Consider the following 576,716-nt stretch of genomic DNA (forward strand, 5'->3'; position numbering starts at 1 on the left):
TTTAGATTTAAAGTATATGTCAGTTGTGCATGTCATTTGATGCATGAGTACACCATGAAAATCCTTTGCTCCGTTAACATTTTCTGGATAGGTCTCCAGAGTGCTTCTACCACAGCACAAATTGTAATTCAGACTCAGCTGCTGGCAAAATTAACAGCAATACTTTACTGTGGGCTGTAAAATTTAATCACATAATACACTTGCTGCTAAAATTATTTAAGATAGTGTTATCATTAGTACCTAGGAGATAAACGTCTGTAGATAAATGGAATTAAATGTAATTTAAAAAAAATACTGTGCAGAGTGTTCTGTGGCTAATTTCAAGACTCAGTTTGGAGACCTTATTTATAGTGGCATACTAGACATTGGTATATGTCATCTTACAAGTTATCATATCGGTTCATTACTTGATTGACTGTGTCTGCATAGTAGTAACCTCAGAAAGATTTAGCAGTTAATATATTGATTTCCATTTTCCCCCCTCATTAGGTATTACTAGGGCTTTTGCCTGAAGCATAGATGTTCTTCTATCAATACTGTTTGTTTTCTGTGGTATTTCTGTTCCTGCTGCTGAATACTAGAGCTTGTCTTTAGGCCAAATATTTTTCCATAGTTAACCCTGTGTCAGTGAGTAGCTGATTTTTTTTTTTTAACAGCTCTCTGAGTAATGATTAGTAGTATTAGTAGTGAGTATAGCACAAGAGACGTCAATGTCTTGAGATGCTGAACAATTTGACAGCTTGGGTAAGCTATAACTGAGCAACAGAAGTAACTTTTCATTCATTGCATGCTTTGGCCTCTCAGATCTGCAATGACTTTCAACACAGAAAATAACTTCATCACCTGCACAGTTAGGAAAGATCTTGTCCTTGCATTTTCTCCCTTCTAGAATCTAGGTCCCCAATTTTGGTGTGGGCGTTACCTAACAGAATTGCCTTTCCCCTGGAAATAATTTGGTAAGTGGATGGTGAGGTTGCTCTCATCCTGAACTGCTTGAGAAGAGTTACTGTGCAAGGCTTAAGAGGAGGTACTGCTCTTCAAGCACTCCTTGCAGACCTAAATGAGTTTTTCCCCCAAATTTAATTTGAATGAGATAAACATCAAAGGCATTTAAGAAACTTAAAAATTTTTAATTAAAAATTATGTGCAAATTCCATTCCTGTGGGAATGAGCACTGGAGCTTGCCAAATTGTGTTACAGGAAAAGTATAGGTGTAGCTAATCATGTTCCATAGTAAGGATGTGCAATAAGTGGGTCTCCTGAGATGCTTCCAGACTAGTTTTCTATACTGACATCTTTAAGAATGACAATTCAGAGTGCTTCTCTCCAGACAGAGGAGTCAATGCAGACAGGGAGGAAAGGTTTCATCTCTCTGCTGGATGTTGTGGAGACAGGCAGCAACCCACTGTGTAATACAGAGAGGGAAAGCTCTGAGGGACATCACAAAGACAATTTATTCCTTCCACCTCTTCCTTCAGCCTGCCTTTGCTGCTGCTGTCTTCCTTCCAGCCTCTTCTCTTCCCTTCCTGATTCTCCCCCGTCTTTTCTTAAGCTGAAGTCCCACTTGTATTCTTAGTGGGACTCTCTTCTCCCCATTCCTCTTGTCTTCACAGTTTTTCCCTGTACCTTTTCCTCCTCATTTCATCCCACTTCCCTGAGGGTGAAACCACCTCGGTGAAGTTCTTCCCAGACACAACTGCAGACTGACTGATTTTTGATGGTTTTTTTTTCTGATGAGACATTGAGAATGTGACAGTGTTCCCAGTACATTTCAGCCTTGGCAATATTATTACCAGATTCTGTATTTTAAGAGACCTTGCTATGCTTCTGCTTCGTCCTGGTTGTGTCTGTTGGTGCCTCCTTCCACCAGTTCCTTTGGCACTCAGTTTCCCTAACACAGAGCTGCAGCAAAGAATTCTGGTTCTCTGTAGCACCAAGAATACCTTCTCTTTGTTTCAATAAAGGGACCAGTCATATCCCATCATTTTGATGTATGTCAGCGCAATGCAGTATCTGATTTGTTTTAGAAACATGTTCTACTGAGTTTATCTCATTGCTTCAGCACTCCAAGAAACCTGTAAATATTTTGAGAATCCATGAGGTCCTAGACAAACACTTCCTTGTGAGATGCTTTGTAAAAGAGAATGTTGACTTATCTAGTATTTTACTGGCTTTCATTTTTCATTTTGGCCAGATTGGGTAGTTATTTTGGTGTTCATTGTGGAGAGAAATTAACGATGGACTCAAGTATTTTTGTGTTTGTAATCCTGTGCCAAAATTGTGTTATCTAAAGATTATTCCCTCATAAAATTACCATTAGCTTAATTTAACAGTCTTTCTTTTTTTGTCGAGCCTCAATTCACGACAATTTTCTTAACTGTTTTTTTCATGATTTCTTGAAAGGACCACAGGGTGGCAGAGTGATTAAAAACATGTCTACTGGAAACAGTTTAATTCGCAGATGAAAACAGACAGGAGCTGGGCAACCGAGAGTAGCTGCTGTTGGTGATTATCCCAGTGGAGCTGAGTGATGCCATCGGTTTGTAGGGTTTCCGACATCTTGCAGCAATGGTAGCATAATTGCAATGTGCCATGCCTGCTGGCTGTGCCCCAGAGAGGCCTGTCAGTCAGAGGAGCAATGTTGCTGGTGGGTGTTTCTCAGTCTCCATGCACCACACAGCCTCACCTAACGACAGGATACAATGTGGTTAAGGCTGGAGAAAATGCCGAAACCTCCACTTTGTAGAGTATTGTTTGACAGACTTTATTAAAAGCTTCATCAGTCAGGGGAGTTTGATTCTGTATCTCATGGCAGCAGCTGTTTGGCATCCTGTCAAGCTGTTTGCATCTGTTCCTGCCACTAGAACCACATATCCACAGCTACGTGCACACTGCATGCTTGCACCCACCACCAGCCCAAACCCTGGCTGTAGTGTTCGCTCTAAGGCACAGAAGAGCCAGACCACCTAAGGCAGAGTGTGCTTTATCACCAGGCAGTGTGGAAAAAGCCACAATAAGCAGAAACTTGAGCTGAGAATCAGGAATAGATGCAAAGGACTAGGAAACAACAGTGTCTTAGACTGAATCTCAGCTCTTAGGTGTTGCCTCCAAAGGAGAAATAAAAAAGTGCCTGAGTGTTCAGGGCTGGTTACAGTGCAGAGTCAAACCATCAGTTCAAGCCACAGTGGTTGAAATAAACCTTTTTGATCTCGCAATCAGACATCAGAGCGCATTAACACAGATATAGCTGGGGGACAACTAAAGAAGCTGGCTTTTAGACTTAGCTAGTAGGTGTTGTCTTCACACTTGAGATGTGGTTTAGAAAGCAGTTCCTTTTCAACTTAGTCACAATTCCCAGCTGACTCACACCTCCCAGCATATGCACTAAGCTGGATACTACAAAAGCCCTGTACTGCAACCGGGGCTAAATATACAATGCAGACAGCTCAGGCTAAATGAGTTCATAAGTGCTATCCATTAAATGCAGAATAAAATAAAGAGAAACCAAACCAAAGAAGAACTATGGGAAATACATATGAAATATTCAAAGGTTAAGGATTCAGCCAACTTTACAGGTGCTTTTTGCCAGATAAATATGTTTGTGATGCTCAGAATTAGAAATTGTTGTAAACCTACTTAATATACAAAAAAAAGAGGAATCAGAAAATATTCCAGGTATAATCAATAAGTAGAGGGATTTAAGTGTATAGAACAAACAGCATCACTAGCATTGAATAGTGCAAAATGCTGGTTTAGTAGATCACACTGTCGACTTACTGGGTCTGCTGGGCTGATGTGAATTTCTGATTTTTTTTCTTACTGAAGCTGTTTGTTCCCATAAAATATTTATCTGTTCACAGGAGCAAGCACTAAAACACATGCCCATTTCTTGGTTGTGCTTTAGCCATCAGTCTGCACATGAATCTTGCTATCTGTCTGGCCCAGTGAGTGCCTGAACATTTAATACAAATTGGATAAGCTGAGTAAGGACAGGCTTAGATAGCCCCTTTCAGATTGCCTCTGCATATCTCAGGATCAAAATGCTTTTTTCTCCACACTTCAGCTCACTATGATAATGATTACCAGGTCAACGCCACATGAAATCTGAGAATCTAAACAGATATATGAATCTTAGTCTAGGGCTGAAATGTCAGACAAATTGTGAAAAATTCCTCCATTTATCTCAACATGGTGGCTTTTGTAGGAACTTGGATGTTATAATAGAAAACGGGAAGTTTAAAACATACCATTCTTTTTTTTTCTGGAAACTTACTAACTTTTCCTGTGGTTTATCACAAGACTAAAATTAGCATGGCCAGATGCATTCAGTCCTTTGAATCACACAAGCACTGATTCTTCTGACCAGTTCCCAGCAGACAACTTAAGTTGTTTGAACTTAAAGCAGCAAATGAGCAGCAATGAATGTAATCTGTGCACTTTCAAGAATGGGAAATACTATTGGATGTAGCCTGAAAAGAGAAGGGGAGGCTGGACAATACCTGGTAATTCCTCTGGTTCCCCTTGCCAGGCCCCTAGCACTAAGGAAGCAAACCAGTTGAAACAGAGACAAGCAAGTTCTCTTTTAAAAGAATCATGGGAATATAGAAAAAACCCACTAATTTTCCATGAGTGTTACTTAAATGAAAACCCAACTTAAAAGCCCAAACCTTATTTTGTATTTACCTTCCTCAGTAAGAGAGGGAACGGGTATTTTTAAATCTGATATTTACATAATGCTGGCTCTTATACAAAACATGTTAGGGAAACAAAAACTGTTAAACCCATTAAACCCATTATACAGCTCACCTGCTATTGTCTTTTCTCCCTCAACTGCTTCATCGTCTTCTGCATGAGGTGATCAATGCTTTAATGATCTGTCTGTTATTTTCCTGTTTAAAAAGATCCAGTCATCACAGCAAGTGAAAGACAACCTTATGTGAGACATAGGAACCATGCTGTAGGAGAAATGAAAAGTACAAACATGAATACTGGTAATTTTTTTTCATGTTAATGTCTTGTGCTAAAATAAGCTTGCAGAAATTAATTAGACTAAAGAATTAATTTATCAAATTTCAGATTAATTTATGAAGTCAAATTGTAGGCAATATTCTTTAAAACAGTGAAAGCAATATTCTTATTTCACTATGTAAACATTTAGTTTTTCACCACTTGGGCATTTACTCAGTGAGATAAGAAAGTTTATACAAATTGCTAGAATGTTTTCTAAGACCAGTACTCTAATACAATGTCCCTATTCATGCATGATGTTCCACAGAACACCACGACCTTGGAGGTTCAAATGTGTAGCTCAATACATTTCTGCATGCCAGGGAAGCTCCAGCGCCATCAAAACTCACTGGAAGACACTTGATCTTTCTCTTACGTGTGTGATACCAACTCTCCATCAGACCAATGCAGTTCTTACTCTCTTGATGTTGTGGAGAATGAGTTTTAAAGTATCCCAGGGCTCCAGCTCAAAGATCTGTCATGCTCTTGGATTAGGAATGCCTTACTGTTAGCTGGCTACATTAATTTCCCTTAATTCCAGCCATGCTAAGGTAAAATGCAAATATGTATTCATATCTAAAATAGACACCAACTCCTAAAAGTGATCCTATATCTACAAAAAAAGAAATCAATCTACTTCCTGGAGGTTGCCTCAGAGGGATGTTTCTCTCTCTTGCTGTCAGAATTTCAGCTCTGCACATGCTGTCCCATCTCTTAGAGAAGCATCTTAGTTTTAGTAACCAGTCTCCCCAGGGAGGAAGGGTCAAGACAGCTTGTAGTTTTACTAGACCTTATGTTCTGTAGCAGTCTGTACATGAAAAACAAGATACAAATATTGAACCATGTTTTAGCTCATTACTGACTCTTGGCTGAAATGTGATCCTTCGAGGTTAAGTGAATTAACCATTTTTTGGTGGCAGCAAATTTGGGGCGACTGATACCTAATATCCTTCTTCTAGGCACATTCTAACAGTAAGAAATTTCAGCGTGAACATGTGGAAGAAATTACAAATGGGATATTAGTGTGTAAAGGCAAACATGCTGTATATAATCAGTAAATAATTCAGTACAGGAAATTGCACTGGCCTGCATTTTCCAAGCTGCAAAACTATGCAAGGAAAGATAGGCATTTCAAGCTGTAGTTCCCCAAGCACCCTGAATCAAGCTGATAGCTTCTCACTGCCTGATGACAGCTTCTTCCCTCTTTTCCTCTCCCTCTTTCTCTTCTATTGTTCCTGCTCCCAGCTGCCCAGACCCACTCCACGCTGGTGCCAGCTCTGGCGCTTGTTGCACAGCTCTGCTCACTTGCTCCGAAGAAACTCTCCAACTTCTGGTATTCTCCCACCCTTTTAGTGCGTTGAATTGCAGCAAGTAGATGTCCTAAAAGTGGGAGAACTAGCATAAGACACATTGCAGACTGTGCCACTAGAACTGAGAAGTGCAATGTTTCCCTTTCTGGCAGGTGAATCTGCCAAACCCAGGTGATGCAGCTGAGGGCTTACCCAGAAATGGTCTGCAATGTGCAATCATATTCTCTTGCAATTGTCTTTCCTTCAAAAGTCATGTGTTGAAGTGCTTGATAAAAGTTACTGTGTAATTTCTTTGTCCTAAAGATAAGGTCAGATGAGATGACTGTTTCAATTCCCTTTTTGTTTCCTGTGCCATGAATCTGTACTTTGTATTTGCAGTATGAGTGGAATTAGGGGCTGTCTGCAAGTATTCAGATCAAATGCATGTCTTCTGGATTTACAGCAAGCAAGCTCAAGCTGTAGTGTTTACAGTCCTAAGGTGTCCCCTCCAGCCCATTTCATGGATGAAATGAAGGCAGATTCCATTTTTCTCCCTGTGCCATCCAATGCATCTTTAGTGGTCTTTGAGACCCACAAAGTGAAGTGATGTTCCCCTGTACCCAGTGTTGGTGAGGCTGCACCTCAAATCCTCTGTTGTTTTGGGCCCTTCACCACGAGAAAGACATTGAGGTGCTGTAGCACGTCCAGAGAAGAGCAATGAAGCTGGTGAAGGGTCTGAAGCACAAGTTTTATGATGAGAGCCTGAGAGAACTAGGGGTGTTTAGCCTGGAGAAAAGGAAGCTGAGGGGACATGTAATTGCCCTCTACAAATACCTGAAAGGAGGTTGTAGCAAGGTGGCTTCTGATCTCTTCTCCCAAGTCATAAGTGATAGGACAAGAGGAAACAGCCTCAAGTTGTGCCAGGGTAGGTTTAGGCTGGTTAATGGGAAAATTTTTTTCACCAAAAGGGTTATCAAGCATTGGAATAGGCTGCTCAGGGAAGTGGTGGAGTCACCATCCTTGGAGGTATTTAAAAGACATGTACACACGGTGCTTAGGGATATGGTTTAGTGGTGAACTTGGACATGTTACACTGATGGTTGGACTTGATGATCTTAGAGGTCTTTTCCAACATAAACGATTCAATGATTCTATGAAAGGTTCTCATTAAAACAACTACACTGGGTTGAACCAAAGGTCCATCTAGTCCAGTATTAATCTCACAAATGGCTATAAACAGATGGTTAGGGATCAGCAGGGAAAGCATATACGAAATGCTTCACAAGTGCTTGCCTAGCTTTCAATTATTTTTAGCACAGAGAATTTCCTGAGCTGGATGTGGCTGCTGTCAGCTTAGTAACCCTCTGTAGATTTCTGTAGATTTCTTTCCCAAGTCCATTTTCTACCTGACTGCAAGTCCATTCTTTTATATCCAGAGCCTCCTTTGCTAATAAATACTGCAAATCTACTACAAGCTGTGCAGAGAAGCATCTCCTTCTCAGCGTCTGCAGCTTGGTTCCTTCTAGGTTCATTTGATTCCCTCTTCGTACTTCTTTTGGTCCTGAAGGTCTGGTCCTGAAACAATGACAATATTGCAACCAGTTAAGCACATGGAATTTCCATGCACACAATTCTTGCAGGCAGGAATAAAGGCAACGAGTAGGCAATCAAGGTCTATTTTAATTGCATGTTGGTGTAGATGAAAACCATCGTCGGAGCACTGCAGATGATGCTTCCTGGAGTCTTTTTTCCCTATCAAATATGTTGACAAACAGTGCTCGTGACCTTGCACCTCACTTCCCACTGGCAAGACGAAATGCGGAGAGAAAGGCTCCTCTGCCCTCTGAGGAATTCTGCATCCGCTGTCGCCTGGAGACAAAGAGGTGAGGCGGACAGGGTACCAGTCTCTGAAAACAATCCCAGGGCTCCAGGTGAGCGGAAACCAGGACGGTGGGAGAGCAGCGGCAGTTTTTGAGGGTGAAAATCCGGACCAAGCGCTCCCTCTCAGCCCCCTCCCGGTGTGGGCAGGGAGGACACAGCGCGCACAGCCCGAGCGGCCTCATCCCCTCCACCCAGCCCCGCAGCTCCAGCGGCTGGGAATCGCGCTTGGCATCCACACTGAAGGGAATCGCGCTTGGCATCCACACTGAAGGGAATCGCGCTTCGCATCCACATTGAAGGGAATCGCGCTTTGCATCCACACTGAAGGGAATCGCTCTTCTCCCCCTTCCGAAGCAGCCGCGGGGCAGCTCCCCGCTCCGGTCCCCGGTGCCGGCGAGAGGCTCGGGGGCTCCGTCCCGTCCCCGGGGCCGCGGGCAGCGCCGACCCTGCCGTGTGGCAGCCGGGGGGGGACGCTGCTGCCTCGGCCGCGGCGGCTGCAGCCGCGCGTTTCCCCGCCTGCCCGTGACACAATAACACGGGACGCGGGGCGGAGGGGGGATCCGAGCCTGTCGAGGGGCAGAGGGACCCGTCCCGCCCCGGTGAGCCGGTGCCGGTGGCCGCTGTGCCCGGCGATGGAGGAGGGCATGAGCGGCATGCAGCAGAAGGCGGCGGAGCTGGAGCACATGGCCGAGGTCCTGCTGACCGGCGAGCAGCTCCGGTAAGCGCTGCCTCCCTCCCCCCGGCTCTGCGGGAACGCGAGGTCTGGGGGACCCGCGGGGCGGAGGGCGAGAGTCTGTCCCCTCGGGCGCTCTTTGCATCGGGAGCACCTGCCCGGCTCCCGGGGCTCCGGCTCCGCTTTCCGCAGCGAGCAGGAGGAGGAGGAGAGGAGGCGGCAGCGGCGGCGCGGTCCCGGTGTTCTGACCCGGGCACTTCTGCTCCCACGCGTGGGACGGGAGCGTTGGGGGGACAGGCTGCGGCATCGCCCGGAGGGCGAGAGGCACCTTTGAAAAGCCCCGAAGAAACCCGAAGCGATTAAGTGATTGAGAGCTCCGCTCAGGGTCCCGCTGCGGCAGCCCGGGCAGAGCCCGGCAGGGCTCCCCCTGCTCGCAGGGCTGTTCCCCGCTCCTGGGGCTGTTCTCTTCTCCCAGGGCTGTTCCCCGCTCCTGGGGCTGTTCCCTTTTCCCAGGGCTGTTCCCTTTTCCCAGGGCTGTTCCCCGCTTCCAGGGCTCCCCCTGCTCCCAGGGCTGTTCCTTGCTCCCGGGGCTTCCTCTGCTCCAAGGGCACCCCCTGCTCCCGGGACTGTTCCCCACTCCCAGGGCTGTTCCCGGCTCCCGGGGCTGTTCCCTTCTCCCAGGGCTGTTCCCTGATCCCAATGCTTCCCCTGCTCCCAGTGCTCCACCTGCTCCCCCTGCTCCCAGGGCTGTTCCCTGCTCCCAGTGCTTCCCTTGCTCCCAGGGCTCCCCCTGGTCCCAGGGCTCCCCCTGCTCCCAGGGCTGGTCCCTGCTCCCAGTGCTCCCCTTGCTCCCAGGACTCCCCCTGCTTCCAGGACTCCCCCTGCTCCCGGGGCAGTGTTTGGCATCAGCTGGTCCTGGCAGACGGAGGGCATCGCTGCCTTGGTGCCCACGGGAACCAGTGGAGCTTTGAGGCTGGACCTGTGCACGGCGCAGAACCCGCTAACAAAAATGCCTGACTCAGTTAATTTTTAATTTCTGTGACGTATCTAGTGTGCCGTCTGCACCCAGACACTACAGAGGAGAAAAGGAAATTTTAAAGCTTTCATCTCGTTGATAGAACATCTTGTGATTCAGGAAGAAAAATCCTATTAGTATTGCATGTTATATGTGTAGCTAGAAAGAGATTGTAGAATTATTCCTCCACTGGGTTTTGCTTGCATTTTCTTTGAACTTTTTGCTCAAATGCCAGACAAACACTGCAGAGTGATAGAAATGCTGCTCGATTGGAGGGGTGCCATCATTGCATCATGCAGACGCTGATGCTGTTACTGGTCACATCCATGTGGTAAGGACCATTAGAATCTTAGAATCACTAAGTTGGAAAAAACCTCTTAGATCATTGAGTCCAACCATTCCTATCTGCCACTAAACCATGTCCCTAAGCACCTCTTCTACCGTCTTTTAAATACCTCCAGGAATGGTGACTCAACCACCTCCCTGGGCAGCCTCTGACAGTGCCCAATGACCCTTTCTAGGAAAATTTGAAAATATTTTTCCTGATATTCAGTCTGAACCTCCCCTGGTGCAGCTTGAGGCCATTCCCCCTTTTCCTATCACCTGTTACTTGGGAAAAGAGGCCAGCACCCACCTCTCTACAACCTCCTTTCAGGTAGTTGTAGAGAGCAATAATCGACACCTTGTGATGCATACCAATGATACCCATTTTGGGGGACTAAGCACTGTTTTTGTGGACTGGCTCCAGTACACACCAGTGTCTGCTCCAAGCTTGAGATTCTTCTTCAAAGTAGCCTGAAGTGAAGCTTAGGGTGTCAGCGTGCACCGTCACACAGACTCTGCATGGTGGACTTAGTGCAGAGTTGTTCATCCCACTGTCTTGATAAAGATCCTGATCTTCCTAATTTATCTCACTAGAAGATGAACATTCATGGCTAATACAACATTTCTGTTAAGATCACGTTAATCTTTCTGTATACCTCATAGCTGAATGTAAAAGCAAAAGTTTTGCAATCTTTCCTCTGAGGAGAAGACTGAGGAAACTTCAACAAATCTAGCTCCTCAAATCAGGTTATTAGTCTCATAATCCAGGGTGACATTTGTCATCTTCATAGAATCATAGAATCATCGAATCACTAGGTTAGAAAGGACCCACTGGATCATCGAGTCCAACCATTCCTAGCAAAAGGTAGGTTTATTAAGGTAATTAAATATGGTGCTGTTTTTGGCCAGGATGATCTATAGATACAAAATATTCCCCATCCTGTGAAGTTAGCTCTGGACATTCCTTTGTGAATCAGCAGGAAATTACCTGGATCTCTGTGGACTGTGGTCCCCTGAACAACTCAGTCTGCATAATGTCTAGCTGGTGCTGAATGGGAAGATCCACCCTCCCCATGACCCTGTTCCTACTCCCCACTCCAGCTGTGTAGTTCCACCTGCTCCCTCCTGCCTGCTGGAGTACTTCTTGCACGTTCCTGGGAGCAGATCCTGTGTGGCAGTCTGGTGGGTAGGATAGTTTTCTGAGCTGCTGGGTGCCAGAACTCACAGAAGATCAATGGTAGGAATGTGGAGTTAGGAGCAGGAAGAGGAGGTAGTGGAGGAAAATTGAGAGCTTCTGTTTTGGCAGCAGCGAGCTGTTGGGTCAGCTAGAACTGTTTTGTGAAACTACACCCAAAATTGCCTCTCTCCCCCCATTTTTCTATTAGCTTTGTTCTGTTTCTCTGTTGGGATACTCTGTGCAAAGGGTTAGGTTTCCAGACAATAAAAGCAGCAAAATATGTGGCAGAAAACTGGCTGGTAGGCAATTTTTAGCCAACACTGCATTTCAAGTTTCCCTTTTCCCGTCCAAGATAAGTGTATAATTGTTAAGGCTAAATGAAAATGTGGAAGATTGTCATGATCAAAGACAGACTATCTCAGCAGCCTTTGGGGCAGGCAAACAGATGATAGAAAAGCAGCACACACACACACTCAAGGAAGCATACTGTACTCTATTCTTAGTGATGCTTACAAATGCAAGACAAGCAGCGGGTGATGCAGACAGACAGGTGATTGTGTGTGTATTTGGGTGAAAGCGCACTTGAGCATGTGTTGCATACTGCAAGATGAACACATAATTTAGGAGTACAAGTGTAAAATGAAACTCTGAGCATGACATTGCTTACACAAAACCGGTGTGGGTATTTAAAGCACTCTTATACTAGACCTAACAGCATGTGTGTCTAAACTCAAATACTTATGAGAGCTGCTTGATTTAAATTCTTTACAAAGATCCTACTACCAGTCTTACCCCAGACTTACGTGTTGCCTCATAGCGTCTATTCCTGTGGCCTGTTTGTGGCACATCTGTCCCTGTCTGGCAGGGACTTCTGAAGTCACCTAAGCAGCACCTTGGCAAGTCTGGCTTTGCACACTGGCAGTGCCAATGGTGGGGATGGAAGCCCTTCTTCTCCCCAGGCAAATGCCCACTGGCCAGGTGAAGGAGAGGAGGAGGCCAAAGAGTGTTTTCTTTCTTGTTACTGTCCCTTGGGTGCTTGTGATCTGTGTTTCCCCCTTGTGAAGTCAGGAGCCTCTGCCCTGGTGTGTGCTCTGTTAGCTGGCACCTAGGAAGCTGGGTGCTGCCACTTGCCAGCTCTGGGCTTGTACCCACCAGCTTTGGTCATGAGCAGTTTGTAGGAGATGAGGCCATGGCGGAAATCCTGGTCCATGGATGGGATGATTTATGGAAAAAGAGACAGATTCCTGAGCTATATTTTAGCTAACATAGTGAATTTTTACATCCAGTAGCATCCTTTACCTCGGTACCCTGTAGCTGGCTAAGTGAGTACCTAACTTACTTTTGATTGATAGAGACATATTTTTCAAAGTGAGGACTTCCAAAGTTTGGCTCTTGGCAAGCCTTTAAATTATCAGGCTGACAGCCATGAAACAAAGCTGAGGACATCAGCAGAGTGGCACTTGAGGACAGACCCTTTGCCAGCATCTCACTGCTGTGCAGGACATGAGGGAGAGCAAGGCAAGAGCTGGGGTGGGCATGATCCAGCTGTTGCTCTCCAGGCACTGATGGCCCTGCAAGGACAAAGTGCCAGGGCTCTGGATGCCTGACAGATCCAAGCATCTGAAACCCCAGCTATTCCCTCCTGTTCTGCTGCAGCTTCAGAGACCCTATAGTTGTTCAGTGGTGAGCTCCTTCTTTTGAGGACGGCTGCAACACAGCTATCCTTGAAAGACCCTGTAAGTTACAAGTGATGAGTATGGACCTGTCTCATGAAGAAAATGTGAGCTGTGCTCAAGAGGACTACAGGGCCTTCAGTTTCCTTGAGACGGGGAGAGCCCTTTGAAGCCTCCACCCCGCTTCATTCCTGCCTGCAAACCTCTGCCGGGGGCAGCCCTGGAGAGGTGAATATCCCTGCGCTTCCCTCGTCTTGCTGGGTGTGCCTGAGGCCAGGTGTCACAACCTTGGAGCTTTGGGTAGTCATTGTTGGAAGCAAAGTAATGGGAATGTGTAATGACATTACTGAAGTCAATAGGAATTTTACTGGAAGCAGAGAAATTCCAAGCTCGTTTTCCTCCTGATTGAAGGCAACAGCTTGTGCCCATTTTAGCACTGCTTGGCAGAAGGATTAAAGTATCTGCCTGGGTTTGAGCATTAACTTAGAACTGATCTTGCCTCTGGCAACCAAAAGCAGTTTCATGTTTTGATATACAGACTGGCTGCCTGTCTTACAAGTCAGAGGTGCCTGAAATCTTCTTTGCGTGCTAATTGTTTCTGGATGCCAGATTGTCACCGAAATCTGGTATATCTTCCAAGAGTCCCTCATCTCTTGCAGAGAATGTGCCTAGTCGTTCAGGGTGTCTTCAGGCTTCGGTTGACCAAACAGCAGTATTTAAAGAGCACTTTTTTCTTTGAATTAAAAGCTGCCATTATATATATGTTGCAATTCTCTGTAACAGGTATAACTTGAATGACATTTAATGTCTCTGCAGACTTTTGGATACTGCTTTATCACCAGCCTTTACAGAAGGCAACACCTTTCCTGATTCACACTTCTGTTAAATGGTTGAGTAAATAATTGGGAAACTTGTTAGATCAGCTAATGAGTTTGATAGAATAGTTCTTATAATTCAGCATCTTCTTTCCTTCTGCTTAGGGAAATGTGAAGCATGGTTTTAAGAGATTTTTCTTTCCTTTGGAAGAGACAAAATACAAGGTGTGGTTCCTTCCAATATGTTTGCCTTTTTATCAGAATTCATAGAGAATTTTCGTCTTGCAAAAGAGCTTTTACATGGTGAACAGCTATACATTTTGAAGCTGCAAGGCAAGTCAAAGCCAATTTTCACCAGTCTTCCAAAAGTCTTGCTTTATCAAGAATATCACTTTAAGAAAACTTAACATATTGGAGTGCATAACTTTCACAGTTGTTAACTTCTGAAGGATGATAGAGACTACAGGTCCATACATTTTTTCTTATTCCGAGTAATAAATAGTCAACCTTTTTCACAGGGGTAGGGTTCAAAAGTTCATTGGCACTCTAAGGTGCAAAGAAACCAGGGCACATAAAAATAACAGTTCATAGAGAAATGTAAGCAAGAGAGAATTAACGTTAATCTATTGCTATAATGCAGAAATACATTAACTCTATAGCTACATAATTTATTTAATGCTATCACTGTATTTGGAAGTGTAGTAACACAGTGGTGATGCACTGCTACAACGGTGTAAACTTAAACGCTAAAAGGAATGTAAGGATTTAACACATAGAATTGTCTAAATGTGACTTCCTATCAAGTCAGATCCTGACCAATCTTCACATATAAAACAAACATATATGCCATTTTTAGAAACAGAATTCATTAAGATGAGTTTTTGTGATCTGCCTAAGCCAATCCAATACTGTACTTCCACCTAAAGGGGTGATGTGTTTTTCTATCCCCTGTGCCTTGTTCTTGCAGCCTCCTTAGATGTCTACCAGTGGCTGTGTTTCCCTTAGCCAAGAGCTACTGATAGGGCTCAAAATTAACCCTGGAAAAAGCACTTTTCAGTTGTCTGACCAGTAGACAAGAAGGCACTTCTCTACTGACTCCCTTCAGGGCAGATAGGACACAGGAGATTATATCATTAGATCGCTGTGGAACTGAATGCTCCAGAACTCTCTGTCCAAATAATTCAACTTTTATTAATTTGTTTCCTAAAATCAAGCAAGCAAAAAATTGTCAATCTTCTCAGTGAAGTTTCACTAGAATGAGACACTGAAAGAAAACGTTTTGAAGTGAAGGTTGGTAAAGCTGAAAAAGGAAGTGCTCTGCCATCAAGAAGTTTCCCACTAACTCTACCCTATCCCAACACTTTCAGTTATAGGTTTTAGTTAATACAAATTATTTTAATTTTATAAAAAGCCTGTGTCTCTCCCTTTATAAATTCATTTCTTCTAGAATCTTTAATACCTGATACACTTTCTCACGTCTTTCAATCTTGCCTGTTCGCACTAACTTTAATGATCACAGAATCACAGAATCACAGAATAACCAGGTTGGAAGAGACCCACCGGATCATCGAGTCCAACCGTTCCTATCAAACACTAAACCATATCCCTCAGCACCTCGTCCACCCGTGCCTTAAACACCTCCAGGGAAGGTGACTCAACCACCTCCCTGGGCAGCCTCTGACAGTGCCCAATGACCCTTTCTGTAAAGAATTTTTTCCTAATGTCCAGCCTAAATCTCCCCTGGTGGAGCTTGAGGCCATTCCCTCTTGTCCTGTCCCCTGTCACTTGGGAGAAGAGGCCAGCACCCTCCTCTCTGCAACCTCCATTCAGGTAGTTGTAGAGAGCAATGAGGTCACCCCTCAGCCTCCTCTTCTCCAGGCTAAACAACCCCAGCTCTCTCAGCCGCTCCTCATAAGGCCTGTTCTCCAGCCCTTTCACCAGCTTTGTTGCTCTTCTCTGGACTCTCTCCAGAGCCTCAACATCCTTCTTGTGGTGAGGGGCCCAGAACTGAACACAGGATTCGAGGAGCGGTCTCACCAGTGCCGAGTACAGAGGGAGAATAACCTCCCTGGACCTGCTGGTCACACCGTTTCTGATACAAGCCAAGATGCCATTGGCCTTCTTGGCCACCTGGGCACACTGCTGGCTCATATTCAGTCGGTTGTCAACCAGCACACCCAGGTCCCTCTCCTCCAGGCAGCTTTCTAGACAGACTTCTCCTAGTCTGTAGCACTGCACAGGGTTGTTATGCCCCAAGTGCAGGACCCGGCATTTGGCCTTGTTAAACCTCATGCCATTGGTTTCAGCCCAGCGGTCCAGCCTGTTCAGATCCCTTTGCAGAGCCTCCCTACCCTCCAGCAGATCGACACTTCCACCCAGCTTAGTGTCGTCCACAAACTTGCTAAGGGTGCACTCGATGCCTTCATCCAGGTCATTGATGAAGACATTGAGCAGGGCTGGACCCAGCACTGAGCCCTGGGGAACCCCACTTGTCACTGGCCTCCAGCTGGATTTCACACCATTTCCCACCACTCTCTGGGCCCGGCCATCCAACCAGTTTTCCACCCAGGAGAGTGTGCGTTTGTCCAGGCCAGAGGCTGACAGCTTCTCAAGCAGAATGTTGTGAGAAACTGTGTCAAAGGCTTTACTGAAGTCCAGGAAGACCACATCCACAGCCTTTCTCTCATCCAGCAGCCGAGTCACTTTGTCATAGAAGGCGATCAGGTTAGTCTGGCAAGACCTGCCTTTTGTGAACCCATGTTGACTGGGCCTGATCACCCGGTTCTCTTGCAAGAATGATGTTAATGATGTTAAGTCCTGTGTGTATACATAAGCATGCATGCATGCATAGATACATATATATATGTACGTATATGTATACTCTCTCTATATGTATGTTTATGATTCCTGGTCCAGGAATCTCAGTTTCTCCTGCCCTTCAGTAAAATCTGTGGCTGTTCAACATTTCTAGAAATCAAGATCTTCATAGCATCACCGGGTTGGAAAAGACCCACCGGATCATCAAGTCAAACAATTCCTATCAAACACTAAACCAAGATGTAAGATGTAAGGCTTGTATTTGCTCAGCTCTTTCCTTTAAGCTCTGCCTTTCAATAATTTAGTCATTCCCATCAGCAGCTTTTGTCAAGCACAACTCAGAGATCAAGTAGTTAACAACGCATGTGCAAATAGCGATCGCTCTTTTGCTAAGTACACAAGAAGGCGGATGTTGTACAAGTGGCTTGTGCTGTATATTTTATGTATTCCATTCCAGATGGAGTTAATCATTAACTTTTGTCTCAGGTTAGCAGAGATCAGCAGGCAAGCAAAGGATCCTGGACGTGTGTAGCATGTGAAAGAATTCTTAACATTTATTATACGTTAGAGGAGCTCCCCATGAACAGGTGAAGGAAACTGTTTTGATGTTGATGCTTATGCACGGGAGGCAGAATTAATGTGCCAAAAGCAATCTAGCTTTGCATTTACTGCACGATCCGGGCTGCTGTGGGGGCAGTGGCCTTAGACTGGCACCATGACAGAGAATTCTTTCTATCACTTGTCCTTATTATTTACTATTTGTGTCGCAACAGCGCCTTGGAATTTGAGCTGTCAGGGTAGGCACTGTATGCTCTGAAGTAAAATAAAGCCCTTGCAACACAGGTCTTGGCTGTAATTGATAGTGGTTCCTTGCAGCATTAGCGGGTTCTGGCAAACAAGGAAGGGTCTGTATGAAGCCACCAAACTTGGGGAACCAAAGTGGGACTCTCTTGGGACTGGGATTTCTGGTTTGGGAGGTCAGACACCGAGCCCAAGAGTGGCTCCAAAATTCCAAAAGTGCAGAGGAAAATACCTCTGAAGTGTGGAGGTGGCAGAGGTGATAACTGTGTGTGCTGAGGTGGGTGGGAAGTGCTGGATACTGTGTTCAGGAAAGGATTTGCACTTTTCTTCCTCCGAAGTCACACCTGTAGAGTGAAGGAACGGACTGAAGCCAGGAGGAGGATCAGCTAGCTTTCATTGTTGGATAAATGGACAAGGACTAGGAAGGAATCTCTGCATCTCAATTTAATTGAAGTATTTCTTATATTTGTAGACTCTAATACTTTTTGAAGTGTAAAACTTTGGAATTTCAGTGCTTTCTGTGATGTAAAGCTAAGAAACTGATGGATATTGTCACAACAGCAAATGTTAGCCTCTCCACAGTCCAACTATGTTCCTGACAAACTTCTTCATCCCATTACTGAGCGTCCAGGCACCGAGTGCTGTCTTGAATAGCAGCTCTTGGCTTAGGGTCTGCTTGCAGAAACTTTTATTCCTTCCTGAGGCTGTGGGCCCATTTACCTTTCTTGCCATTTATTCTTCTTTTTATTTCCATAAACCTTGTATTGTGGTTGTGTTAACTCTTTTGCCTCTTTCTTCCTGGCTGAGCAGGATTGTGTGAGCCCTTTTGCTAACTGAAAGATACTTCTATTCCTGTGTTTGAGGCCAGGGATGAATACAGTCGTGTCCTCAAAGTAAACTTTTGTGGGAAGACATTGAAGTGATGAAGAACTGGCAAAGGGGATGACAGACTGGACGAGAAGCAAGAGTTAAGCAGGTCTGGTTCGTGTGCCTGATCTCTGAAGAAAAACTGCATTGAGGCTCTAGGGATTAGTAAGACAGAAAATACAAAGTACAGGTCTCAGCAGAATACTGGCATTAGTTGAGTGCAGGATGCACCTCATGTTAGTCATGGGTTGTTGGGATTTTGTTCCTTAAGCAGGAGCAGGACATATAAACCATCTATTTTAAACCATTTTAATGTATAAACTACTGGAATTAAATATAGCTTAAACCTATTTGAACATAGGCTCACGAGTTACTGTGATTCAATTAGTTATGCTGATTCAACTAAGACCATTGGTATTATAATAGACTGAGGAGACAGATTTACAAAAAGCAGGTTGCCTTCACTACCTAGTAGAAAGAAAGCTGAGAAGTGATTTTTAATCAATTTCATAAATGTCAACAACAGTCTTGACCTTTAATTTTTTAAATAGTTTTTAAACTATTGGGAGATTTGGCCTTCCCCTTTAATCCTACATTGTCCTGTGGCCTTAAGGAGAAATGATTGTATTGTACATATGCTTTAGTTCCTTGCAGCAGAAAAAATAGAACTGATGTCAGAGCTAAAGAAAAATAAAATATTTAAACCTACGCTTCCAGGAGAACGCTATATAGCAGGAGTGGAAGTAAAATAGTGTGCAATCTTGCTCTTTTATTTTTTGAAAACTCTGAAGCATTGAGTTGCATGGAAGTACGGAGAAAGGGAGAAGATAACCCACAGAGTGCCACAGGCTCACTGAGGCTCTAGAGAAACCTGTGAAGCCAAAGCAGCCTCCTCAGGCAGTGATCGTGAGCAGGTCTGCTTCTGCTATGCCTATTTCTCTGTTCCTCAGCTGGGTTCTTCATCATGATATGGCTACACAGGGATGCAGCTATGTCAGGAGCTAGAGAAGCGGTGAGGAGCTAGTAGCATGAATGACTAAAATTTTGAGCTAGCACTGTCACTGAAAGCCGTTGTCCTCTCTTTTTTTGTACCCACTCTCACATAGGTGGTTTTGCCTCCTGGTTTCCTACTTTGTGCTTCCCTTTCTTTGGACTGGCTTCAGCATCTCTGGACCGTCACAGTACAGTGACCTGCACTGGGGAAGTGATCAGCAGGGCTTTTGGATGGCTGATAGTTCTGCTGGGTCAGTTTTACAAACGGATTTACTGCATGACCACATAACAGCTTCCTCTGAAGAAATACCAGGGGAGAAATGGGTGCTGGCTCACCCCATGTCACTGAACTACGATTTAAGGCTGTGGTTTTCTGATCCAGCGGCTCTAACTGCAGGCTGCTACTGCCCTGCTCTTATTGCTTCCCTTGCGCTTTGCACTGGCGTTCGTCTTGGATCAGAAGTTCAGGGAACTAAAGCAGCTGAAGCCAAATAAGAAAAAATTAACTTTCTAAACAAGCTTAGCATGAGGTCAGACCAGTGCCAGAACTGGGGTGAAGGAGCCTGCAGAAATGTGTGGTCAAGGATGGAGAGAGGGAATGGCAGCAGCAACCACTGCTGGGTTTGCTTTACCACCCCCTCAGAGCTTTATTTGTCTAAACTCTGTGTGGATCAAACATTTGCTGGGTTCCCATTAAAAACCTTCAGACTCCAGTAGAAGACAGAGTATAAAAGTCACATTGAGTTTAAATGTACAGTGTGCATGTTACCACACAGGGAAAGAAACTATGCTTGCAGTTTGCCTGGGTTATTTATCTTTCGAAGTTTTTACTTTTACTTCTGTACTCTTTTGAAATTAGTACCATGTAATTTCTGTGACCAGCAGATCACTGTGCTACCAGTGTGACAGCACTACTTCAGAATGCAACCTCCTACCTTAATTAGCAGTCTTATAATTTTACAGTCTTTGTATAATAGTCTCCTTCTTAATAGTGCCTCAGTCCATTAAATGCATTCAGGTCTCACAGGTGCAAGTATGAATAATTAAAAAATATGCCTGATTTGGCTTGTTAATTTGGAGCAAATATAGATGCTGGTTTTGACATAACAGGGCTGTAATTCTCCATTTCCTTGCAATTGTCTGGTTAATTTCCATGAGCTACCACAGCTGCGTCACGGGGATTTACAGGTGCATGAAAGTTTTCTGTTTTTGTGGAGAAGACTGTAGGTCATGCTGTGGGTTTTATAGTGGCGTTGAGCTGATCTGTTGAGCTGCTGCTGCAGGAAAGGGTAGCCCAGCTTCTCTAACGAGGCTTCTGGTGCACTTGCATGAGTGCATTCCTGACCCCGTGGTGAGCAGTCTGGGGAGATCAGCCACGTTACTGTCGTGTCCAACTGGCACCAGTGACAGTGTAAGGGATGAGATCAGCTGGTCTGGGGCCAGGGGGTGAGGAACTCCACAGACTCCATCCTTTTGTTGGAGGACTCCACAGTGAGATTGGCTTCTCATGGAGTCAAACCCTGATGTTAAAGCACAGATGTGCCCGTCCAGGAGCCTCTTCTCACCCCTTTCATCCATTCTGACTCTGCCCAACCTCTGTTTAGATGTCAAGTTTTAGGTAGAGATCATAGCAATGCTGTACAGGATCAAGGGAACTGTATCCAGACAGCTCTGTGGCTATTTGAATGAGGGTGCCTCTTGTGCATTAAGGCAGCAAGCCTAAAGATGCTTGCTTGAAGGTTTGAAACTGAGTGGCAAAATTGGAAGTAAACACCTGATCAGAACAAAAGCCAAGACCACCTGCATAATGGTGATAGCAAAGGTAGGAGTTCAAAAGTGAAGATAAGCACAGTAATAACTGTGTTTGGTGTGACAGAAGAGGAGCAGGCAGTGCAAGGAATCAGGAAACATTATTGAGAGCAACAGCTCTTTCCAAGAGCATTCCAGCTAGATAAGAGCCAGACAAGACAATGTTTGTCAAGGACAGTGCATAGAAGAAGCCTTGAGGTGTAAGATAATAGGGAAGGAGAACTTGGAGCAGAATTTGAACTTTCTGGAGGAGAGGTACAGCTGTCCTGGAGGGGCATTGCATGAGGAATCTGCAGAGACTGAAGTTGTTCTGCTGATAAGCAGCACTAACTGTATCATATTTATCCTTATGAGTCTCATATAATCTGCCTGGTTTGGGAAGATTCTCCCACCTCCAGTAACACAGCTGCCATCTAGCACAGTGGCCTTCAACTTGGAATTGTGCAGGTTTCTGTGGGTTTGTTTCACTGCTTCTCACACCAAGGGCCGTTGCCAAAATGGGTATATTGCTGTAATGTTTCCATTAGTGCTCAGCTGAACCATTGTACCCTTGGCTCTGTGTTTGACTCTGTGTTTGCACCACTTTCCTGCATATTGGGCCAAATGAGTCTATTGGCAGGAGTTTAAAAAGTGTTTGTATGGTATGTTGTATCCGTTGCTCTTCACATTAGTGCTTGTGTCTTCAAAGTGCTGAGGCTCCATAAAGCAAGCCTGTATATTCCCTTGTGTTTTCACAAGCTACTCTCCGCTCTGATTTAAGGCATAATTACAACATAGTTCATAAACCCAATTATTTTTAATTTAATTCCAATGAGTATTGCAGAACATTTGCAGGAAGCTGAAGTTGTGAGTGCTTGTCTGCAGAATCAAGAGTCCAGCACTTAACACTTACCCTTTTTTTTTTCAAAGAGAATCTGACAACACATCACTCAAAGTTAGGACTGAAATAATGGAAATGGCTTCTGAAAAGATATTGGCTAAGCATTATTTACAGTGTTGATTGTCAGTGGTGGAACAACTTCCTTTTTGCAGAAAAGATCCTTGTCTTGATAATAGCACATCCTTTTCTGCAGCATAATATAACTGTATAGCTTAGAAAACAGGGTGGTATCATAGAAAGCTGTTAATTGTTACATGATGCTCAGGATGTAATTAATTTATACTCGCCTCTAGCTGAAATTAATTTAGATTTAGTAAGATGTAGAAAGAGTAACTACTAGCCTTAACTGGTATTTTGCTGTTTGGTCAGTGCAAACAGAGATAGTGATGTGAAGAAGTTCAAAATAGCATTATCATGTACAACCCCCCGAAGAGATAGTACAGATAGCATTTCAAGAATTATTTGGGGCTAGAAGCTTAAAGACTTGTCGTGAGCAATTAAATTATTTTCCAAACTAATAGCATATGGACAAACTCAAACCTTTCAAGTCTTCTGGGAGATGGTAGAAATAGATGAAGTTAAATTAATAAATCTCTGTGATGAGAAAATTGTCTCCATAATAGGAGCCATTGGTGTCATACTACTGCTTGTCTAATTAGACAAGGCAATAGAAGCAGGCTCTTAAAAGCATGCTGAACAAAAGAAATAAAACAAGGTTTATTAAAATACTTATTATTGCAACCTTGATTTATGCAAAATTATACAGTTACCTAAAATAGACAGCAGAAAGGTGTCTTCATAGAAGAAATGCAGTGACACACTGGAGTAAGCCCCAAGGAGGACTGGCTTTCAGGTTAGGGGTGGGCTGCAGCACGTGATGTACCAGGAGATGCTGAGGGCTGGGTCTGTTTATCCTTGAGAAGGCTCAGGGGGATCTTAGTGCTGGCTGCAACTACTTAAATGAGAAGGTGTTGGGAAACAGAATAAGAGGCAGTGGGCAAAATTTGCAGGATAATTTCTAATTAGATATTTGGGAATGATTATTCACTGTTAGGGCAAGTGAAAAATTGGAATAGGGGCCCAGAGAAGCTCAGAGATATTAAAACCTTGCCTGGACATGCCCCTGAGCAACTTGTACTAACTGGACGTGCTTTCAGTGTACGTTGGAGCAGATGAAATCCAGAGGTCCCTTCCAGCCTGAATAACTCTGTATTTCATGAAGGCCTGGTATGATGTCTTCTTTAAACTGTGGTGGCTGATCATATCAGCGTTTTGTTACTGGCTGGTAACCAGAGATTATTATCAACTCCGTTGCACTGGTGGGAGGGCTTGTGAGAATATTTCCTAACATATTTCAGTGCAAAATCAGCTAGGTTAGTTGGTACAATGGATGAGGTGGTTGACAATACCATTCCTTTCACATTGTCCAGTTTTTCAAGGAAATTCAAGGATGAGAAATGTATCCCTTTCCAAATGAATGCCCAAGAACTTTTGAAATCTCTGTTTCAACTGAGAATTTTACGAAGTTGTGAAGATAAGAACCCGATTCCCTTGGCCACACTATCTTAAGTCAGGCCAGGATTTTACCTCAGATCATGTAAGATTCATCAGATGCCAATATCATAACTCTCCCTGCCACCAAGAGCTCTTTTCAAGGTGTCTGTGAGATTATCTGTAGATCCATTTCTTAAGAACTCGGGGGACAGAAACCAATGTTTGCGTACTTAGGACATAATGGTTTGATGTCAGTCCTAAAATGATGAGAACAGAGAAAAAGTTAGAGGCAGGGTACAGAGTGATACATGCTGGAAAGCCAGTAGATCACGTTAGTGCCAGAAATCCTGCTGGCTGTGTTGTGTTGTCATTACAAGAGGAACAGTAATCTCAGGGCAAGCCACCTGCACTCCCATTCTTACTGTCTGCATGATAACACAACAAATGGATTGAGTGCTCTCAGGTCCTCTCACACTCCACAAAGGGCCCGACTGGGGAGTTTATTTGTGTCCATAAATTCCTGGTTTTCCATAGTCCCACTGCTCCAACTTTGCTTGTGGAAAGTGAATTTTCAGTCCCATGTTGAGGGAAGAACATATTAGAACTGTTAACACTTTCTTCCCTTGGAGGTGCATGTCTCATTGACAATCCATTTGAAAGGTAATGAGATATGTTCCCTTGCCTTTACAGATGTGATGAAAGATATATTTAAATCAGGCATGTGCCCAACCACTATCCAACCTTTTTAAAAATAATATTTCTTTCAATATGCACAAAGCAATGAGATTTGGTGCTTTCTCTGCTGTTGTGCTTTATCACAATGCTCTTAGATCCTTTAAAAATATTTTATAATGAGGGAAAATCCAATCATTTTAGGTTTCTATAAAGTGGTGTCTTTTACTTTGGGCACACTGTACTGAATCAAACAGTGGTAGTGGAAAGATAATTGCTTGCATTCACTTTGTTTGGCTACGGAGAGGCTAGAGCTGCTCCAGACTCATATATTAGGAACTGCATATGACTTTTTTTTGGTTAAATCTGTAAATCAACACCAGCTGAAACAGTGTAACCTACATAATTTCTGAAGAAATGTTTGTGTTGATTTCTTTTCTGATGAATATGAAACATCTGAGTTTATTTGAAGCCAGTAACAATGGTACTCTTGGGAAACACATTACTGGGGCAAAGAAAAAAGGATTGCATAAACTAGGAGGAGCACAGTAAAAGCAGAGAGGAGAATTTATTTAAACATATAGTGGCTAAGGAAAAGTTCCAGTGGACAGGAAATTGTGACATTTTGCTTGCAGACTGAAGACTGTCATGGCACATCTTTTCATGTAGAATATCAATATTCCGCCTCAGAAAATGATAGACCTAAGGAAAAAGGAACAGAAAGGTGTTGGCCATTTGACCAATGGTTTCATGTCTTCAGTGGCCACAAACCTTTTGCATTTTCAGCAGTTCCTATATGCACTGCCTACCCACGTTTGGGCTGAAATCTTGTACAGTTCAGCATTCAGAAAGCTCTTTGTAGTTATGTTCAAATTAAGACCTAATTGGCATTGTTTATATTGTGCTTTGATAGCCTGGGAGAGTAGTGGACTAAACCCTGCTAAAGAGCATGCCTCCACGCGTCTGGGTAGCTACAGCAAGAAGTGTCTGAGGTCCGTCTCCCTAACCATGGTTCTCGACATCAGCTGAGGAGCAACCATACCGAGTCTCCTACAGAGCCTGCCTTTCTTCAGGACAGGTGATGTCAAGGCTTATCTTGAGTAAATGAATTGGATTTAGGATTAACACACAGTGTTGGACCATTCACACTCCCGGCAAGTGAATGTCTGAGTCTGTGTAAGGACTCTAACCTCTCACCTCCTCTTGTCCTCTTGCCCATCCAGAGCCGATCCCTAACTGCCAGTGCAGCATGTGTTTTGGATTACAAGTTCAGGCCCAACCCAGGGTTTGGAGTATGCTGTAAACATAACCATATTGTTGTAATCTACGTCTACCAGCACTCAACCGAGGCTGATATCATATATAAAGCTGATGCCATTGCTGGGTAAACTGTTCACTGAGCTATCTGCATGTGCAGAGAGAGAATTTTGCCTGGAGTGAGAAATGGCAAACACATGGCCCAGCAATGGGAGCAAGCTGCTTGGTAGAGCAACTGAACTCCTCTGGGCTCCTTGTTGGTGAATTTATATTTTTAAAGGAAAATTTCCATTTAATCTCAAGAGCAGAGGAAGAACGCTTCTGTAGTAATTATCTTTTCAAAGCTTGTGAACATTTAACAAGGCCTAATCAAACAAGACAAGATCCTTGATAGCATCCTGACAGAAGGAACTACTCATAAAGCGTGGTTATGCAGCAGCTGTGTATCCTGTTCATATCATGTATCAGATGTAGAAAAATGCTGAGCTCGTCAAAGGAAACCATCCTCAGGCTAGATTGTTGCAGAAGTGAAATTGAATTAATCTTTAACTTGTCTTTTTATTAATATACTTTCTTTAATGATAAAGTTCCTCACTGGCCTGTCAGAATTTAAGCAATGAGTAACTTCATGGCATTGAGTAATCCCCTTAAATTCATATACCGTAATTCTTTACGTTATGTGTTTGTATGACCTAGGCAAGGAAAGAGATTTAAAGCAGATAATGAGGTTCTCTATAATTAAAACATTTGTGTCAGAGAGCAATCCTTTCTGAGTTTTAAAAATGAATATACTAGTGTTATGTTGCAGAATTGTTTGGTAAAATCATTGTTATCATTTGGCATAGATGCTTGTGGAAAGGGTTTTTTCAGTCCTGTGTTGAGGGAAGAAGGTATTAAAATTGTTAACACTTTCTTCCCTTGGAGGGGGTGTCCCCGAATTGGGCCCTACAGGAAAGATGGGGAGGGGAGTGTAGACACAGGATGAAGGGTAAAGGTTTTAAGCTGAAAGAGGGAAAATTTAGAATAGATATTAGGAAGAAATTTTTTTACTGTGAGTGTGGTGAAGCACTGGAACAGGTTGCCCAGAGGAGTTGTGGACGCTCCATCCCTGGAGGTGTTCAAGGCCAGGTTGGCTGAGGCTTTGAGCAGCCTGATCCAGTAGAAGGTGTCCCTGCCCATGGCAGGGGGCTTGGAAGTGAATGGTCTTTAAGGTCCCTTCTGACCTAAAACATTCTATGATTCTATGCATTTGGAATTCATTCAGTGTAGTTTGAGGCAATCAACAGCTTTCCAAGACATTTTTCATTTTTTTCTCTGTTGAAGGTGATTAATTTCTTCTTTTCCATTTGGCACTTGCAGTAAAAGCTTATTGGATGTTTCACGTTTCTCCTTAAGAAAAACATGCAAAGATGAGTAGAATGCTAATTAGTATTATACTGATTCATTGCCTCCCACTGGTTGTGGAGGTCATACTAGCTTGCATTTTACACTAAAAGAAATGTTTTTCATAAGCAAAAGTGAACTGGGAAAGGCTGTAACGTGAGTCTGTTTAGACTTCTATCCTTTTCTACTTTAATAATTGCAGAATTATGTTAATTAAATGAATTTTTTTTTAAAAAAAATCATAGACTCATAGAATAGTTTGGGTTGGAAGGGACCTTAAAGATCATCTTGTTACATCCCCCCTGCCATGGGCAGGGACATGTCCCACTAGATCAGGCTGTGCCACTATATAAAATTAGACAACTTCCAGGTTTAAAAAGACCAGGATAACTATGACTATACATTAAGGTTCTTTGTGGTCGCTTCATGAGATCTCAGATGAGGGGCTGGTGGTTTCTGCAAACCTGGTGATTTGAGTCCCAGCATGATGAGAGGGCGTTGCATGTGGAGGCAAGAGAGCCAACCGAGTACAGACGTGTAGAAACTTCACCCAAGGCGAACTACAGAGTTGAGCTGTGGAGCTGTCAGAGGGATCCTCTGCCTGTATGTTCTGTGCTTTGATTTAGCAAGGAAGCAGACCACACCCTTGACCCCTGTGCAGGCTGCTGGCCAACTGATGGGGTTTCCTCACAGCAGATCCCCAGCTGTATTTTGACACAGTTTTGTCACAAAGGTTGTAGGATTCCCCTTGGACATTAGAGGAAAAAATGCCACTAGGCTGGTGTTAATTGCATGGTAAAATACCTGTCCCTCCAAACAGCCATATAAGGACTATTGTATGGTTGTACAGTAAAAATGAAGAACAAGTAATACCCTGCTGCAAAAGCAATGAAGCATGCTAACAAATACAGACATCTCTCGTCATACTTAGAGCTCCTGTGCTTTGGCAAGCACGTGAAGAATGTCTGTATATCTGCATACGCACTTCTAATAACAGCCTTAATCTAAACAGCAGATGTATCAATATGGGCAGTACTTGAACTTTTCTTTTTTGCAGCTGACATGAAACAGGACTTTAAAAAGGCTGTGACACCTGGTGTAGTGCATTCAAAGGCCAGCCTCTGATATTCTTCCTCTCTGTAGTATTCCCAAGGTTGTTAATAGGTATCAGTGTAAATCATGTAATTATAAAATATAGGACTAGAAGGTCTTCTGCAGAATATTATAACACAAAATCCTTTGGCATATTTATTACAGTTTTCTAAAAGGCATGCAAGTTCTTGCCTCTAGTAAGAATTAGAAAATTTTGCTTAAAAAATTAGCCTGTTTTTTACCTTAGGATCCCTCAGCATCAGTTAAATAGCTTTTCTTGCACTCCACATTTAACTCACCTGAAAGATTCATAGAATCATAGAATCATAGAATAACCAGGTTGGAAGAGACCCACCGGATCATCGAGTCCAACCATTCCTATCGAACACTAAACCATGCCCCTTAGCACCTCGTCCACCCATGCCTTAAACACCTCCAGGGAAGGTGAATCAACCACCTCCCTGGGCAGCCTGTTCCAGTGCCCAATGACCCTTTCTGTGAAAAATTTTTTCCTTAGTGTCCAGCCTAAATTTCCCCTGGCGGAGCTTGAGGCCATTCCCTCTTGTCCTGTCCCCTGTCACTTGGGAGAAGAGGCCAGCACCCTCCTCTCTACAACGTCCTTTCAGGTAGCTGTAGAGAGCAATGAGGTCTCCCCTCAGCCTCCTCTTCTCCAGGCTAAACAACCCCAGCTCTCTCAGCCGCTTCTTGTAAGACCTGTTCTCCAGCCCCCTCACCAGCTTTGTTGCTCTTCTCTGGACTCGCTCCAGAGCCTCAACATCCTTCTTGTGGTGAGGGGCCCAGAACTGAACACAGGATTCGAGGAGCGGTCTCACCAGTGCCGAGTACAGAGGGAGAATAACCTCCCTGGACCTGCTGGTCACACCGTTTCTGATACAAGCCAAGATGCCATTGGCCTTCTTGGCCACCTGGGCACACTGCTGGCTCATATTCAGTCGGCTGTCAACCAGCACACCCAGGTCCCTCTCCTCCAGGCAGCTTTCTAGCCAGACTTCTCCTAGTCTGTAGCACTGCACAGGGTTGTTGTACCCCAAGTGCAGGACCCGGCATTTGGCCTTGTTAAACCTCATGCCATTGGACTCAGCCCAGTGGTCCAGCCTGTTCCAATCCCTTTGCAGAGCCTCCCTACCCTCCAGCAGATCGACACTTCTACCCAGCTTAGTGTCGTCCGCAAACTTGCTAAGGGTGCACTCGATGCCTTCATCCAGGTCATTGATAAAGACATTGAACAGGGCTGGACCCAGCACTGAGCCCTGGGGAACCCCACTTGTCACTGGCCTCCAGCTGGATTTCACACCATTTACCACCACTCTCTGGGCCCGGCCATCCAACCAGTTTTCCACCCAGGAGAGTGTGCGCCTGTCCAGCCCAGAGGCTGACAGTTTCTCAAGCAGAATGCTGTGAGAAACTGTGTCAAAGGCTTTACTGAAGTTCAGGAATACCACATCCACAGCCTTTCCCTCATCCAGCAGCCGAGTCACTTTGTCATAGAAGGCGATCAGGTTAGTTTGGCTTTATAGACAAAAATTATAGATTATAGACAGCAATTCTGTTCTTGTCACTTTTGTTTAGATAAGGCTAGTGTCCCAAGCCCTTATCTTTTTCTCAGTGATCATGAGCCTGGCTCAACATTTCTCATACTGGCATAGTGCTACTTCATTGCGTTTCTTTGAACTTATTGTTCTTGAATGAAGATGTCATGAACAATATACATTATTTCGGTGATGTCCTGTAGTGTCATGTACAATGACACGAACAACTGCATTTTCTATCATTTCTGAAAACACCTCAGTACAACCCATGATTGTCTTTGGTTTTTGTAATGATAGCCTGTAGTCTGTGAAGTTTAGCTACTACAAATTCAGCTGTTTCTTATGGTCTGTTGCTTTCAACCTCTAAGTTCTCAGTTTTCAGCAGAGCATTTTGTTGTTAGGGCACAACTTTGCATTTAGAGTCTTATCTGTTCCTCCATTTGAATTTTTTCACTGTGAAGGTCATCCATACACAATTTGATCACCTCTAGGTGATCCAGTCAAATGGATCATTATTTTCAGTGTTTAAAAATTTGCATCAGTTCCAGTTTTATTTTGTAGTTTAGTGGTCACCCACTGGATTTCAACAGACTTCTAGAAGACAGTGGAAAGAACTCCCTTCAGTCATGTCTTCTGTCAGTGTAACATCCTGCATATTGTAGTATAGACAGCCGTAGGTAGGAGGCAAAAAAAGTATGAATCGGTGCCAAAATATGGTCAGACTGTTGTTTTATTTAAAGAAATTCAATGCAGAGTGCATTTTCTAGTCAGTATTTTTTCACATTATGCTTTCACAGTTTCCTTAAAAATAAAAACAAAGCCCTGTAATGCAGTTATACAAAACATTAAAAAAAAAAGGAAGCTGTTAATTTGGAATGGGAAGAGATAAACAAGGTGTGATGGCTTTCCTACAATGTACTGTATACTGAAAGACTAATGCATCTATACTAATTTTAGAGGCAAACTTACGTATTTATTGGAAGTGAGTAAGAAGTCTTGAATCACAGCATCAATTTAAAATTGGGTTTGTTAATAATAGTACATAGCACTAAGTATTTTATTACTCAGTTAATTACCTGTCAGGTACTGGATATTTGTGCTTCATGACACTCATGATTACACAGCACAGTAATTGGTTAACAGCTTTGTGTAGAGATAGCAAGCAAGTGCTAAAAGCTATTGAGATATTACTGCAGTGTGATGTATTATTAATGATGAAGGCAGAATTTTTTTTTCTATCTTTGAGCAGAGTTGCTAAGGATCACTGAAAGGAGTGCAGAGAATATAAGTAGCATAAAATATTGGGGAGAAGATCTGCAGATCTGCATTGCTCAGGCTGAGAGCAACGATACTGGGAAAGACTGAGATCAGGGGTTACCCAAAGCCGTAAAACTTCTCAGCAAAACTGTCGCTCATTGACTGGGTGGGAGAAATATCACAACTGCACTTGAGATAATGCACATGACTAATTTGAGTTCTTCTGTGGATTTCTTCCGTTACCTGTGGCAGATGACAACACCTTTTACTGTTTCCAGTGCAAACCTGTTCAGTACTGTAGTGCTTTCAATGTGTTACAGATCTGCTCTTCCTCTGATGTGCTAGGAGATGGGTGGGTAGAAAGACCTCCTCATTCTCAGGAAGTCTTCCACTTGCTGCATGTTGTGCGAGAGCGTAGCAGGGTCATATGCTGCTTTTTCCTGTGGATAGGTGTAAAAAGACGTCTGGTGCTCGAGGGACCTCAGCCTGTGGCTGTTTTTGGTCCTGCCCTCTTGGGGTGCAATGTGCATCCAGGAGAGTGGTTGTCATACAGCAGAGCTTTCTGGCACCCATAACCCTTTGTGTCTTTGCTGTAGCCCCCTCTTCTTGACTCCAGTGATGCAGACCAGCATCCTGTTCCCCAGTTTCCAGTCTGTCTCTCCAAGTTCCTGAATGGCAGTGCTAGCAGGAGTAGCTGTAGCAGTAGGGCTTGGGCTGTTAGACCAGTATTTGCTCAGTTTAGCTCATTTAGCATTTCAAAGGAACAGTCACCTCTCTCAGCCTTATTACTGAGATGATAAATTTGCATTCCATGACACAAATTGTATTGTTTTTCACTGATCTCCTATTAGACCTCCTTTCTCTGTTTTCTATCTGTAAAGTACTGTCGTTATTGACAGCGATTTTCAGTATAAGTCCATAGGAGTTGGTGGGCTTTTGGCTACTGTGTTAATCCAGTCAGGGGATGTCTATAACAACAGTTGCCTGTGGCTTCTTGTCTGACTTCAAAGTTTTATTAGTTTACAGCTAAACTCCTCAGTTTAGATTTGGGAAGATGTTGCCAAGAAAATTAATCCACAGAGGACTCACTGATTTCATAAGCCTAACAATGTCCATGCAATGGAGACAGAGGAAAATAATGTGAATAAAACATAGTTGATGAACATAAGCTAAGACGGCTTCTTCAGTGAAAAGTACATTGGTTCTTTTGGGGATCCACACAATAGTATCACATAGACCTCGATCTGCATGCATCCATCCTATGTGTGCACAATTATATTTGACTTCCTTGCAGAGAAGGAGAACGGTGAGTTTCTGAGTTCTGACAGCTTTAGCCCAGAAAGCAAGCGGCCAGAGTGAGACAGGCAGACTTCCACTTTCCTTATGACTAGGGACAGATGAAGTAATGACTTGCCTGCATTTTGTTTTTGTCTTTGTAAATCCCAGTTTTATGCTTTCCAGCAAGAGAGAAGCTCTCAAGATTCAGGTGTGCAAGCAGTTGAAAGTATTATTCATGTTTGTATGCATTTTGATTAAAAGTGAAATGAAAATGAAATGGCTTGGCAGGCAGCGAGATCAGCCACTTCACAGCCTTCTATGGACACAAGGAGAAAGTGTCGTTAAATCTGTTTCCTCACAAGTTGCTGAGTTTTCCTGCTTCTTGAAAGAGAGGTGAACAAATATTGTTTTGTTTTGGTGATACTGTTAGACTGCCCTCACATGTGGGTATATCATGTTCCTTTCTCCTACAGGGTCAAACTCTAGAAAAATACCATCATAAACATTCCGAAACTTGATATAAAAGTTATCTAAAGAACCTATTTACATTTACTGTTTTACCATGTTTATGCTGTCTTGTTTAGATTATAAAGCTTTGAGGCTTAAAAATCCAAACTTGTTTTTTTCAGTTGATGTCTAGTTTTATGACAGATCTGATATCCTCTGCAGTCTAGAGCAGTCACAAGGGAGGCTGTGGGTCTGAATTTCTGCCCTTAATGTTTGGGCTGAAAGAGTGTCTCCAAGACACGTCATTTAATCTCATTCTAAAGCCTGAGCCCTGTCTGTGTCTGTTCCCCAGAGCTTGCTTTGACCCCTGCCGGTGTTAGTAACATGTTATGAGTATTGGAGATGTCCCTGTACATACTCGGTTTCAGGCTCGCTGACCTTATTACTTTCTGAATTCATAAAAAAGGACTTCATATAAGAGGCAGAGCCGATGTTTTATTTAAGGCTACAGGAGCACTGGTGAACCATCACTTCTTTGGAAGCTTCAGGCATCCCTCCGCAGTGCACCAAGAGATGGTTTATTTGAAATGTCTCTATCTGCCTCTGCATTCTGCTATCCCCTCATGCTGGCTACATGACTGTGGGCAAAGAAAGTGGAGATAAACACAGGGATGAAAACTGATATCAGGAGATGCTTTGAAGACACCCTCTCTAACCTTATTTCAGATGGTAGAATTCCTCCTCTGCCACAGCTACCAACACAGAAAGATCTTCATGCTGTTTCCAGTGCAACCCCATGTCTTAAAGGGTATTTTAGCTCCTGTGAATATCAAGTAACAGAACTAAGTGATTGCAGAGCTGAGGCATAAATAGAAAAAGGAACAGGCAGCAGTGAACCGCTGACACTTCAACTGAGACTTGGCAAGCCTGGCTGGAAATGCTTGTCCCAGCAATATACATTGCATTTGCAGAGTACCTTCGTTATCTCCCCTGTGTACAAAGTTTGTATCATCAGTGGCCTATTTTAATTTTTTTGCTGACAGTGCAGAGGCAGAAGTTTAGTGTAAAGGACATTTTAGCTAGTTCCGTATATTCCTGGGTGTGTACATATACATAAATGTCACTGTATGCTCACTTGTTTTGTAATGAATTGGGTCTGCACTGACCTGTGAGTTTTAACTTTCAGTGGGAATCATGAGGTGTTTAAAGGATGGGTGGATGAGGTGCTGAGGGGCATGGTTTAGTGATTGATAGGAATGGTTGGACTCAATGATCCAGTGGGTCTTTTCCAACCTAGTGATTCTATGATTCTATGATTCTTAGTTACTGAGATACTTCGGGAAATGCTGTCTTTTATTAAGATGCCTGTCTACTGTGCCGTAGACAGGTACATGTTTATGTTCAGAAAACAACCAAATTTTGTGACCTCTGGGACGGGATGTACTTTGTGCCATGACTAATTATAACATCAGTGTATATTGTTCAGTAACTAGTAAATTCTGCTAGGAATCTCCATTTTTTGTTCTTCATTTAAAAAAATACCAACTTGTTCTATAATGATTTATTCTGTGATACAGATGATATATATATATAATATATATGGTATACAATATATGTCATGGTACATGATAGATACAAACGTATCATATCATACAAATATCCATATACAAATATGGACGCGCACATACCTATACTTCTGTCTCTGTCTATCATCTCTAACCCTATTTATATCTATATCTCTATCTATATATAGCTTGGCTTCACTAGGGGCAAGTCTTGCCTGACCAACCTGGTGGCCTTCTGTGATGTAGTGACTACATCAGTGGACAAGGGAAGAGCTATGTATGTCATCTGTATGGACTTCTGTAAGGCCTTTGACATGATTCCCCCCAACATCCCTCTGTTTAAATTGTAGGGATATGGATTTGATGGACGAACTGTTTGGTGGATGAGGAATTGTTTGGATGGTCACATCCAGTGAGTAGTGGTCAACACCTCAATGTCCAGATGGAGATCAGCAACAAGTGTTGTCCCTCAGGGGTCTGTATGGGGACCAGTACTGTTTAATATCTTCATCAGTGATGTAGACAGTGGGACTGAGTGCACTCTCAGTAAGTTTGCAGAAGACACCAAGCTGAGTGGTGCGGTTGACACACCTGAGGGAGCTGGACAAGGTTGAGAAGTGAGGCTGCGAATCTCAGTAAAGCCAAGTGCAAGGTCCTGCATCTGGTCTGGGGCAATCATTTGTATCAATACAGGCTGGAGTGGTGAAGGGAATGAGCACAGCCCTGGACAGAAAGATTTCACAGTACTGGTGGATGAAGAGCTGAGCAAGAGCCAGCAATGTGTACTCACAGCTGAGAAGGCCAGTGATATCCTGGGCTACATCAAAAGAAGCATGGCCAGCAGTTTGAGGGAGGCGATTCTGCCTCTCCATGAGGTGCTGCCTGGAGTACTGCATCCAGCTCTGGAGCCCTCAGCACAGGAAAGATACAGACCATTTGGAGTGGGTCCAGAGGAGGGTCACAGAAATGATCAGAGGGATGGAATACCTCTCCTATGAGGAAAGGCTGAGAGAGTTGGGGTTGTTCAGCTTGGAGAAGACTCCAGGGAGATCTTATTGCAGCCTTTCAGTGCTTAAAGGGATTATAAGAAAGATGGGGACAGATTTTTAAGTAGTGCTTCTTGTGATAGGACAAGGGGTGAGGGTTTTAAAGTGGAAGAGGGGAAATTTAGACTAGATATAAGGAGGTATTTTTTTACAATTTAGCTGGTAAACATTGGAACAGGTTGCCTGGAGAGGTGGTAGAAACCCCATCCCTGGAGGTGTTCAAGGCCAGGTTGGACGAAGCTTGAGCAACCTGATCTAGTTGAAGATGTCTCTGCCCGTGGCAGAGAGATTGGACAGGATGACCTTAAAGGGTCCCTTGTAATGCAAACTGTTCTATGATACATGCATGTATGTGTATGTGTGTTTGTATGTGTATGATTGCTTCAGGAAGGTTAAAAGAGGTGAAGGAGTGGAGCACGATATGAAAGTCTTCATACTGCGTTGTCTATCCAGTGTCAGGAACAAATGTGTTCCTTGCATGTTTTTACTGAGTCTTGCTAAGATAAACATAGGGATTACATAGGATGTACTAGGAAATGGTAGATGAATTATTCAGAAAATTACCAAGAAAAGTGTGAGGCTTTTTGTCTTTTCATGCACAGAAATCGGGACTGGATGGTGCTCTGCAAGATCTGTATTAGCCAAGCACAAACTACTAGGCTTAATAGAGGGAAATAGCTGGGTGAGATATTTGGACCATGGTTTAGTTAGTGACATCATTACTGTTTTCAGCCAGCAGGATTTAAAAGGAAAGCTAGACTAGCTTGCAGGCAGTGCCTTTGCAAAATCCTTACTGGTTGTTTCAGAGAAAGATGCAAGAAAATTGAAAATGCATAATTTCCCTGGTGTAAAGCAAAATGTAAATTTCATGTCACTGCAAGGGCGATTTCTTCCGAAGGTAGCGCCTGGTCTTTCATTTCTAGGCAAAGATTCTGATTTTTCCATTATCATGACTTTTCTGACAGTGGGCAAAGAAAATGCCTAATGACCTCCCAACAAATGACATTGTTCCTGATTAACTCTGAGCGTGTTTCCTGCAAAGCAGGAGCAATGTGTTCTGGGTAGGTTGTTCCATGCTACAAAGGAGGAAGGCACTTAAGTTTGGAGGAAGAGCCCCTTACATGTTAATTAGGAGCAACTCCTGTTTAGACAAGCCCCCACGAAAACTATTGTGGCACACATGCTTACAAAGGTAGACTGTCTGCGTTTGTTGCAAGCATGAATAATAGCCATGGATATCAATTTGTAAATACTCAAGGATTGCATATGCCTGTTACAGTTCCAAAGGAATTGCTCAAAGGCTTTAGTTCTCACATTGTATTATGCAGGTAGGGGAGACTGCGGCCACAAGGGCAAAATTTGGCAGATAATATTGAATAATACACGGAATTACATACAGATGATGTACTGGTGTACACAGGATTGTTTTCTGGCATTAGGCTATTAAGTGGTAGAAAGAAGGACAACTTTTTAAAGGCTTGTGGAATTGAGGTGTCCTCCCATCACGCCTTGTTCACCATCTCACTTTTCCCTCTTCTGCCCTCAAACTGGTCAAGGTTTGTCAGGGAGCTAATTCTCCTTGAGAAAAACTTTTAGCAAGAGAAGTGTGACTGGTATCAAGTTAGGTCTTTTCCAATCATCATGCAGACTAGCTTACGATAAATGATTAACAATACTTAAGCAGAAAACATCAAAGTCTTTTGTTGAGAGCCTGTTTCCCAATCACAAGGGATAAAGAATTTACCACTTCACTTGAACATTGATTCCAGTGTATAACTACATTGACCACTACGTTTTTTTCCCTTTTTATTCCATGTGATTTGGCTCTTGATAAGTATTTCTGAACAAGGACATATTTTTAGAATTCCTGCCTAAACTTTTGATTGGCATGCTGCAATATATGCTCAATAACTTTACCCGAGGCTTTTATATTTGTAGTTTATACCTATACCAGGTACAATTTCAGTTTATTGAGCTACTTCTCCTCCATATAGTTTGATTTTTAGCAGGATTGTGGAGGTGAAGGAACCCTGAGAGAAAGAACAGCATGCACCACCATGGAGAAAATCTGAATTCCCTTTCTGCTCTTTATTCCAAGTAAATTAGCCTGGACATAATTCAGTATCCTTACAATTGCTTTAGACTGCAGGGGAAGTTCCCACTCCTATTTGGAAATTGTGGATAAATTTGTTTTTTCAGGTTTCTTGAGGCTTACGTGGTCATGCTCTGTTTGACTTAATGTGTTTGTAACCTCTTAGCAAATTTGGATCCACTTTAGCAAGTGGGTGGAGATAATTAAGGTAATGAAATGTCTATGAGTTTTATGAATATAGGCAAAAAAAATATAACAGACCTTATAAATGCTCTGAATAAGGAAAAAAGGTTGCAGTGGGAACTCATGTCTTTTGACATAACAGAGAACTTGAAATATTTATAAGCCCACCAACTGCAGGAAAGCCTTCAATCAAAATTTAAGACATAAATACTCCTTTCTGGGGCGCTTGGCTGCTGACTTGTTTGTGGAATACCAGACCAGACCTGGCACTACATGATGTTTGGACAAAGAATTTCATAGAAGGAGATTGCGCTCTCATGTGAGATGAAGTCCATCCATTTAGACTTAACACTGATGGCTGAAAGCTGGGTCCAGCCGTCTGTGTATGTATTATACACTCCTTCCCTAGTGGTGTTCTTGCTGATTATTGTGCAACATAAGGCTGGATAAAAATTAACAGAATTTAGAATATATTTTAAATGAAAAGCTCCATCAGACATACCAATAACTGCATGTTCTATAATTAAAACAGCGTAGGCTTTTCTTTCTAAGTATGGGAACCACTGTTAGAGCAGACCTGGAAAATATGCTTTAAGCAAAGGTATTTTAGCTCAGAGAATTTCACAATGCATTACCAGCACTTCTTTCTGGAATAGTACTGTTTCATCAGTATTTTCAATGTAGAAGTCATAATTTTTTTATAATGTTTACACAACTGGTTTAGAATTCATTATCAGAGATTGGTCATTCCAGTGTACTTCAAGGCTAAATGCTGCAAAACAAAAACATGGCTTTGCTACTATTTTTAGGTAGAAGCCTATGTAAGTCTTGTCTAATGCTCTAATAATAATTTCTTCACTGATTTCAGCCAATAATTTTCCGTTACCTGGATTCTACAGAAAAATGAATGTTTCATATTGAAATCACAGTGAGAGGAAAACTGGTTGGACTCCTGCTTTGTGCTTCTTGAGGTTCATTTAACACCCTTCTGTGCTTCTCCCTGTCTAGAAAACAAAGATAGCTGTACCCTCTACAATTATTATAGCATTATTCAGGACTTCTTTGAAGTCAGTGAGAATGTTTACTACGTAGGATCCTGGCCACTTGGAAATTAATGACAATATTTCTGTTTGTGATAGGAGCCCAAGTATTGTGATTTCTATGCTTTCTTCAGAACTGTTGAATAGGCATGGTACTACAAAAACGGTGCTATTAACATTTTTAATTAAAATGAAAACAAGAAAGCAGAAAGCTTAAACTTAAAAAAAAATCTCTATCCATTAATTTAGTGATGTAACTAATTTTGTGTATTTTTAGAAAAAAGACTAAACATACAGATGCAAAATGCCAGAACCCTTGCTAACAAGGTAATACCCTAATCAGGATCTTGCCTTCTGACCTAAGCATCTGAAAACCAGCCAACTAGCTTGCTTTCAAGATGATGGATGGGATTTTGCAGATTGATAGCATTTACCAACAGTTCCACAAGTGAGAAAACAGTTCTTCTTTATTTGGAGTAGGAGACAACTTTTTCTTGCTAGATAACATTGCATTGAAACAACTTTGCACCTGAGTTTTAAATCATAAATGCTATGCTTGTTGTACTGCTGGAGGCAAAATGCAGTTACCCGACCAAGGAAGAAAACACAGCTAAAAAAATACGAATGGGATTAAAAAAAAAAATTTATGGTAATGATACCATAAAATAAAAAAGTAACATGGAGCATATTAGCAGTAATATAGGAAAATTAATTCCAATTTATTGACAGTTTAATTGACCTAGAGGAAGTACTTTAATGGGCTTAGAATGCTGTGCTGTTCTTCATCTTTTTAATCTTTTCCACTGGGCAGAAAACCAGTTTTTCCAAGTATGAAGGTTAAAGTTAAAATGAATAATTGCTTTGCATTGCCTCATGGTCAGACGCCAGCGCTGGACATGTGACCAAGTCCGTTCCTCTTCCATCCAGCTTCTGCAAAGCTCATCCTGTGCTTGGGTGCATCTGCTCCACGCTTTTCCCAGTCTTGCTAGTTACAAAGGCTCTTTACACGTGATATTCATATGGTGCTTTGATCCTCAGGCTCCGACTGCATGAAGAAAAGGTCATTAAAGATCGGCGTCACCACCTTAAGACGTACCCAAATTGCTTTGTTGCCAAAGAGCTCATCGACTGGCTGATTGACCATAAAGAGGCCTCAGACCGAGAGACAGCAATTAAATTGGTGCAGAAATTATTGGATCACAGCATTATCCACCATGGTAAGTACAATATAAGCAGCTAAAAAGTTCTAAGCTAGATTTTATTGATGGCTGTGAAATAAAGAAATCCTGCCCCTGCTCCTCAACCAAGTATAGGACAGGTAGGACCCTTTCCCTGACAGACTGGGAGCATCTCCCTTGAATTGTACTGCACCACAAGATCCCCCATGTCCCGAGGGACCAAGAAGGGCTGAAAAGGTGTGTAGGGACATTACGCATGTTGGTACAAGGCAGGAGGAAAGTCACTGGATACTGTGTTTTCCTGCCTTCAGAGCAGCCCCAGCTGGATCCTGTCGCCTCTCTCCCTACTGCCTTCACCTCCCTGCTCCCCAGTGCACAGTTTCCCAGATGAAAAACCCATCTGAAAAATTAGCCAGCAAAAAAAGATCATTTTTCTCATGTGGATTAGTTCTCTGGCCCTGTCCCTCACACCAGCTGCACAAACATTAGCGCTGGTACAGCTGCAAGAAAGTTAGTTGTCCAACTGTGCCTCAATTAATTTTCTCCTAAACTTGTTGTCTGTTTGGGATCTGTTCCTTTCAGCTTCTTGAATAACAATTTACACTGATGAAAAGGAGACTTCCAATTCAGCAGTAGCATTTAGTTGCCTTTTGGTGCACAGAAAGACTAGGAAGTACACAAACAAAGAAGATCCAAGGCCTTGATTTCAAGCGTATAGTATTACCCCTCTCAAAAAAGGCAAAATGTACCATTTGTTTCTTTTTTTTAAGGGAAAACAGAGCAACTGTGAACAGATGAATGTTGACTTTATGCAGAGGTCACTGTATGTGCAATACTGCTGCTATCTGCAATACATTAACAGCACCTTAATTAAACGAAGAAATGCACATATTGAATGAGTGCCACTTCTACAGCTTCTGCTCAGCTATTAAAATTCTGGGTTGTTATGGAAACTGGGACTCATGGCAGATAGTTAAAGAATAAAGTAATTATAGGGCATTCAAATCTGACTACTTAATCCTCTGTTGAGAAGATGTCGGTGAAGAGTTGCGTGGATGCCTGAGTGACTTAATTTAATTGAGCAATAAGTGTTTTATTGTTGAACGTTTGTTTAAAGCTTTAACAGCCTTTGAATTTTTTCTGCCTCAGGATCCAATCACACACTGTAACTTCCGATCAAATTTTATATATGTGTGTGTATATATTAACATAGAGCAGGTATTTCTTGAAATTTTCATGTGCTGCATTGAAATCTAATAAAATAGTTTGTGAAGTGAGCTAGGACAAATTCAGAGACATTTAGTTAGGTTCTGCAGGATGCTCAGAGCATCCTTTCAACTCCTGTGTCATGTGAAAAGGGTACCAGTTCCTTCCTCTCTGGCGTGGAAGATGAGCCCATCTTTGCGGCTGACAACTCTGCTAGGAGCTGCTTCGTTGGGATGTCTTTCCCATTATTTTATGCCCTTGCTGGAATTCTGTTCTGCATTTACGAGAGTCCATTGTCAGCTGCTCGCTTACAAAGCTGTATTTTGCATTTGTCAATATGCTCCTATTGTAGATACCACTAGCTGGCTGGCATCACAGAACAATCCAGACAATTTTAAGAGGGCAAAAGGCTTTCATTTTAACTGTTTCTACAGTCTTGTCTCAGTTTTTCTAAGGCATTGCTCAATGGATACAAGTAACTTTAAGAAGTTTACCAATACTTAAATTATTGGATATTCTATATTGGTGGCCTTTTAAACTCACAAGCTAACAGACTGTTTTCGTCAAAAGGTTTTCTGGGTACACAGTATGCTTTTTTGCTCTTTATGTTTGCGATAATGCTTACAAAACTGATGAACATTTATCCCCCTTACCTAGAAATTTGGTTACCTATCTGTAAGTTCAGCAGCAATACCTGATAAATGGATCCTCAACTCCTTGACATCTATATGAAGATTTTTTTTAACTTATTTTACATTTCAGTCTGTGATGAGCATAAGGAATTCAAGGATGTCAAACTGTTCTACCGCTTCAGAAAAGATGATGGGACGTTTCCACTGGACAATGAGGTGAAGGTGTTCATGAGAGGACAAAGACTGTATGAAAAGTATGTTGCGTTCAGTATCCCTAATGTGTTGAAAACAGTACCACATGAGGCAAATGATACTTGTTAATCTACTTTGGAATAGTCAGAGGGTTTTAAATCATGTAGTAAAGGTTATGGCTAATCCCATTACTTTATTTCATAACCCTGCTCTCTCTCTTTTGCTTTCCTATCATGTTCACTTGTAGCAGTTTGTTTAAAATGAAATTTTCTTCTGTACTGGGTTGTGAATACATACTTTATAAAAACCCAATGAAACTTTAAGCCCCTTGAACTGTATTCTGTAAAACTAATCAGTAATGGATGATTTGCCATGTAAAATTGTTATCGCAAGACCTAAACTTTTAGTACGTCAACGTGTCCTGAACAAATGGCTACATATCTTTTGAGACTCTTATCTTCACTGGGAAGCGTGATTTTAAATAATAGGTGAAATTTATCTTCAGTGTTCCAGTCTGCAAAGCTTCTACATCAGAAAGGTTATATTAAACGCAGTTTCAAAAAAGTTCCAACTAAGAAGGTTTAATTAAGATTTGAAACAGATGATTATGCTGAGATACTGCATATCCCTCTGGATTGCTTCCATCAAATAACTAGGCAGTTTAACCATACTTCCCAATCTATAATTAGTGATGATTTTATTCAGGATGTAGAGGTTGTGACATGGTACTTTCAAGCAGAGTGAATAAAATGCATGTTGGCATATACTACAAACTAATACAGAAGTTGTGAGATGTTATTTAACAAAAAGCTTGAAGCATTGCTCCAGACTGAATCCCACCCACTGTCCTGTTTGGTTAGAGCAGAAGCATGCAGCAACCAGGAGATGCTTTGTCTTCTAGCTGGAGTAATTTTGTTTCCCTCTTAGAAAAAATTGCTCCGAAAAATCCCAATTTAAAAGCTGGTGATAAATATTATTTTCAAAGTTAGAAAGGTCTGAAGGTCAGTTTCGTGAAGGAACAATTAAATTGAAATATAAACCAATAATTGTAAATGCCACTTGTTTTGTTGCACCCATAGTATAAAATTAACTGAGATTCAGTGACTTTGACTATTTAAAATAAAATAAAATGCTTCATAAGATGGAAGAAAATACACTACTGGAAAAGAATCTTTCATTGGATCTGCTAGAGTAGATGAATTGAATTACCCATCTCCAAAATCTGTGCTTTCCCAAGCATGGCTGTTGCTCCTTTAGGCTCTGTAACACACAGGGCTTGCAGGCCTGGCCAATACTTTGAAAAGTCAATCAATGTGTCTACAGTTGCAAATCTTTTTTCTATTTGTTTTCTATATTTATATTTTGATTCTTCTGTGAGAAAAATATTTTTTTGTTGGTGAGGGTGATAACAATGCTCTGCATGAAAAAGCCATGGTGGGAAAAACTCTCTTCTACCACTGTCTGCTTCTATATCCATTTCTCTGCATTGAGAACTATCCCCAGACCAATGTCTAGTGTCCAGTTTGTCCAATGCTGTACAAGCAGAAAAATGTTCATAAAAGTATATATTGTTCCCACCTTGGAAAAGGAGTTAATGCCAAAAGTAGCACCTACATCTAAATATAACTGCCTTCTCATGAGAGGGTGGCTCCTAGGCAACATACCTAAAGGGTTCAGAAACTTTTAAAACCAGCCCTGAGTACTAAATATAGTACAGATTAAAAATGCACGGCATTTCAAAAACAGTATGATAGTCAAAGCTAGTCAAAATTCTCCATGGATCATTGGAAATATTTTATATTCATGGGAGGTCAGGATGCATACCTACGCTATCTGGACATCACCTTGTTTATTGTAGCAAATACCACCTGCAGTGCACCTGGATTTCCTTAGATTCCTTGTCCATGCACAGTTGTTAGCAATATCTTCACAGTTTCATTGGATGCATTTTAAGCTCTAATACTAAAAGTCAGACTACTACAGAAATACTTATACAATTAAATGTAGATCTGTTGCATTGTTTTGCTGATAGTGTTGAGAAAGAAAATACTAATTCAGTGCAATTAAACTAGTTATTAAATGGCAACAATTGGAGAAAAGTATTCATGCATAGACATGAAGTCACTTACCAGTATATTCAACTTGTTTATCACAATGCCTGTAGGCCTAATTGGAAGAGATATGTAGCTACGCCAAAGGAAATCTGTCTGAATCCAACATATTTTCAAAATCTGTATTTAATTTTGTAGATGTTGCTGATCTTGACTAGACTTTGCTGGTTTAACACAGACTTATAATACTATTTCCTGCTCTTCTCCACCCACTGCATTAGGGCTGGAGTACTGTTCCATCCAGAAGCCAGCATAGTTTGTGCTTGCCAAAATTGTGGAAGTGTTATCCAACATCAATCCGTGCAGATTTGTACCCTCAATGGGTAAAATGAGCAGAATGCGTCAGGAGAGCCAGCAGGTTATTGCATAGGCAGAGGAATGGATGTGTTACGCAGGTTCCCTGCATTCGGACAGCTCTTTTGGGTAAATGCCCTGTGTTCTCCCCTGGGACATGGGAACTTTCAGGCTGTTCCTCCGCTGAGAAGCTCCCTTTTCCTGGCTCCCTCTGTGCGACCACAAAGCTCGTTGTAGCCTGAATTCTCTTCTCTTGTGGCATTACCTCCTTCACCTACTGCGGACATCTTCAGCAGCTAGACCTGTGCAATTAGAAGATTAAAAATCAGTCTCTGGTTGTATGCTCCCTTCATTTGCCCTGAAAATCATAAATCAGTTCAGATTCCCTGCACTTCATTGCAAACTTTGGCAATCCTTTCTGTGAACATACTTTGAACTTCAAGTTTGTAACTAGACATGAAGCCTAATGGATTTCATATAGTCTTGTCTGAAAATTGCTGAATGGTTTGTTAGGTCCAAGGACAGTATAAGTTTCCATGCTCTGCAGGACTGACCAAATACATTGAATAAGATAAACATGTTTCCTGTTCAACAAAACACTCCCTGCAAATCTTAAATAAGTCCATCACAGACCTCTCATAGCTTTAAAAAAAAAAAATCTGCTTGCTCAGACATTGTATTTTTATGACATTTGCAATTCTCAGTAGGTTTTGGTCAGGCACGCAGGACTGTTGTTTCTGATGCAGTCGAGTTTAGGAGTTATAAGTCATCCTAAGATGTTGACTCCAACTGAGATTTTTCAACCAGATTTCACAGTGAAACAAGTGTAGATTTATGGTTTTAAGTTCAGGAAATAATTCAGATAATTTTGAGATCGCATTCTTTGAATCACTTTCGTTTTAACTCATCAGTGGTTAAGTCAAATTTATCCCCTGGTGTGGTTATTTAGATAAAACAAGGTTAAATTTTTCTTTTGAAAAGGGTTTTAATTTCCCTGTTTGGCTAAATACATTCCCTTAATGCAGGGTAACACTAGTTTTAGCAAATAATATTTTCTCACATGAGTAGTCTCATGTTTTTTTCAAACCAGGATAAAATGTGTGATGTAGAGACACTATCCAGTTTTGGCTAATGAAAGGCTGGGATTTTGGCTGGTGTAAATTGACACAGCTTTGTTGACAGCCATGGAGTTACAGTGATTTACTGCACTTAGCAGTGTAAACCTATGGATTGCTGCTTCTGGGTTTGTTAAACTGTCAGTTTGTCGTGTCTGTTTGTTCACAAGTCCAAATCCTTTGCAGTGCTATTCTGGGCACATGCAGAAGGGTGTGAAATGTCAAGCTGAGTGTTTTTCCACTTGATATTTTTCCAGATTTCTTTTGTGTCTCTTTAAAAATCTAACAATTAGCATCTCTTTTTCAAGGACCTTTCTATCTGCAACTTCAATGAGCTGGTCAAGTAATTATAGACTCATCAAAGAACAACTAACACAATCCCGATGTTTTGTTATTTAGTGCCTGTAGAGCCTGGGTAACGAGTTCTGGGTAACCATGCAGCAGATGGTATGAAAAGACACGAGCTTTGGGTTTTTATTTTTTTCTGAGGGGAAACAAGCATACTGAAGAGACACATTTAAAGATGGTCCCTTGGAGTGCCGTCTGTAGTAGATGTGGTTAGTGTGGGACAAAATGTTGCCCTGCATGCAGATGCTTTTAAATCAAAATATGAAAAAGAATGAAGTCTTTGCAAGAGTTCTGGAGCCAATGCCTTGTCCCCTGTGGCACATATTCTTGCTTTTGGCCTCATCCCTGACTTCAGCTGATTTTGACTTTCTTAGTTCTTAATCAGCTTATAGGTGCTGGCAAGGATGCACCAACATCAAAATGAACAATTCATTACATCTGCCACTGACATACAACTGTAGCTAAACTGCCTTTGTTTGGTTTGATGATCTGCTGCCTGGTGGTCACATCCAGACAGTTAAGGCTTCTGGTTAGCTCTTGTTAAAGTCAAGAGAATAAATCTTTCAGGTGAAACCTGAGTCCTGTCAATCCTCCTCATTTTAATTCCAAATGCAGCTTTTCTCTGTGTTCTTATGGCACAGAATTTTGTGACGTCTCCAAAAGAGGTGACATTATATTTCATGAAATGTGGACATGCTGGCATTTCAAAAGAGTTGGCTCGTGTATGGATTCAAATTCAAACTCAAATTTTTGATCAGAAGGGCAAAGTTTCCAGAATTTTCCAGAATTTTCAATTATGCCCTTAATTTCAAAATACTGGTGAGAACTTAGTCTGATATGGAAAAAACCCCAACCCATGTCATTCTTGAGTTGTTATTCTGAAAGAGTTATCACTTGTGCTATTATTAAACTATAATAAATAAAATAATTATGAAGAAAAATGAAATTAGTAAATTAGGAGGCTATGGTGCTCAGTCTAACAAAACAAAAAACAGTGGGCTTCTGTATTGAAAGTGAGCAGTCCTTATTTCTTCTTTCAAACTGTCTTCTCTCTCAAACTGTCAGCCTTACCTTTGCATTAACAAAATACTGAGACTTTTTTTTTTTTAATAGTGTGCCATTTGTGTAGGTTGCTTGAACAGAGAAGAATTTTATTAGTTTATTTAATCTAAGTGCATGCCATTTACTGGGAGATTTAGTGACACATCTGTACTCTGGTGTTACACCGAGCTAACAGAGACACAGAGACTATGAGACCCAGATGTGCTCAGGTCTGTAACTTCACTGATTGCAGCTGCATCACTGAGTGTCGTATGCTAAATACTTACCAACCATCAAACCCACAGAACTATGTTTTTTTCTTCCTCTTGAATTTTTCTGCATCTGCTTCAAATCTTATGCGGAGAATTTTCAAAATCATCTAAATGACTTTGGGACATAGTCCTGCTAACTGTAAAAATTAATTAGGATTTTTTGAACACATCAGTCATAATGCGGTGCTTTTAGACTAATTTTGTTTCAAAGTGATTATACATAAACTTTTAGAGAAGCGAAAGAACTAAACCGGAGAAATGTGAAACTGAAAAATCTTGTTTTCGTTTAGAGATAAAACAAGAAATCATTAACTTCACACAGAGATATAAAGCCTAATTTTTTTTACAAAGCAGTTGTAATTCACATCCTAAATTTAGATTGATAGCTTGAGGAAAGATTTAGTGAGTCACTGAAAGGTTCACATCTGTTTGCTTAATATCAGTGAGATTTGCCACAATAAGTTGCTTATTTGAAGAACCATTTTCCCTACCAATTTTCTCTCCCCATACCAGGCTGATGAGTTCTGAAAACACTCTTCTGCAAGCCAGGGAAGAAGAAGGAGTCAAGTATGAACGGACCTTTGTGGCATCGGAGTTCATTGACTGGCTGATCCAGGAAGGAGAGGCCACGACACGAAGTGAAGCAGAGCAGCTTGGCCGCAGACTTTTGGAGCATGGGATTATACAGCATGGTGAGAAACTTACTGGCAGGTAGCAAAAGCTACATTTTTTGTAGCACTTTCTTTAGGTCAAATCATGTGGAGGGGCTCTTGTCTTCTTGGTCATAATATGTACAAATTCTAAATAATTTCATGTAAGAGTCTAGGTAACTTTATTTAACAAAAGGATGGCTTTTTCAAAAACTGATTGTCTTAGTTCTGAAAATTCTGCCTCAAATGCAGAATACACGTAGAATTTAGGATTGTATAATAACAACATGAGGATGTGGATGAAAAGCAATGCTTCTACACTCGTGGTAATTAACTTATAGAACTTATCAGTGATACATATAATTGAGGTAAATAGCTTTGTAGGGATCAAGTAGGGATTAGAGCCATAAATAAGCTAAATTTTGTGTGTAGAATAAAAATGACAGGTTCTATATATCTTTCTGCTTGTGGACAGAAACAGAGCACAATCTGATGCCAGAAAAGTAGCTTTCCCTCTTGGTTCCAGCGTTGTTCTTTTATGTTTGGGCAAGAAAGAAGGTATGGCTTTCAAAGGACGTGTTACATCTATCCTAGTGGTGTTACTTCTTTAACACAGGAACCAGGTAATTTCTTTATGGTCTAACACAATGTGTCTGGCAGATACAGCTTCACTAAGGAGCTGCCTCTATTAAGGGTGGAGGAGACACCGTTTTATCTCTATACTGCCCTGAGGGTGAAGAAATAAATGCCTCTGGCTCTAAAACCTATTTTGCATGTTGTCAGCATCTTCTCTCAGTATAGGTTTCCCTTCTTCGACCAGGCATTTTCCACCTCAGACATAATAAAAAGGTGCATGGAGATGATGGAACAGACTGGCAGTAGCTGTTAATGCACAATAGATCTTGGTGATTCAAATGTTGTCAAATCAACCCTAATTCTGTCAGAGAACAAACAATTCACCAGATTATCAGGTTGTTAATATACAAGGTGCTAGATGGACTAGGTTGCTTGGTGCTTTGTAAGAAAACCTAGTTTTAAGAAATAGACAAAAAATGGGGCATAAGTGACCTGCAGAGTTCCTTCGTGGTTGTAATCATGTTCACATTATCTTTAGCTTCCACTTACTAGGAGCTACTTCTGAATGTTTACAGTAATCAGCTTCCAGTTCTATAATTACCTCTGTGCTTCCTCTGATTTATAGGGTGCCAACTGCCTGGAGCTTGATGGATAGGGAAAGTGTGCCACCCCTCCTCTTTATAACAGTGATTATTTCATTCCTGTTTTTACCCAAGTGTTTTCTGTATATTAGATATGAGGTAAACTTTACTTAAAAAAAATAGAAAACATAAAAGGCAAAAATGAGATTTACACTGCTGTTTATGTTTTGCAGAAGGAATAAAGTCAGGGCTTGATACTTGGTGCAAAGCTGGATTTACTTTGCTACTGAAATCTTTGCAGAGCTCAGCAAGTCAGGATGTGGCTTTTATTCCAGATCAGCCATTGTTTTGTTAATGAAGGCAAATGATCAGCAGTGCACATTGGCAGGGAAATGATTTTGCATCTGTCAAGTTGGGTTTCTGGGGTATTCCTGAGTGACAATGGTCCCACTCACCTTGATGGATTGTCCTGGCTGGTTTTTTGAATTTATCCCCTTCTAGCGTTCAAAACAGCCCAGAAAGAGCTCTTGTAGGAAGTGATTTGAAACTCGGGAAGGGGCACAAGCAGGGTGCTGGGAATTAGTTGATTGTTGAGGAAGTGGCCTTTTCTCTACAAGATACCATCTTCTTCCTCGCTCAGCTGTTAGTGGGGTAAAGGTAACTCGGTGGGGATTTCACACTGACTTGATGGGAAAGCTGGAAGCAAAATAAAACTGGGTGACGTGTTTGAGATTTATCTTTAGCAGTGGACATGCTTTGTGCACGCTCCTAAGCAGATTTCATATTTTATTCTCTGGATTTCACTGAAACAATTTGTCTAGATAGTGTTAGGAAAGTACCATCAGAACTAATATGTAGCTGGGCTGGGGTTCACCTTAGCAGATGGGCATGATCTTCACATTTTGGGGGTTTATGTTATGCTGACTTTCTCTGAGAAGGGAACTTGAAATGTGAACTCCTAGTACAGAACTGGAATATAAACTGTAAAACAGCAGGAGTGGTATTTTTGTCCCCCCCTTGTCTCACTGAATTCTAGGTCCAATTGCAAAAAAAAAAAAAAAAGAGAAAGCAGTAAAAGTACAGTAAATTCACCATACTATGCTCCCTTTGTTTTGTATCTCATCAGCAGTACCAAAATGTTACTTGACACTAATTGGCATCCTTGTTGGCAGAACCAGCATAAAGACTCTTGACTGTGCAGGAGTGAAGAATAAAACATTTTCCTGCCCTAAAGGCAGTCTTTTGCTGGCAGTATTGTTTGATATCCACAATATGGAATAAAATAGAGCTTTCTCTACTCTTCATATGAAGTATTTATTACCTTACTTAATGCAATAAAAAGTAATAGAAATAGCTGCATTGAGTTGCCAGTCTCAGTAGTAATTTTCCAGCCACAACTGAATTGTGCAATTTATTTTTACTGATACTGACTTTCATTTCAATTACTCAGAGAAGCTCTATTCTGCAGCTGAGGTACTGTATTCAAAACAGCTTCCTGACACATTTATCTTCGCTTTAATTGGTCAGGCATAAACCAGGTTTCACACAGGAAATGAACACTGATGATAATTTTAAAAAGGAAAACAGTGGTTTAAGAGGAATTGCATAAGTGCTGTAAAAACATCAAATGTTTCAGTTTAAAAATAATTTTCCTAATCTCTTTGGGCATACATAACTATACATATTTCCCCTGCCATACATGAAAATGATGAAATGTGCTTAAGTGCTGAATTGTTTCCTTCCAAATTCCCACTGGAACTTACAAATCATAACCTCCTAACCACCATTTTCACAAATAGGAGCCAGATGTTCTTCCCTATAGACTGGTACCCCCAGGTATTATGGAAGAAAAATAAAAATTAAGTAGCAGAGTATTATGCACTGTACATTTCCTGAAGGCTTGTGCTGGCAGTGTAATTGCCAGTAGTTATTCTGAATTTGTGGACACCAATGGTATTTACCAGAATGCAGGAATAAAGGTTGTGTGAAGAGTTATAAACACAGTGATGCACATTCAGTAAGGGAAGTGACAAAAGGTGCACAAGATACATTTTCACAGCTGTAGAAAAGCCCTTTTCTAGTATGGTGAAGTACATAGAGTTTTGTAATATTAACAGATAAGCCTTTCCTCTAGGAGACTGGCTCTTCCTATGGAAATGATGAGACGGATTAGCTACTGTGGTTAAAATTTGCATGCAATGAAAGAAGGAAGTTCTCTGCTGGCTCCAGGGTAGATCAGACCAAAGCAGGAACGGGCTAAGGGCAGATGGATTGTCCACACACAATCACAGCCCTTGGTCAGTCTGGAAAACAGAGATACTGAGATGTCCAAGGAGGAAAAGGGCATCATCCACAGAGCTCTTTCTGGCTTGACTTTTTGGTTCATACTTGCTCATGGTGCTGGCTGCAGCACTTACCCTCTACACGTTTGGCCTCAGCAGCAGAGCACACTGACATGACCCACTAAGTGTTCCTGTCCTCTTCTGAGGATTCGCTGGGTATGGAAGCTGCAGGGAAGGGGGAGCACAAAGAAACATCTGCTCACCTTGCAGAAATGTTTAAGATCTGGAATCTCAAGTGGAATCTCAACTTGCTGGTTTAGGATCGGGTTAATACTGTTAAGAGTAACCTATGCCTTCTTGGGACAGAGCCTGCACTTCACAAGGTGAATATTTCTATTTCCTCTTTGGCAATGACCAACCATAGCATGTTTAGAAATACTTTTTAATACGTCTCGAGTCTAAACACATAGTGATTGCACTGCCCCACAGACGATATGGTGAGTGCAGCTCTCCTAGTTGAACCTGCAAGAAGTGTGCGTCTGAGCCACAGTGCTCGCCTTCTCATGCCAGATCACCTCTCTCTTTTTGCAGTTTCTCTTTCCCAAGATGCTGCTGACGTACAAGTTCATATGCTTGGTGTAATTTCCTCTCTGACTCTACTCCAGCACCTTCCCCAGGTGGTGACTGCAACACGGTTCAGCACAAAGCGATTTGCATGGCTGCCCACTCTGCTCTAGGGAGGTCAGGGTGCAGATTCTCAGCCTTAGGCTAGCAGAGGAACACATATGTGATCAGTTCTGGAAAGGCCATAGAGGGAATGAGTGAGAATAGAAAAATCTCTTTTGGGGATGACTGGCTGGCAGGTATCTTCCTTTGAAACTTTTTATCAGTGCTAGGATTTTATAATGATACTAAATATGTGGCAAGATGTCCCAGAATCACAGAATGGCAGGGGTTGGAAGGGAACTCTGGAGATCATCTAATCCAACTGCCCTGTTAAAGCAGGTTCACCTACAGCAGGTTGCGCAGGGTTTTGAGTATCTCCAGAGAAGAAGGTTCCACAGCCTTTCTTGCAGATTGAGGGAGGTTATCCTCCCCTTCTACTCTGCTAGTGAGGCCGTATCTGGAGTACTGTGTCCAGTTCTGGGCTCTCCAGTTCAAGATAGACAAGGAATTACTGGAGAGACTCCAGTGGAAGGCCATGAAGATGATTAAGGGACTGCAGCATCCCTCTTATGAGGAGAGGCTGAGTGAGTTCCTAGGCATGATGTGTCGTCTTCTTCCCTCCCTCCTCCCCCCCACTTCCCCTTTGGAATACCTTCCAGCTTTAAAAAGTTTTATTGAGTCAATTGCACTTGGCCAGACCAGATGCATTCCAAGGAGGCAAGTGTTCTGCTGGCTTAACACAGAGTCAGGTGCTTATCCACCACTCAGGAGTTAATTTTATATCAGCAAAATTCCCCAGTGCAAATTACTTTCAGGGATGAAAACAAACATTTTGTAGTGACTTAGTGAGAACAGTAAATATTGACATAAGCTATCTCCCTATCTTTGCAGAAAAGTCTTAAAATGTGAATTCAGTTTTCCCTATTCTTTGCAAGGCCTTTTGTACAGCAAAATTGCCTTTAGCAAGATGATCAGTGCATTTAGTTTTAAGCATCAAGATATGCGATACAGGTGAAAGTTCGTTATAATTGTGGAAGTAGATTAAATATTTAACAGAGTATGACTTCTTTTGCTTTTGTTGACAAGTTTTTCCTTTCTCATGATGAGTGTTGTTATATTTACTTCAGATGTCCAGTTGCTTATGGTTAGCTGACCTTTGTAAGTGAAGGCTTGCCATATATGTGTAATATGTATACTTTTTCCTTAAATTGAGATTTCTCTTTAGAAGCCCTTTTCTTGGAAGTATCAACTGCAGGTAGCAGTTTTTAAGTGCCATTGAACTATTTCATAAATCTTTGACTTAAAAGGTCATAGGTCTTCTCCTTCTAAATTAACGTATAGACTTTTTTATATCATTTTTCTAGTTGATCTAATACCTGGATCACATCAGCTGTTGGGTATATCCAAGCATTCACTGTGTATACTCCATGCTAAAAATTATAAATCATCATATTTTTACAGATGTTGCCTTGACTTATCTCAGTAAAACACAAACCTTCAGTTAGTCTTTGAAGTGTTGCAGCACAACTTTGTTTTCAATATAAGCCCAGTTCCCCCTGCAATGATGCCTTGCAGAGGCACTCAGTTGTTTGTTTGTGTGACAGTCCTTCCCTAGCAGTTCCCCTATATAGGGGCAGTAACTGCACCCACAGTAATTCAACTGCTTATGCTAAATCTAGAGACTACTCTGCATATTTTTCATTCTTTTGCCCTGGTAGGAAAGTTGGAGAATAAGAACTTCATCTGTGATTGTATAATCTTCCAGCCTCCATTGTCTTCTTGTTGTGCTTCTCTTGCAGTTATATTTATCTAAAAGCGGGAACAGGTTTGGTTTTTGAAAGAGCCGTACGCTCTGTGCATTATATAAATAACATATGAAGATTCCTTTTCATATTAACTATCAAATTCTGTTTTTCTGACAGAGAATCGGTTTCAGTTTTTAACAGCTGTAATAGAAAAAGATACCCAGATGGGCCTTCTCGTCTTTTGCTTCCCTTGCCACAGTCTGTACTTTCCATACTTTATTTGGAAGCAAAGAAAAGCAGTTGGCTATGTTCTGTAAACTTGCTAAATTAGAGACGATAAATCCTCATACATAAACTGCTGAAATACATGTGATTCAACACTGGCTTTTCATGCTAGAGTAAGTCGCGTGTATTTGAAAATAGACTGCAAATAGATGGCAAACCTACTGGAAATACAAAATGTACACAGAAACGCCTATCTGCATATCTGTTTTAAGGCAGATGAAAAACAAAAGTTAATGCACTGAGCAGAACATACCACTTTAATAGGAGCAGGATACTCTGTATTTCAGTTCCCAAGGAACTTTTGACAGTCGTCTGTTACAATCCTGATACTTTAAAGGCAGTATAAAAATGGTCTACACTTCTTTTGTACTACATGCAAAATATATCACGTGTCATTAAAACAGCTTAGGAGACATGATTCTGTTAATTATAACACAGCTTTTTTCCTGGACCTACTTACAGGTTCAGGACCTGTCAACTTTTGGACATGCTTACTGGCTTTACGCTTAGCTAGGATGAGCTGGAACAGCTCTCTGCATTTTGTATTTCAGGGCCAGGATCTGCCTTGCGGTTTTATACAAGACAGAAGGAGTTCAAGCTTAGATTCATTGTCTGTTCAAAGTGAATGTCTTGTAATCCAAACAAGAAAAAAACCCTGTTTAGTACAGTTGCACTGCCAAGAGTTTAGCATGATGGTTGAGTACCCTCACATGTAGGCTTATCAACACCCTGTGTAGCATGGATACATTCATAAAAGGCGGAGATGCAGGCATCGTGTTTATAAGGTGCAGGGAATCCAGGACCCAAGGCCCCACATTCACTGAACATGTGTAGTCTTTCTTCCTTGACTTGAGGGAGCTCCAAGCAGGTGGAATTCATCAATGTGTAAAAGGAAACTAATCTGAATAGGTGCCATTATGAAAATGCATTTGCAGATGCCAGATTAGCTTTAGAAAAACAGGAAGGCTTTGAGAGGAGTGGGAAAAGCATTGTCCAACGCAGAACAAAGTGTCGGTTATTCTCCTCCAGCTGCACATGTGTTGGTGCAAGGCAGGGGTGGAAGAGAGGTGGGGCAGGAGTAGCAGGGTTTTGCAGCAGAGGTGGGTGGCATGGAGCTGGGGCAAGGAGCAGCTGAAAGCCTGCGAGCCATGCAGCTGGTTGGTGTTTTCCAAGCTTGTGGGCTCATCCTTGCTCGGCGAAAGCCAAAGTGGGCACGCATTTCCACTGCAGTTCTGGCCAAGGACTGAAACAGAGCTGGCAAAAGGCCTGAGGTGCAGAGGAGATGGGCTCAGCAAGCTGAGTGACGTACACAGAGAGAGGCATTTTTTTAAGGAACTGTTATTTTACAGCATTGATTTGTTTCCTTCCCTTTTAAACACCAGTTCTGCATAGGAGAGGGTTAGGATTAAGAAGCAAAAGGATATGAGACTGGAGCCTGACCTTTCCCTGGGCACGCTTTGGGAGTCAGTGGGTGCAGCTCAGGCCATGCCCTCCTTCAGATAAACCAGCAGCCCCTCCACCTTCTGTGTAGCCTGCCAGCATGTGTGCCATCCTGCATTTGTTCTCAATATGACCTCAGCTCTTTCGGGGCAATACTGGCACATCAGAGGTCAAAACTGGGATAGTCATCTATGACTTGCTATATGAAGGCTCAGACCATTTCAGATAGTAAAAAGTGAAGAATCTCCTGCAGCTTTGAACTCACATTAACATAATTTTAACAGAGGAAACTATCTCACTAAAAAGATAAAGTGTACTTGCAAATAGACTGAGACCACAGCCTCGTGCAGTGAAAGGCTTGGAAATGTGTTGTGTACTGCTGGAAAGAGTCCAGTGATGTTTTGTCTTCAAGTGAAGAAAGATATGACATGTCAGCACTGAAACTCCATATACTCTGCTAATGCTTGTATAACCTCTTCCTCTTAACCCCAGCACTAGCTTATGCTCAGACAAACAAACAAGTGCACACTTAAACATCTCCTCTGCTCTCTTGAGAAGAGCTGCTCATCCAACTCCTCGAGGGACTTTGATCTCTTTCCCAGTGCTCCCTCGACACGGAGCAGCTATTCCCCAGCTCCAGCCATGGGCTTGTATGGTGACAGCATCATGTTTATGGGGACATGCAGAGCAGCTGGAGTGCATCACTGGATGTGGCCTACTGGGAACTGTAGCTTTCGGCTTGTAGAAAGTGTTAGTTGCTGCAGTGGACATGTACACAGATAATCAGCACTAGAAATCATGGGGAACTGAAGAGGTGGGAGGGTTCTGGGGGAAAAGCCAGTTATGAAAATGGCCTGATTTTTAAGATATGAGTCACACCATTTATTAAAATAGGCTTTTGTATTTTCTAAAGACTCCTCAGTTCTAGGAAATTAGCGTAAAGCTACTTTTTCTACCCATCTTTGTTGTGCATCAGCCTCTTTGCAAAAGAAGAAAAGAAAAGGCTGTTTAAACTCCACGCAGGTCCCAGGATTTTATGTCAGAATCAGAAGCTGAAAGAAGATTTGCATGGACTTTGCTATTTTATGTATCTGGACAGAAACTATGAAGCAGCCAGGCACAAGAACCACTAAAGCTGCAATATTAGGTGCTGATCAGAGAAATACCAGAGAAAATAGTCTGATTTTTCTTTTCTTAACAGTAATGTAATCTGGAGTGCTTCAGAGGCAGCTGGAACTGATGTCTGCCTCACTCTCCTTAACCTCTTCTTTCTGGTCTGCGGTCACATAGTATATAGTAGTTGTATGTAGTTATGTAGTCTTATGAGGAGTGGCTGGGGGTTGTTTAATCTAGAGAAAAGGAGGAGGCTGAGGGGAGACATTGCTCTCTACAACTACCTGAAAGAAGGCTGTAGCGAGTTGGATGTTGGTCTTGTCTCCCAAGTAGCAAGCAATAGGATGAGAGGAAATGGCCTCAAGTTGCAGCATGGGAGGTCTAGATTGGATATTAGGAAATATTACTTCACCAAAATGTTGTCAAGCATTGGAACAGGCTGCCTAGGAAGATGGTTGAGTCTCCATCTCTGGATTTATTTAAAAGATGTGTAGGTGTGGTGCTTAAGGACATGGTTTAGTGGTGATGTTAGCAGTGTTAGGTTGAGAGTTGGACTTGATCTTAAAGGTCTTTCCCAACCTAAACGATTCTGTCATTCTGTTATTCACGGTCAATAATGACTCTAGAATTTCAGAGTGCTGTATGATGTCTGCAACATGAGTGTGTGTTGATTTCTGATTATTGTGATTTCTGAGGACTGTAAGAGCACTTCAGTTAATGACACAAACAGAACAGAATAGTCTTCCTTAAGATCTGTAGTGCAATGATATTTAACATGAATCAGAAATCATACTGATATACCTTGCATTGCAAACAGTTGGCAACAGTAATTCTACTTCCAAAGGAATATTTGTGGGACCCTCTTTCATTTAAGATTCTGAATCCAAACAGTGTACTCAATAAGTAGACCTGGCCTTTTGAAGTTTCAGGAAACACTTTAAGATGTTATCAAAAAAAAAAAGGAGGCTTTCTTTGTGTTTGATCAGGTTATTCTAATAATGCGATAGGATATTGTTAGATACCGCTACTTTTACTGATGGTGTCAGTAATCTGAAAATGTGACTGGTAGCTGCAAACACCTACATATTAACTCTGCCTCTGATAGCAAGTTCTTTTCTGGATGTAGGCAACTCTCCAAATCTCTCTTCCTCTGTTTTTGTTCTTCAAAAATAGTCATCGTTAGTAAGTGTTGTTTAATAGTATTGCACGTTACATGTGTCTAAAATGAGGAGCATGGCAGCAGTGTGTGCCTGCAATAATTAATGTATCAGAGCACAGTACAAAACTCCTTGCAACGTTGAATTTGACTTAGTAAAGCCATTTGGCTAGTGAAGGATGCATATGGTCAATTTGAGGAAATGACAGGTTCAGCACTGAAATGGAGCTTAGAAAAGCCAGTTGGCACTGGCTGCTCTGAAGCTTTTCAACAGAACCAAGCAATCTAGGTAACAGAGGTCTTCTGTTTAGGTGAAACATTGCAATTTGGTTGTCTGGCATGACCCTTTTGCTTTATTAATGGAAAAAAAAGTAGAGTGTGAAAACTCTACCTTCCTTCACATCTCTAAGAAATGCTCTCCAGTCTGTGCCACACTGTGGGACTCTGTCAGACAGTCTGTGTGGTGGCTTGCAGTTAGAAGGTTCCTGTGTCCTGATTCCTTGTGTCCCAAAGGCAAAAGTCCATTTGTACAGTCCCCTTTCTGATGGTGGCCCAGGCAGGCAAGAGACACTCTTCTTTGCAAGATGGGCTGACCCCATATAGCAGTTTCTTTTTCTGTATGGAGGACGGTGTCCTGAGGGTCATGGCTAGAACTGGCATCTTCTTTACCATCTAAATAACTTGACATCCCTGGATGAATATTCTTTCTGACCACCATCTGCTGGAGAAGGTGACTGTGCGTTTTCCCTCTTTGAGGCTATTCACTCAACTCATAAGCATCAAATGGCACACCGGCAGTTTATGTCTAAGTACGGCCTTATTTTCATGTATGTGGTGTGTTTCTCTGGGGCTCATGGAGAGCAATCTGAGACACACAGAGCTATCAGGAAGGGCTGACAGCAAGAAAGAATGTGTTGGGGATGAGGAAAAAGAGGGGAACCAAGCAGGGAGGGCTCCATGCTCTGCATCTGGTGTAGCACCTTGGCCTCTGCTGATTTTGGACCCCACATATTTAGCAGAGCAAAGAGCATTGCCGAAGGAGAGAGTCTGCAGTAGGAGGCTGAGGCCAAATGACTGAGTCATGTACTTGAAGACTTGACTGACCTCTGAGTGCGTATCTGTGTTGTTGTGTACACTTTACATATAAATACGTGTAACCAAACAGTTCTCTTGATTCAGTATTGGAAGAAGGCCAATTTATAAACTAGGTAAATTCAGAACTTAGATCCTTCATGCAAAAGATAACTGTGGAAATAATTTCTGTGGAATGTGTTCACAGGTGAAGATGGAGAAAACACAGCCAAAACATCTCCTGCAGCCATTTAAGATCCTGCAGTACTAATGCAGGAGTATTCCTGAGGGCTTTCTTGCAATCAAGCCCTGAAGGAGTCAGAGCACTTTCTGGATCTGGCACAGAGCTCCATCCAGCTGCTGCATTTTTCGTCACTATTAAGGTGCAGCATCAGTGGCAGTGAACACACAGATGTTATGGCGATGCTGCAGGCTGCGGGTAGGCTTGGCACTCTTGCTCTGACGCCAGCAACCTGGAATTTGCACTCAGTGTTGAAACTGGTTGTAATTAAAACTTTTATTCATTATGTAAGAAATGATTTTTGGCCAGGTGCCTGTTCCCAAACCTTCCGTATCCGTATGAAGGGGAGGAAGCGGCTTGCAGGAAGTGTCTGGGACACGGTGTCTGTGGTGAACAAGACAGAGGAAATACACAGGTCTCGGTTCTCTGCTGCCCTGTAGCTCCAAACGAGGTAATCAGTCAGAGCTCCCAGGGGCCACCCTAGACTGATGAATTTACAAAACACTCGACGTAAGGAGCTAAGTCTGGCCTGTGGTGACCAGCAGACAGCATACAGAGGGAGCATGCATGGAGGTGGACCATTATGCAACCTGTCATAGAAAGATAAAGTACCGCTATTTCCATTTGATAATAAGAAGTGTTTGTCATTAATCAAGGTAGCGTAAAAAATTCCTCCTAGCAATGACCAGTAAAGTTCCTGCTTTGTTACTGATGCTATGAAAGCATATATGTTGAAGCCATGTGCATGAAGCTGACTACCTACCTCCTTTTTCTGACCCTGCAGAGGGGAAGGGAAAGCTCTGAGTGTTGTTTCCTTACACCAAGGTGTGCAGTCTCCACCTTGCAGATAGGTATGATCTGATTTCAGCCCTACCAGGTACAGACTTTCTGTCAATTTATTTTCCTAGTGTCCAACAAGCACCATTTTATGGACAGCAACTTGCTCTACCAGTGCAGAATGAATTTCCGCCGGCGGCGGCGATTAATGGAGCTCCTCACTGAGAAATCTCGCTTGGTGCCAGAAAGCCAGGACAGCCCATTTTGCCTGCGCAAGCAGAACCATGACAACAGAAAACACACCAGTTTTCTCTCAGGTGATTCATCGTAGAATCATAGAATCATAGAATAACCAGGTTGGAAGAGACCCACCAGATCATCGAGTCCAACCATTCCTATAAACACTAAACCATGCCCCTTAGCACCTCGTCCACCCGTGCCTTAAACACCTCCAGGGAAGGTGAATCAACCACCTCCCTGGGCAGCCTCTGCCAGTGCCCAATGACCCTTTCTGTGAAAAATTTTTTCCTAATGTCCAGCCTAAACCTCCCCTGGCGAAGCTTGAGGCCATTCCCTCTTGTCCTGTCCCCCGTCACTTGGGAGAAGAGGCCAGCACCCTCCTCTCTACAACCTCCTTTCAGGTAGTTGTAGAGAGCAATGAGGTCACCCCTCAGCCTCCTCTTCTCCAGGCTAAACAACCCCAGCTCTCTCAGCCGCTCCTCATAAGGCCTGTTCTCCAGCCCCTTCACCAGCTTTGTTGCTCTTCTCTGGACTCTCTCCAGAGCCTCAACATCCTTCTTGTGGTGAGGGGCCCAGAACTGAACACAGGATTCGAGGAGCGGTCTCACCAGTGCCGAGTACAGAGGGAGAATAACCTCCCTGGACCTGCTGGTCACACCGTTTCTGATACAAGCCAAGATGCCATTGGCCTTCTTGGCCACCTGGGCACACTGCTGGCTCATGTTCAGTCGCTGTCAACCAACACCCCCAGGTCCCTCTCCTCCAGGCAGCTTTCTAGACAGACTTCTCCTAGTCTGTAGCTGCACAGGGTTGTTGTGCCCCAAGTGCAGGACCCGGCATTTGGCCTTGTTAAACCTCATGCCATTGGACTCAGCCCAGCGGTCCAGCCTGTTCAGATCCCTTTGCAGACCCTCCCTACCCCCCAGCAGATCCACACTTCCACCCAGCTTAGTGTCATCTGCAAACTTGCTAAGGGTGCTATACTGCTGTCTGTAGGGAGGCTCCATGGGTTGTTAACAAAGTCCTTTTTGGACAAGGGGTTTCAGTGTTTGTCTGAAAAAGAGCAGAGCTGGGTATCGTGTGTCCCTGTTCATAGGGATTGTCCATTCTCTCAGTTTACTGAATCTTTAGCTCCCTGGTGTGTTTTTTTATCTGTGTCAATAACATTTCAGATACTGATCAAAATTCAGTGTCTGTGAACAAACAGAACTGGTTAAAATTCCCCAAGCCCAAAGTAATTTGTCATTTGAATGCCTCCTAGAAGACACTGCAGTGGGAGCAGTTCAGCCATCACATTGGCTACACCATTATACTCATGTCATGAGTCTGCTAACTATGTAGAACACATTAACTCCTTCCCAGTGTTGTCAGTGAGGGTATGACTTATTGCTATTGTTTCAAAGAAACCAGGGAAAAATGGTTTAATGAGACTGGTTCTCTTTCTCTCTGTATTTTATCTCTGTTTGTAGTGAGTCCCACCAAGGAGATAAAGATCGTGTCGGCAGTACGGAGGAGCAGCATGAGTAGTTGTGGCAGCAGTGGGTACTTCAGCAGTAGCCCAACACTCAGCAGCAGTCCCCCCGTGCTCTGCAACCCAAAATCTGGTGAGTACCAGCATCGCTTACTATGCACGGGAGCCAGGGTACGGACATCTGTTTGGGAAGAAGGTGACATGAAGAATACCTAGCATTGCATCTAAGTTCATTTCAAGGAAGCATTAAAAATTCACAGCATCGCAGGTTTTGTAGGTCAGACGGGACTCTTACCATCTTCTGGCCTGAAGTCCTGCTGAACACAAGCCAGTCATCTGTCTGCAATAATGTCTGCATCAAACCCATAATTGTGGTTTGAACTGCAGTTTATCTCTTAGGAGGACATACAGTCAGAGATCCAGCTTTGCCTCTTCACTGCCAAGCTCCAAAACAATTCAGATCTCCAAGAAATGTTCTTTTGGTGCAAGTCAGGGGAAAGTTTAACTATGCAGTGGCTGCTTGAGTTGCTATGAAATAACACAACTTAGAAACCAGCAGGCTGTAAAGAAAGATGCAGCATTGTTTCAGCCTATCAAGGACCATTTCAACATTTTTGTTTGTTTAGGTCTTATACCAGTCTGTTTAGGAAGGTAAAAGTCATGTTGAAGCTTATTTTCCTTTTCAAAGGATTTCCTATCCCACGCCGGAAGATTAAACACACCCATTCTTCCACAGTTCATTTAAAATTTTTTCTTACTGTAGATCTGGGAAGGGGAAAACAAAACAGGATAGATATTGTTTCAGCCTCTCTGTTTCCCTCAGAAACCGCCATGAATTTCAAAGCAGAGTCCCTGCTGCCCTTTGTGCTTATTATTTCAAATTTACCGGGTCTCTGTGGATGGTGTGGGAGCATTGTGCGGTGTGGAAAGGCTTCAGTGGATATGTGTAAGATTTGCTTTCAAAGGGAAGCTGGCATCTGAAGTGATTACTAGAGAGTGCCTCAAGCACTATATGAATCCTGTTCAAAACATTGACAAGTTACTGCAGAGATGAGTGAACTAAAGTGCATTTCATTCCTGCTGTGCAGAGTGGCCATCAGAAAGAGAGGCTTAGTTATGGGGATATTTTTTTCTCTCCTTTTAACACATTTCCTTCTTTCCTTACACTCTGCTAGGAATTCAGTATGGGGCTCTAAATCAAAATAAAGTGAAGGACTCAGGATTTCATGCCCAGAAACCATACACCCCTACACCATACCTGCTCCTGCTGTCTGTGCTGGGGGAACACTCTCAGTGCATCCTTGGAGTGTTCTGCTGTTGGGCATTCAGCACCACCTTCAAATGTATTTACCCCTGTTTGCAATGGGTTTGCCCCTCTTTGAAGTGTGCCACATCATCATGTTTTGGCAGAATATCTCAGGTATATTTCCCAGAAACATTCCAATAGATTTTGCACAGTGAGCTTTTTGGCCCTGATATATCATTAATTACATCCTGGAAAAATTTCTGGGACAGATAAAGCAGCATTCATGTGCTGTTCATAAATGTGTGTTATCTGAAGTATGCCAGCTATTCCATTCATTTATGATTCTGATTATATATGAAGTGTCAACCCATGAGTAGTGAGATCAAGTTTATTTTCATGCAACTGATTACACAACACTGGAAGAAAAAGGATAAGCTGATGTTGCCCTTGTATAACTTCTTTATTTTTTAAAAAACTTCTCCCCTAGGACTAGTTTTCAAACTCTGAATGGTTTTAACAAACTCATATTTGAAAGAAGATCTCATCAGATGTATAAGCAGACTTATTTTTAAGAATTATACAATTACAGGCAACATAAGGTAATTTCTCCCATAGTGCAAGTAGAGATCCACACATCATTTTGCAGAGGTTAACATAAGGCTGTCAGATGTAAATGTTTTGGAGGAATTCTTAATCTTTTGCTGGACTAGAATGTGATTTTTATTCACAAGTGATTTTCTTGCTATTCAGACTCAGAGCGTATCACTGAACCACATGCTCATAAACACAAGGCAGAGGTATATTTGTTGTCAGGTGAATTGTCTTGCAGGCAAACACTTAAAAAAAAGCCAGGTCATGACTTGACCAGTCATGTGGAAAAACAATCATCAAATGAAAAAAAATATCTGGAGTTATAATGAAGGGAAGTATGCAAGGGAGTCCTGCATGGATGATTTACCTGATTCTTACTTGTTGAATGACCATCATGATTCAAGTTTTTTTACGTTGACAAGGCATACTCTGCAGAGTGTGATGCTAGCTAAGTGACAGATCGTCAAAATCCATTGGAAAGTAAAAAAATAGATGCTGGTTTGTATGCTAGAATTCTCCCTGCTCCCATGAATGTCATTAAGAAACTCATGAATGTCTTCAAGTACCATCTGTGGTAAATTTTATCTTCTACCTGTGACTGATTGAAAAAGCAGACATCAAAATTATTTATCACTAAAAGAAAAGCAGTCGTAATTTTAGATGTGAAGCAGGCAAACACAGTGAACAACATGTATCTTTCCATTGTCTTCCATTTTGTGAAGCATTTATAGACAAATAAAAAGTGGTACACAGAATAGTATTGATTTATTTTGGTAGAGTTTTACATTTACTTTGTTCAGGGAAAATTGCCCCATTATATAGCAAGACAATGGGGAATCACCGGCAGAAGCTCATTGATATATTTCCTTTCATATAAAATCCCAGCCAGCTATAGATTACCTACAATGTCCCTGGGTGAGATGAGGTTAGGTGTCTGTGCCTACAACTGCAGAAATGTCTATGTTGGAATAATTCCTGACCCAAGCAGGATTTTCTTATTACTTAATTCTGTGACTTGGAACTGATTCACATGAAATTGCAGAGAGCATCCAACATGCATGAAGTGAGCTGGGAAGAAAAGCTGCTTCATGTTAGGAAGGCTGGTCACTTGCCTCAACACTGGACAGAGGAACAACCACTTCTGATGTTTGTGATAGCGTTTAGTGGATTTTGATTGCAGACAGCAAAGTCTGTTGGATAAATGCCTTGATTTTCCAAAGCTCTCATCATTTGTACTCAGAGTTATTCTGCTCTTTTCCTCAGCTCTTTTACTGCTTTCAAGCAAGTCTGCAAGAAATGAAACAGTGTATGGGAAGTGGGACCAAAAGATGTGGTATCCCAACATTATATCTTATTTATTAGGAGAAACTCCAGAGAAATGTTTATATTGAATTTTTATTTGTGTACCTTCACAGTATTAAAGAGACCCGTGACTGCTGATGAGCTTCTGATGCCTGGAGCTCCATATGTAAGAAAAACTTTTACGGTATGTCTCCAGTATTTTTCTTAGTTTTCTGCATGTTGTATGCATGAGGTAATCCAAACAGACATTTTCTGATGGGATAATTGGAGCTTATTTGCATTTTCTAAGGTTTGTACTTTAAAATCCCAAACTCTGTTATCAGTACTTCCACACATTGCAGGTCTGATTCTGCACTTGTTTATCCTGTCTTTATGCCAATGTAGTACTGCTGACTTAAATGGAGTGTAAAATTTTGTAAAGCAAATAACATTTGTATTATACAAACTCATCTAGATTGTGTGCTCCTGCTAGTACCACAGGAGTGGATTACATACCCAAACTGAAGTTTTCTACTTAGGCCCTTCTAGATTACGATGGGACAAAAATTCCGATTCGTATTCGCTAATAGAGAAAGCCTTTCTGTAAAGATATTTTTCAACATAGTCATTGGAAGCATTGTTTTTTACAGCCTTCTAGTTCAACAAAGGAAATTCGTTAACAGCAAGAGGAGTTGTTTGGGTAGAGCCTTTCCAATGAACAATATAGCAATCTGTACACATCATTTACTATGTGTTGGAAATACAGAAATGTTGAAATTATGCCTTGAACCATTTAGAGGTTACAACCTGAAATTTCACTAAGCTGCCTGAAGGTGATCACGTCCTTCTTTCCTCTTTCCAGATTGTTGGCGATGCAGTGGGGTGGGGGTTTGTGGTGCGGGGGAGCAAGCCCTGCCACATCCAGGCTGTGGACCCCAGCGGGCCAGCAGCTGCGGCTGGGATGAAGGTGAGTTCTCAAAATGGGATGATTTACTGGGGTTGTTTGTGCTCCTCAGTGAAGGTTTTGGGCTGCCTGTACCTGGGTTGGTGGGGGAGGGAGAGATGCTTTTGTTTCCAGGTTTAAGTATCTTAGTCTCAGTTTCAGGCATTTGTGCACAGTGAGTTCTGATGCCTTTCAGACCCCTGTTTCTTTTCTTCTGTCCTTTAGATTGTTCAAGCCCCTTTTCCTAAAGAAAACACATTTATCCTTTCCACATTGCTTCTTGATCCTTTCTGGTTTGGGATTTGTTTTTTTTTTCTTTGGCTGATTGTCTGGTTTTGATGGTGGTGGTGTTTTGATTTGTTTATCTATCTTTCTGTCTATCTATCTATCTATCTATCTATCTATCTATCTATCTATCTATCTATCTATTTATTATATTCACCTTTTTTTCAAACTCTGCACAATTTTAGCTTCCTTGCTTACTTTGCGAGTTATGTGGTTGCTGGTATGGAGCTTCTAAACTGTAGCTATATAAGAAGAGCTACCTGTTGAAAGTCAAGATAGCATAACTTGTTTTTCACTGTGAAGCAGTTAAAATTTGAGACATTTTGGAAAGAATGTATGATACTTTCATATTTCATAAATAGTTAAAATAATTTCATATGTAATTTAAGAATAAATAAATACAACTTCCATGTGAAGGCTTTCGTACTGCTAGTGCAGAGCCCATTGACTTTTGTGCGGGTTTGGATCACATCCTGCATACACCTGTGAATTGATCCCTGTGTTATACAGTGGGAAAAATAAAAGGAAAGCATTATGCTGAGTATGGATAAAAGCAAGAAAGGGAAACTAGCTGCTGCTAGTTTCTCCAATGTTCAGGCTTGGCCAGACAGAAAAATTAAATTATGAGGTTATGCCATGTTTTATTGTATGGTAACAACACACAAGAAAGCTTGAGATGTACTTCACATGCAGCCCAGTTTGCCATGAATTTTGTCCCTCCTCCTAATTCATATCCCTTTTCCATTCACTCCAGCTGCCTCTCACCTGTATATTCACATCCATCAAGCTGGAGGCAGCGTGCCGTGACTCCAGGGATATACATCCTGCCCACTGCATGATGCCAGGCTTGCCTTGGCATCCTCCTTAGCAAACACACTACGGGGTTTCTCCTTTCTGGCTGCTGGGTGGTTTTCATTAAACTTTACAGAACGTACTGTCTTTGAAGCATTCACTTTTTCGGACTACAGGCAGGAAAACCCCTGGGAGAGGGAGTGGCAGCTGCAGAGCTTGTTGGTTCATGTAGCATCCTGACACATTGTGCTGGCAAGTGGCTTGATTCCTGAGGGAGCTGGATTTTTGTATATGTTTTATACAATACCTAAATAAATATGCAGTTACAATTTTACATGAAGACTATAATTTTCATTATAATCCTGCCTAAAATTTAAAGGACTTAAATGAATGACTTAAATGAATTTATTCACTTGAATGTTGTAGATCCTGAACTTGGGAGTCTTGCAGCATCTTCTACTCTCTGAATATAGCAGCTACCAACAAAGCAGATCTATTCTGAAACCTGACTTGTAAAAATAGCACCATGATGTCTTATATATATAATCTTAGAGATTTCACTTCTGCACTCAGCAGCTTAGAGCTGAATATGGTGGAGCTTTGGTTTGTTTTTACTTTTCATTTCATGCTGGCAGCTCTGTGACCACACACTAGCACATTTCAGTTAAGCAAAGTTCTATCATATTTAATCTCCAAACCTGGTTTTATATGCCAATTTGCGTCTTTATGTCTTGAATTTGTGCACTCCATGCACTCATGTACTGTGATGGGGTTACAGAGGTTTGCCTAAACCTTTCAAGACAGAAGAATGTAAAATAATCTGCTGTCCTGAGGGAAGCAAACAGTATTTTAGACAGCAAAATTTGGATAGATTGCCTTGAATTTGCACGAAGGACAAATCTGGTTATTTGCAAAGGTGCTATCTTTATATAAAATCACTTTTCAGAGCAGAATGATGCATAAAGCATTATGGCCATTTGTTAGAAGAGTCCCTGTTTAGACATCAAAATGGGTGCTCCATGTTTCCTTTGAAAATCAGGGAGTTTTTTGAGGTGTTCCCATGGCAATAGGTATGTAAATTATAGTGCAGTATTTGATTTTTTTTCAAATCTGTGTCACTTTATCCATCTGTTTACAGAACTCTTCAATCTGGCAAATTTAAAGGAGTCATCTGACAGGCTTTATATGACAGCTTCTTGAAAATAAACCTTCCTCTGTGTGGAAGCTGCAGGAGGGGCACTTTGAAAATAGACTATTGGGTCTGGTAACTGCTGGTGGGCTGGTGCAAGAGGCTTTTGTCTGCCAGTGTCGCTGTGAACACTACACCAAAGAAGTACTAACAAGGAAAGTTGTCTATGATGAAAAGGGCAAGATTTTGAAGAAGAGCCAAGACTTGGCATTGCAGTTTGTAGAAAAGTTCTTGGCAGTAGCAGCAGGGTTTTTCCTCCTAAGGAGGTGCATCCAGTGTAATCATTTTTGGAAGGATCTTTATTTGTAAAGCTTGTGATGTTGTCTCTCTCTTGGAAAGCATTATACTCCTGTCTTTGCGTTATGCTGGACAAACTGTTGAGAGAGGACTGTTGCCTACAATCTCATTGTAGAACCTCACTTTGTGAACTTAAAACTCCTCTATGTGTTATATAAAGCAGTACACATTACAGGCTCAACCTACCTGAAGGGCTTTGTGGTGTCTTGCTTTCAGTCTGACCTTGGCTGGGTTCCTGGCCTGCTCCAAAGTGCAGTGAATTGGGAGTCTCGGTAGAAATCTCAATGAACTGACAGAGCTCTGACCACACACACTGGCTGTGTGGTGGGCACGGCACTGGGATGCACTTGTCTCCATCGCACATGTGCACTCTGCGTAGCAGCACTTGCTGTATCATTATACATGGCATCCTCTTCTGAAAGAATTTTTAGAAAATTTAATTCTGAGAAAATTCCTACTAGCATGGTCTGCTGAGAAGGTATGAGAAGGTGTGATGTCTTCAGCTTTAAGTCTTGATACCTCTTCTGGGGCTAGTAAATAGGATTACTATTTACAGAAGGAGATTTCAAGTATGAAGCTGACTTGGTTTGTTGAAGTGCAGTTGCCTGTGACAGCCTTGTGAAGACCGTGGTTGCAGTAAGCACATTAACAAATGGGAGCTGGAGGCAGCACGGGGCTGTGAAAGGAGTCAGTGTTGTGATGCATACTTCTAAATTACTTGCAGCTCTGTTTTGCTGTCTGTTGTCGTCAGCAGTGGAAGACGGAACAGCAGGATTTTGAAGTTCCCAGGTTGCTTTATTATTCAGTATTGATTGGCTGCAAAAATCAGATCTCTTCAGATGACACTGCCAGTTGTTGTCAGTAAAACTCTTTTCCCCTTTTTTCAGTGTTTTATTCTATAAGTTAAATTCTGTTTTCAAGGTACAAGTATTCTTCGAAAAATTACAAAATTTTACTTCAGACTAGTGAGTTAAATCCTCCTGGGTGGAAAACTGGTTGGCTGGCCGGGCCCAGAGGGTGGTGGGAAATGGTGTGAAATCCAGCTGGAGGCCAGTGACAAGTGGGGTTCCCCAGGGCTCAGTGCTGGGTCCAGCCCTGTTCAATGTCTTCATCAATGACCTGGATGAAGGCATCGAGTGCACCCTTAGCAAGTTTGCAGATGACACTAAGCTGGGTGGAAGTGTCGATCTGCTGGAGGGTAGGGAGGCTCTGCAAAGGGATCGGAACAGGCTGGACCGCTGGGCAGAGTCCAATGGCATGAGGTTTAACAAGGCCAAATGCCGGGTCCTGCACTTGGGGCACAACAACCCTGTGCAGTGCTACAGACTAGGAGAAGTCTGTCTAGAAAGCTGCCTGGAGGAGAGGGACCTGGGGGTGCTGGTTGACAGTGACTGAACATGAGCCAGCAGTGTGCCCAGGTGGCCAAGAAGGCCAATGGCATCTTGGCTTGTATCAGAAATGGCGTGACCAGCAGGTCCAGGGAGGTTATTCTCCCTCTGTACTCGGCACTGGTGAGACCGCTCCTCGAATCCTGTGTTCAGTTCTGGGCCCCTCACCACAAGAAGGATGTTGAGGCTCTAGAGCGAATCCAGAGAAGAGCAACAAAGCTGGTGAGGGGGCTGGAGAACAGGTCTTATGAGGAGCGGCTGAGAGAGCTGGGGTTGTTTAGCCTGGAGGAGGCTGAGGGGAGACCTCATTGCTCTCTACAGCTACCTGAAAGGACGTTGTAGAGAGGAGGGTGCTGGGCTCTTCTCCCAAGTGACAGGGGACAGGACAAGAGGGAATGGCCTCAAGCTCTGCCAGGGGAGGTTTAGGCTGGACATTAGGAAAAAATTTTTCACAGAAAGGGTCATTGGGCACTGGCAGAGGCTGCCCAGGGAGGTGGTTGAGTCCCCTTCCCTGGAGGTGTTTAAGGCACGGGTGGACGAGGTGCTAAGGGGCATGGTTTAGTGTTTATAGGAATGGTTGGACTCGATGATCCGGTGGGTCTCTTCCAACCTGGTTATTCTATGATTCTATGAAATATGCATCATGTGTTATTTAGTGTGACATCACTGCAATGGTGTGACAAAACAAGCAGACCTAGGTTAGTGTGGGGCTTCTGAAATAGACAAATTAATCACTCATTTTGATAATTATCTGTTCTTCCCTTTGGCTGGAGAAATCAGTGCCCAGCTCTAACCTTTGAGAATATCCAATTCCTTCAACTTATTTCGAGCAAATTAGTATTTATAGCTGTAACACCTCAGGTCTTTGTATCCTACAAATTGCCAATGGCCACTCAAGCTTTTATATCCTATTCTAGTTCTTCTTCATATCAGTTAGTAGCAAGGAGTTTGGGGACCATGTATGGTTGCTGATACCAACCCCTTCTGTTTTAAACTCTGTTTGGGGAATTATGGTATACAGGCAGGATTCTGCTCTCCTTCTGATCTTATAAAGCTGGTGCAGAGAGGTGGTCATCCTCATAAATTTTCTGCCTATGCCATCATCTTGTGAGTTCACAGATGATTATTTCAGATCAGGGTTCTCAAATGATTTCACTAGGAGAGTAAGAGCGAAATTTCCAGTGTCATTGAGTAGCCACTGTTTCATGGAAAAGATTGCTGTCACGTCCATCGAGGTCATCAATCCCAGTCTCCCTGCAATCAAAGGAATATAAGTACTATCTGATTAATCTATGGAGTCCAAATACTGCTGCAGTCACTAAAATTTACAGGCTTGTATTGTAAAGGACTAAAAGCTATGCATTATAAGGCTCCAACTGGGGGAAAAAGCAGCCCAAAAGCATGTGGTACCAGAGGAATCATCAGTGCTTTCAATTACTTCAATTCAATAGGAAGATATTTGTACTGTGACATTCTCATAAGATTGAATGTATCCCGTGCTGCAGAGAAGCATAAAACCCATTCTATGGTCCTTGACAGTCTGACTTCAAAACTACTGATGGCTTAACAGCTTGACAAGAAAGATAAACCAGTTTAAAAATTAAAAAAAAGTTATTCCCCCAGGAAAAATATCCCAGTTATGACTATGGCCAGGCTCCAGTGTATTAAAGGATAGAGGGAAAAGTAAAGAAGCTTGGATAACATAGGTGAGAAACTCCTAAAGGCAGCCTAGTGGGATCTTGAAGACTGGATTTTATGGTATATCAATAAGGCACAATGAATGTGCCTCCATTTAACCCTCTCCATGAAGCAAAGAGAGGGAAGATCCCTCAGTGTTTGGTGCTGGGACTCTAACCCTTTAAAAAGAGCACAGGGGAGATGTTTCAGTTCTAATTGAAGGGTACTTCCGCTATCTCATGTGACTGAGCTTTAAATGAGAAGATGAAGTAGGTTTGGGTAAATATTTATACTGTGCACTAGCATATGGTGTCATTGAAGCAGATGCAACTCAGTTGTAGAATTCTTATCTTATACCAACATGTTATGGATTGTAGGAAAGGATAAATTACACAAGTTGCCATCTGTTTTCAATTACAGCATGAAAACGCTGAGGCAGGTTGGTATTTTCCTTTGTCTGTGTTATCAGTTCACTGCCGAATGTGATAATTACATTAGAGTGAATGCAGAATGAATGCATTTGGTAATGGGAACACTCAAAAAAGTTGCTGACAAACTGCTTTCATAGCTTGTCCATAAACAGAGAAGTAGCAGAGCTAAAAATGTGCAGCACTTTGTGAAATGAATGCCACTACATTTGGCTTGAATCGAGATATACACGAGTTTCAAACATGTCTCTAAGTGACAGCCTCATTTTCTGATAGTATTTAATTATAAGCTATAACATAAGGGTCCATTCACTTCCACAGAAATATGGAAGCTGTATTCGAACACCGATGGCTTTAGAGAAATCTAATTTTAAGAAATCAGATTTGATATTTTACCATAAAATCAACTCTGGTTTTGCAGAACCAAAGAAAACTGCAACAAGTTGTAGCTCTGTCTGTCACTTTATGCAGCTGTAGCCAGAACCTCTGATTTTATGTGCTGCTATCCAATGCAGATATTGGATAGTGTGGGCTGAGGAGGGTTGCCATTATCTTTGAACAGCTTTTAAGTCATGCTTAAGAAAAGTGTCTGTCATATTAGGACAGGTTAAGAGCGTAGTAAGAACATAATGGTCAACAGCATGGATACTGTTTTTTCTTTCATTGGATATTTGGTGGAAATCTTTCTAAAAGACTCTAAAGAAAAATGTAGTAAGGCAGTTGTGTTAGTCTATAGCATGATGATTCAACAGAAGTTGGAAGTGATGAAGTTCTTGTGAATGTGAAAATACTCAACTCTGCCATCAAAGTGAAAATGGATTAGTGGTTGGTTGTCATTGTCAATTGTTTAACAGCATGCATAGCAGTCACCGTACTTTCCTGATCGATGCATGTGTCTGTGCCTGGCTGTTTCTACTCTGTGCCTGACTCCTCTTTTCGGTCTATAAATCATCATTTGCTTAAGGAGTTTGCTGGTGAGCTGCGGTGATGCCTCTGTAACTGTCCCAAAGTTTCCATTTCCAGTGGATGTGTTTGGTTAACCTCAATGAGTAGTTCCCAGATTTTTCACAGTGAGTCCTGTTACCACTGTTATAGGTTGGAGCTGCCCTCAACCCCAGGTACTCTGACTGTACTGGGATTATTGCCATCAAAATTATAATGGTAACATAGTTCTATGAGTAGTGGGCAGCAGCCTTCATCACACCCACCTGCTTCTCTGAGAGTTTTGTGAATTCAGCCATCTCATCAACTAGGGGCTTTCTCTTACTGAAGGAAAACATGATCTGGGGAGTTGCATTGTGTGTCACTGCCATAACTTTGCTTGGCTGCCAAAAGAAGACAAGGTTTGGCAAATCTCTCCTTTGCTTTCATCACAGAATACTGCTATTGCAACAACAGAGTCCTTATGGCCTTGATCATCCTTTGCGTTATCACGGTGTCTCTAGGTTGATGGAAATCACGGAACGTTTTCTTCCTTTCCCTCATCATTGGGAATCCTAGTGCAGCATCGGATGAGCTGAGGATCAGTCTCTCTTCTGCCCCTTTGCTGCACCACGAAGCCCTATCATTGTTGGACGTCTCTGGATAACAGGACATTGTCTTAGAGACACTGTACCACTGGGCTGCTGGTGGAACCTGCCCCATGGTGGCCACAGGGAAGACACAGTTTGGATTTAGATACTCTTCATTACCATATCACTGACATTTTTCTTACTAGAGTACATAGGTATTCTTGTAAAGTACTGTGGGATTAGGCAGCTGGAAAATGCCAACAAATCTGACATAATATTTTTTGTACCAGTACAAATGAATAAAACTCCAGGTTTGCTAAAGTATCCTCGTGTTTCCTGAGACTGTGGTTCACAGCATATGGTCTCAATGTCCCAGTCTCAGAGCAACACATGGATCCAAATTTACAGAGTGGACCTTCCAGCTCCTGTGCAGCAACATTATATCAATAAAGGCTCCATTTTCACCATTCAGTCTGTAGCTGGCCTCTTGCTAAGCCATCATTTGCCCTCTGATAAGGAATTTGTGTCTGCATCTACTCCAAATACTTTCTTTGAGACATATCACCTTAGCATCCCTGCCTAGGTTGTAACAGTTCTAGGGGTAGAGAGGCTTTCTGTTTCCAATGCCACCATATTCCAGTCCCTGCTAGTCTTCATCAAAATTCTCGTCTATTTTGCTGTTTTCAAGCCATTAGACTCTAAGTATGACATTCTGATTCTTTTAAAGCCATAATAACACTCCCATGGTCTTCAGACATGTCAGAATTTCATCCTATATTCCTACTTTCTTTGGCAGATCTCCAATTCTCTGCTTGTTTCCTTGGTTTGCGTTGTTTCTTTCACCACAGGATTGTTTAAGGATCAGTTTTTTTGGAAGACATCTCTTTTGAGGCTCCAGTACTTCTGCTGAAGTGGTTTCAGATGGTTAAGTGCAGAGGTCCACCCCTGTGCAGAGGTTTCTGACGGCACAGTCAACACCAAGTAGGTGGGGTGCAGGACTGTACTTGCTTCAGTGAACCGTGGGCTTCTGTTCTGCTGAGTCAGTGGACGTACAGTCACCTAGAAAAAATCAGCCAGCTTTATACTGGACGAGAGACTAGGTGCTCACTGTGGCTACCAGGGACTGCTACATGATAAAGAAATCAAAACTCTGCCTGTGAAAAGTTATCCCCACGAAGTGTAGAATATATGGGGCAGGTTCACTCCCATGCAGGCAGGCAGCGTAGTGCTCAAATGTCAGTCTAGAAGGATGTAAACCACAAACTACACACGGAAAACAGAGAAAAATTCTTTTTATGATTTTTCAGTCCTGTTTTTTAAACAACAGGAGCTGTGTTAGTTACTATGGAAAAAGGAAGTAAGGCAGTGGGAATTCCTACATAAAATATAAAATGAGTGGGTTAAACTTTCTAGTAGAAATTTCACCTATAATAGTGAATTTCCTTTTTTCCCTAAACTTACAGGAGACACGTTTTACTTGCTTGTCCCACACCTGAATTTTGGCCTGCAGAACAGTATTACATTTCAAATAACTCCATCTGATTTTTTCTAAAGACTCTTTTAACAGGGAGAGGGTTTTACTGGGCAATAAAATTACTTTTTCTTTCTTTACAGCAACTGAAACCTTATGCAAATACAGAAAGTTTCATAATACCTTGGAGATCATTCTGTTGCGCTCACAACAGTGTAGTTGACATTAGAATTGAACTTGTTTGTAGGCCAGTCACCTAAAATGGGTGACTAGTGACCTGCTGTACTTGTGTCTATACATTGGCTTTAGCTCATCAATAGCAACTACAATTCAGGAAAAAAAATAATGCCTGCAGGTTTGTGATTAGCCATTAGGGATTTTTAATTTAGTCACTGTATTTTTTTTTAAAAAAGGAAGTTTTAAAAGGCTTTTCGAGTAAGTGGTGTTTTACAGCAGGGAAACCATATATTTATATAACCTGCATTTATGAAAGTGCTTTCTTGGTTGTTTTTGAAGTCTTACAGCTGTAGCCATTCAGAAAGAGAGAAAGCAGTCTTGGTTTCAGCTGCACTGTAAAACAGGGCTGTGTTTGTGTTTTGATACAGCTTCCAAATTCCAGCGTGGTCTACAGTCTGTTGAACAGTGAAATCTAGTAACAGCTAGAGCAGCTGGGATCTTACCCTTGCTTGAGCTTCCTTAGCAGGTCATTCTTAGGTGGTCTAGGTTCTCTGAAGAGAGGACTGCCATCTAAAAAACTTATCCTACTGATGGATTGCTGCAGAATGGCTTAAATCTTAAAAATAATATCCTATATGTCTATAAAAAAGACATAAAATTAGAGGCCAGTACAGTAAAATGCTGGCATTTTGAACTGCTTTTCCTTTTAATTAAGAATGAAAAGTATTTTGTATTATTTGTTTTAGTTGCAATATCCATTTCAGTTGAAGGGGTCCTCAGATGCTGTTGTCTTTACTGCATCTTGGCTATCACAGTGCTCTGCCTCAAGCATTTCAGAGATGCTGCTGTCTACTTTACAGACTCTTCCCTGCACTTCTCCATCTCTTTTCTTGTTGCTTCTCAACACACAAGCTGGCTTCCTTTCATGATATAACCAAATGATTTGGGAAACATGTTGCATTAAAGCCAAAGCTCAATTTAGCCAGTCAAACACATGGAAAAACAATTGCACTTTTGTCTGTGCAAACAGAGAGCAGCTGTTTGTCTCAAATGGCGCAGACCATTACTGCTCATTATAGTCTTGATACCGGAGGGTGCTGAGGGTGCCTGCATAGATCTGGCTGCCTTTCCAACTCTCTTATTTGGGCTAATTTAAGGACTGTTTTTAACTAATATGGGCCTTAAATGAACTACTTTTAGTTAGTTTAGCTTAATTATATTTGACCTGGTAAGAAAACTGATAAGTAGTTTTTAAGTTCTTTATTCATTATGTGTGTTTGTCTTTTAGCAGCTCTAGTTTAGGTATAGATATACCAGAAAAAAACCAACATTGAAAGGTCAACCCAAGTATAAAAAGATGTTATTTCTAAGCTAAAACTGCATGTTCTTCCACTACTTATTCAGTATTTCACCCAGAGCCACTTTTTGCCATTTGAGCTATTTAACATTTTCAGATCTGTTCTGTGGTAGATATCAAACTGCAGTATACAACAAAAATGCTTAAAAAGTTAAACCTGCAGTCATTGGCCTGTTTTCCTGATATGGCCCAGCCTAGCTTGGCTTTACCTGTGGGTATTTCTGACTGGGACTTAGGTTTAAGTCGGTCATTTTACACACGAATTCCCAATTAGGGCCATGAGAAGCAGTGACCTATATTTCCATATTCCCTGTTTATGGAAGGTTTGCAGTTCAGGGTATTAGGTCCTTGCTGTTATTGCCCTCCAGGTATCTACAGATAGCCTTTAATTTACCTACACGAGTAATTCATATTTGCTCTGTTAGTTTTTGTCTGACCGTTCAGTCAATATATTGGGGAAACTCTGCTGCTGCAGAACTGAGACTTGCATCTGAAAGTAGCCCACTCCAAAACAAGAGTTGTTCTCATGGGCTATTAGGTCAGCTCTTTTCCCCGTCTAATTTATCCATTCTATTTGTAGAGTTTGCACAGCAATGGTTTCATTCTATTCCCAGTGGAAAAAAAAGGCTAAAATTGATTCCCATCAGAGAAGAGGGAGGGAGACACTATCTGAATCAATGATGTGGCCCTTTGAGAATCTATAACTTAATTTTGTATTATGCATTCATTTATTATTTTTATATTATGTATTTTTAATATTATGTTGTTTAATTTCTCATGTATTTTTAAAATTAGTGGCTTGAGTTTAGAATACTATGAAAAATTCTACTCTTTCTTAAAATAAAAGCAAGTACGTAACGAATGTGTGTAATGAAAGTATATAATGAAGCCTTGCTCAGGCGAATCATCCACATCAGACTGAAGCTACAGACAAAGACAGAGAGCCAGAATTACATGCTTACATTTTTAATTCTGTAAATGGAGTAATTTTCTCTGCTATGCATTGTACCACACTCTGCTGGTACCCAGCTTCTAGCCTGCTGATGGGACAGTGAGCCAGCTTAATGCTGTTATAAACATTGAATAAGAAATGCATCCCTCTAGAGAGAAAATCCTGTGTTTATGCAAGGCCTGGATACTTGCCTACTCCCTCACCACCCACTCTACAGCCAATTACACATTTGCTAGAGATATTTACAGAGCTGAACACACAGCTGCAATGTTTCTGTTTCATCCAGTAACCTCAATTATGTAGAAAAGGACATAGCATGATTTCTTAACCTTCTGGCAACATGCAGTAGGTTTTGAATTGTTAGGTTCGAGCTTATATCTCCTAATCCTAGCAAGATTGCACAAATTCTTAAAAAATAAAGAAGACAAAAATGTAGCTAGAAACATAATGTTTAGGACCTCTGATTTTTATCTCTTTTCCTCATTTCAGCATGACAATGTAAAGCTTAGCAGGGTGGGAGCAAATACTTTAGTGTTGCCTGTGTTTGCTTCTATTTAGAAGGTTAGTCTCATGTCTTAGTCTCTTCTGTGGCAGCACGTTCAGCATCTGTCTGGCCTGGGCTCTTTGCTGAGCCTGGGGATTCCTCTGCTTTATGGCTACGGGTTTTCTGTTAAAATAGAAGAGCCCCTGTATCAGCATAAATGCAAGTTGTGCATGTAAAGACTTAAAAAAAGTAGTTGAGCCCTGAGCCCTCTCTTATCTCCAGCATTGTTCTCTTGCCTCAGATTTCTCGGCCGTTTTTCCTTCTGCCCTCACAGCCATCTTGCTGTTGATTTCACTGGGACTTTAAGTTATCTGAAAACTTAAGCTGCAGTTCACTGATCTGCGTGTAAGCTGCTGCCAGAAAGGTTGATGCTATCTTCACCTCCTTTTAATCTCCCTCTTTCCTTTTGCCTCCAACCAGATATGTATCTGTTGCCTGCTTCCTCCAACCATGTAATGCACACAGGGAACTCATTTTGCCTGGAGACAAGTCCTTTCATTTATTTATTTTTGCTGGCACAAGATTAAAAGGAAGTGGTGCCTGGCTTTGGCGCATTGCTCCCCTGAGCCAGCACAAAGGGACACGAGTACCTCTTGGGAGTGTAGACATAAAGTCCTGCTATGAACCCTCCTTCCCTTTGGAAGAGGTTTGGTATCCGAATCCATAGAGACCTTGGCAATTCAGGCTGAAGGTATCTCTTTCAGCCAGCAGAAAGGGTTGTGGGATCCCAGAACATGTTACTGCTTCAGCTTTCAATAAACTTTTTTCTCACCATATTTCTTTTAAAAGTAAGATAAGTTCTTTAATCCATAAGGAGAGGGAAAACTCCTACTTTGGTGTTGTCACTGTGGGTTTTGTGCATAAACCTGTGGCATCACGTGTGAGGTAGAAGGTGATGATGTCATTATTTAGTGTGGTTTATTTGAGAGATCTAACAACCAGCAGGGAAAACCTGTGTGATTACTCACTTGTAAATATTCCTTTTAAACAATAACTGCGGTAAAAAGTAGAGACAGTGTCATTTTTTGTTCATCTGTGACAAAATAACAGCCTTAAATTGAAGTGTTTACTTTCAGTCATATCTCAACTCCTTCATATTTCATATTTAGATCAGATTTCTGAAACGATGCCTTGATTTCCATGTTTGTTTGAATGCAGTGGTTCCCAGTGTCCCCAGAGAAGCAAGGGGAATGCGAGGGAGGAAATCCCATTGGAAGCATAACTCTTCCTTTAAAATATCGGAAGCTTGGCTGTCCCCTGCCTCTTCCCTGGAGGCTGGAAAGCTGTGTTTCAGATGTTACATTCTTGTAGCACCTAAGCCTTCTCCAAATTTTGCTGAAATCTGCCAGCAAGACAAGAAAAGCCAAAGAAGATAGAGTGTCTTTTTAAACAAGCGATGGTAAAGCATGTATTTTCTCTTTTTGCTTTGCTTCTTCCTTCTCGGTTTTAGCAGTTCAGTAACCTTCACAGGTGAGAGCTGTGGCCGTGCCACAGTATTCAACCAGTATGTTTTCTGTCTTAGAACTGTCCTAGAATTTTTAGAAGTATGTACAAAGTGTGAAGAGCTTAGTTTGTTGGGTATTCTGCTTAAGACATCTCCAGGTCACTGGCAATTGCAAAATGTTAATCCTTCAGCCCCAGTTTGCATGAGTGCTTGTAAGGAAGGGTTATCACCAGTAGCATGGCCTGATGTTTAATAGAAATCAGGAGCTTGCAATCTTGTGTAGATTACATGTAGAAAATAGATTGTTTTGCTAACCACACGTGAAGAACCATTCCTCTGGAAGATCACAGTGGGTTTCAGACTACCATAATGGAACAATTATAAGCTTGAGCTACTCAAACTGCCCAGCTGATCCTTGTCCATGCAGGATTAGTAGGACATGAAAATAAACATTTATTTATAATTATTGAGAGTATCTCTAAAGCAGAAATGTAAGCAGGCTGTTTCTATAATGGATTTAATTCTAATTGTCATTAGCAAGAAGAAAATCAAAAGCACGAACACTGGACTGTACTTCCTTTTCCTTTAGAAACAGTTATATTAGCAATTCTGTTATCAAATTTATTCTGTAGAATTGTCAAAAGGTACTTTTCTTTAGACAGCTCTGAAAGAAATTATGCTTAGAAGCTTTTATTTTTGTTCTTAGGAAAATTGCTAAAAAGCTTTGAAGGGCTGAAAATAATTCCTACATTTGCCTGAATTAATAATTTCTATTTGATGCTAATAAGGTTTAAAAAAAAGACCAAAAAGAAATCAATGCATTTTTCCACCTATTTTGGCAATGGCTTATCTTAAAGTGAAAATTATCTGTGTGACTTTGACTTCAGGTCAGATGGTAAGAAGAGATAACAGTCAAGGGAGTGTGTCCTAAACTATCTAATAACTGTAAGTCAGTGTGCGTGCCAATTATTAACTGTGTAGAGGGTTAAATAGAGTCCATGGTGGACAACTGAGCCAGCCATAATTCACATACAGCTTTCCCAGCACCTGCACGTTGCTGTGCAATGTGCTAATAACTTTTGACGTACCTTGGTTTCAAAGGGATCTGCTTTGCAGTAGGATGTGGCCCTGTTTTGAGCTGCCAGCTGCTAGAAATCTGTTTCAGATCTGCACAAAGTCCAGGGGTGAAATCCTGGCTGCTCTGGAGTGAAAGATGAATGCAGGGTTGGATTTTACTCTCTCTCCCCAGCATTTTTCTAAGATTTTGTTCATGTTGTTGCTACATGTACAGTGATATTCATACCTTCAATGGGAATGAATTGATGGCAATGTTTTCATCATGTCTTTATGCTGTTAACGCCTGCTGCCAGAGCAGCTATGAGTGTCAAACAGCCTGTGAAAACCTTGCTGTATTGTTGACCTTGGTGGAGATGGAGGAGAAACTCAAGTGTGTGAGTAGCGACTTTATGCTTTACAGTCTTAGAGCCTGAATGGTCCCATCACCACCCGGATAACAGGGCAAAGCATAAGTACTGCTGAGAAACAGTATTTTTACCAATATCTGTGACATGTCATTGTATAATGTAGCTTTGTATTCAAGAATTTCAAGCCTACATAGTATTTGGTAACACTGATTTCTTTGGTTTCTATTAGATCATTATTAGTATTAGTGTTTATACTCCCTTTCTTAAAGAAAAAATAGTGAAAAAAAAAAGCAGAGTGGAATCCAGACACTCATCCTGATGCTGAAGTACAAAGGACAAGAATTAGAACCTTAACCCACAGCCACTGGGACACACACATGTGCTGCTGTGAAGAGGGTTAGTCCCCCAGCCACCTCAGCCACATGGCCTCCTCTGTACTGGCCTAGGTGGTCACGCTGCTCTGCTTCACAGGCTTTTTTTTAAATTTATGTCAAATTAAAGTGATATAATCATGTTCTTATTTTGCTGGTTTGAAGTTTATTATCTGTTAACTCTGCATAGCTGTTCCTTGCTTTGCAGCCAGTGAGGAACAGTTGTGCTTGCTGCACCTGTAACATCAAATTATGTCCCAAAGAACTTTGCAGTCATCACTTAAACCAAATGCTGCAGTGGGAATTTACTGGTCTTCATGATCTTTCACAGCACCCTTCTAAAAAGTGTGCATAGAAAAGGAAAAGAATTTTTTTCAGGATTTTATTTTTTTAATATTAAACTGAATAAAGTCCGGCAATCAAGGTCTGGCTCCACAAGGATGAGCGACTAAAGCCTACAGCACAAACAGTGTCTGAATATCTGAGAATCTAGGCTAACTGTCTATCCTCAAATAATATCCCTGTAACAGTCAGAAATATTAAGGTCATCCTGAGGCAGAATGCTAAGTAAGAATTGGTGACAGGTTTACAATGTTTTTATTCAATAATTAGCCTTAAGGTAGTTGTGCAATTCTATGCCTATGCCCGCAGCCAGTCTCTGACATCCCTCGGGGGCATCCCACAGTCCTCCTCATTACAGCTCTGGATCAACCGTTCTGGCTCAGCCATCAGCCCAGGTGCAGGTAGCATCCTGCAAGGGAGCAGGACTTTGGTTTGGCTGGGCTGTGATCCTCCAAGCAGAAAAATCAGGGAGTGTGGATGTATATCTCCAGGGAGGCTTGGCAAGACCAAGGAAGGGCTGGCAGCCAAAGCTTGCCGTGGAGAGAAGAGCGGTAACTAGTGAGGGGGAGGAAGTGTTGTACAGCTCCAAGTACAGCATGATCCTGATTTTGGCCATCAAACATTATGGTAACTAATGATAATTCCTCGTCGTCTTCAGTTTGACGGTAAATGGCATGACAAATCTTTGCAAACTTCTTTAAGTGATAGGTTCCCAGATCTTTTCTGTTCGAATGTTGAAGTTTTGCTTTTCCTGGTAATACCTGGATTTGGTTAAACCTCCTGTATGGGCCAGTGAAAACCTGCAGGAAGGTAGAGGTGCCTTTTCTGCCGTCTCTGCTTCTGTGAGCTGCTGTATGCCAGGGTGGGAAACTGAAATATGTAACAATGAATGCTTATTACTGAAACATTCAAATATTTGAATTTAATTAAGGGAGTCTTTTTACTCCAGTGTTCCTTTATTTATCCTTTATTTAACTGTTGTTGTTTATGTGGTTTTTAGATCAACAAAATGGTCGGAATTTATTCTTGGCTTCATCATTTCTTGAACTCTGGGGGATAAAAATAGGTGCTTATCTCCTATCAGGCTCTTGGAGGACTAGGAGGAAACGAGCAATAAAAGGCTCTTGGAGGCTCTTAACTTTAGTTTATTATCTATAATAGTTACTGATGTGTGGAAACCAAAAGAGAAATTTTGCATGTTTATAGTTACAAAGCCCTTAACAGATGTAGCTCTGAGCTGAGCACTTACAGCTTTTTGAAATGTGTTTTTATAAATGTAACACTAAATCATCATTATTTTGTAAACTAGTCTCCTTAAGCAAATTCCTGAGATAATAATATGTGGGTTGATTTACTCAATCAGGCCTAGTTAGTAGGTACTGGTTTGCTCTTGTTTGTTTGATAAGTCTATCAAGAGAGCAACACATAAACTGGGCTTTTGAGGAGGCAGGATTGATGGCGGCCAAAATGCATGAAGCAGCACCGCATTTCATTTCCCCTTGTTGGATGCAGCGATGATGAGAAAATCAATGTAGTGAGCAGGAAACTGGGTGAGTCAAGGGGACTCAGCACACTGAAGGGCTTGGGATTTTGCAAACCTCTCCTTATCAGGACTGGAAGACACATCAAATGGCTCCACATTTCTTTATCTCTGAGGGAGCTGTATCTGGAATTTGCAAAGACTCAGCCTTTGGGGGCACTGGCCAAGTGATGGCCACGAAAAGAGCTCTCTCTCCGCAGAGTGACTCGCTCTTTCTTATCATCTCCTGTTCCTTATGGGTCTTTTAATTAAATTTTAGGAGAGAGTACACTCTTATGTGCCATCGCTTCCTCTCTGCATTTCTTTTCTCATCTGATTTGGTTGAACTTTTTGCATCTAATACTATCCACTGGAAATAGTGAAACTAATAAGGCATTTGGATCCAACGCAAAGGAGGGAAGTTGCGGAAGTGTTCAAGCCTGGGTTGGATGGAGCCTTGAGCAGCCTGGTCTGGTGGGAGGTGTTCCTGCCCATGGCAGGGGGCTTGGAACTGGATGATCTTTAAGGTCCCTTCCAACCCAAACCATTCTATGATTCTATGGCATGAAGGGGACTTTCTCAGCCCATACTGAGTAATAATATTACCCATTGCTGAGTAATAATACCACCATACATTAAAACAAACACATTAAGAACGCAGACATGTCAACTTGTCTTTGTTGTAAGAAACTCACTCTTTGGCATCTGCATTGTTGTTCACTACCGCAATGCCTGTGCTGTCCACATTTACACTGTTGCAGTCCTGATATAAGTGGTTGGCTGTTCTTGAAAGTCTGTTCCTCTGCCGGGGATGTTCTCCAGAGGCCTTCAAATGTCCCTGGCATGATCCAACAAGCAGATTTATCCATCACATGATTGCATGCCTGTCTCTGGCCCAACACGAGTCCTATGCATTGGGATTCCAGTAACTCGAGAAGTCTGAGAATATACAGCAGTAAAATAAATGTCAGCCATTCAACTTCCAAAAATTGCATTAAACTAGAAGAGACAATGTTATTTCTGCAGGTCTGTTTTAAATCATCCCAAGTATTCTTCTGGAGCCAGAGCTATAATTCAGTAAAACCTGATACAATCTTGGAAAGCCATAGAAAGCATTAGGAAATACCACTGGGATTTGACAGACCTATGGATACTGCAATAACCTGCATCTTAACCTAAATACACATGCCTCTTAAATACTAATTGAGGCACACTGCAGAGGATGATAGGGTATCTTTTAAACCAAAATCCTTTAAATTCAGAAGGCTTGTCTGCATGTAAAAACTGAACCATTTTCCCAAGCTACTTGCAGCTGAAATATAGCATATGAATGTATAGGAAAGATACATCCATACTGCCATGGAAGTCGGCGAAGTGGTATTGCTGATTGCCATATTGATGATCATTTAGGCTACCAGTAAGGCTGACTTCCAGGATCTTCAGCTCTGCAGATGAGTTCTGAGGGTAAGGTACAATGGAGAGATCTCCCCTTCCTTCAACGACTGCTGCTGCTTCTCTTGTGCAGAGGGTCTAAGAAGCAGAATTTAAAACAATTGGTGCCATTTTTGATGAAATATTACATTTTTTGGATTGACTTTGCTTCCTCCATAATTTTCCTAAAATGGAACGTCGATTGCTACATTCTATACATGTTGCACAAATACGAATTGAGCTTCACCACACATTTTGCGAGAGAGGAAAGGTGGCTGATGTACAAAAGTTAAATGACTTGGCTAGCAAGAAAAGTCTGGTTTGGAGCTAGCATTGGAAGACATCAGAGCTGCTTCCCAGCTCTCCTGCATACCTTTCAGTGCTATGTTTCTGCCTAAATATGAAAGGTAGAAAATATAAAATAAAGTGTGAAAATTTCTAGTGATGCTCACTTCATAGCTTCTTCCTTACAGACTCAAAATTATTTATGAGCAAGACAACCTTCTAGTATATATTGTTTTCAGTGGAACATTGGGATGATACTATAGTTGCTTTAGGCTCCGTATTTTTATCATTAAAAACACTGATCTAAACACTACATGGTTTTGGCCTTTTTACCAAAGACTGTAATATGATTAGATACAGAGAAGGCTTGATGGTTTTGAGGAATCAGTATTGCTATCTTTCTTTTCCTTGCCAGTTTTTTACAATGTTGATGTGAGTTTTTCTCTGATTGACTCTTTCAGGATATAAATTGATGTTGGTCAGAATATTTCTATCAATATTTATTGGACAGAAAACAGCATCTGATGACTTTCAATGTTTGAATTCCTTATGGCTTTTAATAACAAAATATTAGCATATTTGAAATTAATTAACGGGCCATACTTGCTTAAGAAAGCCCAAACCTGTTCACATAAAAAGAGCTAGGTCTGTGTAGGAATATCTCCTGAAAATGTCAGTGGCATTTTAATCTGTCCTAGTACTGACTTCAGCTTCCATGGTATTATTTCCTAGAATTTGGGTCCTTTGAATTCACTTTGTACCAGTGGAGATTCTGGCACTGAATCTAGTGAAGTCATCATCCAGACTTTGCTCTGATCCTGGAAACGTGATGCATATTTTTTTCTGTGATTACCAAAAGCTGTCTAAAATGGATTTTATGAAAGCGTGTAAGACAAATTAAGGACAACAGACTATTTGCAATGGCCAGAGCTGTCTTGTCCCATATTGTTTGCAAAGCACCACTGACATCAGAAAATATCATTGTTATAAGAAAACTATCGTTGTCATAAGAAAAGTGATGGATATAGGTCTTGAAAACTCCAGACATTTGAAAGCTGCAGTGATATTTCAAATAATTTTATGGAAAACTAGCTAGCCAGTTTAATTCTAAGAAATGTGTTTTTCTGAGAAGAGCTGAATGAGGTGGTATGAAGAGTTCTGGAGTTTTTGCATGCCCAGGAGTTGATAGTACATCTGTATAAATAACCTTACAAAAAAAAAGTAATACATAACTTCTTTTGCTGCTCACTTTTTTCCTCAGGTTTGCCAGTTTGTCGTGTCTGTCAATGGCCTCAATGTTCTCCATGTGGATTACAGGACAGTAAGCAACCTCATCCTGACCGGCCCTCGAACGATTGTGATGGAAGTGATGGAAGAAATAGAGTCCTGATAAGAAAAAGAAATGTTTAGTGGACATTTTTGTGAGAGAAATCACAACAACCACAGAGCTGTGTGACACAAGGAGACAAAACATTGCTGTGTCTAAATAGATGATTTTGCTTTGGGGCGAGGGGGCCTCTCTTTCATTTAACAATAATAGCACTGGTGATTATGCTAAGAAATGAACAATAGACACCAGCATATTTTCACTGAGGACTTTTCTTTGCCCAGTGGAGACAAGATTAAGGCCTTTTGGTTGCCTTTCCAGAAATGTCTGCATTGGTTAGAATGGTTTCCCACCTAAGAGACCGTGCAGACTTCCTCACAGTCCACAACTGGATCAAAGCACTTCAGGAGATGAAAGAACCAAAGACTGTGGGGTCACGATGTCACAGATGGTTTGCACGACATATTTACGTTGGTAAATATCCTCCTAGTGTCCAGTGTTGTCCCAGTAGCATGTGCTGCTGCAGTTGCTCTCTCCTTGGATTGAAGACAGCTGACTAAATGCTGGCTGGATTGCAGTCAAACACAAACGAACTACAAATGTATGGAAAAAAAAGGTGTTCATTCTCTGGTATGAATGTTTGGGTATGACCAAACACACAGATAATTCTAGAAGGAAAAATATAAGCTGTGCAAATGAAAAGTGTGAGGGACTGTTGCAAAATCTGGCCTTTGAAAATCAGGCTATTTGTTTAGATGCCTACACACTGGCGTAGGTGCTCAAGCATAAGATATTGATTTTTTTTTTCCTTTTCTGTGAAGGAAAGGTGTCTCAGTCTTGTTGTTTGTCACTTTGGAGAAATTTTGGACACCTTTATTCCTAGAAGAAGAATATTTGGTGGGTTGAAGTGGGAAATTCAGTGTTAGCATTAGGAATGATACATCCAGAAGCTCCAGAAGGTAAAGTACACTTCAAATTGAAGCAATGTACTTGAATGTACATTAAGCTTGTTTAGCACTTTCCAATCATCAAATGTTTTGCAAACTACAGACTTGCCAAATGAGTTGCATTTGACACTATTACTGATAAAATATTGTATTTAACTGAACCTTGATCTTTTTCAAACAGTAGAATTTCTGTGCTGAATTAATGAAACAAATCTTTTAAAGGAATGTGTATACAAACTCCATATTCTGCTGAGTTAGATGACTCCTCAGCTCAATCGTAATTGAACTGCATGGGTTTTCTTTGATCTTTGAACTGAGCACTCACATTCATGTCCAGAAAAATATAAATATATATGCAGACTTTCTCTGCTGTCTAAATTTTACAATTAAAGCTTGACTTTCTATATAAGTGTACCACAAATCCTTCAGTTACGGGGTGGGGAAAATATTTTTTCCTCAAATAATTTTGAAATATGTTTTATATTAAAAATTGTTCTCACTGAATACATTGCTCTTGCAGTATGTTTTTCACTTCTTACTCAAAACACTTCTACATCAGAGACAGCAAGTATTCAAAATCACACATGCCTCCAGCTTTGCAGGTGAAAATCCATGCTTTCTTTGTTTCTGATATAGTATATCTGCGGTTGGTTTTTCACCATGAAAATTTCTCGTGTTCAACTAAAATGCAGCAGTGCGGGGAGGTGTAAAACTGCAACCGCTAACGTGGTACTAACCAGGCACAAAGGTGTTTGGAAGATTCTTCCGAAGTGTCATTTAGTATGACAGCCCTTTATCCCTATTGTGCCCCCCCAAAATTTTGATACACATTTATAACCAACAGCAGATTATAGTTGGCAGTTAATCTAAATAAAATACATAGTTCGGCATGTAACACTGTATGATATTGTAAGAACTGTTGATGGTATCCACTAAGAACAGTTGGGGAAAAAATCCTGTTGTCCCAGAAATGTGTCAAGTATGCTAAAGTTTTTCAATATTGTGAATTTAGGAATGCTTCCTTGAATACTTTTATTTTCTTTCTGGGTTGTTGTAGTGGCTTGTTTGGTAAATACTTTGTAGTGCTTTAAAATATAAATTCTACATGTAAGGCTAGGTTAAATATTTAAGTGTGAAGGCTTTTCTTAGTAAAATGCTAATGATTAATGCCATGTGGATTCTTCCATCATACCATCTCTTGCCTTAGTTAATATTCTGCTACAACTTCCCCATTGCTTACAGATAATTAAGAAACTGGGTCAGAATTTAGCTTAATAATGCATTACAGAGCGCACTTTAGACTTGAGCAGAAAGAGTGGGGATGGGGGCAGGGAGAAATCTGTGCATATCATTGTGTTACAGATTGGAGATGGCATTTTCATTTGCAAGTCTCTATCACAATCTGAGCCCCGTTCCTTGCCTGCTGTTTAATGGGGATTGCCATATTGTGTTCTCAACATGATTGGCAATCCGGGATTGAATTAATTCTTTCCCTCTTCAATGTGACAAAGGTATTCAAATTATCTCTGCAATGAAATGTTGTATTTGGAGGAGAGGGATGCAGAGTTAACAATTAAGCTATGGAATGTATCATTTACAATCAAATTGCACTTTGTCTGCACATTGTGATACATACCCTCTAAGACATCCCGCAGGACTCGGTGTCAAACTCTCATACACATCACAGGGCATCGAATTTTGGACGTAATAAGCATGCTGCTTCCTGCAATTATTCACAGAAACGAGGCATTTCAAGAGCTGCATGAATATCAGAGTGTGGACTGAAGCAAGAAACCAGAGAGGGAAAAAAAAAAAGGCATTAGCAGTAATGGATTCATTAAAAAGATAGGCATTTTTGTAAGATTCTCTTATGTGATCACATTTATGGTTACTATAGGTCTTGTGAGACTCTCTAATAGGTCTTTGTGCCTTAATAACACAGATAAGTGTCACTTCTCTGCACATGTATATTTGCAAGTCCATAAAGTAACATCTTCAAGCAATATAATAATTAATTAGATGCAAGCGGCAGTTAAGCTAATTTGAGGATTAATTTAGTGCCATGTTTCTCCAGGTTTTTTTTCTGTGATATTTCCTACAAGGTACATAGTTTTTATTATCTTTATCAAGATGAAATACTGTAAATATACTATTGAACACAACTGGTCCCACAGCTAGTCTCATGGAAGGCATTTCACTCATGAAATAATGGAATAATCAAGGTGTATCAGAACTTGATTGTTTGCGGTTTGGGTCTCAATAGAAGCTGAAAATAAAATTGTCAGCATTAAAAAGACATAGTGGTGTCATACTAGCATCTGCAATACCAGTGGGTCTGTCCTACTGCTCTCTTCTATGAGGTTACCTTCAGGAAGAGGTTTGGGAGGAACAAGTCATGCAGGACAAATGTTCGGCTTGATATTTTCTTCCCATTCTGGGTATATTCTCACTAATGACTACAGAGTGCAGGGGAAGTGTCAAACACTGTCCCACAATTACTGGTTTAATGATCAGTACTTCCCCTTAGCATTGTTTAGACCTCTGAGAAAATTGCCCGAGGGTAACCCCGGGAATGAGATCAGAGTTTGGGCACAGAGGTGTGGGCTGTCTTGGGCTAGACTACATCACGCTTCAAAAAAAAAGTGAGAGACCTCCTAACCTTTTACAATAAAACCACCTTTAAAGGTTTCCATAAAATGCACTTTTAAAATCTGTCTTTATTTGGTGAGTGATGTAGCTTATATTTTTCACTTATATGTGTTACATATGCAAACAGAAATAGTAACTGCCAATGTAATAATTCCTTTTGTATACACACAGTGCAAATAAAAACATAATCAATGTTCCACAGAAGCTGAATGATCTTAAAACATGAGATTTCTCTATAAACTTGTGCATAAATATTTACACATTCATTTTGTAACTGAGCCATGAATGCAAGAGACAATCTAAGAATTTCAAAGAGTGCCACAATGAATTTATACTATAAGGACTTAGGCTTTATACTTGCAATTCCTTAGTAAAATTCAGAAATATTCAGAAGGGAATAGCTATAACTATGAAACTGAATTTCTTCTAGGAAAATGACTGTTGTTTTGCAGTTAGGTATCCATTCTCATATTGTCCATGGGAGCTGTGAATTTCCAGTACTGTTGAAACCCAAGCTGCATGAGCCCACACTTAAAATTAAATGCTTAGCTTTGGGACCATGCATTTGAACCAAGTACTGTATGCTAGGTAGCACAACTCATTACATTGCCTCTTATATAAAAATGCGACCATACACACATAGCTTTTCCATCTTATCTCCCTGTAGCTCTTGCTGAATTTAAGAGTACAACAGTTGCCTACTGGCTTTTGTGTGGCCCTGTCAAGGAATAATCATTACTGTTCAGAATTTGCAGGTGATTAGGACCATAAGAAATTCTTTTAACCTGCAACTCCTTTCTTCTGGTCCCAGGGTGCTTCTACCTGGAGACCTCTATGGAATGGTTTTGAGATTATAGTGTATGGGCAGCTAGTCACATGCAGGCCACTTCAAAGAGGGGATTACATCTCTCCTGAGCAGCCGAGCACTTTCCCTGCTGGAAAATGCTCCTGCTCCTTCTGCTGCTGCTGCATACACCTAAGCAGGCCAAGCTGAGAAACCCTGGTGTTAAAGATGGGCTGTGCCCACCACGCTGTATTCTGGTTTCTTTCCTATTCTTCTAATACTTTTGCCACACACTTAACATGCTCCAACTTTCTGTTTCCAGCTCAAAATTCGGTTGTTTAAGGTTTTGATGGCCCTGCTTTCTTTGTCATTTTTCCTAGTTTGTTTCTGAGTGGCTCTTTACCATGACCATCATAACTAGCTTTTCATAAATTAGCAGTGCTTGTTTATCACTCTGAAGATTTCAGGAAAACAGGTGAAGTGGCTGCTGCTTTACTATCAAATGATAACTAACATATGAAGACTTGAGGTAGGAGAATACAATAAGACAGTCACTGAATAAAATTCTTTTGAGGTATATAATACCCCCACACCTACTCTAAACAAAGCTTCATATGGTTCATAACACCATATGGGCTATAGCTTTCATGAACTCTCTGATTACAGAGTGAAAAGTTGAGAGACTTCCTAACAGTGGTGTTTTCCTCCTGTCCTCTGGAGGACCTACTATAGACCCTCTGCTCCTTTCTGCCATCACATCCCAGCTGGACCACAACCTCCCAGCTATAGCTGCACTTAGAACCACATAAACTCACATCTTCACTTCAAACTGTAAATGACTGGAGAATTTAACCACTAGGTTTTATGTTTTCTTCATTAGGTTTTAGAAAATGCTACCTAAGCAAAACCTGCAATATGATTCTAGCTGGGAAATACATAATATGCACAAAGCATTATTTTTTGGAAAAAAAAAATGGAGTTAGCTTGTTTTAAAATTCTTTTTGATGATTTTAAATTAGATGCAAAATGAGCGTAGAACTCAGAAGGGCACCCATCAGGCAGGTGAAGTGATAGAGTGTAGCATGGAAAGGTCATGTCCCAATAAGTTTCTTCACAACATCACAGAGGAGAAAAAGACTGTAGTTTTATGACTGAATTTACAATTTACATCTCAACCCTGTCTTCTCAATAAGGATAAAGTTGTAATTTAAACCTTTGCATTTAAGAACATTCAAGCATAAAATGCATTAGATAAGGACATACTAAAGGTATGTATGTTTGTGAAATAGTTCAGTTTCAAATGGAACAAGCTATTAGAACAAAACATTCCTTTAATAAACAATTTTCATTTTCATTGTGAAGTAGTTGCAACATTTTTTCATATCTTTGAGCTCTAAAATCTTATAAAATATATATATGTGCAAACACTGCATGCATTGACTAAAAATAAATACACATGCAGAAAAGCAGGTTTGACTGAACAGTTGCTTTGTCGACAGAGTCCAGCATCGGGGCTTAAAAGGGGCTCTTCATGTTAATTAGCAAAATTAACATGAAGTGTGATGTTGAGCAAAGCCTGGGAAATACGAAGTGATTCCACCCAGAAGAAGAGCTTTGCAGGCTGCAGGATCAGGAAGTCATTTAATTGCTGTTCTCAAAGTGACCTAAGAGCCTTGCTTTACCTGCAAATATATAAGATAAAGTTTTCTTAAAAATCATTTCAATATTGCACATGGAACTTTACTTGGAAAGGAAAAAACATATAAGTATTCAATATCTTAATGTTACATTTTCCTTTTGCCTGTTTTGTTTCATAAACGGTGTCTGCTCAGCTGCTTTTTGAAGATCATTTACTGTGTCCTTTTGTTTGTTACTGTAGTTTGGGATGCTTGTCTGCTTTGTTTGTTTTGCCAGAATCAACAAGATCCTGTTTAATATTAAAAATATTCACTATCTCATTTTCTATTACCCTCAAGCAGGCAAATCGTCTGTTACAAAATGCTTAAAAGAATCATTTACAAAAAGGGGCTGAGTTACCCTCTTAAATATTCAAATTTGTTTCATTACCCACTGTACATGTATCTGCATAACTGTATTATTCTTCATTCTCCCAAGAGAATGTTTTCCAAGGGTTATTGATTCACCTTCCTTACAGCAGCATCAATATTCCACTCTAGAGACCACTTAAATATAAATTCCCTTGACCTCATCTCCTACATAGTCACAGAAAAAAGTCTTACCTTCTGGTTCAGTTGGATTTTTTTTCTAGAAGATGATGTCACAGAAAACATTTACGTTAACTCTCGCTGATTGCTGTTCCTTTTGCAGAAAAACCCAGAAAATCCTGTCATAATGTGCACAGCTTCAGGGAACTACGCAATAGAAGAATAACAATTTTATGATCAAGCTCAAATTGTCCACGTTTTAAAGGTTCTTGATGTTACTCTTTTCCAGTAGTTATCATGATTAACTCCTAACAGCGGGCTTGTAATTGCAGTGGTGACTTTTGACGTGTGGGCTAATGCAGCTCTCTTTTCTCAGATCTGCAGATAATTTGAACAAGCACCACAGCAGGGTGATGGTGTCTACTTCTCCTTATCTAACTGGAATTTGAGCTCAGAAACCAGGGGCTTGGTTCTGTTGCACATATGTAAATGTCTAGTGCCATCAAAGATGGTATTTGAGACATTCTTATGGGAAAGCTTGCATCCCTTGAAATCTAGCAACTAAAGCCCCTGAAGATGTCTTAAATCTTGTAGGATATCTCAAATGGTGCTTGACATCTATGTTTGAACAACTGAATGACACCCTTAATAATCACCACTTAATATCAGCCTATTCAGTTGTCTTACTGCTGGTGATTTTGTTGGAGTTTCCTCGCTGTATATTCAATTAGTGCTGTTGATGGAAAAGGACTCCCTGGCTATCCAGCCAATTCTCTGAGAAGCCATTGCACAATTGTATCTTGCAGAACTGACTGTGGTGATGTACCATTGTTATATTTCCCAAGAAATTAATCGCTGTTCCTCTTATGTTTTTTGTCAAGCTACAAAATGACCTCTCACTCAATGGCAGCCTTCTTTCTGAAGTGTCTGTCACCAGTCAAAGGGACCAGAGCTATATGTCAGTTCAGCTGTAATCTGCATATATAAATGATAATACATAATTACTCACTGCATGTTTCAGCATGTTTGGGTGTTACTGTTCTTAAGCTGAGGAATTCAAAGTGAAATTTATAAAGAATTTATGTGCTGTTGTAGAAAAAAGTTCATAAAAAATACCTGTTAACCCACAAAAGTTTAGAGGGTCATCAGCATTGAAGATTTCACTGGTAGCTACCTAACATGCTGTGACTGCGTGCCCTACTCTGGCTTCTGTGTCTTCATGTTCAGTAGGTTTTACAATTGGTAGCACATCCTCAGGCCCCCGACTCCCCCTTTCTCCAAATGCCACCAGGCAGGCTCTGGGATTTACAGCTGAGAAGGTAAAATCCACATAGGCAACCTGGATATCTAAAGTCATCCAGGAAGCATGTGGAGCAGCAGAGCCAACACTCACTCTCTCAAGACCTTGGTAGATCTGCTGCCTGTCAGACAACCCTTCTACTCCACAGGCTTCAGAGGAGGAGCAAGGCACAGACCTTCTAACAAAAAAAGACAGCAGTCCCCTGTATTGAATGCAACCCATGGGCCCCGGGGCTGAGTAAAAATATTACCCTTTATGTATTTTGAAGCTTCCATAGCTAGAATTTGTTATTTGCAACCCAGTATGTTCAGTTTTTGTCAGGCTCTCATCACTGTTGTGTCAGGTAACCATTGTGTGCAGCCAATAAGTGAGCTCCTCAGCCTCACAGTCCTCTCTAAGCCCCTTTCCAAGCTCCCCTTCCTCCCAGCCTTTCTGAGCAACAGGCTCCTGCTGCAGCAAGTCTCAGTTCCAAACTCTGCAGGCTGCCAGCTGAGCTTGCCGAGGGCTGGATCAGGCCCTGATCCCCAGATGCTGTACAACTGCTCAGCACGGCGTATGGGAGGATGTGGAGCCCAAACAGCACGCTGCCTTCTGCAACTGGCCCCGTGCAGCTGGGCTGTGCAGCGAGAGCCGTGTTTACCCAAGCAAAGCCACAAAAACTGTCTGCGGTTCATAGAGAAGGCAGTTGTACAAAACACCCTCAACAGCACATGCAGTTCAGGGCTTGATTTGTCCGGCACAATCCTGCTCATCACTGAAAAGCAAGCGTCAGGAAGCCCACAGGCTTTTCATGGGAATAACATCATAGCTAAATAATAAGCATTGCTACACATCTTACAATACTTTTAGTAAAATAACACAAGTGGGAATTTGTAAGTATATATGACATGTTAGCATCCTTTGCATGATGACAACTGTAATACATGGGTTTCACTCATGTAGAAAGACTGAATTATAAAGAGTTCAGATGTTTGATTTTTACCTCCGTCAATAATTCTGAGTTTGTTACTGACATTAATCATGTACAGAAAGCCTTATAAATCTTACACACTCACTAGGCAAGCGAGGAAAATTAATATTAGTTTAACAAATAGTGCTGCAAATACTTTGAGAATGCAGTTAGGCAAATGTCAATAGTGAATACAAATATTTATGGTGAGTTTCTGTTTTATATATCCACTTGAAAATCAGGAATAATTCCATTAGCTGTACAAAAATGACACTTGACTATATGAGCAGAAGCAAAATTACAGCTTGGCCTTTTATTGGCAGGTTGTTTTTAACAGCAGAAAGGGTAAAAGGCAGTCTCTATTTAGGAAATTATTTTGTGAATCTGACCTTGCACAGGAAATGCAGCCTTGTTGACCATGACATATTATTCACTCTGAGAAGCACTGATATGAGCATTAGATTCTCTAAATCACCCCACTAAAAAAAACCGAAAACAAACGCACAAAGAAGAGAGTGGATGCTCAGTGTGACTCCAGCCAATACATAAATATACTGTTCCACCAGTACACAAAGTGGTTACTCAGTGTCACTAAAGCACCAAGTCTTGTTCAGGCACTTATTTTAATGGGTTACTTTAAATGTGGCACACTAGGCTCTCACCAAATACTGTGAATGCAGAAATTAATTGTAGCACAGCACTCTTACAATGTTCATCTGTTTGTTCCTCTGCTGAGAAAATTCCATACACTATCAAACGTACACAGCAACCTGAACTTGCTTGTCCTGTCTTGTGGTTGTAAGACTTTCTGAACATGGCAAAAGGCCACAGGTGGAATTTTTTTAAAAGGTAAAAGGAGGTTGTACCACAGTGGAGAAACTAAGCTGCTCTTCACTATTTTTCCAGTTACTTAATTTCTAATTCAGAGTGCAGGTAATAACTACCCAAGTTTTTAAAACTATCAGCAGATAGAATGCAAAGAAAATGAACTTCAGACTGCAGAGAAACACAACTTTAGGAAATGTCCCTTTATGCTTAACAGTTGATGTCAGTAATTAAATGCATAATTACTGCCTGTTCCTCTTTTAGTGACATAGTACGGACACAGCGAATGCACAGACATCTGGATGGCTCTGCATGACCTGGTGGAGAACTGCACAGGGAGAGTGTCTGTGTGTGAGAAATGAGCCTGAAGTTTATTGTGTTTCAAAAGTGCTTGTAACTCTTTCAAAAAGATGATCCTATCCTCCCTCTTCCCTGCCAATAAGTTTCATTCTTGATTTTAATGGAATACAGTCAAAACCCAAACAAGTTGCTTTTATTGTTACGTAGATTCAAGTCCTCACTGTATATTCCTACAGTTTGTGTATCTTGATCCAGTGAAGTATTATTTTACCGGGAAAGGCTCATTACCCCTAGTCCTCACCTTTCTCTTTTTCAGCTCCTCAGGAAGGCTTTCCAGGCCGGTTGTCTGAATAACAATGGAGAGCAAGGAAGATAAGAGGAGGAGCTTTCCAAAGATTAATGTCAAAGAAAAGTCTGACTTCCCCATGGAGCATTCCCTGTGGTATACGGGAGACAGGGAGGCAAGTTGCTCCTTTGACTGGCATAGAGGAAAAAGAACTGAACAAGTTAGAATAGGAACATGATCCATCTTGATTTAAATGATCTGCTGCACAATTATCTGTGTATTTGGTCTCTTACGCAGGCTAATATTAGCTCTAATGAACCAGCATATGCAGAAGCTATACAAACATAGTTTGTTATTACAAGGACTCACATGCTCACTTCTCAGTGCAAAAGTATTCAGATCTTCCAGATTTTAAGCACTGATTCTGCAAGTCAAAACTTGCTGAAGGGACAGATAAGCTGGTGTCCCAAACAGTGATAGCTCCTCTCCATATGCTGAATTATTGTTATGATTGTTATTATTATCAACACTGTGAAATGCCCAGTGGCCTAAAGTAGATGTTTTGGCTATTCTTCCAAGACTGCAAACCTTGGAATACAGGTTTTGTTTGTGCTAGAAAGTGAAGAATATCTACTATTTCACCAATGTCTATGAAGATTATGCTATAAGAAATGTTTTGCTCTTTGTGGCTCTATTTTCCTCAGGGCCTTGTTGTAATCTGACTTACCACTGCGCTAATTTAAACAGGCCTTGGACAAGCTTTTTTCTGTGAAGCATAGGATAAACAACATTATTGTAGCCAGTGCCAAGATTACTATAACATTTAAACTAGCATTTATGAAGGATGCCACCAGTAAACTACAGATTACAATAGGGCCCAAACAGTGATAATCTAAAGGAAACAGCAAAAACCCCATGACATGCAGATTACAGTTTTTTCTCAAAAAGCCTGACATGAAAAGTCAGTCACTACAGTTAAATGAACAACTACTGGAAAATGGAGTAGCATCATGGATGAAGTGTTGTTGAATATCTTATTTTTACCTGGGTTTTGTGAAGAACAGGGACTGAGGTGATGCAAGCTCCAGATGCTGCAAAAAGTTTCACAACTGCATAAACTATAGTCTTTGACTGTTGCGAGTGAGGGCAAAAAAAAAAGGCTAACTCAAAATCTTTTGAGATGTTATCTGCATTTTGTGGTTTTAGACTATTACTTCTCCTTTTTTTCAGCTTTCACAATACCCTATAATTCTTTAAGTCATCAGATCAATTGCTTTGGAGTGTAATTGCTGCCGGCTATTTGTTTAAGGGTAGTGCATACACTTACTTTCCTCTTGTGTAATTTCCTGTTATTTGTGGCTTTATATATAAGGCACTTAAATCATAGAATCATAGAATGGTTTAGGTTGGAAGGGACCTTAAAGATCATCCAGTTCCAAGCCCCTTGCCCATGGGCAGGAACACCTCCCACCAGATCAGGCTGCTCAACCTGGCCTTGAACGCTTCCAGGGAGGTGGCAGCCACAACTGCCCTGAGCAACTTGTTCCAGTGCCTCACCACCCTCATTGTGAAGAATTTCTTCCTAATGTCTAATGTAAATCTTCACCTCTCCAAATTAAAGCCGCTCCCCCTCATCCTATCACTACATGCCCTTGTAAATTGTCCCTCCCCATCTTTCTTGCAGGCTCCCTTCAGGTACTGGAAGGCTGTATGCAATACAGAGACCTAGTTCTGCAATGTGTGCAGAGCAGAAACAAAACTTTACCTATTTCTTCTCTTTATCCCAACAATTCTTGGCAAATCTCAATCAACAAAAGGTCACCTCAGTCTTAGGGACAGCTCACTGAAGACAGTTAGACGTAACTCCTGCACTGTAGGTACCACTCTAAGACTTCATCGGTAATCCTGTGCAGCACCACAGTCCATCCCATAGTAGCACCTTCTTCTCCATGGAGCAGTTTTACATGAGTTAGCTACTGCCGAGTGGAGCCCTCCTGCACAGAAGCTGAATAATACAGGACTTTACAGCTGATTATTTCTTGACTTTTACAGTGTGGATCAAAGCGTGGGGACTACTAAAGCTTTTTTTTTTTTTTTTTAGCAGACATATACTTAAATTTCAGTACACAGAAACTAGGAAAATACTAATACACAATATGCTAATACACGAAAGATATTTTTGTCCAATACTGCCCCCATCTGTTATAGCTTCAAAACTGAAAAAATGTTTAAAACTGCTGTAAATTCTCCTTCTCCTAGCTGACAAAGTGAGGTTTCCAGTATATTGATATTTAGTATCAATATCTATCGGCATAATTAGCTGACAGTTATTTGTGCTGCTTAATTGCCCCTGAAATATAAAATGGAAGACATACCAAATTCTCCAGTGAATATTTGAGCAGAAGCCATTTTATTGACCTGTTTGCAACCAGAGAATATTCATACTACTCTTGGCTTTCTCCATTCACATTTTGCACAAAATTATTCTGAAACACAGGCTACAATATTTTTTTTAAAATAATAGCTTTTTCTTCAGCAAATACAAGTTGCAGTACCATTTAAATTTCATAAATTTTTGCTAAGGTTTTGGGAAGGTAGTGTTATATGTTTAACATATGCTTAAATAAATATCAGAAAAGTAAGTCTAATCTTGCAAATTCCAATTGTAATTCTTAAAAATGTGTAAGGGAACAAAGCGCCATTCTCTGAATGTCATCATCCACTACAACTTCCTTAAAAAAAAAAAAGGATAAATGAAAATCAGGCTGTTTAAAACTGAAAAAAAAAGGATACATTTTTGATGAATAAAATTTGTGAGCAATATAAAGTGCTGTCTTAGAGGGGAGTTTTGTTTGGGTGTTTAGTCAGCAGCAACCCCCCACTATTTGTTATTATGCTATATTATTCTAGGAGACAACTCCATAATTATTTTTCAGAGCTTAATGCATAGATATGCTTTTCTAAAAACCTGCAAATAAAAAACCGGAACATTTATAGTTTTGCATTAATAGACAAGATGGAAAAAGGAATCATTGGGCAGCAGCATTTAACAATTTTTTCTCCTCTTGTACAGAATTTTACTCTTCTGGACCCATGTAACTAGGAAAGTACTTAAAGTGGATCGAGGCAGACCAGAGATGTGTAAGTAGAGCATACAAGAGCGTATAGGGTAGGAGCTCAGACAAGAAGCTCAGCAGGAAACAGACAAGAAGCTCTGGTTCTTTTATGTAATAGCTTAAGATACGTGGTACGTGGTACTTGGAAAGGAATTCTTCCTTGTTCCAGACATCTCTTATATTTATTACTCAGTGTATATATTACAGTGACCACAGTGGTATTGCTTCCAGATCTTACTGGGCTTAAATATTCAATTCAGCCTGGATTTCATTCCAAAGAAAATTACTTTTGGCACAGACAACTAGAATCTGTAGGTCTTCTGCTTATGGACTAAGAAATGGGGAGAACTCTGCCCTCCTTGTGTTATATTGTACTATTGGTAGTCTGCAACTTAATCTGTACTGCAGAATTACCCAGTGAAAAAAAAAACAACAAACCTGTGCTCACTTTTGTCACTCTAATGCTGTATTTCTGCCTACCTGTTTTCAGCTGCTGGTAGATCCAAATGTCATTAAGTCTGGTCTTCCCTCAGGACACCGTGCCTCCACGCTGGCAGGCTCCCAGGACCTGCCCATCAAATACAGTGTTCTCGTGGGATGACTGATAATGTCTCAACATGTTTTCTGGGAGCAGTGGTTACAGATTTTGTATGTTGACTTCAATGTTGTTTATCCTAACTTTAGTAAAGCTTTCTCTCATAACTTCCTCATGGATACATTGATGAAGTATGAGCTGGAGTAGACAGTGATGGAATCAAAAACTGTCTGAATTGCTGGTCTTAAGGGGTTGTGATCAGCAGCGTGAAGTCCAGCTGGAGGCCAATTACTAATGGTGTACCCCAGGGGCTGATTGGAGCCAATACCATTTAACCTCTTCATTAATAATTTGGGCAATAGTGGAGATCCCACCTTGAAAATGTTTGCACATGGTAACGAACCATGAGGAGTGGCTGCTGCACCAGAAGGTTGTGCTACCATTCAGAGTGACCTTGACATGTTGGAGGATTAGTGAAACATGAAGTTCAGCAAAGGGAAGCATAGGTCCTGCTGCTGGGGAGGAGTAACTCCAAGCACCAGTACACACTGGTGGCCAATTGCTGGGAAAGCAGCCTTGTAGAAATGGCTCTGGAAGTCCTGGTGGATGAGCTCTCCCAGCAATATGTCCTCACAGAAAAGCTGGACAACAGTCTCCTTGCCTTCCTGCGTAAGAGCATTGCCACAGGCTGAGGGAGGTGATCCTTCCTCTCTACTCAGCCCTAGTAAGGCTGCACCAGGATGCTGGGTCAAGTGCTGGGCTCCCCAGTACAAGAGACAAGGATTTACTGGAGTGAGTTCAGCAGAAGTTCACAAAGGTGTTTAATGGTTTCCAGCATCTTTCATAAGAGCAGAGGCTGAGAGAGCTGAAACTGTTCAGCCAAGAGAAAAGAAAGTTCAGGGAGTTCTTATCCATGTGTATAAATACCTGATGGAAGAAAAGCGAGGAGCAGGAGAAAGACTATTCTCAGGGGTGCCAAGAAACAGGGTGAAAGGCAATGGTCATGGATTGAAATATATGAAGTTTTATCTGAACACAAGAAAGCACCTATTTATTTTTTTTTTTTTAATCTCACTGTGGAGCTGGCCAAACACTGGAGTAGGTTACCCAGGGAGGCTGTAGAGTCTCCATTCTTGCAGATACTTATAACTCAACTTGACATGGCCCTGGCCAACCTGCTCTAACTGCCCCTCTTTGAACATGGAGGGTTGGATTAGATGATCTCAAGAGGTGCCTTCCAGCCTCAGCAATGCTGTGATCCTGCGTAGTTCTCCTGGGTCCAGAACACTCGCCAGCAGGATGCCAGAAAACTCTTCCTTCTCCTTGCAGTGTGAAGGAGAAGGAGCACATAGGAGCCCTCCTTGTCCTGTGAGGTAAGGTGGGCTCCCACTGTATGAGCACATATGTGCCTCAGAGAGGATAATGTCACTTCTCATCCTGCTGGATGAGGGAAAGGCTGTGGATGTGGTCTTCCTGGACTTCAGCAAAGCCTTTGACACAGTTTCTCACAGCGTTCTGCTTGAGAAACTGTCAGCCTCTGGGCTGGACAGGCGCACACTCTCCTGGGTGGAAAACTGGTTGGATGGCCGGGCCCAGAGAGTGGTGGGAAATGGTGTGAAATCCAGCTGGAGGCCAGTGACAAGTGGGGTTCCCCAGGGCTCAGTGCTGGGTCCAGCCCTGTTCAATGTCTTCATCAATGATCTGGATGAAGGCATCGAGTGCACCCTTAGCAAGTTTGCGGACGACACTAAGCTGGGTGGAAGTGTCGATCTGCTGGAGGGTCGGGAGGCTCTGCAAAGGGATCTGAACAGGCTGGACCGCTGGGCTGAGTCCAATGGCATGAAGTTTAACAAGGCCAAATGCCAGGTCCTGCACTTGGGGCACAACAACCCTGTGCAGTGCTACAGACTAGGAGAAGTCTGCCTAGAAAGCTGCCTGGAGGAGAGGGACCTGGGGGTGTTGGTTGACAGCTGACTGAACATGAGCCAGCAGTGTGCCCAGGTGGCCAAGAAGGCCAATGGCATCTTGGCTTGTATCAGAAACGGCGTGACCAGCAGGTCCAGGGAGGTTATTCTCCCTCTGTACTCGGCACTGGTGAGACTGCCCCTCAAATACTGTGTTCAGTTCTGGGCCCCTCACCACAAGAAGGATGTTGAGGCTCTGGAGAGAGTCCAGAGAAGAGCAACAAAGCTGGTAAAGGGACTGGAGAACAGGCCTTATGAGGAGCGGCTGAGAGAGCTGGGGTTGTTTAGCCTGGAGAAGAGGAGGCTGAGGGGAGACCTCATTGCTCTCTACAACTACCTGAAAGGACGTTGTAGAGAGGAGGGTGCTGGCCTCTTCTCCCAAGTGACGGGGGACAGGACAAGAGGGAATGGCCTCAAGCTCTGCCAGGGGAGGTTTAGGCTAGACGTTAGGAAAAGATTCTTTACAGAAAGGGTCATTGGGCACTGGAACAGGCTGCCCAGTGAGGTGGTTGAGTCACCTTCCCTGGAGGTGTTTAAGGCACGGGTGGATGAGGTGCTGAGGGATATGGTTTAGTGTTTGATGGGAACGGTTGGACTTGATGATCCGGTGGGTCTCTTCCAACCTGGTTATTCTGTGATTCTGTGATTCTCCAGTGAGTTGCCTTTTCACTGCAGCTGCAAGGAGGCTGTGGGTGCAGGAATTAGCAGCTGGTGCTCCAGTTCCTTGGCAGGCTGAACTCAGCCTCCCTGCTGCTCAGGGACTTTAATGTGTAGCTCAACTCACTCCATAAGTGGATCTGGATGATCTACGCTTGTCAAAGGACAGGAAGAGGGAGCTTAGCTCCTGGTTGTGTCTCCAGACTCATCCAGGTAACATCTGTTCCTCAGCGCTGGCCAGATAGGGGTTAAGCCATCAACTCAGATGTTGAAGTGTAAACCCACCTCACACATCTAATGGGATTCGATTTGATTCCAGAATGAAAACCCAGCTTTATGAAACACTAAACTAATCATTCTTCCCATTACCTTCTGGAACACTCATTGACACATGAACAGAAAAATACTGGATCAAGAAGTATTTGTGGTTTTCAATCTCCCTATGCTCCCTCTGCCCAGTTTTGCTCCCTTTCCTGCATGTTTGGAATGGCAGGACCAACCCTGAACTTGAACAGCTACACTTCAATGGCCATGGCATCAGTCTGGGTTCCTACATATCCCTTACACTTACCTCATCATGTGTAATAAACTTCAGATGAATAAACCTAGCAGCTCACTAAAGTGCTGACAGCACTGAAATCTTCTAAAAAGTATCAAGGAAATGAAAATGACTCATCAGACACTTCGATCAATAGTGAAGCTAAGCTGGACTATTCTGGCAGTTCCTTCCTAAAACCAGAGATGTAGAAACCCACATTTGTGGGGCTGGTACCAGAGAAAGAGCTGCAGCCCAAAGAAAGTCAGCAGAAAAAGTATTTCACCAAAAAACAGCTACACTTTTCACAAGTTATTTCACTGCATAGTCATGTTACAAATGAAATTGTGAAATTGTGTTACCTAATGAAGACAAGAAAATTTATAAAGGAAGCATGGCCCACATGTTAGAGACAGTTTATCACAAATACGCTTTTCATTAAAATGTTATTTTTTTCTCAAATTAAAATATTTTAATTTGAGCTGAATACAATCATAATTTCTTCTCCAATCTCTCAGCACAAGAGTTCATAAATCATTTAATTATTGCAAGTGTTGACAGACTGATCTTGGCAAACCACCTTCCAAAGAGCACTGTGTGTACCATAGTATTTAATAAGAATTACAGTTTGTAAAGCGTAAGTCATCTATGCTTTACCTCAAGTATTACTTCTGTCTTAGCATTCTTTTAATACCAAACCCAAAATTCTAGTAATCATTGTTAGGGCCTAGGGACTAGCTCAAGTTATGCAAATGGATTTTCCATAATAAAAATCATTGAATGTGACTGGAGTTTTTGGACACTGGGGGAGAGAGGATATTTAAAAATCTATGTCTCTGTCAGATATATTAGTTTAGGACATAAAAACACTAGTGACCTTTAAAGAATGTGAGACTTGACTACTTAAATTATTTGCAATTTAAAAACATCCTCAAACCTGATATTCTTTTTTCCAAAAAGTCTTGTGACAGATGGCACCACAATTAACATTGCGTTTAGTAATATATCAGAAAAAAATTGGAAAAATGTTCTAAGTATATCCTAAAACCCAAATGTTTTAAAAAGCCAATGATTGGTATTTGTAGTGTAAGTCTTCCCCACAGCCATTGAAAATATAGAAAATATCTTTTATTTTGTTTTCTGGTCAATTCCTACAAAAACCACTGTCAGTGATCCATTACTTGGTTTATTCATACCATTAGATAGATATTCAGCCTAGTTGACTTTGAGCTTACCCGCCTGTGCTAATATTATTCTTTGTGGCACTGGCATCAGATTAGTGGAACTGTTTTCAATATCATTCCCATGTAAGTCTATTTATAGAAATGTTGTGGAACTTGTAATAGTCAAGCTAAGGATGATCAATTGGTTTGAATACTTTTAAAATGAGGTGGCCGTAAGCCATTGTTGTTCTTTTGAAATCACAGTTCAAAACAGTGGAAGGTAAGTTCATGTGGCCAATTCATATTCAGTACATTTCTCCTCAAAACTCTAGGGCTTCTTTTTGTTTTTTTTTTTTTCTTTCAGGAAGTCAAGAATGAAGCATTGGTAAATCATTTGTACATTAATGCTGCACATATTCTGATCTTACTCTATTTCCAGATATACAACTTGTATGGACTTTTTCAAGGAAGCTTTACTGACTTTTAGCTTTGAACCTTTGAACAACGTGACCTCTTCTTTCTAGTTATGCAAGGAGATCTACTGTGCTTTCCAGAGGAAGCTGAGTTAAGCTCAATGGTATCAAGCATGATTCCCTCTAAAAAGGGGACAAGTAGGGTGAAAATAACTTTGTTAATCAGGAAAACAGGCTGACACAAATAAAAACAGCAGAGTTACCCTTGAAAGTATAGACTTTGCATAAATATAAAATATTAATATAACTTCTGATGCAAACAGGTGACTCAAAATTAAAGTGTAAAGCCATTTGAAGGCTGCAGAGCGTTTCACATTATGTGTACTGGTGAGTGGGATCCTCAAGTCTTTTCACTGAGTCCCAGAACTCTTGACTAGATGCAGCCACAGGATGGTGCTCATGGACTTTACATACTACCTTACAAATCCGGGGAAAAAAAAGAAAGCAGTGAAAAGGATCCAGATTCCCTTTGGCAGGCTGTTTCTTGTCCTACCCAGAAACACATAAGCCAGCAAACAGTCATGGATTCGGCTGATTTATCTCTCTGCATTTACTGAGTCTTCCACGTCATTGCAAACAGACCTATTCATCTGCTTCTTGTGTTTTGGATATTATCGCTTAGCTAAATGCGTAAATTAGGGACTTGAAAATGTACAAAATGTATCACATTTGGCATCAGTAAGCTGAACATCTTATTGCTTCTGAACAACCATTAAGGAATTGTTATTTGCAAGCTAATCTCTTCTTGACTAGCACAAAATGTTGGAGTGTTGACCTTTACAGACAGCTGGCAGTACAGTAGAATAAATCAAGAGGACAAGGTCTCCCAGATTCCTAAAGCTAGGAGATGCTTTCTAGATCTAGGAATGCCTGTTAGTCTTTGCTATAGAAAACAACGGGACTTGAAGAGTTTTTCTAAAGCTCAAACACTTCTGCAGTTTCAGTGGGAAGATAAGTTGTGCACTGTGAATGTGGACGAGAGTCTGCAGGACAGTGAATCCTACTCAGCTACAGAAGGTCCTAAAGTCCTGCTTTACAGAGCCAGTAAAGCAGTCATCTCCCTGAGACTTGCTGCCTTCCCCTTCCCTAGAAAGAACTCCTACTTACTCTAAGAAAGTGGTGAACATCTTTTTTCACCTGTGCCTGCTGTTTCTTATCTGCAGCCCTTCAGTGATTTCATTGTAATGATATACAGATGATCAGGCATGTTGTAGTGAAAATTTTTATTCACCTCCTAAATTCTCAGGACTTATAGACTTCGTGAGTAGCAGCCTTAATAGTAAATAGTCAGGAATACCGTGGGGTGACTCATATTTAAATAAGAATATAGATTCTGCAATTCCAAGTCCCAAACACAGTGTCTGTGCATACAGCAAAACTGCTCATATGTACCCTAACGTTTTTAATCAAGGTTTATACTAAGCCAGACAAGTGCTGGAATGCTTTACTATGAATATTTCCCCAATGAATCATTAATCCACAGATCGCAATGCCCGGCACGGGCAGATACTTGCATTCCAAGCCGAACTGCAGCACAAGCACCTTTTAAATCATTTAAAATGAAGCCAACAAGTACTTCGGGGAGAGGAGAATGAGTTAGAAGGCAGCAAAACCCAGAAGAAAGAGGACACCTTAAATCACAGCACCTGCACGGCCATCCCCCTCCTCCCAGCCGCATCCCCCCGCTCCGCGCACCTGGCCGCGCCCCCACCGGGAAGGGGGGTGGATCCCAGGCATCGCTCATCCCTCTTTTTTTTTTTTTTTCCTTTTTTTTCCTCCCCTTCCTTCCACCTTCTGCTTTATAATTGCCCGCCTCCTTTCCCCACCCTTTCGCCTTATCGGATGCGGCGGAGAGGGAAGCGGCTCTCCCCCCGCCCTCTATAGAACCCGCCGCCTCGCTCCAACGCGAACGCCCGCCGGCTGCTCTCCCGCCGATGCCCGCGCAGGTCGGTGCATCCCTCGAATCCCTCGAAGGGGCTGGGAGAGTTAAACCCGAGGGCATCGAGGGCAGGAGCGCTGCCCTCCCGCAGAGGGAGGAGGGGATGGAGGGGAAGCGGAGGGTCCCGCTGATGCCTGCCGTCCCCCTCCTTCATCCTTCATCCTCCTGCCCGCGGTCCCCTCCATCCCTTCGTCCACCCCGCTGTCCCCTCCATCCCCCTCCTTCGCCGGGCAGGGTGGCAGCCCCGGGTCTCGCAGGGACCGTCCCTCCCGGCATCTCGGCCGCGGCAGCGAACTCCCTGCTGTCCCTTTCTCAGCTCGGTGCGGGGAGGGGGAGAAGCGGCTTCCAAGCGGGGCGCCCGTGGGTGCAGGTGTCGGGGAGCAGGGGGCGGCGTCTCCTGCCAAGCCGCAGCGGGGCCGGGACCGGTCGGGCTCTCACTTCGGCCCACGCAGGGAGTCCTGCCGGTCCTTGAGAAGCCACCGAGACTGGAGAAACGTCCCCCTGGGCTCTCACTCGGCGTCGCGGCGCCCACCACCCCTCCTCGGGGGGGGATGCTGGGGCAGCTCTGCCTCCTCGCCGGAGATGGATATCACGGTTCTGCCCTGCTGGGAGGTCGCCAAGGCGGGTTGTTCCCTCGGGAGAAGGTTCCCCGTTTCCAGAGCCCCGCAGACACCCCGGAGCGCAGGGAGGGGCGAGGCACGGGCAGCATCTCGGCTCGCCGCTGCCGGGGCTGTTCTGACACAAACTGTTTTACCGAGTAGTTAATGAGAGGTGAAACACATAAAAAGCAGGAGGAATAGGATAGTTCTTGTTGCCCCAGATGACGTCGGGCACAAGGCGTCTGTGGCGCGACGCTGCCTTTCCCAGCTAAGTGATCCTTGGGCTGCTGGAGGGGAACTTGCGCATCGTTTATCCAGCACCGGTTGTGTGTCTCAATAAATCTCGCTTCTCGACGCAGCGGTTTTTCTCTAAAAGCTGCAGCAGAGGGAGTTTCTAGGCAGTGTTACCTGTCGGTCGGTGTTTATAGCCCTTATCCGGAAGGAGGGTTTATCTCAGATCTAGCAGATGGAAAATTGAGCCACAGTTGTGAGCGAGCATTTTAATGTCTGGGCTATTACGTGGGAAGAAATCCACACATTGCCAGTGCTGACTGCATTGAAGAATGGCTTGTATGATTTTCTTTGAAGAGTCTACATTTCCTTGCTCCAGGTTGTGTTCCTGAGGGAGGGAAGAAGCACCGGTACCCAATGTGAGATACACAAGGGGTAGATTTCAGACTGCTAAGATTTAGCTTTCTTGATTCTCCCCACTGCTTGTCACTAGGCAACCGTCTGCTGACTGTGCCAACTTGTCTGGACCCAGTCCTTGGGTGACTGACTCTTTGTGTTCATGTAGTAGGAAGCCTGGGCACTTTGCTTGGGTTTCTGAATTCCATCTGGAGGACGTCCTAAGTTCCTAAGAACTGGCATAGGAGCACCCAAGTTTCTGATACACATTTTTCTTATTGGATCTAGCCGTTTGCCTTTGTCTCAAGAGACCTATGCAGCAAGAGCTGGATTCAAAATATATGTTTAAGTAGTGTGCAATCTGTTGAGAATTTGACTAAAACTTAGATAACCTCCTGTGGGGATGGAATTTACAATGATTAAGCCTCCTGCATGTTTCTAGGTGGCATCCAGCACTCACCACTGTTGTAGCTATGGCAAACTGTAAATACCGAACAGAGGAGGAGATGTAGGTCTTATCTTTTTATCTGTTTAATGATGGTTGAGGTACTTCAGTCTGCCTTTTATATTAGACTGTGATTGAACTACTTGCTTTGAGCCTTCCTCTGAAGACAGTGAAATATGGAAAGCAAGTTCAATGATGGTGTGCTGGGAACATTAAAGAAAATGACACAGGAGGTAAATAGAAGGGACCTGCACACAAAAATACATTACCCAAAATTTATCAGAGTAAACCTTCAAATGCAAGTTCTTTGTTGACAGCAAGAAATGTACTGTTAATATGTTAATTTAATTCTCCTATAAAATACTAACAGGAGAGGGCAGCAAAAATTCTTCCTGGCTTAGAAAATTGACTAAAACTAGTGCAGTAAAGTTGAACAATAGGTAAATGTTTATAAGCACAATGTTATGAACACATTGATGTATCTTTAGAGGTGTTTCTATATATGCTGGATAACTGTACTGCAAAGCGTTAAAGACCAAGTTCAAATAGGTTAAGGACTGTACAAATTTTGCTAACTTCTGCGGACAGATAAATTGTCCCTTCTGGAACTTGTTCTTTGACACTAGAAATGCTTCCTGTAACCCAGCTGTTTGCCTAGGGCTATCTTGGTTGCTCATACAGTGCTGCACTCTAAAGTGTTGATGTTACTAAGTGATTAAGTTAGAGTATTTGACCATGGCATTACCTAAAAGTAGAGTAAGTGCTTACTCAGCTGATACCCTGCATGTTTTCTGAGCTTTGTCTGCTTTAGTCTCTATGAGTGCCAGATGGTAAAACAGAGAGCACAGAAGAAGTTGAATAAAATAGAAAAAGGAAAAATAGAGTAGGCTGTAGGGGGCAGTGAAAGGAGGACTTGGGTTTCCTCAGAGCCGTTCTGCCTTTTTTGACAACTGAGGTGCAAAAGTGCTTGGTTGAATTGGTCAATAATTGTTTCACTGGGGTTATTAAATACACCTTTGTTCTTTCACAGAAGGTTTGCAGCACAGTTCTCATCTCATTTTGGTTTTTCTACAGAAACCTGAAATGCACACTTTGACATTTGATTCTGGATGATTTCTCGATATGAAGTAAATAGCAGTTTTAGTCCTACTTTGTTATTGAGAGCTTCAGAGCTCTCTATCACAGGTATCTTGATGAGGTGCGAGCAACGCTGGATTGTATGGAGATACCCATTTTGCCTTGTTATGCACAGCAAGATCTACTTCCAATACTCATGTTAGCAAAGAATATCAGTTTTCTCTTTACAAAAGCTGAATTTTCAGAAGTGTTGAGTGACCCAAGTGGGGTTCTTTGTCCCTTTCAGGTAAAATATGCTTTGGTGAAACTGCTGTCAGGGTGAAATCCTGGCTTCACTGATGCCTATGGCAAATTCCTGATTTTTTTTTTTAAAAGGATCCAGATTTTGCCCACCCTTTGAATTGAAGTGGATGCCTTATCTTTGCAGGTTTAACAAGTCTTTTTGCTCTATGTGCTTTCAGACCTGCTGATACTCTTTGTACCGAGGGGAAGAAGATGCTTCATCGAAATGGGATACAGAGCTGTTTCTTCTTGGCTTTTTTAGCTGTCACAACTTTCTTCATCAGTGATGCCCAGGGCCAAGGTGAGTCATAAATAAGATGATGAAGCTTTTCACTTGATGCAGAAATAGAGTTTCTTATTCCAAATGCAATCGTTACTTCCCTCTTAGAAGGATGTGAATCCAGCTCTAGGGTAATGAAGCAGGAGTTTTGCTGCTGTCCTTAGGGAGAGAGTAGAATTGTGTGTTCACGTGTGCTCCTTGAACCTAGTAACTCAAATAGCATAAATCTTTGCAAATTCAGGTTTCGCAAAATGAGTAATATGGAACATTGTTTTTTGCTCTTATTTACATGAAGGTACTAATCAGGAATTACTATGTAATCACAAATCCTCTGTGTAATCAAGAAAGCTTGAAGGACCAGCTGTGATACTAAAGTTGTATGGAATATGTATTTTTTTCTTTGTTGGAACAGTAGCTACTGTAACAATTACATCATACAGTATTGCACAGGATTGTTAAATGTCACAAACTACTTCTGCAGCTTTTTTTTTTAAATCTCACTTGTGAGTATTAAAAGATATTGCTGAGACTGTTAGGCTTAAATGCTTGTTGGGTCATCTTGACAGTGGTTTGACTTGTGGTGAAAATTTATCCTATTGCTTGGGAAAGAAGGGAGGAAGAATGCCAATGAGGTTTTTTTGATGTCTAAAGACAGACATTTCTCTCAACTTTATATTTATGTAATCCCTTTCATATGAGACTACATAGGCATAACTGGGAGTGGAATCTGATCCTGGGTCTCTTCTAAAGCATCTTGTATAATGCATTATTCATGAGCACATTCGGAAAGTAGTGGCAACCTGAGGCTTTCCAAGTTCTGGTAAACATAAGTAGCAGTGCTGTCCTGTCTGCGTGGCACTCGAATGCCGGGGAAGCAAATCATCTTGGATGTTTGGGAATCTATGAACATTTTACAGGCCTCTCCCAGAGCTTAGGGACACATGTAAGCAGTGATATTTGATGTGGGTAATGTGAGGTGAATGAAGAAATATATGTTCCCAATGTTCAACACATCAGTTCTGGTCAGAAATGAGGTCCAGAATGTTTGTGACTTAATGAGCAAATAAAGCGAAGCATATGGTTAGTTCTCTGTGTATTTTAGTCCTAATACATATGGTTAAGATTTGCAAAACAGAATTGGAGATTGAGATCCATCTCCAGAAAGTTTTGTATAATTCCTTGACCTTGGAAAACCATACTCTTCCCTTCACACTTTTTTTTTTTTTAACATTGACTTAATCAGTCATATGTAAGGGAGAAAACTCTCAAAGTATTAATACGATGAAATGAAGGTCAGAGTTTTTTTCAATCATCACGCTGGCCGAAACTGGAGTTGGTGTACTTGATGAATAAAGAACAATACTTCCCTTGTTCTTATACTCTTTCAGCAAGCATCAGCTGCTGAATGCTGTCAGCAGTGTAATACTAAGCTAAGGGGGCTATTGCCTTGGCCCAAAAGACCTGTTATGTTTTTGAATGAAGTGATATGAAGTCTCTTTTCCATGTTCACAAAACAAAAAATATCTCTTGCTACATTTAAGGTAATAAGTTATTTGTCAAATCCTTTCTTTTCTCAAGGTTGTCATCCCTTACAGTAAACTCTTCAGGCAGCTGGGTAATTGTTTACAAGTTAATACAGCTTTAATTGTATATTTGCCTTTTTGAGAAATGTTGGGTCTGCCAAGGAATTGGAAGAGCTGGTATTAGTTCCACCTTGTGTTTTCTTCCTTTGACAAATATGCTCAGGTAAAGGTATGCCATGTGACTTGTTGGAAAGGAGAATGTTTTGGAAACTGAATTCAACATGCCTGAAGCTACAACTTATTCCTTCAGCTGAGGAGTTATCTGCCTTGAGCTACATGGTTTTATCTCATTTGTTGCCTGAACGCCTTATAAACCACATAGCGCCATTCAGTTTATACTCAACAATTATTCTTTCATCACTGCTGTTTCTTCCTCATTCAGCATAATGTCACTTAAACAATAGCAACAAAACAATAAAATCCAGCTTTCATCTGCTTATGGTCTTACATAGTACAAAAAATAGGTCTGGGCAAGAAAAATGCATCAGAATTTTCCACTTATTCATGAAGTGACTTGCTTTAATAATTTTCCTTCTACATTTAAAGATGGAAACTTCTTTGTATAGCTGTGATTTCCATGTGTTACTAATGTAATTGCTAAGTGATTTCAGTACATATTAATTTGTTCAGTTCTTATGACAAAAATAAATTGGAAGTTTGCCAGGTTTAGTTAGCATCTGATATTATGCTATTGGATGTCTTCAGAGAGCTGCACATATGCAATTTATGGTATTTCTCCTTACTGTTAAGATACTGAATAGTTAAACTTGTTGAACTAGTGGTCAACAAGAGTAATGTATTTGGAGCGCTAATTTATCTGGTGGCATAAGCCAAAGTCTTGAACTTGTCTGCAGTGTTCTTTTGGGTGACTGCTCTAATGTTGCTGACGGCCATTCACTTTTGCATTCCTGTAAAACCACTTAACAAGCTCTAGCTGCTGATTTTTATCAGTTAACTGACTCAGCTTGGATTAATTTTTTTCCCTTTCTGCAAGAAGTGAGATTTTGTTCCACAGACAATAAAGGTCCAAAGAAATAAAGATATCCTCTTCAGGTTGGTGAATGTGTAGTAATTCCCATCAATATTTTGTTGTCTGTTCAAGTGTTAGATTTTTAACTTCCTTAGCTATATGTACTTTCTATGCCAGAACGTTAGTCTTTGCACAACTAAGACACAGTTGAGTATCTGTCCAGTGAATAATTCTTTTCTTCCTTATGGTTAATTGCTGTGTGGGAATGTCTGTTGTCCTGCACTGCCACCTTTCATACAAAAACTACCCAGAGAAAATTGACTAGTTATGTAAAGACTATTCTGGCACAACTTTTCTAGTCTTTCTCATTGTAAGTCTGTAGTAAACAGAAAAACTTTTGTTTTGGTGATTGTGTCCTTCTTTGCTTGTAAGTTCTGTGATTGTTTTTAAGGGCTCCCAAAACTTACCTGGTTTGGTGGTGGCTAATAGCTCTTAGGTGAGAACTATGCTTCTTTGTTAGAAGTAGGATGGAATGGAATGAAATCACAGGGGAAGTATGGCAGAGAAGATGAACTCTGAAATTCTAAGACAGAATTTTTTTTAATCCTTGGTGTTACGTTGCTGCATTCTGCTCTGCCTCTTCATCCCCATATAAATTCACCCCTTAACCTTGGTAAAATGTGCAGTATTTTTACCCTTGCATACTATCATTGTTCAAAGTTTACTCACTATTCCTTAGACAAAATAAATAATAAAAAGAATTGCATATTTTACAAACTTCTAGATACGATTTGTCACTCTTGGTTCATTCAGCCCCAATTCATTGTGATTTATGCATGGCTCAGGCAGAGAGTCTTGAGAATGAATTAAAAGCTGTAATCCATAACTACAGTCTGCTTAGCTTTCAGAACTTTTTGCCATAGTCTTTGCTATTTTACTACAATTATAGCATGCTGAATGTTCTTGCAGAAACTTGCCTAGCAAAACACTTTACAATATGAAGGCCAAATTTTCAAAGGACTGATTTTTGTTTGCACCGATTCCTGCACACCCTTGCTTGAAGCTTCTCTTCCTCTAAACTTCCGGGAGGTGACAGGCAGCCTGAAGGTGAGGTCTGACAAGATAATACCCGGCAGTTGGGGAAATGCACTGTTGGGCAGAAGCCCAGTGCTGAGAATCAAAACATTTTTAAGAGTGTGGAACTGGTGTGCTACCTGCTGTTTCTGTCCCCTTGCCTCTCTTCTTGAGCTGTTTCTCTGAAGTCTTTGAGAGTATGGAGGGGTTGCTGTCTTGGTGCTTATGAACTCTTTGCTGTGTTTTGGTGTTAAGTGCAGAACCTGCCTTTTCCCTGTCAAAACTGTCCCTTATGGATTAGGAGGCTGAATGCAAAGAATAGATCTCTTGTATTAAACCTCCCGATTTCTACTTCTAAGACCCAAAATGTTTTTAATGGTGGTTGACATGAAAAAACCACCATCCCAGATCTCTAAAAAAACCCACAGCTTGCCTATTTCCTTTTTCTTTCTTCACCCAAGCTGCTGGAAAAAGAAGCACATAGGAAAAAGTAATCAGCTCAGAATGGGTCTTTGGCTGCTGCTAGTGCCAGAGCTGCATTGACTGTAGCAGGTCAAATGGAGAGGCCAGAGACTGTTGGAGAGCACACTCTGCCAGTTGACTCAGATGCTCCATGAGCTGTAATCCTTGAGTCTCAGAAATATCAAGATAACCCTTGGCTTATTGTATCCATTGGACCAACAAACTGTGGGCATGAGCTTAGTTAATTAAGAGCTATCTTGGGCCCCCTTTTCCCTGTCAGGTGATTTCCCTTATTTCTTGGACTTCAGCAAGAGGGTGGTAGTGGCAGAGGCACCAAGGTTTTGGAAAATAAAGGAAAAAGCTTGTGAAGGCTGTGGACGTAATGGGAGGAAGAGGTTTAAGGTTGATGGAGTTTGCTAAGCTTTTCTCTCCCTTCCCATTGCTCAGCCTCTGGATAGCTTCCCTGGCTGCTTTTCCCTCTAGGTAAGTTAGTTCTCTGTGGGCCAAACTGTATTCAAATGTATAAAGATTTCCTGTTATTGACAGCCTTGGACACCACAGGCTGCACACCTAACAGCTCTGCTTCAGTTGTTTGCTGTGAAGGAAGGATGTAGCTCCCTGGAGCAAGGTAGAAATGCTATATAGAGAATTGCCCAATATCATTGGAGCTTGTCTGATCAGAAAGATGCAAAGCTGTGAAAGACTCATGTGCATAGGCACAATGTTGCTGATATTGCAGTAACAGCATAAGGTGGATTATCCATTTGCTCCTCTGTGAGTTTCTTCACTGAAGTATCACTTCTTTCTCAGTCATCTCATGCTTTTATTCATTTCATCTGCTGCTCCTACTTGAAACATAGATGATGGCACGATATAAACAAAAGCCAGATTTGCTTACCATCTCTGGATTGCCCCTGTCTGAATCTTGACTAGCCTGTGTGCCTGCTAGTATTGATGAGACCAAAGCAGTGCTTGAAGCTGAGTAAGCATGTGTGCTGCTTAGGCCAGGTTTCCAAACTGAGCAGCAGATCTTTCCTCTGCCTTCTGCATGCCTGTTTTTCCTCTTGGTTGTTGTGTCTTCACAAGGCTTTGAAAATTTGGCCCTGAGTGACCTTAAGTGTGGGGAAAGACCCACAGTAATGAGCTATAAAGGAGGCTAGGTAATGCATATTATCAGTGTAAGCAAGGAGAGCAATTTTAATTCCCATATATTAACAAAGAGCATTTTTATTACCAGCTTTGCCTGCTAAACTAGATACTTAACATCTAACACTGTTTGTCTTTCTGTCCTTTGCTGTTAGGTTGTTAGTTTGCTTTTATAAAGAAATAAATAAAAGGTATGTCTGAGGGAAGTAGTGCGCCTGAGGGATGTAATTTACAAACTAATAAACTGATACATGTGATATTTTGAATAACTTGCACCCTTGATCATAAAAAATTTGTGTTGTCTTCCTATATATGTTTATTTTTGTTTGTTTAAATTTGATGATTGCTTTTTATTTGAATTTAAAATGTTGTTTTCTTTCCCCACTTGCAGTGTCCCCACCAACAAGACTAAGATATAATGTAGTCAATCCTGACAGTGTACAGATCTCTTGGAAAGCCCCAAAAGGGCAATTCAGTGGATATAAGCTTCTTGTCACTCCAAGTTCAGGTAAAACATATGTCTCTGCATTCTTTTTTTTTTTTAAGGTGAAAGGACTTTCATCCTATGGCTGAACAGCTTTTCTGAAACTAGTGTCATCTGTCTTTACCTTTTTCCAGTGTGGTGTAAGGAAGTTTAGGAAGTGTTCAAGGGAGAACACAGGAAACCTGTAGCAGTCAAAGCTTTGAAGGTGAATCTCTCTGGACCTACTCCCATAGTTAGCTCCCCTGAAAAGACAAAAAAGATTTAAGAACAAACTTATAAAAAACCCTCAAACATCTGCAAATTCTTTTTTTTTTTTAAGAAAGCTTAAAGTGTTAAGATAGGCAATGAAGTGGCTATATCTGTTTACCTGTGTAGAGGTTCTACTTCTGTACACATTCAAATTCACACATAAATACCCTTTTAACATACAGCTAAAATACATATTTGCATGCTATCTTTATGTATGTTTTTATATGCATACATAGAAATGTTTAATATGTGTGTTTATATATGAGAATTTCCTTGCCCAAAGAAAATGGGCAAAGAGGGTGTTTAGAGGTTATGGGATCACAACTGGCAGCCAGTCACAGAGCAGTGTGAAAGCTGGTGGATGTGATCATAGAATCATACAATCCTAAAATAATTTGGGTTGGAAGGGACCTTAAAGACCACCTAGTTCCAACCCCCCTGCCATGGGCAGGGACATCCTGCCAGATCAGGCTGCCCAAGGCGTCATCCAGCCTGGCCTTAAACACCTCCAGGGATGGGGCATCCACAACTTCCCTGGGCAACCTGTGCCAGTGCCTCACTGCTCTCATGGTGAAGAAATTCTTCCTTATGTCAAGGCTAAATCTGCCCCTGTCCAGTTTATACCCATTGTCCCCCGTCCTATCACCACAAGCTTTTATGAGCAGTCCTTCTGCAGCTTTCCTGTCGCAATAAGGTCTCCTCGGAGCCTTCTCTTCCCCAGGCTGAACAAGCCCAACTCTCTCAGCCTGTCCTTGTATGGGAGGTGCTTCAGCCCTCTGATCATCTTTGTAGCCTCCTCTGGACCTGTTCCAACAGCTCCATATCCTTCTTATGTTAATGATTCCAGAACTGGACACAGTACTCCAGATGAGGTTTCACAAGAGAGGAATAGAGGGGCAGAATCACCCCCCTTGACCTGTTGGCCACACTTCTTTTGATGCAGGCCAGGACATGGTTGGCTTTCTGGGCTGCGAGCACGCATTGCCGGCTCGTGTTGAGCTTCTCATTGACCAGCACCCACAAGTCCTTCTCTGCAGGGCAACTCTCAATCACGTCATCCACTATCCTGTACGGAAATTGGGGATTAAATGATGTTGCCAACCTTGACAGCTTTTTGACATATGTTTCTTTTTTCTTAATTGTTTTGCTGGGCACAGTGGTTACTCCTTGAGACCTGGATACAAAGGCTGACCCTAAGAGTGTTTCTATCTAAGAATACTGATACATGTCTTTAATTGGGTTACCTGACTCCTTGCTTTTCTAGGCCACTCTCTGTCCTGACTGTATGGATAGTCCCAAAAGTGAGAACACTTGGGTCATTGTAGTGCTTGAGGTAGTTTTAAGTCATTACATTTACCATGTCATAAGAAAATCAAAGCAAATTTATGTATTTGTGGGTTTTTTTTTTCCTTTTCTCTTATAGGTGGAAAAACCAACCAATTAATTCTTCAAAATACCGCAACCAAAGCGATTATTCAAGGTCTTATTCCAGATCAAAATTATGCCCTTCAGATCATTGCATTCAGTGAAGACAAGGAGAGTAAGCCAGCACAAGGCCAATTCAGAAGTATGTGTCTTTTTATGCCTGATATGCAGAATTTATCAGATATTTGGTATAATTTATATAATTGTGATGAAGTCTGATGCAAAGCGGGACAATGGAAAAAGTTTCTTCTGTGGTGGAAGGCTAATCAGAACCACAGATTTGAACTGATGCATATGCAGCATGGGGCCTGAATTAATCCAGTTGCTCTTCCACAGGAGATTCTTATTTTGACTTATCTTTGTTTCCATTGCTTTGGAATCCCTCTCTTCACCATTCCGTTATGAAATTAGCCAGTATCTTGTGGAGGAGATTCTTCAGTGAATGGAAACAAGGAAGGAAGTGCTATGTTCTGATACTTAAAAAATTTCCCTCCCTTCATCCAACTTTTTATTAAAACATTCTTACAGCTGTGCCAGCTGGCAACGAGTTGCTAGTTCAATGATACTAAGAAAGGTTACATTCTTACTGGTCTTCAGCCCTCTAATAGGTTTACAAATTGTGCTGAAGAATTTCTGACCTACACGTACTTTTAATGTCTATATCATAGTCATATGTATGTCCTCGCTAATGAGTTTGTCTTGATATGCATCTTAAATAGTTCAGTTAAATATCATCAGTGAAGATTTGGTTGATAAAGACAAAAAATGTTGCAGTCTGGGAGTACAGTTAAAAGCCTATTGAATTCCCTTAGCTGAATGTTCCTCGCTGTCACTGCTAAACTACCTTTCTCTTAGAACCAGCAAAAGAGAAAGTATGCTGATTGCTTGATGTGTTGTGCGTTAAAGTCCTTCTAGCTTTTCATCACTGCAACTGTCTGTTTACTACTTTAAGTTCTGTCTCAGTTAGGAAATCCACAAAACACAGGTTACTTTAGCATTAAAAGGCAGCCCACAGAAAGCTACACCAACTTTGATAATATTAGGTGTGGCTGGCTTTTAAGCTACCTCTATTCTTCAGGAAAAGTAGAGTTGGCAAGTTGATTTAAGAATATGGGTGTTATGTTCTGTTTAGTGTATTCTTTCTTTGCAGGTGAAAACATGTAGTATTTAATGAGTCTGGAATTTCATTTGACAATATGATGCCTTGCATGAGTAAAACCAGATACAGCTTTTTGTATACAAATCTTTTTGTATTAGAATAGAATATTATATAATAGAATCTTATGCTGTATTCTGTGTCTTTTGCCCCTTCACTGACAGGTGGTCACTAATTCTTGAGATGAAAAAAACGTCAAACATATCCACAGTCTTGAGAATATCTTCTGGTTTAGTGCATTGGAAGTATGTTTTTAATGCTGCTGAGTTGTAATTGATGTACAAAGAGTATACAAGCCTACAATAAAATTCTATTGTTAAGAGTAATCCTCTTTATATAGCCAAGTATAATTTCTTATTCTGGTGCTACTTGTAAGTTATTGTACATAGTATGTAGTTAACAAAGATCACTGTAGAGGTTTTTTCCATTTAAAATGCAGATGTAAATATATGCACTAATGTTTTTTTGTTTGAGTAAATACATAAGTACATCTGCTCCTTCTTTTCTGTTCTCCCTATGTGGTTAGAATTTTGACAGTTAGAAATGGCCTTCCCAAATCCAGAGGTCTCTGTCAGGGTGTGGCAAACTTGTCTCCTATGAAAATTTTCAAACTTGTACTGTTTCTCTGGAGACTTGCTGCTCAACAGCATTAACATTAGAGGAGGCCATCAAGCAGCTCCTTAGCTTGCTCTTAGGTTTTTCTCAAAGGAATGCTCTTTGGAGGCTAAGCAATGGCATTCTTTTTGACTAGTATGATTGTGGTAATTTCACCTCTTTCATTTTAGCTGGAGACTTTTTTAAGGTAAGGATTAAACCCAGACTTTTGACTAAGACATGTTGTGTTCATGAGTTTCTCTGTAACCCAGCTAGTAACCAAGATTTACCTCTGTAAGAGCTGACTGCTCAGCTAGCTTGTGGACTTGGATTTGCTTCCAAATCAGTTTCACAACAGTTTTCTGCAAGTTAGAGGTGACGTACAAGTACACATGCTGTGTTAAGTAAGGAGAGGAGTCAGAAGTTATTTTTTTCCACCAGTTTTCCTACCTCTGTACTTGGAGTGCAAGTGCCTCAGATTTTGCAGAGGGTTATCACACTGAGGTCACACCCAGGTTTTTAACAATGGCTGTGGTTTTCCAAAGACCTTAGGATGGTCTTGTGATTATATTTTGTACTGGAAATCAGAGCACTCTTGACTGTTTCAGATAATCCACGCGCTATTGGATAAATTAACAAAATCTGTTCCACTTCTGTAAAAGAGAATACGCGCATTGTCTATATTATAGCATATGTTTTAAGAGACAGATAACCTTTCACCCACTCACAGTGTTTTTTGAACAATGTAGTGTTGAGGGATTGAACCTAGTTAAGGCTCAGTTCCTGCTTGGATGAATGTTGGTCATCATCCAGCTCTACATAAACAAAAGATTTTAATTGGAGTAGAATTTTATTTTTTTATGAAAGATATTCTCAATTTCACTCTTTTAAGCTGTTCTTGGCCGTTATAGACACGTGAAGCACCAACCAGTATTCCAAGCAAATTCTGAAAGGACTTTTTTTTTTTTTAATATGTGACTTTAGCAATGATTTTGCCAGGATCTTTCAGACTATAAGTAGAGTGATACTGGCTACTAATGTAATATTAGGAAGTGTTAATCAAGGTGGATTCTGCTTGGCTGTTATGAGAGAAGTGGGACATAATACGGTTGTCATCCCACCCACTTGTGGGACAGGAAACTGTTGAAAATCTGAGCTTTGGAGCAATTTTGCTTTCATGGGAGTATTTTGTGCCCTGAACACAGACTTGGGCATGGGATCTAAGCAGATTCTTTAAAGAGGATAATGTAACAGCTGGCTTATGTGCTTTTGTGTTGAGTGACTTGGAGTGGAACTCTGCAATGCTGGACTTTCCCCAGCTAGATTTGCCAATTTTCTAGACTATATTTCCAAGGCTGGATCTTGTCAGTGTGGGCTTAGGTGCTGATGTCACTGCATTTGGACTCTCCTGTGTGAGGAGAATCACTTTTGAGAACTTTAATGATGACAGAATGGGGAAAGATTCATAAAAAGAATAAACCCAAAGGGAGGGAGGGAAGACCCAGTAACATTTGTTACATAAGCATATTGCAAGATGCTGTGTGCAGCTTCTTTATCTGGAAGAAGAAAATTACATGTTTCTCACTGCAGTGTTTCTAGTTTGATTAATTATTTACCCCTCCTTACTTTTCAGTTAAAGATATAGAGAGAAGAAAAGAAACAAGTAAACCCAAGGTGAAGGATCCAGAAAAAACAAATGCGAGTAAACCAACTCCAGAAGGTCAGATCATAATGCGTATGACGAGTGATATTCTGTATATAATCAGCTTTTTTATTTAACTTGGCCATCTTATAGATTTTCTTTAAGTCAGTGCTTTAAATCTTGCTCCCAGGGTTAAGTTAAACAAAGGGGAAAAATCAATATTTTCAGAAATATTGGAAAGTTGCTACAATAGAGGTATCGCTTTTAGTTCTGTGTTCTGCTTTACTACTTTGTACAGTAAATACTAAATACCACCACGAATAGCATAAAAGCAGTATTTGAACCTGTGTTAAAAATCACATTGTCTGTACTTCCCTACTGAGTGCAGTTTGAGTAGTGAAAGAATAGCCTATGTGTGTAATACATAATAATTTCATAACATTTTGTCTGCAGGAAAGACTTGCAGTGGTAATTCCCACCTAAGGTCAAATTGGTGGTATTGTACTATTAGTCACACAGCAACTTGATAACTCTGTTCTAATGCAGGTCATAGATACAAAAACATTTTAATTCATTTGAGGAGTGAGGGGGGAAAGGTTCATTTTGTCTGGCTGTGAGGAGCCAGTCTTCTAGTGAAATGTGATATCGCTTGTCATGAGAAGTTCATCTAGTATGGACAGTAAAATCTATTTCAAGCTTAATATATAGCTTCATTTCCTGTTATTCTGAAATTCAAATAGCATCTTTATTAAGTAACCCCAACACTAGTTATTCTTTTCAGTGGTTATTTATGATGCACAGAACAAGCACAGAATGGCTCGATATGACCTTAAACAGTCTCTCTATGAATAACTTGGACAGTTTCAAGGATCCCATATTTCCTCTCTCTTTTAGCTCTGTTTCCTACTAATGCAAGTATTGAAGACTTCACCCAAAGCTCCTTGAACCCCATACAGATTTTTCTGACTTCAGTGGGTTTTTCTTCCAACCATACATGCTTGTGTCATGTTTTTATTAACACTATACAAATCTGTTTCCATACAGCATTCCTCAAAGTGAAGCACTTCTGAATTCATCACATTGGGTACATTGGGGAAAAGTTTAGCTAGTATTTACAACACAAAAAAGCAAGTTTTACCTGCTAGTGCATAATGGGGTAGCAAATAGGTGATTTTTTCATGTCTGGAGGAAGGCTGAGATGGAAGAAATGAGAGAACTAAAGAATGAAAATTTGATTTCTTTTATTAATGAAAGACAAGAAGATTTATTTTATTAATAAAAGTTCAAGGTAGGAAAACCAAGCCTGTAATAGGAAAATGTTGATTTAATGCAGTAAGAGGAAGGTGTCTGCCCAGCTATGGGAGAGCATTTATACTTTTTCATGGAGTAGGGGCAAAATTACAGTTGGCAAGAGGAGAGAGGATCTGTGGTCTCTCCTTTTTTGCAATTCTTGTTTACTTGCTAAGTCTTTAGCTCCATTACTTTCCTTCTCCTTGCACACTTTTTACTCATCCAAACTTTTTCAGTTATATCAGAGCAGTTTATATCACAACAAAATACACTTCCATCTAGAACTTGTGAAAAGTTATTACCTTATGCTTACTGTAGAGGTTTTACTAGCAAATGGGGTCATACGCTTGAAAGAAAAGCAAAGCCTACAAAGTTCTCGATCAACAAAACTGACCAAAGAGAAAAAACACTGCTAACTTTTATAAATCCTGATTTGGTTTAGCCCTATTTATCTGTATTTTAATGTAAAGTAATGGACTTCTTCCCTACTGTCTAGATATAGCATATTTCTTCCCTTTGCACAGTATAATGATTATTCAAAATCATGGAGGTTCCAACTGAATTACTTCAGTGGGAGTAGGATGAGAGTCCAAGCAAACGCATTACGCAGAAATAACAGCATCAGCAAAAAATGAGTAGGTGGGATAGAAGTGAATTCAAAACCGATACATCAAGATTAATGGTGTCTAAACTTTCCTAGTGGAATATATAAAGAACGTTCCATTTCAAACTGAAACTGGATAAAAATAAAAACGAGGAAGACTCTGTAAAAAAAAGAAATAGATTAAAGAAATAAGAGCAAGTTTTTATGGGAAAACCATGAAGAATAATTTGATCCTCTGCAGATGTCTGACAGGAAATTATTTAAGTATGACCAAATGAATTCAGGCCAACCGTTAATTGGTTTCATAACAATTTAATATATGGCTAAATAGCAACCCTGATACATTCTGTGCTTGTGTTTTATCCTTGGTCAAGTTGGTAAGACCTTGGGAGTTACCAGTACAAAAGAATTCATTGGATAGTATAATGTCTTATCAGAAAGCAAGAACGATCCTTGCTCACAAAAAAATTGAAAGCAACTATTGTCCAGTTTGATATTGTCACTGGTTGTGGCTTCTGCACTTATCTTGACTGAAAGAATAAGAAAAGCCAATTTCACCATTTTTGCAAGTATTAAAGAGTCAAGTTTTGATGTAAAGAGATGCCTTCTGTGAACATCTACCCTCTTCTTACAGCTAGTTGTTTATATTAGAAGATCTTAGAACGTCTTGGTAAGACATTGACTGATGACTTTTTACTTCTTTCATGTGACTATTAGGACAGATTTAGCATTTAATAGGCCAGACTATCTAAAATCAATATTTTGGGACAAACCCATTTAAGTGTAATACACTTGTCAAAATATATGAAAAAGCATGTGGACTTTGTCAGTAATGCAAGGTTCAGTTCATGCATTTTGATACTCTTGTGATCTGCACATATCCTGTTGATTTCCCTGAAAGGCATAAAAACGCACATAATCATAGAAATTTATTGTTTATAAGCACTTAGTTAATAAATTTTCTTCAAGGTCACATAATAAACCCCAGAAATTTCACTTTCAGTTTAAGCGGGACAAAGATCTCACCATAATCCTCCTACTCCTAGATACCAGCTCTTCACAAAAAAATACAAGTGAATATATGTATATTAATGATTCCAGATGGTTTCGAAGATTCTCTTCCCTTATTTTCATCTCTAGTTTGGAGGACTGATTCTGTACTACTGTCCACTATTTGACTACCAACTGTTTGAGGCTCTAGGTAGTGCTGGGGCGTGTGGATTTATTCTCCTAACCTCCCATATCTACCTTTTTTTTATGACTCAAAATTAGCTTGTATTTGAGTTTCAGTCTGCCATAATGGAGCGCTGTCAGTGATTTGTGTGGCTTGCTAGTATTTTTTCCAGTAGCTTCATTAACCTAGATTAACTTTTTCTGTCTATTTTTCTGCCCGTTCAAGTAGTCTGAAAAGATTTACTCCTTTCTTTCCTGTTCTAAGTACCATTCTCTTATCTCAAAAAACCTCCAGTGTATATATCCAGTAATGTCCTTGTGCCAAATTCGTTAAAGTTTTTAGGTCTAGCTCTCATCCATCAAATGTCCAGTTTATGTTTGATTTCCAGAAACATCCTCTAGTTCTTCTGCACAACCATTTTCAAGTCTTGAAACTTCTTTCTATATTTTTCAGAACCCATAATATTTCAGCTTAGTGATTTATCACTGCTGTGCACACTCATATTAATAACATCAGAAGCCTTTTCTCTTTCTCTCTGTTGAGATAAAGTTCACAGACTGAATTTCTTTCAACGTGCACTGACATTTGAGTACTTGTACCTTGGCACTTCTCCAACTCCCTGACGTACAAAGCTCCTTTCTGTATGGTGACAGGGGTTAATACATTCTGTAGCTTCTCAGATGTTTTACAGTTTCTCAAAGAGCTTCTATGGGTGATTCTCTAATCAAATCTCTTTTGGGAGAGGAGAACCACAGTGTTTTGATTATGTCCTGTGGCAAATATGTGACTATATCCTTTCTCTGCAGAGTATTTCCCTGCATGTCTGATTTCAATAAAAACAACAAAACACTGAAGGCCAGTTTTATTTTCTTGCTTGTAGATTTTTTGGGTTTTGGTTTTTTTTATTTTAGTTGAGAGGTGTGGTGGGTTAGCCTAGGTTAGCAGCCAAACTCCCACCTAGCTGCTTGCTCATTCCCCTCCCCAGTAGGACAGAGGAGTAAATAAGAACAGGAATGAAAAAGCTCATGGGCTGGCATAAAGACGAGGAGTCTGCTTACCTATTACCATGGTAGGCAAACAGTTGGCTGGGGGAAAATTTACTTAATTTAAAAATTTTAACTTAATTTAATTTAAAAAGAATTGCGAATGCAGAGAGTGGGAAACAAAAGTCCCAAATATGAAAACAACAGCTTTCCTCTTTTCTTTCCCAGGCTTAACTTGACCTTTCTCCTCCCAGACTCCTCTCCTCCTCCCTTCTTATCACTGCAGGTTAAGCTCAGTCCAAGTCTGTTCAGAGCCTATTCAAGCAGTGCAAAAGGGGGACATTGAGGGGTTATGGCTGGGGCATAGCGGTTTGTTTCTGCCGTTCCTTTCTTCTCACACCTTTCTACCTTCTCCTGGGTGGGTCCTCCACAAGCTGCAGGGAATATCTACTCCACCATGGAGCACCTTCTCCTCCAGTCTTGGGGTTTCTTTTGTGGTTTCTCACTTTTTTCTTCCCCCTTCTTCCTGGAAGTTTCTGCCTTTTCTTAAATAGGTTTTCCCAAAGAAGCCACCATCTGAGCACGGATACAGGGTAGCCCTGGTCTCTTCTCAAAAAGGCCAGCACTGCAGCCTCCCTGCTACCAGACACGGGCACAGACACCCAATATTAGAGGTGCTCTATTAACGCTCTACTAAAGCATCTATGCAGTCTTAAACCTATCCTGTTCAGAAATCCCCTTACACAAATCTCAAATCATGGTGATTTAGGACAGCATAGACCAGATTGCTGTTCTGAATCAAGCTTTTGCAGGGTAAGCTTCTACAGACTGCGGACTATTAAAACGATGAGAAATAAACTCCCATAAAAGACCGTGGTTTATGCATGATGCAATGTAACTGTTACTTTCTCATTGTAAAGTGCATATAATATAGTCATATATAGTAAGTATGACTTGTTAAGGAGGTCAGAGATCTTCACTGCACAGCACAGGTCATGCTGATTATTTCAACCTTCCCAAAAGAAAATTGGATTTAATCCCTGCAGCAAGCCCATTAGGGTAAGGTGTATATCCATACGTATCCAAAGTTATTCTGTTTTGCAGTGAGATAAATTTTGATTTGTTTTCCCTTCACAATATATTTTATGTTACTGGCAATATTATTACTTACATTATTTCTACAATGTTTTGAAGTAAATATTTCTGAACCTTTTTTTTCATATGTTTCCTTCTAGTGCTGTGCACACTATCAGATAATACAAAAGATGTATCGTTCCTCAAAATGACGCAATATACATCATGGGGTTACTATTATAATAACTCTTGCAGAGGTCACATCAGTCTTTGGATAGGGATAGAAATGAAAGATGTGCAGTATAACTTGAAAAATACACTGATTGGCATTCCTCTTCCAATACTGCCGTCACCTTTGATGCAAGTAAGGTTTGACATTCACTCTGTAGCTGTTGAATGGCACTATTTAAGCAGAGTAGGAAAAATCTGCAGAAAGGTATATTACGCTATTCAGCAGGAGAGATTAACTAACTAATTTATTAACTTATCTGTTTAGTTAGTGTCAGATGCTTTAGTAAGTATTACTAGATGGTGTGAAATGAGTGTTATGAGGTATTTGACTAAGCCACAGGAATGAATACCTTCTGAATTTCTGCTCTTTTGGCTGCCTTTCATAGTTTTACTCACTTTATCCTGGCTAATGTAACTGCAAATGTTGGGTTATGTCATTACATTTTTTCTATTTTTTTTATTATTTCTATTTTTTTTTACTGCGCTCCTCAGCTCTGGAGCTCATCAGCTATATCTTTAAGCAACCTGTGGTTGGCCTTACTGGTAGCGTTTCCCCAAACTTTCTGGAGTGTGCTGCACTGCTGAGCAAGCAGAAGAAAAACTTGGTAACTACGTTGTGAGGGTGATGTTCTGTTCTTTATAAACCATCCTTATCTTCTCAGCCCTTGCACATTAATCTGCTTCTGAAATCTGAGGGTCAAAACAAAGTTTATTGAAAAGTACTTCTCTGTTCCACTATTGATATTTCTTTTTTTTGTCTTGTGTTAGGGGTCACTGAATCCTGTAGCCCAGTAGAAGCATGGTAGGTTGCCCCAGCTCCATGGCGTTAGATCCAACCAGTAGCAGGACTGAGCGTATAGTCTCAGTAGGTCTAGGGTGACAGAGCAACAGGTCTTGGCCAAACAAGTTTAGCATTTGACTAAATGGTAGGCTACTGCCTACATTTCTCTAAAAGATGTATACATAATGCATCATACAGAGACTTGGATGTATCACCTTTGTGGTGTCTATAGTGGGTATGTGGCTGCACTACCTTGCCCTGTATTGAAGCAGGATGCACATTTGCTGTAATTGAACTTCTTCACAGCTGGTGGCATGTGCTAGGTATAGATTGTTATGTTACTTCAGGGCTGCTTTTTTTTCATAATACAAATTTGCATACTAAGCTTATCATCTTGACAAGGATTTTAGTAGTCTTTACCAAAAATTGCTTTCAGCACCATGTGACATGCAGTGACATGCAATACATTGACCTGATTATGAAGAGCTTTTGTGTGTGTGTCATATAATTGCTTGTTCTACAATTTTCTGATCAATTAAAGGTAATAGGAACATAAAAATGAATCTATTATCCGGGCTTATTTATGGGGAGGGCTTCAGATCCCCACGCCTCCACTGAGAATTTTGAGGAATGCTTGGACTGTGCTGCAGCATTCTGAGAACATTTTGGGCTACCATAGAGCTTTAGCAAGGATGACATTTATAATTATGGTCCAATCATCACAGTCTGATTTCTCTGAAGCTGCTTAGCCCAGGAATAATTTTATAGATCTATTTTGGTTTCAGACTGTCACTTTGGCTTTGGTCTCACTTGGCTTTGTTCTGCTCAACCTTAGCCCGAGCAGAGGATCCGTGGCGCATCCTATCTCAGCTTTCACTACTGGAGGCAGCGCCTGACCATCTGATCTTTGCCAATAGGATTCTCACTGAAATGTCTCAGTCAGCCTGTGGTTTCACTGCTGGTTGGTTCACCACCCTGATGTGTTGCTAAAAGATCTCTGCTCTGGACTGCACTTAGAACCTTCACAGCAGTCCTACCTGCAGGCCCCCATCCATGTGAGGTGGGCAGAGCATGGTGGGATTTTGGTTTTTGTTTTGCACAGTGATCATGTTTTAACTTGTGCTGTGTGATGATGGCTTTCCATTCTTCTTTTCTGTGACTCCTCATCAACATCTTCTTCTTTGTCAAATTCAGGGAATGGAAGCATCTGTTTAAGAGCAGGAGATGAAGTAGGCTTATCGAAATACACCATTGCTTTCTTTGACATATGAATTTAGGATACCCCATCCAAGCCATGTTTGTTTCTTTGCTTCTCGGAAGGTAGAATTTGACGAGAAACATCCACTAAGTTTCCAAGCTGGTCTATAAATCTGTGAGCCACCATGCAGAACCTTGTACATAATGAATTCCTTTTTAGGCACTGGAGGACTTCCAGGAGGACTCTGCTGCAAGGAAACTCTTGGGTAAACTCCCCTTTACTGTTTGGAAAGTTTAGCTCATTGTGCTTTGAGTGATCAACGCTTATTCCAGGAGTTCATCAGATGATTTTTTCTGGAGGACATAGCTTTTGAATCCTTTTACTACGACTTGCAACTTGGATTTCCTTTTCCAATGGCAATACTTTTCTGGACCTGGCCAGGATCCTTTGTCAGTCTCCAGCTTCCTGCCTTCCATGACTGGAAAACCTGATAGGAAGTATCAGCGCTGACATGGATAGAATTCTTAAATACATTTCTTTTGTCATCATTTTGGTACTTGCTTTGGAGAAAACCAAGGAAGCTACATTTAGAGACTGTCACATTTACATATGCCATCTGGCCAAATTAAATAGCCATCAGTTTGGAATCACAGAATTGCTAGGTTGGAAAAGACCTTTGAGATCATTGAGTTCAAATGTGTTAAAATCATCTGAATAAGAGACTAGTATGTTCTTGACAGAAAGTAAGCTTGAAACTGAAGACCCAAACGTGGCTATGAAGACCGGAATTGGGAAAGGGTTCACTTTAATTAGTGCATTTTGATGCTGACAGAAGGAATCCCTTGACTGAAGTGAGATCAAGAAAGAGAGAGGAACAGAGAGAGAAATATGGATGGGAGTAGTTGATATTGATATAAGAATGGTTTTATAATTTTGTAACTGCCTTGTCCATTTTGGATATCTGTAAATTTGTGAATTATTTTATTTATTGACCTTAGCCTAGTTTGAGATTGAGTATTACGATAGAGGTTGTTGGATACCTTCTTCAGTTTGTGTATGCCAGACAAACTCTTGCTTTGTTCAGGAAATAAAAAGCTTGGCATTAGGAATTATGGCCAATGACCATTCTTATCCAGGGATTCCATTTATCTCCTGGTTCCTCCTTTCCCTAGGAGGAGCTGGCTTTTTTTCCCATCTGTCAGGATATTAATATTGTATAAATGGTCGTGGTTGTTCATGGTCTCTCATATGTGGTTTCAGGCCAGGCAAAACCTGTGGAGGTTGTACAGATTACCTTTCTGTTATCCACAGCCTCCTCAAAAGCATCTGCTTCATTGAAAATTAGACACAGCATTGACATAGATACCTAGAGAATCTGTAGCTTTGATTAAAAACACCCAAAAAACTATTAGCTCTCTTTCTACTCTCTTGGAGTAGAAAAAGTGTTAGCCTTTCTTGGACCTAAATGTAGGTTTCAGTTTTGTCATGAAGCGATCCAGCTCCAAATATCAGAACTTATTCAGTTTCATAACCCTTGAATTATGATGTTTGTCCCCATATCACAATAAATATGTAAATAGTGCTTGGTAAGTCTGAACCATTTCCAACTGAAAAACCTTCTGTTTGGGCTCTTTTTTTTTTCCTCGGTTGGTAGCTTTCCCTAAGGCACTGACCTTTTTTTGTGCACTCTATTCTTAGTTGGAGACTGCTATTCACATTCTTGAATGACTGATTAATAGAAGCTCAGCTGAATGAATGGTCTTTCATTCACTTCAGACTGCTTTTCATCTCTTCAAGTCATTAGCTCCTGAGCACCCATCCAATCCACAGTGTGCTGGCATGGCTTGATTCTGGTGGCAGCAAGAGACTGTTACCCTAAGTCAGATTGAGAGTTTATGTTGAGATTTTTTCATTATTGAAATAGTTGTGTTAGTGCTTGCTGAGACCCTCCTTAACAGTTCTTCATCATCTGACAGCACGAATTCTTGTAATTTGAAGTCTGTAGGCTTGCTCATAACTATGCATATTCTAGTCATCTATCTTGGTGTCAACTGTCATGAGTGATACTTGTCTTTGATATAAGGCTCTACCTACCCTTTGAAACTGAAGCTACGCAGGAACATGTTGATACTCTGGGCAGTTTTTAAAATTTGTATGGCAATCTTGGAGTAAGAACAAAACATAGATTTAGGGAGGTGGTAGAAGACAGATACATTAATAAACACTAAAGTAAAAGACCAAGAGTCTTGTTAGAAAGCTGTGGTCATAAAGGATTGATGCATTCATCAGCAAACTCATCATCATGGATTTGTGTTCCCGTTTTATTGAATACCCTGATGAACAAGCTGCATTGCTTTGTACTCTGGACAGCAAAATCAGAGATTGAGTTTAATATTTTGATATTTTTCACGGACTGTGATCCCTGTGATGGCCTTGTCTTGATGCAGCTAGAAGGTGCTTAATCTTTTGCTTTTCAGCTGTCTGCTGTACAAGTGCCCTTTCAAGGCTGCTTCTTACAATTTGAGGATGGGGGAGCTTTGTTTCACAGTTTGTTTCTTTTGTCTGCTACTAACAGTGTTGATCAACATAAAGCAGGAGCTTGTAATGAGGAGAGATGATTTCAGGGTCATTTTCGCCCTCACTGTGCAATCTCAGGGTCTCCATGTTTCTGGTGGATGTATTGATGCAGGACAAGCTGATTCTGGGCTGTCTCATGGTCAGCATCCTTTTGCCTGACGCCCTGTGCACTGATTATGCTGTGGTGTTAAAAGTGAGCTATGCCCCTTGGTTAAAAATCTGCTGGTAGCTGAAACAGAACTAACTTACCTAGCTGAGTGGTCCATGTTTTCCACCTCAGAGGTGTTCTCACCTGCCTTGTCTGTCTGGTTAGCTGTACTGATTGTACTAGTCTATCTATTTATAATGAGGGAAGCGTTTCCTTATCTGACTTCTGTGTTATATCTGGCTCGTGAAGTGTTTGGTTCTTTATTGCCCAGTAAGTGGAGCCATGGTTTTCTTGTGCTAGGTTCTCATGGAATCCTCAAAGTTGCTTCTTTGGAGCACCAGCTTGATGCTTGAGCATATTTAGTTTCCTTGTATGCAGGAGAGTTACCAGAATTAGGGCTGCACGCTGATGCAGCAGCTCTTGCAGAAGTAGATGTCAGTCTCAGCAGGGTTCTTGCTTGGGTTTGGTTTGTTTATGTGGTTAAAATTATGTGGTAAAATTTCTGGTCTTTTGAACTGATCTTTCTAGGAAGTATGGTCAAATTAAAAAGAGTGTGAATTATTACCACAGGGATGGTAGCTCCTTCAAAAAGACTAAATTGGCTGTGGCCTGTGAAATACCACTTGTGTCTTACTTCTTGTCTCTCTACCCCGTGTCTAATACCTCCTCTCCCTACCCTCAAGACTTTTCAAACTTAACATACAGATTTAGCTCACTACCTTGGGGCTGGGAGGTGGTGTCAAACTGTGGCAGATGGTGAAGCTCTTATGGCAGAAACGTGTTCAGTGGGAATTTTTGTTCTTTGAGTAGTAGTAATAAAGCATCAGTTCTAAGAAATAATTATGTATCTATTAGAAGTTGGTTGAGATACTTTTACGAATTTGATGGGGCAGTTAAGTCTAGCTATGCCATAAAAAAGAAAATGATATCCAGGAGCTTGTGTTTTGTCCCAACAGAGTCAGAGGTTCTTTGCCAGGCTTGCAACTGTTAGTATATTATTAGCCTGTGCATAGCAACAGATGGTGGGAGGGAAACCCTAAGACCGATCTAACAGAATGTAGTTATGCAATAATTATTATTTATTGAAAAAAAATTAGTTCTGCTTTTCAGCACTTTTCAGGCATTAGGGCAATTCAACTATGAGTGTGCATATTGAAGTACACTGTTTTAGTTAAGGGCCAGCATTTTCAGTGTGGTTATAGCTATTGCAAATTGTTAAGTAAATACCAGGTGTCTGAACATAGTCTGTACCTTGGGACAGGCCTTTCCTTTGGTTTTGTCAGCTCCTGCAGCAGTTGTATACTTTGGATATCAGCCAGTAATTTGTCTAGGTTAATTAAAATTATTGCCTTTTCTTCAGTGTAAACTTTAATTTCACTCTTATAAATTTAGAGTTTGCCATTGTTTCTGGAGGGTCTTTTAGAAAAACATCATATGAAATGTAATCATTGGGGTCCTGTTACTTCCTATGCACAACTTTTCTGCAAAATCAGATAAGCTTTGTTCTTGCATGAGTGCAAATTAAAGATAAAAAAAAGCCTTCCTCTGTATAGTGAAATTGTAAAGACAATCCCTGTACTAAAATCTTTAGGATAAGGTTTTGCTTTAGATTTTGGTTTGCTTTTTTAAAAATGCAGCTGGATTTGGATATGAGACTTGTCATTTTGTTTTAAAGTTTTTGAAAATCTGCAAAGAAAAACAGCTATAAATGGCATTGAATGGATGAAAATACTCAGTGAATTATTTTGAGATTTATTATTAGTCCTTCTGTAGTTTAAAAATTTCTTCAACTACACACCATATATGATATCATACAATTGATGTGCCCAGATGCATTGTTCATCTGTGTAGCTGGATGATATTGTAAGTACAAGATCAAAGAAGCAATGAGTGAATGGAAGAAAATGGAATCTCTGACAGAAAGAAATGCTGCAGGCTTGAAGACATCAGTGTAATCTGCCTGAGGGAAAAAATATGCAACATGGCTATTTAGTAATTTGTTTATGGTCAGGAATAATTACTTTAGTGGGTAAGAGGTTTTTGAAAGCCTGAGCTAGAGGAAAAGAAACCAAAGGCTACCATAAGTACTCAAATAGGAAAAGAGATCTCTGGTGTGTTTACTGCGGCTTTGCCCACAGATCAGCTCTTCAATACAGAGCAGTGGCACAGGCTTCGGGGACTCTACTTTTAAATACTTATTGAGACAAAGCCAAATAACCACAAAATGCATCCTCTGAGGAAGACTTTTGTTTTGGTTTTTGTCTGGTTTTGCTTAGTAGTAGCACATATTGTAAGATATCGAGAATTAAATTTGTAGAAACGAATAATGGTGATTCTGTTGCCAGGGCTCTTTGTATTGGGTGGCTAACTAGCCACTACCTGGCTCTGGGGGCAATGGTCATGGACAGGGAGGTTCAGATGATCTTTTTTGTGATCCCTCTTATGAAGGCAAAGGGCCTTAGGAGGGCTGGGCAGATCCTGTAAATCAACAACTAGTTTTGCTTCTGCTGTCAGCAACAGGGTTTAGGTTTCTATGACGGTGTGATCCTCTATGAGTCTCAGTAGATATTTGGAAGGGATGTGATCTGACTAAGTGGGGCAAAATCATCTTTGCTAACAGGCTGGTCAAACTGGTGAAGAGAGCTTTAAAATAGGAGTGATGTGGGAGGGAGGTGAGTACCTATGCTCATGTGAAGACTGGGATGGTAGGAAAGAGCGTTCCATCAGCAGGTTTGCAGATGATGCAAAACTGAGAGGAATGCTTGATACAGCAGAGAGTTGTGCTTCCATTCAGAGTGTCCTCTGCAGGCTGGAAAAATGGGCTGATGGACATCATGCAGTTCAACAAAGAAGTGCAGAATCCTGCCCCTGAGGAGGAATAACCCCAGGAACCAGTACATGCTCGTGGCTGACTGACTGGAAAGCAGCTTTGCAGGAAAAGCCCTGGGAGTCTTGGTGGAAAAATTGACCGTGAGACAGCAGTGCACTCTTGCAGCAAAGGCTAGCAGTTTCTTGGCTGCATTAGCAAGAAAGTTGTCAGCAGGTTGAGGGAAGTGACCAATCTCTTCTTTCAGCCCTAATGATGCCACATGTGTAGTTCTGTTTCTAGTGCTGGGCTGGGTCCCTAGCAGAACTTACTGGTTTGAGTCCAGTGAAGCCTATCAAGATGATAAAGAACTTGGAGCATCTTTCATAAGAACAGAGGCTAAGAGAGCTGGACTGTTCAGCATGGAGGACAGCAGGTTTAAGGGATATTTTTCCAATGTGTACAAAACCTCTTTTTTTTTTTTTTTTAACTGTGAGGATGGTCAAACTCTGGAGCAGGTTACTCATGTTCTGGAGTCTCCATCCTTGGACACTAACCTGACTGAACATGGTCCAGAGCAATCTGCTATAGTGGCCCCTGTTTCAAGCAGGGCAGTTTGACTGGACAGTCTCAAGACATCCCTTTGTGTCTCAACTACCCTGTGATTCTCAGAGTCAGACTCTTCAGAACAGAGTTTTAACTCAGATATCTCTGTTAATTAGACAACACATGACCTGTTACCTTGAAGAGGGCATGAATTTAATCCCAAGCTTTTGTGGATTGACACATGACATCCAAGATTACATGCTTCTGAACACCACTGCATATTCATATTTAAACAAGCATATACATTGGTTATGTTATGATAATATCATTTTAAGGAATGCATGAAATGCATTGTCTTGATTTGAAAGTCTTCTGCACTGTAGCTGTACTGCACCATTTTTTTTTTTTTTCTGGACACACTGGGCACAACGTCATATGTGCTTAGGGCTATAATGCTGGGCTGTAATGTGACAGTGTAATAGAAGTTTGCTTCAAGTAATTTTTAATTAGTTCTTATTAATACCTTCCACAGATGTGTAGCTTGTTCTTTCAGGAAGTCTCTTTTCTCTTACTTTACCTATTGAGTTAAAGCTGTAACTTAGTGACAAGCTTAGGCATGGACCAACTCTTTATCATGATTTAGAGGGATTTACAGGTACAGTTTAATTAATGTTGAGGACTTCTGGTTGCCAATTTTGTCTGCAGCCCCCTGATTAACTACCTTCTAGGCAGCCAGATAAAACTGTCTCAGGGATTTCATAACCCACTAAAGCAAAGGAAAAAAAATTACTCTTGTAAATCTGAGTGTGTTTGTTACATAGGAATGGTGGATAAATATGACCACATTAATAAAAAAATGATAGTTCTCTGCCTTGAAAAGTCATTTAAAATTTGAGACAGCTGTTTCATTTAAAACATTCATGTAGTCTAATGCAGAACTGGGAGCAAAGAGAAGTAGAGAATTATCACTGTAATCTGCAGGAGAGTTTCTTAGGTTTCATGTACTTTAGAGAAGGGCTGGGGGTGATCTTCAGAGTAAATCATCATTGCTAAATGGACACACTATCTGGCCATGTTAAACTTCAGTTTCAGGCAAGATTTCAGCAGTGTGCTTTGTTCTGTGTTGACAAGTTGCCTGTTGGAAAAGAAATTAAAATAAATGTTTTGAATTCTCAATTTAAATGCAAGGGGATTTTTTTAACATGTTTTTCTAACTAGGTACACAGACCAAGAGTTTAGTGTTGCTGCAGACATCACGTGCTTTGGTGCTATCAATCAGCAATGGTTTGCCAGAAAATATTAACACTTTCTTTCATAGTTACCTTTTGTATTTATTCTGTCTCCCAAATAAATTTAAAGTTGAGATATAGTAAGAAAGTTTTAACAGTTTTTCTTAGCTAGTGATTGCTTACTGCAGAAGTACAGCTGTCATTGTGTAAGGAAAGGTGCATAGAAAGTGGCTTTATGCTTCCTTCTCTCACACTTGAGAATTAACACTGGCATATGTAGGAAATTAAGGTGTTTTTATCAGCTAATGCTTAAATTAGTTTTGTGGCTTTAAATTCGAAAGGCATGTTTCAAATAACCTTTATTTATTTCTGTGTACTTTCTGAAAGAAATGAAATATTGTTATGTGGGTGTTGAACTACAACACTCACAGTCAAATATGACATGATTAGAAACAATAAATTCTGTAAATCTTAATATTCCAACTCCCAAAAATACCAGATTCGTAGGCCTGCCAGTTGGGAAAGATTAGTTTCCTGGAACAGAGCAAGGTGCATGGGAAAGGGCTGGCTGCTTTATTTACTTTGTGGGTTTTTTTTCTAGGGAACAGGGACAAACTTCTAACCTCATTGGGCTGCTCTTTCAACCAAATGATGTTCCAGCATTTGAGTCCTTCAAATTCAAGCTGTGGTTGGATCTAGTTCAAAGGAAAGCTGTTACGTTGCATGCATTTGTTTGGTCCGTAGCCTGACATATGGGATGTGTTAAACTGAGGTCTAAGTGCAGTGATGATATCAGCAGCACAGTGCAATAATATCAATGTCAGAAGTGTGGACTCGTGAGCTGATGATTTTTGGAGTTGAACACTGCCGCATGTCCTTGTAATTTTTTAACCTTATTTTTTTAAAAGAAGTGACATTTTGCTGATGTAGCTTCACATTGCCCATGTCCTCAGCAGTGCTTCTGCTCAGCTGTGGTGCTATCAGTCACTGTGGATGACTGGCTTTTCTCTGTCACTCATATTTTATTCACAAGGTATTTTTTACTCTCTTCTGTAAAAGGCTTCTTGCTTTTGTGCTTTGTTACCCCATGAACGAATCTTCCATTCATACTCCATCATTACTGACCTCTGCTTGAACTTTCTTCCTCTCCTTCCACATATATTATTTGATTTTTCCACTGTGACAGGGACTAAGTAAGGAAACGACATATTGCAGACTCAGAAAGAATTATAGTCTTAACAGCTTCTAGCAGAACTGTGTGTTTTGGCTCTTGAAAACGGGAACAGGCTTTCATACCAAGGGGAGGCAAAATATCAAATGTGTTTCTGCAAAATGTATCATAACAGCATGCAAAATGAACTGGTTCTTCTGAAGCATTGAGTCCTCCCGTGTGGCAGTGCCTGTATTTGCTGCTTCTCCCTTTGCCTTTCAAAGCGCTTTCAAAGAGTAGCAGGATTAACTGAAAGAGTCATACAGCTACTACTCTAGTCTAAAAATCACAGTTTTGTGTTTGTGTTTAAGTCAGGCTTGTAGGTTTTTTGGCCAGACTTTGGTTTTTTAACATTGTTCCCTTGCTCACTGAATGTATCTGTGAAAGAACAAGTTGAAAATGTAGCCTCAGAGAGGTAGTCAGTGTTTACAGAAGGTTGCAGACCTCGCTTTTTTCTGTGGATCCCCTGTACTGCCAGAGCCCCTTCCAGTCCTCACTCTATACTCTGTTCCTTTCAACTGAACATCTCAAAGGTCAAGATTTTCAGGCTCCAGTAGCTCTCCCTCTGTCCCAGAAAGTTCTAGCTGGATCTTTTTACCAGCATTGTCATTGTTGCCTTCAATCTCAGCCAAATTCTGACGTGGGTGTTGATTGTTTAATAGTACTCACACACTGGAATTACAAGGAAATGCATCACCTTTACTGTTTGGGTCTTGAGGGATCAAAGGGAGGAAACTTCATTTAGTAGATGCAAAATTCCTTCAATGTTGGTTATTCTTTGCAAGATTTCCCTGAAACAAAGGAACCAAAATTCTTGATGGTCATGTGACTATTGGCAATACAAAATTGACTATTGCAGGTTTTGTGCAAATTTCTTTTCCTAATACATTGCTGGTAGCCTTTAGTTGTATGCTGGTGTCTTTGGAGGTGAAATTTTGAGCTTATGCCTTCATTTGTGACATGCAAAAATAAGAAGACAAGCCCTATCCTCCAAGCTCCTGGCAGAGTGGCAAGTTCCTTTTGCCAAATAACTCTTGGAAGATTGTAAATTTGCTACAGAAAGTCCATTATTTCTTTTATTTTCTCCCCATCAAACTTCTTCATCCATTGTAGCTGCACTGCAGGCAGTTACTGGTGTAAAATACATGAGCTCGTTTTCTGACCTTAGGATGTTTGAAATTCTGTCATTCTCTCTAACTTAAAAATCACAGACTCTGTTATTGCTTGTGAAATGCGGTACTTGAAGTACAATAGTACATCTATATAACACTAGGAAATACTACACAAGTTTAGGTAACTGATATCCTCCCAAATGTCCTACTCTTGAAATCTGTGAGTGTTGTATAATTTAGAGGAAAGTGGTACCTTCTCTCTCACTACTGTTTTCTTGATAATTGAATGAAAGGAAAATATGCACAAACTGATCACAGTATTGAAATTTGTAGTGGGCTAAAGCACTGAGTTTTGGAAGCCTTTTAATGTGGAATTATATGCTATCATCCTCATTTAAGAAATGCTTTTTAGAAAATTGTCTATTAAAGTTATGTTTAGGTCGTTTATATGTTCAAAATTATTCTTAATCCCTACAGGATTAAGTATGACCATGTATGGTTGTATGGAAAGATTGTTGAAAAAGGTACTTGCTAGAACTAGTAATGGAAAGTGGCTAATCCCAGTGAGATGCATAAATTATTTGCTACACACTGTCTTTTAGACTAACTTTATGAACTAGGATAATGTGGTGTTTGTATTCCTATCAGGTTTTAAAGATTTCTATACAGCATGTTATTCTGTTTAATATCTCACTGTTGTTTATTCCATTTTAGGGAACTTTCTACAATTCTATTAAATACCACAAGGAGAAAGCATAAGCAAATAGTGGGTGTGCAGAAGTAAAAATACCTAAATGTTTTATGCAGAAAAGATTCAACAAGTGTCTCCTATCTACGAAGAGTGAATCAAATTTTCGCATTCTGTGCCATTGCAGTGCAATCTTGGATTAAACCACACATGCTACTTTAACAAAGAAATAATTGAATGATTCTATTTGCATTGATATGATGATGTGGAAATAAAATATTGAAAGGAATGCCATTATTGTTTTCTATGTTCTTTGGGTGTTGCTTTGCTGAATGGATTTACTAAAATGAATAAAAAGTTTTATTAATGAAGATACCACTACAGGATAAAAGAAACATTATAGGCAAAACTCGCTGCTATGAAATGAGTAATATCTAGGGTACTAACTGGGTTTCATACGAGTGTTAGATTTTAGAAGTAGACAGGGAAATACAGCCATACAAATCCTGTTATCCTCATTGAGGTATATGATTAATCTGCTGGGATCATCCTGGAAAGGTACATCTATGCTACAGTACAGCTGCTTGGATGTGTATCAGAGGTCCAGTTCCATCATCCCTACTGGTGTTGAGTAGTGTTTTACTCTGCCAATAGTTCTTTTGAAGCTTAACAAGCTCATTATGGCCAGTGTGAGAATGGCACAATTGAACTGTGTGTTAATGGAAGAAAAATAATGCAAGAAACGCAGGCTGATTAACAGGAAGTTTATTTGGCAAGGATATTTAAAACATGAATTTTGCCATGATGAGTAAGTTCCTATTAAATCACCAAATGGATTCCAGTCCTGCTGGAATCAAGGGGCGTTTTCCTGTTGACTTCAGTGATACAAGGATTTGGACCCCCTTTGGATTTATCTTCCAATTTAAGATAATTTTTCTGATGATTACTTGATGTTCCTCAGTGTTTATACATTAAAACATGTTGCCAATTCAAATAGCGTTGTCTTGTACTGTAAAAACTAAAATAAAATATTTGTTTTGGCATCTTTGTAAGTGGAATTTTTGTCATGTGTTTAGAACTCATTCTACACTGCTAGCTGCACGTAGGAAATGTTCCCTGCTCTTCCAAAAACATTTTTAGTACACGTTTAAGACATTAACGGTAACTTTATGGTTTGGGTTTCTTGCTCAATGGATTTACACTATCATAGGAATCTAACTTTTAATTATTATCAATTGTTTGAAGTCCATCTGCACATCAGATTTTTACCTGTGAGACTATAATTTTGTCTTTAATGAAAAGATTGTCTTTAATAATATGATGTTAAAGTTTTAACAATTTTTTACTGTGTGGTTTATTCCCTTTATAACAGGAAAGCCGCTTGTGAACTAATGCAAGCACCTTTTTAATTATTTCTTACTCTATTGCTTCCTTTATTTTCTGAGCATCTCTGCTCAAGATCAGTTTATATCTAGCAATGAACTTGGTAATCCCTATTAGTACCGCTTAAGGTGCTGGTATTCTTTGTAAATTAATTTATGTGGTAGAACCTGAAAAAATGATGTTAAAATTTGGAATGCAGCTTACTTCAGCAATCTGCAGAGTTTTTTTACTCTGTTCAGGGACATGATTTTAATCCCTAAATTGTTTGTGATGCATGATATCTTTTCTACTAACAAGCTTTGCTTTGGCTGTCTTAGTTCCATCTGTAGTCTATAGCCAATCTGGTAGGGAGTTTGCTATTTTTATATTTCAAACTGAAGCTCTTGCACCTGTGTAACATCACTCATTCATTTTCCCTACATACAACATGAATCCACTGTTTCAGCAATCTTACTTCTTGAGTCATGCAGCCACTTCTGAGGCAATTCTGTCTCTGGTTGTGAAAAACTTTTCCTTTGTTTTACTTCCCTTTACTGTCATTTTCTCAAGCTGAATGTAGCTCTTCTGTTTAAGCTTCTCAATTTTTTAATAATCTGTACCACTGAAACCCTTCTTGCTGGCTAATCTTGCATGTTGTGCCTAATCTCTACTCCCATTTCCTCTGATTATCCCTTTGGGTAGGTAAACCTTAGGGACTATTAACGTGCATCTCTGCTAACTCTCAGCAGGTCTTTTCTGTTCCCTTTTTAATGCTTTTTTATTTTTGTGTGTGTTTCCATACATCTCTAAGATTATATCTTCATGTAGTGGTGAGTTTGAATCTGAGATCTTGGCATTTTACCTTTACTGTATTGAGTGCCTCCTGTTTAGGTTTAATACAGCGTATTCAGGTGACCTTCAATTTTGCTCTCATCTCCCATAGTGAGATTCACTTCTAGCTTTAGAAGTCTACAATGACATCTAAAGAAACTTGTCTATAGAGTTGCTGATATGTATAGAAGCACCTTTTTTTCTGTGTTGACCATAAAAGGGATCTTTAACTGTTTTGTCTGTCGGCATCTGTAGGTAGCTCTCTACATTGTCTACATTTAAGGTTAAGTGTCATGAAATGTAAATTTTTGAGAATGAAAATGAACTGCTGGTTTGATTGTGTTATATGACATTTAAGTTTTTCCTTCTGACTTATAGTACTTGTAGAAGCAGCCTTTCTTTTTCATGAGTCTCGTAACAGTAATCTTTAACATCTTAATGAAAGAACTGAAGGAGGTAACGGCCAGATGGTTCTTTTACTGAAGTTACAACAAATATGTTTAGTGATTTTGTTTAGTTCTAACTTTGGTCATAGAAGAAAGGTTTCATTATTAAGCTAAGTGGGAGGAGGAAGGCATATATTTGAGTTTTAATTTTATTGTTGAATTAACAATACTGTATTCATTTCAATGATTTACAGGAAGCCTGTTTACCTGTAAAACTCCAGCAATTGCAGATATTGTGATACTGGTAGATGGTTCTTGGAGTATTGGCAGATTCAATTTCAGGCTTGTTCGACTCTTCCTGGAAAATCTGGTTTCTGCTTTCAATGTGGGATCTGAAAAAACAAGAGTAGGTAAGATGCCGTATTTTTTTCTTAATTTCTGTAGTGATATAAAAATTTCAGTATTTCAGCATGGTTTGCTGCTAGTGCTACTTACTTGTGCAAGATTCATCCTCACCTAGAAATAGTATTTCTATTATAAGAATAATGCTTCTGAAATATATGTAGTATTTCCTCACAGTTCACTGTGATACTCAGCTTAAGTAAACTCTGATGCAATGTCAGCAGAAAAGAAAAAAACAGTGGAAACAAGCTTACTAACTTCAATCAGCAGTAGATCAAACACTTGCAGTTTAATTTTCAGAGGAAGAATGTGGCAATGGATGGCTTTTCTCATTATTTAAACTACCTTTAATGTTATAGTTTTGTTCTGCTACTTATATTATAGTCTGTTCAAGAGCATATTACATATGCATTAAATGAAATCATTATTTTTAAAAAAATTCTTGGAATCTTAATAAACTCTGAAAAAGTTGTGTATTCCTTCTCATTTACTTTCCTTAGCACTTGAAAGAAAGACTTTGAAAGTATGTTAAGTTGCCTCTAAGAACAACAACAACAATTATTTCTTTTGCCATCAAGCAATGTGGATTTTCTAGTATGGCAGTAAAGTTACTTGTGGTAAGCTTACTGCAGTGAGCTGTTAGTAACTGAGTACATAAAATGTAGATACTTGGAAAAAAAAGCTTTATTGTCTAATGGATTACTTTAATTTCTGGTTCCTTAGGTCTTGCACAATACAGTGGTGATCCCCGAATTGAGTGGCATTTGAATGCCTATGGCACAAAAGATGCCGTTTTGGAAGCAGTCCGTAATCTACCATATAAGGGAGGGAATACATTAACAGGTACAGTGCATGTTTCAGGTTGTTCCTTTTATTAAAGGCAATAATGACTTTTCAGATGATCAACTGGGACTTTAAGATTTGCATTGACCTCTTAGTAGCTAGAACACTGAAGCCCCAGAAGACACTTAGTGATTGATAAATGAAGGATGCCGGTCAGCCTGGGGAAAAATACAGTCTCTGAATACAACTCCAGTGTCATCAAAGCAGTAGTTAGTAATATTGACTGTCTTGCCTGGAGAATGATATATCCAAAGACTCAGGCAAGGCTTTAAGTAAATTGCACGCTTCCTTTTTTTTTTTCTTTAAAATCAGATTTTTCCTAAGCTTTACTTAAGCTTTATTTTTCAGCTTGTAGAGTGGAAAGGACAAATAAACAAGCAAACAAGTCAAAGTAAGATTATATCACATGTGGGCATTTACTAAGCTCTCCAGAGCAGGTGCTTGCTTATAAGCAATGTACATAGGAGAGGGGACTTCCTGTTCTAAATATGGAGAGTGAGAAAGAAGAGATGATATGTTCAATTTACTTTGTGAAGATCAGTTTAGGTTTCCATAGGCAGTTTAAAATACATTGATTGATCAAAAGCCTGCTAAAGATGAATGTCACCTTCTCTGTTTAGGTTGCTTATTAGAATTTAACCTTTCAGTAAATAAATCCTTCTGTTATATTTATTCTTCATTAAAAAGCTTCTCATGATTTTTTTTTTTTAATTCAGTGAAAAGATAAATGCTTGGATACTAGTGAAATTAATGAACATTTTCCCCTTTTAATGTCCTTTAAAATGTTTCTCTTTTAGGTCTTGCCTTAACTTACATTTTGGAAAACAGCTTCAGGCCTGAAGCAGGTGCAAGACCTGGAGTGTCTAAAATTGGTATACTGATCACTGATGGGAAGTCCCAAGATGATGTTATCCCTCCTGCTAAAAACCTACGAGATGCTGGCATTGAGCTGTTTGCTATTGGTGTGTATTCTGCCATATCCATGTACTATGTCCCATTATACTCTGATATATTTGTATCTATTGCCCTCTTTATTAAGGAAATTTTCTTTTCTGTCTGTATCCAGGAAGTATCATCATTAATTTAAATCTTCTTTAATATGTTCTCCAATCCATTGGTCCTATAACTGGAATTTAACAGTGTACATGGATGTTACATTATCAGGAGATAGCTGAAAAATTTCTAGTTACGCTGGCAGAAATTAACATCTTAAAGTAACATCTAAATGACAGAACAGTCTGTAGTTGGTCATTAAAACAAATAGAAAGAACTGGATTTTAGTAACCTTTTATCAGTCCCTGTGCATACAAGACTTTTTCTTTTTTCTTGCAAATATTTTCTTTATTTTTCTTTCCAATGCAAGGTGTAAAGAATGCAGATATAAATGAACTCAGAGAAATTGCCTCTGAACCTGACAGCACACACGTCTACAACGTTGCTGACTTTAACTTCATGCATACCATTGTTGAAGGTCTTACCAGAACAGTATGCTCACGAGTTGAGGAACAGGAAAAGGAAATCAAAGGTGAATCATAAAGAAGTTCTAATAGAACCTAGTATGAATTTCGAGCAACAAATCCTATGCCAAATACCAACAGTTCTAAGCTGGTTTCTGGCACTTGACTCCTTCTATGTATTCTTTTGCTCAAAAAGTGAGGTTATCTTCCGAGGTATGTTTTAGTCTTCTTTGGTATCTTTCTTCTGCTCTCTGTCTTTGATAATGGTAAATATGATGTTTAGTAGTACCAAAAGTACAAAAATATACATTCATTCTGCTGCAAATATTTCCAGGTGGTGGGTAAGGAAAAAATTTTTATAATACACTGGCTTGGGGATGAATTACTTTAACACCTGCATGCGGAACAGTTACATCTGTCTGTGATTTTCATCTCATAACTTACTGTTTTTATTGTCTCTTAAGTTTTCAAAATTTTCAATAAGTTTTTTTTTTGTTCCTTCCTGATGGTGGATTTTTTTTATTTATTATTTAATACACAAAAAATAAACTTCAGAACATAAAAATGACAAGCGAAGAAAATTATTTGTCTGTAGAAAAGCCTTCTCTGACTGCAATGTATTTTTGGTTTTCTGAGCAAAAGGAATGGCTGTGAAAAAAATGTTGGAATTTGTCAGAGAAACAGTCCTACCTGGAGAATTTCTTTCTGAGAGGCTTCAGTGGATTTCATTTGTATTGCTTGGTTTGTGGTTCTGTAATATCAGAGAAATGCTGAGTGATTTTTCGATAATCTTGGATTAGCAAGGAATGCTGTCTTCACACATATTTCTACCTGTGCAGTGAAAATTGTTAGTAAAGCTTTGTTCCATTTTTTTTTCTCTTTTATTCACCTAGAAACTGGAAGAAATACAAAAATATTAGCTGTGTCTTGTGGGAAGAGTAAGTAGTCAATTGGGAAAGTGAAAGGGAGAGGATGGAAAAACTATAGCCATGAGATATCTTTGTGGAAAGGTACGATTGCCAGAGACAATGACCATTCACTATGTCTCTTCAGTCTGCTGACAGGCAGCGTATCAGTTTCCAACCTGCAGAGAAACACAGGAGATCACAGCTGTAGATGCACTTGGGTGTTTTTTTGTGACTGGAAGGAAGACAATCTGAAAAAAAAAAAAAAAGAAGAGAGTTTGAAAGAGTGATGGGAGGAAGGACTGGGAAGGTTTAGTTTTTTTATTTTTGTCTCTTTCATATAAAGGCTTATGAAAGACCAGGGGACCAGGGAAGCTTAGTCCCAGTGAAAACTGCATATGCAATACTCGTCCTTACTATCAGTTCTTTGTTTCCATTGAAAATTACTTAAATAATTGTGCAGTAGCCAATTATATGATTTTCTGAGGAGGAGTGATCTTTGGAGACAACAAACCAAACAATTATTTTGCAGAACAGAATAAAAAGTTTGTATTGTCTCTAACCTAGGAACAGTTGCTGCTTCACTTGGAGCTCCTTCAGATCTGGTCACGTCTGAGGTAACAGCTAGAGGATTCCGGGTTAGCTGGACACATGCACCAGGCAAAGTGGAAAAATACAGAGTTGTGTACTATCCTACTCGAGGAGGACAACCAGAAGAGGTAATAAAAGGAAAAGCTTCCCAGAATTTTTTTAATACAGTAACAAGAACAAACCAGACAGAAAATCCATGATCTTTTAAAAAATCTACCCCAAAATTCACTATGAGGACTCTGAAGCCCACTACATCAAGGAGATATGGTCTCATCGAATGGTGGGGAAGGTTAGGTAGTAACCAGGCTACTGTAATGTAATTTAAAGGAAATGTACTATATCAATGTGCACTTTTGGGAGGTGGGGTGAACTGCCTGCATTTTTGCATACAAATATGGTTACTTGAACAATTTCTATAGACCTTCCCTGCACTATTCTGTTTACAAGAGCAGAAGAGGCAGAAACTGGTGGGAAGCCAGATTTTCAGTTCTAAGATAAATTAATTCATAAAAGGAAGATGATATGGGTGTGTATTTTGGGACATCTACAGCTAGTCATTGAAAATTTGAAGAGAAGTGTGTATTTTAATAGGACTTAGGCATTTTGGAGATGAGAAAAAAGCAGCAGAACAAGCTGTTCTCTTCAGCTGAGAACTTACAAAATTGAAGGGAAGTGCAGAAGAACAGGTGGATTTAACTAAGGATATATGGTATTTCTTTTTGTACTAGAAACTTGTTTGGCATGGATATGTATTAATGTTACTTTGAAGTAGTTCTAAAAGTATATTTATGATGATGTACTAATTATATCAATAAACGCCCAATATACACTCTAAAACTGTATTCTATACACTTTATCTAAGCAGTTCCTCTGTTCTAGATGGCTACTTATTTCAGCTAAACAGTTTGATTGTGTACATGGTTGCTGTTCTTTTTTCAGTCACCTTACTGTACAGAAAGGTAGCAAAAGCAAATTTGATTTAAGAATTGAACATTGATTCTTAGAAGCCAGTGTGAAGATTGTCCGAAAGAGGGACTGATTGATTTGATGATAATATACTTAGTTTGCTTTATGCATATTTAGTTGAATTTTCTTCTAAACAGGTTGTTGTAGATGGAAGCTCATCATCCACAGTTCTGAAAAACCTGATGTCTTTAACTGAATACCAGATAGCTGTATTTGCTATATACTCAAATGCTGCTAGTGAGGGTCTCCGTGGAACTGAAACCACACGTGAGTATCCTCATAATGTTCATTACAGATTCGACTCTCTGCATCTTATCACACTATGTAGGCATAAGCCTTTGTGAAAAAGAAATGCAGAAGGGAGTCTTTCAGTTTAACTTCTTTTAATGCATTTGCCTTGAATTTCCGTTCGAGTTAATTCTGGGTTAAGTTCCAAAGTCCAAATGCTCTGTGGTTGCTTAAACACCAAGAAAGGTTTTATTACTGGGCTGAACTTTGAAGTTGGTTGCATTGAACTCCAAATCAGAACATTCCTACACTTTGTGTGTGGAGCCAAGCTTTTTAAATTAGGTTTGTTACAGAAGATGATCTCATGAGTGGAGGATTAGGTGGGACCAGAAATACCTACATGTGACTCCCACCAATGCCAAAGATTTCAAGGTAAATTCTGTATACTCCTTTCTCAATGATTCGGTTATTTTCTGTCTGTAAAATAGTGACTTCAGATATTGTTAGGACAGATATGTTTACAGTTTTGGGTTCTGTAATGGAAACTATGATTCTACCTGAGATAACGTGCTTCTATTCACCACATCATTTTTATGTTTTTGTATACAAAATACAGTAACTTTTTCAGTAACTATGACAAATAATAGGAATGGAAGTAAAGAGTAACTTTTTAGTCCAAACTAGGAGCCAGGAACTCCATAAGTAATCTGTAAACAGCTGTTATCTGCTGCAAGAACAACACAACAAGGCTCAAGCCATCTAGACATTTTCTACAGTGCTTTGACAACAGTACTTCTTAAATGAGCCAGCAAACTGAACATACCTAAATCCATGAAACAGGATGGGCTGCACCTGTGAATGCTGAGGCTTATGTCATTGTGAGGACAGTCTTGATTGTCCTTGATAAGTCATGGTGACAGGGAGAAATTCCTGAACACTGGAAGAAATCAAATGTCAGTCCTTTGGAAGTAAGATCTGGGGAACTACAGGCCTGTTCATTGTCACCTCAGTCCCTGGGAAGGTGATGGAGCGACTCATCCTTGAAACCCTTTTCCAGACACATGAAGGACAAGCAGGTGATTTGAATTAGTCAGTATGGACATATGAAGGGAAAAACGTGTTTTATCTCATGCAGTTCTACAAAGGAAAGTGCAAAATCCTTCCCCTTTGGTTGACAGCCGACTGAACATGAGCCAGCAGTGTGCCCAGGTGGCCAAGAAGGCCAATGGCATCTTGGCTTGGATCAGAAACGGTGTGACCAGCAGGTCCAGGGAGGTTATTCTCCCTCTGTACTCGGCACTGGTGAGACCGCTCCTTGAATCCTGTGTTCAGTTCTGGGCCCCTCACCACAAGAAGGATGTTGAGGCTCTGGAGCGAGTTCAGAGAAGAGCAACAAAGCTGGTGAACAGGCCTTAAGAGGAGCAGCTGAGAGAGCTGTGGTTGTTTAGCCTGGAGAAGAGAAGGCTGAGGGGAGACCTCATTGCTCTCTACAACTACCTGAAAGGAGGTTGTAGAGAGGAGGGTGCTGGCCTCTTCTCCCAAGTGACGGGGGACAGGAGCTCCGCCAGGAGAGATTTAGGCTGGACATTAGGAAAAGATTCTTCACAGAAAGGGTCATTGGGCACTGGCAGAGGCTGCCCAGAGAGTTGGTTGATTCACCTTCCCTGGAGGTGTTTAAGGCACGGGTGGACGAGGTGCTAAGGGGCATGGTTTAGTGTTTGATAGGAATGGTTGGACTCGATGATCCGGTGGGTCTCTTCCAACCTGGTTATTCTATGATTCTATGATTCTATGAACACTATGTGTCAGTATACAATTGGGGATGAACCCTCTGTAAGGCAGCTCTGCAGAGAAGGACCTAGCATTTGGTAAAAAACAAGCTGACTATGACCCTTGTTACAAAGAATGCCAAAAAGCTGCTGGATTATGTTAGGTAAGGATTGCCAGCAGCCTGAGTGAGGTGATTCTTGCCCTCCACTCAGCACTGATGAGGCTACATTTGGATGCTTGGTCAAGTGCCGGGCTGCCCAGTTCAAGAGAGATGAGTGAGTCCAGTAAAAGGCCATGAAGTTGATTAAGGGTTTAGAGAGTCTTTTGTAAAAGGAGAAGCTGAGACAGCTATGGCCATTCAACCTGGAGGAGAAAAGACTCAGGGGGATCTTACTGGTGTGTAAAAAACCTGATGCGAGGGTGTGCAGGAGAGGAAGCCAGACTCTTCTCAGTGGTGCCCACTGAGGGGACAAGAGTCAATGGGCACAAATTAAAATAACTGATGAAATTCTGAACAGAAGAAGACAGAATGTTATTGTGTTGGTGGTCAAACGTGGGAGTAGGTCGTCCAGAGAGATTGTGGAGTCTGCATCTCTGGAGATACTAAACTCAATCGGACGCTGTTCTGAGCAACCTGTTCCAGCTGACTCTGGCTGAAGGGGGAAGTTAGTTAGACTAGATGACCTCAGAAGGTACCTTTCATCCTCAGTGTTTCTTTGGTTCTGTGTTGGTGCTGTTGGTCACCCAAAATGCCATGTCCAAGTGTATTGTATCCTGTACCACAGTGCTAGGACATGTTTAATTTATCGAGACAGAGAGAACAGAGTCACATAGTGAGCCAACAGGTTTGTTTTGTATTGCACCTGGTATTCCTTTGAAGTCACCTAGTCAAGTTCTGACAGAGCCCAGCCCTGCTGGCTTTCTGAGATTCGATCAGATCACACCCCAGGGTCATGCAGCATCAGGCAGTTTATACAGATATCTTTGATAGCGTGTTGGAATTTGTACTCTGACAAGTGCAAGTATTAATTACTCTACATGATAAAATACCTGCAATTTGAAAGTGTTTTTTACTATCCTAATAGAGAAACATGGAAAATTGTAGTTTACTTTTCTGTCCTTGTGTGAGATACTGACAGATTAAAACAGCCTCCAATCACGGGTTTTTTCATATAGAACATTGAAAATAGCATACGGGTATGTGAAATCTAAATTCAAACATTCTACATACATAATGTACAGATAATTAGAAAGGTTTCTGATTTGATAGTAACTTCTAACTTAAAGTAAGTATGAATGCATTCACATTTTAACTTACTGCAAATATAGTTTTATCAGTTCTTGTTTATTCCAATTGTTTAGTAGTAGGTTTAATTTATCCCTGCTACCAGAGACATACTGTGGATAACTGTTCAAGATGCAAATCAATATTATGTATTGGATATTTACAGTAGAAAAACACCAATTGTTTGATTTTCAGTCACGTCTTCATTAGTTATTATTTATACTGCCAGAGTGTCTGGGAGTTCCTACTGAGAATTAAAATATGAGTCATAAGTTAAAGGATACTTTTCTTGTAAATTTTTTAGAATCAAAATAAGGAAAAGGACCCTAAGATTGATATTTCCTTTGTGGTCTTGGGGCAATTTGAATAGGAATGAGACATTGTGGTAGAATGTGCTTTCAGAATATCTTAAGATGCTGTTTCTTTATGTAGATACCAGAGGTCTGAGTGGAACTTAGAGAGAGATTGAAGTATATCTGAAAATATTTATGAGTAGTTTCTTCCTATAATTAGAGGGAGTGTGGGATGTTCAGGGGACTATAAGTCAACACCTGAACAAGGATTCAAGCAGGATGGAGTTAGGCTGTGAAAGGTTTGGAAGCACAGACAGATGGGTAACCTGGAAGTGGAAATCTAAAGAGAGGCCTGGGTTAAAGGTTTGCCCACATTTAGAGACTTCAACAACACATTGAGTCAATGGCCTCTATGAACAAGAAAAGACAAGGCTGGCAGGTTTGTATGTTGGAGGTTAAGAGCTCTGTAAAACTTGTTGAACATATGATTGATATACTACTCCTTGGGAATATCAGCTAGACAGGCTGCAATTTTTGTTTGGACAAGGAGATTAGAGAAACTCTGTGAACTATTATCATTGTAATTAGAATCGGTTGCTTAATCTATGTTTGCATGTCATATTCTTCAGAAACATTCTGTCCTAGTTTATACCCCTTGTTGCCAGCTGAAACACAGGACAATGTAGTCCCAGTTCTCTTATTCCTCCCCTACCCCAGGGAAAAGAATAAGAGAAAGAAAGGGACAGACTTATGGGTTGGAAAAAAACCTTTGGAGCAGCTTTACTGAAACATTAACAGTAAAAAGGAACAATAATATTAATAAGAAAATAATGAAATATTTACAAATATATACAAAGCTGATATTGAGCTCCCCTGATAACGATCATGTGACCACTGACAATGCACTGCAGACACTGGGAAGTTCCAGACTGGACTCAATGGCAGACAGGACTTGGACTCAGAAATGCATGGTTTGGGATTGAAGGCAGAAAAAATGGATAGAGCCTTTCTCGGACGCCAGCCATAGGGGAAAAGAGCTTGACCCTCATGATTCTTCAGTTTTATGCAGAGTATGATGTATGTGGAATGGAATACTTCATTGGTTAGTCCAGGGTCACCTGTCCTATCCAATCCTCCTGCAGGTGCAACCCTTTCAGCCCTTTGACTTGCAGCATTCCACCAACTTTAGCAGTGCCCTTGGTTTCTATAGGAGCAAGTATCTGCAATGGCCTTTCTGCACACCTTCTGTGCTGTTACCTAGTAACAACTGTAAATACCAAGTGTTATCACTTCTAGAAGCAGAGACTGCCTGGAAAACATGTTAGCTTCATAAAATGTAGTCACTTCTGTTTGTCTGGAGTTAGAGAATTGGTTCGGGTTTCTCAGACCAGGACATGTATCAAGCAGAACTTTGTAGAGGCTTAACATATAGCCTATTAACAATCTCTCTGAGTTCCTAATAGGAAAGCTTTGATGTCAACTACCAATTGCCTTCTTTTTTTTTCTTTTTTTTGCAGACCCTTTCAGTAATTTTAAGGGCTCTTCTCAGTGTAGAAGTTCCAAAAGAGCAGCCAAAATTCTTTTATATCTCTCCGGTGACCAAATATTTTGGTGGGATCCATCAATGATGTAACAGCAGCATAGAGGCTTCAGTGTGTTATTCAGTGAGAGGAAGAAAATGAGGATGGTCAGAGAAGTGCAAAATGCTACTCTAAAGGGTTATAGAAATACAAATAAATATTCAGGAAGCCAAATGCTGTGTTCTGGTATCAGTAACTTAAATTCACAAGTAAACCTACTCATAATGTTTGAATTTCACTCAGCCTGCTTAATTGCACTTACCAGGTTAGCATTTGCCATGGTTTGCAGTGGCTGATCTTTCCCACATTTGCATAATTCCACTGCCATAGGCCTGGGAGCCAGTTTGGACAGTCCAGCCCTTAAACACTCAACAGTGAACGAAATATTTTGATGTGTGCAATGCGCTCCTTCAGGGTTTTCTCCAGGGTGTCCTACCTCCCACGCTCTGGCTTGGGAGCTATTGCCAGGAAAAGACACCTCTGGGGGCTGCTGCTTGTTCGTAGAAGCAACTGTGCCCATTCTTTCATGGTGACTAGTCATCCTTCTGCAAAGCCAGGAAGAAGGGAGGATGAGATCTGAACAAAGTGGTTTGGTGCTTATAGAACAGAAATCCTCCCACCTGAAATGTTCAAAGACATTTAGGACAAAGAGCTGAAATGCTTTGTAAGGGGTAACTCTGTCCTGGCGTTAGAACTTTTTAGGTCGTCATTTTCTTGTTTCTCTAGTTGTGCATTCTTTCATGTACTGATCAGATCTTCATAGCTGTGGCATACAGACAGCACTTCCATGCCTGGAGATAGCTATATTCCTATGTATTTCCTGGGGTAAAATAAACTACTTGAAAAATAGCTGGTTGTTCAAGTGAGACAACTGAAGTGTCTCTCTCTTGTTCCACTGTAGTTGCCTTGCCAATGGCATCAGATCTGCAATTATATGATGTGACACAGAGCAGCATGAGAGCGAAATGGAATGGAGTAGCGGGCGCCACAGGTTACATGATCCTTTATGCTCCCCTCACAGAAGGACTGGCAGCAGATGAGAAGGAGGTGATGTATTAAACGTTCATTTGAATAGCAGTTATTCAAAAAATAAATCTTTAAAGCTAGTACATGGCCTTTAACCTCCCACTTGATCAGCAAACATTTGGGGTTTTTTTCTATGACTGCCTTAAATACTGCATGTGTTACATTATTTACTATGTATTTATTACGAACAGAGTGCAAGTATCAGCTGATTATTTTTATATGTCATTACCATAGGAATGCAATACTTTAATCTGAATTAAAGTGACTATTTTGAAATGATATACATAAGATGATAATATATCATCATAAAAACTAACACCGAAAGGACGAAAAAATTTTAAGTAAAACTATGATGTATTTTAAGTGTGTTATCAGAAGAATATGAAGTTTAGCCATTGTTTTCATCAGGATCTTTGAAGTAAATAAAATTTGCAGTTGTGATATTTATTGGTTTACTTTTAGTTCTGTTCAGCTTTTAGTTTTAAATTTAAAATATATGCTTTCTACCAAAAGTGATTTTTAATCGGTATATTTAGAAGGAAAAGAAGAATGGGCAAAGGTTAAGTCCAATCTTCTGTCACTAAAATAATAAAAAATAGTAGAATTTACTAGAGTTGCTAGCATAGTTCCAATGGAACATTTGGACTGGGATTTAAAAAGTTTTATGCTCAAGTTTAAATATGTATAATTAAGATAATGTGCAACATCTCCATTCAAGTAAGAATGCTAAAAAGCATGCAGGAGCATGCCAACTTGTGAAGAGAGTAGGAAGCTACTGAAAGCTCGCATGGACTTGTGCTCTCTGCTAAGTGAGTGGCTGTGAGCACATAATTCTGTCAAAAATGGGGCCTCCCTGAAAACTAGCTGATTCAGGAGGACCGAACCTTACCCTGAAGAAACACATTTTTCAATAAATAAGTCAGTCCATGTTAATGAGGCTCTCAGTGAAGAGGTGGAGGAGGAAAATGATGCACACCTGAAACAGCAACAAATCTGAATGTCAACTTCCATGCAAATTAATTCCTCCTATGAAATTTCAGTCCTGTGACCAAAAGTGAGCCAAGATGTAGCTGGAAATGAAAAGGTCTTATTAGCTGCACATTGTAGAGAGGGCTATTTTATCTTTGCTAATGTGGCTAGTTACTTATAACTATCCTCTTACCCGTATAATGACTTTTGACTTTTGACAATTTTTTTCTTTAGATTATTGTGCAAAATTCCAAAATCTTGGGCTGAGTACCACAGGCACAGCAGAGCATTTGATCACACACCTAATATCAAATGTGTAAATAGTATTCTTCCCCACTGTGAATTAATTTGGAAATAATGTGTCTTTCTTTCTTCATGTTGCTTTTAGATAAAAATTGGAGAGGCCTCAACAGATCTTGAACTGGATGGACTATTGCCAAATACAGAATATACAGTCACAGTTTATGCCATGTTTGGAGAAGAAGCTAGTGATCCCCTTACAGGACAAGAAACTACATGTAAGTAGTGCATATCTGTATTCACTTCGGTGTTGTTAAAAATTCAGAATAGTCTTCCCATGTATTAGAACAGACATTTGATTTTAAAATATTATTTGTATAGTCTGTACAGCAAGGTCTTAATTGTACATAAGTTTCTCAGTGTGAGTACTTTATTTACAGAGGCTGAGGATGTGAGTTTCTACAAAACTGCTTGATTTTGAAATAAGATTATGAACTCTTCTCTCTTGTTGGTAGTGGTGCAATGGATATCCCCATTGATCTTGTTGGAACTACTGACAATTTTCTGAACTTGCTGAAGAATGAAGGTCACTACATAGAGCTAAAAAGACACTACTCTGTTTAGCCTCTCATAGCCAGAATACCAGGTGTCTGGGGGAACCTACTCAGATATAGACGTTCATTCTTCTGGATCTGCAGTAGTACACAGAGTGAAAAGAAGCAAAGAGAAGGTTTCTGTTCAACCCCTGCTGCCTAACTTTTGGTAAACAAAGGGTTGGAAAGTGCCTGTGCACTCATGATTGATGGTGCGTTTTTAACAAGCAGCAAGAAGTTTCCTAGCTAAATTCTGTCTTCTAGCTGTACACAGCACTGTACATCAGCTCTATAAATAGCCTCAGCATTTGGAAGACAAAGGAATCAAAAATTTTATTTCTGGGACTGTATTCAGTGACATCTCCATTGCTCCCAGCAGTGGAGTGGTTGCTTCCTCTTAGTTTGAGCTGCTGGCATGAGTAAGCCAGTGGGAAAATCACTTACATTTAGTAGGTGAGAGAAGTTCAGGCATGCAAGTGCTAAGAAAAATGCCGGAGCAATTGCTTGTAAGGTCAGCAGCTAATAGAGGGAGAAGCTCTAGGAATGCTGTTTGAACTGGCTCATCTCCGAGAGGACGGTTTTAGACAGACAAGAACCAATAGCCAGCTACTGCAACTTGGGCATGTTTGTGTATATGAAATGAGTATAAAAGATTCTTAATACTTGGAAAATCGAATCTTTGGCCCGTAGTCTCTTTCTTCTGCTCTTCATCGCTCATTCTTTTTTCTCCCCACCCCCCCTTGCTTTTAGTCTATATCTGCCCAATATCTGTTTTTCATTTATTCTAAACAGTAGTTTGTCATTTATAACTGTGCCAGCCTGAGTTCACTTCATGTTGTACTATCTTGGAGGCTTTGTAGCTCTAAACCTGACTAACACATTGGATGGAAGATCACATGCAAATTCCAGATATATTGGCAGAAGCTGAGGATTCATGACCGCGATGTTAGATCACAGAAGCTAGTAACATATGTTAGTCAGCCCATCATTGCTGCACTTACCAGCCCAAAATAAATAAATAAAAAAAACTAGCTACTCTGCAGCCTTCATTTATTTTTAGGGTGACTCATTGCAGCCAAGTCTGACTGGTCTTTTGCCGTAGGAAAGAACTATAATAGGAAAGAAAATAGATTCTAACCTTCCATATGCAGCTATTCAAACAAGTCCTCTTCTAAAAGGCTTTGATTGATTGGGCAGTGGGGCAACCTGGGGGGAAAGAAAGCTCTTGGTGAACTTACCTGTCCCACGTGGTCAGCGTTCAATCATAATGTCTGCCCTGCCCAACATCAGATTTAAACTACATTATTTTTTTCTTCCTTTGAGAGTGATTATTTCTGGCTTCCAACTTATGAATAGTCTAACTAGCGTTTTTTTCCTGGAGTGTGTATCTGCTTGGAGAGTGATCTGCCTAACTTGCAGTAGTATTACGTGTAGTAGCTGATATTCTGTCTTTAGTAAATAATATTATTCTACACACTGCATCATCTCAGTTACTGTAGTGACACCTTTTTTCTGTGCCAAATGGAGACATGATCAGCAAGCTTATTCTGGGGTGGGGTTTCTTTTTGGGGCCAGGATTTATCCAAGACTCACTGTAAATACCATGTAATTCTGGCAATGGGACTGCCTGTCTGGTTGCAAGCAATGTCGTCAGGAGGCTCATTCCAAATGAAAAGAGCTGAGACTGAAGCATTTTGTAGTATGGCTGTATGGTGAAATTAAGTGCATTCCATGACTGACAGAAGGTAGAAGGGAAAGCCAGCATGTGATACTCACTTCACTAGACTCTGAGGAATATATTGAATGCCAGAAAGTGTGTGGAAAACCCATCTAATACAATTCCAATGTGTTCTTGTCTTCTCTGTCTCATAGCTAAGTTGACTATGGATGTTCCTAAGCTGGTTAGGTGCTTGCTTGCAGATTCTGAGTTGATATATGGTCTGACTAAAGATCCCACATATTATATATGGGTTTCGTCTTTTGGGTTTTTTTTTCTTTTGCCTTTGTGTGAGGGGAACAACTTCTGAAGTGTTGATATTTATGTCTACATGGATTGGTGAGGAGCATATATGTGAAAGCAAGGTGAGTAGTGAAAGGTTTCACAATTCAGAGGAAGTCAGCAGATGTTGGGCTAGTACAGAACCTACTGCTGAGAGTAACAGACAGCACAAATTGCTTTTTCTGGTGTGAAAGAAAAGCGAATGCAGTCTGAGACTTCATAAAAAAAAAGCATAACCTGCTTTTCGTTCGGCTCATGAAAGTCAAGGAATATATTGTATGTAAATATGGCTTTAACTGGAGTTGCTGCTAAGAAACAACTTCTTTGTGTAATAAAAAAGGAAAGGTTAAGTAGAGGTAAAAAAACAGTATCTTTGGAGATCTGAGCTAGTTACGGTTTTGGACAGACTTACCCATCTGTCATGAAATATTTTTGCTGGGATACTCATGCAAAACAAAAGCATATACGATATAGTTGAACTAAAATAATTTACATGAATTTCTTGCAATTATTGTGCAGATTACACCTTGTTATTATATATGCTATGAACGATAACATAATTTCTTTCTTTTTCAATGTTAGCTGAGGTGCACTTTAATAAGACTGAAAGTTCTTTTTCAATAGAATTAAGCCATTTAACCTTCCTTTAACTACTTGTGTAGCTCCATTGATGTAGATGTAGAACATAAATACTGATTATACAAATTACTGAATGGAAAATGTGCTGTTTATTTTCAAGAAAAGTTTCACAGCTGAAAGCGGGGATCACTTTCATGGTTTTACCTCTTTCCTTTTCAAGTGCCTCTTAGTCCACCAGCAAATTTGAAGTTTTCTGATGTTGGACACAGTACTGCTAAGCTAACATGGGATCCTGCTTCCAAAAATGTGAATGGCTATCGTATCATGTACGTTAAAACAGATGGAACAGAAACCAATGAGGTAAATTATTAGCTCCTCCCAGTCTCAGGCCTCCCCAAACTTCTGTAATTATTAAGGGTAACTCTTATAAACAAAAGCAAACAAGCTGTAAAAAAAAGTTTGCTTAAGAATTCTGAAACTTAGTGCAACTAAGCATTTACTTAATATCCAATATACAATTGGAGTGGATCATGTGTGTGAGGGATAGTACTCTGAATGTCTTACATACCTGCACAGTCACTGCTGGTCCACATAAACTGAAGGAAACTGTTCAAGTAAACAATGATTTGTAGGTGCAGGATCTTGACTAAATGTATGGTGTGGAAATGTTTATTCTTGATTTTGTCCGTATAACAAGTCATTCAATATATGATATGTCATTCATTTAAAAAGACTGTCTGAAGTCTTCATCACATTTTCTTATATTGAAAACTCACTTCCTAGAAACAGGATTTGGCTTGAACAGGATGATAAGATGATACCAAGATGTTCTAACTTAGACTTTTACACTTAGTAATTTACATAAGCAATATCTAGTTTTGCCTTGTTCCTTAAGCTGCTTTATAATAGCTTTTGCCAGCATGGATTCTGTGACAGAATGAAAACCAGGATGGAATGATATTCCCCTGTGGTGCTTGGTTAATGTGACACAGAATATTTGGACTGATAAATTACGACTTTTATACAGCTTTGATTTTTATACCCCTAGCAAAGTCATGTTAACTGCAGCCTGGACAGAGACCAGATGAAATTGTCATCTTTTCTGTTGATAAAAGTTAAACATAATGCTTTATGCAATGATTATCTATGAAAAGGGACTGGATTCAATAGCTCAGAAACTTCCTTCCCATCCTAGGTTCCTGTGCAGTGCTGATAGTGTTAGCTAGTGAGTTGAGCTTCCTCAGGCTGAATTCTCCTTTTCCCTAGATTATCACAAGCAAAATTTTCCTTTTCTGTGGTTCGTCTGTTGATTGATTTTGTCAGATTTTATGGCTCTGTGTTAATACTTGTTTGCAGTCTCACAGAACTTCCCTGCTAATTACGTTACATTCTTTCTCTGTTACTGTTAGCCAGCAGAATTTCAGACACTGATAATGTAAAATGTATGATCAATATCTACTGCAAATTATGTTTTTTCTAGGTGGAAGTCGGTCCTGTTTCAACCCATACTCTAGAAAGTCTGACATCCCTTACAGAGTATACTGTTGCTATTTTCTCCCTGTATAATGAAGGACAGTCTGAACCACTTACTGGCAGCTTTACCACAAGTGAGTATTGCTGGTCTTTTGAAGGCTTTCTAAGAAGAATGTTCATATTCTCTTGCTGTACTGGAAAGCAAGACCAGTAATGGCAAGTGTCTATGGTTGTGAATTCAGATATATGGAATTCTTTCTGTTATTTCCATTGGAGTTTTTGGCTTTTTTGCTCCCTTATCAAAGGGCCAATTGCATTCTTACCCATGGGAGTAATCTCTTGACATTATAAAAACATTTGTGTGTATGAGGTTCATTTCTTAAACCTTTCCACATTCAGCCATTTTAAAGCATATTTTATTACAATTAGATTGTAAAGCATTCATCTCCCCAGCTTTCTGAAACATCATTCAGTCTGATGGCTGAAGTGGGATAAGTTTTGGTTCATACATTTGACCAGTGAAACATCTAATAAAGGGTAGACTAGAACCTTATATACATACAGAGAAACTGAGACACCAAAAGTAGAAAATAGAAGATATTTAAGGCTCCTGTGATCCATTTAGCACAGTTATAGTTTCTGGAACTGTGGTTTAAACAAACATTAAACAAATAGCTGATGGCACTTATTAATGCTTTCCAACATAACAGTAGGAAGAGAAGGACTTCGAGGGAGGAAAGAGAAACATGAGATGGAAGAGGAAGGAGTACATGTATAGAACAAAAGTTTGATACATGCAAACTGAAGTTGAAATGCACATAGAGTCTCTGGAAAGGGTAGAAATTTGGCCTTTACTTTGAGGAGGAGGAAAAGAGCATGGTGCATAGAGCTCTGAGCAAAGGAGATGAAAAGACAGTTGCATAGAGCTTCCTCAGTGAAGAAAGGACAAGGAGACCTGTCCAGTTAGCTAGATAAAGAGTGTATTTTGTGTGTGTTCCCTTCCCCCAGCTACAAAAACACTTGCCTAAGTACAAATAAGCATGTAAAGAATCTGTAGTGCCTTTGCCATCTACCTCCCATGGTATATTCTTTGTAACACACTGCAAGTAAAATGGTACATGCTCAATGTTGCCATTTATGTAAGTCTCTGAATAATTTACTTTCAATTTTCCTTTGTATAATACTTTGCAGAAAAAGTTCCAGCTCCCCAGCATTTGGAAATTGATGAAGCATCAACAGATAGCTTTAAAGTCATCTGGAAGCCCACCTCCTCAGATATAGCATTTTACAGATTGGCATGGATCCCTTTGGATGGGGGGGACTCTGAAGAGGTGAGTTGTCTCGTCTTTTTGAGGGTGTGAAATGGAAAAGAAGATTCCATGCTGAGGACACCTATGCTGCAACTTTTGCCAATTAAATATGGTTGATTGACTCACAAAAAAATCTGCCCCGTTGCAATGCTTTCTTAACTGAAATCAAACTGATATTCTCTTTTTGAAGAGGAAATGAGGAAAGGAGACATCTTTTGAGGACATCTTTCTCTTTCCCCTCCCCATGCTGTATTTTTTGCTCTAAACCCTTGTACTCTTCTTCATAATGTCATTTTCATCAGTCTAAATTTTTAAATTATTTTTTATCACTTTAGATTTTCTTGTTTTCTGCTTTATTCTCATTTTCCGAGTAGAGGAAAACAGACATTGTCTCTCCCTTTTCTAAATTTTCAACTTACAGTCTGTCTCACTTCATCTTTCCCTTCCTGTCTTTACTCATTCTTTTGCCTGCCTTTGTACTTCTTAATCTTTAATGACTCTCTCAGACATCTTGTTATCTTTGCATCATCACTGCAAAGAGAGGCCACACCCACAAACTGTTTATCTGGGTACAGAATTCAGTGGGGAAGATCACAGAATCATAGAATCACTAGGTTGGAAAGGACCCACTAGATCATCGAGTCCAACCCTTCCCATCATGACATTTCCTTCCTGGCCCAAGGTTTCATGCATCATCTTGTCATCCATTAGAAGAGAAAGCAGTTGTTGCAGCTTAGGTTATGTGGCATTGTTTTTGTAAATTTAACTTAGCCTGATTCTTTCATCGCTTTCACCTACCTAGAGGTAGCCATGCAGGAAAGAAAGAAATTACAGCAGTGAGAAGGGATAAGGAGTTGGCAGATGAGTGAGTGAACACAGGTGATGCCCTTGCACTTTCTTCTGTAGTAGGTGAACTGATCTGTTACTGTTTAAATTCCAGTAAGTAGTGAATCCTTTTAAAGCCGTCTGCATTATTTTAAGTGAGATTTATAATATCTGTGTTCTTTGAGTGTAAGAATAAATGATAAAGAAATATTTGAACAGTTGAGGTTCCACTTGTTCATTATATTCGCTAATGACTCATGGAGACTCTGATATTTTAGTATGTTGAGATGTTGAAAATGCCCAAGCTGCTTTCTTGTTCTTGCATGACCTCTCTAATGGGGTCAGGCCTAGGACAGCACAATACCTCCAGGCTGTTGCCTCTCTAAGCTCCTTTCCCAGCTAAGTGATCAGTCATGCAGAGAAATGACATGAACTCCCTCTGTCTTTATCCCAAGATAGAACTTGCCAATAAGCTGAGCTAGGGTCAGGGGATGGTGGTGACAATTACTCACCTCTTGGCTTGCTTCACCCCCACTGCTGATGGGTGCAGAACATTTAGTGGGGTGCTTTGCTAGAGAGCCAGAATAAAATTAAAAGGAACCTTTTATTTCTAGGTTACAGGAGAGAATGCATGCTGTTAAACTGATGTGCTCGTTACTATTCTTGCTTCAGTTATTTGTCCTCTCCACTTGAACTTTAAGAACTTTGTGTTCTTTTTTTAGTAGTCTTCACTCACAGCTAAATTAGCAGGGAGTGGAACATGATGGAAGTTATACTTCAGAAAGCATGCCAAAGTTATGTGTAAGATAATAACTGTGTATAGATATTTTATAGTGATTTGACACATGGCTAGAGGCTCTGGGGAACTGGAAAGGAAGGTATTACTTATACCTGCTTACAATACAGCTAGACTCACTCAAGATCATTCCTGAAATTTTTCTGAGAAAGTCTGTGCCAGAAATTATGCAGTGTGGAGTGCTTAATTCATTATTTGATAACTGTAGAAGACACAGTCCCAACTAATTTATTTCTGCTTTCATTTTCTGTATCTGAGTTCAGAAGGTCTGTGGTTGTTTCATGAGCCCATCTTCCCCAACACCAACTCAGGAAATGTCCTTTGGTAAATAGGAGGATGAAGTGGGATTCACTGTTTCAGTTAACTACAGTAGTAGATGTTATGCTATTATTTCTTTCTCTCTTTCTTTCATTTATCTGCAATGTGCACTATGAACTTTCATTAAAATGATTTATATCAAGAATTACTAAAGTTGTTCATATTATAAGACTTACTTGGACTTTGTGTATGCAGTGGCCACCTTTAAAACCTTGCCAGTGTTATCCTAGAGAAAGTTTGTTTTATTGTAGTATCTGTCTGTGTAACCTAAAAACTACTCCCAAAATCAGTCAGCCCATTTCACCAGAATTGGTGCTTGGGATCTGTGCTTTAAGTCCTTTTAGCTCCAACTCCTGCCCATCTGTAGATCCCTTCCAATAAAATAAATTAAACATACAAAAATCTGGTGTGAAACCTTCTGTTTACAGTTAATACTGCACATGTGAATCTTCTGGTGCTGTCATAGGTAGATATAAGGAGAATCAGTATTTAAAACATCACACCACCTAACAGACTTCTCATCAGGACATCTCCCCTAATCCCCAAGTCTGCAGCAAATGTTCTTTGAGGTCACATTCAGATATATGGAACTATAACTTGGATTATAATTCTGGTATAGAAAAGTATTTTGTAACCTTGTGGAGATGCTGAATACACTTGTTGCAACAGTGCTTGAATGGTAGCAGTATTGCTGGAAGTTCATCTACCCTGTTATGTTTCTGTCTTTGATGAATGTTTTGCATTTTAGTGGTTTTAAAATGAAAAGCATGTGGTCAGCTTTAGCAGTTTATTACTTCTTGGTGAAAGTATAAGACTACATATTAGAACAATCAGGCCAGCCACAAAATAATAAATATATTTGAAGTATTCTTAACAGTGTTTTTAAGTCTTCTTAATAGTATTTTTTCCAGACGCACTCTGCGATACTTTTTATTTCAATGTAGCTAATAAACTCTTTGGTCAGACCTGAGCATAGATTTCATTTATTTTAAAGGAGAATCAATTTTCCTTTATTCAGTTCAGTCAATTCAGATTTTCTTTAACGTTGTTGTGTTATTTAGGTTGTCATAAATGGAGATGCAGACAGTCACGTTATTGAAGGTTTGTTACCCAACACAGAATATGAAGTTTCACTGCTGGCAGTTTTTGATGATGATAGTGAAAGTGAAGTTGTTGCTGTTCTTGGAGCTACATGTAAGTCAAACTCTTTTTTTGTGATTTTGAGATGCTTAAGTGATTTAAATTTAATGCATATGTTTTATATTTAAAATAGAATCTGTCTTTGTATAGCTATAATATTGAAGAATGCAGTGGTTTAGCATCAGGGCTTTGCTGACTATTTTTTCTGCTTTTCTTATTTAATATTATGTAGTAAATGGCATTGAATCAAAATGATGGTTTGATTCCCTGTCTGAGCTGTGCTATTAACATTTGGATCCAGGTAGATGTTCTTCCATCTACATTTCAACATTTACTCTTTGAACAGGGTTCCTTATGAGAACATACATTAGATTTTGGGGGCGTCAAATGTTTCAAAATAAATAATTTATTACACCAGAATTTAATTTAAGAAGTTTGGCACTTACGGTATACCCTTTTCTTCCTTATTTATGTAATTTATACTTGCTAGAAGTGAATTCACTCTTGACTCAAATAGTGGTGCAAAAAGCTTACACAGGCATCCTGTAACATTAATATGGAAGTAACAAAGACAAAACTTGAAAATCCCATGCAGTGTAGTTTGTAGTTTATGATTAAAACAGTGCCCAACATTCCAGGTAGATTGCTCTACCCATTCTTTTTTTATGGGTAGTAATTTAGTTAAGTAAACAACTGTATTTTTCATGTATAAATTAAAAAAAATTATTTGGTTCTTAGTATTTTACTATCAGGCTTCATTTGGAACCTTCTGTTAAGACAAGAAGCCCTTATCCATTTATGATTCTATGAAATGTTGCTGATATTACCCAGTGTTGCTGAGCACACTTTCTGTTTTTCACTTGGACAAAAGTGAAGCAGCCTTAAAAAGCTTGCAAGTTAATTAATCTGACAACCTTAACAAGTGGTCAGAGTGGGAGGTCATTGTACATAGTTCAGCCAGAAATGTGGGAAACTATATGCTTTTTATTTAACTGTACAGTTTATAATTCCATCTTATCTGTAGATCTAAACGCTAATCCTGCAAATATACATGCCTGAAGTAAACTAAATGAATAGTTCCCTTCTTGTCTCTGAAATGCCTGAAATATGTGGGGTACTTGTAGGTGTAAGCACATAGTTTCATTGTCATAAATGTTAGGAACACAAGGTAAATGCCGTGACTTCCATGTCTTTTTGGATTGTTAGTGAGCTGAATATTGTTTTTCAGTTGCAAGGACAACCGCAATCCCCACCACAGTGACTACTACCAGTACCACAGCTTCTAAACCCACCACAGCAGGTAAACAGAATAAAGCTCAGCAGTTAAAATGCTGTTTAAATGCAAAGAGCAAAGGCTCCCCACGAGCACACCCATATCTGGGCACAGAGCTGATATCACTGAGAAGCTGACTTCAGTTCCTGATGGTCCATGCAGTCAGCACGCTGCCAGGACAGATCTTGTGGAGGTGCAGACTCCAGGCAAGGGATGTCCTGGTGGAAGGTGCTCACTATGGTGCTCCTACACCACCCTTCTGCACGTGACCAGCTTCCTGCATGTACTGTGTGTGGATGAGGAGCCAGCCTATAGAACAGTGTAGGGACTTGGAATGATACCAGTGAAATTACATACAGAGACTAATTTTGAAAATTCATCTCTGTTTTCTCTTTCCCTTTATAAATATGAGCTTGAAAGCTCTTCAGAATTTTGCTTAGTTTTTGAGGGTTCTGTTTGTTTTCCCTGGAATTAGAAAACTGACTTTTAAGGATCAACAGTTCTGGATTATTTCTCTTCTGTAGCATTCTAGCTGCAGTGGAGTTTTGATTATTCTAAAGCTCCATGTGCCAAGTAATATAAACAAAGCATATGGGGTAATAGACATTAATGTCAGTATAGTATAACTATTATTTTATTAAATGGTCAAAGTTTTTTTTGCTAAGCCAAAGTATGATTGACCTATATGCACTTGCCCCACCATGAATTCAGTAGACCTTGCAGCTATGTGGTGATAGTTAACACAATTTTAATCTAAAAGTAAAGTTGAGAAAATATTAATTAAATTATTTTGGGGTTTAGTTTTTCGAACAGGAATCAGAAACCTTGTTATAGATGATGAAACAACCTCTAGTCTGAGGGTGATGTGGGACATTGCAGATTACAGTGTTCAGCAGTTCAGAGTGACCTATCTCACTGCGAAAGGTGACCGCGCTGAGGAAGCGGTAAGAATGGTCTGTATGGATTTTGTGAATGGCTTTATAAGCTCGAAATGTTTGTTTAACAATTGCCAAGGCATAGTCTGTCTTTACGTGAAGCTCCTGTTGCTCCTGTGTAAAAGATCCAGTTTCAGTAGTATAGAACCTGCTGCACTGTGGGCAACAGTGGTCAAATGTAAGATCAAAACTCAGTCACACAGATGTTTAAAGAAGTCATAGTTATAAAACTGCCTGTCCTCTTTTTCTTGAATTTTTAAAATTTGTTTAAGTTTTGCGGGTTTTTTTTCTTGTTCTTTGGGGGATTTGGAAATTTTTATTCCTAGGCCATTTTCTGTTCTGAGAATGTGTTTTAACAGCTCTTAAATGATTATACAGGACAGTCATAAGTAATTTTTTTTTTCCTTCAAGAATTTTGCTCCTTCCCTAATTCTCATTTTATGCTAAAACAATGTAAATAAAGTTCAAGTGCAGAATTTTCAAACTGCTTGTCAACCTGAACATGTCATAATAAGGACAGCACCTTTAAACCTAAGTGCCTAAGAATATTTGTTATTTTTCTAATAACATATGATGATCAAAATTAAACTCCTCTCACACAGAAAAAGTTTCTGGTGACTAAGATTTTGGAAAGTATTTGAAAGAACTATATGTACTCTTTTGTTCATATGGCAAATAAAAATAAAAAAGAAAACCTATCTGTATTATTTTAAAATTTCATGATTTTTGAGATAATTTCAATATTCTGGGAGGCCACGTGCCTTTTTTTTTTCCCACAATCGAGGAAATATTAATATTGCAGTATTTGGTTTCCACAACAAATAAGTTATATGATGTGACTCATTTCTTTTCATAGAACACTTATATAAAAAATATGGAATATTCTTTTTGATGTCCAGCCGCTGACATTTTTAGCCCTATATCAGACTATATTAAAAGAAGTTAGTTTAATTGTTTTTTTAATTTTAATTTCATTCATATTGTATGAGACCATGGTAGAAATTACTTTTTAACAGTCTCTTTCAACTATAATCTGAAAATGAACTTTCAATGTAGTGGTTTTCTTTTGGACTGGAAAATATCCCTTTTGAATTCAACTCAGTGTTATGGTAGTGTTGTATATAATACGGTGGCAAACTTGTACAGTGTAATGGCACAAATTTTACTGTTCTTCTTACAATAACCTAAAGTTTCTGAAATTCCCATCCCAGATATACTGTTTCAGCTCTGGAAAGCTTACTCAAATTCAATTTGATAATATAAATACGCTTCTGTTTTAGTATTCAATTACTATTGTTTTAAAAGGAAATTAAAATTGTAGGACAGGTATTCAAATGTTGGAGGAATATTAGAGTTGACTCAAAAGATCATTAAAGAAAATTATAAAATTGTCAGACGAGGTAGTTATCTTGGATCTAATTCTGCAAATTGTTCTGTTTTAAGTACACTCTCAAGTTTATAATTGTTGGTCACAATTGAGTAAACAGAATAACCACGTGTTTCATCTTTGAAATTAATGATGTGCATAAATACTCCACTGAATTAGGAATGACATGAGATTGTGCTTAAAATTAAGCATATTTTAAACAGAATGAATGTATTTTATCATGTGGCATCAAGAACCTGAAAGGTGCAACACAGATGTCAATAAAACAATACAGGCGTTCAGTTTCTAGGGGATTGTTTGCATGTGTAAGTACATTTCTTAAGCAGAACCCAAAAGTTTTGTGGAATTTGAGCTTAAATATACTATAGCGTGACAATTCTGTGGTGGATGCTTAAGTATTTTGGCTTTGTTTTCAGTGCTATAAATTTCAGTTACTCCTCCCTTTCCATAGAAATATTAATAATATTTTTAATTCTTGGTGCAATTGGCTGAAAGCCAGGGATTAGAAAATGTAGTGGAATACTTTTCAATACAGAAGGGTCAAGCTCCATATTGCATGTATGTTCTTGGAAATGATGTACATACTGGAAGGATCATATTTTTTTTTTCTTCCTTAAAGCCAAGAATGTTACTCATTGCTGAAAACTATATTAGTCTGTAGATGATGTCTGATGTGCACATGTGGAAAAGAGGGAGCTCTCAATGCTTGCATCCCTTGTCCTGAAAAAGCAAAAAATTTGGTGGTTCTTTTTTCAGAAATTTGTTTTGTGTGCTTTGAGTATATGTATGGAAGAGTTCAGCATGAGTCTTTCATGCATGTGTCTTTAGATGGTTTTGTCCAGTTTTGATTGATGAATTAAATGTTTTTTTGATGAATCTCGACAGCAGATTGTACTAGATTACTTTCCTTCTGTGCCTCACTTGCCAAGGTTAGAAGTCATTTAAATGTGTCCTGGAGCATTAACATCGGTGAGAGCCTTCTTCTCAGAGTATATGCTTCAGAAAATTTTGCTCTGCCATCATGACATACATCAACCTTCACTGAAACAACAAAACACTTTCAGGCTCAGTTTCAGCTCTTTCCCTTTGAGTTTAAAGGGCTCATAAGTGTCTCAACTTCTTACCAAATATCTGCGGTTGCTGAGTGAAGTGATAGATTCAAGTAATGGACATGGGCTGGAGAGAGTCTAAAATATGAGACTGGACCTTGAGAGCGTTACTCCCAACAATGTCACTTGACAGTGCAGGCGTGGTGCAGGAAACATTGGATTGGTTTCTCTTTTTTTTGGTGTGTCCACTCCATGTGCTAGGTGGCTCCCATTCAGGCTTTTGAGGCTCTCGGGGATTAAAACTTTACTGATAGGTTAAAGGCTTACAAGGCTTTAACTGAGGGAACGTCCATGACCATTATTGTGATACTGTTTTTTGCAGCCCTGTCTAAAATGTAGTCATTATTGAAGAGTTTCAGAAATAGCTGCTTATGGGGTAACCTTGTACAGTATTAAATGAAGCAATACTTAATTTAGCAGTTTGAAACATTTGCTCTAGCGCACTCAAAATAGCCTGGATGGATTTCTAAAGCTTTTCTACTTCTACTGAGTTTCCTGGTTAGATTTTTGCTGTAGATCTTTAGTATTTCATGGCAGTTTGGGATCCCCTGCTATTTGTGGGATGTATTCCTGCTTCCTCTCCTAAACAATAATCTGCATTTCCTTGTCACCAGACTAGATGCAAATGGGACAAATGTGTTATTCCTACTTGCTCAGCTCATGCTTCCAGACCTCCTGAATTCATTTTCATTCCTCCCAGGGAAAGAGGGTTTTCTGCCCTCAAAGAACGTATGCCCATTAACAAAGGTTGATTGTTAACTTTGGTTAATCTTGTCAAAAAAGAGTACAATAAGTGGATTTATTTTGTCTGTACAGTAAAATCATTTAAGTACTAACCATCCATATAGTACCAGTGGTTTATGGAGCTGTAGTGGCTCACAGGTTTAATATAAAATCAAGTTATCTTGTAGGCTTGTTCTCTTTTATTTTACTCAAGTGTAACAAGTAGATCTGTTAAAAGGGTGGATAATTTAATTTTTTTTTATTTTACCATAGAGCATCAGAAATATTTTAAAATGCAAGCTATACAACAGTACTGGTGGAATGTGGTATCAGAAATCATGTAAGACATAAAAAGATTTTGGCCTTAGCCAAATTGCTTGGTGATTTCTGTTTTTCTGACCATCCAGGTAATGGTGCCTGGGAGACAAAACACACTTCTGCTTCAGCCTCTGCTGTCTGATACAGAATACAAAGTAACTATCACTCCCATCTATCCTGATGGGGAAGGAGTCAGTGTCTCAGCTCCTGGCAAAACTTGTAAGTACAAATCTTTCTCCTTGTCTCTGGCCAGGATATGCACGAAGAAAAGCTTGCTTTTCTGGCCTTTTTTTCCTTGGCTGTAGTAATACATTTTAGTATAAATGTGGGCTTATTTTGAGTGACCTGAGTTTTATATTAATCTGAATTTACTGTTTTATAAAAAATAGGTTGCTTCTAATTTACAATTTGTGTTTTATATTCAAATACTATGAGTTTGCAGAAACTTGTTGAGTAATAAAGCTGGTAAGAACTCGATAAATTTCCCACCAAGGACAAGCCAGCTAATGCAGAAAATAAAGTAAAACAATGCCTGCTAGGACAGTATGAAAACAATGACTGTACTGTTAAATTTTCTTTTGTGTGAGATCATTACTTCCTAAAGGTCATTAGAAATGCTACTGAACTTTTATAAAAGTGATTGCATTATCTCTAGAGTTCTGGCCAAGTACCAAGAGATTACTCAGCTGTAGCTTAAGTTCCCTCTCTACTATATGCTGTTAAAAAATCATCTCATTGTGCACTGCTAGTCATCATATTATAATTTTATTGAATTATTCTCCTAATTTACATAATTTTTGCCTAAATTGCAGTGCTATTTGTGCAGACACTTAAGTAACTTGTAAATAATTCCTTTGATTCCATTTGAAAGCATTGTATTCACAAGAGCATGATTTATACATTAAAAATTTCAGTGCAATGGGATTGAAACAAACTGTGTAAATAGAAGATAATTATCTCTAAATTGTCTTCCATTTAAGATAAAAAACACTAGGGACAAGGGTGGGAATTACTTTGGAAATTCATTGTTTGTTGAACAAAGTTTCTAATTAATCCTTGGTATAACTTGTTATAATTTTCTTAAGTATATCAACATTTACCCACTGACTATAGAGGAATTTAATTAAGGTCTTTCATTCTGGGAATTTTACCTGTAAATCTGAGAGTACTGGGTATCACACTATTTTCATGTGTATGTCCTGAGTTTTATGCATGTGCTTGCATGAGATGAATTTTAAAGAATCAGTTTGGTTCCCTTTTAGTACCCCTGTCTGCTCCTAGAAATTTACGTGTCTCGGATGAATGGTACAATAGATTACGCATCAGTTGGGATGCCCCGCCATCACCCACAATGGGTTACAGAATTGTCTACAAGCCTATCAACAGTGAGTTTTTAAAGTTGCTTTTTTTTCCTCTTGGTCATTTGTTTTTGACTGTACGATGTCTTAACATCTTTCGCTGAATGTTGTGCTTAAATCTAACAATTGCAGTTACAGCCTTGAAAGCACTATTATCAGCTTATGAGTCACAGAATGATGCAGATTGGAAGTGGAGGATCTCTGGAGATCCTCTGGTGTAATACCCTGATCAAAACAGGGCCAGTTTGGAACAGGTTTTGCTGGACCTTTTCCAGTTGAGTTTGTAGTAACTCCAAGGATGGAGATTTCAGAAATTCTCTAAGCATCTGTTCCCGTTTTTTACTATCTTCAGAGTGAAACTGTTTATCCTAATATCCAATCAAAATTTCCTGTGTTGTAAATTTTGTCTGTTTTCTCTTATCATCTTCCTGTTTGCTTAGAAGAGATTCTGTCTGCATCTTTTCTATCCCCTCCCATCAGGAAGATGTAAACAGCAGTGAGATTCCCCATAGACTTACCATCTTAAGGCTGACTAAACCTGCTCTTTCGGTCTGTCCTTTTATTTCATTTTACTATGACTATTTTTCAGAAACTACGTTTGCTCTCTTCCTGTTGATCTCTTCTGTGTTCCCCTATCCTTCAACTGCTTTCCCCTCACTGTGCAAACAAAGCTTTATTTTCCTTGAAGCCTTCCAAATACTTGCCATTTTATGCATTGCCCATTCATCTGTGCTGCCTCCTTTGCCCATCTGCACATTGCAGCTAGACAAGGCACCCAAGTGTTTTCAAATTTCTTTAGAAAAACATGGTCCTCTGAGTGCAAAACACAAATGTGTGACCACCGAGGGATGAAAATACTGTCCAAAGACAATACCATTGCCTGGTTTCTGAAGTACACCCAGAACAACTACAAGAGGTGACAAAGGAGATGCTTGCAGTTCTGATTTGGGAAAGTTTTAGTTTTTTTATTTTCTTTATATTTGGACAGTGTTAAATCATAGAATCATAGAATAATTTGAGTTGGAAGAGACCTTAAAGATTGTCTAGTTCCAAGCCCCCTGCCTCGGGCAGGGACATCCCACTAGATCAGGCTGCCCAAGGTCCTGTCCAACCTGCCCTTGAACACCTCCAGGGGTGGGGCAACCACAGATTCCCTTGGCAACCTGTGCATTCACCCTCACGGTGAATGAAATTCTTCCTTATGTCTAGTCTAAATCTGCCCCTCTCTGGTTTATACCCGTTGCCACTAGTCCTGTCACTACAAGGCTTAGTACACAACTACAAGCCTTTGTAAAAAAATGATGCTGTTGTATAAAAACCCCTTAGGGACTCTATTGCTGACTGGCATCTGTTGTCCCCCCTGTTGGTCCTGGCTCACCATCAGACTGAGGAGATATTTGGCTGCCTATTTAGGGCAGTTGTAAGTCATTGAAGCAGAACAAAAGGGTTTTAAAAGATGCCAGTGTGCAACTCTACCCTAATGAATCCCACTCCTGAATTCCCCAAGTTTGTTATGGCTTCTATCCATGCAAGGACTGAGCAGAGTGTCTTTGGTTTTGTGTATGGTGAAAAAAAAAAACAGGCAAAAAAAGTAGTATTAACTTTAGGAATGCATGTAATTTTGTACGTGTCTTAACATTTGTTTTAACTACCTGCTAATTCAATGGATGGCAAATGATCCTTTAATTTATTTCATTTTTTGCAGTTCCTGGTCCTGCGTTGGAGACCTTTGTAGGGGATGATATTAATACCATTCTCATTCTAAATCTCTTGAGTGGAACAGAGTACAGTGTTAAAGTATTTGCCTCGTACTCAACAGGCTTCAGTGATGCCCTAACAGGCGTGGTCAAAACCTGTAAGAACGATTTCATGCTGTTCAGATCTCTAAGGCTATTTTTTGCTATATCTATAGCTGTTGTGTAGCTCTCTGAATAAATTTTCACATGAAAGACTTTCTCAGTTGCGTGCAAATTGTTTCCCTGAAATAAAAATATGGGGGGTTTTGTGGTAGTATATAAGGTTTTAATATAATCTACCGGGTGTTACCAAGACAGGGATCATAAAGCAGTTGCTATTATTAATCAGCCAAACCTATTTGCCTAGGAGTAGATACAAATCTCCTTAATGGGAAGTCTGTTTAGTGTTTTATTTTCTACCTCCACATATATAATCTGATCTGGTCTTTATATATCTAAATCTCAGTTTTAAATCAGATTTTGACGGAACTATTAGTGTTACAGTGATATTTTTACACTTACTTGTAATAACTGAGTTTTTAACTGTGTTCATAGTTTTTCTTAAGTAAGTTGACATAAGTTCTAAACTTTAGGTCTAAAGATTCACTGTTTCTACTTCTTTCTGGTTTGGATTTTATTGACATTATTTTTTGGGCAGGTTTTAAATAATTTGTAAAAAATCAATTGGCATAAGTGCTTCGCTATAATTATTTTTTAATTTTTTTCTTCTATGTCTTACTAGAGCAGTAAATCTAAATTTTGCATTTGATTTTCAGTGTACCTGGGTGTGACAAATCTGGATTCTTATCAGGTCCGCATGACTAGCCTCTGTGCTCAGTGGCAACTTCACAGACACGCTACTGCGTACAGAGTAGTTATAGAATCACACATGGGTAAGTTACTAAATCATTCAATATGCCGCTACGGCCTGAACCCAAGAACTGAATTGCGTAAGTTAATAAGTCATATGCAATTGGACCTTTAGACTGGTTCCTGAACTACTGGAAATGATGGACAGCATGAGTTGTGTACCCATTGAAAGTTTCATGAGAAGAAATAGCATTCGTGTGCATCAAATACATGTTGATAACTTGTGCTTTTTATGGGAGGGAGTTTTATCTGTCAGAAGATAAGTGACTACCTAAGTTTTTCACTGGTGTGAAGGTCAGAAGATGGATAAAGGATGAACTGAATACATCTAAAAGTGTAAATAAACCATCAGTGATAGCTCTGCAGGATTAGGATGGACCTAAGAGATCTTGGCTGACACAAGACAGCACGATTTTGCTTCTTGTCTGAGAGTTAGCCACTGTTCTGCTTTCTACATATATAACTGCCAGAACTATTTTAACTGAGCCAAAAGAGCCTAAATGTCAGCAGAACAAGCCAAAGTGTGAACAATTGCTTCTTACTAACATCTTTCACAAGGAGCTTTGATTGTCATATTGGGTGTGTCTCTCATTCAGGCAGTGATCTATTGTTTTTATACTAAAGTAACCCCTCCTGAAAAGCACCGGGTGTTTTTTTCCTTGGCAGTGAATGACTGGCTGCCATTTTTTACATATACTCTGTAAAATGTGAGATCAGTTACTTGTATTTCACTTCTTTCTGCTATGTATTATGAATTGTGCTGAAGATTTTCTTCTTATTATTAAAATATACCTTACACTGTTTCCTGTACCCAGACTTTTTCCATTGTTAACATATTTCCAACTCAGAATTTAGCAGAATTGATTTTGGAACCCTGTAAATACTATTCCATAACTTCTTAAGTGACTACTAGTGCAAGCTGGAATACAATATCTAGTTCAGCCTCTGTCGCGGTTATTAAGCACATTCCTGACTCTGAGAATGAGAAGCACAGACAAAGGATGCCATAGAATTGCATATTGCAACAATTCCTCATTAGACTCTGATAATTTAGGACTATATCCAAAACCCATTGATGACAGTTAGTAATTTTTATTAACTTAAATACATGGGGTGAAATTCATCTCTTTTCCTGCAGATGTCTGACACATTCCTCAGCTCCTACTTAATATGAAGGATGAAATGTTAGAGATCTCTGCACAGAGATGAATTTCCAGAAATGAAGGGAGCATGCAGTATACTCATTTATGTCAACCACTTGCTCTTCATCCACTGTCATGTGCCCTTCTTATTTCAGACATAAATTACATTATTCAATAAAACAGTAAAGAAATGTTTTAATGGTTTCTTTTATAATTCCAGATGGGAAAAAGCAAGAAGTAAATCTTGGTGGAGGAACACCTAGACATTGTTTCTTTGAGCTGATGCCTGGAACTGAATATAAAATCAGTGTTTACACACAGCTTCAGGATATAGAGGGCTCTGCTGTAAGCATCATGGAGACAACATGTAAGTAAAATAGATCAGAGGGCAGCCGGCAGTGTTTCCTTCTTGTGTATTTTCCTTTGCCCATAGATGTGCTAATCATGTGCAGATTTCTTTAGCTGAGCTTTTAATTTTTCAACTACATTGTCACTCCTCCACAGAGGCACAGGTTTCTTACCTCACTGCTGTGTGCTACTTCAAGTCATATTCTCCAACTGTATTAGACTTCTTAATGAGAATGAAGTGGGGAGGATGGTTTAACTTCCTTCATAAAACATCCTACTAGAGGATATTCTGAAACTGACTTTCAAAATGAGTAACAAACCAAAACCAAAATGAAAATAACCCAGAAAAAAAATGAAACAGAGAAAATTTTATATCTCGCAGCTCTTGTTATTTAGTAAAATTTCACTAGTCTTGAGTAATTTACAGTTAAACGAGACCTTGATAACCAATCGATGTATTACAAACAAATAAAACAACCATGTTATTATCAAGAACATAAGGCAGGCAAAAAAGACCCCTCACAGCTGTTTATAAAGGCAAGATTCCACTCTCATGAGTTCAAGATACTGCAAGACAAAATACAGGAGGAACAGAGTGAATATTTTAACATTATCTTTCTTTGAGCCAATTTTCAATCTTGGTGATTCCCTTCTTCTCATACTAGATTACTACAAACCACAGTGCTGTTACCCTACTCTCAGGCTTCCTACTGTTAATAATTTTTCCTCTTCAAGTGAACACTCCCACACTTATGGAAAATCTTGCACTGCATAACTCTACTTGTCCAGGACTTATTCTCAGAGCAGCAAGGAACAACCCTGCTTTTTGGAGGAATACATTTTGTGTGCTCTGCAGTTCAGGGAGTTAGGACACATAAGTAAGAACACATCCTGGCCTACGTGTCCATTTGTGAAGGGTGGTTTGTATCATATCAGAAGAAAAGACTCTTCAGGGTGACCTGTACCTCTCTTGTGCTTAGAGATCAGCCTTTCAAGTCATCTTACTGCAGTCGTGGCCCTTTCTAAATGGATCTGGTTCTGGATTGTCTATGGCCATGGGTGTACTGGACATTAGGTTCTTTAAGGTGTTTCTGAGTCTTGGCCCTTTCTTTTGTTGAAACCCACAGGAAGACCTGCATCAGTTGCAGTGGGAATGAAACTGGATGTGGACATGAGGCCTGTAATGAATCCTACTTGTACTAATCTTTCCCAAAGACAGTGCCTTTTCTGAAGTTATTTTATGTAACTCTATCTATTGTCTATAAACCTAACTTACTTGTTATTTGTTATAATATTTATAGTCTTACTTGAAGGAATGATAGTCTGTCATCTGTGACTTATGCTAGCTGCTTTTAAAAAAAAAAGAAAATAACACCCTTGAATGAAAGCAGAAGCTTTTCCTCAGGTTCACTTATGGAAGTTGACACATCTTATCTCTGAGAATTCATCCAAGGCTGTACTGAAAGGCACTAAATGAGCTCTTGCATTCAGAAAAGCTGTCAGTCAGTGATCATGTATTCAGTTATTCTGGGAGTCTTTCATTCCAAAGGTTATTTTCAGAAGGATGAGATAGTTTCCAGAAACTCTATATAGTAACCTTAGTAGAAGTTGCTGCAGGCAACAAAGCCACAGTCCTGTAGAGTTGTGGCCAGAAATGTGCTTTTAACTGGAAACATAACAAATCCTTTCACTGAATTTAGAAAAACTTGATCAGGGCAGGTTGTAACCTGCTCTGGGGGCAGGCACTGGCTTGCTTTTGCACTGTCTCTTTTTATATTGGATTGCAGGACTAATATCGTTTTCCTTCTAGGGCAGGTAGAGAGGTAATTTTTGTGAGGGACTGATTGTGGTCAGACAGGAAAAGGATGCTGACTTTTACAAAAATAATTATGGAGACTAGGTCAGGAATAGGGCTGTCACATGGTCTACTACACTGGGGAAAGCCCAAAACGGGCAGTTTCAGTAGTAGTTCAGTTCTATCATTGCATTATTCACACTGAAATGTTACCATTAATTGCTCTGTAATTGTACTGTCCTTTTTAAGGTGGTCAGTAGAGAAGAGCATTATGTGCATCCACTCACCTACATTTCCCTCCAATTGCATAGCTAGTTGATTAAAGATAACAAATTTTAAATGTAGACATAAGTAGAAAATGCTGTTTATTATAGATAAAATATATAAGGCTTTTAAGCATTTTTAATATTCCTTTCTTTTATTCTCCAGTACCATTTCCAACTCAACCACCAACGACACCTTCAACACCACCTCCACCACCTACAATCCCTCCTGCAAAAGAGGGTAAGTGCTGCATGTATGGTTTTATAATAATTTTAAAGCGTTGATGCAGTGTTTCTCTGCTTCTGATACTCTTTCAGACTTGTAGGGATCAGATTTCAAAATGCATTTGCTACAGCAACTCTGTTAAGACAGCTGGCTTAAATTTAATGAGCCAAAAATCTGACATCATTATTGTATCCTTGAAAATTACAGAAAATAATGTTAATGTACGAGATTTCTCCTAAACCTTATGTATTTTGCAACTGAAGCAGACATCCTAGAGTAATTAAACTTCTAAAGCGGTATGATTTTTAAAAATATGTCTACTGTAGGTAATGAGAAAAGTGTAACATGTAGTTTTGTATATAGTCTCATAAATATTTCTGTGTGGGGAGCTTTATTGTTGGAGTTTGAGGGTCAAATCCATCAACTTGAAGTCAGTGGACAAAACTGACATATAGTAATTGAGAATTTAATCCATAAGTAAAGAAAAAGACATTGTGTATGTGTTTTAGAACTGCACAGTAGCAGAAGTTTGGGGCTTTTTTAACAAAGGAACAATCAACAGTAAACAAGACATACATATTCTTATTTTCTTGCCCTGTTCTCTGGAGTTAGATGAACACTTTCCTTGAAGCTGAAATACGTTGTAAAACATAACTTTGCTTTGTGATTGTTTGTTTCTGACCCAAAGCAACAGACCTGGATTCTGTAGAGTACTGAATGTTCCTAATTCCCATGAAAGAGTGAACAAATTATATGAGCACACATATAGATCTGGAGTCCATGTTACATAAAAACATTCTACAGTAAGATCAGATGGGGGAAAACTGTGTTACTCCAAAATAGCACAATTAAAGGGGTGAGCATTAGGCACTGCAAAGAGTAACACTTTCAATGGACTAGTTTTCCACTAGGAATCTCCGCAGTTAAGATTCTGTCATCTTATTTACAGTGTCATGCTAGGAATTCATGTGTCATGTATAAGTTCATGTGTGACTTTACTTAACAACCTAAATAAAAATAAAAATGGTTAGCCAGATTTTAAGGAACTGTTATGGCCTTGAAGTTTGTTCTGTGATAGGATCTGTCAATGCAGACCATTCATCCCTTGCAGAACTCAGCTGGTTCTACGCTTGCACTGAAGTCAGTGCCAACAGCATCATTGGGTAAATTGTTATTAACGAACAATAAGCAAGGACTTTTCATGACAGTTGCATTTTCTTAAGTGATTTATGAGATATCATGAGGAGTTGAGGCATTGTTTTAATTATAAAATAATTGCTTTACTTTCTTAGTGTGCAAAGCCGCCAAAGCTGACCTAGCATTCCTGGTGGATGGGTCATGGAGCATTGGAGATGACAATTTCAACAAAATAATTAACTTTCTCTATAGCACCGTTGGAGCTTTGAATAAGATTGGTCCTGATGGAACTCAGGTAAACAACATTTAGAGAAACAGAGGGCACATGGACATAACAGGGTATTTTAGACTAGCACCAGAAGTGAAATGAGTCAAAAACTCATTGACATAATTTCGTGGTTCTTTCGAAAACATAAACTGCTTTAGGACAGCGTTTTCTGAGTTGTAGGGGATTAGTGTATAGGACTGAAATAAAGAGTCTGGTTTAATGTAGCATCATATTTGGAACTGGCAATATTTCAGAATACGTTCCTGCGTATTTCTGTTACTTTCTTCAGTGTTGCTCCCTTACTTAAGTTACTTCTGTTATTCATTCATGGAGACTGAATAAAATCCCTGCAGTTCTGTGTATGAGTAGCTGTACACGTGTGAGCAGCTGTAACTAGGATTTTGCTTTGGGCTCAACTGAGAGTGCATTTGCCAAAATGGGTATTATTTTTCTCATCCTTTTTGCCGCAAAAGGAAAACACAAAGTGTTAGGTGGTTGCCAAGAGTGCAGAGAGTAAAATGAACTTAATTTAGTGAAAGCTTCTTAAAGAGAAGAAAAAGTTCTGGCTTCAGTGTAAGGATTAAGTAAAGTTACAAGATAAATCCTTGATTTAAATGCACTGATTCACCTACTTCTGGTTATACTCTCGGGTGGTGCTTTAGAAATAAACACATCTTCTGTGTGCACAGGTGGCAATGATTCAGTTCAGTGATGATCCCAGAACAGAATTTAAATTGAATGCATACAAAACAAAAGAGACTCTTCTTGAAGCTATTCAGCAAATAGCCTACAAAGGAGGAAATACAAAAACAGGTAAGAAAGATCACAATTATGATGCAGATTTTGTTCCTGCTCCTCTCTGTGCAGTATTTTCCTCCCATTTGCTATGTGGTTTAATATATCAGTGTGAAAACAGGTAGAACACTGGACATAAAATATTAGGCTTTGAAGCTTGAAAGTTTTCATAATCCGTATTTACACCATTCATCTCCTACTGCTGGGTATTCGCCCATCTGATCAACAGTGAGATCAAGGATCAGGGAGGAAGGGAGAGAGGCAGCTATGCAGAATTGAATGACTTTGGGGAATGAGGAGTAAAATGAAATCAGCTCCCACAACTGGAAAAGTGGGAAGGGAGGGAAGGTGGGAGGGAGCTTGCGAAGCATGTGGGAAAACAATGGACAGAGTGGAGGATCTGTTTGGTTATAAGCCAGGACTGTTAAGCCTCAGTGATACATTTAAGATTGGGGTGGGAGAAGATATCTTTTACCAGAATGTAGTTAGATTTAAATTAATCCCTTAAGATGGCTCTCTGATGTGAAGAAATTAAAGATGAGTGCTGAGAGGGTTAAAAACTGTTTTAATTGGAAAGCATATGTTTTATTATCCTCAGAGTGTACAGAAATTTCTTACAGCTGTTGCATTGCATCCAATCTCAGTAGTATCAGAATAACACATTTTCCATTTACTCAAGAAAATACTACAATGGCACTTTGAGCTCTTACCTGGACTCTGTGGCATATATAATCCAGTAAGGAAAAATTTTGTTGTCTCTAACCTGCATGGAGTACCCTTTGCTGTAAATGTCACGTTCTTGATCTTCATCTTCTGGACTGAAGAAATGGATGGCTGAAGCCATGACATTTTCAAAGATTAGAGTCAAAATCAAACATTTCTAAATCTTTATTTTAGTGACGAGAGAATGCATCACTTTACTGAGAACCCAACAACTCTTCCAGAAATCTTATAGCTACATGCTCAGCTTTCTTCAGTCTCATGATAATTATTCAAGTCTTAAATCATAACTGAGTAGACACATTTGAGAGAGTATGTGGAAATATCTCCTTTTACTGATGTCTAACACAGGATATGAGAAGTCAACAGAAATTTGATTTATGTCACGCTGAAAGTATATAGTGATTTTTTTCTGTTTCAGGCAAAGCCATTAAACATGCAAGAGAATTCTTGTTTACTGGAGAGGCAGGCATGAGAAAAGGCATTCCAAAGGTTTTGGTTGTCATTACTGATGGGCGATCACAAGATGATGTGAACAAAGTCTCCAGAGAAATGCAACTAGATGGTAAAATGTGTAGTTTTAAGAATTATTCACATTTTCCTTTTTCTCACTCGTTACAACTATGTAAGTGTGAGTGTGAGATAAGGGTAATACTTTCTCCCAGAAGATCTCCAGGTTTAAAGAAAATGGACAGCAAATGCTGAGAAACTCAGAATATCACTACGATCTGGTGAGATTCTGGATTTTTTTTGTTGCGATGAATACTATTTTTCACTTTGGCAGTACTGCTAAAATCACATAGTAGTCAATGGAACTACTCCTATGATGAAGGATTTAGGGGACATGACACCAAGAATCTGGACTGTTATGCGTGAAGTGTAGTCTTGTGGTTACCATCAAACTGAACTGCTTTGTTTTCTACACAAGAGGTCCTTTGAAAGTTCTTTCATGTTTTCACTGGTTCAAATCTGCTCTTATGTTACACTAATTACCTTTAGGAATTTTTTTTGAAACCCCAGTTTTCAAGCTTTAAGCAGCCACACAGCGTGGCTCATAAGAACCAGGCTAGCTGTAGGTATGTCTGGTACTGAGGTATCATAACCCAAAGGGCACAGCGTGCCACATGGAACAAAACTAAAGGACAGAAGAGAAAAACTATCATCCTTTTCATGTGAGAGATCCTAAGAAGAAATTACATTTGTGCTTTTTCATAACTGCCAAAATCCAAAGCCAAATAAACTTACCTGTTTGTATTACTGATTCCTGAAACCCAATGCAGTCATCGAGCTTGGCTGCCTGCTTGTATTTTTGCTAGATGCTGAGTGCAGTGCCTTCACAAATAAAATCATAGTAGAGCCTGCATAACTTGTTTTAAATAGCAATCAAGAAAACCTCGTATTTGTGATTAAATTGGAATCTATGCATAAGACGAGCAAAACATATTAAACTGTCAGGTAAGATTTGCAGTTGCCTTATCTATTAGACTGTCAACAACTTTGAGAAGAAACGGTACAGGGTGGGGCTTTAGTTCCTAACCCAAGAAAAGTGTCAGCTTGGACAAATGACTTCCTCTCTTCCATTGCCTTTTGTGCCTGCTGTATGCTTAGGCTGCAGATAGGTTGGCGCAGGTACTGACTTGCATCTATAATAGGGACTTGCATGAAGATAGAATCATAGAATCATAGAATAACCAGGTTGGAAGAGACCCACCGGATCATCGAGTCCAACCATTCCTATCAAACACTAAACCATATCCCTCAGCACCTCGTCCACCCGTGCCTTAAACACCCCCAGGGAAGGTGAATCAACCACCTCCCTGGACAGCCTGTTCCAGTGCCCAATGACCCTTTCTGTGAAAAATTTTTTCCTAATGTCTAGCCTAAACCTCCCCTGGTGGAGCTTGAGGCCATTCCCTCTTGTCCTGTCCCCTGTCACTTGGAAGAAGAGGCCAGCACCCTCCTCTCTACAACCTCCTTCTTCTGAGAGAGCTGGGGTTGTTTAGCCTGGAGAAGAGGAGGCTGAGGGGAGACCTCATTGCTCTCTACAACTACCTGAAAGGAGGTTGTAGAGAGCAATGAGGTCTCCCCTCAGCCTCCTCTTCTCCAGGCTAAACAACCCCAGCTCTCTCAGCCGCTCCTCGTAAGGCCTGTTCTCCAGCCCTTTCACCAGCTTTGTTGCTCTTCTCTGGACTCTCTCCAGAGCCTCAACATCCTTCTTGTGGGGAGGGGCCCAGAACTGAACACAGGATTCGAGGAGCGGTCTCACCAGTGCCGAGTACAGAGGGAGAATAACCTCCCTGGACCTGCTGGTCACGCCGTTTCTGATACAAGCCAAGATGCCATTGGCCTTCTTGGCCACCTGGGCACACTGCTGGCTCATGTTCAGTCGGTTGTCAACCAGCACACCCAGGTCCCTCTCCTCCAGGCAGCTTTCTAGACAGACTTCTCCTAGTCTGTAGCACTGCATAGGGTTGTTGTGCCCCAAGTGCAGGACCCGGCATTTGGCCTTGTTAAACCTCATGCCATTGGACTCTGCCCAGTGGTCCAGCCTGTCCAGATCCCTTTGCAGAGCCTCCCTACCCTCCAGCAGATCGACACTTCCACCCAGCTTAGTGTCATCCGCAAACTTGCTAAGGGTGCACTCGATGCCTTCATCCAGGTCATTGATAAAGACATTGAACAGGGCTGGACCCAGCACCGAGCCCTGGGGAACCCCACTTGTCCCTGGCCTCCAGCTGGATTTTGCACCATTTCCCACCACTCTCTGGGCCCGGCCATCCAACCAGTTTTCCACCCAGGAGAGTGTGCGCCTGTCCAGGCCAGAGGCTGACAGTTTCTCAAACAGAACGCTGTGAGAAACTGTGTCAAAGGCTTTACTGAAGTCCAGGAAGATACATCCACAGCCTTCCCCTCATCCAGCAGCCGAGTGACTTTGTCATAGAAGGCGATCAGGTTAGTTTGGCAAGACCTGCCTTTTGTGAACCCATGTTGACTGGGCCTGATCACCCAGTTCTCTTGCATGTGCTTCATGATAGCACTCAAGATCACCTGTTCCATGACTTTCCCTGGCACTGAGGTCAGACTGACAGGCCTGTAGTTCCCTGGGTCCTCCCTGCGACCTTTCTTGTAGATGGGCACAACATCAGCCAGCCTCCAGTCCAGTGGAACTTCCCCAGTCTTCCAGGACTGTTGGAAGATGATAGAAAGGGGTTTGGCCAGCACACCCGCCAGCTCCTTCAATACCCTAAGGTGAATCCCGTCCGGCCCCATAGACTTGTGGGTGTCTAGTTGGGCCAGCAAGGCTCTGACCACCTCCTCTTGGATCACGGGAGCCTCATTTTGCTCCTCTAGCTCCTGGGTTTGTACACAGACGGAACGACCCTCCTTACAATTAAAGACTGAGGCAAAGAAGGCATTAAGTACCTCAGCCTTTTCCTCATCCCCTGTCACTGTTGTTCCTTCTGTATCCAATAGGGACTGTATGGTCTGCCTAGTCCTCCTTTTATTATTTATATATTTGTAGAAAGATTTTTTGTTATCTTTCACAGACTTGGCCAATCTGATTTCTAGCTGAGCCTTAGCCCTTCTGATTTTTTCCCTACACAATCTCACTTCCCTCCTGTAGTTCTCCCAAGAGGCCTGTCCCCTCTTCCAGAGCCCATAACCATTTCTCTTCCTCTTGATATCCCTCAAGATCTCTCTATTCAACCAAGCTGGCTTTCTCCCCTGCCGGCTTATTTTCCGGAACACAGGGATGGCTTTCTCCTGAGCTGCTAGGACTTCCTTTTTGAAGAGCTCCCAGCCCTCATGGGCCCCCTTGCCCTTGAGTACTGTCTCCCATGAGACTTCGCCAACCAGCCTTCTGAAGAGATCAAAGTCTGCCCTCTGGAAATTTAATGCTACCGCCCTACTAACGACCCTCTTCACTTGTCCTAGAACAGAAAACCCTATCACCTCATGATCACTTAGTCCTAGGCGTCCACCTACTGCCACATCCCCCACAAGGCCTTCTCTGTTCACAAGAGAATGATTCTCTGTTCACAAGATGAGCTGACCTTGGATGAGACATAAAGAGGTTGTTAGATATTAAGTCAAAATTTCGTTATGATAAAAGCTCTGCAGAAGGTGCTGAATGTCCCTAGGCCTCATTCAAACTTAACGACAAAATTGCATGAATGAAGTGAATTTGGGACTGAGCCATGGAATAACAGTAAGCCCAGTGACAATATTCAGCCCAATGGAGACAGGTTTTACCTTTTATCATTTATGAAAAGGAAAATGTTGAAAAACTTTTAGGTAGTTTGCTGCTCCTCAAACATATAGAGTGCAATTCCTATTTTATCTAAACCTTTGAAGTCAGGCTCAAATTTCAAAATATATTAATGCAGAGTATATAGAACTCATTCAACAATGCAGTTGTGCACTGGTAAGTGCAGTTAAGCTGCAGATGAAATGCGAATACACTTATTTCAATGCTCACTCATGAGGCAGTGGTGGCTTGAAAACTAGTTGATATATGGCACAGAAAAAAAATTCTATAAAAGACCTACAGGATTTCTGCTTTGTATTTATGATAAACTTGATACATGAATATTTTAGTGAGTAATACAGTATAGCATTAAATTAGAAAAGCATTTAAATATATACTTTACTGAGTAGTTTTACATGTCTTCAAGAAAATACTGATCAAATTTGATTAAGCATAAATAGCCAAAAGAAATATCATGTAGGAAATGTAATACCTTTATTGTAGAATAAACACATGATTGTTTTTGCATGTGTTATAGAGTATTAATAGAATTTCCAGTTTTGTAATTAATCAGGATAGGAGCCAATGCAAATACAGTTGTGTTCATATTGTATTTCCATTCTAATTGAATAACTCACAAGAGTGTTGTTCTTTGTTTTGCAGGTTTCACCTTTTTTGCTATTGGAGTAGCTGATGCTGACTATTCAGAGCTAGTTAATATTGGCAGCAAGCCCAGTGAAAGACATGTCTTCTTTGTGGATGATTTTGATGCCTTTGCAAAAATTGAAGATGAGCTGATCACATTTGTCTGTGAAACTGCATCAGCAAGTTAGCCATTTCGACTTATACTTGCTTCTAAAATAATAAGTGCTAAGTACCGGGGCGGGGGATGTAGCTTATTTTTCTATTGAGAAGTATTCTTGACCTTTTTATCTTAATTTACTGCAGATGTTATAACTAATGTTATTTCCATAACATATTAAGGAAATTAAGGTGATGTGACTTCAAAATATTTAATGGTTAATTGTTATAAATCCAGAAGACATCCATTCGTTGTCAAAAGGTTATCTCAGATTTGAAAAATTGTTAATGGTTCAGAATTTAGTTATAAAAATTTAGATATATATTATTGTCTAGTCAACAGTTCTATGTCCAGATGGATATCAGTGACAAGCAGTGTTCCTCAGGGGTCCATACTGGAACCAGTACTGCTTAATATCTACATCAATGACATAGATGGTAGGATTGAAAGCACCCTCAGCACATCTGTAGGCAACACTGAGTCATGCAGTTGGCGTGCTGGAGGGAAGGGATGCCATCCAGAGGGACTAGGATGAGTTTGAGAAGTAAGCGTACGTGAACCTCATACTGTTCAACAAGGCCAGGTCATGCACCTGCATCAAGACAACCCCTGGTATCACTACAGGCTGAGGGGTGAAGGTATTCAGAGCACCCCTGTGGGTATACTGGTGGATAAGAATCTGGACATGAGCCAGCAATGTTCACTTGCAGCTCAGAAAGCCAACGATATACTGGGCTGCAATAAAAAGAAGCATGACCAGCAGGTTGAGGGAGGCGATTCTGCTCCTCTACTGCATTCTGGTGATACTGCACCCCAACAACTGTGTCCAGCTCTGGCATCCTCAGCACAGGAAAGACATGGATCTGTTTGAGCAAGTCCAGTGGAGGGTCACAAAAGTCATCAAAAGGATGGAACACTTCTCCTATGAGGAAAGGCTGAGAGAGTTGGGATTGTTCCACCTAGAGAACAGAAGGCTCCAGGGAGACCTTATTGTGCCTTTCAATACTTAAAGTGGGCTTAAAAGAAGAATGGGGCTTTTTAGCAGGACCTGTAGTGATAGGACGAAGAGTAACGATTTTGAACTAAAAGGGAAAATTTAGACTACATACAAGGAAGAATTTTTTTTATGGTGGAGGTGATGAAACCCTGGCACAGGTCACCCGGAGAGGTAGGTGGTAGATGTCCCATCCCTGGAAACATTAAAGATCAGGTTAAATGGGCCTTTTGAGTAACCTGATCTAATTGAAGATGTCCCTACTCATGGCAGGGAGGTTGGACTAGATGACCTTTAAACGACCCTTCCAACCCAAACTATCCTATGATTTATTAATGGAGAGATAATCATTGAAGTTTGTATCATCAGAGAAATTACTTTAAATTATAGCAGAACTTTGAAAATTATAATGCGACTCAATAGTAGCATTTATTGGTTACTTATGCTTGCATTCTAAAAGTGATTTCTGAATATGACTATCCTGGGGTGCTTGTTGAATTCCCAGGGCAGCTTTCCTGCAACAAATAAGTGTGCTTTCTTCCCTGCTAGACGTAAAATATAAAAGATATACAGCTGTTTAAAATGAGTGCACACATTTTAAGGACACCATGCAATTCTGGACTTTGTTGCTCATGAAAGGTTAAAAAACAGTGTAAGACATACTTTTTTAATGAAGCAGGCAGTGAATTTGTTGCAATAAGAGGTTTTGAAGGCAGGTTCATAGAAGGATTAGACAAATTTGTGGATGACAGATCCATAAAAGGATGTTATATGGAATGCACAGTGATACAGTCTTTAACATCTTTGCTACAACCCTTGTGCATGCTGAGGAACACCAACAGAATGCAGTAGAAATTGGCCAGGTTTGCACACCCTTCCTAAACAGAATTTCCTTTGGCTACTGTTGGGGATAGAATATTGGGCTGAGTGGGTCATTGTTCTGATCTAGTGGGACATCTCTTGTATCCTTAAATATTTCTTTCCTTCTTTTCTAGCCTGCCCATTGGTAATTAAAGATGGCAACAATTTTGCAGGTACAGTGTTTTTGTGTTCATTTTTGTTCCTAATTATGGAATAATTTTTACATTACCTGATTTTCACAGTATTAAGCAATAAATTTGCCTTTCTGCTACAGCTGTTAAATGGATAGCGATATGAAACTCTTCGAGGCAAATGGCTTTTTTCTTTTTGTTCCTGTAATGTGATATTAATTTAAATTAATAGGATATATATTTTGATACCTTCCAGGATTTAAAATGATGGAAATGTTTGGTTTGGTTGAAAAGGAGTTTTCAGCTGTGGAAGGGGTTTCAATGGAACCTGGTACATTTAATGTTTACCCGTGTTACAGACTGCACAAGGATGCCCTGGTATCCCAGCCTACCAAGTATGTATTAGCATATAAATATTCATAAAACATCTGAAGATAATTTTCCAATGCAGGCAATTATTCTCTTCAGTGAGCAGTATTTTCGTCAGAATACCAGAAACACTAGTGTATACCTACATTGTACTAAAGAATAGGAAGAGTGTTTGGTGTCCTGAGTCCTCAACCAATTTTATTCAAAAATTGCAGTTGTAGGTAGAAGTAGGTAAGCCCGCTGGCTATTATGGGTTTCCCATGTGAGCCAGTTTCAGACTTATGCTAGTTTAACACTTAGCAATTTCATGCATGTGTATGCCTGGGCAAATTCCAGTTGTAGTACTTTGTGAAAGGTGCTTCTGGAATGCAGGTTGAAGTCTCATAGAGGAGGAATGTCTTTGAAGTGTTAGTCAGAATGAGAATTTGCTTTAGCTGTTTTCAGTCAATTTTACTTAAGTCTTTGTTCATTCATTGATTACAAAGGAAGATTATCTCCTCACACTAAAATAAGTTTGTGTGAACAGCATCTAGTATTTTCCTGTGAGACAGGACACAGTCATGAGAACTGTGTCCTGGGACAGATAGGGTGGAGGCAATGAAGAAACCTCACGCTGAACTTTTACAGTCATTCCTCTGAGAGGAAGTGCTGGAACCTCTCCATTTGTTCTATGAACAGTGTGAATGTTGTGTCTGGTTCTTCTCAGTGTAGTCGCCTACCTTGTATTAAGTGGCATCGCGGAAAAGCAGTGTCCCTGCTGTATTAAACATGGGAAGATGTAAAAAAAAAGGAAAAATATTCTTTAGCTGAGATAAATAAGACAGACAGACAGTGGGAAATTACTTTTACAGTTTACATTAGATATCATCTTAGTCTTTTTGTGTGATAACCCTATTGTGTCCCAGTTGGAGCTATACTTCTTGGAGCTGTTTCACATTCTCTGTGTTTAGTTTCCTTCTGGGGTTAGATGGACTGGAATTTCAAAGGACTAGCATTTCTCACTTCTTTTTCCCTTTCTGCTTTTTTCTAATTGGATCTGCTGCATTTATCTGCTCTTCTCTAACTGCCATCCCAGCCCAATCTTACTGCTTCATTAGGCTTTCACTCCCTTTCATGGCTCAGAGAATACATTTCTCTTCATGTTCTACAGGTACGTCTGAATATTATCACTTGCTTTTGACACCTCATCTGACTTCATTAATGTTATTCTTCTTTTTGAGTGCAATATCCCCAAATCCTGTGTTTCCCCCACTTTATTTACTGATTTTTCTTTAATATATGCTTTGTGTGATGGGCAGATCATAAGGCTTTGTTCTTAAAACTCTTGAGTTCCCTCTCTTTTTCTCTGTGGGAAATGTGCAGTGTAACATCACGTTTGATTATCAACAGTCCACTGTGCAGAATATATTGATTATATGTCACATTTAACTCATTTTCCAGCATGATTCACTTCTATACATATTATATCTTCCAGAAGCACTTTAAAAGGAACGGACTGTACTTGGGGAAAAGCAATTGATTAAACAGCCTCTTCAGGCTTCTTACATATCTCTTTAGTACAATTTGAAGAAATCAGGCTAATTAACATTTTCAAAATAGTCAATCATTTCAGACAGTTGTCCAAATGTTCCACTTTGGGATTTGACAATGAAACTTTAAATTATATCGGAAGCACTAAATAACAGCTTTTGGGAAATGGCATAAAATAACATACTTTTGTATCATAACCTTCCCCTTTCTTCTGCAAAAGTTCCAGGAGAACAGGTTGCATTTCTGTGTGTGTGATCATTTTTTTACTTTGCTTTCTAACATATTGTCTTTGAAAGTATAAACTAAATTTCCTGTAATTTATAAAGCCTCCTGTAACAGCGTGTCATTCCTGATTTCTATCCATTAGTGATGGTTTAATGACAAAGGACACATCTATTAAGATTGATCTTCCAGGCAGTTTCTATTTTCAATGTCTTTTAAATGAGACAATAACAAAGGTCTTGTGAGTGGCTGCTATTTTTAAAGTTTTTAATATAACCAATTTTAGCTTTCCTTCAAACTGATCTCTGACTTGATCTTCAAATTAAAAAAAAATAATAATTAAGGGCAATCTCGTAAATTTCAGGGCAAAGATAACTTCTCCCTTCTCCATAAGTATTTTGATAGTTACCAAGTTCAGTTTACTTTGCAAATGCTTATACATATTGCTTCTCACTCTTGATTTCCAAAGAAATATACAGCATAGTAGAAAGTGTGTTAAGTGAACACATGGTGAGCGAATCACCAGATTTAATGTTTTGTTTCACTTTAAAAAACATTATCTCTTACAGGTATTTGCATCCTGAAGGTCTCCCTTCTGATTACACGATTACATTTCTCTTCCGGATACTCCCTGACACGCCTCAGGAGCCGTTTGCTCTCTGGGAGATTTTAAATGAAGGATATGAACCCCTGGTTGGAGTTATTTTAGACAGTATGTATTTTGTATTTTATCAGTTATTTTTCTTCTTTAACTGTATGAATCATTCATTCTGTGTCTAGATATATTATCGCTGATGTATTATTGCTGATGTATTATCTGCTGCAGGACCAACCACCTGAATCTGGAAGGCTATAGTCTCTAATGGATGTGTTTTAGATTTAATTTAATTGAATTTAGACTTAAAGTCAAATTTTGAGTATGCTGCTCTAAAGTAGGAGCAATGACACTGAAATCCAAAGAGCTATACTGGATGTAAATTGACCTAAGGGAGCTGCTCATTTGCTTTTATAATTTCCACTGCTCTGAATCTGGTTCTAATAGAGACTGTCTTTATATGCAGTGGTACTAACAGTACAGTGTACATAGATGTAAGGCAGTCTCATAGATAGCACTCTTGGTGACTTGATTTGACTTCCACAGCTGTAAAACAAGGATTATAATTTAGAAAGTTTTTATATTTACTGTTGAAAAAAATGTTGATACTATGATAGCTATTCATTATAGCTGCCAATTTAAAAAATCATATATTAGTACTTATCTTTCTATCTTTCCTACAGTTTTTTAGATATGTCATCTAGAAATAATTGGGAATTAGGCATTTAGCTAGCTTGAGGATCTGTGCTTCCATTTTTTGTCCAAGTCCCACAGAGAACTAATGGGAGAGTAGGATCAGGTAGACTCCCAAATATTGGCCCATACTTTTTGTCAAGCCGGGAAAGAACATTTCTCTAAAAGAACTTATTATGATACTTCCAGGTCAGTATATCACTTGTGAATATGTTTTACTAGCATGTGATCTGACACATTTGTTTAACACAAAACTAACCCTTTCAAATAATCTATCAGGCCTTTTCTTGTTCTAACACAGAGTCCTTATTTTTATACTCACACAGATGGTGGTAAAACTTTGACTTTCTTTAACTACGACTACAAAGGAGATTTTCAAACTGTGACTTTTGAAGGTCCTGAAATAAAGAAGATATTTTATGGGAGTTTTCATAAGGTTAGTAATAGAGGGAAAAAAAACACTCTAAGAAAAGGTTTGGGAGTTTTTCATGGTTTGAAATCATCTTTCATGTGGTCAGCCACTGCCAAAAGAAATATATTTTGCATGTTCAGAATCATGTACCAAACTGTCTTGTGTGTCTTTGCAATATTAAATTAACATTAAACAAATGATAGTTTTTATGATTTTATCAATTTTCATCTCATGCTTTGTGCTTGTGTTTTAGACCTGACTGAAAATACTTGCCTTGAAAAGTAATTTGGAAATAAACTGGCTTTTCCTTTTAAGGATTAGATTGGAAATGTCACTCAAAATGAAAGGAAAAAGTCCAGCAAAAGCAATTATCATTCTTTTGACCACAGTTGTAATTTTTAAATGTATTTTAAGAACTATGCCATGTCAAACTTCTCAGCTGTTAGAGAACTTGCAACATTCTTTCTAAAAGGAGATGATGTAGTGCTGGGATTGTGACACGTATTTTTTTGTGGAAGATGCTTCTGTTGTTCACTTTTATTCCTGATGTTTGTATCCAAAAAAAGGAGACTGTGGACTGAGGGACAGTATTCACAAAGCTTAACTTTTCTGTACTTCCTTTTTAATCAGTGCACTGAGAAATGGGGAGTATGTCAGTGGTGGAGTCTAATTTTGACTTTAGGTTGTGCTTTGGAGGAACGTATGAGGCTCTAGCAACTTTTCCTCTTAGGTATTTTTCTGCATTTTGAATTAACATCCTTGCTATACATGTGTTTGAAAAGTGCAGGAGACCAAATACATAGCAGCTTTTAAGCTATTTAGTTCCAGCTGAGCCCAGAGCAAAGGAACTACAGAAATTACTCTGGCATTCTTTCACCCTGGGCTCTGGTCTCCAAGTAGGGTACTGGTGCAGATCAGATACTGCATTTCTACTAGCTGTTATTCTGATCTCCCACCCAAAAAAACGTGTTCTTTCCTTTCCTTAAATGAGAGTTTGCTCATGACAGGACAGTTGTGGCTAGGACTGTCCTCTCTGCTGGAAATGTCTTTGCTACAACAGTGATTGACAACTGAATGTGAGTTAAGGCAGAAGCAACTTTGTCACTGTACTTTGCTTTTCTGCACTGCATTTTATGCGATTTCATTTTTTTTCAGTGTAAAAACTTCACGATGGAGGGTTTTGCAGAGCTATTAATATATAATTTACAGGCTAAATTTTACCACTTGGTTTGGGCTTTTGCAAATAGCTATAAAGGATGTATTTGTGAGAATTGGTGCTATATAGCAGGATCATACAAGGCCAAGATATTGTTACTGATCACATAAGCCAATTTGGGTTGGAAGTGACCTCTAGAGATCATATAATTTGTTATTTGCTTTTCTCTGATTTTTGTTAGCAAACACAGAGTTAGGAGCTCACATCAAAAAGTGCCCCCCCTTTTCCCAGGAAATTAGTATATCTTATGTGCTCCTTTGCATGTTAAAACATCTTTTCTTTTGCTTAGTTGCATGTTGTTATCAGCAAGACTACAGCCAAAATAATTATTGACTGCAAGCAAGTGGGTGAGAAGACCATTAATGCTGCAGGGAATATTAGCTCTGATGGCATTGAGGTGCTGGGGAGAATGGTCAGATCCAGAGGACCAAGGGACAACTCTGCACCAGTAAGTAGAACAAGAAAAATTCTTTAAACTATTTATAATAGTTTGGAATTATTGCAGTTAGCTTTCAGTTGAAGCAGTGTGAACTCATTTTTGAAGCAGTAAAGTTCCAGCATAGGAGTATGAGAGTCTTTCCATTTCACTTCAGATAATATTAGGAAGGTTTATTTGGAGTTTTCAGGTAAATTTAGTTGTTGAAGGAAGAACTGACAATCTGGCAATGATCTTAGGGAAGCTTCTTTGCTGTGGAGTACCCTGTGCGAATTTTCTTTGAACTTTCTTGCCCTTAGAAATGAAGTTAGCGGAGAACATGAACCTTGTACTCAAGACTTGATTTGAATAGGAATGAGGTTTCAAAAATGTATTTTCTTGCCACTATATGGAAATATTCTTGTTTAGTGAAAAAGTAGCCCTCAGAATATATCTCTGTGTACAAAAAAAATAGCCTTTAGGCCTCAGACTTATGGATAATAATTACATGAAATCTGAAAGACAATAACACAGAGAAACCTTTGTAGTCACATACCAGTAGAAACAGAAAAAGCCAAACTTAGGAAATCTTGGAATTAGAGAAGGCTTTGTGAAGAAGTGGAAAGAAATAGTGTCTTTTGTTAAAACCCAGGAATCTATAAAAGATGTCACACTGCCCACTCACTGAAAAATTTGGTTTGTTCATTTGAACTGTAAAACTGATGTAAGACTACAAATTCATTGCTGAAGAGGAAAATTCTTTACTCCCTAGTACTGTTTAGCTGCCTTCAAGTATTAACAAATATATCAAATAAAAGGAAGTCAAGAAAGCACCCTAATACCATTCTTTAAAGTCTCCTTTTTTCTTATATTTTTTTTATTTTGAGTAGAACTTATATGAATAGTCACAATTCAGGCATGAATGAACTCCAAAAATTAGACGACATCAATGGAAGGTAGTAGGTGGCAGGGCAGAGGTTCTTCTCACAACAGGTAGTACATCAGTGCAGCTCCTTGCTGTAGAATTTTGTGGTTTCTAAGTATTTAAGTTGCAGGGAAACCTGAACAAGTGCATGAAAGGGGAATATTGGGGGTTAGCTAATCTGGCGCAGGAAATCCCTGATCTGGAAGTCATTGGAAGATAGTAAACTGTAAGACAGAAGGATGACTTACACCCTTGTGCTTCATTAGATATTGATTGTGTCACTGTTGGGAACAAAATACTGGGATTTATTCTGTTCCAGTATCTTCACACTTTTAAGAGGTTCATGAAGCCAAGCATATAATGAACTCCTTTTTGTAAAACATTTTGAAAATTGTTTTGAATTAATAGGAAAACTGGAGGGGTCTTGATAATTCTGTAAAGGTTTTTTTTTTTCTATTAGCTGTGTTTTCATGAAATACTTTGATTTTACTTTTAAACATGCTTATTATATAAAATAAAAACAGATAAGCAGTTATTTGGGAATAAAATTGTGGATGTTTTGTTCTGACTGTATTCACATGGAACGGGTTGAAGTTGTCAGAACGTTTTTAATGCGTAGACTAGACATAAGGAAGAATTTCATTCACCATGAGGGTGGTGAGGCACTGGAAGAGGTTGCCCAGGGAATTTGTGGATGCCCCATCCCTGAAGGTGTTCAAGGCCAGGTCGGATGGCACTTTGGGCAGCCTGGTCTAGTGGAAGGTGTCCCTGTCCGTGGCAGGAGGATTGGAATTAGATGATCTTTAAGGTCTCTTCCAACCCAAACTATTCTATGATTCCAGTGCAATCACCTGTATTTTGCAAAAGTTTTCAACTTTGAGGGCATATACTTGTATCAGATTTTTTTTCCCCATCAATGCGTATGATGTGCAGCAGTTCAATGAAGAAGCAGAAATAGAGATAGATAGGACAAAAAGAGGATTAGCCTAAAGATGCCAAACGCTTTTAACATATCTGGATTCGATGCTTCAGCCAGCTTGAGAAATGAAACCTGACCATGATGTTCATCAGGTAACGTTCTTTATTCTGTCAGTGGGATTTAATGAGAAGTCCAGTTTTAAAATATTGTTTATTTACAATTTATAAACATTCTCTTTATTTATGCTTCCTATTCTTCTAAATATCACTTTTTTGCCTCCATGTATATGTAGCATTAAAAAAAGGGAATGGGAGATGTGGTCTGCTCTTGAGAAAACTTTGCAGAACTATAGCCTCACCAGTTAAAGATAGACAGAGTTTTCTGTCTTACTGGTTCTGCTTACAGGGCTGGATATTTAGAAAGCAAAATCACTATGAATGTGGAGAACTATGAATAAAAGTTTAACAGTAGCACAGAAAGCTTTGTTTAGGTATTTAGCTTGAGTCATAGCAACCCACATAATATTTTAAAATAAGAATACTGAGTCATTCAACATTTGGATGGTGAATGCAACAATTCAGAGAATGTATATTTGCTCTTTATTTTATACCAACATGCTTTATCACTATGGTTCTTTAGATTGTCTGAGTCAGAGAAAATGATGCATATACAAGGCTGTGCAGTATTGTATTAATTTAGCCAATACTGTCAACCTTCTGTTGTTCAGGATAACAGAATAGCTTAGAATGGACTGCCTTGTGGAAAAGTCTTACAATCATAGCATCATAGAATGGTTAGAGTTGGAAGGGACCTTAAAGATCATCTAGTTTCACTCACCCTGGCATGGGTAGGGACACCTCCCACCGGACCAGACTGCCCAAGGCCCCATCCAACCTGGCCTCGAACACCTCTAGGGATGGGGCAGCCACAACTTCCCTGGGCCACCCGTGTCAGTGGCTCCTGAGCTGCTTTCTGCAAGTCCAGCTCAATGTTTCTGCCCTCCTTTTCTGGGATGTCTCAAGTGTAGTATCATGCAAATGCCAGGGTCATGCTGACTCCCAGAGCAGTATGTTTGTGCATGTTCATGTGCTCTAGCTAATGAGTTCTCCCATAATTAGTAGCTTTGGGATGTGTAGCAAAAAGACAGCTAATTGACTCCGCGTGTAGCCAGCTTGCATTTGATGTAGCCAGGGACATAGACTTGTTGGAATCAGGACAGAGCTTTTTGGAGTCAAACTAAGGGTGTGAAAGCTGCCTTCATGCTGCACTTCAGCTGTTTAAAATGTTTAGCATGGAGCCAGCTCACATGTGTCTGCATCTGTAGTACAGCTTACCTACAAACGAGCAGATAAGAAATATTTATATGTATATGAAAGTATTCCTTTGCTTAAAATATAATAATTGAATTACATAAGAAAAAATATGAGCAAATCTAAAGGCGCACATATGTAGTTCATTTAAGCAGCTTAAAAAGTGGTGCAATTTTAAGAAAGCCTTTAAATGCTGGTGTTAAAATAATGCCACTAAAAATAATAATGGGAACAAAACCAAAACAGAGTTCTATCTCTAGCAGTTCCTTAATTTTTTTGACGTGTGGGGTTAATTTAATGGGATGTTCTGTTCCATTCCCCTTTCTATTCAGTATGCATATATATAAGGCATGGAAAAAAGAATAGAAATACTAACAGAAGAAAGCTTCATTTCTCTAAACCCCTGGTTCAGTTCAAGGCTGCAATGGAGAATTGGTTTTACCATTGAGTCCTATTTAGTATACTGTTTCTGAGTACCTAGAGCCATTATTTTTACCAAATGTGTGTGTTCTTGTAGATGAAGTTCTTTGCCAAACTATTTTCCCAGACCTGTGATGGGAATTTTCTTTTCTGCCCAGTGTTCTCAGGTGCTGAGCAAGCTCTTTACCATCCTTAAACTTTTGTTGCCTGGGGATAATATGGATAAGGGAGGCCATATTCTGAAATAAAATAAAACTGGAGAAGATGATAAATATTATTTGTGGCTCAGCTCCAGTGTAAGTAATAGGCTACAGGAGACCTTGTCCCAGATAAAAATCTCAGCACCATACCAGTGTGTTAAAAGAAATTACTCAGCTTTGAGAGCTGAGCTCTCTTTTGCTTGTCTGTTGATGCCTCCTTTGCTAGAAAAAAGTATCAGCCAGCACCATTATGCAAAATCAGGAATTTAATCAAGGAGGTGAGGATAGTCTAAAAAATGCCTGCAACATTTAACCTTGAACAGCTTTCTGAGTCCAGGCAATGTCTAATATTTTGGACAAGTCAGTTAGAACACAAGACTTTTACTGTTTAAGTTAGTGCATTTGTGACTAGCTGCTCTCAGTTGATAGCTTTTCCTTTGTCTAATCTGAGTGCTTGACTCAAGGTAGCTTTTCTTGAAGATGGCTCCATTTTGCACTGATCTTACAACTAACAATCATTTTGTACATCACCCTTTTTTTTGAAACAGTTGCAGTTACAGATGTTTGACATTGTTTGTGCTACCTCATGGGCCAATCGGGACAAATGCTGTGAGCTTCCTGGCTTGGTAAGAAACATCTTTCAGTAGCTGTAGAATTTACCTTTTACTTTCTCCTTTATTAACAAATGTTTTAATGGAAATGGATGGTTAAGAATTTCCAAAAAAGCCTTAGTCTGCTTGGATTACTTATCCTATATAAAGCCAATGTGATGTATTTTTCTAAATCACAATGGTGCTTTTGAGGCATCCACACATAACCTGTCTTAGGTTCACAAAATTCCTAAGTTCTGAATCACAGTTTTGGACATAATTTTCTTTCTATCCTGATCTTTCCTTAGAGAGATGAGGAAAACTGCCCTGCCCTTCCTCATTCATGTTCCTGTTCAGAAGCTAATAAGGGTCCCCTTGGACCTCCTGGACCACCGGTAAGGTTTTATTCAGGTTTGTAGCCAACTGTGCCACAAAGTCCACTGGACACCTTTATTCCAAGACATGTGAATATATTCCCATTATGTAACTATTAAGGTCAAAGTAGGGTTTTAAGTATAGGCAATGAGATTAAATTCCCTTCAATTTATAGCAAAGATGTCAAGGAATATGCTGTAAAAAACCTTCTTTCTCAATAGGTTAGCCAACTTTTTAGTGGCCTAATCAAGACCTGAAGCAGTTAGGGTGGTCTTTAGACCTTGAATCCTGTTACCTGTCTGTAGCATTAGTAGATATGTCATAGTTAGTACCATTTATTTTCAATTTTTTAATCAATGCTATCTGCCTACTCTAGCACATGTGCATTAAATGTCATTCGGAGTTTAGCTTTCCGAAATGCTCAGTTCACGGTATTAGGAATTAAAGATATGGGGTGTTCCATATCTAAATGAGTGTTTAGCGTGTAAATGTTAAGTCAGTGTATAACTAAGTTCCTTGCATAACCAAGTCTTTTCAAGAAAACAATTATTTAACTTTCCTTCCATCTCATTTTAGGATCTTAGAAAGATGGAATAAATCTTCATCTTTAATGGCACGTAGACGAACTCAGATAATGGATCAGATCAGACAACTGAGACATGGGTCACTAAATAAATCAGTCTCACATCCCAAGGCTGATTTTTAGCTGTTTAGAAAAGTTGTAGGCTCTGCGTGCAATGGTCTATTATTGCTTTGATTGAATGATTATCTGAAATGGGATGTTTGCAGGATGGTCATGGTATTTTTTCTTTTACAACTCTTATTGATAACTCTGATTGGCATTTTAGGGCTGCTTGCTAAGTTAGCTTGATCTGAGACCCTTTTGTGAACAAGTTTGAATTGTATGTTTCTCTGCTCCTACTGTGTCCTGGATTCTCTAAGAGCATATTTTGAAGAGAAAAAGTGAAGAATGTGAAGAAAAATAAATTTCTGAGAAGGTTAAAGTGCACAAATTACGTGTTCAACAATAAAATTAACTTGCACAGAAGACATTCACGTAGTAGGTCCTTGCAGACATTTATCCTAGTAACAACTGAGAGGTTAGTCTTTCTGCAAGTACTGTTCTTCAAGCTCTGGTACAAAAACTTGAAAAGGAACTCAGGAGAAAATTCACTGAAGAGGTATATCTTGAACAAGGAAAAAGTATTCTGCTCTCTTTTTTGAAAGTAGATCATAAATCACATATGGATTAAGGTTTTAATTTAATTTTAATTTTAATTAAAACACTTTAATATGGATTATGGTTTAAATATAGAAGTGTCCAGTTCGTGGTCTGTGAAAAGACAATGGGATAGTTCACAGAAAAATGCAACTGAAATTTAGTAGGTTGCCCACATTTCACAGTATAATGAAGAATATTTAAAAACTGACTGGAAGGATGTGTGTTACAGTAGTTCAAAACATATACAGATGGGGAATTGCTAAAGCTTAACCCAGCAGTAAAATAATGTGCTTCTATTTATTGCATTTATGATTAACTGTATTTTGAGTAGCATAGTACCATGCAAGAGGAGGCTTAAAATCAAGAAGAAAAATCCCTGCCTGCGCAAGGGAGTATGTGATTCTGGAACTCAGCCTCTTGTAAGTGGTACTTCTTTTGCCAGACAGTTAGATGGCATAGCTCTGGAAAAAAGTGAAAGGCCTAGGAAAAAGCAGAGCAAAAGAATAAACTCAACATTCATCTCTGTGCCAACCCAAAGTCATGTGCTTGTCTGGTCAATACTGGTCCAAGTTGTTAAATTGCCATGTGACTTTACTGTAAGCCAAGGATTTTTCTGTTTAAGGGATCAGAGTTCTACCAGGTAGCCAGTTTTAGACATTAGACTAAAAAGACTCCAAATAAAAGGCTTCCATTTGTTTGAGGCAATAACTCTGGAAACGTTTTTAAGCTCTTTTAGGAAATGGGTCATTTTGGGTAAGACAAAGTATCATTTAGAGTTATTATCTGACAGTTTTCATTATGGGATACTGCTTTTATGGCTTCATCTTTGCCAGAATTTGATCATGTTGTTTGAAGTTCCGCACGCACAGTAAAAGTAAGATATCGCACAAACCTGATAGCTGCATTTTGAAAGGAGTGCTGCAGAACTAGAGAAGGTGAGGAAGGAGACAAGAAATATTGGAGGATTGGAGTTTAATTGCAAAGAAAAGTTTTCATTGGTTCATAGGTTTAAACTATCAAAAAGAAATAAGGTGGTGACTTGATATGACTTAGTAAGAACTATTTCTGAGGGAAAGCTCTAGCTATTAAGAAATTATCTGAAATAGGAGAAAAAGACGTAACGAGTTCTTAGCTAGAAGTAGAAGCCAAAGAAATGTAAATTTTGAAATTAATCACACAAGCTTAGTAGTGCTGGGGAATAACTACCAAAATAAGTTTATGAGAAAAATAAGAGAGGCTCTTGTGATGTCTTCATCTTAAATCAATGCTTTACTGGAACTTGTGCTTTTACCAGGCAAAGGTTACTGGGTTCAAAACATGGATAAGTGTACCAAACTCAGTGTAAATCTCGAAGCATATGATTTAGTGGCTCAGCATCAGGCTATTTTTAAATATATGTTCTTACTTAATAAAAATGTAATCTGTTTCTGAGAACAAAATGTGAGAAAAATGTGTGATTTTGTTTATGTTAAAAAGTTGCAGTTATTTTGCTGAGTATTTGCAGAAGACTCTTTAATCTGAGAGAGAGGCAGGAGAAGGGCAGACACAGGACAAAGGGCAGAGGGAGCTACTGGGCTGAAAAGCAGAAATGTGAGGACATGGAATTTGGGAACTGGCAACTGGAACATGGGTCTGTGGAGAGCGTGGGATGAGATTTTACGGTTGGAGCCGACCGTGATGGAATGGGTTGTCACCACAGAGCTGTGGGACAGAAGTGAGAAGACTGAAGGAATTGAGAAAAGGAGTAACGAACTGCTCTGTGATCATGCATATTAACATTATATCATGATACCTTCATTGAAGTGCAATAGTATTCTGGTACTTCCAAATGTTTCTGTTACTGGCATTCCTATTTTAAGAATAATAGATACCACATATGCTTTTAATTTGATAAACATATTTTCTATTTTTCTGTCTTTAGTATAGCCGCTGTTAAATTTATAAGTACTTATTGTACCTGCTAAAGAATGCTATTCAGTTATGGGACCTAGTTGTATAAGGTCACTTTTGAATATAAAGAAGGTCAGAATCCCTGTAAAGCTCATATTCCAAGAGATTAAGTGATATAATCAGGTGGGAGAAGAGGGAAATTGATCTGTAAAAAAAGGAAAAAAAAAATCTTTGTATGCTTTCCTAGAGGACAAAGCACACAGAGCATGTATATGCAAAACACATTCATGGCAGCCATCCATAGATATATGCAACTCCAGTGTCTCAGACGATACTCATAAAATAGGCAACAGTTGGTTAATAAATGATTAACAGATGTAGGCACCGCTGAAGAGAGCAAAAAAGAGGAAAATGGGCAAGAGTGTCTTACCTATGAGTAGCTCCAGATTAAACCATGATAAATCTAGCAGATTGTGGAATTGTCCCTGCTGGAAAATACTCCCGAGTCATAGGAAATTCAGCTTTTAACAATGTGGTGATTTTGGTGAGAACAGACAGATGTGCAGGAGGTTTCAACAACTGGAAGGGAATCCGTGACCACATGTATACATTTCCATCCCTACTATAGCTTTCAGTGTTATTTTGATGCTTACGTGGTGTGTATTCTTGGCTCTATAAAGTAGTCACATCTGTGTTCAAATCTGTTCTTGTGTATGGTCACACTTAAGTATGTTTTCAGTTTAATTACTCCAGTGGAAGGATATGGGCAGTGTATTCACTAATTCCTGAACACTGATTCAGGAACAAGAAAAAGCTGTTTGGCTTCTTGGGATTTAATTTTTGTTGATTTGAGAGTTTTGGTTTTTAGCAAGTCATGTGCTTGTGGTTCACAGGGCGGTCCAGGCGTCAGAGGTGCCAAAGGTCATCGTGGAGATCCAGGTCCAAAGGTACTTTGTACAATGCTTTACAGTTGACAGATGCACAAGTTGTCAGTTTATTTCTGCTGCATGTAAACCTTGAAATGAATTCCAGATTGTCTCTAATGTCACCGAGGAAAAAGTACAGTGAAATACCATTGGTATTTGATGTGTCTCTCTTCAAAACAATTGCTTGTCCTGTTTGTTCCTTGTTAAAAGATATAAAATTCAGAATGCAGCTGTCATAGCATAAATTTTCATGTTTTTGTATTTTTAAAGGAACCAGACAGTTTTAAATTGAACCCTAATGGCTCAATCAAATGTCAACCCAAATTTCAGATGTTTTTGAGTCTATTGGTATTTAATTCTTCAAACAGAAGCCGCCTTTCTCCATATGATAAGAGTTTAACTTATGTCCTGTGTTACTTTAGGGACCAGATGGACCTCGAGGTGAAATTGGTGTTCCTGGACCACAAGGACCTCCAGGACCACAGGGACCCAGTGGTCTTTCTATTCAAGGGCTTCCAGTGAGACTTATAATATCAATAGGGTTCTTTCCTGTGATGTTTTGAACAGCATGTCTCTTAGACTAGACTGAAATATCTTTTGGTGTCCTAATCAAAATGTGAATTTCAATATTTGAATTGAATCACAGATTTCTGTTTAACCCATAGTAGATGTGGGTTCAATGCCAACATTCCTGTTTGTATCTGAACTTCAAGTTAGCTGAAGAAATTTGATTGAAGTTTGAATATGACCCAGGCATTAGCATCCAAGCCTGGAGGCAAGTGAAAAAAAAATTGCAGTGGGGGTGGTAACATGGCCCCAAACTATAATGTTAATATTTCATCTTTTTCTGGCTTTGGTATTGCTCACCCCAGATCAGTTCTGACTTGAAAGGTATCCCCATATTCACTGCCAAAATTAAGCAACAGTATTCACTAAACTTAGAGTCTGTCATCAAGGGATCTGACTAAGTCTGGAGTTTGCAATGCTGTTGTGAAACGTCTCAGAATTTCAACATAAAAATGCATTGGTAGAATAATGAACCAGCAGCACTAATCTTGTTTCATATACAGATGTGGGCATATACAGCCTTGGTAGATGAGTACACACATGCAGTAGATGCATATCTTTATCTGCTAGACTTTTTCCAAGACTTACTAGAGTATATAACACTTCCTTCTTTTTACCTTGCCCATGTGATACTGCTGTACAAAATAATGAAGTGATTTGCTAAAATGGTGCATTCTTGATGATGCTCCTATTAGACAATGATACAGAATACATTAATTATAAGAACAGTTATTTGAAAGAGAAATTGTGTGCATAAAATGTATTTATGATTAATTTATTATGTGGAAAAGTATATCTTTGTCATGCATATGTACTGTAGAAACACATCTAAGTTCCATAGACATCCACTGGTTTCATCACTATAGTAAATACTTCTGAGAATGGAAGACAGATTCCTTGGAGAAGAAAAGAAAATAACTACATTTTTTGTAGTGGCTATAGCTTTGTCATGTTATTTCTGAAGTCTTTTACAATTAGTTTTATTTTCTTTGTTTTCTATATTTGTAAATTCTTCATTAACAGCTTTGCAAATAGTCTGTAGATTCCCTTTCAGCAGGAAAAATACTCTGTTTTCTTATTGGTTGCTTGGTTAAATGAAGCTGAAAGGAACTATTGAAAAATAGGAAACTAACCAGGTATTTGATTTACTATGTGTGATTCTTAATTTGCAGGGACCACCAGGTGAAAAGGGAGAGAAAGGAGATACTGGTTTTCCTGGCCTGCAGGTATTCCCTAAGTTATTGGTTAACCTATTTACTAAGTTTGAATGTTGAATTAACATCATTGTGAATTTAGGGGACATATTCACAGCTGCTGAGGAGTGTGTTACTGGGGTGAATTTGAACAGATATTTATGTCCAGACCTAGGGTATGGCAGTGTGAAGTGACAAAATCATTCAGGGCCTGAAGAACTAATCACTTTCTTAGCATTGTTAAACACTGAAATTGGATCTCTATAGACTCAGAAACTATCCACTCTTAGATTTCTGCTCACACTTACACAAAAATAGTGTTTGCTTGTTTTCACTTGAAATCCATTAAATCTTTCTTGGAATTATTTAGGAGGACAGAGCAGGCTCTTAATCTTTTTGGTGCCATCTTTCACAACATTGTCGTCTTAAGAAGCTGTAGTATTCAGTGAATCTTAGTCAGCTCAGTGTCTGCTATTTATTCTGGAAATAATATTCCATTTTTTTGCTGCTTTCCAGGATCATTTGTTTTTCCATTTTCAGATGTTCCTTTTCTGCTGGTGATATCCTTCTAGTATTTGTTGGTTGCTATCAGTTTCCCCTCTCTTGTTCATATGTACTAGGGATAGTAAACTCATACTGCCTTTCCTCATAGATCAGTTTTGTTACCTTTCTGGAACACTGCAGTGATGGTCCCAGGCTGGTGCTCTCCATCTTTGATGAGCCAAAGAGCGACATTTCATCCAAACAATGGGGAACTGTTGGACATAACTTGCAATGCTGCTCAGGCAGGATTTCCCCTTTGATGTTGATGCACTGACTTCAAACAATATGGAAACAGACTCCATTTTAGCAGCAAGAGAGAGAAATAGCAGTTGTGTTTTCAGGTTAGGGTGGAGTTACACTGACATGACACTGAAATGATGTAGGAAATCAAGCCCCTTTTCAGTGACACAGGAAGCCTGACCTGACAAAATTGTCAGTGGTCTTAGCAGAGGATTGTTGTGAGGGGTATGAAGCCTGTGCATTTTAACAATGTGTATTTAACCATCTCTCATTTCACAGAAATACCTTTTTTACTGAATCTCTTGTGTGGCTCTGTCCAGTATTGAATGCTGAGTTCCATTTATCTAAAACATTTATCCAAACCCATGTCATACAGTTTCACTGGAAAGTGATTTAGTTGGATTCTGTTAACTTGATCTAATCATCTGTCCTCCTTTTATAATGCTTAGGGTGTCCCAGGAGCATCAGGTTCACCTGGAAGAGATGGAGCCCAAGGTCAAAGGGTAAGGTGAACATGTTTTGCATTCCTTCTAAGAATTTCCATTCCATAATGGGTATTTCCCAGTGTGGTTGATTTATTCTAGTTATGTTACTTGTATTCTATCATTTCTGGAGACCCATATCTCTGTGCCAATCAACAGAGAAGGCAGAGATAATGTGGAATATCCTTCCATCTGCTAGGTCAAGTTTGAGAAATACTCAATGAGTAATGAGGTGACATAAACTACATTTGTATTTAATGCAATTTATAGGAATGGATGTCAATAGTGTCCAGCACTGCCAATTAATTTATTTGATTATACATTTAAAATTAGATGATGCTTAAATGGTACCTAATTAGCATGCAGTCCATTACAACGATCTAGATTTGCTTTCTAGCTAATTAACAGAGACAATGACAAGGGAATTTGATATAGAATGTAAAACAATACCTATAGAAACTGCTGACACAAGGGAAAGGTGAAGTGTAATATCAAAATTTAGTCAATCTTATTCTGCTTCTGGTAAAACAAATGAAGATATTTAGTCAGTCCAGGAATTGGTAACAAAATCTTCCTGTGTACAGTTAGACTTCCAAGAAGTCTTTCCTGTCTCTTCACTATTAGGCAGGCACTGAAATGTTATTGTTAACATAATGCTAGTTTATTTTCTATGGAACAATTTCATTATTAAATATGACTTTCTTGTTTCACCTAACAAGATTTACATATTTATGATCATTTTTTGTCCAGTCTTGGTCATGAGGTGACTTGGTGTTAGATGTACATGTGAGTGGTATGTGCCTCCTCTTTCTGCATTCCTGATCATGAGAAACATTCTGCATCCTGCAGTTCAGTGTGAAGAGAACTCCTTTTTTACTTTATTCTGTAGCTAGCTTTATATTTAGCAATGACAGCCCTCAGCCATGCCTTGTCATCAGCCAGTGGTTTAGAACTGATCTAGTTTTCCCATTTGGAAGTCAGCAGGTTGTTGCAGAGGGATGGCATTTCTGAGGAAAGCTGGGGGGAGAATAGTGCAACAAAGGCTTTTAATAGAGCCTGGAAAAGTCATGCTGCGCTTATTCTGTAGAAGACCCCAGTGCTGTCTATCATAAGGCAGGGCAGCTACATAAATTGCCAGTTTCTATAGGTATGGTAATCAGGCTTGGTTCATCTGTTCGTATTCTTCTGGTGTTAATCAAAGAAGCTGGATAAATAGCCTAGATCTCATAAAATTAGGTCTGTTAGCCTGTTACCAACTCCGTGTGACCCTTGTGCAACGTTGTCCAGCACAATTATTTCTATGGCAACAAATAATGGTGGTATACTAATTTCATGGTGTTGTAACTCAATTGATCCCCGTGAAGTTATGACAGCATAAAATTGCTTTTAATGGGTGAAGATTCAAACCAATGATTTCACCACAGCTTCTTTGAAGGCTAAACGCTGGAGAAAGGCATCAAAAGGGCATTACTGCAGCAACTGCAAAGGGGAACTGGAAAATTTCTGTGAAGTAAATTGCCTTTTTGGATAATATTCCTTTTATTGGACTTCCTCTTGTTAGCCAAGATGCCAAACTGTTTTGCAGCTATTACACTACTATAAGTGAGATTTTTCTATGTTATTGTTGCCTTAGTCATAATTTCCTCATTAGTATTTATTGTTCATTAAAATATTTTAATTATAGTGGTACCAGTGCTGTAAAATACTTAACAGATGGCTAAATCACACTGATTTTAATGGGAGCTAAGCACTCAACATATTTCTTGGGAAATCTCAGAGAGCTTTGCTGAACTGGAGATAATGTGATATTAAACTAAAGAAGTCCTTGAATGGAGATTTTTTTTCCTTTCAGTTACTGGCAGTTAGCATCACTTCATTTACAGAGTTCTTTTCCCTTCCTTTTTATTTCGATCCCTAGCGTTCATCATTTCTGGTTTAATTTTTGAAATCAGTTCAGAAATGGTCCCGTTTTTCCTCTTAATGTTTTAATTTAGCAATTAGTCTATAAAGGTTCTTTTTGTATATCTGAACTTCTGCTTTTAATCTCTGGATTTTTCATGGGTTTTCCTCATTCTGAAATAGAGCATCTTCTCTGTCAGTTGTGTGAATTCATACAAAGATCATTTTCATAATGTAATGTGCTCACTGTGAGGAAAGGTGGAATGTAATAAAAATACTGTGTGAAGGTTGAATCAGAGTAAAATATAGGTTGTCTGATAATAAATCAAACTTCTTCTGGATATCTATAAGAATATTTTTAAACATATTTGGTGATTGGTTTAAATCTACATTTCACATTCCACACTAAGAACAGTTCTCTATCCTCTCATTGACTTCCAGTTATGAAAGTGTCATAAAATATTTTACAAAATAGAAAATGGTTTCTTTTCATCTTATGGCCAGGTCTGTGGTTGTTTAGTGCCCTCTCTTATTGCCATAGATTTGTAGCTGGCAATATGGAGAGGTTTTACTAAAGAGAACAGATTGTGTTTTTCCACCTGATTTGCCAAGCATATCATGTAGAAAAACATAGCTTGAATTGTATATGCAAGAGAATCCAAACTGATATCATGCTTCTGGACAGTACGTAGACAGTAATTGCTCTCTCTTATGCTTTTGTTTCATTTTTTTCAGCCAAGTTTGGAAGCAGACTGAGACTGACCCTTGTTTAGATACGTAGTTAGGAGGGGAGGAGTCTTCCCTTTCCCATATCTTGATGGCTACTATTCTAGTTCAGGTCACAATTGCAATCCCTGCTATATCTTGTGAAGTGCAGGCCACCTGAGAGGACAGATCTACACAGCTTCAACAAGAGAAGTGTAATATATCACCCTGAGTGGCCTGGGCTCAGTAGCTTCAGTTAAGATTTTGCCAGTATCTAATCCTACTTGAAAAATCAAAATCAGCTCTCCACAAGTATCCCAAACAAACTGCAGGCCACTGAAAGCTAAGTTTATAGTGAGGTCAGCAGCAGTTTCCACTGACTTCAGCAGACTCGAGATATTACAAGGATTTAGGTGGTGCCTATGTTCCTTGATACCATTTGTATTCTGGCAAATGAAATCCCTTAGAAAAAATAATAACTCATAGCTATACTATTTCTATATATCTGTTTTTCACACCATTAGCGAACTACGGCCTGATTTAAGTTAACCTTACTGAGTTAACCCCCACAACATCCTTCTCCTCCACAACACCCTCCTCTCTAAACTGGAGAGATATGGATTTGATGAGTGGATGGTATGGTGGATGAGAAACTGGCTGGAGGGTCATATTCAGAGAGTAGTGGTCAATGGCTCAAAGTCCAGGTGGAGATCTGTGACAAGTGGTGACCCTCAGGGGTCTGTACTGGGGCCGGTGCTGTTTAATATCTTCATATTAAGATATGAAGCGAGATTACGTGCACCCCCAGCAAGTTTGCAGAGGACACCAAGCTGAGTGGTGTAGGTGCCACACCAGAAGGACAGGATGTCATCCAGAGGGACCTGGACAGGCTGGAGAAGTGGGCCTGTGAAAACCTCACAAGGTTCAACAAGGCCAAGTGCAAGGTCCTACACCTGGGTCAGGGTAATCCCCATTTTCAGTACATGATGGGGGATGATGTGATTGAGAGCTGTCCTGCAGAGAGGGACTTGGGGTGCTGGTCAATGAGAAGCTCGACATGAGCCAGCAATGTGTGCTCACAGCCCAGAAAACCAACCATATCCTAGGTTGCATCAAGAGAAGTGTGGCCAGCAGGTTGAGGGAAGTGATTCTGCCCCTCTATTCCTCTCTTATGAGACCTCACCTGGAGTATTGTGTCCAGTTCTGGAATACTCAATGTAAGAAGGATATGGAACTGTTGGAATGGGTCCAGAGGAGGGCTACAAGGGGGATCAGAGGGCTGGAGCACCTCCCATTTGAGGACAGGCTGAGAGAGTAGGGCTTATTCAGCCTGGAGCAGGGAAGGCTCCGAGGAGATCTTATAGTGACCTTCTAGTACCTGAAAGGGGCTACAAGAAAGCTGGGGAGGGACTGTTCATAAAGGCTTGTGGTCATAGGATGAGGGAGAATGAGTATAAACTGGAGAGGGGCAGATTTAGGTTTGACATTAGGAAGAATTTCTTCACCATGAGAGTGGTGAGACACTGGAAGAGGTTGCAAGGGAAATTGTAGACACCCCATCCCTGGAGGTGTTCAAGGCCAGGTTGGATGGGGCCTTGGGCAGCCTGATCTAGTGGGCTTGGAACTGGTTGATTTTTAAGGTCCCTTTGAACCCTAACTATTCTATGATTCTATGAAAGATTATACATCTTGATTCTAAAACACCCTACATTTGAAGTCACACATCAAAAGCTATCTCATTCTGATTTTGGACTTGCAGCTCCATGGAAGAGATTCAGTGGCTCTATACAGTCATTCCTATCATGGATGTGACTGCATCGGAGAGAAAACACCCTTTTGCAATGTAATTCCCCCCAGTCATTCTGGAGATGGTTAGACAAAGAGGAGACTTCAATAAATGGAAGAGTGAATAACATCTTTAAGGCTTTAGTACTTAGAATACAACTTTGCGAATTCTCACAGCGCTCTGTTTTCTTTGACGTTACACAGACAAAAAACAATGGGAGAAAGTGCCAGAAGAAATACATTCCCAATCTTCCTGCCAATTTCCTGGTACCTACTAATCTCTGCTCACTACTCACAAGTTCAGAATGAGTATCAGATCCATTCTGGCCATCAGATAGTCTGAGAAATGTCATCTTCAGATCCTGTTGGGAGCACAAATAAGTGTCTTTGGTCTTTTATGTGCATGAGAAAATATGTATTGCCATACTCTTTCTTGAACCAAATTTCTATTTGACTTAATTTATAAATAGCAATTTTCACATCTAACAAATAAAGTAGGAGGTGATTATTTCTTAGTGGCCAAATGATACAGACACAGTGCCAAGAGAAATGAATCCTAGGAGAATAGACAAGAGATGATTATTGGAGAGCCAAGAGTAAGGGTACTGCTCACAAGAAACTTTGCAGTTCATCACACTGTTATTTCCATTCTTTGACTAGGACGGGAGAAGGGAGATACACACAACATTATTTTTATTTAAAAGTTTGTGTGAATCCACACAAGTTCCTAGAAGTCAGTAGAAAGCTCCACATTTCTCTCCTCCCAGTTAAATTAAACCCTTAAGAGGGTCCAACCACTTTTCATCTTGCTTTAGGACTGATCAAGAACAAATGTAGGCTTTAAATCTTTGCAATAAAAGTGAAGCATGCTTGTAAATATGAAGGTATCTGTCTTCCTGAAGGTTTTATTGTTACAAAAAAGTTACGCTTATGTTATCTTAGCCCTACTTTATAATTTTTAATGCATTTTGAAGTTCCTTATAGCTTTCTCTGCTTCCTCTAGAAACACCAGATTTGCAAATGTATTCATGTATGCATCCTTTGCAAATGTATTTAATTGACCTAGGCTTGCAATCTTTTCACTGTGTGTGTCTTAAAAATACTGATAGAGACACTACTAGTATCTTTATTTCAGTGACACTAAGCTGTTACATTTGCTTTGGTTCTTACTGTGATAGGGAAGCTGCTTTGGTCCTTGAAGCTTCAGGAGCCATGCGGCTACACTGTGAAAGAGGAAAGTATTTCTTTGTGAATTTTAAGGACATATAGATGACATAATAAGTTGACTATGTGCCTTATTTTGTCATTGAAAGACACTTCTGGTGGAATATTAAAAAAAATGCTCTACAGGTACATGGCAGCTAATATTCCCCAGCTGTTTTTTTACTGCCATATGACAGCAGGTTTGAATCATAGTTTCCAAATTATGTAAAGCGTAACTAGTAGCTCATGATATATTCATTACTAAAACAGTGTCAGAAATGAAGTTTCAGAAAAAAAGTACAAAACAATTGTATGAGATAACTGAGGCCTAGAATGTTCTTCACTGTGTATGTCAGCATGAACACTCTCAAACCCAATCTTTCCTTCTACTCTAACCTCCATATTCTGGTCTTGAGCCAGAGATAAGATCACTTTTCTCCTGTTAAGGCTGTGTAGTAAATAAAGAACTGACTTATGATCAGCCTGTTCAGAAGCATATGTTTTAAAGCATGTGGATACAAACTGTGAGTAATGGTTAATTCGCAAGAATACTGTATTAATAGTGCATTTTCTTCTACACCTGGTCAATCTTTTTTTTTCTTTTCTGTAATGCATTTGCTTTCCAGTTTCCAAGTTATCTTTAGTTTTTGGCTTTCATTTCTGGAAGCTCTGAAGCATGTCCATAATGTAAACCACATGAGCATTCCTGCTGCTTCCTGAATCAAGACCGTGGTGATAGCTAATACATAAGTACAGTATCACTGGGCAAAGAGATAGTCTCTCAATTGCCCTCTTTCAGCACTTAATCAGTGGGACTGGGAACAGTTGCAACCAGTGAGAACAGATGTAAAAGTGTGACCCATCTTCTGGTAGAGAAATTGATAATGCTCTTATCTTCCCCACTATGACAGCGTTCTGAGTGAAATTTGTTCAGAAGTGACAATTGCCAGTACAAGGAGCTTTTCATTGCTGTTTCTTACTTGAAAAGTATTATGAGACTGGCTGGATTTTTAAAAAATATCAGCTGTGCTATAGGTACTTTTCAGAAATAAACCCTCCCCAGGGCAAATAAGGGAATTTTCTTCTAAGAAACCACTACCACCAGTTATTAATTTAAACAAACAAACAAAACAACGGAGGAGGAGGAGGGATCTTCTAGATGAAATGGAATGGATCCATGATTTACATATAAAAAGCAGATAAAATTCCATGTATTTGTCTTTTATAGGGCTTTCCTGGCAAAGATGGACCCACAGGCCCCCAGGGTCCCCCTGGTCCCACGGTGAGTATTAGCCATGGAATTAACTCCTGTAAAAATCAGCAGGATTTTGGAGGATTGTAGGTAACTGTTATCTAGGCTTCAGTGGACAGAACAAGGCCAAGGGTTCTCTTCGGAAGTTAAAATTCTCATGATGCATAGGGCTGGCAGAGAGCCAATTGTCCACTGTAATTTATTTCCATATTAATTAACTCAAGAAAAGAAGTCTCCCTTGGGAATGGGAGACAGTTCCCTCAATAGATTGGTAGCTTATTCTTAGTCAAGTAAGTGCACTATATAAAGAGGGTTAGGGCTTTTAATATTTGAAATAAGACTTTCTTTTATAAGAAATTCCAGTTAGGATTGTTAGTTGAAGTGAACTGCCAAGTTTTGCTTGATCTGGAGGCTGGAGTTGAGTGCAAGTATTCAAATGCTCTCATAGAGTAACCAAGGAAGACAGCAGAGGCCACATTCATCCTTCAAAGCAAGATGTGTACTGCCTCCAGAATCAGTCTCATCATCCTCTGATAGGGCATCTAGGCAAAGTAAATACCTTCTTGGTAGATTTAAGATCGATTTCAGGTGAAACTGCTGATGGTACTGAGTATTCTCCAAGCAATCACAGAAAATCTTGTGACAGGACAAGGAATAATGATTTTAAATGAAAGGAGGGTAGATTTAGACTGGATATAAAGAATAAATTTTTTACAATGAGGATAGTGAAACACTGGAACAAGTTGCCCAGGGAAGCAGCGGAGGCTCCGTCCCTGGAAATATTCAAGGTCAGGTTGGATGGGGATCTGAGCTACCTTATGTAGTTAAAGATGTCCCTGCTCCTGCAGGGGGGTTGGACAAGAGGACCTGTAAATGTCCCTTCCAACCCAAAGCATTCTATGATTGTTCCTTTTACAAAGAATGTTCTGATGTTGTACTTCTCAGTTCTCCCTCCCAGCATCTCCAGTCTTTGATTTGCAGAACTGTCTGTGTAGTGTGTCCTTTATGAACTTCCTCTCCACCACAGTTTTCTCTCATCAGGATTCATGGATGTTGATTGTCATCACCACTAATTTTTTTTCTTTCTCCTTTTCCATGTAGGGCATACCTGGTGCTCCAGGTGTTCCGGGAGTTACTGGAAGTCAGGGGCCACAAGGTGATGTTGGAGCTCCTGTGAGTAAAATTAATTAAATATTGCTACATTTGCTGTTGTGAATTAATTGGTTTCTAAACCTGTTTCACAGAACTCCTCAATATTTGTAGCTTATGATCTGTTTGAAGTTAGTGGCTAAGCAAAACATCATATTGCTCTTTCTGTGTTCATTCTTCAAAACGATATTTATTTGTTGATCTTACATGCAATGTTTGGAATATAGGGGTTAGGGAGCCAAAACACAAGAATAAAACACAGACATTGGAAACAAAATGGTATGTGAATTTGTAGACTGTGTGTAATTACTTTCTCCTTTTTTTGCTTTGCACTTCAAGCAGCTCTCAGGAAATTGAAGTATGCCATTTGTTAACCTGAATAATTCAAAAATATTATTCTGATTTTCAAACTGTGAAAATATTGCATGAATAAAAAACTGGTTTCCACGATTACTCTGGATTTATGTCAGAACAACTGACTAATGATCAGGGCTTTTTCTAGAACGTTATTTTAAATTTGACCAGCAGTTTCATTGAGTGGAAAATTATAACCTCTATATGGAAAATACGTATTTAGAAACTCTGATACTAAGTTTGTCATTCAGATATTAGTTTCTTTATTATAAAACCCCTGGAATACAATTATAAAATGAGTGTGTAAATTACATAAAAGAGAAGATTTACTTTTTCTCTCTAGAAGTTCAGATAATACCGTGTATACACATTTTAATATTTGACCACTTGGTTAATTATAAAGCCTGCTCACTGTTTTTCCATTGAATGTTCTATTTAATTTTTAAAGGCATCAGGCTATGGTAGTGTGTGCTTCTGACTTCATTTGTAGAACAGAAGGTTTTTTCAAAACCCAATTTGATTTGGAGATTTAGTCCAATGCAAGTGTTTTTATTTGGTCAAATGGAAACAAAATGGCTGATAATATATAAGCAAAGATAACCTAATGCCCAGTACTGCATAGTTTCTGTGTGTAATCATGACATCTACTAAGGAGATTTGATGAGATATGGAACTTATTACTATCAATGTATAACACACTGACTATTCAGTTCCTGTCCAAACACATGTTCCATATATTGAACTAGATTTCCTAGAGTGTAGATATTCCTGTGCGTCATGCAAGACCTCTGCTGTGAATGTTTAGACTTTAGTAGTTCTGGGTAAAACAGCTACGTGGGTAAAAATGTTGAGTTTTCAGTCTTTCCCAAAAGGCAGAGTAACAGTAGAGAGGCCTAGAAACAATCATGCAGTGTTGGCAGAAGTTTCTTCTTTCCCAGGACATAACAAGCTGTGCTTTAACCATGCATCACTCAGCTAGTTACCTCTTCATGCAGATTTTTTCTCGCATCAGGAGTTCCTGAGAGAGGTCTACCCTACCCCAAAACCTCCACTGGTGAAGTTGTAACTGCCTTAGACAACTTGTTCTAAATAATAATGACCCTTATTGTCATTACAATATTACATCATCCTTAATGTCATACTTAATTTTCTGTGCAGTTTAATCCCATTGCTGACTCTCTTCATAGAAGATGCAGAGTCTTGGTGCAGCGAATGCTACAAATTTCAGATTATTTTGTCTCCCATCAGCTTTTTCTTTCTTATGCTCAGTAATGATTAGACCCATTTCAGCCATACGGAATGCATCATTTGGTGGCCTGCCCTTGCTAGCATTTTAAACAAGGGAATTCACTATGTGACAAACACCCAAGAAAGTAATTCTCACCATGTAATTGTTGCCAAAAGCGAACATTTTATTGAGTACCGAAATAGAAAAAATATCTGCATTATTATCACATGGCCTCCTGAAACTTTGTTCCTTGTTTATTTTTTCTCCTTTTACTGTGATGCTGCAAGGCAGACAATGTTTAGGTATTTAAAAGTCTGAGCAAGAACAAAATGAGAATTAATTTTGTATTTAATCTTCTCATAGGGTCCTCCTGGAGCTAAGGGTGAAAGGGGTGAACGGGTAAGTGTCTGCTCACATTAGCTACCATTTTTTTTCCTGTTTGGCCTTCTGTCTCATAAAAAGATTTATATAACAATTTATGTTTCTCTGTGTTTAAGGCACAATAGTTTTCTCTGTGCAATCAAACAAACTTTCCTTCTTTTCCAGACATTGTCTTATATATAGCTACATTAATGTTTTGAAGGTGAGAAGCACGCAGCACTAAGTGTGTTCCCAAATCTCTCATTAGGGTTATCCTCTGAGACCTCTGTTTGCTGGCTAAAACCAGCAATGGGAACCAGGGAGATCGAAAACTTCATTGGCTTTGCTTCTCATCTGTAAGAATATGATCTCTCAGGGATAATAAATGCCTTTCATTTCTCTAAGCATTTTCAGGACAGAAATGATGCAAAAAACTTGTTGTTGTTATTCAGGGTGATCTCCAGTCCCAAGCAATGGTGCGTGCTGTTGCTCGTCAAGTGTGTGAACAACTCATCCAGGGTAAGTACATTGATAGTTCATATGCTTCAATCTCTAGAATGTATCTTTTCCTACCGCAATTGCTTACAAATATGATGCTTTTCAAAGCATCCAAGAAAATCTGATCATTTTAGCCTAGACAGTCAGAATTTATGTTCCAACTAGATTTATATCCAACTCGATTTATGTCCCACTAGAGCTGATTAGCATCAGCCATCTAAATAAACCCTGAATTGTCTCCAAGCTATTATAGTATAAAGAAGTTCTGCTGTAACAATTCTAGATTTTTATAGACATGCAATACAAAAAAACCCCAAAACCAACATGAAAGCAAATAAAATTGTACACAAGGGTTCTTCCATTTCTATATATTCTCTAAATCCCTATTTCTCCACCCACAAGTGCGCAACTTCATATTATCAAAACATGACAGACCACAGACCTGAGAATTTGCCAGTGCTCTGTTCAAATTCAGTTGAACCACATTCTCCGCTTCAAATTGAAAAGGATGACTTTCTTTTCCTGACAGGTCATATGGCAAGATATAACTCAATTCTGAACCAGATTCCAAGCCAGTCTGTTTCAGTACGAACCATTGCAGGACCTCCTGGTGAGCCGGGTCGGCCAGGAGCTCCAGGGCCACAGGGTGAGCAAGGATCACCAGGCATGCAAGGGTTTCCAGGAAGCCCTGGTCAACCAGGAAGACCAGGAGAAAGAGGTAGGCTTTGTACTTCACATATGCAAAAATATACCTCCCTTTGTCTCTCTGATGTCCTTCATCTCCTGTCTAAATCTGAGAACAACAGTTTTCTTACTACCTGATCAGTGATCTCAATGAAGACCATAATGAAAGGCCTGGAGAATCTCAGTCATGAAGCTAATGAAGCCTTTCTGAGTGTGATTGGGCAGGATCGGACAGGTTTAATGCCTAAACTGCTGAATATTGGTAGCATCTAATTGGGTACATCCCATTATATCATGCTTTTCTCTTAGCAGGACTCTGAAACAAGCTGGATCTCAAAATGTATAAGCAAAGGAGCTTTTGAAGAAGGAAAGTCAGCTGCAAAACTGATAGGTCCACGACAGGGAAAGATTAGGCTTTTCTGCTAAACTTCAAACTTGTCAGTCTGAATATTTCTAAGCTATAATTGTCTGAAAGGAGCAAGGTTTGTAAGAGAAGGGAAAAAAATCCTAGTTTATGAAAGGCTGAGAGGATCAAGGAGAGGAAATGGTGAAATCAGAGAGAACTAATGCATTAAACTGTTCATTCAGAAGAATTTTCTTCTGTATTCTTACATCTAGTCTAGATCCCTTTCTCCTTTTCTCCACCAGTGTTGTCTAATAAAGGAACAAGCTGCACATTTTAATTCACTCTTTCTCTCTGTGCAGCACTGGCAATCCTTGATGTACCAGAGTTGCACTAACCTCACAGAGGTAGTATTGCATAGATCTGTAATTGTGAAAGTGTTTTGAAGACCACCATACAAGGAAGTGACCAAAAATCCAAGAGACAAATCTGATATTCAAAAGCAATGAATTAGTGTTGCTGTTAAAAAAACCCTACTGACTGGAATCTTAAATATTAATTGCTATGAAGGCTGTTTAGTTCAGGAGCATAATAGTTCCAGTTCACAGTAGCCATGATGGTGAGTGTTAGTGTTGTTTTGAAAAGAAAGTCTTCGAGTGAACTTGTGAGTCTTTGGGTCCTTTGTTCCCCTCGAGACTGTAATTCTAATTACATTCTTGAAAAAAAGAGGCAAGGTTTAGGGTCCTGGCCTCTCAGTCATGCTGCAGCCTGCTCCAGCTGAGCAAAGATCAGACACTGTCCGCAAAGGAGGAGGAATAGGGGAGCAGGGAACAAGGGAAAAAGAAAATAGGAAGAGACTGGAAGTGAGGAACTGACTTTAAAAGTAGTGACCTGGAGAAACTGAATGCAGATTTCAGGGTAGTTGCTTCCACACTAATACTAGTGAGTTTTAAATGGCTTCTCAGGCAGGAACTGTTTGATCACACTGAATATTTTTCTTGGGCTTTGGTAGTGGAGGAACCAAACTGCCAGACTACGAGTAGGGAAACCTGTCCAGCATTTAACATATAGTTTCCATTTTATCTATTGTGCTGAGGCTCTGACCTACATGTTGTACTACTGTGAAATCACAGAGAGCTTAGATACACTCATTGAAGTGAAATATGATGTGGTTTAACTCACTGCTAATAATATCTGGGAAGCAGCATTTGCAATAGAGTGAGTACAGAAAGGGCAAAAACACATCAAAAAAGAATATTACTATCTTCTCCTCTCTGCAGATAACTGATGTTAGAAGGGAATGATATTGGCAGGTAGTTCTTGTGGGGAGTTTCGTACTTCGTAGGGAGCAAACTCTTATCAAACATACTCCAAGAACTGTAGTCAGTCAGAGTGCTCTGCAGATTTTCATAAAATGTGATGCCAAATGTTGGGAGTGTTTCACAGTATTAATAGCTTAAAATGAGATTGTTTTAAGAATCAAGAATGCATGTGTAAATTTAAAGACAAAATAATTTGCTAGTTTATTTGGAGCGAAAATGGATTTTAGAATATTCACTTAACTAGAGTCTTGCACAGAATCAGGAAGGAAGAGGAAGGAGCTCATTCAGAAACTAGGTAAAATATAAAATAACTTTTTTAGTCCCTGAGGATTTAATTTCTTCAGAAACAAATGTAAATTTAGACTGATGTGTGCTTGATGCACTAGCAGTTTATTTAGCAGAAAGATACCTTTTGAATTGTACAGAACTTGGGATATTTCAGAATCCATTTCCAAAGAATTGCTCTAAGCTAACCCTTCTGCTTGTGGAGAATGATTGCAAGTTTCTTGTGCATTCCCAGTTCTCACTGGATTCCTGACTACATATCGTACAGTGGGGTAGCAGACTGAAATTGTTCTGCTTCTGGATGGAAGGGGTTTTAGATACCAGTGACTAGAGAGAAGGTGGTAAATGGACTGAGACCCCATCCATTGCTGTGTTCTGAAGCATTGATTAAGTTTAGCTGGTTCATAAGTCATAACGTATAGTCCTATCCTGCAGATCTCCTGCCAGTCACTTAGAAGTCTTTGTGAATAGTATTTCTTTCTACTGATGTCATCAGCATTTTGGTTGTATATAAAGTCAGTTGTTTGTTCAAAATCTGTGCCAGATTAACATCTCTGAAAAGTCAGCCTCCACCTGTAAACACAGAACACCTGTAAATACTGCAATAGCAGTGTCCACAGAGTGTACTAAAAGGTAATAGACTTTAAAAGGAAAAGATCTGTTTTCTTATCTAGTAGTGTTGCTATTTTCCCTCAGAGTTCAAACTATTGGGATTCCTGCAAGAACCTGATACTGGCTCTGAGCTGAGAGGCAAAGTGCTGGTAGAATGGGAAGGAAAAAGGTGAGGGGAGGACAGGTGTTTCCTCCTCCTCACCTCTCTTGCCTACCACTCATTCAATCCCAGCCTGTGGGAAGGAAGAACTTCTAAATGCAGCGTGTTGAGCTGGTTAGAAAACCTGTACCAAAGAGAGCTTCACTGGAAAATGTCAGCAGTGAGAGATCTTGATATCAGTGAACTTCCCTGCTAACTTGCTAAGGCCAATAGCTTCTTTTCTCTTGTTTACCTTGTCACTCTGCCAAGCGTTAATCAGATGTTTTGGAAAGAGGCTTGGATTGACAGAGTGTTTCAGAGTTTTGTTAGAAACCTCCACTTGAACTTATAGGTCTAGGGCATCCCATTCCGGGATGTATTCTCTCACTAGTAACACATTGAGCTGGTCCTTCCAAGAAAGACCACCTCAGTGTGAAAGGATAAGTCATTCCCTTGATAGATTCAGTTCTCAGTGTCTGTTGCCAGCTAAGATTTTTTTTTTCCAGTGTAGACATAAGTGAATGGATTAGGATCACACTAAGACATTTGTTATTTAGTTTTCTGAGTTCATTATTATTTTAGCAGCACCCTGTGGGGTCTTGTTTATTATATTTTTCTGATGATGTGAAAAGAAACACCTTTGGCAATCTCAGTATTTGTTACCAATATTCTATTGGTGTCCCAAAAGGCCACTTCAATTGGACTGGTGTTTTAAAAATTAAGAAGGCCACATCATGTTGTCAGTCCTCTATACATAAACCCAGATAAATTACTAGGAATCTGCTCTCTTAAATATTTACATAAATGTAGGAGTTTGGGAAAAAAACCCCACTGATTATTCACAGCACTAATCTCTATTTTTATTTTAACTAGTTCACAATACTGGTTGCTGGTTTTATTTCAGCTAGTTCAAACAGCTTATGTTTTGATTTTACAGTTTATGGACTGGGGCTTAAATAACTAGTGCTTGGCTGCTGAGTGCTCAGGAAGTAGTTGGGCTTCTGAAAAATAGTATAAAAAAGCAAAGATTCAGAGTGTTTTGTTCTTTTTTTCAGTTATATTTATGGAGTAGTTTTCTCAACTTTGATGAAAAATGTAAAAGCTGTAGTAAAAATTATGCTGAGTACTGTGAAAATGTAGTAGTTGTTTTACAGCTGGGTGCTCCTATGATGTGTCTTGAAGCAAAGTATTAAACTTATGGCTATACGCTCTATCCTACTATGATTCAAATGTAATAAATATCTAAGATGTCACTGGAAAAGTCACTTTTTTCAAGTACAGCTTCATCCACATTTGCTTTCTGGCTTCATATGAAAGTGTTAAATATCAAAAGCCATATGTTTACAGCTCTGATGGCAAAATTCCAATGGAATTAAATGGAAATTTGGCCAGTTGTGCCAATTAAATGTTTTTCCAATTTTAGTTTCATCTGGATTAAAAGAAAGTCACCCTATGTTATTATACACTATGGTTACAACCAAACACATTTGAAAGATGACATTTTTGGAAGAAGTTTCATTTTTCTCAATTGCACTATGCAGTTCTTCTCAAAGGACAGTATTCTCTTAAAGATAAAAAGATTTCTTTTTGTGTGGAAAATATGGGCACGCAATTTTCTTTGCTAGAGACTGTGTTCATGATCTTTGTTTTGTTTTTAAGAACTGATGCTATCGGAGGTATCTTTAGCAGAGCAGTGGAAATAATTGATTTCAGTTGCTTGTGATCTCCATGGAGTTGAAACCAAGCCATTGCTTATTTTGGGTGGGGACAAGACATAGAAAAGTAGTTAGCGTGAAGGGGGAGAGACAGTTCGATGGTATTGTTGGTGTATGTCCAGAGCACAAATAGGAAAACAGTTACTAGAATGTGAAGCCACCAAAACTCAAATGACAAAATTTGATTCGTACTTTTATCCCAGAGAGTGATGAACCATTGCAGTAATCTACGTGGAGAGTGTTGTCTTGTATGGCTGACTTTCTGTAATCTATGTCCTAATAAAATGCAAAGATGACCTTGACAGAAAGTGAAATGGGTGAACTCTGCATGTTCTGTCATTTACAGAAGGGAGCAAGAGGTCTATGAAGCTATTAACTTACTCTCATTAAAGAGCTTTACTGGAAAGTCCATTAGGGGAGCTCATGGAGTGCTCGATTTTAACTCATGTTAATTTTGCCTTAGGAGCAGGGTATTCTTGCTTTGGTGTTTATGTTCTCTTTCACTTGGGTAAACTTTACTTGAAATTAGACCAAAAGAAACCTGAAGCAGAATTGTATCTTGGCCTTCAATGTGCTTACTTTAGGAACTTGATATCCATGTGATTTCAAAGGAGGTTTGCCCTCCACGAGAGCTTCGTAGCTTGTTCCAGAATGGAGGTTTTATTCTTAGCCTGAGTAGATTTGTTCCATATTTATCATTTCTTACTGCAGTTTCTCCTGTGAACATACTGTACGGGTATGTGTTCTTGTGTGTGTAAAGAATAATTGAGTGCATGGAAGACTGTGATTTGAAAACATTGTGGCCGTTGTCTTTGAAGTCACCTTTTAATGCTATCATAGACAAGGATAAGCAGGAACTGTTGTAGTAAACATCTGTGCAGATCTCATGGGCCAAATTTCTTATGATCAAAGCAATCTGCACATACAGACTTTGCCTTTTGCAAATGGCAAGGATTTCCTTACAAGGCATGTATGGTAGGAGACAATTTTAGGTGAGTTTACCGTGTCAAAAACAACAAGCATCAAAAATAGTGAATTGCAACAGAGAAGTCTCTCCCTGAATTGCTTCAAACACATGGCTAAGCAGGTATTAGGTATTTGGATGCTGCATTTAGAATTCAGGACAAGAGGTCTTCATGAGAAATTTGTCTTTAAAATAGGCAGAACTCAGTTTTTGATCACAGATGACATGGGTTTCTGGCAGATTCCTCCAGGAATATAAATGTAGGGTAGAGCACCTTTACCACTTAGGACTGCTGCCTACATACACTGTGCAATGCAATCTTTCATCAGAGGTTCTGAATAGCACTTCTGACTGACATCCCAGTCTGTGCTAACCAAGTGCTGGACTGCAAACAGGAGGCTCATACTGGACTTGAAAGACAGTCTCTGAGAGCAGGAATCCTATGTATTACATTGCTAAGAGTCCCAGAGGAAAAAATGTTGGCAATTTTCAAGTTTTCTGAGTAATTTAAACACATAAGACCCATTGACCTTCAATGAGATCTAGGAGCTAGGACTGCCAAAGGCTATAGATATGAAATTCCTAAAACTTACCTTTTGGACATTTATAATCTAGAAGTCTAAAGCAGCCTGAACAAGACCAATAGGTACCTCGTATAAACATGAGGTAAGGTATATGTACTGCAATATGTTAACAGACAGCAAACAGACACAAATCTGCTGTGCTATCGTTCTGAACTCACCAAAGTCATTGTATTAACGTGGTGCTGAGTCTATTCTTTGCAACTGAGTATTAGCTCAAGACCACAGCTACAACAACCTGGTCACATTGATTTTAGTAATACTGTGGTTTGGCCAGAGTTCGCGCAATATCTACCTGCAAAAAGCCAGTAGGAATTTAGTTGTGAGAGAAAGCTGTGGTGTACAAGCAAGATAGAAAGAAGGAAGACTAGATGTGAGGAAGGCTTGATAAAAGAGATGGCAGTGCTAGTTTCTCTCCAGCTTTTCTCCAGTGGCTAAATGGTTAGAGCATAATTTCAGGCAATAAGAAGCTGCATTTTTTTTCCTGCCAACTACCACCACTAGGAGAAGGTCTTGTGGAACAGTTTCATGAATACATTCCTCTGTGTTTTGGATATTGCCCCCAGATTGTGTAATTGAAGGGAACAGAAGGTACTGAAGGGAAATGGCAAACACCTAAACAATGCCAGAGCAGTGTCAAAAAAGCCTCGTAGAGGTGAGACAGAGTTCATCGTGCTTTGCACTGATTGCACTGGTGTGGCCTGTGTTTTCCAGGTGATTGAGCTACATGATTAATGACCCTGGAAGCTACTTGTTCTGTAGAACACCTAGAACTCCTCAGCAGATACTGAATCCCCTGCAATTCAGCAGAATTTAATTGTGTAAACTTGATGTGAGCAATTCTTTGTCAAGGATGGTGCTTAATTACACTTTTTTCCACACTTAGAGTTTGTTTTTATTTGTTTCTATCAGAAATTAGTTTAGAAAGGAAGAAAAGGCTTTCTGTGATGCATTGCTAATTGAAGGTGTCCTCCAGACTTTTTTTTTCACTAAAAGGGGTAACAGTTACCTGAGCAGAATGGAAGGAAGGAGGCTGGTCAGTTGAAATTGTAGACAGTGCCCCATCAAGAGTAGCAGCAGTTTTCTTTCTATTTTGTTTTTATAAGGTCTCTATATTGGCTTTGACTCCGAAAGTGTGGAAGCTGTGAAGCAGGGAGAGCAATAACTAGTGCTGGGAGGTCTGGAAAATGGAGGGCAGAGTCCCAGAAACTTGTTTGGATTTTGTGTCTTTGAACCATCCAACTCAAACACAGACTTTATGAGACTTTCCAAGTTGCCGGTGGAAACTCAGGGTCTGGAATTTGTAGTTTTGACACCTACTTTAGTTCAACACCACTTGTTCTATCACTGCATGTAGAAAATATTTTTATAGGATGCCATAGTGTTAGTGCAGAAGGAGATGGAAAGCTGAAAGAAGGTGGTACCATCTATGGATTACCAGATCTGCGATCTCCATGGATCAGTCCCAACAACAGAAATTTAGGTCATGAGAGAGTACAGGAATACAACTGATTGGCTGTGCGTGTGAGAACATCAGAGTTTCATGCCTGGGAAACTCTTAGATTGGGCTTCATTTGGGGGGACAGATTTTGACTGTGCTGAAACTCCTTTCTTGAGTTTTAGCAAGCAATAACCCACTATAACTATTTTTGTGTACAACCATTTCATGCTGAACCACTATTTGGTGGGGTGGTGTTTGAAGGAAAATTGGCTGTAGCATTAAAGTTTGACTTTTCTGAGCCACACAGTAATTTATAGACAGCTTTCTGAGCCTCTGAGGATTCTTCTGATTTACAATTGTTTTACCTTGGTATAGCCCAGAGGCACCTTTCCAGCACAAAGTGCCTGGAAACCAGCCCATACCTCTGCATACCAACTCGATGAAACCACCATGGCAGCAGCAGGAATGTTTAAGACCCCAGGAATGCCATGTTTCCTTTGAGAGGCGTTTGGGGAAGAAAGGGCAAAAAGAACCAAATAATTCTTTGTTTTTAACTTCCTTCCTTCTCTGCCAAGTGTTTTTAGATGGAAAATAACGTATGGAACTATAATCCTGGTTAAATAATAAACTCTGCATTCAGTTTTGTTCAAAATGTGACTCTGATGAGTACTATTCTCTTAGGTTTACCAGGTGAGAAAGGAGAAAAAGGCACTCCAGGTGTTGGAACACAAGGACCTCGGGGCCCACCAGGATCTACAGGTAAATTTGTTATGGTTGAGGCACCTGGATTAGACCACTCCAACCAACGTGTAATGCAGTCAAGATGTGCATGGCTCTGTCTTCCACTTCTAAGGCTTAAGCAGCAGAAGAGTTAGTAGTTCAGGCATTTTAACTGTCATGTTGTTCTATGTAATATGACATTGTGAAGGGACATGTGATGTTGTCATCAGTCACACGAGTATTTTCCTTTTCCCTGCGATAAACTCCTCCGAAACCTTTTTTTTAATCTTAAGTATTTTTTTCAGAGATAAGGTCTGGTAAGTGAAAAAAAATTAATCTGGATTAATTGTAATTGTTTTCTCATTGACTCAAGGTTATGCCTAACTGTGACTTGACAGATAAACATATGTTAATTAACCACAGGGATTTATATTTAGCTCCTGAAAAAGAAAAGAAGGTGATATCCAGGTCCTGTTGAAACTAGTGCAAAATTGCATTGACTTTATTAGGAGATTCTGGCCCTTAGAGCACTGCACAGTATTACCCAGAAGATGTATTCAGATGGACCAGGTGAATGGAGAGCTGCCCTGACATCCAGGGCTTTCTGCCTCCCATGAAACTGTCTTTACAAATTTCTGACACTTCGTGAAATGCTTCCTGTACTATGAATTTCTGGCTAAAAGCTGTCTCTGGCAAGGAAGACGGAGGCTCATCGGAGTGGGTGCCTCCTTGCCAGAAGAAGGCTGCAGCCCTTCCTTCAGCTTTCCCAGGGGAGTCAGAGCCAGGATGCCCAACTACTCAATTCAAGCTATCTCCTGGAAGTGTTTGTAGCATGCTTGATGCCGTGTTTTCCAAGCACCAAACCTGCCAAGGTGGTCTCAATTCTGTGCTTTTATGAAAGATGCTGCTCAGATGTTCCATTTTCCCCTTCCATGCAGGACCTCCAGGAGAAAGTCGAACTGGTAGCCCAGGACCACCAGGTACTCCAGGGCCACGAGGTCCTGCTGGTCACATGGGACCCCCTGGCACACAGGGTCCATCTGGCCCACCAGGGTACTGCGATCCATCCTCCTGCGCTAGTTACGGCATGGGAGGTGAGTAGCCCAGAGTCGGGGCGGTGCTGTTTGCAGAGGCAGGGTGGCATTTTGTAACAGCCAAAGTAAGATGGAGGCTAACGGTGAACTTTGTGCTAAAAAAAACCCTGCTAGCTCCCTAAAAACATGTGTGTCCAGTGCTGCTGTCTTTGGTGAGACTGCAGCATGAAGAGAAGGTGACCCCAATCTAGTGACCAAAGGAAGTCCAGTGTGTAAAATGGATCCTCCACAGTGGTTTTTTTTTTGTCCTGTACGTGTTCGTGTAGTTGTATGAGCCTGCTCCATCTCAACAGTCTGTGTGTTGAACCCCCACCTCCTAACACGTGTGCCAGCAGAATTTTCACATTTGTAGTTTTTCAAATGCGTTGCTCAACTTCCCCGTCCATGTGCCTCTGAATGGCATGAGAGCATGACCTGTACTAAACCCCCAGAGTGTAACCTGACACAGGGATGCACGTGTCCCTCATTAACCAGTGAAGCAATCTGGAGAAAAAGATTCTTTCTACATCTTCTCTGTATCTTACTTTCCCATCTCGTCATAGCACGGAGAGGCCACGGGAGGAAGTTAACACAATTACCAAAAATTATGTCGCCGAACCTTAAAAATTGACATTTATTAGTATATCACAAGTTACTACAAATGGTACACATAAGGCATATTTGTTCGATGTTTATGGTTTAATCTGCCCGTGAGCTGATTTGTATGTTTTACTTACCTGAATGTTTTTGTTGTCGTCTCTTCCTGTCCTTTTCTCCTCACTTCCCCTCCCTGTTGTTTATTTCCTGTTTTAAGGCCCATTCCCTTACAATGGCTACCAATCCAGAAGGTGAAAGGCTCATTCTGGTTCAGGTCTCCTTTGGCTGAAGGTCAGAGATGGATGCTGAACTGCTCTGTGCTTTCCATCAACGATATTGACTACCACTAATGAACTTACTAGCTGCTGTACGCGCACTTAGCTTCCTTGCACTGCTAAAATTATTGCCTGACCCATTTTTACCTGTTCATCATGTATTCTAGACCATAATTGGAATAAGCTAAAGCAGGCACATTGTGCAGTGTATAATAAGCACAGTATTACAACTGGACATTTGACAGATCCTGGTGGTGGTTTCCAACTAACTTGGCTGTCTGTTGGTGGGTTTCCAATTGCTCCAGCTTATTATTTTTGTTAAATGTTTTCACTGTTCCTTTATGTGAATAAAATAAGTGTATTTAAAGATTATATATATAATCACACACATTATATAAAAATGTATCTATAAAATGTCAATTTCCTAATGAGTGCTTTAATTTTCTACTCCCCTTCTCCCATGTTAACCGTATGAATACTCTTGGTGGTGGTGGGTTAAGGTGGATACGGTGAGCCAACTGATCAAGACATCCCAGTAGTGCAGTTGCCACATAACTCCTACCAAATCTATGACCCCGAGGACCTTTATGATGGTGAGCAACAGCCGTATGTAGTTCACGGGTCCTACCCCTTGCCATCCCCATACTCCCAGTCCTTACCTCATCTTGCTCAACCAGAGTTTACTCCTGTTCGAGAAGAGATGGAAGCTGTTGAATTGAGGTCCCCAGGAATCAGTCGCTTCACAAGGAGGATAGCCAAAAGGAGTGTCAAGACTGCAGTACGCGAAAGGGCAAATGGAAAGAACCCCTCTCAATGAACTTCAAAAAAAGGGAAATATTTTACATGCATCTGTGTTTTGACTTTTGTCCAGGTGCCTAACCTGTCACTGAAGATGTTTACAAGCTTTTATATTAAAGGAGGGAAAAAAATGTACATGACCAGTTGACACAACAAATAATGCTAATTATCTTGCATGCCAGAAACTTAGTATGTTAGTGGGTTGGTGCTAGATGATAATGAAAGATCACTTGTAGATCTTTCTCTGGAGTACTGTTCCCTGCACTACTCAAACTGTATCTGTAAAACCACACCAGGCTAGCTGGTGTACGTAGAACCATTCTGAAAAGTTAATGGTTTCATAATCCATGTTTTTCCAGCTGATTATGTTCTGTTAGTGTTGGATGAATTGCTTTACTAGCAGAGTAACCCTACTAAATTCACCGGAGAACAATGCATAATCATGTTTCCTTGCACCCAGCTGTTACCTTTGCAAAGAAATCTTATTTTAACAGAATATTTTTTTAACCCATGTTCTATAAATACACAAGACTTCTCTGTGGGAGCACACTGATAATTTATTGTGAACCTCTTTCATTTCTGTTTTGTATGCAAATTAAAGTGGCAAGCTTTTATACATTAACTGTGTACTTGAGTGATTTCTAACTTTGAAGAATTGTATAGGTCTTTGGGGAACAGAAAGTTAAAGAGAAGAAAATACATTTTCTGTTAAAGGATACAGGCACTTAGTATAAACACTATTTAGCCTGATTTTTTAAATTACATATGAACAAGTGTAGACAGTAACTATGAGATGAGTTGCTTGTACTAGCTCTGGGTGTGAGAGTTTGTATATTGATGTGCCAAAGTCAAAAGACTGGCAGGGATAGTCGCAAAGGCAACTTGGATCAGTTAACGACGAGAGGAAGGAAAAACCCCAATGCAGCCACTCAAGGAACTTAAAGAAATTTGTGATGTTAAACCAGGTAAATTATAAAATGACTCAGCTTTGAACGGCACTATAAAGAGTAAACATCAAAGCAGGATTTAAAGCAGAAGCTCAAAAATGCTCATTGAAGCTGAAGTTATAGATTTGGATTGCTTTTAATCGAGCCCTATAAAGACACAGAGGGAGGATGGCCTATTGATCCCAGGACTGTGCTCCCTCTTGCCCCTGTCTGGGTTTGGTCTATTCATGCCCCAAAAGGAAAGACCTATCATTCTTTATTTCTGTACCCTGCCAGACACTGATAGCTCACTGGAGAGAAGACAAACTTGTACCTTTACTGTGTAATTGCAATTCCTCTGGCCTGGCATTCAGCCTTATCGCTAACACAACCCATTCATACACCTTGCTAACACCCACAGCTGCGTGCGTGTGTATCCCAGGGGAAGGTCTCACTGGGTGGCTGGTGTAACTTTCTAGGCTGTGTTTCTCACCCCTAACTCCCACCACTTCCTTGGAGTCACGTGAGAAAAGCTGATGGAATCATGAAGGTCACTTCCTTACCTGGACTTGAATTTAAAGTAGAAGCAGCATGTAACTTACAGAGTTTATCTTTAAGCAGCTTAATGCCAGTTTATGGAATCCTGAAGCACCAGGTGAGCGTGGCTACACATACACATACTTATCACAGCCTGGCACTCACAGCTGACCACCAGAGATTACTATGATTACATACAAGCCATGGGCACATCATGTTATTAGTTTAGTTGCTTGCACTGGGCTGTGAGCATCCATATTAACTTGCTCCAAATGTGAACTCTCTCTGCCCCCTTCCTGGCTGGCACTCTCCCATCCCCATGTTGCACTGACACCTTCTAGAGTCTTTCCTGTGATGTGCCAGGTCCTGTGGAAGTGATGCTGAGGTCACAGATGGAAAATCAGTGTTCAGGCAATTCTGCCTGTGTTGTCTCAGAAAGACTTTGAGCCTCACATTACAATTCAGAATTAATTTGCACCTCAGATTGAACTTGCACCACATACTTGCTGTCAAGCAACACTATATCCAAATCTCAAATTCCTGTAGGACTAGCAGTGATAGGGCAAAACCAGGGATGGTGGGAAGGCACTGTGGACTTAGCCAGACGCTTTAAAATAAGGCAATAAAGCAATATTTTCCCTATATCTGGAATGAACAGTAACAGCCTAACCACATCTCCGAGGGTGACTGCGCTGTGTGGTTGGTGTCACCTACACCACACTCCTCCAACCTGGGGAGCAGCACCTCGCCCTTTTGCCCCTGGGGAATCCAGGTGGCCCTGGCCTGTGGGTGCCCAGCTATGGGACATGCACCCAACTTATCGCCAATGCAGCTGCCTTCCCCCTCCAGCCACACAGGACATACTTGCATTGAATCAAACAAACCAAGAGATTACTTGGGGGTAATAGAGGAGGCATACTCCTTGTAATGTTATAACCTAACTATATACCACGCACGAACTTTAACTGCACAAGTTAATTTGCTTTAACATTACAAAATTTACTGGCACTTGACTAACCAGAATGCTCCATGGATCACTGGTCATATGTTCACTTACTGGGTAAACCTCGGTAATAAAAAAAACCTGGTAGGCACTACGAAGTCACAAAAATATTATTCAGGATTTGCACATTCGCCAAAGAAAGTAAGACACAGATACATATGGTCAACATTCTCTCCGGCATTCAGTCTGAATAATCAGGAGTGTCTCATATTTTTCCACACTGCCTAAGAAAGTGAAGTTCCTGATTGCAAAGCACTTAGCACATGATGAACAGCTGATGCCACCCAGATCTCACCAATAAAGTATATGTACTAGGTCCCTACACAATAAAGAGGGTTTACTTTATCCTACTGCTTTTAAAAATACTTTTACTAGTTAATTAAACGTGGTTACTGACTTGGAAATGAAATCTGCATGTTCACTGGATAGGAACATTCCCCAGGATAAGCTCATCTGGAAGCCAAGTAAATGCCCAATACAGAATCATTATTTCATATAATGAAATACAATTATAAATAAATGTTTTTCTTCCTGTATGACACTTGCATAAAACGGATACAGAAAACACCAGTTTTCCTCACCAAACATCTCTCCATCTGATCTGCCTTTCTTGTCTGTTATTTCCATATGCTGTTTAACAAAAACTACACTGGGCAGTTAACAGAGCTACTCCTATAGAGAGACAGCCACTTCAGAAAATACACTATGCAGCCCCAAAGGGATGGGTGTGTTCACGAACAGCACGGCAAGCCCAAAGTGTGCTAGCTGTGCATAGGTGTTCCACTTGGTGGACAGAAAGTCATGGACATCAACTCTCCTATTGACTGACAGCTGACTGAACATGAGCCAGCAGTGTGCCCAGGTGGCCAAGAAGGCCAGTGGCATCTTGGCTTGTATCAGAAACCGTGTGACCAGCAGATCCAGGGAGGTTATTCTCCTGTACTCGGCCCTGGTGAGACCGCACCTTGAATACTGTGTTCAGTTCTGGGCCCCTCGCTACAAGAAGGACATTGAGGCTCTGGAGCAAGTCCAGAGAAGAGCAACAAAGCTGGTGAAGGGGCTGGAGAATGTGTCTTACAAGGAGAGGCTGAGAGAGCTGGGGTTGTTTACCCTTGAGAAGAGAAGGAGGTTGTGGAGAAGAGGGAACTGACCTCTTCTCCCAGGTGACAGAGGCAGGACAAGATGGAACGGCCTTAAGCTCTGCCAGGGGAGGTTCAGGCTAGACATCAGAAAATTATTTTTCACAGAAAGGGACACTGGGCACTGGAACAGGCTGCCCAGGCAGGTGGTTGAGTCACCTTCCCTGGAGGTGTTTAAGGTACGCGTGGATGAGGTGCTGAGGGGCATAGTTTAGTGGTTGATAAGAATGGTTGGAGTCGATCCAGTAGGTCCTTTCCAACCTAGTGATTCTGTCAAGTAGTATTTGGGACATACTTAATACTATTCAGCATCTAGAAAGAAGAGGAGAGTCAATCTTGATGTCGTCATTGAGCACACTTAAGTTTTAAATGCAGAGCAGATAAGTAAGAGTCTGAAACCCAATAAGATTATTAAAAAAAGGTAGTTCCCATTCTGTTCATTACTTGCCTACATACCTTATGCTGTTCCTGGAGCTGTATCTTTCCCACCAATGCAGTCTGCTGTTCAGATGCAATCCAGTAGATAGTACCACCACTGAAATTCTTGCTGTTCTTGCTGCTCTGCAGTATTACAGCAACATGTTCTGCTGGAACTGAAACATCACTCTTCCAACATCAGACACACTGTAAAATGCTGCAATCCTCCTCCCTTTAGCAAACAGGCCCTCTGTAAGCATGAACTCCTTTCCCTTTGGCTTCATTTTTGGTGTTTCAAGCACACTGTATGACATTCCCTATCAAAGGGATGATCAAAGCTTCAGGATGAAAAATGATGGTTGGTGACCAAATAATTCTTTGCTCACAACGAACAGGTAGAACTATGGGCAAAGTATACTGTGCATAAACACTCTTTCTAGAAGGCTGCTGAAGACTGCGAGATAAACTTCCAGAGGACATAAAAATTACCATCACAAAGCTCAGCACCTCCTCACTCCTCCAAGATGCCTCTTTCCATACACTTCTTTCATTTCTACCAGGACTACAGTATCCATGCACAAATATCTGCTATATGCACTGCTTCCTTTGCAGAGCTGTGTTTTTCTAATGTAATCTGGCTCTGGAATAAATCTGATTTTGCTTCCACCACCACAGTAACTCCAGTGGGTTTCTTTACCTAAATAGATAAGGAAACTGCAGGCCTGCACAGATGTGCATTCAGCAAAATCCCTCCATGAATTTCCTATAGTAAAGACATGTTGCATCCTAGAAAAGGCTTTCAAAAGAACCATGTGATATATTACAGAAGTAATGAACAGCTCAAGTCACTGTTTTGGTTTGTTTTTTTTTTCCACACCCCTCAAAGATAGAGCAAGTTCTACATGAACAATTCCCTTTTTTTGGACTAAGACTGGCATCCTCTCATTCATTGAGTTGTTTAAGGATGGATAACCTCTTCCACCAGAAAAGCAAATCAGATTATTTACTGACAGTGTGCCATTCGTGGGAGCTCTGTGACCATCATTCACTACTCTTACTGGGTGGAATTCAAGTTCTGCCACTTTTAGAGCAAGTTACTTATTTTGGTGAACAATATACTAGTTCCATGAGATGTAAATATTCATAAAACATTTATCAATTCTTTAATAACAGTATTAAAACAAATGGAATTAATAAATACCAGCTCATACAACACAGAGTACAGGTGGTATTAACAACATAATCTCTATTCTTAGCTGTTTCAGATACAATAATTTTTTTGATCTTCCAAATCAAATTTGCTAACACCTGTCCAAACCATTCAGCACAGAAGGGTTGACCGAGATGCACAGATTCTTCCAAGTTTGAAATTTTTTATTTCCAAGGAGAAGAGATGTTCCTGGTGGCAGTTTTTCTTCTTTGGCAGTTATTACTTCCTTCGAAAATCTTTAGGTCTGGGAGAGGAAAAAAGGTAAATAAATATTAAGGAAATAAATGGAAACTACAGTGGCTTTGCTTTAAGGATGCAATAACAGCCATAACTATTTTTATTTGCTCGTTCTGGTGCTTGAGGTTTTGTTGTGATGAATATTTGCTGGATTACATCAAAAACACAAAACAATTCAAAGCAGTTTACTAAGGCCTCTAAGAATTTACAGACATCGGGACTACCTGGTCCAAGTATTTCTTACAAGCCCACCTACACTGAGCAAAACAAGAGTATCTTTAACTGAATTGTCTCAGCATGACTTTAAACATCAGTAACAACTTGTCTCCACTTTTAAAAACCTGAATACTCCATGCATAAGATGGCAAGTTTTAAGTTAACAGCATAGTTCACCACAACTCTAACTACAAGAATTAAACCCGATGATTTAAGGAAACATCTACTTTAAATCTTAAAGGTTCTGTAATCACTTCTGCTTGGATGACAATGTGGAAAGCATTCAGACACCAGGCTGCTGTTTCTAATAGTCTGCAATTTCCTATTCAAGCATGTGTCACTCACTCTGCGTGCCACACATCCACACTGTCCCTGAATCTATAAGGCACGGGGTCAGACTAGATCATAGTTTTCAGAGCAATGTTGAGGGCTGGCTGCAAGTCTACATTCCTAAGGGATCCTGTGTGCACAGCACAAATGGGCTGCTCTTCACAGCACACTGCGCCCATACGCAAACACAATATACCCTGTTGCAAATACAGCAGCCCTTTACTCCTGATTCTTCTGATTGCTTCTTTCATCTACAAATTGAAACAGGTAACTTGAACTGTGTCTCCCTAGAACTGAACAAGAGATGTAATAACAAAGATTTTGTAGACATGTAATGGGATACTGGCTGAGTAGATTTGCTGTGAAGTGGAATGAAAACAGTCTGGAATACAGGAAGAGCTGCAACCTACACTAGTAAACCAAGTTAAATTTATAATGGTGGTAAATGTTATCATTAATTTTGTTCATGAATGCAGATTAAAAGCAGAGAGAAGTGGAAGCAGGCAGCTTACCTCACAGACTGGTAGTTGAGATGGCTGCAGAGATGCCATAAAGAAATCTAATATTTAATTAGTCATTAAAATCCTATGTTGCAGATCTAGCATTTTTCAAATAATAGCACTGCAAAGTGCAGTCATTCAAGCAATTCTTGTACAAGCCTCTAGAATCTTATGTAAAAGCTCTGCTGGAATTCAGGCTGTGCTATTTCAAGTGTATCATATTAAATTTGATGATTATATAAATTTTAAAGATCAACCATAAAGACAAGCTAGTGTTTATGCTGTAATTAATCTCAAAGCGTCTTTGTCTTCCATTTAAATGGCATATTCTGTATTAACATTTGGACTTGTATCTTTTGTGCATGAAAGAACTACTGTAAGCACCATACCCATTGTATTCATACTTGCTCAATGTTGGACTTGACCATACTCAACATTTGTCAGTTAATATGCACTAGAGAATCAAGTCATGTTTCCTCAAATCCTGGATTTTAGTCTTCAGAAATATTCTAAATTTTGTTATTCAGATCTCAGCCCTGCATATCAGAGTACAGATTTCATTATACCACCCTGTTTTTTGTATGCTAGGAGAGTAGGATTTTGAAAAATTCTGAGTAGTGACTTGAGAGCTGTTTTATCACTGGATCCATCCTAGACAGGTGGACCAGTGCTGAAGGATTTCAGAGATGCAGTATGGAAAATAAATCATTGTCTTGTAGCTTGTAGTTTTACTCTTTTTTTATAGGCTGATTCAACCACTTCCACAATGCTCAGAGTATTTTGCCTTTTTCTTTGAACAGGACATTACAACCACAATCTAGGGTTACACTGGAGTACTGTAGAGCAAGAGATCTCACAGTACTTTGTTCCTGGGGGAAATCCAATTTTAATTTTTTTTTTCTTGATAGTAATCAGTATTTCAACTGTAATGCTTGTTGTCCTAAAGTTAAATGCATAAAACAATGGACTCTTAGTTTGCAGTCTTATAAAGTTAATGAAGCTTAAAGGCAGGATTTTCTACACCGAGACACTTGTGTGAACAAATATAAAAGTTTTTAAAGCCTTTTCTAATGTCACAGGGGGGTTTTATGCCTACTAGTACTTGGCTTTTAAAGGCCACAATCTCTGCCTTTAAAGAGTCTTTGGCACTGGGAAAGCTAAGCCTTGAAAAACACCGCCTTTGGCAACGGTGTGATAAATATTTTGTCAGATGAAGAATATGAACCCACAAAAACGTTGTCTACTCAGCGAGAATTATGAACCACTTGAGAACACCAATGCATAATTGCTCATTGAAAAATCCATGCAAGAGCGTTCTTGTCAATAGAACACTTTTGCCCTCCTTCAGCAAAGCATTGAGATTAAGCCTTTGGAACAAAGCAAATTATATTTCCTAGAAGAGATGGTTCAGAAATTCACCCAAAGGCAACACTTCACACGGCTTCTTCCCTCTCTCTCTTTCTCTCTCTCTCTCTCTTTCTTCTGAAAAAGTAACATTCTTGGGAAAATATTTTGCTGTACATTGGTAGCAGGCTTCTGAGACAAGTGGGACACAATGTGGGAACTAGCATCTCTGAAATCAATGGTGAAAGGCAAAGTACTACAGGTTCAGTGAAAATATGCATGTCTGTGCAGCAGATGTCTGCCACCAAAACAAGTAAAAACGCATTTGTCCCACTAACATTATACACTGCACATAAAAAGCAATAAGATGGAGTCCAGTGAATTCTAGGCAAAATAGTCAGCAAATTAAATTAACACCCTATTACACCATTCTTCTCAGTGCTTCTCTCTTAACAAATAGTTTACTATTGAGTAAAAGAAACTGAAGAGCTGATCCTAAGCTCTGATTACAGATCTTAAATTTCTCAAATTCTTCCAGCTTTTCTGCATACTCAGAAATACCACAAGGTAATATTGGATGTTGGATACAGTTGTATGTAAAATTCTGATAAACTGCAGTCACTGAACCTTACAAAAATAGACCTGCAACTCTGTGCAGTTTACAGGATCAGTTTTTGCTACGGAAAACAAGTTTTTTTAGTGGTCCCCACTGTAACTGCTAGTGCTTTCTTCCTCCCAAAACCTGCAGAATTAAGATATTTCACATAAACTCTGTGTTTTAACACAGATACCAGTTCTACACTCTTGAACAGTGAAGAAATTAAATGGAACAAGAGTTTTCCCATTTACAGGGAAATCTGCTCTGCACTCCACAAAAGAAGACCAAGGTCAAGCTAAGCCCTAGTACATAGCTTAAGATTTTCTCTAAAGGCACACTAGATGTAGTTCAGACTTTTTCATAATCTTGATTTCTCTCACACTCCTGTAACTGAGTATACCTCTCTCTAAACCAACATCCTACACAAAGCTGCTCTACTCATATGTCAATTTTTTAAACAGCCTTGACTTTGCCTTTATTTTGAAAAGAATTGTTATTCTTATCTTTTGATCAATGACAGGTGTTAATGGCAATCATTCCAGCCTACAACATACAAAGAAACAGTTAAGTATTAGGAATGAATGTGCAGTTATTTAAAAAAAACAACAAACAACCACCCATCATATCTAAAACTAAAGTCCCATTATAAGATAAGCCAAATGCCTCTTCAAAATACCAAAATCACAGCTACAGTTTGTGTCTTTTTAGCCTACACCATAACTTGCACATCAGAGAAGCTTCATCACTGACAGCAGTAATACTACTGCTGTAGATGCTATATTAGAAATCATACAGCTAAAAATACTATGGTCCTGTGACACAGTATGATTCTGTAGGAAGCAGAATAAAATCTTGTCTAGTATCTACTCAGGAAACAAGTTTTTCGGAGTACTGGGGCAGGTTGCTCAGGGCAGCAGCGGACAGCGTCCATCCTTAGATATATTCAAAAGCCACTTGAACAGTCTTGGGCAACCAGCTCCCGGTGGCCCTGCTTGAGCAGAGGGGTGGGACCAGATGACGTCCAGGGCTCCCTTCCAACCTCAGACATTCTGTGAAATATTGAATTTGGTCTGTGGTATAGTACAACAATGAAGTTAGAACTGCTTTTCAGACAAAACTGTAGATGTGTGAATTCTGCACATACACCGAAGACAGAACTTACAATGGGAAGCATTAGCCTAAGGAGGTTAAGTCTCTTCAAGTCAGTGAAGAAAGGCAAGGCTTTCCCGTAGCACCTTAAGTAAAGATCCATTTTATTTATTCCAAACAGAGCTTAAACCATCTGTGCTAAAGTAGCACTCAAATTTGGTCATCATGTATCTTAGCAGAAGAGTAACTTAAGCAGCTTCCCTAAAAACCCCCATCAACTCCAACATACACCAGTTTGTGCAGCTGCATAAAACAAAATTATCTTTTATATTATTATTCCATTGCTAGACAAGCAAAAAGGCAGGAAAAGTGATGGATGATACTTAAAAACAGTCTTTTGCCAAAAGAAATATTCATGAAGCTATGACCTCAGCCTCTGAATATCTCAGATGGCAAACTCAAACTAACGTACGAAAAGACTGACTTGCATAGTTGCAACTATGTTGGGAACCCCCACATAATATTCAACATTATTTTTCAATATGCTGTGAAATGTGCTCTTCCTAAGGCATTTTTCCTGTCAAAGTGGACAGAACAGAGACCCTTTCCAAAAGTTAAGTGTGTTCAACTGTCAACCCCTGGAGTGAGCATTCATTTCCATCAGATCTGAACAGACTTGCCACACAGCTCCATCTTTATTAAATTCTTGTCAGCACATTCCAGTAAAGATGTTTCCCTTTGCCTAGCAATGTTTTGTGGAGGTAAAACAGTCTCAGAAAAAATAAGGGGGCTGTTATTCTGCCTTAGTTCTAGGTGACTGAGAGAACTTCTAATACAGTCCTTACAGCAGACAGATGAAAAATAGCATTACTTACCTCAAGGCAAAAATAAGGTTAAGACTCTAGAGTAATACGCGACATTGTCTATTTTATATGTAAAGAAGATACTTTACAATCCTTTAAAGCATTTTGATTCCTTTAAAAAATATTTTTTCTTAATTTTTAATAATTCAGAATACCTTCTCAAAACATTTTAATCTAAATATTCTGCTTCTGAGAACGTCTAAATGCACAGAGATTCACTATAACAATATAATTTATAATAGATATTGCTCTTCCTTCTTCCTCCAAAAGAAGTTACACACTTGCCTGATTTTTCAGCCACATGCTGCTCATAAAACATCATTTGATAACACAACCTTATCTTCTCTCAAGCTCAAAAAACCTGCATATCCATTTATCCATGAACAATCTCTACTCAAGACTATTTTTGTTGTTATGTTGTATTTTCTGAGGTATTTCAAAAGAAACTGTATAGAGTCTAATTTCTTGGAGTTACTACAGTTATCTGGGTGCTTGTAAGCCTTCATGATTGCTAACTAATGGTTTCAAAGCTGCCTTGGCTAAGGCGCAAGGCTGTCAGTGCTGCAGAAGTGACCTGTCAATACCTGTTCTTGACTCAGCAATGCGCACCTGGTCTAGAAGCTTTGAAGATCTCAAACTGCGTTTTCTCTCTTCTCCTGCAGGCAATTTATCTCACCATTAGAGAACGTGACCAATAGTCACATTCCCTATACTTTCTGCTATCACACTAGCAATGACAGTGAGTGTTCAGAAAGGGTTTAACCCAGCATAAGCACTGTAAAAGGTCATTGCCTTAAGGCTAATTAATGCTGCCCACTAATAAACTGACAAAACTTGAAAGCAGTGGTGCAAGAGCAAAGAATTTTAAGATTTCACCTCCCCCCCACCCCCCGCCTTTTTCTTTTCCCCTGTTTCCTGCAGAAAAGCAGAGTTCTCCAAACAGCCAAATGAGTCTTCAGGATGACTGTGTAGTTTTACAGAAGTCCTCCCTGGTTCTCCTACAAATTTCAAAAATTCCAAATAAAAACAGGGATAAAATCAATCCTAACTTGGCTGAAAAACTAAACCACAACGAGACAGACTTTAAGTAGTTCTAAAGTCCTTCTAAATTATCCCGATTTGTTAAGTAGTTAACCAATGATACCACCTGGATCATAAATGTATCTTTTAGAACAGTTTATAAACAACACTGTTCCTAACAGAAGACAACAGATAGCGGAAGACTGATTACTGGAAAGATCTTGAGGACTGATAACACCACTGTTTCCAGCCCTCAGCCAGCCTATGATACAGTTACCGTGACGTAGCAGGTACAGTAGATCTATAGTGCTGCAATGCTCTTCTTTATATTTACAGAAGTTGTAATCACAGGAATGTGGAAGTATTGCTAACCAATGACAGTTAGCTGCTTACACGGGATAATTCTATGGCTCATCTTTAATGTCCACTTACTAGTGACAACAGGTGTTTTTTAGCCTTTTCTTATAAAAAAAGTTCCAAATAATTTCTTTTTTTTCTGTATAAAACTGTTACACAATACATACAGTGTGAAATTTGTGGTGTGCCTGGCATACTTTAAGGTTAACTTATGAATACAACTATAAAATTTTGAGTATCTTAATCACAGAATCATTAAACAGCTTGGGTCAGAGGGACCTTAAAGCCCACCCAGTTCCAACCCTAGTGCCATGCGCAGGGACACCTCCCACCAGACCAGGCTGTCCAAGGCCCCATTCAACCTGTCTTGTGAACACTTCTGGGGATGGGGCATCCACAACTTGTGACAACCTGGGCAACCTGCTCCAGTGCCTTATCATCCTCATTGTGAAGAATTCCTTCCTAATGTCTAATCTGTATCGGCCCCCTTCCAATTTAAAGCCATTCCTCCTCGTCCCATCACTACACGCCCTTGTAAAAAGTCCCTCCCTAGCTTTCTTGTACGCCCCCTTCAGGTACTGGAAAGCTGCTATAAGATCTCCCTGGAGCCTTCTCTTCTTCAGGCTCAACAATCACATCTCTCTCAGCCTGTCCTTATAGCAGAGGTGCTCCAGCCCTCTGATCAACTTTGTGGCCCTACTGATGTACCTACTGTCCCAGGGTACCTCTATACCTCTGGTAAAATAACCAGTGAAATAGCTAATGATATTTAACATGCTATTATGTTATATAATATATAATATATATATATAATATATATATATATATATATATAATATATATATATAAAATATATAATATATAATATATAATAACTACTTTGGCCTATGCTATACCAGGAACTTCTTGCTCTGCAAAAGAACTGTTTCCAAATTGGTGTAGTGTTCATGCAGACTATCATGTTGACTGAAAAGCATTTCTACAAGTATAACTTATTTCACTTGGAGAATGAACTACAGTAATGTAAACTGCATTTAATAACAAAACAGAGGTGGCTTTACCAATACTGTTATGCCAGTACAGCTATAAAGACTAACCCTTTCCTGCACACATAAAGCTTAAGATAAAACTTTTGTGGTCCTTGACTGCAGTTTGTTTTTGTAAATAAAACTAGCACTTATTTTAATTTTTAAAAAGTGTCCGTAAACCAAGTTATCTAAACCAACGCTAATATGCATTTAGGTACTCCTAGTGAAATTAAGAATGGCTTATTACTATTTAAAATAAACTAGTTGACAAGCCCAGATTCCCTAAAAATGAATTAAGCAAAACTGAACTAAGCTGTTTAAAAAATTACTGTCAATCACAGATTTTGATCTGGATTATACGAATACTGCCTGTAAAATGATTTAAGTTAAATCAATGCAATGTACATGCGAACTTCATCTTGGCAAGCTGACGCTTTTTACAAATGAAAGGGTTTTCTTGGAAGTGATATATTCTGCTAAAAACTGTAGGACTGTAGAAGGAACAGCACTGTACACTTGGCTTTGTCCAAAGAATTACGTTATTCTTCAAATAAACAGAGAAGTGGGTAAAGGAACAGTGAAATGATTTCAAGACTGACTGAGCACCAAAAGTGAAAAAAGCAAATCTAGTCATTTATAAAAGAACAATTAAAAACTAATCTAATTCTAATTTCATCTGGGCAAGTAGTTCAACTGTATCATACACAACCATTCTCATACTGCTTGTCAAGTCACATTAATTTAGTTTCCATTCTTGTGTATGAGATCAACAGATTTAGGGGAAGGGGAAACTACCTTTGGAACTTTTTTTTGAGAGTGCCTTCAGACAGCTGAAGTAAAACTGCCTAGTTAGCCATTTATTAAACCTCTTGCATTCAAGTCTAGTTTTAGCCACAAAGCAAGCTGCCCCCAGTAAAAGGCAATGGGAATCAGTAGCACTGGTGTGTTTTACGCATGCTAGAGAAAAAAACAGTAATTATTTTTAACAATCTAAACATAAATTTGTTGGACTTTTAAAATGATTACGCTACTGACCCTTCTTGATCAGTATCCAGTTGCTGCCTGTGGTCAAAACCTAATGTAGAGAAAAGCAATTTTCTCCTGAAAGGTCTGTGTGGCCTTTTGCCCACGGGAATTTAGATCCAGACTGAAATGTGAGACTCAGTTACTTTCAAGACTTTCAAGTTAAATTCTACACAAAATCGTAAGATGTTTTTATGCCCTTACTATAAAAATTTATCAATGGTAGTTCCCGGATTTTAATGGGGGTTAATGATCTCCAGTTAGTTACTGGAATTCCTACTGAGAATAAAAGAAGCCACAGAAAATGAACTTCCAGAGGGACCCCTCGAAGAGTACGTTGGAACAGAACTGGGCTGTATTGGCAGGATAGCTTTTTCATGGTTTATAATTTCTGGTTTTAGGAAAAAGTAAGACTGGCTCAAGACTTTCACAGAAGCTTGGGTTGGCTAGCTCTTCTCTGAACACTGATACATGCCAGCCATTCTTTGTCAGAGGTGAGCACTCACGTGTGTGTGTGTGGAGACACTACTTATCCGTAGTACAGGAACACCCCACGTCCCAAGAACCGAACACTAGGACATGAAGCACACAATTCAAACCCCAAAACACCGCAAACACTCTACAACTAAACTAGAACTAAGAAAATGGCCAGAGAATGTTTATTTCAGTTCAGAATTTTTAAGAGCTCATGAATAAACTTGAGATGGTCCCTATAAAAATTGCTCAAGACCTCACCATCTTTGGAGGAAATCTTCAGGTTTTTCTTTCTAAGCTTCTCTATAAAGCTGGAGTAATCATCCCCCAGTTTTTTATTTATTACATCACTGCAGAAGAACAAGCATTTTACAAACTTGGTATTAACTGCAATTTATAATTTTTGTAACACAGCACATGATTGGAAATACCCCAAATACCACTTTTGTGTCCAATATAATGCAAGGTGTCTTGTGGTGTTGATTCCTTGTAAAGTTATGAGGAAATTTACAGACAAAAAAACCTTTATAAAGCAAAGTTGCTAGCACCTTACATTTACAAAATTACTGTCTACAACATTGTTTCAGCCACACATCCAGGATAACTCTGGCTTTTTATTCAGCTTTGTTACTACTACGCCCCAGAAATAATTTGACTAAAAATAGGAACTTACACTAGAAACTGTAGAATTGGGCAAGACAACTACCGCTGCAGTTCTGTCATAAGACAATAAATAGAAAAGGCAACAGTGGCTGAGCCTTTCTGTTTACCAGTACCTACAAATTTGTTTGCTAGGATCATCAGCAGTAGGCTTCAAGTTGCCTGAGGTTGGCAAGGCTGGCTTTAAGAGACACAAAGCTAAGGAGGAACTGGAAGTGGAAGCTGCAATCACTGTATCATTAGTACAGGAAGTGCAAGAGGATTATCAGAGCCATCTGCAGTTCCTAGGTGTCAGACAAGTATGTTTTTCATCACCTACAAACTTTTCTTTCTGAGAATATTGTGATTCTCTGCTTTCAAAGCCACAGAGTGTTGCTGATGAACTACCAAAAACCTGCGTGCCATGCCATGAGGGTGACATGCTGTGTCATTAGTAGGACCCTATCCAGCCTGTGCTGTTCAGCTGAAATAAATAACAGATTCAGGCCAGGTTCTGCAAACCCTGCCTCAAAGCAGGATGGGGGCCAGAAATCAGGCAAGTCATTCAGAAAAAAATAAACATTAAAAAGGTGTTTGGTTTTCTTAAACTAAATTTCCGTGTTTACAATACATCAAGTTTTAAAAATGTCAGAAGTGTTCAAGGACTTTTCCCCCAGACAGACAAGCAAGAGGCAGTCTGGCCTGAGAAGGGTTCCCACTAAGGCTGGCAGGGGAACAGGCACTCAGTATGCACAGCAGCACCAGCCCAAATGCACTCCTGGAAATCAGACGGCTCTGCTTTCTTAAGGGAAACTCTCAGGAATGCATCCATCTAACTGGAACAACACAGTGCTGCTGTTCTATATATTTGGTAACATTCTTATTTAAATATTTCTTCAAAAACAATTTCCTGCATTTAAAACTGTCTAAACCCATATATATACTCAGGCAGTTAAACAACTTTTAAATGATACGTAGCAGGAAAAATTCCACATGATCTGATGTATCCTTGCTTTTACAGAACAGAACTGTTTGCTTAGTCATACATGACTGGTGAATTCTGTGATGATTTCTATTTAAAATTCATTTAAAAGACATACAATCTGAAACTTCAAACACACTTGAAATAATGGTTTCATTCAGAGCGAGAAGCTACAAAAATCAAACTCTGTCAAAGGAATTAGTTTTTCATCTTTCTCCCCTCTAAATGTGTCTGGAGAAGTCATGTATTAACCGTTCCTGCATCTACACTGTTTTCCACCATATGTATTTCAGACCACTCCATCAAGGATTTAAGAGAGAAGCTCTGCACAATTTGTGAAGTCAGTTGGGTCAGGTTAGGCATAAAAGGAAAGAATGCTCAAATAAACTCTCTCACTGGACATAAGCTGACATTTAATTCTCTGCTTTCATAGAACAAGACCCTGCTTGATGCCCGATCATGAACTCTGCTGTGGTGGAAAGAGAGGTGACAGGAAGGCTCTACACTCTGAAAAAACAACTCTTCGCTAGGTTTCCACACTGGACCTGTGCTTTCCTTAAAAACTGTTTCTCTGTTTTAGCATTCCACTTGAATTTTGTATATTTGTCTATGGTGTGTCAGTCTCAAATTACCAGCAAAAAAGCCTTTAAAAAATCATCTATAGCAAGACACTTTGATACAAAATATAGGTTAAATTATCTCATTATAACGAGATAATTAGCAGCACCAAGGAAGTTCTCTTCACATTCCAAATGAAATTTGTGTTACTTCAGATTACAAAGAAAAAGGCTCTTTTCCTCCTAATACTAGTAACTTCTCATACAAATTCAGTAATTTATTTCTTTCTTTGTTGTGCGTCTTATGGCTCCTCTATATACAGTGAGGTATACTTCCTGGGTGTAAGTTTTAATGTAAAACCTTGCAGACTAATTCTCTAGTCATAATTGTGTTGACCTGTATTTTATAGCCTTACATACCCTTACACAAGCTATGCTTTCCATTTACCTTTTCTACTAAATGATAGTTACTCTTAAAGGGCTAATGTCAACACAGTATGAAAAGAATATCAAGATACTGGAGAGTATCCAGAGGAGGGCCACAAAGTTGGTGAAGGTTCTAGAGGGCAAGTTGCATAAGGAGAGCCTGAAATCACTTGGTCTGTTCAGTCTGAAGAAGGGGGGACCGAGGAGGGTACCTCATAGCAGTTTACTGTTTCCTCATAAGGGAAAGAGGAGGAGCAGGTGCTGATCTCTTCTCTCTTGTGATCAATGACAAGACCTGAAGGAATGGCAGGAGCATGTGCCAAGGATGGTTTGGGCTGGATATTAGGAAAAGGTTCTTCGCTCAGAGGGTGGTGGAGCACAGGAACAGGCTCCCCAGAGAAGTAGTCATGGTGCCAAGCCTAACAATATTCAACACTTGGACAATGCCCTCAGACACATGGTGTTGAGGTTATCCTATGCAGTGATAGAAGCTGGACTTGATGATCCTTCTGAGTCCCTTCCAACTCAGGTCATTCTGTGATTCTTTGTAAACTGATTTTTTTTTTCCCTGTAGAAAATGATGTTCTACAAAGTGTCTCCTTCCAATTCCTTCCAGCCACTCTTGGAGGAATTTAATTCCCTTTTGAACCTCTACCCTCTTGTCACACAGAGTGGTCAGCAGGCTCAGAACTTCATGGATGATAAATAATAATTAAAAAAAAAAGCCATGTAAGGCAGAAAAGGCTTACTAAAAACACCTTAATTAAAAAAAGAAAAGAATTGAGTTTATAGTTTTTCTGCATCCTTCATCTTCTGGAATTCCTCTTACTGTTTGGAAGCTATCTATAGGTTCTGCATAAGCTCCTAGACCAAAGTACAAAACAGTAAACATAGAGGTCTTTTATATCCTAAATAAAGGACATGGAGCGCAAGAAAAAGCTACTGATTTTAGCCATGTGTGCTCTCACTCAGACTTCTAAGACCCTAGTACAGGGTAACAAACAACAGCCCAAGGAAAAGCCAGTCAGGACTAATACTACCAGCAACCTCTGCATTTGGGTTTATTAAAATATTAATCTATTTTTCTTTAGTTTCATCATAAAGAACCATGAAATAATTGGCATCACAAGGGGCCCCAAAAAGCTATCATCTGAATCACTCCCCCACTGAAAGTGGGACTAACTTCAGTTTTACATCAGGTTTCTAAGGAACCTGTGCAATCAGGTTTTAAGCCTCTCCAAGGCTGCAGTTCCCACAACCTGCCTGGTCAGCCTGTCAGCTAGACAAGAATAAAATGATGAGGAACCTGACTTGAAAGTCAGTTTTGCATTCTGAGATACACATGTATTACTGCAATATCTGGACTTCCAAGAACCAACTAACATTCCCTTTACATTTAAAACTCTCCTAAAATGATTTTCACATCAGACAGTTGCCTTTTCAGTACATCAGAAACTGTAAAGAGTATTAGATTTATACAGATTTTAAACTAACCTGCCTTTAGTTTGTTGAACAAAGCAGTCTACAGTATTTTGTCCCTTTTTTTGACTCATTTTTAAAAAAAATACTTTTGCTGTACATCTCTAACAGGTGAAGTCATTAAAGAAAATATAAATATTAAAATCTCTGCTGCTTCTACAATCTTGGAAAGGAATAATGCAAGCCCTATTTCTTCCATGGGCTTCCACACAGAGAAAAAGTTTAGAACACAAAGTCTATTACAGCTGGATATCCATACAGCCTTTTTTTTAGTGCCTTTGGTGCAAAGCTGTCTATTCTCTGTCACTCCAGCTGGCACTTCACTCAGAACAGTGACCACAACAACTCACTTCAATGCCCCTTTTACAGACTTATACTGTGTTTTACATCTCGCATCACAAAGTTATTTTATCAAATTTGCTCAATTCTTTATCTTTTCTCTTGCAGCTGAGCTCTGCCTCCCAACAGTACTCTGCGTGCCAGAGAATCACCACAATACATTTATTCCCACAGTCAGAGTGAAAAGCACTGTTTTTTTTCCCCATTACTTCTAATTGGAAACTCTTCCCAACATCAAAATTGCCAGAGAAGTGAGGTGAAGGTTAAATTTAAACTCATTTATTTGACACTAATATCTGACATCCACAACGGTCTGGTTGCAGGCTGGGACAAGAAACTGAAATTACAACAATGACTATAGTGATGAGCCCTGCAGCTAGTGGAGAGATGATAGATAAGCACCATCATTCTCGATCCCTCTGCTGGGACTTAATTCCTGAGAGAAGAAAAGAAGGTAGGACTGAAGCCCAACACAGCAAAGGTATGCAAGCAGTGGTATGTCCTCCTGTCTTTAAAAGTGGCTCTAGCTGGAGTAGCTGACTGAAGGGAAACTCCTGGCCCAGTCTCTCCACTCTGAGCATTAAAGCACTCTTAAACTCTCCTTTGTCTCCCCCTACTCCACCCAGAGCCTGCTAACTCCTCCCTAACATTCTCTTACACACGTTTCAGACCCTCTACTATATTCCTCTCAATTCCACCTAGTCCGCTGGCTCTTTTCATCAGAATCCCCCACGCAAGCTACCCACCCATCCCACAGAAGCACTATCACCCTTTCAGCTAGAAGCCTCCAAATCTGCTGCAACTGTAGGGCTTCCAGGGCAGCAGTGCTCCCCAACTTCTGTAACTGGCATTGAGGAAAAAAGATTCTATACTGATAGCACCTCCCAAAACCCACTGCAGAGCAAAGAAACCATTAAAAAAAACGTGTATTCACTCTGTTCTTTGGATTCCTCCAGAAGGAATTATTCCAAGATACGATGGGAGGGGAATTCTAGCTTCAATCTAGCTTTATTAGTGTTCTTACCTGCAGATTTTCCCCAAAGATCAACACACTCAAGTAGTTATTTCAATGCTAACATGAAGCTATTGGGAAACTTAGCTTGACAGCAATGACTAAACTAGATGGTGTCAAGGTTACTCGTCCTCTGCCACATGCACCTACAGGTCAACACAACCAAGATGGTCCAGTGCTGAGGAGATGAACTCAAACAAGATGAACTCAAACTAAACTAGAGCAGTGCATGAGGACAAAGAAAAGCATTTCAAAAGCTCCAGCAGCATAACACTGTTTCCTTGACCAAAAGGACACACCCAATTAGTTAAAGCTAAGTGCTGGTTTCCAATTCAGTGCTGAATTAATATGTGAGAATCTTTATTAATACTAAAGACAGTTACATGCAAGCATAATATACCATATGGCATGAGAGACTTATCAGCTTTAACCCACTGTAGAATTCTAGTCATTGCTGTAGAGTCTAAATTTCTTTGGGCATAATCCAATAAAAACTCACAGGAACTGGGAGATTCAGGAGTGAGGATAAAAACAAACATAGAAAGGGTACAACTGATACACATCAGAGAAAGTCTAAATCAGTCTACCTATTTACCCCCAAAGAGAGCTTAAAGCATTACTGGACTTTGTTCCCTTTCCAGGGAGACTGTAACAATGAGGTGCCTCAGATTAAAATGAAGTCTCCGTGTCAGTTCTGTGTAGTATCATCTAGAATCAGGAGCATTAAGTACAACTGATTTTTCAATAAGCTTTTGAAAGTACTACCCACATTCATGAGAACACAGGAAAACTAAAACAAAACCCAACTAATTTTCAAAATGCTCTTCTTTTTACGCTGGAAACGCCCTTTCCGTATTTTAGAACAAAGACCTAAGTCAACCCATATTAAGCAAGTATGATCACAAAGGAGTGTCTGGATGCATAAACAAACTTGCTTTCTTTTAGTGCACAGAACACAATTCTTTCAGGTGTTCTCCATATAACATTCACCTGATATTTAACCTTTTCCTACCGAAAACCACATTAAATTCTACATATTTATAATGAGCACAAGTCAGACCCGATCACCTAGAAGACTCCAGAACATAATCTACTCTGCTTGGTTCATTCCCACAGTTTTTTTGATTTTAGCACTTAAAAGAAATCCAGCATTCGGAATTCAAGAGATTTCAAATTTTATGATAAGACAGGCTGTTTAGTAACTGCTAATTTATTTACCTGCCCTTCTATAACAGGTTGTACTAATCACAAAATATCCTGAATGTAACACATTATTTTCACTAGCCAGTTGACTCAATGCTGCATGCAGTGGTATAAAGCAAAACACAGATACTCATTCCTATGCCACACAACTACAGTGAAAATGATTTTGCACATGGAAAACAAACACTTATCAAACTAAAAACGCGGTATATTCCCTGCCAAAGATCCACTCTCCAAGGTCTGATTTAGCAGAATTCTTTCCCCTCCTATAGAGAAAATCTGAAGGGTTCCCCCCTCCAAAGCATTATTCCCTCACACAGCCACATGATGTTGCCTTTGGCCATGGCTAACAGTTACATATAACCAAGCACATACGATTCAAAAAGGGTAATGAAGTTTTTTACTCAACTCATTTTGATGAAGAGTTGAAAACATCATTTTAGGTAATGCTTTTCTCATGAAAAGAAAGGCCAGAAATACAAAAATATTAGCAACCGCTCCCTTCTAATATGACTGTCCTTTGCTTTAATGACCTCCTCTCTCCAAAAAAAAGAGAAAAATCATTACTATTTTCTCTTACTGATAATGTGAGAACCTATACAGTCCATATAAAGGCAAAGTGTCCTTTTAAACAAATCTAAGATACTTACGGAGTCCAAACCTTCGGAAAGGCAGCAATTTCTTCTGGCGTATACTCATCCAGCCTCCTGGGGACTACACGTGGCTGAGGAATCTCTTGTAGGAGATTCTTCTCTATATCTTCTGGAATAACCTGAGGCAGATAAGACCAGTTTTAGCTATCTGGTTGCTTAAAAATCACCATCCTTTACCCCCAAATTCAGATCAAAATGTCAACGCTACAGCATCCTACACCCTAAGTGTTTCGCCTAAATACAGACAACATTCTCTCACATGTTATATCTCACAATTTTGTGAAATAATAAAGAAAAATGCATCAACATTTCAACTCTATTTAGATACATAAATAAAAAGAAGCTTGATTTTTCTTAATTTACCTTCTTAGACAAGAATGCTGCTATTGCTAACACTCACTGTTCAACTACAAATCACATAGGAATGAAAATGTAACTGCATGACTACTTACATCTTCTGGGAAAAGGTGCAGCCTCTGCATCATAGTTCTTCTCTGAAGATTTTTTGGGAGCATTCTATAAACAGTCAGTTTAACAATCTGAGGAAAGATAAGGTAACAATCAGATAGTCTACAAATAACATGGAAAAGCTAAGCTGTGTGTCCCTCTGCCCATTCCACTGGTCACTGAACCTCTTTTTAGTCAACTTCTTCCATGCTGAAGAACTCTGGCACCACATTCCGAAGGTGCTCTAGACTTACTGTTCTGGAAAAAAGAAATATTCACCCCCAGTCAAATAAACACTTACTCCAACAGCCATATAGAAAATTTTGGTTTAGGAAGATCTATATTTAGCATCGCAGATGATTGCATATGATCATTCAACTTTGAAAATAATTGAGAATCTTGTGGTAACTCCATATCGTATTGCATATTTATACATACAAGTTACAGAGGAAAAAAAAAAGTAGATAGAGTTCAACAAATTTACCAAATGTTCTCAGCAAATAGTTTAACACTGATTTGCTGTGTTTGAAATGTCTACGTAAGTAATGCATAGTATCTTAAGTAAAGCTGACCTATCAATATATTGAGTTATGAACACATGTAGTTATAATTTATTCCCTTGCTATTAATTCCAGATAAACAATCTCACTTCCGAGCACCAGGAATGAATAGAATTTGCACATCTACACTAGATGTAGGTTGAAAATTAACAAAATTCAGCAGGATTTCTTTTGAAGTCTAGTTCAGATGCCTGTAATTTAAATACAAAACACATTGTTATGGACTTCACCCAAGTCAGTAACATTTTTAAATGTAAACAAGGCATGCAACTGTAGGAGACAAGAAGGGTTTTATTAAGGACAGTGAAGTATTTAGTGCAGACCTATGTGCAATTTTTTAAGTCAAAGAACACCTGTTCTGCCTGTGCTCCAAGACACCCAGACACAAACTAGCTTGAAATAAGAAATTTTTGAGGTGTGATTAGCCCAATGTTAAGCAGAAGACACTAAGTCATGATGAAATGCAGTGAACTAAACACAAACAAATCACCCAGTCATCTGGATATTTTGAGAAGTGTACTGCGGGAAGTTGCTTCTTTTGGTAAAATTAATGGAATCAAAATTTTAGAGATAATTATCACAGAGTTCCCAGCTGAACTACATAGTCAGGACAGAATGATTAATTGTTGTAAGTGAAAAGTGCAAGTTCTTAAACTTGCAGGCATTTCTACTTGGATTCTGAAGTTAGTAAACAATCAAGATTCTTTAGCCCCAGTGTAGTTTCCATTTTGCTGCCTGACAGTAACATTGTTTTAGGATCCTCATAAATAGATACCATATGCTTTGAGAAACTATGAAGACATTTACACAAACTTCAACATTATGAAGATTTTCAGATGTTATACAACCAGTACCACAGATCTGTGGACAAATACAATAACTTATGATGATAGAACAAATACGTCAGGTTCGGCAGAGTAATCTATAGCGCTGATACCTTCTCTAATAAAATTTAATAAACAAACATCCATTGCGTGCCTTTGTTTTTCACAACTTTTCTGCGCTTAAAAACTTAACATTTTAATGTATTCTTTAATTAATACAAATAAGAAATGGATTATTATTTTGTTTTAAAAAGGAAGCATTTTTGTATACTGCTAAGCAGAAGACTGAGACAGCATTTAGAGCACCTAAAAGTTTTCAGCTAGTGGGTTCTATAACAACATTCTTCCTCTATGCCACACTTTTGTGTGCCTACTAATCTAGACTTTTGCTCTACTTAATCAAAACCTATTACTCCACAGCAAGAAAATAAAACAGTATTGTATTTCCGTAACTGATTTTTGGTATGTATGTATTATTATATTAACCACCCCTCACTGATGCAAAGAAAACAGGCTTTCAAGTACCAACAGCAAGATTCAACCATGCTTTCTGTCCAAGCTGTTCTTGAAAAGATCATTATTATGTAGATATAACGGCAAGTCTATACAAGCAAGTAGTTGCTAAAGAGCATTCAAAAGGAGAATTAGAACTTTTAAAGCCCCTTCATATTGCCAGTAGCTGAACAAACCAGAACCCCGATATCCCCGGAGGCTTCCTCACATTAGACTTCCAATACAGCTATCCTGTCTCGCTTAATAATCTCCCCTAGCAGGTAACATTCATTCCAAACAGTTATTGCCCATTATTTCTTTGTCAGGGGCACCACAGCCTCTGAATACTGCAAAGGTCAATCCTTTCACTGAGCATTTGGAATCAGCCAAACACAAATTAATCTTTTTTTTTTTGGGGGGGAGGTGGGGGGAAGGGAATTTCTGATCCAACCAAAAATAACCCCCAAAACTTTAGCCAAGTTTTGCTTACTTTTACAATTAGAATAGGAAAAAAAATGATTGAAAGCTTTGCCCTGACAGTATTACTACCTGGTTCAACAGACTAGATCCATCAAAACATTTTGCAGCCATTTTAATGCAAAGCCTTAATATTATTACAGAAAGTTTTCTTCCAATCTTTGCTCCCTCTTAAATCCATGACAATTAAAAAGCATCATCTAGTCTTCCTGTATCAAGTAATCTGAAGCCTAATTTTGAAAGTGTTTGGTCTCATGCCTATCAGCACTTTTTCTGCTAAAAAAAGCTTCCACAAATTTTATTAAAAACAAGAAAACCCTAAACTGCTCTGCATTTCTAACACCTGTGTCTCAAAATAAAAAGGTTTACCGGTTTCCTTTATTGTCAAGAATACTTATTAGAAAAGAAAATGCACCAAGCCTTTCAAACATTTTTCTTACCAACCTACAGTGGAAATTAATGTTGTGCTCTAAAATACATCCTAAGAGAGTATTAATACCATACGGATACTGTATTGTATTAACTTGAAGAACAGCAAGGAAGTGTCCTGTTGCACCTAAAGAATATATTTAATACGCTCATCTATGGGTGGTCCAAAGATTTGCATTTCTTTCAGCAAAAGAAAAGGCTGAAGTGTGAAGCAGCTTATTTTTCTTCAATAAGCACTTCATAAAGTAGTCTGGCCAAGTCCAATTGACGAGAGCTATTCTCTGCTATTCTCCAGCAGAGCAGATGACTAAAAATACTGCAAATTTTAAACAGATTCCCCAATGCTCCATTCTCATGCCTCCCAAAGAAAGTGAAAGATGCTAAAGGTCAAAATGTGCTAGAATACACACTTTTGATATCTTTTTGGCAACACACTGTAATTCTTACCCTTCCATAGAAAAAAAAAATTTCTAAGGTGTTGAACACTGAACTTCAAGTTCTATAAAAAACAACAAATACGCAGACCTCTTTTTGTATTCACTTCCCCATATTAACATAAAAGATACTTAGTAGTGGGAAAAATGTAATACTTAAGCCATTCTCGGGCACGAAGTTATACGTCTGAGACCAAACACTTAAAATAGGGAGAATGCTTTTTATTTTTATTTTTTTTACTCCTTTCAACTAAGTAGTAAAATTAAGGATTAGAAATGGTTGCCATGGGAGGCTTTCAAGAGGAGTCTGGATGAGCCCCTCCAGAAGACTTATCAAACCTAACAGCTACGCTGCTTTGAGTAGGAGTCTCCTAAGGTTCTCTTCAACCTAAATCATCCTTTAGTCCTATGAAAAACTGTGCATGTAGAAACACTTCTAAAGCACTGGCTACCACCTGCAAAGAAAATAAAGGTCCAAAGTCAGTAAGACACTTACAATGATGTCAACCTCCATATGCGAGAGCATTAGATCATCATCCATCACTATTCTTAGTACCTTATAAAGGAGCTAGAAATCATCAAGGATGATTATTGAATCATACTGCAGTAAACATGTCTAAATTCTGACAGCTATACCTAGGACTTTCATCCTTCTGTGTAAATATAAACTACATAATTTTGCATCAAATTACTGATTATAACCTTTTAAATTAGCTATTAGCTGTGTACCAGATTTTCTTAAAACTAGCTTCTCTGTATACTAGAAACTATGCTTAAACAAAGCTTTGTATGTTTGAATTTAGACATTTGTAAGTAAAGACAATGCCAAGCAGTACTGGAGTCCTACTATACACACACAGAGGAATCTTACAAAATTTAATCTATCTCTTACATAAATTGACATCCACTGCAAAATCTCTATGTAATACCAGGCAAGTTTACAAGGTGTTATGTCAACATCCTTTTCCTTGGAAGTACTCTCTTCCATTCATTTAATGCCTTATTTTCTGTAACAACACTATGTCTAAAAATAACGTTGACTCATCTGATGGATTACTACCAGGATGAGCTAGCAGGAGACAACAGGACCAAGGGCTGAGTAAAGCAGTAGCATCCAAGATGAAAATAATGTTTTACAGAATGAAGACTTTGATTCCATAGAAAAATACAGTCTACTTCCGACAGCCTATCAAATTCTACTGGCTTCACAGGAATTGAATTTAATCTGGCTAAGAGTAAAGGTCTCCTTTTAATTAAAAAAAAAATGAAATAAAGTGATTTTTTATAAAAGTCTGCATGATAACGGCATCACTGTTCTCTTTACTGCATTTTTTTTCCAAGTTTTAATAGCTGATGTTAAAAATAAAACGTGTTAGTCAAACACTGTCATAGTTCCCATCTTTCTTATATCCCAATGTATTTCATACAAAAAAATTCAACCACTAAGTAAATGTTGCTAGCCATAAAATCTCTTGCAATGAAAACCTGCAACAGCTATATAGGAAGAATATATCATACTAAATTATGACACAAATATATATGAAAGTTTTATGAGAAGGATATCCAAATGCTTCATTTTCAATAGAATCAAAGAGTTAATTGCTGAAGGCCCTCCATGAGTATGTTAAAAAAAACCCCAACAAGTTTCCCTTGGTAAATTAGACCAAGCCTTGAGCCACATCAGCATTTGCTGAGCCTCTGTCCAACATGCTTTGGATATTGGCAATGCATTCAATCCTCCTCTCTGTTTGTACAGAAATTCATCTATGTGTCTGGCAAGAGAAGAGGTATTTCAGAATGAATGCCAGAAAGTAATTTACAGAACATCCACTTCTCAGGCCCTAGCAAACAAGTTGTGTTACACTGCCTTCCAGTGCACAGCATCTGCCTAAAGCAAAAATGGAAAGAAGAATCCATTTCAGACACAGAACTACCAATAATTGCCAAAGGAATGGCATCAATCTTGGAGACTGTTCCCAAAAGCTTTAAGTCGTTCTGAAGATTTCTAGACAGAAAATAATACCAAACACTAGGATTTCATTTCACTTTAAAGATAGAAATAAATTACAAAACGTAAAACAAAACTGACGCAAATTCATATGGTGGATAACTTTTTTCATTGAGTACTTGTACAATGTCTTCCATAAAAGACCCTTGGTACAAACCCGGATTTCTAAATCACAGGTAAAAAAATTCATTGACAAAACTCAAGAATTTTACAGCAGACAAAATTTCTCTAGGAAAAGGAAGAATCATTTTTGTGTTTTAGATGTAAGGTAACTCGAGACAAAGCATTTTGAAGTCAAAATAAACAGATAATCTATTAATCTCTGTGGGCCTCATGTTCTGAAACGGTAGTACTTGGAGAATTCAGTCTTCCAATACTGACCGTTCAACATCCTACTAAAAGTAATTTCATAATTGCAGAAGTCAACATCCCAAAATGTTCACGTCCTGTTTTTTTTCATCAGTAACAAACACATTAACATTCGTTCAGCAGAATTTATTACTACATGTCTTATTAGACTGTTAAGAGACTCAAGTTCAACGTAATTAGCATTTCCAGTTCTTTCCTAGACCATGAAGAAAAAAGTTTTTAAAAAAGTCATTTAAGAAAACCTACACTGAATTTTACTGGGAGAAAGTGGCAGGTGTACTTTCTAACATTTTCAAGAACAGCATTATTCTCACTGGCTTTTAAATAACTAGCAGGGTTGTTAACTTACTGAAGTACAATTTAGCTCAGTCTAACTTGAGGCAGTTTTGTTATGAGAAAGGTCCGACCTCTGAAATTAAAAGTGAGTGAACTGGTCAAAAGTGAGTGAAGCAAATGAACCTGCTCATCTGGACAGCATGAAAGCACAATCTACAGTCTAACACGCAGCCACAAGTCAAGCTCCTAAGAGCCCTTAGAAGCATATTTGTAATTTAGCTCGAGGCAGCAGATAACTGATCCTTAATACTAGCTAGTTAATAATAGCTAAATGAAAAAGAAAACTCAGCTTTACATATGAAAGGGAAGAATGTAAAACACTTACAGCAGTTGGATCCTTCAGATGGAGCTGAGTGGCAGTTACTTGTCTGAAACCACCAGGATAGCTACAAAAACAGCAACAACACACAAGCTCAACACTATATTCTCAAGCACGATGCTAACACAAATATCATTACGTCTTGAACAGTGTAACAGTATTATAAGCCATTCAAAAACAGAAGTTATTTTCATGAGGCCAACAACTATATTGTATTAGATAGACTCTATCCTGCCAAGCATCCAAGCTTAATGCCAATTTTACTTTCACTCGAGTATTACAAAGTTTGTGTTTCACAAGCAGATGGATATGCTTTTAAAACTGCTTATTAAACACACCAGCACAGCCACAGAACACAGTGGGAGTAAGATGCAAAACCTGGAAATGTTTCATAATGATAATGACTCACAAGCAGTCTGTGGATGACATACAAGACAATAATTTTGAACAGTATTTATTATTTTCTTATTATTTTAGCTAACCTTTAATGTAATCTGGTGTAGCTACAGTAATAATATGTGACTTTCCTGTAAAGAGAAGTGTACTGCAATGGATCCATCATCCTAAAGTTTATGTCACATTGTGAAGTCGTGCTAATTCACGTTTAAACATATAGTTTAAATGAATACATTGGTGCAGGAATGAATATGGTAGTTGAAAAAAATGACACAGATGTCAGGTAAATTTGGATTTCATTCTGATTTAATTATACTACTAGGTATCATCCTAAATGAAATGAAAATAAATCCCACATCATTAAAACCTGTCCACGTAGAGAGCTGCAGAGATTTAAATATTTGTTTTTATTGTACAATTCTTTTCGCTTACTCAAAACCAATTCAGCTAGTTAAGGAAGTGCTTTAACTTAGAAGTTTTTAGTGACAATCTTTTAGAAGTCAGAGGGGTTGAGGAGAAAGGAGAAAGTCTTAATTTCCATCAACTCTGAACAAGAAGCAATTCAGCAAAGGAATTTCAGGATTTAAACGTAAGTACTAGCAAAATTAGTTTTCTGAATGTGATGATTATTCATCTCCTGATTGGGTACACTTCAACACTTGGAGATTATTATCTAGAGTTGTCACTTGTCACTGTATAAAATAGGAGTAACTGTTCTTATTTGACTGAACTAATCATTGTCATAGTTTGATTACTACACTTCCATCTATGAACTGTTCTAGCAGAATAATATATTAGACATTATCATATACATCAGTACATCTGGAGAGGATATAATTTCTTACTGGTTTTCCAGTTTCATTACTTTTCATCTTCTGACTGAATAATATATCAATCTTGATATCTACTATTAGGTAAATAAGTACTGGTAGGATAAAGTAATTGAAGGTGGCAACTGTATGTACCTTAAACCTGCAATGCCTAAAGAAATGACTTCTGCTGCTTGTTAAGTAGAACAGTCCTGATCATTGCGTTCGTGGGTTCACACAAAACAACCTGGCTCACCAAATCTGTTAAACTTACACAGCTGCTTTGACTACTGCTGAGGTAGATTATTTCCCTAACAACATACACTGCAGAGGAAAAAAAAAAAAAAAAAAGAAGGAACTAAAACAGAAAAAGAAAGAAAAAAAAAAAGAAGAAAGTATCATTTTAGACACCACAACACATGTAAACACAAACCACAAAGAGGAATTCCCTTTTTGAATTATACGCTAAAAAAGACTGAAACTATTAAGAAAGTATGGCATTAAATTTACCAGTAGCTCATTTGCATATTTATTATACTGCTTACCGAGTATGTGAAGAATATACTTTCTGTTCCCATTTGTTACCAGAGAAGGCAATATGTCTTGTATTTATTATGACAACATGATCTCCACAGTCACCTAGAAGGTACAAATTAGTGGAAAATATTAAGAGAACCATAAGCATAATCAACCACAATAACAACTATGATGTGTGCAATACATACGTAATAGTACATACATACATATTTCAAAAAGATCTCAGCTTTTTGAGTCAGGCTATCCAAATCTGCACTTAAATATCAGCTGTAATTACTATTTTGGTTAGAAGGCAGGTGAGAAGGCAAAATACTATCAGATTAGATAAGTCAACTATTGTAATTATTCAGCTATGCACCTTTACTTAAAAAAACAAAACACCAGAACAAAAAAAAAAAGGTTAGTTGTAAACAACAATCCTAAATATTTCCTTGATTTTAGTTTTCTTGTAAAACCAGCACAACTGGAGGACTATTTTGGATAAGTAAAATAATTCTATTAAATAATTATAGCCTAGGACTAAATATATAAACCAAAAAGACGGGGGAGAAAAGCCCCATAAAAAAAACCCTAGAAGAGCACTGTTTGGAAAAAACCCACATTTTCAACCAAGTAGAAGTAAATGTTACAGCACATATAGCCATGTTTGGTGTTACAGCAGCAATTTTCACATCAGAAGTGGTTAAGACTGTAACATATGACACATTGCCAGAACCACTTATTTCATTAGATCTTCTTTACTAATTCATTTCTAATAAAACTCACACTATCTCAAAACTATGATAAAAATACTAAAAAAGAGTTTCTCCTATCAGAAGTATTCATATTGACCAGTCATATAAGCCATAACCACGCACTCAACCAACTGGAAAATTATTTGCCTTAAGTTCACTCTTATACACATTACCATGTGTAATACATAAATATCTGAAGAGGGTCAGTTGATTGAGAGCTTTTGTCAGCTACACTAAAAAGGACTCAAATTGGTCATATATTCTTTCAATAGGAGCATATAACTAAGCAATGCAAGTTTCACACCCCACTGAAGTCTTCTACCATTTTTTGATACTGCGTTCTTTTAAAGTTCTACTTTCAACTACAGCTACAGGGCAAGTGCAATTTAAACACCTTCACTGACACAGCCTTTCCCCACTGACAGATCAGTTCTAAAACCAGTTCTAAATAATATACCGACATCGGATTTTGTGCCTTTTGGGGTTTTTTTTTCCAGTTAGGAAGACGACAGAATAACCTCATCTAAACAAATTTTATGCAAGTCCTGTACTTGCATAAACACTTAAGAATTAACAATTCCATATACCAATAGACCAATTACAAACAATTAAAAGCCAGGACAAAAACTAACCAGGATACTTATGCATTACCTGAACAACGACTGCAACCTGTTCTTTTAAAGCAGATTGAATTTATGGATAGCTAAGGTCTCCTTTGAAATTTCAAACCAACACATTATTTTCCACTGGTCTTTAAACAGTGTTGTTCTCATCACCTCAGGAATGGCTGCATTTTATAGGAAGAAAGCAAAAATACTCACGATCTCTAAATGCAGTCAAATTGCATCCTACTTCTGAAGAATAGTCACAAAACATCAAGCAAGAAAACCCTTCCTTTAGGCTATTTTCATGCTATAATATAGAATGATTCTTTTGCGAATTATGTAAGAATGTTTTCCACAAGAAAAACAAGGGCAGTATATTCTATTACATTATGATATATGCTATTTGTTACACACAGCATAGACACTGCAAATTTTCAGATAAAACTAATCTGCCACAGTAAATTCATTTTATACCTCTGTACCTTTATAACTTCATTAATTCCTACTGCACATAAAAAAACATATGCCATAGGTACACACATTAACAGCAACTAAAAATAGGCATCATATTGTCAGCTGTTAGCTCACAGGGCTGTCAAACTACTTGCCATATCTTTCATTAGAAGAGAAGCTTTTACTACTCCTTCTAGCCATTCTAAACGAACATAGTTATCTAGAGTAAAATACGGATTAGATGGGGTTACACTTCCATCCAGCCTAGTCTTCTGCCTTGAGGATGCAGAGAACAGCAGGAAATCCTACCCAAGCAATCGAAGTGGTTCACTTACACTTACAATCTAACATAAAGAACCAGATTGCCCAATGTTTAAAAAATCTGGCTGTATATTTTTCATTCTGTACTGCGAAGCTGCTCACAAACATATAGAGTACAAGGGGATTAGAGCAGGGAGGAGGGAAGGTGCTAAAAAAAACTATAAATGCAGATTCAAACCTCCTGAACAAGGTTTTATCCTCTTATTTAAGACATGTTGTCTGACAGCATCTAAGAATATGAGACTCGAGAGAAAAATGAAATATTTTAACTAAAATAGAAAATAAAAATTATATAATATTTGTTTCCTTCCCTAACCACAGCTTAAAATCAGTTCCAGATACTTTTCAATACTATAAATAATTATTTTATGGAAGGGTATCTGAATAACAAATTAAAAATAAACCAAACCAAACTCCACAATGTTATTCTGTCTAAGGTACTGTTATCTCACAGACATCAAAATATTCCTTGTTAGTCCAGGAAAAGAAAAAGAAAAAAAGCAGAACACCAGCCATGAATTCATGCATACTTTGCTCTCTTAGAGACTATCAAATGTCTCTCACTATAACTTATGCACCTGAAGATCTGTCCCACAGGACAACCAAATCCCTTTCCTTTCAGCATCTTCATTTTTTCAGACAGTCTTAGCCTCCAGTGACATCTTGTGGGTAAGACATAATTAGCACCAGAACACCTCTGGTATTTAAAACATCTTTAGACAGTACAAATGTTGCCTCCTGTTATGAGAAATAGATCAAGTATAACTTTTGCCTATACACTCTATATGTATGAGCAACATTTAAGGCTTCCTTTATGTTTCAGCAGTATCTTTGAAAAATTTGCATGAGTATTACAGGAAACATTGCACCATCAATATGAGGGATCATCTTCTTATTATCTATAAAATACTCATCACTACAAGGCAAGCCCTACAGCATTACAAATAACGAATAAGAGCAGATACATCTTCACTGCTGAATCTTCTAATTTACAGAGAAGCAAATTTTTTTTTTTAAATTAAAACAAGAAAATATCTTTCAACAATGATGGTCTCCTGTGTAAATATCAGACAGGCTCCAGCCTCATCATCTTGGAATGCCTGAGGTTGGAAAGAACCTCTGGAGGTCATTTTGTCCAAACCTCTGCTCATGCAGGACCAGCTTTTGAATATCTCCAGTGATGGAGACTCCATAACCTCCTGGACAATCACTTTCAGTCATCCTCACAGTAAAAAAAGTTTCCTGATGTTCAGAGACAACCTCCTGTATTTCAGTTTGTGCCTGTTGCCTCACAAAGACAGGACTTCTCTGCACCTTATTCAGAATGAAATACTACTTCAAGATTCTATGGCATTGTGTGGCTACCGAAAGGTAGCATTCAGAAAATCTAATCAAGAATCACATCAGTGCTTCATTACATACACTGTGAATTACATCTTTATATCTAAAATCAAGGCGGCAAAACACATTTCATGGGTTTTTTTTTAAAAAAATTGAAGCACAACTCACTGTAATTCAGCTACTAAAAATTAATTATGAGTTCATAACGTGGTTATATGGATTGGTAAAGACAATGACAATGGTTGGAGAGGGGTACGAAGGCAAAAGATGAGAAGAAAAACAATTACATTTATAAACAACTGACAAATATAACCTTATACATCAGGCTTGATTTTAAAATTGAATCAGAAGAAAAATACAACTGAAGGAAAGCGTATGTGCTTTTATCAACTGCAATACTCACTTAATGCATGATAAATAGGTTTGTGCCTGCCTTCAAGTCTCATTACAGTTGCAGCTGCTATTTTTCCTGGTGGCTGCATCTTTGCATCAAGAAGATACCAGGCTCTGGCAAAAGTAGCCCATTGCTAAAGAGAAAGAAAAATAGCACTTAGCACAGCAAAAGAACACACCATCATACACAATCCAGGTGCCTGTAATTAGACCAACACCCTTTTTAAACTTAAAAAAACCCCCGAGAAATAGTAACGTTCAACAACATCCCCTCCAAACAATGTTTCTTTTGATGGAGGCCGCTGCCACACACCAGAATATACTCACTGCTGTACATAGTTACAGCAGAAACATTGAAAGGTCGTGGACTCTGAGAGTTTTGTTTCAAAAATAAAAATCACTTGCTGCAAGTTTCCATTACTGCTAACTGAACAGTAAAAAGAAGCTATTTAAGGCCCAGCACCTCTCTGCACCTCGGTGAAGGGCACAGCTCCCTGAGATGAAATTTTATCACATTATCATAGAATCGTTTGAGTTGGAAGTGACCTTTACAGGTCACCTAGTCCAACCACCATCTTCAACCAGGCCAGGTTGCCCAGAACTCCATCCAACCTGACCATGAATGTTTCCAGGGATGGGACATTAACCACCTCACTGGGCAACTTCTTCTAGTGCTTCACCATCCTTATCCTAAAAAATTCCTTCCTGATACCCAGCCTAAACCTCTCCTCTCCTAGTTTAAAAGCAGACCAGGCTGCTCAGAGCTCCATCCAATGTGACCCTAAATGTTCCAGGGATGGGGCATCTACCACCTCTCTGGGCAACGTGTCTCAGTGCTTCACCATCCTTATCCTAAAAAATTTCTTCGTGATGCCTAGCCTAAACTTCTCCTTTCTTAGTTTAAAACTGTTACCCTTTATACTGTCACTACAAGCCCTGCTAAAAAGCTCTTCCCTATCTTTCTTATAAGCCTCCTTCCTTTAAGTACTGAAAGGCTGCAATAAGGTCTCCCTGGAGCTTTCTCTTGTCCAGGCTGAACAACCCCAACTCTCAGCCTTTCTCAAAAGGAAAGGGGGGGAGAGAAGGGGAAAGAAGGGGGGAAGGGGGAGGAAAGAAGGGGGGAAGGGGGAGGAAAGAAGGGGGGAAAGGGAAGGGGAGACGTCCGGCCCCGCTCTGGGGAGCTCCTGCCCCTCGGTGCCGGTGTGAGGCAGCTGGCGCCCCCCGCCCAGCCCGCCCCGAGGGCCCGCGCGGGGCTGACCTGGGCCGCCCGGCTGTAGCTCGCCATGGCCGCGGGGCCGAGCGGAAGCGGAAGCGCTGCCCGCGAGGGGCGGGGCCGGCGGCGCGCGGCGCGCGAAGCGTCCCCGCCATGGAATGCTACGTGCTGGTCCTGGGCTGGGGGCAGCGGCGGGGGCAGCGCCCGGCGGAGGGAGGCGGCGGGACCGGTACCGCGGGGAGCCCGGGGGGAGGAGATGGTGGCAGAACGGGGGGAAGGAAGAGAACAGGGAAAGGTTGAGGAACCGGGACAGGGAGAGGGACGGGAACGGGTAGAGGGGGAGGGAGAGAGAGGTATGGCAACAGCGAGAGGCTTGGGAACCGAGACAGGGAGAGGGACGGGAACAGAAAGGGAGATAGAATCATGGAATAATTAGGGTGGGAAGGGACCTTAAAGATCATCCAGTTCCATCCCCCTGCCCTGGGCAGGGACATCCCACTAGGTCAGGCTGCCCAAGGCCCATCCAACCTGGCCTTAAACACCTCTAGGGGTGGGGCAGCCACAGCTCCCCTGGGCAACCTGTGCCAGGGCCTCACCACTCTCGTGGTGAAGAAATTCCTCCTTATGTCTAGTCTAAATCTGCCCCTCGTCAGTGTATACGCATTGCCCCTTGACCTACCACTACAGGCTTTTGTAAACAGTTCCTCCCCAGCTTTGTTGGAGGGAGAGGGATGGGAATGGGGACCGAGTGAGCTGTTCCCAAAGGCTTTTCCGTGCTGGTCTGGGATCTGCGCCTCTGCAGGCTTCTCTGGATCCCCTACCTCTTCGAAAATCTTCTCCTTTATTTCCAGACTAAAAGTCTTTAGTCTGTGCCCAGGTGGCCAAGCAGGCCAGCAGCATCCTGTCTTGTATTGGAATTGGCACGGCCAGCAGGACTGGGGAAGTGATTCTGCCCCTGTGCTTGCCACTGCTGAGGCCAGACCTCCAACGCTCTGTACGGTTTTGGGCCCCTCAGTACAAGAAAGATGTTGAGGGGCTGGAGCATTTCCAGAGGAGAGCAACAAAGCTGGTGAAGGGGCTGGAGAACAATGTGTATGAGGAGAAGCCCAAGGACCTGGAGTTGTTTAGCCTGGAGAAAGTGAGGCTGAGGAGGGACTCTATCAGTCTACCACTACCTGCAAGGAAACTGTAGCAAGGCAGTTATTGGTCTCTTCTCCCAAGTAATAAGTGATAGGAGGAGAGGAAGTAGCGTCAAGTTGCACCAGGGGAGGTTCATACTGGAGATTAGGAAAAATTTCTTTACTGAAAGAGTGATGAAGCATTGGAACAGGCTTGCCCAGGGAAGTGGTGGAGTCACTATCCTTGGAGGTGTTCAGAAAGCGTGTAGATGTGGCACTGGAAGACATGGTTTAGTAAGCATGGTAGTGTTGGGCTGACGATTGAACGGGATGATCTTACCCTTTTTTTTCAACCTTAATGATTCTATGATTTAATGACTTAGACCTTCAGAAACTTTGGGGCGTTGTGTTTTACTGCAACACTTCTGTATAGCTGCAGAAAGTGTTCCTGAGATGTGCGCTACTCTAATGGGAATTCCACATTTTTTGGGATTTTAAATTCCCGCAAATCTGTAGTTGACAGTTTGGTTTTTTTTTTAAACTAAACTTAATAGAATCATAGAACAGTTTGGGTTGGAAGAGACTTTTAAAGATCGTTGAGTCCAACACTCCAAACTTCTAATACTAAACTGAACTGAAAAACCTTTTATTTTCCAGCTGGGATTGCTGCAAACACTTATCAGCTCCTGAAAGAAAGCTGTACGTCATCTGTCAATGCAGATGTGAGCACCTTTCCAGGTAAATATAGCGATGTAAGTAAGGTAAGGCAAGTGTTTTCAAAGAATTGACATAAGCATATTTTGTGATCTAGGTGAAACAAGTCAGAAAGTTAAGTAAAGCCAACTCCTGCAGTGTCCTGTCCAGGACTTCTGCTACTGCTGTTTCTTTGGAGAACTGATATCATGTCATCAGCTGATCTAGGAGGAGACAATTAAATAGCTTTAGACAAGTGTTTTGAAAGGCTGCCAATTTTTATCCAGCTTAACAGCAAATAAGAATAGGAAAAGTCTTGTTTCTTATGTCTATGGGCATTACTCCTATGATGTCTTTAATTTTTTCAGTGAAAGCAATATTTGGTTGTTGAGTAGCACTTCAGAACCCTAATCCATGAATATGTATTAAATAATGTTTTCGTCTTAAAATAGATTTCTAAAGATCTGCTTTAGTGCTTTTATGTTTTGAGTGGATTATTTTTTTAAAAAATCCTTTCTTAGTTCTTTACATATTTTGGATATCTAATGCTGAGCTGTTGAGGCTCACCTCATTGTCTCAGTTGTGATTCATGTGAGGGAACCACTATAAGCTGTTAAAATTCATGAATATGGGAATGTTAGGCTGTTTTCAACCTCTGTGCTTTTTATTGCATAGAAATTTTGAAAGACCATCTAATTTTTGTGAACTGCATAAACCTTATTTACAAAAGCTGTGATTTAGTTTAGGTATGATACAGTCTCTGCAAGTGGAGAGCAATATCGACCAGAATGGAGAGGAGGTCAAATTAACAGTCTAAGGGTCATTAATACTTAGGCACTTGCCTAGACACGTACACCTTAATTTGTTTAGACCTGAACTGTGGTGCCAGAGTAAAGTAAAACTTAGGTCATTGTAGCACATTAAATGACTTCCATAGTATTTCCATAAAGATGTTTGTTATAATAGGAAGAATAGATTGCAGTGGATTGATTATTTTGAATAGTTGTTTTATCTCTTTTCAGCTTGTTCAGTGGCTGGTATTCCAGTTGTAAAGAAATGGTATTTTGCAAGTCACATTATAAGTGGTTATTACCAGGTAAGACGAGAATATAGGTTCCTCAACCCTCTTCCTGTCTCTAATGCAACTTAAAACTGATGTTCAAAATTCTTTTTGCTTGATCAGTTCTGCAGTTCTGACTGGGAGGAAATAAATTTTGACACACGGGAAAATGAAAACACTCTCCAAACAAGTATTGAGGAATGCCTGGGAGCCATACCGAATTTTGAGGCAGAAGACGATAACAGTAGAGAGTCACTGTCTATGACCGAGTATGCATATTATTCTTTTTATTGAAAGTATAGTGTATATGTATATATAGTATATGCTATATGTATATAGTATATGTAGGGTAGTATATATTCTTTTTATTTAAAGTATTTTTTTTGAAAGCATAAGGATTGGAAATATACTGACATTTAACAGCAATAACCTAAGGGAATCAAGAAAATTTAACAAGTAAGATTTACTACCAAAGCAACAGTTAAATATGAACAATTTCCTACTACTACTGAAAATAATTCTGTTTTGTTTAACAAAGCTTTATTTTTTTAGCTATGAATACTTTTTATAGAATAAATGATCATTTTCTTATTAGCTGACAGTTCTATGTACAAAAAGAAGTTTTCTGGCAGGGGAAGACTGACTGTCTTGAATCCTACTTCCAGTTTTACTGCATATTGTTTTGAAGTTATTTAGTCTATTTATGCCTCAGTAAAAAGGGAGATATATTTATCTCATTGCCTAAATACGCTTGTGCAGAATTTTAAATATGTAAGATACTTAAATCAGGTAGTATTCATTAGATGTATCTTCTTGTTTCAAAATTACTTTTGTGTTTCCATCTGTGTTGTTCTTCATTTTCAGTATCTATGATGAAGCTGCAGAAAGTCTGCATCAGTTAGCTGATAAACTGCCTGCCCCAGGTAATCTCTTTTAAAAGAGCAGTTTCTTTTTGAGTTTGTTCTGTTAATTATTACTCTAAAAACTCAGCTGGTAAAATTATAGTAAAATGGAAAAACATAGAAGATGTTAGTTTGTTAGTTGGATTAACCTGTATGCAGCTCTTGCAAGTGGTGTAAGGAACTTCAACATGATTGGCCTTGCGAATTATGGAGTAGTTTGCCGCTTGCTTCTTTGGAAGGCTGTATTTCAACAGAAATTTATGTAGCTATTTACATAATTAACTTTTCCATCTGAAATGGCACCAAAGTAGTAATAGACAGGAAGTAATATGAAACTCGGCCTGCAATTGTAGGCAGTGTTTGTGAAAAAAATGGAAGGTATTGATGTTGGGTTTGCATCTGATTTGCCAGCTGATTGCTTGTGGATGGGAGCCAGAAAACTGTGTATTAACATATATCAGAACTATTGGGTTCAGATTTAATGAACTGGAGATGCAGATCTCCTTGTGTGTTTGGATTACATAATGTTTCAGTTTTTGATTTCGGTTAGCAAAGGAAGTGAATGTGGAAAGAAATAAATATGCAGTTTAGAGATGTTAAAGGGAAAGAGATGGCATAGCATAACTGTCCTGGAGGCAGGGATGTAGAACTACTCTGTCAAATACAATGCTGACTGGAAGAGGAGAAAGGTATAGGACTGCTCTACTTGAGAGAATCACAAAATGTTTAATTTTGTTTTGTGTTAATCTAAGAGGAGCAGTGAGAGATTAATCAAAATGCATGAGAAGTGGTTTAAATTGTACTGAAGTTACGTAAAATCACTCTTGCCATTTCAGTGCAGTCAGAAATGATCAGTACTTTTCTGTCTATAAATAAATGGATCATTTACTGAATAATAGTCCTTTGAGTCATATGTGGCTATTTTACAGGCAGAGCAATGGTTGATGTAATACTGCAGGCTGTTGAACAAGATGGACCCAAATTGAAAGACTGTTTACCTGCTATTGGTGCCCTGAAACACCTGAGAGAATGGCACTCTGCGCGAATCACTATTGCAGCAAATGACTCTAAAGGGTATGCCCTTTATTTTTGGTCTGCAATTAAGGTCACTCTTGTTTTGTGTTAGTATATGTCAATGTTTATTTTAAAGCATTTTACTTTAGTACTTTACATTTATACTTTGCAAATACATAGATTTGTCTTCTGTTATTGTTTGAGGAGATAATTACTCCTGCTAATTTATTGTAAATGCATGTTCTGACCAGAGGGGCAGGCAAAAAGGAAGCCCTCTGAATACCTGTTTCTATGAGAGCAGAAAGTTAAATATTTTCTTTTTCACTTTCTTTTCCATCACTAATGGCACCAGTGTGCATACTATGTGTTGAAGACGTAATACGCTATATAGTAACTTGTATTAATTACAGTTTTCTGGGTTTTGTAAAATGCATGCATAACTCTGCTGATTACTACCTGTGGTATTACATTTAAGTGAGAAAAAGAAAAAGTTTGTCCTTTTGCTTTATAGACTCATTGGTTAATCCTAAATTAATAAAACTTTTTAAAATTGAAAAGTTGAATGCTCAGTCCTTGGACAGAATAAGCAGGATACCTACCATGTATCATCTTCCTTCCATCTGTACCATCATGTATCACCACCTACAATCTTCCTAAGGTAAATGGAGGAGGATAAACTTACTGGAGTGACCTCCATGAGCACTTGATCTTGGTGCTCATTGATTTCTTCCTGTGCAGCCAGCTTTTGACAAATTAAGTTTTTCTATTGCCTTTTATATAAATGAGGCTGTTTGTATATACAGTTTCTCTTGTCAAAGTTCTCTCACTTCTTCATCCTGTGCTGTGGATACTGTACTGCTGATTTCTCTTAGAAGACAGGCTGCCAGTAGGACTCACAGATATTGGCTGTTGAACTCGTATTACCCAAATTGAACAACCTTGTTCTGCAGTCGTGACTGCTTACAAGGGTAACTTACAACCATCTACATGGGCCAGTGATGGCAACCTGGCTTTGCTCCAGCTTCTAGCATCCAGCCTTACTGTGGTATGCCTGCAGCTTGCCATGGCCAGCATTCCTTGATCTCCAATGAAGTTCTTTCCCGTGATGTTCATGAAGGATGTGAACAACTTGCTTTACAGGGCCTGAACCAGCAATTCTATAATGTCTCATACTTATGGGAATATAGAGCTACCTACATGTGTCTTAACATACGCAAAACTATTTCAGAGCTAGGCGGTAATAGGTAAATTCAGTCAAATCACACTGCATGTTAATTTGTAATAATAAATTTGATAAGATTGATTCTTCCTTATTTTTCCAGTAGCTGGCAAAAGATTGCAGACTATCTGTCAGCAGACTTGGTATCTTCAGATAGCGTCATGAATATTATTGATGTAAAAGACCTCTGGAGAGGAAGGATTCAGATATGGGAAAGAAAGGTAAAATAATTTTGTTCACCTATGGTTATTTTTTTAAAGCATCTGTGTGCATAATCTAGAGCGTGCATTGTATGGTGCATTTTATGGTTTGAGCTAAATTTGGTTTTGACAACTTGTGTTTTGTGATGTAAGGATAGATGAGATCAAGACATTGAGATTTGAATTTCAGAAGTCAAGGTGCTCTCCTCCGAAATATTTGTCTTAGAACTTCTTCAACCTTAGGTTGTTTGTACCTATCACAAATCATTGTCATGTAACTCTAAGTCATTGTCGTAAGCATGTCTAGTTTCTGCAAATACTAATAGCTTTGTGATTCTGAAAGTCATTGTTTACATTTTCAGCATTAAGGTTTTGAATATAGTAATTGGTTTCTTAAGTCTAATATTTGTACTTAGTTTTACAGATCTGCAGGAAAGAAATATAGTACTAATTGTTTAAAATAATAATACATGTACTTAGCTGCAAAGCATTTTTCACACTTTTGACACTTTTTTTTTTTTTTTCCCCAGTTTGGATCAGAACTTAGTTTTCCAGACTTTTGTATGAAGAGCACTTCAGCAAGGACATTCAGCACTTCACATTTAAGTTCTTGCTTTGCTCCTAAAGAAGAGCGACAATTGAAGAATAGTGATGCTTTACCTGAGGCAAGTGTTTTTCATCGTTCTTCGAGCCACTAGAATTAATGTTTTACTTTTCTGAGAAAATTAATAATAGGGCAAATGTTAGTCAGAAATTAAAATTAAATATTAAAAGTAATGATTGCATAAGACTGAGGAATACTTCTTTTGTTGACGTGTGTTCTCAAAACAGGTCCTTAAAATGTTACCTGTTTGTTCTGAGGAATACACTACTAAATTTTTTATCGAGTAGAAATTGAGACCTTATTTTGGATATTAAGACTGAACATGTAATTTATTTTGGAATTTTTTATTTATCTAACCTTTTCTACTTCGTTTTAAAACTTTGAGGTTTTTTTGGTTTTTGTTTTTTTTTTAATTACTGTCATGGTTTCATGGTTTTCACTGGAAGCAGGTGTTTGATGCGAACTCCAGAATCATATTGGTTCATGAAAATAATAATGAGTTTTCATGAAAACTGATATCTGTTGAGAGATTATTATTTTCCTAGTCAAAATATGTACATCTTGATTGCATTGTCTGTTAATGGTAGATTTTATTTTTCTTTGAATTTGGTTAACAATAACCCCTCGGTGGCCCATACTGGGACCAGTACTGTTTAATGTCTTCATCAATGATGTAGACAGTGGATCGAGTGCACCCTCAGCAAGTTTGCAGTAGACACCAACTGGAGTGGTTAAGTTAACACGTTGGAGGGATGGTGGATCGTCCAGAGGGAACTTGACAGGTTTGAGAAGTTGGCCGGTGTGAACCTCATGAGGCTCAACAAGTCTTGGACCACGGTCCTGCATTTGGGTCAAGGCAGTCCCTGGTATAAATACAGGCTGGGGAATGAAGAAATTGAGAGCAGCCTTGTGGAGAAGGGGTGCTGGTGGATTAAAAGCTGGCCATTAGCCAGCAATGTGCACTTGCAGCCCAGAAAGCCGGCTGTATCCTGGGCTGCATCAAAAGAAGCATGGCCAGCAGGTTTAGGGAGGCGATTCTTGCCCTCTGCTCTGCTCTGGTGAGACCCCACAAGGGGTACTGTGTCCAGCTCCGGAGCCTTCGGCACAGGAAAGACATGGACGTGTTGGAGTAGGTCCAGAGGAGGATCACAAAAATAATCAGAGGGATGGAACACCTCCCATGTGGGAGGCTGGGAGCGTGCGATTCAGCCTGGAGAAGAGAAAGCTCCAGGGAGACCTTATTGTGTCCTTTCAGTACTTAAAGGTGGCTTATGAGAGAGCCTGGGGACAGGCTGCTTAGCAGAGCCTGTAGCAATAGGACAAAGGGTAATGGTTTTAAGCTAAAAGAGGAGAGATTCAGACTAGATATAAGAAAGAAATTTTTTTACAATGAGGGTGGTGAAACTTGCACAGGTTGGCGAGAGAGGTTGTAGGTGTCCCGTCACTGGAAACGTTCAAGGTTAGGTTGGACGGGGTTCTGAGCAATCTGATCTGGTTGAAGGTGTCCCTGCCCATGGCAGGAGGGTTGTGCTTGATGACCTCTCATGTTCCCTTCCAATCCAAACTGTTCTTTGAACCCGCAACTCATTTGATGCGCATGGTTAACATCCTAGAAAGTAAGTTTTATTAAACAGAATTAAATACCTTCCTTGGTTTTTATTCAGTTATGTTTAATATGGTATTGTGAATTTTTTTTGTCTTTATAGTCCTTTATACCTCTTTCAAGTGTACTTGTAAGGCAAAAATCTCCAGCAAAACACTTGAGGAAGTTCCACTGAGATAATGTCATATATAGTGTTACATATTTTTCAATTTGATCTCTTTTCAGGTTTTTCATTACTATGGACCTGCTCTAGAATTTTTACAGATGGTGCTGCTCTCTGATCTACCTTCCTTTTTTATATCAGATTTGGAATTTGAGCTGTATCCTTTTTTTAAGTACCTAAATTAGTACTGATAATGGTCTATAGCAGAAAGAAAACAATCAGGATCTACCCATGCAAGCAACACATGAGGAATTCCAAGGACTTATTGCGTTCTAGCCTGCCAAAATAGTCACAGTGATTCTTCACAACTGGATTTTTTTAATGTTGAAAATGAAATTATGCTAACCATAGACAGCTGCTTTTGATATTATTGCACATATACTTTGTCTGTTGATGTTGCGAGGAAAGAATAGAGAAATATTTGCTGCTGTGTAAGTTTAAAAAAAGCCTAAGCCTTACTTATTAATGCATGTAGTGTGCTTCACAATATAGAAACATTTTTCCTCAAGTCTTTTTATAGTGTAGGTGCAAAATCTGTGGCAAAGTATAGCGTAGAAGTTTTGTCTTGAGTTATATATGCTGCAGGGATCCCAAAGCATGTTTCTATTGGTTTTAAATTCAGGTACTTTTGGTACTAATCTTAGTGTAACACTAGTAGTTGGGGCTGTATAAGCCTACTAGGATTTTGAATATATAAATATCTGGTTATGCTGGCCTATGTTAAAGATTCCAGTGGTGTATTTCATCATATAACATTTCCAAATGTATCGCTTTGCCTGGAAAGGTGAATTTCTTATATTTATGGGACTGGAATATCAATTATTAGGCACTTGCAGTCCTTCTTTGAAATATGATGGTAACGTGTATTGTAGAGTTGCACGCAGTTCTTTGTGAAGATGAGGTTCCTTAAACTGTTCTGTTTAGGAGCCTGGCAAGAAAGAATATCAAGGAGAAATCTGCACTGCTTTTGGACCAAATTTCTTCTCTCTCTGGGAAGGTAAAATCTTCTTTTTATTTAGGTATAGCATTAAAATGAAGATATGTATATTGCTCATAAAAGATACAAGAATAATATTTCCAAACATAGTGGCTGTGCAAGCTCCTTCAATATTTAGTTCTAAAGCAAATTTGGCTTTTAAAGGTGCACGTTATACAGCTCCTGACAATTTCTAAGCCCACTGCATGTTCGTGTCTTTACCTTAGCTAAGGTTCTATCTCCTTAAATATTTTATAACTTTTAATCCTATCCTGACAGATGATTTCTGTGCTATCATAATCCAACTATTCTTTTTGACAAAAGTCAGACATTTGCAGCTTACAAAACATACCTAGCTAGTCTGAAGTGGTGATCTTTTTTATATTGCATCTGTGTATTCTGCTTTTCCATTCTGCTTTTCCTTTCTGATTTTAGATAAAAAAAGTTCTTGAAATATTTACAAGCTTATGTTGAAGGTGGTGTATGCTTGTTTAGGAAATGTGTTTTTTTAGTGTTTATAAAATAAATCTGTGCAAAGCAAAACAAAGCCTGTAATGTGAAAATGCCAGTACAGTTATAATGAATAACTTATGATCTTTATTTCTGTGGACATGGTATTCCATTTTAAGGCTGTATGTTTCGTCTTCAGCGTGTTAATTAGTTTTTAGTAACTTTTTTTCCTCCCCTGCCACTCCATTCTCCATTATACTTAACCGGAAAAGAAGGAAGTCCTTCTTCTAATGCTGTGCCAAAAATATCTTTTGGAATAGTTTTATATTGGTAAATATTTCAAGTAATTTTCATTTTACATGAGGATACTAAGCAGTAGATCAAATATCTTTTACAGTCTAAGATCTTTCATTTTTACCAGTTCTTTTAAAGAAATAGCCAAAATAGTTAAAACGCTTTCTCAGGCTACATTTTAGAGTCTGCACATGTTGAATGGAATATGTTTTCAGGATAACAATTCCCTGTAGGGATTATTTTTTTTCAGTCTACTACTGGAAATGTTATGTATTTGTAGGCTACTCCAATAGCTGTAAAAGCATTGTTTTATTGCTTGAGTATTCAAATAGTTTGAGGTTTAACAAGGTCAAGTGCCGGGTCCTGCACTTGGGGTACAACAACCCTGTGCAGTGCTACAGACTAGGAGAAGTCTGGCTAGAAAGCTGCCTGGAGGAGAGGGACCTGCGGGTGTTGGTTGACAGTGACTGAACATGAGCCAGCAGTGTGCCCAGGTGGCCAAGAAGGCCAATGGCATCTTGGCTTGTATCAGAAACGGTGTGACCAGCAGGTCCAGGGAGGTTATTCTCCCTCTGTACTCGGCAGTGGTGAGACCGCTGCTTGAATCCTGTGTTCAGTTCTGGGCCCCTCACCACAAGAAGGATGTTGAGGCTCTGGAGCGAGTCCAGAGAAGAGCAACGAAGCTGGTGAAGGGGCTGGAGAACAGGCCTTATGAGGAGTGGCTGAGAGAGCTGGGGTTGTTTAGCCTGGAGAAGAGGAGGCTGAGGGGAGACCTCATTGCTCTCTATAACTACCTGAAAGGAGGTTGTAGAGAGGAGGGAGGCAGCCTCTTCTCCCAAGTGACAGGGGACAGGACAGGAGGGAGTGGCCTCAAGCTCTGCCAGGGGAGATTTAGGCTGGACATTAGGAAAAAATTTTTCACAGAAAGGGTCATTGGGCACTGGAACAGGCTGCCCAGGGAGGTGGTTGATTCACCTTCCCTGGAGGTGTTTAAGGCACGGGTGGACGAGGTGCTAAGGGGCATGGTTTAGTGTTTGATAGGAATGGTTGGACTCGATGATCTGGTGGGTCTCTTCCAACCTGGTTATTCTATGATTCTATACACCTTTTCTTTTAGTGATTATTGGTCTAAAATTTACGTACAGACATAACCATAGTCCGGTATCTGTTTATTTGAAGAAGATAATCTGTAGGAAGGGAAAAAATACATGATGTTCAGAGGCATGCAGAGTCACTAATGCCAACTGTATATTTGAATTGCCTTTTCATTCTGTATACCACTCTACAGAAGTGTTATTAGCTGGATTATTGAAAGATTTATAATGGGTAACAAATGCCTTATGTATGAAATAGAAATTCAGCAGTTAATGATCTCTCAACTGGAGCAAAAAATAAGCACAGTTTTTATAGTTTCTGTGCCAAATGCTGTTCTCTCTCAGTTGATATGAATGAAAGAAGTGTTGAATAAAGATGTTTTTCTTCAGTTGAAATACATTTGAAATAATGCCAAATCAAGTTCAAGAATTAAATGTAAAATAGGTTTCAGTAATACTGCATGCATTGTATTTGCTCTCATTATTTAGGTGGGAGCTTTATTTACATTGCCGTGTAATGTAAGCAGCGTAGCGATCCCATCCCCTGCCCAGCTGAGTACCAAGAAATGGAAGGAGTATATGGCCAGGAAACCCAAGCTCATTACTGGTGGGTATAAAGAAGATGATTATGGGTTTATTTTCTTGTGTTTATATCTATATGTGTATGTATAGGGTAATTTTTTTCTATACATTTGGGATGCCCTTTTTTCTCCTCCAGTGAAATTAAGTCAGCAATTGTAAACTTCATTAACAAAGATTGGTTTTGGTGAATGTGAGTTCAGCTACATGGTCTCGTTGTAGATGAAAATTGATAATAACACCATTGCAAGCTTTGGGGAAACGATACATCTCCATTAAACCATTTCTGTATCCTACATCTCAGCTAAGATCCAGCTTCCACACGCCTTTCTAAGGTGATTGTACAGTCTGTGGGCAAAGCTGTTTGCTTCTGCAGATGGAAATCCAATTAATTAAGTGCTTCCCCTCTCATTTAATCATTTCCAAATATTCCTCAGTGCACTTGCATTTAATTTCAACCTTTTCCTAGGAAAATACAGAGCATCAGAAAGTGCTGGATGTCTCCATTCACCTGAAAGTCAGTGTGCTGAATTAGTGACTGAGAATAGGTTCCTGCTCCTTTTGTGGGGCTGTACTGACAGCAGCCGACTGCTCTTGCGCTGTGTGCTAATGATTAGAAATTTTATTCAGGAGGTGAGAGAAGAGAATCGGCACAGTTGAAGATTGGGTGGAGTTCCTCAGACAGCTAGTGTTTTAGGTGAGAGTATGCTGCACACTGGCCTACAAGTGGAAGCACTGTACAAGTAGTGACAGGTCGTAATGGTACTGAAAACATTAGGCTCGGTAATAGTCCAGTGCTTAAAGTACATCTAGACAGGATAAGATGTGGGATTCTGCTACCTTATCTGATTTTGTTGTTTATACAGTGGTCTAATTGTATTATTTGTACAGATTCCAAGGAACAGTGGCTTCTGTTGCTCACTGAAGGTAGCATTTGTAAACAAGCATGCAAATGAGGATGGCTGACAAACATTGATATTCTCTTCAGGTTTTGAAATAGGCAAAAAAAAGGGAATTGGAAAGAGCTGTATAACAGGCCAAGAAGCTTAATTCTGTGGGAGGGGTGCTGTCAGTGTATAGATTCAAAATTATCTCTGCATGTTTGGAGGTGGTAGGGCAGAGAGGGTGTAATTATAGGGTTGATTACAGCAGCAGCATTTGCGCTATTGGCAAGATACTCCTAATGCAGTCAGATGTGTGCAGTAGCCTCAGTGTCTGCAAGATCTCCTTTGCACGATGTCCAGTGATTAGTAGTATGCAATAGGTTATTAGGCTTCTTGAGCAAAATTTAGAATACGAGGAGAAATATATTTGCTTGTTTAGCTGAAAATTATTTTTAGTGGCTAGCACTAACCTGGCTATATTAAATACTATTTGTTACTAACAAAAATATATAATATTAAGAACTGTCAAGTTCTGCTTGAGTTATTGGAGACAGTACTGCAAATATAAGTGATTTGACCTTTAAAACTTTGTACATCAAGAAGTATTCATTCTCTGAATTTCTGCATCTACCAAGGGGCTGTAAAATATTTTTTGTGTAGAAAGATAGCAAACCCAGCCTTTCAATGTTACTATCAAGTCCTACATTAATTTATTTTCAAAACTGCATTCTATATGCCTGTGGTTAAAAATAGAATGTGTTTATCTCTCACCCAGACTACACCCAAGTGTAAAGCAGCAAGCGAAACTCTTATTAATGAATAATGCAGTGTTGTGAATGAATTTTTTAGATAGAACTCATATTTAAATACAAGTCTGACTTAATAGAGTTTGATGATCAAGTCGCTTACTGTATGAGGGAAATATACGGAGGGAGAATGGGTTTATAATCAATGTGAAGTTTTGCACAGGGACTTGGGATGCAGGAAGGTGAGGGATACCCTCCTGTCGAGTCATGATGTTCAGAATTGTGCTTTCTAAACTCTTCAGACATGAGTCTAGGTGCGGCTGCACCCAATCTAAACTGTCATCTTGGTTGGTGTTTTATGGCCAAGAGATATAGAGGCTGAGGATTGTATGTTTTAATAGCTAGAAGATTATATGTGCACACGCTATTCTTTATATTGCTTAGCTAAGATTTCAACATTTCATCATGCTTCTCTACTACTCTCACCTTCTGTCTGAGTGTCCTGCTGTCTGCTGCCAGATGTCAGTTTGCTCAGAAGTCTGGATTCAAGGTTTCATGAAGTAGAATCTCAGACATCAGATTTCATAGAATAAATAATTTAATGGAAGGATACAGCAGCACGTTCAACTCTGTAGAAAGGGGCCAACATGAACAAAGAAATCCTTGGGCAATTATACACGGTCCAGAAGGCCAACCGTATCTTGGGCTGCATCAAAACAAGTGTGGCCAGCAGGTTGAGGGGGGTGATTCTGCCCCTCTATTCCTCTCTTGTGAGACCTCATCTGGAGTACTGTGTTCAATTCTGGAATCCTCAATGTAAGAAGGATGTGGAACCATTGGAATGGGTCCAGAGGAGGCTGCAAAGATGATCTGAGGGCTGGAGCACTTCCCATATGAGTACAGGCTGAGAGAGTTGGGCTTGTTCGGCCTGGAGAAGAGAAGGCTCAGAGGACATCTTATAGTGACCTTCCAGTACGTGAAAAGAGCCTACAAGAAAGCTGGAGATGGGCTGTTCATAAAGGCTTGTGGTGATATGATGAGGGGGAACGGGTATAAACTGGAGAGGGGCAGATTTAGACTAGACATTAGGAAGAATTCTTCACCGTGAGAGTGTTGAGACACTGGCACAGGTTGCCAAGGGAAGGTGTGGATGTCTCATCCCTGGAGGTGTTCAAGACCAGGCTGGATGCGGCTTTGAGCAGCCTGACCTAGTGCAAGGTGTCCCTGCCCATGGCAGGGGGGTTGGAACTGGGTGATCTTAAGTATCTTCCAACCCAGAACATTCTGTGGTTCTATAAAATATTAGCTGTAGATAGTGTGCCTGCTAAGAAGATGTTAATAAGGTTTCTTACAGAACAAATGGAAGAATTTTGATGGCAGATTATAGCTTGGTTTAAAGCTGCTTTCCTGAGGGTGTTTCACAGTTGTGTTCTGATGTTTTTTAAGTTCCAGAAATTGAACTGAAAGGAGAATCTTGCCGATATTATTTCTTGCTACAAGGCAATGGATCTGGAGGGTGTAAAGCAACCTTGATTCATTCGGCAAGCCAAATCAATGGTACAGCTGCTCTTGCTTCAGTAAATGGAACGTTAAAAGCAGAAGAAACAGAGTCAAGTAAGAGTTATTACTTATTTACATAAAAGTATACAAATGCACGCAAATGCTACTAAAATTTATATGTTTGTTTTATTCCTTCCCATCTGTGTTAAGAGGGAGAAAACAAGGAGAGGCATTACATTTTTATGAATATCTTTTTTTTTTTCCCAGCAATGTTTTTTCAAATTGGTAAAAAATATGAAAACCCTTATTTATTCGCACAATTTACTACTACCATATTTGTAGTCAGCCATTTCTCTTAACTGTGGTTAGTTGTAAATGTTTTAATGTAGAGAGACTTCCGGGTAATATTAATGCAAATCAAATTTGCAAAAACCTTAAGTTCGAGGAGTATGTATTGTCGATGCAAAGACTGACCAGTCCATGCTTAAAATCTAGGAATTATGTGTTGGCAAGCCTATTTCACTGATGATTTAAAATAAAAGCCCCAAGGCCAGCTGGCAAGTTAAAATTCATGGTCATGTCTGCAGATATTTGACAGGTGCCTGTATTACTGCAGCGTGTTTAGGGTATGGGCAAGCAGATGATCAGCTGCTCCACTAGGTGAGGGCATATATGTAGGCATTTATCTTAGAGTAGTTGTCCTGTTACAGCTACACATACTAGATAACTCTGCTAGTTGTATTTGCTCTCAATAACACTAACAAAGAAAAGGATCAACGACCTGCAACTTATCCTCTTATTTCCTGCTTGCCATTTGTCCTACTTAAACTCCCATTAATATGGTGTCTCCGAAGTCATACGAGAGAATTTTAGTAGTGGATTTCTTGTCATCTTTACAGGCTTTCATATTGCTGACTATATCAAGTCTCTGCCGCGTTTTTGTGGAGAAGAGATTGTACAGAGAGAAAAGAAACTGTCTCGTCTCCAAGTGTTTGCCTTGAGGGAATATCTCAGTAAGTAATGAGGAGAGCACTGATAGTTCTCAAACTAGTATATAAAAGGTCTATTCCTGATGGAATGTGGTGGCTCACCTTACAAGTGAGTTGAGTGAAGAAATAAAGAAATTTTTTGTAGCATATCCATGATTGTATGCCAGATAATGACTTTAAAATATTGAGAAAAAGAAAACGTTGAATTTAAAATGGGTATGTGTTTGTTACACTAATACTCTGAAGGATTGAGCATAGTTATAGAATAATTCTGTGGTAATTAACTTTTTCTCTGCACTGTTTTTAACGCTTTTTTTACCCCAAATTCCTTACCACTGGATGTGCCCTCAACAAAAAGAGTTCTGTTTTACAGTTTTCAGTGTATTTTAATTTATTCTTCCTTGCAAAAGTCTTAAACAGCAGAGGCAAAATACGCATTGGAGATTTGTTACATTTACTACAGTATATTGTTCTTAGTAATAGCTGAAAGGTCAGCCTGTGTAGGTTTTCATGACTTTGCAGAGAAGTATATTTAACTGTCCTGATTTTTTTTCTAAGTCCGTTGCTCAAAGAGATTCAATTAGAACAAAAAATGCTTCTGTGAGATTGGCTAGGTTATTGAAAGTGGTGTACTGTGAAGATAATTTATGTGTATTATCATTAACAGAATACTAGTTTAAGGAAAATAAGATTTCTGCTAACAGTCTTTTCATCCACCCCTCACTCCCATCAACTTGCAGTCCTTCTCAGATTCCTGTCTATTTTAACTCTGAGCTTGGGACTGCCTTAGACCTTGTGTTTTAGTTTGTTTTGAGTACCCATTTCCATTAGGATGAAGACTTAATAAGAGCAGCTGGGATTTGCTAGTCATCCTAAATGATATCAGAATTTCCTGACCCTTGATGTTCTTACCAAAGAGACCAGAATAGACTGTCGGTCATATTGGAGCCACACTCCTACAACGATGATAAAAACATGTGGGGAAGGAGGCTCTGTACACTGCAGCTTTTCGTATTTAGGCCTAGCAAGTCCAGATGTTTGTCTTGAGGGGATTCAAACCTGGATATAGTCAGAAATGCACATACACAGAAATTAAAGGACTGTAACGAAGGCGATTTGCATGATTTCAGCTATTCTTACTGCTAAGTTTCTTCACTTGCCTATGGAATAAACCACCCATTCCTTCCTTAAGGGTACAATAGTGAGTGTCAAGTTAACTTGTGTCACTCTTTTGGGGTTGTTTTTTTTGTTGTTCATTTTTAGCAGGCTCCCATTATCTTTTGTTACTTAGCAGGTGCAGTAGCTTCTTTTCCTTTCTTTTTATAGAGAGAAAGGTGTTGACTGAGCAGCCTCCAGTTATTTCTGCTGATGAGTTCAAAAACTTGTTAGAACTTACAAGAAAATCTATTGTAGACCTGTCCAACACTAGTTTTCCTGAACCTGTTCTGCAGAAGGTTGCCAATAAAACTAAGTCATGTGCTGTGACTTCTGGTAAGTATTGTTATTTAGAAGTACACTGCTTATTCTCTTTTGATGTATTTGCATACCTATTGTCAGTTTTTCATTAAAAGAAGGAGAATATCTAACCAAAATAAGGAAAAATAGAAGGAATACAAAGTAGCTTTCTGGTTTGTTTCTTTTTTTTGCACACTGAAATTGCCCTCGCATTACCTGTTTCCTTTCTTTTCCTTTGACAAAAATTCATGCAGAAAACATTTTACAACATAGCATGAGGCAGATTTTTCTCCTGTGTGTATACTTTATGTATATATAAAAACGTGTACATACATGTGTTTCTTTAAAGATTAAGATTCCCTGTATATTTCTTGCAGAGGCTGAATTAGTGGAGGAAAATCCATTAGAGTGGCCGGAAAGACATGTTCTTCAGAATTTGGACAACTTTGAAAAAAACAAACAAAAAATAAGGTAATGGTTAAATACTGGAGATTTTCTTTGTAGTGGCCATTAACATAACTCTAGATGAACTGCATGGTGAAAGCCATTTTGAGAACTATTTTCAAATTTATTGATAATCTTTCAGAGGAAACATTGCTTAAGATTAAAACTAAGTTTCTGTCAGTTTCCAAAGGTGTGATTTCTTTGTATTAAAAGTAGGATTGTTGTCATTTTTACTGACAAAACACAGAGGAAAGTTAGCTAAAAGTAACATCGTTCTAAAATTAAAGTACCAAAAAGGCAATAGCAGATAATAGTGGCCATAGTACAAAAGACCTATAAAAGCTTTTTTTCTAATCCCTATATGCCCTAGGGCATAAATAATAAAGATAGTACAGCAGTTTTTGCCAGTGTGTACAGTGTGTTTCTATTCTCCTCATATTTCCTAAACAGTCAGGACTTAGGTCTCATGTAGTTTTAAAGCAGGAGTTCTTCTGGGGCTTATGCTTGAAATTTATATTTAGTGTTTCTTTTCCTTCAGTGCTGTTTAAGTCAAACCTGTAGACCTTTGTGTCACTTACTACAGCCTATTGATTTCCATTTAGGTCTCATTTTTAAATAAGATTTAATGATCTTTGAGTATTGGCATTTTTGCTGGCAGACCTTTAGAGCCAAGTGTCGAACTGCCTTTGTCTTAGTTACTTCTATCCCATTTCTGTCTTTCAAGTACCATATTTGGCTATGGCCTAGATTGGAGTTCTGCATGTCAGAAATTTTCTCATTAGATCTCAGCTTTCTCAGGGGATATTATTATTATTATTATTATTATTATTATTATTATTATTATTATTATTATTGCCTTTCTTTCTCAAACACGTAAAGGTCTTCCTTCTAATTAGCTTCTGAAAAGCTTCCCGAAGGACCTTGCTATTTCGTAGAACCATAGATTCATAGAATGGTTTGGGTTGGGAGGGACCTTAAAGATTATGTAGCTCCAACCCCACTGCCATGGGCAGGGACGCCTCTCACTAGATAAGACTGCCTAAGGCCCTATCCAACCTGGCCATTGTCAGTTAATTTTTATTGCGTTGTATTCTGAACTGGTTATCTTCTGATTATCATGAATCAGTGTACAGCATGTTGCTTAACAGTACGAAAACCAGGACTTTGCTGTACTTCATTGAGGATACTAAAAAATAATGGAGTGGACAGAGGTATGCAGTCTCCTTTTTTGATCTTACAGGTCCGTAAATGGTAAAAAGGGATGAGTAATATTCTTCCCATGTTGTATTTCATAACCAAACTGTAAGGTCTTGAAGTTACTTTCCTTGGTGGAATGGTAGAGAAATTGCATCAAATATCATGAACTTTTATAAAACTGTTCTAAAGGAGCAATCTTGTTCATTCTACTCTGGAAATGCATTTAATTCCTCCAGAATAACAGTGATTTTTATTTTTTTTTTTAATACAGAAACTTTACTACATCGAAAAGAAAAGAAAAATCTTAGTATGGTCTCTTTTTTTCTTCTTTTGTTTTTCAGAGTTTCTATGTTTGCACATTCATCTGAACAATTGCTGGGGCATAAAGATAGCCAACGGGAGACATTGACATTGCTTGATGCTAAAGAATTACTGAAATATTTCACACCAGAAGGGCTACCAATTGGTGATCTTCAGCCACTACCAATTCCTAAACGGTATGAATCCAGCATATTGAAACCGCAGAAGACCATACTGAGAACCAATGTTGGGGAGTATGCTTAACAATCAAATTAAAGTCTCAGAATGGCCTAACTGGATTTGAGTTTGTAACGCAACATCCTTGCATCATGTGCCTACCAGTGAAATCAACTGTTAACAGTCCTTGGATTGGTTTTGCTATTGCATTCTTTCAGAATCTGAAGTGGTTGGAGATGATGATGCTGATGCTCCTATGCCTTTAAATAAGAAAATAATCACCTGATGCACAAAAGTGTGTCAGTAGACCATTGCCATAGCTATGCTACAAGCTACCTCCACCATAGGTATATATTTCCAAAAAAGTATTTCTAGCAAAGCAGAAGTTGCTGTGACAGAGCTTTTATTTTATTGGTGGGACTTCTTTTAGTGGAAGGGAGACTAGGTGGGAAGACAGTTAAAGTGTAAAAAGGGCAATAGCTGAGCTCATTTAACCGTGTTTGCCTCATGTTGTGCTAGCCCAGCATTCGTATTATAAAGTGTTCCTTAAAAGAGGCTTGTCTACTCTGATTTCTTTGCAAGTATTCATCCTGAATGTGTCTGCTGGTAAGTATTAGTGTATTAACCACTGCTTTTTTAGCAGGAAGATTGATACAAGGAGTTAATGGGGAAATTTTCAGGATCTGGACACCTGTAAGGCCAACCTATACAAGAGTCAGATAGTGTTTGTAGAAGCAGAGCCTATGCTATTTGTACAGTAGATCATAGACTGCTAGGTAAGCAAGATAATATTTGCAGTCACTTCAGTTATAGTTGTTGACCTTTTTAATGTTAAATAATAGACTATATAATGGAATTATTGGATACAGCCCTTGATCCTTTTTTAAACGGCACTATATGTAGTAAATTAAGAGGGTTGGTAAGAGAAAGATTCTGTAGGATTTTGGAGACTTCTGTAAAATACTTAATGGAGTTTTGAAACCAGCAAAGTTGTTCTGAGCAGAGAATTTAAGCAAGTTAGAAAATATGCAGTGAAGACTGAGGGTCTCCTACAGCATTGTTAGTTGAGTGCAGATTATTTAGGGTTTTAGCCATAATGTAAAAATATTTTCATTCCATTTAGTTGTGTGGGAAAGAAGTGAATTATTTGTTCACTACAAAAATGTTTTCTTAATCTTTGATTTTTCAAAAGCCTCTAGAGAAGCTTTATAGCATAGAATACTTTGATTCTCTCGAATGATTTGCTTTGAGCTATAGCTAAGTGAGTCTGAATTTGAGTGGGTTTGCTCCAGGTTGCTTGGATTTCTGCCAATTAATATGAGAAAGTATGATTATGAAACCTTTGCGTTGTACGCTACTGTCATCTGAGTCTCATAATACTTGGAGAACTTGGTTATCTAATGGAAGTGTCAAACCAAAAATCAGGGTACTGGGCAATAAATCAGACAGAATGTTTTAGCTTGAAGGCTACAAGGTCTGCCAATGACTTATACAGGACTGATATATTGTACCTCATAGAAAAGAATAATAAGAGTCATTAAGGTTGGAAAAGACCTCTGTCTCACCATCAGCCCAACACCACTATGCCTTCTAAACCATGTCCCAAAGTGCCATGTCTACATGTTTTTTGAACACCTCCAGGGATGGTGACTCCACCACTTCCTGGGCAGCCTGTGCTTCATCCCAAAAGAAATCAGAAAACCTGTGAAAAGCCATAGGTAGATTGTTGTCCCAATGACAGTGAACCATTCTCTTTCTGACTTACTAGGCTGCTGTTACTGTTGTGTCCAACAGAACTCTGTACTCCTAGCTGCTTGCCCCTCCAGCAGGTGCTCTGACTAGGTTCTCTGGAATAATTAGCAGCTTTGCACAGTAGATGTTCAAGCATAGTGAGTGCAGACCCAAAGATTTTCCTGACCAACAGAAGGAAAACAGAGATTTTATGAGAGGCTGGTGAATTAAAGGAGTTTTCACTTGCTTTCCGTGTTTGAGCTTAAACAGGGGTTTGATAGATTAGGGTTTTGGCTGACAGTTTTTCTGAGTGACTATCTGGCTAGATTCAGTATCACGTCTTTCCTGGATGTTTTTCCCAGGTGCTTTTTTAGTGGTGATGGTGCAGAGACTGTCTATGTGAATAAAACTAGAAGCAATTTGTAAGTTTTAGATACTTACACATTGAAAGTCTTACTTGCATCTTTTCCCTACTTTAGGCATAACTGAGATATACCTTTGCAGGGTATGCTAGAATCTGGCAGCCACCTCTTTCTATCTGTGTTTCTATGGTTTATTCTTTTGAAATAATTTCAAATATATTCATGTAATTTAGTTGCGGAGTGTCATTAGCTGGAATTGAAATATCACAGGATACAAATGGTTAGTTATGACACTTGGGAAAGGTGACTGTTAGGTGAAGCAACAACTTGAAGCTAAAGGGAAAGAATTCACTGATTATAGCATTGGATTGAAAAAAGTGAGGTCGGTTCCCGATTCCTCTCATTTCATTCTGCTACTCAGGTGCCCCATTGTGAAATGGAGTTATAGTTGCCTGGGTTTATTGATAGATTATTTGGAGCAGTGACCTCTAAACTATGTGGAATGTCTAAAAGCTCCTATAATAATAGTAACTCGATTGGTATTAGTGGAACGTAGATTTTCGCTTCAATAAAGAGTTAATTTTTCTTGGATTCTGTATGCCATAGATTTAGCTGCAAGACATGCTGTTTTGGTCTTTCTATGTCAAGACTTTTTTTTGTGACTTCTGGAAGCATAATTTAACCTAACTGTAACTAGTTGAAATAGATGTGTGGGTTTTTTCCTTACAGTGAAAATTCATTCCTTTTGACACCAGAACTTACTCCTCGGAAACTCAGAGGTTTGCCATTTGAAAAAGCAGCTGGATGCTATTATCATGGACTTGAGTAAGTTTCCTGGCTTCTTTTCCCAAAATTATTTTTTTGCTTCTGGTTGAGACATAATTAGAAACATTTATAGCAACATGAACATTAATTATGGAAAACTTTATGTATCCTGTTCCTTCATTGCAACAACTTTGCACATTCCGCCTCTCCCTTTCTTACTTTTATTTTGTTCACTGGTATAAATTGCAACACTCCTACATTGATAGTGAAGTAAAATCATTTGGGGTTTTCTGTTTTGCTGTGGCTCTTCTCATTGTCTCTGAAAATGTTACTTCAGAATTAGAAGTGGCAAGGGGAATTGGGTTCATTAGTACATATAAAGTCCCTGGAGCAGCACACAAGAGAACTACATGCAAAGTTTCTATAATACTTTGTTATTAAATTGTAGGCACTTTCAAGCTGATAGTCATGAGGTTTATGAGATCTGCTGTGAAGCTACCTGTATGCTCCAGGAGCCTGAAAACACCAGCAGGCGTGTGGTGGTGACATGAATCTTCAAAAGGATTGACATGGATAGGACCGTATTTAGTCCCAGAGAAGCCTGCATTAGTTATTTGTCAAGGCTTGGCAAACATTGTATAGTGTTGCTTAAAAAAAAAACTTTTTAGAATAATATAAATATTGTCATTGAGGAGAAGAGGAAAAGGACATTCACAAATGCTAGAGTAGCTAATTCAGCGTGGTTCTTCTGTGTAGACAGACTTTAATCTTAACACAGTCTATATTAAGAAATGCAGTAGATACCAAGCGCAGGCAGTTCGGTCTTCATGCAAATTTCTGCTGCCTCCTAAAATTCCGTTTTCACATTATCAGGCTGATGATACTGCTGGTATTTTTTTTTTTTCTTATCAGCTACACAAATAAGTTTGTTTAAGCCTATGTTTAATATCTGATAGTTTTAGCCATGTTCTCTAGGGAAGTGAAGCAGTCATTCTATCTGTTCAGCTCTCTGTTTCTTCTCTTGCTAAGGGGTAATTCCTGAGCTAGTTAGCCTTTCTAGATTTGTAACAAAAAGCAGAGGCAAACTGAGTAGATAAGAGAAATGCAGACTTGTCCTCCCAGGTGTAGCAAGAGAGCACCTGGCCATTGTCTGTTGGCATGTGGTAGCTTGCTGACCTCCCTGACCTCAGCATGGGGATTCAAATTAGGCACAGCACAGCCTCTTCTTACAGCAAAATATAACAGGTAGAGGCTAGAGGGAGGCTTGGATATTGTGGAGAGGAGGTAGACCCTGGCATATTAATGTTACAAGGGGAATGTGCTAGCAATGAGGGAGGGAAGCAGTAGAATGAGATAGAAACTAGTGTGAAAGGGAGAAGTTTATAGATATATGAGGAGAATATATTGTAACATAAGTATCCTATAGTCTTTAGTCTTTTGGAGCTGATATCTTTTGTGCCATGCAGTTGTGATTTCAGTTTCCATCCGCATAGCTGCTGTATTTATATTTGGAAGCAAAGTCTTGTCAACAAAACCAGGAGTAGCAATTACGATTAAATCAAATTTCTGGTGTAATGAACCTGTGCCAAACACTCAAATCCTGTGTTGCAAAGAGAAAGTAATTGTCGTTAAAGCACAGTGAGTAAACTGACATTTAACATCTAAAGATAAAAACGTTTTTATCTTTGTAGGGGGCGTGATTACTCAGGGGACTGAGAATATAAATAAGGAAAATTAAATACCTTGAAATTTGTAAGTTAAGAGAACTTACTCTTATCAGATAATGAATTTATTTCTAGTGGAAAGTCTTACTCAGCTGTGGAAATGGATTCACTGGTCTGTTATTAGAAAAGTGAATTCTCCCTGAATATGAAAATACTCTGAAGAAAGTGGAAAAATCAGTCTAGCAATTTAACGTGACTGTGTTAAGAGATAAAAGTAAAGAACATGTCTAGAATTCTTAAGAGTAGGAAGCTTTGCTAAGTAGTTTGGAGGGTGGACTGAGAGAGAGCTCACATTGTTCGGAATGCTTGTTAAGAAAATGATGGAACAATATAGGATAGTACTGTTGTCTTTCCCTCAGTAGAGTTAATGTAAGTTATTGGGCAATGAAACATTAGTCTCTTGCAAGGGATCTTGGAAATCACAAGAGAAAAGTTAGTTAAGATGCAGTTTGTGTTGTTTTTATCTTGTGAGTATGTTTCACTGAGTTAGCACTGTTTATTTGCTCTCTTTCAGCTCCACGGTATTTAATACAGTTTCTTCTTCTAACTTGGTTGATTAAACCACTTGTTCTTTGTAGTGAACATGGAGCTGGGAAGCTTGTGCTTGTACACTGATATATTTTTAGCATTTCAAAAGTGTGAATTTCTCCTATAGTGATGCTAATCTGGGACAAGGCTAAAGGTTACGTTTCCAAAGAGTGCAGTTAACAAAAAATCTATACTAATAGTGTAACACTGATCGTATCCTATCTTCCTCATACTTACACTCAATTAATACAGCCTAGTTTCCGACACAACGTGGCTCTTCTGAAAATCATGTCAGTATTGTTTCATTTTGGCATTCCTGAAGTATCCATAACTTGCAAATCATGTATATTGTACTTTGGGATGCTTTTTTTCAGGTATTTCCTATGTGATTTTCTGATAGCATATACACTGAAGAAATCTTGGGTTGTTTGTTTGGTTTATTTGGTTGGGGTTTTTTGATGAGAAAAATTGCATTCTCCCAGGAAGAAACAGAGGCATTTTGTGTGATTATAAAATCATATCAGAGTGAATAATTTACTTATATATAATAACGTGATATTTTCTAAGTCTAAAAGTTTTGGTGGATGCTTACAAAGTCTGAGGTCTGAAGACACTGTATCCATTATGGTGTGCTGGATTCATCATGTATTTGGGTTCAGAGTGATCCTCATCTGTTTTATTCGGGTGTCACACTGGTCAGTATGTTAGCAGCAATAACGTCCATTAAATATTAACTGAATATGAAAACCAGTAAAATCTAAATTCGAGAGGCTGATGGTACCAAGGTAACATAGAGATGACTATAAAGAGCAAAAAATCCATTGTCAGTGTCCTAATCCATCACTTGCTCAAGGAAAAAAATCTGCTAATGTCCACGGGAATATTATTTGTAAGACCCCCCAGGCTAAAAACTTAAAAATAGTATATGATTCAGCTTCCTTATTGGAGTTATGCTTAAATACAGCTAGACCCATCAGGCATGTGTTAGTTTAATGAGCTGTTTTAAAGCATCTGTCAGAAAAATAGACCAGTCAAAACAAAAAAAAAAAGGTTTGGAGAATATAGGATAGCCAGAAGTAAGTACTTGTTTTTTCTAATTGTAATAAAGTGGAGATTTTCTCTCATGGATTTCTCACCAATTTCAATTTTAGATATTGCCTGGATAACAGAAGAGCCTTAGAGAGAGATGTGGGATATGCTGAACTTCAAACACGTCTTATTCGCTATGAAACTCAGACTACTTGCACCAAAGAGTGCTGCCCTGTGCCAGGTGTCTTGAGCCCTCTCCCATCTCCTGCACTTCTGTCGGAGCCTGGGAGTGTCCCTGATGGAGAGGCTTTACAAAATGAATTCAAAACAGAGGTATCAAGGCTAAAACGCAGATCAAAAGACTTGGACTGCTTTTATCCCAAGAAAAGGTAATACACTGAATAAAATAAATCTTTAGCATGAAATACTTCAGTAGTCTCTTGTGAAATGCATCGACTTTCATCTCACAATGTTTTTAGTAAAGCTATCTAGGCAAGGTTCTAGTTGTTTAATCCTCTTCTGTAGGTTCATTTTTTTTGTCGAGTGTGACCTCTCACTGATAGCATTATATTAATCAAACCTGTGCAGCTCAGGCATCTTCTGTTTAATAGATTTGGGGTTTTGTCTTGCAAAGTCTCAAATGCCTTTGAAAAGATGACAGATAGCCTCATCTAGAGCTGAAACTGTCAGTGCTGTTGCTGTGCAAATACACAACTAAAGGTTTAGAAAACCAAGCAGAGTACAAACAGAATAATTTAATTCCTAATCTAAAGAACTGCTGGTGTAAGATGACCTACCAAAATTCAATTATTGTCAGCCTTGTTTATTAAAGTCTTTTCTGAAAGTCTAGTTTTTAAGACTTCTCTTTGTAACTTATCCTCACTCTGAAGATGCACAGTTTGCATCAATAAAAAATAACTGCTATACTGTAACACTACTTCTAAATTTACTTTTTATTGTAATGCTTCTCTTCTTCGTTACAATGTAATTACAGTAAGCCTCTAAAAGAGTGATGGTTTTAGGAATATTCATACCTTTTGCAGCTTAGTGAATAGTTAGAAAAGAAGATAAGATAGTACTAACCACTTGATTTGGAGTTTCAGAATTACTAACATACAGTTGAAGGATCAAGCTTTACAATGTTCCAGTCAAATTGTAACATCCAGGTTCCCATAGTTATAGATGAGTTGTGACATTCACAGAATCATTAGGTTGGAAAAGTCCCACAGGATCATCGAGTCCACCCATTCCTATCAATCACTAAACCACGTCCCTCAGCACCTCATCCAATTGTCTTTTAAACACCTCCAGGGAAGGTGATTCAACCACCTCCCTGGGCAGCCTGTGCCTGTAGGGCCAAAAGAAATTGGAGAGTTTCAGAAGTTTTGTTGTACTTCGGCTGGAGTCCAGTAAACTTGGTTCTTCCTAGCTGTCTAGGGACCATATGCAAAACAACTACTCCTTCCAGAGTTTCTTTTCGTAGTTCTCTCATTTTTTCAGTTAATTTCTAGACTTTTTACATCAGAGATGCAGTGGATGCATGTATCTTCTAATACAAAAAAGGTTACATAATAGAATCCTGTCTGCTGTTTTCAGAAGCTATTAGCAAGAATGTACTTTCAGCAGCAGTCTCTGTAGCAGAGACAAATGTACGGAAAAATTCAGGATAAAATCTAGAAGTGCTTTTTATCTTTTTTTTTTTCTTTTTTCTTTCCAGGCTAACCAAATCTGAGAGTACAGATTCTCTCCTCTCTCAGGCAAGTGGAAGTAGTGGGAATCGCTACACAGCTGCTGTAACGAGGAAGCGCTCTGAAAGATCAATTTCTTCAGCTTCGATGCCATTGAAACAGCCTGGTCAGCCCTACAAAGTAACTAAGGTTGGCTCAGGCAGTCGCATAAATGCAACCAACTCTGAGACTTCAAAGCCAGCTAAGGAATCCAGGTCTCAGAAACATACAAGGGTAAAGGTTTATGTTGTTTGCTTGGTGAAAAAAATATCTGCTTAACTTCTTTCCATGTGAGCTGACTTTTTTTTTTCATTTGTTATTACTAAATTTCATTCTGTTTACTTGTGTAAATGAATCCTGAAGGCACTGAGGAGAATGTAGCAGAAGCAAGGAGTGAAAAGGTATCATGCCCAGGGAATTAAGGCTGAGAGAAAACAACTAGGAATAAAAAAGATGGGAATGGATATCAATGAATAGGAGTTAGAAAATGCAGGATATTAATATTGAACCTGAAAACACCGAAGAAATATCTGTGCTGGATGTGTTACATCCATTGTGGAAGAACAGACTGCTGAGAATAAAAAGATATATCAATGAATAGGAGTTAGAAAATGCAGGAGATTAATATTGAACCTGAAAACGCCAAAGAAATATCTGTGCTGAATGTGTTAAATTCATTGTGAAGGAACAGACTGCTGAGAATAAAAAGATATTTCAATATTTGTACAAGTTCATCAGCTGAGAAAAAATTTAAATGTTTTGACGCAATAATTTTTAATTGATAACTGTATAGATTAAGAATGCAACTTTTAAAATACAGTACTCAAAACTGTCTTTTGGTTGGTGATACTAATTTTAAATTAGTCCCAGGCTGCTAGAGAGGACACTGCATTGATGTGCTGTGCCAAAGGCAAGTTAGGATGACCCAAGTAAGTGTAAATTAGTATAACTCATTCAGACCTACAGCAAAGTTGAAACATCTCTGATATAAAGAATGTCAGAGTAAATTTTCTAATCTGACTCTAGTGTCTGATTGTTTTAAATTATTTTTTTTAATATAGCTTTGTCAAACATGAGAATATCAATAGAAAGAAAACTAACACATATGTGTTATAGTGTTTTGGAGAAGAGAAAAGCCACGCCATTATGGGTTTTTTTTCTGTATTTCAAGCCCCATATGTTTATTCACTGTTTCTTTACATTGCTTTGACATGTAAACATTTCCTTAATTTTTGAGGTGAAGGAAATCAGTTGTTAAATAGCTGCCAAATGTGGTCTGTGGGCTGATGGTGCCATTTGGCCAGTGGATTAAAGACAGAAGCAAGATCAAAAAAAGCTCATGTTCTTTTCTTTTTTTTTTCTCTTGGACAACTTTTCATGCCTGTAACTGTGATAAAGTTTTGAGTATGTTTTTGTTTTTTCCAAGATGCTAAAGGAGGTGGTTGCTAAGACTCTTCAAAACCATGGAATTGCAGAGGATCACAAGTGCTTTGCATCATGCAGCCAGCGTCTATTTGAGATATCAAAATTCTACTTAAAGGTAACTAGAAGACATGCTCTTATAGTTGTTAGTGAAGTGAATCTATTCCTGAATCAAAGTTGAGATGGACTGTGGGATATCCAGACTTTATTAAGCTAGTATTTCTTAGTGGTCTGTTAGTAGTGTGTGTGGATAGACCTCTGGACTTGTCAAATGCTGAAGGTAGTGTTACAGTATATTTTGGTGATTGGTTATTTGTTTTTAAACCTTATAAAGAAGTAGTCTTTTATGTGAGAAAACATGTTAAGGCAGTGATCTGTTAAGTAAGGTCATGCATATACTAAATCGCTTCCTTAGCTGCTGTAGCTATCTCCCAGCCATATCTGCAACAGCCCAGCTTCTCCCTCTTTGTAAGGCTATTGGCTCAATGGGTAGTTTACACAGTTGACTCAGAAATTCTAGTTCCCTGACATGCTCATGGAAGTCTTGTAATCGCATTGTAAATGTGCACAGCTGTCTAACACGTACTGGCTTGGCAGCACCGTGTAGAATTGCATCAACCTTATTTTTAGGAGGAGATGTGAATTCTTTCCATAATACCTAGGAGACTTTGTGAGTCAGTGCTTGAGTCCGTGTTCCTTAGTCTGGACACAAAATCATGTTAAATTACAGCACAGGGTGTTTAAAAGCTGTTGTTCACAAGCGGAGCTGTGATTTCTGTTCATTTGCATGTGTTCAGTCTACCAATATTTGTGAACTAGCTCAACTTGTATGGTGATTTATGCTAAACAAAGTTGCAGTTGAAGAGGGCTGAATGCATATACAGACAATTAGAACACCTTGCTGATAAGCACCAGCTTCTTAAACAATTAGAACACAGTCTTGCAGTCATATTCTGTAAGCACTCCCAGAATCTCCCAGGAATGTGCCCTGAAGGAGGAACTTCTAATCCAAAATCAGAAGGAGCTGTGTGTAGGAATGAGTGAGTAGGGCAAATCAGATGGGTTCCTGAGTACATTCCAAAAGGAAGAGGACTGCAGTGATCCTGTCCTTCAGAAAGCTGATCTAAAGATGCGTAGCAGGATTTTCTTCTCCTGAACTGTCCTATAGCCTTAAGTCTGTAGGAGCTATATTAATCCTTTGTTGTGCTGTGTGCTTCAGAAGCATGTTATTATAGGTAACGTTTTCCTTTGGAGACAAGTAGTAAATTAATTTTCTTAGTTTTTCTTTCTCTTAAACAAAGCAAGCACATTGCCTAAGGAGACCAAATTAGGTTGAGCCGAATGGTCTACAAAAGAGACAAACTATTCCAGGTTTTTCTTTTCTTGCACTGATTTTCTTTCTCCATGTCCTCTTCTCCTTTCTTTGCCAGAATGCTGTATTTGCAATCTCAGTGCACAGTTGATTTCTGTGTTCTTGTTGAAACAAGATTTCAGTTAAGACTGTAAAAATTTTAAATATCTTCTAAGAAAAATGTACATTTCTGGAAATGTGAGAAAGGTTAGGAAAAGTGTTGCTCAATCAAACCCTTGAATACGAGGTTTGGATTGCTGCAGGGAAATCTGGAGCCATTGGAATGGTTTTAGATTATTTCTTTTTTTCTTAAAAAGCAAATGCAAATACATCTTCTGTGGTTCTTATCATGGTAATAAAAGGTAACGCTACTTTTGGATGCTAGGCCTCTTATAATCCAAATGAGAATGATATGTTTGCCATTCTTTGTGATTCTGTGTTTCATATTTAGGATCTTAAAACTTCTAGAGGACTTCTTGATGAAATGAAGAAAACGGCAAAAAACAATGCTAAACAGGTATGACCATTCGTTTATTTGATCCTGTAACTAGCCATGACTAAATGTAGTGGCAGCAGGTTGGCTGTGGGGTGGTTTAGTCCACAGCTTTGAGAGATGAAGAGACATTCCTTTGGCTGTTGCTCTTGTTTCACTCTCATCTAACAAAAGCTTTCTTACCATGAGTAGTCCCATAGCAAAATTTCCAGTGGTCTATATCCAGGTTTTAGGTGGTATTTTAGTTATAGCTGCCAATATGATGTGCTGAGATGAGAAATGGAAATGAAGATGATAAACGTTTCCACGTCACTGGTAAAAAAGAGAGATAATATCTGTTCCTTTGAGAGAAGCCTGGGTCATTAGGGATTTTTTTTCCTTGTGTTGAAGGAAATAACATTTCTTTTCAAAGGTTGGGAAGCAATCAAGGGATATATAAAAGGAAATAAATTTCTTTAACAAAGCAATGAAAATTAGTAATTTTAAGTTTGGGAATAACTAAGCACAAGAGATATCAGATGAGCTTGTTTGTGTGTAACGTTGGCCTTACTTGCTCTGTGCAACTGTTCTCATGACAGGAGTAAATACTTCTGCGCTCCAGAAATCAATTAACTCTTCGATTTAAATTCTGAAAAACATGCTGAACTGACTCCACGATATTTTTTAAAGTACTGTGCATATTTACAGTACAGTTTTTAAGATCATAAATGCAATGGATGTACTTGGACTGGGATAGGTAAATAAGAAAACCTGAACTCTGAAGAAAAACTGCTTGGTCCCCACCAAATTGATTCTATGAAAGCCGTATTTATCGTGTTCTGTCTGTACTGTGTTCCCTTGTAAACTGTTTCCTACAGATCATAAGGTTTCAAAAACAGTATGGGTTTTGATCCTTGGTGTTGAACTGAGAAGTTGTGCTGGTGGATTGCTTCTCACAACCATCTGGGGAGGCCAGTGTGTAATTTTATGTAGGTTTCCTTGTGGTAAAAGAGGCGTTAAAATTGGGCATCTCTTAAGCTGGCCACTTTTCCCTGTATTAGAGAATACTTTGAAATTACCTTATGAAAAATACAATTGTCCAGGACTAGTCAGTTGTCTGCGCAATTGCCCTGTTTGGGAAACAGCAGTAACGATGGTGGCAGATACAGCAGCGTACAAATTATTCTTTAGCCTTTCTTTTGCAGCTTTAGGGATTTTTTTGTGCTGGAGTCACTGGCTGTTTAGCATTGGGTGTGCACCCTCTTGCTACTGCATGGAGGGAGTGAGGGTGAAATAGCTTAATTCAGGGGATGTAAAAATGCCTTTTTCTAAAGACAAGGCATTCTGTAAAATGAAATACAGTCAATGGGTAACACTACATCCTCTCAGTTTATTAACACCTCTTTCTCCTTTTGAATGGATTACTTTTAAATCCTGCTTACTAAACACCACACGAATGGTGATAAAGAATTGGTAAAATATATGAGATGTTTTCATGTTGCTTTCAAGAGCTGGAGTTATGTAAATTGTTTTTCTCATTTATTTTCCCAGGTGATTGAATGGGTTTTGGAGAAGACTGGCAGATAGAGAGACTGAATGGATGCTATCCACACACTCCTAGAAACTGTGGAGACAGAGCACTTCCAGTGTTAAGAAAAGCATTGTCGTGCCCAGCACATGCACACGGATACCTGCACACCTGAGGGACTTTGGTCAGTGTAATTATGTAAACTCTGTTCTCAGGCACAGTTGTTGTCTTGAAACATTTTATACTGAAAAGTTTTAATTTTTAAAAAATTTCAAGTGTAAATAGGTTTTATTTTATATGCATATTTATTAATGTTTTATTGTTTAAAGGAGTGTGGATGACTTGATTTGATAAAGCTTTGTATGTTTTTCAACCAGTATATTTGTTTTTTATGTGAATAAAAACCCCAGCGGCTTCAATTTTAATAACAAAAGTACTTTGTTTTACCTTTTTGTGTGAAGATCTCTATTCTATTTATTACTGCTTGCTGTTGTGTAAACAGCTGTTTACAGCTTCAACCGTTGACATTTTATAGAATAATTAAGCACACTTCCCATTCTGCAGGTGTAAGCAAACATAATTAGAATCTGAGTCACAATTATCTGTTGTAGTATAAGAAAAAAAAATATCTTTTGAAACTTGATGCAAGGTCCCAGTAAAGTGAGAATCATTGTTTTACAAACTGCATTTCCAGAGTAATTTCATGCATACTCTTTGTAACACTCCTTAAAAACAATTTATGAGTTCCATGATTTCTTTGCATGGAGGAGGAGATAATCAAAATGACAGCAGTAACGAGGATTGTGAGAGCTGTGAAAGTGCTGGTATACTGTGATGGAATGAAATATATAATGGAAAGAACAATTTCTGCCTGAGGTGCAAGCACAGTAAAATACTAAGTTTTTGACCTCGGTTTGCTGAAGTCTCAGGAATGTACCCAGTTTGTACTAGTGTCATTATTGAAGGTGATATTGAGATGAGGAATTCATACCCCAACAAATAGCTTTCAGTGAAAGAATTTCATCCTTCATATAAACTAACATCATTAAAATTGATAGTGGTGCAGTGTTATTGTTTGCTATATTAGCCTGGAAGGAACAAGTGATTAAGCAATACTAATATAAATGAAATCTAATATTAAGAGGTAATTGAACCAAACCATGTTTTAGTTAGACTTAATACTGTAAAATCTACTCATTCTCTAAAGATCCTTCCTGATTTTGTTACATTATTCTTTGCTTAATTCTATTTTGTGTAAAGCGAAACCCTGAGGAGTTTTTTTCTAACAGGATTTTGCATTTAACTCTTCTGTTCCTCTGTGTCTTGTTCTCCTGAACTCTACGAGACCTTTTATATGTGGGAGTGTGCTTGTGTTAACAGCCACAGGAGAGCTACGAGCTGCTTTGCTGTGACCGTGCGTTCCAGCGAGGACAATGTCCATCTTGCAGCGGGATTACATTTGAGTGTAAAATACCACCCACTGATAGTGTCCAGCTTAATAGCTTAGAGGATCTTACCGATCTGGTGAAAGAGGAAACACAACGAAGGCAGATAATTAAATAATTAATAACTGCATATGTAAAATTGCTCCAAGGTATTAATTGCTGTGCATGGCTCACATTTCTCTGCATTCAAGACGGAAATTGTTTCTTCATATATTTGTATGAATACTTTTAGAGCCAAACACTTCTGATGAGTTAAATTTGAAATACTTTGCCCGTAAAAGAAGTTAATCAAGATATTAATCTTCCTTAACATCCAGTATTGAATGAAGTCTCTACTTCCAAATAGAGAGAAAAGCCTTAAGTTATTATCTTCAGCCTGAATGCTGATACTATTGTCTGAATACTAAAGCAAGCCACTGAAAATTGCATTTTTTACATAATTTGGGATTTTTTTAGTACTTGTAATTACAAAAGAAAAAAAAAAAGAAATGCAGTTAATAAATTACGCACAAGCTGATAAGCAAAAGTACTGAATCCACATTTTGTAAAATTCTTGAGGCCAGCTGCCATAAGCAAAGACAATCCATTTTGGGAAAGTAATTAATGCTGTTTAACTGGGTTTCTTGATGGAGTATCTGTGTGTATCTGTAAAGGGCTTCCATAAAACGTGCTTTTTAAAAATATTTTTTATTGTTTCTCATTCCTCTCTTGCTTCTCTCTGGTGTCTGTAGCGAGCCCTGGCCTTAGATACTACCTACCTTACTTCATGAGCAATTAGAGCCCAATGGTTAGCTTTTTAATTAATTCTGTAGGCTCAAAGGCTGGCCTGAAATAATCAGCAGGAAATCAGTTAGGGAAGCATAAGCATTTTGATATATATTTTTTGTTTGCATCATTCCCAGCACTGAACATCATTCCCAGTGCTGTCTCATTTGCACCTTGTTATTATGTTTTGTAGGGTGATAGGTAGTTTATTATCATGGCTTAGTAACACTGTGCCCCATTTCAGCTGTGATAATTGTCCTTGTGAATGCTCTTAACCTCATAAACCACACAAAATAATCTGACCTAATCTATAGTAACAGCACTAAACCAAATTGCCTGAACATCTGTTGTAGTTCAAAAATCCCACACTAGGAGTTCCCACAGCTCAGCAAATGTGTAGTAACTTCTGTGACACAGAATGTAATTTTACTCTGCTTCTGAACTTCAAATTTTTTCTTGTTTGTGGATGATGAACCTGCAATCTGGTCTGCCCTGTGCATACCTTACTGTAGAAGGTCTAGGTGCTTGCTTTCATGCTTTTGCATAGAAGTCATATTCACCAATATAAGTGTATGGTCTACACAGAATCCATGGTATGTGCTTACCCAAGACTGGTGTAAGACAACACTGATACATTTGTAATTACTTGGTGATATGATTGCTTCTACTATTACAGCAATTGCGTGATTATGATCTCTGGGCTACCACAGACCTTGGTACAGCTACTTTTCCAAATTCATAGACTTTCCAGTTCTCCCCGGGAGCTGTTTTCTAATGCCTCTAATTATTTACACAAGCACAGAAATTATGAGGCATGGAACAAACTGAAAAGCTAATCCTATGTGGAAAGAAGTAGCTGATATGTTCACAAGAGGCTGTAATCTTTATTTAAATATTTAATGTTTTTCCTCTTCTACTTTTAAATTAAACTTTTGCCCTGGTTGGGGTTTGCTTTCGTCAAGCAGGCTGAGAGTTTATTGACATTTTGCTAGTATATTATTGATACCTACTCTTTAAAATCATAAAGTCACCATCAAATTAAAAAGTTTCTATTTTAGATGCCATTCCCAATTACTTTATAATAATAGTATATGCAGTAATAGTGTGTATATATAGTAATATAGATAAGCTGTATACTGTAGTAATAGTATATGTATATGTGTGTGTATATATATATATTTACTTACATATATATATATATATAGTAAGTAGCCGCAGTAAACAGCTGCCAGTAAAAACCTGGCATTTTGAGTCAGGAAACAGAGACAAACTGACAGATCAATGTCAGCAGAACAGTCTGGTGTGTGTTTGTTTAGGCTCCATTTCCACTGAAAACAAAGGAGCTCCAAATAACTTTTAAACAAGGGGAATGGAACACTGAAAAATCTCTTTGCAGATGGAAATTGGATCAACCTCCACCTCAAATCAGCTGTACTTCCGAATGCAGACAGCTAGATGGAGTGTGCTCCCACGTTCAGGGGGAAGAAGGAATACTTACTTTCTGCAGAAAGAACAAGCACTCGTTTTTTTCATTAGGCAATTTCTAGTGATGTGATTTACTTGGTAGAGCATAGAGTTGCATTTTGATTTATGAAGTACCTCAAGAGAGATGGTAGTTCCACTTCAAGAGCAGGACTCCTAGAAAACACCACTATGCTTCCCTGAACACAATCAGATCAGCTTTATTTTATTGTATTATTTTTTAACAAACACCTTATATCACATTTTTCCAGTAACATATATGTTCCAACATGTATCCAAGTCTTTCTAATGGTGAAGCTGCTATACATACTTTCTGATCAGACCGTTCAATTACAGTCAGCATTTTATAAAAAGAGTGAAACTCTCTTATAAGCTTTCCATAAGGCTGGTCTGCTGTACCTTGGGTAAGACTGAAAGAACAGATTTTAAATTGCACTGTTAGCTTTTTTATTTGGGCCACTAAGCTAGGAATTTAAGTAGAGGGGAAGAAAAACATCTTTTTTTTGTAACTGTTCATAAGAACTAAGCAAGGCACACGTTGGCCTCACTCCTTGAATGCAGAAGCTTGAACAGAAGTTTCTGTTCTTGTTTTTTATAACTTCTCTTAACTGCCCAGTTAAATATAAGCAACAGTGAAAGCGTTGTAACTTGAGCAGGTGAGCCTGAACAGCCTTCCCCAGAACATCCCTGTGGTCTTTAAGTAAATGCCAGCAGCAAAAGAAATCCTGCATGAGTATGATTTCAGCCTGTCATCAACAGCACCACTGTCACATGAACACCAAGCTTATTTAATAGAAAGCACCAATGAGCCATTGACTGATCACTAATACTTCTTGTTGTTTACAAATTTTTACAAGTCATTCTGTCATGAGGATGAATAGTTCTCTTAAGTAAGTGACTTCTTACAGAATGACTGAGTGTTATAATGTTTCCCCAGCCCAAAACCGAAGTACAGCTTTTGAAACAAATTGTTTGGGTACAAAGTAAGCTCACCTCACAAAAATCCAATAAATGACTTTATTAAATATATTCTTTTCCTCTAAAATATAAATATTCACTATACTCTTATAAATGTGGAGTAGGTCCATATATCATTTATCTATCTCATCCAAATATGAATCAGTCCAAAATCTGAAAATGAAGAAATAGCATCTGTAATTATCATTACTTTTTCTATAAATATATATATAATATGAATTTTCTTTGCAAACTGTTTAGTTATTCACTTATACTTCATATAGTACTGAGCACCTTAGGTTACATATTGTGTTGTTTAATTGTTGGTACTAATATAGGAATTTGTCATATTTACAATGCACATACATGTTAAGTATAACATTCCAGTGATTTGTAAGTGTTACAAGGAATAAGGAAATAGTGCAGTATAGTTTACTTACGTATTAAACCTACCCCACAGTATGCAAGGTTTCACTTTAACCGCTGGAATTTTTATAGGAGCCTGTATCAGAATTTTATAGTTTGGAACATCAGTAAACATGTCCTGAATCACTTTTTAGAAACACCATAGAAAATGTTACTTGGTGAGAACATTTTACTTGGTGACGTGATGCGAGTTCATACTCAAAGACCCAGTCCCCCAGCGTACCTCAGCTTCTCAGAAGACATTCTAGAAGCTTATAAGCCAAAGGAGACCCAAATAACCCAAATAACTGCCAAAGTTCTGTGAAGACAGTGGTCACTAAATAAGAAATGTCCATTTGGAAATTACTGGTAAGTTATGTAACCTGTTATCTCCTACCTTGCAAATTTACACAAAGAATTTAAGTGCAAGTACCATGACAGTAAAAACCAAGTTCACAGCGAGGTGAATCCCCTCCCAGATTTGCTGTTGACTGGTTGGAGGTGCTGGGAGTGGGGCTGCTTTTCCAAAAGGCGATTTAGCTGTTGCTCTTCAATTATCATTTTCTGTATTTGTAAATTCAGTGCATCATTTTAATTTTTTAATTAGTTTTGATGATTAAGATGGAAACTTATGGAAGCCACCAGAAACAAATGCCTATACTGTGAATAAACAGCATGACTTATGCTCAGCTCTTGAGATTGAGCTTATAAACATGGAAGCATACTGGTTTTAATTTTCCTCTTTGCTAGTCAAGTCTCATTAAGTTGAAACTTGTGTGCTTTCTCAAGAATAAAAGAAGTGTTGTAGCATGACAAGCAAACATCTACAAGCTTCAGATTTATTTCTTCCTGCACATTTCCTGTCCTTCAAAAGGTGAATTTAGGGTAAATCTGTAAAAGCAAACAAACCCCCGTCCCTATATGAAGTTGCTCTGCTGCCAAAACAAGAGCAACATCAATGCCATCCTTGTTCTGCTTCTTCCTGTTCCCACCCAACCATATTGAGCCAATTTAGGAGTTCCAGATGCAAGCTGTTTGTATCATCTCTGACTCTGAAGGTCAGTGTTTCTGCCTGCTGCCTGCTTTGTGCTCAACCCACGAGCACGACAATAACTCAGCGATTTGAATATTTTGAGTTAAAACAGTGAGCTGTGGTGCAAAACAGGAACTAGTAAGTTATGGGTATGGAGGTGACCATCTTATGTTTCACCAGCAAGGAATAAATCTGGACTTGGCCAAGTCATGTTTGTAGAAGCAGCTCCTCCTGCAGTCAGGCTTTTACAGCACAGCAGCTCATGTTCCTGCCTGTGTGCGTTTGCTCACTGTTGTGGCACTGCTTGAATAACTTCCCTGATCTAATCTAGAAAAGTCTCAAAAAATCAAGACTTCCTTGTTCCTCACATCTGTTCTTTCATCAAGGCAACACGACCAGCCTCAGCAGAGCTGAGGGGCTGAAACCGAAGGGCTAGGAGGACAGGAAGCTCAGTGTGGCTTTCTGTTCGAAAACTCTGCTGCAGAAACCTGCTGGCCAAAGCTGAAGTCACACTTCAACATGGATTCAGGTAACTTTTACTTGAGCTAGGGGTCCTGCATAGCTGAAACTCATGAAGCTGTTCTAGGAAGTCACTGTAAAAATACAGTCTGTGTGTTCCTTAATAAAGGATGCCCCTACCTATGTCCCACGGACACTCATACACTGCTACAGCTAGTCTTGCTTTGGGTCCATTGCTGGGAATGTACAAGATGTCCACATCATTTAACTTGAAAGTGCCCCTTAGCAGGGACCCTCCTGCAGTTCACTGACCACAGCTGTATTGCTTTAGAGCATCCAACTAAGAGGTGCATGTTTGCTTGCTTTGCTGGGTATTCAAACAACAGGTTCTGATGGCACCCCAAAAGAAAAATTTTCTGTAAATGGTGCACAGGTTAACATAGAAGAAAAGGTTTTACTATTGGGTGGTGGGACAATCCTGTTTGGAGAACTACTCAAGCTTTGAGCTTGCATCACAACCAAGACCCACTTTCGCCTGCTTAGCCCTTTACTTAGTCTGTATAAACAAGTAAATTGAAATAGGCACAATTTAAGATTCTGGAACACTTACATGTATGGAACTACATACTTTTACTGTCTGATATCGGATTTTAAAATCCCATTATTTACAATGAAATCCACCGTTTTCCTTGTCATGCCACTTCTCTTTAACTGATCGAAATGAAACCTGGGCCTTGGAAGACTGCAGAAATGACCAAGGCCCAGTACTGAAGCCCAAGCTGGTGCACTCTGCTAGCTGGGTTGCTGCAGTTGAGTGTACTTCAAATTAGCACGGTCGCTCTGTCATTCTTTGCAGAAACAGATGTGTCCCACTTATGCCACCAAGCCAAGCCTTGTAATCTTGGCCGACAGGAAGGAGTGAATGATGAACACAATTGGCTTTGGACAGGAATGAAGGTCCAGTTGCTGAAAGTACAGAAAGATAGCAAGATGAGAATGATTAGATTAGAGCTCAAATAAGCAATCATTTACAGAGTATTTGCTTAACTGCTGCCTGGTATTTTCAACAGACTTCTATTAATAACAACACTTTATTACAACATATTGTCTTTCCTTTGCATACAGCTGCAAATATTTAGGTTACTAAAAGTAAGAAATAAGCATCTTGCAAGCAGCTGATTATGCTTGCAAGCTCAGATGCTCTGGGCTTGCTTCCACCTAGGTGCGCAGCAGAAAACTGAGTCAGATACTGCAAGCGATTTTCCAAGAGGTTCATCTCTTCACGCTCTCTTTCTGAGCAGGGATTGGACTGCTATGTCCTATCCACAAATGCATCTGCTGTTGGTCACAGCTGAAGACAGCATATTACACCTTCAGCTGATACTGCACGGTTGCTCCTCTTTTCACACAGCATGCAGTGAGACTGAAACGAGATTTATTTTTTTTTTCCATAGTCATGGTTCAGATGTTCTTGCCGTGTGCTTGCTAAGCATGACACACTAGTCAGTGTGGACAGCAAGTTCAACGTTAGCTTCACAGAATCATAGAATAACCAGGTTGGAAGAGACCCACTGGATCATTGAGTCCAACCATTCCTATCAAACACTAAACCATGCCCCTTAGCACCTCATCCACCCGTGCCTTAAACACCTCCAGGGATGGTGACTCAACCACCTCCCTGGGCAGCCTGTTCCAGTGCCCAATGACCCTTTCTGTGAAGAATTTTTTCCTAATGTCCAGCCTAAACCTCCCCTGGTGGAGCTTGAGGCCATTCCCTCTTGTCCTGTCCCCTGTCACTTGGAAGAAGAGGCCAGCACCCTCCTCTCCACAACCTCCTTTCAGGTAGTTGTAGAGAGCAATGAGGTCTCCCCTCAGCCTCCTCTTCCCTAAGCTAAACAACCCCAGCTCTCTCAGCCGCTCCTCATAAGGCCTGTTCTCCAGCCCCTTCACTGCTTTGTTGGTCTTCTCTGGACTCGCTCCAGAGCCTCAACATCCTTCTTGTGGTGAGGGGCCCAGTATTCAAGGAGCGGTCTCACCAGTGCCAAGTACAGAGGGAGAATAACCTCCCTGGACCTGCTAGTCACATCACAACAGACCAGATTTGCCCTTCCACCAGTCACACATTGGTTTTGTTGAGAGCTAGTCACAAGTTCTCTTCTGAAAGCCTGACTTAAGCAGTTCAGAGAGTGTATGTTGTCACAGGTGATGTGAAGAATCAAGCACCCAGAGTGCTCAGATGCTGCTGAAAAAATATGTCAGGAAAGACCATGGTTACATCCCTAATTTATGGTATCTAAATTGACTGTAGGAATAAGCACCTTATTTTTAGGCATTGTGACAACTAACTTAGACACCTAAGCAGACACTTTGCACTTCATTGGAGTCTTTAATGTTTTTCATGAACTAGATGTTCAACTGTCTAAAACATAGCTTGTTGTCATAAAGTAAAGCCCCATGTGTACACTGGAATTAATATCTCGTTCTTAAGTTCTTCAATCTGCAATCATTTAAAAAGTGAAATGGGTACATGTAAAAATTCTAAACTCTAGCTATGTACAGTTAAGAACAATTTGTTCTTAATTAATTTGTTCTTAATTTCTCACAGTTAAGAACAATTTGTTCTTAACTGTGAGAAATCCTTCCTCCTTCTTTGCATGGTTTTACCTTTTTATCTATCTTTTTAGTTTATCTCATTCAAAAGCCAGACAGTCACGCTGTACTAGAAAGCATGGCAGCTAAATACCAGTATTGGAATCTCTACTGGCCAGCTGTTATTAGTGCTTCTCCACCCTCACAACCTGAAACAGAACCAAAGAGGTGGTAATGTGCTACCTCTGCTAAACACAATACTTACAATTTCTCCATCCTTTCCTCCAAAGTCTAAATAAAGCATCCTTATTCCATCATCTGAGGACATTTTCAGTTTTTCATAGGGATATTGTGCAATTGTCTTAGAGAAGGCACCATCTTGCGGTTCAGTTGTAAGAGAGAATCCATGTTCATAATGGATGGTCAAACGGCACTCCTGGTTTTTATATGTGCAAGCTGAAGAAAAAAAGAAAATTTAGTCAGTAAAGTTCTTAAAAGCAACAAATTCCATTGATCTCAACACCATCTTGCAGAAACTAACCTCTACTAAAACTGGGCTATCGTGCTTTAACTGTAAACCTGCAGATGTGGAAAAACGACAGAAACTATTGCTTACAGTAGCCTTCCAGTGCTTAAAGAGGGCTGGAAGCAAGGTCCAAGCGAGGTTTATTAGTTGTGGTGTAAACATACAGACTAAAATTGCACTCAGCAGTAGTAGCATCGATGTCAGTTCTTGAGGTTATTCATTGCATTCTTCATGCTGCGGCATACGTCCACACACTGGCACAAAATCAGTCTAATGAAGTTTAAGAAGAATCAGACTGGCATTTCCTCCTTACAAACCTTGACAAAGCTACTCCTCTTCTTACATCTGACATGCACAGCCAAAATCCATAAATGCGGCACACAATGCACCACAAAATTAGAAGCTGTAAAGGGTTTCCCTGAAGTATTTTGACAAAGATGAAGACACTCCCAAGTCCTCATTAGTGTCATGGTAATTGAAAAAGGGCCCATATAATTGTATATAATTGCTACTGCAGCAGAAGGATCTGCATCTTCCCTCAGCTCAGAAACACAGGCCCTGATCCAAATTACAAAATGAAGAGTGTTCACATCCCAAATTCTCTTTTTCCCCACTTTCCTCTGAACAACTCTGCCAAGAACGGTCCTTGGCACTCAGATAAAAGTACAGTGGTAAAAGGGGCTGATGCCCTCCTCCTGGTTTTCGGAAAGAATCATCAGTATCTCAGAGCTGAGGAGATGGACACGCCCTCCATGTGTTTCCCACTGAACACCCCAATGTTCAGCAGCATGGGATGTACCTGGTGGCTTCACGAACTCAGCACTGCCCTTTGCCATAGAGTGGATTTATGTTTTGGCTCATGCTCTTGCATTTTTAGGCTAAGAGTGGAGGTAATTTCAGCTTTAACAGCTCTGCCAACTGTAGGCATCGCAGGGGAAGGAATCTCAGATCCCAGGAGTATTTGAGAGAAAGGCACAGCCTCAAAGCCCCCAAGCCACCACAGGCTAGCAGTTAACTGGCCAAATGAGGCATCACTCCAGAGCATCTGCAGCTGATTACTTTTATTTTGCATGTACAGGTGTAAAGACTGACTTTACTTGTCTATTGTGTCTTAAACATTGTCTGAGTACAGGGCTGCCTGCCTGCACCTGAAGGCCTTTTCCGTGGCTCCTGGCTAGCAATGACAAGGGGAGATGTAGCAGTAAGCACCGCTCTCCCTTCCCCTACCCTGCGGAAGAGGAGTGGGGGGAAGGAGATGCAGCAGCAGCCACTGTCTCCCATCCACCCCCAACTGCCCTGGAGCTCCCAGCCTCAATTTGAGAACCTTCCCAAAGGAGCTTCTGCGCATGCACAGCAAGACCACCTACAAATAGAGCTTTCCAAGAATGCACAGCACACGTGCCCACCACCCCAGTAGAACCAGCCTGAAGAAGTGCTGCTGGAAAACTACTGGGCCGCGTGTTCCTGGAGAACTGTTCTTGAAAAATTGTTTCTGGGTGGACCAAGTTTTCCAGAGGAACTGCCATGCCCCATTGGAGTGGTGACTTTTTTTTCCTTCCCCCGACTCTTACCCTTTTTTTCCCTCTCTCTCTTTCTTACTTGTCTTACTGTGCATTCTGTTTTTTAACTGGCAGTGTGTTGTGTCGGATCAAATCCAAGTTCTGTTATAGTTTGTTTGGTGACCTTGGCTGTGTTCAGGGTATCAGATTATGATCACATCAGAATGAGATCTGGTTTTGCAACTGGCCAGAGGTACCACACCAGCTGGGACTGGCTCAGAAACCAAGGTGTTAAATACATACAATCCTAAATATGCTTTTTTTTTTTCAAATGAATCCTTTCTAGCAGAACGAGTTTGGACTACTCACGAGTGTCAGGAGGAGATGTGAAACGTGGTGCTGCACGTGCTACTTACATGTGGTGATTTCTGTGATGAGCTCCGCAGAATTGTGACAGCCCTGCACTACGCTCCTCGTCCACAGTGAGAGGTCTCTGCTAGTCTCTGTCCTGAACAGATGGGTTTCAATCCCTTGCCTTGTACCGGTACGGGTTGCGAAAGACAAATCCAGGCCCGACTGTGGCGAGCCCTTTCCTGGGCCAGAATGGACCAACCTGCAATTGGATTTGAAAACACATGAGGGAATTATAACACTGGCACAACGCACTGTATTGAAATTCCCATCTGAGCACAGCTTTGCTCTGTACATTCCTAAATGCATGTGGCTGGGAGCATGCAAACTTGCATCTCTGTATTTGTGCCTAAAGTGACTCCCAGTGACAGGCAGAAGAGTGAAGGTTCAAAGCAGCGAGTACTGAAGCAGCTGGACATGTAGGAGATGATGGGGATATTCCAGAGGGCCCGAAATTCCTACCAAACTGTAGGAAAAAAACCCTTTGCATGAGGAACCAACAGAAATCACTGACTGGTCTGTGACGAAGTTTGGTGTACAGATACAAGTGCTTGCTCAGATGAGGCACCTGAATCCAACTTTCACTGTCAGGCTGTGGATGCTTAAATATCTACAGACAAATTCAATGATAAATGCTGGTGGATAAAGAAGTTCTGTAAAACACGCAGATGCCAAAGTACTGTCTTTTGCATGCTTTTCCCATAAAGAACTGGCAAACCACAAAATGCAGCTACTTGTGATCAGAAATTCTCTCACATGTTGCTGCAATTAACATTATTTTGCCTGGCATCAATAGCTGATCTCCCACAACCAGGAAAGGTTTGTTCTTCTGGGCAAATACTAATTACAGGGATATTCTTGAGCAAGAAAATCAACACCTCATAATATTTAATTCTTCTTTAAGATTGTCCTCTTGGGGATTTTTTCTTATAGAATTGTGGACAGTGAACACAGAATTTACTCATTCAGATGAAAATAATGATCCAGAGGAGTTCTTCCCTCTGAGACTCGGGCACTAACTCCATGAAGAAGTCACAAAATGAAACCACAGAAAAAAAGCTTATTTCTATCTTACGCTTTCTGTTTCCCTTTCTATAGGCAAGCAAAGTACTTCTTATGAAACTATATAAAGTATGTAGCATGGTAGTAGTATACTTGTGCTGAAGCATAAAACATTAGATTATACTAATCATCTACTGAATGCAATTCACCCTCAAATTATTGTTTTGCATTTGGAAGAATAGTTGCCTGTTAGCTGACACTGGATAAGTATGCCATCAAACAGAAATGTTTTAATAGGGGGGAAAAAAAGCAGAAAGGAAAGGAAAAAGCACAACTTCAGCTTTTCAGTTAGTGAAACACTAACCATAGCACATCTGAAATTTTCCCCAATTCCCTATGCTGACATTTGGGATGTGCATTATGCTGAACAGACCCGTCTCTCTTTCACACCCCACTAGAAGGCCTGCAAGATTTGTAACTTCCTTCAGATTCTGCACAACTGCCTTAATTTCATGGTCCCAGGAGGCTCCGGGAGGCAAAGGGCAGAGTATCCTGGGCAGAGCTGCCCTGCCTTCTACCTGGGCAGGAAAGCCTTTTCCAGAGAGGCATCACCACCCTCTCCAAATACTTTTTTCTTTCTTTTTTTTTTCCTTCAGAATTGCTGTGCTAGTATTCCATTCAGCCTTGATACCTGGGGCCTCCTGTACCCCAGGCAGATTTTGCAGTCAGGGAGTTAGTGGCAAACAAACAGGCCAAAAGCTTTCATTCACTTGGCATGAGGAGAGGAAGCCTCTGAGGAGAGGCTGCCTCTTGATAATTAAGTCAAGCAGATCAGGAACTGAAATCTCCAGCGACTTCTGCTGCTGCCTCGGGAGCAGGCAGGCCTGCTGAATTCATGTTGCCCCTGCTACTGGGGAGGGAAAGCAGCCTGGAAAATCTTATCAAGTTCATCATTAAAAATAAAATTATCCCAGCTTCCCCTTGGGTCACCCTTTCTCTTTAAAGAGTGCTCATCAGCTGTGCTAAAACTTGTTTTCTAATCCCTGTAATACTGAATATACGATGGATACAACGGATGGTTCCACTGTTTTATCTCAAGTCCACACCCCTGCTCCCCTACGTCTTCATGCTGTATCCACAGCACTGGCACTGCAGCTTTTTCAGCATATGGATAGAACGAAGATGTACTACTTTACAAATTAAAGTACGTGGATACATCCAACATGAACAGTTTCTTGCCTGCCTTCTCATTATCCCCTCATTATTAAAAATTCAGTCTTGCTATTTAAAAATCATTTACTATCATACAACTCCAGATTGTGCTTTGGAAAACGAACATGGACTAGACAAAGACGCAAGGGAACATCTGATCGTGTGTATGTATCAGCTGTCAGTACTGATGTACTTGGGTACAGGTCAAAGGATTCCCAAGCTTTAATAAAGTTGCATTCACATGAGCTGTTTCATTTACATAAAAGGGGTTTTACCCTAAAGACCACAAAAATGCCTTAAAAGGCAAAAGAACAGTCTTAGAAACTTCACAGAAGTCTTCCCCTCACCCCTGCCTCCCCTCACTCTGACCGCAGTGTTGGTTGTGTGTATGGTGCAGGCTGCACCCCAGAGCTAAAAAGGCACCGCAGGGCTGGATCTGGTAAAATAATATTCTTCTGTAGCCCCCGAAGGTTACTCGGCTCCGTGGAGGTTTCTGCGATACCTGTGAGCCCGAGCACGCTTCCCCGGAGGTCTGGAGGTGGTTGGTCCCAATCACGTCTGTTCTACAGCGTGTAGCTAGCAGGCTGCAAAATACAGCTCTCAGCATGCTCCAGGGAGTGGGGAGACACCACTTCTCTAATTTCCCCCTTATCTCTGTATGATTTGAGAATCTCTTTAGCATTATTCTTAGTAAGTAAGTGTGAGATAACAAGATAGGTATGGTTCAACCTAAAGTGCTGGTGCTGGGCGAGACGCACTGGGACCTGCTTCTCATTTGAATGCTGTGAAAAGAGTTTCAACCATTTACTGCCACAGCAGAATTTAATGGCTTCTTCAAAAAGGACAGCAAAATCAGCACTGACATTCAAAGCAAGTGTTCGGCTACTCATTTGAGATTTATCTTAGAAGAGTCTGTGAGATGAGTGCATCAATAATGATGCAGCTCTGCCCAGTAGAGCTGCTGACCTTTCCTATATTGAAACCACTGCATACCCTGACTTAGCATTTGAAACCTGCTCTGGAAAGGCTGTGCTCTTTGGAAACCTACGCACAGGCTCTCATTCATCTGAGCTTTGCCCCAGAGGGAGTAACAAGCACCCTCACTGCCTAGGAAGACAAGTGGAGAACTTACACAGCAACTCATACACCTTCCCTGAAGAGCTCAGGGTCGCCAGTGCTCCCTGCCTGCCCCCTTCTCCACTTGCACAGAAAACTAATTGGTGTACAAAATCCTTTCCCAACTTGCTGTGGCACTAACTATAAAAGTGCTTTAATATTTTCAGATCTCAACTTTACACAAAAGCTACTTACCTGATCTTTAATCAGTCCAGCATGGGCTGCTTTATTTTTTTTTTTCATTTCATATCTGGCTACATTAGATAATGCAATTTGTTTTCAAACATTTAAGATGTAATTACTTAAGCCCCATTCCCATGCTAGAGGGAAGCACTGTTATTCAGGCATAAGGAAACACTAAAACAGAGATTATGACAAAAAGGTTCTTGGAGTCAGGGCTAGGAGCCAGCTGCTGTGCCTCCCAGTGCAGAGATTTAAAGGAACAACTTAAATCTTCTGATCTCAGTTTTATTTGAGCTATTACTTATATTTCACACAAAGCTAGGAAAGGCTGACTGGAAAATATTTTTAGGTCTTAATAGCATCCATAGGTTGAAGACAGACTTATCAACAAAAACAGAAAGGGCATGCTGAAATTCTGCTGTTAAAGTACTGTATGAAGATTGTAATCCTTCTACCACTTTCCAATTTTCTCTGCTCATTATGTCTTGGGTAGATTAAGCATGACTCTGTACAGTATCTGGCACTGAAGTTTTCCAGTTTCAGCAGCTTTTCAAATACTCATTAGCTAAGCAAAAATGTTTTCCCAAGGACTCATAAAAATCTGAAAGACAGGAGCAGCCAAGATTACAACATGTGGTCTGCAAACTTTCCAGGTGAAAAGTTCTAAATTGCACTGATCAATGCATGAAGGGGGATTAAAAACCCTGTCACGAGGAGGGTAATCACTGACCGAGCATGAACACAGCGGTCAATACTGACAGAAACCCTGTGTATTTTTTTTGGTACAACTATACTCAGTGTGACAGCTCATAAAAACAGCATCTTGCAGAGTTTTAATCAAAAGCATCCAAAACAGTAGATATAATGATTCAGGGAATCTGTCAATTTATGCTATCTGTTCACCTTGGGGATTCATGTATTCATATGTATTTATCAGACTGCAGCTCCATTCTGAATGTCAAATTTGGTGGATCTATTGTCTTTTACCTGCATACTAAATTCACAGCAATATTAGTAAGAAATCACAGAGATGGGGCTGGAATAATTCTCAGGAGGTCACCTGGTGCATCCCCCTTCCCAGAGCAGGGCTAACTGTGCTGACACACTCCTGAGGGTTACAGTGCTACCTGTCCTTCAGAGTCCCCAGTGACGAGGATTGTACACCTTTTCTAGAGAATCTAATCCCATACCTTGCCCACACACTATTCTAGGACCTACCCTGAACCTCCCCGGCCACAAAAGCAGCCAACTATGTCCTGCTGTATCCAGAAGGGACCTGAAGAACATGCCCCCTCGTCCTCCTGGTGTTCATCTTTATGCTTTAAAATGACTGACATGTTTCCCATGGACTTTTCTGGATTAGACAACTACAGTTTCTTAAATATTCCCTTAGTCACAGTGGTCTTATATCTACACTGCTTTCTTCTGGACCTTCAACAGTTAACTGGCATCTTTTTGGATGTGCAATGTCTCCCACAAAAGTGGTGTATCACCTGAGGTTTTATCCATGTTCTGTAGGTTTTATCATGTTCTGATGTACGATTACATCGACCCAACATGCAAAACTTCTGCTGTAAGTCAAGATGACTGCTCCCCCAAAACATTACAACATAGATTTAAGCAATTTTGCTACACTCCCAGATGCTTCCTGGCAGAGTAAATACTTTCTCAGTCACTCTCCATCCCAAACCAGCACAGCTGGTTATTCCCCAGCACAGAACCTTGTTCTTGTCCTTTCTGAACTGCAGCCTGACACCCATGTCAATCAACTTCTCATTGCCTTCTAGCCTGAAGGCTGATGCTGCTCCACTCACACAGGAATCCCATCGAACAGAGAGGTGATTATTCTCAAAAGGCAAGTCAAGTCTGTTATCAAACCTGAGCTTTTGAAAAAAAGTAATTAACAGGCTCTCCAAGACGAAGATTTAGATTGTTTGTTCCAATAAAATGGTGGCCACTGATGACGGGGGCTGGCAATGTCCATCAAAGGGCTGGCTTCACACGTGATGGTGTGTGGGCAGGAAGGGGCAGGATATGCTGCAGGATCTCCAGTCACTTTAAGGAGGCAAACTTGGGTCCATGTAAAAACAACACCCCAAAGCAGTGGGGAAGAGTTGCATCACCTCCTAGGGCACTCACAAACAGAAACAGGCTTCAGTGACACATCTGGACACAGCCTCCTGCTCCAACAACTTAACTAGTTTTCACTGGAAATTGTCACCTGGAAATGTCAGCTTCACTGTCATGGCACACAGAAGGCTGCAAGCTGCAAACCATGGAGCTCTCACCTCTTATTATGGTAACACAGGGTGAGTCAAGAGCCAGCTTTCCCAGAGTGAAACCTCTATCATGGGTAGGTAGACTGGGATAAAGCAACCACTAGCGTAATTCACTGAGTTTAATTTTTTGTTTTAATATAATGATTTAACACCAAAGCTTCAGTTCATATAGGTATAGGTAGAGAACTAAGAAGCCGAGAACAAAAATTAACTAACGAGAGTGCACTAAGACCCACTGCTTTTGGCTGTGTGCTACCAGCCCTTCTGAAGGAGAACTCATTGAAAATAGTATAATAGACGTCTGTAGCAAGTCCAAAACAATGGAACAGCAGCTCTTTCTCAAGCCCTTTGACCATACTGGCAGGGAAATGTGATTAAGATTTACATCAAGAAGCACAGACAGTTTCCACCGCATAAAGACAACCATGGGAAAGCTCCCTCTGAATAAGTGTCAATGGATACCTTCAAAATAATGTGGATGGTTATTTCCAACCTAGATTCAAGAATGTGTCTTCCAAGGTCACCCTTTTAAGCCAAAAAAGGCAGGAATTTGTTTCCTAGAGCAGGAACACAAGATGTGCTGATATTGTCTCCATCACACGTGCTGTTCCCCAAAAGCCCTAAACCATTGGAAACCATTGGTGCATAGCTGCCACAAAAGCATATCCAACTCAGGGCAACAATTTTCAGACTGGAGGAGGGACTGGAAATCTGAGTGCTTCTGCCAAACCCTCAGATCTGCACACCGAGCTAGAAATCTCAGGAGATTGAGCTCTCGGCTTTCTCAGCACTCCTACCTCTGGATCTGGGACAAATGGCCACATCCATAATCACCCTGGTGTGCTTCTGGCTATCAGTCTCGGCCAGAACTTGAAACAGAGGAGAAGAAAGGAGTTAAGCTGAGCAGATCAGGCCACTGAAGAAGAATATGCTTCTCAAACCAAGGCACTCAAGTGCAATATATAGCTAATGCATCAGCTAGCTCAGCCACTCCCACTGCTCTTGAAGTGGTTGTAATAAAAAAGCACAGGTACCTGGTGGCTAGCAGGGGGTAGGTATGCAGAGGGCTGAACCACGCTTCCTTCATCCGTGGCATGCTCTCGTATATTAAGAGGTCTTTCTCTGTCAAGACCACTAACACCGGCTTCCAGAGTTTCTCGTTGTCTCCTGGAACCTGAAAAAGAGTGAAGTCTCGGTGAAACAAGACACCAAGATACCATTGTGGCAAGCCTGACGATATGAACATGTCACGTCCCGGGTGAGATAATGAACAAGAGATTTTTACTTCTTTGGCTTTTTAACATCTTCCACCTGAATTTATAACCAGCTGCAGCAGCAATGGAGTGAAGAGAATGACATCTGCTGCTCTCATTAGCACTGCCATTTCCAGCCCTCCTTGCAGACTTCCCTTACTACAGGCTACTCCATAAACGCAGTAGCGGAAGAACACCAAGACAAAGCTGGCTGTTATTCAGCTGTGGTATGCATGAAAGGACCTTAAATGTATATTTATAACATGCACCATTCATGCATGGCTGGCACATTAACCTGAACGCTGTACAGTACTGCTGCTGCTTCTATTTTCATAAGTGAAGAAAGCTGCAACATCATCCCTATAAAAGAAGTGTGCCAGGTAGTAAAGAACAGTAGTGTGAGAGCAGATGCCTTTTTCCTTAGCAGTTCACGTTTTCATTGCTTTTTCTTCCTTTATAGTATTCTTTCAGTTTTACAAGTGCCAGTTTAAGAAGAGATCCAACCTTAACTTTTGGTTGGTTTGAAACATTGACTCTGTGATGGGTCTGCATCCACATTTCACACTCATCTGCAGAAGTTGCCTAAAGACTGGGCCATCAGAGCCCTTCAGTGGCTACAGAATCTGAATGTGGAATTACGTTCTGCAGGTTAGACATGTGGTAGCCCCCACGGCTACACAATTACTCTTACAGGGACCAAGTACGGCTCCTGTTTTGAACTTATTCTACTCTGCAGCATAGAAATGTCTTAAAATAGATGGGAATATGAAAGGGTCTTAGTTTCAAATAAGAATGAAGCTCTTGTCTTTCACAGACAACTTCATCGTTTTCCTTTTGGTGCACATAAAGAAACCCTGTGATGCAGTAACATTCATAGCCATGTTTCCAAACTGAAATATCTTGGCGGGTCTACATGACTCCTCCATTTAAACCCCCTCCAGGAAATAAAAGCAGTTGTTTAGGCTGTTTTACATTTGATGCCACCTTATTTGCCATGGGTCTGTGTCACTGAGCACAAGTCTGGGTGGAGAAACATATAAAAGGGATCAATCAAAAGTTGGCCAGGCTGACAGTGGCACAGCCGGGAATGGTGATTCAGATCCTTACGTACGATGTGCCTTAAGTGATGGATTCAAATTGAAAGCCACATTTGAAACACTTGTATTTCACATGAAGACATGGTCCCACAAATTTCTAAGCTTTTATGACCTTTAAGACAGTTGTAACATAGCTTCACACCTGAACACTAATGCCCAAGGGAGATCTTAAACTAAGATTTTTGGCATGCATAATTTTTAAGAGGTATTTTTCCTTCTGAATTAAGCTTTTCAGGTAATCATGTTTCTGTTTACAGCATTACTTGGCTCATTATTTGTTCATGTTTGTATGTTAATCAACTTAAAGTCATAAATAGTTCATCTATTTAATGTCTTCAGAAACATCAATACTTATTCACAGTTTTCTTGTGGTGACAGTTTCTTGAAACGCAACCTTTCATTTTCAAATAGGACTGAATAGACAAGCTGCATAATTAACGCACCTATTAAAATACTCCAGAAAGAATACAAAATCCAGAGTTCTCACAGCTCTTGTACCATGGAAATAGTCACACAAGCAAAAAGCACCCTCCGCTTCTTAACACCACAGTTATTAACTATAGTTAACACCCAAGTTCATAGCATGGGAATACAGAAATAAATGTTGCAGTTAATGTTAACATTTAATAAATGTCATGGTTAATGTTAACATCGAATATTTGAGCATCTGCCGGTGTTCTTTAACTAGAAAGGTTTTAGTACACCCTTTTGAAGATTTCCAGAAAATAAAAAGGAAGACAAACATGAAAAGTCCCACAGGATGAAAATGCAGGATGTTCAGATCCATAATCTAAAGGAGTAAGCAGGCAGCATCCAAGGCTGTTACTATCCTGTGACCACAAGCAATCCAAAGCCTACAGGAAGCTGCTTACAGCTTTTCTGCAGAATGATCCTGCCTGTATATAATTTTCAGTCGTAAGCCTTGTTATTAGGTGACTGGTCAGTCAACTGTGATTCCAGAAACTTTTAAGAAACATTCCCTGTAAAGCAACCACAAGAAACGGAATAAAATTTATTTTGCCAGCTGGTCCCACAACTATTTACTAGACAGCCATAAACATCAAGAGCCAGAATTTCCAGCGTGGATCCTGTGGTTATTACCACCTGCACAGTGACGCCCAGAGCTTTAACCCAGTCCTTCCCAATAGCAGGGCTGCTATGGAGAAGATGTGGCTTGGTAATAAGGTATTGAAGACTTTTTCTCAAGAATAAGCGACCTTATAATACCCCTCCTTGTAGGGCGTATCCCCTGTTTGTAGGGTATATACTGGGAAGAGGAGAGAGAACGATGTTTGCCTGTGTCCTGCTGGGAAGCTCTACCCAGTAAAAAGGGCTACGCAATGCACACTCCTTTTAAACACATTTTTTAAACCTTGCTGGGACCATAGCTGTCTCACTGCTAAGGAATGCCGGTGTAAGCAATACTGCTGCTATTTCAGACCTGAAGAAGGATTTGTCTGCCTGAAAGCTTGTCTGTTTTTTTTCTAACTGTAACAGCTGATCTAATAAAAGATATTGCCTTACCTTAAAAACCTTGAATTGCATTACTGTTCCCTGATTTCACTGAGGTTTGGATCAGGCTTTGACAGCTGATGCCGTGCTGTTCAACAAGCAGTTGGCACTTGTGGAGAGTGTCAAGAGAATACGCCATCCAGTAAAGGGTAATAGCAAATTTTACAAAGGAAGAGAAGAGTCTGCAAATACACCATTAGCGTACAGGGCACATGCAGAATAAATCAGCATGGGAAATTAATCCAGATCAAGCAAAAGCCATCCCAAGCATAAGTATAGTACCGGATTACAAATCAAGATAAAAAAACATGCTGCTTATGGGCAGCTAAGTGAAGGATTTATTCACATTTTAAGGGTTTTAAAATCTGAAATATCATAACAATAATGAAAGAGTAAATTCAAGTATTATTTTATGTACATTTTAGAGGCACTATTTTAGATGCTGGTTAGGGCCAGCTTCTTGGCCAGAATTTTGCATAATTCTGGCACTTGCACTACAGTTTCTTCACTCCAGTTCCCACTTGTGCACGTAGAATTCAAAGTGCATTGATCTGTGTTGCAGACAAATAAAATCACCATCCACTCTAAAAAACTTTTCAAACTCAACCCTTTTTCAAAGTCAAAAATGTTAGCTTAAATATAGATGAACTAGAGAAATAAAAAAATCAGTACTCCTCGAACCTCCCACCACAATAAAATCAACCAGCAGATTTTTTGCTGGCCTGCTGGGCACTGTTGAGATCAATCCAAGCAACAGTAACCAGTGCCTCCTCTCCATGATCTGCACATCCCAGCTGAGGTCACTGCTTATATTCCCAGGTGAAATTCCACTTCAAGTCAATGAAGCTGTAAATGTTTACACCAGAAGCATACTTGGTTGTTTTTTTTCTTTCCTAGACACACTGTGCCTCTAGATCAAAGTCTTCAAGTACAAACCTGAAAAAGCAGAACATATTCTAACAAAGAAACCCAAGGGCAGTGAAGCATGACTTTTACTACTAACAGACCTTTTTGCTCCTGATATACTCACCCCATGAAGTGCAAACCTCACTTTTTCCCATACATACCTCTCTAGTTTGCCTTTCCAAACTCAGAAAATATTTCACGTACGGCAGGGATGAAACCTAATGTTTTTTTGTGACAGAAATGCAATGGCTGGGTCTGAGATGACACCAGAGGAGGCCTGAGATCACACCTTGCTTGACAAAATCAGTCTAAATGCTCTGTGTTTCCAGACAGATGCCACAGTCTCTGCCGGGGTGGCAAGTACTGCTATAACGTACCCAGCAGGAACAGATATAAACATAAAGGCAGACAAGAAATGCCTCGTCCATCAGCCTATGGCTGATACAAGAGCAAAAGTGCTTAGATGCAGAAAGCAGACAACTCACACAGCATCAGGACACACCTTAGCCCAAAGCACTGAGGATGTGCCTGAGCTCTGGCTGCTGCCAGATGCCTTTGCAGAGGCAGGCAGCACTGCTCCAGGCTTTGCTTTAGGGCCATATCCGTGGTCCGAAGGACTGACTCTGCAAATAATGACACAGAAAGCTCAACACTACCCATAAAACTACTCCTGCTGGTTTTCTGCCAACTGCTCACATGCTTAAGGTCATTGCTTGCAATGTATTCTTCAAGAACAACTCATTTGATATACAGCAAACAGTATTTCGAAGAGGAGCCAGTTTTTTCCTCCTGCAGGTGATGACCACTGGTCCCTTTAATGGGTATCACAGCTTCCAAATCTTTAATAATTTTCACATATAATTAGTTGACATAAAGACAACAGGCATCTCAGTGGATATCAATCCTTTTGCAAACGGTTTAGCCCTTTGCTCTTTCAGCTGCCAGATCTCCTTTTCATAAGGTTTTTCTTTGAGTTTCAGTTATTCATCTACTTCAGGCTGCCAGGAATGGATGAAAGAATACTTTTAATCTATGAGGCTCACAGATAATTAAATTAGAAGCCTCAGTCTACTCTGGAAAGCTGTTTTATATTTTCATTAACTCAAAAGGGACATTTCAATTACATTCCTGTTTAGTAAACAAATTATATACTGCCAGCAGACTCCACTGCAGCAAGTATCCAAATGTGGCCTTTCACAGAACTGCTGTGAAGGGAGCAAGTTTACACTTAGAATAAGAGTTTTAAACCCTTTTTCCATAGCCCCCTCCCAAAACACAGAGCTACCCTCCCTCACAAAGAGCACAGGAGAAGCAACCAAGAACTTTCCTCAACTTTTTTTCTTGATATTTTTCTCTCCTCCCTCACTCAAAATCTCTCTGTGGTGACAAGACCCAGCTTCCACACAGGCTGGGATATGTTTTGCTATGTATTCCTTGCCTTTCCATTGTCACAGAATCACTAGTTTGGAAAAGACCCACAGGATCATCAAGTTCAACAATTCCCATCAATCACTAAACCATGCACCTCATCCACCCATCTTCTAAACACCTCCAGGGAAGGTGACACAACCACCTCCCTGGGCAGCCTGTTCCAGTGCCCAATGACCCTTTCTGTGAAAAACTGTTTTCTGATGTCAAGCCCGAACCTCCCCTGGTGGAGCCTGAGGCCATTCCCTCTTGTCCTGTCACCTGCCGCTTGGGGGAAGAGGCCAGCTCCCTCCTCTCCACAACCTCCTTTCAGGTAGTTGTAGAGAGCAATGAGGTCTCCCCTCAGCCTCCTCTTCTCCAGGCTAAACAACCCCAGCTCTCTCAGCCGTTCCTCATAAGGCCTGTTCTCCAGCCCCTTCACCAGCTTTGTTGCTCTTCTCTGGACTCACTCTAGAGCCTCAACATTCTTCTTGTGGTGAGGGGCCCAGAACTGAACACAGTACTTGAGGTGCAGTGATGAAGGACTATGTCTATGTCCAGAATAAATTTCATAGAACCATAGAATCATAGAGTAACCAGGTTGGAAGAGACCCACCGGATCATCAAGTCCAACCATTCCTATCAAACACTAAACCATGCCCTTTAGCACCTTGTCCACCTGTGCCTTAAACACCTCCAGGGAAGGTGAATCAACCACCTCCCTGGGTAGCCTGTTTGATTCATTTACAGAAACTACTTGTCAATTCCTGAAAATAACAGCTGGGACTGAAAAGGATTTTTGCAAGATGAACAGCAGCAATGCAGAAATACATCACGCAACCCCCAGCATATGCAACAATGCTGGTAAATCTGTGAGCTCATTTGACAGGAGGCAATCTGCAATGCAGGAGTGGGTGTAAGTGACAGCGGTAGGCAGGGGACATCAACACTTCCCACGCCACAGGCAGATGAGATGTGTTTTGCTGCTAAACTTCGTAGTTTTAAACAGGAAATAATGTGCATACTGTTTAGTGGGGGGGGCAAACCAACAAAAAGCCACACTAATGAAAAGTGTCTGGTTCTGTTCTTCTCTGTCTTTGACCTCAGTGACAGCTCAAAGGTGGCTTGTGCCTTTATTAGATCTGGATTACAGTCAGTGAGCACACAAAAATCTCCCCAAAGGAACAATATTTCCTCCTGTGAGCAGAGAGCGAGCAATGCACACATGTGGCTGTGGTGCTGCCGCTGTGCGAGCAGCCAGAGTCACGCAGGTCAGGTGGGAGCCACAGCTGGGACCACACTGATCCACCTCTCGTGCCATCCTGAGCAGAGCCCGGGCATCCTCTGGTTGCTATAGTTACAGGTGCTGCTGAGTATGAACTGGACATCCATTTTCCAAACAGTTCTGTTCAAGTCTGAACTCCTTCTAAATATCCTTTAAAACAACAAGATAGAAGCCAACTCTTCTCAAAGGTAATACAGTGGACCACATCATTACAGCAATATGTTCAAGCCAATGTCCTAACTTTCTGGACTAACAGGATTTTCAAACAGCTCATATCCGAATACCTCTAAATGTCACAATAAGCACCTTGGTCCTCTGTACTCATTCATGCAAGAATGGCAGGTGATCTGAGAACTTTCCTACAGCCAAAGAAGAATATTAGATCCCAGTTTTGTAGCTGAGGTTTGCTCCACAGCTCAGTGAAGCCAAAGAGAGTTTTTCTAATGACTCTAGGGTTTGGACTAGGTCCCTGGGAGACAAGCCTGTAGGGCTACGTCTCCCATGTTACAAAGAAGGAAATTCTTCTTGGAGGTGCCCATTTAGGGAATGGAATTCAATGCTCACAAGTTGAAACAAGGGAAATTCTGATTTGATACTAAAAGAAGCTTTTTCAGTGTGTCATGGTGGTCAAACAGTGGAACAGACTGTGACATGTCCACTCATTGAGATGCTCACAACATGACTGGGCAAGGCCCTAAGAAAACTGGTCTAGTTGGTTCTGCTTAGAGCACGGATGTTGAACCACAATAACTTCCTTCCAAACTATGTCATTCCATGAATCTATGAAACATCAGAAAAAATAAAATAAGTAATCCAGATTTGGATCAGAAAGTCATCATTTAGGGTGCCCCTGGGTTAAAGTCAGTTGTATAATTATTCCATACGCATGCAATTTTTCATGCATGTGTGTGGCATGAATGTTGCATTGACATGAATGCAGTAGTCATATAAAACGGCTATTGCAGCTTAAGGGTTTACAGGATGATTTGTAGTTACCTTGTACCTTAAATCATTTAGAGCTGTATAAAATGTGTATCCTTGTTCTTCCTCACTTGTAGATTTCCTTTGCAGTATATTCCTTGCAAAAGATAAGGATCGTAAGGCAGTGGAAAACCCAGCAACACATGAACTTCATTCACTGTACAACATACCTTAAGTAAAAATATATTTTACACCTGTATGAGAAAAGTTTAAAATCCTGATCCTCTTTCTTCTCCTGATCCACAGGTCCATGGACACTTGTTAACTAACTACAAAGAAATCCAACATCAGGGGACTCAAAAAGGCAAAAAATGGTAATTCATCTCTTTTAAAAACCTCTACCACGACCCAGGATTATTTTGCAATGCATAAACTTGAGATTTGAAGGTCCGTTAGTATGAGCTCTTTCTCAGTGAGACAGGAGACTCTAACTTTCTGATAACGTCAGGAATCTTTCCAGGGAAGAGTAAACAGGCAGTATGCATAGGAGATGGTAAATGCCCCACACAATTTGTTAAAGACACAGATTGCTTTTCACCTTAGAGAAGGTGAAAGGAACTCTACTGTGGTTTAGGAACTATTCTGATGCTTCCTGAGTAAAACACGTTTTCTTCTATAGCAGCTTCTTCAGACCATGAGAGCACTGTCTTAAATTAAATAGTGGTAATTTATGATAGGCAAGGCTTCACAAACAGTAAAGGTCCACTCCTGGAATATACAGTGTTGAGCTAAATTATTTCTGTAGAGAGAGAAGCCTGAACTTTGCTATCTTCTCTTTCTTTTTTTTTTTTCTTTTTCTTTTCTTTTTACTGTTTCTCAGAAATTGCCAGGGGAGAGGAGGGAAGGGAGGACTCAAGGGTCGTGGCAAGGAAGGCCCAACCTGTACATTCCAAGGGCAAAGACAGAAAGCAAGTCAGACACGTGGGAAGGTCAGAACAGCCCAGCTGGCACTGGTGGCACTGGCAACTGAGGCTGATCAAGAGATAGTGGACAGGCCAGCTACAGTTCAAATGACTTTCAAAGCCAGTTTGACTGGTAAGAAACCTGTGATGGAAGACATCACGTTTTAAGTATTGTTTAAGGCACAGGGGAAGGAGCAAAGAAAAGGGAAGGAAAGACCATTACACTCGGACTTTTCTAATAAGTTATACTGACAGAACAAATGAATGGAAAACCTTCAGAGCGGGGGTGAGCACAAAGCACACACACTGTGAAAGTAGAGGCAATCACAGCAATCCCCTCCTCCAGCACACTTACACCACACATTCAGGATGAAAGTTAAGATGCAGCTAGGAGACACTTTCGCATCGCTTGTGTGTTCATGCATTTTGAGTACGCAGGGCTTACCCATGGGATGTCTGGGCTCTTCAGCCTGCAAGGGAGCGTGGCTGTAAACTTGCCTTCTGAAACACATCTCATGAATATAGCCCAGAAAGGTTGGTGTTAGCAACCGCCTGAAGTTTAATAAATATTTAAATACAAATAACAGAATCAAAATAGGGGATGAAGTGTACTTATAAGACAGAGCTCAGTTCTGGGAGAGATGAGCAGCTGTGCTGTCTCCAAAATAAACACTAGACCTTAAAGCACAGTAATTCTAGTACTGGAGGAAAATATTGAACTGCTCTTTAAAACTGAGCAGCAATCTTCCTCCAGTAAGCCAAGCTTGCCCTAGGAAAAACTAAGAAGGACCACGGCATGGTCTTGTATTGTCACCTTCAATTCTTGGAGCCATTCTGCACATGAGGGTAAGCCCCAGAAGAAAAGGGATTATACCTGTGAATAGCTTTGAGTTAGAGGAAATAAAACAGGGAGCTTTGGAAGCTCTATCACATCTCCTGTGCAACTGCTCAGTGGTAGAGAAAACCAGTTTCCCCCAGGTATGCTCCAGGATACCAAGAGTAACCACTACTCTATGCTATGCTCTGCAAGTTGCTATATGCCAGAGTTTTGCTGTTCAAGCCAGGGTGAAGCATTTTATGAGGGAGTTCATCATCATCACTGGAGTATAATGGTAAATGTACAGGAGTAGAATCAATGTAAAGACATCACAGTTTCAACTCACTGTCTCTGAAGAGTCTATAATTTACAATTGAATCTGACTTCAGCTGATCAAGTGAGTACCAGGTTAGGATAAATGAGAAATAATACCCATTACTTCAAAAGATACACACGTCATATTTTTCAATCCAGTAAAAGTGCATTGATTTCTAATCATCAGCTCAAGAACACTTGTCAACAGCACCGAGTCAAAAATGAATGCTGGAGGTAGAGTTTTGATTTGAAAGCAGCTTGCAGTTTTTAATGACGCCTCAAACATGTAAAATGCTATTAGAAATTATTACAGTGTCTGTTTGGTGAAGGACAGGTAATCATCAATGTCTACATTAAAACTACAGTGACTGAAATCTGTCCCAGATGATGTTCTGTGCCTTTCTTTATCACACTGTCTTTCTGTATATTCAGCCCCAGAAATGATGTCCCATCATGATGGGTACCTCTTCAAGATTGACAGATTTAACTACTTTACTCAAGGGTCATTATAAATCACAAATGCTGGAAGAAAAAATAGTAGGAGAGCGATACAAAGAGAACAAGATGTTTCTTTGTCATTGTTATTATGTTGTCTCAAGGACAGTCTGGAATACTGTGTTGTTTCAGTCTACTGTGTCATTGATCAATATTCAGTAATACTGATGGACTGCAATATAACTAATGACCTCAAGCAGATGACTGAATTCACTACATGCTGGGCACAAAAAATGTATTATCTTCCAAAAACACTGATAAAATCTATATGCTATGCTTCATCATCTGGAATTTGGAACATGCTGAGAAATATTTAGAAGTCTTATTGGAAAAGCAAAAATTCAAGTAGAATCCTTAATAATTTGGCTTAATATTGAAAAAAATGTGGACCAGCCACAGGTTCATGAACAGTTTAGTGAATCTAAACCTACTTATTTAGATGCTTAAGTAAAGATCTATTACAAAAAGTTCCTATATTTGTCTTTTTTATGCCATTCAATTATTTGAGACCTTATCTTTTTTTAAATTGGTATAAACAGAAAATCCATATATCTTCACAATAACAGATCTCCACAAGCTATCTAAGATACTCAAGGACTATACCTACTTTATTGCTGGGGAAGAAAAGGAACTTAAATAAGTAATTTTCATTAGAATTTGTTTATCCAATTGAAAATTTTCTAAAAGGTAGGATGGTTTTTTTTCCCTCGAGAAACCCAGCTGAGCTCCAAGAGACCTCTGCCCACCAAACAAGCTTCTAATTTGCTACACGTTGGCAACCTGTATAGACAGCTGGAAGACCATCCAGTGGGTCTTCATGGTAGATCTCAGTATTGGGAGATTCAAGGGAGCTAGTAAAGGCAGGGAATGAATAGGTATTCCATTTAATAGCCAATTTGCTTTCTTCCACCCCTTAACCAGGACAAAGTTAAATTTTAACATCTTTGCCCTTTCAGATTGCTTTGTTTGATTTGAGATTCATTAATTTTCTAAGAATGGGTATGAAGACAAATAGGATCTAATCAAAAGTGCCATTTGCCCCACTGAAAAGCTGAGAACATTCTTTTTCTGCCTTTGAAGAAGTCTTCAGCCAGTGACTGATTCAGAAGTGTGAATGTTCAGAGTCACAGAAAGAGGGCTGAAGATGGCTTGAAAGATTAACTCGTTCAGCCTCTGCTCAGGAAAGGACAGACTCTGCTCCCAAGATTTGTCTAGCCTGTTCTGTAAGACCTTTCCTGACAGAAATCCCCAGCTGCTCTACCGTGGTCTTTGGCCAGTTTTGCCATTAGGAAATTGTTGCCCATGGTGGATTATGCACCACTGTGGTCCTGGGGATCCTGTGATATCATTACATGCTTGGGAGACTAATAGAAAATTCAAATTTGCTTTTTTTTAGCTAAATGTCTTTTTAATTTAGTCATTACACTAACCCTGTAAAAGCAATTCAGGAGAATGATGGTAACAGAGGAAATGGATGAGAAGAATGCAGGAGAGAAAGTTCAGGGCTAGAGGATAAATGCAGTTACTCATCCTGTGATTTGTGGGATAGCTTGTCACCACTACCTATCTGGTACATGAAGAAATGCACACACATTTCTAATGTTGCAAAAATAATCAAAAAGGCAGTTTTAATATGAAACCAGTATTACCATCTCTATCTAGCCAAAGCTCCCTTGGGGATGTCAAGTGGGGCTTGAAAATCAGTCTAAGGTTTGCTTGGTATTTAAAACAGATTTTTAATTTTTGCTGATCCATCCAACCTTTTTTGCTTTGCTGACTTTCAATGGTTTCTAGCTTTTCTCTGTGACTATGAACCTACAATAAAAATGAGAGCTCACCTTTCAGAAAACCTCTTTATTTCAGAAGATGGTACTAGAAGAAACACACCTCAAGTAAAAGTATTCAAGCTACGAGGTTTGGACCTATGGTCAAGATGTGAGCTGCCACTTCTCAAGAGGCATCACCTTCTCATACTTGATATTAAAAGATTTATATTTTTATATTACAAGATCTGACAAGATCAAAACCCAGGGGTTTATAGCAACAACTCTTTAAATTAATCTACTATCTATGACAAAAATGTAGCAAATATTGAAGGGCATGTGTTAACAGAAGCTATGAATATTCAACAGAGTCATACGAGGAAGACAAATAAAAAGAACCTTCTACGTGGCAGTTATCTATACTGAGCTCTAAATTAGCCACACAGGACGAATGGATTTAGTGCTGTGCCATGTTATTTCATATGAATTATACTAAAAGATACACAATTAGGGCCATTAATCTACAGACCCAAATCCTACAAATATCAGCAAATTACATGCTATAAGCTATGCAATTTTGAAAGCTAATGCTCTTTATCTGGTTCTAATTGTCAGTGTCTCATATTTTTGTAATAATCACAGCATTTAACTACTCGTAGGACAATTCTACTGAGAACTGAATATTCCCCTAGCAGAAAAACTTGAGAGAAATAAAGTCAATTTCAAAGCTAATATATACAGATTGCATGTACAGGTTATCTCCCTGGGGCCAGGATAGGAAACTCTGGTTTCAGATTTAAGAATTATTCCTAAAATACATAATTTAATAAAATAAAGAACTTCCTGGTAACGACATTACACTTTTACATCACTTAATGAACATATCACACATCCAAAGAGAAATTATTTTTGGCACGAGAGACATACAATCTCGTGAAGCAACTGATTTCATCAATGGAAGACACTTTCCTGCTGCCAGCTAATAAATCACCCCAGCCAGCAAACGCCAGTCATTTACAGTAAGAACTGGCTGAGGGTAACATGAACATCATACAGCTGATATTACTCCTGCAGCTACAAGAAAGTGAAAACCCCAAGAGGACAAATATGTATGAATATTATGAAAGTGATTACACCTAATTCTACCCTTGGTATTATATGTGTATTTGCACTGAAGTCATTTGGAAATTTTACAAATTATTTCTTCCAGTTTTATTCCTACTATGAAGACAAATATTTGCCTTTTCATTCAGATATCTTCTGTAGTTTGTACCATCTAAACATCTTATGTATACCGGTATAAAAAATCCTAAGTAACACAGGTAGCACCAGTTTAAAACTGCAAAAAGAAAATTAGAAACCATGTACTACAGTAACATTGTCACATACAAATATTAATACAACCCATTTTACAACTATATAGCACATGGGATTGGATATTATTCCAGTGATTTCATAGCAAAATTCCTGGATTTTTAAATACCATGTCCTCACTGGGTTTTTTTAGTTTCTTAGCAATATGGAAAACAGTCAGGCACAATTAACTATTTGTCAGAAAACAATCTCTTAATTAACACCATTCTGTGGGAACGAGTTGAAAATCATGTTCTTTGCTTGCCAAAACGCTTCCATTTGTGCTTCATGTTTGTGCTCAGAACTAAACATAGCTACAGATATGCTGCTTGACATAACTGACCAAGGGAAAAAAAGAACAACTGCTGCTGAGGTTTCTCAGAACAAGCAGCCAGTGAGATTTTTCTAAACATAGGTATGGAGGTCAGCAGGGCTTCACTTCTGCATCTCTTAAAAGTCTTTGCTGACATATCTTTGATTAAACTGATCAGAAATAGATTAAAACACTATTAAGAAATTCACATTTGTAGCACGGCTTGAAAGAGAAAAGAAAGTGAGGAGGGAGGGTAAGTTACAATGTTTTCGGGGCTTAACCTTAAAAACATACGATCTGACTTCAATTATATTTATATCCATTCAACTCTACTGACGTCAATGGATTTACTCCTAAATTATGCCAGATGGAAATCAGGCTAGCTATTACCACATTTTCATGCATATAATCAGCATCCCTTTAAAATCACTGTTTATTCAAAAGGATGCCCCCAGACAAGATACATCCTCAGATAACCCATATAAAGACAGAGGAAGAGGCAATTGGAGATCGTTATTCCAATATTTCAGTTTTTAGTACAGAAACCTGCAATGCTGCTGCTTCCAAAACTTTGAACCCCTTTGCAGGTCCATGCAAGGCTACAGGTGCATAACCATTATCAGTTAGTGGTTTGCTCCTTATAACTGTTTTACAGAATCGTTCACTTGCTTGATTGTGATCCTATAACCACAACCCATTCCTTCTACTTGTGTTTGCAAATAGGCAAACAGCTGTTTCAAGTTATTTGAAGTGGTTAGAGGCTGAGGTTTTACTTAATGATGCCCAGGCTAATAGAAACTCATGATGTACATGACCTTTGATGAGCAAAGACTGCCTTTCTATCTGATCTAAAGCAAAAGAAGACAGAGAGGCTAAAATTCCTCTTTGACATCTCATGGCAACTATGAAAACTTAATCTTATAGGGTTATGAAAGATTCAGAGAAGGCTGGTCCTATTCTTGCCAAGTAGGGATTTTTCAACACCTTCTAGCCCATTCGACAATTTGTATACCTGTCTGGACCCCGCAGTCTCTGCATTGCATTGATGAGCTGTTCCTTCCACCGTCACCTCCCCACAGTCTCCCATAGCCCAACTTCATCTTCCAATCTCTTCCAATACTGTTCCACTCTTCCCTTCTCCCAGACACAATTTGTCTTTCTGTACTTGTCCATTTGGCTATGTTCCACAGGAACAAAAATCACAGCAGAGACACAATGTCTGATGTGTTGTTCCATGTTCCTCCTTCCTCTACCTCATCTATTCTGATGATTAGAGTTTGGAGCAGGATCTGCTTCTGTTGGTACTGTTTATGTTGCAATCTTGCACCACAGCATTACAGGTCTGGCTAGTCCCTAGGGCCTCTCATACTAATATGATTAGCAATATTATGTTATTAACCACAACAATCACCACCACAATCACTTCTGCACTCTTCCAAGTTCCAGACTCTTGCAACAACAAAGCAAGAATCCAACAGCAAGTCAGCTCGTCCTCAATGACAAGGTTTCCCTGAAACTGCAAAAGCAGGAAGTCTCAGACAACACATCACATAAAAGGTTCTCACACTGCCCTGTGCAGCAGTGCAATCCCTCTCCATGCTGCTCCTCTGCAGTACTTGAAGCTTCTTCCATCTCTTCCAGTTGCCTTTGCCTTGTTAACATCTGTCTACATTTTTGGATGTGCAGATTTAAACCTCTGTTCTGAAATTTTAGGTAGGAGAATGTTAGTGTATTCTTTAACCTTGTGATTCAGGGATCCAAATAAAATAGCAATAGTAAGTATTTTTTAAGTGGAATGAACACGTGTGTGTTAAACCTCAAGTTTAAATACTCCCCCCCAAAGAACCCTGCGGAAAGCCTCATGAGATAAGATGAGGCCAGAGAAAACACCAAAAAACACTTCTTTTCATAATAATTCACAAGTTTTTCATTCTGTAAACAAATAAGCAAGCTTCTATTTCCATAGCAATCTTTTTCTCAAAGTGAATTTCTTAATGCCATTTCCATAAATATCACTGACATTTCCAGTATCAAGCACACAAAAGAAACTATATCCATACCACACATTGGCAGCCTTCTCTGGCCAATGTCTATTTTGAACACATGATCAACAAATGAATGTTTGGACAGCAGCATCTGCTCAGTAGAAGTGTATAAATAAAAAAAGCCCCAACAATAACATGATGTGCTCACATAGCTTTAGGAATCTTCATTGCAGCTCACAGTCGTTAGCGCCTAGTGATTAAAAACTCAGGTGCTTCCTTCCAGCAGGGCTACTGTTACTGCATGAGCATCTGAAACTCAGGGAATCCAAATAACATCTGAGAAAACCTTTGTTAAGTCCATTTGTCTTCAACAGCAACTTCACCACATTGGGAGAAGCAGGTCCAAATCCCTACACAGGGTTTCCTTTTGATGTACACCCAAAAAACCAGCCACTTTGGCTCCATAGCCTTTTTTTGTACCCTGACTGTTGAACAGGTGCACTGTACAAGCCGAAATGCCCTTCCAAAGGTGCGGGTAGAAATCCCTGTACTTAAAAAAAATGTTCCAGGGTATCCATCTAGATCCTCAAGATCTTCCTCAACAGTTTGCAGTTGGTAAGAATTGGTGTACTTTTGCTGACATTGCTGGGGTTAAACCACCCTATTTGTACCTGCTGACAGGATGGCTCACTCTTCAGAACAGCATGCCATCTACGCACTACCATTTTTTACCAACTTCTTTTGACTCTTCTGATCCCCATCTCCCAAAAATTTAATTTCTATCACTTGTTATACCTGTGACTTTACTGCCACTGTCTGACTTTTCTGAAAAATAGACTAAGGCGTATCAGTAAAATTGGTTACACAACTGGTTAGAAGACAAAGATATTGTCACCATTAGACCAGAAAAAGCCATGGTTCCGTGGGACATGCCAGCAAGAGCAGCTCTAAAATGGATTGCAGAAATTTCCATGGATGCTATTATGTGGTTATTACTAAGAGTGGTATAGCACATTGCATAATTGCATTATTTCTGTGTGTCCTGTGCTAGTGCTGGAAAAAATCTGTCATCCCAACAGGTTCTGCCACAAGGTCAGGTGTGTTGTAACAGTACCTAACTTCTCTACCGCTATGGTATATCTGACAGGGTACATCCCCAGTACATCAATTCCGTGTGAGTCCAGTTCACTTCTCTCATGCTTACCCTCTCCAGGACTTGATGCTGCATTTACTGACTCCTCTTATGGAAACTCTATCAGGAATGATGCAGAGCAGGGGCAGTTTCTCATACATTTAGGGAACTTTGCTCTTCCTGAAGATCCTGGTTTGGATTCTCTTACCCACTGACGCCCTTCTCACCCTGTCCTGTTACATGTCAGGTGTTTTTTTCTCTCTTGTATCTGAAGTGTAATGTGAACACAAAAGATTGCATCTCTATGCACTTCGGATTTTTCCATTCAATGTCACTTGATTTTCTGTTTGAAGCAGTAACAGTCCTCCAGCCTTTTGATCAGTTTTCAGAGCACAAAGAGGAAGATGTAAAACTGTGTGTGACCCATAGAAATCACATTTATTCTATGTCTGTTTCTCTGTCCCCTGCAGCTGGTTATTTAGGGATAACATTAAAACTGAATATGTTGCTTTCTTATGTAGTTATTGTGCAACTCTTCCTTCCTTTCCTAATTCTTCAAGTGAGGAAAACAGCCAGGAGAAAGAGATTGTGCAGGCTGGGATTTTGGTCCATCTCTCCATGGATATGATCAGCAAAATCCTGTCTCTCCCTAGAATTACAACTGTAAAATGAGATCAAAATCTGGCCCTTCAAGGGAAGTGTTACTTTTGGAAGTGACCAGAAACAGCTGCTTTCAAAACCAGTGATACTGGCTGTTTTTAGTATTTGAACAGGACTTACGAACTTTTACTTGTGTACTTTTATGAACTTTATTTACAGGAGAACTTTGCTGAAGTATTCCTAAATAAGGTATCTACTGATACAAAAAAAAATATAGCAATGCCCTCAAATTCCTTGGAATCCATGATAATCATTAGGTGGTAATCTCTGACAAGGTTAAATCTAATGTTATTCAATGGTTGTTCCCCCAGGTAGATTCCCTTTTGGTAGTAAAATCCATTATCTTACTGTTTAAACACTCAGGCTTTCCTCTCTATTTCACAGTTCATAAAGCACCTTTATGGTGTTGAGATTTTTTTTTTTCCTGAACAGACAGAAGAGGTTTGTTTTTCCTGCTTTGATTAAATTCTACATCCCACAAGCAGTGAACCCGTAATACTGCTCTACTGTTCTTAATTGTCTCTGTCTATTAAGATGCCATCACTGTGTGTCTTTCCTGCAGCCCCAGCGTGATTTTGCTACGTGCCTGGCATTAGTGCGGCTGGGTCTGAGGTTAATGTGTACACCGTACAACTCATTAGCTGCACGTTACTATCAGAGCCAAAAATCAACATGATTGATCCAACAATATGTTTGGGCTTGGGACCGAGACTCAAATGAGGTCTCACTAAAAGCAAAGGCCAGCAACTTGGCACAAATTTTGCTGTGCACAGAGAAAGCTTTTCTTTCAAACTATTCATCAGGCAAGGTACAAATGACAACTAATATGGGCCTCATTAAAAATGAGAAGAGGAAACCCCTTGGAGAGGGCAAAGAGGCTCCCTCGCTATCAATCTTTTATTTTTCAGTCTTTTCCTAAAGCTTTTATTTACATTACAGTAAAGACAATATGGAGCTTAAAGGTAGCTGTGGGGCTTGGGGTTTAGAAGACTTGTTAGACTAATTATCTTGATGCACACTATCAATTACTGTCCAGTTAAGCAGAGAGAATAACTCTGCAGGCAGAAATAAATCTTCAGAACTGAAGGATCTGGGGGAAGGGAATAAAAGGATCTATTTTTATCAGCACTATTATTTCTTTTAGTTAAAACTCCAGTGCCAAAACATTTCCCATCTTAAAATAACTAAAATAAAACAGACACTAGTTTAAGAGTGGGAGAGAGGAAAGGAATGATACAAGAAGACTTTTCAAAAGTGGATTTGTTTTAAGTACAGTTCTTACAAGGATTTCACTCATAACTCAAGCACTCTTGCCACTGTCAGGCCCTGAAATCACTACTTCAAAATACGCTATTTTACATACGGTATCATCATGTTCTTTTTTCCTCAGTAACCAAGGCTGTTGGAAATGCTATTGATACAACAATTAGGCTGTATGAGAAATACTTCCCTGCAGTCTCCAGAGTTGCTGTTTTGCAATATAATTGTCTAATGGCACATTTTTGTAAGGGCTGTATTATGGGTATCATTTTATTTTTACAGGATACGATAATAAGGTAAAAGGCTGGCATTAATAGCCTTAGGAACCTATTACATAAACAGAGGTTGAGGATCCAAATTGGACTAGATTTGTAGAGTCGGCATTGAGTAATTGTCTTGTCACACTGAAAATTATAACACACATAATTTCCCCTCTCCACTGTTTTTTTTAAAACTCTCCTGTTCTTCTAAAGGTCAATCTGTCTTTCCAACAGAGAACACAGTTTTTTCTCAAGGTACTTTTAGAAAATCTGTTTATTTTTCACTGTTAACAGTTGTTTGGCTAAATATGATACAAGGGATACATTGCTTCTGCCTGTACCAGCAGCAATACTCTGCTCTTCTGCAACAACCCTCAAACATTAAGCAGCTCGTCTGTCCTAAAAGCACTTGTGGATAGAGACAATACACCTCTGACTGCAAGCTAGGTGGGTGAGCACAATGCGGCAAAACTATGCAAAATATAGGGGAAAAAACCCAAATGTTTTCCTCTAAATTAATGCCTTTTACTAGGAACGGCTCTGGTTTTGCCTGGAGTTTTTTCCATGGGGATCAGCTGAGGTTCCTGTGGGGCAGAAGGGCTGCAGGGCAGACAGAAGTTGGGTTTTTTAATGGCCTATTCTACTGCTTTCTAATATATTATTCTTGTCATTAATCAAAAACCTGAAATAGGAGTATTGTTGTGCTAGGAAAAAAACTCTGATGACTGGGATGAAAGGAATTCACACTGGGCAGAGCCTGAAGGTCAACGTGCCCCTAATGGGCCTCTCCATTCCCCTGAAGGTGATTTTTAACTTCGAGAGACAAAACCAGCAAATGAGAACAAGGTAACTTTGAACAGAGAAAACACAGCTCAACAGGAAACTTCACGTTTGGAAAATCTTGGATTTTCTAAAATTGGCAATCCCTTTCCTTTCAAACTTGTAACTTACAGTCAGTAAGCAGAAAAATGCAGATGAACAAGCAGACACAGTGCAAGCATAATACCTCTTGCAAAACACTGTCTTTCTCGGCACCCACTTTGCTGCAGAGATGTGTAATCAGAGTATATCAGCCCAAGGGATGTAAGAATAAATCTGCTTGTCCCATACAACTGAAGTGGGATCTAGGGGTGAGCTGGGTGTCCAGAGTACTTTCCAGGTCATTGTGGTTGATGGGAGAGATGCTCAGGGCTTTGTTATTGCTCAGTCTGTACTTGCCTTGCTCTTCATTTCAGCTGAGTTTGCCATAAAGCATTGCCTTCATAGCAGCTTTTCTACCCTGGATGACTGTTCTACAGCATCTCTAAATGACTATGATGAGCTTCACACCTTTCCCAGCTAACGTGCTGGTCTGCTTTCTCTTAAACTGCATCTCACAGCTGGGTAAGAACAGGCGCTTCCTTTTCCTATCCCACCACTGCTGATACCCTACTTGCACCAGTAGAATGAGGCCAAACCACGCTAGGGCAGGAGGAGAGTAGCTGTTCTGGCATTTAAGTACTTGAAAAACCTCAGAAGGGTACCCTCAGCTCCCCACTGATGGCAGAGCTGGATAAGGATTCAGTAGAGATCTCTGCTTCCTTATGCAACGTGTCTTTTATCAAGCAGAGTTGCATTTAAATCACATTTAAAAACCAAGGAGCATCACTATCTCCAATTCCTTCACTGTCTTTCTTGCAACATTTACTGTCAGAGGCCAAGAGAAAAAAGAAAGCCTTTCACCTGCTTCTGAAGGGTGTAGGGGATGTGGCGGTAGGGCCTTGTAGGGGATGTGGCGGTAGGTGGACGCCTAGGACTAAGCGACCATGAGATTATAAAATTTTCTGTTCTAGGTGAAGTGAAGAGGGTGGTTAGCAAGACGGTAACATTAAATTTCCAGAGGGCTGACTTTGATCTCTTCAGCAGGCTGGTTGGTGAAGTCTCATGGGAGACAGTACTCAAGGGCAAGGGAGCCCAGGAGGGCTGGGAGCTCTTCAAAGGGGTGGTCCTAGCAGCTCAGGAGAAAGCCATCCCCGTGGTCCGGAAAAAAAGCCGGCAGGGGAGAAAGCCAGCTTGGTTGAATAGAGAGATCTTGAGGGATATCAAGAAGAAAAGAAATGTTTATGGCCTCTGGAAGAAGGGACAGGCCTCTTGGGTGGACTACAGGAGGGAAGTGAGATTGTGTAGGGAAAAAATCAGAAGGGCTAAGGCTCAGCTAGAAATTGGATTGGCCAAGTCAGTGAAAGATAACAAAAAATCTTTCTACAAATATATAAATAATAAAAGGCGGACTAGGGAGACCATACAGTCCCTATTGGACACAGAAGGGACAACAGTAACAGGGGATGAGGAAAAGGCTGAGGTACTTAATGCCTTCTTTGCCTCAGTCTTTAGTCGTAAGGAGGGTCGTTCCGCCTGTGTACAAACCCAGGAGCTAGAGGAGCAAAATGAGGCTCCCATGATCCAAGAGGAGGTGGTCAGAGCCTTGCTAGCCCGACTGGACAGTCACAAGTCTATGGGGCCGGACGGGATTCACCCTAGGGTACTGAAGGAGCTGGCGGATGTGCTGGCCAAACCCCTTTCCATCATCTTCCAACAGTCCTGGAAGACTGGGGAAGTCCCACTGGACTGGAGGCTGGCTGATGTTGTGCCCATCTACAAAAAGGGCCGCAGGGAGGACCCAGGAAACTACAGGCCTGTCAGTCTGACCTCAGTGCCAGGGAAAGTCATGGAACAGGTGATCTTGAGTGCTATCATGAAGCACATGCAAGAGAACCGGGTGATCAGGCCCAGTCAACATGGGTTCACTAAAGGCAGGTCTTGCCAGACTAACCTGATCGCCTTCTATGACAAAGTGACCCGGCTACTGGATGAGGGAAAGGCTGTGGATGTGGTCTTCCTGGACTTCAGCAAAGCCTTTGACACAGTTTCTCACAGCGTTCTGCTTGAGAAACTGTCAGCCTCTGGGCTGGACAGGCGCACACTCTCCTGGGTGGAAAACTGGTTGGATGGCCGGGCCCAGAGAGTGGTGGGAAATGGTGTGAAATCCAGCTGGAGGCCAGTGACAAGTGGGGTTCCCCAGGGCTCAGTGCTGGGTCCAGCCCTGTTCAATGTCTTCATCAATGACCTGGATGAAGGCATCGAATGCACCCTTAGCAAGTTTGCGGATGACACTAAGCTGGGTGGAAGTGTTGATCTGCTGGAGGGTCGGGAGGCTCTGCAAAGGGATCTGAACAGGCTGGACCGCTGGGCAGAGTCCAATGGCATGAGGTTTAACAAGGCCAAATGCCGGGTCCTGCACTTGGGGCACAACAACCCTATGCAGTGCTACAGACTGGGAGAAGTCTGTCTAGAAAGCTGCCTGGAGGAGAGGGATCTGGGGGTGTTGGTTGACAGCCGACTGAATATGAGCCAGCAGTGTGCCCAGGTGGCCAAGAAGGCCAATGGCATCTTGGCTTGTATCAGAAACGGCGTGACCAGCAGGTCCAGGGAGGTTATCCTCCCTCTGTACTCGGCACTGGTGAGACCGCTCCTCGAATACTGTGTTCAGTTCTGGGCCCCTCACCACAAGAAGGATGTTGAGGCTCTGGAGAGAGTACAGAGAAGAGCAACAAAGCTGGTGAAAGGGCTGGAGAACAGGCCTTATGAGGAGCGGCTGAGAGAGCTGGGGTTGTTTAGCCTGGAGAAGAGGAGGCTGAGGGGTGACCTCATTGCTCTCTACAACTACCTGAAAGGACGTTGTAGAGAGGAGGGTGCTGGCCTCTTCTCCCAAGTGACAGGGGACAGGACAAGAGGGAATGGCCTCAAGCTCCGACAGGGGAGGTTTAGGCTAGACGTTAGGAAAAAATTCTTTACAGAAAGGGTCATTGGGCACTGGAACAGGCTGCCCAGGGAGGTGGTTGAGTCACCTTCCCTGGAGGTGTTTAAGGCACGGGTGGATGAGGTGCTGAGGGATATGGTTTAGTGTTTGGTAGGAACGGTTGGACTCGGTGATCCGGTGGGTCTCTTCCAACCTGGTTATTCTGTGATTCTGTGATTCTGTGATTCTGTGAAGGAAGGGGAACAAAGTCTTCCTTCACATCATACCTGTATCTTTCCTGCTTTTTTCCAAATGAACGCAACTGCAAATGTGTTCAAACACAGGCTTTTAAAACTGTGACACTCCAAAAGGTGAGCTGACCCAGAACACGCATAAAGGGAGGTGGACCTTTTTGGACAGATTCAGCTGCAGCTGCAAAAGTGAAAGGTGTAGAAGTCCAACATCCTGAAGAAAAGCACTTATCTACCAAAATCTAGAAGATTCCGTGTCCATCAATATCCAGCCCAGCCAAGCCACAGTTCAGGTTTCAGTTACATAGAAGAAAGAGTTAAGCATCCACCATGCAATCGCAGCCATGCCTTGCAAAGTGGCCTGTGCGGTGCTTGGGACCACACCAGGACATGCTTCAACAGCTGAAGGAACAGAGATAAACAGCTCCCACATCCAGGGGAGGCAGCAACCCCCCACCCCGTTTCCTTTCAGCATCCTCTCCTCCTTCTAAGCTACAACCCATCACTTCCCCTCTTGCACCCTGCTCCAAGTTTGTTGGTGGGACATTTGCAGAGGTCCCTTCGGCAGCAGAGCCACGGACCAGCACATGGATCCCACCTGTGCTCTGTGTTCTCCCCAGCTCATGCAGGAACATGTTGCTGGGCTCACAACTCCTCCTGACGCAGGAAGGGAGCAGTTAAATAAAACTTCACAGCGAGATGGCATTACAAAGGAACTTTCTCATCATTCCTGGGGTTCACAGGAACAATGCTAGCAATATGCTATGTTTTGTGGAAGAAGTTAAGTCAGTTCTTAGGACGGTTAGAGCAAAACTGAGACAGAGGGAGAGCAAGCAGGATGTGAATACCTCTCCTGGAATCCAGCCAGAACTAACACAGCCCTTGTAGTAAGGGTGAGGGGACATGCAGGGCCCCTGTTTACACTTCAGTTCAATTTCTTTAAGAATAATTTAGCACCTGAAGTCTACCACAGGCACAATGGTGCTTACTCACTATTTAACTGTGCTGTCTAATTAGCTGATAGAGGAGATTTCCTTCACTACAACAAACTGTACTGCAGAAATATAGACTTTCAAGCTGAGGTCTTTCATACATCTACCATCATATTCCAATAATTTTTCATTATTTATTTACACTTACTCTTCTTTTCAACCCCTTTGCACTGACCGCTTCTGCCTGATGTAGCTTTATTGTTTGCTTGGCTCTCATTGGCATGGGAAGAAACAGCACATGTGTTTAGGATAAAGACTGGCAAATCCTTTAAAACAGTACAGTAAATGAAATGGCTGCTTTCAGCCAGGGTTAGCCTTAATATATCCATTAATTCAAGGCACCTAAAGCAAGAAGAGAACAATGTTATTGCTGATGAAGGTGGCCTGTGGAGGAACCTCACTGAAGCTGGGAGAGGAAATTACTCTTCATGCTATTTCAGGTTTACGTCTTTCCTAAGAACAGGCTGATCGTTATCCCAGATAATGAAGACTGTTAATGTAATTAAGCGCTCTGTTGTGGTGTTTTACAAAGCAAACAAATAAGTTCTGGAATTAATAAGCTGCAAGGTTAAGTGACATAGGGCAAAAGCAGGACTCTTCATTTGGATGTAAGTGCTCCACAGCAAATAATTAGCTGGGATTTAAAATTTAAGACACACAGAAGATTTTCAGATGTGAGGTATGTGTTAATGTCCAAAAGGTCAGACCAATTTTAAGATTATGACCAGCTATAGGTTATCAATATGAGAAATGAGGTCCTTCTCTAACTACTGAAACAGGAGGCCAGGACCAAATTGTCTTGCTCCTCTTCCTGCACAGGACAATCCTGGGTAGGATTTCCAAACATGCCTAGATAATTAGTAAAGAAAACAGAGGCTGAAAGAAAAAACATTCCTGTAGGGACTAGAAAATGCAAAGGAGGCCACATTATTGGAATGTAATTTCCTTGCAAAGAAATTAGGCATTCGAGTAACAGTTTTCTTCACAAATGTCCATGTTTCTAGCAGGTTATTTATCTGGTTAAACCATATGCTGATCTGCACTGAGGGTTAGGGCACAGTACAATCCAAAACTCACTGCAGTTTCAGCCTAAACACACACAGCTACTTTCTCGGGCCAGAATACACACCTGGGGCTTAGTACAAGCCAAACTTTATTCCTGAACATGCTGCTGGTTCAGTCTATGCAGTCTGATGAAGCAACTAGTCCAGACGGAGAGTAAAACATTGCCTAAGGGGGCATCCCTGTTTCCTAGTCCCCGTCCCCCAGTCACAGCCTCTGGCTATTTCTCTTGCACTGGTATTTGCTTTTTCATAAAACTTGCAGAAAGCTAATGCTACCCCACCAAAATAAGGAGTTTTCTACCATCGTAACTATCTGATCTGGGTTAGGGTCAGACAAGCACTGCTGCCACCATGATGGAAGAGCTGGGAGAGCTAAGAGGAACGGTGGCGTCAGCCGCAACCACAGCCGTGGCCATGCCAGAAATTTTAAAATGCCACCTAGCAGCTGCTGTGCTTCACAGGAAGCTGGTTAAAATCAAGCCAAATTTTTTTAACTACATGATAGGCTGGTAGTTTTCTCATGCAAAGACATTCTAAGGTCACTTTTACAATTTGAAAGTATATAAAGTTTGAAAACTGAAGCTTCCCTGACATTCTTCGAAAACTCATTTGTCTGTGATGAGAATAACAATGTGGCTCTGTTGCTCTCTACTTATTTTGCTAAACAATGAACACACTTCTCCAAAAAACAGTAGAACAGAAACATTTTCATTTCATACCGGGGAAAAAAACAACCTCAGATACACTCTTATGTCATCTGTCTAAATCTTGTTCGGACAGCTTGCATGGCTCACAATCTTGCTGTTATCACTACCTCCTCTGAATTAGAGTGAAAGTGGAAAGATAAATATAATACTGCAATTTACGGCTCGGTACCGAAGAAGATCACTCTGCTGTGACATGTCTCACACTTACAGCTTTAATACGATTATATGGTTATCTAAGGTTTGAGGAGACTGAACGGCCTATAATATATTAACATACTTTTAATTTTGTAGATAGTGTCAGGAGCTGAAAAACAACTCCAATTCACTGTGCCGATTTGGTTATTTCCCTTTCAATATTAGGTGCTTTCTCCCCTTGATCCCCACATCAGATTTGTGGGAGCTGCAGCATACTTGCCCTGCACAGGCAGAGAAACACAAACAGGAATCAAGTGCTGGGGTTACAATTCAGTGAAAAAAGCCCATAAGGGCTTTAAATATTACCATTACAAAAGACAACTTGCACAAACTCCTATTTTTAAACTTCTCAAAGGAGCTTTGAGATAATTTCAAGAAGCCCACTGCCTGTTAAGACATTTGACATCTTCAATGGAGAACAGTCTCTGGCTGCAGAAGTGCTTTTTCTTTCTTCCAAGCCTACATTTAAAGCACAGCAAAGACAAGGAGAAATGCAGAGCTTGGTGTTTCATTTAGCCTTTTTTTTCAACTGACCCAGCTACAAGACTGGCGCCTGCTACAGCTTCAGCTTCCTCTGAAACCAGTCATGCTTTTGCTTGTGTGGCTGACAGCTGAATTGGCAAAAGCTACCTTTGCAAAACCACTTTTGCCAGAACACCTTTTTGTGTTTGCATTAAAGAGGCAAAAATGTAGATAAAGCTTTTGCCAATAATATCTTGCTCTATTGGAACAGACATTACGAAGTGATAAAATAAACTACGATTTCTCCAGTGTTTTAGCTCTCCAGTGCAAGAGATGAATTTGCTCCTCACGAAGGAACTCAATGGCAGGTGAACAGGCGTGATGAGAAAAGCAGTAATGCCTGTTTCAGCTTCTCTATAAGCCACAGGATATGTAGAACTATAAAAAAGTGGGGGGAATGAGAGGTGGAAAAGACATTTCTACAAGGATTGAAAGCACTCCTGGGAAGAAGAGAGGCAATTAACACACATACAGAAAAACTCCTCAGTTAGGATGACTTTACTAACTTCTTTTTTTGTATTTGGTCACTAGAAGTATCTTTACAGGGGCCATTGAAAAAAGAAAAAAAAAGGAAAATATTAAAACCCACCTGTAGCTGTTCCTCCCACTTAGCACGCTTGCTGACCCCACAGGTCTTGCTGAAGTGAAAAGACAAATGCAAGAAAGAAAAGGTGATGGGGAGTGCACACACTTCATTACAAACCGGTACTTGACATTTCTTAGTTACAGTGACTTAGTGACTAATACGACTCTGTAATCCTTAACTAGCTTCAGAAACCCGTTCTGCAAGGTCAAGGTCAGGACAAGGTTAGTGCCTTAATAAAAGAGGGAATATAGCATCTCCAATGATTGCTTCTGGCTGTTTTTCTCCTTACCTATCAGAACACTACAGTGAGCATTTGCCTTCTTCAAGTGATGCAGAGATCTTTGCTTTACCTGCAGAGGGATCCTCACTGCCCACCACGGGGGACAGCTAGGGACCTGATGGTGCATCTGTGAGATGGATGTTTCCTGCTGAAGACCACAAATTTAGGGCTGTTTTCACAGGGAAGTTCAGTGAAGGCAGAAGAACCCTGATAACATGCAATTCCTTAGTACCTTAGATAACCTACTATTTATTTTAATGTTACCCACCTGAGGGAGGCTCTGCTAATGAATCTATTTTTGTAGTACCATAAAGGTTGAAGTTTAGAGCTAAGTTTAGAGCAGAGCCACATAAAAAAATGTCAAACCAGGAAACAACTTAATGAAAGCAGAGAGTAATCACAGCAAATTACAGTTAAATTTCTATGGGATTACATTTTCCATTCCCCAAACAAGCAGAGGAATTCATCTCACTTACTGTTGTTCCACTTTGCTGAGAATTCACTGTAAGGATATGCTATGTAAGTAACATAATGCAATACCATAAAAGCCTGTCTTAAAAGCTATACTATACGACAGTTTTCAAAATGGATTTCAGATTTCTTCCCACCGCAGTCCATGGAAAAATAGCAAGATATGCCACAAAATATCACTGAGAAAAAAATTAATGGTAATATTAGGAGGAATACAAGAAAGATGTTTTATTTTATGGCTACTAATAATGAAGTCCTTTTCTAAACTCCAACATTTACAAAAACCAGCAGTGGATGTGGAAAGGAAGTTCAGCTCAGGAGAATAAAGCTGGTATTCCTGATGTGCTTCCAAAAACCACTGCAGAATTTAATCTCACCCCACTGGCAAACCCTGGTTTTGCATGAGGAGCACCTAGGAAATATCCTGTGGTCAGCACCTCACCTAGCTGCCTTATACACATCCTCAGAAATGGTATAGATGCAGTTTGCATATACATTCCTCTTCCACCCTGCAGATTGTCTTTGTTTCACTTAGGCCTTACAGCCCATAGTCCATTAACAAAATATAAGCAATTTCACATTGCTTTTTACCATACGTAGTGATCTCTCTAATTGTCAAAAGGTCTCCAACATGAGAAGAAGCTGGGAACTTTTGACCTCACTCTACTACTATTGCACAGCTCTGGATGGTTAGTTTAGTGCAAAACACATGTTGACTTTTGGGTAACAATGTCCCTGCAAGTCTCTCAAGGCTAATTCTTGATGACAGCCGCTGTAAATACACTGGAACACGCACAGAGCTGCAGCCTGGCCCTCTTAAAGGCTACGCAAGTTTCACCAATAAATTCAGTGGGACCTTGAACTGGTCCACAACGAGTAGCATGAAATAAGACCTCAGTACATAAAGCAAAAAAATTTGGAGAAAGAAGCACGCGAATGTGATACTGTGTATTAACTGTGAGGAGAGGAAATTCATAAACCAGAAGCGTGACATGTCTGCTTAAAATGGCCTGTGAATATTTTACATATATGCTCTATATGATCTACTATAGAGCAGTTACCCTTTCAGAGGAAAGGATTTGCAACAGAGAAAGCCTCTTATAATCAGCTTTTCTTAAGTTTATAGAAAGGAATACAAAAGGGAAAACAAGATTAAAGCCCCCACAGTGGTACAGTTTACTGCTAAAATTTACTTACCCGTGCTTGGTGTTTTAACCCCAAATTATTCCTTAAAATTTTTACATTTTCTACAGCAATTAGCCACAGAGTTGTGCTGTCCTCCTCGCTCTGCAAGCTTGGACAGGAAAACACACAAAATCTGCCTGAAAGATTTTGCAATCTTTGCCTCATTACAAATGGTGTAGACTGCCCCACATTTTGCTAAAATTAATGGTGTTCCTTCTTAAAGGATACTAGATAGAAATATGGCATCTGCACCTGTGGCTTTCCTATTTTCATCGACAAATAGACCTAAAAATTACAGTCTTTGTTTTGAGAGCAATGGTAGTCAACTTTCCACATCTGTGATGGATGCACAGGTTGAAAGGGCACTGTATACATAGCGGCCTTTTTTCCCATGCATCCCAACTAGAGAGGCAGAAATGCTCTGAATCACCGCCCAGGCAAGATCTGGATTGGAGGTATTTCTAGGCACAGCCCTAACGCTGTTACTGTAACTAATCTACACTTATCAGTGGGTGTGATACCTAAAACAAATTCTGAGACTACTGACTTAAAACCAGATCATCTCATACTGATACCATCCCTATGCATTCATGGGTTGGCTTTCCACAAATCAATAGATCCCAAACTATTTCTGAACTAAACACAAGGTTTCCCTCGTGGCATAAAATATTTTGACACTCGAACTGTGTAAGACATGGGGTAAGAGTTGCAATTGCAGGCTTGGTCTTCTACATAGATCAGCTCAAATGCAGGGTGACAATTAAAGAACAATCTCCCAGATGCAGTAGGGTCACCACCTTGTGCTCCAGACCATGCCCAGCTCCTGCAGCCAGGCACAGCAGAGGGATGAACCATGGAGCAAGTAACTAGTAACTTCCCAGGCTGGGAGTAGAAAGGTCATATACATTAACAGGAGACGTAATAGCAGAGAAGCTCAAGGCTGGTGTCAGTTTTTGTGACTCATGTCCCATGCCTGAACTTGATAGATCATGAAATTTTTGATCTCCCAGGGAAAGTCTTTGCTAACTGGTGTATAGAAGTGAAGGCTCAGAGGACCTTCTAGTTTTCTGTTTGTTGTTTTTTTTTTAAAAAAAAAGCACAGAAATCGGCATATTAAGAAAAGAAAGGTCCTCATGGAAAGCTAAATCAAACCTCAGAACCTCATTTAGCATCTCTGCTTCCAGGCAAGGCTGAATTCAGGAAAAAAGAGCAAGGAAGAAAGAGAGAGCTTAGAAATGAGAATAAAAATGTTTTCATTACCTTTTCTGCAAGCCAGCCTAGATGCCTAATCTCTCGACTTCCAGCAATCCCTGTTTTACCCAGTTGGTCTCTGACCTCTGCAATCACCCTGGGGATGAGTTCATTGACACTGGAGTGGATAGCATTGAACCAGGCTTGGGCTGTGGCCGAATCCTTACTCCTGAGCACCACGGTGTGCTTGGCATCAGGTGAATGAACTTCAATAAGTCTAGAAAAACGGGGGGGAAAAACATTATGTTCACTCAGATACCATGAGGTGGTTAAATTGATTACCTCGCTTAGCGTTAGCAATGAGTTAAAAAGGAGGATACTAATATCAAGACCTAGCACTAAAAACTTACCTTTACAACACCTGAATAAGGCACGATCATCTTAACAGAAGCCGGGTCTGTACTAGCATTACTTTAAAGTCTTTGAGATAGGGATTTGCCAGCACTGATGCAATCCTCTTTGTAGCACGTTGTCAGGATTTTCAAGCATAATGCCAAGAGGAGCATTAACCCATTAACATTCACTGACACGGCAACCACCCAGAACGGCACAGGAGACGACTGCAGAGAAGCCAGGGATAAGCTGCTGCCTTCTTTAGCTGGATATCAATGCATGTTCAGAGTTTCTCAGTGGGCTTATTTTACGCATACAGAATTAAATTAAAACCATCCTCACCCCAAATAGAGGAGTTTTCTTAGGATTGCACCAATATCCTCAGTGCTCAATTTAGATCCTGCTAACAGCAGCAGCACAGAAGTGTTAACCATAACTGCATGATTGTTGCTGGTAGACATTTTTTACAGTTTTCCAAACTCTTGTGTAGAGAGATGTGGGTTTTTTTGCCAAAAAATCATGCTTATTAGACCATCCTTTGGGCTTTCATCCCACCACTGTGGCTTGAAAAACACAGATAAACACAGCTTTCAGGAAAATTAATCCTGTCCATCATGGTTATGGGACCTGTGCCAACACCTTTGCTAACAATCGTAACAACAAAAATTCTTCGAGAGACAGCTGCAGCTATTTCAGCTCCATTCTCAGTGAAGTTATTAGTTATTAGTGGGGCTTTGTGTGTTCTTTATAGCTTTGTGGGCTACTTTTACTTGAACATTTGTTAAATAACCCACTAAAGAACAGTCTGGTTTATCTTTATGTAGTGATTACAAAACCAAGCCCTGGTCATTGCCTGTCACCTCTGTCAACTCTGTACCACATTTGTGCTTTCTTATTGTACGTGTACAGTGACTGCTCCCGAATGTTACTCATACAAATACAACCTGGGATCTGAGCCTAAGCACGTACTTCTGTCCTGTGTATTGCTGCCCAATCTCTGGGACACAAAGACTCCTTTCTGTAGCAGAAAAGTAATTAGTTGAGTGGAATTTATTCAGGTTGTGGTTCAAGACAGTGCTGTAATGCAAATATTTGTTATGCAACTACAAAATCCCGCAATTTGGGGCTTAACTAACAATTAAGAGGTTTTAATTAATTGGTTAAACCAAAGCAGAATTCAGAACAGAGAGCTACTTGATCTATGGAGCTCTTTGGGGCTGGGAGAGTAAGGACTGCTGGGCTCGTGTTTGTCCATTTTGAGAAGAGGAGGTCCCCATGTAGATCCTGCTCTAAACATAGAAAAGGTCATAATTTTCCAAACTCAGCAGCTGAACTGTTCAGGGTCCTAAATCACTGTTAGAATAGCTTAAAAAGTGGGTTGATTTTTCAGAAAGCACCGAGCCAAAAAAATAATGCAGGTTTCCTCAGTAAAACTGCTGGAAACGGCACTGTCTGGAAATAAATGCTCTCATGTAGCTGCTCCAGGATGCACCGAGGATTCAACCTCAAGTATTGAAAGGAAAATTCCTTGTCAGATGATGCAGGTCTTGTGAATACGAAAAACTGTCTCCCCTACAGTTATGATTTAGCCATTTGTGTCTGATGATCATTAAGATAATGCACATTCATGTTCCCGCTGTATTCAGCATTGGCGTGGCCTCACCTTGAGTACTGTGTGCAGTTCTGAGCCCCACAGTTTAAGAAGGATGTGGAGGTCCTTGAATGAGTCCAGAGGAGGGCAACAAAGCTGGTAAAAGGGCTGAAAGGTCCTATGAGGAGCAGCTAAGGACTTTGTGTTAGTCTGCTTTGAAGAAAAGGAGGCTGAAGGGCGACCTCATTGCTCTCTACAGCTTCCTAAGGAGAGGAAGGAGAGAGAGAGAGAGAAGTGCTGAGCTCTCCTCCTTGGTATCCAGTGATGGGATGTATGGGAATGTCTCAAAGCTGTGCCATGTGGGTTAAGACTGGACATTAGGAAGCATTTCTGTACTGAGAAGGTGGTCAAACACTGGAACAGGCTTCCTAGAGAGGTGGTCAATACCCCAAGCATTTGGACGACACCCTTAACATGCTTTAACTCGGTCAGTCCTAAACGGTTTAGGAAGTGGGACTAGATGGTGTTTAAAGTCCCTTCCAACTGAAAAAGCCTGCTCTGTTCTAACTACTACAGCCTGATCTAGCTTTCTATCAGAAACACTGCTCTCCTACTGCCTTATGAACTTGAGTCTGAGCTTGTTCTTGTAGGCAGCTATCTATGGAAACAAAACTATACAGACTTGGATTTTCAAAATACATCGTGGTAATCAGTGAAACAGGCTGCCCAGGGAGGTGGTTAAGTCACCTTCCCTGGAGGTGTTTAAGGCACGGGTGGATGAGGCGCTGAGAGGCATGGTTTAGTGTTTGATAGGAATGGTTGGACTAGATGATCCGGTGGGTCTCTTCCAACCTGGTGATTCTGTGAAACCTTGCTTATTAACTACAGAGCACTTTTTGGCGAGAGTTCTCACAGCATTTTACAAATGAGGTCAGTGACAGCATCCCCATTTTACCACCAAAAAAGCAGAAAGGTGAATAACCCAGACAAGGCAGAGAACAAGCCAGGAGCAGCACTCAGGATTTTCTGCACTCTACTTCCCATTTTAATACTTCTTTAAAGACAGAAATTATTAGAACAACACAGCAATATTGTGCTGGTTTTGAAAGATGTTAGTGCACTACATGGATTGTATGAAACAAAGACTTTTACAAAGCCTGTGGTTTCTACAAGGGAACTCCCACCTCCAAAGTCACTGCATATCAAGCAGTAAACAAAGCTCTGAAAAAGGACTATAAAGACACAGAAGAATGTGCTGCTTTTTCAGTTGTATAGGAACAGCAGCAAACTTGTGTCATTTCCTTTTAAGTTAGAGTTGCAGCGGGCTTTGGTTTAAAAATATCTAGAACTTTCGAAAGAGCTTCCAAATGGCAACTCACTTCCCTCTAATTTGGAAAATACTTAAATTCTTACTGAAAGCAAGTGGATTAACATACAAACAAGTATTTTGCTACTGGAGCCTTCATCTAAGTGGTTTTCCCTTTGTGTTGGCTATTTAAGTATTTGTACAAGACTTCTGTCCTCTAAAATAATGAACATTTAGACAGCTCTTTACAATGCTGTTTAAGTGATGCTAAACTATGCACGCTCTAATATATACAATTCTACTGTGATATCAATATATATATTCTAGTATATATACGCATATGCACGTACTGAGCCATACTTGTAAAATACTCTTAGAATATCATCCCTCAGTGATTTGTAATGGGGCTATTTTGGGGACTGCTTGTCAGTCATCAAAGTCTGATGGTGATGTACTAACAACAGCAGTAAGTCTACTTCGTTCCCTGATCTGAGTAACAGGAAGATTGGACAAAACATGCTGCACTCCTCAAAAGTGAGTTCAAAGATGCTACTTTGACAGCCCCAAACTGAATCCTTTTATATACTGCACTGGTTTAGCTTAAGGGATACATCTGCAAGCTGCTAGGTAGGTTACCTTTTTAATTCATACCTTAAGGATAAAAGTCTAAATCTGCAACCGCATGAAATCTGCTACTGGCTATTTCATATAAAATGTGGGCACTAAACTTTCTTTAATAAAATGGGCTTTCAGATTTCTGTTGAAAATCCAAGAATTTCATCTACGCAGTCAATTGGGATGAAGATAATAACAGAAACTTATAACCTTCCCAGAAACTCATGGGCTCTGACTGCAATCAGATGTGGAAGGTGCTGTGTCTCTATAAACTCTTCCCTTTTCTGACTTTCAGCCTATGCTGCTTTGATTCACCAGTCCATTTGGATGATGCTTTTTGCATAACAGCTGACTGATGGCATTTCCATATTTTTTGAAAAGCAAAAAAAAATACCAATGACCTTAGTAAACTCCAACACTAAAGCACTTAAACGTTTCCAGCAGTCCGGTCATTGTAGCTTTTATTTGTTCCTTGGCTAAACTGACCACTGCTTACTGACTTCTGTTTATCTGCAGTTCAGTGATAAAGTTCCCTTAATTCCCCAATGAATTGAAATATTTAGGGCAATGCCACAGCTGTGTTTATTCTCACACTCCACCACAGTTATGTAAATACTGCATATGGAGCTGCTTCTGATAAAGCCCATACCAACCCAAAGGAATTATATGTTAGCTCTAGGTGGCTGCCAAGATGCGCGGCATCTCTCCAGCTTGGCAACGCATATGAATGATATCACATTTTCTCAGAGATCATTTGGCAAACCTTATAATAAAAGAGTAATTTTCTCTCTCCTTCTCAGAGTGTCACTGAGCTGAAAAGTGTTTCCAGCATCTCCTTCTCCACACGCAGAACATGTGGGTGATGCAAAACCATGCGTATCTAAATGGCGTAACCTTGCATGTAAGAGGCCAAAACTCCCTTCCTTGCCGCATCATCCAGAGCTTTTACTTTATAGAGGATCAGAAGAAGCTGAAAGCAAATGTTTGATAGACCACATTTGATAAGGTCTCCTTTTGTAGGAGTGTTTGTTATCTAAGAAATACATTTTATCAAATCTCTTGAAAGCACTTCTCCCACCAGCACAGGACCAGATCAGGCACTGATTTACACTTTGTGTCTTTTCCTGGGACAGACTATGTATTCAGTGACTGATTAAAGCGTGGAATTAATCCCTTGAATTTAATGATAAGCTGAAGCCAGATTTATTCAAGTTCATCACACTACTTTGATTTTGCACTGGCATAACCAGGAACAAAATACTCTGCCACTGACACTGCAAACTTAAAAAGGGGGTGAGGGCCAAACTGCTCACTCCATCTCTTTCATTGTCATCTGCATACAAAACCGTGGGAAGTATTTTGCTGGTTTCTGAGTGTGCAAATATGGGAGGCTTTCCAGCATAAGGAGGAATTTAGAGGAACACAATTGGAGATGATATTTAGACAGTTAAAGTTTTATTACAAAAAAGAATAAAAAAAGTGCTAAGGATCTTTTTCAATTCTACAAGCAGTATCAGGAGATGAGCCCGGAATAAAATACATTAAAATTAAGCAATGGAAACTTTCAGTTTAGTCTGCAACGAAAATATTCCATAGAGAGATTGTTAGGCTTGCAAAAATTCCCCAGCATACATGGAAGAATCATCTTCATTTGATGCACCTAAATGGAGGTGAAAGCAATTTTACCAAGCAAGTGCTACTTGGTAATCAAGTGGAATTTTTCAATGTGAAAGTCTGTCTGTTCCCTTGCTGTCACAAATGCATCTGTTGTATTAACACTCACTTGCTGACTTTCAACTTACAGTGGTAAAAACAATGTAGATACTCATTTCTTGCGAGTTGGACTACGCTAATGTCCAAACAGAGGGTGCATATATCAGTAATGAGCTGTCACAGTTGATTTCATTTCTATTTGCCACCAGCTGGGCTTTAACAGAAGGGATATCAGCAGAGTTGCGCCACATGCAACTAAGGAAAGGATTTGGTTCTGCAATGGACTTGCTCACATCGCTGTGTGCTGGTGTTGACTGATCTGCAGAGTACATAACATGCTGCCTTCTCTACCCAGAACAACAAAAAAAATTCATTTAATTTTAAATGTTTTTCTTTCTTGAATTTTTCTTTTATAGTCCAAATGCAACAATACTGAATATTGGAAATGCAGGAATACAAAGTCCAGCCTTCTTCACAGTAGATTCAACACCAAACAACGGCAAAAGTGCTGTTTGAAGAAGCAGTGAGGTCAGTTACTTGGGAAAAAAAAAAAGTAATTATTTCTGAGGCACAGCAGGAATTTGACTTAGCCTTTAAAAGAAGCTGCCTGAAACTTCAAGATCAGAAGATGTTGTGATTGGTGTGGTCAATACATTGATCACAGCTTCCTAGAGTAAAGCAGGAGGGAAAGTGTATTAATGTTAGGGGGGAAAATAATGTTTTGTCCACAAAATCTGCACCTCTAGAAATGCCAGCACCTATTTCAAAGCACCTTCTGCAGCTGGAGATGCACTAGGCTAAGCAAAAAGCACCTGACTGTAGCAGGTAATAGTGGCAAATGACCTCTTCAGATTGAGATGAGGCTGGAGTCTTGTGCTGCTGCACAAATAAGATGTCATGGACTTGGAGAAGCATTAGATGTTATCTGTCATCGTTGGTGGTAGGCAGTACTGTAGTAGGACCCAAGGGAAAGAGATGGACACGATCCATGAGCATGGATGAAAACTAATAGGAAAAGGAGATAAATAAACAAGACTGCTGACTGAACAGCTGTCTTGTAAATGAACTGTCATGGGAGAAAGTCTCACTGGAAGGAACAAACACCAGGTCCACCTCACCTAGCAGTATCTGTCTGAACATCTCATTATTTTATATGCCCATTTTTTTGTTTACACAATCAAAAAGTCCCAGGAATCACCAACTAGTTCCCAAGTGAAGCAAAACAGAAGCCAAACTACTCAACAACCACAACGACAAACCCACAACTTCCCTCCGGATCAATTATTGGCCTCTTCAAGCTGGGAAGAGAGCATCACCTGGGAGCGATCCTCACAGAGATGCTGATGACCTCTTTGGGTACAGCGGGTATGGATCACCTCCTGATACCTTCACTACCGGCAGTAAACTCATCTTCCCATTTAATAGACTCAGAGATCAATGTAAAAGCTGTATGTAAATGATGAGAAAAAATAACTTCAGCGTTACTCTCCCTGACTCCTACCACAGGAAAAAGAGAATTTCCACCTGGAGAAACACATGTGAAAAGTGGAAGTGGCAACAGGGTATCAAAACAACAGTGTCAGCAGATACAACTTAAGCCCAGGCTCAGCACCTACCAAGACTGAGCTGGGGCACCTCTGCTGGCAGCCCATCACCTGAGGCTCCCGCTGCAGCTGTAATTTGCTGCAATACAAATGACTACAGAAGATGTAGGAGAGAGCAGCTTTGAATAGACCAGAAAATCCTGCTTGTTGATTAACAGCAGGTCAGGCCAGATCAGAGCTGTAAGACTGAAATCCAATTTGCAGAGCTGCTGATAAGGGAAGGGAAAGCCCAGCACTGAGCTGAGGACAACAGCCAGGCAGGAAAAGGGTCTTGAGGTTGCCACTGGCTACAAGCAAGGAGCATAGCAGGAAACTGAACCCTTAGATATCAATGTCCTTTGTCTGGCTGATCTCAGGGGTGTTAAAATTCTCTCCAATGTTATTCAGAAGCTCCTTGCATGTCAGCATTTACATATCTTTACATACAGACACACACAAACCATGATTAACTGTTTGTTGTCTTCTGTCCTGCCCTGCAACATTAAAAACGCTCTTCCCTTCCCTTTAATCTGTGACAAATTTCCTGGAGCAGCTGTCTTCCTCCATCTCAGCAGAGCTTTGAATCTTCTTTTTTTGCAAAACTGTTCACTAAGTAAAGTCTGCTTGCAGTTTTCACTCTCTTGGTTTATTGCTTCATTCTGTTGGTTGGCTCCTTTATCACCTTTTCTTAATTTGTTCTCCTCCCATCCCTCCATGCATTTCTCAAGGCAAGTTTCTTCTTCTTGTCCCCCCTCCCCTGATTAATTTCCAGGTACTTTTCTCTTATTTCTCTTGCTCAGTTCAATCCTCCATAGTTGAAGCTGTTTGGAAAAATGAAAATTCTTGACTTTTTCAAAACTCCCCTAACAGGCAGTGGCTGAAAAAAAACCCTACAAAATACAACACAAAACCCTGCCAGCACATCTGCATTTTCTCCATTAATTCATTATTTAATTATTTTCTCATAAACAAAATATTTTGGTTAGAAGTTTGCTAAAAATCTAATTGAAAGTGTTCTGCCAGACCCGGTTAGTGACACCTCCATACCACATACATCCTTCCTCGCCACCTACTCACCATGACACATTTTATTCCTGTCAGATGATATCTGACCCCCTTCACACACACATATATGAAGTTTTACTTACAGTCACAACTGCATGTGTGTGCAGACACTTTTTAAGTGAAATGTGCAGTAGCTTTCCCCATTCCTATCTGATTTGTGCTGGAGATGAGAGGGACACCAGGAGCTTGACACCAGGGGAAAAAGCCCCACAGTATTACATTAGGAGAAAAGATCCAACTTCTTTTTCAAGAAAACGAGACACGACTAATCCCAGATTCATCATGACCTGCACAGATTGAAGGTCAGTCAATATATACCATAACTATCCAGTTCTACACTGGTAACTCAAACAGTCCCCCGGAAAACTCAGTGATTTCCACTGTGTACCCAAATCCATGGACATTCCCCCAGCAATTCACCTCTCAGACTCTTGCCCAGAGACTACAGCAGGTGTTTAGGACATTGGAAAGCTATCTTAGCGTGAATCAACACAAATTAAATCTGATGTAAATAAAACAAAGGAACTTCCGAAGTTCAATCTAGTTTGTTCAAGTGGTTTTGTAAATGAATAGGCTGTTCTACAGAAAATGGCCTTTGGGTTGTTTGGGGAGGTCTTTTTTCTTCCAAACAGCTTAGCTGGTGATTTGACTCAAAAGAAACTGAAACTCCTCCCTGCAGGAGGGATAGTCCTAAGGATGTGTCTGATCTCAGTGGCCTCCCAAGAATACAGAAAAACTGAAGTAAAGACTAAAGTTCATATGACCAAGGACAAAACTGATGACACTTGGCTGGTGAGGAGCTTCACAAATGATGGAAAATAATTGTTCCTAATAATGAAAAAAACCAACCTCAAAATAAAAAATAATATCCTTTCTGCCTAGAAACATTAGAGCTCCAGCTCCTACAGGGTTGGAAAACTGCCTCTTAGCCAGACTGATAACTGTAGCTTCCAAAATGCACTAACAATGGTAGGGATGCCCAACAAGCAGATGATGTACATTATAGTGCACTATCAGACAGCCCAGCCTGAACCAATTATTAATTCTAGCAGTTAATGATTTGCGCTAAAGTTCTATTATAAGAGAAGAAATGCAAACTTCCTACCTCTCCTACAATCAGGGTATTGAAGGGGATGTTGTAAATGCCTTATTAGCTAGACCACCTAACATCTCTCAGCTCGAAAAGATAGAACAGAAGATAAATCTCAAGTGCTGCTTAATTTTCATCCCTTCCAGTAAAGAGTAGACTTTGGGGGCAGATTAGCAGTTACCATACTATAAACAAACAAGAACATGACAAGAATCATTACACAAAAGGAGCATTTGGACCCATAACAGTAAAATAATTGGGAGCTAAGGTTTAAAAACCACATTTGCCTTGATCTTAAATTCACTACACTTGGTGGGCAGGGATGTAAAGGGCTTCACAGTGGTAGATCATCCTTCTATAATAGGCAATGCATACTGCAATAGCCTAGCACAACAGGGTGGTTTAAGGGTGAGGGGAGAGTCAACAGAGCTTCACACCGATTATCATAATTTTTGTTCTTTCCTAGATTTGAATTACATCCTTTCAAGTTGCTTTACTTTAATGTTCAATTGTTGATTTCTTCTCTAGTTTAACAGTAATCTAAACAGATAATAAATACAGCCCACCAGGAAAAAAAACAGTAACAAAAATTCTTGATGTAACTCGGCACTTTGTCTCTAGCAGGCTCAATGACTTCTTCAAAGGACTTATTGATATTCAAATAGCAAAACATGTCTGTACCAATAATGATAATTAAGTGCTATATGCCTTTCATCCAAAGACCTCAAGCTGCAGCTCAAAACACTGCAAATTCAGTACGGTCTCTCCTTTTCACAGAGATTTTGTCCAGAGCCAGATAGCAGCTCAATAACATCATGAGCAGCAAAGCACAATTTCCTTGGGGAGGTGTGGAGAAGGATTTTTTTATGCTGGTAATGTTCCCATTATAGTATCTCTTCCTTGGGTCTATCCCCCATGCATATACAACTCTTTTCTTTTGCCCACTTACAATACATGTAAACAGAAAAATGACACAAGTTTCCTAAACCAGAGGCCACTCTCGCTAAATCAGTACTGCCTATTAGGAAGGAAATACTTCTACCTCTCCAGGAAGCCCTGAAGAACTGCTGGCATCGACCAAGGGCCGACAGCTCCAGAGTGCTGCAGCATAGTGATGGAAATGGTCCGTCGCCTCCTTAATCCTCATGCCAGGGCTTAGCCTGTGTGCAGCACCTTACCCATCTATGCTTCTCCCAGTAGCCAGTGTCATTGTCCGAGTCCAGTGTTATGAAACTACTTCTTAAGAGGCAAGAGGCAAAAAGCAAGACAAATGGGACCTATGCTCCACAAGAGCAGCCATAACTCATCCTTGCTACCATGGTCACTCACTGCAGCAGCGTCCAGCCCTCTGCAAGACCCAGATCAGGTATGTGACTTAAGGATTCACTCCCTCATCAGCAAGGAAAAAAAAAAAAACAAAACCAAGGAAAAAAAAAAAACAAAACCAAAAACCAAGCTGCAGAGCTGCACACCTAAACCATGCTGCTCTTCAAGGAGAATCCTGTCTTTGCTTTGCATGCCAGTGGCTGCTCATATCTGACAACGCTGAAGGACAGTCCTGTTTACCGAGCAGGAAACTGGCAGGGTGGAGGCATAAGCCAGCCTATACTTTCACCAACAAGTTGTCCAGACTCTTCTGCACTGCCTAATACTTGCCTCCCTGCTCTCTTAGTCGTCCTAAAATCATATTAGCATGAGCTTGAAGAGGTTCAGGAGCTAAACAGAATAGGAGCAGAGTAGAATATTTCAGTTGGAAGGGACTTACAAGTATCAGCTAGTCTGTCTGCCTGACCAGTTCAGGGCTAACCAAGTTAAAGCATGTTATTAAAGGCATTGTCCAAATGCCTCTTAAACACTGACAGGCACAGGGCACTGACCACCTCTCTAGGAAGCCTCTTCCAGTGTTTGACCACCCTCTTAGTACAGAAATGCTTCCTAATGTCCAGACTGAATATGTCAAGTTTTGTAGCCGTTTTAAGAAAAACACTTGTGATTTGGATCAGCAGTAAAACAGAGAATGCTGGTAGGTCCCAAACTACACGCTTTCATCTTCCATTGAGTTTTACTGAAAAGGCATGGAGTTGCTATTAATATTGAAGACATCACCTACATGAATAATCAATCAGTCTCACAGCCAAAATTGCATCAGAAAAACATTCAAGGAGTCCACTTTTGGACAGTGCTGTCCTATATAACTGTCACAGCTCCTTGACTTCTAAAGATGCTCATCTTAATTTCACCATCACACTCTTCTGCAAACGTCTTACATTTGTAATCAGCATTCATGACTCAAGTCATTTGGCCCAAGGACTGTTTTTTCCTATGTCATATTAAATCAGGTTGAAACTCAAACTTAGTATTTTAAAGAAGGTTCAACTTTTGTTTTCATATCTTATCATAACAACAGGAAATACATCCAAATTCACCAGACTTTGTCATTTAAGATTTTGAAATTTCATTTCAGAATCAGACAAGGATACTTCACGCTTACATAAATTACAGGCTTATACCCCAATCACAATTAACAATATTAAATCTCACTGACCCCATTAGTGGGCATTACTGATATGTTATTAAATAACGCAGGAAAAAAATCTAAAAAGACTGTATGCAAAAGGAATCAATTTGGGGAGCAACAGCTTTGCATTAAATCTTGCAAATACTTCTTTCAGTGAATCAGTACTCCCTAGTGCAAAAAATATAAATATATAAATATATAAATATGAATATATATATTTTAATCAAAGTAATGAAACAGCTTAGAGTCCATAGCTGCTTCTGGAATAAACAGGTCTCAGTCTTGCATCTCCCTGCCATCCCAGGTAATTCCTGGATGCAGCTCAGTGTGTAGACCCCAGAACAGATACTAGCCAGTTCCTCTGCCACCTTTAACACATACCTGCTCAACTTTATCTTCTGATTTGAATTCCAAGTCCAACCCTGAAATAGACAACAGATAGGAAAAGTTCCTTATCTGTTTCTCCACATCTCCTGGGTGTGAAGTCTACAAACTGCATGTGTACCTGCTGTGGCGCTGCCACAATGGGCAGCTGGCAACCAGTACCACCCTGCTGGGAATCTCTTCTTGGCTCATTTATCATAGCTTCAATCCAAAAGCAAACCTTTCCCATAGAGCCAAATCCTGCCAACAAGTAACTCAATCATTATGATTGGATCCCTGCTGAGATGCCCTGTAAGCATCACGCTTCCCTTGACTCCTGCTACTGGAAAAAAATGTGAACTATGCCTGCTAAGTGCTGGCAGGATCCGGCTCGCACCTCCTAGGTGTGGCTGAATAAAGTGCTGGCAGGATTTTAGGTTGATTTCAAAAGCAGAAGAGAAAAAAACTTTTCAGTCTGAACAGGGCAGCCTTATTCCTACCAGGAGTGTTATGTCTCCCATGCTGTGTACAGAAGTACCTTTGTATTATGTCCCAAGACTTTAAAAGCATCAATCATTTCCTTCAGGTGGAAATCAAATTTCCACCTGAGAGACCTATTGTCTTTTTTTTTCTCTCCCATTTCTAATATCATTACCAGAAACTGATGAAAAGCTTTTAATACTGCCATAAGATTTACTGCTCATTGGTATTACTAGCTTGACCATTCCCTTAACTGGGAATAGGGATGCTGCTCTGTGAGGCTCAATATTAATATTATTAAAACTGCCACTAAGAAGGACGTATATCATTGTAGATGCTAACAAATAACAGATTTAAATAGTAATTACTTTCAAATAGTTTCTTCCAACCTAAAATGTAACAATGGCCCCCGTGTCTAGAGGGGAATGTCACGCGTGCCACTAAGATGCTCTGAAGCTTTTCTCCTACTGCCATGCCTGTACTATTAAAAATTTTTTTCCTACACACTAAGTTTGCCATTGGTTCGTATTAAAGATCTTCTCCTTGGTATCTTACAGGTTTTTTAAATCACATCACAGAGAAGACAATTCCCTACCTCCACAGGCAGGTTAGGTGAAGAAGACATCTGAGAACCACTAGCTATAAAAGCAGCTCACCAAACCATCTGAGGGCAGACACAGATTTAGGAATCTCTTAAACTGGGGTCAGTCTTCAAGGAGAAGCAGAAAACCTATGCACGACCAACAGCTCTATTGGGAAAAGCGAATGTGTAACTTCCTTCATACCTGTTAAACCCAGATTTCACGCTGGAGATGATTCAGTACCAACAAGGAAGTATTTCCTCCTGGATCCTTTAACATAGGCACCTTTTCACACTGAGCATCAAACCACAATGATCCTATGACAACGATCTCCAGCCTGCACGGGAGAAGCATCTGCACTGGAAAACTTGTGCTTTCTATGTGCGTGCTTGATCTTAAATCAAAATTAGCTCAGCTATAGTCCAAAGGAGACCTTTTATGGCCAGCATATGCTTTGGCAGCCTGCCAGCAGCACTCTTCTAAAGCTGTCCAGCAAAGTGACAGCACCAGTTATGAGATCTATGTGTGTCAGGTCACTGGGTTACTAAAATGAAGTGTCATAAGCATGTAAGGACATGATTTGGGCTCTGCTGTGAAGGGAGATCAAATTATTTGTGTGGAATCAGATTACTATTTTTGGATATGTTCCAGTGGGAAAGGGTCACTGCATTGTAATAGCATTTCTACTGGGAAATACCAGTTCCAGTATTCAGAATTGTGAAAAAAAACCATGAAATAGGTAAAGATGTGAATCTACGGAATGCTGCTATTACACTGCAGCTAGTATGATAGTGAGGTACTGTGTGCTTGGATGGAAAATCCATCTGAAACTGAACACTGCACTGTGTTGGACTACAGTAAAAATCAGAAGTCACTCTTTCCACAGGAAATGACAGCAACACAAAATGAAAACCGTGATAATAAGCAACACGTCTCTCCCACACATTACTTCCTATTAACACGTAAGAACACACACATTTGTAGCATGCCTCAAAAAAGTTAGCTCACATAAGTATCATGTACATGATATATCAAGTATCACGAGCAGTGAGTGTCTGTCCCTCTGAATCAGTCCTCCTGTCCTTCAAACAGAACTGAGGATCAGGAGAGTGACAGAAGCTGAGAACTACAATACAGTCAAAAGAAGAAGTGAAAAATGCTGAAAGAATAAAGCCAACATGTGCAAAGCATCATTACAAACAACGCAACATGCATGGGTATTTTTAATCTACCCTCTGTGGCAGAGAAAACCACAAACTCTCAGGCTAGTGACACAGTTGTCGAACTTTAACACCTTTGACTACACAGATATCTGTGGAAAAAAAGTGGTCCATATCAATAATCATCTTGATTTAAACTTGAGAAAGATCACTAGGGTAACTGCTGTTTTACCACTGCACTTCTGTAGTGGCTGGTTATCACTGACTACAGTGGTAACCACTCAGTGAGATGAAGAGCAGAAGCAAAGTAAAGCAACACTAAATAATAAAATCCGGGAGTGAGGGGGGGAAGGAAACCCTTAAAAGAAGGCCAGAAAAATACAAAAAAGAAAGAAGGAAACTTACACAGATATTGACAAAGTTTCTGAATTGGCGTGCAAGAGATTACAGGGGAGCCCATCCTTCCTCAGCCCCTCTCTGCTCTCCCCTCTTCTCCTTATTCTTCTCTGCAAATGAAACTGTAAATTTTATTTATGCCTATACATGAGTGCTGAGAATAAAAGGCATTACACCCAGCTTTTGGGCAAGCCAGCACACTGCAGAAAAACAAAAAGGCCATTATTTGTATGGAAGAATTGGTTTGTATTACTGATTTGACTGGACCCATTTTTATTAGCAGCTGTTAGAGCAGGGATCACAGAGTGTGCTGGTGTGGCGCAGCTGTTCTACACATGTTATAAACAAGGGCTGGTAAAAGCTCATTCTATTTTTAGCGTTATGAAAAAAACAAAACCCAAGAAGTCGCAGAAATTCCCCATTAATGCCTTGTAAGTGGAACTTTTCCCCTATTCTAGTCTTTAATGCCCAGAGCTGAATGGACAAAACAGGCTGTTCTTAAAATAATTTTCACTAAAACAGAAAAGAAAATGCAATTCAGTGGAACTAAATCAAGCCAGCCTGGAAGATGTAACCAATTAGAGCATACAGTATCTTCTGCTTCAAAAGCAGACACTTAATCAGGACAAACCCAAACACCTGCAATTCTATTTATTATAAAAATGTCAGATTACCACACTGAAGAGTTTGTCTAGCTCACCCCAAAAGCTGAACCCAGCACTGCGTGGCTCAGACACCACCAGCCACGCTTCCCAAATGGGTCCTCACTTGCCCCTTGCTGGGTTGCTGTGTGCGGCCAGAGCCTATTGCCAGCTCCCGTTCACCAACACCAATGCTGAAAAAGCCAATGACTACTCAAGGTGAAGGCAAAATCCCAGGCAAATCCCCCCCTCACCTGTTTTCGGGATCTGACACTGTCATGTTGCGCGTCACATAGCACATCTTGAGCGGTATTGTCTTCTTGTCTCTGTGGATGGAGAGTGAAAGCTGCGAGAGCGGGTCAGCAGAGGCGCAACCCAAGCGAGGAGATTCGGGGGGAGGTGTCTCCCACCCAATTTCTGAAACAGGAGAGCCTTTCTTCACATAGGGAGTTGCTTCTCTCATGTATTTCACTATGGGAAAAAAAAGAGATAGGAAAGTAATAAATAAATGGATATTGAGTAGTTGCATCCCATGCGAGTTCTTTGAACTGTTACCAACCCTCAGCACTGTTTATTATTTCTGCTCCTCCAGCATTATGGAATTGAAAGCTGTGCAAATACAGAAGAAGGAGATCTGATCACAGCCCATCTCAGTATGATGTAATGAGTAAAATGAGGGAAACTAACAGAAAAGGTGAAATAAGAACATAAAGCCAGGAGAGCCATCCAACCTTTACTCGACTGGCTGTAAGACCAGATGCAGCAATTCCTATCTACAGAAGCTGTGAGCTGGCTGACGTATAGGGACTTTCTCAAGAAAAACATTCAACCAAGTGACAGTGAATCTATTATTCCCCTATCTAAAATGTTCAGTGATACTCCCTGTGCTGCCAACTCACATCTCACTCTGGTTCACGCTTGTCAGTGTCCCGCCACTGATCTTGACAGCTATTTCTGCTTACTGGAAAGTAGTTTTAGTTGATTTACTTGTACATATATATATATATATGGAGTACACAAAAACCAATTCACCTCTTAGCTTTCTCTTGGGGAAAATAAAATTGAGTTCAAGCCTTTTGTGAGAGTGGAGATGTCAGATTAGATCTCCTCTCAGTCTCTTCCAACACTTTCTCCCAGTATGGAAAAATGAATGTGGGATTTGTAAAAGATCATAATGCATGCAGAAATCAATACCTTTTTTATAGTCACACGTCACAACCCTCTTTATGCAGGTAAATATTGCAACATAGTCTCTTGAATTCTTTTGGCAGCTCAAGATCACTTTTGCTTTCTACATGTTTGGCAAATCTGCCAGCCACAGTCTCCTTCTCCTTCACAAACCTGATGGAGCTCAACCAAGAAAAGACCTCATATTTAAGCACCCTTGTTAAACACATATATGTCCAATGTACACAGCTGTGGCTGTCTAACCAACTATTGTCACTTGATTGCGCTCATGACTCAAACAGCAAAAGGGCAGGAGCACCATGAACTTATTTGAGGAAGTAATTAAAAACGCTGCAAGAGATGATTTCAAGGAAACTGTGCATATCATCATGTCAGCTCAGCTGAAGAGGCTGGGAATGACTGAATAACAAAAAGATGGATAAACTACAAAAGGGCATCGTGGTGAAGAAGGTTAAATTAGGGAAAGCAGACTGAAGCTTTTAAGTTCAAAGTAAAAGAAAGGGAAATATTCAGGAGTGGACAACACCACTGGTGTTACTGTCAAAACTACAGACAAAGTGGGTAATTTCAGCAGTGCTATTTTCAAGGCACTTCATAAGAGCTTTACCAAGAGAGATACCTGTGCAAAACTAGAGTCCAGGCTCCAAGAGTATCTATTGCCATCTTTCTTACAAAACACCAGTTTTGTGCACCACTTGCCGTTGCTCCCTCCCTCCTTTAAAAAAAAATATATCTGCTAACCTCAATATTAAGAACTTCTATGTTTTGGTATTTTACAGGATATTCCTTTGTAAGAAGGATCATTTGTGATTTATCAGAAATGCAGTCCTACCCAACACTGCTGGTTTGATTTCTTTGCCCGTCCCTGCTTACAGGAGGCCTGACATGAAATTCTACCAGGCTTCCAGAAACTATTTAAGGCAAAAGGTGTTGAGATTGATTTTTACATCTTTTTGTAGACACCTACCTGTAGTTCATTATCTAAAAAGCTGTGTCATCTAACTCAAAATCAGTGCTCACACTTGAGCACTCCATTATACCTGAAAATATACAGATGTGGTTAATCCGTTCCTATTTACATGGAACGAATATGACTTTGTCATTCATTTAGATGGGAGGAACAGCTGAAGCTGTAAAAATTATGTTTGACTGCAAAAACAATGTTGTCTCCTTTAAAGTTAATTTAAATTAAAGTTAATTTAAATTAATCTGCTGAAAAAAAGTAATCCAGACAGCTTTTAAAATCCATTACAATGACATGCCAGCAAATGTGATGTTAAATAAAGGTCTAGGTCTCAATAGCGTAGCTATTTCATCTGTGCTTTTTTCACCCTTTTTCAGCTGCAGCTATTTACACTTGACCTGAGCATCTTTTAATTGAAGAAAGGAGAAAGGGACACGGGAAGGAAGGAAGCTGAAGTGAAAAATTTGTCTCTAAAACTAAAAGCAGGAACACAAAATGTGAATTTAATTCCTCAGTGATGGGGAGAGAAAAAAAGAGCCATCCTTTCTACACAGCAAGAAGCCAAGTTTCCATGCAAGGCACCGGTGAATCCATGTCAGGCAGCTGCACTGTTTCAGAAACTCCTGTGAAAGAGGAAGCAGGAGCTGGAGAACAGAGCTGAAACACAACCCTTTTTTTCCTACAAACTGAGTCTCAAAAACAGCAAAAGCCAAGAAAATTGCCTTGAGGAAAAATGTCCTACAAAAACTCCTGCCAACTTCTGAATTCCCGGTCCTCTAGTTTCTACTAATTCTCAACAGGAGATGGTTGCTCAGCCCCAATGATATACATGAATATAGACCCATTGGTAAACTTCTTAACATCATCTTCCTACAAAATTGTACAGAAGAATTAAAAAATACTGCGAGTATAGGTTTTCTGTCCAATAAAAGAGTGGATCTTAGTAGTCTTCTAATTACTTCCTACATCCCACTAAACACAAGCACAGCTCTCTAGATTCATCGTCGGATTCTGCTGGGTTTTACAAACCAGACTTTGTGGCTCTTGCATATTCAAATGTGTTTTGTATTTTAAAAGCCTCCAAATGGATAAATATAAAAGCAAAAATGGAATATGGGATTGGAACAGGCGGCAGAACTTAATCCATTTATCTAATTTTTTGTATAATTTAAATTTCAGAGCCACTGTTTTCCATTTGCCCCACCAACATCCATAATTACATGTCCATAACCAAAGTCCAGTTTATGAATTTAGCTGAATTAAGGAATGTGTTGTGCAGATGATTCATAAGCTGTATCAGCAATTATTTCCTACGTGCCTCTAAACTCTGGATGTTAATACTGCAGAACACTGTTTTATACCAATGCACCAGTAAACCTGCTACACACACAGCAATTTATGGTGACCCCACACAGGTCCACGTTTTGCAATCTGTCTGTTACCCAGTTCTTAATCCACCTAGTACAAAGCAAGTTGATACCAGTATGTATTATATGAATATTTCTATTCCACCCTACTATACTATCTGAGAATCTCAAATACAGCAATGCTAACATATGACTGAAGTTATAAAACTCACTTCAATCATCAAGTTTTAAAAACAGAAAATATACGATACAAAGTATTGCATTAAAGGAATAAGATAGATAAAATTCTGTTCTTAGGTCATTACGCTCAAGAGCTTGATTTCCCTGGGGATACAGTAAAAGAAATCCAGGTACTGAGTGAGAAAGAAAGCTGTAGAGAATACTTTTTTTATATATTGCCAATGAAACCACCTAATGGATTAGAACCCCAAAGCATTTAATAAAATTAAATAAGGATGCCATTGTATAATATATATACAAATATTAAGTGTCTATATAAAAATGCTATATTCTTTAAGACCACCAGAATAAACTCTGCAAACAGAGAAAATAACACACAGGGACTGAGTAAAAATTATAATAGCTTCATTACTTTAACTCAATTTACCGATAAACTGTAATTTTACTTCAGAGTTTTCTGAACTTATCCATTTGATGCTATAGCTCAGTCTTCGAGATCCTTATATTCAGTACTAATTAATGATCCATGCCCTTTCAGTGCACCACTAATTAGAAACTACGGTCAAGCAATTAAAATTCCAATCTCCGGAGCCCGCCCTCCCCGCCAAAGAGGAGAGGAAGGAAAGTGGCAATCAAATGAATTAATTCAGTGATACACATTGAAATAGTTGCAGTTATTTTTTGATCTGCAAGACAGGCAATGTAGCTTCCAAAAAAGCACTTCATTTATAGGCACTGCTGCCAAGTCCCAAGTCTCAACAATTAATCCTTTGTTACTATTGACAGACGACTTTTTTGGGGGGAGAAAGAAGCAGGCTTTTACTGAGAGCAATACTACAGACCAATTTGGTCAGGTTCTTGGCAAGACACAAGTTCTGAGGAACTGGGACTCTTCTGACACATTCAAACTGTTTCCTAGGAGGGAAGACAAAGACCACTGAAAAGAGGCCAGAACTCGTGAGCAAAGCTCTTTCATTACTATAGGAATGAGGACAGGATGTGTAGGTTTACAATATGAAAGCAAAAGGAACAACATGCTCCAATATACTTGAAGAAAGATGATCCAGGAATTCCCCTTTGCCTGGGGGAAAGCACAGCATCTCCTCTTTTACGCATTTGTTCTTCCCTAAGTAAGTACCCAGAGGTAAGTAGAAAGTATCACCCAGAAACTTCTTGAGGATATTTTCAAGGGATGTGCTAATGTTACTGATAATTACACCCCTAAAAATGTAGGTTTTCCAAAGTTCCTATAAATCCATCTTCATCTGTTTTGGCTTCTGCCAAGGTGCACAATGGCAGAGAAGATGAGCTAGGCAAATCCTCCACCATACTTAAGATGTTTTAAGACGGCATGTGAATATCAACATTCGGAATCACTCAAGCTCACAAACTGAACATGATGAGATCAAATGCTTTTATCAGCTTATTCAGTATGAAAGGGCTGTTTGACTCATCTATGTTGAAGCGAGTACACCAGATCATCTGCAAGGGTATTGCAGGGAGCATGGCATACGAAAACTTGTCTTGCAAAAATGATTCTTGGTTAGTTTGAGAAAATCTGCTAATGCAGAACTAGAGGAGGCCCATCCTGTAGGTTCACAGTTCCCACCTGGAAAGGAGGAAACAAATTAAGACAAACACTTTGAGGTCAGAGACAGTACCCCTACAAGCCCAAACTAACAACTCAGTGACATCTAGGAGCTGCTGAAATGATACTGTCCCAAGAAAAAAAAAAAAAGCCACAAAAACTGGACCATAGCAAAACCTCAAACTAACCACCGCGGGTATGTGGCCTTGGTAGAACAGCCAAGCAAGTCAATCATTCAGCACAGTTGTTTTGTTTTGCTTGATGAAATATTAAGATACAGAATTTGCATTCTGGCAGTTTTGGTAAGGCACAAACCCAAAATCCCCAAATCGTTTCAAAGCGAGCTGTAACTGAAAGAAGAAATCTTGCCACAGAATTCAAAACTGTGCCCAAGCTATGCCAACATAAATGCAAAGTATTTTACACTATCGTCAGTGGAACTGAGATTAACAGAGCTGGAGGAAGGTCTACTGTATTAAAATTAATTCAGTACTGCGATACCAGAATTTGCCTGCCAGGTTTTATGTTAGACATCAAATTTCCACTAAATCCAAGCAAACCGCACACCCTACAGTGAAGATACACGTATAAATGCAAGATGAGAATGTGTCCAGCTGCAGGTGCCATCATCAAAACTAAGATCCAAATACTTGAAGAAAAGAGTTTATGAATCAGAACATCTATGAAGCTGCGTTGTATGACCAATGAGGGCATAAACCAAAAAATAGTCAACAATCCTGCTTTTGAGTGTTTCTACTCCATTTCCTACTAAACCATCTGTTACTACATTCAGACAAGTAACATACATTAACATCATCTGCTTTCCCCTCTGTTGAAAGGGATCTGAAATAGTAAACCTCTTGATCTGCCAAAAGCACTAGATCTCCACCTCTGGGAGATGATCCAAATTAGTTAAAATAAGCACCTTGTGAAAATACAAATCCCCTTTAAGCTTTGGCCATCTCCCATACGGTAGTGAGACTAAGTCGAATGTACCATTTTCTGCTGTTTCTAAATTAAAATTAATTCAGCTGAATTCAATGTATGTTGCTTCATCTCTTAAAGAGATGGGCTTGCATCTAAATTCTAAGGGGCAGTCTTTAAGAAAAATACTTTAAAATAATACATTCAATGCATACTCTTACTGTACTTCTTTATACAGAAGGCACAAATGAGTGTCTTGAAAGAGTAACTTCAGAAAGATGGAGACAAACACGCGTTTAAGGTAAAATCAGCTTGAAGGGAGGGCATTAGTAATTGGTGACAACAGGCTGCTGGAAAGCAACAAAGCTTCAAATTCAAGCTTTCAGTGTGCTACAAACAAGTTGACTGAAAAAAGATCAACAATTGCATTTTAAAAAGATAAAGACTTCTTCACAGGACAGGGTTCCTTTAAATCAGCAGCTGCTTTGATAAAAAAGGTGGTGCAATGTTAAGCAGCATTGTAAGCACCATAGCACACTTGCACCCAAAAAATAAGTGCAGTTCTTCTTCAAAGCACCTTGCAGTCAGCAGTTTTGCCTGGTTAAGAATGAGGTAAGAAGACTAGCAGTCCAGAGAGCAGACCAAGGGATCAGCATGTCAAGCATGAGAGAAAACAGGCTGCTCTCAGGAAGCCATGAAAGGATACAGTCTGAAATCTCATGCTTTTGGTAACATAACTAGAGCAAGGTGATTAGCCACATTGTATTATCTACAGCAGGTCTCAAAAAACATAACTTGCCACCAAAGTTGTTTTAGAAATCAAGAAACTGTAGGAGGAAACTCAGAGGCAAGTCTTGGCAGGAGCCACAGGCAGTTCTTGCAGTTGCTTTCTCCTTCCCACTTGGCATCAAGGACTTTCCTTTCCTGCTTTCACTTCAGCACTTGTGGAGCTGGAGATGACGTTCCCAGGCCATCCCATCCTTCTGCGTAACACCAAAAATTCTTCAGAGTGTTACTTTTCCTTGGTTTATTTTCCTGAGACTTTTTCTATTATGTGAGCTGATCCAGCCACTGATTCCCTAAGCCTAATGTTCCCTTTCAGAGTTTCCTCAGTGCAAATGTTTCTAGGGAGTGAAGGCTTTAAATGTCACCTTATCTTATGCAGCATGTCAATTTTAATCAACTGTAAAACCTAGTAAACATTAATTAATTTTCATTCCTCCACAAAATCACAGTTTTATACTCCACGTAGAGGAAGCACGAGGAAAACACACAACCTATTCCCCTCCAGTCTAACACAGACAGCTTGAAAGCTTCGATTGCAGCCAGCATTTCCCACCCACTTCTCCTTGCTGTCACTTTGAGCTGGTTATTGCTAACGATCTCTTCAGCTTCTTTGTGAGTTATATTACCAGGTCCCAATAATAAAGTCCACGTCTGAGGCTAACAGCACATGTGCTCAAGGAAGCAGGATGTCTCAAGCTGGGGTGAGATCTTTGTTTTTCTTCAAAATAGCTTAACAGAAGCTAAACAAACATGAACTTCTGTCAGCATAATGGTAACAAAACCTTAGTCTGGATCATTTGCTTGGTTCAGAGCACTTGAGCTGATGGAGTGACCAAAAGCAAACACAGGCCATTGTATAGAAAAATTCAAACGGCAAAAATAGTATCATAGAATCACCAAGTTGGAAAAGACCTCCTGGATCATCGAGTCCAACCACTCGTATCTTCCACTAAACCACGTCCCTGAACACCTTGTCTACCCACCTTTTAAATACCTCCGAGGACAGTGACTTAACCGCCTCCCTGGGCAGCCTGTTCCAGTGCCCAATGACCCTTTCTGTGAAAAATTTCTTTCTGACATCTAGTCTGAACCTCCCCTCCCCCTTGTCCTGTCCCCTGTCACTTGGGAGAAGAGGCCAGCACCCTCGCCTCTACAACCTCCTTTTGAGGTAGTTGCAGAGAGTAATAAGGTCTCCCCTCAGCCTCCTCTTTTCAAGGCTAAACCACCCCAGTTCTCCCAGCTGCTCCTCATAAGACTTGCTCTCCAGCCCCTTCAATGGCTTTGTTGCTCTTCTATTAATAATTATTAATAATATATTAATAAAACTATTCGTAAACTAAATATGAACCCTTAGTAGTCGATGCTGCTCAATACTTTCCATTTTGATTTCTGTTACTCATACCTACTATACTGAATGTGTTAGCATTTCCCTCAAGTGATATAGTTTATTTTAAGCTGAAAAGTTTCTATTTCAATAAACTACATATATTCAGTTCTGGGTTTTGATGCATGGCCAATAATAAATGAATCCTAGAGGCAAGGTTGCCTAAGCTATTCATTTGACTTCCAAAAACATTTTGAACTTTCCCCAAATAAATGCAGAGATATATCTCTCTTCAGAATCTGAAAAAAAAAACCCAAACCCCACCCTCTAGCTTGTAAATATTCTGGAAGCCCCAGAAGTACAGTGTTTGGTTAAAAAGAGGATGCTTTGTCTTGACCCTAGCAGTATGTTGAAGAGCTTGTGCTCAGAAGAAACACTACTCAGTGGAGAACAGGAAGCAACTACATTGCAGAACTGTGCCTTATCTAATAAACTAAAAATTGAAAAAGGATACTGTCAAAACCTGCAAGCAGTAGCTACATAACTCACTACACTTTTATGTAAAATGTGACATAGCTAATTTACTACATTGTTATCTGACATTATGAACTCAACAATTAGAACTGTGCAAATATTTCATAAGAGAAGTGGAAAACATCTGAAACCAGCAATTTAGGAGCTGAACATGAAAATTAGCAGTCACATTTTCAGCAAAACCATTGTGGGACCTTTGACTCACTCACTGATAATCAAACTGGAGCTTTTGCTTGTCTCCAAGGCAGAATGCTTCCTAAATTTTAAGAAAGGAAAAAAGAAGAGCTTATATTTCCAAGATATTAGGACTAGGTCATTATACCCTCTGTGACTCTACTCAAAGTACAACTGAAAAATGGAAAATGGAGCAAAACATGCATTTCTTCAGGGGACTTGCAGTCCGAAGGACTACCCCCTACACATTATTGACATACTGTATCTTAAAATCTTTTCTCCAAATTTCTGGGATAATGGGGATTCAGAATTTCTCATATGCCGCTCATACTGTTGTTTCCCCCTCTCTGTACTTATAGATCACTCTCCAACCATCCACATGCTCCGGTGGAATTCAAGGTGTCTGGCATTGCCAGCATGCTATAATTTTTCAATTTACCTGAGTAATCTCAAGTGTCAGCAAATATTTCAACCACTAGTGACTATGTGAAAAATACTTAAGGGCATTACAGTTTTAGGCCATACTGTTATTTCAGCAGTCACACAAATCATTAAGTAGTACAGGATAGACTGAAAACTGCACTCATTGAGGGAAATTATTATGCTGTGTATGACTGTGCCTGTTTTACAGATGGCTAAACTGACAGAGGCAAGTTAAAATGTTTTCCTCAAAGTCATGCAGTAAGTTAGTCACAGAGTTCTCAGCACTCAACTTAATTTCTAACCCTTTACGATTTCTTATTTTTAAAACAACCCAAAGGGATCCCAGTGCAGTGAAAACCAGATTCACAATGCCTAAGGGTGCACTCGATGCCTTCATCCAGGTCATTGATGAAGACATTGAACAGGGCTGGACCCAGCACTGAGCCCTGGGGAACCCCACTTGTCCCTGGCCTCCAGCTGGATTTCACACCATTTACCACCACTCTCTGGGCCCGGCCACCCAACCAGTTTTCCACCCAGGAGAGTGTGCGCCTGTCCAGGCCAGAGGTGACAGTTTCCAAAGCAGAATGCTGTGAGAAACTGTGTCAAAGGCTTTACTGAAGTCCAGGAAGACCACATCCACAGCCTTTCCCTCATCCAGCAGCCGAGTGACTTTGTCATAGAAGGCGATCAGGTTAGTTTGGCAAGACCTGCCTTTAGTGAACCCATGTTGACTGGGCCTGATCACCCGGTTCTCTTGCATGTGCTTCATGATAGCACTCAAGATCACCTGTTCCATGACTTTTCCCAGCACTAAGGTCAGATTGACAGGCCTGTAGTTTCCTGGGTCCTCCCTGCGACCCTTCTTGTAGATGGGCACAAGTTCATAATTTCATCAAAGTTGCATAATTTTCATTCTTCACTGGACAACACCAAGAGCTTTGAAAATGAACACTCAGGGAATGCATTCACCTACAAACTTGCCATATCTCCTATGGCCGGACTATTCATTGAAAAGCATCATATCACCACTGAAGTCCTTATTTTTAGTAAATTTTTAGTTTGCAACCTTAACAACAGAAGACCAATGGTCATATCCAGAACACTCAAGTGCCAGTGAGTATAAATATTTGTATCTATACGCATATAGGTATATAAATACAGGCAGACAAATAGGTAAACAAAATGTGAACATTACTGAAGTTCAGCAAACTAGACTATGAATTTCTGTGACTCTCCATGGGCCTGCCTACTTCTCTCTCCCTTTCTCATTTAAACTGGGAATAATGGTTAGATAAATTTGGAGAAGCACCCAGTCAGTTCTGTGCTGCCAGCCCCTAAGAATCACTTCTCATCAAACACCACCATCTCCAACCTGCTGCACCATCAGAGTTCAATGGGAGAAGTACAACTTCTCTAACAAGACATTAGAAAATCTGTACAATAGTATTAAGACTTCTATATAACTAAGAAAAAGAAAGAAAAAAATGCTAGGAGGTCTCTAAAGCAAATCACTGGGAATTGGGATGAGTTTTTTGATCAGAGGTGGGCATAACACAGCGATTAGATTTTTATTTATCTCAATGTGGCTTAATGATAGCTCAAGATCATATTTGCCTTGTTCGGAAGTTCAAGTATAGTCTGAAGCTGCCTCTTTGACATCTGAAAAAATCTGCAAGATGACCCAGCAGGCTAGTGGCAGACCTGGAATGAGGTTTGATTCCACACCTATCTCCTTGCTTGTCTAAAACTAGGAGAAAACCGCTTAAAGCAGATTGCTTGCTGAGGCACTGGAATGGAGAGGATACCTCACATGACACCATTCCTTGTATTTCAAAGGATGGAGGAAGCAGGACTGTATGTCCAGCAAGGGCGATGAAACAAGAAGGACAATGAAACATTAAGCCACATCCTTGTGCTTCAGTGCTTAAGCTTCCATGTGAATGGAGCCCTCTTCTCCCAGGGATTATGGTTTTCTCTAGGAATAAGCCACCAAAGCCTTAACAAGAAGCTACAACAATTAAAGGATAAGGCTGAAAGGTATTCAGAAAGCACCAGCACTTTCAGCACAGGAAATTCTCAGAATTGCAGCACCCGAAGAGGTCACGACTGAAACCCAACTGTGCTGCCACTGGACGATGGCATGACAGGCTGTTCTTTGCACCTCAAACTCTGTTACAAAGATGGCTCTTCTATTCTCATCCCTGAGGAGTTACTGTATCTTAAAAAAATAGCTGATGAACCCTGATGGAATATGGTCATCCTGGCACTCTGGCGTGTAATGCAATTTGGAATTGAAAAGAAAGACTTTTATTTTTCCAGGTTTATTACTTTTAAATAGCATCATTTAAAACTATTCTGCAGACAGGATCTTAGAAATTAGTTAGTGAACACAAGGAACAATGGAAGCAGTGAAAATCCTCATAAAAATCCGAAATTCAGAAACTGGTTTTTTTTTCTATGAAATAGTTTTGGGGGGTGCTCTGAAAAACACACTCGCATTCACATTTACTTCTACCTCTACAAACAAAATAGTACTTTGAGTTGACATTTTGATTTAAAATGTCTTTTTAAGATCAAATTCCTTTTCTAATTAATATTGCATGAAGTGTTCCCCAGCATCCATTTAGTCAGATGGAAAATTCATATAGTTATGATTCCATTAAGTTTCTTGCTGTGGACTAGGTATTTAATCAATGAAAGCAAAGAGCATCTAAATAGGGTTAGGCTTCAAATTCCTTCCATTGAGAAGTTAAATCCCCATTAGCTTTGAGCCATAAGCCCCCGTGGGTTTAGCATGCAGCTTAAAAGATAACGTTGTGAGGGGTCACAGCTCTTTACTGTAGTACAGAAAGCCTATTTCACAGATGGCCCTGCAATAATAATGTAAATATAATCCTGTTTCACTGGACACTTTATCCTTCCAGAAAACATGCAATGTTTTTTGTCCCAGAAAAAATGACATTAATCTTCAATTTAAGGGCCAAGTAATTCCCTGCTACACTCAAGGAATTACTACTACAGAGAATTACTGAGACTCACTGGGTACCCCTCTGAAGCTGGGGCCAGCATGGCCACCCCACCCCACCCTGCTGTACTACAAGACAGGCGCAGGTTGCTCTCAGCAGCACCTGAACAGCCAGTGCAATTGACTAGGCACAGCAAAACAAATTTCCTCACTATACCAAACGCTAGTTTTGCCTGTTCCAGGTTAGGTCAATGCCAGGTTAAAATAGTACAACCTATTGTTTTTCCAGAGCCTGCAAACTGCCTGCCAAGTACTTTTTGGTCACTTAGTATAGGAGGCTGATAACAGAGGCTGGAAAAGAAACTGGCAATTCCCAGCTGAGCCTCAAATGGCTGTAATGAAATGTAACTCCAGTTCAAATGATCACAGAGCAAACGATTTATTTAATCAGCAAGAAGAATGCTAATTTGTTTGCATCTCAAATTTATTTGCCATTTGCACTACTGGAGCACGTACCAGGATCTGCGAAGAACCAGGGCTTGACAGCCTCAGATGCTGTGCAAATGCAGAACAAAAAGCTGGTCCCTTCCCAAAGAGCTTAGAAATCAAGTACAAGTTAAGAGACAATAGGGACTTGACAAGGAAATAATCAGACAGAAGAGCCTATGCTAAAAATCACACATCTATGTCCCAGTGTTGTTTCAGTTGTATTGTATTACCCTGTAATGAGACAGCAGTAGCAGGTGCTGTTTGTAAAAACACTAGAAAAACATGAGGAAGAAAAGGAAATACGAGTAGGTTGATACAGTTGCTAGGATGCGTTTGCTAGGATGTGTTTGCAATTAATAGTGGCAAGAACTTTCCCTGTGTTATTATCACTGCTGCTTGCCATGCAGGGACTCTTACCATGAATTAAACTTTCAGCATGACCTCAGTCATAAAAGATTTTTGCACCGGAGTGGTAGCTTGAATTCTGCTGATAGGTATAGATATAGATGATATAGATACAAAAGGATTTGTCTGAAACAAGGACAGCTCAAGCAACGGGGAGCACCTAGGCAGACAAGGGTGCCCATGAGAGCCTGTATGGAGGGGGGAATTGGATTTGAGGCATATGTTATGAAAAGAAAAGCCCACAATACACGTGCAGATTAACTGCAGCTCTGCTGAACCTCACATTGGCTGACGGCCTCACACATTCAGCCCAGTTCCCACAAAAAGAAAAAAAACACCTCACTTTCCTGTATGACTGTCCAGTGAGTCCTGAGAGTAATTCTGTTGCAAAAGTAAGCAAGCTTGTGAGGCAAAGGCAGGCTGAAAGCAAAGGATGGTGTAAGTGCATGCTTGCCCCTTAGCATAACTGGTTTTCTTTATGCTCCAGTGTGTGAGTACCTTTGAAAAGCGGAGCTGAAACCACAGCTTTCCCATCCAGATTGCCTATGTTTTTACAGAGGCTTGGGGATACACAACAGGGATAACTATCTGCTTCAGGCTTGTTTGCTTTATTTAGTTCAAGGGCAGGTCTCTCTTGCTACTTGCAGAGAGCGCAATCAGATGGTATCAGGTGCTGGCTTGTTGTTTGGTCTTTTTTTTCCTTTGTAACAGCAGCACAAATGGGCACAGGAGGAAAAAAAAAAAGAAAATTACAATTTTTTCTTCAAAGAGCTTCTGGTCTCAGGACCACTTACAACTTCTGCCAAAGTCACTGGGTTCATCTTCAGTGGGAACTAGCTCAGGTCCAATGGTCAAAACTAAAGATGTGAACAGGCTATAAAGAGGGAAAGATTGGAAAGTGGGAGGAAAACTAACTTTAGCAGGTAGCTGCATGAGTAGCTCTTGCACCTCAGTTCACTGAGATACCCCAAATGAAACCACTGGAAAAAAATTCAGACCTCAGCCAAACAGGACAATGCCTGAGCACAAATCACAAACACCCACCTGCCTGTGTCCCCACAACCAGGGTGACTCTTCTCTCGTCTCGCATACCAAAGGCCATCAGAATATTATCAATGTATCTCTGAAGAGATCGCTCTAGCTGAGTTTTCGGTCAGTAAGCTGACTTTTGGGTTTACTGGCATAGTAGGCTTGTGCTCCAGTTTTTAAAGGACAACTTTGAAATTCTAGATTTCAGCAAATGTCAGGAACTGATAAACAATTCAATATTTATACTGTGCTCATCTTCAACGTTTTAAAGACCACTTCTGCAGTTGCTCCTATTGCGGAGGCCATAAGAGGCTGAAGTAAAGTTGGTGGCAGACTGGGAGCCTAAAGGAACCCCAAGACCACACTGCCTGGTTGGTTATTACATTTAAGAAAAGAAGACAGGGATCTGGGAGCATATTTTAAACTAGCTGATGGGGGAGGTATTCCTGTGATATTTACAACTCTTCTGCCATAGGAAGTGCCGGAAACTTTTTCCTGGGTGGGTAAATAATGGCCCAGTAGTCACCAGAAGTTAGGAGCCGAGAACGTTGAAGTGCTGTATACACTCTTTGTTTAATCAAGGGTTATTCTGTAACTCTTTTATTAAATGCATGACAGATTAGAGAGTGTACAAGCCTATTAACTGCAAAGAGGGCAGACCAGTTCAGAACTATGTGCCGGCAAATAGATTGCTTCTAGTTCACTTCAGCTTCCTCAGGACTGTTTTCTTACACCATTTATACTGCACTGCCTTGCCTCAGCCCACCAAAGGACCAAATCATCATCTTCAGAAACAGGACTGGAAGATTCTCCCAGGTTGATCACATAATCCCTGCATCTCAGTTTGGCTTACAACTGCTAGACCTGGCTCACACTGTGGTTTGTAACATTTATGCTTAGCAAGCAGGGACATTAATGAACAATTACGAGGAAGCTTTCTTCAACAAAATTGTTAAGGAGATAATTTAGTAGCAACAGATCAACTACATATAAGCAAGGCAATATAGTAATTTACAGATCTTTGCAAACATATACATATACAAAGGCTCCTCCCCAACATACACCATGTCCTAGGGACAGAATCATAGAATAGTTTGGGTTGGAAGGGACCTTAAAGATCATCTAGTTCCAACCCCCCTGCCACAGGCAGGGACATTCCACTAGATCAAGCTGCCCAAGGTCCCATCCAACCTGGCCTCAAACACCTCCAGGGATGGGACATCCACAGCTTCCCTGGGCAACCTGTGCCAGTGCCTCACCACTGTCATGGTAAAGAAATTCTTGTTTACGTCTAGCCTAAATCTACCCCTCTCCAGTTTATACCCATTCCCCTTCATCCTATCACTACAGGCCTTTGTGAACAGTCCTTCCCCTGCTTTCTTGTAGGCCCCTTTCAGGTACTAGAAGGTTGCTCTAAGATGCTGGAATGGGGACCCTCGAGATTTTTGGCTACCCATTCCTCCAGAACCTGTTACCTGATCACAGTTGGTCCTGACCCCTCAACCACCTGGACCAAAACTGGATTTGTTCCTCTGCCATGAACTGCTCAGCAGCAGACTGCCCTTCACACCAGTATCTGTCCCAGTCCCTTCTCCATCTCCCTTCCACAGGCACACCCTGTAAATTCCTCTCACTCACTCCAGCAAGTGCCTATCTACCATGTTCCCTGCCCAAAATGCCTCACCTTCCTTTTTACCCTTCCCCTCCACAGCAACAGCCTCTAAACTCTGCTGTAGAGGGGACAGGGGGAAAAGATGAGGCATGCAGATAACCTCTGCTGCTGGGCCAAGCTACCCATGCTGGCTCCCCCTTTTCTCCGTGTACACGTGCACACACTGACCAGCCACTGCTGCTGGGCACCAGCACCTCTCCCACCCTAGCAGCACCCCGTGCAGAGGTTGCAAGAGGTTTCTGGGCTGTGGTTTGCACCTTGCAAAGCTGTCCCCATGGGAAAGCACAGCAACAAGAGCAAAAGCATCCCGCAAGCTGCATGTTGAGCTATGGGAAATGATGCCAACATGTTCATGCCAGAAATTCTATCTACCACAGTAAAGAAATACTGCCTTCCTGACAAAATCTCTTTATAGCATTCAGAGCGTTCGCTACATGTCAGTATTTTCAGATGACTTCACAGTGGCTCAGCACCCACCACGGTCAGATCAAGTTGCAGCAGCAAGTCTGTGCCATTCCACGCAAAGGGAAGCCTCTGATTAAACAGCAATGAGGTGGCCATGCCAGACTGTGGCATGGCCTGTCCCTCACTTCTGTCATGTATGGGGAGCCAAAGGAAGTTTAAAACCAAATTATATATAATAATATATGGTCTTATTACGTTTTGAGAAAGAGATTGTTCATTTCATGGAGAAGAATTCAAATGAAGGACACTGCATCTTAAAAATAAAATAATTAAAGAAAAACAAACCAAAAACAAAACTCAAAACACAGAACAAACAGCATGGTTATTGGTACTGTTACTGAGATGCTACCTAACACGATGAGGAAATTCATTACAGCCTGGCTGCCTACTTGATATTCTCCATTTTCTTGTAAGTCTATAGTGCACTTCTAGAGCATTAGCTGCAATGGTGAATTCCAGCTATATTCAGTACAGGCAGTAATTAAATGGTTATAAAAATGTGAAGCTGGAATGCTGACAAGCTCTATGAGCAGCATTATCAGCAGTGACGGTCAGAGAGTCAATCTGCTGCACTTCTCCAATGGTTTAAATAATGTTTGCCAGGATCCCCCAGTGGATGCTTTCTCCCCCCTCCTCTTTGCATCATGCCGCAGTAATCACGGAGACGCCTGCTGTGCTCAGAAGATTGAAAACTTGAGAGGTTCTTCAGGCAAAGAAAAAAAACCCAACAGAAACCTCATGCCACTAAGACATGATTCACCTTCCAGCAGGACTGACCAAACAGGCCACCCACAGCTCCTCTCCTAGGCATGCGTCCCTCACCACTGCAGCACTTGTAATGATCATAGTATTTTAAACAGTCAGGAATGTGTTTCTGACATCTGCCCATTAAGCTCAAGAATGAGCAGGTATATCTACCCCAAAATTTGTGACCAGGGTCTTCTCAGTAGACAAGACCCTCTTGAACAACAGGGCCGATGGGGAAAAAAGGCTGTGCTACCACCTCAGCCCTGCACTTCTGACCACAATCTATTTCCCACATCTCCTAAAATATTCATGTAGCACCAGGGTCTCTTCATCCTTGGAAGAGGTGAGGAAGGAAGGCCCAAGCACACATAGACTACATGTCCCCTTTTGCAGTCTCCATACCCCTCGCCTCTGTCTGGAGCAAACCTCTGCTGACAATGCAGCTGTCTTAAGTCAAACATCTGAATCTGCACTGTGGTGAAAAGCAAGCTCCTTTGGTACATCTGAATCTGCACCATCATTGTTTTTCTTTACACACAACAGTTGTTCCTAAAGCTGGAGGAAACAGTTTGCATACACTCTTGCCTGCTTCCCAGGTCTGCTCACATCTTCCTGCTCACCACCCTGGGCACATCGAGAAAAACCCCAACTACTCACACAATAGCACCATGTTCCTTAACACTACATATTCCAGCCATCTATCAGATATAGAAATATCAGGTCAGAAACAGACAAACAAACACTGGATTCTTTTCCTATGGTGTACTATTTATGACTCCTTCAGCAGGCTCAACAAGCATTTGATTTAAATGTTCTTTTCCTGCTTTCTTCTGCTTATAGTACCCTGACTATATTCCTTTTTAAGGACACCTCCTTGTGCCTGTGCTCCGCTTCTACTACAAAACCTACAGGGCTTTCCTCGCTGGTAACTGCTAAGAGGAAGAAGAGGTGAGATTAGCTCTATTTTACAGTCCGATTTATTTCCCATGATCAACCAATTGGGTAGGTCAGGGCTGAGTAATTCCACAAAACTAAGTCTGTGTAATTGCTTGTTCATTCCACTATTACTCTCACCTTCCATCTCTATTTTATTCTCATCGACAGTTGCACACGCTTTTCACACCTTCTCTTTAAGTGCAGATCTCTTCCAACAAGGCACTGTCTCATCTGCTGTGCTTCTGCATTGCCCAGCACTGCAGGGATATGATCCTGACGTTTGCTGGGATGAGAAAACTTGTCCGTCTTGCTTTTAAGGCTGCAAGTGCCACAGCCATCCAAACAATCCTGCCTGGAGAGGCAGAAGGAAGGAAAACACACCTCACGCCTTGAACAATATGTTGTAGCTCCTTGGAAACAGTTGATCAGGAGTCCTGACTTAACAGCAATGTAATGCACAGCAAACTCAGCAGAGCCTCCGAACACGCTGCTCAAACCTTATTTTTCTTTCAGCATAAGTGCAGCACAGCCAGCCTATTGCCAGCAATGCCAGTACAGTATGATCTGGCCTCTAGCGCAGGTGATATTAAGAGCATCACTGCTACTCCTGGCCAGTTTCCTTCATGCTTTCCCTTGAGCATTTCCATGGGATACTATATGTTATCTCAGATAGCCAAGTAAAATAAAAATAAATGAGAATGTGCAGAATTTTTTAACAGTATTACATGAAATTTCCATTTCTGCATCATAAAGTCAACTGCTGCACGGTCCATCACAAAATTCAGACTATTCATTTTAAGCTACTCAGTCTTCCAATGATAAACATTGGAGGACAAAGGTTACTCCTGCTGAAGGGGTCCAATTCCCACTGCAGTGAATGAAACCCGCTGAAGCAACAAACCCCAGCATAAATCTAATGAAAGTAAATTTGGAGGCAGGAGCAGTGGAAGTGAGGGATGGGAGGAGACTATTGTGATTTTATGTTCTCAGTTTTGACTGAGTGAGGAAAAACAAATGCCTGAATTCAAATTCTTCATGATATTAATGAAAAAAAACCTAGCTCAACAGCCACACAGTGGCTCCAAATATTTTGCAGCAGAAAGATGTTTTCTCCTCAGTTTATCAGGCTGCACCACCAAATTCCATAAGCATATTCCCATGTGTGTTTCTACTCATCATTAAAATAAATAAATCAATATATCAATAATAATTAAGGACCTTAGACATAGTTTATAGATGTGTAATCTCAGCCTTTGAAAACATATTCATCAGCTTTTACCCTGAGAATATCCAGATCAAAAAATTGAAAAGTCTCAATAAAAAGAATACATTTTTGTAAATGTACTCCATATTATGGAGAAGCTATTTCAAACTGTATCACATTTTTAAAGATGAGAAAGTGCAGAATCACAGCCTCTGTGTGGGTGGTGGGTTGACCCTGGCTGGATGCCACATGCCCAGCAAATCTACTCTGTTGCTCACCTCCTCAGCTGGACAAGGGAGAGAAAATATAATGAAGGTTTGTGGGTTGAGATAAGGACAGGGAGATCACTCACCAATTGCCCTCATGGGCAAACCAGACTCGACTTAGGGAAATTAAATTAGTTTATGGCCAATTAGAAGTCAGAGTAGGCTAATGAGAAATAAAAATAAATCTTAAAGCACCTTCCCCTTACTTCCTCTTGGGCTCAACTTTACACCTGATTTTCTCTATCTCCTCCCCCTGCCAAGGGTGCAGGGAGATGTGGAATGAGGGTTGCAGTCGGTTCATCACACATTGCTTGCCACTCCTTTCTTCTCACACTCCTCCCGTGCTCCAGCGTGAGGTTCTTCCCACAGAAGACAGTCCTCCATTGACTTCCCCAACATGAGTCCTTCCTACGGGCTATGTAGCTCTTCGCAAACTGCTCCAGCAGTTCTGGCTGATGGCAAGTTCAACACAAGCCAACAGTATGCCCTGGCAGCCAAGAGGGCCAACTGTGTCCTACGGTGCATCCATCACAGCATTGCTAGCCTGTCGAGGGAGGAGACTGTCCTGCTCTGCTCCACACTGGTGTGGCCCCACCTTGAGTACTGTGTACAGTTTTGGGCGCCACAGTATAAAATAGATATCAAGCTGCTGGAGAATAGAGGTTCCCCCTAGAGAAGGGCCACAAAAGCTGGTGAAGGGTCTGGAGGGGAAGTCAGATAAGGAGCAGCTGAAGTCACTTGGTCTGTTCAGCCTGGAGAAAAGGAGGCTGAGGGGGGACCCCATAGCAGTTTACTGCTTCCTCACAAGGGAAGGAGGAGCAGGCACTGATCTCTTCTCTCTGATGACCAATGATAGAACTTGAGAGAATGGCAGAAAGATGTGCCAGGGGAGGTTTAGGTTGGATACTAGGAAAAGGTTCTTAACTCAGAGGGTGGTGGAGCACTGGAATAGGCTTCCAGGGAAACAGTCATGACGCCAAGCCTAAAAATACTCAAGAAGCATTTGGACTCTGACACATGGTGTGAATGCTGGGGTTGTCCTATGCAGGAATAGGAGTTAGACTCAATGATCCTTGTGGATCCCTTCCAACTCAGGGCATTCTATGATTCTGTGAAATGGTATGAAATATTTCCTCCCCTATGCAGATTCTTTGGTAAAGAGAGATAAAAGCAAAACTTTTCCTATGCTAGCACATTACGAATGTCACTCTTGCTTCTGGACTCCTCAACATTTACAAGACACAAGATCCCACCACAGTCATATAATATTACTAGTTGATTAATTCGATTAATAAGTCAATCAACCATAAAACAGGATTCACTGGAAACCAGACTCCATTAATTCTGGAGCTGTCAGACTTCATTTTTTGTGCAAATAACCAGGAAGTCCAATTAAAAAAACAGCAAAAAAACCCCAGAACATCGGATTCCTCAAAGAATTAGCAGAGAGAGCCAAGCCCCAAATAACAGTTTGTCTGAGCAGGAACCTGTTCCCTCGCAGCGGGAAGAGTCTGACTTGGATAAGACATGTAGCTGCCTTCAGCCTGTGTCAAGTCCTTGCCAGAAGCACCCATAAACAAAGCATCATCCCCACTTAGCAATGCTCCAGACTGGGCCAGATGGAGCCCTTGATGGAAGCGAAGTAGATAACAGAGATCCTTCTGTCTACAAGTGCCTTGCAGTTCAGAGGCACAGCAATCGCTGGGCATCACGAGAACCCAGTGCAGTAACTGGCCCTAACACGCTACAGGATTCCAGTCACCAACGCCACACTTGACCAAGCACAGGGACACTGGTCTTGCAAAAAATGCAAGGAAGTCTTCTTGTAGAGCAGAAACCAGGCACTGGCTGAGCTCCCAAGACTTCAGGAGATGATTTAATTGTCTCTGCTGTCTTGGCACAGTTAGCTTTTGGTAGACACATGCTACTGTTATTCCCTTGGTGATCAAGTTGGCAAAATCAAATGACTAAAAAATGAGATGGCTTGGGCGAGAAGGCAGCTTTTAACGTGATCTAATACAACTTAAAATCTAAAACGAAAAGAACAGCCAACAACATAGCATAAAGGGAGGCATCCACCAAGTTTAAATTACTACCTTAGAAACCGGCAAACTCTATAGTTCACAGGGATAAACAGACCTCTCCAGAGGGCAATTCATGCAGCAGTTATTGTAAAGTGGGAAGAAATCAGCTTTCAGAGCTGCCAGGTTTTTTTTCCTTTTCTCTGCTAACAACATGGAAGAGTCGGTATCTTGTCTCAGCTAGCTGTCAAGCACTTAGCTAAAGTTCAGAGGGATGAACTGCACCCAGAAGAAACTCCACTTGAGCAACCTGTATTTGATTTTGCATCAAATATAGCATTTTAAATCCAAGGTCATATCGTTCATATCATCCAATTAATTTGTAAATGTTGAAGTGGTGCTGCAAAGACTTGGTAGACAGGAAAATAAGAATAAAATAAATGCTCTGGAGTTTCCATATTTTTTTTTTTTTACTATATTACTATACCCAAATCACATGTATATACATTATTCTTTTGACTCTAAACCATAATCAAAGATGGCAAGACAGTTCATTATGTTTCACAATTCCCAACTAATGGATCTTAAGAAAAAGGCTGCTCAAACCAAGTCCATCCCTGCTTTTCCCATCCCTCCCCAAACCTGTTTCAAATCAAAGGTACAGATTATCCTGTTTCTGACACTGAGCTTGGACAGGCAGAGATAGAACAGACACATTCGGGACTTCTTCTGGACAGGTTTATTTTGATGGTATTTTGCACAGACAATGAGGGTTGCACGACAAAAAAAAAAAAAAAGACTTTTCTCAGCAGGTGTGAAATTTAATAATCTTTTAAAGTAACTATCTGTGCGAGGCAACACTAAACAGAACAATAAATTTAGAAGGTCATGAGCATCAAAGAATAAACCATGTATTCTCCTTTTTCATACACAACCCTATATCCCTATCACTAAGCAATATACTACACCACTCAACAGGCATCTAGATGGTCCAGGAACCACCATGTCACATCCACCTCATACAGCAATGCCTTCTCCTTGGAAGTCTCTCATGCCAGTCTGTGGGTTTTCAAATATTCTGCTTTTCATCTTCACGAATTAAAGATCATAAATGAGGCACCAGGAATTTACATCTGATAAACCAAGAGCTGAAAGGCAAAACGCAACTGCTAGGCAGTCTCACCAGTTCATGAGTGCATGTCACACTTTCAGCCTCCAACTGCCTTCACTCCAATGCTCCAGTCAGTGACACTTCACAATGAAATTACTAAGAATTAAAACTAAAGGCCAAGCTGTCAAAACACAGTGAAGTCAAACACAGTTCTGCAAATTTAACTAAGTTAACTTCGCTTATTTTTGTTACCAATATCTACAGCAAAGAGCTGTAGTGTTGAAACTGATGAACTCGTGCACAAAACAGTGAGGATTCTCTTCAGGTAAGAATTATACTCAGAAAAAAGAAAATTAAACCCAAAAAAAAGAAAAGAAGAACAACTTTACAGGCATTAGATGATGTAACGTGTTGTCTATGTTTTAACTGATGTTTTCTTCTGTTTAAAGGAATAAAGATATTTTACTTATACAACTAAAACTTGAACTGTACTTCCAATCTTCCTCCATCACTGAATCAGTTACCACCTTATTCCATTTTTTATGGTAAAATGACAATAATTAGTGTTAACCAGACAAGAGAAACTTAACTGCCTTATTCCCTGTTCAAAAATATTTCATCCTTTATAAATTAACTTATGCTATGCAAGCGCTAGTCTGAAACACAATTTAGTCTTAATTGATATTCAAGTATGACAACTTGTAACCTCAAAGTAGAGTCAACCCACTTACGCTCAAAAAGCTTGAGTGTCCGCATAAGAACCTTGTTCTGAACAGCCACATTAGACAACTGGTACCTAGGCCCAAGGTCTTCATCACATTAATTCTTCAGGCTCACTTTGCTGCACCTTTTCTAGTCTGACAGCACAATTTCAAGGTATAAGTTAAAAGTTAAATCTATGTGTTGAAGTCTTCCAGGACTTGTTTTCTGCAGGCAAGCACATTTATATGGGTTGCCAACCAACAGTTATTTCAAGGATCTTAATTTCCAAATGTTAAAAAGTGTATGTAGAAGGGAAGAGCACAGAACGTGACTTTTCAAATATCAGTTACATAGGTGTTCAACAAGTGAAAAATCCAAATTTATTGAAAAAAAAAATACACAGGAAATTTACCTTAAAGAAGTCAAAGCCTCCAACCACGAGCAAATCCAAAATTTTCCAACTTTATACACCAAAACATATAGAAATCTAAGCTGACCAGAGCATGAAGGAACATATTTTAGTTTGCATAGTAAACCTTTTTTATTTCCTGGCAATAAAAACAGGGCATTGACCTCTCTGCCATAATGTCAGTCAAGGACAGGTGGCAAAGAAACACAAACCTCCAAGGAATTACTTTAGTAGCTGCAGAGGAGAGACTCGGGCTGAAAGCTGTTCCAACAATGAAGCGAATCTGCTCTGTGTGCAGACAGCTCCTCCATTGAGACAGTCTCTTGGTTACAATAGAAACAAGATCACAATTAATCTCCAACTGAGAGCTACATGCCTTGGCTAAATCAAAACGTACACCCCGTCCTGGGTGCTCTCTCCACAAGCCTTGCTGACAACAGCAGAGCTGACGAAGCGTTAGTTATGAGGATGCAATAGGGCTGCTGAGGTTAAACCAAAATTAATTCATCCTCTCCCTTTTGGTTAACCTTTTTGCTGATGGATGCAGTGTCATTTGATAGGGACACATTTATTTTTGCAGCTGTTAGGAGTTGGTTACGTACCACCAATGCTCTGTTTCTGGGTTCCCTTGCACCTTGTTCCAATTCCTGCAGCCACCCAGAATTACACAGCTAATTAGCACAGTCATTTGAGCTGCCATTGATTACTGATTTGTCATTTGACAACTGATCAGTCAGCAGATGACAGAATTTCCCCCACTCCTCAGCTTAAGGAATTTAAAAACGAAGGAAAGGTCATATTCAGTCCCAGAGTTAACAAAGACTACTTTATCACATTGTCCAGGTGGAAAAAAAAAGAATGTATTATTAAATAGTATAGGTAACACTATAATTTCAATAACTTCCTTAAACATTTCAGATTAAGAAAGTCACCCTGAATCGATACAAAGGCAATAACATGAAACTGGCATACACAGAGGGGAAAAAAAAACCACTAATTCCAGAGAAGGTCACAGAAAAGCCATACATGTTTCTAATACAAAAAACCTTGTCATAGCCAGAGCAGAAAGGAGAACTCAGCAGAGCTGCTATGAACAAACAAGCCTGCAGGGAAATGCTGCTGTTTCATGCAGGAATTCTTGGGCATGCATTTGTAAGCTACTTCTTTACAAGATTAAAGACTTTGAATATCCTCTTGATACAAGCTTTGCTAGAATATACAGCTGCCAGGCCTGGGTTTGCAGAGATGGTCTGGACATACAGAATCTAATTACAGGAACACTTCCAATCCCAAGAAAAGACTGAATAAACCAGAAAATACAACTTCCTCTAGGAAGATAATTAGTCTTTTTCCTTGGCTTTGCAGTATTTTATTTATCCTGTGCTTACCAGCAAATTAGCAAAAGTAAAACTTTGCCTTCTACCAGTTTCTGCCTTCTTCATGTTTCATGCATACTTCTTTGAAAACCTCTTCTCTGACTGGTAGAAAGATGCTCATTTTTTTAAAACAGTAACAATAAATTAATCCAAAGAACCCATATTTACCTTCCCTATCCTGAGCTCCTTTCACCAGCCTTCAGAAGACTTTAAGACTTTAATCACTGAACAAAAAAGTTAAAAATCTGTAGATTGGAAGGGATCTCTGGAGGTTGCCTGGTCCAGCCCCAGCTCAGAGTAGGGCCAGCCTTGAAGTCAAGAGCCAGCTGGTCAGAGCCTTGCCTGGGCAAGTTTTGAATTCCTCCAGGGACGGCGATTACACAGACTCTCTGGGCAACTTGTCCCAGTGTCTGAGCTCACATTCTGAAGATTTTCTGCCTTATATTGAATTGGAGTTTTCCTTGTTTCAACTTGCAAAATTAATAAAATATTAACTATGAAAATTAGAAGTCTTAAGTCCTGCAAGTGTTGGCAAATCCCAACTCCTCAGCACAGACCTGGGAAGGTAGAAGTGGGGGGAGGGGGGGAAGAAGTAGGAGAAATCTACATCTATCAGTTGCTAACATAAGTAGAGGAGAGAGACAAGGTCATTCTCACTTTTCCCACAGCTGAACTAAGTATTTCAACTGAGGGTGAATGGAGGGAGCTTTTGACCATGGCTCTAACTTGGACCCTGGGTCAGTGCCATAAGAAATGTCTGCTTTGTTTGCATTTCTATCATTTTCTACCTCTAATCCAGGTTTTGGGAAATTTTTAAGTTTCATACACTGTGGATTTTGAAGATTAAAGGCTCAAAACTTGTTGCCTGGATACCATTGGTTAGATAAGATTTCTGAAGAGAAGATTATGCAAGGAATTACCAGACGCAATGAAATAACTCAGGAAAGTCTTTTGCATTGCCTTTGCCATTAGATTTGTCCCCGATGGTTCTCTTTTCATCTGTAGAACTATTTATTTTTTTTAAAAAAGCCAAATTTAAGAGGAAAGCAAATAAACTCAAAATATTTGAGTTGGTCTGAAAATTTTCAAAGTTCTGTTGAATTACGCGGCCCGCATGCCAAGTATATCTGTATATCAGAAGTTATGAGGTCTACAGGTTGCTGGTAATTTCTAACTGTAATATTGATCCAAGTAAAATATGCCAGTATATTTTTAACTCAAGATAATGTCAGTTGACAATTCTGTTTCTTCAAAAATTTGTCTTCTAATTACTGCAATAAGGCCAAAAACGGCAAGACCTGTTAAGAGCTATTTCACAAAGCAGGAAGAATGTCATGTATAAACTGTATGTACCAGTTTGTGTAAGTCAGCTGTAGAAAGTTTGTTCCTTTCCTCACTTCCTTCAGCAAGGTCTACTACAAGTCCTGTATCATACATTTAGGTTGTATGGGACAGGATATTTTTTTTCTTCCAGTTGTGTCTGTTAAAGATCAGTCAGACTAGACACTCATTTTAAAAATAAACTTTAAATAGATAAGACAGCTCAGCCACACTGAACCTACACCCCATTAGCATGAACAGAGAAGCAGGGAAGAGGGAGAAACAAGCACGCACAATTAAAATGGGCAAAACACGACCTACATGCAACACACGACTCCTGGATCTCTTTGCCCCTCAATTACATTAACAAATGCATTTCATCATCCACTAAGACCTCACATTTGCAGGGCAGAGCTGTGATTTTGAAAATCTATGGCCACCACCAACACTTTGGCTTTGTGATTACTGTTCATTACGCCCATCTGACCCCCATATCGCTGGCAAAATGACACCTGTAATGCAGCCTGCAGGAACTGCACCATTTCAACGGATAGCTTGATGGTGTTTTACTAACCAGCTCACAGGAAAACCCTTAGGACTATATATGAAATGGTGACAGAAGACCCCAAAATCCAACAGCTTCATTTGCAGGCAAGGTGTGAGTATATCACCTGCTACTTGAGAAAGGGAGACTTTGCATTAGAAATTAATAAAGCATTAAATACACAGCAGGTAATCAAATGACTAAACCAATTTTGAAGGGCTTTACTATTATTATTATTATTATAATTGTTATTATTGGCAGGTAGCACTAGAGTAGTCTACCTGCTCCTAAACTTGTGTCTCTCAGTTGGAAACACAACATATAGTTCTTGTGCCTCAAGGCTCAATTAAACTGCATTTTAAATTCTAAAGCCAGGTAAAAAACTTCCTACAAAACTTTATGGAGAAAAGAAAAGAATACTTAGTAATTTTCATATTTCCACTTCCGTCTCAAAAATGAAATCCTAAAAAGCCTATGATCTGACAGCCCACTCCAGATCCAAGTAGTTCATGCCCAAGTTATCCAGTACCTGTCATATGACCGATTTCTGAATTTTTATATGAAACTACTGATTAATGCAGCAGAAAGAGTTCAGCCACTGACCTTTGGGAGACCAGTACATAATGTTACCAGGGATGCCACTTTTTCATACACAAAAGGCCCTGGCAGGAAAACCCAGTAAGCCTGTAGTCTTTAGTATTTTTTTTAAACACTTGAAAGACTTCAAGTGCTAGAGGGTGTACTTTCAAAACCCTTACATAACCTGTTACGTTTCAACAACAGGGCTCTTCTGTGCTCTGAACAATCCAGCAAGCAGTCTAGGAGCAGAGAGCAGACAGGCTGCAAACGGGACTGGAAGAGAAATCGCTCATCTGGCTACCTCCTGGGTTCAAAGAGACAGGAAAAGCTGCACATCTGCAACTGGCAGAAAAAAGGGCATGAGAACCAAATCCCCAACGTGAGCCTGTCCAAAAAAACCAAAAAAACCCAAAAAAATACCCTCTTCTTCTGACACAGCCCACTGAGGTGCCTCTAAGCCAGCAACAAGTATTTGAATATAACTTTAATTGAACTCTTCTTAGTGGAAGACTTGGGGTTTGGTACTGTCCCACCCCCGTCCTGTGCTCAGCAGGCTGATATTTTTTCATTAGCTGTCACTAATAAACACCTGCTCCTCCCTACCAACGTAACAAGCCCTTCAGCAAGCCCTGGCTATGGCTCAACAAGCATAGAGAGGCCATTCCTAAAACTGCATTCAATGACCATTTCTCTCCAGAAGTAAAAAACAGGCAAAATCACTCAGTGGGGAGAAAGAAAACCAAAACCACACCCCAGCACACCAAGACAAATTACAAAGGTATCGTAAATAAGCAACTCCTGTAACGTAGGTATTCGTCCACCGAGAACTACAAGGAAACTGAACAAGCTATTAATTTGCACAGGTCACTGAACAACCATGAGATAAAAGGATTCAGTTGCTACCAACATGGACTGAATTTCAAACAGCAATCGAAGGCTTTATTTTTGTACTCTTGATTTCACGATGAAACCATCAAATGCTCTCTAGTACACTGACAACTGAACAAGGGATACATTTTGGGGTTAGGGAACTGTGAGGTCTGCAGTACCTTAAGGGGAAAATCTAAAGATTGTACTATAATTGCCATTTCTTGGGGTAGAAGTCTCCACCTTCTAGGGCTATCAAATTAGCCCTGTTTGCAAACACAGACACTGAAGCACCTATTAGTCTGAGTCCTATGCTTAACCAGGCTTTGTATTCCCCCTCACAAGTCTTGTGGGAACGAGGTTGGGGTAACGCACCATCCTTGTAACACACAAATTTCGTTTTTTTGACATACCCTCCCAAAACAGCCATGGTCACCCGCATAGCAGGATTCCCATGAAGAAAAAACTAACTGTCAATTGTAAGTAAAAGCAAGATTAGATGGATTAATATAAAGAGAAAGAGAAGTGGAATAGTGCTGCAAGTTTTACCTTATTCAGTACCCAAGAGTGTATCTCAAGAGTCTATTTCCTTACTGCAACTGCAAACAGTCCTAGGAGCAGGGATCTGAGAGCTTATTTCCAAGTTTCTCTCATTAGCATTTTTACAAGGAAAAGGGCTGTTTTCAGAAGAGGCAATTTTCAAACCATTACTTTGTAATTGCTAAAAAGGGAGGAGAAAGAACCAATCCAGAGAGAATTCCATCACCAGCATTTGGTTTGCCCAGTAATAAACCCACGTGCCTTGAACAGAAAAGGAAGCATCTGGTTCTCCTGCAAAGTCCCAGGTGCTGCAAGCAGGGATGTGCTGCATGCATGAACTGAAAGAGAAGGGTGACTGCCTCCTGGTTTGCAGGCACTGCACAACCTGTGGCCTTATCTGCTCCCATAAAAGCTGCAGCTGGAGCATTGGCTGCTACGTGGGCTCCTGCAGTCTGTTACTTCAAGGGCAAAGCCATAAAACGAGGATTAAAAAAATAGAATAAAAGTTGTGGTGGTAACACAGTATTAGCACATGCTGCTTCACTTGTGCATACGCTGTGTTTCCTTCCCCTCTCCCTCATTGGTCTTGTTTACTTAGACTATGGGCGCTTTGAAGAAGGGACACTCCTGCTTCCTATATTTGGATGCTCACACCCCAGCCTTCACCAGGTGTTTCAGACATGTACCATAACCCAACCAGGACAGGCCATGCTGCCAAAGTCAGTCAGGATTTAGGCAGCAGATAAGCTAGTGAGTCTCTCCAAAGGGCTTACACATTAATTAAGGGATGTTACTAAACAACAAAACCAAACTAGTTCAAGCCAGTGAAAGCTTGCAAAAAAATTAGTATAGCTTGTTCAGAAGCTTAAAGATTGCTGCACATAACTGGCTAAGAAGATGGGAAGAGATGGCTTAAGTGCTGGTGCAAGGAAGATGTGTAGCTTTGACTTAAATGAATAGCATATTTTTCATCCTGGTTTATATTTTTTTTCTGCCAGTGACTAGTGGGGTTCCCCAGAGCTCAGTGCTGGGTCCAGCCCTGGTCAATGTCTTTATCAATGACCTGGATGAAGGCATCGAGTGCACCCTTAGCAAGTTTGCAGATGACACTAAGCTGGGTGGAAGTGTTGATCTGCTGGAGGGTAGAGAAGCTCTGCAAAGGGATCTGGACAGGCTGGACCGCTGGGCAGAGTCCAATGGCATGAGGTTTAACAAGGCCAAATGCCGGGTCCTGCACTTGGGGCACAACAACCCTGTGCAGCTACAGACTAGGAGAAGTCTGGCTAGAAAGCTGCCTGGAGGAGAGGGACCTGGGGGTGTTGGTTGACAGTGACTGAACATGAGCCAGCAGTGTGCCCAGGCGGCCAAGAAGGCCAATGGCATCTTGGCTTGTATCAGAAACGGCGTGACCAGCAGGTCCAGGGAGGTTATCCTCCCTCTGTACTCGGCACTGGTGAGACCGCTCCTTGAATACTGTGTTCAGTTCTGGGCCCCTCACCACAAGAAGGATGTTGAGGCTCTGGAACGAGTCCAGAGAAGAGCAACAAAGCTGGTGAGGGGGCTGGAGAACAGGCCTTATGAGGAACGGCTGAGAGAGCTTGGGTTGTTTAGCCTGGAGAAGAGGAGGCTGAGGGGAGACCTCATTGCTCTCTATAACTACCTGAAAGGAGGTTGTAGAGAGGAGGGTGCTGGCCTCTTCTCCCAAGTGACAGGGGACAGGACAAGAGGGAATGGCCTCAAGCTCCGCCAGGGGAGGTTTAGGCTGGATGTTAGGAAAAAATTCTTTACAGAAAGGGTCATTGGACACTGGAACAGGCTGCCCAGGGAGGTGGTTGAATCCCCTTCCCTGGAGGTGTTTAAGGCACGGGTGGATGAGGTGCTGAGGGATATGGTTTAGTGTTTGATAGGAACGGTTGGACTCGATGATCCGGTGGGTCTCTTCCAACCTGGTTATTCTGTGATTCTGTGATAATTTTGTCTTAAAGAAAACTATGTAACAGTGAGCACTGAATTATCAAAATATATTGGCATGCAGCTACATACTGTGACATTACATTTGGTACCTTTCTCCTTGTAACAAGATAAACAGATCTAGGATAAATATTCTAATTATTAAAATCTATTATTTGTGCCACTCTTTGCTTGGATGGCAAACGAAAAAGCAGGGCCTTATATAGTGCAGCCACCCTAAATGTAACAGGCTCTCAGCACCTGATTAATATATGGTTTCTAAGTCAGCAACTGCCACCACTTCTGCAGTTTGTTTTGCCTTAAAACTTCTGCAGAAAGCAAACACTGTCCGATTTTAATTCTGCATTTTCAAAGGAAGCTCAACTGAAACAAGATAAAAACCCTATTACAATTAAACAAAAGAGCAACTTCATGTAACCAGCCTCTACACACACCTGGGACTCCACAGAGTCCTGCTCCTCCTCTTCAACTCCCAGCCCTTTATCTCCTCCTCCTCCCTCCAGTTAGATTAAGAGATTAATTTAAAAAATTAAGTTACAGGAGGCTTGAAGCAACACCCTTAAAGTCATTGAACTTGCGGTTGTCCTTGAAAGTCAGCTGGAAGGTTAAAGCAGACAGTAGTCTTTATGACCTAGCCCCCAGCTCAGAGGGTCTCCCTTTTTCTTCTAAAGGGCTTCAGCTAATCTCAGATCCGTCTTAGCTCCATCCATGTCCCCCATGAAATTCAGACACAGAAGGTGAAATTGCACCATGCAATTCAATCAACTGAAGTGCAGTTCCTACTCGGTGTTATTTAGATACTCAAAACCAGCTCAAGGACAAATGTGCCAAGGTTTAAGGATCTGGTCAGAGACAGGCTGAGCTGGGGAATCATTGACATAAGTACATCAGGGAGTCAGGAGAACCACTAAAATCTCCCCATGTGCCTTACACCATGGCCACTGAAGTTATTCCAAGGTTGAAGTGAAGAAATGTATTATTTTTAGCATGCCTATCAAAGAGAGACAGGAGCAGTTCTTCACAGGGCAGTCAAATTCACTCATTGACTCTTAATCCCCCCAGCTTTCCCCCTGCTGGAGTCTCTGGTGTTTCAGCTCTTCATGGAGATGCTATCTATCTCCCAGTCCTATGCGGGACAAAAAAGCCTTTCAAGGTTATTTTAAACCAATCTGGATGGTTATCAAGATAGTCCTGTAAGGGATTACCGATGAGATTAACATTAGCTATTACAACTCAGAGAAGGAATCTAACCATAATAGTGGAAAAGGCTCAGAGAACACCAGCTTAATGCTCAGGGACTGCAAGACAGAGAAATACATTGACAGTATGCTCACATCTCCAACACTGCATTCACTCTTGGTCACCCCATCTCAAGAAGGATTTGGGAAAACAAGAAAAGGCACCAAGAAGGATAAAAGGACACTAGCTTCCAGATATATCAGGAGACTAAATATAGCAGAACATATTGAAAAAATGTGTTTGATAGTAGAAATGACAAAGAAAACAATGAGTATCCATAATTTTTTCTACCAGAGACCTAATGAGCATACTGTGAAATTATCAGCTGGACAGCTTAAAAGAGAATTTGCTTGCTGCAAGACACTGCAGGCATAGTTTTGGGTATCCTTTGGTTTATAAAAAGACTTCATACAAATCCATGGGAGTTAGGTAGGTCGTGGCAGTGGCTGGGGTGCAATGCCTGGCTCTAGACATCCTGAGCTGCCGACTGCCCAAAGGCAAAGGGGATACAAAGGGAACAAGCACCTCACCCTTGGGGAGATTTTTATACTATTCCCCCTAAACACCAGCTTACTGGCCAGTGTAACAGAGAGGATCCTAGGGTGGCAGAGATCCAGCCATGTCTGTATGGATGTTTATGTCCACACACGGGAACAAACCTGTGACAGAGTTTAGCCATGGGTGATGTGCAGCCCAGGAGAAGCAGCAAGAGGAGCATGCCTTCACCACAGCTTTGGAAAGGGATGCTTGCAAACTGCTGTCCCCCGAAAAAGATACAACAACCAGCAAAGCTGCAGGAGGAAGTCTCCCTTCCCACATGGATCCATGCTTTTGTAGCCACCATTTTCTGGATTCACACCACACAAGGTTCCCAACCTCCATCCCCCAGCTCCCCACGGCACAGCAGCAAAAGCAGCATGGCACACAGCAGTCAAGTCCTCCTCCTTCCTAACTAAGGCAGGAAGAAAAAGAGCTAAAGACAGGAGGGTATGGTGAGAGGAGGGACTCAGGAAGCACAGGCTGGAAAAAAAAGTGCAGACTTGCTGAGATAACTTGGGGAAACAGGATGTCACAAAGAGGCCAAATGCCCACGCTGTTCCCACACCCCAGTGTGATACTGTCCAGGCTCCCGCGCTCCCGTGAGGTTTGTCTTTATTTTTAACAAGTGCAAAAAAATCCCCTAGGCTATGCTGTACTGACAAATATAAATGACTCAGCAGAAGACAGAGTAGCTGAGAAAGCCCCAAGACTAATTTTCTCTCTTCTTCTCAGAGGTAATCTCATACCTTCACAATAACGAGATCAAGATAAAATACTTCTCTGGTCTGTCTGCTGGGCTGGGTCAACAAAACACTTCGCCTCTCCCAGCAGCATCGAAAACTATTGCAAGGCAGGACATTTTTCTCCTGGTCCCCCTACAACCTTAAATAAGCCTTTGTTACTTCAAGTAATGAAAAAGCACTGACAAAATCAATCAAACAGGTCCTGCAATTAGTATTCTCCTAGCCACCATAAAGATAACTGAAATACCAATACCCTTAGTAGCCCCACATGAAGATGAGCTACTTCCCCAAAAAAGCTCTTCTTGAGTAAATAGAGGAAGTTTCCAAAAGCCCAACTGTTCAAAACTTACTTTAATTTAAGAGCTAACAAACAAAGAAGAGTCTCATGAGGTCTTTTGATTAGAAGTTCAGAGCACTCAACCTGCCAAGGAACTGGGATTGTCACACTCCCAACAGCCCGTTGGGAGGCCAGAAGAAAAAAATGTTCAAAGCGCTATTCACCAGCAAAGGTACCTACCTGAAGAGTGCATTTGCTTTCACAGAATTAAAATTATATTTGTCTCCTAACCATCCAAATGGAAACAAAACAGTTTAAAAACATATGGGTATAAATCCAATTCCATACATTACATATGTTTGCATATTTCTAAGAAGAACAAATTGCCCAAATGATTTATTCTTCTGAAGACTTGCCCCCCGCAAAAAAAAAATGAAGTCAATGAAAAGACTTCTTGCTACTTACTAAATTAAGGAGGCTTTGGATTAGGTTCCAATACCTGACTGAGACTCAAGAAAACACATAAACTCTCTTTTATTTTTAACCTCCTACAGTCTTAGTGCATTCAAAGGAATCTAATTCATCTTCTGTTGAAGATGCAAACAAAAAAATCATTCTTACATCAAAATACATTAACACTAATGATATTTAGAGATCTCATTGAAATGAACCACAATGTTTGCTCCCCTGCAATTTAAAAAAGAATCATTTTATTATTAAAAACCCACTGGACGCAAGGCTTTGCCAGAACAACTTCAGACTTTATGTCTTGTTTCCATTTTCCACCAGAGAACCTCAATGTGCTTTACTGACATTATTATCAACATCTTTGAAAACAACTGCTGATTTTAAAAGGAGACAAATTTCTGTTGCTCAGCTTCAAAAATGTTAAACTGTGCCCAGAAATGCACAAACACCTGAATGCACAACTTCAGCCTTCAATATGCTGCTTTGATGGAGACATTAATCACCTTTTTTCAGCAACTGAGATACAGGGGTGGTGGGGGAGAAGCAGAAAACACTATAAGGACCGTTTTCTTAGCCAGCTTGTAACAGAACCTATCTTCAAACACAGATTGGGTCCTTAAATTGCAATTTTTGTAGGATTGTGAAAGGCAGAGATGACTACGTATTTAGTGTGAAGCAAATGTAGAACAGGAATAGCAAGAAAATTCATAACTTAAAGTGTAGGGACAAAATAAAAGGTGCTTTAAGCAGTTCAGCTTCTGAGGAAAAAAGAAAAAAACAAACCAACAGCTCCAATGCATTTGTGCAAGCAACATGCCCAAACTCCAGAGACCACTTAATCGTGTCTGAGTGTCAAAAAGGCGATGAGGATTCACTGAGATGAGGACACTGCATCAGGCAACACAGAGGAGAGGGAACCAGAAAAAAAATAGGAAAAATGGTGACCCAGAAAACATGAAAGCAGAGAGAAAATGCAAACAGAGAATCATCCTGTTGCACTTGGATGCAGGCTCACTTCACAGAGTATTTCAGAGATGCAGACAGGCCAAATGAAGAAAATGGTGTGCTAGCCTGATTGCATGTTCTTACCACCAAACTCTCGGGGCAATAGCCTCATGTATTTTGCAAAGAACATGCTTTGTCTCCTTTTTGTTTTCTACAGTGTTTCTTGTTCACTCTCTTTATTGCTTTGGTTTGTTAAGTCAAAACCTCTGATCAAGCAACAGATTAATAGAATGCACATTAGAAGAGCATTCTTTATTCTGCATTTGAACAAAGCTGACATTTCACATACACTCATAATACTGATCAGCTAAAGTATTTACAGGGCAGATACGCTCCCCTTTAGGCTATCTGTTTCTGTAATGCATTTTTGCTAAATCTATAAGGCAGGAAAGGATGGCTTGTAGATATTTAAACAATAAAATTAATTAGCTAAGCGTAACTACTTCCTTTGAAGCTTTCGTAGATGGTAAAAATTTCCATTTGTCTATTTTTATGTATGAATTGGAAACATTTGTGAAACTCTGTATTCTTCTGTCACGGAAATTAAGAAGGTATTTTTCAAGCATAAATGATCAGAAATCATGAACTCAAGTGCGAACGGCTAGCTTCACCGCTCTGCTCTGGCACGTCTCTGGATTAGATGGCTGATGATTCTTCATCTCTAATTTCTGCTGGTTTTGGAGATGTGTTTTTTCCTTTCTCAGAGATGCTTCTCTGTTTAATAGTACGTTCACAACCTCTCCACCAGCACCTTCATTTAAGGAGGAGATTTCTAGATTTATCAGCAGGAGTAAACATTAATATCTACAAATGTTTCAATACTGAACACATTTATTAGCGTATCTGCTAAGCTTGCTCACCCCAAAATTCAAACAATCGAATTGCTATAGAACATGAACCCATACTTTCTGAGGTGCATGCTGTTTCTTCAGGAACATTTCTGGTGTAAAGAGGGCTTATACTTTTGCTGGAATAACTTAGCATAGACATGCCTTAATTCCTTTCCAGATTCAGCTTACTTAATTGCAAGATAAATTAAAATAAATGTTTTGAGTCTTAAACTCATATTTTTTACCTCCTGCTGCCTTCACTGAGGCAAGAAAGATGCCCAGTCCTCCCAGATCCTCTGTCCTGTGCAAAACTGATAGGGTCCAAAGTGTTGAACTTTAAATAGATTTATCCTCTTCAAGTTGCTGAGAAAGGTGTAGCTAAGACCTATGTTTGGGTGAGGAGTTTCTGTAACTGATGCACAATGTTCACTAGCCAAGAAAGGCTTTGCCAAAGAGCCACTCCTGCTCCTGCAAAGCACATAGACTCTGGTCAGATCAACTCGCTCTTCAGGGAGGGGGCAACTTCAGGAAGCAGAAAAAGGAAGATGTATATCAAAATGTGCTCCCTAGGCATCAAGACCAGAGCTAACTTAAAGAAGAGGCGAAAGGAAAGAGAAAAGCCAAGTTTAAGGGAGGAGGAGGGATGACGGAAAAATGCTTGTGAGGCCTAGAGAAATGAGCCTGCAGAGCCAGCTAAAAGAGCTTGAAAGAGCAAGAACAGCTGCAGGAATACATGTAGAGATGCAGTACGAAAGACTTGATGCTTGCATACGAAAGAAAAGAAAAGTAAAGAAAGAAAAGAAACCACCCTTACAGGTGCATCAAGCACACCAGCCACAGGGGACCAGAGAGAGTAGGAGAAAGCAGGAGAAAGCAAAGAGAGAGAGGAGGGGAAAACAAGGTGAGTTTACTGTATCAAATGTTAAGATAAACTGACACAGTGCCACCACTCACCTCCTCTACACTCAAAGCTCCCTGAAGAAAACTCTTGACTGCCTCCAGCCTGCACTTTCTCGTGGGCACTTGGCCTAACATTGGTTAGGGATATTTAAATGGTAACCTGAAGCCCAGGAACTCATGTAGCCATGTTGATCTCCAGGCTTGCTGCCTTCGATTCACAGAAAACTGCAGAAAATGGCCAGTTCCTCACTGAGGCTGTCTCTGAAAAACGTCGATGCAGTTCCGACCACTCCTGAAGGGGAAGCTTTTCTGCATATTTCTCAAAAAATATAACATAGCACGGAAAGGAACACATGAGGTAACACAGTCCGTTCGCCCACACCACGATTTGGAAAGATGCCATCTGGGCTATTGGCAGCAAGGGGTTTCCAGGGCCTCCCCATTTTAGTGCTTTTTAGTCATGTCTATTAATTCAAATAACCCCCTCCCCAAAAAGGAGTTAGTCACTATTTCAGACAGAGGATCTTATATCTCCCACTTTCCCAGAATTTGAAAGTTTCACCTAAACTGATACTATGCTAAAACATATCAGTTAAGGGGAAATTGAAAAAACACCAAACCAGAACAATATATTAGTATGTGGAAAAGGCTGCTGTTACTGAAAGCAATGGGTTCAGTGGCTGCTCACAAACCATGCTTTCCACGCTGAAGCTGGTTAGTGTGTAACTGTGATTTCTCTAGCAGGTTTATGAAGTGCCAATCCATCTTCTCAGTCCTATCCATGAGTCACTGTCACCTCCTCTGCTGCACTGATGACACAATATTGCAGGAGAAACTATCAAAAGGATCATATGAAACAGCTCCAGTCTAAACAACACAGTCAGGTGCCATTCAGTAACTGGCCACAAGGCAAGCAGGGCCAGAGCCAGCAAAAGGATCAGAAGAGATGCTCAGATAAGGAATATTTTCCACCCTGTTGATGAAATAACAGGAAAACACACTCCTCATATTCAACTGGGTGAAACAACTCCCTGCCTGACTGCAAAACCATCAGCATTCATCTAAGGAATTGTTCAGGGGTGTATGGCCAGTGCAACAGTCCCAATTTATTACTAGTTTAATTCTCTGAATGACATTGCTAGAAACTCAGATAAATGCCTGAGCCATGCAAAGAGTCAGGAACAGACAGATGGGGTGGAAGGAGGTCATCGCTACAGCAGTGAACATTTTAAAAAGTTTTAAACATAATGTAATCACACACCAAGTTCTCCAACAAGCATTAAGTCACCCCAGATCAATACACTAAACTCTCTAGATCATGCAAAATTGCATTTCCACAGTGCAGCACTTAGTCTCCTGGAAAAGCAAGAGCAAGGATCTCGAAAGCAGCCTCACCCTAAGAAATAAGTTTTAAGTTCTCAATAAGAAAGTACAAAACCATCCTGTGGGCATGAGGCATTCAGTTTTGCAAGCAAATCTAAGAGTCACTACTCCTTTGCAAAATCTGAGAAGTGAGTTGAGTTCCCAAGATGCTTTCAGCACACTCAGAGACTGCTAATCCCAAACTTTTCTGGTTTTCTTTTTTTCCTCATATCTTTGCAACAATTCACAGTTTTCTAATTTAGGTAATGAAGATTAGCTTCTTACTATTTGGAGCATTTTGTTTTAAGTAATTCTTTTTTCCAAGAATGCAAGTCTTCAAGCATTCCAACACCTGGTAGTCTGAGCAGCATTGCAAGAGTAATTAATGTTGGTAAAGCATGCAATAGAGCAAAATACCGGTAGAGGTGCAAAGAACCAGCACGTTTAGGTTGGAATCACCAAGACTTGGAAGGAGAAGGCAAAAGCAACAGAAGTGATAAGCAAGAGATTAAAAGACTTAAATTGGTTACTAATAGGACAGAGACTGAATACAAAAAGAAACAGTATACTAAAAACATTTCACATAAATAAACCAAAGTATTTGGAAAGTTTGCAGAGCTCAGAAAGCAACCCAAACAGCTATAGATCCATGAAATAGATAGGGAAATCAATGTAATTAAATATCCTCATTGCAGAGTAAACACAGCATAGAATCACAGGATAGGTTAGAAAAGACTTTTGAAATCATCAAGTCTGACTATATCTGTCCACTACTAAATCATATCCCTAAGCACTTCATCCAGCTGTCTCTTAAATACCCCCAGGGATGGTGACTCAATCACCTCCCTGGGCAGCCTGTTCCAGTGCCCGATAATGCTTTCAGTGAAGAAATTTTTCCTAAAGTCCAATCTGAACCTTCCCCGGAGCAACTTGAGGCCATTCCCTCTTGTCCTAGTCACCTATCACTTTGGAGAAGAGACCAACACCTATCCTCTCTGCAACCACCTTTTAGGTAGTCGTAGACAGTGACAAGGTCTCCTCTCAGACTCCTTTCCTCCAGGCTAAACAACCCCAGTTCCCTCAGCTGTTCCTCATAACCCCTGTTCTCCAGACCCTTCTCCAGCTCTGTTGCTCTTCTCTGGACACTCAATGTCTTTCTGGTAGTGAGGGGTCCAAAACTGAACACAGCATTCGAGGTGCCGCCTCACCAGTTCTGAGTACACAGGCAGAATCACTTCCCTGGTCCTGCTTGCCACACTGCTTCTCACACAAGCCAAGATGCCATCGGCCTTCTTTGCCACCCAAGCCCACTGCCAGCTTATGTTCAGCCAGCTGTCAACCAACACCCCCAAGTCCTTCTCTGCCACGCAGCTTTCCAGCCCCTGTTCCCCAAGCCTGTAGTGCTGCACAGGGTTGTTGTGTCCCAAGTGCAGGACTCTGCATTTGGCCTTGTTGAACCTCATCCCGCTGGCCTCAGCCCAGCCTGTCCAGATCCCTTCGCAGAGCCTCCCTACCCTCAAGCAAATCGATACTTCTTCCCAGCTTAACGTCATCCCCAAACTTGCTAAGCATATATTCAATCCCTTCATCCAGATCACTGATAAAGGTATTGAACAGAACAAGACCTAGCACCAGCCCTGGGGAACACCACTTGTAATTGGCCTCCAGCTGGAGTCAATTCCATTTACCACAACACTTTGGGTCTAGCCATTCAGCCAGATTTTTACCCAGCAGAGGGTGTGCCTGTCCAGGCCAGTGGAAACCAGTTTCTCAAGCAGAAATCTGTGAGAAATGGTGTCAAAGGCTTTACTGAAGTCAAGTACACTACACCCACAGTGGGTCATCCATTAAGTGGGTCACTTTGTCATAGAAGGTGATCAGGTTAGTTTGGCAGGACCTGCCTTTCACAGACCCACACTGACTGGGTCTGATCACCCAGTTTTCTTGCACATGCTGTGTGACAGCATTCTAGATGACCAGTTCCATGATCTGCCTCAGCACTGAGGTCAGACTGACAGACCTGCAGTTTCCCAGATCCTCCCTCCAGTCCTTCTTATAAATGGGTATAACATCTGCCATCCTCTAGTCAAGTGGAACTTCCCCAGTCAGCGAGGACTGCAGATCAATGATGGAAAGGGGTGTGGTAAGCACCTTCACCAGCTCCCTTAATATCCTTGCGTGGATCCCATTCAACCCCACAGACTTGTGAACCTCTAATTAGCTGAGTAGGTCTCTAACCATTTCCTCATGCGCCATGGGAGCTTTGTTCTGCTCTCCCTCCCTGTTTTCCAGCTTAGGAAGCTGAGTACCCAGAGAACATCTTAGTTTACTAAGATGCCTGGGTTTAGCACAGAAAAAGTAATCTAGATATGAGAACCATGTAAGTACTAAAAAACCCAGCACTTCATGTGTGATCAGCTGCATAGTATGGACAAAAATTATCATGCCCAGGAATACAGTGAACTTGAAGCTTTTAGGGCATGTCTATGCATGGCTAGTGACAGCATGAACTAAGGGATTATCTGTATGTAAACCCATTCATGAATAGGACGTATTTATTTTCTAAGCAAGGTGTATACAAGTAAAGCTGCTGCATTTCAGATTCCCTTTCTGCCTTAATCCAAATCACCATTTAAGCATGTACAACTCCGGAGTTTCAGTTGAATCTATGCTTTGCTCCTGGGTACCATCAGCCTGGGCTGTCCCATTTTCTTATCCGTCAGAGGTACAGAGGGTGTCTAGTTTTCTAGTTCTTGCTCCTCACTTCAACTGGAAGATAATCCTTCCTGCTATAAAATCAACCCAGTCTTTGTTCAGGACAGGTACTTGTAACTTCTGCAGAATTTCCCACTCCCACATACAATCCAGGAGACAGACCATATTAAAGATCAGTCCTTTGTGCAGCAACATAAGGTTATATAAAAGCTGGGATATGCAGAATACAAAGCAGGTGAGAAGAACACTTTAAGTTGCAAGTGACACAATTAGCACTGAAAATTCAAGACTGTCGCATAGAAGTCTAGTGCTTTCCAAAAAGAAAGGGGGTTGTTTTTTACCTAACTGTGGAACAATTTGCAACATTAAGAGAGATTCTGGCCCTACTCCATCACTGAGTGTTTGAAGTTGGTTTCACCAGGGCCAGATTTCATCCACTGCATGTTGACAATAACAAGACAAGCCTCAGCACGATGGGTATGTTTCATAACAGCTCTATAGAGATCTTAGAGCTGTCCCCCAAGAGAGTTGTCTAATGACTCAAGCTTTTCCTGACCTTGCTGCCACCCAAGTAGATGACTTGGGGACCTGGAGCTCACCAGTGCACAGCATGGCCATAGGGGAACAGTTGTCAGAGCTTGGATGGAACATCAGGAACGTGCTGCTGAGGCCAGGAGGAGGACAGGAAAGTCCCGCTCAGCTCAGGCTGTGGTTTCACAACAGGTTGGCTTCAGAGACAAAACCACCACACTGGGCTCCTCCTCCACCCTCAGCACAACTCCTGCCTCGTGCTGGAGTCTGTGGATCCATTCTGCCAGCACAACTACTTTTGAGTCTGCTCCATAAAATTCATCACCAAAACCCTAAGCATCAGAGATTACACTTTTTCTGGAGCATACCTTTAGCCCACGTCATTAAAAAAAAATCTGCTTCTGGCATGGCATTGCACACAGTTAAATCAGCGCTGCCACAAAGAGGTGCACTGCATCACGGGGATGTGCTTTTCTTATTCAAGTTTCTTGCCAAGGCCAACATACAACACAATTAGGCACTAATGTCCTTGAACAGTATATATGCTTTTTTTATATATATTACTTGCAACAGAGCTTTCTAGCACAGTCAGCTCTTGGGACTGCAACCTGCTCTACGCAAATCCACTGTTTCCCTTGAAATCCCTGTTGTGGAAAAACACATAACTGAGTAAGAACTGGGAAATAAAGAACTGTCTGCAGGTGCAAAGAAAAAGATAGAAAAAGTTTATAAAGGAGGGAGCTATGTCACATAAATGTAATCACCTAAGAGGTGCAACTGGACGCCAAGCTAATATCCCTGTAGTAAGTGAGGAGGGACAGTGGCATCTCTCAAGGACCACTTGGTCCTTTTCTCCCTCTGCAGCCCATCCTGAGAGCAGGGATGCTCAACCTAGCCTAAGTGCCTAAGATCAGAGGAATCCTCTCTAAAGGTCTGAACTCTCCCAAGAAAGGGGAAAACAAAAGCAAAATCACAAGCACTTTTCTCTGCCTGTTACCTTCTAACACTCTGAATTAGAAAGTAAGATTTTCGTACACCATCAGTAAAAAAAGCACAGTTTGAAACCAGCAAAAGGACACACTCAAAGATAAAAACAAGTACATTTTATAAACATTTTTTTTAAAAAAGGAGCAATGACAATTAGATGACATACCTTTAAAAGAGAAGACTGTGTCCCACATATTACCTGTCAAAACAAAGCTAAATGCCTTTTTACAGCCTGACAGAAGCCTAGATTAAAATTTCACTCCCTGTGGCCTCTAGCTCTGCATCCTTGTTAAAACACATTCCCTGTTAGCATATCTCACAATTATTTAAGAACGTCAACAGTTTAAGAGATAAAGGGATATTGGCTATTTTCTGCACTCTCAGAGTGCTAAAACAATTACATGGTCCTCATAACTCCTTAGAAAAATAAAAAAAAGATTAATATGATGGTTCTTGATAGCAAATTAAAGTCTAAACGTGCGCTCCGGCTCTATAGCTGCTCACATCCCAAGCCTGGTTCCATATCGTTAACTGAGGTAGAAGAATCTAGAACATAACTAATAAATGTGGAATTCACATCATGCTCCTTACACAGTTGGTGCGGTATGAAAAGCAGCGGCCATGGGCATGGGAACACTCCATGCTTTGCTATGGGTAATTTCAGCCTGATTGACTTCTGCTGTTAGCTGCGTGCCAAACTAAGTGGTGAGGACAGGCAATCCCAGCTGATTCGGGCGGGAGAGCAGTGTTCTGGGTAGAAATAGCTTTTAAATGTCCTCCTCCTGCCCTTCTGATGGGTAATTGAGATAAAGCCAAAGGAGCCATAGCAACAACACTGGCAAAGCCGGAAACTAGAGTCCCAGACATCCCACCCCTCTGCTGCTGAAGGTAAGAGGTGCTGTAAGCTACAATGTGAATAGCTCTTGGGCCCTGAAAAGTGACTTCAGTTCAACAGAGTTCAGCAGTGTAGGGCATCGTACCAACAAAAGGGCAGAACAGAGTCCACCTCAGCTCTAGCTCTCCTCCTAAACTTCATGAGGGCACATCTTCAAAAGTAACAAACAATGGCAGAGGTTATTGCTAGCTTTTGTAATTTCTGACTTGTGCCACAAGAGATATTCCCACTAAACACTCAACTTTAAGCTGTCAAAAAAAAAAAAAAAACACAAGCAGCAGTAGCTTCGCTGGGCACCACTGCAGCTCCTTGCTCAGTGCTCCAGTGCACTGAGCACTAAGCAGCTCTTAGCCCCTAGCTGGAGAAGAAAACCTCTACAGAGGAACTTGGGCAGCCTTGTGACACAGCTGAAATACCTTATGGTCGACGTTAAACTTCAGCCTATAACAATTTGAACTGTTTTAAGTCCCAGCTTAATGGGTTGCTCTGCAGCAGTGTTTTAACGGGGACACAGAGGAGGCACTTGTCTCTCTCCTGCAAACGGACAAGCCACAAACAGCCAGTTGTGCTCAGTCACAAGCCGTTTTGCCCACTCCCTCGGAAAGAAGAGAGACATTTGTGCTGGGGACACAAAGGCAGATCTGTTCAGAGCTGGCCACAGTCCTCCTGCCTGGCTCCCATTGCTGGACTGACACAGGCTGGTGTTGAAGGGGGAAGGGCAAAAATGCAAGCACTGTCTCACTTCCCCAAAGACTGTTCCTAGCAAATGTCAGTATTTCAAAATGTTACACTTTGAGAATACTTGTGTGAAATGTTCATGAAAATCTCAACTGTGTAAATTGGAGTTTAATTTGTATATTCAACGCTACCAGTCTTTAAAATGAAGTTTTTTCCAGCAGAAAAAGCTTACGATCTGCAAAAGGGTTCTTCTCTCCTTGGCTACTGCTACCATTTGCTTGTTTGTTTTGGTGCAGTGTAGGTCAGGAGGGAGAAATGATAATAAAAACATGAACACTTTTTCTCCTCACCTTGAACGGTGACAGGCTCAACAGCAAGCAGCTTTATATAAGCGTAATCAGCACTCATCGGCCCACAGGAGAGGAAAATCAAAATCATGGGTCTTCACCTTGCATAGCCTTACCCAAACTTAGCTTCAATTAAATATATTAAGACACCTGATGTATGCAGAGGACACCTGGATCTGTAATAGTTGCAGGATGAGGACAGAGAGAGAAGCCTACACACACTAAACTTCAGCCTACACACACACTGCAGGGAACTGGGTAGAGCATTCCACCTGTCCCTGTGCACCCTGCAAAGGAGAATATTTTCCTAAATTGTTATTTTCATATATCATTACAATACTTTATTTAAAGGCTGAAAAACAAGGTGACCTCATTTCACTCTGCAAGCACTTGCAGGGAGTCCCTGTGCACAGGAGGCACAGATCCAGCTGTGAGGAAGGCTGGTATGGTGGGAGATGGTTCCAGGACAGAAGGAAATCATGCAATCATAGAATAGAAATCTCCCTATTCTGAGCAAGCTGAGCCTCACAGGCCCTCTTCAGCCTCCCTGACCACTACAGTTCATACAGATCTTCATCAGGACTATTCAGAGGGCTGAGGCTGCACCACAGGGACCTTCAGCCAGAACCCAACCCCAAGGAGCTGATGCCAGGGGCACTGCAGCTGAAGTGCTTGTTGAATTAGACTCACATTATTATTCTCCTAGCATTTATCACGGAAATAATGTTTAAAAAGCATGGAGTTATCACAGAGCTGCATCTCATTTGACTTTCCTGAATCGGTTACTACACTTCGCCTTTCTTTTCAACGCTCTTAAAAAGAGCTATGATTGCAGGTTAAAAATTAGGGGTCAGTTTCAACTCACTGTACTTTATAATGATGCTTATATTTAAAAGGAGAAAAAACCCACAAGGCATAATTGGGTTGTATTCCAGGCCTAGAGACCTCAGGGCTCCTGAGCTAACCCAAATTCTCCGAAGACCTTGGATGCAAAATACAGCACACTTGCAGTTTATGTACCATCTTGTGATGATATCAGTCCTGTCACTTTTCAATCACTCTTAAACTGTGGTTGCAACTTTGCACCTCTTTAGAGATAGAGAAAACCATCAGCTTTGGCTGTTAGCCAGGTGGCCATCAGCAGCTGATGGAGCCTGCACAGACACAGGGTTCATCCCCAGCAGGGATCTGCCAGTGTTCAGATACACAAAGCAGTCAGCCGGGATAAAGTCAGCAAGCTAATATTTTGATTATGCAATTACTTGTTCAGCTACAAGTGCAGGTTTTCCTGCATAATCAAGCTGACAAACATCAAACTTTTTCTGATGTTGCCTAACATCCTAAATGATGCAGTCGGAAGCCATAAAGGAGGTGAATGATACCCAGAAAAATCAGGGGGCAGAAGAGTTGGTTCAGGGGGAAGATGCACAGAGGCTTTTGGGCTTGGTGTACTCTGAGCAACCAGAATATCACTGATGACTGTTACAGTCTGGCATTATACACTGAAATGGCACCAAGGCAGCACCAAACTAATTTCTCCTGGAGAGTCATCTATGCATTGACAGCACTACAGAGAGGGTGGGAGGGCACTTAGAAACCTCCTGTTCAACAGGAAAGATGTCAAATTTCTGCTGGGTGCAGCTTTTTGTAGAAAAACATAACTCTACAAACCAGCCTTCACCTGAAACTATATTTTTGTTGTCTCCAAAACCAATGACTGCTTCCTGCTCCAGCTAAACATTATTTTCAGTGTGTCTCTGCTGTTGCAGAGGTCAGAGTTTAATTCTGAACAAGAAATAAAACCTGAAACATCCTTTGAGAAGATGTTGATACAATTATCTGTCACCTTGGAATTTAAGAGAAACCTTGCAGGTTTGCAAAAGTACCATTTTGATGCTCATTTGATTTGAGACAAGGACACACATCTTAGGCACAGATCCGACTGAGCTGAGTTATTCAACCTTTGTGACTATCACTGAACAGTAGATTAAGAAATAACGACTGTTTAATCAATTACTGTTGCTACCACTTCTATTTTACAATGCTTTCACTCATCAGGCTTTCAGGGAGCAGGAACAAGCTAAAAGGGCTGCAGAGGTAGAGAATGGAGTCAAGTTCGTTAAGCACAGAAAAGCAGCGTTTTAACACAGAGCCTGAACAGAAAAGCTTGCAAGCAGGTCTTTTTAGCCATGTAGGAAGCCAGTGAGGTGGTTCATCATGAACGGACCAAAGATCTGTCCATGTTATTTTTAAGGAGAAGTAATGCAGTAGGTATCAGAGACGAGATAAACCTGTATCATCATCTTTTTTTCCCCCCAATAGTGCTTTACATCAATATTGCCTGCTAAAAAATGTCCTAATCTGAAATCAATGGGAAAATTCATGCCAACTTGAACAGGAGGGAGCTTTTGCTCTCCCACCTTCTGCTCCACATTCACTCTCCTTTCTCAGCACTCTCAAGCAGGCAGCAGGTTGTCCCCATCAGCCTGGCCATCACCCACTCACCACTGGCGGCTCAGCCACAGACAGCTGGGCAGGAACAGTGGGGTCCGAGTGCAGAACGCAGACCATGACAAAAACCAAAATTGCAGGTGCAGCTTCCTGTGAAGCACTCCAGCAAAAAAAATCAGCCCAGAGACTCCTTCAGAGCAGGTATAATCAACACTCCATTTATTTCCATTTCCATATAACAATTAACTTAATCTACATACCACTGACAACAAACAAATTCTGCCAGGACATGAGCAAAATGCATATACACCAAGCGTGCAAGATCATGGCATACACTTCATGCGTATACCCACTTGTACCTTGTGCCCACATAATATTGCTGATAGATTTCCATAGCTGTGCCCACACTAGGATTAGGTCAGCTCTGGAATTAAGCAGCTACATTTAAAGGCATTCCTAAACCAACATCAGCCAACACAACAGTGAACAGAAATAAAGCAAAGGGAAAATAAAGAAGCAAAATAATGCACCACATATTCCTCCACAGAAACAATCTCCCAGTTTTTATGGTTTCATGAACACTTCTTTATTCCTTCATATACACACAGTTCTACACAAAGTGTTTAAGATGGCAAAAGCTAGAAAGTTAGCAGACCCATTTAATCTGCAGCTGCATTGAGGAGATATTAAAACACGTAGAAGGTGTTTTAGGCAAGTTTTAGAGACCTGAGAAGTTTCTTTTTCATTTCACTCTGTGTTCAAGGCTTCTACTGCTGAGTTTCAAAGAAACAAGGAAGTGTACTCCCAGATCGATGACTAACTGAAAAGATCAAAAGTAAATGTCTTACAGGAATTCATGTAACGTATCCCTTGTAACTACTCTGCTGGAAGCACAACTGTCTTGGCTCGTACCGAATATACATCCTTATCCACTTTGTACAGTGTGTGTATTGATAGAAAAGAAACAGAACAAAGTGATTAAGGCAAACAGCATGTCTAAAGTTTCCAAAGCACAGAACAAACACCGGCACTTAGAGAAATGAACTACATATTTTAACCAAATGGGAAAAAAATACTGCATTGAGTAGGTCAAAACTTTTAGGCCATGATTGTAAAGATTTTCCCTGAGAAGAAGGTAGATCGGGTAGTTCTCCGCTACTCCACATAGAAAATTTCACTTGGGAAATTTTTCAAATGCAAGTTCAAATCAGCCTTTTGAAAGTAAATTGCTTTCTTCTTAAATGTCAAATGGCATTTCAAATTAGAACATCACAAAAAATACCACAGAAACTTGTGTTTTCAAGTCAACTCTTCCTTTCCTCCCTCAAAAACCAAAAGGTGTTTGTTCCTCAATGTTTTCTTAAGACAGTGAACTTTTAAACCTTTCTAAGGTCTTAATACCATTTATGCACATGAACAGAAAGCTCTGGCAGCACTTGAATGAAAACTCAAGCATTAAATACTAACATTTCAAGGTGTGCCTAGTAGAAAAGTTCAATACAAATATAAAACAAGATCAACATAGGATGGTCCTAGCATAACAGTTATCACACAGGCAAAGCCCAGAATCATTTTAAGTTGATTTTTACTGGGAGAAATTTATAATATGCCCAGACTCCCTGTTTATGTCCTCAAGGCTTCACAGACCAAATGCTGTTCTTTTGATAGTCTATCCCACACGTTTATTAAAACAGATACAACACAGTGAAAGGTAAACATAAAACTGACAGAGGATCATTCTTAGTTTCAGGGATATTTTATACGCCATCTCTTTGAACTTCAGTTTATGACTTTCCTTAATGGAGCCTTTCAGGGTTGATTTTAAAGCATTAAGTGGAAATAACACTATTTTGTTACTGTAATGTTTCCTTCATGACCTGCCCTCCTGCATCTTAGGTCTGGCTTATTTATGAAGACAGCTATTCACTAAATCGACTAGAACTTCTTAAAACTAGATGCTTTCACTTCCATTCTTGCTGGATTAAAGCACTTTTTTCTTTTATTGTTATTTTTGGCCAGACACTTGTCTAGCATTTCACAAACATGGAGAAGACTGAAGTTACTATGAGGTTTTTACCTTTTTTAAGGCAGGAATACAGATTTACTCTCCATAGCTAGAAGACAGCCATGGCCACAAAGATCCCAGCATCAGACTGCAGCCTCGCCACTACTCCTGCAAAGAAAAGGTCAGCAAAAGCCATGACAGCAACAGAGGCTTCAAGCAGATTACCTGTGGCATCTCTAGCACATTAAGGTTGACCAGCACCTTTAACTGTTGCTTGTGGCCTTCCCAGCCAGCTGTTTGAAGAATTTGAGCAATGTCAACCCTTTGACTAGCCATTTACCTGAGTATCTAAAATCTATATGGGTTTAATTTAGGCAAAGCACAGTAATAACACCTGGAGCTCTTTACCAAGACCCTGCTGTCATCATTCAAGTCATTCCAGCTTGAAGATCGCTCCCTTTCAATTGCAGTAAGCACATCTTCCTGACTTTATTTGACAGAGCTCTCAACCAGCCACATTCCCTGTCCTGGAAGAGGCTTTCCAGGGCTGCAACACCTAAAGCCTTTCTGTGTAGTGCTGAGCCAGGACAGCCCACCACATCACTCTTGCAGTGGAGAGACCTGATGGGTAACACAGACATCAGCTTGGCCTCTCCAAATATGGCAAAGCCCCAGCAGCCTAAAGTTAGTACAACCAGGTTGGCCTCGAGCACATTTCAGTGTCAAGCCCCAAACAAGGAATGCCTGCTCATTATAGAAGTATGTACATACACACCTTAGAGTGTGTGTCTCTGCCTAGGTATGTATTCATATGGTAGGTATTCCTACAGGAACCTTGATGGTTCTCTGGAGATACCTCTCCATTCCAGCCACACATCGCTGATGGAGTATGCTGTGTACCAGGAGAGTCTGCCGCTGCACAGGACAGGACAAATAAGTCAAAAAGGACAGACAGTTACCAAGGCTAATGTGTTCTTTGGGAAACAATGGTGCTTTGGAAGGCTTTTTTCCCTGTCCACCGCATCCCCAACACAAACAATGAAATAAACCAAACTCCAAAAAAAATCCACAAAACAACCCCCTGCCCCAAAAGAAAAACTAAACAAAACAAACGACGAAGAATTCAGGCAGCAAGTCCTGAAGGCAAATCCCGCCCACGTCATTCCTCGAAAATACTCCTTTATATCCAATACTTAAATCTCTCCTTTGGCTTCATGTCAGCAAGAGAAGGATCCCGCTGGCTCCTGCCTGGCAAGAATATGACCAACAGGGCACTGCCTACTGCGAAGAAAATCATGTCTGACACTGCCATCCTGTCAGCCTGACTGCCTTCTACTTCCAGGCTGCTTCACAGCGATTAAAGCCCAAACTCTGGGACAAACAAACTCTTCACTGTATGATCTAAAACTATTAGCTTAAAGCAGCCTTGTAAGCTACATACTGGATAACACTAATCCTTTCCAGCATCTTTAGCTTCACACAGCTGCCTCTTGCTCCTCTTGCAGAATCAGAGCCAATGGCAGTTAAAAAATACATATAAGTATAGTAAATCGTCCTGAAAACAGCTACTATTAAAATAACTCATAGAAGAGTGGTGATACATTATTTCCATGGTATAGCTTTCAATACTCTCTTATAACTACTTGATTATGTTAAATGCCAAAATACATATTGCACCAGCAGAATATGCCTATGGCAAATGGAACATAAAGCTTAACTAATGGCCCTATTTCCATGAAAGGGCAAATAAGGCTTATAAATAGACACATGAGGTCATGTTATCTGTTGGAGCAAATCAGTTAAGTTGTGTCTCCTTCGCCAGAAATAAATCTATACTCTGATTCTGTCTTTTTTTTAAAAAAAAAACCCAAGATTTTAATTTTATATTATGATACGTCTCTAACTTTCAGCTACTGGGAAAAATGATACCACTTCTGAGATATCTGTACCATACCAGAATTCACCATTTTTCATCATGCCATTAAAGTGAACAGAAGCTATTCACACACATGCACACACACACGTTACTCATCTGTGTGCTGCTTGAAGCAGACTTACTGCTCAAATACATAGCATATTTAGGTGGAAACATCCCTGAGCGGTGAAGAACAAACACAGCCACAGCCTTAGCTTCCATGACTTTTAGAACTGTGCCAACAACCACTGCATTCAACAGTTCAGCAGAAAGCTGTACAACATTTCTAGGAGTGTGCTGTATGTTAATAATTTCTAATCAGAGACTGTTTCTCCACATCTAGTGTTCCGGCTCATTTCCTTACAATTAAGAACTCACTTTCACCCAATTGCTACAATACAGATGTGCTGCTTTGGCAGTGACCTAGTCTGTCATGCCCTTAGTATAGGCACAGCGAAAGCCTTAACCAGCTCAGTCATTTCAATCCTAGACAGACAAAATTAAAGCCAGACTGTAACAGAAATGTACAGTAGCAGCAATTGGAAATTCAAGTCTGCCAAAGAGTCATGCAGAAATTACGTCCCTTAATTTAATTTACATGAAGGAACAAACCTAACCCAACAGCAAGGCAGTGCATAGCCCTGAAGCAATCTCAAGGACTATTCAGAGCTGATTAAGCCTTTTGTAATGAAGTTTGTTAACTTACATTTTGGAGAAAAGCATGTTTTGATAGCTAAGTGGATGATGGACAAACCAATTTTGTCTTTTCGCAATGTCTCCACAAGCAGAGTTAGGTAAAAAACTTTTGTGTGCTAGTTCATTACCTAGTCTTGCTGGACCCTGAGACATTGCAAGATTCTGGATGCCATAATTTCATTGAATCTTCTCTCTTCCAGAAGTGCAAGGCACACAGGGTAGGGCCATTAGCCACCACAGAGACCAAGCCTCACAGAGCAGCTTTGTTGGTCCAGCAAAATAGCAGCTGACAGCTGTTTATTTAAGATCATGAAAGAGGCTCATAACACACCTTCCAACACGTAACATGAGTGACAAGTAGCACACCACACTTTCTACATATCTCCTAGTTTCTCACAAACTTCTCTAGCCCAGTTCAGCCATGCCTCACCTCGAACATCTTCTAACTCCATCCTTGCAGTGACACTCCTCAAGGCATGTACCAAATGCTGCTACTCCCCTGAAATTTCTTCCCATCTCTACCTGTTGTCCTTGCCAAAAGACTATTTATTCCCACTATTCAGAGTCCAAGTTCTTTCTCAATTTGCCACACCAGTACAATGCTCTCCCTGATTGCTTTAAGTAGATGTCCTGGCAAAGACCCTATGCACAGACACAGCTTATGCTGAGAGCAGTATTTTCCTCTGCTCAACATAGTTTAAGGTTTGGAGAAGCGACACAGCTAAGCCAAGAGAAGCTCTCTTCACACCAGCTACAGCTGCTGTAGTGAGACCAACAGGGTGTCAGGAGGGGCAAAGAGAGGTTAATCTCACTTGTGTCCACCCACCACGTCAAGTCCAGCTAAACTACACTATGTAGGCTACTTGCAAACCCTATACAATATGTAGTTAAAAGAATTCCTGCGTGCTCTAGAAACTCATTGCTACCATCCCTTCTCCACCAATTATTTTTCTGAGTTGCTTGATGAATTGTTTCAGACCTGGAAAGCTAGAATCTCTCGTGCTGGGACAGCTTTGTTCCCATCATATATTGTTCATTTACATATGCTATTGCTCTCTTGAACTACTGTTTCCTTCAATTTGCCTTCTACTGAAGAAGCTGTACCAATTCTAACAAGTAGCCATGGCAACATAATCTTGCAGAATAAAGTACAAAATAATCCTATACTCAGAAACCTAAATTAGAAAAAATGGAATGGAAATAATGTGTTCTTAAAGCTGGGAAGTAAATGACCACTGGAATAGATTACAAATAGATAGGGTAATCTCTCCAACACTTACAAACTCTGAATGCACACAAATGGATGCTATACTTAAACTTACAAATTACTATGAGAGAAGCTCCACCGCATATGTTATGAAAAAAGTGAGATTAAGAAAATAAAAAGAAAAAATGACAGAATATCCTTCCCAATCTATACCAGAAACCATCGAACTACTGGGATTAGCACTTGTTATCATACTGCAAAGCACACTTACGTGAGCTTTCACAGGAGAAGCCTTGATGGGGCTGTCTCAAATCCAAACTTTGGTTTGAATTACATAAACTCCTTGCCAGCTCCCTCAGGATGAAAGCATAGCAAGCATTTCAGATGCAAGCCCAGTGGGTCGCACAGAGAGGGATGGGACAGGGATACGCGAGTGCCATTTGTGATCACCCATGTGAAAATGCCTTTCCAGAAGAGTGACAAAAAGGCACCTGCCATGGGAAAAATAAGATACAAATACTCTTTCATTAACTATACCAAAAGCCTTCAGCCTTCAGTTTCACTCTGTCTAATAGTTTAAAGATTCTTCAAAGACTTATACGAAGTTTGCAATTTAATTTTCCACAAAGGAATTACTGCTGGGATTTAAAAATATGTGTTCTGGTTTGTTTTTGGTTTTTTTTCTCTCTAATGATACTTAACATGTATGTGCAATCAAATCCCAGATCCTTAGACATGTTTAATCTTCTAAACATCCTTAAGGAGCTGTTACTAAGTCCTATAGAAGAATTATTTCCAAGTTGTGGGGGAAACTTGCACTTAGTGAAAATAAGTCCAGTAATGTGTTGATCTGACCACAACTGCCTTATTTTCTTTATAGTAACTGGGAAAGAGGACTTGTACCAGCTTTACTGCAAAGAGGATGTACTGATTCTTATCTGTGAAAGGTGATACAGACTGTCTGGACTGCTAAATTAGCCTGTAATCTAATCTAATCAATGAAAGACATCAAGTGTTCCCACTCAAGCTTCCCCATCAGCCACAGGCAGCTGAAACAATCAAAACTGATTCTCGGGGACTGCTTAGACTTGGTGTTCTTGAGAATAAGATTACCTGCTCCTTTCCCTTTCAATTTCACTTTCAAGCTGATGTGTGCCAAGGGCAGCTGCACAGGCTATGAAATCTCGTGTAGCCCCTACACACGAAGTATTTCCCCAGCAATTTTTGCTGGCATCAAAAAAAAAAAAAAGTGAAATGTTTTTCTGTATGTTTACTGGAAGCATAAAGAATAACTATGCATAGAATTTGCAATCACTGAGATTTACAGCCCTGACTATAGTAAGTTGTTACATTATGTAAGCACTTATTGAGTGCCCTGTGCCTCATTTTTCCCCTATACTTGCAAGGGGCACACTTTCTTGGATAAACAATCTATTTTGTAAAACTCCGTAAAGCTCCTGTTGTCAGTACAGAAACATATAGCATGAAATAAAACATAGGTAAGATAGACAAATACAGCCAACAAGCAACCCATGCCTATTTTGCAGTACTTCAACATGTAATTCACATAGGCAGAATCACTTTGCTTCACACAAAGAAATTTTCTGAAGAGTAGGAAGGGAAGAATCATTAAAATTCTTACAGAAATATTGTTTGGCAAATAATATGTGTCACTACGGTACAGACTGCACTATGCTTACACTTACATTGCTTTAAAGCTGTGGATTACTCCCAAAAGGGCTACAAAAGATAACTATAGTCTACTGTCCATATGGTAAAATTCACCATACAGGGGGCTGCCTCTGTGTGGGAAATTTCTGCAAACCTAGAGAGGCTGAGAGTCACTTCTCAAGGGAGCTGTAACCTCTACCTTGCAATTGTGTTAGATTAACCAAGAATCACTCAAAGCTAGTAAGAAACTAGCAACATTAAGAAGATGCTCCTTTTCCCACTGCAAAGCCATCTCCATGATCATCAGAAGCTTATCCGCACACATTTAATGTTAGGAAGTGATGCAATCTAAAAAAAACATCCTGCAGCCAGCTAGCAAAAACACACTAATGAGTGGGGATTCTTCTCCACATCCAAATACAGCATCATGCAGAAGGGTCTGGTCTGACATGAGTGCAGGCTACTTCAATTTTTAATTTTTTCACTGAACACATACAGAATGTGAGTTAGGCACTACTGGCTCGGTTACAGAACATGCCAAGGGACTACTTTCATCTAGGATGCTTCGATAAAAACAAACACCTTTTGTGTCTTGAGAGTCACTTGAATGTAATGTGCTTCACAAAGCACAAGAGGGGCTGCTTGATTTTCCGAAGTGCTTATTTAAGGCGGCCCAATTTAACAGAACCACAGGGAAATTACATGCACAAACAATAGCTGTCATGATAATTTTAGCTGCCTTCCATGCCTGTAAATAAGCATTGTACAAGAATGCTGTCTCATTTCTCACGAAGGGAAATTCTTGTGCTCCTGCATGCTGGTGAGAAGTTCTGTCCTTTTGTGCTGAACATGTGAGGCCCATCCAGGGCTGAGAACCCCAGCAACAGCACTCCCCCTACCTTACTTGCTGGCTGCTTTGCTCCCCTGCACCCATGCCCAAGCTGTGATGGAAAGCTTGCAGGAAATTAAACGCTGCAGGCAGGAAAGGTCCATCCCTGCAGATGAGGAGAGGGCAGGGTTTCTTAGGGCTCAAGTCCTTCCTCACCATCACCTCCTCCTCCTCTTGAACCTTCTGCCTTACAGCTCCTTCTATGGCAGTGTAACTCCTGATGCCTTATTTCCCTTCCATTTATCAAATACTACCTGATTTCAAGGCACTCTGGCCAACCTCACAGATCAGACCTGTAAAAAGGAACTGGTTTATACAACTTCAGCTTAATAGTTGTACTATAGAAGTGATGTCCTTCAGTGATAGAAAATGAGAGGGGAGAACAACCCAGCATGGCTATTAAATTTGTTCGAGTAGGACTTCTCCTACAGGGCTTTACAGCTATGCTTCTTCCCAGTACAGCTACTGCAGCTATACCACCCCTAACCCTTCAGCAAATAATCTCTACTTCCACCAGCTCAGAGACAGCAATCAATGCAGCAAAAAGGGCAAGTGTTAAAATGAAGCAATGTCCCATCCCTTCCCCTCTTTGCACATCTTCCTCTCCGCACGCTTTCCTCCTCCTGCCACCCACCCCAGTGTCAGCCCTGCTGCCCACACACGGTGCAGAAGGCTGGGGAGGGATTTTCTGCTCCCTTCCTCCCTGCACAGGAATGCAGGAGAGACTACACTCTAGCGCTGAGCTGGTAAATGCCTCATTTCACTAAGCAAGCAATTTTAGGAAGGACGCAACATAACAGATGGGCTCCAGCACTTTGATGTTGGGTGTATTGAGACATACTGCCCATATCTTTGCTGCCGATAACCTCTAGGAAACGCTCAACTGTAAGATCCTTTCCAGGAACACACAACCACACAACACGCTGGGCAATATCCAGAGCTCTGGAACACTGTGAAATGTGTTCCTCATGCTTCGCATCTTGCCATGCCTTTGCAATCTCATCAAAGTAAATTCAGTTTTCCTGGTCCAGAAGTCAGTTACAGTCTGAAGTCTCGGAATTTCCCTGAAAATGTGATGTTACATTTTGAGCCTGGAAACGCATGCTGGCACTGCTTTGTTAACTGGAGAAAGATCCTAGAGAGGAGATGCACAAGGGTCTTGACCTGCCCCAGCAGAGGCTGCTTTTTGTAATACATAATTCTCTAAGAAGTCAGGAAATGGCAAATTCCTCTTGTCTGAAAGGAAAGGAAAATCAAGGCTCTCTCTCCTATACTTTAAAGGGCGGGGGGGGGGAGAACCAACCTTTTGGGTTTTCCTTCCTTTAGTAATAAAAATACTGTTTTAGACTCTGCTATTGAAGAAAGACCTTCAACGTGGGAAACTGAATCTCAGAGAATTTTTAAACTGCCTGTTTACACAAGCCATTCACGTAGAGAGGTTCCCTAATGAAGGGGGTAGTGCCTTCCAGGGCAATGCGATGGACAACTCTCCTTTCGGTTACTCTACTGAAAAATCAAGAGAAAGGCAGGACAAAACACTAGGTTCAGTGTCAGAGTATTTTAACTCTATGAACGGATGACTACTGAAATATGCTTGCAATTTAAGAATCCCATCGCAGAAACAACCACTGAGGGACACCAGCCTTCATGGAGGGGAAAAAAAAAAAAAAAGCAAGAAAATAGCTGCAACAATGGAGTGGACAGAAGGAGGCTAAGTCCATGCTGAAATAGCCTCATCTTCACTCCTACCAGGAAGAAAACTGAGGAGTTTTTAAGACTTGTGCAGCAGCATGTTCAGGTGCTGTTACTTAAGGCACTACACAGAGGGAGGGAGGCTGTCGCAAGCACTATATACATTACTCATTAGATCACACCAAAGGTCAGCTGTTGCTTAGTCTGCACCCTAGGAAGCCCTTTAAACTGCAAAAACAAACCAGTGACAGAATTCAGATGCAACAGTCTCAATACAGACCTCAAAGAGAAGTTCATATTAAGGCTTCACACGTATCGTAAGTGCTTCGAGTGCAGCAAAGGAGTATGAGGCACAGTTTGGTCCCACAAGCAGCACTGACCATGCGGGGAAGGATGACACAATTGCCCCTCAGCTTCTTAAAACCTCATGGGGCTCTTAACTCCTTCACAGTTTCACCGTCACGTGGACAGCACTGAACAGTTTCTCAGCATACACTACTGCATTTGACATTGTCTCACCTTCCTTGCCCTTCAAACTTTTTCTGTAACTTTATGCCATAGCTGTTTGTTCACAGTTGATCCTCAGCTGCACCTCCTAACCAGGAGCAGCACCTTCATTCATTCCTCAGAACAACTACCAAAAAACCACATAAGAAAATGTGTGGTACCAAAAGCAGGAGTGCCTGTGGCCCTGAGAAGGGCGATGGCACGGGGGAAGAAGGCACAGCAGCATGATGCAAATGCCACTGACCTCCGGTTAAATGAACTTCTCAGCAAATATGCAATCACTTTATCAAACACACACCAAGGGCATTTCTGAAGCTGTTCATTGTCTCAGGTGGAGCAACTAAATTAGTCCTTGTGAGAAGGCAAGTATTAAATGCCTGTGAACACCTCTCTCCTCATGAACTCGCTGTCCTGGGGAACCAGGCTCCGCTTCTGCTCACGCCCACCCCAACATCCGACCTGTTCTGGGGGGACACCTTCCCCCACGTCATCTCCATGAAGACCGATGTCTGCTCCTTACTCTGGGCTCGCTTTCTAAGGCTACTTCTTACAAAACTGTTTCACTCATCCTTGGGAAAGGAAAGAAATGCCGCTGCTTTGCAGAGATGGTTAATATGCCAGTAAGGCACCACCAGCTTCATTCAAGCCTCCGTCCCTCATCCCTGGTCGGGAGCGGGGCGGCTAAAGGGGGAAAGGAAGAATCCGAACGGTGGGAGGTTTGGGGCATCGGAAAAAGTCCCGCAATCCGTTTGCTTACGGCGCGACCGGGTTCCTCTACTCCTTTAACCACTCCTCTCCTGGCACACAAACCCTCCCCAGCTTTCTTGGGATGAAAAAACGCGAAAACGTCCAGGCGGCAGATCCTGAAGGAGCTCGGACAGGCTCCCAGCGTGAGCTGTCAGCCCGGGAGCCGGCCCTGCGCCGAGACGGGACGGGGCTGCGGGGCTGCACCCACCGCTCCCGGTCGGGGCTGTGGGCGCTCCGGCGGCAAATTCAAGCCTAACTCCCCGCCAGCTCGCTCGGTCCCTTCCCTAGGGGCGCCGTCCTTAACCCGTGCCGTCGGGGGTCCCGGAGCGGCGCGGGGATAAACTCTTCCCGCTGCAAAGCCGCCCGGAGGAGCGGGATGAGAAGCGGGGAGGGGAGAGGGACGCGTCTTCTCCCCCCAGCCCACCCCACCCCGGCTCGGCTCGGCTCCGCAAACCTCTCCGGCCCCTACCTTCCAGCAGCACCTCCTTCCCGGCGCGCTTGAGCGCCTGCACCGCCTCGTCGTGGGTCGCGTCCCGCAGGTCGGTGCCGTTGACGGCCAGGATGGCGTCGCCCACGTAGAGCGCCTGGGTCTGGTCGGCCGCCAGCCCCTTGAAGATCTTGCTGATGAGGATGGGCATCTTGTTCTCCTTGCCCCCCTTGATGCTGATGCCCAGCCCGCCCTGCTCCTGCTTCAGCACCTTCACGCACCGCTTCTTGTTGGACACGGCCTCGGGCACCCGCTCGGGCGGGTCGGTGAACGCGGTGCGCGCCGCCGTCTCGGCGCCCCGGCCGCCCGCCCCATCGCCGCCCGGCCCGTCGCGCGCCGCGCCGTCGGGGCGCTCCTCGCCGCTCAGCACCAGCGCCTCGGCGCCCAAGTCGGCGAGCACCCGGTGCCAGCGCTCCCGCACCAAAACTTCCAGCCGGCCGCTGCGCCGCGCCCGGCCGCCCGCCGCCGCTACCGCCATCTTAGCAGCATGCCGGCGGCGCCCAGCGCGGAACCCCCGGCCCCGAGCGGCGGCTCCGGGTCCGGCCGGGGGGCGGCGAGCGCCCGGCGCCGCGGGGAGGGCAGGGGAGGGGCCGCGCCGGGGCGGGCGCACCTGGCGGCACCGCCCGCCCACGGGGGGAGGTGTGGGGCTGGCTGCCTGTCCGCGGGTCCGGGGGTGCGTGGGGCTGGCTGGCTGTCCGCGGGCAGACGGCCCGGGTGTGCGTCTGTCTGTCTGTCTGTCTGTCCGAGGGTGTTTGTAGCTGTCAGTCTGTCCGTGGGTCCGTGGCTGCGTGGGGCTGTCTGTCCGTATAACCGCGGGTCCAGGTGTGCGTGGGGCTGTCTGTCTAACCGCGGGTCCAGATGTATGCGGGGCTGTCTGTCTGTCTGTCCGCCGGTCCAGGTGTGCGTGGGGCTGGCTGGCTGTCCGCGGGTCCGTGTGTGCGTGTGCCTGTCTGTCCTCGGGTCTGTGTCTGCACGTGTCTGTCTGTCCGCAGGGCTGTGGGTCCAAGTGTGCGTGTGTCTGTCTGTCCGCGGGTCCGGGTGTGTCTGTCCGTGTGTCCCTGTGTTTTTGACCCCAGGGGTTTGCTCCCAGATGCGCACGAGTGCCCCGGGTTAACCTGGGCTGGGCAACTTGGGACTTGCCTCCTCAGCAGGAGGGGAACCTGCGTACAAGATCATCCCTGGACAAGCTTGCCTTGTGCTAGTAGGTTCTCTTAGACTATGCCCCTTGCTCGGGGCTACATAAAACACATCCCCTTCCCTCCAAAATACGGCAGAAGGAGGCCTCAACACTCCCTTGTCTCCAGCCTCACCCAGACTGCATGGGGGTTCCTCCTCCTAGGTAGGAACGCAGCCCTGCGCCTAGGGAAAGCGGGAACCCACAGGCGGCGGGTTATTCAAGGATAATGGGTGGGTGGAGAAAAAGCAGACCGAAGAGAGGCCGTTTCATTTCTCATGTTAATTAATGCAAGGTGAAAAGCTATAATTAAGTTCTCAGGGCTGTGAATACAGAGTGAAAAGGAGCATGTCCTGCCAAACCTGAGCAAGGCACCTAAGCCCTAGACAGGAGGAGGCTGTAACACACCCATTTCTGCAGCATTTCTTACTGGCTAAGTTAGGTAGCTCATGTGCAAGACGCAAGATATTTGTGCTAGTGGGTTTGTTTAGATCTCGTTCTCAGGTGCCAGGCACAGTGAATGAGTGTGTTTTTTCTGTTCCAGCAGCTTCAGGCAGGTGAGAGAAGGATGGGGAGGAAAGGATAGGCATGCAAAAATCAGATGTTGCAATGTACTCACATTCCTGTGTAACTCCAAGCCCAAGTGACTAGGCCAGGTTATAAAATGAGGCATCTCTATTTCCCAAGATAACAGCTTTTACCAATTATTTCATATTTTTACTTCACAAAATAGTAAAGAATCAGCGCTGCTGCTAATGGAAATACTTCTCTTAAGTTCTTGGGCTTTTTTTTAAGTAACTTCAGAAAATTTATGAAGAAAAAATATTCAGATGTTTTCTGTCCTGATGTGAAAAGATAATAAAAGAAAGAAAATGTTTAACGCCTCACACTTCTTCAGCACACTGTGTGCTCAGCCGTGTTTGCTGAGTGTGTCTGGTTCTCCAGTAGGGTTCCTGTGGAACTGCCTTGTATAGACAATTGCACCGCATGTATGCAAGAGCTGTGCTTGTTCCAGCTATTTTCTTTTCCTGTTCACGCAGAGGTAAATAATAAAGTTACCCAAGGCCAGCATCCGATATATTGGTCCCTGGAATAAAGAAGTCTTTCTATACCATTGCCTCCTCCTCCTGACTTGTCCCCACCTTGGAGCTGTAAGAAAACAGGTGACATTTTAGTCTTGAAAAGAAAAGTGAAAAGATAGCGCAAGAGATGCTAAGGCACAGGCCCAAGGCAAACAGTCTCCCAGATCATCTCCCTGCCTGGAGACAGTGCGATTGATACATGGTCTCTGTGCTTCCCTGTCCTAGGAACGCCAGCTTGTTATTGTATTTGTGTACCCTGAGCCTTTGTGTACCCCAAGCGCAACTTTTGGCTGCTGAACCAAGGACGAGAAGGATAAGGTGCCTTGAGACGTCTCCACTGGCACCCCTGCCAACTTATCATGCTCAGCCCTCCCTCAGGTCTGCTAATGTCACCTGCAAAGGTAGTTTCTGAAGTACAGGTTCATGCAGCAGGAGCAGGAGATAAACATGTGTTTGATCAGGTGTGCAGATATGGAACACTCAGTTCTGCCACAGAGAAAACTGCTACTCCTAGGTCAGCTGCTGATCCCTCATGGTTTCCAGTGCATGGCAGAATGCAAACTCCTAATGTCAGCTCTAAGCTTCTCCTGACAGTGATGCTTCTGACATTATCTGCAATTGCAGTGTTTGGTGTGACTATTCACTAGGAAGCTGGGATGTCAGTGAGGTGGGCAGAGCACTCGATACTTCCAGTCTTCCATCTCTAGTCACTAGTTAGGCTTCCAATACAGACAAGAATGAGCAAACGTCTCTCTCCATCACTTGCCCTTTTGAGAGGATTTGCTGTGAAAAATGGACCCTTTCAAACAAGTCAAATAATCATCTTTTGCCATTTGTATTTTAGCAGTATATAAAAGCCTGAACTAGATTAGCGCCTCTTTCACTTTGTGCTGTATAAACTATTTGTTAGGCAAGATAATGCTAATAGGTGCTGTTGAATAGGTCCTTGATCTACAAGGAACTGTGGGCTCAGCTAAAGTCAAGGGGCTAAATAAAAGAAGCAGTTCTGCGAACTGGAAGAAGTGAGGGAGTTGGGAAACACAGAAACTGCCTCCCGGTACAAGGAGCATAAAACCACATCCAGGTCAGAAGTGCAGCAGTGATGTCTGAGGAACTGCCTGGGTACCCAGGCAAGGGGAAGGGTGCTGTGATCTGTGCATGCACGTGAAAACAAAAATGCAGAAAAAGCAATACAGAAAGGGACGCGAGTGTGACACTGAAGAGGTTCTTCAGGCTCACCTTTATTAGAGGGGCTACTGGAGACAGTCAGGACATTACCTGTTCTTCGAGTTTTTGCACCTGTTTAAAGGCAAAAAGGTCAGCATTCACTTCTTATGTAAACCAACTGGCCTTCTGACAGCAAAACCATTGTAAGGCCACACATGCAAGCTTGCCAGTCAGACAGCAGCGCAGCGAACACAGCACGCACCCCACTTCTAGGTGGAGAAGGTAAGGAGACAAGATAGCCTTTCTATAGCTGTGGCTGCTTTATGATTGTGCTATTCTACAGCAAAGAAGTATTTATTTTTAAGGATTTTTGGGGGACGCTTGAACCCCTCTAGTGCTTTTTTTTTTTTCTTCCTTTTTGCATTATCAGTGTAGCAACAACAGTTCGAAGCCAGCTTATCCAAAATTCCTTTACACTGGAAACAATTGTGATCCTTGAACATGTTTCAGATGATGGAAGTTAGTATCAGGTCTGAATAATGACATTTCCATTCTGCTACCCTGACACCGAGGAAGGAAGTCCAGTGTCAGAAGCCCAGTACTGGAAACTCAACAAGTAATTGGAAGGGAGTCCAGCTCCTCCAGTGATCCCAAACATGGCAGTAGCCTAGTCTTTCTGAGGAACATGCCTAAACTATCCTTACTCATTCCCTCATGACAGCTGCTCCTATGTCTATTTATGCTGGGATGCAGGGCAGGCTCCAACCCTGATGCAGATGTCCCTATTGCATGGCAGTAGGACCTCTCACTGGACCGGTGAAGGCATTGCTGGTAAGGGGCTGGCAACCTGCCTAATCCCCCTGAGCAATCCATCCCTTCCTCAGTGCTGAGGGAGCCTATTTGCTTTAAAGTCAGCATGCAGCAATCATTACTCATTGATGCTGGTGGGGTTATGAAGATGTCAGGAATGCCTGAAGATTGTCATAAATGGGAGGTGTCATTATTGCTTATTTTCAAAACTATGAAAGCACTGTTTTTCTTTTCCCGGTTTGAAGCTATCCAGGTTTTTATGCACATGATGGAATTTAAAAACAAAATTAATGCATAGCTGTTTGCCAGCAAATGCTTTATACATTCAGTTTTTCAAAGCAGGAACCTACTTGTGCGTACATGAAAGAAGTATGTGTGTGAAATCTGTATGTGCACCTTCCCGAATCATGTTAGCTAGGCAAACTAAGAAGATGTTCCCACAGCTCAGGAACGATGGCCCAGGCTGCAAACGAACGTGTTTCCCTTCTGCAGAGGCAGCTGTGTCGCAAGTGAACACAGAAGCAGGTACCAGGAAGCATTCAGGTTTCTTGTGAATACAGATCTGGGGCTAGTTCCTGCTGTGCTTAAAAATACTTTAAAATAGACAGCATGAAGCTCAGAACCCTAGAAATTTTTGCCTTGCCTTCAGACAATTTTTCAAACATTGGTTGAAACAATGAACCTGAAAATAAAGGCTCATAACTATAGTGTTGACACTATAGCAAAGTAGAATTTTTCCTGTCTTTGTGTCCTGCACTTGCTCTGCAGATCTGTTTCAGTACATTAGTTTCTTAACTTTTTCATTCCAAGCTACTTTCGTCCTGTCACCTTGCAGCTTCTTGAACTGGTTTTTTTCTCTTTCATACTCATCTCCCTCTACTCCCTAAGCTAAACTTAAGATGTTTTAAATGCCAAGATCAGAGGTTTGAATTGCAGCTAGTTCTTGAACGTATAATAATGAGGAAAAAGGTGGTGGAAATCCACATTTCATCCAACATATATCAGTCCTGTTTTTCATCAGAAACAGGATAATCTGGTTGGGTGTCAAAGCAGCCAAAGCATTTTTACCATCTTGTTCTTTCCTGTTCTTAATCTATTTTTTTTAATGCTGCAGGGTGTGATATGTTTTGTGTTACAACCATGTGGTTCTGACCCCACAGCCCAAAGACATCGTGCCCATGTCCCTGACCTGTCAAATCCTGTGCATTCCTGCAAGTCTCACTTGGAGGCACCCTTCCTATCACACCTGTGGCACCTCTGGAACACACTGTCTATGAGGTCTCTAGGCTTTTCCTCTCCTGGGATCTCCTGTGATGTTTGCTGCTCACCTGTCTCCAGCCTTCTGTCCCTGCAACCTGCTGCCCCACAGCAGTAGAGAGGTTGTGCTGCTGTGCAGGAGCCAGAAGTGTTTGCTTCCTTTGTGTGAAGCAGTTTGGATACAAAAAATAGTTTGCTTGTTCGGTAACCTTGAGCCCCAGATGCACCCTGGCACTGGTGGACTAAGATCATCTTCCTCCTTTCCATGTCATCCCCAAGGCCATAAATCAACCTGTTAAAGAGGTGGGAAACAGAGATGGTCTGCTAGGACAGAAAGGAAATTAAAATTTTGTAGTTTGGAAGCAGGCAGTTTCTCAAGACTGACCCTCCAAAGATGATGCTAAGCTCAGGCAATGACTTCAGCATGAGTTGTCTCCCAAGAACAGCTCTTAGTCTAAGAGATGAAAGCAGCATTGGCCTGCTGGTTGCTGGAGAATAAGGTCTTCCTAGGAGTCTTCAAGGACCTTAGCAAGGCTCCTCTACTTACTCATTCTCATGGAAGCTGCAACTTAATACTCTAGGCAGGAAGGATGTCCCAATTCTCTGTGCTTTGGAAGCGCCTTGCTCCCCATTGCCATCATGAGAGAGGACAAAGTGGTCAGGCAGCCCCTCTGAGCTCTGGAGTGAATGAATGAGTCACACACCAGCAACTGGGATCTTGCTCCCACCCATCACACGACAGAATCATATCAGAGGGTAAGTAGTGCATTTCCTTATATCTCACAGGCGATGCATGGACAGGCAGAAAGCCTGCTCCACCAAGGAATGGGAGAGAGTACAAAGCTATCACTGAAACTTGGGAATAATAGCCTTCACTTTCAGGTCCTCTACAGTGTTATTATATTTTCTGTGTGTTTATGTGGCACTGTCATGTTCTTCTTGTTTCACTTTTGAGCTCTGCCAAGGCTCAGTTCCTCCTCTTGCTTCAGATAATATCTGTGCTAGTTCTCTTCTTGTAAATTAGGTGTAAGTCCAGGGAGGGCAATGGAAGACTGATCTCAGCATAAAGAGCATCAACTTCAATATATTTTTGTTTCTTGGATGCTCCAGAAACAAGGCATAAAATGCCTGCGGATAATTGAGGTGGGAACTACCACATTTGGGGGAATTACAACAATGTGCTTACTTGCACAGGTCAAATTATATGGCAAGTCTAGGAGGGAAACATTGAAACTATTTTTCTTGTTTTAGTGTAGTCAGTCTGAGTTAGCTTTCCATGGGCAGGAATCATTTGAAAGAAAAGTAGGCCCAGACCCAAGCAAATCAGGGAAGGTGTGTGAGGCAGGGTAGGAACAGATCCTTACAAGCAACAGATCCATCCACTGCTGAGATTGTAAAATGAACTAGAGTTCTTTGTTATATCAGAGATTTCTTCTGGAAATAAAAACATCATATTTACAAATCACAGAAAAAGTTGCTTTAAATGTTATTTTGAAAACCTGTGATGGTGTTTTTCACTGAAATCTAGTTGTCATTCGTTACGTGGCATCCTTTGTTAATTCCCTTTGTTGCATGTTGGGGTCCTGGAAGAGAAGTTTTAGCATCTTTTCTCATCTGTCAGGAAGACTCTCAAACGAATTTGTCAAGTGGAATACGTCTTGCTAGGGGCTTTTCTTTTGCTGTTGTTGTGGTTTGGTTGTGGGGTTTTTTCTTCTGTATGTTAGTACTTCCTTGTGTATAAGCCCTGGTCTGCAGGCTCTGAAAGCCACTTTCCGACTGCTGGGCCATGGACAAATCCTTGGTTTTAGTTCCCTATTCATTAATGGGCACAATAACACTGACTTTTTCTATAAAGTACTTTGGCTTTTTGTAATGGAAACTATCATATGACCTAGACAATGACATTTCACAATATTTGGAGTGGATTAAAAGGTGAGAAAGTCTCAGAGAATGCAGGAACCTCCTGATGTTATCTCTTCCTCACCACCCAGTGCTGCCAAACCACATCCCATTTAGCTTTTCCACACTGTGCACACTCTTGGTTAAGCGATACAGGAACAGGCTGTCCTACCCTGCACTACCCCTCCTATCCATCCTGTGTACCCCTTGCTGCAGCCACTGTCACTGCTTCTGTCCAAAGGGTGTACCTAGATTTGAAACTTGTGGTGGTAGCAGTGTCAGAAACTGAACAATGTGTTTAACCGTTATTTAGCCAAATGCACTTCTTCTGGAAAACTGGTTCTACCCCATGTAATGAGAAAAAACACATGGGGGAGAGGGGTGACTTTAACAGCATATGTTCCATGCTAATGCAAATATAGAATAACTTTCTTACTAGATTCTAACTGAGACAAATAAGCATGAGCCTCTGAAATCCAGCGCCAAGAACACACAGGACGGTAGCTCTGGACTGCTTCCCAGTTGCCTACAGCAGTGTTTCTCATTTTTTTCTGGGTGTCAATCCATTATTAGAACATAAACAATAAAAGCATGATTGCTGTGCATTTACTGTGAGAGTAAAAGCACATTCACGACAACACTGATAAGCTTGTATAACTGGAGTGTCTTCTTGGCCACAGAATACAAAATTTGTAAAGATAGTGCTGGTCTGAGCCTGTGGGAATGAGGGGGTTTTGATCCACACTCTTGAATGTTGTTTTAAGTCTGGGATAGAATAAAAGTAGAGAAGTGTGACCAGCAGAGCTGGATGAAGTCCAGCACAACAACTTCAGCCCCACAGAGGTTCCCACGTGGTGATAGTACCACCAGTCCAGGGCAGTGGAGGGTGAGTCCTGGAGCAAAGTGTAAAGAGCTGGTGAAAGTCCTGCATGGGGACACACACCACACGCTGCTGAATGAAGATCGACTTGTTATACAGCACTATAAAATCTAACTTTTGCTAGTCTTTCATGGCTTTCCCCTGTTTTCTGAGGGTAACAGCTACAGCTTACTGAAAAATGTTAATGGCAGGTTGGATTTTTTAAATTTTTTGTTCATACAAAAATTCAAATTCCCTTCACTGCGAGGAAAGTCTCTGGGCCCACTGCTGGCAGCAGTAGTGAACATTTATGGATCCGAACAGCTTTAAGTGTTCACCAGTGTAACAATTAGACAGCCCTTGCCCTCAAATACTCAAGACTGACAGACTTCTGTGTGTCCTTCTGCAGGTAGTCTAGCAGCTCTGAGGGTTCATGCTGCACTGATATTTGCAGGGCTTCCATGATCCCTGGTGCAGTACTGGACAGGAAGGTCTAGATGGAGACAACTGTAGAACTCCAAGGCTTCAAGCCTTGCACATCTGCACGCAAATGTTCAACATCTGTTTTCACATGGACAGCATTTGTTTCTTTAAGAAAATCCCTGATTTATGGAGGTCTTGACATAGGGTAATGATGGCCTGGGAAATCAAATTTTGTTATTCACATAGCAAATGGAGTTGCTGTTGCAAGGGTCCTTCCAGCAGTCTCTTCTGCTGTATCTGGTAAGTTCCGCAAATCACTCTCCTGCTCAGTTCCAGTAGTTCAGCTTGGCTGGATTCCTCTGCAACATGCTATAGATTATGCTAGACTATAAGCAAAACTCCTAACTCTCCTTACTATGTGCAAAAGGCTGTTCTACCTGACCAGTTCTGTCTTTGCAGGAACAATTTCTACTGAGTATTTATGAGGATCTCATCAATGTATGAGCTGGGGAGTTCTGAAGCAGGTACTACCTGGGGGAGTCTCCAGCATGGCCAGATCCTAACACATTGACACCCCAAATACTGCCTATAAAAAGGTCTGTTCACAGCAGGAGGGGTCTAAAAAGGTCTCTGGGACTGCCAAATTTCCTACCTGAACACCTCCTGCAGGGATTTCATAAAGGCTTTGCCATGAGAGTATCTGGCAGCTCAGACAACCACCTTGTCTTGGTTCTGTTCCTTGTGCCATCTCTGCAGATTCTGTCTGGGAGTTCTGGGACCACCCAGGGAACTAATGCCTAAGTGCACAGGAGGAGCAGCACTGATAACCAGCTACACCCTGCAGTTACCATAGGACAAACTTGAATGTCTGTAACTTAAGTTCCATAGCTCTTGCTATGCAAGGCTTCTGGCTTCATGGCAGGAAGCCTGGAAGTCTTGGCATGGTAAACTATTTCAGAGGCCCAAATGAAGCCCTGGGATGAGAGCCAAAGACCCTGACAAGCAAGAGACACCACCTCTGTCCTGTGTTTTAGATAAGTTTTTGTGGCAAACTCAAGACAAATTTTTGTGTCTACATCATTTTGCTGCAAGAGTTCCTTGGGGATTGTTTTTAAGAAAAGCCATTCAATGTGTTCAAAGAATGAGTTAGGGAAGGGAGAGAGACTATATACGCATATGTTAACCTCACCTTCCTTCAGGATAAGCCCTGAAGTGTTGTGCTTAGTAAACCTATTTCCGTGCGCTTATCTGCTCTTGCAGCAATAGTGGGAGACAAGATAGCACAAAGTCCTTCCTAGGAGAGCTCAAGTGTTGCTGTTCACAGACAATAGTCATTTGCAGGTGGTCTGAGTTCAGGTTTCAAGCCTGTCTCAGGACTGCAAATTTAATCTGTGTCCTGGTCATTCTACCGCTTTTGGATTCTTTTTGAAACCCAGTTTTGGATTCTATTTGAAACCCGGTTTTGGATGTGGTGAACTGCCATTGCATTTGGGCCTTGACATTGTTTTCAGAGCATTGACATGTTAAGATAAAACGTGTCAGCTTTTATTGAGACTCACTGATTGGAAAACACAGAAGACTCGTGCTTCTTTTCTGATCCTTGGACTTATTCTCAGAAGATTTTCCCCAATAGAAAACAGGAATTCAAGGTTCTTACCCATTTTCTTGAAATGCTACACTGGCTTCCCAGGAAGTTTTAAAGGGAGCACAACTGTCCAACAGATGGGTGTAGCAGAATGGAATATAAGACCATAAATAAAGCAAATTCCCTTTGTGTGCTTTCCTAGCCCATTACACTATTTTTTTTCTCCCATACATCTTTACAAACAGCAGGTTTCTGTATGTTGTCCACAATCACCTTGTCACTAAAATCACCCACATGATGAGATATGGACTGGGTGATTGTATGACAAGGGAGGGTGGATAATCAGGTTAGTGATCTGTGGCCTGGAGTAACCGCCAGCCAGTTACTAGTGGTGTATATCAGGGATTGATATTTGGGCCAATACTATTTACTGTCATTATTAGTGGGATGATGAGATAAAGTTCAGTCTCAGCGAGTTTGTAGATAAGCAGCTGATACACTGGAGGGAAGTACTGCTATTTAGAGGGATCTGGACAAGCTGGAGAGGTGAGCTGACAGGCACTCATGAAGTTCAGCAAATGTCAATGCAAGTTCCTGCAACTGGACCAGAATAACCTGCCATGCCATAACAGGCTGGGGGCCAACTGGTGGGGAAGCAGCTTTACAGAAAGACCTGGGGGTTGAACAGTGTGTCCTTGCAGCAATGACATACTAGGGTGTATCACCAAAAAAGTAGCTAGCATGAAGGGAGCCAATTCTTCCCCCTTTATTTAGCACCTGTAAGATGGATCTGGAGAAATGTGACCAGTTTTGGTCTCCCCAGTGCAAGAAAGACATTAACAAACCAAAGCAAGTCCCACAGAGGGTCACTGAGATGGTCAGGGCCTGCAGCACATGTAAGAGGAGGGGCTGAGAGGACTGGGCTCGTTCAGCCTGGAGAAGGCTTCAGGTTTTCTTAATGCAGTTTACAGCTACCTAATAGAAAGGTGTAAAGAACACACAGCCAAGCTCTTCTTAGGGTGCTGAGGGAAGCAATGGACACAATTTGAAATGCAGGAAATTGATGTAAGGACATAAGGATATACATATTGATTTAAGGATTCCCGAGTAGGGGAAAAATCCTGCAAGGGTGGTCAACATTAGAATGGGGGCCTAGAAAGATTGTGTATCTCCATCCTTGTAGATATTGCAGTATCAATTGGACACAGCCCTGATCAGTCCATGCCAGCACTAACCCTGCTCTGAGACGGAGGTTGGACTAGAGACTTCTAGAGGCTGTGCGACTTCGTGACTCTGAGTTAGCCAAAGGGAAGATAGGATCAGAAAAGACCTGTGCTTTCCTAGCCACATCAGTCAGGTTGTTCTTCATAGACACCAGGCCAGCAGAGCATGCTCCACTGCACGTATCAGTTGTGCCTTCCCTGTTTTTAGCAAATGCTGGGAAATGAGTAAGTGATATAGGTACAACCTTGTTCACTGACTGTCAACACTGTTTAGTGACCTGTATCTAATCCATCTCCCACTGAAGTCCTTTGTAAGATTCCCATGCATATGATGGAATTTGATGCAGATCTTATGAAAACAGGAGGATCAAAAAAACCTGCAGTGTTAGAGGCAGAAGTCATAGTAGCTCAGTACAGAATTATCCTCTGCCCTCTCCCAGCTCTCCACCACATACACGCACACTCATCCACACATACATGCCACTTCCTTTGTTATATCTGCAGTTCTGTAGTGTAAATCCTACAGAGTTAAAGCTAATTAAAATGGAGATGCATGTTTACTGTCAATAAGAGAATGATAGTCTGTTCATTACAGATAAAACTGCTTTAAATCCACAAGAACACCATGGGAAAGCAGGAAGGTTGACGCTATAAAAGAAATGAAGTGATCAAAGACTATTCATTTCAGCAACTTGTGTTGTTTCATGATACTCATAATTCAGGACAGAATGTAGCTAGTCAAGTGTGATTAACTTCTTCTGAGACCTGACATCTTAACTCTCTTTTGTAGGAAGAACCAGAGTACACAGTGTTCATGGGAGAAAACCGATCAATGGAAACATGCCATTACCTGAAAAAATATGTTCTTTTGATTCTCCTTTGCTGCCAAACAAGTGTCTTTTGTTCCTTGAGCGGAAGAGCAATATAAAGGGCTATGCACAGAATAACATAAAGAAGTAACAGGCTTTATGTAATGTTCTCAGCAGTAAAATGACAATTTGAGGAGGGGTTTCATTAATGCCCAACCCCCTGCTAGAAGCTTAGCAGTGAGAAAGGGAAGAGCAGCCAATACAATCAGACATTTGTTAGGTGATACGGGACCTACGAGCAAACAGAGGTTGTCCTTCTATTCAGGCAGCACAGTAAAATAAACAGAGTGTGATAGTGAAAGATGAATGGGAAGTTAATTCTATTCACATTTATAATATTTCAATTGCAATATTTTCTGAACAATGGTCCCTATTGATGCTGTAAGTGCTTGCGCGTTGTGCCTGCTTCTTGCTGAACTGACATGACACTATTTGAGCAGCTGTATTCTCTAATTGGAAAAGGAAAGTTTCCAAAAAATGATGAAAGGCCATATCTTGTCTGTGTTGAAACTGTTTGGAACTTAACTCATTTTGATGCCTTATTCCCCCGCTTCTACATTTTTTTTTCTTCCTAACTGGGATATCTGGGAAGATTTGTTCTAGTGGCAGAGCAACTAGAGGCCAGAACCTTAATAACTTACTAGTCTAATACTTCAGTGTTTTATTATGGGCTTGTGCCTATTGCAATGACAAGGTAAACAGTAGTTTTATCTACATTAGAAGGAGTTTGCTGTCATGAGAACATTTAGGTATACATCTCCGTTGCCTTTATAAACTGTGTTTCCACTAAGAGAATTTGCGTGTCTACATAGTTCAGCTCAGTTGGCACCTTCCCCTGATGCATACAAGGTTCCTGTACAGTTTCTTATTCTAAGACGGCATTTAGCCATGGTAAAGTATTTGGAAATTAAAGTGGCAGAGAAACAAAAAAAAAAGATTTTAAATTTCCAGTGAAGGATCTTCTGTTATTAAAGGACTTTCTGTATGTAGATGTGTTGTTTAAGGATATGAATTCTTTATACTTTCAAACAACAGCTCTTCCAGCAAAAACTTTAACCATAGATAAAGGTCAATTTTTACACCATTTGGCTACAAAAGCAAATTTACATTAATGCTGCAGATCCTGCAGATCCTCCCTGGCCACAGGGACAGCAGGCTGCTGTAAGCAAGCCCAGGTGCTGGTTGACATCTGGAGAAAGTCTGGGTCATTTCTAGTTTTGGATCTAAAAGTCACTGATGAGAGCTCCAACCTCTTTCCTCATCCCTTCCTTGCAATGCAGCCCAGCCCTCCTGGATTTTGAAACCATTGCCTCTAGTTTCTCTGGTCTCCAGGGGTTTACACAAGCTCCTTGGAATTCCATCCAATCTGCAGAGTGGCTGTGATTTAACCCTTGAGGGACACAGCAGGGAAGTGGAGGAAAGCTTGGGAAGGATTTTCTTAAGTGTGGAAACATTATCTTGAATTACATCAGAGGAACAGAAAATCCCCCCACTATCCTTTCCACTTGATCACGTACATTTCTGTTGTTTGTTAAAATTTTCCTTTTTGTGATGATATGTATCTTGCTCAGAATAACCCCTTGTCTGGAACTCCTTGTGTTGCTCTCCTTGAGGAGCATCCACCTGTGCAGTTCCTCTGGAAAAGCATAGAATGGATGCTAAGCATGTCATGTTGCCACAGATGAAAATCTGAAAATTAAGAGGAACAACTGTCATTTTCCACCTTCATTGTGACTTTGCCATCATCTTTAATCGGTAATATATTTTATACTGCTTTAGATTTTCAACACAATGAACAACGGATTCTCACAACAACCACAGGGATTAGTTTCAGAGACATGATTATCTCTGAACTAGATAGAAAGAAATAATCTTGTAGCAAGAGGACACCTCTACAAACCCAAAACATATTGCTTTGATTCAGAGAGATCTGAGACTGTGGACTAGTAATTTAATTTCCATGCTTCAATTTTTCCATCTTATTGAAACAGGAATGCTGATATTCATCTGCTGGGGGGGGGAAGAGGGGGGGAGGGCATACTGATCAAGATGAGCAGAGTAGCGTAGAAGTTTTACAGCGGGAAGTGCAGGCACCAAAAAAGCATTTAAATATAAGAGAGAAAGAAAAATGGCAGGTGTAGAAAGGCTGAGCAGCTTGCCGAGGTCTGTGCAGCGAACCATCTGCAGAAGCAGGATCAGAAAGTAAGAGCTGCCAGCTGATGCTCCTACAGCAAACAGCTTCTGGCTGAAACCACAGGCTTCACAGAGCCTCCAGAGAATAAAGTACAGATCTTTCTCCTCAGGTTTGTTATTATCTGGTTATTATTACAGATCATGCCCTAGCTAACAGTGCAAACCTGGGCCGCATGGCTGGTGACATTTTGCAGTGGAGAATGCCATGATTAGCAAAATGCCTTGTGGTGAAGTGAAAGGAATATCACTGGTTGACCTTTTGGTTGAGACTTCTGTCCCAGAGTGCTGTATGTGTTAGTCAAAAGACAGTCACATGTTTCTTTTCCTCTTTTTCCTACTTTTACAGGACAGAAAATCTTGCAACCTCAGAATGATTAAAAACATTGTATTAAATGCATTGAAGGGGTTGTTTCTTGCATTATTAAATTATAACCAGAGAAAGCTGATTTTCACAAAAAGTTGAAAAGGTGGGAACGACAGACTGGAAGATGGGACAGAGCAGGTTATTAGCAGTCTCTCCTCACAAGCAGATGTCCTGAAAGTGTACAGAGGTGCTGGGCTGGAGTCAGCCGCGATGACTCCACAAACACTCCTTGCAACCCTAGCTTTGAGGCTTGATTTTGCAGCTAATGCTCTGGGTTCAGTGTTAAGTTTGGCCAAGGCCAACTGTGTCCACTGATCCTGAAGGCAGAGGCTTTACTTCTGCTGCTTGCAATAGATGAAATGTTTTGGTGAAACTTCCTATTTTCTTTTTTTCTTTTTTCTTTTCTTTTCCTTTTTTCCTTTTTTCCTCTTTTTTTTTTGTTGCCATTTCAGATCAGTGGCCACTCTTCAGTTCAGCCATGTACCTTCCTCTCTCCCTCTAAAAAAATAAAGGCATTGGGCATATGTATCTTCTATAATGAATTCAGGGAGGTGAAGGATATTGGCTCAGCTGAAGTTTTGTAATGCAATTTATGCTGTGACAGCCTCAAACTGCTCCAGTGTCTGTTTGGTATATTCTCTTTTTTTTTCTCAAAAATCGAAATCAGCACTGGGATGAACTCATGCATATGAAAGGTAGGTAACTAAGTGCCATCCTGGTTTCATGTCCAAGCTGTCTGTACAGGGATACATGTTTAATCAATGGCATTGTAGTGATTTCTAAGTAAGGTTTTGGAAGCCCATCTTTGGTCAGGGTTAATTGCAAGCTCCAGGTGGCTGCTATCACTCAGGCTATGCACATTTCATGTCCATTTCTGAAAAGAAACTTTTGCGTGTGGCCCTGTGGGTGAAGAATGTAGCCTGAGCTCACAGACAGGACTTGTTTAATCATGGCTCTAATTCACATTGGTGACAAAATCAAACCTGTTTTGAATAGAAATAGTAAGAGTTTTCAGACATAAAGTTTTGGAATTGGGAAAGGAATCGATATTATATATCTTAGGTGACCTAGGGCAGAGCTTGAAGACCAGAAATAAATGTTCAGTCTGCAAGTAGCTCATGGGCTCTAATGTGCTCAAATAAATTTGCTTAGACAAGCTATTTAAATAGCCTTTGCTTGACAACAAACAAACACTGCTGCCTGTTTGAAATAAAGAAATGTACTTGAATATCCCTGCTATATGTTTTACCACGAGATGTTCAGTAATAGATATTCTTTCTTCATTTTCACATTGTCTTCTTTATGAAAAATATATCCTCTGTGTGGTCACTTCAGACCAGAGACTATTCACATAATCTTCTAATCCTAGATGATATCTAGATTGTATTCTGAAAATATAATACAACAGCTAAAGTAGCTCATATGTTTTGTGAAAAATGGGAAAGAAATTAATTTTTCTCGCAAAGGCCTATATACAGCTGCTACTGATTTTTCAAAGGTTTGCTCTGAACTTGTTTGAATTGTTTTTTCAGACTGAACAGGAGAAAGACAGTAATAGGAAAGAAGTGACACTAATAATGCAACATTGGTTCTTTTCTTCTTTCTCCTTCGCCTCAATATGCAAAGTCTGATAGTTGCTGAAATATATTCAGTCCTGAAGGACAAGAACAGGGAGCTGGAAAAAAAACATGGGTGCTGACTGGCTGAATAGGAATATTGACAATGGTTGTGAATTTTCCAAACTGTTTCACATCTCAGAGTTTTCACATCCAAAGTGAAGACAATTTATTCATTGCATCATGGGTATTTCAATAGATCACTTCATTGATGAGTGGATATGCAATTAAGCTCATGCTAAAGCACTCATTAGTCTTAACACCAATAGGTCTTTAATTATGGGGATGGAACATGGCAATCAACTATATGAGTTAATCATTGAAAACTACCTGTCATTAATTCCTCACTGTTTGGGAGCTAAAGCTTACAGGTTGAAAACCTGCAGCCAAACTCAGCCAAAACTCTGAGTGGGGACAGCATGGACTTTGCCAGATAGGGTCAAGTGGGAATGAATGGATGTTGTGCCCGACTTAAGAAGTAAATGTATTTTGTCACATTTCAAACTTCCTTTTCACCTCAACATTGTACAAAATCCCATCACTCAGATGGGGCTACTGCAGGCAGTTTTTGCAGCACAGCCACTGAAATAGTCTGAAGCAACTTTAGACTGTAAATCTTCAGTGGATAGTAATTTCCATGGGCAACATATCCCTTCTGTATACCCAGTGGCATGCCTTCCTGTTTTTTTCCCCTCCACACTGAAGATCCCCTGTGCACAGGAGACCTCAGGTTTGGAAAAGCATTTCAACTTTCAGCTGCCCTGTTCTGTTCTGCAGGCTGAGGAAGTTGTCTGCTTCTAGCAAGGATGCTCCTGCTGCCTTAACTCCTGGGTCTTGTGAACAGAATGGCTGCTTGCTGCCCAGATGCTTGATTAATAAGTATGTAAGAACTTAGTACAAATTCAAGGGTTTGCTTCTGAAACAGCTAAGCTAAACATCACTCAGTATTGAAGTGGCTTTTCTTTGCCACATGATCCTCTCACTTCCTTTTGCATTTGAGGCACATTTCACTGTACAGTCCTGTCTGACAGCTTTGTCAGAATGTGAGCTGGTTTTGTGCCATAGGCAAATCCTTATGAAGAACAGGACTGGTAATTGAAATAAGTTGTTCCATTTAATTAAACCAGGTTTTGAATCCTAAATTGACAAGAATAAAAAGGCTCATGCAATTAAGGAAAAACAAAAACTAGGGTAAAACTGGTAAATTAGAACAGCAATAATTATCCTACAAGAGTGAAAAAAAAAAAAGAAACTACAAAACCTCTTTAAGCTTGGATTTTTTTTTCACCAACATTACTCACTGATGCTTTGTTCATTGCTGACATTATTTGAATTTGTATTCTGTAGTGCAAGCAGCTTTTGTGTAGTTTTGCTTATCTTGGTGCCATCTCAGCAGAACAGCAAACTTGGGGATAAATGATGCTCTGACATACAGCCACAGTCCTTGTAAGAAGGAAGGAACAGCTTTCTCTGAAAAAGGATAGAAGTCCAAAGAATCTAATTCCTGAGATAAGAAGCAATGTGCTGTTGTACGTGAGAGAGGTCAGCATTGTAAGGTGATGGCTGAACTGGCTCTGGCCCAGCAAGACTCTGGCACGTTTTGGGCTATCAACACTAGAAGAGTTCTGACATCAGCCTCATTGGTCCTCTGCTATGGGCTGAGCTGAGCTTACATGTGTTTTATAGTAAAGCAGACCATGGCAGGGAACCTGTTCTATTGTCTAAGTCACTACATCCCTTGTAGCTTTTACATTTTAGGACTTTATTTTCATGCCTTCTTTCACATAAAGTCAGCCCCACCACTTTCCTGAACAGCCTGTTGTGCTGGAGCTAGAACATCCCATCATATGAGAATTCAGCTCTTTTCTCCTCTGGTGCTACATGGGCTTTTTATTTTGCATGTGAGACTTGCTCAGGAGGTCAGGGTAATTCAGCCTGCGTTACTACACAAACCAAACCATGGCTTTAGGTTTTAAAACAGTTGTGTGACTTGACATGACTCTGGCTCAAAGCTGTGAGAGCTGCATTAATGCCTAAGTGGACATTCAACTTCAACCTTATGCATCCTTCATCTGGTTCCCATCAGCCACACCTCATCTTCTTCAAGGGGGCTGAGTGGTTATTGTCTCCACACCATGAATTTGTTACAGCACCAGCAGCCAAAACCAGGTTTCACACAAGAGAGGGCACAAAACCAAGACAGAAATACAAGGAAAAAGGAGCTAACATAGGGATGGAGGTGGTGCAAAGTGAGAAATCTAGATGAGGGTAGAAGCAGCAGCATGGATCTGAATCATGAAGAGGACTATAGAAGAGGACGGGAATGAAAGCAGAGAGGAGCTGATGACTGCTCTGCCTCAAAGTGAAGGATGAATCCTGAGCATGTACCTTGTTGTGGTCAGGGCTGTGCATAGCAAGCCTGTGGGCAGCCTAGCTCCTGACCACACCTGATCGTGGATCCTCCTTGGTGGCCTTGGTGACAATGTGACTGTTGCCCACCAAGAGACTGGAGGGCAGTGGAGAGAGCTAGCAGGGCTTCTTCCACAATTCAACCACTCTGAAGAGACTACCAAAATTAATTGCAGTTTTTCGTAACTCCAGCTGGACTGGAGTCATATTTATTATTTCCCAGCTCCTCAGAAGGCAGGGAAGCTGCTGAGAAAAACAATGTGAGGACATACAGTAGTATTGCTGCCGGATAAGGATAGCATGGTTACTCATTCCTTTCTCACTAACACAACACAGGGCCATAATTATCTGTTTTATGGAAACATGGCAGATGCTGTTGTTATTACATCAGTGAAACGTTTGGTTATTATTGTTTACATTGCAGGAACACCCGGAGGCCCAAAGGGTGTTGAAACACCTATTTGCTATGCACGGGACATAATTTTAGGAAGACCATTCCCACCTGGCAGAGTTGCTTCTGCACACACAAAGCTGATCATATTGCATTGGAGCAAAGAGAAAATGTGTGGTTTATCCAGAGCTGTAACTTGGGAAGTCCTTGACAGAGCTGTAAATTGCTCTAAGGACAGACTTGTTTGTTACTCAAGCAAGGTGGAGGCAGCAGATCTGATCAGCTGATGTTTCGGGTTTGAATCTATGAAGAAAATGTACATGCCCAGAACAAGCTACGTTAAATGGTGTGATGGAAGTGTCAGTTCCACTTGTAAAGAAAGGAAACTGATCATGGGAGACTTAAGGATTTTTGTTCCTTTCTTTGCTAATGATCCCTTTAATTACTTGCTGTAAGTCATCTAGAATGAAATTATCACCGTACTCATTTAAAGAAAAAAGGTTTTGTAATGCTGTGTAATATATATGGATTTAGGGCTCTGTGGATTATATCTGGCAATTTCAGGCATGTGAAGTTACTAATCCACACTTTGTCTATGGAAAATAAAAAGAAGCAGGGAGGCAGGCTGATGCCCTGGGGATGGCCAGGGAATTCCACACATGCCTGTCTTCTGCAACTCCAGTCCAGGGAATAAACATTAACATCAGTGTTGCAATAGTTACAGCCAGACCAAACGGACACACTTGCAGCAAAGCATAGGAGGTTTCATCAGATATTTCTCTATGTTTTCACCTCACAGTTATTTTTTTGACATTTCTGTTCTTTAAGTTTCCTGGTGTTTGAAGTATGTATTTGTCACATTTAATTCTGTTTTCCTGTAATAGCTTCATCCACAGAGGATTCTCCTGGAGAACAGCCCAGAGATTTTTCGTTTTCTTTGTATGCCTTTATTTATCCTGCATCTGCTATTACATCATTTATATGGGTTACATCCACATGATTTTAGCTTTAAAGTCAGACTTGCAATGCCATAGCCAGGCTGTCAAAATGACTAAGTCCTAAGGATTTTATTCAGACAGAATTTGCACTGAATTGTCAGGGATTGCTTCAATATGTTGAACATTGTAATATTTCTAGTAGGTTGGACAAAATAATATATGATCATAATATAATAACAACAGGGCATCAGTGAAAAATAATTTTAGAGACCAGTAAAGTGGCTTTCACTAGATCAGCGATGAATTCATAAGAAATCAAGGAATCTTGATCTGTGATTCAGTTGTAAACTCTTAACCACACTTTTTGTCCTATAATTATAATGTTTATTGTTAAATTTAACGTAATGATTTCTGTAACTCTTTTCCTTCATCTCAAGATAGATCCTGAAATCTTGTATCAAATGTTTAGTTGCTGTAAGTTTCCTCTTAATACTTCAGTTACCTTTTAAAGGTCACTGGGCTCCACCTGTTTGTACTTTTTCATTCTTTCTGTCCCTCTCCATCCATCGCCTGTGGCTTGGATAGCCCTCAATCCTATCTAGGACTCAGTGCTTGAGATCTGGCAGCCTTGTTTAGCAAAACACAAGAAAGAGGCAGAAGTATTATCCTAGATTTAGAGAACCCCTGTAACTTCTGTGGCATATCTGGAGATCCTACCACTGAATAGGAATTTCTTGAGGGCAAGGTCCTGCAGTGCCAACAGGTAACCAAGTCAGCTTCTGAAAACTGTTTTTTTTCTCCACCCTTCCTCTGTCTTTCTCCCTCTCCTCTTCCTCTTTCCGAATCTCTCCCTGAGTAGGAATTATTTGTGTAACTTAATTCGGCAAGTTTAGAGGAGATTAATGATACTCATACCCCACCCCTACACCCCAAAAGAGATTAAGCAGAATAAAGAAAATTACAGTTTTAATTTTTCTCACTCAGTCTCAGGCTATCTCCCTGTTTTTACATGTGATTAACCTACCAAACATTTCAATTTCTTTTTCAGCTCCACCCCACCCCCTGGCTTAACTGAAGTTATTAGTAGGGAAGTGTGAAGTTTGTCAGCGGCTGAGTTACATCAGTGTTACTGCCAGACTGTTCACAGTACTTTTATTCAAAAGTCACATTTCATAAAATAAATGAAGTGGCACATTGAGTGTATCTGAAAACAGATCCATGGGTAGGTTTTACAGGTAATGTGACTGTTGTGTGATGTCCTATTTTCCTAGTGAGTCCTCTGACCATGCAGTGGACACCATCATGTGCAGTGTCTGTCTTCTTTTAAAGGAGAGTGGTGACTGTCAGTGCTAAATGTGTGCAGCCCAGCATATTGGAGAGCAACACCCAGCAGGGCTTTGTCATGATTTAACCCCATCTGGCAACTAAGCACCACACAGCAACTCACTCACACCCCTCTGCCCCCTGCAGTGGAAGAGGGAGGGGAATGAAAAAAACAGCACAATTTGTGGGTTGAGATAAAGTCAGTGTGTTATCAATATTATTCTCATACTAAATCCGAAACATAGTGCTATATGAGCTACTAGGAGGAAAATTAACTCTACCCTGGATGAAAACAGAAAAGGCCTTGTAGGAAAAATGTCTGACTGATTGACCATGCTGTGAACAGGCTCTGGGCTGCCCAAGATGGGGAGGATCCCACCCATGTACAGACTTAGGAGGAGGTATCAGCTGGGCCTTTGGGATTACTGCTAAGGATCCCACCTCTGAATTCCTCCCCGTGTCTCCTTCCTGTAGCCTCAGTTAGTTATTGAACTTGGTCCTAGCAGGTTCCTGAGAAGATGCATCATTTGCAAAAGCAGTTGCAAATTACAGGAGATTAGAAAAGTTGTATGAACTATTCTGGGCAAGAGCATCACACAAATGGTGCGTGGACTGATGAAGAAACGAACATAGGCACTCTGGGTTAATTGTTCCTTTTTAATGTCCCTACACAAGAAAGTATTAGTGACAACATTTAAAGGGTCTGGCTAGGTCACAGATTTGGTGGAATAGCAAATCATATAAGATTTAAGGTCATTGGCACACCAGGTTATCCCTCCCCATGTCAATTAAAAGAAATAGCTGGATTTTGTCCTTAATATATCTCAGCATTATTTACTGTTAGGGGATTATGTGCTGTCAAATAATTTCTGGAAGACACTCATCGATTTACATAGAAGGGCTGAGGAGATCTCCAAATTGCAGATACCAGAAACAACATCTCTTTAAACACATATCCCACCATAGGCAAATCTCCCACTGCCCCAGTGGTGCAGTTTTAGTGTCTCCTTGGATAAATGAAAAGGAGAAAGGAGAATAACATAAAAAGGCAGAAGTACTTCGCCTCTTCCTGTCCTTTTTGGACAGTAATCATGAGATGATGGATTAGATAAGATTCAAAAGGAAAAGATGACTCTTGCCAGCAGTGTCACTGCTCTTGGGACATAGGCACATGATCCCTTGCAGCTAGATAACACTTCCCTGCTGGGCAGCGGACAAATTGCAGAGCTAAGTGCTGCAAAGAGCTTGTCTGTCTGGCACTGCAATTAGTTGTGTAATTGGTGGCTGTTTGCACAGTCACACTCTGTCCACTGCTCTCTGCATGCTCATTTGTTCATGAGAATCAGCAGGCAGAGTTATTTCCCATTACATGTTGTCTTTGCTATCTCTCTGACTCATATTTCTTCCGCTGTGTCTGCATCCACTGTATGACACTACAGCATCAAGGACAGTAATTTCCTTTGGTACAAGAGGAATCCACTCCAGCCAGCAGCCAGGCTGAGTTATCAGTCTGTAGGGCTTCGAATGGATAATAATCAAGTCTTCGAAGTCCAGGGCCCTCAGTTCTCAGACAGTAAGAATATTCTGACCCTAATTCAGATCGTCATTTCAGAGAGACACCTCTGATCATCTGAGTAAGAACAAGACTGTTACATCCATTTTATACCAGTATATAAAATACTCCATCAGTATATGAGTAAGTTACAGAAGTAGATTATTAAATGCATATGATTTCTATCGATACACAAAACTAGGACTTCGATGCTTAAAATTATGACCCATTTAAATACTTCAGTGATTTGGGGTCTAAGATTTTGGTGTCTATTATTTTGCAGAATGTGGAGCCAGGGATATGTTGGGGCCTCAGGTTTAAATGCTGTTCCATGTTAAAATACACAAACCCCACTTCTTAAAGGTTTGTGCTTATGATTCCTGCCACATTTATTGCTGATACACTATAATAAAAATAGCCCATGGTTTGTATTTAGGTGCTTCCATAAGAATCTGCCAGGCTGAATTTCTCTGCGGAAAGTTACTTTATTTGGCCACAATAGCCCTGTGAGGCACGTCTCTTGCTTTCCCAGCAATTATACTTTCATAGTTCTTAAGGAAATGAAAGACTTTAAATCCCCTTCTTATAGAACAGGACATAAAGAGACGTAATTTGAATATTGGCCTCAGTTTTCCTGGATAGGAACAGGAAAGTGTAACATGTTGTCTTTCAGCTGCAAGTGCTTTGTTGCCCTTGCTAATATTTTCATTCAACAGATCTTAAGGTATGGTGTAACCAGGAATAGAACATGCTGCCAGCGGATGATTAACTTTTTTGCACCATGTTAATAGCCAGGCAAACTGAAGCAGATGGCTGACACCAATGTTTCCTGACTGCTTGAAATCACAGAATCATAGAATGGTTTGGGTCAAAAATGACCTTAAAGATCACCTATTTCCAACCCCCTGACATGGGCAGAGACAACTTCCTCATGCTCTATCTCTCAGTCATGTCAGCATCTTCTTTATGAAAAATGAATATATTATTCACTTGAGGCACTTTACACAATAGTGGATAAACAATTCTATAGCTATAAAGGGTCATCTACACGAAAAAATGAAAGGTCATTTTAAAATGCAGATTGATATTAAGTGATACTAAAATCCCCCCATATCTATAGAGTTTATTCTTCATTTTGAAGATTTGGTGTCTTTGGGCACATCACTATGGTGCTCACAAAAATAAGTTGGAAATTCGCGGGCAGAGGATCCTGGAAAAATTCTTCTACGCTTAAAGTTTAGGAGAAAAAAATGTCCTGCAGTATCCCTGCTGAGTGTAATGGTTGCATGCTGCACAACTGAGAAGAGATTGGTGCTGACAGCCCAGAAGCAATGGCATGCAGGTACCTGCTCCAGATGCTCTTCTTTCATCCCCCTGAGTCTTATGTACAGTGTCATATTTATTGGAGTGGTCCTAAACGAGAGCAAACAACTGACAGAGCCAGCTGGATAAGTGCAGTGAAGACACTGGTGCACTCAAAGTTAAATTTGGAAAGATTAAGGTGAATGTTAGTCTTAGACCTGCCTGTTTCAAATAGGTTGAGCTTCTCTTCCTCCTGTTGAAGTTGGTCATGGAGTGGCTTTTGATGGCTTGGGTAAATTTGTGGCAAGAAGCCTCCTTGAGGTGCTTAGAGAAGGTCAGCTTTCAGGGCTTGGATATGCTGAGCTGATTTCTGATTAATGTAAATAAATGAGCTGGCACTGCTGTGGTTATAGAGAAGGAGCTTCGGATCCTGATTTTGTTTCCTGTGCTGACAGGGACTTTTTGGCTGCCTCAGCAGATGCCTGTGATACAGCCAACAAGGGAGGCTTCACAGCAAAAGGGTGCTGCTTCCCTGTCTCTGGGATCACCAAGTTTCAAATGGCTGATTGCCCCTAGTGCTATAGCTTTCATCCAGATCATTTGTCTCTGCAAGAGGTTTAATTTATTGGAATTAATTTCATACAGCTGCTGGAATACATCAAAGTGCAGCAAGAGGGAGCTGAGCAAACTCAGCCCCCATGGTGCCTGTCAGGAGGGAAGCTGCCATCTGTCTCCCTGACAAGCTGCATTAAGTTTTTTTGCCCAAGAAATCTGTGTGTTTTCTTTCAGTCTCAGATACCGTTCCTCAAAGACTCTCTCTTTAAGCAGTTATGTCCAACAACAGTGGACCCCGGAGTAATCACTGTCAGGAAAAGTACAGTAAAGTTGCAGCTCAGGTTTAAAGCCCACCTCTGCTGTAAGGTGGGAAGAAACCTTCTATAGGGGACAGCAGGTGGGATTATGCTGCAGCTTTAGAGGCTTCATACGCACTCATGTGGGCCAAGACACATTGAAGTTAGTTCTGCAGTGAACCTTATGCAGTCATTTTTTCTGGGACAAGGTGGTATATAACATTGCCTGATGGAAGAAAGACAATCTCCACCCATATTGCAGGAATGACAGCCACTCTGTCAGATACAAGGCAATGGAGAATCTCACTTCCATTGGTACCTTCACCTTGTTCTCTCAGCATTTGAGTATTTGTTGTGGACTTTATCTTTTTTGGTCGATCCAGAAATTAAAGTTGGGTTAGTTCTGCTCAAATCAGTGCAAGAATATGTAACTGCAGAGCTGGGCGCTGTGTGTGTACACTGAGTTCTCAGCTATACAGTGCCTTAAATCAGAAGGCCTAAACCTCTTCACACAGCGCTCAAATGATGTGGTCAGATGAACAGTTTGGAAACATGCAGTGGTCCTGCCTCTGAGCTGTGCTTTGTTGAGTGACAGCATCATATCACTAACTCACTGCAGGACAAAGTGTCTTTTCTTCACCTCTGCTGAAGGCTTTACTTGGAACCAGCAGCCTAAAAGGTGGAAAACATGAGTTGTTCAGCACTTGACTGTTGCAGCACAAGTGACTGCTTGGCCACATCACAATGATGTAGAAATGCATTTCTGTTGAGCAGAGCAATTTGCATGGATTGGTCATTAACTAGCACAATGTCATGGATGGAAATCCTATAGGCTTTAGACATTCTGGGGGGAGAGGGAAAGAATTGCCACTGATGCATTTGTGTGGAGCTCAGCACATGAATACACATAATGGGGAGCTCAGCACATAATGGGGACATCTAGATATCACTGCAATATAAATGATAAGGAACAGAAATGCAATGTCCTACTAAGATTAATAGTAATGAGGTGGAAGGAAAATTACTAATTCAATTATATGATAATAGTATTTTGTGAAATACAGGCATTATAGTTCAACAAATAAGTAGTCAGTTGTAAAACAGAATCATCAGGAATCAAATTGCTCATTCTAGGTTCTTTTTTACAGCAATTTCTGATCACTATTATGTGCACTGTGCTCCAGCCAGCTAGAGGAAGAGGTGACCACATCCTTAGACTGTGACAACACTTCTCCGTGTTCCTCTGGTTTCCTTGTTGAGATGCAAGCCCTTGATTGTGTGTTTTAAGGTGTATGGTTAGCACTGACATCAGAAAGAAGTTAGGAACGTATGTGTTTAGTTTTTCCCTTCAAACTGGAATCAAGAGCATAGGAGCATAGGAAGGGGAGGTAGCTTGGGTGCTTCTCGGTCCAATCATCTCCAGGATCATAATAGGTAATCCCCTCCTTAAACAATCAGGTCCTGTCTTGGGATTTTTATCTCTGTCATCCATATTTGGGGTTGTTTTAGGTTCCTGCTTCCTTAATGAGTAGAATCCTTCATCTGATTTCCAGCCTAAATCTATTCATAGGCAGATACTTCATAACCATTCTCTCTACTGCCAAGATATCCTTTTCATTAAATGAATCTCCTCCACTAGTGATTAACCTCCTCATGTATTTATACAGAGCAATCATATGATCTCTGCCTCTGTTTGGCCACACTTTTCTAGGTCCCTTGCTACTGTTAACTTTCAGTTACTAAATATGTGAAATAGTTGAAAGTCTTTTGGGGGAAGACATCACCCAACTCTCTAAGAGCCATGGGTACACCTGATGAACTGGGACATGAGAAGGAGTGTACAGCTCACATACCCATCTACTGAGCTTGCATGGGAACTCAAAAATGTGCCCCAGCCTTGGGATATGGGCTTGGAGATCAAAATCCATGTTTATCAGATGTCCGTGACTGGAAAGAAGCTTCCACCCACTGGAGGAATGAGGACTTCTGCAAAGCTCTCCCAGAGAAAGTAGATATCCTACTGGTTGTTCCCTTCCTGAAACTTCTGTTTACTTCATATCTGTAGGTTTGTATTTGTCACCAAGGTGTCTGTCTGAAGAAAGACATTCTTGTGCGGCATCCTGCCTTCCTGGGTCTGCATTCAATATGCCAAGACTTATTAAATGCATATTTCTTGGATGATGGCTTTTCCTGGATTCTGTGGTTGGCTGGTACATGCAGATAAGGTAATCACCACTGCCGTTGCAAGGAAAAACAAAACTGCTACAAAGCAGAAGACTGGAAATCTGCTTCCTATTCTTGCTCATTTTTGTTAGTACAGTGGCTGATTCACTTTCTGCTGGCTGCCTTTTGAGACAGCTCAGTGCTGGAACTGTTCACTACAAATCCCTCAGAGTTACCAGACTGCCCATCTGATTGGCTCAAATGCTGGAGCCAAACTGAACTCTGTCAAAAAAAAGAACAAAAATAATACCCAGCTGAGCAGGTTTTGTACAAGTAGATCTGTCCACCTTTCCCTTTTCATAATCCTTTCTCTACCTCTAATACATTATTTTTTTAGAAATGAAGGTAGTTTCTTGCTCACTGAAGATAGGACTTTATGAAAGAAGGCTAGCAGAGCTGAGAAGGTGGTGCCACATACTGAATTTTGCACTGCAGAGTGTGCAGAACATGTCTCACTGTCCTGAAACACAGGCACAAAACTTTCCTGGTGCCGTGAGGTCTTCAGGTTCTTAGTTGCACAGATGGGAAAGTAATGAGCATTGCCGGACCATGAAGGAGTAAGAACGTGCCTCAATTCTGAATTTTTTTATGTCATTATATCAGCATATTTTGGTCATGTTGTTTGTCTCTGTTGCTCTTCTGAATCACACCAACTTTTCAGTTTTCTTCCCAAAGGCTCCCATATAGAAAAATCTGTGCTGAACCCACGAGACACGACTTTTTCTGGCCAAGATGAGCTGTTGCTTTCCTATACCAAATGCTTTGAAGAGTCACATACAAAAAGATATATTGAAAACTCTTAGGAGTTTCCATTTGTAGCAGACTCCATCTTGAAATCCTTCCCTTTCTGCCTTGCCATTGCACACAAAGCAACTGAGAAAATAGTGGGGGCACCGAAGAGTTGTTCAGCAGCCTTGATAGCAGTATCCAGCTCTTGGGCTGTGGAGGAGGAGGCAGATGGTTTGCATGTGGTGTTTACAGCATCCTTTCAGGGATGCACCCACTGCACGCTGCGGAGGATGTGTTTTGGGATGCTCTCTAAGGAAGCGAGGCATGGCGATGAGCACACTAAGGCATCGTGTAGTCAAAATATAGCCAATATCCTCTTGTGAGCAAGCATTCCACATCATGCTGAATTCTGCTTTGAAATACTTTGCTTGACTCTTAGTGGGATTGCACCCAGAACCAGCAGTGTTGCCAAGAGGGATGATGGCAGGCGTGTCACAATGAATATGGGAAGGAGCAGCTGTGAACCACCACAGCTACACATCAGGCAAAGGAGGCCAGGCTTACTGGGAACCATGAGGGGCTATTGTGGTCAGCTCACGATGGGAGGGCTGGATCCAGGAAGAGAAGGCTAGGGAGGAGGGAAGGATGGGGTTATCATAATGGGCACTTGAAACATCCACAGCTCCATAACACCCAGCAGGGCTACCTTCCCCACAGCTTCCCTTTCAGAGTCTAGGAATCAGCTCTGCTGTCACTACTAAAATAATGTGGGGGCTCTCTCAAGGATAAAGACTGCAAATATTTATTCTTATGGCTGGGCAAAAAATCAACTATTGCTACGTGGCTGGAAAGCCTTGAGACAGCTCATATTGTCCCAGCACAACCAGGAGTATGATTTATCACAGGATCTCCTTTGAGAAAGGGTGGGATCCCTGGAATAGAAAGTAAGATGATGGCCTATCTTTGTAATGAACGTGATATAGCTTTTCTGTTCTTTTGCTTTGTGACCCAAATCATCCAAATATCAGCATCAGCATGGACAGATTGTTGCAAGAGCAGCAGAACTAATGGGAAATCCTTTTCTAGGGGGTTGTGCTTTGAGGCTGAACTTTTTGTGGGAATAGAAGTGTTTCTGAAAGAACACAGGTCACAGTATAGTCCTTCTCACAATGGTGGTATTAATGAGGTCTCTCCCCTCTCTCTGATTACTTAGTACTTCTACAGAACTGGCCAAAATCTTAATAATGTTGAGACCTTTACCCCTGTATTACATTTGGCTATTGTGAGCCAAAAGATTCAAAAACTATTTAGGATGAGCTGACTGTTCAACAAGCAAAAATTAATGACATAATCCAGCTGGATATTGGCCCAAAAAAGCACTGAGGAATGATGAGGAGTTTAGCCAACTCGTTAATGATGCTCATAATCACAGTTGGTCCCAGGTGAAAAAATACAGGTGAAAATCACAGGTAGGGTCTTCAAATTGACCCAACCAGGCAGAACCTACCTGAAAGCCCAGTGCCTGAATGTAAAAATAGTGATTGCTGTCAATCACTGTTCCTGGCTCTTGCTACAGAACACACTTCTTTCTCTTCCTGTGTCAATTAGCCTTTCCCAGCATGTGCCTGCTTTTCCTACTCAGATCAGGAGCTCTCTGGGTAGGAGTTGTCTGTTGCTGTGTGCTTGTACAACATCTCTGATAATGAGAACTCCTTCTTGGTTCAAGCTGTTAAGCGTTCCTATAAACCCAGTAATATATACTAATAAATAATGAAAGTAGGAGCAGAGAAGCTATCAAGAGAGCTGAAGCTTGTTTAGCTGGATAAATGGCGTTTGACTGTAGTTCTAAGCATGTTTTGAAAGCAAACTAAAATTTTCATTACTTGCCAAGGTCTGTGTCATGCCCATCACTAACACCTAAAGAATTGTAGGGCTCTCTTCCAGAGCCTGTGCAGCTACCTTAGCTGCCTTAACCAAGACATCATCTACTATGATAGATAGCCTTAGGTCCAATCACTGATCGTGACAGATAAGCAAAGGAAAATGTGATCTGAAATAAGTTCATTTTAAAATATATTTATTTCTGCTGGGGTTTGCTGGTCTCTGTGTGCCTGACTTCTTGCTTGTGAAGATGACTTCTCCAATTTTACTTCACATTTTTTTGACTGCTTTAGATTTGTTACCCCAGGTTACAAATGCTCCCAGCACTCCTTTGTGGAAAATATTTTTCCATGCAGTCATCTGCCTGCCTCTTTTTTTGTCTGCATGTGTTTGATAATGTAAGTTTGCCCTTTCTCAGAGCACAAGTTCTGTAGGCTCTTGCCATTAATGGAAGTTCTATAATGCAAGAGGTATAAGGACTGCATGTATGTGAGTGAGTGGTGAGGGGCTTAATGTTGAGGGGAGTATATGCACAGCACAAAGCCAGGTTACTTGAACTGAAGTATATAAATGCTATAGGAAGGTCAGGGAGTGTTTCTGCTACACTGAATTCATATTCCTGATCTGAGCTATAGGAGCTCAAACTGCTTCACTTCTCATCTGGTCTGTGCCAGAAACTCTCTGGTCTAAGGAGGAGCTCGCCCTCCAAGTCTGGGTGAATGCTGGGTCAGCAGGTCTCTCAAAGGGGAAGTGGCTCTGGGGCTCCAACAATTATGGCAGAAACTAGGCACCTTTGCGATGTCTTTTTATCTCTCTACAGACTGTCTGTGCCCAGTTATGTATGACATTCTGTGTTTTCACTTGGCTACTTAAAATAACTGTAAAGACTATTTAATAAACAACCTATAAATATATCACATAATGAAGTAAAATGTCTTTATTTTTCCTTAATAGCTTTGAGTACTTTCATGCAGCTACAGAACTACCTGTTTTCAAACAACAGCAACTTTGCAAGACTGTTTCTCATGTATTTTAGTGTTTTTTTTTCTTCAATTTAATATCCCACTGGTAAATTTTAAAACATTTCCTATGCCTGAACACAAAGTCTAATACTTTGCAATACTCCTTCTCCCTCCTCAGTGACTGAACATCTTTCCAAGCAAGAAACAGCTTCATGGGCAATGCTCAATATCATCAGATAGTCCCTGAAGCCTGGCAGAGGCTACCTGTAACCTCTAGGTGCCTGCTGGACCCTCAGTTACCCCATGCTGGCATCTCTTGCCAACCCTTCTGGGGACATGAGCTTCACCCTCACCTTCTCATCTGTCAGTGTGTTGAGCAGGAATGGCTGAAGACAAGGGAAGTGAATTCAGGGAGGATGAACATTTGGACTGGTATTGGTTTGTTGCCATTTAATGTTCCTCCCATGGGAGTGATTCTGCACTGGGCTGTTCCCAGTATACTGCCTTGCCAGCATGACTCAGTGACACTTCATATGAAGTGGGGCTATTAATATGTATAACATGCACACGGTTATCCAAATACTGATTGGTTCTTCTCCATAGTCTGTGACCTCATGATGAGCTGTTGTTTCATGCTGCTGTGTTAATGAGGGGATAGTAAATTTTGCACATGTTCATTTTTTCATTAATTCATTTTTTATTCATGCAACTACAGCTGCATGCCAGTTTCTTTTATGAGGAAGATGATTCCAGAAGACATATGGATGCAGTTTACTATAGAATTTTAAAGCTTGCCAGTTGATGTCAAAAATTCCTTTACGGCATCCATCCAGACAGTGTGAACCCTTGGGACAAGGAGACTTTTCTCAGCCCTACCAGTGTTTCTCAACACTGGGCACCTCCATCCCTGGGCACATCACACAGAAACAGGGACATGACATGTAGGAATGAATCTTTGTCTTCATGGGAAACACTGCATTTTCTGTTTCTCTGTTCTATTTCTCTGAAGGCTGCTTGCCTAGCTGTACAGTGGGTGAGGTCATGCTTGCTTGTACTTCTCAGTTGTGCCAGGAGACTGGATAAAAATTTGCACAAGTGCTTTTGGGATCTGTGGTTCAAGTGTCTCCTCTATGGGCTGAAGCCCATCATAACCTCCTGGAGCGCTGAGCTCCATGCCAGCTGCTTTTTCTCTTTCCCAGCTGCTACTTTGACTATTGATTTCAGAACTTTTAATATAGATCTTTAAAATATTTGTCACACAGCCTTGTCTTCAGAAGCAAATTTCTCTTGGCATGATATATACCACTGAGTTGACTGATAATCAGGACAAGAAGGTAGTTGGCACATTTCTACTTCAGGTGGGGCAGTTAAGAAAGTTTGGTATTGAGAACAGACATTGTTTTGATAGAGAAGAGTTGCTAAGATTCTGCAAGTCTGGAGAAAAAAAAAAGAGACAGTATTGTTAAATTATATAACTTCTGAAAAAGAACTCTTGTTTGCCTAGTTGTTGCTCTAGTCTTAAAGTCAACAGAGCTGAAGCACAGTAATGAAAAAGATAATGTTGAAAATACCTTGTCTCATTCAATTCTCTTGTCTTGTCTTTCCAGCCTGCACCAAATAAAAATCTTCTTCGCTTCTGGACAGATTATCAAATTTAAAGTGTATTAGCAGGCACCATCTGTGTGCTGTAATTATTTGGCTGAATCTTTTGACATTAGAAAAGAAAGTCTGAGTTAATGGCTCAGATGCTTTTCTGCTTGGTTCCCTAACATCCACCACCTTGCACCTGGTGCGTCTGCACCGAGCAGGGATAAAGCAGCCGGAGGGCAGTAAGGGACTGTCGGGGACACACAGCAGAGATCACATGGACAGATGACTACTTGTGATGCAAAAGCTTTGTAGCAAAATATTAACCATTCTCTGCTAATAGTCCCAAGTGAGAAAGGAAGAACTCAGTTGTATTTCTTTCCAGATGGCAGCAATGTTGCCACAGTAGTTGGTCAGGGCAGGATTCAGCTGTCTGAAGAGAGATGTCTAAAATCTTCAGAGATGCCCAAAAACACTGCTGATTTTTTGTCTCTTGGGTGATTTTCAGGGACGTGCTCCTAGGGCAGCTCCAGCTGGGCTGCTGACCCCAGGGCTGGAGGAGGTGGGTAAGGGAGCAAGCTTGCTTGGCATCAGCATGGTTTAGTGGTTTAATTAGTTACTTTCTTTGCCTTCTTTTAGTTAAATTGAGAACAGCAAAATTGAGAACAGAACAGGGGAGGTTCAGGCTTGACATCAGGAAAAAAAATTTCACAGAAAGGGTCATTGGGCACTGGAACAGGCTGCCCAGGGAGGTGGTTGAGTCACCTTCCCTGGAGGTGTTTAAAGGATGAGTGGATGAGGTGCTGAGGGGCATGGTTTAGTGATTGATAGGAATGGTTGGACTCTGTGGTCCGGGAGGTCTTTTCCAACCTAGTGATTCTGTGATTCTGTGAAAATATCTTGCATTTCTGAATCATCTAGTGGTGGAGGCTAATTGAGAGCAGTAGGAGAGGATCAGTAGGTAAAGCAGTGGGTGCTGAGGCCTTTTATCTGCACTTTGTGTGAGTTTGGGCTTTTGCTTGGGACTGCGCTCTATCTCGTCATCTGGTCTGATTGTCCTCCTGTGTGTGGGAATTGATTCTGTCTGCAGAGAGGGTCACACCTCCCACCTCCTTGAGGAGCTGGTGTGCATATAGTTTAATTTCTCCTGAAAGGGGTCTAGTTCACATGCAGCAAAACTACTCTGCAAACGGAGCCAACATGCAGTAACTAGGGGTGACTGGAAAATTTGCTTTCCAATTGTATGGCAACTGTAAACCAAAATCCTAAATTGAGAGGCATGGTGTGTCCAGAGGAAATTCTTTATCCATCTCCAGTAACTTGAATTTTCTTCAAATTTTAACCAAAGTTACATGATAACTTAGAAAATCTGTTCAGGTTCCTGTAAAGTTAGGGACAGATGTTCATTGCTGAAGAGGACTGTATGGGCATCTCTGGACTGTTCACAGTTTGAGGTGCACTACTCGACTGATGGATACCAAGTGGCCTCTGCAAGCATGCATGGGCAACCCAACCTCACAGAATTAAGCAATTATTTTATAATATTCTGGATTTCATTTGTTGCTACTGTCCCCATGGCACATGTTTTTCCTCTTAAAGCCTTTTTCTCTAGACATGGGGGGATGGAAACATAGAAGTGAAAGCTGAAACTCTGGGGAAGATCCGTTCAACCACGAAACTGGAGATAGAATTGTAAAAGTTGGCAACCTTTGCATGTATACATTACAGGGATACCAGAGCTGTGTTTCCTAGCACTGAAAAAGCCAAAAGATATTGACATAGCAGCTTTTGACCTTTGAAGGTAAGCCTTGAGGAGCATGGTACAGCATGTACACAGGCAATGCTGTTTTAATAATAAATGCCTTTTTTTTTTGTGCTGGTGTCCAACTTTGCCTCACTTCTCTTTGTTGAGCCGGGCTTTCGGTAGTAATAATTAGAAAAGCAACCACTCCTCTGGTGCTCTGAACAGTATGAAAGTATTCAAAACCATATAGAGTGCTATGTGGATCAAGTTATTGCACATGAAATCTTGCGCAAGTGTTGCTTTGCAGTAAGGTATTCCTGGCAAAAATATTGCTACGGTTAATCATGTAAACAGTGGGCAAAATGGAAATCTAGTATGAAATTCATTTGTTCTGCTATGCCATTTGGAAAAGGGCCAGTACATTAAATTGGAAGTGCTGGTACAACTTACCATGAGACATTCATTATGACTACAAGTTGTAAATACCCACTGGTTGATTAAAAGAACAGAGTACTTGGCAGATCATCTGGAGCTTTCTGTCACAAAAGGGAAGGAATTTGGAAATTCCAAGGTAAATTACAGATGAAGAAATCCAAAGGAGATTTTATAAATGATTAATTGAGAATCCAATAAAAACTACACAGTCTGAGCTACTTCTTGTTCCACATGCTCTGCTTCATTACTGATGATTGTGCAAAGAGAGTGCAAAATGTCCTTGTCCAGCAAACAGAGAAGTTTTATTATAACCATTTTACATCAAACACATATAGGAATACATTTCTAAATAGGTAAAGAGACAGGTTAATCGGAACCCTTCTTGCATTGAGATTAGAATCAGAGCTGCTAGTCCATATTCACATTTGTTAATTTACAGGAAGTCTCATATTTTTGACCCAGATATTACAGGTTAAGTATGTATCCACACCTGCTTTGTATGGGAAAAAACCAGCTCATTGATTGACAGCAACATAAGCCAGCAGTGTGCCCAGGTGGCCAAGAAGGCCAGTGGTATCTTGGCTTGTATCAGAAACGGTGTGACCAGCAGGTCCAGGGAGGTTATTGTGCCCCCTCTACTTGGCACTGGTGAGACCGCACCTTGAATCCTGTGTTCAGTTCTGGGCCCCTCACCACAAGAAGGATGTTGAGGCTCTGAAGCGAGTCCAGAGGAGAGCAACAAAGCTGGTGAGGGAGCTGGAGAACAGGCCTTAGGAGGAGCGGCTGAGAGAGCTGGGGTTGTTTAGCCTGGAGAAGAGGAGGCTGAGGAGAGACCTCGTTGCTCTCTACACCTGAAAGGAGGTTGTGGAGAGGAGGGTGCTGGCCTCTTCTCCGAAGTGTCAGGGGACAGGGCAAGAGGGAATGGCCTCAAGCTCTGCCAGGGGAGGTTCAGGCTGGACATCAGAAAGGGTCATTGGGCACTGGAACAGGCTGCCCAGGGAGGTGGTTGTGTCACCTTCCCTGGAGGTGTTTAAAAGATGGGCAGACGAGGTGCTCAGGGACATGGTTTAGTGGCAGATAGGAATGGTTGGACTCGATGACCCAGGAGGTCTTTTCCAACCTGGTGATTCTATGATTCTATGGTTCTATGATTCAGTCAGAAAGCAGCTTTGCTGGCAGAACTGTATACCAGAATAGCACTGTAAGTAAACTTTCATCAACTTAATTAAAAAATGTCTGTTGGATATTAGGAAAGAAAGTGATTCCTAGGTGGGGGCTTACCTCATTAAGACTGACTTATGCAGGTGGAATTAAAGTAATTTAACATTTTCTTTTCTGCACAGTTATCATGAGCCATAGTTATAACAAAAATCAGGAAAGGTTCATAGGAAAATGTCCTGTAAAGAAGGGTCACACTTAAAGGCTTTCCAATTTTCTTCAGTTTTGCAGTGTAATAAAATGGAAAAGAAAATGCAGCCTAATAACTAGTGCAAGGTGCTGAATGTTATGATGTCTACATTTATTCCTGGCTCTGGCACTGACTCTTGTGCTCTTTAGTGAGTCGTTGCTTCAACTGTGAATCAGATGGCAGTGATAAAAATCAATTTTATCTATCTCCAAAAGATACAGTGATTTCACAAGATTTAATTCTGCTTTTAAAACAGATTTTGAAATATTCTGATAAAATATTGCAATGAGCTCTTGCTGTGTTTTTGAAAAAGACCTACAAAAGTCTCAGCCCTACAAAAGTCATAGTTTATAAACTGTACTTTAATCCCCAGACTGATTCAGCCCTTGTGAAAAATAAAACTTTCAGCTAAAAATCATGATCTGTTTTTAAGAGACTCTTTAAGATAACTTATGATAGAATAGTACATGAGTTTTAGGGTGCTTTGAAATTACCTTTGAGATACCAGAGGAATGAAGGTGACACCAGGTTTTTTTTTTTAAGGGTCTAAGTTAATCTGCTGAGATTGCAGAGCACTAAATCTGATCTCTGTTCACAAATTAGTGAAGTTACAGCATGAACGACCATAATAATAAACATACATAAATATAATAAACTGAGGAAGAGCCAATTGAACTTTTATAATGGAAAATTGTATCACAGAGGTATGAGATTGGTACTGTTGAACTAGTTTTTCAAAGACTTTTACTAAATCATCTTAGGGCAAGATGAAACATCCTTTCATGGATTATTAATATCTGATTAAATTGCAGTGTGGGAATAACTGATCACTTTTACGATGCAGAGGATTACCAGTGGTCACTTCCAAGGAAATATTCTGAGACTGCTGCTGTTCACAACTCTTTCATGATCAAAAATAAAAGGAGGAATGAAGGTGCAAGACAGAAAAGCTTAGGAGAAATAGGACATGCTTTAGGATAGTCAAAAAAAAGGTCTTTGAAGTCACAAAATCCTTCTGATTTCATGATACAGAGTGCCTTGGCAGTAAAATTGCAGCTGAAATTTCATGTCAGTAAATGCAAAATGATACACGTAGGTGGAGAAGAAAAGAAATAACTGTAGCCAAAATGCAGAGTGATGAGCTTTGTTGTACCTGTCTTGGAATCATGGTATGCAAAAAAAGGAAATTAAGTTTAGAAATTGTTATCAAAAAACAGCAAAAAAGAGTATATCAGTATGCACCTGCAACTTCAGTGTATGCCCATTTCTTTGCCAGCGCATGCAGTACAATTAGAGAAAGGAGAATTCATAGCTGGATTGGAAAAGAAGCTGTAAAGGTGGAGAAGGACTTTCTTTTTTGTCCCATTTTATAATGTGCTTTCTGCTTCTGATCACTGCTGGCTGCTGCGCTAGGTGAACCTCCTGTCTGAGTATAGTTCATCTCTCCCTAGTATGTATTTGTATCCCTAGCTGGACATAGCTTCTTACTAATGAAGTACACCTATTTCTTTCTTTGTAGCGTATATTCTTCACAGACAAGGTAGCAACTTGGTTACAAGAGGTAAGATAATTATAAAGTGATCTTTATACTACGCCTCTTCATTTGAAGAGGCAGTGGGCTAGAATACACACATGCAAATATTCTGACTACCACCTCAGACATTCAATTTTTTGGACATTTCAGTCCATTAGATCTAACCAGGAGCCAGTTGCTGAATCCAAGTAGCAGTTTCCATCTCCTTTTCCTTCCCCTGCCTCCCCAGTAACATTCAAAGACTTGCCTAGAAAACAAAGACAAAATGGTCCTAAATTAAATTTAAAAAAGCGACAAGAAGAAAAGACTATGGTACTGTTATGGTGGCTCTTTTCAGAAGCTATTAGTTTGTAATGCTGTTCTGGAGACAGGCAGGGAGGGACTACCTCAAAACTCTCCCTTGTACAATAGTTTCCATATGATGTACACGACTCTGGAATGGGAAGGACTCATAAATCTTTAGCAAATTGAATCCTGCACAGGATTCACAGGATGCTTGAGAGAAGTCCAGAATGAGACTAACTTATAAACCTGACCTAAATAACCAACAGTGAAACCTTAAAGCAGACAGAAAGTGTCTAGAGGTAATAAAATAGGCAGAAGTGCTTGTAAACTTATTCTAAATACCAATTGATTCCACTTTTTCTAATATCTTTCTGAATCTGCAGGCACAGACCAGGGAAATCTTTCTTTATAACACATTTATTCCAGAAGCTTCTGAACCTTAGTCAATGTAGTAGGAGTTGAAGACAAAATTGATAAAATAGTGGAAGAAGGTTCCAAATTAAAGATGTGGTCCCAAAAAGTGACTCGTTACATTTTCTGTTCATTACTGGTAAGTGCCATGTAGTTTGTACCATGTCCTTTCTATAAAAAGCTAGTAAAGAAGAGCTAGAAGTGGCTGTGGATGGCAGTCTACCTATGTGGGAATGACCACATGCCAAAATACCAGAGGATACTGAGAGCGGCAGAACTTGGCAGAGCTATCCCTTTGACATTTTCACTGAACAAGCTGCTACTTCTCTTATTCTTTTTAATGTGGCTCCTCTCTTTTTCTAACCAAAAGAGTGTCTTAAGTAGAACAGAACCAGGTACAGTCATTAGGCAGTGATGTGTCCAACTATGAGTGACTTTCCACTGTAATGATTACGTGGACTTGATAGAGATGTCCATCTTTGTTCTAAAGCTTTTATATCATCCATCACCAGTGGCTTGTTATGAAAACACACTTGATTTGATGCCTCACTAGCTTTTTACTGCCTCAAGCATGATTTCTGTAATGCAAAGTAGAAAGGAATTTGTGCAGATATTAAAGGAAGACACTGACTGAACATGGTATCAGTATGAAGGGACCTCTCACTCTAAAGATCCTTACTGCTGCAGAGAAGATTCTGCAAAGCAATATTCTACTTGAGAGAAAATGGATAGCACTCATAAATGCACTAGATTCTATGTCATGATGCCCCTTCCCACATTTTAGAAGGATGGGTTATTTAAAAGATCCATCCTTTCTAAAGGAAGTCTCAGAAAACCCAGACCAATTGTCCCCAACAGCACCTGTGCCTCTTGAATGGGGGGCAAGTAACACCGAGAAATAGCCCCACACTAGAGACGAGCTGGGAGAGGTGAGAGCCTTGGCTTGCCTGTCCCTTTGCCACCCCAGTGACAGTAAGGCTCATTCAGGGAGTCCTCAGCCTGCCTTATGTCTCAGATGGGTCAGATGAATGGTAAAGGAGATAGATTTACATCTCTCCCCTCATGGCTGGGGGATCTGTAATCTAAATTAGATTATTATATTTTAAACAGCCAAATCCCCCTGTAGGGGGATGATCTACTTCAGTGAATAAGCATACACTTTGCTTTTATTTCCGTGCAATATTACCAAGTGTTTAGAGTCAAATACTGTCTTAAATTCTTGACTGGTTAAAGGTAGTTGAGACATTATGTCCTAAAATTAGATCACAATGCGAAGAGGGAGCTGCAACTTTTTATTACTTTTTACGTTTGCCTTTAACAAGTGCTTGTGAGCCTAGCTGATGTAAAATGAACTCTATGTAAGCAGAAATCTGAGTCTGAAGCAAATGATGTAGTAAAATAACGTCACTGTGAACTGTTGTTAGCCCCCTTCTTTCCAGACTGGGTCTCCACAAAAACATTGCAATCATTGATAAAGAAAGAAAAATGTGCATTTTTTAGAGTCAGAAGTAGCACTTAATATGCAGCAATGAAGTAGAAAAGGGTTAGCAAATGCATTGTGTCAATAGTCTGCCAAAATTATTACTTCTGCAAGCTTTTAACTGTGACTATTTTCAACCATGCCTAAATGAGCCCTTAGTTGTTTTGAGTTAACTAGTTGTTTGCCCTTCCACCTGGAAGTGAACCCAAGTGAAAAAATGTTTGGAATTAGTCAATATATGAAACATGTGATGAAAAAGCCTCTAGGTGACCACATTGGTTGCACAGCTTTGTACAAACATTTATTTTTCCCAGGATTGATGTGTATTGAGTGCAGCTGCCTGTTCCGCTCACTTGCTTGTTTTACTCTTCAAGAGTCTATTGTTCATCTGTTCTACAAACACTGTAAGGATCTGTTCAGATCTGTAGACCTAAAAGTTGCTGTGAGTTTCCCTTTATATCTCTGTCACAACTATTAGGACAACAGGAGGAGTTTTATACTGTGATTGAGGTTGTGCCATCCCATTCATTTGCTGAAAAGGTGTTACTGAGGTTCAAGAGGGTATAGGGATTTAGTGGTGTATGTGTGGTTGGTGTTTCATGTTGGGTGATTGCATATGGCTCCAGCTGTGATAACCATCCTTAAAAATATTTTTAATGATTTATCGAAGTTAAGGGAGAAAAAGAAGAATGTAGTTGAAAATCTAACATATAAAGAATGAAACTTTATAGGATATTAGGTTGCCCTCCAGTACTGAAAAATGTAATCACAGAAGAATCTCTTTGTTGGTATTAAATATAAATAGTGCACTGGGAGAGGAAAAAATAAGTTAATTTGTATGGTCTGGAACTTTATTTTTGAAGTTCGATTCTGCTTCCTTTTAGATAAAGCACAGCCAGCAGACACCAATGAGAAGAAATGACAGGGAGAAAATGTGTCTTGTGCTGGTTTTCACATATAGCTCACAGTGGGAAGGCGAGGACCTAGCTCTTGGTTTGAAAAAACACTTGGGGAAATGGAGAGATTTTACCAGCATTGCACTGCTTATGACATTGCTCCTGTATGGCCTCTAGGACCTGCAGCAGGAGTCAAGTTTTGTGTCTGTATATTGCAAGAAGTTGGGATTGAGTTTTCCTAGGGGAATGATGTCCTTTGGGTGCTCTTCTCTGTAAACTTAGGCAGGAGTCCTCACAGTTTCCCCAGTGAAGGACTCCCCCAGGGAGCCCAGGAGATGGTGAGGGAGGGAGCAGCCAGGATTACACTGTGCTTCTTCCAATTGTTTTTAATTTAGTGACCACGTCAGTGCTACCAGCCAAGGAAACATGCCCATAAACCTGGCTGTGAACATCTGTCTCACATCTCTAACATTTCTGCCTGTTATCCTGCCAGTGGGTAGCATTACTGCAAAATGCTTTGTTGAAATCAATCCTGCTTTTACCACCTGTTTTATCTCCAGTTTGTGGTTACATTTGTTTGCAACTCTATATAAGAAGCTGAGCTAGGTCCCTCCCACATTGCAGCATTTAGAAAATGGGTTCCATGTAATCACACTTTTAAACTCTAACTAGGTGTCCCAGAAAACTATTTCATTCTCTTTAACAGAGGCTTGTTTTCCTGCTGTGGCTCAAATTCTCCCTCTCTGGCTCAGAAGGAGTCACAGAGATGACTTACATAGTCATAGCAGGGAGGACTGTTTTCTTGCCAAGTGTGTGACGATATATACCCCATGGTGGCCTGTTACAGGCAACGTGGGACTGCAGTTATTCAGAAATCCTGTCTTAAATATCACAAATTCCTTAGTCTGGAGAGTGAAGCTGTAGGGCCCTCTTCTGGAAAGAGAATAGCAGCTCTGCTTGTCGTGAAATGTGTTCCATATATTCTGGTGGAAACTTGCAGTGAATGCTGCTGTCATCTGTCAAAGTATCATACATGTTTTGTGACACTCTGGGCATCTTCCATTGGTGCTCAAACCTGATTGCTATCTGCAAGCTTGGAAATGAGAAAGGACTGTCTTTTAAACACCAGCCCCGCATATGGCTGCTGACCTTTCCACTTCTGTCCCTGATCTTCCAGAGTGGTTTATTCTCTAGCCTAGTCATGGATATTAGCTCCTAAAACCAACCTCCCTGCTCTGTTTAGCTAGGCTCAGGGCGAGTGGCATTTCTTTCATGTGTGGGAGAGTTGAGCTTATGCCATGTATGCCATGGTTATGCCATGACCTGAGGACCTGCCAAATCCCCTTCTCTCCTCCAGCTGCTGACCTGAGTTCCTTATGCCCCGGCCCAACTGCACTCCCACCGAGGAGGAGGGTGATTCTGTGGCCTAACCTCCCTGCAGCATTGCCCTCTGCTCCCTGCCTCTTGCCTCCTGACCCTGGCATGGCTTCCTAAAGGCTTCAAACACCTTTTGCGTCTTTGTGCCTGCTTCAAGGAACTGAAGGCTTCATCTTGACCACGATGTTACACATGTGTTTAGAGTGAGCTGGATGTAAACAGGCACCTGCTTTATGCCAGATCTGTGGACAGGAGATGTCAGAGTTCAGCTCATGAGTATGCCTTAAAAGTTAGTGAGAGGACCTGTGTCTGGTTTCACTCTGGGCAGGCAATGGCAAGATCTGGATATTGGATCTTTTGTACTGAACCACACTAAGGCAGCTGACAGAGTGATGACAGGCATGGCATGACAGCAGTTCAGGAATCTTTGACCCAAGCTTTGCATAGCTCCCCAGCACAAAACCTTTCACGCTGTGCATCTCAAGTGTATTTGAGTATCCAACTCTGTCTCTCTTAGTCACACCCAGAAGCTCTGGATCTCTTCCAACAGACAAAGACCCGTTTCTGACATTAAACACTCTTCTTTGAGAGAGGATGATGCCTGTTTGCTACTCTGTACTCTGATAGCTGTATGGTACAAGATGAAATCAAGTTAACAGCAACAAATCTCTTTGAAGCCCAAGTTAAGAGAAAGATAATTGTCATTATTATATAATTTTTGTTATTTTTGTTATAGGTGTTTGCATATATTCACCTTCTGTTCTAATCTCAGTCCATATGTGCCTCTCCTGTGACAGCTTTGTGTCCTAAGGCACCCCATCTATTTAGCTGCACCAAATAATCTCTAAAATTACAGCCTAATCACACTTTTTAATAATGTACAGTTAAAACATTCTACTTCCCATACCTTAAATATTGAACTTCATATATAAACCAATCAAGGAAATTCTTGAAAATATTTACAGTATCACAAATTCCAAGAATCAAAAATATCAGATGAAAGATACTGTGAGTATACTTGGAAAGCATAGCATACATTTGAAACGCGATTTCAGAACAATTGATACTATATGAACTTTTTCCTTCCTAGCTATTTTTGGGAGTTTCATTTACAGATGTAAAAATGACTAATTGGTATTAATATTCTATAAGGTAATAGTCAATCTCATAAGTTGACTTAGCGTTGTAGCTACATCTTCTATTGGTTTATTAAAAATGTTATTAATGGGTTCTGGAGCTTACTTAATCCTGACATGGACAGTTTGCTTCATTTTCTAGTTAAAGGACTCCCCTGATAATTCCTCCTTGCCACTGATTTGAGAGGATGTAGAAGGTAAAGAGATGTCTAAAGAGTTGACAAAAATTGACAAGACACTGATAATTTGAGGAGGAATGTTTCAAGAGAATATGTTATTTGTCTTTCCTTATTTGCTGCTTTTGAACGGATGTGCAGGACTTTTAGGAGCAAAATTTGTGTTTTGAAAGAATGTCTTTCCCTTACCATGGAATCTATGAAGGCAGAAACAGCGAGCAGAAGGTTTCAAAGTTCAGAGTAAGCAATGCTGGATAGGAGCGTGCTGAGGGTGTTGAGGGAAATGCTGTTGGTTTTGGAACATAAGCTGCTGATGAGCTGTTGAAACCTATTGAACCCAAAGCACTGAACTGTACTGTGTGTGCTGCTAGCATGGACCCTGAACCTCACAAAGTGGAATAAGCAGCTAAAAGATAGAGCAAACCCTTCGTCATCTCCAGCAACAGAGAGATACAGATCAGAAGATCTGGAGTTAGCACAGGAACACAGTAAACACCTAGCAGTATTAAACCAAAACCTGTTACACACTGGCTTAATCTCTGAATATTCTCGTTCACAGGATTACTATAAACTAATTTTTTTTTAAAAAAAAATGTGTCTTTACTTTCTAATGTGATCTACTAAACATGAGAGCTTGGATTCTAGAAAAAACAGCATCACTCAGGAGACCAGTTATTTGAATCAGCAGCAAAACTTACGAAGAAGGATCAGGTAGCCCATTGTCCTGCCCCAGGGGCAATAATTTATAAAACTGCAAAATCCCAAACCTGTAAGCTTTGGTAGAGCTTTATATTTATTATATGCAGTGTATAAAGTATTAGAAAAAGAAACTCAATTCACCTTAGTTTACTTCTCTCCCTCCAGCACAAAGGACGCATAGAAAATTGAATTCCATTTGATTTCCATAGTGTGCTTCAACTAAAATGCTATATGGAATCTATAAAACAGTGTGGGAATTGTACTTACAGAGCTAACATAACTTTTTGCTATTTCTTTCTGCAATAGTGCTTTGCTTGGCCCGCCTTATGTATAGCATACAGTGGCACAGCTTTAAGAGTCCTGTTGGTCTTATTCCACCTTATGCCTTGCTGGCAAAGTCTCCTGTTTTCCAGGCTGCAGGGAGTCACTCCCTTTCTGTGCCCTTTTCAGCCATCCTAAGTGTTTAGAGTTGTGTTCCAAATCCGCAGTTGTAATTAAGATCAAGGTTACAGAGCTGTTCCACAAGCACATATTTAGACCCTCTTGAGTAAAGGTCTAAAAATGTGTCTAAACGAAAATATGACAAGGCAGCACCACCCAGCGATACCTTAGTTGTATTGGAACAGACTAATGTCATGCTGGAAGCAGTACAGCCATGGGGACATTTTAGCTTTGTTGGGTCCCTGCATGTTAGCCTAGGTACAGTGTTTTTGGAAATTTGGCACCTTCCCTAAGCACTCGCACTGATTTGTTCAGAGCTAGTCTAAGTAGCAGTGTATAGCTTTGTAGGTTTGAGTTCTGTGAATATATCCCTCTTCCTATGCCCCAGACCTAAATGCAGTACTGTTGGGTTGAGTTGGGATATTACTGTCTGATTTTCAACATTGAGGCTCAGAACACACACTCATTTTAGTTGGAAATACAGAGCTGAAAACAGTGTCTATAAGGCACAATTCTGCACTGCTAAGGTCAGTTGAATTTTCACCGTTGATTTCCATTGGGGAAAATTCAGGAATCTCAGCAGCTGTCACTGCAGTATTACTGTAAGATAGTGGTAGGTAGCTGCAGGCAATGTGATTGGGAAGAACAAATTTGAGCAGACAGGGGTTAGATCAATATCTGAAGGATGATTATCTTGGTCAGCATAGTATTTTCCATAGCCTAATCCAATCTAAACAATCTCTAAATATATCACAGACTGTGAAATTTCAATCCCTGTCCTGTCAGCCTGTTCATGTGAAGATGGATGACATGTCTGATGAAGTCAAAGGGCTTGATCCTGCTGCTGCTGAAGTAACTAATAAATCTCCCATTAACTTCAGAGAAGCCCTGAAAAAGTCACTTTGTCAAACTGCTCAACTAGACAGTGGTAGCAGATCCTTTCCAGGTGTAATGGGTTCACAGCAATTACATGTGCACGGGCCTTCTCCCCAAAAGACAGGATCATTTCTGCAATCATTTGGGAATTAAAAAAACAAACCAAGAAGAAGTAGAGATGAGGTTCAGAATTGGAGGCTGTCATTTTAGGCAGCCCTTGACCAGGACAGGCAACACAGCAACTTATTGTAATAATTTTTTTGGAGGGGTCAGGTAATCTCAGATGTAAGTAGATGTGCTCATGTGCTCCACTGCAACCTCTCACCTACAGCCAGGTATGTGCTTGGAGGAGGCAGGCACTGCTGGAGAGCCAAATCTGTATCTGGAATGACATGAAGTTAAAGAAATGAGAAAACTGGGAAAAATTTGGCTTTCACATTGATAATTTCGCCTGGGATTCAGCTGAAGTTTTGCAGAAAACATGGTCATTGGGACTGACAGCTTGGCAGCTGGGAAGCCCCCAAAGTGGAGCAGCAGCCCAAGGAGGGTGCAGAATGTGGGCAGGCTTTGGGGTGGCTAACACCCAGGCATCCTTACGCGGCAAATAAGAAACGGATGAAGTGTTAGAGATCTTGTTACAGATCTAAGATCTGATACAATTAATTACTCTTGCAGTAATAAGATCATAGATAAGCTTCCATTGTCATAGTGGGAAGAATATGAAAATAAAGAGTGAAAATTCACCCAGCAGATCTGCCCAGCAGGCTGCAGGCTGGGACTGTAATTTGGATTTGAGCTGTCTTTGGCTTGCCCTCAATGCAATCGCATACATATACACATAAATATCTTCCTATATATTGATTAAATAAATACTTTTCCAAACAAAAAATAACAAAAATGATATGATAATGAGGTTAAAATTTCAGGTATAAATATAGCCATCTTTTAAAAAAAGTCTTTAAAACCCATTAGCATTGATCACAGGAATTAATTCTGACTGCTATTCAAAGCCTAGTGACTTAATTATATTAATCTTTTAAATATTTAGCTGCTGCGTGTTATTTAAAACTCTAAAGAGCTACAAACAGCTTTGGATGCCTGTAAGGCTTGAACAGATGTTTTCCTTGTCATTACAATACATTATTTTTTCCTTCTCAGTTCCAAAAATCCTGTCAAATATCATCAAATTATGAAAATTTTCTAAATGATAAAGTTGAGCTGAATTGTACTGTGAAAAATCAGTCAGTATTCACCTTTTGGGGGGTACGGTCAAATGACAAATTAATGGGTACAGAAATACAAACCCACTTTTTTTTCTGTGTACTGTCATCTTGGATCCAGGAGCACACAAAATGACTGTACCTTTTCCAAGACAGCTCAGGGCTGGAGCCAGCCTACCTGCTAATGCTCAGTGCAGAGATGAAATTGGTATGTGATGGGGGATCTGTGCTAAGTTCCTCAGGATTTTTTAGGTATAGCAGTAACAACTCATTCTCTATAGCAACAACACTTGTAAGTAAAGTACATCAGAGAGGCTGGCCAACTCATTGATTAAAATAGGGTGATGTGGCATTGGAAAAAGTTGCCCAGAGAAGCTGTGGATACCTCATCCTTGGAGATGTTCAAGTCCAGGCTGAACGAGACTTTGAACAACCTGATCTAGTGGGAGATGTCCTTGCCTGTGGCAGGTGGGTTGGAACTAGATCTTAACGGTCATTTCCAACTCAAACTCATAATTCTATGATTCTATGATTCATAATAGCCTTATGACTTCTTCTATGCAGGAGCATTTTCCTTTGCTCCTAGTTGGGAGGCTGAGGCAGTGCTGCCTCAGGGCAATCAGGTTGCTAGATCAACTAATACTTGTGTGATCTGCTCTGGGCAAGATCAGTACCCTGGTTTGAAATTAACTGTTTTTATCTGGAAAATTGAAACTTACTTTTAAGAGAAAGAATTTTGATCTGTGCCATGTTTCAAGAGTGGACTTGATGCACTTGCTGATGAGTATTTAGCTACAGCTTACATTAATGTTACTTTGGTTTCACAAAAAGATTAAATCAAATTGTCCATATCTGCCACATGTTGGATTATGCTACATGCACACTGTTATTTCTACAATGACAATTCGGTGATGTCATGTCTGCTTTGTTCTTTGGACATTCCTCCCCACATCTGGCATTTTGGGAAGAACTTAACGTTCGCTAAACTGGCCACATATTACTCTAACATCTAATTCTTCTTGTACAAATTAGGGCTCTGATCCTACGAAGATTTTTCCTGTGCTTGCTTTCATGTACAATGGGTTGTTCCATTGAACTTGTAAAATGAATGAAGTTATGCTTATGTATAAGTGCTAGAAGGATTCTTGCCTAAATAATGAAAATGAACACTGACAGTATATAATTATCCCTAACCTTCAGCTATAAACACAGCAGAATGCACCTCCAAAATAAACGTAGGAAATGGAATGAAATGGAGAAGTCTGGGACAGTATTTTTACTTTGCCTCATTCACAGCTATTTTGCACTGCTAGTAATAACTAAGATGGTAATTGCCTGCTGCATGTGCTATACATGAACTCTGGCACATAATTTGATTTCCACATCCATTTCATTCATTTTTGCCAATAGATGTTAAAAGTGAAGGAGAGGTGGAAAGAAAAGTCTCTAAATAATTTCAGTGCACTTTGGAGACCCCAATTTATTGCTAACAGCCATCCATTACTTTAAGAAACATAATAGACATGATTCTCACCATACACACTGTCCCTTTCTTTCAGAATGACTTTAACATTGTCAGTCTAGATACATTTTGTCACTTATATGTCCTTAGTCCTCGAGTTTTAAATCAATTCAAGTTTATTCAGAGTTGGCTGAAATATAGAATTTCAAGTTGGCAGACAATAATTGTTGCTCAAAAATATCTAATGATCTGGAACTCTGAAAAAAAATTGCTCTCAGAGGCCCCATGGTGTGAAAGAAAATGGCATTGCTGTTTCTTTCACCCCTAACAAGAGAGGAGTTGGCTGAATGCACAGGCTTCAGAAGTTTCCAGGTTGACTGTCCACCATGTTCCCTGGGCTGGGTACAACTTTCGCAGGGCCCTGGGCTGTGCTCTTGTGATTTGAAGACTGGTGTGATAAGATGTAAAGTTTTATAGATCAAGGAATTGATTTTCTTTCTGGGAATGGACCAGGAGAGTTTGTGCTGCTACTTCTAGCTTCAGCATCTTCGTTCTGCCATCAGAACATGGAAGCCTGAAGACCTGTGACTGGAGCTCGGTTCCTGCAGCGTTCAGGCAGCTGGCTTCACAGCACTATCATCTTTCTCATACAAGAGATACTGCTCAAGGGAGCCATGCATGTGAGGGATGCCAACCCTCTAGTGTGAAGCCAGGGCTCTGAGAGCCCCGAGGTCTCCAAGGGCAAACAGGCCCAGGTCTTGGCTCTGCAGAGCAGAAGTGGCAAGACTGAGGTGCCTGGGTTTCTCCAGTTTTTCTAGAAGCATTACATCGTCTCTGATGCCAGACAGGTTTCTGTGGGAGAGATGCCTTTGGTCTACCAAGAGCTCAAGAAACTTGAGGTGTTTCAGTTGAAGGACTTCAGTGCAAACTCCAGCTTTTCAAATGAACTTCATCAAAACTTTTCTGATCTGTTGTAGCTAGGACATGTGATACAATGTTAGTCTGGACTAAGAAAATGTATTCTGAAAAGAAATATGATTTAAAAAATATATTAAATGAACATGAGTGAAATTTTGAGTTGTTTTTTTAAATTAGGAACTGGGGATAGGTTATCAAATGCTCCCTGTTTAAGAACATCAGGAAGGACCAAGCACTTCTAAACAATAAACAATATACAAATTGATGGTTAATGTCTTGAGGGCTTTTCTAGATTGTATATGATGGAGTAAAAATTTTATGAGCTTTCTAGAGATTAAAGATATTTAAAAGTATTTTGGATTTCTGTTGCTCACAGATTACTGAGACTAGAGAAAACAGGGAGCTGGAACACTTTTAAAAAAAAAACATTTACAAAAGACAGGTCTTTTCTTTAAATCATTTTAATCTCACATTTTTCAGAAAGTCCTGTGGGAGTAAGATGGAGTTGCAATTACCAGCAGACACTGCCAGAAGATTCCTTGGCCTGTTCATTAGCCCATCAGTCTTCCCCAGAGCAAACCATGATGGTCCCTGGGACACCTGCAGACAACCTTTACAACACCACAGAAACTGTTTCTAGATGTAAAGGTTGCTGTTAAACAATCTGTGCTGAAGCGAGGTGAAGGAGCAGGGAAAGCAGCTTTAAAGCATTCTTTTAACTCTAATGGAACTCTTCTGCTTGGAAAATGTTTTTGTGGCTACATGTTCCTTCATGATCCTCCCACTTCAAGGTGAAATGTTTTTTTCACATTTTCCACAAAGTGTTCACCTCAGGTGAATCACAATTCTGAAATTCTAAATTATATATTCTTTGAAACTCTAAGGACATCAGTCTCGTGCTTTCATTTTGGATTATTTCTGATTCTAGTGAATGATTCTGTGCAGATTACAGATTTATTTTGCCTTGTTGATTGAATCTTTCCAGATATGTCTACAGTATGTGGAAATGTTAATATAATCCACATGGGGCATTGCATGAGGCAGCAGTCCTGCAGCTAGGATAGTAGGCAGTCATATAATTAAAAATTGAACCACAATACATCAGCATAGGGAAGCCAATTTAATATGACAAGAGCAATCTGAAGTCTGGCACTTTCTTGGTTTAGGACTTCTCTTTACAAATTTTAAGTGAATTAATCCTATTTGATAATTGCATACCTTTTTTGTACTAGAGGGAAAAGTCAGAGGATACATTTCTAGAATAAACGAAGAACATCTTTAGATGCAAGAACATCTTTAGAAAACAAAAAGGATCTTCAGTTCATTACTTTACATAAATCATTTCTCCAGCTTAGTATTTGCTCTTCATACCTACTGATGCAGAAAGTAAAATTTGATAGACTGCACAGTTTTATTTGGCAGAGGAAAATGTTCATTCTCTTACTTGCTGACAGCTTATACTGGGCCCAGACACTTTCTGGGTGGCTGAGAGGAGCGCTTTCAGCATAGCAGAGCTTTCTAAAGCAAGGATATCTAAACGGGTATTGAAGTTTATTGGCAGTTTCACAATATTGAACAAAATAAGAAAATCATCATCTATTTATGTTGCTTTTGTCTGGGGTTTCTGAGCACTACGTGACTTTGAATTTTGAACCAAGATAAAACTAACTAGAACGCAAATATTTACATTTTTCCTCTTGGACATTTGATAAGAAGCAGGAGGGTGGGCCCCCCTCACTACAAAAAAGACACTGAGGTCCTGGACTGTGTTCAGAGAAGGGCAATGAAGCCGGAGAAGGGGCTGGAGAACAAGTCTTGAGAGGCTGAGGGAACTGGGGTTATTTAGCCTAGAGAAGAGGATGCTGAGGGGAGACCTTGTCACTGTCTGCAACTACCTGAAAAGAGATTGTAGAGAGGTGGGTGTTGGTCTCTTCGCCCAAGTGAGAGGTGATAGGACTAAAGGGAATGGCCTCAAGCTGTGCCAGGTGAGGTTCAGACTGGACATTAGGAAAAACTTCTTCATGGAAAGGGTTATCAAACACAGGAACAAGCTACCCAGGGAAGTGGCTGAGTCACCTTCCCTGGAGGTATTTAAAAGACAGGGAGATGAAATGCTTAAGGGATATGATTTGGTACTAGACAGGTATGGTTGGACTTCATGGTCTCAAAGGTCCTTTCTAACGTAGGGATTCCATGATTCTATGTTTTTCAAGTTTAAGTCTCTGATTTTGGGCTCACACTAAGTTAACCAATGCATAGAGCCTCTGAGACTGTAGGTGCTATGCGATGGGCCATCTCAGAGCACAGATGAAGCAGATGTGTACTCCTCCCTAATTATTCATAATTTATATGGGCCTAATTTATCTAAATAATCCCTGATTAACTGAGCAATTTCTGATATGCTCTTTCCTTAATCTGCCACCACCTCAGCTCTAGTGGGTGACTATGGGATTACAGCCTTTCGACAGCCAGGTGTTCTAGTCAGGCCATAAAGATAGTAAGTGTTTCTTGACATCTTCCATTTCTGGCTTTCCCTTTTTACTGAGAGCTGCAAGACCATTTCTATGACCTTCCTCTGAAAATCCATATAATAGATTTATAAAATGCTTTCTTCTTATTTCTTTTATTACTTACATATTACATCTCATTTTGTGTTGATTTTCATTGTCTTTGTATGATTCTGCTTTATTTTAATTCTTGTCCTTATTGCTTTGATCTATGTTTTGCTGTCTAGTTCCTCTTTATATTTCAGGTTATTGAAGATTCCTGATTTAGCTGTGCCTCTTATTTGATCTGCTTTTTCTTTTTTTTTTCCCTTTGCCCCATGATATTCTGTTCTAATGCTTCAAATTTTGTTTATTTTTATTTTTAAATGGAATCACTAGTTTGCCTGATTCCTTTCTTTTATATATTTATCTACAAGACCTTAACTACCAGCTCCCAGAATTTATTCTGTTTAGCTTTTTTGAAGGCTTTTATTCTGTATTTCTTCTTTGTTATAAGAAGAGCCCCTACCCACCTAGTCAGTCTAAGCCCCTGTCTGCCACTTCCATGATTTCCCTGCTGGTGAAAAGCAGATCCAGAAAAGCCTGTGTTCCAGATGTGCTTTATAAAATTTGCCCACAACACCTGCTGGAAAGTCTGGGCAAGATTCTATAACCCAATAGAGACTTATGTGAGTGAATGAATGTAAGCACAAGCCTGAGATCACTACCTTGTTTTCTTTATAGGCAGGATTAAATAACAATTCAAGGTAAGTAATAGTAGTAAGAAGTGATTTTTTTTAAGTGTCATTCATCTCATACTAAATTTGTATCTGAATCAATGAATGATGCCCTAAAAGTTTCTCATTACTGAGTACGAGGTGAGCCTTGGGTTGCTAGTTCATGTATAGATTTCAGTGCCAAAGGTCTCCCAGGTTTTACCTTCTGATGTCTGCTGCAGCCCCTTAGTGGTAGATACCTGGGGAAAGTGTCCCTTTAACAGTCAGCCTTGTGCTTTGCATGGCTCTCTTAGCTGTAGAGAAAAAAACCTTCATCCATCCAGTGCCAGGTTTAGTGGACAGTAATGTGCAGAGGTGCACTTATCTCCCTGTGTGTTAGTTCAGGGGTTGCAGCCTCATGGTTAAGATCTTAAGCTCTCCTTGATGTTTTCATGGTCATCCTCCCATACAAAATGATGGTAGTTGCCTGCAGTTACCTGCTCTGCATTGCTATTCGTCAGGCAGGAAAGGTGAAGACCTTAACAGATTAGTTATCGTATACTAGTCTGAAGACTTTCTTCATTTATATCTGGTTCATTTAAATGGCTGCTTAAGGTACTAGTTGTCTTGTTCAACAGGTTGACTGAGCTTACACAGGCCACATTCAAGGGAAGTGAGAGCCAAAAGCTGTTAGAGCATTGATCCCAAGGCTGTTCTCAGTCTTGGAACAGGTCCCAGTCAAATGTAATTTCTTCGTAGCACAAGGACTCACATCTTGGGAACAAAACCAAATGCTGTCAAACTGTGAGACAGTTGACTTTTCTGGTTACAATGTAATTAATGTTATTTAAATCTCAGAAAAGAAAGCAAAGAAACCACAAAAGTTCAAGTTTAGGACTACCCACCTTTCTTTCACTACCTATCTCAAGGGAAGTGAATCCATTAGAAATATGGTTCCAGATGCCAAAAACAATGAAAATGCAGACTTTAAAGTCTAGCCAAATTGCGGTTAAAGTTATTTCTCAGTGGACCATACTCGCTCATTAATTTTAAAGCTGGACATTCTCTAAACTCTGTGGTTGCTTTGCAACAATGGGTAAGATCTCAGTGATTAGAAGTCTTACATTTCACTGGGGTTTTTTTTTCTGATATATCCAGCTGAATGAAAATTAGGATCTTAGAACTTTGTTGCTTTCTGAAAGAAAAGCAAAGGAGTAATATTAACATGTTGTAAATGGACACAAGTATTGAAAATAGAGTAAGGAAATTTAGAGTACATAAATCAGTGAAGCTCAATGGTTTGAATCCTGTGTACATGTATGGTTTGGATCATGTGTATGGTGTTCTAGGATTTTCATTTTAATAGGTGGAAAAGTGCTGTGGTCAAATGATTTCAGCATAATTAAATTCATAGGAAAAAGTTTGATTTCAATATGATTGTCATGAACAGGTGATTTTTTGGAGGAAATAAGGAAAGCAGCATGTGAAAGACTTGCACTTTTGTATAAAAAAATGTGAAGTGTCCTGTTTTTCAGAAGTATTTGCATAAATAAATCAGTAAACACACCAACAGGACAGTGTGCTTCCAAAGTAGAAATAGTCATTTATGAAAGACCATCCACAAAATCCAACTCTTACAATAAAAGATGCTACGGAAAAGCATAAGGAAGGCTTGTAGTTACTTTGAAAATAGGTTGTTTTTTAAAAATGCACTGATTTAGTAGAAGTAATTTGTATTTAGAACTTCAAAGGAATACAATGAATAGAAGTATAGGACTCTGGTGAAAAGCACAGAGATTTTATGGCAAACTTATTTTAGGTTATGTTTTGTTAAGAAAAAGCAATATTCTATCGAACTTATGTTTAAAAGCCTGAGATACCTTGTTCAGGATTTTTCCTGCAACATACCTTGACTTCTGCTTGTGATCTTTGTGTTGTACAAGAAAATGGTCTTTTGTGTAGTCTAAAGATATTGTCACATTAAAATATTACAAATTTAAACTAGAACTTCTTAAAGAAGCTTAAGGTTTTGCTCAGAAAATTGATCACTGCAATGCAGGGAGTATCTTTACATCTAATCTTATTCTTGCATTCCTTAGCTCTTATGCTGTTAGATACTCCTTTACATCTGCTGATGGCCACTGTGGTGGAAAGGACACTAGATGAAGTAAGTCTTGTCCTGACCAGTGTGGATTTCGGCACAAGAGACCTCCTGGCCCTGCTGATGTCACTGTAACAATTTCCACACAAAGTAGGTGAACTCTCAGGTAATCCTGAGTTGCTTTTTGGGGTGTCTGTGTATTCAGGCTATGATAAGAGATGAATGTTACTGGCACTGCAAGCAAGCAGTAGTGCAACCTGCATTGCTCCTGGACAAACGTGGGATTGCCCTCTCCTCTCCCATTTGAAAGACTGTTCAGTTGTGTCTTCTTCCACTGCAAAATCACTTGTGAGCTCACTCAACACGTTGCTTCAAATCCCATAGATGCCACTTGGCTAAAACTAGTATGACTCTGCTGTTGACCTCTCTTGACCACATACCTGCCTGGGCTGCCCCCACCTTTTCTTGTCCTCGGTCCTCTGCATGGTCAGCAGATCTACAACATTTCTATAGCTGTGCTTCTAGCTCCAAAGCACATTTGCCAAAATGCCTTTCTCATATACTCCATTCCTTCTGTTGCTGTAAAAATGACATTAACTCAAATGAAATCACTTAAATTTGGATTTTCATTCTCAGCTTTGAACAACCAGACTTTAGTTGGTTTAAGGAAGACTTTTTATATTACTTTCATGTATCTCTGATGGTATTATTTCCTTTGCCTTTTTTTTTAGCCCCACAGCTATATAAAAACTGAAAAAAAGTCATAAATATCACTACACATGAAACAATATACAAAGTATTCTCAAAGCTGGGCAAGTAATTCTAGATAAGTGCCAAATGCTTTATTGCTTCTTAGGAACTGTTACAACCTGTGAAATTGTGGCTGGATTAAAAAAAAAATCTTTTATTCACTTAATAGGCTAGGAAGTATTTTTTATGTATATTGACTGTAAAGAATTATTTTACTGTTAATATAGACATTAACTTTAAGTTGAACTAAATTTTTTGGGATATATAAATAGGCAGTGGGCTTTATCTTCCTGAAGGGGGCATTAAAAACCCCAACTGGATCCTGTCAATGTACTGAGGGTTGTTGAGGTTACAGGACCACATGAAACTTCCTATAAGATTAGCCTATGGATGTTTTGACTAATTTTTATTTCCCTTTTCCAGGTGGGTGAACCACAGGGCTTTTACAAAAAAGGAAAGTTTTAAACAGCTAATTAGGCCAAGGCTTTTGAAAGAAACCAATACTTTAGGCTGAACCATTTAGGAAATCTTTGAACACTAAGGTTTTGAGTGCTGAAGGTTTTGAGTTCGTCTCTTGCAGGAGCTCCCTTGCAGATATACATGTGAATATCCAGCCTTATGACACTTCAGAAACAACAGCCAAACCCAGGAAGGTTCAGGATCACCAACCTTTTCTGAAAGGTTTCTCTGGAAGTTGTCATCACAAATGGTAGGTAGCAGTGGTCCATAACGCTGATGCAAACAGCACTGGCAGTGATTTCCATTGGTGTCCAGCATGGACTACAGGGAATATGTCGGAGTCTAAAATCCCACATGGGGATGTATTGCCCCAGATGTACTTGAAGGACTGATTTAAGTTTCAGTCCTGCAAAACTCCTATGTGTCCTTAATTTTAAACATAAAAGTAAATTTGATTGATGTCAATATAGAGGGCATCGATTTAGAAACTGTAAAACCATTTTGGTTTTGGCTTTAAGTTTGTATATCTCTGTCACTGAGCAGATTGTACATTCCAGTTGACATTGAGTCATTTTTTCCAACACTTATTTTGTTAGTTGCAACAGAATGACTACAGAATAGAAAGTTGAACATCTCCGTTCAACCGACTTGAGCTGGATGATTTATGAGCGATGTGTGGGGTAAGATTTTAGAGAAAAATAAATTATACCTGTTCATCACGTAGAATTCTTTTAATGTTTTCCACATGTTGCTATGACAACATTCATGGGATATATATTTTAATTTCTATAGCACGGAGGAAGTGTGTCAGGCCTGCACATTTTATGGCCAAGTGCTGTGTCTAATGTTAGTTGTAAATCTTCTTGGAAAAATATATAAGAGGGTTTTCATCACAGCAGCTCTTCTGGCAATTCTGAAGCTTTTAGTAAGTGTAATTTAAATTTTAAAAGAACTTTTGCAGTTCTTGTGATGTGCGATCTCCTAAACTGGGGGCAGCAAATGCTGCGTGGAAAAGCAGAATCTTCGTGGTAACCATTACTGAATGAGTTACACAGTAAAATACATCATGAAAACCCTTGCATCAATAAACTTTGAAAAATATATATTGTGACCCATATTTAATTTCCTGCTTTCCTTATAGCAGGTACATTGTGGAAAAAGTGGCTTAAGACTTATTCTTAGTTCTCTAAACACCTTTTCCATGGAACTTGAAGTTTTCAGGACAGTGAGATTTTTTTTAAAAGAAATGATGTAAAAATTGAATGGAACTCTCTGAATTGGGTTAGACAGTTTCAGTTTCTGCACTGTAAACTGTAGTTTGACATGGCTATTAGCTTGCACATACATCTGAAACCAATGCAGAGAAAAGTGACAGAAAGTCATGCTGATAAGTTGTTGAATGGAATTATTCAGCAGGCCAAGAACCATTAATCACAGGGAACAATCTCCCTGTGATACTTAAGCATGTAGTTAAACAAGACTTCACTTATTTATTTACTTTTCAGTGTAATTTTTTTAATCAGTGAGAACATTAACTGCAGAGATTCTCTGCAAACGTAAAATCTCATCCAAATCACGAAGTTAGAACTGAATCATAATTACCAATAAAGAATGAAGAGGTTCAGTAATTTCCTGTCATTTCCCACCAAATTAAATTTTTGCCTTGCAATATGGCTGTACAAAACCACCAGTCCCTCTCATGAATAGTAATTGGGTCACCTTTTATTAAGGCTCTGTTCTCACTTCTTTTCCTGTTCTAACACAGGTATGTTCATAAAGGAAAGGAGAAAATCTACAACCCACTCATCATCTCCTTTCAGTCTATATTTTGGTACCACTCTCATCTTGTCCTTGTAGCTGCTGCAGCTTCTGTGCTTGTGTACCTAATAAATCAGAGGAACATCAGCTTGTTTAGGATAAATGACTGCAGCTGTTTATTGTTATTCACATATACTGTTGACTATATTGGAAAAATGGTATATTTACATTTCTGAGTATTTACCCTTTTTTCATTACCTGCAGCCCACACTGTGCTATGCCCCTGGGCATACAGATGCAGGTTAGTTCTGTTCTCCTTATAACTTTATTACTTCTTATAAAGTTGTAGTATTTTTAAGAAGCAGGGCTCTACTGGAATTTACATCTTAGAAGCACCTGACAAATGTAGTTAGCAAAGGGTTTTCTGAACCCCACAAACAGTCCTCACCTGCTCTTCCAGCAGTGGGAAGTACCACATCTTGAATATTAGCTAATGATTCATCACTGCACCAGAAACACGTCTGAGGGCTACCTGGGGGAACATGAGTGACCTCCCACATGCTACCCCTTCGCTGCTTTGAGAGTGGCTGTTATCAACAGGATAACAAATTCAGAGTCTAGCTAAATCACTGCCCAGCTATGGCAGAGTTCTTATACTTTATTGTGATTTCTGGAAGTGCAGGCATGCAGATAAGCTTTCATTGCAAGCTCTGTGACCTGCCTGGAATCTCCTGTTTCACTTGGAGAGTCCCTTCCTGGAGCCCACTAGAGTATGAGCACAGATCTGTGACCTCCTTTCCTCACAAAGCCAGCTGCTGGGACATGCTTTCTTTGTCCTCTGCAGGAACAACATGGTAGTATAAATTGTTCCATGGCTTCCTTTCAGTTTATGCCTGGCCTGTCTGGATTGTTGCAGGTGTTTCAAATTCATCCTGTGTTTTCTCTTAGATTTTTTTCTCCTCATTTGGAAAGTTATATGAGCTTCTTTTTGCCGAAGACGCTTACTTCATTCGGTAACAACAGACAAACTGTCAGAACAGGAGGTGAAAAAAAAGCTTTGCCCAGGTCTTCATGATTTCTTCATAAGAATATAGACACTAATTTCCCATGTGATTTTCAGTCTGGCCATACCAGATTCACATAAAGGGGCAGAGCATGTACAGTCCTTTCATCTGGCAGACCTAGACCCAAACTGCAAGTGTATGCTAAAGCACAAAGGACAGATTTATGTGGGGAAATTTGAGTCTATTCTGCTAATCCTGTCTGTAGAGAACTTTTATAGACATCAGACGGAAAGCCAACAAAATTTTGACAGGGTCAAGTTTTACCACCTGAGTTGTGGGGAAACACTGGTGGTAAGTTTGTATATATTCTGCCGGAGATGCTGCAAAAAACAGTGCTGCTTTTAAATGTATTAAATGGTGTAAGAAGAAAAGAAATCAAATAAATAAATGTATGGATGTGGATTTTCTCTGAAGAGTGTGCTGAAAATTGTAAAGGTGTATAGTTCCCAAGGGAACATACCAAGATATGATAATATTGCTAAGCATTTCTCACATGGGCTTAATGCATATCACACAGCTTAAATTTGGCAGAGGAGTAGGAACAGGGAAAAGTAAACTTCAGTCAATTTCTTGTATTGTCCGTGGTGGAAAGAGAATTTCCAAAGCATATAAGGGACTTAGGTATGTCAATCCACTGGAAGTCTGTTGTTAAAACCCCTATCTCCATTTACCACAGGGATACAAGGAGAGTCTTCGAAACTTTCATTGCCGGTATTTCAGAAGGTTTGTGTTCCTTCACAGCAATGTGGTTGGAAAACAAAGGCACAGTTTTAGCAAAGATGACAATACAGGTATCAGTGTCGACTTTTGACTATTATATTAAGTAGCTTCTTTAGCCATCACACTTAGTACTGTAGCCACTTCAGCCCAACTGTATGTTGGCTTTTCCCGATCCTGCAGCCCCAGCAGACCTAGGTGTTTCTGGTGTTTGGGTAGGAAGCCAGCTGGAAACATTGGGCACAAAGCTCTCTAAGGCACAACATGAGAATTCTTGTTCAGACTGTGCTTCAGCTCAAAGAAACTGAAAAAGCACTACATGCATGTGTTTCTGACACAGGAGATTAGCTAAAAGGTGGCAAAATGAGAAGGATCTCATTCTGACATTAAGAGCAAATGGATTAGGCATTGATAAAAAAAAGAAATAAATAAAGATGATAAGATAATCCCTAACTAGACAGTTCCTTGATTTTTTGGGCAGTGTGCAATGGGTGAAGATAGCCAAGTGTCTCACAAAGACTGAAGGAAAATAAGGAATAATGAACTGACTGCAGTGAAATACTCTGTCACAACCCCACCGCTGCTGGCATGTGATCTGGTATGCAGCTGTAAATACAAAATGCCTCTGAAGTCCAAAGACTGTCTACGACAAAGGATTGACATCTTACTAAAGTGCCACGCAAGATGCAAAATGCACTTACCATTTTTTAAAATCACTTTGTGACTCAGAACATTTTAGAAGTGTGTAGGAAATTTATGTGCTTCTCACGGCTACATTTGACAGTAGTGGTTTTAGGTTTGGTGCTGTAATGGTTCAGCTCCATGAGTGAAGCAAATTGAGTTGTAATGTGATAGTCACCAGAGCCATCAACACGTTTACACTCCATGACTTTTCCCCAGCTAATAAAACTATAGTTTATGGCGGATTTTGGCTGAACTCGAAGTAGAAAAGAAGACAAAGATTGGAAAGCAGATGGAAAAGAATCCCACATAATGAAAGCACATCTGCATCCAAGTTTGGAAGTTGAGTAGAAGTATGGGGAGGACAAAAAAGGCTGCATGTATCTTGACACTCTTGGTAGATTTGAGAGGTATGTTCCAGGGGCCTAGGTGTGACTCCTGGTTGAAGGAAGTTTGGCATTAAGATCTCCATAGGAGTGGCCAAACATGCTTTCTTTTTTTTTTTTTTTTTTCTATCAGTACTTGTTGATGTAACAAACATCTCCCTGTCCTGCTTTCAGAGCAGAATTATCCAGTGGCAACTAGGGGCCTATGTTGCTGCTGTGACTGGGAAAGTTAATTGCCTGAAGGAGTCTCAGCTGGTGGGCAGAAATCTAAACTGACCAACAAACAGGATGTCTGTCTTGTAGATTATGAATTAGGTGTCTGCATGAGGCTGGCATCAGCAGGTCCAATGCATTTCCTGCAGTTTGAGGTCTAAATTGTGGGTTTGTATATAGGTGAATGGCTCACTGTTCCAAAATACTGGGTTATGCCTGACACCGATATACTGACATAGTAGTTAAAGTACGCATCCCAGAGGAGGAAGCCTTGTCTTCTATACTTTGTTCAGCCTTTAGAGATTTAAATATGTAGATCCCATCTAAGTTCAAATGAGCATCTTTGTTATTCATAGCCCTGCTGAAGCTAGACTGAAATGTTGCCGACAGCATGAGATGAGAGACACGTAGTCAAAGAGACACCTTTTCTCTAGTCCCTGCTCCTCAGATTGTTTTCTACTTAGCATTAAAAACAAAATAGAAACTACTAGATAAAGTTTCTGAAGTATTTTGGGAAATCTTGAGGCCAAGCTTACCTCAGTATCTTAATTCCTGGGCTCACAGATTTTTGTTCACCTGCAAAAGAGAAGGAAAGTGCTCTGGCTTCTTCTTTATCATTTGGTAAACAGGGTTGTTCTAGAGGTTTCCTTGGTAGTCAGAGGTCCTAATATCATTCTTTCCATAAGGGACAGTGGGATAAATTCTTTCACTCAGTGAATATGAACACCAGTGCATTCTTTTAAGGAAACTGCTAAAATAGACCGTGATTTGACTCATAATGAAATGTAAATTCATCCTACTGACTTATTTGCACGCTCAAGTCTTCATTTTTTGTTGAGAAACTCTAGATGGCAGGATGGAGATTTTGCAACATTTCTACTAGAATTGGCTAAGACTACCCGGGTGATAATATTAAATGTCTGTCATGTCTGATGGTGCTGGTCCTGCCAAAGAGAAAGCATTAATCAACAGTTTGTGAGATGATCTTAGTTTAGTTCATTCCTGTGCTATAATTCCTAATTTATACTGAGACACTGTGATGACAGACACTTCAGAAACTCCCATGAAAGATTTATTTCATAGGATTGAATCTTTGAGGAAATGAGAGATTTATTCTTCTGTCCTGTGCACAACAGTGTTTTGTTGACACTGTGCATTAAATTTGTCGAAATAACAGCAAAGATGTATTACTACAAGTCTTCATTTCTATTCAAAAGTATCCTATTGCCTGTCCAAAACAGTGAAGAAGAAATGTAACTGTGAATTTTAACTAAATTAGATACAACATGTATTATTGTCTAGACAAGTGACTCTGGTAGCTGTGATACAGAGAACTGATAGGTCCTGCCTTGGGCAGAGGGGTAATGTTGACACACCTGGATAGTCACACGTTCTTAAGAAGTCAAACTTGTGGTTTCATGTCTGGTAGAAAGTGGCATTTCTCATCTCAAAAATATTTGATTGTTCAACAGACTAGGACCTGAGCTAGAGCTACATTACATCTGAGGTTTAGTATGTGCTTCTTTATATTCAATATCCTTGGAAAAAGACAGCCTACGGGGGGTTCAGGATATTTTTTGACTTTTGTATTGTCAAAAGCAAACATAGGAAAGAAAGTAATAAGATTGACATTATCAAGTAACAACATTTTTGAAACTTGATCCCACTGAACAGCTCTCTGTCCCTGATGGCTATCAATAGTGAAGATGCAATTGTATTTTGTCACACAGTTAAGATATGATTATCAACAGAGAGTTCATCCAATCTTTGGCTTAATTTGCTGCACAGGAAAAGACATAAATTGACTTTGTGCAAGTCAGGTGTGGTCTGAAGGATATGTGTACTCAGATGCAGGTGATCTCTCCAGTACTACTTTATATCTTGACACAAAGCCAGAACAGAAAAAACCCACAAGGCAACGCCTTCAGGAGACTTCCAGATGGTTCTGTACAGCCAGCTTGGGCCCAGCTTGATTTATTTGCTTTGGCTGAGTGTGGATATAGTATTCAACTGAACTAGAAAGCCGGTCAAAAGGCTGGAGCATTGAGGAGCACGGTATAGCAACAAAAGCGACTGCAATATGATTCCCAGTGTGTGCTTTTGTAACTGCTATACTCTTAGTTATTCCATGAACTGGGCATCACAGATCAATTTTATATATTATGAGAGAGATAAGTATATATGGAAACATGTCAAATACGTAAAGAGATATCTTCTTATTTCTTACTCCTGGTGATGTATTAGGCATTGACTGGCATAGTTTCTGTTTATCAAATTCAAGGTTATGATTTTTCTTTCTCTTTTTCTTTCTGTTACATTTGTTCTATGTTTCATCACATGGTTTTATTTGTATTTTGCCAAGGTTATCCAGAAACCCTTGCTCCAACGTGCTGTTACTTTAAAAAACAAACACTTTTTTTCAGCTTCAGAGGTAAGTACTTACTACATTGTGCCTGAAATTCAAGATCAGCTTTGGCATAGTAGCTGGGGAAGCACAAGTCGGCATCTGGGCTGTTGCATGAGTGTAGTTCTACAGCTTCAAAACAGCCATTTGGTGCGGACATTGGAGAGGCGCTACAGAGAGCCACTGACTGACACCTTGCTTCAGGAGCACAAGGACATTGACACACTGATGTGGACACTACTTTTCACTGTCCATTGAGAGCATTTTTAAGTAAAAAGCTGTTATTTTTGTTTCTCTGAGTTTACAATTAAGAGGAGTTGTTAACTTCTACCAGAAATCCTGTCAAGTTCTCAGGTCATGCTTGGCCAGAAGAAGATTGGGGCAGTATTTCTTCATGGCTTCTTTTTTTTTCTTGATCCTTTGTATCTAGCACTAAACAAAGAAGACCTATCAGAAATTATATGCAACCTGGGATCCTGGAAAGATTCAACAGCCATGAGGCAGAATTAAGGCACTGAGTCCAGAGATTTAACTGGTGATCACAAGACTCCAGTGATCAGAAGACTCCAGTGATCAGACTGTAACTGCAAGATTGAACGTGCCCTTAATCAATTCAGAATAACATCAGCTTTGGTGAGATTTTATGGGTCCTAGGTAGAAAGTGCTAGGTCTCAATAAATACTTTTCTACAAAGTGTTTAAGTGACGGACTCACTTAAGAAGATTGGAAAGGGATATTCTCTTTCTATGATGTATGATATGCCATTTTTTCTTAAGTGAAATTAATGAGCCAAATTTCCAAGCGTGTTTCCTTGGGTGCAACCAGGCTCCAAGAATCACCTTGGTTAGAGAAAACACCCTTACAAAATTACCAGAAAAATGCACTGCAGAAAAGTGTATTCAATGTGACTGCTAAAATGCTTCATGGTACTTCTCATTGCAACACTATATTCCTTGGAATGGTTTCAACTATACATAGTGAGTCAGGGATTGTCTATGGGGACAATGAAGCTGGCTTCAGACTTTGGAAATTCACAAGGACCCAGGGCTGAGCCTGCCTCTGCCTGCAAAAATGACCATCGTACTACACAGTCCACTCTCACTGGGTGGTAGAAGCAAGCATGGCTTAGTAGGGCTGGTCTTGTTTTTGTACGGCCAAACTTAATGCCTGGTGGCTCTAGGTGTACGTAGAATGAGTGCTGATAATAAAGTTAGGGGAAATAAAATCTTTGGATTTAAAGATAACTAGCAGTCTACCTCTCAAGGTTTGCATGGGAAGTGAATTAAAATACCCATGCACAGAAAATGTGTACTCCATCTACTTAGTGCAACATGCTAAGTTGTGCCATACTATACAGCAAACTTGTCAGTACAGTGTACAAGCCTGAATGAAAAAATGGGATCACAGTCACACACTGAGATTAGCATATCTCCTTGCAGAAAGTGTTGTGAGACCACTAACGCTCATAGGTGGTCATGATCATGGTTTCCAGGTGATGGATCCTCCATCACATCTGGATGAGATCTGACAAGACTTCAAGGAAAGAGATCTGCTCGCTGCTCTTCATCCTGTGCAATAATGAATATCTTTCTTGACTATTCAAAACAATAGGACCTCTGATATTGAGGATTTTTCCAGGCTTGACTCTGAACTGACAACAAGTCCTTCAGAACATGAGTTTTTATTAGACATTCCAAGACAGAAGAGAAAACGGTTTGACTATTCAGAATAAGGAGTTCTGAAAAATGTTGCAGTCCAGTATAACAACTTTATCAGACTTAAATACAAACTGTCCCATGGACTATATGTTTAAAAATATGCTGTCACACATAAAGTTCTGAAAACCAAGATTGTTCCATTTACAGGCCTGTTAAGAATTACAAGCCAAGATGGCCAATGCGTTAATTCACTATGAGGCTTTGCTACCATAATCCATCATTATCAGACACAGAAGTGGAAAGCCAGCATGACATTTAATGGTGTATAAATACATGAAATCTGGAAACTGCTGCAACTTATTAAAAGCCAAGTAGAATAAAACATTATTTTAAAAGGTCATAAAGTGAAAATGATAAATGGTTATGCAAGAAAGTAAAACACATGCGTCACTGCTACTTTCTTCACACTCCTATTCTTCTAGCAAAAAGCCTACAAACTGACAATCACTGCAGTTAGCAGAACTGCTATCATCAGGACTATAACAACTTAAAAGATCTAAAAAGACTGAAGTCCTAGGAAGAGGAATAAGTGAGGAGTGTCTGGGACTTTTCTTTTTCTTTGTTGATTAGTAAATAACAGCAACAGGAATGGACCAAGTAGAATTGTGTGAGAGGTATTTGAAATAAAGAACTCTGCAACAGAAGGAAAAGGAGCACTGTAGAAAGATGGATCTTGACTTTGAGAAGGTTTGGAGGTGAGCTAAGGTGGAAGGCAAGAAGCTCTAGGTAGTAAGTAGTGCTCTTTCTGTACTGTAGGATAATTAGATTGCTTGTGCATGCAAAGAACTGTCCTTCACTGTCTACTGACTAAACCATGGCACATGCTCTAGCGATAAAGCAGTATCAATGAAGACAAAATGTATTTTGTAAGGCAGCAATTGATCTGTGCATGGCAGAAGGGTCACACCTTGAAATTATGGCAGAATCCAAGCCTGATGATCCAACTCTTTCCTGGACTTGTTAGTATCTGCCATATCACTTAAATATGAATCATACTGGCATTACACTTCTTCCTGCTGCTTCACACTTGATGTTAAACTCATGAGAAAAGGAAAAGGGAGAGTTAAAGTATCATTGCTGTACTGGACGGTTTTACCTCTACTCTTTCTTGGAATCAGTCTTTTGAGTTTTTCCCACAGTAGAGTATATGGAAACCTACTAGATGATCTGTGCATCAAAGATAGAGGTACCTTGCTCTTGGTATGAAAATAGTGTTAATTGCATTGAAAGGGCATATACTGGAAAGCTCAGAAAAGTGGATGGAGAGGAGGGCTCTAAGAATTTACTGTTATTCATAGGAAGAGGATGGGTCCTTCTTATTTCATGTTCTACATGATGAAGGTTGCAAGGGAAACTAGTCTTTCTGATGGCATTAGCAATGAAAGAAGAGAAGATGGACAAGGTCTGAATGCTGAGATACCTAATACTGCTCCCTATGTCTGCCTCAGGCTTTTTCTTTCCTTTCAAAGTCCGTTTCTCTCCAGGAGGAATCTGAGGGAAACTGATGGGGGAAGAGAGCTAAAGCACAGTGACGGAGAGATTTCTCGGTGCTTGCTTATTCCAGCCACTGCCTGCAACGGATAGTCTTTCCTGAGTTTGCTTCCTTCACTCCCAAGCAGTTTAGATCTCTCTTATCTCTAGAAATGCTTTAGGGCTACAGCATACAGTGCCAACAGGTTGAATGCATGCTGTAAGCTCCTTTTTATACAAACTTCTCTGCATAAGCCTTCCTCTATACATGGACAGAGGTTGGATTTGTTGTTTTCAGGAACTTGGCTCTCATTCAGACTCATGGTGTAGCTAAATAACATCCTGGAGACAAAGGTAGCTTTGAAAGTTCCTGCCTACTGGCTACAAATTTCTTTACACTCTTTCTTTCTCTCCCTGTTGCAATTAACTGCCCTCTGAGCTATCCTTGTACAGATGTTCCTGAAACCATAAACATGGAAATAGTCTTGCTAAAATAACTTCTATTTTCAAAACCAATAAATGGAACCTGTGGAGTCTCCATCTGTGGAGATACTAAAAAAAAACCATCTGGACGTGATCCTTTACAACCTGCATTAGGTGGCCCTGCTTGAGCAGGGGGTAGGACTAGATGAACTCCAAAGTTCCCTCCAGCCTCAACCATTCTGTCATTCTGGGGTTGTGTGAATTGAGATTAAATCTCCATTACCTGTTGAGTAATGACAGAAGGTAACTTAAACAGTGGAACCAAGAACTGCTTAAGAGGATTGTGTGTCTCATCTGTGTTTCCCAGCCTGGCCTGCCTTTTGCATATAGGGCTGGAAAGAATGTTTTTTTCAGGAATCTGGGTCCAGCCAGGCAGTAAGGGTTAGCCTGAGTCCCTTGCTTGGATTTGTCAGGTTGGGTGTATCCCGGAGCATGATTTACAAGGATGGTGATACTTGAAGAGTAGAAATTGTGCTATAAATATATTGATAAAATTTTCAGAGGTTTAACACACCACCTTGAAATCAACCTGCTTACAAGCTGTCTTGGTTCTGTCATGTCAATTTGTATCAAGAAGTACCGGAAAGTGATCTCCTGCAAACAATAATGTTTATGAGGATTTAAATATTTCTTTTGCTCAATGGCTGTAAGTGACAAGATCAAAGCTTGGGGAGTGATTAAACTTGAGAGATTTGAGTCATATCTAGAAAACTGATATCCAGTGCATTGAGAGTGTAATGTATCTTGGAAACTAATTGAAAAAATGGTAACAAATCAAGACTGTGAAGGCTAATTGGAGCTTTGATGAGGTACAGAATATTTCAAAGCAGTTTGAGAGTGCAGATGCATCTGAAAACACTTGGGAAAATCACCTGCTACTTAAGAAATTACTTTCACTATAATATTGGGAACTCACTGAAAACAGTTTTGTATGTTAAACATCTAGAATCCAAACTCACTCAGATCTGATGAGTGGTATGAATAGCACTACATTAGTCTTACTGTTCTTTTACCTAACCATTGGCTTTAGAGAATGCTTTTTGAGGCAAAGGAATGATATTACCTGACAACATAAATAAACATTACAATCAGCTTAAACCTCAAAGAAAGATGAAATAGCTGTTTCTCTGGAGCTGTTCCTGCATACTTTTTGTGTGCTTTAGTTTCTGGACTGACAGCAAAAACTGAGATCTAACACACTGTGATTTAGATACTTAACTGAAGTATCTTAATGCAGAGAGTGGATTCCCAGACTACATCCCTAGCAAAGATGACATTATGTTGATGGAGGATGATTAGCACACTGGTGCACCTTGAGGAGACAAGTTAGTACATAGGTAGGTTGAATTGTCTCTCTGTTTTGCTTGCCTACAATGACAGTTTGAATATTGAGGGCCCTTAAGGGCATCAACTCAATTCTGTATATGAACCCCTGGCTGAGGAATCTGGGTGCAAGACCTTGATAGTCTCAACTGATTATTGATGACTCTTCATTCATTGTCCATTTGTCTTTGGCTGCTCTTTTTTTCCCATGTGAATCGCTGGAAATGCTGTAGTAATTGCCACACACAGTTATATAACCTCAACTTCAGTAAGGCTTTTGATGCTCTGTCCTACAACTTAGCAAAGGAAATGTGGGTTAGATGGGGACACTGTGGTGGATTGAGAACTGTCTGGATGGCAGAGCTCAGAGATTTATAATCAGTGACACAGTGTCCAGTTGGAGGCCTGTAGCTAGTGGTGTTCCCCAGGGGTTGATACTGTGTCCAGTCAAAGGGTGTTATCTTCCCCCTCTACTCTGCCCTAGCGAGGATACATACGTAGTACTGTGTCCAGTTCTGGGCTTCCCAGCTCAAGAAAGACAAGGAACTACTGGAGACAATCCAGCAGAGGGTCACAAAGATGATCAGGGGACTGGAGCATCTCTTTTATTAGGACAGGCTAAGAGACATGGGTCTCTTTAGCCTGGAGAAGAGAAGACTGAGATGGGATCTTATCAATGCTTATAAATATCTAAAGGATGGGATGTCAAGATGATGAGGCCAAACTCTTTTCAGTGTTGCCCAGTGGCAAGACAAGGGGCAATAGGCACAACCTGGAACACCACAAGTTCCATCTGAATGTGAGGAAAAACTTCTGTACTATTAGGGTGACAAAGCACAAAACCAAAATGCCCGAAGAATTGTGGAGTCTCCTTCTCTGGATATATTCAAAGCCCACTTGGACATGTTCCTGTGCAAGCTGCTGTAGGTGAACATGCCTTAGAGGGGAGGCTGGGCTAGATAAACTCCAAATGTCCCTTCCAGCTCCCGCCATTCTATGATCCTGTGATAACTTCTCACTAATGATCCTTGGCTCCCAGACCAAACATTAGTATTCCCTTCACGTTCTATAGTAATGCTGACAACAAGGCAAGGCAATTCAGACAGGGCATGGACCTAGGATTTCTTTTCAAGGATCCATATGTGATCCCTGGGGAAGTCAGAAGAAGCCGTTTGCTCATTGTTCAATGGAAAGTCTATCGGTTCTGTTTCCCTTATATTCCTCTACGAGGATTTGCTGGTAAACTTACAAAGTTTGTTTTGTTATTTTTATCTTAACATAACACCAGGAAAAAAATATATCTAGCGAAAACTAGATAAGGCATAACAATGACATCTCTGTATCAAATGTATCAGCTTCTGTGCCACAGAGAATTTATCTAGGAAATTCCCTGCAAGGAACAAAAATACACCATAAAGAAGAAATACATAGGCAGTTCTTCTGCAAAAGTAATAACCAGGGGCTTCACACTCAGGCAATCTGATACAATTTAGAACTGCCTAGATAATGTCGCATGTTAGCTTTGGATTTGGAACTAACAGAAAACATAGTAATAGATTTTCTACTCATTTTCTGCTTCTCCTGAAACTGGTAAGGCACTGGAAAGATGGGTAACAATGCCTTTCTTTATAATATGGCATAATAAATTTTGTTCTGAATAAAATTTTTTAGGAATGCTTGGACTCAATGATCCTGTGGGTCTTTTCCAAACTAGTGATTCTGTGATTCTGTGAAAAGAGGAAACCAACTTACCGCTAAGAAATAACTATGATGTGGCTGGGAACCTAAGAAGTTACAGACCCATAAAAGGATTTTGAAGTATAAGTGGCGAAGTGAGTTTACAAAGAAAAGTCTAGAAAAACCCACAGTTTAATTCCCTGTCTTATGCTGGGCACTAGGGCCATGATCCTGACATTTGTTTTCCTTGTCTTTGTAGACCCTCTGTTATTTTCCCCTTGATATTAATGACAGTATTTTAAAATTCATTTAAAATAATAAAATATGGAAGTAGGAGAATTCCTCTAATGTAGTTTACAGCTATGCTGCAAGTAATTGTAACTTTCTTCATTTGCTATGTAGAGTGAAAAGCATATTTACAGTTTGTCCAGGAGATGTCTCTCTCTTCCTAAAATATGCCAAAGCCATTTGTGTTTCAAGCAATCTATCTTGTTACAGATTCTGGCTCCCTCAACCTGCAGTTATGACCTCTCAAGAAAGCAATACACAGCCTGACCGCTTCGTTTGCTGTGTTCTGTTGTGAGGTTTGGCTGTCGTTTCCAGTGCAAATGCCTCATTTTTAGGTCAATGTTTTTAAAAACCATGGGAGCTGAACAAACATTTGTGCTGCAGCCTTGTTTTTTCTCATGCACTTCAAACTTACGTGGTAGGCTAACTTGCTTGATTTCTACAACCAAGTAATTTATTGTATAATTCTGTCACTGTGACCCAAGTAAACATAGTGATATTGATGGATTTTAGGGAAAGATACAGCTCATGGGTGCCTGAATATGTGCTATTACTCTGCTAACAACATCAAGAATATAGTGTGAACAGTACATAATATTTTTAGTTCTACTCTACAGATCATGCAAAAAGGCAGATAGTCCTGCAACAGTCAATAAATTTTGGCTTTGCTGATGACACAATAAAAGAATTTATACTTTAAAAATTTGCTTATGTTTTAGCAATGCACAGGATACTCAAAACACTTGCAGTCCTAAGTCCTTTGGATCTATTGTTTTCTACTCATCATTGGAGTGGCTTTATTCTGTACTTTATGATATCAGCTCAGGTGAACTGAACTTCTTTTGTGAGGAGATAGACACAGAAGTCCCTTTTTTTCCCCTGGGCAGAGCAAGTCAATAGCCCGGTTAGCCCAGTGATTTTATTATTATGTATTTATTCATGAATTTCACTGACTTACTGATGCTATTCACTGGGAATTATGAGATCCATAGCAATCATTTTTTTCACATGGGAGATATACTGAAATATGATAAGAAATTTTAATCTAGTGAATAGGTCCTGGGGCTTTCAGATGCTTTAGAGGAAAAATAATTGGATTTATATGAGCATTACTGACTACTGCCATTGGAGAATGAAGTATTTGTCTGTGCGATGGTCCCAGGTGAATCTGTGTACTTGGGAACAGGCTGCCTGGCCAGCTTTGTGAAGATCAAGAAAGAGATGGGACAGCAGGATGCCTTAGCAGCATTACACTGCTTCTGGAAAGAAACAGACAGCTGAGCATACATATTTCCCCATATATTCCTCAAGTAAAGAAAAAAGGCAGTAAATGCCCCTCGAAAGAACAAAGGATGAAGAAGTAAAGCTGAGCCTTTGTCCAGAAAAATCAGGCTATTCACACTATAGTATAGATTTAGTTTGGAGGGCATTTATTTGAAGTCTCTGGGGGCAGGAGTTGTGCTGTGGCAAGTCTCTCTCTCTTTCCAATAATATTTCTGCTGGCAAGCTGAGTGGCAGTACTTGGACATAAGAAAAGAGAAGCTTTATCTAAGCTTCATCTGATCAAGGTATCAAGACCAAATGCTGTTCACTTTTGTTGATCTTTATAACATGATTCCCCTCAAGGACTGATAAGTTTAGTAAAGACTCGTGGAGGTATCTGAGTTAAGTGTAACAGAAAAAAAGAGCTGCTTGTACCTTTCAAAGGTTGACTTTCAGGGTCTCTGTGAAATCAGAGGAATAGATACAATAATCCCACATCTTTGAGGGTCTCCTTTTAATCCTGACAGTAAAACTTACTCATTTGTCTCTAAAAAAACTCCAAGCAGCAACAGTATTATATGCTAGTTTAGGAACGCTGTTGAATATCACATTTCTTTTACACTCTAAATGGGGGCAGAGTGTCCTTTGTGCTGTGCAAATGTTCCTATTACTCAACTGGCTGACATGGAGGCTCTTACTGTTGGTGTTTTTGTTTTTGTGTTCTGCTTTGCAGCTGCACTCCCCTCAGGAAGAAACGCGGGTGCTTCTGCTGACTCAGGCCTAGCCAGAGTCCCCTGAACACGCTGGAACCACCTGATTCTTGGAGAGCCTGGAAGTAATTTACAGTCTAGTTTCATTTTGAAGTTTAGTCAAACGACACAGCCAGATGGAATGGTAGATTGTCCTGGAGAAAACAAAATCGCAAACCGGAACTTTAAATAAAAAGAGAGAGAAAACTAGGAAAGGAGGGGATGAGACTAGCTCTGTGATATCCTAATAAAAAGCAAACATTTTTTCTCAAATGCCAGGGCGATGTGAGCAGCTGAAAGGACTATATTCAAGGGTTGAACTTATGTGTGGAGATTTGGGGGTCAAAGGAATATTTCTCCAAGCCATTCCCCTTGTCAGTAGCCAGCCCAAACCCACCTGCCTTTCTACTGGGAATGCCTTGAAAGCTTCCCTTTAGCCTTTTCTAAAATGCACTTCTGCTTTTCTGACACCACATTCGAGACACTATCTTGGACCTTCTACCACTACTACATTAAGGAGCTTCCTGGATTTGGCGGCAAGGAAGGCCCGCAAGGACCGAACACGGTAGAGTGATGTAGGCTGGTTGGTGGACTAAATTTTTCTTTGAATTCTTGCCTGCCCCTTAAAAACCCCTCGATTTTATAAAATCCCAAATGGGAAGATTCACCAGTAACCTTGGTGTACCAGGTTATCCTTGTTCTTGAAATACATCCAGTCTACTTGATAACTTGGCTGTAAGTAATTTCCAACCTGTCACAAGTAGATGTTTGCACTTTTGCTTCAAAGCTGAAGAAAGGAGTCAATGTGAAAAGTGGTCACATTTTCCTACCTTCACATCAACTTTTCTGCTTAGACATTAGTACCTTCATTCAGCCTCGTTCAGGCAGGAAGCCCCATAGAGATGGGGTGGACCTGGATCCTTAGGTGCTTTGTGGTGCTTGAGTGACATGGCCCAGTGCAACGTCACACATAATTATTCCAAATAATTCTGAATTAACGTTACTTTGGAAAAGCTTTTGACACCTTTTCCCATGGAATTCTACTGGAGAAACTGGCTGTTCACAGTCTGGATGGGCATATTCTTTGTTGAGTAAAATACTGGCTGGATGGCTGGACCTAGGAGCTGTGGTGAATGGAGTTAAATCCAGTTTGCAGAGTGTTCCTCAGGGCTCAGTGTTGAGGCAAGTTCTATTTAATATTTTTATCAGTGATCAAGATGAGGGGACAGAGTGCACTCTTAGTAAGTTTGCAGGTGACATTAAGTCTGCTTGTATGGAAAGGCTCTACAGTGAGATCTACACAGGCTGGATCAATGGGGTGAGGCTAATTGTATGAGATTTAACAAGGCTAATTGTGGGGTCCTGCGCTTCAGTCACAACAACCCCATGTAACGTTACAGGTCTGCAGAAGAGTGGCTGGAAAGCTGCCTGGTCCTTACCTGGGGGTGTTGATCGATAGCCAGTTAAGTATAAGCTAGCCAATACCATCCTGGCTTGTATCAGAAATTGTGTGGCCAGTAGGAACAGGGAAGAGATTGTGCCCCTGTACTTGATGCTGGTGAGACTGCACCTCAAATACCATGTTCAGTTTTGGGCCCCTCACTACAAGAAAGACATTGAGGTGCTGAAGCATGTCCAAAGAAGGGCAATGAAGCTGGTGAAGTGCCTGAAGCACAAGTCGTATGAGGGGCCGCTGAGGGAATTGGACTTATTTACTCTGGGGAAGAGGGGGCTGAGGGGACCTTATTGCTCTCTACAACTACTTGAAAGGCAGTTGTAGAGAGGTGAGTGTTACTCTCTTCTTTCAAGTAACAAGTGATAGGGCAAGTGATTTGGACCAGTGCTGCCTTTCCCTCCACCTAAGGCACCTGCCCCTAACATTTCCTACAGGTAATCTGAGCTCAGAGCCCTCTGCCCCTCTAGCTGGGTCATCAGGATGAAAAGGGCAAGAGGCAAAGTGAGGGGGGCCATCTGGGTTGGTGCTCACCAAGACTGCACATAAGATGAAGTGCAGAGTGAATGATGCCTTGGAGCATGACAGAATGTGTAGCCAGGAGAATATCTGTAAAGTGATAGGAAACGAGGAGGAATAGGATCTGTTCTAGTACGTGGCACACTGCTTAGACTGGCAGCATTCAGACAGCTTCCAAAATGCGCAACTTGTCAGCTCTGCAGAGCCCACCTGAATGAATAGTAGTGGAGTTTTCTTCTCTTTGTTTTTACATTGTGTAACTGGATTTTTAACTAGTTTTAACTATATCTGTTTACTTAAGCCTGAGTTCTAAAATAATAATTTGTCTGTATTAAACTTCCCCCAGTGCTTAGCCAATAGGTTTAATCTGGCTACATATATCTGCAGACTCTCAATGTTTATTTTACAGAGCTATATGTTTACAGATCCTATTTTACTGTCTAATAGCACTGGATCTTATCCATCTCTCTCGTCATCTCATTTTTTCCCTGAGAAACTTGCTGTATAATTTCCAAATTCCTAATTTCATCCTGATGTAGTCCTTACAGGACTTCTGCTTGGGGAACAATGGGAGAGTGAGTAAAATTTCATTATGTCTCCCGAATGTTTGTATTGGTGACTTCTGTAGCTTTCCTGGCATTTATATCAGCAAGGATTACAAGCTTTTGCATACTTGCTACGCTGTGTAAAGACCTGGACACATGATCAAGTTACCATGGTCTAAACAAGTTACTGCAGGTCAGCTGAGATGCAATAATTATCTGTGTACGCAGCACAGATTACTATGAATTTATGCAACTTAGGTAATTGTCTTTCCTTAAATGCAAGCTTTAATCAAATTAATTTCTACCTGACAAGTCTGAACGTGCACATCCAAGTGGTGCCAATCGGTGCCTAGTGACTTCTCAATCACTGCAAATGGGCAACATATCTGAGCTTCCTCATCATGTATAAAGTAAAATTATCTCACTTCCTGTATGGAATCCAGGGAAATCACTGCTGAAGTAGCTGGCTACCAACTTTAAAAATTACATGAAGGTGCTGTTAGAAAGAAGATATTACCAGGTTTGCTGTAGCTGTTTTGTGTGCTGTTTTTCAACCCGCTATGTGCAGGTACCATGTTCTGATGAAGGTAGTTCACCTGCAGTGGTGGAATTTTCAGTTTCCTATTTGCCGTAATATGGCTGGAGAAGGGGAAAGGTTTCAGGAAAAGGGGCAATCTTTTGCGTAAAATGGATTGGGAGGAGGAATTTTTTCTAAGGACACCAAAAGGATTGAGTGACTCTTGTTCAAGTTGAGAGAGATCTGAAAAGTGATGGGATACAGAGCAAGAATGAGGAAAGGACCCCCCATACAGGAACACATTGGACAAGAGAGACTGACTTTTACAACCTTTGTGTAGCATCTTACCTAGAATTTCTGAGCTTTCCTGATTTAGATTTTCCTTGTGCTAATAAAACCTCACACTAAAAGCTGGGATTGTGTGTCTTCGGTCATTCATCTCATACCCTTTTCTTCAGCAACATACATTAATAGAATGGGTGGCCTTCTGTGCTTCCTCCCTAACTTAAATGGCACTGTGTTGCAAACAAAAAGAACATTTTGTGACAGGACCTTTACCTGTATTTGGAAAGAAAGTGAGAGCTGATGAGTAGCTGATGAGCTTCTGGAAGCTGATATTTTGGCTCCTGAGAGCTGTTCATTTTGCAGTTTCCACAGGGAGATGGAAGTGTGATAGCTGAGAAATGTACTTCAAGGATACACACTCAGGCATGTCTGACTTAGAGCACTTTCCAGAACAGCACCTCTAAGCCTTCACTTGCAGTAAAAATTGATGGAACATGAAGGTGTGGAAAGCACCTTTAAAGAGGAAATGCATGCCCTTGGGCTGAAGGAATAGGAAGATGAGGCCCATGCAGGGACATCTGGTCACCAGGATGTTTCAAACGCATTGCTGCTCTGCCATCCTCCATTATGATAGCGACCACATTCTGACCTGGAAATGACCATTGGTGATGAGAAGACATTGAGTTCTGGTGCACGAAGTGAAAGAGGATCTCTTTTCTTTCCTTCTATCTCTATATCCATAATTAAATCAGACCCTAGTAAATAGTCACATGATTTCTGGTTGGATATCAGTAATGAGGTGAACGTAAAGTCTGTGTCAGCTTCCTTACATGCTGAATGACATTGTTTACCTTGCTGATTTATTATTAGCAGATGTATAATTTTTCCCATACTTACTGATGCCTTTTCCATCAGATCATTCCTTATTTGACTACACTAGTTTGATGCCACTGTCAGCTAGCTGAAACAAAGTCACAGAGAATCACATTGTATGTCTTAAATGTAGAAAAAAACCCTTGCTTTTCCTTGTTTCTGTAGTAACACTACACTGTTGTTTCTTCAGAGCAATAACTAGTTTCTATGATCAGCTGTAAACAATTACTAAGCTGTCCGTCTTATGATTTATTGCTTATAAAAGGGTGTACTTTCTTCCAGGCTGCTTGTGAAGCCCAGAGGAAGACACTGAGTTAGTAGTGCTGATGCTGTTTTACCACCTGCTGTGAACTAATTCTAGGAACTAGTCAGATTTTTCTGAGGAAATTGCTTTGCAATGTGAAATCAATAAAGTCAATATCCTTTTCTTTATTTCTCCTCTGTGTGTGGAAATAGACGAATATGAAGAAGTGATTTTTGGTGAAAAGATGCTTATTTTCAGGGTGACATTTCTTTTCCAAACCAGAGATGACAGTAACATAAGGACAATAGAACAAAACGTGATCCAGTGGAGATAATACCCATGGGGAAAATATGATAATTCAAACAGAATTCATGTTTTGAATCTACTGTTAATTTCAGTGTGAATTCCTTTCAAACCTGCTATTTGAGCAGATATTCACTTCTTCATGAAACACCGTGAAAGATCCTGCTTTTATAACATTTCAAAATGCATGTTTTTTTTAATTAAAATTTTAAGTAGTTCTTTGAGGTAGGAAAATTACTTCCTACAAAAATGCAATAAGAAAAGTCAAGTGACAATTTTCTTAGGGTTTATTTTGCCTTAGTGCTTGCTATCTTTTAAGTGTTAAAAAGATCAGTGGTGAACACATTGTGGCATGTTAATAGTTATTCTAAAGCTTCATTTTAAGCTACATGTATTAGGAACCCTGGAGGTTTTGTTTGTTTGTGATAGTTATTTTGTGTGATCATCTGTTATTAATTACAGTATTGTTGGTCAACTGGCTGTTCCAGTGATTAGTAGTATTGTTATAAAAGCGTGTATGCTCCCTTAGTTATGTGGGTGGTGGTGGCATATGCGTTGATATAATTTCTGTCTTTTTCATGGGACAGAGCTTTAGGTCTTGTTTGGTTGCTTTTTTTTCTACTGGATCCCAGTTCCTTTTAGTTTTCTTTTTGGAATGTTTGCGACTTCACGCTAACTGATACAGGAATGGATCTTCTGAGGGTATACGGGTTTTCACCTCCTATAATTGATGCACAGTGCTCAGGAATGTAAGATACATATGTTATCTACAGAAGATTATGTAGCATGTGATTAATTTCCAGTTTTATTTTTGCAAGACTATCTTCTAAAATATAAAATAAAACTATGAGAAATGAGCTTTAAATGACATAGTGGCTTGTAAGGGAAAAATCAAGCCAGTCGTTTTGATGCCAGGCTGGAAATAAAGGCTATATGAACATCATTTCAGAAGTAATTTAGCCATCGATATATTTCTGCCCTTTTTATGCCATGTTCATGAACTGTGTTTCCATATACTTATGCTTTAAAGATTAACATTAGAGAAACTTGTTTTTCTTTCAATGACACTAGCATTTAAAATGTGGGTCACTTCTTATGCCGGAGAGTGTAACATGTAACTGGGACCACTGAGCTCCTTGATGAGGACTGCCATGGCAATAGAAGTACAGTTATTGACTATGAAGTTACTGCTGTGGTTAACAAGTGTGATAGCAAAATGGTATTACTGGGAAAGCTTTATGTTCTGCAGACACTGAGGGCTAGTGGGGACTTTGGAGAAGTATACATTTTTGAACAGGGAACCTTTAATAATTCTGAAGTGAGAGTGCAGTGAACCTAATCCTCCCATGCAAAGGCAGCTTCACAAAAGTATTCGTCTTACCTGTTCTTTTACAAGTAAATTCCACAGGCAATCCGGTCTTTACTACATTAGTTTAGCTAAAACACTGCTTTGGACAGCCATGCCCTATACAATACAGTCAATTAATAACGTCTCTATCTATCTTGAATCACAATCTATAGTGAACCTAATGTTTACAACAAACACCTTTAGTGTGTTCCAGATAAAACTGGAAATTCATGATTACTCATTGATTTTAAAATTGGTGCATTATCCTTTGTCTAATAGAAGAATATGGTGATGTAAACCAGCATGATGTTAATTGGACTTTGGCAAGAAATTCTATATTGGGCTTTTCATTGACTTATTGTGATGGAACTAAGAGAAACTTGCTTAATAGTACTGGGTGAATACAGAAAGTAGATACACCCCCTCACTGAATATCAGTAAAAGTAATAACAATCTTTGTACAAAACTCAGATTGGATATAGAACTAGAGCTGAAAGTTCAGTTACACACTATGTTTATCTTTCTATGGTTACCTTTGTGAATTTAGGGATAGTGAATTGATTTAGTGTCACATGTTGTGTATATAAAATATTGTAGAAGAAGCAAGAGTAGAAATTCCTAAGGATGTGGCAAAAGATGTGGATGTGGTTTTCCCCTGAAATAGCCCTTTCTTCTTTTCTTATGTTGCAGAGATGTTTTGTGGAGCCTTACTGTGCAAAGTAGAAGGCCAAGGAAAGCAGTCCTTCCCGTGAATCACTGGAACTGCCAGGATGAGTGTAAGCACAGCCAGAAGGACTGTAAGTTGTTGCACAAGCACTCATGGATGAAGCATTTGCTTAACTCAGGTAATGCTTCCCTGTGAAGTGAGGTCTGATGAACAGGATTGCCTGTCACTGGCTATAAGGTGACAGGAGTCTCTTCTTTGAGGGTCCTTGCAGTGGCATCTTAAGCTGGGTGGAGTGAGATGCCCTGAACTGTTGTTCTCCTTGAGTCATGATCCTGCTGGGCTGTGGTCCTACGTGACCACTCCATTACAGGCATGATCCAACAACGTATATGATGACCCTTTTTTCACCTACAGGAATGGTTTCTGTTAACTATTTACAAATATCTGTGTACACTTCGGTTAATTCTACAGCAGAGGCTGCCTGGAGCAGTTCCCAACCTGTCCAGTATCTCCATCCTAGATGCTAACACATTGAAGGATGCAAGAAGTGCCTGTCAAATTGTATCGGCACAACAGGAACAGTCTGACACAATCTCTGTGACTGCCCAAAATTCCCACTTGGATACCTCCTGCAGGAATTAGATGAAGGCTTTGCTATAAGGCTGTTTGAAAGCTTAGAAAATCACCTTGTCTTGGTTCAGTACATTGTGCCACCTCTGCAGAGACTAGCTGGGAGCTTTGAGACCACACAAGGAACTAATGCCTAAGCTCACAGGTTGTGCAACAAGGAAAAGCCCTGACACTCAGCTACACTGCAGCTCTAACTACAGGACAAGCTTGAATATTATCCCTATCTCATAAATTAAATTTGATAGTTATTGCCACAAAGTGCAAAACAAATACTGAAATTATGAACCTAAATTGATAAGTCTGATGATCTACTCTTGCAGATGCAAAAGACGGACCCTGTATGTTGTTTGGATTCAAAATGGGGAACAATATTACTTCCTTCAGGCAGCTGTCTGGCCGTTTGAAAAATGTTTCCTGTGCTGAATGTGTGCAGGATAATATGGTTCTTCATTAGTGCACACTGAAAATAAGAAATACTCCACCAAGCAGAATGCTTTGCACTTACAGTCCTGATTCTTGTTTGAACTGAGGCTCTTCTGTGTGAGTCTGGAAGCATACTGAGCACTTGAAGGAAATGCTCATTTTAGTGAAGATCTGCTTAGGTCAGGGTGAAGAATCATGAGTTTAAGGGAGACTTAGATACTAGAAGAAATCCAAGCTAGCTCAGTGTCATCAGAGTTCTTGTTTTTCCTTGTTCATAGACCAGGACATGTTCCCATTCTGGGCAGGAGAAGACAGCTCCCCAGTGTCCTCACTTATGTGTGCTGTGTTGAAAGCAGGAAAAATAAATGCAACAGCTGGTACATTAAATTCATGCCTTCTAAATCACTTCACTGTGGTGATAACAGCCCTATCAATATCCTCTTTCACTTGTCTGCCACATAGTCCTTTTTGTTTGAGTATTCACAGGTCCCTTTATGTTGCAAGTCTTCTCCAGCTGAAAGCATCACTGCCCATGTATTTCAAGTGAAAAGGGACATTTCTATTTTTATTTTAAGATTATGTTTCCGCTGTTGACATGGAATATGTGTGGAAATGGAAGTGTTAAAGGGGATGTTAGCATATCTGAAGTGACTTTGATAGAGGAAGGAATTGTTATCACATGCTGAAGGCTTGTGCCTTACCCTTAGATCAGGTCACGTAGAATTAGGAAAACATTCTGGGGACAGTCTCGGGGTTATTTTTACTTTGCACCATTATACCCATCTAGAAGACAGTTGCAAAAACCATTTTCCTAAACCATAGCTTTGACATTTCTTTCTGTCTTCTCTGCTGCTACTTCTCTGGCACATCAAACACAATTTTGGTTTTCTTCTCAAGTTTTTCTTGGCCTAATCTCTCCCACCTATCTGTATTCCAGTACTGAAAAAGGTGGCTTCTGTCTCTGATCAGCCCACTTTGACTCATGTTGTCGTACTGTCATTTCACAGTCACTGGTATTTCTATCACCTTCTATTGCTATGTGTCCTGTTTAGATCATTAGAAGCTGTCTAGGGAGAAGCTCTCATTCTTCATGTTGGCAGCTAATTCAGTTAAGGCCTGGGTCCCCACTGATGATCTTAGGCTCTTTGAAAATACAAATTAATAAAATATGAATTAGGAAAAAGAGTGTCATGCAAAGGAATGAGAAAGTGAGAGAAACTGAAGTAGTATTCTGGGGCTCTCTACATTGGCCAGTAGTGGTGCCTAGCAGGAACTGATTAGCAGAGAAATGATGCTGAGGATCCACTGTATGAGGTATGGACATTGTGCTGGGGGGTAGCTTCCAGTTAGCTTTAGCCTGGTCCTGTGAACTGGAAGCTCATTAACAGCTGGAGCATATGTTCTTTGCTTCACCTAAGGGGAATATAGAGTGTGATTTCTGAGACTTCTTTGTGATGTGAAACACTTCAATTGTTGTTGGGGAGTATTGGGATGTTCACTTCAGAAGTGTTCTGAGACAGAGTATAGTGCTAATGTAGGCACACCCTCAGATCTGCTTATCTTCAGTATGGTTTGTCACTACAACATCAAATTAGCAGAATGCATAAATATTACTCTAAGGTAATAATTATTTTTCTCTGATTGTGATCTGAGATATAAATTTATGTTCATCAGCCTAGAGTGCTTTGTAGGAAAAGACACATTATTTCATTCAATACATGTGTTTGCACTGACCCCAGCAGCTTTATGGAACCCAGTGGATGGAGCATTATGAAAAAAACATTGGAACTGGAGGTTCAGTTTAAACCTACAGTAGAAGATGTTAAAGTGTGCCAACCAAAAGTACCTTCAGTATAACAGATTTCAAAGATCTTACCAGTCTTCTTGAATCATAGGGTACTTTGTAGCAATTTGGAACTGCAGTACCTTATTCTTCTTTTTAAATTTCACCGTAATTTTCACCTAGGTAAATGCGGCCACTTTGCATAGCCAGCAGTGAATGGTCATGAAACTGCAGAGAATGGAAGGGAAAAAAAATATCTACGTAGGTGTCATCAAGAACTGTTAACGTGTTTCCTGTTTCATCATTTGCCTAGTGATGACTTATGGATTAATAATTACATACACTGCCATTTAGTTTTTATTACGACATGATAAGTAAAGAAAAATGCAACACTTGCTTTAGTGCTACCACACTTTCAATTTGATGTGATGAAACAGAAAGATAGAATAAGATACACAAGAATGACTTCCTAATGCCTATAAGACTGTAGTATGCTGCAGATTTAGTTTGGTATTTGTATAGTTTTAAACTTGGTTTAAAGTGAAAACTTTTAAACTCCTCTATTTTTCAGTACTTTTCTCAAATTCCTTTTAGATTTTTTTAAGTGATTCGATTTCTGGTTTCTTCTAAAAAAGGTTATTAAAATCTACAAAGTAACTTAATGCTTAAATATCTGCTTTGTATGTTTCTTCTGCTAGTTAAAACATCAAATTTCCATTTCTTGCAAATACTAATTGCTCAAAAGTTTGTGGGGATGCACATGTGCATATATGTGTGTATATAATATCTTGCTTCCTCTTTTCAAAGCATTGTCCAAGCATCAGCTAATTGATTTGACATGTTAAAAGAGAAACTCTGTGCAACCAAGTCATTTTGGTATGAAAGACATTTCCAGCCATCTCCATTCAATAATTGCAACCACAACTTCAAAGATGATACAGATGCAAATTGAGATGTGTGACCTTGTTCTATCTGGATTTGATTTCTTTCCCTTTTAGCTCTGAAATACTCATCCTCCCCTTCCTACTGGTATCAATGATGGCTGGGACTGCCATGCATAATGGAACTATACAAGTCCAAAGCAACTGAATTTTACTCCAGGGACACAACTCCAGTTTCCTCTTCCTCTCCTTCAATTGGACTGGCCCTAATTTTATGGATATACTGTGAGTTATATCCAAACTGTAGGTTTGAATAAAGTCTCTTGGAAGAAGAATGGGGAATCATGATCCTTACCTTCTAATAAGCCCCATTCTGAGATCATCCTTCTCTTATCTCGTTCCAAATTCTGTTCTTACATATGGGAGTACAATAAATTACTGTTGACTAGTGAATGCCTCCAGAACTCCTTCAAAAGATAAATCACAACACACATCTTGAAATTCCTAAGCCTGTTCCACCAGTAAAAGATGATCAATGTCAAGTCTGTAGAGATGGAGGGTTTTTAATACCTTAGCTACTCCAGACATTTTAGTGAGTGTATGAAGTCCAATAGGAATTTTGATATTACAGCTGATTTTACCTGAAAGACTCTCAGACACTATTAAAAAAACCAGAAGACTCTTGTAACCTTGTATCTTCGTAGCTGTACATATTAGAATGTATAATGCTAGAAAGTTTCAGGAATAGTTTCTCTTATACTTGCGGAACACAACATGATGGCAGTTAACCACCTAGTCCTATCATTCACTACGTGACCTTGTAAAAAGTCCCTCTATGGGTTTCTTGCAGACCCATTCCAACAGTTCCATATCCTTCTTATGTTAAGGATTCCAGAACTGGACACAGTACTCCAAATGAGGTCTCACAAGAGAGGAATAGAGGGGTAGAATCACTTCTCTTGACCTGCTGGCCACGCTTCTTTTGATGCAGCCCATGGTACGGCTGGCCTTCTGGGCTGCGAGTGCACATTGCCATCTGATGTCGAGCTTCTCATTAATGAGCATGCCCAAGTCCTTCCCTGCAGGGCTTCCCTCAATCACGCCATCCCTCACCCTGTATTGAAATCGGGGATTGCCCTGGCCCAAGAGTAGGACCTTGCACCTGGCCTTGTTGAACCTCATGAGGCTCACACAGGCCCACTTCTCCAGCATGTATGATCATGAGTGACAGTATGTGATGCCACAGCTCAACCTTAGTGCATGACACTGGGATAGAAGGTATTAGCACACGGATGCTGCAGGAGGGGTAAGAGCACAGCATGGGGAAGACAGGAAGAGTTTAATCAGAGTAGACTTCAAGCACAACAAATAGGGAAGATTCAACCAAAAAATGCAAGAAAAGAGTTTGAAAAAGTGCTCACAATTTCTGTTGTTCCTCCAGACCTCACAGGATTAGAAAACATGAGCTTCCAAGGAGCAGATTTTCATTTATTGCTTTATTCCAGTTATGTCAAATTCAGAAATGCTATTAAAATGTCACTTTTTTGCATTTTTTCTGGTGCCCACGAGTACCAGCATGTAAATTTTTGGCATTTCATACAGAAATTAAAAATCTTGAATCTCTGTGAGTAAATGGGCAAGAGGTCTGAAGGAGGAGACAGCACAGTTGTAGTTGACTGGAGTTGCCTAGTTGACTTGGTTGTTTCAGCAAGGTTATAGGAAGAAACAATGCGGTCATACTCATGTTTTTCAGTCAGACATCTTTGCGTCATTGCATTGAAGTGGCCACAACTAGACAAGGCTATGCCATAGAAGCAGAAAAGCCACAAACCCACACTTTCAAAATTCTGTCATTTTTCTGTAGATATGTTATTATATTTTAATGCTTCAATATCTCAGTCACATTAAAGTACTCAGTAGGAAACAGCTGTTGTATAACCTCCTGTAGTTTCTCAACTGCATGTGCTGGTTTTGGTTGGTATTGAGTTAATTTTCTTCATAGTATCTTGTACGGGACTACGTTTTGGATTTGTGCTGGGAACAATGTTGATAACATGGGGATGTTTTCTTTATCACTGAGCAGTGCTTACACAGATTCAAGGACTTTTGTGCTCCTCACCCCTCCCCACCAGTGAGTAGGCTGGGGATGCATGTGGAGCTGGAAGGGGACACAGCTGGGGCAGCTTACCCCACCTGACCAAAGGGATATTCTCTAATATATGACATCGTGCTCAGCAATATAAAGCTGGGGGAAGAAGGGGGAAGGAGAGACATTTAAAGTGATGATATTTCTGTTCCCAAGACAAATTATGCATAATGAAGCCCTGATTTCCTGGAGACAGCTGAACAGCTGCCTGTTGGTGGGAGTACTGAATGAATACTTTGCTTTGCTTTGCTTTGCTTGCATGCTTGGCTTTTGCTTTACCTATTAAAGTGTGTTTATCTCAACCTACGAGTTTTCTTATTTTGACTCTTCTGATTCTCACTCCCATCCCACTGGGGGGAAGTTAGCAAGTGGCTGCGTGGTTCTTAGTTGCCAGCTGGGTTTAAACAATGATGATGCAGGATAATTTTTTTCCTGTAGATCTTAATTCCTAAAAAAATTTAAAAAAAAAAAAAACACACCCCCCACCCCTGAATTTGCTTTTAGTTCCAAGGCCTGGATTTACTATGCTACTATTTCTGATGGTCAGTCATCTCGGATTCTCACGGAGCACTTGGTGCTGTCACGACCACCCCTACCTCAAGCCTCACTGACAGCAATCTGCAGCTCCTCAGGGTGCAAGCATAAGGACTGGAAGAGTTAAGTGTGATTCTGTGGCCCAGGAAATACCAGAGGACAATGTAGTCTGAGTACTGCCATGCAAAAATCAGTTTATTTTATGTTTTGTTCATTTTTTTCATTGTACTTTGAAAATAAAGAGACACCTTAGGTTTTGGCCCTAGAATGCTAAAGGAAAGAGATTCTTCTGTCTGTTCAAACAAGCATAAGGCTGGAAGAGGGGGAAGTGAATTCATTTAATAGAACAGGTTTGTGAACTGTATTGGAGGGTGGAAGGGTTGTGAGTTTATACCCACTACCTTACCCACTCACAATTTCACTAATGATTGTCATGGCATTTAAATTTTGGCAAACTGTGTCGAATGGTCTGCTCAAAGGTAACTTCACACTGCAGAGAGAGCCTTGTCAGATAGCTTGATGAAAATAGAGCAACAATGACTTCAATAAGCTTGCATGAAACAGAAAATTTTAGATCTTGGCGATAATGTTCTTTTTCTCTTTCTTCCTTATTCAATTTAAAATCAAGTTAATCTACACGTAATTTTGTTTCAAGACATTCTAAAGCACCTCACCCAGGCCCTGTGGCTGATTGACCAGCTAGTGCTGTGAGAAAAGTTGTTTTCCAAAAAGAAATTAGGCATGTGCTTGAGAATATACTGGAACAGTATCCACCATTGCATGTAACAGGCTATTTCACATTAAGCAATTTCATCATTGCAATAGGTATTCAGAGTAAAATTGGCAATGAAATAAATTTCTGGCTTTTCCATGCCTTTCAAAATTATTTTGAAATCATAAAAATTGTCAGCAACAAGACTTTTCCAGGAGTCTTCTCTTGGTAACTCATTCTGAGGAATGACTGAACATTTTTCAAGCTATAGGTATCAGACACAAATCTTCGGTTTGTTTTGAACACCACTGGTCAGTGTCACCTTCTGTTCAATTTACATTGAGTATTTTGGGGTAAACATCATCTGTTCATTTTCATTATAGTAGGGGAAATTTCCTGGTAAGAGAAGCCCCCAAAGCTGGAAATTATAACACAAAGATGTAACAGAAGAGGACAGAGGGGCAGCAGTCTTCTCCCCGCTTCTTGTGACAGAAGACCAACATGTATGTCTATGTCTATGTCATAGCTAAAAGTAGTGGTCAGTTAGAATAGGTCTAGGGAAACCATTTTTATTCCCTGAAGGTTTTTAGATTTGTAGCATTATAATTTAGTCTGTATTTAAGTCTGAAAAGCTAAACCTCAACTTTACAGTGCTTCTCTCTGGCTAGCTAGAAAGTATAGTGCAGGGTTACTTTGCAGCTTGCTATTAATTGTGTCTTTTTTTTTCTTTCACCCTTCCTGAAGTAAAGATTACATTGGAAGGGATTTGCTTTTGACGTTTCAGCAAGCAGAGCCAGCTGGCAGCCAGTATAGTGTTTATATCGTAGTTGTTTCTTCTCCAGGACACAGATTTTAGCATTGCGCAAAATTATATTATGTTCAGATCAGGAAAAATACATTCCTCTCCACTGCAGGTACAAAATTGAGCCTTTGGGAGGTGAGATCTGTTGTAGGTGTGTGTTGCTCTAAGAAACACCTGGATGCTGTAGACATGGTTTAATGTTGTTAATGGTTTAAGAATGTGGAAAAAATATGCAGAAAGGAGAGAGTTTTCCTTGTGTAACATATAGGCAGCATTTTGCAGAGTGATTGATGATGTTCCAGAGGAAATGTACAAAATAAAAACTGAAAATGACCCCCCCGCAAAAAAAAATACTCTGAGTAACCTCACTCTCTCTATGATAAAATTAATCTGGGAGACTGGTAACTAGTTTCAACTTCTTCACTACATGGATGGCTTCATAGGATAGAACTTAAGAATACCTGCAGCTCAGTGCATCTTCCAAGATTTACTCTGCGGCCACAGACCAGCTTCCGGAGAAATGCTTATTCCTGCACAGATAAACTTACTGTAAAGCAGAAAGTCTGATGTGATGGTATTGATTATTGTGCAGAACATGTCCCTTTGAACCACACTATCAAAAAAACCCAAAGTATTGAGGAATCATTTTATTAGGAACCTTGAGAAGTAGTAAAATATTAAAGCTGAGATGATATTCGAAGACAAGACAGCAGAGGGAGGGGAAGATATGTTAATTAGGTTGTGGTTTCCTGGGATGCTGATGCAGCACTAAAATACTCCAGTTTAGTTATATTCTTTAAAAGTTTCTGGCCTAAGGCCCAAGTGTTCACAATAATTAATCTTACTAATAAGAAAATAATCAAGAATATGGGATGATTTGGAACAATAGAATAAGATCTTTCACCCCAGTGATCTCAGTGGAACCAGAATGTGGTGGCTGTAAATTGGCACAGGTCCGTGAAGCCTCACCCAACTTTGCTGCAGTGTAACAATGAGATGAATGATGCTTTCAGTTTGTTAACTGACTGGTGTAGATTGTGTATCCATCCAAGGAACATGATGTGCAGAAGTTGCAGCTTGGCTCTGGATGGATACCAGTGTTCCATGAATCATTGCTGAATCCCACATATTCAAGAGCCAAGTGGCCCTGGGAAAAGCCAGGTCAGGTTTGCTTAGTTCATGTTTCCAAGGTGTTTTTAGAATGTGGAAGTTTCTACACATTTTGAACTCCACAACCCTAAAACAGTGCTAAGTTGGGTATGCCTCTATTCTTGATGAGCATTTTCAGCAGTCATGTTCCAAGTATACGAGGCAGACATACAGAACTATCAGAAGAATTTCTCAAACATATTCACTTTTATTGATTACATTAAAAAAAAGGTGCTGGAGAAGTTACAGACCCTTTCCTTTGCTCCCCGCTCCCTGCTCCAGTTCTGACCTCATTCTTCCTATGAGTCTTTCCTTAGACAATATCCTAGGCTCAGTAGATCCACTTCTCTTTTTTTGTCCTTCAGGTTGGTCTTCTGGCATGTGGTCTGGATGCTCTCTTTTGTCAGCCAGATTTCCTTCTTGAATTTAACTCTTTTCCTGAACTTTTTGCCAAACTTTCACACAGCTGAATGTTAGCCACCAGATGGACCCATCCCAACAAATCCTTTTCCTCAAAACTGGCCTGGTTTCTGAGTTATTCAGAGTGGTATTGACAGGATTTGTGTTGATAATCCACAACTAGGTTTCTCCCGTCTTCTGTTCCTCCATGGTGGAGTAGAGAAGATTGTTGTTACAAAGGTCAAGCAACTGCCACACAAAATGTGGTTCACAATGCAAGTGACTTTGTACAAATTTGTGCAGAGACACTGTACTCCGTTGCATGCTCTTCTAAACAGCAAACGAGTAACAGATATGTATGTATTAATGTGCAAAAACCAGTAAAGCCAAATTCTTTTAAACTTAGACATCTTTTCAAATCATATGCACTTAAGCATAGAGAATATTGAAGTGAAAGAGCAAAGTCATAGTCCCTACAATAATACAGGGTTGTCCCCACTGAACTAGGTTTTTCACAATACAAAAAAAAAAAGGACTTTCTTTCCAGAAAAGTGCAAAAACATATGCCTAACTGATGTCCCTGTGTAGTAAAACTTTATCTCCTCAAGTAAAAAAATAATAGTTCTGATTTATCCATAACTATATAAAGAATTAAATTAACTTGTTTTTAAAAATAAATTAAGAAAGGACACTTTGGAATATGATGCCTTAGCTTTTGCCTTATTAATTTATGATGTGATCTTGTTTTTTCTTTTAACTGAGTAGTAATACTCTTACAGACACTGGTCTCTGTAACAGCACCTTAGCCAGCAATAAACAAAATGTAACTTTACAGTAGCCCTCACTTTACTCAGGAATAGCAAAGCTCTAGTGTAATATTCATTCTATCACCTTCCATAACAGGTAAAGATGTGTTTTGGCACAAGGTGCCTCTAGTCTCTAAATACCTGGTCCTCAGCCCAGAGGAGTTAAATTTCCAGCCAAAGGTGTTATACACTGTTATCTGTGGCTTGATCATGAGGATAAATGCTTGAAATTGCTTCTGCCTGTGCTCAAATAACTTGGAGCTACAAGTAAAAGCTTAATCATATCTAGGGACTCAAACCACTCGGCCATGGGCAGAATCATTGAAAATATTCCCAGTTGCTCAGCAGGCTTTGGATCTTGCCTTGAGTTACCATGGTGAAGTTGCATTGATATTGATATATCTTGTATTGATAATGGGAGACTATGCCAGGGGTTGATACTGAGGGACGTGTTATTCAATATCATCAGCAACCTAGACGGTCAGTGCAGCATGAGCAAATTTGTGATGACACTGAACTAGAGGGAATGACTGACATGCCCTCTCAGTCCAGCGACCTCAGTAAAACTGGCTGTACCACCAAAGCTCCATGACAATCAGTAAGTGCATCTAGAGGAATAACCCTCCACTTAGTGGCAGTTTGTGATGAGCTCAACAACAAATTGTGGTGGTGGATGTGAGGTTAAATTAATCACTGCTGCACTGTCATGGCAAACAAAGCAAACCTCAAACTGAGATACCTTATGAAAATCTAGGTCAGCAGATCAAGGTAAACTACTCTCCTCATCTAGCGGTAGGCTAGTGCAGAAGTGTAACAGTTTATCCAGGGAGGTTATAAAGCCTGTCCTAGAGGTTTTTCAATGCTGTGTTAGGCAAAGCTACCACTGATATCATCTGTTAATGCTCCTGCTGTGGTTCGAAGGTTGAACCACAGACTTCAGAGGTCTCTTCACACCACTACTCCTATGATTCTGTGATTCTAAATATGAACCCCAGAGAATGGCAGGAAGATGTTCCAGGAGAGGTTTAGGTTGAATATTAGGAAATGGTTCTTCACCCAGAGAGTGGTGGGTTACTGGACCAGGCTCTCCAGGGATGTCATCATGGCGCCAAGCTTAACAGTATTCAAGAAGCATTTGGACAATGCACTCAGACACGTGGTGTAAATTTTGGGGTTGCCCTATGCAGGGATAGGACCTGGACTCCATGATCCTTGTGGGTCTCTTCCAACTCAGGTCATTCTGTGATTCTAAGACTCCTATAAATAAACACCACAAATCACTGGATAATAAGACAAAAATAAAAACATTTTTTAAAAAGAAATAGACCAGATACACGCTAGTGCAGAGCTAAATAAAGCTAACACTGGACATTTATTCATACTGCTAAGAAATCTACCCTCTGCTGGTGGCAAATCTTGAGAAATACAGACAAAAGGAGATAAAATGCAAAGCAGAGGAAGACGAAGTTACATGAAAGAAGATGAAGGATTCCAATAAGTTAAAGTTAATTAAGAACATCAATATCATCACAGAAAACTTTTATCTCACGAAGGTCCATATGTGAGCTTGAACAGCAGTTCTGAAAGTGAAAAGTGGAATATCTCCATACATTTTCATGCTCTTGTGTATAAAACTCAGTGTGTTAATTTGGCATTCAATGCATTTGTCGTCACATAAATGTGCACAAAGGAGTACAAGATTTACTCCCTTTCAGACCTAATCTCTCAACCTCATCTCTGTCTGAATTAGGCAGGCAACTGCACTGATGGCAAAGATGCCTGTAATGTAATATGTGATAAGAGGTGGCTGCCAAGACACTCTCCATGATATTTGAAAAGTCATGGAATCACAAGTCCCTGGTGACTGGAAGAAGGGTAACATTGTGCCCATTCCTAAAAAGGGTAAAACAGACAACCCTGGGAACTACCAACCTGTCAGGCTCACCTCTGTGCCTGGGAAGATCATGGAACAGATCCTCCTAGAAGCTGTGATAAAGAACATGGAGGATATGGAGGTGATTAATGGCAGCCAGACCAGCTTCACCAGGGGCAAATCCTGTATGACCCACATAGTGGCTTTCTAGGATGGGGTAACCGCAGCAGTGGACAAGGATAAACCGATGAATGTGATCTATCTAGACTTCTGTAAAGCCTTTGACACAATCCCCCACAACATCTTTCTCTCTAAAATGGAAAGATATGGATTTGATGGGTGGACAGTATGGTGGAGAAGAAACTGGTTGGAGGGTGATATTCAAAGAGTAGTGGTCAATAGCTCAAAGTCCAGATGGAGATCTGTGACAAGTGATGTTCCTCAGGGGTCCGTATTGGGACCAGTGCTGTGTAATATCTTCATCAATGATACTGACAGCAAGATTGAGTGCACCCTCAGCAAGTTTGCAGATAACACCAAACTGAGTGGTGTAGTTGCCACACCGGAAGGACGGGATGTCATCCAGAAAGACCTGGACAGGCTGGAGAAGTGGGACTGTGAGAACCTCAAGAGGTTCAACAAAGCCAGGTGCAAGGTCCTGCACCTGGGTCAGGGCAATCCCCAGTTTCAATACAGGATGAGGGATGGCATGATTGAGGGCAGCCCTGCAGAGAGGGACTTGGGGGTGCTGGTCGATGAGAAGCTCAACATGAGCTGGCAATGTGTGCTTGCAGCTCGTAAGGCCAACTGTATCCTGGGCTGCATCAAAGGAAGCGCAGCCAGCAGGTTGGGGGAAGTGATTCTGCCCCTCTGTTCCTCTCTTGTGAAACCTCATCTGGAGTATTGTGTTCAGTTCTGGAATCCTCAACATAAGAAGGATATGGAACTGTTGGAACGGGTCCTGAGGGGTCTACAAAGATGATCTGAGGGTTGGAGCACCTTCCATATGAGGACAGGCTGAAAGAGTTGGGCTTGTTCTCCCTGGAGAAGAGAAAGCTCTGAGGAGACCTTATAGCAACCTTCCAGTACCTGAGAGGGGCCTACAGGAAAGCTGGAGAGGGACTATTTAGAAAGGCTTGTGTCGATGGGACAAGAGGGAACAGGAATAAACTGGAGAGGGGCAGATTTAGGCTTGATGTAAGGAAGAATTTCTTCACCATGAGAGTGATGAGGCACCGGCACAGGTTGCCCAGGGAATCTGTGGATGCCCCATCCCTGGAGGTGTTCAAGGACAGGCTGGATGGGGCCTTGGGCAGCCTGGTCTAGTGGGATGTCCCTGCCCATGGCAGGAGGGTTGGAACTAGATGGTCTTTAAGTTCCCTTTCAACTGTTGAATGGTCCAGAATCTTGTGGCTCTCAGGCATAAAACCATAGAATTACAGAACGGTTTGCATTAGAAGCAACCTTAAAGGTCATCTAGTTCCAACCCCCCTGCCACACTCAGGGGCACCTTCCACTGAATCAGATTCCTCAAAGCCCTATCCAACCTGGCCCTGAACACCTTTGCTGATTGGACATCCACAACTTGTCTGGGCAGCCCATTTCGATGCCTCGTCACTTCACAGTAAAAAAATTCTTCCTAATATCTGATCTAAATCTTCCCTCTTTCAGCTTAAACTCATTACTCCTCCTCCTATTACTGTACTCCCTGTTAAAGGGCCCCTCCTCAGCTTTCCCATAGGCATGGTGGCCCCCAGAGCAGAGATCTGTGTTGGTGCTTTGACGAGAGAGGATGAGGTCAGTTAGTGGGAGTATTTCCTATGCTCTGATGCTATGCAGTTACTTGAAAAGTTTATGAGTTTTACAGGATTAAGGATTTATATTGCACCATTGAGTCAGATGTAGACTACGTGAATGGGATGGCTATTCAGCTCTCAACAGCATCACGTATTACAGAAGCAAATATACTAGTATGCTGTACTGGGTGGTGCAAACAGTACTGGGGTTTCTTTGTAGAGTAGGAGAAGTTGCTCTTCCTTTAGTCCTGCTGATAAATCTCCCTAAGTCTTAGCTCAGTGACCTAGCTGCTGGGGTCAAGCAGCAGAAGGGGTGTAGCACCTTCTTATCTCTTTGCTTTGCGTGAGGCACTGTCTGGCAGTGTGTACTCAGAAAACCCAGTGCTGTGCTGCTAGACACAGGGGAAAGCTTAGATTATAAATTCTGACAAAATTCAGCCATGAATTCAGTGCCTGTCTTCTCAGCATTGTCAAGAATTAAGCAATCCTGGGTGTGGCCAGCAACAGACAGTTTGGTATCTGGGGAATTTTACTGGGATAAGCATCTGAACTTTTAGACAATTCCAGAACTGGGGAGCTGATGAAGAATGGAAGTGGAAAGCTGAGGATCTAAGTTTTGTACAACTGTGTCTTAAATAATATGACATCAAGGACATCTTGTGAATTTGCCTCTTCAGAGACTTTAAAAGTCCCTAGGAGTTCATTACTTCTTCAGTTAGAAAATATTCCTCTCCTGTGGTAAAATGTGCCCTGCCAAAACACTGGCGATCTGTCCCAAGAAGAGGCCAGGGAGCTGAGGAGCATGGCTAGGGACAGTGAAGGGACAAGGCAGCGGTGGGGCTCTGCAATGCTGTGGGACTGTAGGCAAGAAGGAGGGCAAGACCCGATTAGAAGCAAGAGGTGGGCAGGAGAGGAGTCAGCCTCCCTCTGAGCTGAACCCGGCAATGCAGCTCCACATAGAGACTGGCTACTATCTAATAACTGGTACAGCAACTGGTTTGACTTAAGCAGTTGGTTTTATGGGAAGCTGACCAGCTACCTCACAAGCTTGTCTTCCTCATGGTAGTCTCAGATATGAAGAAGGCACAGATAAGACTCCAGATTCACCAGTTTGTCTTCTTTGTAGGTTCTGAGCTTTTTTTTAAAGCTCATTTTGTAAATGCTGAATGATTTGGGCACGTGTTTACATCTATCTTATTCTTTTTCCTCTGTTAGAACATTTCCAAAAAATCATTAAAAAAAAAAAAGGCAAAAATAATAGACAAAAAATAGCTTTTCTGGCAGATTTTCTTTGTACTGAACAATTGTGCACAAGTGATACTCTCTTTCTACAAAGTGAATAAATATTGCAGCCAGCATTATACACAGAGTATTTTGCCTGACTAAACTTATATATTTTCCTTGTCAACTTGCTGTACCTGAATCTGTTATTTTTTAAAAAAGGAAGTTTGATTAAAGTCCATTTGTTCATCACAAACCATTTAAAACTGCCAGCCTTAAATAGGTGGTAACTGAGAAATATCATCAAAACAAATTACATCACCTCCTCCGAGTTGCTAGCTGAGCTTTGAAATGATTCCTTTCTCCAAATGGGGTTCAAGGAAAGGGCATGCCAGTCCACTTTCATTGTGAAACAAACTTTTTATGCTGGCTATTCACTCCTGATCCTGTATGGACACCATTTGCGTGGAGACCTGCATGGAACAGGAAGTTCAACCCATTCTAGATCCTTCAGCAAGGTGCCTCTGGAGGGAGCAGTGGTTTGGTGAACTAATGTAGACGTGTCAAGCAGACTGAGAATTCTCTCTAATCTTGCAGAAGCTAAGCATAAGGCATGATACCAGCTTCTCCATTTAAGTATCAACCTGCAGTTCTTTCGCTGTCAATGGTGATATCAAAATAAGAAATGCAATGCCGGGAAGACAAAGATGGACTTCACTGGTCATGGGTAGAAGATGACAAGAATTAGCTCATGTTATCTGTTCCTCAGAATGAGAAATTGTGTTAATATACAAACTTCACGAGAACCTCTGATGCTTTACAACAAGCAGGGGTGGTGTGTGCTGTTACAGCAGTTGTTTTTCTGAGCTTTGCAGTAGGAGATCTTCTGGTCCTACCTGATCACTAAATTAATGGAACAATATTTTACATAGTGCAATTATGTGCGTGTAATTGCACATTGGATATCCACTGAGTTGTGTAATAATCTCAGGATAATACAGTGCTCCATGTACTGAAACATTAGGCTACATTAATAAAGTTATGATCTGTTACATATGAGGAAAAAGTAATACTTTTATTTTACCTTCTTGAATGTAAAATTAATCATTATTTTTTGTTTGCATTATTAGTCCTCAAGAACAGCTACAATGAAATAATTAATAGACAATTATATTTATAATAAAAACACATGTTCATGAATTAATGTAACAAAAGCCAGTAAAAAAAAATTAACTGAAAGAGAAATGGAAAACAATTACATAAAATAAGCAAATGATGAAACATCAGGTATAGCATGATAGAATTCAATAACAGCTATTATGCAGCAATTTGAGCTGAAGGTCTCTTTTATAGGCTACTTCTACATCTCCATGGTGCTTATTCTTTCTGAATGCCAAGTCCTGCTTGTCTTCAGCAATGTGTCAGTTCTTTGCATTAATTTTCAGTTTTATGATTACACAAAAGTTTTAGGAAGTGAGTTAGGACAGTCAAACCTAAAGCTAAGTGTACGAAGCTACAAAATGATCTTACGATTGTAAGTGGCTGCAAGCAGGGGGAATGTAACCCACATGTAAAAGAACACCACTGGGGTTCAAAGATGGGATCATCAATTATTACTTAGCAAAGATGTTGAAAAGGCATTGTTGATTGTTTTCTGAAAGCCGTAACAAATATCAAAGCAAATAGCCTTCAAAAATACCCATGTAAGAACGGATGGAAATAGACCTGAAATTGTTGTGCCATTTTGCAACTCTATAATAGATTGGGATTTTGGATTTGGCAAACTGTTCTAACTATTCTGTCCCCAGGAAAGACATTGAGGTTGAAGAGGTACTGAGAAAGGTAGCAAAGATCGACAGGCATATAGACTGTTTTCCAGTCCAGGAGAATTGAAATAGGTGGCTAAGCTGATGTTTTCATCCTAGAAAAGAGATGATGGACATAGTCTTTATAGAGTCTCTAAATATCCTGAATTCTAAGGTGAAATTGAGAAGGGCAAGTTATCTACTGCTTTTGCACTGCAATAACTTATTCACTAACTTGATATTGAGTACTTAATTGGTTTCTCATTGGAAACATCACAGTACTTAATTACATGAGGGGAAAAAAGAGTAAAACCTCTGTAATTAGTTAAAATTATTTAGGGTTGCAGCTCTTCTGAGTATCTGAGAAAAATAATTCCAGATAGATATAAGGGAAATGTCACTAAAAATTATATGTAAAGTATATAAGCAAAAAAAAAGTAAAGGATTAGATGTGAGAGAGATGTGGAAGACCTAGGAGCTTGGAGGATTCACCCTAGAATCTGATGTAGGATGGCTAGAGAAGATCACTTGAGTCTTAAAATTGAGAGCTTCAGATCTGCTGGAGAGCAAACACACAGTGAAAAACATTAGTGACCAGAGGACATCCTCTGTCTGTCTGTTGAAAAGCGGGAAGCCAGCAGCAGAGCTAGTGGTGATGATTCATTGATGTAACTGAATAGTGACATGTAAAAGGAACAGAATTTGCTGGAGAAACAAGCCTGAAAAGTTGAGAAGATCAATACACATGACACATCCAGGTAAAACAGCGTTACAAATCTGAGTAAAATACTTTTTTTCATCTTCCTTAAGAGATCTAGAAGACAGATTGTGTTTCTATTTGAGGAGTAAACTGATTTGTAGAAAGACAGAGATGATGCAGAATGTGCACTGCAGATGTGACCAAGTCACAGAAGTTGAGTAAAACATCTACATTTTGTTGTCAACTTCTGAGGGGAATTAACTTCCTACCAAAAAATTCAATGTTTTACTATGCAAAGATGGAAATCCCATACAAATGTTTTAAATATAGACTTTAATGTCATTGATAAAATTTCTTGTCACAAATTGTTTGGAATCTGTAGGAAACATCTTGTTAAGAGAAGATAAGCATTAAATATCTGTGCGTATCATAATATCTATATCCACTTACTTTTTTTGGAGTGAACTTTTCACTCTTTTGGAGTGCTCTGAAATCCCTTATCTCCTGAGTGCTCAAGGGTCCCTTTGCTTCCTTCTCTGGAACTGACCTTTCAAGGTCCTTAATCAAGATCTCTCCCAGTGTTTAGAGCCTTCTGTCATCTCAACGTCCTTCACTGAAGTGAAAGAATGTCCTTCACTGAAGTGTTTCCAGGAAGGATGTCTCTGCTAGATGCATTACTTAATGCTGCTCAGCAAACAAGAAAGCTCTCATGTATATGTGGAACCATGCTCGCAGACTACAGCATTAGACGGGGATACATAAATTCCACTAACGTCCATTTTTTTCTTAGAGACTCGACTGATGCACTCGGGCAAAAGGAGCCACTGCAGCAAGGTGTTCAGCCATCTCTGAATGATTTCATGTAGCACTCTAACCTGGCTGCCTCTTCACTTGCTCTTGCAAACATATATTATGATAGGGAAAAACTAGGATCAGGAGTGGGGTGTTGGTTGACAGCCAACTGAACATGAGCCAGCAGTGTGCCCAGGTGGCCAAGAAGGCCAATGGCATCTTGGCTTGTATCAGAAACAGCGTGACCAGCAGGTCCAGGGAGGTTATTCTCCCTCTGTACTCGGCACTGGTGAGACCGCTCCTCGAATCCTGTGTTCAGTTCTGGGCCCCTCACCACAAGAAGGATGTTGAGGCTCTGGAGCAAGTCCAGAGAATAGCAACAAAGCTGGTGAAGGGGCTGGAGAACAGGCCTTGTGAGGAACTGCTGAGAGAGCTGGGGTTGTTCAGCCTGGAGAAGAGGAGGCTGAGGGGTGACCTCATTGCTCTCTACAACTACCTGAAAGGAGGTTGTAGAGAGGAGGGTGCTGGCCTCTTCTTCCAAGTCATAGGGGACAGGACAAGAGGGAATGGCCTCAAGCTCTGCCAGGGGAGGTTTAGGCTGGACATTAGGAAAAAAATTTTCACAGAAAGGGTCACTGGCCACTGGAACGGGCTACCCAGGGAGGTGGTTGATTCACCTTCCCTGGAGGTGTTTAAGGCACGGGTGGACAAAGTGCTAAGGGGCATGGTTTAGTGTTTGATAGGAATGGTTGGACTCGATGATCCGGTGGGTCTCTTCCAACCTGGTTTTTCTATGATTCTGTGAAAAACTAGGACTAACTGACCTGGCTCATTGCTATGCCCACAGCTTCAACTTCAGAGCTCACACTTACCCATGTGGCTGCAAAGGCAGAGTAAATTACCATGTAGACATACTGTCAACCTGCCTGGAGAAGCAGCAAACTACGTTCTACCAGATGGGTATCAAGAGTAGCAACAAGTTTGCTTTCATGCAGTTGTTACCCTCTGCAAAACACACATTGGCAGGAACCTTTGCCGCTCCACCATGTAGCTGTGAAGTGGAAATAGCAGATGCTGCATATGGGCAGGTACCTACCTGTGCTGCTCCTGAAGACTAGCTGCAGCCTCCACCTTGGAGACTGGGTGTTGCTGGTGTAGCATGGGATGCATGGGCAATGCAGATGGGGAATGCTCCCACATCCTTAGCCCTTTGCAGAGGTGTCCGAGCTGGCTTGGCTAGTGATTAGTGGCTTTTAAAGTGCTGTACCTTCATAGTTATCTAGCATGGTTTTGTCTCTGCTCTGTTCACAGCAGGAGGTATAGCTGGGTAATTTTAACTATCTATGGCACATTAACGTCGCATCCAGAACATAAGCACATAATTGCTTGCTGGCAGACTTCCCTCCATTTGGCATCCATCTTGCTATATCACTCCCAGATGAACAACAAAGATATGTTTATTCTAGTTGGGACTGAGAGAGGGGGAAATCAGTGATGTTAAAGGCAGAAAGTTCAGTTCTGTTATCTTTGATGCTGAAGGATGTTTTCTTCCAATTCACTTATTTTTTCCTAAAATAATTTAATATAATTTGGAGGAAGAGGGGTTATAGTACTATTTTAAACAATGAAAACTCCATTCAAGTCAGTGTCAGCTTGAGATGCATCTAAATGAATTCTTCTGCCTGGAATTCAGGACAAAAGTTGTTTACCTAATCACATGGACATTGTATTATTTATCCAAGAAGATTTTGTTTTAATAAATACAAGATCTGGATTCAGTACGGACCACTCCTATGCTTACTGGCACATGTCAGAGTCAAAAATTTATTTCTTTTCAAGCTGGAATCTTCTTGTTTGTGGGTATTCACATGTGGTTTTTTTAAATCAAAGAATAATATCACATAATCTTTTCTAATCTGGGCTATTGCCAAGTCAGTTCTAAACTCCCAACAGGTTCTTTTAGCATCTGCATCAAGAAGAAATATTAAAAGAGACAGTCTTAATCTCATTCTATTTGATTTTTTTAAAAAAATGTAAACTTTTATCTATTTTAACTGCTATTTTTAACTAATAGCAGCCTTTGTTTGCCAAGACTGACTTATCAGCCTGGTCAAATTGCAGTTAGTTTGGAGAAAAGACTGCTCTGAGCTTAAAGGTGTTTCCAAGAGAAGCCTGTGAGACTGGCTACATACAAGGGGACTGTTGTTTTTTCTCTTTAGTCTTCTCCTTTCTTTTGACAGTAATTCTGCTGGCAGGTACAGAGAGCTGGGACTGGGACAGGCCTCCAGGCTGTCGTGTCTGGGCCACTATGGCACCGTGTCAAGCAAACACTGTGAGATAAATATGTCATTTGTCATAGGTGAAAGGTGAAATCTGTGTGAGGAATGGGAAACAACAGAAGAGGTTTGAAACAGCACTTTTGACAGACAGCTGGCCCAGTTCTGACTTGTCCTAGGATATATCAGTAATAATTTCATGTAGTCAAGTGGAGTTGCTCCAATATGGCACTGGCTTGAGTGAGAAGAGCAGATTTTGAAAGGAAATTCTGCTTCCCTCTTCCTCCACAGTTACATGTTTTAACCATTAAAGATGATGACATGAGAAAGGAAACTCCCTCCATCATGATCAGGGAGCACTCCAAACTGAAACAAGCTACTCAGAGCCAGATATCATGAAATACAACAGCCACAATGGTTCAGCAGGACATTTCCCTCACACTCCTACAACCAGCCTCTGGCCGGAGTACTCCCTGCTCTCAGCCACTCTCGGCAGCTTTCATGATTATTCAAGCCAGCTGCTTTTTCACTGTTCTCCGGGCATGCGAGACATCCCTCCCAGGAACATGTAAGCTCTCTAAACAAATGCTGCATGCAGAGTTTGGTGAGCAGGAGGGGAACACTCCATCTGCTCCCAGTACACACTAAAGAATACCCCAAGCTGATGGATACAATGTCTAGTGACCACTTTCCACGTGTGTTCTCATCTTTGCTGATTTCTGTAATGTCCATGTATAAATAGTAGCTCTCCCTTTTTATATCCTTCTCCTGCCTGATTCACTCGATGATGCAGTGTCAGTGATGTTTGACTCGCTGCCATGGCAATTCCAAAATGAGGGTTTCATAAACATTGGATTGTGACATTTGAATGAATCAGGCAGGAGGAGGAGGATGGGCAGCCCTGTGAGAGAGCTGCACCTGAGCCAACCTTGGCTCCTGTCCCCAGATGAAGGAAATGAGCAGAGGGATGATGTGACATTCATAAGAGAAGAGAAGAGCAAACCCATTGGGAATAATAGGAGACCATTGTGTGGGGGTCAAGTCTGCCAGGAAAAACGTCTGTGTCGGGGGTGTGAGTCAAAGATGGGGTTGGGAGGTCTGCTCATAACACTGACCAAACCCTCTAAACATGACTTGTATGTTCTATTGTGGAGAATAATGAAATAGAGGTTGCAGCAGAACTGGGAGCCAGACTGAGCACAAGTAAAAGCTTATTTCAAGACACAAACGGGGGAACTGAAGATGTCAAAAAGAAAAGCAGGATGTGAAAGATTGACATCAAGGCTGAAAGGATTTTTATTGTTGCGTTGTGAACATGCTTCTGCTCCAAGTCCAATCACACTAATTTTAGCCGTCTAATTGTGATGTGAACTGTGTTGGCAAAGTATGTAAATGTGCATGGAAAGACTCAGAGTGTGACCCACAAAACATGTTGTAGCCAGTAGAAAGACCTGCTGGTTATGGAAAGATCAAGGACAAAGACAAGGACTAAATTCTTCCACCTTTCTTGATTTGGAGCACTCTGAATAGCTTGTGCCTCTCTCTAGTTGTACACCACAGCTCATGAATTTTCTTTCAAAACTTGATACAGAGAGATGAGAGGACTCACTTTTAACAACAGGTGAAAAACCATGTGGTTATAGTGTGCTGACATTCATTGGTTGGGATGTTCAGCCACGACATAAGAGACCTTTTTTTCAATTCTTCCTTTAGCAAGGACATGCTGACTGCTGTTATCCACCTCTAGGTTGACCTGGAGAGGAATGGGGCTATCCATCCAGTCTCCCATGTTTTTGTGCACAACTGTGCTGCGTATGAGACAACATTCCCAGAGCCTTACTGCATTTCAAGTCTATTTATATGTTTTACATGATGCAAACTTTGAATTGTAATACAAAGCAGGCCTTAAAGCAGGGATTTCCCCATTTTGGGGGGAGGAATGTCCTAAATAACTATTCTTTGTTTTCTTTCTGGTTGGGTAAATATATTAATTTTATATATAGTTGAGAGATTCTCAAGGAAGAATCAAGCCAGCAGACTTGCCCCAGAAGATTTTGAGTCCAGTATGTGGGGCTCCATGGCAGACTGGAGACACTGTCTCACCTTCGTTTAGACAAATGAGAAAAGTGACTAGAAGGAGGAACATTGGCTTCTGAGCTATGCCATGAGAGCACAGCTCTCTTGCTGTGACATTTTCAAAGAAACTCATCAGCACGGGGTATAAGTGCATGGGCTGATTCTCCTCCTAGGTCACAGATGGAGGGAAGAATGTTGAAAACATAGAGAAGTCAGGAAATTGCCCAGGTTGCACAGATTTAATGTTCAGAGGGCTCTTGTTAATGTTGTAATGAGCATGTGGAGTCACATTCAGCCTTAGAACAAGCCTCCAGACTGAATTTTGCTCTCAAAAATAGTCTGAAGCAGTCTCTGCACCATTGTTGGCCACATTTAAGAACTTGTGATTGCTGGAGAAGGAACCAGAAGTTTGGGAAAAAGCATCAGCATCTACTTTTTTAAAAAGGAACTTAAAAACAAGAGAAAAGGCAAGAAGGAATGTATCAGTCTAAATTCATTTCTTGGAGAAAGAATTTCATAGATAGTCAAATAAGAACCCTCAAAAAAACCCACTGAAAAACTGATAAATAAAGGAGATGAATGTAAAAATTCTCAAAGAGATGATTATTAGCCAGCATAACTTTGTCAGTTAAGTTTCCTGTTGAAACAGTCATATTTTTATGTGTTATGAAACAGACTTTGTGAACAGGGAAAATCCAGTCAGTGTCATAAAAGCAGTAAGAGAGTTTTGAAACTGTTTCAAATGCCACTCATTAGTAACTAAGAGGATATGATTTTATGGTACTTGTATGAGACACGTAGAGCTTTGAAAAATACACTCGCAGAGCTATTATCAATGGTTGACTGTTAAAAAAAAGAAGCTGATATTTAATATTCAGCAGGTTTTTCCCCTGCCTCTGATACTATTCAATATTTTTCATTCCTGTCTCTGTGACTGAGTATTGAGTGGGCTTATTTGCAGATGATACAAAATTAGGGAGGAACTACAGGTACACTAGGGGACAGTTGAAATTTCAGATGATCTTGACAAACTGCAGAAGTAATCAGGAAAATTATAAGACAAAATTCAAATGAAAAATAACAAACTATTTCTCTTTGGGAGGACTATTCAGCTGTACAAGAAGAGGACAGAAAGCAGTGAAGGAATAATAACTTGAGGAAGGATCTGCTTTTTGTATGTGCATCACAAGCTGTTTCCAGAGAAAGTGGCTGAAATATGGAGACAGAAGTAAAATGATGAACTGATCTTCCATTTTACTTATGATGATGAGACGTGTTGTTCCTAATTACGACACCATATATCGACAATGATGCAGGCCAGCTGGAATTAAACACCACTAGTGATCAAAGGACCAGGTGGCATAAGGAAGGATAAACTTAACTAATATTATCAAGCTACAGAAGAGAAGCTTGAGGACAGGAGGGACAAGGAAGGACAGCAGCTTTAGAAGCTTGTTTCCAGGAGAAAAGGGCTAATTTATTCTTCAAAGCCATGCAGGATGCAATGAGTTATAAAGGGCTTAAAATACAGTACACAAGATTTGGTTGCATCTACACTGCACTACACACACACAGAAGTGGCTAGGATTGCAGTAGCTAATACAAGACAACTGTGAAAATAAACGGAAGTGGGCAGATGGAAAATCAAAATATAGCTTCTGCCACCTTGTCAGCTTAATTTGGTGCCCTATAAGACGGCTTAGACATAAATTGTTGCTAGAAACACTCTTCCTCTGGGTCATCTTCAGTGGCTGCTAAACTTGTCATTTGTACCCATTTAACTCGTGTAGGGATTATGCATGTTATCCTTAGGCAAAAGAGAGAAGTCCTGCTCTTTTAGCCCTCTGAATATGAAAGCAGACTCCAGCTTGCTGTACATGATATCCCCACGTAAACAAGAGCTGGGTCATGGTAAAACCCCAAGATCTGGATTTCTCTGTTAGTTACGAATGTTTGAATTTTTCAAATGCTCCCTTGACTCATAATAAATAAACTATGAATGTACACTCACTTCTCTACCATCCCAGTGATACTCATAAGCAATTCACAATTTATAAAAAGGTACAGTTGGTGAAAGCGGAAGTCCATGCCAGAACAACCCCCAAAATAAAACCTGTTAGAGTAAACACAACAGTCAGTGAGGAGATTGCCATTGACTAAAAAGGGATTTCATTTAGACTTTCAGGATTTCTTTAAAAAAATAAGTCTTGTTCCATATATGCCATGTTTCATATATTTAATCTTTCCATCTGAAGGAGAATTTTTAATGTAAATTAAGTAATTTTTGAAAATATAATCTCTGCATATTTGGCTTATTCGTGTTTGCCTAGTTAGAATGGTGGAAGAAATTGTTTAACTGTTAATACAACTGCCATCTGCTTTCTCTTTCTAGATTTTTGCTAGTACAAACCAGCAAGAACACAGTGCGTTTTTTCTTCTTTGGAGATGGTGTTACATGGCCTTTAGTATACCATGCAGTACACCAACTGTGCTGCAGCACACATGAAGAAATAGTAGCAATGCTGTTGCAGGGTATGGAAAAGCATTTGATGTTACATGTCATGGTCTAACAGCAATCACAGAATCCCACCCAAGACACTCACCTACTCTTGCTGGATTATAAGAGGAGTTTTTTCTCAGATCTTCCATTGTGTTAGGTCTAGTGGGTGTCAGGCTAGCTTCCTAAAAATAAGGCAGTGTTTCCTTCAAGGCAGTGGTTATTCAGCATGGTCCGTGAAAAGTAACTCAGAATACTGCCACTTTAAAGAATGAAGTCTGCTTTGCTGCACAAAAGCTATAGCTTAGTTTTTCTGAACTCTAGGAGTCACTGTAGATAGTGCTAAGAATTCCCATTGACCTCTTATAGTCACCTATGAGCATAATGTATTAATATTTTCCTTTAATTCAAAGAAAAGCTAAGCTTTGTGGTCACCATACACTCTCCTTCAACATGGGATTACAGGATTTTATGATCACTAATATCACATCAAGGTTCTGACACTTCTTTTTATTGGACTATACTTGATTTAGTCCAACGACCTTATATAACAGTACCTTAAGGACTACTGAGATTAATTTGTCATTAATAAGAACATCTGGACACAAAACTGAGAAATAAATAGACAAATTGGAAATGCAGTCCTTAAGGTGAAATGCTTCTCATTGTAGCATGTGTCACCATGGCAAATGATGACAGAAGTAACACTCACAGGATTGTATGTAAGGAGAACAAACAAATACTTTGTCAGCCAGCCTATTTTCCCTGAAAAACAGTTATTGTCACTGCTTTTCTTACTTGCTCCTAATGAAGTGAGAAATTAATTTGCAGTGAGTTTTGGCGTACATACATAGGCTGATGTTTGGTGCTATTGGACTTGTGCACAACATACCAACTGGGGCTGGTATTCTGACCCAGACAAGCCAGGACAGCCAGGCATGGCTCACCCCTTGATAAGTCACTTCCATTTCTGTCTTACGATGTTACCCCTGGAAAGAGAACTGTGTCATCTTAGAACCTCTTTGAATGTGATGAAGGAAGCATAAAGTGATCTTCAAATACTTCATAACAGGAAAAAACTTGAGTTTAAGTGCTTCAGATAGCCTAGCAGATAGTACACAGTTTTCTTTGAAAGGCTTAGAGCACTCATTCCTGGAGGAACAGAGATTATTGAAGAACACTAACAAATATCAACTTTGCTGTGGTGGCCTAGGGGATAAAATTAAGATTTGTACAGAGTGTTAGTATCTTTCATCACAGCATTGGATATAGCTGGAAAAATAGGTAAGCATTTGTATACACAGACTCTTCTTCAGATCTAAAATACAAACCAGACAGGGCATATGTACCTTCTGTATTTGTCTGGTCGTGCAGGGGGATAATGTGACCCTTATCAGTTAGAGCTATTGTTCTGGAGTTGGGTTTAGTTCATAAAAATTTTGACATGAAGAAAATATTCTGCTTTCCCAAGAGAAGTTAATGTTTGAGACTGGAAGATTCAATTTTTATATCCATTAAGAGAGACAGGAGAAAAAGCAACATTTGAACACGCACTTATCATAAAGGCTGTTGCGTAAGATAATAACCAGTGATCTGATTTGCATTTCACAAATGTGGCTAAAGCTTTGCTGTACCTTATAGATTGGCTTTTATAATGGTCTTTGTTGAAAAATTTCTTCTGTAATATAGCTTGATTCCTGTGCTTTCTGAAAGCCAAATGTCCTGAGGACAAATGTGGACATTAAATAATTTTTTTCAAATCACCCCTAATTTCTTGTAAGGGAGATGAAGACCAGGCCAAGGATTACAGCACCATGTTGTTTCTGATCACCCCCACACCTGGTCCTGAGACCCTTCTCTCCAGCTCACTGGCTGAACACCAGCTTCATCACAAATTTCTGCCAGACTTGACATCCTTTTGGGGACCGTCCTTCCCCCAGCTGGAGGCTTGTGCCCTTGTTTGAGCACATCTGGGTAATAACCAGAAGGATTCAGTCTCCAGATTATTTCTGGGTGCCAGCCAAAACTTGAAAAGATATAGGTATTTGGCCAGATTCTCACATGTATTCACATCCCTTTATTCTGCTGTCATTTCACTTCATACTGCTAGGTGATCTAAATGAGAATCAGGCCCTTGGCCATTATAAATCGATGATATACATCAAAACATGGAGAATGGTAACTGGAGACCTTGGCAATTAGTGGAGCGAGTCTGTAATCTGTTTCTTTGTTCATACATCATAGTGTGTGATTCTTCAGATCCTGTCCAACCAACACCTCAGCCAAGTATTTCACTCTTACAAGTTTGTATTTGGCATCAAAATCTGTAAGGAAGATGCTGACTTTCAATGTAACTCTTCTGCAGGCACTTTTTAATCTCAATTCTATTCTTTCTTCTTCCAAAAATATCTAAAACTGGAATATATCAGCATAAGTAATTGCATTTATATATATATTGCTTGCAACTCCCTATTTCTCTCTCCCAAAGCCCGAACATGCAGGTCTGACTTAACACCTCACATGCTTAAAAATTCTTCCTTTAATTACCCTAACCTTGCAAACAAGCAATGTGGCGTCTTTCCACTCTCTTTCAAATATGACACCTTTGGTAAATGGAGTTAACTCCAGCTGGAGGCCAGTGACAAGTGGGGTTCCCCAGGGCTCAGTGCTGGGTCCAGCCCTGTTCAATGTCTTTATCAATGACCTGGATGAAGGCATCGAGTGCACCCTTAGCAAGTTTGCGGACGACACTAAGCTGGGTGGAAGTGTTGACCTGCTGGAGGGTAGGGAGGCTCTGCAAAGGGATCTGGACAGGCTGGACCGCTGGCAGAGACCAATGGCATGAGGTTTAACAAGGCCAAGTGCCGGGTCCTGCACTTGGGGCACAACAACCCTGTGCAGTGCTACAGACTAGGAGAAGTCTGTCTAGAAAGCTGCCTGGAAGAGAGGGACCTGGGGGTGTTGGTTGACAACCGACTGAACATGAGCCAGCAGTGTGCCCAGGTGGCCAAGAAGGCCAATGGCATCTTGGCTTGTATCAGAAACGGCGTGACCAGCAGGTCCAGGGAGGTTATCCTCCCTCTGTACTCGGCACTGGTGAGACCACTCCTTGAATCCTGTGTTCAGTTCTGGGCCCCTCACCACAAGAAGGATGTTGAGACTCTGGAGCGAGTCCAGAGAAGATCAACAAAGCTGGTGAGGGGGCTGGAGAACAGGCCTTATGAGGAGCGGCTGAGGGAACTGGGGTTGTTTAGCCCAGAGAAGAGAAGGCTGAGGGGAATCCTTATTGCTGTCTACAACTACGTGAATGGAGATGGTAGAGAGGAGGGTGCTGGCCTCTTCTCCCAAGTGACAGGGGACAGGACAAGAAGGAATGGCCTCAAGCTCTGCCAGGGGAGGTTTAGGCTGGACATTAGGAAAAAATTTTTCACAGAAAGGGTCACTGGCCACTGGAACAGGCTGCCCAGGGAGGTGGTTGAGTCGCCATCCCTGGAGGTGTTTAAGGTACGGGTGGATGAAGTGCTGAGGGGCATGGTTTAGTGTTTGATAGGAATGGTTGGACTTGATGATCCTGTGGGTCTTTTCCAACCTAATGATTCTGTGATTCTGTGATATCGTTGTCTTTTTAATACATTCAAAGACACTGGAGTCCATGGGATAGTACCAGAAAACCTCTTACTACAGCTGGAAGGAACACTAGTTTTTCATCCTGGAGAAAAATACGTCTTTGGGACACAATGCCATCAAATACAAAGGGATTAAAATATAATTTAAATGAATCCTGGCCTGGCTTGTAAACCATACACTAGGAAAACAGCTGACATGTTTTAGCATTGTATTTCAATCCAGTATTGCTTTGACTTTACACTTATTGTATTATACATACTATAAAGTTATGTTGAAAATTAAAAGCCATATCCTTTGTCATGTTTAGCACCTCTCTAAGGTCTGCAAGTCAGACTACTGCTTGCTTTTCTAATGATATTTGTGCTCAAGCACAATTCAGAACAGCTGGGAGTCTGTTCCCACTGTTCTCATACGGTCCCTCATACCACCATGGGTGGTTTGCCTGTGGTGTGGCAGCACAGCTTGCTCACTCTCTTTGCTATCAAAGTAACTCCATAGCATAATCAAGGAAAAATAATGTAAGAATGAGTGAAGATAATTTTATATTTATTGTAGCATTTTAAAATGGGGAATACAACTTTTGGATTTCTGTACATCTTGGAAAGGGGTGGAAGATCTGAAGTATGAAGATTTTGGCCTTCATACTTGAGGTCACAAATACCTGGGAAAGCAGCCACCCACAGCTCCCTCTACGACCTGTCCCAGTGTTGCAATGTTAGGAGCACCTGGCACGTGCTGGTTCAGTGAAATCCTCTTCCTTCTGCAACTGACAGTTTTTGAGTCTCAAACTGTGGATCCCTTCCTGTCCAAATAGGAGAACTGCATGGTGATGACCGTGACATCTACAGTGTGTCATCTAATGCTTAAACCCCCCTGACTCCTTTCAGAACACTATCCTGACAGGTCAAGAGCAGTTTCAATTCATGCCTATTCCCACTGTGAATATAGTACTGTTCTTGGGCAGAACAAAGCTTAATCCAGATGACATGGGGCGGTGCACATCCTTCTGGTTTTCTCTAATCACACATTTCCTAGCATGTGGCTCTCTTCACATCAGTGAGTGTTTAGGTCTTGGAAAGCTTCATACCTGGCACTGGTGAATATCTGATTACAAGTCCAACTCTTACAGCTCCTGAAGGCAGGCTTGTATCGTCCAAGGAGGCAGGAACATGTCACAGGCTGGAGAGAGCAGTGAAAAAAAATCTGGGAGAACTCAGTCCTGCAGCACACATGAATGAAACCTTTGCCAGGGTTCAGGTAGGACTGCTGAGCCCTGGGTGTGCAGAGTGAAATAGTATTAGGATGTTGGGCTGATTCCCATTGGAATAGATGGTAATCCTTGCTGTATTTTGGTTTTTTAAAGCATTTGGATCACCCCTCTGTGTTAACACTTACCCAGGAGCAACCTTCCCATCTCCTTACAGAAGATCTTTGTGGCTGCTCCTCTTTGTTGCCAGATGAAAATAAACTGGATTTATAGCTCTCACTAAATGTGGCAGAGAAGCCAAGTGGTTTGAAAGGGAAAAGCAGTATAACTTGCACAAAGAAATACTTTTAATAAAAAAAATGTTTTGAAGTATTGCATAAAGAACCATTAATTGTTGCCCCAGCAATTATGTGATATTATATCCGTATGAAAGTTATTTGCTGTCACTTCAGGTCTATGGTAGGTAATTTGCTTAAGGCTCTATAGTTTTCTTTCCCCCCCTTCTTTTTTAGAAGGAGTAAATTAAAATACCTCAAAAAGAGGAATTTTTCTATTTCCTGTTAATATTCTCTTTCTTTTCTCTCTTCATTTTTTGGGTTTTTTTTAGGACAGAGTTTTTCATGATCTTGTTTGGCTACAGATATCCTCCCACCTGTTCCCTTATACAGCTTCTGCCAAAAAACTTTTTTGTAACCCCAAGTAACAATTCACTGTGAATTAGGTCAGAGCAGAAGCTGAGGTGTGTCTGCTTTCCCTGATTTGGACTGTATTTTCCCAAGTATAACACTTTTTCTCCCAAAGGATGCAGCAGAAGCTCATGCTGCTCTAGAGAGGGTGGGCTGCACCACACTGCAGCTGCAAGGAAGTGTGAAATGGTGATACATGGCAAAGCCTTCTTGATTCTTTCTCTCTGTCAGAGGCTGAAGATGGTAATTGTCACACCTTCTATAGCATCTGCTTGTCCCAGGAGCAAATTTACAGGCTCTTATGCCCTACATTGTATGCACACAGTTAATTGCTTTGAGTTTTTACGTCTACCAGCCAAAAAACCTCCAACTTTCATAGGTGGGAAACCCAGGGGTGGTAACACCTAATAGGAGGAATAGATGGGTTTGCTAGTATGTGGATTGACCTTTAAACTTTGAAGTGTCCTCTGAAACACTCACATTTATTTTTGACCTACAGGTGTATTCACATGTGGAGAATACTGTAAGGGGACACAGGGAGCAGATACATGAGGAAGGCGTCCGGTTGTGTTTAAACACTTTTAAAATTGAAAATAGACTAAATGGCCCCAAATCATTTTAGAAATCATCCAGCAGGATGGTTTTATGTTTCTTCCTCCACCTGGCTCAATGCAAGCAGTATTGGTTTTATTTTTCATTTGGAACTTCTAATCCCTGTAAGATGTAAATGCATGTTTTCATTAGAGATGCCTGCATAGGACTGACAAAGGGCATAACCTGAGTTATGACAAGGGGAATGACCAGCTACTTATTTGGGTATGTGTCTTTCTGAAGGGCTGAATAACTCCCAAGAGTTCTGTGTAGTCATTACTTGCAAGTGGTGACACCTAAACCATGCCTGGCAGAGCCCCTTCAATGGCAGCAGCCTTGTAAGACCATTTCCCCTTTTCATCTGGAATAGATAAGCTTCTCCAGAGAAGAATGAAGATTTAGAAAATCAGGGGAGTTGATTTTCTTCTGCTCGTTAGAAGTTAGGCTAAGTTCATCCAGTTCAAATCTCCCTGTTCTTCTCTATTGTAGTTCTCTGTTTTCTAATTTTCTGGGGAATCTGTCATCACTTTTATTCGTCAGAATGTGTTAAAAATTTATCTCAAGAGCATAGGTGATTTCTGTTCCAAAGACCCTCCCTTTCATCAAACAGCTGAGCTGTTTTCAAGATGAAGGTGAGGGTAAGGCCCTGGCCACGAAACAGCCCCACCAGAACCTAAACCAGAGCTTTTTCAGCACAGGTCAGTAGTGCAAATCTTTCTGAATACTATGTACATGTCTGATCCAAGCTGACTGAAAGAAGTAAACATGGTGCTTATCTGAAAGAAGAAGGGAAAGGATACCTATGTGCAACAAGGATTTGCCAACCTGTCCCAGATAAATTAGGATTGGTTTGACAGCAGGCTTTATGGAAAAAAAATAAGCAGTGACTATTAAGCATTTTGCTTTTTTAATAAGGTTCTTCTGTTTCTCCAAGCAAGGTGGAGAAACGTGGTCTAGGCAAAACCACAGTATGACTTTCAATGAAATACTGTATTCAGGAAATGATTTGCAACAGTTTGCTGTCCAGGCACATTCAGTGGGGCTCCAGGTTTGTCTGTCCTGGATCTGGGAATTATTTGGCATTTTCAGTAGTTACGTAGTGAATCTGTAATTTATTAATTGTAATGTAATCTGCTTATTGTTACACAGACAGTTCTTAAGCCGCAGAAAACTATGTTGCTGACTGGGAAGCAAAACCGTCCTACATGCACTGGCAAAGGTGTAGTGGAGTCCTTGAGGTGTGAACTCTTTCTGGGAGAGCATGGCAGCAGAAAACTTCATAGAAACAGCTTGCAGTTTCAGTGATCCTGGAACATTTTCAATCCTGTTCTCTCTTATTGCTCCTGTTTTATTTTTTCTATTCCAAAGATGCTCTATTTTGTTGGTAGGAATGATGACGACTACCAAGCACTTTGGCACCCTGCAACTTTGCATCCTGTATCCTTTTGTCCTTCCAAATAGACCCTCCCTAAGCCCTTTGGACTCATCATGCATTATTACCTTCATTCAGAACATCAGTCTTCTTCCACTTTGTCACTTCTTGTCTTAAGGAATATCTAAATTATGCAGTTATTTTGACTTGATGTTTCTTTTTTTTCCTTTTGCTACTGTGTGATACGGGATTTGCATGCCAAAATTTTGGTGGCAGGAGAGTCTACAGGGGTGGCTTCTGTGAGAAGCTGTTAGAAGCTTCTCCTGCGTTCAATGGAGTCTATGCCAGCCAGCTCCAAGACAGACTAATCACTGACCAAGGCTGAGCCTGTCACTGATGTTTGTAGTACCACTGTGATAACATGTATAAAAAGGGGATAAAAATGCTGCACAACAGCAGCTGGAGGAAATGAATAAGAAAATGTGAGAGAAACAACTCGGTGGACACAAAGGTCATTGAAGAAGAGGCAGGAGGTCCTCCTGGTGCTGGAGCAGAGATTCCCCTGCAGCCTGTGGTAAAGACCATGGTGAGGCAGGCTGCCACCCTGCAATCCATGGAGGTTAACAGTGAAGCAGATATCCACCTAAAGGCTATGGAGGACCCCGTGGCAAAGCAGGTGAATACTCAAAGGAGTCTGTGACCCGTGGGAAGCCTGCATCACAGCCAGCTCCTGGCAGGACCTGGGGACCTATGGAGAAAGGAACGCATGCTGGGGTAGGTTTGCTGGCAGGACTTATGATTCCATGGGGCCACCACACTGGAGCAGTTGATGAAGAAATGTAGCCCAGAGGAAGGACTCGCATCAGAGAATTTTGTGGAGGACTGTTGCAGGAGGGCACTTAGCCCGTGGGGTAAGGAGGAGATAGAGAAATACTGAGAGTAAAGTCAAGCCTGGAAAGAAGGAAGGACTGGAGGGAAGATGATCTAAGATTAAGTTTTTTTATTTCTGCATTACCGTACTCTGATTTTATTGGCAATAAATTAATTACCCCCAGTCAAGTCTGTTTTGTCAGTAGCAGTAATTGGTAAGTGATTTCTCCTGTACATATCTCAACCCACAAGTGTTTTGTCATATTTTGTTTTTCCTGTACAACTGAGGAGGGGGAGTGACAGAGAGGATTTAATGGGCACCTGGTGTCCAGCCAGAGTCAACCCACCCCACATGCTCTTTATTCAGAACTCTGAAACATCTTACAGAAACCTTCTCCCTGATTGAAAATTTGCTCTACTCATATCTGGAAGTGGGCTACTTATTGAGGTTATTTCAATTTCTGTAAGTGCGTAGGCACCTGGAAAGAGGGTGAGGCTTCCTATGTCATCATTAGGTGCAGAAATGTCCCCTTGTCCCATTTTTGACCAGCTTCCTCATTTCAGGAATCTTTCTGCTGACTTCCTGGAATACTCCATAAATACATGCTAACAGACACTCAGATAATTCTGGTAAAGTTATTTGAAATTTGTATGAGATGCTTAGCATTTTGAGAACCAAAAAATGAAGTACTGTTATCATGTATCTGGATAACAGGGACAGAGGTCCTGTTTATGTACAAATGTTATAATATTAAGGTCTCTGGAGCAGTGACAAGACTAGATTTCCACAGCTCCTGGTAAGTGAGCCAAGTGCAACACTACACAATCATACTCATTCCCAGCTACATAACTAGTTCTCAGCTGGTGAATGTTGAAGTGGAACAGCCTGTTCCGAGAAAAGTCCTACATCAAGCTCCTTCAGCCATTCACACCATGGCATGTCAATTTTCTGGTTTTTGGAGCAGGGAAAGGCTTTTGCCTTCCTGAGTCCCATATTCTGGATGAGTGAACTAATTGCTGAGTAAGGAGGGCTAGAGTTATCTTGAATGCACTGATCTGATTTGACTCCACTCTGAGACCGGTGAAAGAATTCTGCTGGTGTTATTAGATTTTACGTGCAAGATACATGCCAAGAAAGTTAGAGGTGTCAAACAGAAGCATAAGCTTAGGCATCTCCAATACATTAACAAGCAGTGAGAGAATATAGACCTCAACAAGACTATGCTGGGATATCTTGTGTATCACAGAATCATTAAGATTGGAAAAGACCTCTAAGATCATCAAGTCCAACTGTCAGCCCAACACCAACGTGCCTACTAAACCATGTCCTGAAGTGTCATGCCTACATGTGTTTTGAACACCTCCAGGGATGGGTACTCAACTACTTCCCTGGACAGCTTGTTCCAACACTTGACCACTCTTTCAGTAAAGAAATTTGTCCTAATTTCCAGTCTAAACTTCCCCTGGCACAACTTGAGGCTACTTCCTCTTGTCCCATCACTTGTTAAGTGTGAGAAAGACTGACATCTGCCTCACTAGCACCTCCTTTCAGGTAGTTGTAAATAACAATAAGGTCTCCCCTCAGCCTCCTCTTCTCCAGACTGAATAACTCCAGTTCCCTCAGCTGCTCCTCATAAGACATGTGCTCCAGACTCTTCACCAGCCTCGTGCCCTTCTCTAGACATGCTTCAGCACCTCCACGTGGCCTCCAGGTGCAGTCAGCCACATATGAATCTTCCCATATGTAATCTACTCTGTATATTAAAAAAAAGGAAGAAAAAAAAAGAAAATTAATAAAAGGAAATGATAGAAAAATAATAAAGAAACAAAAAGAAGAAAGAGTGCTGATTCTGACATCATTAACACTTATTCCCTCTTATTTCCCCCAAATTAATTCTTTGGGCTGTATTGAAATTACAGGAAATGAGATATTTGGCATATTTAAATGACAAATCAGGAAAGAAGGCTGAAAACAGTGTAAAATTTGTGATGACAGGGGTGAGTGGCATTACTGGTCATTAGCATACTGAAGAGAAATATTGTGAGCTCAGTTGCTTGGTCCTCTGGCAAGCACACAGGCTAAGTGTTTATAAGGAGCTTTACTGGCTGGATAGGGGAGGAAAGAGGTGAAAAAAGGCTTTTTTCCACCATTAGTTTCTATTTTACACTTATTTTACACTAAAATTTCACTTCAGAAAGCCAACCACTATAAGTGATATTCTCTTAATGGAGTGATCTTTCTGTCCTACCCCTGTCTGCTTTAAGTTAGACTTCAACCGATGTTTCACAGCTATAGGATGAAAGCTGAGCACATAGCTCAGGGATGTGCCCTTCCCATGCTGGTAAATGGGGTATAAGCCAAAAGTGATGAATCTCACCTCATCTTCTGCCTAGATGCATTTTCCTTTTTGCTCGTAACCCAGGGAACAAGGGGTGTACTTCACACGTCTGCTTCTGAGTTTTACTCATCTAAGCAGAGATTTGCAGCTTTCCTCCGTATGTTCCACAAAAGGAAAAATGGAATCTAGGAGTAGTAAAGCTCATCACAAATCTCATATGTATTTCATGGTTTCTTTCACTGTAGTCTTCAGTGAAGTTCTGGGAGAACTTAATTACTTTTGAAGCCTCTCCCTTGCAGTTAAATGTATTTAGAATTATCAAGGGGTTCAAAATTGAGGACAAAGAAAAAAAATTGAGGAGGTAGCATGATAGACAACGGAAATAGGAAGAAGCCACCTAATTTGTTTTTTTCTTAGTACTTGTTCTGTTGCAGACAGCAGGCAATGGCTGTATATTGTTTAAAAAGTCTCTTATTTTATAAAGTACACATCATTTACATGGCGCACAAAACTATGTGCTAACATGCTTGTGTGTCGTTTTCTGTCTCTTTTTAAAAATCAGAAAAAATAGCATGTGTTTCAAATTCTTGAATTAAAAAAGAAAACCATGAGAGAGCAGACAAAACCCCAACATAACGACACTTTAATGAAAAGTTTCTTCTAATTGTCATAGGATTTTCTAATAACTAGGAGGGCAGGAAATAACTTGAGACAGAGTTTTCTCCTTCTGTGCTTGACTCCTCCCAGGATTTGAATCCCTCATAACATCTCTGGAACTCACCCATATGAGAAACAGCTGCAGTTTAACTGTGCAAATGCTGCACTCTTTCTAGCTGGGAAGTGGGTTTTGATTATCTGCTGGGGAAAAAGGAAAGAGAAAATTCATTTTTGCTGCTGTTATTAAAAGGCAGTATGGGAAACTGTAACAGCAGAATAGCTTAACTCATGGAAATAGGAGGAAGTATGTCAATTTTTGTATTTAATTGCTTTCTGTGTTGATTGTAGGCAAGGTAGACGTGAACAGTTTTTCAAAGGTTCAGCATACAGAACATCAATGGGCAAGTATAAGCAGGCTGTGCCTTGGTTAAGACACTTAGGAATGCAGAAGATAGCAATGAAAACCTAACTCTTAAATTCTATAATTTCACAATTTGACTTGCAACACTTAAATAAGCAGGCACTTTAACCATGCTTGACTGAAAAAAAGGCTTTATTATGTGGGAAAAGCAGTTCTACAACATTTCTGGTAGTAATACAATGCAAGGAACACTGGAGGGAATAAAAGCATATGGAGCCAAAAAAGTATGTCATCTTAAAAGCAGAGATAGCAGAGCTATGATATTTTTAATGATACAAAAGTGTGTGTGAGTCTGCCTGCAGCCTCTGTAAAACATACACAGGTTAGGGGCTTTACAACTGCGGTTCTTCATGGAGATCCAGACAATTTTAGTTGCACATAGGCAGGGATTTAGAGGGCTAGATGCTTAGATAGGATTTAGTTGGAGACCCTCAACAGTTTAAAAACATAGCTCTCTAATATTTCATCCTAAGGTAGTTGTCTGAAAGAAGAAATTGTTGAAATTCTAACAGATTTCCCTAAAATTTATTGTTTTGATAGATTGATCAGTGAATAACTCCTATCAGTGAGCTCATGTGTAGTGACTGTGTCAAAGATATTTTTTGTGGGAGAGTACAGCTGGCAACTGTGAGAATTAGTCCAACATTTGAAATCTGTGGAAGAATAGAAAAGAGGAAGGTCTAACATTTTATGCATTTGGTGTTCCTTTTAGGGACAAGAGTCACATTTTTTTCTTGATTCAAATGAAATGTACTACCGGTTCCACTGTTTTTATGATAAATAAGAGAAAATTAAAATTTATGTATTTATTTACATACTCACAGTTCTAATAAAACCTATTTATAATCTACAGCTTGAAATACAGTCTCATATTAAGCCCTGTGAAGTTTCTCTTTTATAAATAATGTGTTGGTAACTCATAGAATTTGCTGATACAATTTTATAGCCTCATCTACTTGATACGTCTTTCTCCATACTTTCAAGGTTTTGAAATTGCACCCAATTCCACACCCATTTCAAAGTCAGAGGAAGGCTTCATCTATACCTTTTAATACAGTGGGACAGCACCCTTATCCTGAGCAGTTCAGCAGCAACCTGAGGAAAAGGGCGATACTGATTTTAGGTTGTTTCAGCCAGCTAATTGCAGTGGCTTGGTTTTTTCACTGTATGTCCCATCCAAAGGTCTCTGGGCTGTGTGCAGCCTGGAAGGCTGTGGGTGACTGCACTTAGCTAGCGCCACTGGATCAATGGAAACCAAATTATTGCCAAGGCTGTAACAGTGTCTCAGATTTAGACCCTGTAAAAATCTAAAAATGTTGTTAAAGTTTGCACCTGCCTTTGATGGCCTGTAGGATGCTCCAAGCTAATACCAGATACAGCAGCATGCATTTCTGTATCTTGAAACCATTTTTTCAAGGGGGAAGGGGCACTAGATACCTAACTGCTTGATATAAAAGAGGTGACTGAAAGATGGTGACATCTCAGATAATGAAAGGAGAGATAGGAAAGGGGAAATCAACATGCTGGAAATGCCCTAATTGAATCTGGCACAAATGTATATGGCAAAAGATACATGAAAAGGTAATGAAAGCTCGCTGGATTCACTATAATGAGGGTTCAGGATGAGAGACTATGTTTATAAGAGAAATTGAGATTAGGAAAAAAAAGTAGTTAAATGGAAGAGACTAAGAGACATTTACTTTTTGCGTGTTATTGGCAGCAATCCCCCAAATGAAGGATGTAAATGCAAATAATCCCAAAGTGGAGGGAGGATTGGAAGGATATTTTGCAACCAGTTTGGCTGAATCATGAGCTATTGGTTGACCTCAATTACAAGACAGAAGCATACAAACCCCAGAAAGTTGGTCAGACAAAAAATAAAATAAAAGTCAGGGAGTGACAAAACCAGAAAGGCAAAAAGTCTGATATGTAACAAACAAGGGACATACAGATTTATTCTGTATATGCATTGGAAGCAGAAGAAAGACTAAGCACAGGGCAATTCTGTTGTTCTACAGAGGGAGATATGGAGATGGCTCAGCTATTTAAAGCCTTAGGTTCTCAGTCACCACTAAAACGTAAGCTGCAAGGACACAGGTGGGAGAACAGCAAATAATAAAAAACATTGGAGCCTATAGCAAAGCAACAGGAAAAGGGAAAATTCTAGGCCTGGAAATGGTATCAGAATGGCTAAAAAAATCCAGGGAAAAAAACAAACCCAAACCATGTAGCTAAATATGGAACTTATCTTAAAAACAGAAAAGAAAGTCAAGCATGGAATGGTGGACCAGTCAAGTGAAGTTCAATTTCTAGAAAAATTCTGGTAATAATGCAACCATTTGCAAAAACCTAGAAATATGGAGGAAGACAGATTGAAGACAATACAGATTGAAGGATGTTGAGGCTCTGGAACGAGTCCAGAGAAGAGCAACAAAGCTGGTGAAGGGGCTGGAGAACAGGCCTTATGAGGAGCGGCTGAGAGAGCTGGGGTTGTTTAGCCTGGAGAAGAGGAGGCTGAGGGGTGACCTCATTGCTCTCTATAACTACCTGAAAGGACGTTGTAGAGAGGAGGGTGCTGGCCTCTTCTCCCAAGTGACAGGGGACAGGACAAGAGGGAATGGCCTCAAGCTCCGCCAGGGGAGGTTTAGGCTGGACCTTAGGAAAAAGTTCTTTACAGAAAGGGTCATTGGGCACTGGAACAGTCTGCCCAGGGAGGTGGTTGATTCACCTTCCCTGGAGGTGTTTAAGGCACGGGTGGATGAGGTGCTGAGGGATATGGTTTAGTGTTTGATAGGAACGGTTGGACTCGATGATCCGGTGGGTCTCTTCCAACCTGGTTGTTCTGTGATTCTGTGATTCTGTGTTTGGAAGTAAACATATCAAGCACAATATTTCAGTTTTCTTTCCTCAAGAAATAGGCCAGGTAATAACAGGAAGTTTATAATCCCACATATCTTGACTTTAGTAAAGTTTTGACTTTTTCAAAAGCTAGGTAAATATCTGTTTTCATGAAACAGCTCTAAGATGAGTGCCAAACTGGTTATAAAAAATACAGAAAAAATTACAAATTGTTCACTCTAAGGATGTAAGACTGTTATTAAATAGTACCTGCAGGCGTCCTGGGTCTGTTTCTGTACAATATTTTCATTAGTGACACAGATGAAAGAATAATGATTAATCTTCAGGTGACGTGATGCTACAACCACCAAAGAAAACCAAAAATTAAAAGAAAAAACAAGGGACAATTTCCATACAGTATATTAATGTACATATGATCAATCACATAAAAAGATAATAAGAGCAACTCATTAGCTGATGGCTCTTCAGAAAGGATCTGAAGTGATAGAAGATCACATACTTCCTATAATTAAAAAAAATCATGCTATCGCAAAGCCCTTCAAACACTACACTGAGCTATACTAACAGCATAAATAGCCTGTCAACACATTAAGTAATCCTTCTGCTGTACTCAGCACTGGTTAGGTCTTGGCTGGATTGTTGTGCTCAGTCTGGGACTTCTCACATCAATAATATAAGCAGTCCAAAGTCATTAAAGATCTAAGGAACATATTTTATGAGGGAAATGGAAAACACTCATATTATTAAGCTTGAAGAAGAAAAGATTGTGGGGGAGCATCCAAATATTTTCAAGTATGCAAGGAAAGGAAAATTAAGACTTCTGAGATAAAGATAATAAAACACTGAGGTAACTTGCCTAAAGAGATAGTGGAGTTTCCATCATGAATGCATTTTAACTATGCTTAGACAGACACGTCAAGAAAGCCAAAGAGATAACTAATGTAGTTATTATAGGAGGGGAACAGACTAGATGACCAGCTGGGATCCCTTCCACAATGAAGTTTCAGGTAAAATAGAAACTGGCTTATTTTGTCCTTTTGTTTTATAGGTATGGAAACAGGCTGAGCACTGAAAACAAGGGTAAAATCTTTGTCACTTAGCTAGTCACCAGGAGAAAATAATCGTATATTTTGCAATATGTTGATGGCTCACAATAGTCTGTCATATAAAATATAACTTGTTCAGTAAGCTGGCTGGCAGATGCTTTGAAGATGTATCATCATATTGTGAGCTCTGTAATAGCGAATGCAATAATGAGTAGGACTGTGGAATCAGGAAACTGGGCATCAGAAGCAAACATCCATAGATTAAATATCACAGAACAGATCTAGACATTGCCTGAGCAATAATGTATACCCCTCCACAGCTGTCACAATGAATACTGAAGACCAGAGAATTACCAGGTTCTTTGCATACTCTTTTTTCCAGCGTGATGTATTTTGGCCAGGCCATGCAATACCCTCATGGAAGCCACTTGACTAGAACTGAGCAACCATAGTGTTCTAGAATGATGTCACGCAAACAATCAAAAAAGGCTAGAAATGTTCATGTAAAGCAGGGAAGTATTTCTTAAAAACCTATGTTATCTCTGTCTCGCTCATAATAGAAAATCACTTTCTACATCATGTTTGCTAATGCTTCCTTCTGCCCCACAGATGTTAAGTACCCTACCTCTCTTCGGCTCAGCCTGATTGACATAGGTTTGATTAATTCCAGAAAAATTGCTTTCTAATTGGAAAATTGTTTCCTCAATTCAGACCTGACGATCTGTGCATCAAAAATATACTTTTTTCAGAAGTTATAATGGTTGGTTTAATAGATTTCCCTTTATTTATGGACTCTGCCTCTCTGAGTCTTCCTGGTCTCTTGCACCACATCCTTTTGCATAATTCTGTTTTCCTTTGGTAATAATTTTGTACAACGTTGAATTTACACAGAGGTGGATCATGGCTGTCCATGCACAATACTCTTCTGTTAACTTTGAAGATCATCTGTTTCATGTAGAGAAACTATATGGTAAGCTAATGAGGCTGCCTGTTCCTAAAAGTATAAGTTAAGCACAAAACTCTAAAAAGCAAGAATAGGATGTTTTTCGAACAACAGAAAATATCACTGCTGGAAACTGGCAAAACAACAAGATTTTTTGTGTCTATTGTAAAATAATAGAACAAAAATGCCTGCCTTTTATATTTTTTCCTGTTTTTTATGTATTAATAGCTAATGAGTATGTTCTGCTTGGAGAGAAATATTTCTGTGTTTAAAATGACAAAAGGTTTCCAACTTTGTAAGATTGGTTTAAAATTGCTTTATTCATTATCTAATTTATTTGTTTTTCCCTTTAATGGTGGAAGAATAAGCACCAGGACCGAAAGAAATTAACAGAAGCTTTTCCCAAAATTCTGCTGACGTATAGAAGTTTTGCGGCATCGTTCACTGAAAGAAGAAAAAATCAAGAAAAAAGGGGAAAAGTGATCTTAGGTCATGATTGAAGGTTGTGTTCTTGGTGCTCCTCCAGGACTGCTTGGTCTGACTCAGATAGAAACATTAATGCTCTTAAAGCTGCAATGCAGAGTTGTGGTTCTGTGATTGCGCATTCACGATTTATAATGTCTGCTCACTCTTTTGTGAAATTGCCTCTGGGAAAATTGTTTGGGATAAGAAAGAAACTGAAGTGACCACTGCTTTTGCATCCTCTTTTCAAATGAGACTTTACTGATGTTTGGGGTTTTTGTCCAGGAAACCATTTGAAAGGGGATTTTTAGTTTGGGAACATTGAAGTGGAGTGGAATTATCACTGGCAGTTCACTGCTCCACTTTATGTCAAGACTGGCTGGTCCCACGGGATTCCAAAAAAAAAAAAGTAACTTTCAAAAGAACCTACATTTTGACGGCAAATACAGGAAAAACATCTGTCAACAAATCTAATGAATACCCAATTAATACCACCTCCCCACACCGGAAAGAGAAGAAATGTTCAATATGTTTTCTGGTTTTCTTGTTTAGCTTTCAGTATTCATAACATTTATTTTAGTAATTATATCACGGGCTTCTGAATCTGCAAGAAGTCTTTATTGCTGTTAAGGGTTTTTTCCAATGTGATTTCATGAAGATAAAAATAGCCATTGCTGAGCTATATAGCTAAAAACCAGTGCTGGAAATCTTAGGTTATTTCTGCATCAGCAATCCTGTTGGGACAAAAACTTTCCCAAGATGAAATGTAGAGGTCAAGCTTAGAAAGTGTAAAATCTTTTATAGACAAGTGGTAGGGAAAAGGACAGTGATATTCAATGTAAGCAGCAGCTGAAATGAATACCTGCGACTTTTAAATTTAAAACCAAAGGCCTGCAGAGAGTTGCAGTTAATATGGGCCAAAAGAAGGGAGTGAACGAGCCCAGAGGATGGGAAGGTTGAGCAGGTTGTTGGGGAAAGAAATAAGAAGGGCAGAGAAAAAATCCCATTTTTGCACATGGAGCCTTGTGAAGCTTGACTTGTGCATGTATCCCAGTTAGGATCTCAGCTGTAGCTGGGAATTTCAGACCCCATGTGCACAAATGAATCCTGCAATAATAATCCTCATTATTATGAGCCACTCAAACTCTACTTGGGAAACCAGGATGAACATATCCTGGTGTCTCTGTTTAAATATTAGTCAAAAATAGCCCTCAGTACAACTTCCTTCCCTCATCATGAATTTGATTCAAAATTTGACCCTGCATATGATACAATGAAAATTAAGAAGAACAAGGCAAGTTATGGAGTTTAAATTAGTATTTGTAAAGTGCAATGTGTGTATAGTCTATTTGGTGAATCTTTTACTATAGTCTTGTTTCATCATTACATTATAAGATAATATTTAAATGTGTCCTCTGTGAAAGAGAAACTCCCATGTGGTAACTTAGACATATTTAATTTCCATTATGAATTGATAGTTGTAATTTAAAAGGATAAATGATAACCTCTGAATTAATCTGATGCAGCAGATATTGCTGTTTTTTCTTAATTATGATCCACTTATGTTTTTCCACTTACGGATCATAAAACATTTTGGTAATTAACATCAGACTTCCTGAAAGAGTGGCCCTTTCTGTGAGGACTAGAGGGTCTTTTGCATAGAGTAAGTTGAGATCTCAGACTTCTCTGCCTTTTTTCTGAGGAATGTCCTGTTTCATTGTTTCTGACAAATTTTAGGCACATAAATCCAGATTCATGAAGGAATTCAACACCTTAGCAATGTTACATCAGTGTCGCTTTTGTGATGGAATTTGCAATCCCACACCAAAGGCATAAATTCTCTGAAACACTGTTTTTCCAGCTTTTGAAACTGTTGCCCTCTTTTGGCTTATGTGCCTTCATGCAATTTCCCCCACATCTTCATGTTTAAATTAAAAAACAGCTCAGGTCAGGCAATGTTGCTGGAAGAACTCGGCTGATACTGCCCTAGCTAGGATGAACGCTTGCAGCCAATGACTGTCCTGTGCTGAAAGAACTGCTGCTGCCTAATGAGAACAGGAATAAAATCTATGTGATAGCATAGTGAAATGTTGCACAGGACTTCCTGACACCTCTTGGATGCAAAGATGATCTGCTTGGTGGGCAGGCTGCACTGTCTGAAAAATGACGGGATTTTGATGACTGATGATTTTGTGTCACGCAAGTGTTATACAAGCTATTCACCAAGACAATAGTGAATAGGGAATGTACCACAGTATAACTTTTAGCACCAGAAATCTTCCCAGGGAATATTTAACATCATAGCTGTTGGGTAGGACAGGTGGATTATTTCTCACAGGTCAGTCGTGCCTCAGCCCCAATACAGGCAGCAAAGCACCTTGGATCTCGTATAGATTGGTGGAGCTACATAGTTTAGATTACAGATGAAACTAATGTTAAGGTATTAAGCCTGTTTTTTGCCTGAGCAGATGTTTTTTCTCCGTTGTTTCAAGCACAAGCTCAGCAGAGCAATGCAGGATCCGTTTGCAATATTCTAGCATGTCCTCCAACATGCACAAGGAAGCACCCGTATTCAAAGGAAAATCCATTTTTGCCCTCTTTCTTGTAATTTGCGGTCATTTATCCATCCCACAAGAGGCTTCTAAAGGAATCACTGCCAGGTCTTCCTGCCAGAGATTCCAGGCATTCAAGTGATGATTCAGATGACATTTGTGTGATCATACTGAAGAGAGCCAAATCTGTATGGTGAGTGACATCTTTCAGTGCTGGAAAAGAGAATTATACAGCAGGATGACTGAGCCAGTCCGTATGGATGTGCTCCATTTGATGACTAAGGATTTTGTACTCTGGAAATATTGTATTACCCACATATGTTACATTGCACTAAAAGTAGCCTTGGAAGGATGAAAACTTAGATCTTGTCAATACTGAAATATTTTGTCATTTTAATGATACACTGAAATTTTTCCAGGGTAAAAAATCGCCATAATGTTTGAGATCTGTTTGAAGCTATCTTGTGATCCGTTATGTGAAGTGCCACCTGACCTGATTATCAGAATGATCACATATGAATATATTAGATTATTGAAGAAATGCTTCAGTGCTAGACCTGTTAATGTGGGTGATCAACAAAGCCTGCCCAATTGAGCATTGACATTTTTGAGTTTGTATTTTATATCTGTTTGTTGGTGTGGTTGTGTGTTTTGTTTTTTTAAATTAAGAATAAAAGAAAGAAAAAAGGAAAGCAGGTTTTAAAAGAGTTGCCCTAACGACTGAAGTGTAGCAGCTTTCTGGGAAAACCCATCTGAGAATTCAGAATTATACCAGGGTAGTTGAAAATGTTAGCAATGTCCTGTTTCTTACAAGTTTTAACACACAGGTAAGCCAGGTGTGTCCATTGATTGCATAGAATTCTTTGCAGTCTCTGTCTGCTACTAAAATTAATGACACTTTAATTTGAAAGAACCACATCAGAGACATACTTAGATGGGTGTATCATGATGTGATATGCAGTATCTTTTGCTATGTTTTCTTAAAAATATGCTCCACAGCCTTGAAAAGCCATCAACCTCTGTTTATCACCAACTGGTCCTGCAACCTTTGAAAATATCATTCACTGTTTTAAATTTATCTTTTTCTCCTACCAGAGCTGAGGACTGTAGAAGTCCTCATAGGATCAGATCCAGTTTGCCATCAGGTCTGCCTCTGAGGTGTTGGTATTCCTAATGGAATTTTCTTGATCTTACATTTGACAGTAAACTCTGTGAGCTACATATTCGAGACCATTCCCTCAGGACTCTGGGACGCATCTCATCATGTCACATAGACTTATATATGTTCAGGTTCCTCAGGTGGTCACGAACCTGATCCTCCTCCACAGTGTGAGGGGATTTACCCCCGGGGTCACCAACCTGTTGTCCGTTGACCCAGGAGGAGTGAGGAGAGTGGTTGTCAGTGAAGACTGACACAAAAAAGTTGTTGAGTACCTCAGCCTTCTCCTCGTCTGTTGATACAGGGTCACCACATTCATCCATCAGTGAGAGTACATTCTCTTTAACCTTCCTTCTGATTGACGTACCTGTAGAAATGATACATGAAAGCACAGTTTTGATGACAGAAGTGTATTGAAAGGGCACTAATTTTAACAGAATTGAGAGGTTTTCAAGAAACAAGGTTGGGAGCAGTTTGCCAGAAATGTTGATTCTGAGATCAAAATCAGTATTTATAAATACAGTAATTATCTTAATTTCATAAAGTGTCTGACTAAAGGGGTAGACTATGCAAGGGGTTGTTGAAGACTTCTGACAAACATCTACAAGACTGTGCATGTGATACAGAGCACTTGAGATCACAACCTAGGCAAGATCTTTATCTGTGTTATAGCTGCAGCAGTCCTCAGAGAATCTGTTAATTCCTTGAGGAAGTAGAGAAGCCATTGCTTTTCCTCCATTTTTTTCAATCAGAACTTCATTTTCTCCTGTTCTTCTGCCTGGGATCTCACAAAACCCACAATGTACAATGCTTTTGGGGAGTTAAGAGGGAGCACCTAGATCAGAATAATTTCAGAACTCTTGTAAAACTGTACGCAGCTTACTTTATGTATAAAAAACAACTCTAAATTTACAGTTTTAGTTATGTGTTACCTTAGAAAATAGAACTCTAGTTGCCACAAATAGTTGATCTTAATTAAAACAATTACAACACCAAACTCTCAGTATAACCATATCACTCTTTGTGGTAATCTTGCTACTTGGAGCCTGTGAAAAGTATTAAGTGGGAGATGAAGACTAAATGATTTATTGTGATTCAACTCATTCTACACCAAACATACCTGTAATTTCTGTTTTCAGAGGCTGAAACAAAAAAGAAATCTATTTTTTGTGGGCATTATAGTCAAATGTTAATGTAAAATGAGCCATTTAATGTGCATTAAGAAGATATTGGTTCTCTGAAGTTAGTGGATGACTGCAACAGCAATGATTCCCAATCTATATGTTATTGAAGGACACATGAAGGCCCCAAATTGCTTATTTTGGGAGAGGCTTTGGAGATGAAAAAGACCTTAGCCAGGATACAGGCCTCAAGAGAAGGACTGAGAAGCACCTTATCTTTGGTGAGGAGGTTAAAAGTTAGAGAGATTGGGGTTGGAAATGTTCAGCCAAAGTAGGAGGACTATGAAGATCTCAAGGTGGACAATTCTAAAGGGGAATTGTATAACTTGAGGAAAGGGCTATAAAAATCTTGAAAGGAAGCCAATTATAATTTAAGAGTTGGAGGCTTTGAAGATAAAATGATAATGGGACATTTCCTGGAGTACAAAAGGAGCCATGACAGGAAGCTGGAAAATAATGTGAGTTGGGATCCCCTGGATTCTCTTCTTTAGTCTCTGCCATCCTTAATTCCATTTGATAAATGTGATGAATCCTATTGTAAAAGCTGAAAAGATGCATGTGCTAGCTTTCCAGTTTTACTATGATCCCTTTATATTACAGCTTGCTAAAAAAATCCCTTTCTAGCTGTTTGGAACCACCTTCTAATTTCTAATTTTTCTGATTTCTAACCAAAATTTTCTCTCTGCCAGTTCTCTACTGGTCTGTAGGCCCTTGACCTTAATCTGAAACTGTTTTTAATATAAGTAGATCTTTTCACGAGATGGATAATGGCTTTTAGTCCAAGGCTGATCGGACCTTTCATTTACAGGAACAAACTAGCTAAGCTCTTTAACTGCTGCCTGCCATGCAAGTTATATGTACTCTACATCACTCAAGTTCCTGCTTTGCTTTTGTTTTTCATTAGATTTTTCATAAAATAGGAGACATCTAGTCTCCTATAGGAGTTGCCATCAGCAACTTAACCAGTTTTGCTAATACTTCCCTACGTATGCTTAAAATAGTTCCTCCATTCATCCTAGGGTTGCATTGCCTTTCTACAGCAGTGACCCACAGCTCCTTGTCATCCAGAAATAAAAACTGTACTTAGTTTCTGATCTTCAACTCTTTCCAAATGATGCTTTTTGTGCTAATTTATTAGATTTCATTCCCTATTGCGATTCTTATTCTCAACAAGCTTTTGGTATAATGTTTGTCATGTCTGTGTTGATACAAAACATGGAGGTGTCACCAGCAGATCTTATAAAAAAATCCTGGTTTTCATTTGTGAAAATATCAATTCATTCTGTGTTTATACAAGCTTGTCCTGAGGTGGCTGAACTCAAACTATGCTCCTTTCAGATTACATTTCCTGGCTTTCAAAACTGTTTCTTGTTTTTCCCCAGCACTTTCCTCTACAATCCTCAGTTACCATTGTCACTAGTAATTTCTCATAACAAGCAGCTTATGAAATCCATGTAGGTGACGTATGTCCAGTTTTATACCAAAAATCAATTATAAAAATGCTCAGCACATTTTTATTTTTTTTATTTGTTGCCAGGTTGTATTAAAGAAGTTTAGTGTTGCCCATGATAAATCTTGACTCTGAATCTGGCCTTGGGCTCCACAGCACGACCATCAGAACTTGTACTTAGCCATTTTCCTCACAAACAGATGTTGTTCTGTGTTTTGACCATTCTCTCTGTGTTTTCCCTTTTGTCTAATGTAATGATTTTGTCATCCCTAAGGTACAGTGACACTCCATCTCCTTTTTTAGCAACTCCCATTTGCCATCATATGCTGCTTCCTGATTGAAAAACTGTAAAATTTGTCAGCTTTTGCTGAATAGAACTGTTAAGAAAAATTCTGCATTTTGCTATGCTTCTGGAAACATGCCTTATCATCACAATAGCCTACTAGCTACAGACATAACAGGACACTCTCTTTCTATGAAAGCTCACAGCCGAGAGTGATATAAAGAGGGAGGATCAGGACTTGCTGTACACACAGAAAAGGTCAATAGCAGAGCCAAGAGCCAAACTCTTGAATCCCTGTTGACTGCTCTCTCCTCAAGTCTGTTGTATGCCAGGGGAAATATTAGTCGCACCTGTACGGAGACACTGAGACATCTGGCCTGAATGAGGCATCTCTACTTCCAAGTTCTTTTACTGTTTTACCCCCAGACTGATTTTTTCAATAAGACTCTGTCTTTTTTTGACATTTGATCCTCCCTTCTTCTTCCTTTTGGCATTGCTTCAGTCACAATCCCTTGTACATTAGTTCAGTGCTGGATTTACCAGGCTTTTAAGTTGTGCAAGGAAACGTTCCCTATAGACTTGATCTTCAGCTACACCCATATCCATGATTTTATATCTCTTCTTCAATCAAAATGTGCATGAAAACATTCTTTTTTAAAGGGTCTCTGTTGTGTCTGCTAAATCCCTTCACATAAATTTAACTCTACAATGCAACTAATCCAAAAGCAACAGACATCTTGTGAAAGTACAGAGAGAAAACAAATCTAATACTGACTGCATTGAGCATTTTCAGGCCAAGAAACATATGTTTGTTCTCCAGTCAATAACATTTTATATCTAAACTTATTTCAAAGCAATTAGAAAAATAAGGCACATTAGATTAGTCACGTAAGCAGTCTCCTTTCCTGCCTGTATTTTAAGAAAAAAAGTAGCACACTTTTCTGTTGTTAAAAAATTAGAATTTAAGAAAAATAGGAAGGAAATTGTGCATTGAACATCTGGCTTTCGGTGAGGTCTTGCTCTCTCCTATTTTTTCCAGCTGTGTTGGCTCTTGACTTTGATGGATCTTTGCTCAAGCATCCCTGAAGATCATTTTCCTACTGATTGGATGTCTCTTGGCCACCTTCCCATTTTTAGAGGAGAAAGTAGGAGTGGATACCACACATGAACTTGGCTTAAGTGGGACTAAACTGTCCCCTCTATTTTCAGGCACAGCTGGAACAAAGAACTTGAAAATATATTAAAAGAAATAAAACACAAAAAACCCAAACAAGAAGCCCCAGTCAGACAGCTATATCTACTTGGAGAAAGAGCTGCCTGAGTACCTTCACCTGTTCTTTAGAGTTCTCCGCTCTCCTGATTGGGGTCAACCAGGAGGAAATGAAGCCAGGTTAAAGATTAATCAATAAGAAGATTAAGAGAAATGTGGTCTGCTGAGCAAGGTACTGGAAAGGAAAGTGGTTCTTTGTTTGTTTTAACCTGTTAAATGTTATCTCACTTCCCTGATTTATGCTTATATAAAGGACATCCTTCAAATTTCTACTTAGTTCATGGAGCATCTTCTTGCATTCCCTCACCCATGACTGGCAGCACTTTTAGGAAACTCAAAAAAGTTTCTCCTTGAAGGGCAGGTCTGAATTAAAAAATGTCAGTTACCCAAAGGTGGGAATAGCCTTTGTGATAAGAGTTTCCATAACTTTGGCTGGGCTTTCCTAGGCAGAAATATACGTTCTACAGGACACATGCACGTATTAAGGCAGGAAGGCTGATATACACAGCAGCTGAACTAGACACCTGAAACTGTCCAAAACTGATAACGTTCAAGAGGGAGCTGATTGTCAGGTGGATTAAATAATGACCAGCAAAATACAAAGAAGTGGTATTTGTGTTTTTTTAAACAAAACCAAAGTCAGGTCAAAAAGAAATTACATTGAACATTTGTGATGTGGAGAGAGTCTGTGGAGAGGAAACTGCCACAGCGGTTGGTTTGATACTGGAATGGGATGCCCTACTGATGTCATGGTGCTGACCAGCCAGACTCAGCATCCTCCTCTGGGACACTGCAAGGAGTCTACACCCAGCTGGTGGGGTGATGGGATGGAGCAGCATGTGGGGACCCACTTGCATGATCTGCTTACCAGGCTGTGGGATCGGTATGGGCACACAGAGCAAGAGTACCCACATCTCCAGCTGGAGGGTTGACACAAGCAGAGGAGTAGTATGTGTGCAACTGAGTGCGCATCTGTGTTGTTAGAGAAGTGGTTAGCAATGTGTGTTTGCTAACAACCAGTGTTAAGTGCATAATATTGTGATTTCTCTGTTGATTCACAATGCACAGTTCACTGATTGCTGATTTCTACCATCAATAAACCAATATCCTGCTTTGATCTTGAAATGGTTTCAAACCTTGCTGAGGCATTTTTCTCTGCAATTCTTTCCTGTGCTTGGAGGTTGCAGTGAGGTGGGTGTTGGTCTATTCTTCCAAGTGACAAGTGATAGGATGAGAGGAAATGGCCTTAAGTTGAGCCAGGGGAGGTGTAGATTGGATATTAAGAAAAATTTCTTCACCAAAAGGGTTGTCAAGCATTGGAACAGCCTGCCAAGGGAGGTGGTGGAGTCATTACCCCTGGTGTTATTTAAAAGTTCTGTAGATGTGACACTTAGGGACATGGTTTAGTGGTGTACTTGGCAGCATTAAGAGTTGAACTCGATGATCTTAATCAATTCAACCTAAACCACTGTATTATTCTATGAATAAAAATTCAAGATGGAAAGAGCTGATAAATGAACAAAAGGTGAACATCACACAGTTGACAGACTTTAAATGAACTCTAAACTAAATTTAGAGACTCTGAAGTGTGAAGTAATGAAAAAATAATGAACTTGTCTTTCTTCTCTACTGTCTGCTATTTAGTATGATTACACCTTGTGGGGAGGAAAGTGTGCACCCAGCACTGTTGTCCTTTTTGTCTGCAAATTTTATATTCGAAAAAAAAATTCTTGGCCTGTACCATTATTTTAATAACTTGATTAAATGAGTGAATATGAAGATAAAAAGAGAATGAGGAGAAATATTAAAGTAAGCACAACAGTGAACAAGCAAGGACTTTTTCTATCTGTGGCAGTCTGTACAAATAAAGTGTAGGATCAATGTGAGCAACATTTCATTGTTGTTGCTATGAGCTGGAAAAATCACAGACACCGTGAATACATCCTGTGGCACTCCTAGAGGGATGTGGGATGTGTGTTCATGCCTTGCAAGGGTTCCTTGGGTCTGATGAGAGCCTGGAGACCTGCAGGGGTTGCAGGACCCAGGGCAGATCCCCTAGTGCCAGGGACCTCTGAACTCTTTCTTACATTCTTCCTGACTGAACTAGAAAGAGCAAATTTGAAACAGAGAGTGAAAAAACCATTCCAAAAGCTGCACACTTCATGCCAAAAGCAGGCCAATGAATGCTGTTTTCTAGAAGAAAGCATAGGCTGATAAAATGTTTTCACTCTGTATAGAGAAGGCCTATGCAATAACTTCTTGTTGCGGAGTCTGTGATGGGTTTTACATATAGCAATATAGCTAAACAATGACCCTAACAGGCTTCTGTTCAGTTAGAATAATGAAGAAAAACCACAGATTGGCTGAAATCACTGTTCAAGACTGAACTAGAACAAAGCAGAATTAATTTAAACACAATGAAACAAAAGTGTTGTTTTATTCAACATGGATAAGCTGTACATTTTATCTTAGTTTTGCACGATGCAAGTTATTGATGGTTAAACTTTATCATACTTGACATTTTCAGCTTCATACTCTTCACAAAATTTGGATGCATTTCCACATCCCATAATCTTGACTTTGCACTGGATAACACTTTTCTGATTATACAATCTTGGTTTTAAATGAGCTGGAAACACTTTTCTTGAAAAAGTGATCAAGGAAATCTGATTTTGTGTTCCTTAAATGGAGATATTGCTTTAAATCAACATTTCTTCTTCCAAGACAGCAACTTTATTTGCCTTTATTCTAACACTATTCTAATATTGCCTATTTGTAAAAAGCTACCAGTCTGTTAAAGATGACTCCTCCAAATTCACTTTTAAAATGCACAAATTAAGCGATAAAAAACAACTCAGCAAACTCAGTTGTATCATTACCTTCTCCCCACGAAGATCTAAATGAAGTAGTTATCAATTTTTCTTGAAACTTATTTAGCTTAAGGCTTATGTCACTTGTCTTCATAGGTTTATGTTAGCTCTGGAAGAATATGTGCCCTCTGAAAGTGTTGTCTGCAAATCAAAGGATTTGGATAACAGCCTGGGAACAGAAAAACTTGGATATATGGCTATGCCCACATTACTTGGGTACAAATGGTTAAAGAAGTCACAGGCTGCTTTTGAGGATCTGGGCAAAAATCTCTCCTGTGCATTTACAAGGCAATGAAATAAATGAACAAGTTGGTACATCCCTTTTTTTATAGGCTTTTCATGTTTTAAGCACCACCTTATTCTGCTGTTACTGGTTTTGATTTCCTGTCCGTAGATAACATTGTGCATCAAACCATGTCCTGTTCTCCATACCAGATGGTCAGGTCCCACAGAGGGATTTGGGCTTGTAACCAATAATGACATTTCAGTGCAGCAGCAGCAGTGTGTGTGTTGTATTGTTACATGCAGTGTAACATGGAGGAGTTGTTTATTATAAACTGAGGTCCCTGATGCCTTTTTTCAGTGATTGTCCAGGAGGGAAGGTTAAAGATCTCATGTGTTCCCTGTCTACCCTGCACCTCCACGGTGTAAGAAAAATTTCTTTTAATCTGTGTTCTTTTTCACAGGAGAGCAGCCTTGTTGACAAGCATTATCTATTATTCTATAAAATGACCAGTCTGTTAGAGGTTTTGTTTGTAAAGTATGTAATGCAAATATAACTCTTGATTTTTCCCTCCTGAAGAGCCAAGTGAAAATTACCTAATCAGCTTTGCATGAAGTGTGTTTAATTATACTGTTTCTTCACTCAGCTTGCAAATTTTTGGGTGAGACTTGGGAGGGCATGTACCCTGATGAATCAAAAGTTTATATACACATTACACTTGATTTAGCTCAAGAACCAGTGCCCCTGGGGTCGGTGAAAAGGCTTTGGACACCTCTCTGAGGTCACGTATGCCTGGACTGAATATGACCTTGGATGTTTATATGCTCCCAGCTGGCTAGCAATTTGTATATGCAATATACAGCTTGAGTGTGTCCTAGAAGAGGGTGTTCCACCCTCTTTTTTGTCTTCTAGGACAATAACCTGTTGAGAACATGGGAAAGTATTACGTACAATGAAGAGAAGGAAAAGAGGAGCCAGTGAGAACGAAAAATCACTAATTGATATTTTGGCATGTAACAAAGATCTGCATAGATTTTACATCTGTACCAAACAATAACTTCATTAATGCTTCTGAGCTGTGTATTGTTTTCATGTGTAGCTAAACCTTTGCCTTTAGGAACAAGTCCAAAAGATCAGAAGTTTATTGTTGCATTATGGACTGTAGATTGTGCGTGTAGATATATATGTTAAAATTGCCAAATTAATTAATGTATTCTTATTTTTTAAAATCTTAAATCTGATGTTTGGTCTATGGCTTGGCATAACGTCATGAGGTCCCTGAACACAAGAGTTCTTTGGAATGCAAAGTGCATGAATACTGACTTCAGATCATTACGTTTCAGGCTCCAAACCAACAGATTTTTTTTTAATTGATCTGCATTTGAAAAAGAAGTGTTCAAAACTTTAACTAGCTTTAAAAAAGTTTCTGTAATAGATAGCAGATGACTGAAATTTCACCAAGTCCACGATAGAAGAACTGAAATGGTAAATACCAGCAAAGATAATCTCTCTAATGTCTATGTAATGCAACAACTGTAGGGACATTTACGTACTGAAAGTAAACAATTATACTATTGTTTCTTATCATATCTGGTTAAGGTACTTGAGAGAAAGACCTCAATCATTTTGCTCTTCTGCTTGTAAACAGACCGACTGCTTGGATAATATTCTGTGTTTGTGATATCCCTTAGCAACACATTGTGAAAACACAAACATGCTGCTTTATTAACCTATTAACTGTGTTTTAAGTATATTTAGGGAGTATATTCTCAGATAATCATAAATGGGGAGATGCGAGGTGCCACATCGGGCCATGAGGCCCATGCTGCAGGAACCTGCCCTGTTGGCATCAGAACTGCAAAATCTGACAGAGTTAGGAAACTACTCACCCAAGTGGGATCTTTGGGTAGCATTCAATGTAAACCAAAGCGAAAACTACTGGCAATTTGCCACAGTGATAAAGAGTCTGGAGAAATGGATGCAAAAGGTCAGGTAGCCTCTGTGCTAGGAAATGCAGACAAATGCAGGTATTTCCTTGAACAGTTTTCAGCAAGAGGTCAAGCAGTGGCCCCAGGTTAGTAATGATGACAATGGGCTGCCTAGTAAAAAGGTGTCTTGTACCAGACCTGCAGAAAGTCAGCAGTCCATAAGAGCTTCAACAACCGCTCAGAAGGGATAGAAGTGGTTGTAGGAGTGATTGACGCTGTTCATTAATGTATAGAATATTAATCTGTGGTTTCATATACATGGAATTGAGGACACTGCTATTGCTGGAGAAAACCTTTCCCTTTCTCCCCTCCTGTTACTACTTTTTGGTGTGAATGCTGAGCTTCCCAGAAGGTGATAAAATTCTCTGTTGAAAAACGTGGTCCCTGTTGCTGAGGATATTTTCTGCTTTCCAAATTTGGTTTATCGGGCAAGTAATCAGCAAATATATTTTAACTGCAATACAATAAGGAAGTGTTATTTTGGGTAGAAAGGTGGGCAAAATTCAGTTTAGTTTTATGAGTGACTCCATTCCACTTTTCACAACTGGCAGATCTGATAAGGAAGTGGTTAAATGTGGTTTTGTTGTAAATTGATGGGGGATGGCTGCACTGTGTATGCAGGAATTTAAAATTAAGGGATTAGAGAAACGGTACATGTTATACTCTTCATTTATGGAGCAAAAGTCAAGCAATAAAAAGTTTTTCAGTGTTTAAAGAGAAATCTTTTTTTTCTAATGCTGGCCTACTTTCCTCTAATTCTTTGTAAGTAGTAAATGACAGACACTAAATGCAACATATAACTTTTTTCCCCTAGAAAAATAGAAATCACATAATTCACACCAAGTAGACGTTCATAACTCTTTGTAGAAAGCAAATCTTAAGACAGCACACATGTATGTTTAAAAATCTTTGTTAGACACAGCTCTCAATGCAACAAGTGGGGCCGACATTTGCTATAAATTGAGATCCATATTGTTCCAGCTATATTGCCAGCACCACTCACTGATGTGGCATATCAACAGAAAAAACAATCAACCAAACAAACACTAACCATGCTGATTTCTTTCAGCTTCTGATAGTAATAGATAATACAGCTACAGTAATAAAAACACTAAGATGTATTCCTTGGTTTCATTTCTCTTTATGTGAGATGTAGTAATAGGGTATTGTTTTTACCTTGAAAAAGTTAGTTTTTGTTCTCTCTAAAAATTGTTTTCCTCTTCTCCAGAAGTCTTCTGTTTTGAAGAATGCTTTTTCTTATTACCTCTTTAAGGTCTGAATGATCAATATGCAAAATGACAATCTTCACTAGTGTCTAATGCATAAGGCTGGAAACCAAGACAATATTGCTCTCTCTTGTTGACAAATTCATGACTTTGGACTATTGTTGTTCTTCATAGAAGGCTGAAAAGCATAACTGCTCTTTGCAAAGTAACTCAAGATCCTTGGATAAAAAGCACTATGTACATGGACTGTGAAGTGTTTTAATTGAAGAAACATGAGCCAGCAAGTACAGTGGGACATGATATAATGGTGCAGCAGTCACAAGAATATTTTCTCCTCTAACAAAATGCATCAGTGAGGTTATGACAGTCTGCTGTTTTTCTAGTTCCTTTTGGTTTTAATCTGAACTTTGCTGCAGGTATTTGCTTTTTCTACTCCTTTCCTCACATCACAGTGTTAGTACTTAAAATTAAGGAAAAGCTGTGCTTATTTATTCTGTTTATCAAAAGAGAAACCCTTGTACATGAAATTTAAGAAATTCATTTTCAGACTGGCCAGTTTTCAGGTGAAGGAATTAACTAATTCTTTTTTAAAATAAAATGCAAGAAGACCTCCATCATCAATTAAGTAACTATATGAGCATTTCTCTTATTTTACAGTCTAAAACGTATCCACTCAGTTGCTAATTCTGCCTCAGTCTTGCATGTCAGACTTCACCAATGCATCAGACCTGTGTCATGCTGTGATTTCCTGTTTGTGGACACCAGCAGGGAACAATTCACGGCCATACTGCCGCATTTTGAGAATCATCCTTTGGATCTGTTCCTGAAAAGAGCTCGCACAGAGGATGTGCCAAGGTTTGAAAAGATTGGGATAAAAATGTGGGGGTTCTTTCTATTAGAAATAAAAAGATTTGGTGTAATCTTTCAATGCCCGGGGAAAACCAGGGACTTATTTTTTTTTTTTTGCCATGGCTCTGGATAATTTTATTCTGAGTTTTGACAGCATGTCAAACTAGACCTTGAGCCAAAGAGTAACAGTTTCAAAGCCTAGTAAGTATGGAATGAATAACGAAATATCAATCCAACTACCTTATTGTAAATAATATTTTTGAGATTGTTCAGTATTTTTGGTTCCAAATAAAATTAATGCTACCTCTAATTTGAGATCTGTGACTATAAACAATAATATTGTGAACAATGTACCCCAACCTTCATACACTATGCTGCAAACCTTCATTTTCAGCAAAGTAAAAAAATGTAATGTTTCCTTTCCCTCAAAATTTGTCCTCCCAAAGCTATATGTTGCAATTTATGTCTGGCTTATCTTCATAGCCATGTAGAGTATAATCTAGGAAAGAAATTTAAATAACGTAAAGAACACTGTGTGCAGTAGATGAATTTCCTCTTGTATCTTTGCTGTACTAAAAAATTCATGGCTTCTGCATGACAGGATTGTTGAAAGGTATCTTAGATATGTCACGGCTTGAAGAGTTCAGAGTACGCTGATTATGGGTCAGTATACTGGATTTCATAGAATCATAGAATAACCAGCTTGGAAGAGACCTACCGGATCATCGAGTCCAACCATTCCTATCAGAACCTCGTCCGCCCGTGCCTTAAACACCTCCAGGGAAGGTGAATCAACCACCTCCCTGGGCAGACTGTTCCAGTGCCCAATCACCCTTTCTGTGAAAAATTTTTTCCTGATGTCCAGCCTAAATCTCCCCTGGCGGAGCTTGAGGCCATTGCCTCTTGTCCTGTCCCCTGTCACTTGGGAGAAGCAGCCAGCACCCTCCTCTCTACAACCTCCTTTCAGGTAGTTATAGAGAGCAATGAGGTCTCCCCTCAGCCTCCTCTTCTCCAGGCTAAACAACCCAAGCTCTCTCAGCTGTTCCTCATAAGACTTGTTCTCCAGCCCCTTCACCAGCTTTGTTGCTCTTCTCTGGACTTGTTCCAGAGCCTCAACCTCCTTCTTGTGGTGAGGGGCCCAGAACTGAACACAGGATTCGAGGAGCGGTCTCACCAGTGCCGAGTACAGAGGGAGGATAACCTCCCTGGACCTGCTGGTCACGCCGTTTCTGATACAAGCCAAGATGCCATTGGCCTTCTTGGCCACCTGGGCACACTGCTGGCTCATGTTCAGTCAGCTGTCAACCAACACCCCCAGGTCCCTCTCCTCCAGGCAGCTTTCTAGCCAGACTTCTCCTAGTCTGTAGCACTGCACAGGGTTGTTGTGCCCCAAGTGCAGGACTCGGCAATTGGCCTTGTTAAACCTCATGCCAGTTGACTCAGCCCAGCAGTCCAGCCTGTCCAGATCCCTTTGCAGAGCCTCCCTACCCTCCAGCAGATCAACACTTCCACCCAGCTTAGTGTCGTCCGCAAACTTGCTCAGGGTGCACTCAATGCCTTCATCCAGGTCATTGATAAAGACATTAAAGAGGGCTGGACCCAGAACTGAGCCCTGGGGAACCCCACTTGTCACTGGCCTCCAGCTGGATTTCACACCATTTACCACCACTCTCTGGCCCGGCCATCCAACCACTTTTCCACCCAGGAGAGTGTGCGCCTGTCCAGGCCAGAGGCTGACAGTTTCCGAAGCAGAATGCTGTGAGAAACTGTGTCAAAGGCTTTACTGAAGTTCAGGAATACCACATCCACAGCCTTTCCCTCATCCAGCAGCAGAGTCACTTTGTCATGGAAGGCGATCAGGTTAGTTTGGCAAAATATTTCTCATATATGTTTCCCTGACTTCAACACAGTTCTGTGGAAAAGCCAAAACTGTGTTCTGGGGCAATAACTTTTTGCTGCTTTGGCTTGCTGTCTAGTTAAGATGAGGCCTGCCTTTACGTATTGAATGCTATGCATTTCTGCGTTTACTGGCTCATAATGCAAGTATTGTGCAAGTTCAGCTGATTCAGCACATTTAGAGAGGTTTCTTTTTACAGACCCTCTTAGTTGGTCAGTATCAATATTTGTGCAAATAAAACAAAACTTGTCTTGATCTGCTGTATTAGACTGCCTACTTCCTACCCTCTGCAGAAAGCATCCATTTTCTCTGTATATCCCCAAATATCTGGTGTTAGAATATCTGATTTTGGTTTTTGTTTTAATATGGCTCAAAAAGAAGACTTTTGCTGCTTCTATGAACTGACAACCACAGGAGAGGACAAAACACTGGACTCATTCCCAGAAAGGAGATTTAAAATTTTTATGTCTAATATTGTTCACTAGTTGATCCTGTGGAAAAAGGATTGCAGGAGATTTAGAGGAAGAGATGATAAAAGCTTGGGAAACTGGAGAAGAGAAGTAGTATCTTGCTCGAAGAAGAAAATATGTAGTGGTAAGTATTACAGAAGTGCTCAAAATCTTAGGCAAGCAATGGCAATTGTTTCCTTGAACTGGATAGCAGATCCGATAGTGCGGGTTGGGCCATGTATTCCTCATAGCAGCCTTCCCGTACTTAAAAGGGGCCTACAGTAAAGCTGGGGAGGGTATCTTTGTCAGAGAGTGTAGTGATAAGATGAGGGGTAATGGTTTTAAGATGAAAGAGGTTGTATTTAGATTAGATATAAGGAAGAATTTTTTCAGTTTGTCATCTCCACCATCTCCATTTCTTACGGTGGTGTTCCCAGGTCTTCTTAACACCGAAAACAGCTAAAAAGCAACCATGGTGGCCAAGAGGGCCAATCACACTTTAATTCTTCCAAACTGTGGAGTTGTAATAGGCAACCTGGAAGGAGGAGGAAAAAGATCAACTGGGAGACATTGTTTATAGTAAAAAAATACTATAGCAATATTTCAGATACTTGAGTAGCTCATCTACTTATTTTAGGATGACAGATAGAGTCTTCAATATGTTAAATCAAATCAATTTCACTTCCATATGGTCTAGAAAAATATATAATTTTCTTTCGTCACAGTGTCAGCCGCAGATTGCAACACCAGTGCTTGGGAACTGGAATAGCATGTATATGAAAGGAGGAGTTTCTCTCCAGAGATGCTCAGGATGGGACCCTGAGAGCACATGTACTTTTTATGGATAGAGCACCTGGGTACTAAAGTAGCTCCTACCCTTGAATATGTTTGCTGCTGCTCAATGCAGGTCCCTTGGGATGCATAACTTTCTTGCATGGACAATCTTCTGTGTGCAACATTAGTACTGTAAAAAACTCAGATCCCTGGATTTTCCACTGGTGGAGGACGCTGGTGAGGGTTTGCACCAGTGTATAAAACCAAAACAAAATTCAATTTTTATAAAAAAAAATGCAACAGAACAGAATAATATAAAAGACTTCCCTCCTCAAACTATTACTAGGCGAGTAACTTGTTTTACAAAAATATCTTCCTACACGCTAGCCAGGTAGACCTCACACATGAGAATCAATAGGGAAAAAAACCCGTTTATGTAATTGTTCTGCTATGGTGCAGCTTATTGCTTTTTTGAGAACAAGGACATGGAGAAATTCCTTGGCTCTGTCTTCCCTGACCATAAAATCAGCTTTTAAAGATCATAGACTATAAATGTGTTTGTATTTGAACCCTGCAAAAATTTGAATGTGATTTGTAGTTAATATTAGATTACTTTTTTCCAGGTGGTAAACGGACAGTAACAAGGCTGTGAGTCTGTTAAATTAGTTATTACCGGGGCTGTGGCATGCTATTTTTTTATTAAGGGATTTCTAAAACCTATACTAATTTTGCAAAGTACTGGAGAAGCAGAGTCAAAAACCAATAATTTCCTTAGCTTTTTTTGAAACTATCATTAAAATGCAGAGGATAAATACAACACTTCCTTGAGGCTAAAAATTCTGGATTGCTGTCCGCCAGTGTTCTCCTTAAATCTGAAAGTAATTCTTCTACTTGAACTTCTACTTGATTTGATTAGTCATAGGGTTGAGGGTTTTTTATTTGATTTTGTTTCAGTAAACTACTCTAGACATTGTTTTAAGCATGCTTGAGGGAGTCTTGGAACCAAATTCAGACTTTGTGTAAGTGGACAGTTTGATCTGGGTCTGACCCTGGCCTGGGTACCAGCACAATGAAACTCTGTCAGGCATTGAAAGATGTTCATGTCACACGTAACTACTCAGAGAGGTTTCTCCTTAAACTGTTCAGAGCACTGAAATGCACACACTGATGTCTCTAGTGTGGTGGCATAATTCACCAGAACTGCAAATCATATATTAAAAGATCTCCTACAAAATATCCTTAATACTTACGAAATCATGAATCATGGCAATATTTACAATCTTAATAGTATTTATATTCTTAGTATTCAGGATTGTAAATAGATTGTAAATAGCCACTTGGCTGGAGAGAAAAGAACCTATTCTGGTGGAGGGTGGGTCTGTATTGGTGAAGGCTGCTTACAGCAGCACTTCGTGAGAACATGCACAGCTCTTGTTAATCTTTTCTAGGCCTGAGCTTCTTAGGGTATAAATTCTAGTAGAAATCCTACTTGTTTTTGCTAGAAATACAACTATCTAGGATCATAAACATGATAGGTAATTTTATTAGTTGAAAATATTGTGTTGAATCAGCCACTTGGTGTAACAGAGAGTTAACAAATGTTATTACAGTGTGTTTCAGACTCACCTTGTGAACACAATTTCTAGGGTAAAGGTCAAGGATGCAACTGTCTGTATTGTAAAATTATGGTTCCCAACTGTCTTGGGCCAGGTCACTCACACTCTGTTTATGGAAGTGTTCAGGTGACTACCCTAAAATCTGGTGCATTTAAAAAGAGATTATCAACCTGGTGACATTTTTGGAAAACAGTTTTATCTCCTTGTCCTGCCGTTTCCCACATAAGGAAGGAAGATGGCACTTTTCCACTCACATGGTTGTGGTAGAAGCTACAGGATTATACAGACTGTAATTTCAGAAGACACTCTGTTTTTTCAATAGCATTGATTTTCCAGATGGATTATTTTGGCCTCTGATGTGCCTGCAAATACTGCCATGATAAAACCTTAAATTCTATTCTGTCTTAAATTATGGAGAAAGTATACTTTTAGTATATATTTTTTTTCTTACAATGTATGATAGTAAATTAATTTTGCATTCTACTTATAATAATATAGGAAAAAAACAACAGTTCATCCATCAGTGGCTAAAATTACTCTGTCAGAAGGGCTTTAGGTATAGCAGATCTGCCTAGCGCAGAAGGGCAGCCTGTAATGACAGCTCTGTGTCACCTCTGCTCCTCGAATACTGTGTTCAGTTCTGGGCCCCTCACCACAAGAAGGATGTTGAGGCTCTGGAGCGAGTCCAGAGAAGAGCAACAAAGCTGGTGAAGGGGCTGGAGAACAGGCCTTATGAGGAGCGGCTGAGAGAGCTGGGGTTGTTTAGCCTGGAGAAGAGGAGGCTGAGGGGTGACCTCATTGCTCTCTATAACTACCTGAAAGGACGTTGTAGAGAGGAGGGTGCTGGCCTCTTCTCCCAAGTGACAGGGGACAGGACAAGAGGGAATGTCCTCAAGCTCCGCCAGGGGAGGTTTAGGCTGGACATTAGGAAAAAATTCTTTACAGAAAGGGTCATTGGGCACTGGAACAGGCTGCCCAGGGAGGTGGTTGAGTCACCTTCCCTGGAGGTGTTTAAGGCACGGGTGGACGAGGTGCTGAGGGATATGGTTTAGTGTTTGGTAGGAACGGTTGGACTCGGTGATCCGGTGGGTCTCTTCCAACCTGGTTATTCTGTGATTCTGTGATTCTGTGATTCTGTATTCCCTGTCATTCTGGGGATACTGCAACATGGTAATTAATTTATTTTTCCTGGCCAGTTGAACATGAATGTTAATTAATGTGAAAAGTTTTATCTGCGGTTTTCATGGTTTTGTTTTTGGTTTTGTTTTTTTTTAAATAACATACTGTGGGCCCATGTGAAATTAAATGTATTCAGATTCTAATGTGGCAAATATGATTTGTTGTCTTGAGTATAGAGTAAAAAACAAGCAAACATCCTAAGCTGTTTAGTTTTGTATAACAGAGCACTGTGGAAATTGATAACAAATATGAGCTGCCTGGGGCTATCAGCCTGGGTCTCACCTGCCATGCTCTGGTAAGGTCTGATCTTCTGATATGGATCACAGAAGGTAAAATAGTAATCTCCTTCGGCAGGAAACACATTTTGCAGTGCTTGGATTATTAACATGTGTTATGATCACAAAAATTATAATTATCCTGCAACAGAGACAAGCCAGACACTGGCACTGCATTCTTGAAAGAGTCCGTGTTGAAGAACTTCCATTTCTTCTGTAACCTCACAGTGTTCCCACATCAGCTTCTGGGTTCCTATGAACATCACACTTGGCATCTTTGTGTTGTCTGTGAGACTAATCAACATAGTCCACCCCATTAACTGAGTTCAATGTCCAGTTTGATAAAATACAGAGAATACTAACGAACTAATTTGATTGGTGCTACTTTTTGTTTCTCCCATTACCTTGTCCAACTAATCTGAAAAAAACATAGTTGATATTTTATAGAAGGTTAACATTTCCAAATTAATTACAGATACATAATTATTGCCATCTCTTGATCACTCATTATTATTCGTAATAGAATATATAGGGAATCAATATTTTACCAACAAAGCTAACATATGAAGTAGAAAATAGCTTTACTTAATGATACATTTTTCTAGTTACCTTAGACAAAATATTTTTCTGACTAAAGCTGTTGTTTCATCTAGCTCAAAAGTCTGTCTTCAACAATGACAAATACCAGGTAATCACCAGTGGCAATCGTAAAGGAAGGAACATTACCTTCTAGTAAAGTTCCTCTCCAGACAAGCAATAATTTAGGTTGAGGAAGAGAATATCTTTACCAGGCTGGGACCTTAAACAGTTCCACCTGAAGCCATTGAAAATATTCTCAATGAATTAAGAGATGTTTTTACTGAGCCACTTCATTTATGCCCTAAAGAAGAAGGTTTGTTAAGCCTTATAATTACTATAGTTAACAAAACTGCAGGGACTGGCCTCAAATGTACAAATAACCTCTCACATTAAAAAAAGCATCAGAACATTTGTAGATTTTCATTAGCCTGGAAAAAAATGAAATCTTCTCAGAGAAGAGTACAAGGAAGTTCATGAGTGGATGTTCTCCTGATTCTTCTAAAGCAATTATAAACTTTAACAAATGAACAGTACTTGCCATGGTCCCAGGGCTCATACATGTAATCCAATTATTCTCTGAAGAGAGCTATTAAAAATAATTAAATTCATCTAAGAGGACCCTTATGAGCCTTACAAGTGACTGTATAAAGAGAATCACTTTTAAAATATTAACTATTACATGGCAGCCCAAACACTTCAGCTAATAGTTTGCTTTCTCTTTTATGCATAGGCACCACCAAATCCTCTTCTGAATCTGTGATAGCAGCGATTGTGTCGGCATTCTCAAATAACAATTGGAAAGGGATATTGCACAATATGGCTGTTTAGTCAAAATAAGTAAATGTATCCAAGACTAGTTCAATTTCTAATGAAAATCTTTCTAGGTACAAAAGCCTGGCTTGGCTGCCCCTTTGTCTGCAGCTCCCCATGTATACAGGTGCCTTCAATTAAATTGCTTACACAGGACTTTCTAATAATGGTTGGAAAAAAAAATCTGTTTGGAAGATTAATAATGTCTCAATAGGATGCCAGCCCTGATAAGCACCAGGACTTTATGGAAGTACTTTTAACGAAGTAATTAATAAAGGATTTGAAGTGCTTTGACTGCTAAGTGCAACTAAATGGCAGATGAGAATATTCTCACCTTTCTTGGACAAACATTGAGGACTGCCTTGACTTCAGAACTGCATACTCTCCACTTCTCCTACCTCCTTGCAGTATTGACTTGGAGATAGAATGAAGCGGTATGACAGCTAGTTTGGAAGAACCTTATTTTCAGATGTGTGTCCCTCCATCTGCCCAAGAGCAGCTACTCCTCTGGGGAGCTCTGCGCCGTGGTGTGGAGCAGAACAGTACACATCTAATGCTTTCAGACTGCCCAAGGAGGAAGCAAGGCAGAAGCTAACACAGCACCAATTGAGAAAAGCTTTCTAGCTGCACTTTTTGCTTTTGACACCTGAAGTCTACCTATCTCCTGCTTTGAACACCCAAGTCGTCTCATCTCAGACCTTTCCCTAAATTTCTTTTGTGTTTAGAAACAAAACATGGTGGCTAAGTAAAACTCCTGTTGCTGGCTCAGTTATCAGTCCCTTTAAACATTTGGTTACATTGTGTCTGCCCCTAAAGAAATCTGATTCCTGCTCTTGATATTTTTCACTCTGCAACAGTCAGTAGAAGTAAAAGGCAGCCTAAACCTCAGAATTTCACCTGGAACCTTTTAGAAAAGTAAATTTGGATTTATTTCACTGGAGTTGGGACAAAACTAGATATTGAGATCAGTTGGACTGCAAAACCAGCCAAAGTTAGGGTGTGTTGAGAAAGGTAGTTTGGGCTCAGACAAGTATCTTATGAATTATTCATGGCCTTGGGCTATTAAGAAGATTCTGATTCTTTTCTTTAAGAAAATTACAGAAACTTTCAGTGCTCACCAGCTCTCACTATGCCTCAGACAAGATTTTTCTTTTCTTTTAAACCTTAAGTTAATTAAGTCTTTTGAGAATGTGGTGGTTTACAATGCACTTAAATGGAAGTTTTTGTTTTTGTTAAAGGTCTTTTTACAGTGAAATAAAATACACTGGATGTGGAACAAGAAATAGATAGGTTCTGATTTTAACCTTGTCCTAAAATGTAAGAACTTTCTGAGCTGAGCTAAAATGAAACTGGAAATCTAGAATGTGATCTGGCCCGAATGTACACGATTTTAGGCACTTCAATTTGGCAGATGGCCTCCCTCTGGAGACTGGCAGACCTTTCCTCCCTTGCTGCCTATAAAGGGCATAAAGGCACTCACTGCAGACCCAACCTTCATATAGCTGAGAGAGGCAGATTTCTGATTAAATTACAGCAACAGCCCTTGAAATCTTCCAGATACTGACTTTATGACTTCCCAATTATTTTTTTATCTTCAAGCAAAGCAACGTATATAGAAGCACGCATAGGAGAAAAAATTTTCTGTCCAAAGGCACATTTCCTGCGTCAGAAACAATGAAAAAACATTCAAAGATTCATGATTCAACGGTATTAATCTTAAATGGAGATTTGCATTCCTGATCTCATAGGTACAATGCATTCCTGATCTTATAGGTAGAAAGTCTTATATCACTGGTGACCAGCTTGTGGAAACTTCATTCTGAAGGAGGAGAACAATATTGCTGTGTTGGAGTTTCTTTACAAAAAAAAACAAACCAAAAACCCCCCAAAAAACCCAAAACCCAAAACCATAAAAAAAATACAAAAAAGAAAAAATAAAGAACTGAATAGGCACATAAGACTTCTGCAAAGTCTTATACTGAGTCTGATTATTTAGCCTTCTGTCCTGTATTTGAAAGAGGTACCAGATCCTCATGCATGCAAACTCTATTCACAGGCTTTTCCTAAACAAGTAGTCTGCTTTGTGAAAAGTGGTTGATCAGCATTTATCTTTCTCATTGTCTTTGAAAGAAAGCATATCTACAGGATTAAACTCAGACCTGCCAAGATAATCACGTTGAACTGGAAGGGGACTGTACCTTTAAAAGCCCTCCTGCAGCTAAAGGAACAGCTCCTGAGTGTGGTGGTGGCTGGCAACCAAAGTGAGGGATGCCCTTAGGATTCCAGGAGGACCATTAATTGTGGAGCAATTGCATTATGCTGAGATGATCTATAATTTACTTCTGCAGCACGCAACAGATGTACACAATATTCCTCTGTAATAACACACTGTATTGGGGGCTACTTGCACATGCACAATATCAAGACCACCAGTGGATATCTCCAATCAGTAAGCAGATCTTATCACTGATTTTAAGACTGCTCATCCACTCTGTTTATTTCATCAAACGTTGTTTCTAGACTTTCCTTGTAGGGGGTGGGTTTTATTTTCCATTTTAGACATTCAGCTCCAGTAGCTTCATTTAAGGATCATTTCACCAGAGGAAGAAGTATTAGATTTCTGTGTAAGACATAAGGAATTGGCTTTTGCTGAATGTATGAGAGATACATGGAAAGCATGGACTGTGGAAGTCGACTGCAATGATTCCCTCATGGCTGTGAAGAGGAGACAAAACCAGATAAAAAGCGGTCCAGAAACAATAAGGTAGGACTAGGAGCTTCCTTCCGAACTGGAGAGCAAATAGCTGCTCATTTAATTCACTGCACTCACGTTTTTGTATCCTTTTCCTGTGCATAAAAGTCCCAAGTTAATAGAGTAGATCTGCAAACTACCAGGAAGATCTGCAATACGCCTTTTCATGTGTGCCAGGTCAACCCTTCTGCAAGGAACAAAATGAGGCTAAAATGACCTCTTCTCCTCGTCCTCTGGCTGTGAAGGGTGGTGGAGTAATTGTGACATATGAAATGTGTTCCCTCAGTTGACAGAAATGTGGGAATGAGATATGAAAGCTGGAGACATCTTACTGAACTCAAAAATGACCAGAATGTGTGTGGATATGTATTTGGTTCTTCACGTATTCCTCTGCAAAAATATCTGAGACTAGCGCAAAACAAACAGGATTTTTAGTCCAAATCAATATTCTTCCAGTTCTTGAAATTTCATGAAGGGAGGAGGTGAACTGTCCTGGTCACCTCTCTGGCACAGAGAGGTTCTGCTGTGGTTTCTTTACAGCACAGCTGGACAGTGTACATATTTGGTTACTTTCTGTCTTTCTGTTCCTTGTCTTTTGATCACATAAATCATTATTTTGTACTTGTTGAAATTTTCAACTTCCATCAGTAATTTCAGTGGTATAGTGAGATAATCAATAGCCAGATCTCTTTTGCTTTAACTCAAATTTACAGCCAGTTATCTACAGCTTCTCTCAATTTCTTTTCAGTACAAATCCCTGTGCTTAGACTTGAGCCAAAAGTACTTTTTTTTTTTTTGGAAATCACTTAAAGAAATGGTCCTGGCTGACTCCTTTTGAAAAAAATAATTGGAAGATATAATATTTCTCATTTTTCTAAAAGTTATCCAACTTTTTAAGGACTCTCTGATTTTTATGAACTTTGAAAAGACAATCTTTATTCATCTTCATTTATACCCAGTTGTTGTTTGTACTCTGTATGACATACTCACTCGCTTCATCAGCTCTAAAAGTGGTGAAAGTGGGAGGAAATGATTTTTTGAGACATAATTACACATTAACTTATGTCTTTTACTTACAAGTAAATGTTTCAAACATACAGGAGTTTTCTAGATATTTTCCTTTTTTCATCTCCCAGAATTTATTTTTGGGAAAAAAAAAAAGAAAGAAAGATAGTTTGTTTTTTTCTTTTTCAATTTTTCTACACTGACGAGAACTGGGGTGTGAGGTGTAGGATGGAGGGGGCAGCAATTTCCAGTTCATACAGAAATAAATCTCTTTACAAATCAAATTCTAATTTGGCTTCACCCCTGAAGAAACCTTGACCAAATTCCCATATGAAATGTTTGGATCAGATTTTAGAATTCCCCCTAGGAACGTATGTTTTACACAGCAATAATCAGGTTTCAAGAAATATCACTTTGTCTACCTCATTTCAAACCAGAAATTTGTATGCAGATCCCTGGAAAATATTACTTCCAAAATGACACCAAACTGGGAAAACTTATCATTCTGTACTCAGTGAACTTTTTGTCTGAAGTTGACATCAGATTTTGTTCACATTATCATTGAATTATACCTGTGTGATGAGCAAACCTAATTTTTCCAGAAAGAATCAGCAGAGATTAGAACAGTAGCTACCAAGACAGGTGAAACTTTACAAAACAAATCTGTTTTATCTCCTGTAATGCTTCTCTCTTTCATTCTTGCTGCACACCATTGTCTACTACCATCACTTACCATCTTGTGTTTTTTTTGGATTATTAAGTACATTGGACTGGGACTTGCCTTTAAAATTTTCCAGGCTGCCATGAATATCAGTGGTTCTGTCTAAATATGGCAATGTATTTGTGTCTGCTTCTACCATCACAGTTGTTACTGTGGTACGCCCAGGCTCTCCGTCTATATCTTGTGATTTTAAAAGCCCAGCATGTAAGAACAGTAACAGCCAAGGAAAATAATCCATATTCACTTACCTGTCTGGGCTACCCTTGTCAGCTGAACAATTCCAGTCCCACCCACAGAGGTATTTGTACACACTTAGCAGTTATTAAAAGATTAAACAGTAAAAACGTCTCCTTATACATTGTAATTCGGGTGTATATAGAGTGGCCATTGCTTTGAGTGGGAACACAGAGTGAAAAATTTCAGGTTATAAAGAAAAAAAACAGTAGTGATAAATACACAAAGCTGAACTACAAGGCCTGGGAATATAACCTAATAAATTAATAATACAACAGCCAGACAGATAAGATGGGCTTTTTCTCAGAGCTCCGCAACTCACACAACTTAATCTTTCTAAGGGAGTCAAGTGTTGCAAATGCTGCCTAATAGTTTTCTGCAGCTCATGTCCTCTGCAAAAAGCCTAGTAACCATACTGAAATGATTAGAATGATTGTACCATGAAATGGCTTGGATTTGCTCATCTGGCTTGAAGTTCAGAGGAATGACCAACAAGCTGACTTATGTTCTTAACAGTGTAGACCCAGAAGGGTTCAAGCAGATGTTGCAGGCTTACTCTAGGCAAATACATGAAGTTTTGTGGTTTCTCTTAAGTGTTTGCTAATATCTACCACATTGCAAAGTCAAATGTCCTTTCTCAACAGAGCTGACTATTCATAATACAATACAGATGATTTAATCTGTGGTTAGGACTTTCTATTTCATACCAGAATTGTATAAAATCTAAATGGCTCAAATCTACATTATATTGACATAGAAAGCAAAAAAGGGCAAACAAGCCCAATCAGTTCCAAACCCTCAGACTCTAACAGTTCACACCTCTGTGGCTGGGTTACATTGTGATGTGTTTATGATCCTGTGCATGTCCGTGTGTTACTATGACATTGTTCTTTCACGTCCATAAGTGAATGAAGTGGAAAGTTTTTCAGAAAAGCTTTTGAAGCAATTAGAAGTGAATATATTTTCAGAACTAGAGGCACAAGTATCTCTCCTGTACTTGATTCTGTCACATCAAAATGTTGGTCCACACTCAGTGTGACTTGCTTACACAAAAAATAAATGCTACCTTTTTATGTTGAAAATATTATTTGAAATTCACTACCAAGTAAAACAGTTTTAAAATTATCATTATTTCTGTCAAAGTTAACCTGAATTCTTTTTACAGTCCTAATCACACTGAAAACCTGAAGAGATTTGTGTTGTTTGGTTTTGCTTCCTCCTCATCTCCTAAAAGGGTTTCATTCAAAAAATGTTAAGTTCCTTAAAAACTCAAATTAATCTCTTTTGAGTTTGGTAAGTGCTTTTGGACCATAGAATTGGGTGATAGATTTAGAAAACTCTTAACAATTATTTTTGACATCTTTAAACAAAGACATTTAATAGTTTTTGCTTGAAAAATTGTTTGCATTACTAAATGAAGACAGAAGCCTGAGAGATTTGAGACTGACAAACAATACTTTGTGTCAGAAGAAATACCTCTGCTGACAAAAAATGTATTCTGTGTTTTTGTTGGTTTAGCAAAACAAACAACAGGTTTTGTTTAAATGAAGATTATTTTCTCTTTAATTTTTTCTCAGTTTGGACAGAGAATAAAAAAAATCTGTTTCAAACATAGCACTACTCCTGGGTAACTCTGAGAACAAGGCAGAATGAAACCAAGTTTATATCTTGGTTGAAATGCTGGTCCATTTGAAATCAATGGCAGGATTCCCATCAACTTCACCGGCGTCAGGCTTTCACCTTTATCTTTAACTTACAGCTCAGTTTTCCTTCATTACACATTGCAGAAGTGAAGGAGGCTTCTTTCTGGTCAAATCACTGCTAGTGAATCTGTCCCAAGAGAAACATGCAATATTCACTTCTCCTTTCTGTCCTAAAAGAGTACTGGAATAAGCATATTTTTCCAACTTTTCTAATGTATACGGGCGTTTTCAAATGTATCTTAACGTCTTTGTCTATAGTAAACCCTGTTTAAGATGTTAATAAATTTTGACAAGCACTTCCCTTGTGTCTGGATTTTGAAAGGAAAACTTAGAACATAAAATGGCCTTATTCTAGTCATGCAGTGGATTGAAACCAGCAGAAGCTGATAGCAAACAGCTTTTCTGAAAATGTTAGTTCAGTTTTCTTTCCCATGGATTTCTGCTTTGCCTTTTCCTACAAGCTGGAAATGCTATTTAAAAAGACAGAACAAAAATCAAACTCAGTTATCTCCCTTAAATACTAATACGTTTTCCATTTTTTTTTTCATCAGCTGTGTTTGCTTCCTAACATCCAAACAACAAGGAAAGAAAATTTATCTTGTAGAATGGTCTTCAGAGAGCTTTGTTTAGAGCATGGAGCAGAACAGAGAACTCCCAAAGTGGGAGTCTGTACCCTGGAGTGTCAGAGCAGCAATTTCCCACTTTAGGATAGCCCAGCATCAAGGACTTCCACTTCCTTCCTTTTATTGAGTCAATGGCAAGTCATAGGAAATATGTGCTTTTCACTCATTTATGAGAATGAAGCAGCATTAATTGGATCACAGTTTTATTTATATGCAGCTTCAAGGCTGTAGCCTATCTGAAAACTTTTGAAAATCCAGCTATTTTTATGATAGAGTTGGGGATGCAATGACCTATCCAGCGCTAACAAGTCAACACACACCGGCAAGCCATGGTAGCTGAGCTCATGCTCTTTTTTACTGGAACTTGACTATATAACTGTATATCTGACTCCTTGGATGTCTAAAAGTGTTTGTGTTGTGTGTCTTCCTGTCTTATAAAGTACATTGCTGTGGGAAAGTAAAACACTTCTGATTTACCTCATTAAGAAAAGGCAACCCCAGTCTAGCAGGTACTACTGCTGTTATATGTAAATTGTTCAGGGCTTGCCTGTTCTGAATTTGGTTTTCATTTACTCATGGTAATATATGTTTATATCTTTGAGTAAAACTTCTTGCTGCTTGTGACTGGAGACTCCCCAGGGAGGCAAAGCTGATAACAGCTCTTACCTTAAACTAAATTAGGAACATAAGTTTCTAGCACATTGTTAAAAAAAAAAACAGAGGAAGCAAAATAAAAATAAAATAAAATTAAAAAAAAAAACCAATGACCACAAACCTGTGAAGAGGAAGTGAAATTTCAATGTTATATTTAATGACAAAGGTCATTAATTTCTTGCAAGTACAAGGACCATGTTCAGGCATGGTGCTATAAAATGGTAAGAGGGCACAAGTGAGAAAACAGTGACAGAGCTGAGCAGAACAGTTCTTTCATATGCCACATTAAAGGAAATATTTCAGTTTTCCTAGAAGTCACAAATTTAAAGTGTATATAAATCCTCTGCCACATATTTCCTCCTCCCTTCCTGCTGGACCAGCCTATCCCCTCTTGTCCTTTGCTGCTGCAGCATGGCTGGGCCTTTCCTTCTCACTTGCTCTGCCAGCTGCAATCCCACCCTCCTCTTGGCGCTGAGCGCACACAGTGATTGCAGATGTCTATTGCAAACGATCATTTTCCCTTCTGCCTCCCAGCTACAAATTCCCATCACAATATACCTCTCTTTAAATCTCTTCTTTATTGAGTTTCATCAGCAGAAGGCCATTGTTAATACATCTGTTTGAAATAAAAAATAATATCCCTGTGTCTGCCACCTCCTCTCCACTACAGAGTCTTACCTGATCCCAGGTTCCAGCTGTGATTAACTGGCACACGTGTTTCAAATAAAAGCTATCTTCACACATCCACCCTCCCTCTCCCAGTTGTAGACTTCCCTACTGTATTATCCTCATTCGTAACTCTTCTGCCTTGTGTTCAGCCGTGCTTCCTTACCGGTGTCTTCCCCTCTCTTAATATTTGCTTATGGATGTGTTTAGCATCTTTCTTTCAAAGCAGAAGCTCTGCAAAAGATAAATAAATATCACAATCTTTGTTTCAGTTGGGGAAATCAAAGTCGGGAGAGTTGGAGGAATTTGCTGCCTTCTCCAGAGGGGGCACAGCAGGCTTGGGAATGACACCTGGGACCAGATTCTCAGCAGGAAGTCAAGATTTTGGGCTAATGGGCATGTGCTCTTGTGCTGGATTGTTTTTCCTTCCTTTTTCAAAGTTTTCACTCTTTTCAGAGATAGGTGTCTTTGGGAAGTATTTCTTACCTGTGGTTTATATATTAGGGAAGCACTGGGTTTCAGATCTACAGACACAACATGCCACAAGGGACAGCAGCTGTACAGGGAAGTTGCCTGACCCCATTCTGTTGATGCAGGCTGGTGTCTGTGCCACAGTAAAGAACACATGGAAGTAAATAAGATGAACTGGACAGGCAATTTAGATCACATTTTGTATTTTTAAAGCTTTACCTCTTTTCATCCTTTTCTTTCTTTCCTCATGCTTCATTGTATCTATAACAGGATATTGTTCATTGAATGTAACATCAAAAGCAACATCCTCAGATTCAGGGGGCTGCCTGCCAGTTACTGGTGCCTGCAGTCCTTGGGAAGGATGGTGGGGCAGAATCCTCTCCTACTCTTGTCCTCTGGAGGATGTGATGTTTGGCCTGTGACTGTAGAGAGAGTTTAAGGAGACCTATTGGCTAAGATTAGATAGACTAATGCTGGCACAGCCCAAAGGAAGGAAAGATAAATGTCTAAATCCTAGATCTATAATTGAGTAATGAAGGATTTTGTGTTGATTGGGACCTCTCTTAGATGACCTAGGGAGGAGGAGAGAGATCAGTTGCTGCATCCCTTTATCAGAGCCACAAAATATTGCTCTCTTGGCCTTGGCTTTGAACACTTCATTCATTTTTTTTTTTTTTTTAAAGCAAGACTGTGATTTTGCATAGCTGAAGACATCCTTTCAGATGTGCCTCTTATTTAATGGCCAGAGATAGTCTTAAATTTGTGGAAGATTAGGGCATGGGCCCATCATTTCTCCCATCTGCACAGCAGATGGCTTGTGCATGTCCTGAGTTTAACCCAGTGGGGCTCTGGGTAATTACCCTGGCTGTCCGTGCCTGTTACTGCAATTATTCACACCCAAACTGTGTTTTGGTCTACTCTGCAAAAGCTCTCAACACTGAACTACTTTCCCTTCCTTTGGCTGTGCAACTATTAACATAACCAGAACATGATGGTGCAGACAGCCCTTGCACTTTCCCATCTTTATATTGTATTGCATAACTGGTATTGCCCACCCCAGTTACTTAAAAATTATGAGTTGTCCTCCAAAGCATTACTAACACAAAAAACTAATTAGCAAGCAGTTGTCCTTGTTTCTCTGATTTCTTAAGTCAGGATTTTCAGCTTTCCTCTGTGACTATAGTGTCTAGAAATGTAAATATTTTTTATTCTTTCTTTAAATGAAATCTAGAATTCCAATTAGATCTTTTGTTTTGGGAAGGTGGGGCTTTAGGGAGGAAGCACACTCATTGTCATGAGTCTCAATAAATTGTTACAAGAGTTTGGAACATGTTGCAAGAGTTAACTGGTCATTTACAAAGGAAAATTTGTAGATATGCCAGATAACAGACCACCAAATGTAAAGTTGCTGGTCATTTGTGTCACTCGCTAAATGCCACTTTATAAATGCCAGCAAAAACAATGGAGAAAACCATTCAGAGCTGGTGCTGTTTTTTCTAAAGCATTATTTCATATCTATAATACTGAACAAGTGGTTTATGTCTTAAATTATTCCTTTATTGTGAAATAAGGGCATTTAATTTTAAAATAATTTCCACAACAAAGGACTGCAGGGGGAACAGTTAACATCAAGTAGGTAGCTGGCAGCTCTGTATCAGAAGATTTTTCTGACTATATTGGTAAAAATGTATGTGGCTTTCCTGATTTTACTTTTATTCTGTTTATGACCTTTATGCTTGACAGACTCTCAAAACCTAAAATATTTAAAGAGTTTGATTTAGAGGCTTTTTTATCTGACCCCACAAAAAAACTGGAGTAACTCAGAAAACCTGTGCAAAAATTGTGCTAACACTTCTGCAAAATATTGTGCTGATTGTCTGCAAAAACTAAAGTAGCACAGATACTTTACAATGGTGAAATCCCAGATGTGAATTGAGGGAATGTTTGAATGAAGATAGATAATTTTCTGGTTAAGCCTCCAAACCAAAAAAACACAAAGGAGTTACATTAAATGTTGAAGACTGTATATGTTTTCATAGACAGCTTCTGTATCCAGGATTTGATTTCTGTAAACATGATAAACCATAAAGTAAAAGAATATAGGAGATTTTGGATACCACAAAATTCCGTACTCAGGAAGTTCAAACCAGATAATTAGTCTAGCTTTCGTATAAAGCTTCATTCCATGGCCTATGTCATAATAGCCATTTTTTTCCTTTAAGACCATTTTAGCATGTCATGTTCATCAAGAAATAAAAAACTTAAAGCAAGGCTGGCAGGGAGAGCAGGGTGAGATGCGTCTGCTCAGCCAGACTTCTCAAACACCTTTGTACTGAAAGCCTGAGAAACCCCTAGGTAGTGGTGATAAATGACTGGCACTATTAGCATACGAGAACTGGTGTCGTCTGTGGGTTTAGAGAAATGGAAACAGTCTTTAACTTCATGACATTAACTTGGAAAAGAGAAAATAGGAACAGAGTTCAGCTCCTCCCACTTTGAAAAAAGGAGGTGATGTTGTTGGGAAGCTGAAACTTCACCTCCACAAATGATTATTATAAGAAAGGAGCATCTTAAATGTGGCTCCTAACTTGAATATGCCTGAGGCTGGATCTGTCCCTGCGGTCTGAACCAAAATGGATACTAATAAACTATATTTGTCTGAAGCAGCAGAACTTGACTTACCTCTCTCCCTCCCCCATGTCCTCCTACTGAATTACCCTAAGATGCGTAAGGTGTCTCCAAGAGCACATTAAGATGGAAGAGAGATCAAATCAAAGCCTGAGATTTACTTTTGCTGCTGTTCTTTTTTTCTGTTAAAACGGGCTAGACAAAAACAAATGATAGGTGAACTCCACACTACTGATGAGTTTCCAGTGGACAATCCACTCCTGGATAACTTGTAATTGTCCAGCTGTTGGCCAAGATTGACACTTCAGTCTTTGGTGTAAGAAAGAAGGGCCAAATTAATATTGCCTTTTCCCCTTGGTGCTGTAAAGCAGGGGAAATTGTCCTTTCAATTTTCTGCCTTATTTGCTGTAGATTCTTGAAGTTCTTTGCATGCATAATGACGGTTGTAATTATGTCTTCCATAAGCAAGCATATTTTCTGCATCTTATGCTGATGTACAATCTCCTCAAAATTAGTGAAGGTACCCAGGCCCAATACTGGCTCTTGGTTCACTGTCCATCCATCCTTCCAGGGTCAGGGATGTAGGGAGAAGGCTCTTCAGTCAGTAGCAGAGGTCCCCGTCTTCCTGGTCCTGAAAAGTTTGGAATAATATAGATGCAAACACGTGAGCTTGCTGAACTGCAGCTTTTGAGGAAAATGTGACTACAAATGTTACACTTCCATGCAAAATGCATATCCCTCTACAAGGTCGTGTGTGTACGTCCTTGGCTCTTTTCATCAAACCAGCACTTGTAAGCTCCTCAAAGCTCTCTTTATGACACTATAGGAAAGAAAATTGTAGATTTGGCTCATTAGTTGTTCAAAGAATTGTTACATGAGTCGCAGTTGCAAGGCTGAATACTTATCTGAGTTGTACCTCTGCAAGGACATCTTGGGATACAATTAAAAGGCAAGAAAGAAAAGCAAAACTTGCAAAAATTAGAATTTGCCTCCAACCGTCTTTAAATTTTTAGTGCTGGAAGCGACACATCAACAGGAACCAGAAATAACATGACTGCAGAGTCCGACATTCAAACCCCAGCATAATTTGCAGGCCTGATGGTAGAAGTGTTTTATCTCAAATCACTACTCATAACATTCCCTCGTTGGTTCAGCAGTAGAATTGTGAGAAGTAAATATATGTGTGCGTGTGCACACACACACACGTGTGCAACATGTATGATGCATGCTACAGACTTTGAATGATCAGTAAGCATTTGGCAGCTATCAACCATAACATCTTCCACTTCACAAGTCTTATGACAGCCTTGTGTGTCGTATTCCAACCACAATCGACAATGTGTTAGAGAGTTATGCCTTTAAACTTGAAGGCATGAATGATTTCATACTCATCCCTATATTCGATTCCCCTCCAGTTAGTCCACATACATGCATCTGGTTTCATGGCTGGATTTTCTGCTCTCCTGTGAAGTAGAAATATTTTAACAGATTTTTCTCACAGCTGAGCTGTTCACATGTGTCTTTCAAAATGCGTACTCTCTATCTGGATCTGCTGATAATTATTCAGGATTGTGGTGCCTTTCTAGAACTAGAATCCCTCTATTAATATCTCTGTTTTCTTTGAATAGTACCTTCCTAACAATATTTCTGAAAATAGACCAGTGATTCAAAAATTAACTGTGAGGATAGACACACACACTCTAACTATGATCAAGTAAATCTTGTCCCCTTTGGAGGCTGGGCTGAAATGACATGGTATCTTGGTGTTCTATATGCATATTATTCTTGCTGCATGCACATTCTTCTTCCTACATGCATGGAGGCAGCTATCCTACTCTCTCTACACCAGAATCATTCAAGATATGTGCAGAGAGTTATAACCAACACAACCATGTGGAGGAAGCACTTTATGCAGTAGAGTGTGAGATTTCCCCATACTAACAGGTCTTATTCCTATTTCTCCATTTTATCATCTTCAAATCCTCTGTGGTCAAAAACAAGGTGACTTTCATCCATATATGTTACAAGACTGTTTGGGGTCATTTTACACCAGGAAGATTTAATGAGTCTTAGAAACAACCTTTCTCAATTTGTCTAAAAGTTAGACTTTTAATCCAACCTAATAATTAAGTTTTACCCTATAATCAGTGAATAAATACTTCAAGGAGAGTCACTCATCCTAAGAGTAACAAATTGTGGTGTGAGTATACAGTGACACATTTTCAGACTGGTTAGTACCATCTCTGTCTCTTCACTGGATGGAAACTTAGGCAGGCAGAATTAGTTGAGATGGAATCTGGACCTTGCTGACTTCACTGGGAATTGCACACAACCTCTAGGGCAAAGGTCTGTTCCAGGTAACTAGAGTCCAAAATGTTGAACTACTTAGTGGTTGTGTGGTGTAGATCTATAACTGCAAGAGGCTATGGTATGACCATGGCAAATTCCTTTCTATTAGTGAGACAAGTAGGGGTTTAAACTACATATGCACCAAATATCCTTTTCATGTGTTACAGCAATTTTTCTTCCATTCAGAAAATTAGGGGAGTTACGGTGTTGTTTCATTGCTGCAAACATAGAGGCTTCCTTTGGTTTTCACTTCTGCTCTCCAACTCATCACCAGAGGTGGGCCAATAACATCATCTTAACAGCAGGAATTAGTATGTCAAAACTGATCTTGCATTATTTCTTGGTGTGTTACTACGCGCTGATGAGTGACAAACAGCCCAGAAAACATGATCTCAATGTTCTCTGAAAAGTATTGAAGTATTTGACAAGCTTCAGTCAAACCAAGATGTTTTCTTCTTTTTGAAGCCAAATTGCCAAGCAATCTTTCAACATTTTGTGCTATTTTACATAGTATTCTTCAGTGTAAGAAAGTGTAAAGTTCAGTGTTAAGTTGTATCTGTCCTCTCTGCTATGTTGTTGTAACAACATGCAATGTTGAATTTCTCATCTTTTCAGTCACTCATCAGAAGAGCTTCTCTACCATGGCTGAGTAGTGTAGATATAGATATGCCAGGTATGAGGCAGTGCCAGTGGAGTGCACTTTGTCTATATTTATCATGCATATCTTAATACCTCAGTGTGCTCCAATGGTTCATTTTTTTCCAAAAACTTTCAAACTACTGTAATGGTTAAGGTTTTGTTCTTATTTTTCTGAACAGTCTGCTTCTTTTCCCCAAGATGTCATACACAGTTTTGTGATCTGATATCTATCATGTCTTGAAACATTGTGTGAAAGTTCTAGACACTCCTAAAAGCACAAACAAAAGGTTATAGCTTCAGTGAGCAGGATGATCTATTGCTCTGTTCAGTTTATCAAAAATAGGGTTCATGTCTCCCACTTTTTACTGCAGAATTTGCAGGCTTCCAGAACCTCAGCCTCAGCAAGCAGTTCCACAAATCCCCTGTGTCCCCCATACTCCTTCATTTCCCCTTCTTTCACTACATTTCTACCCTTCTATGTCCCATGTGATACTACAGCAACCCTTTCCCACCACAGTCCCAGACGTATCCTGATGCCTTTTCTAGATGTAGCATCCTCGTGTTCCAGAGGATGCAATTAATAACATCTTACACGGAACAGTTTTTTCTAGAGAAAGAACCAGCTGCGTAGATCCCACTCTTCTTCTTATGAAAAGCAGACAGATTTAAAAATTTGCTCTAAGAGAAACAAGGTTACACCAATAGTTTGTACCTTTGCAAGTAACTTTTGTACCACCTAGGAGCAGACAAGAGGCAGTCCAGGCTTTCTAGCACATCACTACGTCACTCTTCTGTCCCTCACAGAACGTTTTAGATTCTACCTGAAAACTGTGAGAAAATATATGCCTTTCACTGCCCACCTCTAAGGTTGTAATTTCTTCTCTATCCCAATTTTGTGCTGTGATGTTGCCATCAATACTTTTATTCTCAAAAATGAGGTGAAAAGAGTTGCCAGCAAAGCTGTTGAAATCTAAGATTTGGGAAATTACTTCTTAATATTGCTCATGCTTCCAAAACACACCCATTCTATGTCTAATTAGCTTGGATTTAGAAATAACAGATGGCTTGCTTTCAGTCTCATCCCTTGCAAATCAGGAAACCCTCCAGCATCCAGACTACCAGACTCCCTAAATCCTGACCACAGTTGCACAGATGGGATAACATGGATGTGTCACGCAGAGTAGAACAGTGTGAAGGTCTTGTTTGGCTTCTCAGTTTGCCTGTACCCAGATGTTGTTTCTTGCCTTTTATTCAGTCATGCTTTGGGGGAGGGGAGCAGGAGTGTGTGTGGTGTTAAGGATTGTCCATTTTGATCTATTTGTACAGCATCTGTCATCGCATGGCCCAAGTTGCAATGGGGAAGTAACTCCATTGTGTGGATGAACAGAAATTAAGTTAGAAATCCAGTAATCGAAATCACTTTGAGCTCTTTCATGTGCAGTTAAGTTCCTACCAAATAGCTGTGGGCTAAGTACTTTTTTGACATCAGTTCAAGAGGATGGTTGATGCTGAAACAAAGCCCATGACTACTCAGTGACAGGAATAAGAAGAATCTTCTCTTTGTGATTCTGATTATTACAGCTACTCTCTTCTTCTTAAAGTTCAATGGAAGCTGGTTTTTTTTCTTAATCACAAATTTGGATTAACTTCCTCTGAAGTCATAAAAGGTGTCCTCCAGTGAGTCCCAGAGAGCTCCCTGTTGCAGAAACAGGAATCTCACTTTGTCCAGCCTTGGTCCAACTCTTGCCATGTGCTATGAACAGCATTACATTTGTGCTCTGCCAGCTTTTCCAAGAAATTCAAAGTGCATTTCCACACCAGCCAGCATTTTCTGTTTTCACTGTTGACAAGATCTTCCCACTGTAGTTACTGAGGGATCTGAAGGGCTGCTTTGCACGGGCTGTGTCTGTGTGGTCTGGATACCAGGTAAGGCCAGTATACTTCAAGTTTTCAAATGATAATTACTCTGTGGTATAATTCCTTATTATATTGTCTACTCTTGTACTGTCTGCTCCCGTGCTCCTGGATGTTTGCCTACCACAGGTTTTGTTCATGCACACCCAGAGCCTGTCTCCTTCCCTTGCTTCTCCAGTGCACAACACTAGCAGGAGTAAAATTGACTGCGTAGTTAACTGCCTGTCTACTGAATGACACTATAGTCGTATTTCAATGTGCTGCAGAAATATGTTTGTTTTTTCACATAGGAGTCATAGAGAAGCTATAAACACAGGAGATATTCCTGCCTTACATTATACCACCAAAGTGTATGCTCCATGTGGTGCAGTGGGGAAAAGGGACTAACTGTTATGTTCAAAGAACACAAAAATAGACCATTCATATCTACTTGCCATAACAGGGAAACCTTTGCTTTCCAGTGGAGGCTAGAAATAACAGCCTTCAAACCACTGGAGCACCAGCATGAGCACTTACAGACCTCAGTGAAATGTTTGCACAGAAAAATAGGAACCATTAGTGTGTTTAATATATCTATCAGGTTTTTATATTGAGACTGCATTGAAAGCAGAGATGGAGCACTATATATTTGCTTTCCAAACACAAATATTTTAGTATATATTTTACCAAGGTATCTTCTAGCAAGTTAGCTCATGTTTGGGCCCAAAATGAAAGGATTACCTTTCTCTTTTCTTCTTTCTTTTGGAGTATAGAGGTGCAGTGGTTAGCCTAAAGCTATTTGAAATTACTATATTCTGTGTAAGAGACAGCTGTGAGACAAGGTGCTCAGCAATTAGGTCAGATATTGAAGTTGGTTCATGGGTAAATAGGTGCCTAGATCAGAAATAATGCTAATTTGTGGGCAGGTGATTGTTTTGCAATGAGGGGTGAATGCTCTGGCTTCAGAGAGGGCGCTGAAAGACAAAGACATTATGTGGGCTGAATAATGTGCCCCTACTGCAAATGCATGTGGTGCTATGAAGAGTCTGAGCAGAATTGCTGAGCCTGAAGCATTAGTGTGGTGCTGATGGATGGTACCTTGCAGACGTGGAAGATGGTGAAAATCATCAAGTCATTTTCTTGCCTTTCTTTCCCCTTCAGAGACAGAAGGTATTTTTAAGATTGTGTGAGGGAGGTAGCTGGCTGTGCCAGCACTGCACACTGTTGTACCTCTACAGCTGGGAGGATGGAGAGCTGCATTATGAGTGTTTGCAAAAGGACTGATTGTGAGGCCAAAACCTCTTCATCTGATTCCAAGCTCTGTCACAACTGAGGAAACTCTACTCAGATGCCACTCATCACTGTAGATACTCATTCTGCAAGGCATGGAGCACCCTTCATGCAAGATGATGTCATTGAAGGCGTCTTGGAAGGCTACGAATGTACAAATGAGAAAATGTAGGTGGAGTATGAGATTCATATGCTGCGGCTAAGCTGCTTGTTTACTTACCTTATGGCTTTATTGCACCTCAATTGCTCCTGCTTTGACTGGGGGTGGCAGGGGAAAGGCTGTTTCTTGCTATGTCTCTGTACAATATGGACTCTAGTAAAAATACGTATTCGTCTTAATGCTGTAAATTGGGGTGAAAAATGCTGAAGACACTACAAATAATTTGCAAGGTGGTATTTGTAGAGCATGATGGCAACATCTAGACTGCCTGGTGCTTAGGATTATCCTAAGCCTATCTGAACATGTAACTACAAGAGTCTACTGAAATCACCCTAAGATTTCTCAAGTAGAAAGCATACACACTCAGGAAAAAAAAATAATAAAAATCCATCCCAAACATCTAAAAAGCTAAAATTAAAAAAAAAATCAAACAAGAAAACAATTGGTCTTCAGCAGTTTTGTGCCCTGGAGAAGTGCAGATGCTTTTCTAAACTAGATATTAAACAGAAAATTTGTGTAGGTGGATGGAAGCTGAGAGGGAATGAGAAAGATACAGAAACAGTTCCTCCTCACTTCAGTATACCTCCTCAGCCCCAGAAGACCCTTTTTGATGTATTTCATCATATATTATTTAATCCAATATAAATCAATGGGGAATAAGATAGACATGTGGACCTAAAAGTCTGTTCATCTAATCATTCTCTGGACACAGTCCCAGTTTGTGAACCAAATGGCATAAATACAAGGAAGA

General features: G+C 40.2%; 5 protein-coding genes and 1 long non-coding RNA gene across 11 annotated transcripts; 4 read left to right on the forward strand and 2 right to left on the reverse strand.

Moving 5' to 3' along the window:
* Positions 1-8,685: 8,685 nt before the first annotated feature.
* DEPTOR (DEP domain containing MTOR interacting protein) lies at positions 8,686-87,446 on the forward strand. The gene is made up of 9 exons (XM_069854585.1): positions 8,686-8,895; positions 39,416-39,594; positions 41,524-41,647; positions 47,280-47,458; positions 59,481-59,666; positions 61,059-61,193; positions 64,313-64,383; positions 65,041-65,145; positions 85,267-87,446. Exons 1-9 carry the CDS (start codon positions 8,810-8,812, stop codon positions 85,393-85,395), a joined length of 1,194 nt encoding a protein of 397 aa, XP_069710686.1. The 5' UTR covers positions 8,686-8,809; the 3' UTR covers positions 85,396-87,446.
* Positions 87,447-105,904: 18,458 nt separating this feature from the next.
* COL14A1 (collagen type XIV alpha 1 chain) lies at positions 105,905-225,168 on the forward strand. Of its 6 annotated transcripts, none has more exons than XM_069854588.1 (49): positions 105,905-105,926; positions 109,129-109,250; positions 114,856-114,972; positions 116,621-116,764; positions 120,006-120,092; positions 140,499-140,654; positions 141,370-141,489; positions 142,287-142,451; positions 142,853-143,014; positions 144,419-144,570; positions 145,546-145,675; positions 151,466-151,611; positions 152,948-153,077; positions 156,191-156,330; positions 157,451-157,577; positions 158,635-158,774; positions 161,754-161,886; positions 163,061-163,132; positions 163,907-164,058; positions 167,667-167,796; positions 168,840-168,962; positions 170,641-170,790; positions 171,448-171,564; positions 172,904-173,050; positions 175,256-175,330; positions 176,608-176,747; positions 177,410-177,533; positions 178,657-178,800; positions 183,148-183,312; positions 185,276-185,314; positions 185,529-185,667; positions 187,963-188,105; positions 189,008-189,117; positions 190,599-190,757; positions 195,047-195,124; positions 195,397-195,483; positions 199,469-199,522; positions 199,924-200,019; positions 201,241-201,294; positions 202,494-202,547; positions 209,347-209,400; positions 210,472-210,543; positions 212,465-212,500; positions 212,914-212,980; positions 213,489-213,677; positions 221,727-221,804; positions 222,704-222,859; positions 224,211-224,303; positions 224,388-225,168. In XM_069854588.1, the coding sequence occupies exons 2-49, from the start codon at positions 109,163-109,165 to the stop codon at positions 224,525-224,527; spliced, it is 5,574 nt and encodes a 1,857-aa protein (XP_069710689.1). In that variant the 5' UTR covers positions 105,905-105,926; positions 109,129-109,162; the 3' UTR covers positions 224,528-225,168. The 6 variants fall into 6 exon arrangements, 5 of the variants coding, with proteins under 5 accessions (XP_069710689.1, XP_069710690.1, XP_069710687.1 ...); XR_011337204.1 differs by having other exon boundaries at positions 105,906-105,926; positions 223,653-224,303; positions 224,388-224,423; XM_069854589.1 differs by having other exon boundaries at positions 105,906-105,926; positions 163,907-164,049.
* A 4,502-nt stretch (positions 225,169-229,670) lies between these two features.
* On the reverse strand, positions 229,671-259,703 carry MRPL13 (mitochondrial ribosomal protein L13). Its single transcript, XM_069854593.1, has 7 exons — positions 259,652-259,703; positions 258,404-258,527; positions 254,555-254,648; positions 252,811-252,871; positions 246,562-246,648; positions 246,107-246,228; positions 229,671-229,984 (listed from the first exon to the last, which is right to left on the reverse strand). Exons 1-7 carry the CDS (start codon positions 259,676-259,678, stop codon positions 229,960-229,962), a joined length of 540 nt encoding a protein of 179 aa, XP_069710694.1. The 5' UTR covers positions 259,679-259,703; the 3' UTR covers positions 229,671-229,959.
* Positions 259,704-259,759: 56 nt separating this feature from the next.
* On the forward strand, positions 259,760-292,315 carry MTBP (MDM2 binding protein). The gene is made up of 22 exons (XM_069852983.1): positions 259,760-259,835; positions 261,382-261,462; positions 262,440-262,513; positions 262,601-262,746; positions 263,342-263,400; positions 264,309-264,453; positions 265,716-265,833; positions 266,343-266,477; positions 268,245-268,339; positions 269,107-269,179; positions 271,486-271,603; positions 274,652-274,819; positions 275,605-275,718; positions 277,021-277,185; positions 277,527-277,620; positions 279,132-279,287; positions 282,090-282,185; positions 285,529-285,795; positions 287,124-287,367; positions 288,560-288,673; positions 290,358-290,423; positions 291,930-292,315. Exons 1-22 carry the CDS (start codon positions 259,760-259,762, stop codon positions 291,963-291,965), a joined length of 2,640 nt encoding a protein of 879 aa, XP_069709084.1. The 3' UTR covers positions 291,966-292,315.
* On the reverse strand, positions 272,159-415,117 carry SNTB1 (syntrophin beta 1). Its single transcript, XM_069854592.1, has 8 exons — positions 414,522-415,117; positions 355,937-356,153; positions 340,257-340,464; positions 310,304-310,443; positions 303,483-303,679; positions 301,307-301,497; positions 297,205-299,418; positions 272,159-272,168 (listed from the first exon to the last, which is right to left on the reverse strand). The coding sequence occupies exons 1-7, from the start codon at positions 415,015-415,017 to the stop codon at positions 299,326-299,328; spliced, it is 1,542 nt and encodes a 513-aa protein (XP_069710693.1). The 5' UTR covers positions 415,018-415,117; the 3' UTR covers positions 272,159-272,168; positions 297,205-299,325.
* Positions 415,118-420,424: 5,307 nt separating this feature from the next.
* LOC138718640 (uncharacterized) lies at positions 420,425-464,453 on the forward strand. Its single transcript, XR_011337132.1, has 3 exons — positions 420,425-420,785; positions 431,838-431,939; positions 464,187-464,453. It is a non-coding gene; the product is annotated as an uncharacterized lncRNA (long non-coding RNA).
* The last annotated feature ends 112,263 nt before the right edge of the window (positions 464,454-576,716 follow it).

Source organism: Phaenicophaeus curvirostris, chromosome 3 (genome assembly GCF_032191515.1).
Source record: "Phaenicophaeus curvirostris isolate KB17595 chromosome 3, BPBGC_Pcur_1.0, whole genome shotgun sequence".
NCBI classification, from domain to species: Eukaryota; Metazoa; Chordata; class Aves; order Cuculiformes; family Cuculidae; genus Phaenicophaeus; species Phaenicophaeus curvirostris.

Coding starts and splice junctions, on each gene's coding strand:
- MTBP (XM_069852983.1), top strand. CDS start 259,760: ATGGAATGCTACGTGCTGGTCCTGGGCTGGGGGCAGCGGCGGGGGCAG. Junction 264,454..265,715: donor GCAGCAAATGACTCTAAAGG/GTATGCCCTTTA, acceptor TTATTTTTCCAG/TAGCTGGCAAAAGATTGCAG. Junction 279,288..282,089: donor CCACTACCAATTCCTAAACG/GTATGAATCCAG, acceptor TTTTCCTTACAG/TGAAAATTCATTCCTTTTGA.
- SNTB1 (XM_069854592.1), bottom strand. CDS start 415,017: ATGGCGGTAGCGGCGGCGGGCGGCCGGGCGCGGCGCAGCGGCCGGCTG. Junction 340,465..355,936: donor GTGTCAGATCCCGAAAACAG/GTGAGGGGGGGA, acceptor CCGTTTTTCTAG/ACTTATTGAAGTTCATTCAC. Junction 301,498..303,482: donor CATCACAGAAATCACCACAT/GTAAGTAGCACG, acceptor TTTTTTCTTCAG/CTTGCACATATAAAAACCAG.
- MRPL13 (XM_069854593.1), bottom strand. CDS start 259,678: ATGGCGAGCTACAGCCGGGCGGCCCAG. Junction 258,528..259,651: donor GCTACAGCCGGGCGGCCCAG/GTCAGCCCCGCG, acceptor CTTTCTCTTTAG/CAATGGGCTACTTTTGCCAG. Junction 229,985..246,106: donor TTTCCGAAGGTTTGGACTCC/GTAAGTATCTTA, acceptor TTCCTCTCCCAG/ACCTAAAGATTTTCGAAGGA.
- DEPTOR (XM_069854585.1), top strand. CDS start 8,810: ATGGAGGAGGGCATGAGCGGCATGCAGCAGAAGGCGGCGGAGCTGGAG. Junction 61,194..64,312: donor GCTCTGCAACCCAAAATCTG/GTGAGTACCAGC, acceptor GTACCTTCACAG/TATTAAAGAGACCCGTGACT. Junction 65,146..85,266: donor CAGCTGCGGCTGGGATGAAG/GTGAGTTCTCAA, acceptor TTTTTTCCTCAG/GTTTGCCAGTTTGTCGTGTC.
- COL14A1 (XM_069854586.1), top strand. CDS start 109,163: ATGCTTCATCGAAATGGGATACAGAGCTGTTTCTTCTTGGCTTTTTTA. Junction 120,093..140,498: donor GAGTAAACCAACTCCAGAAG/GTCAGATCATAA, acceptor AATGATTTACAG/GAAGCCTGTTTACCTGTAAA. Junction 195,484..199,468: donor TTGGACCTCCTGGACCACCG/GTAAGGTTTTAT, acceptor TGTGGTTCACAG/GGCGGTCCAGGCGTCAGAGG.